General features: G+C 45.6%; 5 protein-coding genes, 5 long non-coding RNA genes, 1 other non-coding gene and 2 pseudogenes across 17 annotated transcripts in view; 10 read left to right on the top strand and 3 right to left on the bottom strand.

The window, feature by feature from the left end:
* LOC128776095 (uncharacterized) overlaps nucleotides 1-3,217 on the top strand; it is a 12,864-nt gene extending 9,647 nt beyond the window's left edge. Inside the window, exon 3 of the long non-coding RNA XR_008421024.1 lies at nucleotides 2,127-3,217. This is a non-coding gene — a long non-coding RNA (uncharacterized LOC128776095). The remainder of the gene's footprint in view (nucleotides 1-2,126) is intronic.
* A 37,810-nt stretch (nucleotides 3,218-41,027) lies between these two features.
* Nucleotides 41,028-43,638, bottom strand: LOC109279162 (uncharacterized). The gene is made up of 2 exons (XR_002086043.2): nucleotides 43,264-43,638; nucleotides 41,028-41,525 (listed from the first exon to the last, which is right to left on the bottom strand). It is a non-coding gene; the product is annotated as an uncharacterized LOC109279162 (long non-coding RNA).
* Nucleotides 41,564-50,960, top strand: LOC109279161 (uncharacterized). The gene is made up of 3 exons (XR_008421164.1): nucleotides 41,564-41,679; nucleotides 50,061-50,375; nucleotides 50,714-50,960. It is a non-coding gene; the product is annotated as an uncharacterized LOC109279161 (long non-coding RNA).
* A 25,336-nt stretch (nucleotides 50,961-76,296) lies between these two features.
* LOC109245148 (40S ribosomal protein S17-like) lies at nucleotides 76,297-79,778 on the top strand (annotated as a pseudogene).
* A 21,199-nt stretch (nucleotides 79,779-100,977) lies between these two features.
* Nucleotides 100,978-139,954, top strand: CAPRIN1 (cell cycle associated protein 1). The gene is made up of 19 exons (XM_019470064.2): nucleotides 100,978-101,164; nucleotides 101,752-101,967; nucleotides 116,804-116,866; nucleotides 116,980-117,066; nucleotides 120,728-120,966; nucleotides 121,054-121,136; nucleotides 124,543-124,680; nucleotides 125,858-125,910; nucleotides 125,986-126,072; nucleotides 128,061-128,216; nucleotides 128,299-128,407; nucleotides 129,520-129,581; nucleotides 130,073-130,183; nucleotides 130,645-130,794; nucleotides 131,699-131,849; nucleotides 134,306-134,500; nucleotides 135,076-135,176; nucleotides 136,225-136,288; nucleotides 137,819-139,954. Exons 2-19 carry the CDS (start codon nucleotides 101,752-101,754, stop codon nucleotides 137,881-137,883), a joined length of 2,130 nt encoding a protein of 709 aa, XP_019325609.1. The 5' UTR covers nucleotides 100,978-101,164; the 3' UTR covers nucleotides 137,884-139,954.
* Nucleotides 139,955-140,083: 129 nt separating this feature from the next.
* On the top strand, nucleotides 140,084-178,902 carry NAT10 (N-acetyltransferase 10). 2 transcript variants are annotated; one of them, XM_053899842.1, is made up of 29 exons: nucleotides 140,084-143,959; nucleotides 145,913-146,035; nucleotides 146,348-146,439; nucleotides 147,028-147,199; nucleotides 148,913-149,035; nucleotides 150,899-150,960; nucleotides 152,369-152,483; nucleotides 152,581-152,688; nucleotides 155,798-155,931; nucleotides 157,155-157,248; nucleotides 157,391-157,489; nucleotides 160,304-160,440; nucleotides 163,190-163,314; nucleotides 163,795-163,945; nucleotides 164,220-164,316; nucleotides 165,400-165,516; nucleotides 166,347-166,448; nucleotides 166,544-166,618; nucleotides 167,406-167,522; nucleotides 168,322-168,455; nucleotides 168,668-168,716; nucleotides 172,008-172,104; nucleotides 172,183-172,293; nucleotides 173,190-173,362; nucleotides 173,863-173,982; nucleotides 174,344-174,442; nucleotides 174,812-174,885; nucleotides 175,792-175,875; nucleotides 178,086-178,902. In XM_053899842.1, exons 2-29 carry the CDS (start codon nucleotides 145,928-145,930, stop codon nucleotides 178,195-178,197), a joined length of 3,081 nt encoding a protein of 1,026 aa, XP_053755817.1. In that variant the 5' UTR covers nucleotides 140,084-143,959; nucleotides 145,913-145,927; the 3' UTR covers nucleotides 178,198-178,902. The 2 variants fall into 2 exon arrangements, with proteins under 2 accessions (XP_053755817.1, XP_053755819.1); XM_053899844.1 differs by lacking the exon at nucleotides 140,084-143,959 and adding an exon at nucleotides 143,973-143,995.
* LOC128776284 (U6 spliceosomal RNA) lies at nucleotides 147,874-147,980 on the top strand. The gene has a single exon (XR_008421369.1). It is a non-coding gene; the product is annotated as a U6 spliceosomal RNA (small nuclear RNA).
* A 3,982-nt stretch (nucleotides 178,903-182,884) lies between the features above and the next one.
* On the bottom strand, nucleotides 182,885-357,222 carry ABTB2 (ankyrin repeat and BTB domain containing 2). Its single transcript, XM_019470067.2, has 17 exons — nucleotides 355,919-357,222; nucleotides 229,831-229,977; nucleotides 223,420-223,633; nucleotides 204,021-204,173; nucleotides 202,551-202,716; nucleotides 199,634-199,723; nucleotides 198,770-198,871; nucleotides 196,321-196,417; nucleotides 195,979-196,114; nucleotides 194,048-194,277; nucleotides 192,475-192,653; nucleotides 191,985-192,090; nucleotides 191,645-191,747; nucleotides 191,042-191,132; nucleotides 186,717-186,785; nucleotides 185,976-186,089; nucleotides 182,885-184,625 (listed from the first exon to the last, which is right to left on the bottom strand). The coding sequence occupies exons 1-17, from the start codon at nucleotides 356,799-356,801 to the stop codon at nucleotides 184,428-184,430; spliced, it is 3,078 nt and encodes a 1,025-aa protein (XP_019325612.2). The 5' UTR covers nucleotides 356,802-357,222; the 3' UTR covers nucleotides 182,885-184,427.
* Nucleotides 280,696-283,609, top strand: LOC109279166 (uncharacterized). The gene is made up of 2 exons (XR_002086044.2): nucleotides 280,696-281,653; nucleotides 282,347-283,609. It is a non-coding gene; the product is annotated as an uncharacterized LOC109279166 (long non-coding RNA).
* Nucleotides 357,223-414,602: 57,380 nt separating the features above from the next.
* LOC128776240 (thyroid transcription factor 1-associated protein 26-like) lies at nucleotides 414,603-415,371 on the top strand (annotated as a pseudogene).
* A 4,215-nt stretch (nucleotides 415,372-419,586) lies between these two features.
* Nucleotides 419,587-456,193, top strand: CAT (catalase). Its single transcript, XM_019470069.2, has 13 exons — nucleotides 419,587-419,765; nucleotides 433,499-433,670; nucleotides 434,745-434,855; nucleotides 436,050-436,180; nucleotides 436,677-436,781; nucleotides 437,383-437,508; nucleotides 440,288-440,479; nucleotides 441,153-441,305; nucleotides 444,303-444,441; nucleotides 447,292-447,422; nucleotides 453,156-453,263; nucleotides 454,976-455,059; nucleotides 455,376-456,193. The coding sequence occupies exons 1-13, from the start codon at nucleotides 419,700-419,702 to the stop codon at nucleotides 455,439-455,441; spliced, it is 1,584 nt and encodes a 527-aa protein (XP_019325614.1). The 5' UTR covers nucleotides 419,587-419,699; the 3' UTR covers nucleotides 455,442-456,193.
* Nucleotides 456,194-463,424: 7,231 nt separating this feature from the next.
* ELF5 (E74 like ETS transcription factor 5) lies at nucleotides 463,425-506,763 on the bottom strand. 3 transcript variants are annotated; one of them, XM_019470072.2, is made up of 7 exons: nucleotides 506,332-506,763; nucleotides 487,710-487,834; nucleotides 476,806-477,039; nucleotides 473,491-473,541; nucleotides 465,475-465,543; nucleotides 464,090-464,285; nucleotides 463,425-463,642 (listed from the first exon to the last, which is right to left on the bottom strand). In XM_019470072.2, exons 1-7 carry the CDS (start codon nucleotides 506,385-506,387, stop codon nucleotides 463,546-463,548), a joined length of 828 nt encoding a protein of 275 aa, XP_019325617.1. In that variant the 5' UTR covers nucleotides 506,388-506,763; the 3' UTR covers nucleotides 463,425-463,545. The 3 variants fall into 3 exon arrangements, with proteins under 3 accessions (XP_019325617.1, XP_019325618.1, XP_019325619.1); XM_019470073.2 differs by lacking the exon at nucleotides 506,332-506,763 and adding an exon at nucleotides 494,944-495,063; XM_019470074.2 differs by lacking the exon at nucleotides 506,332-506,763 and adding an exon at nucleotides 492,615-492,766.
* Nucleotides 506,764-514,603: 7,840 nt separating this feature from the next.
* Nucleotides 514,604-571,555, top strand: LOC109279171 (uncharacterized). Of its 4 annotated transcripts, none has more exons than XR_008421163.1 (5): nucleotides 514,604-514,769; nucleotides 516,255-516,426; nucleotides 517,878-517,994; nucleotides 546,122-546,241; nucleotides 570,440-571,555. It is a non-coding gene; the product is annotated as an uncharacterized LOC109279171 (long non-coding RNA). The 4 variants fall into 4 exon arrangements; XR_002086049.2 differs by lacking the exons at nucleotides 517,878-517,994; nucleotides 570,440-571,555 and adding exons at nucleotides 524,012-524,148; nucleotides 549,208-549,292; XR_002086048.2 differs by lacking the exon at nucleotides 570,440-571,555 and adding an exon at nucleotides 549,208-549,292.
* Nucleotides 571,556-576,716: the final 5,161 nt, after the last annotated feature.

The raw sequence follows: 576,716 nt of genomic DNA, 5'->3' as shown, positions 1-576,716 counted from the left end.
CAGAACCTGTGAATATGTTCCTTACAGGGCAAAATGACTTTGCTAATGGATCAAGTTAGGATTTGGAGATGAGATTATCCTGGATTATCTAGTTGGGCCGAGTATAATCACGAAGTTTCTTGTAAGAGGGACACAGGGGGCTATGAATCAGAGACAGAGGGTGTGAGAACAGCAGAGGTCAGACAGGAGAGAAAATGCTACACTGCTGACTTTGAAGACAAAGGGGGCCACAAGCCAAAGATTGCAAGCAGCATCCAGAAGCTGGAAAAGGGAAGGACATGGATTCTCCCCTGAAGCCTCCGGAAGCAACACAACCCTGCCAACACCCTGACTCTAGACATCTGACCTCCAGAACCGTAAGATAATAAACTCATGGTGTGTTAAGTCACGAAGTTTGTGGTAATTTGTTACAGCAGAAATATGGAGCGACTACTGATTTTGTTACAGCAGCAACAGGAAATGAATACACACCATAAGTGGAAGAATTAAAGGGCTTGAATTGAGGCATCGTGACATGAAATCCCTTTCTGACTGAAGTGACAAGATTTCCCCATACGTGATCAATATGCGGTGATTTTGAATGCTCGCCTCCCGTAAGATGAGGATAAACGATGCCTGTGGGTCTGTGGGCCTGGCTTCTCTCTGAAGGCCAACATGCCCTCTGCCTCCTTCCCAGTCCACTCCACGCTTCTTGCTCTTCATTTCCTTCCTCTTCTTCCTCAAGCATCTGAAACCCAGCTGTACAACGTATCTCATCTAGGGGAAACCATGGTTCTGTCTCTATCTGAAGGTCCGCTTTGACCAGGGCAGGATGCGTCACAGAGCTTGTGGGAGTTTGGGGTTTGGGAGACTGTAGAGCAGTGTGGTTAGTCTCCGGCATTTGAATGCTACCTACCCAGTTACTTTCAGCGTGCCTCCATTTCGTCTTCTAATAACAAGGTGGTTCTGAGGATGAAGTGACACAACTCATGTGTCCCACTGAGCACAACATCTGGTAATGATAAATACTCACCAGATGTTGTCAGTGATGACACCAACACAAACTGACCTCCAGGCTGGCAGAACTCCAGGCCTCGCTCCTAGAGCAGTGGTTCTCAGACTGCTGAGACCACGTCATCAGACGGATGGCATGCATCGGATTTATCTGGAAGGGATGGCCTCCACTTCCAGAGTTTCTGATTTAGTAGGTCTGGGGTGGGACCTGAGAATCTGCATGGCCCAACATTTCCAGGCAATGGGGATGTTGCTGTGCCAGGGATCATACTTTGAGAACCACTGATGCAACACATAGAGTCAGGGATTGTGCCTTCCATGCTATTTTCCCCTAGCGCCCAGCACAATGCCTGGCATATAACAGATACGTGACAAATATTTGTGGCATGAATACATTTTTTTCCACTGTCTTCCTGAGGCTTTAAATGTCCAGGAGGCTGCCCTTTTCCATAAAAGAATTCCATTCTCTATCTTTTTTATCGCCATCATATTTACTACAACTTGGTGCTGACAATCTCCTCTTCATAGACTCCCTGTTTTCCCCTTGAATACCCTCCATTTCCCCAGTGAGTGTCTCTCCCCTGGATCTCAACCTTTTCCATTAACTCCATGCACTGCACAGCCTGTTCCAGGACATCAAACTTTAATTTAAACAGAAAATAATCAATAAGCTTAGCAAATTGCCCATGGCAACCTCTGCTGAGTGAATCAAAGGGTTTTATAGGTAATTTAAAGGGTGTCCTCACTTATCCCTCAAGGTAAAGCTTAGCACATTGACAAGAGTCCTTTTCCACTCTGGCCCAGGATGCTCTGGAAGAAAATGGAGGAGAAAGGACTTAGGTTCTGGGGTTAGGGGGGGTGTTTGGACCAGGAAGGAAGGGTCTGTTTTTAAGCACTGACATCTGATATTGACCCCCATGTGAGTGAGGGGTTTTCATTGTTACAGACAACAGAAACAGACTCTGGATAACTTCAGAAATAAAAATTACTGTCAGGCTATGAGGTGTAATTGATGAAAAAAAAGGCTAAATATCTGGTTCTCAGAAATATTAGAAACGGGGGTTTTCTCTCTTGAAGGTGTTATTTAGGGATGCACCTGTGTGATTTTCTGTCTTTGTGTATTTTGACCCAAGATTCATATTCCAAGAGAGCATCTGAGCAGCCTGACTGGGTCACATGGCCCTCTCTTGACCTGGAAGGACGGGGCACCATGATGGACGGTTCCACTGAGAAGGGAAATGGAGAGGAGAGCTAGTTCTCCAAAGGAATACAGAGGTAGAGTAACTACAGAAGGGGACGGCAAATACATATTTCTACTATAGAACTTTGTTTTTGACTTTGTGGTTTGACTGATTGTTTTGTCCAAACAAGAGTGGCCAATCTAACAGTGTTTTACGAGATTGTGGGGCCTGCGCAAGACTTTGAAGGGCCATCAAGCGCGTGGCTTGGTTATCTACCCAAGCCAGAGAGCTGTCTATCATTTTCTGAGAATCTTCCCAGACTCCTCTGAGAAGATTGTCTAACTTTTAAATCCTTACAAACAAGACCAGTTCTCTCTTCCAGGGAGATATTAAATACTCGACAACCAGTATAACATGGGAGTGAGCTAACCAAAACTGTAAGAGCGGTAAACAGCCCATAAGACCAAACTGATCCACGCCAACCGACCGTCTGTCCAGCGTCTCTTTAACCTAAGTGGGACCTTGAAAGCCTGTCCTTCTGATCTCTACAATAGATGCCCATAACAGCTTCTCATTCCCTGGGAGAAGTACCGGGGTCTTCTTTCCCGAGTTTTCACAGACCCATGGCTTTGTCAGGGACTTGAAAATTTAGTGTGCCAACTGTATGATGGATGCTGCCTTCTTAACAGAGCTGCACGTAAATGCCATGCGGTCTGCTGCTTTTTCCTGTGTATTAAACTCTGGAGTCATCCTGCCTGAGTTTAAAACCCAGCTCTACTACTTACTGGCTCTGTGGCCTCAAGTAAGTGGTTTACCCTCTCTGAGCCTACCTCCCCACCATTTTCCCTCCTCCACTATCAAGCAAATTCCAGACACCGTATCATTTCATCCATAAATACATTACTAAATGATAAGGACTCTTTTTAAAAGGTAACCAGAGTACCATAATTCTTTTATATCATCAAGTGGCTGTTCCTCATTTATGGTTCTTATAGAATATCTTAATTGTTTTCTTAGGAAAGTAGTAATTTCTTTTTTCCTCAACATAGTATCATAAGCATTTTACCATGCTGTTAAATATTCTTCTTCTTTTTTTTTTTTTTAATTTTTTTTAACGTTTATTTATTTTTGAGACAGACAGAGCATGAACAGGGGAGGGGCAGAGAGAGAGGGAGACACAGAATCTGAAACAGGCTCCAGGCTCTGAGCTGTCAGCACAGAGCCCGACGCGGGGCTCGAACTCACGGACCGTGAGATCATGACCTGAGCCGAAGTCAGACGCTCAACCGACCAAGCCACCCAGGCGCCCCTAAATATTCTTCTAAAATGTAATATTTAGGGGCGCCTGGGTGGCTCAGTTGGTTAAGCGTCCGACTCTTGATTTTGGCTCAGGTCATGAACTCACAGGTCATAAGTTCAAGCCCCACATCAGGCTCTGTGCTGGCAGTGCAGACCCTGCTTGAGATTCTCTTTCCCTCTCTCCCTGCCTCTTCCTGCCCTCCTCATAATAAACAAATAAATTTAAAGAACAAAATAAAATGTATGATTTAAGCATGCATGATATTAATGAATCAGTTAATTTATTGAGCCAATCATGCTTTCAGATATTTATGTTATTTCCAAATTTTCACTATTAAAAAAGGCTCTGATTAACATCTGTGGTAGACCCTGGGTGTCTCAAAATATCCATATTCCCCTTATTCTTTAGGATAGAACCCCAAATTTACTTGGCGTGACAAAAGATAAGCTAAAAAATTTTCATTTCCCAGCTCCTCTTGCAATTAGCTGAGGCCAAATGAGATAGAAATAGACATTACATGGGGTCTCTGGGAAGGCTGCTGGGAGGAAATTGATCCGGCTGGTAAGTGCTTTTTTTTTTTTGCCCTCCTCCCCCTCCTTCTTCCTACTGCCTAGAACACAAGTAGAGTTCCTAGTGGTCCAACACCATCTTGAACCATTAAAATGGAAGATACACTCTAAGGTGACAGAGCAGGAAAAAAAGCAGCTTGAATCTCTAACGACCCTCAAGTTAGAGGTCTGTTTCCCTCCAGACCTCCTTTAGGTGACAAAGTAAAAACTCCTTTATTTTTTTTTTTAAATTTTTATTTATTTGTTTTTGAGAGAGAGAGAGGTGACGGGAAGGGCAGAGAGCGACGGGGAGAGAGAGAATCCCAAGCAGGCTCCACACTGTCAGCCCAGAGCCCACCGCAGGGCTTAATCTCACAAACCGTGAGATCAAGACATGAGCTGAAATCAAGAGTCGGACGTTCAACCAGCTGAGCCATCCGAGTGCCCCAATAATTCTTTTATTTAAGCCACTGTAAAAGTTCATCATTTAGCATGAAGCCTTGAAACTGGCATACGCTGGTCTTCACACGTGGTGTGGCTGGAGCAGAGTGATGGAGTAAAAAAGGAGCTACACCTATGAGGTTGGAGAGGAGTCTGGCAGGCCATGGTGAAGATATCCGTCCTAAGTGTGCTACGTGCCTCACGATGGCATGAACCTTCTAGAGTTATTCCAAGGGAGTTACGTGATGGTATCACCACATTGCCTGCCCCATGGCAAGCATTTACTACGTGGTGGTTGCCATTATTGTTATTACTAATGACAGGGCAATAGTGTTGAAAGGGAATGGGACCAGGAGTCAGAGAAGTAGGGCTCCATTACTGCTTTTGGAAGTTGCCAATCTCAAGACACTAGCCAAGTATCTTTGCTTCTTATGATTTCAGTTGTGCCATATGTAAAATGTATACAAGACCAGGTAGATGACTGTCAAATTTATGTTAGCCTCAAAACCCCCTGCTCGAATGGAATATTGAATAAGTCAAACATGCCCAATAGACACAAGCAGAGTGATGGTGGTAGGGGTGGGTGTTGCTCAATACTGTTGCTACTTGCTGGGTCTTCTCTTCCGTGGTGATCCCTCAGGAGCCTTCTCAAGGTGCTGCTTAAAAACCACTAGACTGAGGGGCACCTGGGTGGCTCTGTCAGTTCAGCATCTGACTTCGGCTTGGGTCGTGATCTCACAGCTCCTGGGTTTGAGCCCCGCATCGGGCTCTGTGCTGACAGCTCAGAGCCTATAGAGCCTGCTTCGGATTCTGTGTCTCCCTCTTTTCTGACCCTCCCCTGCTCACACTCTGTTCCTCTCTCCTTCAAAAATAAATAAACATTAAAAAATGGTTTTTAAAAACCACTAGACTGAGGCTGGACATCATTAGACACTAGGGAAATGCAAATCAAAACCACAGTGAGGCAGAGCACAGAGGATTTTTAGGGCAGTAAAGCTACTCTGTATGATGCTACAATGGTGGTACAGGTGTCATTGCACAGTTGTCAAAATCCAGAGGATATACAATATGAAGAGTGAGCCCTGATGCAAGCTATGGACTTTGAGTGATGATGGTGTGTCAGTGTGATGTCATCAATTTTGGAATACACCACTGTGGTGGAGGGTTTCGGTAGTGGGGAAGCTTGTGCATGTGTGGAGGCAGGGGTAGATGGCAACACTCTGGACTTTCCACTCAATTTTGCTATGAACCTGAAACTGCTTTAAAACATTAAAAATTAAATTTACAAAATTTAAGTTTATTAATTTAAAATATTTTTCGTAAAAAAAAAACCACAGCGAGATACCATTTCATACCCACTGGGTGGCTATAATTAAAAAAAAAAAAAAAAAAAAGACGAAACAAATGGTGGAAAATAACAAGGATTAGCAAGAATGTGGAAATTGGCTGGAACCCCCCCTAATTTGCTGGTAGAAATGTCAAATGGCTCAGCCACTTTGGAAAACAGATCAACCATTCCTCAAAAAGCTAAACAAAGAATTACCAGGTGCCAGCAATTGTACCCCTACATATATGCATAAAAGGATTGAAAACAAGTATTCAAACAAAAACTTGTATCCCAATGTTCATAGCATCACCATTCACAATAGTCAAAGGGCAGCAACAAACTGAATGTCCATCAGCAGATGAATAGATAAATAAAATGTGGTATATACATGCAGTGGAATATTATTCATCAGTAAACAGGAACAAAGTAGTGATACAGGCAATAGCATGGTGAACCTCAAAAACATCATGCTAAGTGAAAGAAGCCTGACACAAAAGGTTGTGTGTTGTACGATCCATTTACGTGGGATATCCAGAACAGGCAAATCCAGAAAGCAGAAAGCAGAAAGCAGGGGTCGCCAGGCGCTACAGGAAGGGGGTAATGGGGAGTGACTGCTTCATGAGGATGGGGCTTCCTCTGGAGTGATGAAAATGTCCTAGTACTAGACGGAGGTGATGGTTGCAAATGTTGTGAATGTACTAAATGTCTTTGAATTGTACACTGAAAATGATTAATTTTATGTTATGCAAATTATACCTCAGTTTAGAAGCAAACAAACAAACACCAGACTAGGAGTTCTCTAAATCCTTTCCAGTTCCACTGCTCTTGCTGTCCCGCCCCATCGCCACGTATTATCTGTAATCTTGAAGTGGGTTGGTGAGTGCTAGTTCCCAAGAAAGAGTACCGCAGTTTATTTTGCCCAGCAGTCCTTATCACCATTATCCCCTAAGCCCTGAAGTGGGCTCTGAGGGGAAAAAGCATCCAGTAAAGGTAAGTTTTAAAAGGTTAAAGTATAGGGGGCACCTGGATGCCTCAGTCAGTTAAGCACCCAATTCTTGATCTCAGCTCAGGTCTTGATCTCAGAGTCATGAGTTCAAGTCTCATGTTAGGCTCTGTGCTGGGTGTGAAGCCTACTTAAAAAATAAATGGAATAGATAAATAAAAGGATAAAGTACAGAAAGAGCCAGAGTATGAAACACAAACAAGGTATGAATATAGCATAAGCAGGGTGGGGGGTGATAGGTACTGTAATGGAAGGTCCCTGAATTTGCTAGCCTATCTCTGGGAGTGATGGAAATAATTGTGCAGTTGGAGGGTTAAGTAGCAAGCTATTCCTACTCAAAACCAAAGGGTTGGGCTCTTCATCGCTTATAAAGATTGAAAGAAAAGACCCTCCAGGGATTTAAGGGGTCTGCAGAAGGATCGGTAGAGAATTCTAGACCTATGCTGTCCAGTGTGGTAGTCACTAGTCACATGTAGCTATTAACACTTGAAATGTGGCCAGTCTGAATTGTGGTGTGCTGTAAGATAAAATACATACCAGTCTTGGAAGACGTATTTAAAAAAATGAAAAAAAGTAAATACCTCATCAATTATTTTCATATTAAGTCTATGGCAAAATGATCATATTTTAGGCATATTGGATAAAATAAATATATTATTAAAATTAATCTCACCTGCTTTTTAAAACTTTTTTTATGTGGCTATAGAAATTTAAAAATTATCTTCGTGGCACTCTATTTTGCGTGGACAGCACTGCTCTGTGGCCCATTGTACTACTCCTCCAGGGCAGAAGTGGCGCTGTCCAGGGTCTCTTGGCAGAGACTGCCCAGCATAAAGCACCATCTGGGCATTCAAGCTCCCCAAATAACTGCTGGGGAAATGTGGGCATGTCTTATCCCAAGACGGCATAACAAACAGAACTCATTAAGCAAAGCAAATTTTGCTTGTGGCCTGGATACAAACACAGGTGCAGTGAAAGCTTCAAGTCCTTTTAAAGCAACTCCATTTTCTCAAAAGGACAGAATGGTCATAAGCATAGTGTCAGGGCAGAAGGGAGGTCCCACCATGCCCTTTCCCAACATCTCAATATGTCTCTTAGAGACCCAAAGGGTAAATGGAATAGCATTTTTTAAATTGGCCAGGAAAATTGTGCAATGTTTATTCAATGGCAGAGTAAAAATGGCACATTTTCTATCAAGATGGAAAACAAGAACAAAGATCCAAATAGGCAGTCCCTCATACCGCCATTTTAGTCACAGTCGACCTGTGCTTTTGGCGGTGTTACAAAATGAAATAAATCCCTTTATAATCCCTCACACTGGCTCCAAAAAAAGTATTTTCACAAGCACTAGAGCAGACCCTTTGGGCATTTCTTCCTACAAATGCTCATCCCTGCTCAAACCTCTTCCCCGCCGCCCATCACATCCTTTTACAAAATGGTGAACTGAAAGGACTCTAGTGCTGGTTATGTCATGGGGCGAGGGGGTCAGAAGGAGGGAAACAGAGGGAGTGGTCCAAATAGGAATCCCTCTCACAAGCTCAATATCCTCCCGGAACTCTCCATAACCCTTCCTAGGTCACTCAGCTTTGTCGGTTTCTTCTTCCAACCACCACATCAAATTTCCTATTTTCTGCCTGGCAACATTCTCTTGCATTGATGTTACTTAACACTTCTTTGAGTGTCTTTGAGTAGCAGGACACTTCCCCTCAACCCTCACCCCCATACCTAGCTCAGTATAACTTCACGGAACACTCAATAAATATTTGTTGAATGACTGAATGTAGTTGAATCTGATATTTGCCAACTCCGATAAAATAAAGGAAATCAATGTCGGATTTTTAGCTAGATAGAGAAACAGGACAGCTACATAAAATGATCTGAAGGAAAAATTGCATCCAACACTTTACTTCCAGGTCTCTGAAGGAGACTGTTATAACAATGGACTATAAATACAGGGTGAATGCTGTATCTGTAAAGAAGCAATTCTAACAGTGGTCTGGAAGAGCCAAGAAAATCCAGCTTCTTCTCCCTGAGTATATACACAGGTGCACTGTGTGGAATGAAATCCACTTAACTTGATTTTATGGACAGTGATTCATGCAAACTCAGTTCCAAACTGCTCAGCACGGCTCAGTTAAATAAATTACAGCAAGAGTAAGCCAGCCAGCAGTAAAGGCAAAAGACAGAAAATAAACTTGAGGTTGAAGGCTGAAATTTTAGGAGTGCCAACATCATCTTTCTTCTAGGGGTTCTGAAGGGACTTCGGTGATCTTCAAGGTCAAGGTCCTGATTTGACTGATAGGGAAACTGAGAACCATGGAAGGCAGAGTACATGTTCAAAGTTACTTAGTGACTGGCAGAATCAGGGCTCCTGGGTCCCAGGTAAGAGGGTGTCTTCATCTCATCAGGTTCCTGAATGTCTTGTTCCCTGCCACAGTGCCACGAACATCCAAGAGACTCAATAAACGTTTGTTGAATGAATGACTGAATCTTTCAGGCTGGGGATAGCAAGTCAGCCTGATGGGGAGAAAGATCTCAGATGACCCTCTAGAATGAATACTCGTGTGTTTAGGGATGGAAGGAGTCCTCCTCAGATGCTCAGTGTTCTAACACTCACTTGAGGAGACACACCCAGCCCCATACTTTGGCCTCCCCTCTGGAGTGTGTGACAGACTTGCCACAGCGTTCAGTCCTTCCCTTTAGTGACATTCCCTGAGGACTCTGGTCCCTTCCTTCATGGCTAGGGCATCACTGCCTGGGAATGGAGATAAATCAGTAGGGATGAGTTTGCCTCATAACACCTTAGCACCTACTGACTCCAAGCACACGATAGTAATACAGTGACATCCTTGGGGTGTTCTGTGAGATACCATTGCATCCTTAAGTAAATTACTCATATCTTTTTTTTCTTCTAACCTAGACTGAGTTATTTTTTTTTCCTTGTAACCAAAAGATTCTTACACAAAATAAAGGATCTTTATAGTTGACACAATGGATAGATAAGTTTAAGGTACGGCAATTGTGAAACATGGCTGCAAATTCTTTGATGATTGTCCCATCAAGAAATGAAGTCTACCTACCCTCCCCTTGAATCTGAGCAGACTTGTGACAGTTTTAACCAATTGAATACGAGAGACGTGAAAGTATATGTAAGTTCGGAAGATAAGCCATAAAAGGTCATGAAGCTTTCACCTCATTCTGGGAGCACTGAGCCACCACATAAAAAGCCTGACTGCCATGAAGAAGCCATCATCCTGTGGACAGGCTACATGTTGGTGTCAACAGTCCCCAGCCCAGGCACTAAGCATATGTGGAGGAAGAAGCTTCTAGAACACACCAGCCCCCGCCATTCAAGTCCTCCCAGTTGAAGGCTCAAACATCCAGGAGTGATGGCAAACCATCCCACCATGCCTTCTCTAAATTCCTGACCTGTGGCACATAGGAACAGAAGAACAAAAATGGTGGTTGTTCTATGCCATTAAGTTTGGGATAGCTTGTTACACACACAACAATGTGTAACTGAAACAGAAGTGCATAAAGGAAGAAGAAAAAGGCCAAGAGTATGGAAAATGGTTCAACTGGTGTATACAGAGGGGGACCATGGAATTTCAGTTACTAATCTGAAGATACAGGAGGCCGGTAGCCCTGGGGCAGGGACAGAGGGTGGCCAAGGCAGTTTGTTACATTGCCTCCTTTGGTCTACACCTGGGCCAGCTCTGGGAGGAGGCCCTCTCTGTAAGATGAGGAATCTGACACAGGGAACAACCAGCCTGCTCTTTGAATGGGCTTTAGACATTCCAACTTGCTTTCTCAGCCACACTGCTCAGGACCATGAGCATCACAGATGGGAGGGGAGGCATTGTAATTTTTCAAATGCTCCCATCCCTGGAACTTGAACTCTTTAGGTTGCAAGGGATAGAAATCCAATTCAACCAGTGTAACCAATATGCGAACAATATAACATGGAACTTACGATCAAAATGCAACTTTATTTCTTTTAAAGTTTATTTATTTTGATAGAGAGAGGGGGAGAGAGAATCCCAAACCAGCTCCACACTGTTAGTCCCGACACACGGCTCAAACTCACGAACTGTGAGATCATGACCTGAGCCAAGGTCCAGAGCCGGATGCTTAACCCACTGAGCCACCCAGGCACCCCTCAAAATGCAACTTTAAATTTTACTCAGTAGAGGGTGATGGCATCACACTATCCCTGGTGGTCCAGCAGTGCAGGGCTGCTGTTGAAATGAAGTTTCAATATCTTCTCATATATACTCATTGCTTTCATATGCTTCAGTAAATAGACACCTTTCTTAGGTAACAGCTTGATGTTCGCTGTGCTGAGGCCAAGTTATACCTGAGTTTGTCCACCACCATGACCTACCACTAGCTAGTATTCTGTCCATTAGATACAGATACCGTAGTATGTATTATCTATCACCACAATCTTGCTACAAAACAAATACCCACAACACTTCAGTGACATGTGGCAATCAACATTCTGCTCACAAATCTCTGGGTCAGCTAGGTGGTTTCACTGGGCTTAGTAGGGATCATTCATCCATCTACCCTCAACAGTAGGTTGGCTTAGGAGGCTTGGCTGATCTTGGCTGGGCTGGGCTCTCTCACGTATCTGGGGCTTCGACCTGGCTTTGCTTCCCATGTCTCATTCCCCATCAAGCTAGCCCAGACTTGTTCCCATGGTGACAGAGGAGCAAGAGGTAGAGCAAAAGTAAACAATGTCCCTTGAGGCCTAAACTTGAGACAAGCACACCAGCACATCTGCCACATCGTATTGGCTGAGGCAAGTCACAAGATCAGCTCATGCCCAAGGGGTGGAGACATATCTTCACTTCTTAGCCGGGGGGAGTTGCAAAGGCAAATTGCAAAGGGCATGTACTAGGAAGAATTAGAGCCATCTCTGAAATCAATTCACCGTATAACGTTTGCCACTCAGCAGCAAAATAATTTTATATATAAAATTTAGCAATGTGTCTAGGATAGGTTTGCAGTACACCAGAACACCAAAGTATACAGGTTGGGAATTAGTGGTATAATGGTTGAGAACTGGGAGTATAGAGTCAGACAGCTGGATTCCAATTCCTACTCTACCACTTACTAAATGAGCTTGGGCATGGCTCTTAGCCTTTCTAAGTCTCAGTTTCCTCACCTAAAAAATGGGCACGATAATAGCCATCCACATCAGAAACTTATGAAGGTTGAATGGTAACATCTATTACAAAATTGCCTAATAAAATGCTTGCCATAAGATAAGTGTTCAGTAAATAATAAATAATAATTATTAATTTCTTAATAAGGAGCCAAAGCAGGGGGTGGATTGCATAGATTTACTCTGACATGGCTGTCACCATCACTCCATTCAGCTCACCCTCAGGAAGGCCACAGAGTTTTGTTAAAGGTTGAGGGAAGACTCATAAAAAGAAAAAAAAAAAAAAATGAAGGAGGCAGTGCTCATATTAATTCATTCATTACATGTCCCTATGTAATCTCCAGTTTGCCTTTAAAATACCACAGTTTTTTTTTTTAAGTTTATTTATTTATTTTGAGAGAGATAGAATGCTCAAGCAGGGGAGGGACACAGAGAGAGAAAATCCCAAGCAGGCTCCGTGCTGTCAGCACAGAGCCCGACATGGGGCTGATCTCGTGAATCATGAGATAGTGACCTGAGCTGAAATCAAGAGTTGGACACTCAACCGATGGAGCCACCCAGGCATCCCTAAAATACCATAATTTTAAAGTGTGCTGCCATTAGCAAATAGTTTTAGATGTGCCCAGAGATTTAGTCCCAAGGATTTTTAGTGCATTATTGCTGATAATAGTGAAAACCAGAAATCACAGGAGGCTGACAAAATAAATTATACCTTTAAATAGTGAAATAGAATGTAACTATTAAAAATCGCCATGTAAGATAGCTAATGACACAAGATGATGACGATGTATTGCTTAAGAGAAAAGCAAGGCACTAACAGAGTGTACAGGGTGATGAGCTGTTTTTGGCTCCCCCCCACCCCCGCCTTTCCCAGTGCAATTGTAGGTACATCATTTTGAGATTACTGGGGATTCGATCATTCCTTTTTGATTCCTTGCTGATTCAGGAGGTGGAAATTTTGGCAGCCTCTTCTCCCATGAAAATATCTTCTTTTCCAGATTTCAATCATTTAGTGCTTCAACCTCCATCTTATTCTAAATCTAATCGAGAATAGATACATGGAAAAGCGCTCAACTCCGTGAATAGTCAAGAACGAGCAAATCAAAACTATACTGAGATACCACGATACATTTTGCCATGGCTACAATAAAAAAGACTGACCATTCCAAGCTGCTGAGGAAGTGGTGCAGTGGCAACTCGCAAACACCACTTGGAAAACAAAGTTTGGCTGCGGTTATAAAACCCAAATATGCACACCAGCTATGTGCGTGACCCAGCAGTTCACTCCTAGTTGACGCTCAGCAGAAATGTGTGTGCCTATGCACTGAAAGACACACACGGGAGTGTTCATGGCAGCACTTTTCACAATAGCCAGATTGGACACAACCCAAATGTCCGTTTATAGTCAAATTGACAACTTGTGATCTCATCACGCAGGAGAATCCTCTGTAGTAATGAAGATGGATGAGGTACATGCAATAAAGTGAAGTAGAACAGAAGAGGCCGGAGATAAGAATATATCACATGGTCCCGCACATGTACACACATAGAAATAGCTCCAGTTACGTAAAGTTTAAGCGCGTAAAACCGTAGTCTTGGAAGTCAGGGTAGTGGTCAACTTTGGGAAGGATGGAGGGAGTCGTGGTTGGGGAAGAGCGTGAGAGGGGTTTCTGGGGTGCTGGTAATGATCTATTCTTGACCTGGATTGTAGTTGCATGTTCTATGCTTTATGATAACTCTTTAAGCAGTATGCTAATCAATTATGTACTTGTTATGCATGTGATACACTTTGCGATAAACATTTTTAAATAAAATAAATTTAAAATGGCTCGTACAATAGGACGTGGCTTTAGAGAACTTTCTAGGAGTTATCATCTAACAAACTGAGATTGTCTGTCCTTATGATTCCTCGGGGGACAAGAGAGTGTCCCTCTGAGAGTGGCCTGAATCCCCCAGGAGCCTTGGGGGTAATGCATAAACAACAGGCCCAGGCCAGTTCCTGATGAGAGAGCCCAATCTGGCCGCAAGCTCAGCCTAACAGCAACCCCAGGCAAGGAATTGCTTTGAGGAGCCTAAACAAGCTGGGAGACCCACCCTGCAGGGACAGGGCCCGGGTGGCTCATGGGAGCCCCTCCCTCTGCCTGCCTTGGAGATAGGCAAGCATTTAAACAGAACAAAGCCCCACTGACGGGAGCTGTTTGTTTCCAAAGGCTGATGGAACTACTAACTGTAAGCTGGAGAGAGGAAATTACACAATGGATGTTGAAATGTAGGCTTGTTGAAAAGTTGTCACTCGAGTAATGAATGCCCTATTTCCTGTTGGTTTTTTTTTTTTTTTTTTTTTTTTTTTTTTTTTTTTTTTGCCGAAAGTTAAATGCTGGGCATAATTAGCTAGTAAAAAAGCAAGCTTGGCAGCAGAACAAAAATAGCACATTTTGGGAGCCCAGGCCAATTAAAATTGTTTATGCAGCCATTTAGCAATATTTTTCTCCAAACTATTATGACCGGGAAATATGCAGCATGAGACTGTAAGGCAAAGCTCCTCAGAAGAAAAATGGCCCACACACTGATCCTTTAAACAGCCTGCTATTCTCAGGGGATTTTATAATAAGAATGAACACTTCCATCCTCCTGAACTCCCTGGGCCTCCTTGGATCTTGAGAACGGCATCACTCACCCTCTGGAGCAGGCAGCTGTTGATGAGTTCTGCAACCTGCTAATGTTAAGATTAGCCAAGCTCCCCTATGTGGTAGAGAGGCCAGCGACTACCCAGTTAGCTGCCTAATGCAGTCATTTAAATCATCTGGCTGATGCCGTAATCAGACTGAGCGTATGAAACATTTTTGTTAATAACTGGACAGTCTGGCCGGTGCTAGGATTAGTTGCTAGAACTTGGCAAAATTGCCCTTGGCAAAGTTTGTCACGATGCCAGCTCCTCCTCTCTGCTCTTTCTCTCTCTCTCTCCAGCACTTTCTGTCTGTGTCTCTGATGATCTTCCACCTCAAGTACACAGGTTACATCTTCCTTTCCCTCTCCAATCTCCTTGTCAAAACCTACTTTCAGATCCTTCACTTACTATAAGGTGTAATGGACTGATAACAGCTTTAGAAGCCATCACAGCTTGTAGCTAAGAGATGACACTTTGATTATGGAATTTCAGGCATTGAATTAAGGGATGGGGTGGGCAGAGTTAAGGGATTTGGAGGCAGAGAGCCCTCTCAACATCCCCAAAATTTCACCCAGGGGAAACAGCCTATTTTACTTAACTTACCAGGTTAACCCACTTGGCTGAATGCCTCTATTGGCTGACGAGAGAGACATCTTTGGAGACCTTCACTTGGCTGTAGGCATTGCTCTGGATGCTGCAGCATGGTTAGTCTTAGCCTGGCCACCTCCTCTGCCAGAGTTCTGAATCTTCTGAGCCCTGAGGCGTCGAGGTGAGCACCATTCACCTGGGAGGCTGACTGTGTAAAGCCTTTTGCCATCACTGGATTGGACATAAGTATTCAAACAGTAGAAGGGCTATCTCTTCCTGTTCGCTTCACATTCATTCATTTGTTTGTAGATCATATTTATAGAATTACATGGACAAAAAATAATAATTTAGCTTAATATTAAGAGCTCTCCTTGGCTTGGTCCCAGCTTCCCTGTCTCACTCTTTCTCTGATTAGTCATTTTCCTGAGTTTGCCAAGACTGTCTTTCCTCTGAACCACACGCTGTACTTTTCTACTTCTATGCTTTATTCAGACTCTGTCCCCATCTGTGCCCCTTTTTCTCCATGTATCTAAATCTCTCCCATTCTATGAGGCTGACTTGAACCTCCCTTCTTGCCTGTAAAGCCATCTCTGACCACTTCTGGTCACGATGGTCTACTATGCATCTGAACTCCTGTGGCATCTATTCCCTTGGCCTGCACATGGCCTCTGGCCAAAAATTGCCTTTCACATGTCCTGTATTCTACTGAACGTTTTGTCTTTGGATAGAAAGTATAGCCTAGAGTTGGCTCCCTCCCTCCAGCCTATGGGCATTGGAGTCAGGAGAGGACCTCTGGTCAGCAGTTTCCAGGTCAGAACTAAACCAAGTTCCTGGCAGTGGACCTGCCCCTGGATCCCCACAGGAATTTCCTGTCAACACCCCCACCCTCTGCCTTCTACTTCCTCTCCTCCAGGCCTCACCTCTGAATTCTGAATTTCCCTGCTAGCCCTTCCATTCTCTCTCTCCCTTCCATTCAATAAGCATTTCAAGACTGTCAGATAAGAACATTTGATGAGAGCAGCTCCTGGAGATCACATGTGGTACAGTGGCCAATCCTTTGCTGTTAGCCAGCCAGTGACCTTGAAAGGTCATCAGCCCCCTATCGCTCATTCATTTATTCATTCATTCAATCCATAAATATTTTCTTGAGTGCATACTGGATGCCATCCCCTGTGCTGGATCCCAAGCAACGAACAGATCCCAGCCCCTGCTCTCCCTCTTCAAAGAGCCGGCGATCTGGAAGGTGATCCAGGCGAGTAGATAAGCAGTGACAGAACACAGCCTGTATGATGGGAGAGGTTTAAGGATCCCATATGGAAGAAATTCTGTTCTGTTGAACAATATCTGTTGAGGAGCAGGGTCCGTAGTACTCTTCTACAGACCTTTCCAGAAGCTGTCATTCCTTTATGGTACACCCAAGTCTTCAAGAATCTCTGGTTTTTCCCATTGCCTGTTAAACTTAGCTACAATCCTTTAAAAAGAGCTGGTCACAACACTTAGCAGGATTCTTCATGTATGTCAAGATAATAATTAGGTCATGCTTCTAGCATTCTACCAGGTGCTTTAACTTTGCCTAGTGTTTTAAAATGATGCTACAGAAGTAATAATTCAAGCACTAATGGTACTAGCTATCACTTATTGACCACGTGTCCAATGCCCCAGGCACTTTTCACAGTCCTTGTAGAAAGATCTGAAGGCCAAAGGGGGCTTTTTACCATACCCCAGGCCATTAGTACCTCCTTTGGGCCTATGTCCCCCAGATGTCTGTTCACCTAGTGAACTTCCAGTATTTTTGCCTACCCCACATCCTTTCTCTCCTCTTCTGGTGTCCTCACTCTCCTTTTTTAGGTACAGACCATCCAGTTGCCCCATCCTTCTTTGGCCAAAACCTAGTGCCTCAAACCAGACTCAACAGACATTCTCTCCCTTAAACCTGAATCTTCAGAAGCTTCCCTGGTGCTCATTGAGCCTCAGTGCCGAGGTGTGAGGTGACTTCCCAGTAGGCCCTACTCTGATTACATTCACACAGTCGATTACTGTGGCTTGCAACCAAAGAACTATAACCCAAGCTGTTGTTAATTGCAGCCTGGTAGAGTCTTATCATTCCTTTGTTCCAAAGACAACAAGCTGGTGCTGTCCGGAACTCACGAATTCTGCTCAGCACTCTGTGGAAAGAGGATAGACTCAGACGCCAGGGCCATGGACCGTGGGACACTAGAGAAAGGAACTGCCTGACAAACAGCAAACGTGCCAAATGAGTGCTTTCAGAGAAACAAGGGTTGCCTGAACACTATTGATTGTAGGCCCACTAATGGTTCAGGCTGTGAGGCTGGGCGTGACGGCTGCACCTCACTCAGTGCAGTAATACACCGCCGAGTCAGGCCTATTTTCCGGTGTCAGCAGGGAAATGGGAGACTATTAAGGACGCACCTTATCAGGAACTGAGCTCAGTGTCACTGGGGAGACGGTGGCAATTAGCATGATGGAAGCCGTGAGGCAGCCCCAGCTCTGGGCCAGGTGCGGAAGAAATTAGTAAGGAAGCCTCTTAAATGACGGGTCAGCTCAGGCTCCCGCAGGGAGAAGGCCCTGAGCAAATGCTGATGCTCCCTTTTCTCTGGCCGGGAAGACCCCCGCCCCTCCTGGTTGCCTTTTGATCTGCTCTCTGCACACACTCCTGCTGGCAGACGTCTGTCCAGTCTACCTGCCCCAATTACAAAAGCAGTAACGCCCCCCCCCCCCCACATTTGAATGGAGCTCTCTCATTTATTATATCAGGCAGGCGGTAGAGTCAAGGGCCCAAGCTTTGGAGACCAGAGTGTCTGGGGCAAATGGAGGAACAAGCCAGGCACTATCTTTCGCTCTGGGGCTTTTGAGCTGGAGGGAGCCAGGAGTGAGTGTGTGAGGGGGCTTCTTTTGAAGAAATTCTCACCCACGTGTCACCATTTCTGCCCTCCCCTCTCAAAAACACATGAAGTAAGGGAAATAGATATGGCCTGTAAGCAAGGAGACCCATTTCCTGCTCTGCATGGGTTTGGTGTGTGGCCTCAGAACGTTGCCTCTCTGAGCTTCAGTTTTCTCAACTACGAATGGGGCATGATCCCAGGGTCATGGGATTGAGCCCCAGTAGGGCTCTGTGCTAAGCATGGAACCTGCTTGAGATTCTCTGTCTCCCTCTCTCTCTGCCCTGATCCCCCACTCGCACTCTCTTTCTCTCTAAAGTTTAAGTTGATTTATTTTGAGAGAGAGATGCGGGAGGGGCAGAGAGAGAGAGAGAGAGAGAGAGGGAGAGAGAGAGAATCTCAAGCAGCCTCCACCCTGTCAGTGCAGAGCCCAATGCAGGGCTCGAACCCACAAACTCTGAGATCACGACCCGAGCTGAAACCAAGAGTCGGATGCTTAATCAACTGAGCCACCCATGTGGTCCTCTCTCTAAAATTAAAAAAAAAAAATTTTATTATGTTTCTTTATTTTTGAGAGGCAGAGAAAGACAGAGTGTGAGCCAGGGAGGAGCAGAGGACAGAAGACACAGAATCTGAAGCAGGCTCCAGGCTCTGAGCTGTCAGCACAGAGCCCCACGCAGGGCTCAAACCCACGAACCGTGAGATCATGACCTGAGCCGAAGTCGGATGCTCAACCGACTGAGCCACCCAGGCACCCTTCTCTCTAAAATTAAAAAAAAAAAGTAAAAATGAGGCAATTACTAGATGACCTCTGAGTTAGTTCAGGTGCTCCAATAAGCAGATGCCAAGAGGGGTTGAGAAGGGCTGGGAGAGCCCTTAGGCTCGGACGCTCGTTCAATTCTGAATCAAGGAGAGAGAGAAGGACACTTACGGGGAAGCACCTCAGACTAAAGAAAGTTCGGCAAGGCCATCGGGGAGTCCTCGAGCCAAAGACGGCTGTCAGAGGAGTCCAGTGTCTCCCAGGGACAGGTCTGCCCCAGCATCTGTGCTGTTCTCTGGGAGCAGCCGGTGAGAAATGTGGCCTTGGAGGAAACACAGAGATGGATTTCAGAGCAAGCAGCTATGGCCTCCTGTGGCTGGAGGTCTGTGAGGTGCATTCTTTTGGTCATAATAAAGCACCCTGTGTGTTCTGCTGTGCAGTGTTCTAAGAACCCTGGAGATACACCAGCAGACCCAGACCCATGTTATGCTGAGGGAGTCTGGCTGGGCATTGTGGATAGCAGCTGCTCTCGGGCACTCCCTGATGGCAAAGTTGGCAGGATGTTTGTGTTCATATGACACATTGGGATCAAATGCTTCCTGTCTCTTCTATTTTTGGCCTTGCTTTGGTCTTCAGAGAAGGGAAGTGGGGGCTCCAGTTTCCCTGCTGTCATCTTTGTTTGAAGTAAAGCCAAACAAAGGAGGCTCTACCCTGATTACGTCTGTCCTGCCTTTCCTGGATCCCCCCAAGCTTGGGCCCTCCGTGCATATGTCCACACATCCATACATGGGAAGCTGTATGCCTTTGAGTTCTGGGTGGGTCTAGGCTCAGAAAAACCTAGATCTTAGTTTCTGTTCCACCTCATCCTGGCTGCATAACCCTAGGCAAATGACCACCTTGGTGAGCCCTAACATTCTCATCTATAAAAGGAGGGAAACCATACCTACCTCTTAGGTATGGTTAAATAAGGCAGTGGGGTGCCCGAGTGGCTCAGTTAGTTGGGTAAACGTCTGACTCTTGATTTCAGCTCAGGTCATGATCTCACGGTTTGTGAGTTCAAGCCCCACATGGGGCTCCGTGCCGGCAGTGCAGAACCTACTTAGGATTCTCTCTCTCCCTCTCTCTCTGCCCCTCTCCTGATCTCTCTTTCTCTCTCTCTCTCAAAATAAATAAATAAAAACCTTAAGAAAAGAAATAAGGCAAGGCACATAAAGTCTTTAAGCACAGTGTGGCGCATAGTACATGCTCGATAAATGACACTTACTAGTGGTGTCACTTACTAAACACCTAATGTCAGTATCATTATTATGGCCCTCAATATTATCCTCTGGTGAGAGACACTAAGGTCTCAGAAATACGTCCTTTCCCCAAGAAGCATTCAGATAAGGGCAAGGACTCGTTTGAAAGCAACACGGAGATTAACTGCTAGGCTGTGGGGCTGGCTTGGGGAGTTTGTTACAATCAGGGCTGTCTCTCATTTCATGACTTTTACAGGACTTCCCTCTCATGTCTGTGCATCTGGTTTCCTGAGTTTACGGGCAAGGTCTTAGACCCAACACACCATAATGTGGAGAGATGGTGCTCCTGGCCTGTGGAGTATACACACCAGTCACTGAAAGAACCGGAAAGAGTGCTGGTTGGGGGTGATGACGGACAAAGCAGGAGGAAGAGGTGGGCTGGCAAGGCCAGGTGATGAAGGGCCTTGTAAACTGTATTAAGGAATTGGACTTGATCCTGAGGGCGATGGCGGTGCCCTTGATGGGTTTCTAGTAGGAGAGCCATGTAATCAGATTTGTCTGATGGCTTGAGAACGATTTACCCAGGTTAGCCCCCCTTCCCTGGGGAAAAACCTATGCCCTGGAGAGGAAAATATGAAGAGAAAGGATTGGAATTGCACACGCCCCTTAAAAGCACTGCCTGCTCAAACTTTCCCTGACCTGTCCTCCATCTGAACAAAGGCCCCGCGGCCAGCTGGAGAGGAACCGTGTTGATTACTCACAATTCCCTTCCCGAGAGGACAGGCGCTGATGTGTTTTCTCTTGATAACACTGGCTCCTTTCGAGCAATAGGAATTCCTGTCTGATGGGAGAGCAATTACTGTACCTCCAAAGAGAAAACGCTTTAAACAAATCCAGTTTTAGCCCTCCATGATAACGGAGATGTTTGCTCACTGATCCACCATTAGCCCTGAGTTTAAGGAAGAGTGGGCACTTAGGACTCCCAGAGACCAGAATAATGTCTCTAGATCCGTTTGGTAAAAGATTCCAGTAGCCAAAGGGAAAGGGGAATCTTTCCGCCAGGGAATCTGCTCCCTCCAACACCAGCCTGGGCCTGGAGCTCCTGGCTTTCCTGCTCCCCATGCCCCAGAAGGGGCCGGGGGCCTAGGAAGAACACTGCTAAGATTTGGCCAACTCAGGGCAAGTCCAAGCTGATCCGGTCAAATGAGGTGCCCCTTGGTCTGTTTCCATTAGCAGATCGTGAGGAAATCTGCATGAAGGTGAACTGTTACCCAACAGACATCAGTAAAAACTGCCTTGTTTCATATCTTACGAGAATATGAAAACCAAAGACTCCACCCCTCGATGAACGCTCCTACCAGAGACCATTCGTTGTTCTGACAGTCTTTCCAGGATCGGCTGGAATATCCCTCACCCCTTGCTTGCTATTGCTATAACATGAGTTAACACTCACATAGCACTAGACAGTGTACCAGACCCTGCCCTAAGTGCCTTACGCACACTCGTGTTCAGTTGGTGTAGGTCTCCCAAGGACCTTATGAAACAGCTACTATTATTATTCCCATTTTTTAAATGACATAACGGGCAAATCCCAAACCCGTGGATATATTATGGTATAGCCAGGGTGGGGATTAAGTTTACAGATGAAATTAAGGTTGCTAATCAACCGACCTTGAGATGGGGAGAGTATGCTGGATGATCCAGCTGGGCCCAATGTGATCGCAAGTGAGAGCCCGGGTCAAGTTTGAAGAGGCAAACTGCTGGCCTTGAAGGTGGAGGAGAGGCCCAGGAGCCAAGGGATTCAGGGGGGCCTCTGGGTCCTCTCCCAGAGCCTCCAGAAGGATTGCAGCCCTCTAACATGTTGGTTTTAGACCCTTGAGACCCATTTCAGGCTTCGGAGCTCCAGAACGGGAAGATAATAAATTGGTAGTGTTTTAAGCCATTAAGTTTGTGGTCATTTGTTACAGCAGAGCCACAGGAAATGAACACACTAGTACTGAGCGTATAGTCGTAAACACAATAAACATGTCTCTGCCCTTTAGAGCTTGCTGGATATTGCCAGTGTTTGCAGACTCCCGGGTTTGGTCAGCAGTTCCTAAAGCACATTAGGCGGTGGGAGCTCTGCCTCTGCTGGAGCCCGGGGCCTGCAGGGGTGCTCAGCGCTCTCCTTGTCCTATTTAACTTACCTTCTTCGGCTTTAATAGAAAATATTAAGTATTTTCTAGTGTGTGGGACTATAGTAAGTGTTTTGCATATATACCTAATTGCATCCTGACCGCAGCACTCTGAGAGATATTTTTATCCCCCTTTACCAGATGAAGAAACTGAGGCTCTGAGAGGAAAAGTGACTTTCCTAAGAGCATGTAACGAGTAAGCGGCGGGTGTGAACGCAAGACACCTGACTCTAAACCCATCTGCTGTCGGCCCCCCAGCTTTTGCTCCATCCTTGAGGCCGGCTGCCCTCCACCTCCCCCACCCTCGTTCACATCTGAAGGCAGTTGCCGGGCCCACTCACAGGTTCCAGTAAGAGGGCGGAGTCCCCCGTTGAGGCGAACGCTGTTCCTACCCATGAGCACAAAAGGGTGTTTTTCAGACAGAGGCCTGGCGGAGGCTGAGATAAGAGTGATTCAGGACAGCTCATGAGGGGCTGTTGCGGATAAAAAAAAAACCCTTGGCAGAGTGAGTGGACTAGAGCCGCACCGTGTGGCATCGGAGACCGCGTGCCAAGTGCAGGGTGAGCGAGGGGTTCTGTTTCTCGGGGAGCTCTGGGCCCCGAAACGGCCCCTGAGGAAGCTGACACTCGGGTCCACCCCACTCCGGGCCTCCACGTCTAGCCGGCCTCGTCCCTCCCCGGCCTTGGCCTCTGAGGTGGCCGTGTTTCCACCAAGTGAGGGCAACTTGAGCTGGCCCTCGGCAGCCTGTTGCTTGGGAGGGGGAGGGTGCGTGTCATTATTGACGGCAACAACAGCAACAAAAATAAGTATAACGGCTACTATTTATTAAGTGCTTAAAAACACTAGAGTAATCTCCTGTAACCCTCCTGACAATCACTTGGGGTAGAGTCTCTTATTATCACCGCTTTACAAATAGGGAAACTGAGGCTCGAGAAGGGGACTTCCCAAGGTCACACAGCCAGTAAACGCAGAGCCTGCTCTCCCTTGTTCCAAAGCACGGGCCATCACAGAAGTCAGGGACCCACTTCCAACTGGGATCACTCATGAGGAGGCTGCCGGTCTCATTACCTACAAAGGAAACGGGGGAGGGGTGGTCTCTGGGTGCTCCCGTTTCTCAGGTGATCCTGGCTCTGATGAGGCTCTCTGCTGTGGAGGGGGGACCGCTCTGGCCAGCAAAGGGTGTGCGTCTGCGGGGCGAGCTGCACTATCGCACTGCCGAGTGGGGAGGAAGTGACTCAATCATCAAAGGCCTGGTCTTCCTCGGGGAACTGTCCCTAATCACAATTATCCCGCTACAATAATACCATTTCAGAGAGACTGTGAGCCGGGGCACTGTGTAGCCATGTAAACTGCTTCCTGTATCTGCCAAACCCAACAGCATCGGGCAATTAATAGAATCCAGCTAGGCCTCCCGCTCTGATAAGGCCAGAACAGTTGCTGCCGCCGGCCGTGTTGTTCTAATGACGAATAGCCCTCGTGCTGCAAAGTCATTCTCTCTCCTCCCTGGCAGTGTGGGGCCACAGCGGCCTGGGGCCCCCACGAGGCCGAGGAGAGCCACGCACATGCTATTTGATTTGGCATTTGATGGAGATAAAAAATGATTTTCATTCTCCTGCGAAACAAAAGTCATGACTGTTCAGGCCACCCCAGGACCCTGGTGGGGGACTGATGATTCAGGATTGAGCAGGACCCCTGCTGGCTAGAGCAAGGACCCACAGACAAGAAAGCACTTCATGAGGTGGCTCAAGAGAAGAAGGAATTAGAAAAAGTTTATACAGTGTAACCTCTAGATCATAATAATCTGCTTCGCAGGGCATAGAGAAGGGCTTTAGAAAATGACCGAGCCCCACACAAATTCTTCATAGTTCTTGGGATACAGTTGGGGGGCAACACTTCATAGTTCCAGGGCCTCCCTGAATCTCGGGGTGAAAGTGCTTTGACAGACAATGGTGGCCCACGCTCCAGGCCTGACTTTGCTGCCCAGACCTCCAGGTCCTACAGGGCGGAAGCATGTTGAAACACCAAAATGTAAACTGGTGCAGCCACTGTGGAAAACAGTATCAGAGTTCAAAAATTAAAAAATACAATTCCACTCTGGGTATTTATCCAAAGGAAACAAAAACAGGAAGTTGAAAATACATACGCACCCCCGTGTTCATTGCAGCGTTATTTACAATAGCCAAGATATGAAGGCAACCTAAGGGCCCGTCGATGCATGGGTGGATACGGAAGATGTGATCTGTGTGATATTTATATAGATATCATTTAGATAGATATACATATCTATATAAAATGGAATACTATTCGGCCATAAGAAAGAAGGAAATCTCGCCTTTTGTGACAACATGGGTGGACTTTGAACGCATTATGCTAAATAAAATAAGTCGGACAGAAAGACTACTGTATGATCTCATATGTGTAATCTAAACTCAAACAAACAAACAAAACTCATAGATACTGGAAATCTGGTGATTTCCAGAGGCAGGGTGTGGGGGGCAAGCTAAAAGGGTGAACGTGGTCAAAAGGTACAAACTTTCAGTTATAAAATAAACAAGTTTTGGAGCTGTAAAATGTATAGCCTGGCGACTATAGCTAATGATACCGTATTGTATATTTAAAAACTGCTAAGAGTAGATCTTAAAAGTTCTCATCACAAGAAAAAAATTTGTGGGACACCTGGCTGGTTCAGTTGGTAGAACATGCAACTCTTGATCTTAGGGAAGTGAGTTCAAGCCCTGCGCTGGGCAAAGAACTTACTTAATTTAAAAAATGAATAGAAAATAATAACAAGAGAAAAAAATCTGTAATTATATGTGAGGGTACTGTGGTCATTTCACAACATATACAAATATCAAGTTATTATGTTGTATGCCTGGAACGAATACAACATTATTATAGTTTCAAATGTTAACTAATATTCTACTAACTAATATAATATGATCTTAACCAATAGAATGTTAACTAGTATACTGTCAATCACATTTCGATTAAAAGAAAAACCAGCACTCTTCTGGTCTTCCCAGTTTCCTATTTTCTTTTTGGTGACCAGTACCCTCATTTCTTGTCAGTGGGTAGGGCACACTCATTTTCTTGCAAAGGATCAAGGGTCTTCCTTCTCGGTGGTAACAGCTGACTAATAAGTTTGACTCGTTTGGAACACTTAAGCCAAATTCCTGAGAAGTCTCGGCTGGTCGACTTGAAGGTGTGATTCAGACTCTCTTCTCAGGGGAGTGACCGCACAGCTCAGTCACTTTCCTCCTCCAGAGAACAATGCAAATGAAGGCAGAGGGATTTTTGCCTGGGCAAGGCCAGAAAAACCTTTGAGGAGGAGGGAGTGAGGCCAGAGGATGTGGGTGTTTTAAAATTGGCTCTCACTTTGCGGGAAGACTCTCTCCCAAGGTGACTTGTACTCAAATGTAGTAATTTCCCCCCGATTTGGGCATTTTGTGTTGTTAGTTGCTGTGCTGTGTGGAGGCCCATTCTGATGAACTTTCTTGGGAGAAATTTCTTTTCATGGTCTAATAGTTTTTACGCTCTACTGGGGGGGGGGGGGGGTGGCGAGGAGACAGAGGTGAGCAGGGTGCTAGAGCAGAGTGGGTAGTCCTTTGGCAGTTTGGATTTGAGTCCCAGCTATGTACTTCCTAGCTGTGCAACCTTGGGCAAATTATTTAACTTCTCTCAGTGTCCGCCTCCTGATCTCTAACAGGATGATAACTATAGGACTCAATGCCCAAGATTTGTCATGAGGATTAAATGACCGCACCTACAAAGTAGTTAGTTCAGTCCTTGGTGCATGTAAGTGTTCAGCACGCACACATTGAGCTATTAATGACTTTTCATTGTTTGGTCATATTAGATCATCTCTCTCCCTTACTCCCAGCATCCAGATCTTTCTCGCAAACAGCAGGCCTATGAAACATCCCTCATAACAGGCTAGAATGGATTATATGACCATACCCAGGCCAGTCTCAAACACCTCCAGAAACAGAAGACCCACTGGCTGACTAGGTGTCTCATTTCATTTTCAGAAAGTTCTGATTGAGGTACATTTCTTCCTTTCGTTGAGTCAAAGTTTGTCTCTCTGGGTACATCATTTGGTTCTTGCTGTGCTCTCCAGAACTGTAGGAAATTTAAGTCCGATCTATGTGGAAACGCTTCAAATATTTGAACAGGGTTGGCACACCCTTTCTGAGACATCTCCACCTGGAAAGCTTGAGTTTGAGTCTTTCTTTTTTTTTTCTTAAATTTTTTTAATGTTTATTTCTGAGACAGAGAGAGACAGAGCATGAGTGGGGGAGGGACAGAGAGAGAGGGAGACACAGAATCAGAAGCAGGCTCCAGGCTCTGAGCTGTCAGCACAGAGCCCAGCGCGAGGCTCGAACTCACAAACCGTGAGATCACAACCCGAACCAGAGTCGGTCGCTCAACCGACTGAGCCGCCAGGCGCCCCTGGAAAGCTCGAGTCTTTCATGAGGCTGGCGACTCTCGTTGGAACCTGTCTCCCACTTATCACTTTCTCTCTAGTGGAAGGGGAGTTCAAAGAAACCAGAAGACTCAAGTTCGGTTAGCTGGAACCACGCAGCAGGTTTCACATCTTTTGTTATGGAGGTGAATCCCCGTGTCTATGGCACCAGAACAGCTGGAGGTGACTGATTAATGGGAGCTGGCTCTAGCTCACCAAGTGCACCGCAATGTCCTGTGGCTGGCAGAGCATTTCCTTCACCAGAAGGACCAGAGGTAGCTTTAGTGGAAAGATGACAGGACCCCTCAGAAGTAGAGCTATGGCTCAGCCTCCCCAAGACCAGGCAGCAGGTTGGGCCAGATAACAGCTAGATAATGGCATCGAGAAGTCACAGGAAGGCCAGCACTAATCTCTCACGCCATGTTATGTGAGCATCTGGTATCCGGGCAAGGGATGCTCCGGTCTTTGAACCTCCCACTTCTTTTTCTGCATACGGCAGTTAGCTGCTTCAGAAGATAATATTCAGTCTCAACTCTGTCACATGGAGTTCAAAGGGGATGGCTAATGTTCACTTTTAATTGCTACCTAATGAAGACTTTAATCCAAATCTCTTGGCCCAGTGACATACTGAACAATCATTAGTATCACACGTATTTAAGCCTCAGGTTACTTTGTCCAGCGTTTGGCACTGTCCTTCACTCTTACGCTAATACCACACTCACAACACTTCTGACACCTGGTATGTGGGTTTATTCCCACACCAACCAATTCGTTCACACCAGCCAGGTGTCCTATAATCCAATTCACTTCTGACGCTATCTCCCTGGAGTTAGCATCCGAAGCCACAGGTTAAGGGCTCAGTCCCACAGGACCATCCCCATTTCAGACATCAAGTTGCCCGGGTTGCCCCTGGTAGCTATGCCCCTGGTACTTATAAAATGGGGTTCCCAGACCCCCTCTTTGGGTTTGATACTTTGCAAGACCAGCTCACAGAGCTCAGGGAAATATATATTTATGTTTATTCATTTATTATCTAATAAATAATATGATAAAGGATACAGATGAATAGCCCAGTGAAGGACAAGGTCCAGAAGGGTCCCAAGCACAGAGCTTTTGTCATTGTGGAGTTGGGGTGCCACCCTTCCTGCACATAGATGTGTTCACCATCCTAAAAGCTCTTTGAAACCTGTATTTTTGGGGTTTTTATGGAGGCCTCAGCATATTGGCATGATCAATCATTAACTCCATCTCCAGCCTCTCTCCCTCCCTGGAGAATGAGAGATGGGGCTGAAAGCTCTGAGCTTCTAATCATGGCTTGGTCTTTCTGGTGACCAGTCCCCGTTCAGGAGCACGTCAAGAGTCACCTTATTGCAGGGCACCTGGGTGGCTCAGTCGGTCAAGCATCTGACTATTTCGGCTCAGGTCACGATCTCACAGTTTGTGAGTTCAAGCCCCACATTGCGCTCCGCACTGACAGCGTGGATCCTGCTCAGGATTCTCTCTCTCCCTCTCTCTCTACCCCTACCCCTTTCATGCTCTCTCTCTCTCAAAATAAATTTAAAAAAAAGTCACCTTTTAGAACAAAAGACATTCTTATCACCCCAGAAATTCCTAGGGACTTTGGGGCTCTGTGTCAAGAACTAGGATCAAAAAGCAAATATTAGGGAGTGCCTGAGTGGCTCAGTGGGTTGAGCGTCTGACTCTTGGTTTCGGCTTAGGTCATGATCTCATGGTTCATGAATTTGAGCCCTGCATCAGGCTCCATGCTGGTGGCATAGGCCCTGCTTGGGATTCTCTCTATCTCCCTCTCTCTCTGCCCCTCCCCTGCTTGTACTATCTCTCTCTCAAAATAAACTTAAAAAAATTTTTTTTAATATTTTAAAAACACAAATATTAGAACAAAAGAAGCTTCTGATACTCTTATCATTTAGGAAACTACAACAGTTTTAGGAGCTTGGTATCAGGAACCAGAGTCAGAAACCAATACATATATTTTCTATTATTTCACATGCATCCTAGGCACTTAGAAAGCATTTATTCATTTGTTCATCCATCCATCCATCCATCCGCTCAACAACTTGTTTCTGAGTTCCAATCATGTGCCAGGGCACTGGGGTGCACATGGGACTATAATGGTGAGCAAGACCAGACAGATTCCTCCCTGACAGAGCTTAAGATCCAAGTGGCAGAGAGAGAGATTAATTAAATGATCATTAACATGTGCACAGAACAACAAACCACTTGAAGTATTATAATGAAAAGCAATGTTCTGAAGAAGCTATTCATGAAGGATCTAATCTGGGTCTGCAGGAATCAGAGAAGGCCTGAGAAAGTCCTGAAGGAGAGACTGTATATCTGGTTTACTCTCCACCCTCCATACTTCCCAGGGGCCTAGCATAGTCCTCAACATATAGTAGGTGCTTAATAAATGTTTGTGGATGCAGGGATGCATATATGAACTAACCATGTTGTTCTCGATTAAAGTGATAGACTGAATGGAGTTTTATATCTGGGTAGTTCACTAGAGATTATGTAATGCTTTCACATGCGTAACTTTGTGTCTCCGAATACCCTTGAGTAGTGGGAAAGATGGGTATTATTCTTCGTGTTTGACGGGTAAGAACGGACAAAACTCAGTTGATGTCACAGGGAGGAAGTACAGTGGGTAAAAACGTGTTCTTGAGTCCTGCTGTCCTGGGATAAACCCCACCTCTTATCAGTGGCGAGAGGACTGTGAGCAAACACGGGGTACAACACCTTTACCATATTTTTCCCTAGGCCTGACACTCCCCTGAATTAAAGTTCACACTGGAGGGCTCCAAAGCGATGACTGTTTGGGGCTTTCTTTGAGGCTTGTGAGAACAGGGGCTTGTGGCCCACATGAAGACATTCTGAATCAGTGCCGGCTTCCCAAGAAGATGTTACGCTTTCACCTTTGGCAAAATGTCTCTAAACAATCCAACAAGTCGATATGAAAGTCACTGGGGGGCTCCTGGGTGACTCTGTCAGTTAAGCGTCCATCTTCGGCTCAGGTCATGATCTCACGGTTCGTGGGTTTGACACAGAGCCTGCATTGGGCTCTGTGCTGACAGCTCAGAGCCTGGAGCCTGCTTCAGATTCTGTGTCTTCCTCTCTCTCTGCCCCTCCCCTCACTGTGCTCTGTCTGTCTCTCAAAAATAAATAGACATTAAAAAAAAAAGGCACTACACTGGTATAAATATGCTCTCCTATCTTAGTAAGAGGAACCACCTTCTAGAAATTTGTGTTTTAATAAAATTAATAGCTACCGCTACCAGTTATTGAACTCTCAGTATGTGCCAGTCAATGCGCTAAGTAGTTTACTTGTAATTATCCTCACAAGTCTATGTGATTGATAGTAATACTACCTTATCCCCACTATGATGGTTAATTTATGTGTCAGCTTTACTGGGCCATAGGATGCCCAGATATTTGGTCAAAAATTATTCTGGGTTTATCTGTGAGGGTGTTTTGGATGAGATTAATATTTGAATTGGTAGACTGAGTAAAAGCATATTGTGCTCCTGAATGTGGGTGGGCCTCACCTAATCAGTCAAAGGCCTGACTAGAACAAAAAGATTGACTTTGCCACTAGCAGCTAAGAGCTCCTCATGCCTGATTTCCTTCAAGCTGGGAGACTGATATTTTTCCAGCCTTTGGGCTGGAACTACGCCATAAGCTCTCTTGGGTCTCCAGCTTGCTGAATGCACATCTTGGGATTTGTCAGCCTCCATAATCACACAAGCCAATTCCTTATAATAAATCTCCTTTATCTATACGTATCTATCACCTATCTATCTATCTATATACAGGAGGCCACATATACAAACATACATACATTTATACGTACACACACATACATACAGACATATATTTATTCTATTGATTCGATTTCTCTGGAGAACTCTAATACATCCCCTTGTGGGTAAGGAAAATGATACCCTAACCTTTCCCTTTACTATTTCCCAAACTCAGCCCATCAAATCCCCACCCCCCAACCTCACACCCCTGGGACCTGAAACCAAACATCCTTGTGTCTTTTCTAGATCTCCTTTATCTCCTGGATCTGAAGAGTCCCTGTCTTTGAACTCTTTCTGGATCCCCCTCCTCTCCTCACGCCTGCTGCTGATACCCAGCTGCCAGATCCTCAACTTCTTCCATCTGGGGGAGGAGGGGTGATAGGGCCTGAGAGGTTTCCAAGGCTGCCTACTCTCCTGACAGCATATAGTCAAGATCTTCCCCAAAACTCAGCTCTTCTCCCTGCCCAGGCCCTTTTAGTCATCAGTGGCTTTAGGCATGAGGCCCAGGGCCTGTAAGCTTTTTAAGAGGGGGATGAGTGTCCCAGGTTAGAATGTATAACAAAATATGAAAAAAAAGAATTGCACTTAATAAGTGCTCATCAAGTCAATTTGTTAAATGTTGGTATCTGTAACAATTTCATCTCAATTGAAAATAACTCTTAAGTTAGTTTTTTATAACTTAGCACACATTTCTGAATTTGCATAGTGATTATTATCACAGCCAATTGTAAAAGAAAGGTGTTAAAAGAGAAACGGAGGCATATTACAAATTTTTAGCTTGTTTGAGCAAAAATTGATTCACAGCAGGCAGCCCCCAAAGTGCTTGGGAGTGGTCTTCCAACAGGAGCTTGGGATAAGACTTTCACAGGGCAGGTGGGAGGCAAAGCAAGGAAATTATTTGACTGACCATAGCTTAAGTGGGTGCCTTATTGGGAAAGGCTAGTTGGCTGCTTTGATTGGTTGTCCTTGGATTTCGCCTTTGTAATGTTGAGGCATTTACAGGCTTAGGTTCTGGTTTGCTTACATGAGTGGCTAAAGCATGAGAACAAGTCGGTCTAATAGCCTCCTTGTTTAGTTTAACAACTGTACTTGTAACCAAATAATTTCAGAAGTGACAATTATCAAAACCTTGTCTGCTTCTTCTATCACAAAAGTATATATGTTTAGTGTAGGATGGATATGCCTGGATCCTACAAAGCTCTTAAAATGCTCCTCTTTATCTCAAGACTTCCCTGCTTCGATTCCTACAGTCATTATCCCTCCCCACACTGGGCCTCCTGCTCATTTGTACTCACCTCTGGTATTCAGTGCTCTCTATAACCCAGTCCATCTTGAACCCGAACCTTATTTCTTTCACTCATTCATTCATCCATCTACTTGTTTATTCAGTAAATTCAACTGAGTCATGTTTATTCAGTTGAATCGATTATTATCATTGCTATTTTTTTAAGTTTATTTATTTATGTTGAGAGAGAGAGAGAATGAGTGTACATGAGCAGTGGAGAGGGAGAGAGAGAGAGGGAGAGGGAGAATCTCAAGCAGGCTCCGTGCTGTCATCACACAGCCTGACTCAGGCTCGAACCCACGAACTATGAGATCATGACCTGAGCCAAAACCAAGAGCTGGACGCCCAACTAACTGAGCCACCCAGGCACCCCTCTCATTGGTATTTTAAGTTAAGCATGGTTCTAAGGGGGATACAGCATTAAGCAAAACAAACAAGGCTGCTCTCCAGAAACTTACACTAGACTAGCAGAGGTAAGGAGTGGTTGGTGGATTGGAGATAGCCAGTAAGCAAATAAACAAATAGATACAATAAACCATCAGCTCTATTTAAAGAAAAATAAGTGAAGGTAAAGCACTTGAGGGCAGGTGCTCTGTTTAGATGGGGTGGCTAGAGAAGTCCTTTCAAGAAGCCACATTAGAGCAGAAAAATGAATTAAGTCGGGTAGCCAGCCAGGCAAAGGTCTGATAGGAGAGTGTTCCAGGTAGAGGAACAGCTAGTACAAAGGCCCTGAGGTAGGTACTGGCTTGGTGGGTTGGAGGACAGGCAAGAAGGTCAGTGCAGCTGTAACAAAGTGAACAAGGGGAGAGTTAAGGTTAAAGAGATGGGCTGAGTGGGCAGGATGTGAAAGACTCGATCAAGACAACTCCTTGAGTTCCTTCCTTCAGATGCTTAATTTGCAAACGCTGCCTTGTGTAGGAGGCTTAATGGCTGACTGGTTCATTGAGCAGCAACAGCAGTTTGCAGAACACCAGGGGGCATCACAGATCTGCCAACACCTCCCTTGGACAGACAGCTCTGTGGGCGAGGACAGACAGGCACCAATTGCCCCACAACCAGCCACTGCCTGCCGATTCCAGCAAAGGCCTCCTTGGCCCCCCTTGGCTTTGCTGCCTTAAGACTCCCACTTGCCACCCACCAGTTTCTTCGGGAATGTCCCTCGCTCCATCCTGGTCAGACGGCACAACTGTGAGCTTGATGTATTTCACCTGGACTTGTAGCGCAGTGGAAGACCAAACTTGTTGTCTGCCTTCTTGGTAATATGCTCAGCATTTGTGATTTTTAAATCATGGAGGTGGCAGGAGTTAACCGAATGCACTACGTTTCAGAATCCTCCTCGTTTAGAAGTCTGTGGTGAATTATAAATATTTCTCCCACGAATGGAACTTGTTTGGCTTTTGCTGAAAAGTGTTGGGTGTTTGGGGCACTGTGGTTAAACTTTGCCAATAAATTTCTCTTGAGCCTCTCTTGAAGTCAGGAACTATTGAAGGCACTGGGGGAGCTGTAAAAAACACACACCAAATCCTTTTGGAAAGAATTTTATGGGGGAGGGGGAGAGGGTTAGAGGAGCCAACAAACAGCCAACAAACAAGTAAATGACAAATGATCAAGGTACATTCAGATAGTGATAAACAACACAAGGGCAACCAGACAGATGAGAGAAAGTGGCTGGAGATTGGGGGTAGGGTGGGGTGGACGCACCTTGGACTGGGTGACCTAGGGTGGCCTCTGGGAAGATGGCTGTGAGATGAGACCTGAATGAAAACAGGGAGCTGCCCATGAGTTCCAGGCAGACATAACCCAAAGTGCAAAGGCACTGAGGTAGGAATGGCTTAGCCTTTGGTGGAACAAAGGAGAGTGGATGCCTTGGGCTAGGCTATATAAAGTCCACTGGGCCTTGGTGAGAGGCTTGGATTTTCAGTGCAAAGGGGAAGCACTGGGGAGTTTTAAGCAAGGGAATGATTTGCTTAGTGTGTTAAACTGTGGCTGTCAAGTGAAAGGGCCATCAACACTTGGCCCTTAAGTTTGTGCAGTCGTTTCCCATTTACAAAGGCCTTCCTGGTTGGCAATCTTGTTACCGTCACAAAACCGAATGAGACTAACAGAACGCATCTTGTTTCATGGATGAAAAACTGAGGCTCAGTTTTGAGTCGGTGACTAAGGCCAGGTAAAATAACCAGCAGGCAACAAGACTCAATTGAAGGCAACTCCTGCTTCTTAAGAGACACTCCCTGAATCTGGGTTGAAAGGAAATTGACCAGAACTCCAGTTCTATCCATGTGCTTCCTTCCTGGGGCCAGCAAACAGCACAATTACACTTGCTTTGTTCCCTTAGGGAGTGGCTTCCCTCACCTGGGATTCCACCCAACTTCTTTTTCCTTCCACCTACACTCAACCCCTTCTCAACAGTTCCAGCCAGAGGAGCATATTCTCCCCTTCTAACCGCCCACCAGAATGTAGAGGAGAGTGGGAGAGTGCTCATTTACAGGTACATCAGTATGTCCTTGTACTTTATCTCACCACCATACTCTGCAGACACCTGTCACCCCCAAATTCTGTTAGTACCCATCTAATTCCTGTGATAGGTAGAGCTAAGCCTGGAGTAAGTGCTCAATATAAAACAGAATTCTCTCGGGGCACCTGGGTGGCTCAGTTGGCTAAGTGTCCAACTTTGGCTCAGGTCGTGATTTCATGGTCTATGAGTTCGAGCCCCGTGTCGACAGCTCAGAGCCTGAAGCCTGCTTCAGATTCTGTGTTTCCTTCTCTCTCTGCCCCTCCCCCACTTGCACTCTGTCTCCCTCTCTTTCTCAAAAGTGAATAAACATTAAAAAAAAAAAAACACCAGAATTTTCTCAATCAAATTAGAGTTATTATATCCCAAGTGCTTCCTATCTGCCAGGCACTGAGTTATTGGTGTTTTCCAAAAATCACTTAATTCTAATAGCAACCATCTTTGAGAAAGGTACTGTTATTATCATTTTATACATGAAGAAATTGAGGCTCAGAGATGTCTATAAGGAGCAAAATAAATGACTCCAACACCTATGCTCTTTAATCTCTACCATACTTCCTTCTGACTGGAGATAGAGTATCTCTGCTTTTCCAGCCTTGATATTTGACCCTCGGGTGTTAAAAGTAAGAGTCTAAAAACAATTCAAAATGTCTTCTGCTGCAAACGCATGGAAGAGGCTTGCAAAACTCCCTGAGATGAAATCATCAGTCCATTGGTCCATCCATCCATCCATCCATCCACCCATCCATTGGTCATAGCAACCATCCTTCCCTCTGGTTTACGCCAAGTGTTTAAGGAAAGGATGGGTATATCCTACAGACGGGTAGGTGGGGTGGGAGGAAGAATGTGTGCATGAGGTCTGGCTTGCTTAACTCTGCCCTGCTGTTCCCTGAATTAACTCCTTTGCACCTCTGGGCGAGACAGAAGAGTTTCGGGTAGGCTATTAACAACAGGGTCATCAGTGCACCTCTTCACCCATCGCTGGTGCTGAAAAGCAGCTGTGAACCTGTTCGGGCTGGGCTTCTGCCCTCAGGAGGCAAAGTATATTTCAGAACCTTGCCTTCTGTTGCTCCTCTGGACCAGGCATGCCCAGTAAAGCAGAAATGACCACAAGTGCAGTGCAGTGGTGTGGACATCAAAGGACCACATGGGGGTTTTCATTCTGCAATACACCTCCTTTCTCTTCTCCAGCGCAAAGCCTCTAGTATGGAAGAGGTCTTTAGTGAGACAAAAAGGTTGAGACTTTGAGCTAATAACTTATCAAAATGAGACAATGATCACAGCGGCCGGCAACCTTAGTAAGAGACAGGTTTGTTAGTCCTGTGGATGCCCCACCCTAAACTTACACAGGCAAAACAGAACCACAAACGAAAATACCCAGAAGGACCAACCTGGTCATACAAATGAGCAAAATCAGAGAGAGCAATATGAACATGGCAAGGCCTGGGGGGTGCTTAGGGAGCTGAATACAGCACACGGACCTGCCTAAAGGGGCAGACGTGACCCAGCTCGGAGCTGTTGCTCCCATGTGGGAACACAGGCTCTGTGCTGAGAAATCATTCCACTTTCTGCTTTTTATGCCAAATCTTATTTCTAAGCATTACCTACTAAATCAACTTTTTAAAAACAGAGTGGGTCAATAAAACATGCCTTGTTGAGGGGAAATACTTCCCCTCTTGATGATTCTTCACGAGAAGAGACGTCTTTGGGAATAATACCTGGCCTCTCCCACTCTTCACTCATTCCCTACCCCCCACTCCCTCACCCCCACCCCCTACCCCGGAGGGAAAAACTAAGTTACCTGATGGGTTTAGAGGAAGATGCTGGGTGTCCATAACCCAGCACCTTCCTCTCCCGTTCTTTTGGGAGCTACTAACCCACAGCATTCCTCCCTGATGAAGGGCAGCCTGCCTGGGTCTAGCATGGCTGAGTCTTCAACTCCGGGCCTGCTACCGCTGTAAACCGTCTTCTCCAACATCCGCTTTCTCAATAAGGTGATATATTACCTCCACCAGCTTCTCTTCAGTCTTAACTTCTCAGTTGGTTCACCAGTTTAGGCAGAGAAGAGAAACCCTATTTATTGGGTCAACTCTAAGAGTCAGCTCTGGTCCCAGGTTATAGGTTTGCTCTCTCTAACTACCAACCAAATTTCTGGATGCAGGATTAGGGCCTGCCATACCCCATGGTGGCCAGGGCAGGATCGATGGCTTAGAAAGTTGAGAGTCTTCTGGTGATCCTCCAGGATGGCACTGGGAGAAATGGGGCAGAGAAGATGGATGGGACAGATTGTGTGAAGTAAGAGAAAAGGGAGGGGAGATCCAGAAAGAGGGCCACCCAGATACGCGGCAGGGGAGAACAGTATGTAGACTATAAGGTGACTCGGCAGGAAAACACAAGAATGTTTTACACCATCTTCCAATCATCGTTTGTGTTCAGGATCACTTAATAGTAAGGTTATTTGCTTCCAGGTAACGGTCTGTGCTTATGCACCCTTCCAAGGGGGTAACATGGAAATAATATCTCCCATTCCTCTTTCATAAGCTTGAAAGGATCAAATGGGTCATCTTTGGAGAATCTGAACATAAGACTTTGTTATCTGTATCATAAACAATATAATTCAAGATGCCAAGAAGAGTCAAACTTATCTATTCTGAAACTCACTTTCCAAAACCCCAGAGAACTAACATCAGATGCTCTTTTCTTGAGTGTGATTTAACAGCCATTGTGACCAAGAGAAACTAATACCTAGAAAAAAATGTTAAATAGCCAAGTAAACCAATTTGGGGTTCATTCATTGAAAGCTTAATAAGCATTTACTATATGCCGGTCACTGGTCTGAGAACTCGGTGTGCAAAATTGAATATGTACTCGGGGAGCCTCTGGGTGGCTCAGTTAAGCGTCCAACTTCAGCTCAAGTCATGATCTCATGGTCTGTGAGTTTGAGCCCCACGTTGGGCTCTGTGCTGACAGCTTAGAACCTGGAGCTTGCTTCAGGTTCTGTGTCTCCCTCTCTCTCTGCCCCTCCCCCACTCACACTCTATCTCTCTCTGTCTCTCAAAAATAAATAAATGTTAAAGTTTTTTTTTTTTTTAGTTGAATATGTACTCTGACAAAGAGAGTTTATAGTGGTGGCAATTTCCGGCAATTCAATGTGCTGTGTTTTTGTTTTGTCTTATTTTAACTGAAAGTACATTTTAAAAGAATGTTTGGGAATTACAGCTCCACAATAAAATATGTTTTGTTTCACTTCCTTTAGCTGTTACTTTATGACAGCACTGACCTTCTGACCAGAAGCAAAATTCTGGCCTTTCTAAATATCCCATATTGGCTGGGCTTAATGGGTTTTCAAAATAAATGGATTGGATTTCTCAACCTGTCAAAATACAGAGCACGAGGGCTCTTTTGAACTTGAGAGGCCTGCTCTGAGCAGAGATTCAGAGTCCACTGTCTGAGCGGAGGGCCGAGAGCTAGTTTATCAGCAACCTGTTATTTTTGATGGAAGCAGAGGTGACCAGGACAAAGAAATGAGCTCAGGGAGGTGAGACTAACTTAAACATGATGTCACCTGGGGCAATCAAGGCATCTGCTGCTGTCTAACACTCTCTCAGAAGGGAACTTGAGAGGATTTTAACCCAGGCCTAAACCTAAGCCCCTCCTGACAGATCCTGCAGGACCATGCCTGGGAGGGGTCCGGGGTGAAGCAGGCAGCACCAGGCAGATGCTCACAGGCATATATGGCGGATGAAAAAGTGCAGGGTTAGCGATGAAATGATGGGCTGCGTTATCATTGATAACAGCTCGGACGTTAGACCAGCTCGGATTTGTACCCCAGATCTAATAGTTTCTGGCTGTGGACTTGAACAAGGCCTCAGCTTCCCAATCTGTGAAATGGGGCTAATGACAGTACCAACTTCACAGAACTGTCGAGACAGTCAAATAAAACAATCAGTAGAATAATTCCTCCAGTAAGTGAAAGCCCAAACTAGCGGCTCCTGACAATCAGTCTGCTTCCTTCGTGGTTGTATCCAGGATCTCTCTGAGGTCAAGAGAGGCTCCTTGTATATTAAGAAATGCCAGAACTGGGTCAAATGGAAATTGTGATGTTTTAATGGTTGACTTCTGCCAGTACATTTTTGTGACTTTATGCCAAATCTCATTTAGAGGTGATGTATAAAGTGGAATTTGAGGCCTTTTGTGACTGCAAGGCCACTGCAAAATGACCCCCTCCCACTGCAAAATGACCCTACACCCAAGGCCCTGTTCTCTCTCTGTATATGAAAGGGTTGTGGTAGTGTTTAAAGCTTGGATCTTCATATCGTCCCCCTATTGCCTTACGCTGTGTAACTTTTAAGTACCTGATCCCAAAGGGAAAAGAGGAAGAGAAGATCCCTGAGGCCAATTTACAATGTGAAGGGACAGCCACGCCCTCCCCCAAAGTTTCCGCTGCAGGAAGTATTTTTATTTCATAATTAACAAAGGCAAAGAGAAACCTTTCCAGAGTATGTTTTTCCCTCAAAGCCACAGGACTGAAACCTCCCTGCCACCCAGGCATTGCTCCGAATGAATGATAGGAGCCATTTATTCTGTGAGCACACACTGCCCTTGCTGGAACAGACTCCATAGAGCTCTTCGGTGCCTTTCTCTGAGGGTGGCAGGGGGTGGGGTGGGGGGTTCTTGTCAAGGTTGGCCAAGAGCACCTTATATGACTCAGCACAGACCCAGAGTCTTCATAAAGGTGGGTCAGGGTGGTGGGCAAGAACAAGAAAGAACGGGAGAGAGAGAGGAGGCAGAATTACTAATTCCACCTGGCCACAACCAACAGCTCACCCAAGACCCTTGCAGAGTGGGATCGTGGGGCATGTATCAGAAGAGGGCATGGGGAGAATCCAGCAAGCGCTATGCTGTGTAGGAGTACAGGAACCCACCGGGATAATCCCACATTTCCATTTTGCTGGCTCCAGATCCTAAGCAGATCATTAAATGGACATCAAGAGCTATCCCTGGTGTTGGGAATTACAAGACAGAAGAGTTTCTCAGCCAGGATGTGAAATTGTGGAACAAGTGCCCACAGACAAAGGGAAGCGCATATCAGCACCAGGCCAGGACACAATCTGGGAGCTACAATGGCATAAACCAGAGGAGGTTGATGTCGCCAGTTTATCTGCTTCTGTCTAACAGTTCCTATGAATTGTGAGCCAGGGAGCAATGTTGGTAGACTACTGAACCAGAAAGGGATAGTCCTTGGCGTGTCTAAGTTTTTCTTCTTTTTCTTCTTTATTATCACCGTCACCTTGACCTTCACCACCAACATTGTTAACACTATAACTGATCATTTTTATCATCATTCCTTGCCCACGCACAGTCTCTCACAATGTACAGAGAATTTCTGCATCCTCTATGATATTGTGATCGTACAGTAACTCTCTGAAGCAGACAAGGCAATTATCAGCATCCCCGTTTTCCCAATGTGTAAACCAAGGCTTGGAGAAGGTAAATTGCTGGCCCTAAGGCATACTCAAGTTCAGGTCTCTTGTAACTACTATTCATTCACAACACTATAACTTCACTCTGAGAATGGTACTAAAATAGTTAACAATTGATAATGCTTGAGTACTGACTAGTCAGGACAGAGACTCGTCATACACAAGGGATGGATCTTGAAGACATTCCAGCCACTTCTCTAAATACCACACCATTGTATCTTTTGGTCCAGCCTTCTCTGCCATTTCACCTTAAGTACTGTCCCCAAATATGATGGAAAGATGAGGCATTTAGAGATGAGATGGTGGGGTTATTAAAATAAAGAGAAAGCAAACAAATAAAAAATAAAGAGAAAGCTTTCGATCTTCTCTTCCTTGACCATCTTGAGCCAAGAGAGTGGGGGAAAGAGAAACTAATACCTAGAAAAAAATGTTAAATAGGTGGGGGAAGGGCATGGCTAATAAATGGGTTTGTGGGCTTCAGAACTGGAGGTCTGAGTTCAGGCCAAGTCTTTAGGGTGTCCTGTGGGAATCACATGGCTTTAGATAGAAGAAAAAGGCAGGAATCAGGAGTCAGGTAGGAATAGGACTGGAGTGGGAGCCAGTTGGGAATCAAGTGAGAAGCCTATTTTCCCACTGGGAAATAGAAGGGTCTGCTATATGCTTCTCCTGGCCTGCTTGATCCAGGGATGCGGGGGGACAAAAGGTAGCCAGTGTTTTCATCAAAGCTAAAGGAAAAGTGCACAATCTGAACTCAAAAATTAATAGAAGACAAATCAGATTTTCACTTTCTCAGAAGCCATGTTTCTGAGCCATTTTCCATTCAAAAATGTTATTCACTCTATTTTTATACTTAGTTTTACCAATTCTTCTTACTGTTCTTTGAAAGGGATCTTTTTATTTCAGAAATAATCTACAATGGCCGTTAGAAAAAAAGTAATATAGATAAAGGCAAATAGAGGAAAAGAAAATGAAAATCACCTCTGATTTCTCTATCCAGAAGTAACATGGCTGAAAGTGCTGATTCACACACTTCCAGACAGTGTCCCGTGGAAAAAACTATCATTGTCATGATGATGATTTACACATATTTATTTACTTTATTCCTAATGTTTTCTCTACCTATTGTTCTTGAAGTTTAGGGACACTATCTTTGTTTGACAACATAGACAATACCAGGAATCTGAAAATATTTTATTGCATGGGTATCTTGTTGATATCATAAAATCAGAGGCAGAATATATTTATGAGAAATATCCAAGCACAGGACTCAGAAACAAATCGCTTGTGCCTGAACAGCATCCTGTGTTTTCAAAGTGGCCATGTAAAACACAAAGCCCAGTGGAGTCATATATCACTACTACATAAACAATAATAACAATTCTTGATGTATATCTTCGTATTTTCTGCCTTGTTCTTGCAGAAAAGTTGGTAAAGGCTGATTAGACTGTTACACCTACTTTTTTTTAGAAGATGAGAGATAGGAGAAAATATTACCGTGATGAAAGGTGGGAGGGGGGAAGCCCAAAGGAAAATCTGTTTTTTAAAAACCTGGGACCTGGCAACATGATACACACACCTCTGAAGATTAGAGCAAAGCAAAACAAATGTGTGAGTTATTTCCCGGATCAAAAGTTTCAATCATCTCTCGGGCTCACTTCTTAGGTATTTGGATATCTGTAAATGATCAACAAGATGGCAAACAAATAAAAAAAAAAATCCAGAATGTGAGGCTTTCAGGTGAAATGGTCTTTAACCATGTTTCTGGCTACAGCCTTCATCAAAAGAATTTCTATCAGCAGGGGGAGCAGAGCTTAACATTAAGATGAAGGTATGTTCCTTTTTTATGATTATAATCCTGCTGAATTGATATGAAGCAGAAATGTGTGCAGAGATATGTCACCAAACAAAGGATCTCAGTTCCTCCATTTAAACGGGGAGTCATCTATAAGAAATTATTCTGCAGGATTTTTGACAACATATATGATGTTATTACTTCTCATAGAATTTCTACACAAAAGGAGCTTGGTTAATTGAATTTTGTATGTGGTAGGATTGTAACAGTTTCAGAATCCACTGATTTGGACATCTTTAAAAAATTCAGGTTTTTGTTTGAATTCTGGTTAACATGCATGGCAAAGTTGGTTTCAGGTGTAGAACTTAGTGACTCACCACTTTCATCAACACCCAGGGCTCTGCCCAAGTGCCCTCCTTAACGCCCATCAGCCATGGAGCCCATCCCCCACCCAACTCCCTCCATCAACCCTCAGTTTGTTCTCTATAGTTAAGTCTCTTAGGGTTTGCTTTCCTCTCTCTCTCTTTTCCCCTTCTTCTATGTTCATCTGGCTTTTTTTTTTTAAATTCCACATAGGAGTGAAATCATATGCTATTGGTCTTTCTCCGATTGATTTATTTCGCCTTGCAGAATACGCTCTAGCTCCATCCATGATTTGGAGTTTTTTTATATTTTAGTTTTTTTAATGTTTTTTATTTATTTTTGGGACAGAGACAGAGCATGAGCAGGGGAGGGGCAGAGAGAGAGGGAGACACAGAATCCGGAGCAGGCTCCATGCTCTAAGCTGTTAGCACAGAGCCCGATGCAGGGCTCAAACTCACAAACCATGAGATCATGACCTGAGCCAAAGTTGGACGCTTAACCGACTGAGCCACCCAGGTGCCCCTGGAGTTTTTTGATATTTTAATCACAGCATACATGAGTGTTATTGGGTTTTAAAAGTGCCACTGATCAACTCCTTAGTGTTCACCGAGGTTTACTTGCCCAGATTCAACAAACCACTCTCTGAGCTAGAAAAGAAATCCTATTCTTACAGATCCCACATCTTCACTGAGGGGGAAAGCCTGATTCATATGAAAACATAAGACCAGGAGAGCTCAATATTGAGTTGCTGTTGAGACAGTTTCAGAAAAGAAAAACAACAAGTTGTGAGCTAGAAAGCTGTATCTCAGCACTGGTTCTTATATGCTAAAAACAGTAAGAAGAGGAAGAGCAGTAAGAGAAGAAAAAAAAGCAAAAAACGGATGCTCTGTTCCATAAAGTCATCTTCCATGAAAACAGGAAATAGAAGAAAATCCAGGCAAAAGCTGATACAAGAGGGATGTAATAGAATTGGCGAAAGTGGAAGGGAAGCTGGGAATGGAAGACACATTTCTAATGCCTACTTTTTCTTTATGTCTTAAAGCAAACATTTACGGAGCACCTGTTATGTGTCAGGCGCTGTACTGGGTGCTGGGGATAGAGGTGAATAAGACTGACGTGGTCCTGGCCCCCCTGGGATTTCAGTGATGGGGAGGGGCAATGGCAAGTAAGCAACTAAACAAAGCGAATATAGATAGCCCTTGTTAATTACTGCGAACGAAACAAAAATAGGAATAAGGTGTCGGGGGAAGAACATACCTCATGTAGAGTGGTCAGCCAAGGTCTTAACTGAAGAAGGCACTTTTACACTGAGATGGAAAGAAGGGCAGTAGCCACTAGAAATTGTTTTCGGCATAGGGAACAGCATTGCAAAAACACCAGTCAGAATGAGTTTAGGGATTAGGAACTGTGAGAAGGCAGCCATAGCTCCAGCAAGCTAGGCCTGGCGGGGGTTGGGAGGGGGTGCGTGGGCGCTGAGATGAGGCTGAAAACCTTGGGGCGAGGAACTAGGATTGTGTTCTAAGAGCAGCCTGAAGCCAGTAGAGAATTTTAAGAAGCGGAGTCACCGAGTCTGGTTTGTTTTTGAAACATCACCCTGGCTCTGCCTCACACCATATACAATAATTAACTCAAAATGGGTCATGGACCTAAATGTAAGAGCTAAAATTATAAAACATTTAGAAGAAAACCTGAGAGTAAATCTTTCTGACGTTGGATTAGGCAATGGTTTCTTAGCTATGACACCCAAGCATAAGGAAGCAAAGTAAACAGATAAATTGGAGTTCTCAGATATAAAAACTTTGATTTCAGAGCACACCATCATGAAAGTGAAAACGCAGCTCACAGAATGGAAGATAATGTTTGCAGATCGTGTAAGTTTAAAAAAAAAAAAAAACTCTTACAACTCAATATTGAAAGGACCAAAAATCCAAAAAAAAAAAAAAAAAAAAAAAAAAAAAAACGGCAAAAGACATTTCTCTGAAGAAGATATACAGGTGGCCAATAAGCACATGAAAAGATGCTCTACATCACTAAGCACGAGGGAAATGCAAATCAAAATCACAGTGACATATCACTTCACACCCAGGAGGATGGCTATTTTAAAAACAAAACTAAAAACAAGAACAAGAAGGGCAATAACAAAAGAGAAAGGAGAATAGTTGTTACCAGGGACTGAAAGGAGAAAGTAATGGGGTAGAGTTTCAGTTCGGGAAAATGAAAAAGTTCTAGGGATGGGTCACAATGATGGTTGCACAACAGCGTGAATTGTACTTAATTCTGCCAGAACTGTAAGAGTTAAAATAGTAACTTTTATGTATGTTATGCATATTTTACCACAGTAAAGAAAAGTTAAAAGGGGAAGGGCAAAGGATTTGAATACACATTTTCCCAAAGAAGATATACACATGGCCCATAGATACGTGAAAAGACGCTCAACATCACTGGTCCGTAGGGAAATGCAAATCAAAACCACAGTGAGATACTAGTTTTACACCCACCAGGGCTGACTACATTCAAAAAAGCAGACAGTGACAAATGTTGACAAAAATGTGGAGAAATTGGCACCCTCGAATGTTGCTGGTCGGATTATAAAATGCTGCAACCGCTTTGGAAAACAGTTTGGCAGCCTCTCAAAAAACGTTAAACAGAGTCAGCATGTGACTGAGTGATTCCAGTCCTAGGTACACACCCAAGAAAATTAGAAACACAAGTAAACACAAAAATGTACACAAATGTTCCCAGGAGCATTTTGCATGATAGCCAAAGAGTAGAAACAACTCAAATATCCATCCGCTGATGAATGGATAAGCAAAATGTGATAGATCCATTCAATGTAATGGTATTCTGCCATGAGAAGGAATAAAACACTGATACACGCTACAACACGGATGAACCTTGAAAATATGCTAAGAGGCCAGAAACAAAAGATTGTATATTGTTGGATCCCATTTATACCAAATGTCCAGAATAGGCAAATCCATAGAGACAAAAAGTAGATTAGTGGTTGTCAGGGAATAGAGAGAGGCTGTTGATGGAGACAGAGTTTCTTTTCAGGATGATTAAAATGCTCTCTAACTGGATGGCGGTGATGGTTGCACAAAGTTTTGAGTATACTGAAACCCACTGAATTGTACACTTTAGATGGGTGAATTTTATGGTATGTGACTTATATCTCAATAAAGTTGCTATAAAAAACAAACAACATCGACCAAAAAGATCAACATGGCTGCTTGATGGAGAAAACAGGAAGGGTCCTTCAAGAAGTGATGTGGAACCAGGTGACCAGTTAAAAAGCTACTAGAGACGTCAAGGCAAGAGGTGACAGTGAATCACCTGGGTGGGGAGTAAAGGAAAGGAGGAAGCACGGGTTTTGGTTTGGGTGAATGGGTCGTAGGGTGGGGCCATTTACCACCCATCCGAGAGAGATTTGGGTTTGCGTCTGAAAAGGAAAACCTGCACTAAGTCATAATCCCAGTCCTATGAAGTAGGTACAGTTATCCCCATTTATAATTGAATAAATGAGGCTCAATGAAGTTCAAATAAATACCTTAATAATCATTAGCGCTGTGACTCACATCAGCCTGACTCTGACCCCCACGCTCTTTTTTTGTTTGTTTTTTGTTTTTCCATGGCAGTATTCATTTATTTATTTATTATTGTCAAGTTAGCTAACATACAGTGTAGTCTTGGCTTCAGGAGTAGATCCCCATGATTCATCACTTACATGCAACACCCAGTGCTCATCCCAACATGTGTCCTCCTCAATGCCCATCACCCATTTTTCCCACCCCCCCAGCCCCCACTCCCATCAACCCTCTGTTTGTTCTGAGACTCAGTTTGAGTCTCTTATGGTTTGCCTCCCTCTCTGTTTGTGTCTCATTTTTCCTTCCCTTCCCCTATGCTCATATGTTAGGTTTCTCTAGTTCACTTAGCATAATACCCTCCAGTTCCATCCACGTTGTTGCAAATGGCAAGATTTCACTCTTTTTCATCACTGAGTAGTATTCCATTGTGTGTGTATATATACCACATCTTTATCCATTCATCAGTTGTTGGACATTTGGTGCTCTTTCCATAATTTGGCCATTATTGATAGCACTGCTATAAACATTGGGGTGCATGTACCCCTTTGAATCAGCTCTCCTGTATCCTTGGGATAAATTCCTAGTAGTACAATTGCTGGGTTGTAGGGTAATTCTATTTTTAATTTTTTGAGGAACCTCCACGCTGTTTTCCAGAGCGGCTGCACCAGTTTGCATTCCCACCAACAGTGCAAGAGGGTTCCCCTTTCTCTCCATCCTCACCAACATCTGTTGTTTCCTGAGTTGTTAATTTTAGCCACTCTGACTGATGTGAGGTCATATCTCAATGTGGTTTTGATTTGTATTTCCCTGATGATGAGCGATATTGAGCATCTTTTCATGTGTTGGTTGGCCATCTGGATGTCTTCTTTGGAAAAATGTCTTTTCGTGTCTTCTGCCCATTTCTTCACTGGATTATTTGTTTTTCAGACACCCATGATCTTTATTGCACATTATATGAGGAGAGATTTTTAAAAGATAAAAAAGGGAGAGAAAGAAATTGGGGGGGGGCACTGCTAGAAGGAGGTGAAGACAGATGGGTCAGGCACCCCGTATGGAGCATTTTGCCACCTGGTTTTGACAAAAATATTTCTATTTATACTAATATTTATAGAAAATATTAGTATATGCTGTCACTTAAAACCAGAGAACCTCAAAATGTCACCCTCAGCTCCAGTCAGTAGTCGGAGGCTGTTAATTCTTCTCAAATTTGCTGACAGCCGTCTCCACGGACAGTGCTGCGGCTTCCTTGGGCCAGTGCCCCCTCACCTCTTGCAGGAGGTATTGCAACACCCTCCCAACCTTTGTCCTGTGGTCCCCCTGCCCCAGAAATGGGTGCTGGAGTGTGTGCAGACACACGCACACACCCCTCCTCCTCATCCCTTCTCCATTGCTGGGGTGCTCTTTCTAAAATGCAAACCTGTCCATTTCATCACACGCCTTAAAACCCTTCAGGGAATCCTGGTGGTGCTCAGGATCAAGTTCAAGTACCTCAACCCGACTTACAAGGCCCTTCACTATCTTGACTCCATGTACCTCTTCAGCCTTTCCTCACTCTCCCCCCTTACCCACGCCTGGCATCACACACCCCTACCCCATGGGCCAGCCACACTGAACTATTTTCAGTCCCCTAATGTACCATGCTCTTGCTGACCTCAAGCCTTAGCACGTGTCGTTCTGGCTGGAACAGCCACCTGTGACAGTTGCATAGCTAACTCCTACACATCCTTTGGTCTTCCGTTGCCCTCCACGTCAGGGCTAGGTGCCCTTTGGACATTTCTCGTGGCCCTCTGCACAGCCCCCGTGGGCACAGTGGAATTAAGGGGTGGCCAGCTGAGCCACCAGATGGAGAAGCAGTCTCCAAGAGAGAATAAAGATCATAGGAAATGTAACGAAACCAGAAAAATCCTCTCTCCCAGAACCCTCTCAGAAGGACTTATCAGAATATTCTTTCCAACCACACAGTGCTATTAGGCCCACCCTGTACAAATGAAATGAAAGGCAGATCGATAAATAGATAGATAGGTAGCCGGATAGAAGGATAGATAGACAAACATTTCACATTTATTCATCTTTGGTCAACATCTTGTTGTTTCGGTCTAGCGGAGCCCTCAGATACAGGACCCGGGTTGGACTTCCAGTTCTATTGCCAGCTGAAGGACCTACCCCATAGCTGTGTTGGGAGGACGATCAGAAGAAATCAAAAGAGGGAAATTATCTGGCATATTACCCCTCCCAGTTGGTGCTCAGTAAACACTAGTGATATTTATTGGCTCACTGGTTCATCAATATTCTTTAAAACCTGAGTCCTATTCCCAGAGTATGAGGCTGTGCCTCAGCGTCATGCCAGCCGCACGTGTGACAGTGTATCTTCTGGTTTTCGATAATCACTCCCTCCCAGCTTCCTTCCTCATCCACACCTGCACCCCCCTCAATTTTAAGCTTTGCTTGGCCCAGGCGTCAGGCTCTCAGGATGACAAACCCACATCGCCACCTGGAGGACAGCATGAGAATCTGGGGAAGAATACCATTTCATGGCGCCAGATAAACTAACTCCGCTGTTCCGTGCTGGTGCTAACGAGGCCAAGTTCACAGGTTCATCCCCAAAGGGGCCAATTAGCTTTACACGGAGAGACACTTCAGAGCACAGCCCCAGTCTCTAACCCTGGCCCCTGGTTCACACGCGTGTTGGTTAGAAAGTGGATTCATCAGACCAATCCCATTTTCCATAATTTCTTTAAAAAAAAAAAAATCCATCTGTAAGGCCGTGTGGAGACAAGACAAACAAGATCTGCTCTCTACTTTTAAGGAATCTTCACCTGCAGGAGTGTTTCCCCAAATGATTCCCGAGATATCAGCGGGAGTTATGAGAATAGAGGCTCCACTGTGCTAAATCAGTTTTGGAAACACTGATCTAACCCAAGTCAGGCAGGTTCTCTCGTGGAAGGGTTTCCTAGAGCCTTTAACATGCTAATAGGCACTGTTAATTTTCCAATAAGGAAATGTGTGTGCAGTGTTTCCCAGATTTGGATGGCCATAAGACTTACCCCCAGCCCCCCCAGTCTGTAAAAAAGAAAAGAAAAGAAAAAGAATAGTAATGAATCTGCTGGCCCTGGGTATGGCTGCTTCCACTGGAACATCTATTTTAAGAAGCAACTCATCCACGGGGAAAAGTTCACAGTCTATTGCTAGGTTTAAAAAAAAAGCAGTCTAAAGAACAGTATCCCATTTTGAAAAGACAGAACAAAGATGTCCATACACTTGAGAGGAAAAAAACTGAAAAGACATAAGCCAAAATGTTAACCCTGGTGATCTTTATGCTGGAGTGCCCATTGTTTTTCTGTGTTCTTTACATGTTTTTCAAGGTTTTTTTTTTTTGTATTGAATATGCATGTGTATTTTATTTTTTTAAGTTTATTTAGTTTTGAGAGAGAGAGAGCGAGCACGTGAGGGAAGGGCAGAGAGAGGGAGAGGAAGAGAGAGAATCCCAAGCAGGCTCTGTTGCTGACAGTGGGGCTTGAATCCACAAACCATGAGATCATGACCTGAGCAGAAATCAATAGTCGGACGCTTAACTGACTGAGCCACCCAGGCACCCCACTTATAAATTTTAAAAGAAAAACAACAAAGCACATGTTCTAGGATAGTATACCATTTTGTAAGACTATTATTATAGAATCCTAGCAAGAGCTAACATTTTCTGAAGGCTAAGTGCCTGGCATATGAATTATCTAGATTATCTTGTTTAAACTTCACATGAATCGTATGAGATGAGGTGCTATTTTTTGTCCCAATTTAAAAATGGAAAATTAAAGAAAGAAACAAACCCTGTGGAACCAGAATTTGAACCCATTACTTTCCTCTTTGCTGTCTATCCTGCTCCCCCAAGACACACACACACACACACACACCATGAAAAAGAGAGACGATGCTTTTCCTCCGGGGAGAGGGACTCTTTGAAGGCAAAGATGCTGTGTGCTGTCCCTGTGCCACACGGCTACTAGCTGCCATTTATTAAATGCTCACTGGTGCCAAGAATTATTCTGAGTCCTTTGATATATATAAACATGTAAACTGAATAGCAGCTGGGCTCTCCAGACTTTTAAGATCTGCCTTCTGCAGCATTGCTTGGGCCACCTCTCTCTTCTTTCTCTTTCACTGGCCACTAGAAGCCCTGACAACTACTGGGTGAGGCCATTCAGCCCTCTCCAGCCACCAGAGCCATATTCAGCTCCAATTCTACCGCAGTTAACATGCTCCTTTAAACAGGCTTTCTACCCAGCTGCATGCTAGTACTCTTTATCTCTCTCTGTCTCTGTCTCTCTTCTCTCTCTCTTTTCCCTCTCTGGGAAGGGGCCCAAAGGAAAATTCTATTTCCTCACTGGTATGAAGTATGTCTACCTTCCTTAAAAGGCAGAAGTGTCTATCATCAATTGGGGGTTAAAATACTCTCTTTTTTTTTGTCCATCACAGGTGCATTTGCAAAGTCGTTTCTTTCATTAATTCCATTTTACAGAAGAGGAAATTGAGGGCAGGTAATTTGCCCAAGGTACCAGTGCAAGTACACGCTGGACCACTATTTGAATCAGGGCCGTCCAGCTCCCCGTGTCACCAAGATTCAGAGGAAAACTGGCCCACTTTGAACTGCCACACACAGAAACTTCCCTGAAGATATGGCTCTTGCTCTATGGAAAATATGTCAGGCTGACTCAGTTTCTCTAGCACAAGTGAAAACGAGCTGGTTAGAACAGACTGGTTTGAAGCAAGTGCACAATTCTTCGCCTTCAGGTAAGAAATCTGGTCCTGCAAACCAGTTTTACGTGATTTAACTGCTTACCTCAAGGACAACAGTAGCCCTCTAATAGAAACCCCTCCTTTTTCTCTGTTCCCCATCCCCACTCCTGTTGCCTTCTTCTCAGTCAAGCCACCATCCACATTGGAAAATCACTCTGTTTTTTTTTTTTTTTAATTATGGGAGATCTTTTCCTCTGTGAGACTTGGCTCTGGACAGAGATGATGACTAGATCCTTTCCCTCACTGGGTGGCATCTTTTAGCCCAGCCTGAGGTCCCAGGCTCCTGCAAAGTTGAATAAACCCATTCTTTTTGTCTTTGCGTTGACTTCCAGGTGAGCTAGCAGCTGAATTTCCCCGCCAGCTGGGCCTTAAAGGGCAAACAAGGCTCAGGGCAGAAGGCATCACGAAGCGATCTTGGACAACGTGGGTTCTTCATTACATCTGCAAAATGCCACTAGCACCTTTGACCAAACATTAATACCGCACGGCTTTGACATCTTGTGATATAGCTGGAGTTTGAGGAATGGGGCTAAGGGTTGATTGGGGTCCCCCAAAATAAATCTTTTCTACTGCCATGAAGCAGTTACAGTTGCACAACTGAAATACCAGCCCTTTGGAAAAGCTATCAAACCCACTCATGCAGTTGGGTAATATCATCATCCAGAGTACTTCCTAGATGCCTGGTGTTCGAAGCACTGTGCACAGCAAGTTGAGCAGACACAATCTATTATGTGAGACATTTCCAAGGCAGGATATATGTTTCTGATGCTGGAAGTGAAACTGGTTCAGACAGATGTCAAAGTACCCCTCATAGGATAGTGCATATATGTATATACGTGTGTATATATATATATATATATATGCACTAACATTTATTGGGTCCCCTTCCATTTTCCAGGTCTGTGCTATACATCTCACATCATCTTCAGAGCAACCTTTGAAGGAGGGGCTATTGCTACCCCTGTTTTACAGATGAGGAAACACAGGCTCTTAGATATTAAGTAACCAGCCAAGAAGATACAGCTAGTAAATGATGGAGCAGAATTCAAATCCAAGCCCCCCTGACACCATGGTTCACACCCGTAATCACTGCACCCTACTTGTACAACTCATGTGGAGTGGCTCCAGCATGAATTTTGCAGTTTGGGAGCTGGATAGCCCCAGAGTCACATTCTCGCTTTATTACTCAGTTGGACCGCGTAACCAACCTTTCTAAACGTTGGTCTCTTCATCTGCAAAAGGTAGGAACCTTAATGCTTAGCTTTCAGGGTTGTGAGTAAAGAAGTACTTTTGTAACCATATTGCATCCAAAGACCTGGTTCAGTCTCAGAACCGGAATCCCTTTGCACAGCAGGAGCACAAAGGCTCTTACAACAATAACTGCTGTTGTGTTTTGTTTCACTTACAAAGCCTCTAGCCCATGGTACACACGCAATAAGTATGTAGCTATTCGAATACTTGTTTTTAAATATACTTTCAAGTTACATCTTTAAATAACTAACTCAATTTATCTGATTGAAATGTTACTTAAATCAAGCTCCTTCTCTACCCCATCCTCCACGTTTTAAAAGACTCTCAGTCGTTTCTCCTCATTTGTACTGAAACAGAGTGAGATGTATAGCAGAAGCACGATCTCAGCCTCAAGCTACGTCCCTCAAAATTTTAGGTTGACTTGTACATATTTAGAAATCTGAATAAATAAACCCCCAGGACCAAGATGCTCCTGGAAAAGAAGTCAAGAGGTGAGGCCCACCTACTGGCCTGGTTTGAGTACAAGGACAACCTCAGGGTTGGAGAGGAAATGGATCTGTGCCACACAGATTTTCCACTGACCCAGCTCATGGGAATTTCTGTCCGATTTGACACAGCAGTCCCTACTTCTTCCTTCTTCCAAGACTTTTCCTGTATAAGACTCTTGTCTTGCTATAATTTAACCTTCACACAGCAGCCGGAAGGGTCTTTCTAAAACGTAAATCAGATCCTGCCAACTGCCCTGCCCTATTTAAAACTTCCAACAGCTACCCACTGCATAGTTAAAATCCAAACCCTTTATCATGGCTTACAAGATCCTTACAAGAGTTGCCCCTGACTACCTCTCTAAACTCATTTCTTTCCACCTGTCACTTCATTCATGACACTCCAGCTACAATGGCCTTCTTCTATCATTCCTGCCTCAGGGCATTTGCCCTTGGTGTTACTTCTTCCTAGAACACCACCTTAGCTAAAACAGCCTTCCCAGAAACTCTTATTACACTATACTAGGCCATCTGTCTTCATAGTACTTACCAGCACGGGAAATTAGCTTGTTGGAATATAAGCTCTAGTATCGGGAATGGTAGCTGGTAAATAGTAGGTTCTCACTGTTCTCTGCACCCATCCCCCTCCCTCCCCCGCCAGTTTCCAATCCCTGCTCCATACCCTGGATTTCAGCACAGCTCTGCCCATCTTGGCTTGGTAACCCATTTGGATTTCATTGTCTGTTTTTCTGACCTCAGCCCAGTTGACTCTTTTGACTCCATTTGACTCCTGGTCCTTCAGATTCCTTGGATTTCAGCATCATTCAGAATGTTGCTTGAGAAACACTTCTGCCATCCTAGCCTGGCCCCAAGCCCATTTCTCAGTGAAAGAGCTCCGTCTGCTAGCTCATGTGGGAGCAGCCATCTACACTGGCTCTCAGGACTATAGAAGTCTTCACCCGAAGAGGCCCACTTTGACCACTGGACCTTGAAGCAGTTAAAGTAAAAACAGAAACACACGCTATTCCAAAGGAGGCAAGATCCCTTCTCAGTGACTTTCTTCGTATCAGGCAGCCCAAACCACTGGGCTATCCAGAAAATAGGACTGTCAGGATGTGACTGAAGCTTGTCTGACCAGACCAATTGTCTGGCCCTGGAACAATGCTTCCATCTCATTCTGGGGGTGGCCATCATGAGACAGTCTATCACCCATGGTATCACACAATGATTCCCTGCTACACGCAGAAAGCCACAACTGAACTCCGTGATCTGAACTCCATGATCCATACTAGGTGTCAGATATTTACTGAACTCCATGATCCATACTAGGTGTCAGATATTTTATGGTCATGCTTCCACTTAATTTTCACAATAAAATTAAGGTAGATGATTATCCCCATTTAACAGATAAGAAAATCAAGGCTCGGAGACGGGTAAAGTCATTTGCTCAAGGTCATGTAACAAATGAGTGGGAGAACCTGAATTTCTGATTCCAAAGTTCATGCTCACAATCCCTACCCTCTACATATTCAATCATGGATCTCTTCTCACACACACACACACACACACACACACACACACACACAATTATATATTCCTCAAGAGCTGGAATTTATTTCCTGTTCATCATTCACATAACACAGGGACTGACCCTTAGCGAATGGTCAGCATATTTTGCAAATGTGATCCTGATACTATTTCATTAGTGTTATAATTTATATATACTATAATTAATAGATTAATATAAACATGCATGGCCATAACACTCCACTGTTGGCTTTCCTATTCCCTGCTACTGGTCATTTGGACTACTTCTAATTTTCAGTTTTACTGTCCAATACAGTAACTTGCTCTTACTAGAACATGGCGTGGGAGGGAGTGAGGAGTAGAAGATGAACGTAATAAAGGAAAATAACCCTGCATCTTTCATGGGACCATTCAGAGGGAATCCAATTAAGTAACAGACTAATTACACAAAATAGAGAAATAATTCTGGGATTATGATAATAAAATTGCCAGGCTTTTCTAGTAATCTTCAATACCACAAGTTTCATTAGAAAAGCAGATGTGTTTCTTATATTGTAAAATACCCAATACCATCCTCGTTAGGCAAGATTCAAAATGTTTTCAAAACTGAATACTGGTGCACAAAACAGAAGTGTCAAAATTCTATAAGGGGAAAAATACGTGGCTGTCTTTTAGCACACTGAATTTGGTGAGTAATGTGCCAGAAGTATTAAAATATATATACAGCACTTTTGGTCTGTGGTTTCTGGTTCACATTTTTAATCTGGTTTCCTGAGTGCTTTTGTTGAACAACCCTCAGGTACCCTCTAGTGGATGAGACGAAGAATGGCTTGGGGCCAAAGGCACCATTTGTTACCCGTTTGTGTGTTATATGCCTAAAAGTAATCATAACTTGCACTTCTAGACCTATGTGAAGGATATAGGAATAGTGATTATTTTAAAAGAAATACTTCATATATTTAAGCCATTCCTAATGGCAGACTTTACTTTTAGATTTATTAGCATTAATAGTTTTTGGTCTGCTGGTTTATTTTATCTTAAATAACTGTTACTTTTCCCAGTCTCCTTTGAAACATGAGCAAAAAATTAATAGGATGGTTTTAATCATCTTAAATAGGTCATTAAATATCTTTTCAAAGAACCCATAGGTAGGTTAAAGAAAGTTGTTAATTTTTACCCCAATGCAGGGAATTCTAAAAGGAACAATATAACCCAGTAATAATTTCTGCCTTAAGGAGACTTCAAAATGACATAAGCAGAGATCACCATTTTCCAAATGTGGTCTGTGAGATACTAGTTCCCCGATGCATTGATGGGGAGGGGACGTGTCTTTTAGCTGAAAGACGTTTCAGAAGATTAACTCACTTCCCTTGTTTTCTTTCTATGCTCAGCACATAAATTTCTGATAATTTGCCTTTCTGTGCTACTTGCTCGTGGGAAAGGAACGCAGTGGGCCATGAAACACAAGCTTTTCAGGCAGCTTTACAGGTTATCATTGTGAACTTAATTGTTGGCATTCCTATTTATGTAGAAATAACTACACATGTGTTCCTGTATATGTATAGTTATTTGCTAGCTAGTTAGTGGATACAGTCATAGCAAACATATGAAACTCAACGCTTTGGGGGGCCGGGTTGGGGGTACGAATGCATTTCAGTTTCAAAGCCATACTTTTCCTCATATTAAAAAATTTTACAACATGCATGTTTAACTTCTGTAAGCAGAAATATGGATACACACACTAATCATTCTATTCAATTGTAGAAGCTGAGAGAGAAAAACATTTCTCTAGCAATGGCCCCAAATGCACCTCTGGAGCTCCACGTGCCCAGCCTCACTCACTCTCTCCTAAGCACAGCCCACCCACCTACCTTCCTTGTTCTCTCCAAAAATCTCCTGTGTTTGTTTATACCCAAAAGGCAAGACCTGGCTAGATGGCCCTTGCCTCGTTCTTGGAGCTGAAGTTTAGAGCGCCCCCTTGAGGCTTAAAGACTACACAGTGCAACCCAGTGCGACCCAGCTGTGGTTGTTTCAGAAGACGCCACCCAACAAAGGGAGTTGGTGTCACAGCTGAGACCAAGACAGTCCCTTGAGACTGTCTTGTCACTGCTGACGTTGTTCTTCCCAGCAACCTTCAAGCCCTCTGTAGTAAGAGTTTCTCTCGCTGAAAAATGTAAAGGTCATCCTCACCAGACTCAAAATTTCTACTTGCGCTGTCTCTCTCAATCCCTCTCCCTCTCTCTCTTCTCCTCCCCCACCCCCTTTCCCTGTTTTTCTCTGAGCTCATGCACACACACCCACACACACACCACCGGCGTCCAGTATTGTAAGTTCACCCCCCAATTACAGCTGCACTCTCTGGGTGCTGACAAAGTTAGGTTTCTGCATCGGTAGAATGAAGACCAGGTCCCAGGTCGAGATGAACTCATTAGAATAAGTGCCATCCCACGGAGCTCTGTCTAGAGGCTGAGCCAGTTCCCCTTGTGACACCCTGTCTGCCTCGTTGTGTGCTTTCTTCAAAGTGAAACAAGAACCTAATCTCCACGATGTAACGACACGTCAACATTTATTGAATGTTTAACATAAGCCAGGAAACGTTCTCTGTGTCTTATTTTTATTTATTATCTCGTTGAATCCTCACAACAACCCCTGAAGTAGTACTATTCTTCTCCCCATGTTATAGATGAGAAGACTGACGGGCCCAGAGCTTAAATAACTGGTCCAGAGCAATACTGATGAATGCTCAGCGTCTGGCAAGAAAGGCACATGAAATTTATATGGTGTGACTCTGTTGGAAATATTTAATCGAGGGCTCTTCCGTCTGCACCTAGGACAGGCTCACCTCAGGATTTTTGCACCGGGATGCTTGTGCTTGCTTCCTAGATGGCCAGAGTGCCAGAAGTTGTTGATGCTATTTTCCTTCCAGGTGTCTTTGGGGGGAAATGTTATTTTATGGTAAGACCAACGGGTATATTAAGGAGTATAATGCAAAATTTTGGAGTTTTTTAAAGATAAAATGCAGAAAAAGATCAAATACAACTAAAAGCATCCCTCTAGTGAAGGGCTGCAACACTGAATCTTCTAGGTTTATGCTTCTCACGCTTTATGGTCCCCATGTATCCCCCGTGGGCAGGGTTGGCTCCGTGGGTGTGAGACCTGGGTAGTCCCACCCACATTCGGTTTAATGCTCTCCTGCCACCATCTTGAAATGCTTACTGATTTTTAAACTGAGGGCTTCGCATTTTCATTTTGCATTGGGCCCTACCAATTATCTAGCTGGTACTGTCTGAGGATCTTGCTAAAACACAGATCTTGATTTGGCATGTCTGGGGTAGGGCTGAGGTTCTGCAGTTCTCACAGACTCCCAGGTAATGCCTGCTGCTGGTATGAGGACCACACTTTGAGTGGCAAGACCCAGCCTTTCACTATATCCCACAGTTTGTAATACGTAACTGGGAAAGTCCGAGAAGCCGTGGAGAAGGGGGACAGTGAAATCCTAGAAGTCAAATTCATAGTCATTAAAAGCATGGGTCTTTCCTGCCACCTACTCTGTATGATTCCACAAATTACTTTATCCTCCTTACGGTTTAGTTTTCCCATCAGCAAGATGAGCAATCACCTCAGAGGATAGTTGTGGAGATTAAGTGTATGAGACATCTCACATTCAGAGTTCAATAGAGATAACTGCCTTAATGCTGTAAATAGTAACTACGCATAAGACCACGATGGAAAAGAAAACTTGTAGGATGTCCCTTTCTCCATATTAATGACGCTCCCACTTTCTAGTCTCTCCTCCTTGCATCCAGGCAAATATTCTTGGTGGAAGCAATTTTGTTAAGGAAATATTATATAAACATTGCTTATTCTTTATGGGAACCTACCTTGCTAGCGGTCTTGGGAAATGCTATCGGTCACAAGACTGTAAATACTCCATCAGTTTGCTAGAACTGCCATAATAAAGTACCACAGACTGGGTGGCTTAAATAATAGACATTTATTTTCTCACAGTTCTGGCAGCCAAAGGTCCAAGATCAAGGTGTGCACAGGGTTGGTTTCTTCTGGGCCTCTCCCCTTGGCTTATAGATGGTCTCCATCTTCCTTTGTCTTCACATGGTCTTTCCTTCTGTGAATGTCCGTGTCCCAACTTCCTTTTCATATAAGGACATCAGCCATATTGGAATAGGACTCACCCATAGGGCCTCATTTTACTTTAATCACCCCTTTCATGTCTCTACCCTCGAATATAGTCACATTCTGAGGTCCTGGAGGTTAGGGTTGGTTTACAAACTTTGGGCCACAACAGATACAGAGGACAAAACCAAGCAGAAGTAACATGTGTCAGTGGGTCCATATGCAACCCATTCCTGATTTCAGCATTCACTGCAAAGTATCCTTCATTCTTCAGCAAATATTATGCACTGAGGATGAGGACCCCCTCCCTGGCCAGGAGGCGGGGGCAGCATGCATGGGGGGCTTTCAAGTCCAACAGAGCTGGCTCTAAATCTCTGCTCTGTTACTGACCATCAAAAACCTGGGCAAGTTACTTCATGTGGCTGGGTCTTAGCGTTCTTTCCTATAAAATGAGGATCCCAATAATGCCTGCCTTATAGGGTTATTGTAAAGATGAAAAGCAGATCTTTTCTTTCTTATTTAGCAAAAGAAATTGCCGGCAGTTTGGCACTGGTTACCTTAAAAGAAGTCTTTAGAGCCTTCCCTACCTAAGGAAACTCTGAGTGGGCCTCCTGTGTAACTGAGTGAAGGCCCCCTCCTTGTATGCAAGATTCTGGGGAGTGTTAGGGACCAGTTTGCAGAGTGAGCCCAGGGATCTTCTGGGAGAGAACAGACTGATTCCTTTCCATATCCCCAAACCATCCCTCCGAGAGCTGGAGCTGGAGGTGGGGGGGGGGGGGGGGTGGGGTATATGAAGGTGAATGCAGGCAACTCAGAAAAGGATCCAGAAAGCAATGGGTCCAACTGAGTCAAGAGATGTGGGACTTATGGCCTGCCTTGGCAATAAACCTCGAAAGGAGAGTATCAGATGGGGATTCTGGGTCTGTTAAGTGTCTGTGCTATAATGGGTTCTGCCTGTCCCTCAAGGCTGGTATATTTTAAGAACGATAACCCTGGAGGTACAGCTGTATTGGGAAAAACAAGGGTGTCTCAACTGAAGGTAACCCAGACGCCTCCCATTCCCTTGAAAAACTGCCAGGGGGGACCAGGGTGGGTGAGCTGAGGCCCCGCCTCTGCAGCATCTCAAGCAAGGATTGGACAGTGTGTCGGTTCTGCTGCTACCATCTCATGAGGTTCTTGAGAAGCTGAGTCCCATCCTCACTATCCCTGAGTAGCCTGGCTTCTTGTGGATGCAGCTCCATGGGGGAACACAATGAGAATTGAGGATGATCTGGCTCTGAGTCTCCTTAGGGAGTGTTGTCCTGGGGCTGCGCCACCCATCCTCAAAGAATTCCTTCTCTCTTCCTGCGGGAGATTCCACTCCAGTGACTGGGGCTCAAGAGCAGAGAACAGGAGCCGAACTCCCATGCTTTGGCCACCATGACCAGCTTCCGATGCACTCAGTACCATTCATGCAGTCAATCCATTGAAATAGGACCAAACCCGTCTGAACTTCTTGCCACAGGACATATGTCAGGGCTCCTGGACACCTAAAAGAAAGGCAGATGGAGCCCTGGGACAAGTCCATAGGACTTCTGAACTTCCGGATCCTACCAGCAGGTGGGGCCGCAAGCAGTGCAATCTGGGAACTGAGACCTTCGTATCTAGTAAGAGGAAACCCTCAGACAGGGAGTAAAGTCTCTAACATACAGTAAGTACCTTTAAAAAAAATGGTAGGTAGTATTATGGGAAAGGTGATTACTCACATAATACCACCACCACCACCATCACCATTATGTTTTCACAGAATAGAAAGAAGAGAAGGAATTTCTCCCCACTAGCAGAAGAATGAAACTCCAGTCAGGAGTATCATTTTTCCTCCACCTTAAAGGATTGAGTGGATGGTATGAAAAGTCTTTAAGTACCCTCCCTTTCCTTGTCACCTCTCCTTCTACCCTTACTCCCTAACATTCAGTCGCCTACTATAGCTATAACCATAGCAACCCAGCTGGTGGGAAATGATGGGAACTCCTACTCATTCTTACAGAGTCAGGTAAGTCTTCACCTTATGCGTGAGGCCTCCTTCAATCCTCACTTCAGCCTCAGAGGAGACCATCTCATGGCTACCGCAGCATGGCTGGCCCGTGCACACCTGTATGGGAACATTTATTGCATGCATTCAAAACCCTGCTTGCTTGCTTGCTTGTCTCTGTCACAACACCATGACCTTTTTGGGCATATTTGCACGCCCACTGCTTGGATTAGTGCCTGGCGCATAGAAGCTGCTCAGTGCGTTTCATGAATGTCGGAAATGTAAGGGAGGTGGGTAGGAGAGTGCACTGAATTGCCTTCGGAGGAGGTGGGAGGCAGGTTGTCGCAGGAATGGAGTCAAGCCAGAGTGGCCTAAGGGGCACTAACAGCTAACAACTAGGGGCACTAAGGGAGGAGATGGGAAGCATGTCCTCAGCCAGCACTCAGGCTGCCAAGGGGAGCAATGGTAGCTAAGAAACTAGAGAAAAGCAATGGGGATAGGAACAGAATAGAGGTGGCGGGATCGCTTGGGGAGGGAGAATTGAAGTCCAGATCAGCGTGCAGCCCTTGCAACAGGTTAGGACAAGGGATTCAAGACTGAGACTTGGTGGGAGGGGGCTCGAGTCCTGTTTTTATTTATTTATTTTTAATTTATTTATTTAAATTCAAAGTTAGTTAACGTATAGTATAGTATTGGTTTCAGGAGTATCAAGTCCTATTTTCAAGTGGTGATGACTACTTAGTGGCGGGGGCGGGGGGGGAGTGGGGAGTTTAAACAAAGGAAAATCTCTGTGCAGATTTCCTCTCCGTTGGCTCAGGGCGGTGAGAAAAGAATCAATCCAGACTGTACACCTTGTGGTCACACACTCTTAACCTTTAAACTGCTAAATTACAGACATCATCTCATTTAAAAGCAAATATGAAGTGATAGTCAAGCAGACCTGGGTTCAAATCCCCGAGTGTTCCACTTATTAGCTATGTGAAAGAGAAAATTCAAAATAATGTATGTAAAGTGCTTAGGACAGGGCCTGACACAGGTAGACATCTAAGACCAACTTCATCCTTGGTCCCACTTTCCGGCGCCAGCCAGGGCTGTGTTTCTCAAATGCTTCTTTCTAAATCCATTTAAACTGCACCGAATCTTATGGTGATTTATTTTTCAAATGAGGCGTGAGTTCTCAATCTGATCGCACAATCCCAAATTATTAGCACAGGCGTCTTCTTTCAGGGTCTGCAGAAGATCGTGTGCGTACTCGCAAGCTTTGGAACTATATTCTTCTTCTTTCCCTCATCTGTTACCTGGTGGATGCAATCTGTGCCATTTTATTTTCCTGTTCTTTCACCTTTGAGTGATGAGGCAATAATCGTTCCTGCAGGAGCATTTACTCAGCCAAGCTATTTCGCCAGCCTTTCGCCCTCAAATATACTCTTTGTTCCCCAACTGAAAATTGGGCTGTCTTTCATGAACAGAGATGACACTGTGACACTCTTCACCTTCAATGGGCTTTGTTAGTTTTCTTACAATAGCAATAGGTTGTAAGCTATCCACAAACCGTTTCACTTGGGATCTCAGCCTTATTAGTAAGAAACATGATTGGAGGACCGAAGCAGTAGGCTGGAAATTTGTGCAATTACAATTCCAACCTTAGCCATAAAACTGTCACATATCAAAGGATGGATGGCAGGACATACAGACGGAAATTTCAAATAAGAAATCTCAAGGATGGATCTCTTTGTATGATAACCATCTTACATGAGGAAGGAGGGAGTGGCCTCCTCTATATTATATCATTAATCTACTCTCAGCACATCCCCTGGCATTTGTCAGTCCTGTATAGTAATAACGAGATTCTGTAAATACACTGAAAAACACAAGGTGCTTAAAGAGCTGAATTTCAATTTGGGGCCAAAATGAAGGGCAAAACACCCATGTCATCCATTTCACTATTGAGAGATATTTGGACATACCCAATAACACTCTTTGTGTCTTAAAGCTGGTCATAGAAAAATGAGCCATACCAGGATATCCCAACAAATTTGAGTCTACAGATGTTTCATTCCCAAATGAAGGCGGGTTCTGGATGGATGTTGCCACTTTTTAAATGTGTTAGCCTAGACAAGTCACGGAACCTCCATTTTCTTGTCTATAAGCTGAGAGAAATAACAATAAAGGAGAGGTGATAGTTTACCAGAAAAGATAGAACAATAATACTAAAAATATATACTTAAAAAATAGATAGGTGGCTACAGTTAAAACATCTTAAGGTCCTGGGGCACCTGGGTTGCTCAGTCAGTGAAGCATCTGACTCTGAATTTCAGTTCAGGTCATGATCTCACGGTTCGTGAGTTCAAGCCCCATGTTGTGCTCTCTGCTGTCAGCATAGAGCCCACTTCGGATCCTCTGTCCCCCTCTCTTTCTGCCCTTACCCTGCTTGTGTGCTCTCTCTCTCTCAAGATAAATAAATAAACTTAAAAATATATTTAAAAATAAAAATAAAATAAAGACATCACTCAATTAAAAAATATGGTTTTATTAAATTTTATTAAATATTTTATTAAATATTTAAGACAAAATCACACCCAAAGAAATATATATCAAACCGCTAAAGCAGATTTTGAAGGTGAATATATAAGCTTAAATGCATATACTAGAAAAAAAAAGAAAGATTGGAAATTAATTTATCATGCAACTAAAGCAGTTACTGAAAGAACCACAGAGAGCATGCTCAAAAAAGAGAGAAAAAAGAAGACTAAAAGTTGGCACAGAAATTAATGAAATAGAAAATAAGGAGACAAGAAAGAATAACACCGTAACACCACCAAAACCTTTTGGGGGGGGGGAGGAATATTTATCTAGTAAACAACCCTCTAGTGGGATCTATTAAAATAAAAGAGAGAGAAGACATAAATGAACAATATCAGGAATGAAAAGAGTATATATTACAGAATATTTGAAAAACAATGATAAAATACCATATCAACTTTATGCCAAGGTATTTGAAATGTAGATGAACAGTTTTATTGAAAAGTTTAAATTACAAAAACTGAATCAAGAAGAAATAGAAAACCTCAGTGAACTTTATAAGAAGGAAAATGAACCCTTAATTTAGAAAATCTGGGGCTCCTGGATGGCTCAGTTGGTTGAGTGCCCGACTTCAGCTCAGGTCATGATCTCACAGCTCGTGAATTCGAGCCCCGCGTCCGGCTCTGTGCCGACAGCTCAGAGCCTGGAGCCTGCTTCCGATTCTGTGTCTCCCTCTTCCTCTGCCCGTAACCCACTCGCATTCTGTCTCTGTCTCTCTCAAAAATAAACATTGAAAAATTAAAAAAAAAAGAAAATCTGCCAGTGATAAAACAATGAGAAATTGTTTTTTTAGTGGACAGATTGATGAAAACCTGATACATGTGATAATGCCAAGAGTCGTCAAAGATGAAAGGAAATGGGAATTCTCAAACTCAGATAATGGGAGTGTAAATTGGGACACTTGGGAGAGCAACTGGCAGTGTCATCTAAAATTGTAGGTTTTACCCTATGACCCAGCAATTCCACTTTCAGGAATTTGCTCTAGAAAAAGTCTGGCCCGTGGCTAACAATAACAGATGTACACCGGCCATTGCCATATCTTTTGAAATGGCAAAACAAAGTTACTACGTTTCTAACAGCAAGAGACTAGATGAGTAATGCATGTGTCCACATACGCAAGTAGAGAGAGACGAGAGACGCTATCTAGTAAGTAAAGTGAATAAACTTAGATACATTTCAATGGAGAGAAATCTTAAAAATGTAACTTTGCAAAAGTTGCAAATGGATACATATAGTATGATATTATATGAAAGTTTTAAGAATGAAACAACAATATCCATTGTGGATTCAGATAGATAAATAGATCATTAGACATAGCTTTAGGACCTGTGTGGGATGGTTCAAACATAGAATGGGTTTTAAAATGCAATGTTTAAATACAGTAGGTTCTCTGAGGAGGGACAGAAGGAAATGGGATGAAAGTATTCAATGGTATCTGTGACATTGTATTTCTTTAAGGAAAAATACATGTAAATGTGTCAAATCTGGGCACTGGTTCATGGATCTCTCTATATCATTCTGTGTATGCTTGAAATGTTTGTACATTAAAAATAAATAGAGAAAGTAGTACCTGCTCTGTCTTCTTCTATAAACATTGGAGGACATTTTTCAAGTGTACTGTAAATAAAGGTTTACACAAATGTAAATGGTGTCCTCCTCAGAGGTCTCCAGTATGGCAGAGGTTGAGGGGGCAGTGGGAGCCAAGTCTGGGGCTCTCTCACCTGCATTTCCTACAAGGTCAATGTGAAGATCATTTCCAAGAGAAAATTCTGGTTGGGGCTCAAGCGGCTTGTCAAAATGCATATAGCCAGAAGTGTAGACAGCTAGAGTCAGGAGCAAAGAAACGCAACCAAAAGGAGCGAAAGCGTAGGAAGTCGAAAAGGAGAGCCTGAGGATCTAACCAGGCAAAGACAGAAATGGCGTAAATGAATCCTGGAGACGAAGGCTGAGATCCACAGCAGGTTTTTACACGAGTTGGTAGGTCAGCTCTGTGTGAAGAATGGGGCTGGTGAGGGGTAGAGTTGTTTTTGCTTCTGTAAGATGTGCTACCTTGCAGTTTTGTAGGATTGGTTTCGCTTGCTCAGGCAGCTTTTCTTTGATGATGTTTCTTGCTCTTGAGACTCAGGCTGCGTGTCCCGGGTATGTTTGGTTTGCCTTGTGGAACATAAATGGTTGTATTCACTATTAGTTAAAATCATGGGCTCTAGGGTCAGAGATGAGAATCTGAATCCTGGTTCTACAGCTTACTAGATGTCTGCTCTTGGAAATGTTGAACTTTTCTTCTTTTCTTTTCTCTTTTTTTTTTTTTTTTTTTTTTTTTTTTGAGAGAAAGAGAATGCGCACAAGCAGGGGAGGGGTGAAGGGGGAGAGAGAGAGAGAGAGAGAGAGAGAGAGAGAGAGAGAGACAGAGACAGAATCTTAAGCAGGCTCCATGCCTAGCTCAGAGCCCAACTTTGGGCTCGATCTCACAACCAGGGGATCATGACCTGAACAGAAATCAAGAGTTGGACACTTAAACAATGGAGCCACCCAGGTGCCCATGAACTTTCTGAACCTTCATTTTTTCATTTGTAAGATGGAGCTAATGAAGGGCCTTCTCCACAGGGATGTTAAGAAACCAATTAGCAGCAAGGTACCTGGCACATGAAACACTTAATGAGCATGGGCCCTTTCCTGTAAAAACAAACAAAAGTAATAATTCAATCATGCTTCTACAAAGAGTGCCAGTCATTTAAAAGCAAATGTAGGAGTGCCTGGGTGGCCAGTCGGTTAAGCGGCCGACTTCGGCTCAGGTCATGATCTCGAGGTCCGTGAGTTTGAGCCCCACGTCAGGCTCTGTGCTGACAGCTCAGAGCCTGGAGCCTGTTTCAGACTTTGTGTCTCCCTCTCTCTGACCCTCCCCTGTTCATGCTCTGTCTCTCTCCATCTCAAAAATCAATAAACGTTAAAAAAATAAATAAATAAATAAAATAAAATAAAAGCAAATGTAGACCTTTATCTTATTCCAGAGTGGTGTCAGGAGAGGTGATACTAACTACCCAATTAACAAAAGATAGTTGATCCTGTTGTGTGTGTGTGTGTGTGTGTGTGTGTGTGTGTGTTGGGGTGGGGGGGTGTTCCCTTGCACACAACACATGCCCACATGCCCCTATGTGGGGTTTGCAGGCAGCAGGGGCCATGCCCTCTCCTCATGGTCACAACAGATTCCTCAGCCTCGTCAAACCAGTCTGATCAGGACACATGGCTTCAAACGATCTCCTTCAGTTCTGGCTCCGGCCAGGTCTACAAACTGAGATGACTGAGGGAGTTAGTTCAAGAAAAAAAGGATTAAAAGGAAAGGTATTCTTGGGGCTGGGTGTGAGGACTGCACAACGTTATGAATGTCACTAAATAGTAAATTTATGTTATATTTGTGTATGTGTTTTTAATGTTTTATTTATTTTTGAGAGAGAGAGAGAGAGAGACAAAGGATGGGGGTGGGGTGCGGGGCAGAGAGAGGGGGAGACAGAATCCGAAGCAGGCTCCAGGCTCTGAGCTGTCAGCACAAAGCCCGATGCGGGGCTCAAACCCACAAACCGTGAGATCACGACCTGAGCCGAAGTCAGACGCTTAACTGACTGAGCCCCACAGGCCCCCTATATGTGTGTTTTAGTACAATACAGAGAGAGAAAAGAATGCATGCATAACCACTGAAATTCACAGACCAGTCCACCAGACACAAAATTAGCCTACGCCTCCAGCAAAGAACAGAGGACATGAGCAATCACTTCATGAATGGACCAAGATAAATACATGAGCAATCACTTCCTGCATAACAGACAAAAGTATTCCATGTCAGACAAGTGATCTTTAGCTTTTCAAGGTGAACTGAAACCCAGATCCGCCTGACCTCTGAGAAACAACTGTGTATGATTTGAATTCAGCTTTATGGGAATAAACAAAATGTGACAGGTTCTAATGGTGCCACTTTCTTGGTGTGGTCATAGCCGTGTGGTTCTTCACCTATCAAAGTTGTCTGGCTTAGGACTCGCTTAAGAAGGGCATAAAACTTACCAATGGTTCTTGCCCCAAATTAAAGGCTGGCATTCATTGTTTTTGGCTTCAACGGTTTAAATATGAAATAAGAGGGGTGTGTGGCTGGCTTGCTTGGTTAGGCATCCAACTCTTGATTTGGGCTCAGGTCACGATCTCACAGTTTGTGAGTTCGAGTCCCACTTCAGGCTCTGTGCTGACAGCACGGAGCCCGCTTGGGATTCTCTGTCTCCTTCTCTCTCTGCCTGCCCCCCAGCATCCCCCCCGCCCCCCGCTCACTCTTTCTCTCAAAAATAAACATTTTTTCAAAAATAAGAGGAAATAAGAATGTTTTAATTAGAAGGCTTCTGCCATAGAAGATCTTTTGCTGTATGTTACAGGGTTTCCAGTGCAGTCTCACTTGGATGGGGACCTCACTTGGGACCTTCAAGGACAAAGCCAGGAGAGTCTGTTGAGGGAGAGGTTCTAAGTGCATTTCAGTTTTCTATAGCAGTCATGTGCTGAGGGCTTAAACTGAGCCCAGCACTTTACTAAGCTCATCACAAATGTTATCACAGTTAATTCCCACAACACTCCTAAGAAGGCAGGTACTATTATTATCTACATTTTACAGCTGATGGATCCAAGGCTTGGAGACACTGACTTTCTCAAAGTTACACGGCTAATAAGTGGCAGAGCTGGGATTAGAACTCAGGGTGGTATGACTTCGAATCTTGAGCTCTTAACCACCAGCTCTACGGCCTGTCTGTTCCACCTGAGTGGAAAACTGGGTTTCATCTTTTTTTTTTTTTTTTATTTTCCACCTCTTGCTCTGCTCTCCTCCGGGCTGACTTTGTTCTCAAGCAGGCTTTTTCCACATGGCAGCAGGGATGGCCCCGTCAGCTCGGGATTTGTGAGATTCCTAGTATGTGGGCTTCTCAGAAGGAGACTAGGTGTAATAATGGCCCTGGGGAGGGCTCTGCGGTAAGTTCCCCGCAAAGTGGTCACCTCACCGACAATTCTCTTTTCTGTGCAAGCATGCTGCTCCTCCATCAAGAGATGGAGTCTATTTCTTTTCCTCCTGAATCTGAGATGGTGTTCTCTAACACTGTGCCAGAAGTGACATTCTGGGACTTCTAAGCCCAGGCCTTTAAAACACCAGCAGCCTCACTGTCATTGTCATGCCCTAAGAAGTCCAGGCTATACCACTGGAGAAGGTCACATGGGAAGGCCCTGTGAGATGAGATGCCACACAGAAGGAGGCCCACAGAGGAAAATTGAGGCCCCTTAGCTGAAGGTCATCAAGCACCATGGTCCCAGACCTCTCAGCTCAGCCTGGCTGCCTGCTGAACGGGGCTGTGTGAATAAGCCCAGGCAACACCACACGGGGCAGAGAAATGCCCAGTCAACCCACAGAATCGTGAGAAATAATAAATCAGTGTTTAAAATTGCCAGCTTTGGGGCGCCTGGGTGGCTCAGTTGGTTAAGCCTCCGACTTCGGCTCAGGTCATGATCTTGTGGTTTACAGGTTTGAGCCCCGCGTCGGGCTCTGTGCTGGCAGCTCAGAGCCTGGAGCCTGCTTCCGATTCTGTGTCTCCGCCCCTGTGTCTCTCCGCCCCTCCCCTGCTTGCTCTCTCTTTCTCAAATAATAAAAATTTAAAAAATTAAAAAAATAAATAAATGAAATTTCCAAGTTTGGGATGGACGGTTACGTGACAATTGTCTTGGTGCAGGTAGCATCACACGCCCAGGGGCCCACAGGCCTCTGACTGGAAAGGTGTGCTTCACCTGTGTCCTCTCTTGAACGCTCAGTGGCTGCCCGTAGAAATACGAGGCAAATGGGCAAAGCCTATGTCCACTTGCTTTGTGTGGGTTTCCATTAATGTAGAAGAAACAGCAAAGACTTTGGGGTCCAAATACTCGGATTGGATTACTTGGTTCTGGCCTCTTGCCAATGAACCACCATCAATAAGATATCTTGCCTCTCCGGGTCTTTCTAAGACCTAGAAATAATCTCAATTTTTCATCCAAGCCTCTTCCGTTAAGATGAGGTGAGATTTATTCCACATTTACTGAGCCCTTTCAATACACCTGACACTACCCGTTGCATTGTCAGCTCTTGGAGAACAAGCTCTTTGTACTGTCGCTTTTTCTAAAGTTCCAAAAACATTTATTGAATGGATGCATCGGGACAGATCCTGGTGACACGAAGATGGATGCAGAATTGACTTCTGAAAAAAGTTCAAGGGTCCGTGGTAAAGAATGTATACAGGACTACAAAGTGGCAAACAACATTTCACTATTATTTAACCTTTTAATGTTTATTTATTTTTGAGACAGAGAGAGACAGAGCATGAACGGGGGAGGGGCAGAGAGAGAGGGAGACACAGAATCGGAAGCAGGCCCCAGGCTCCGAGCCATCAGCCCAGAGCCCGACGCGGGGCTCGAACTCACGGACCGCGAGATCGTGACCTGAGCTGAAGTCGGACGCTCAACCGACTGAGCCACCCAGGCGCCCCTATTATTTAACCTTTTAAATACAGTGGTTCACCAATTCACTTATTAGATTTACTAACTCTCCCACCTCATTCACAAGAGGATTTGCAGAAGCTTAACAAAATCATCAAATATAAAAGGATAAAAGGTAGGTGAGAAAATTAGGGCAACGGGAAAATAAAGGTCGAAACAATGATTTATTAATCTATAACTAATTGCAGTGTTGATTGTTTTTAAGCTGGTAGCTTCACTTAAGATAATTAATCTCTAACTAGTGCCAAGATTTCTAGAAGCAATAAAATCTGTTAAATTAGCCACCTGTAGTTTTGCCTTAAACAGATCCACTCAGATTATACTGTACATTTCAAATCATTTTAATTGGTAGTAAAGGTCTTGGAAAAACTGCCCCTCCTCTAGTTGGGTTAAGTCGGTTAGTTCAGTCTAGGAATGTAACCATTGTGACATGGTGATCAGGTGGAGTGATCACCTCCACAAGCACGAGGCAAATGGGCAAAGCCTATGTCCACTTGCTTTGTGTGGGTTTCCATTAACGTAGAAGAAACAGCAAAGACTTTGGGGTCCAAATACTCGGATTGGAATACTTGGTTCTGGCCTCTTTCCAATGAACCACCATCAATAAGATATCTTGCCTCTCCGGGTCTTTCTAAAACCTAGAAATAACCTCCACAAGCAGTGGAGACTAGCAAGTAAAAACTAGAAAGCAGTTAGTAACTAAAAACCAAGCTTCAGAATCACTTGCTAAATATGCGACGGTGAGCAGGTGACCTTTCCAAACCTCAGTTTCCCTGTCAGTAAAATAAGTGAATGACAGTACTTGCAGCATAAGGTTGTTATAAGAATTAAATGAGATAGTCTGTGTACCATTCAGTAAATTTTCATGAATGTTTGCTGTGTTAGTTATCAGCACTGCAGCAGAGAGAGGATGTATTGTGGGAAGGAGAGGGTCTGTGGTTCGTGGGCAGCTGTAATTTTATTGTAAGTCTGAGTAGGTGGGTATTAATTAGAACACGTTGGTAGCAAGTGGAATGGAGCTAATACTGGCAGTTTGAAAATCATCAATGTGCTTTTATATTTAGCTCGTCAGAACACGTGATCTTCCCCCCTAGTCTCCCTGAAGCATCCTTCTGGCTAGAGAGATTAAAATTGTTACAGGGGCTTCTGAGTGGCTCAGTCAGTACCGTCTGACTTGGGCTCAGGTCGTGATCTTGTGGTTTGAGTCCGAGCCCTGCTTTGGGCTGTCTGATGTCAGCACAGATCCCACTTCGGATCCTGTCTCCCTCTCTCTCTGCTCCTGCCTCTCTCTCCCAAAAATAAATAAACATTAAAAAATAATTAAAAAAAAAAAACAAAAACCTGTTACATAGGAGAGGTGCCTGGGTGGCTCAGTTGGTTAAGCGTTTGACTCTTGATTTTGGCTCCGATCACGAGATCAAGCCCCGTGACAGGTTCCGTGCTAAGAGTGGAGCCTACTTGGGATTCTCTCTCTCTGCCCCTCCACTGCTCATGTGCTTGCTCTCTCTCTCTCTCTCTCTCTCTCTCTTTCTCTCAAAATAAATAAACATTAAAAAAAAAAACTTACAGGGGCGCCTGGGTGGCGCAGTCGGTTAAGCATCCGACTTCAGCCAGGTCACGATCTCGCGGTCTGTGAGTTCGAGCCCCGCGTCAGGCTCTGGGCTGATGGCTCGGAGCCTGGAGCCTGTTTCCGATTCTGTGTCTCCCTCTCTCTCTGCCCCTCCCCCGTTCATGCTCTGTCTCTCTCTGTCCCAAAAATAAATAAAAAACGTTGAAAAAAAAAAAATTAAAAAAAAAAAAAAAACTTACAGAGGAATGCAAAGCGGGTGTCTGGCTCTGGCACTTGAATATAGGATTTTTCTGCACCACTCCAGCTTTGCAAGTCAGACTATTAAGGGAGCATTGCATGGCTTCCTTTATTTCCATCTTTATTCATCACGGCCCAGGCTTGTAGAGTTCCATATAGGAGGAAAGCCTGCCCTTTCTTGGCCCCAGAAGTATCATAGGAGGAAGGATAAAGAATAAGAGGCTAATCAAGCCTAGTTTTCTCTCTCTAGGCTTCAGCCGGAGTCTTTTGCCCTGTTGCCTGGGGCTCTGGGAGGGAAACACCTTGGTGGCTGCTCTAAAGCAACTAGGAGATCACACACGCCCATTAAATTTGGCAGCTCAGCTTGATCAGGCAGAGGCAGTCTTGAAGTTTAGGTTTCCTGAGCGGCTCTCTAGCACTGAGGGACTGCAATCAGTCTGCCATCCTGGAGCAAGGCCACTCACTCCATCCCAGAGGTTGGTGGAGTTTGGGGGGGCGGGGGGGGACCACTGGTTGGAGGCCAGACAGAGGATGAGGCAGAGGGTCAGCAGCCTGCAGCCGGGAATGATGAAAGGAAGCCGACAGCACAGGGAAGAACGGACCGCACCCTCCGCCTCAAGCCTCCACCAGCCGCCGTCACACTGCTGAAAGAAGCCTGCCCTGTGTGACCTCGGACAGACCACATATCACTCTGGGCATCCAGTTCCTTGTCCGTAAAATGAAGAGGTAGGTGACATAATCTCCAAAGCTCACCCTTGTCATGGAATTTGATGATTCTACAATTCAAATCACTGTCAAACTTTCTCCTAATGCGTGCAATTTACAACAACAACACAACTTAATTAAAGTCACAGGTAAACCTGGTATCCCGGGCGTTGTAACAGAGTTAGAAGGCCTCGTATTTAGTGCATTTCAGACAGGCATTTAATGCATTCAGACATAGGCAACGAAAGACTTAGCAGAATTAACAAACTTCTATTTTATGAATTGCAAGAGCAGAGAAGAAAACTCTCTATTCCTCACTACTCAGCAATGAAACGCAGCAAACTACTTTATGGGTGAATCTCAAAATAATTATGCTGAGCGAAGGGAACCAGATACGAAAGCATACGTTTTGTAGGATCCCATTTGATTAAACTTTGTGATGACAGAAGGCAGATCAGTGGTTGCTTCGGATGGGGGTGCACAGAGGGGATTACAAAAGGGGCCTGAGGAAACTTTGGGGAGTGATGGATACATTCACTATCTTGATTAATGGTGATGGTCTCATGAGTATACACATACACCAAAACGTAGAAAATTTGGATGCTCTAAATATGTGCAGTTTATCGTGTGCCATTTATACTTCAATAAATGTGTTTTTGTTTTTATTTTTATTAAAAATTTGTTAACGTTTATTTATTTTTGAGAGAGAGAGATAGAACACAAGCAGGGAAGGGGCAGACAGAGAGAGAGGGAGACACAGAATCTGAAGCAGGCTTCAGGCTCCCAGCTGTCAGCACAGAGCCCAAGGCAGGGCTCGAACCCACAGACTGCGAGATCATGACCTGAGCCAGAGTCAGACGCTCAACCGATTGAGCCATCCAGGCGCCCCAATAGATGTGTTTTTAAAAAGATTAAATTTTACAGAATAAAAGAAACTTTATACATTCCTTCATTTGTCAACTTCAGTAGGAAATATATGCCAAAACGAAAATTTTAACTCTTAGCTATTATAGACTTGGAGAAAAAATGGCAAAAGAGTATGTATGTATATATAATATGTATGATATATAATGTGTAATATGTAATATGTATAAAATACATAAAGTGTATGATTAGATAAGGTCTCTCCGGTTGATGGTCACAACACTGAAATCACACTGACTGGATTGGACTACAAAATTGTCATCCCATGAAGTAACAAAATGTTAAATCATAAGATGCTGTATTTTTCTAAAGTATTTATGGTTCAAGATACCTAAACTTCAGGAGTAAATAATAGCATCATTTGTTTAGGTTTTGCTCAGTCAGCATTTGAGATTCTGTTTACTTCCTTTTGGATGCTTTGCCTGCAATTGAAGCATGCTGTCACCAGTGAGCAGTTATGTCTCAGTTATAGCCATCACGTGTCAACAGCAGGGCTTCCGCCATGGGTGCGGCTAATTGAGAGAACGCAGCAGAAATGAGCACTCACCTTTAAGAGACCAAATGAGGGGCCCCTGGGTGACTCAGTCGGTTAAGCGTCCGACTTCAGCTCAGGTCACCATCTCATGGTTGGTGAGTTTGAGCCCTGCATCAGGCTCTGTGCTGACAGCTCGGAGCCTGGAGTCTGCTTCGGATTCTGTGTGTGTGTCTCTCTCTGCCCCTCCTCTGTTCGTGCTCTCTCTCTCTCTCTCTCTCTCAAAAATAAATAAACATTAAAAAAAAAAAAAAGACCTGGGGCACCTGGGTGGCTCAGTCGGTTGAGCGGCCGACTTCGGCTCAGGTCATGATCTCGCAGTCCGTGAGTTCGAGCCCCGCGTCGGGCTCTGTGCTGACAGCTCAGAGCCTGGAGCCTGTTTCAGATTCTGTGTCTCCCTCTCTCTGACCCTCCCCTGTTCATGCTCTGTCTCTCTCTGTCTCAAAAATAAATAAAAACGTTAAAAAAAAAATAAAAAAAAAAAAAGACCAAATGAAAATTCTTAAAGCTGATGCTCATCAGTATTGCTTATGTTCATTTGTTTTCATTGTAAAAGCAGTTTTAGAAGTTAATATGGAAGTATAATTCTATTTCTTTGCAAATTGCTAATTGTTATACCTTTCCACTTCTTTGGGGGGGAAAGTTTTTGCGTTTGTTTTTGTTTTTGAGAGAGAGAGAAAGAGAGAGAGAGAGGGAGCAAGTGAGCGAGGGACAGAGAGAGAGAGAGAGAGAGAGAAGTGGGGCTCACCCAGGGCTCGTGTTTTTTACCCGAAGTGGAGTAGAAGCTCACTCGAAGTGGGTCTCGAACTCACAAACTGTGAGATCATGACCTGAGTTATATTCAGATGCTTAATGACTAAACCACCCAGGCGCTTGAAGAGGAAAGTTTTTTTTTTTTAATGTTTATTTATTTTTGAGAGAGAGAGACAGAGCATGAATGGGGGAGGAGCAGAGAGAGAGGGAGACACAGAATCTGAAACAGGCTCCAGGCTCTGAGCTGTCAGCACAGAGCCCGACGCGGGGCTCAAACTCAAGAACCGTGAGATCATGACCTGAGCCAAAGTCGGACACTTAACCAACTGAGCCACCCAAGTGCCCCAGGAAAGTTTTTAAGAAACAAACACTGGAACTCAAAGAGAGAGCATGAGAAAAGTATATCAGGGTAGCCAAAAACAAAAGTCCCTTGTTCCGGAGAAATCAGTGGCTTTGAAAAGATTAGCAGAAGACCAGCTCAATTCACATAATGGCATACACATTCTTAGTAAAACTTCAAACTGCTTTTTGTTTTCAGGTGTTAGGCTAGTGTGAAACAGGATTAAGGCCACATCCATTAGACTTCGCTTGTGTAAAGTCTGAAGCTGATTTTAGATTCTAAAGTTGACTTTTCTATTACAGTGAGACTGTCAAAGCTGAGTTTCAGGGCACATAGTGACTCAACAACTCCAGCTATATTTCAAATTCACTGAGGGACCCCGTCATTCCAGAGTCATTGAAAACTTAAACTCGTAGGGTCAGTGACTCTCCATGTTTCATTGTCCTGTCATTATAAGAAAAGCAGTGGAGAATGAGGCCGGAATACCAGCAAGGGAGAAGAGCCTGCTGGAATATGGATGAGCTAGAAATATCTATGAAACTATTTTATTGGTGATGGTGGATGGGAAATTCTGGTGGGAGGTGAAGGGCGGGACAAAGCGTTTGCAGTGGACATTTCCCCTCCTGGTAATAGCCAGGAGGGAAGCTCCCCACCCCCATCACCAGCCATGTGGTTTGGGTGGGATTGACCCCAGCTCCATTTTAGATGGGCTGTGACTTGCTTAAGCCACCCTAGGCCTCTTAGTCACCATGGTCTTTCCAATGGGCACCTAGTGCATTGAAGGCAACTAGAATGCAAGGAAGTATTGGGACATCTGGGGGGAACTGTTTGTTTTCCCTACAGTGGGAGTATCACAAGAGACCCTCTTCCTCTGAAAAGTAGTAATAAGGACAGCACACCTGACCCACTTGGATTCTGAGTATCCCTAGGGTCCCTGGACAGGTCACCCAGTTGTTCAAAATCCACCTTTGCCATAGTCCTCTAAGAGGGCCTTTTTTTTTTTTTCCTGGCAGGCATGTGTAGACATCCCATCTTGATGGAAACAGCTTTTATTCTTTTCTTATTTCCAGATCATGTGGGACTTGGTGAAAAATGACAGCAAACTCTCAGCTAGGTGCTTGTTCCATACGGGTATTGTGCTGAGTAATTTATATGTACCATCTAATTTTCTTTCAGTAACTACTATTTTTACTATCGTACCTATTTTCTAGACGGAGAAAACGAGGGTTAGAAGAGTTAAGACACCTGCCCATGCCCACACAGGTGGCAACATCAAGGCCAGGGCTTGAACTCTTTCAGGGCCACATTGAAGGGTAAAGGCTACAGCTAATAATGTTAGTTACTGGTGGGAAAAGCCAAAGAGGCTGGTTCAAGGTCTCTTGGGCATAGATAAGCTATAGCCAACATTTCCTCCTCACCAGGAGACGAGAGCAGAAAAACAAACATTGCTTCGCAGCACACGTACTTCCGCATTAATTAGATGGTCATTACCAGGATCATTTCTTTCTGATTAGGAATGTGCCAACAAGCTCTGCTTTGGGGGGAAAGGACTGAAATCCCCCCTGCTTCTGTCCCTTTGGCACTGTCTGTGTGTGTGCTGAGTTGTGGTCCAGAAAGAAGATGGGGGTGGGGCGGGGTGGGACAGGAGCTGGGAAGGGAGACTGAAAAGAAGCTTGAAAGGTCCTGAAAAACTTGCTAAAGGTGTGAGGTTTGAGCAAGATAGTGACTTAAACAATTGTCTTAAGGACAAAGGTGAATCTGAGATGTAGCATGAGTCAAGCTCCAAGGGGGTAGACTGGGAATACCCCCAATTCTAAAATGGGCAGATTCTACAGCAGAGAATTGGCAGAGACTGGTGCCCAGATCTCCATGTCATGATAATGGTTTTGAAGTTGTGTTATCTCTTGCGTCTTTTGTAAACAAACAGATTCATTTCACAAACATGTTCTGATGTCTTGCTATGTGCCAGGCACTGTCCCAGGAGCTAGAAGAATAAAGATAAACAGGAGGGAATTCCTGTCTTCAAGGAGTTTATAGTCTAATGAGGAAAATAAATATTGGAGAAAATAAAATGCTATGTGTTAAGTGCTAAAATGGAGATATGAGAATAACTCTGACAAAGAAGCTTCAAAACGACAATATTGGGGCTGAGTCTTGAAGGATAAGTAGGAATTCTTCAAGGACCTTACAGGAAGGAGAGATTCTATACAGAAGAACTTAGGTTTGCAAGGGTATAAAAGAATGCAGTCTGTCTATAGATCAGCATCATAATTTGTGAGACTAGAGTATAGGGTCTCAAGAAGGATTTGGTGGGAGGGGGACTGATATGGGAGAAGTAAAGCCTCGGAATAATTCAAATGCCAAAAAGGGCGTTAACACGGAGTGGATTTGTTTCTCTGTTTTGAGTCGGCTGAGAGGTAAGATAGCAAGATATAAGTTATGATAGGTACCAAGGTATATCAGTCAGGGTATAATCAGGAGACAGAAATCATACAGTCATTACAACAAGGAAAGTTCAGTATAAAGAATTATCAGCTATGACGTGACTTTGGAGTGATGAATGATTAGTAAGAAGTAAAGAGAACTCTAAAGAATACAGAAATAGCAGATCTCTAATAGTTCTATTACCTATATTATATCCAATCGCGATTACCCCTAAGGTTGAGTTAGGGTACAGAAGAAGAGCCCCCATGGCCGCTAAGGTTGAGATCATACTGGAGAGGGCATGGCCATGGCTTACTGGATGGCAAAGGAGTCTCTGTGGTGCTGCACCTGTGAAACTTACCATAAATCCGCTCCCTGGAGTTCACACCCTTATACAACTGCCTGAGGAGGGACCAGGGGAGCCTGGCTGCTGGGCCCTGGTGCACTTCAGGGGCAGGACACCAGAGAAGACTGTCATGCAACTGGCCACTGGGGAAATGACATGTGCCGCCAGAGCCCAGTGTTGAAGGAAGACACAGGAACTCAAGTTTGCTGCAGGAACCAAGAAAGAAAACCCTTTCCTCCTGTAATATCTCTCCAGCACCCTCTACTGACAAAGCTCCAGGGTCAGCTGGCGAAGGACATATGTTAAAGGCCCAGACCCATTTTCACAGAACAGGCCAAAAGGTTGAATTGGAGCTGAGAGGAAGTAAATCTACAGCTGGCACCCAGGGACAGGGAAAAATTCTTCCGACATACCCCGAGAAAGTTATTTTCAAACTAAACTCACGATGTCAAAGTGTTATATCTGATAAAATCCTTTCTAGTGGCTAAAAATCTGTCCTGGGAGATTTGTGCCAGCATACCCCGTCTACTAACATGACTTTTCTGTTATTAGTATCAGGGAAAGTTGTTTCCATTTGTGATTAAAAGTGGTGTTGTGTGCCTTATTTTTAAATGGTAGTTAAGAACAGGAGCTTTGGAGTTGAAAAATCTGAGTGTGGCCAGTTACTTGACTGCCTGGTACACATATAAATATTATCAGACTGCTAATAGCAGCTGAAAAGAATGACAGCATACTAACACTTAAAATAATTCACTACATGCTAGACCTGACAGGGGCTTTAAAATATTATTTATTCATCCAATATTATATATCAACATTAATCAAATCTTGGAATTTGGGTAAGAGACTGGTTACAGATGTCATGAAGCTATATCAATATGGCAGTTAGAATGTATTGCTCTTTTCTCTGTATTTCTGAACTAAATGCCTTATTTGTGTGCCTATTCTAGTGCTCAAATCATTTTGTCTGTTATTACGGTATTATGGAAGATGGTTTTCACTAGACAGTGATTTCCTCAGGATGAATACTGTTTACCCATTTTTCTTTTCCCTCCAGACTTTTAAAAATTATGTATTTTGCATACAATAGGCACTCAGATAATTGCCAAAATGGAATTTTTTATTTTACCATCAGTCTTTCCTTATTCTTGCATATCTTGAAATTCTTACAAACTCGCTGTAAAGATTTAAAGGGAACAAGAAGGTTTAATAATTTTGTTTTACAGAAGAAGATTCTGAGACCAGAGTGTTACCTGCTTAAGGTCACACAGCTAGCTTAAGAACAGGCCTAGGACCAGAACCTAAGTTTCGTTTATGGATTGGTCATTTTTCAGATATTGAGCTAGGTACAATGCTGGGCTCTACAGTTCTACGAATTAAGCACAAAGTCTTTGCTTTCAAAGATCTGACAATATATTGGGATGGGGGGGACAGGGGACAAGTAAAAGTAATCCTATGGATACCAAGCAATGTGACAAGTGTACTACAGGGAAACATGGGCTGATATTGAGCTGATGGTCCAAATACTGAAATATTTTTATGTCACTGATCAATAGCCACCTCCCCTGATACCTTCTCTCAGACATTCCCATGATCTAGAAACTAAAAGATTAATTCAGGAGTATCCAGAACTCTGTTCTAGTTGTTGGAACCAGGCTGGTGTTCTGATTAGTCACTCTCAAAGCAAAGTCAGTTTTTATATATCTTTTCATATTTTGAATAGCACCCTGGGGATATGCATAGGGAGTTAGAATTCAATGGAGTGTAGCTCAGGAGAGGGAACGAATTCAGAACAAAAGGTTAAAAAGCATCTTCAAGAACTTTAAAAAAGATTATTTTTATATGATTATAACATATACTAAAGAATTTATGAAATACATATATTGTTATGTAAGATACTGTCAAGGGGTAAACTGAGTGAAGGGTACAAAAGACCCCTCTACTATTTTTCCAACTTCCTGTAAATCTTCAATTATTTAAAAAAAAAGTGTTGTTTTTCTTTTTAACATGAAGGAAACCTATCTACCTGGGTTGCTATTGTTAATTACAAAGATATTCAATATGCCATTGCAAATGGAATTCTGCTTGGGCTTAATTAAAATGCACAAATTTTAATGACAGAAAAGATTAAGTCTAAAATAGATCTGAAATATTTCACTTCACTAGTTTGCAGTATAACGCAGACACATCTTACAAAGGTCAAATATTAAGGCCTTGGCCCTTTTACCCTACCCGCCAACACAGGCCACGTTCTCACCAGAACCGTGAAGAAGGCGACTCGGGTCATCACTGAGACATACTACACACACCTGGACAACTTCCGTACCGACACGGCCCTGTGAGAGGAGACCACCATTATTCCCAGCCAGAAGCTCCACAACAAGGCAGCAGGGCTATGTCACATGTCTGATGAAGCAGATGCAGAGAGGCCCGGGGAGAGGTATCTCCATCAAGCCGCAGGAGGAGGAGAGAGAAAGGAGGGCTAATTATATACCTGAGGTCTCAGCTCTGGATCAGCAGATCTTGAGGTAGATCCTGACACCAAGGAAATGTTGAAACCCTTGGTTTTGGTACTCCATCCAACCTGGAAGTCACTCAGCCTACGATCAGGATGAATTTCAAAACACCATGTGGAGAAGTTTGAATCTTCCTGCCAGGCTGTAACATCTTCAATAAACCTTGGACAACATTATCAACATCATCATCATCATCATCATCATCACCATCAACAACAACAACAAAAGGACTTGGTCTTATGGAAATCCCTCCTTCTCCTGAAGTTCTCCCTCATAGATGCCCATTCTCCATGATTCCTGTGGCCCATGCTGCATGTCAAACCCTGGAAACTCAGACTGCCAGGGCCCTTTTGGGAAGCACTGATTCACCCTCACCATTTCCCTCAGCAATTACTTGGGAGAGATTAGTCAGGAAGGTTCTAGAGTCTACCACTTGCTCAACCTGGAAGCATTTACTCCAAGCAAGGACATAGTCATTATCCTTAAATTCTTATGAAGTAAAGGCAGACCCCACCACACAGATGAGGCAAATATGATAGTCTATTTTTTTAAGTTCATTTATTTATTTTTGAGAGAGAGAGAGGGAGAACATGAGTAGGGGAGCGGCAGAGAGAGAGGGAGAGAGAGAATCTCAAGCAGGCTCTGCACTGACAGTGTAGAGCCCAGTATGGGGCTTGAACTCACAAACCATGAGATCATGACCTGAGCGGAAACCAAGAGCCAGACGCTTAACCGACTAAGCCACCCAGGTGCCCCTGAAATTACTAAAATTTTAGAAAGCCATTTCTCCTTCTTCTTCAAAGTCACAGGCTGGCTAAAGACAAGCTCAGTTTGCATTACCAGACAGAACATGAAGTCTCAGTCTGTGGCATCAGTGTGCAGATTTAAAGTGAACTGTATAGCTTTCTTGGAGACCACTGAGTAAATGTTTGCCTCATATAATAATAAATAAGGAGCCCATTGTGCTGAGTTTCCCAAAACCGAGGAGTCAGCTCCAAAGAGAACTCCAGAAGCCAAAACAAATGACAGCTTCCTTGGATGGAATTACTTTACACACAACATGCACACACGCACACACACACAAACACACACACACATACACACCTATAAACACCACTGTGCACATACGCTTATATATTTTAGTCTAAGATTTTTCTTAGTTCCTATATATATTTTTTGAGTTCTTCTTCTGGTACCCCACAAGATAATAAAATAGATCAACATAAACACAAAATGACAAATAAATGAAGTTAAATTTTAAGAGTATCTTTTCAACTCACCTCTCAGTACAAGTAAATATACATGAATGAACACGTATATTTCACTCTAATGCAACCACTAAGTGAGATATGTGAAAATCATACATTAAATAATGAATGTGAGATTCCCCATCTGCCAACATATGGAAGCGCTGATGAGTGGAGAGGCTGGGATGGAAATAAGTCACGGCATGTTAGTTCTAGAAGGCATGGTAACTGGTCTCCCAGGGTGGCTCCGATGAACCACTTTTTCTAGTAGCCACGCCCTCTGTAGTCCCCTCTCACGGTGAATCTGGGCTGACCCTTCTGCTTGCTTTAACCAATAGAATGCAGTGGAAGTGATGCTCAACAACAAAAGCATTTTTTAATTCTTTTTTTAAAAGTTTATTTATTTATTTTGAGGAGGGGTGTGAATGGGGGAGGGGCAGAGAGAGCAGGGGAAAGAGGGAGAGAGAGACTCCCAAGCAGGCCCCGTGCTGTCAGCCCAGACCTCACATGAGGCTCAAACCCATGAACCATGAGATCATGACCTGAAGTCAAATCAAGAGTCGGAGGCTGAACTGACCAGGTGTCCCAACAAAAGCATTTGTAACAATCAATTGCTATATAGAACTTAAGATAAAAAAAATATATTTTATTGTATGTTGTGTCTATTCATCTTTTATAGTGATAAATTATAAAATACACACAAACACATACATGTCACACACATACACACGTGCATGCACACACACACTTTTTTCCCAGAAAGCCAGTTGTTGAATATTCACCAGCACTGTTGGGCTTGCCTCATCTCAACATACCTTCCTGGAGTTGTAATCTTCTGGAAAAAAAACAAGTCCTCAATCCTTTTACTCTGAACTGGAAATTACTAAAATCTGCCAGAGTGGTCTTGGGTGACCCTTTGATCCCTGTGATAGGAAATACAAAAAAATCATTGTGATACAACTGCCCATGAGGATAGAAAGCGCGGGAAGCAGTGGGCTCACTTCTGCCTCATGCAAAAGAAAATGAAGGTCCTGAGTCTATGAGAAGGCCCTGGCTCAACTTCCTTAAAGGCAAGCTCCAAGAGAATGATGGAGTTGGTGATGCGGATTTGCTGTGGCACAGGGGATTCAAGGTGATCTTGATGTAGAATACCTTGGCATAAAGACCATCAGGCTCTATCCTGGCCTGCCAGGGTCTCAGCAGGCAGTGAGACCCAGTCTCCGGGTGACAACATTGAGCAGAAACTTCTCTGCACACAGCATGGGTTTCAGCCAAGCAAGCAGGCGGCATCCAGGAGCACATGCAGAAGACTTCAGGCTCAAGCAGGTCAGTCTGACTTTCAGCTTCAGAAGCCAAGCTGTGCTAATACCCCAAGTCCCAGAAGGCTTTTGGCTCTAAGTAAAGTTTTAGTGTCAGATGAGATTTATTTTCTAGAAAAAGAGCAGAAGCTTAATTTTAAAAAGGAAGACGGGAGGGGAAAAGAGGAAAGGAGAAGGAAAAAAACATTTTGCCTGGTCATTAAAGACGAGCATTAAGTTGGGTTCAAATTTAGCACCATGGCAAAGGGCATGACATTCATCCTTAAAACGGAAGTGGAATGGGAATGAAGGTTCTCACAGAGACACATCTTGGTAGGTTGCCAAAGGGCAATGTCCCAGCAAACAGGGGAGCTTGCCACCAAAGCCAGAGGTAGGGAACTAAGGGCAGAGAATGTTTCCTAAACGAGGAAGGTACTTTAAAATGTATGGTCTTTTTAAAGAACTGCTTTTTTACCCTCTAAATTTTAGGCCCAACCGCAGACTAAGCCTCAGTTACTAAATTGTAGCTCTAGATATTAGCTAAGTCACTTAAATTCTCTGAGTCTCCATTCTCTTGTATTGGTAAAATAACACCTGCCTCACTGTATTAATTGTGCAGGTTAAATAAGGATACAGATGAAGTGCTTGGCATATAGTGAAAGGTAGCCAGAATTGTTTCTATTGAGGCCTTTCAATCAGAATTAGATTAGTAACGCTTCATACTAGATTTTTAAGTCTAAGAAAGCATTCAGTTTTACTTAGGGTTTATTTCTTTAAATTTTTCTCTAAAATTAGGAATTGTGGGGCACCTGGGTGGCTCAGTCAGTTGGGCATCCTACTTTTGGATTCAGCTCAGATCATGATCTCGTGGTCTGTGGGTTTGAGCTCTCCATCGGGCTCTGTGCTGACAGTGCAGAGCCTGCTTGGGGCGCTCTCTCTCTCTCTCTCTCTTTCTCTCTCTCCCTCTCTCTGCCCCTCCCCTGCTCACTTGTGCAAGCTCTTGCTCTCTCTCTCTCTCTCCCAAAATAAATAAACTTAAAAGTAAAATAAATAAAATTAGGAATTGCTTCATTAACAGTTTCTGCAGAAAAGTTACTGAAGATGTTTGATGAGAGCAGGTACCTGGGACTTAGGAAAAACAATCCAGTTTGATATGTAGTCCTACACAGGTACTATCATTCATCTTTTTTTATGTTACCTAAATTTCAGGCATAGTGTGTAGAAAGAAAGAAATAGCCTCTGAAGGACTGTGCAAAGCAAATTTATAAGAACGTGTATATTTGGTGGGGGGGAGTGCCCCTGGTGATTCTGATGTGCAGTCATAAATATTTATTCGAATGAATGGATTTCCAATCCCTAAACCCCACAGTGGAGAACCTCTGGGAGCATGTTCAAATTTTGTTGCCAAGCTGTGCTTACTTGCCCTAATTTCCAATTAACTTTAGCATGCCCAGAGGGTACATGGCACAACACTTTTAGACCTTCTAAGGACTTACCAGACAGATATTTCATGTTCTGGTAGGTCCGTGGCTCTGTAAGGGCTCGCCCTGCCCTCACCTGAGCCAGACTGCACACAGGTATTTATGGGTGGCTCTACTTTGCTCCTACGGCCAATTGAAGGGAAGGGCCCAATATAAATCCAGTCTCATCTTGAGAAGTAACAGAAGTCGGATTAATTTTGCTCTTTTTGTGGGGACTAATATGTTAAGTTAGGGCAACTTTGGGTCATTAGCCCCTTCTGAAGACCCTATAGAATTCTTCATAACCCCTTTAGGACATGGTGCCGGAATGAGAATTCCACCTGCAATCCCCAGAGAATTGATTGGGCTCTGACTCAAAGTGCCACTCCTTTCTCTACTGTACTTCCTCCATTCTGTTCAGACGGAACTTCCAGCTTTATCCTGACTCATATGCTAGTGTTTCTGCCTGAAAGGACACATGTGACTTCTCCCTCTATTAACAGGCTAGAAGCAAATGATGGCCAGGAGTGATTCACGGACATGTGTAATTTTCCCTGGGAACTTGATAAATGTTAGGAGGGAGAGGAGTCTGAGAGATACCGTAACATCTTCAAATCAACTACGTTAGGGCTTGGAGCTTTGAGATTCTGGAGTTAAGATTCAAAAATATTCCCAGAATTCAAGTGAAGTATCAATAAGTTTACTCCAAATTTCAGTTCTCTAACTTCCCCAAATATTTTCAGGAAAACCTTGGAAACAATTTGAATCCCTGCTAGTCAATCAGGTAAGGTCTTGGAGCATCAAAATCAGGGGGATTGCGGGGCGCCTGAGTGGCTTGGTCAGTTGAGCATCCGACTTTGGCTCGGGTCATGATCTTGCCATTTGTGAGTTTGAGCCCCGAGTCAGGCTCTGTGTTGAGACAGCTCAGAGCCTGGAACCTGCTTCAGGTTCTGTGTCTCCCTCTTTCTCTGCCCTCCCCCTGCTCACCCTGTCTCTCTTTCTCTCTCTCAAAAATAAGTAAAACATTAAAAAAAATTTTTTTTTAAAGATTAGGAATATTGGTACATTAGGTATATTGGTATTGGGATATTGTGACTTCATTTATGTAAACCAGCTTGTGAAGCCTGAGATCTAACAGCTGTTGGCAGCTCTATGTCACTGTTGTTCTGATCCAGTTGTCTATGCCTGGCAGTCCTTGGACGTTTCAAGCACTATCACCACTCCTTAGTGGAGCCAGACAGCTGATTATATCTCGGCCAAGACTTCACAATCTAAGCCCCAACAATTCCACAGTGCTGCAGTTTTAGGCCAGCCTCCAATTTTCCTGAACTTAGTATAAAAATCCTTCAGTTCACAAGGTAGCACTGCTTTGTGCTAGGCTCCTGAAAGGGATACTCCATAATACAGATTTCTGGACTCCGTGGTATATTCTCTGGGACTAAGCTGACATTACTTGAATTAAGACAAGACCCTCAACCCCCCCCCCCCCACCACCCACCCAAGCTGAATCTACTGAGGCCACTGGTGTCAAGCTGATGCCACCTAGAGTGAAGGGAGCCAACCCCTCTGTCCATTAACCCAGAATCGGACATCCTCCAGGAGATGGTGGATGGTGGACTAATCCACTCGGCACTCCCATCCCGGTTGTCCTTGCCACATTAGTCACTGGTTTTCCATCACATCTGTGGTCTCTGAAAGTGTGGACCTTGGATCAGAGCATCCACATCACTTGTAACACAACTTGTAATACAAATTCTCAGGCCCCACCCAGATCCACTCAATCATACACTCTGGGAGTGGGTCCTAGCAGTCTGTGTTACAACAAGCCCTCCCCTGTGATTCTCATGCACATTAAAGTCTGAGCATGACTGCATTAGAACATCATTCCCATTATGCTTCGTATTTCCTTGTTCCTGAATCAGTACCCCTTCCCCCCCACTGCCCTCCAATGTACCTTCTGGAGCAACTGCTCTGTGATCAGCAAATTGCCCTTCATTCTCCACATCTTCCAGGCATTTTCTCCATACCTCCTTGCATTAATTGAAGCCCAGTGTGTCTTCTAGAGAGGCCCTCTGTGGTGGTGGATAGGTGCTCGTATCTATTTACAGCAGGGCAGGTCCTTGTCCCCCTTCCTCTTCATCAGTATTTCTACACAATTACTTCTTTCCCACCCTTTTATAAAAACACCTACTCCATTGAAGCTCATGCCCTGTAGTTATATCACCCTTCCCTCTTCTCATCATTCAAGTCTTCTGTACCAGGCTCATCCTGGGTCACTTTGAAGTCCATTGTGCTGGTGAACACCTGAGCCTCTCCATTTCTTGACTACTTTATCTCCAATGACTTTCTCCTTTGTCCTCTAACACTGACTCCCAGAGTACACACAGAATCTGTTCCCCTTGAAACTACCTTCCCTCTAAAAATCACAAATACAGGCGTCCCATTCCTGACCACAAATTCTTGCAGTATAGTTTGTTTGACCGCTATTCCCATTAGGATCATTTTCGAACCTCTTTGGGATATCTAATTCCAACCCTTCCCCTTTTAACTCCCCTCATATGGTCACCTCCTTTGTTCCTTTCCCAGCTTTGATTGGATGGCCTATCATTTCAGTCTTTTGTATATATCTTCATTTACTTTGTCTTTCTGACCTCTGTCTCTACTCTGGCAAAATCCAATCATGGTTGACATCAACCATCAATAAATCAGATATTGAATAAGCATCAACTTCATGTCCAGTACTTTTTATAGGCACTAACACTGCAAAGTGAACAAGTCAGATCATGGCCTTGGCCTAGTGGAGTTTATTCCCTATTGGAGGATAGATGGGGATGAAAAAATCAGACACACAGATATTCATTTATTTATTTTCCTTTTTTTTCTTCCAAGATTTTATTAAAATTCAAGTTAGCTAACATATAGTGTGGTATCGGTTTCAGGAGTAGAATTTAGTGACTTATCACTTACATATAGCCCAGTGCTCATCACAAGTGCCCTCCTTAATGTTCATCATATATCTAGCCCATCCCCGCCCCTACTCCCTCTCTTGCAACCCTCGGTTTGTTTTCTATAGTTAAGAGTCTCTTATGGCTTGCCTCCCTCTCTTTTTTTTTAATCTTATTTTATTTTTCCTTCCCTTTCCCTATGTTCATCTGTTTTGTTTCTTAAATTCCACGTGAGTGAAATCATATAGTATTTGTCTTTCTTTAACTTATTTCACCTAGCATAATACACTCTTGCTCTATCCACATTACTGTAAATGGAAAGATTTCACTCTTTTTGATGGTTGAGTAATATTTCATGGTGTATATAAACCACATCTTCTTTATCCATTCATCAGTCGATGGACATTTGGGCTCTTTCCATACTTTAGCTATTGTTGATAGCGCTGCTATAAACATTGGGCTACACATATAATATGCCCCTTATAATCAGTATTTTTGTATCCTTTGGATAAATACCTAGTATTGCAACTGCTGGGTCGTAGGGTAGTTCTATTTTTTAAAAAATATTTTTTAACATTTATTCATTTTTGAGAGAGAGAGAGAGAGATAGAACGTGAGTGGAGGAGGGGCAGAGAAAGGGAGACACAGAATTCGAAGCAGGCTCCAGGCTCTGAGATGTCAGCACAGAGTCTGATGCAGGGCTCAAACCCATGAGCCATGAGATCATGACCTGAGCTGAAGCTGGACGCTTAATCGACTGAGCCACCCAGGCACCCCAGGGTAGTTCTATTTTTAACTTTTGGAGGAAACGCCATACTGTTCTTCAGAGTGGCTGTACCAGTTTGCATTCCCACCAACAGTATAGACGGTTCCCCTTTCTCCACATCCTCTCCAACATCTGTTGTTTCTTGAGTTAATTTTAGCCATTCTGACAGGTGTGAAGTGATATCTCATTGTGGTTTTGATCTGTATTTTCCTGATGATGAGCAATATCGAGCATTTTCCATGTATTTTTTAACATTTACATGTCTTCTTTGGAGAAATGCCTGTTCATGTCTTCTGCCCATTTATTAACTGGATTATTTATTTTTGGGGGTGTTGTTTGATAAGTTCTTTATATATCTTGGATACTAACCCTTTATCCTATATATTTGCAAATATCCTCTCCCATTCTGTCAGTTGCCTTTTAGTTTTGTTGCTTGTTTCCTTCCCTGTGCAGAAGCTTTTTATCTTGATGAGGTCCCAATAGTTCATTTTTGCTTTTGTTTCCCTTGTCTCTGGAGACATGTCTAGTAGGAAGTTGTTGTGGCCAAGATCAAAGAGATTGCTGCCTGTGTTCTCCTCTAGGATTTTGACGGTTTCCTGTCTCACATTTAGGTCTTTCATCTATTTTGAATTTAATTTTGTGTATTGTGTAAGAAAGTGGTCTAGTTTCAGTCTTGTGCATGTTGCTGTCCGGTTTTCCCAACATCATTTGTTGAAGAGACTTTTTTCCACTGGATGTTCTTTCCTGCTTTGTTGAAGATGAGTTGACCATATAGTTGTGTGTCCATTTCTGGGTTCTCTGTCCCATTCCATTGATCTTTGTGTCTGTTTTCGAGGAACATAGATATTTAATATATGTCAGGATCATGGTAAGTGCTTCCAGGAAGAATAAGTGCCAATAAAGGGGATAGGAAATGATGGGAGCAATGGGGTGGGGAAGAGGGCAGCACTATTTTAGATGCCATGGTCTGAGAAGGCATCATGAGGAGGTGAGTTTTGAGCAGAGACCTGAATGAGGTGAGAGAACCAAGGCATGGGAGGAGACTCCAGAGAAAAGCAGGTGCACAGATCCTCAGGTGGGCATGTGCTTTGCCTGTCAGAGGAAGAGCACGGTAATGGCAGAATTGAAATTCAGAGAGTAGTACAAGATGAGGTGGGAAATATACCCACAGGATGTTTCATGAAGGTCTTATAGATCCAAATGAGGACCTGAGAGTTTGTTTGTTCCAAAGAAGCCACTGAAGAGTTTTAAGCCTTTGAATGAAATGGTCTGACTTTCCTTGGAAAACATCACTCTGAATACCGTATAGAGATTATACTGCGGGGAAGGCATGGACAGAGTTGGGACACAGTGAGGGAATCCTGCTGTGGTCCAACTGGGAGATGAAGGTGCAGCCATACACTTTCTCTGTACTTCTCTCTGAAAGTGTGGTCCCTGAGCCAGCATCATCCACATCACCTGGAAACTTCTAATGCAAATTTCCGGGCCCCAACCCACTCATCTACCTACATTTATTAAACTTCTGGTCCCTTACATATCCCCTCGTTCTCAGAAAATAACCCTCACTTCCTACTTTGCAGGGAGAATAAAAAAAGGGAATCCATTGTGTAAGAATTCTTCCATTTCCCATATCTATAAAATTATTTCTTTCCAGTCTCTTCATACTAAGGACTTATCCCTCCTTCTAATTGTGGTCTCTCCATCTTATTTGCGTTTATTGTTCACGCGTGCTCAAATCTCTACCAGCATGCTAAAAATAATTTTCCCCACCTCGACCTCCAGCCATCACTCTGATCCAAAGCTGAACAAACTCTTTGAAAAGCTTCTACATTCATTCTCTCTACCCTCCAATCCCTCTCTCCTCCCCAACCTACTTGAACCTGGCTTTGGCTCCCACCATTACACTGAAAGATCTTTCACCAGGTTCCAGATCATCTCTTGCTGTTAAGACCATAGAAAACATTCAGCCATGTCACACATGTACCCCTGAGCTTCATGTTAAATTATTGGAATACTTTTGAACCAGTTTTATAAAGAGCTGCCACCCAAACCCCACCCCAATACATCCTCTCTCTCCCTGTCTAAGACCCTCCTGCTTAGATCCCCCTCACCTAGTAGCTGAGGGGTTAATGCCAGGCACAGCAAGTGCCCTCCTCACCCAACTCCCATATCAGCCATTCTGATTGGTTTGTATACTATATACTTTAGTATAACCTGTCTCAGCTAAAATCACAAAACTTCCAGGCTCCTTCTTGACTGTTCAGAATCATTTAACACAGTGGACTCTTTGAAACAGTCTCTTTGATTTCTCTGATGACACACTCTTGATTTTCTTCTTGCACTTTTCAGTTTCCTATACTGCCTTTCCCCATTGACATAACCTTTACGTGTTGATATTGTTCTGGACCCTCTTCTCTTTGCTTTACTATCTCAATAGATCTCACTTATTCTCACCTCATGTCTTTAATCACTATCTGTATGCAAATGAATCCCACATTAAATGTTTAACCAAGACCTCTTTTCTGAACTCCAGACCTGACTCAAATATCTGCTTAGCAAATCATTTGGCTGTCCCATCAAATCTACAAATGTAACATGCATGAAATTGACTTTCTAGCTCTTAGCTTCCCATCTGTTCCTTCTGCAGAGATGGTTCTACCACCATCTACACAGATGCACAAATCAGAAAGCTGGGAGTCATCGGTAACTCCTCTCTCTCCCTCACTACCCCTTCACTACCCCTCATTTGCCATCAGTCACCATGTCCTATTTACTCTCTTTTAACCTACATGGGATATATATTAAATCCATTCCATTTGCTCCCCATATCCCCTGCCGTCTCTGGTTCAAGCCACCATCACCTCCTACCTCACTGATTACAGTGGGCCTCTTGTATTCCTGTGTCCATATTTGCCTCCCTCCATTCTATTTTCTCTAAAGCAGCCAGAGTGATCTTTTACAAAATGCAAATCTGATTAAACCAATATATCCTGTTTCACTCCCCTGGAGTTCAAAATGAGGTCACATTCCTCTTAATGTTCAAATCAGATGAGTTAGAGCCTTCAGCTTGTCTGCCAGGTGTGATAACTTCAGATTCCAAAGGTTCAGATGGTCTTAATAAACAGAGCTGGAAAATCTGCTTGACTCTCAGTAAAATGCCAGATTGTACTAGTCCTCTGTCCTTGGGTAGTCCTTATCCATTGCTGCATGATCTGTAGTGACCAGGTACAAACGTCCACCAAATAACCCACAGTAATCCTTACCCAGTGAAAGAAAGTGTTTTTAAGGTCTAAGCCCACCAGTGTTTCAGTTCTGGAGGTAGGGGGAAAGAATCTTTACAAATGTCATAGCCAGCTATGATAGCTCAATGCCATGGTAGGCCTGGGACCCAAATGTTAGAACTCTTCCCTTATTCAGCTCTTTTAGTTCATATACACGGACAAGGAGTGATGGTGGGTATCAGAATCTGCTTACATTTCCCAAGGCAAAGCCTTAATGCCTTTGTGAATTTATGCATGGAGATTGATTTGCTTGTGCTCAGGCCTGAAGGCCCCAATGCAAAGGATATTACCAGAGGCCAGCAGCCTGGGCCCCAACACTAATCAGAACGCACCTGAAGCCTAATGAGTTAGGGTGTAGTCTACCTCTTTCTGAGAAAGATCATTTTTAACCCAAATGTCCCTGACACTCTCTAATTCCTGTCTTGAGTAGGGGGTCTGACTACTAATTCAAGGTAGAAACACAGGAGAATCCCAGGAGCTACCTTCTCCCTGAATCACATCTAATCAGCCACCAATCCTTGATGATTCTACCTATGAACGTCCTTAGAATTCAGCGCTGACACTTAGTTCAAGCTCTGATTTGTTCTTTTACCATTTTAATCAGTTCCTACAGGTCACCTTGGCTCGACTTCCAATATAACCTCCATATTGCACTCATTGATCTTTCTAAAATATAAATCTGATCCTGCCTCTGTTCTGTTGAAAGCTCTTTAGTTAATCCTCCATGTATCTTTTGCAAGGATAGGATACTTAATCTGAGATGCAAGCAGCAGGAGTCAATGGATGGGCATCAGAAGAATTGTGAATCATATGCAAAACTGTACATGTGCATTTTCCCAATGAAATAGCTCACAGTTTTCATTGGAGTTTCAAGGGAATGTATTTCCACAGAAAGGCTAAGATCTACAGCTCAAGCTCAAGCTGTTTAGCTGGGATGAAAGGGATTTTCATGACCCGGTCGTTGCTTACCTGTTCGGTCTTATCATCCACATCTCTCTCCCTGCCACCCCTCCCCACTCAATACTCCAACAATGTAAAACTGCTTATGATTCCTAAAACATACCAGGCGATTCTATGCCTCCATGTGCTTTTGCGCATACCGCTCCCTCTGCCTGCAGTGCCTCCTTCCTTTATTTGCTTTTGTCTGCTTGTAAAATTTATCTTCCAAGATCCAGCTCTGGCAACATTTTCAGAGAACTTTTCCTGGTTCCCTCCTATGAAGAGTTAACCACTCTGACTTGTGAGCCACCTCTCTTTTTTTGTACAGGTGTCTGATTTGGCCCACCTTTGTGTCCGTAAGCAACTGAAATATGTTAAGGAGACATTTTTGTTGAAGTACAACATGTGTCCAGAAATGTGCAAACCGTTTAAGTGTGCAGCAGCTCTGTGATTTTTACAAAGTGCACACACCAGTGTTAACCGTCACTCGGATAAAGGAAAGGAATACTGCCAGGGTCCCGAAAGCCCTCTCGTTTCGCCCCCCGTCATTATCTAACCTCAAATGTAACCACTGTTCTGATTTCTCCTTCCATAAATTAGTTTGCCCATTTGAAAATTTCCGTGCCTCGTGTCCAGCTTCTTCGCTTTGACATTCTGTGTATGAGACTCATCCATGGTGTTTCTGGTAGCTGTGGGTTTGTTCACTGCTGTGTGGTATTCTTTTGTGCAATTTGTGTTTCTTTTTCTACCACCGATAGACATCTGAATTGTTTCCATTTTTAGCTACTAAGAACAGGTCGCTATGAACATTCTTATCCATGTCTTTCATTCACCTTACATATACATTTCTATTAGGTATACATCTGAAAGTAGAATTTCTGGGTTATAGCGTATGTGTGTATTAAGGATACTGCCAATACTGTTCTAAAGCGGTTGGGTCAATTTATACCCCCAGCAACAGTGTTGGAGGGTTCACGTTGCTGTACATTGTCGCCATTACATGCCCATTTCAGTTTTTTTTTTTTAATTTTTTAATGTTTATTTTTGAGAGAGAGAGAGAGAGAGAGAGAGAGAGAGAGAGTGTGTGTGTGTGTGTGTGTGTGTTTGAGAGAGAGAGAGAGAGAGTGGGGGAGTGGCTGAGAGAGAGGGAGACACGGAATCCAAAGCAGGCTCCAGGCTCCAAGCTGTCAGCACAGAGCCACACTCGGGGCTCAAACTAATGAGCCATGAGATCATGACCTGAGCCAAAGTCGGACATTCAACCAACTAAGCCACCCAAGTGCCCTGATTTCAGTTTTTAAGTTTCAACCCACTTTGGTGACTGGAGTGTTTCCTCACTGAGGTATATACTATACTGAATTTTATTTCTTTACATATCTGTCTACCCTCGTCAACACTGATTTCCTTGAGGCCATGGGACAATGTCTCATGCAGCATTGGGCACCAACATGTACAATGCCAGCACACTTGGGTGCTAAGGAAGTGTTTGTTGAGTGAACAGACTGTTGGAGAAGTGAGAAGGGGCTCACAAGTCTTCCTAAAGGCAAAATCAAGCTTTTGAGGTAAGTGAGTGTCTATTTTTGCCTAACTTTAAGTCAAGTCCTAGTCATTAGATTTGAGTGTCCATCCACTGCCAGTATTATTGTTCTGGTACCTTCTCAAGGACTCACTAGCTAGGTACTTCATAGCATTGATCAGGAATGTATACACCAGGGCTGTTGACAATTCTAACCATAAAGTTAAAGACACCTTGAAATATAATTGTATTTCCCTCCTTTCTGGCAAAATCACATCTAAGCCACCCGCAGCAAAGAAGAAGCTAATCCTTGTTTAAAGATGCTGATCTTTGTTTAAATCCTCGATTAAAGAAGTCAATCCTTGTTTAAACCTTGTGGGTTTGATGAACACCACTTCTCACAGAGATACGTTCACCAGGATAGCTTTAATAAAAAGGAAAGGATAGTAAGTGTTGGCGAGGATGTGGGGAAATTAGAGGCCTCACAGACAGCTGGTAGGAGTGTAAAACAAATGGTGTGGCTGCTATGTAAAATGGTTTGGCCGTTGCTCAAAAACACAAGCCTAGAGTTACCACAGGATCCAGACATTCTACTCCAGCCATATCTATAGAATTGAAAACACATGTTCACACAGAAGCTTGTACATTCATGTTTATAGCAGCATTATTCAGAATAACCAAAAAGTGGAAACAGCCCAAATGTCCATCAGCTGATGAATAGAATTCATAACAGTGGAATACTATTTGGCCATGAAAAGGAATGAAATACGTGTTACAACATGAGTGAATCTTGAAAAGATTGTGCTAAGTGAAATAAGCCAGACACAAAGGCCACGTATAGAGCCATCTACATAAAATGTCCAGAATAGTCAAATTCATACAGACAGAAATTAGGTTAGTGGTAGCCAGAGGCCAGGGGAAGGAATAATGGAGATTGATTTGTCCCAGGGAGGGACCGATAATGGATACACATTACTTCTAGGGGTGATAAAGTACTAAGATTAGATAATGGTGATGGCTGCATGACTGTCAACATATTTTATTTTTTAAAAAATTTTTTTTTCAACGTTTTTTTATTTATTTGTGGGACAGAGAGAGACAGAGCATGAACGGGGGAGGGACAGAGAGAGAGGGAGACACAGAATCGGAAACAGGCTCCAGGCTCTGAGCCATCAGCCCAGAGCCTGACGCGGGGCTCGAACTCACGGACCGTGAGATCGTGACCTGGCTGAAGTCGGACGCTTAACCGACTGCGCCACCCAGGCGCCCCAACTGTCAACATATTTTAAAAAAACACTGAATTGCATACTTTAAAAGGATGAATTTTATGGTATATAGATTATATCTCAATAAAGCTGTTATACAATATTTTGAGCTGTTAAATTTATTTTTTTTACTTTAAGAAGTAAAATTTACAATTTACTTCTCATCTGAACTGTTTGCTATAAGCTTGTACTGCTTGTGCAATTTCAAAAATACAAAGGTTTCAAAAATACAGGTGACCCTTGAACAACATGGGTTTAAACTGGGGGGGGGGGGAAGGTCCACTTATAAGCAGATTTTTCAATGAATATAGTACAGTAATGTGAGTGTATTATCTCTTCCTTATGATTTCCTTGACATTTTCTTTTTTCTAACTTGCTTTATTGTAAGAATACAGAATATAATACAAATACCATTCAACATATGTGCTAACCAAGTGTTTCTGCTATTGGTAAGGCTTCCTGTCAACAGTAGGTCATTAGTCACTAAGCCTGGGAGAGTCAAAAGTTATACACGGATTTTCTACTCTGCAGGGGAGAGTGTCCATACCCCTAACTCCCAGACTGCTCAAGGGTCAACTGTATATTTAATTATGATTTGTATTTTTTTTCCCTGTAAAAAGGTTGCATTAATGTACTTCTCCTGTATTATTACCTCTTTTTCTCATTGAACCGGGCAGCATCATCCTAATGAACTGGCCCCTGCCTTCTTCAGGTGGATGTCAGCATAGCATTCGTGAGGATTGTCACCGGCTCTAACTCCAAAGAATGCCAAGGACTATCATGTGCAGTAGGAAAGGGCTGGCACAGGCATTTGGTTCAGACCAGAAGAACCCGGGGAAAGTTTGCTGTTTCCTTCCCTCATTGTCCTTTGGAAGCAACGTCTTAATTGAATATGACTAGCCTGATCAAAGTCCCCTTCTACTTCTTCTCTTCTGGTCTTTTGGAGAGGAAAATACCAAACAAAAAGTAGGTACGTAAAACATGGTATTAGAGTATGTACCGTCACCTTCGACGGCTTTTAAAAATTTTGTCTTCCCCTTGGTTTTTTTCCTTGCTCCAATGATTTAAGAAAAAAAAAATTTTTGTTTTTAAATTCCTCTAATCCTGTGCTTCTCAAAATGTGGTTCCCAGCCCAGCAACACCCACATTACCAGAGGAATTGTCAGAAATGTAGATTATTGGCCATGGGAACCTGCACACGCCTGCACTGGGACTGGGACCCCGGGGCCTTAAGCAGCCCCCCTCAAGGTGATTGCGAAGGCTGCTGGCCTTTTAGCACCCCTGCTCCGGTTTCTGCTTCTCTCTCTCAGCCATCAGCTTTTCAAGCCTAATGCACATTAGTAAGGCGCCACAGATCTGCTGAGTCACCCTCCTTTCCCTTCCTTTCCCTTACCCTAACCTTCGCCACTCTGCCTGGATTCTTTCCTTAGCATATTTCTCTGCATTTTCTCTTCCATCTTGGAATCCAACTGCTCTTTCCCAAATCAGCAACTTGGGTTTCTGTCCTTTCCCACCTATCCGGTGAATGACAACATGCCCTACTTAAGAATCCCTCACGGCATTGCTGGGGAAGAAAGAGGGTACCACGAAAAGAGGAATTTTTGTTCGAACATTTGTGGTACTTATTTTTGTAAAAATAATTGTGCCACTGCTATGGAGCAGAGATTGACAAACTCAAATGTGTAAAGGGGAGTTTGTGATTTTTAAAATGCATGTTTCCAGGGGCGCCTGGGTGGCTCAGTCAGTTAAGCATCTGGCTTCAGCTCAGGTCATGATCTTGTGGTTCGTGGGTTTGAGTCCCCACGTGGGGCTCTGTGCTGACAGCTCGGAGCCTGGAGCTGTGAGATCATGACCTGAGCTGAAATCAAGAGTCCAATGCTCAACCAACTGAGCCACGCAGGTGCCCCGGTGCCACAGGTGATTTTGAAGGTGGTGGGCCTTGCCCACTTTGAGAAACACTGGCTAAAGCATGAGCTTTATGTTGGGACAGGCCTTCCATACCTCTTCCCTTTGGAGAGTCTACGCTCACTGGAAATGTATACAAGAAAAAAAAAGTAACACAGGACCTATATCTTTTAGTAACATTTTCCATGTCTTTAGTTTAGCAACTGAGTGCGAAGTACTGGAACAAATGACTACATTTTTGGCCCCATAAAATAGGGTTGCCCAATTCCAGCATTATCATTATTTTGGTCTGGATAATTCTGTGCTGTCCGGTGCTTTGCGGGAGGTTTACAAGTATCCTTGGCCTCTACCCACACTCTGTGTCAGTAGCACCTATCCCCCAAGTTGTGATAACTTAAAAATACCCCCCAGACATTTGCCAAATGTCCTTGGGGGAGCAAAATTTACACAAGTTGAGAACCATTGAAATGGGGACCTTAAGTGAAGAGAATGTACAATTCATATAAGTAACTCTATGGAACATTTGAATGCCTGTGGTCAAAGTATTTTTGCTTTTACATTAGAAATAGTGTGTAGCTTCTAAGAGTGTTCAGTTAGAAACGACAGTGTTTTAAGAAATCTGAAAAAAAATCTTATATCACTACAAAATATGAAGCATATCTCTAAAAGTAACATTAAGAAAGTTAAGGTGGACACATGAAAATGTAAGTGGAAAAGAAAGTTATCTCAGCTGATGACCACCATGTAAGAGGGCAAAGAGGCAGTATGGACCAACAATAATAATATCAATACCATACTGTATGTTAATACAGTAGGCCATGTTGACAAAACATTTGTGCCAGCCGTATTGTTACTTCTGAGAATGCAGAGGTGAGAAAGAAAACAAAATAACTGCCTTCTCTCATAAGGATCAGAGTCTAGTGGGGACTCAAGGGCACAGACAAATAATTACAACATTGACTGAATTAGCATTAAAAGGGCAGTACTGGAAAAATTATGATAGCAGTATCTACTGCTCACTTGTAGTAAAATAACTGAAAATTTTAAGAGACTTTAAAAGCCTTACTGTGTGAGCAGTATAGTTCACACCCAGGCCAGGTTTCTGTCATCCTGACAGAGAGTTAATATAATTCAGACGGACGTACCCCTCTTTTGATTGTAAATAAACATGGCATTAGTTTATTGGGTGATTGAAGTTGAGGCAGCTGGACTATTTTGACAAAATGATCAGGATAAGTAGTTCAATTACTCACTTCACTTGTCTGTGAAGAATTCAGACGGCTGTGGTCCAATGAATTAAGTGAATGTCAACTTGGGAGATTTGTGTTATTAAAATATGTTAATATTTGATACAGCTTTAAAACCAAGGTCTTGGGAGAAAGCGTCCATTTATAGGCACACCTCATTGTGTTGCACTTTGCAGATACTGTGTTTTTTTACAAATTGGAGGTTTGTGGCAACCTTGTGTTAAAGCAAACAGCATCTTCTCATTTCATGTCTGTGTCACATTTTGGTAATTCTCACAGTATTTCAAACTTTTCATTATATTTGTTACGGTGTTCTGTGATCAGTGATTATGACTCACTGAAAGCTCAGATGATGGTTAGCAATTTTTAGCAGTATTTTAAAATTAAGGTACACACAGTATTTTTTAGACTTATTACTGAACATTTAATAGACTACGGTATAGGGTGAACATAACTTCCATATGCACTGGGAAACTAAAAATTCATTTGACTTGCTTAATTGCAACGTTTGCTTTATCGTAGTGGTCTGGAACCGAACCCACAGTATCTCCAAGGTATGCCTGTATACACATATGCTCTCCCACTGGTTTGCTGGGAAAATGCTTTAATTTTCTTGTTTCTTCAGTGATCCAATTACCCCAACCTACTGCATGGCTCTGGGTTAGAAAAAAAGGTTAAATAAGAAAAAGACAGTAAAGGATTAAAAATCCACATAACCATAGCTGCAGTACCTTTTTTGTCAAGTAGGAATCAGACAAATTTGGTTTGCTGGGCCCATGGCATTGGACTGGGGAGGAAGTTAGACAAACGATATTGATTTGCCTTAAAATTTATTGGTCTTCTTGGACTTGCTGACCTGAGTAAGCAACTGTGAACACATTCAAACACCAAGGAAATGGGGTTGGGATGACTGTACATAGGAAATGAGAGTGTGGACAGCTATGCATATTCGCAAATATTTCTAGTTCACCTGGCTTCCTGCTAGGCATTTGATAGAACGGAGCCCTTTGGATGAATGGGATCATGTGACTCTTTCTGGCCAATGAGGTTTGAGCATACATGTGGCATGGCTGGCTGGGGTATTTGACAGCTAGAGATACTCCCTAGTTCTTTTCCTTATAATAATCAGCAACACATGAAATATGGTTTTATCAGCCTGAATCTACTGAATGACTACTGTGAGCATAGCCCTCTGCTGAACCTTGATGGATGTAGATCATTTGTCTTAAGCTTCTTCTGTAAAGTATGAGTATTTTAGGTTTTGCACACCATACTGACTGTATCACAACTACTCAGCTCTGCTCTGTGTGGCATGAAAGCAGCCATAGGAAATATATACGTGAATGGATGTGGCTGCAGCTCAAAAAAGCTTTACAAAAACAAAAGGCCACTTGGCCTTGGGACTATAGTTTGCAGACCAGACCCCTGCTTTAAGTCATAGCCTTTTTAGGATTGTTACTGCAGCATAACCTAGCCCATCTTGATATACTGTGGGCTGTGAGATGGCCCCCCAAGTGAGAATCTTTGTCATCTGTGTTATCTTTCCTGCTCTCTCTTGATAACCTTTCCTTTTTCCTTGAAAAGCCTAACTTAGCTGACCATAACTGCTTCCATAACTGTTACTGATGTGCCAATGAAAGGCAGCAGTGGCCTCTCCTCACACCTTCTCTGGAGCCCTCTTCAGCTCAAACCTGAATCATTCATTAGAGGTCTCGGTATCATTGGTTTCTGTACTTTAGAATCACCAGGAGGAGGTGTTAAAAACAGATTGCCGGGCCCCACCCCTGGGGTTCCTGACTGTAGGTCTGGAGAGAATTTGTCTAGCAGACTATTTCATGTCTGTTCTTAAAGACATTGGTCCAAGGAATAAAGCAGTGCTTTTTTTTCTTCAAACTTCAATTTGTATGCACACATCAGCTGAGGAGCTCGTTAAAATGCAGATTAATACAGTAGGTCTAGGGTGGGGCCTGAGATTTTGATAGTGATAGAGGTCAGGCTGAGTACACTGAGTTGCAGGGGATATAGGATTCTAATCTTCCTTTCTAGCCTCTAGGTGTAGCAGTGCTAAACACAGTGCAGGTGCTTCAATCTTGAATAACCTTAGGTCAATATTGACTTGTCACACCTTACGATTTTGTTAGCAAACTCTGTTGGTTCTATTATCACAATACACAAAGCAACCAGCCACACATCACCACCGTCGTCGTCGTAACACCCTGACCTTGGCCACCACCACCTACCTGTGAGCCATATTTCAAAAGCCTCCTAATTGGGCCCCAGATTCTGCTCTTGCCCCACTCTCCCTCTTACCTCTAATCCACACTCACGGTAAATTCTTTACATAGCAGCAAGAGGATTTCTTTTAAACACAGGTTGATTACATCACTCCCCTGCTTAAAACTATGTGTGCAGCGACTTCGCATTTCACTCAGCAAAGGCGAAAGTCATGATGGTCTGGCAGGCTTCATAACACTGGATCTCTTTCAGATCTTTGACCTATCTACTACTCTCTGTTTCAGTCACCGTGGCCTGCTTGCTGTTCTTGAACCCACTGAGCACACTCCCATCTCAGATCCTCAAACTTGGGTGTTGCCTCTACCTGGAAAATTCTTGCTCCAAGGTAACTATTGGGCCTCCTTCCTCACTTCCTTCAGTTTGGTCTCAAGTGAACGGTAAGACTTTTCCTACTTTTTCTTCTGTATCATTTCAATATCTGACATTTTCTTTTCCTCGCGTGAAATGAAGTTCCACAAAGATCTTTGTTTTGTTCACAGTCTCTAGCACTAAAGAGTTCTTAACACATAGTAAGGTGCTCAAAAAATATTTGAATGAATAGGTAACATACTTTGCAGCTAACTGGAATATTTTAAGGCTGGAGGCTGCTGTTGTTTCCCTAGGCTCCCTCAGGATACACTGTTGCCAGCCAGTATTACTCATTTTATTCCCCAGGGAATAGTGGGTTTGGTATATAATACTTTTCAAAATCCGTTTTCAGAGAATTGAAATTATAAATTGGTCATTCACTGTTGTCATACATTATGCGGCTGAAATTTCTGATCATGTTCGATACATTTTCTTCCAGCACTTGGCTTATTTTCTGTTCATTGTCCACACCCAACCCCACCACACCCCTAGTTTAATTACAGGACTGGAATAATTCCCTTTGAGCAAAAAAATTTTGTTTTGTTTTGTATTTAACATTCTCTTGCGAGTATTAGGAATCCAAAACAAAAAGTCTAATTTGTGATACTCGGGTTTATTGGATAAGTGTCATCTTAAGATAATTTTTAACATGAGTCCCGAGTTTTAAGACTTTTTATAAGCCACCCATCTTGCTCATTTCCAACCCGTTCTATAGGGAACTCCTAGGTTACCGGGTGATTGTTTTGTGGGGGTTAGAGGCGAGCTTTTTTCCAAAGACCTTTTGGGGTGTGGGAATTTGCTTGCTCTGCATACAGAAGGAATTCTAGAAGCTGGGACTGCACCACCCACCCCACGTACCCCTAACTTGCAGAAACCTTTGCCCCCCGCACCCCCCCTTGGCCCCAAGGCTCTTTACAGGGCAGGAGCCAGCTCGGATCCAGCTGCTTGACACCTATTGTCCCCGTTTGGACGTCAAGCGACTTCGCCTGAAGGACCCTAGGTTTGATTTCGCTCAAAACTCAGGACTCCGCTGGGGCACCCCTCCCGGGGCCGTCCCGACCTGCGCGGATCGACCGTCCCCCCCCAAGGGCAGGGGCTAGAGCGGCGCAGGAGGAGACCCGGTGGGCCCTTTCCCACAGGCGTTCGCGTTGGGCAGCCCGAGCGGCCGCGAAGGCCCCCGCCCGCAGCTTCTCCCGCCCCCTCCGCCCCACAGGGCCGGCTGGCTAAGTCCCTCCCGCTCTCGGCTCTCCGCCTCACTAGCAGCGGCTCTCGGTGCAGCGGGGATAGGGCGAAGCGGCCTGCGCCCACGGAGTGCACGACACTGCCCGGAACGCACAGCCACCCTTGCCCCCTCAGCCGCCCACTCGGGACTTCCAGCGTCCTCTGCGCGCGCACGGTGAGCGCCACCCGGACCGAGGCGCTGACGGTGAAGAGGGCCGCTGCCCCGAGTGTCCTTTACCTCCGGATCGGCTGGACCTTCTCGAGGGGCTTGCTCCTCAAGTCTCCCCTTCCCCCTGCGCCCCCCCCTCCCCCGGTCATTTCCAGTGCCCTTCTCCACCCTTCTCCGCCTCAGCCTCGACCTCTCTCCTCCCTCCTTTCCTCGCCAGGCGACGAGTGCTGGCCGACCCCGGCGGGGACCGTTGCACTGGCCGTTGGCGGCCGGCTCTGCGAGGCCCCGCCCCCGGCGCGAGCCTCGGTACCCCGGGGCTGGTAGGCCGAGCCGGCGGCCTGCGCGGGGGAGGGGCGGGCCGGGGGGGGGGGGGGCGGTGCGAGGCCCGGCGGGGCGCCCTGCTGGCGGGTCGCGCGCGCGTCCGCGGTGTCTTCCTGCCCTCGCGGCGCGCGCCGGCCCCATCCCCACCCCCACCCGCTCGCGCAGGCTCCCGCCCGCTGCGCGTTTTGTCCCGCGTCTCGCCCCGTCCGCCGCCTGACTCGCCGCTCTTGTCCTTCCTCCCGCTTTTTCTTGTCTCCTTTCACGGTCTAAAGATGCCCTCGGCCACCAGCCACAGCGGAAGCGGCAGCAAGTCGTCCGGACCGCCACCCCCGTCGGGTTCCTCCGGGAGTGAGGCGGCGGCGGGGGCCGGGGCAGCTGCGCCGGCTTCCCAGCACCCTGTAACCGGCACCGGCGCTGTCCAGACCGAGGCCATGAAGCAGATCCTCGGGGTGATCGACAAGAAACTTCGGAACCTGGAGAAGAAAAAGGTGCCAGGAGTTGGCGGGGAAGGGAGGGTTTGATGCTCCAATCCTGACTGCTGTGGCCTGCCCTCTTCCCGTCCCTGTCGCATCCCCTCCACCCATCCCCACCCCCCACGCCCGGCCTGCTCTGTAAACGGAGCTTCGAGCCCTGAATACGGGCTCCTAGGGGAGGTGCTTGTCACCTGACCCGGACGGGGCGCTCCCCCCCGCTCCCGCCCCGGCCGCTTTATTACTCTCCTCCGGCAGTGGGCCAGGCTTCTTGGCCTTTGGGAGTGGGATGTGTAAGGGCGGGGGCCTGCCCTGTCGCCAGACTTAGCCGTGTGATACCCTTCCCTCCGTCACCGAGGCCCGATTTCTTTGACGAGGGCCAGCGGGGAGAAATGAAGGGGTCCGGTCAGGGGGCTCAGGGCTCAACCCACCGCCTCGTGGAGTTGGGGCGGCCTACGTCCTACAGTCGTGGGGTTGGTCCGCTCGGTTACCGTGTACTTGAGGCCTGTTCGGTGTGCCCTCACCTCTCTTGGGAGAGAAGTGTGATTTCACCCAGAATTGCTTCTGTGTCAGGCCCCTTTTGAGTGTGTCTTCGATTTGCTACCCCCCCCCCGCCCCCATCTGACGGGCGCCCCCACGTTTCCTTCTTTGTTTCAATTGTCTAGGTGCCCCCCTGAGCCTCAAGCTCAACTCGATCCCGAGAAGATTTTCTGCGGCGGCTCTTTGCCCCTCCGGGACTTTAGAGAGGGATGGGAGGGAGACGGCCACGATCGAGATTCGTTGGGGGGCGTGGGTCCGTGTTAGACCGAGGGGATCGCCGGGTCTCCGGGCACATGGAGAGAGCGTCTAACATGGCGGCGGCTGCGAGGAGAGGGAAGCGCTTTACAGGAGCTGCATTGTGAGCACAAAGCGAAAGCAGAGGGGGAGGGCAGAGACCAGGCAGCCGCCCCGGCTGGCCTTCCTCGCCCCCCCCTCCGAAAAACAGTCGAGCCACACCCACAATTTTTTGGATTCAATAGTTTGCCATTCTAGGTCACACCGTGAGGTTTATCTTCAAGTAGGCCTTTTGTTTTATGCTTTCAGTGCAGGACAGTGTACCAGCTCTGTTTGGAGCGGCACGTGTGTGTGTGTGTGTGTGTGTGTGTGTGCGCGCGCGCGTTCCTGTGTGGGTGTGTACATATGTAGAGAAAGGGTCTCGGCAGAGTGAATAATTCCACCTTCAGTAAGACTGGAGGTAGAAAGGGAGAAGCAAATCAGTAAGTAGTATGAAAAATTGGATAATTACATCTGTGACTATTATGCAAACTTTTTGCCTTTTACCTTAAGAAAAATAACTTTGCTTGGATAACTTTCGTTTGTCTGCTTCTAGTAAGACATTTATTATAAAACATCTTGAATTTTGAAGAAGTCATTTAAGAATGTTTATTTAGTCACCCACCTAACAGTATTACTTAAGATGTTGATTGAGATAGTAGCTATTTAAAATTTGGGCCAGATAACTTGAAGAAAATGGTGACATTTAGGCCTTAATTACTTTAATTGCTTGTTTAATTGATTTTATAATTTTTGGGAGTTTTAAAAGACATTTTTAGATTAGGTACTAATCTGTCTCATTTTTTCTACTGGGAATATTACTTGAATTTCTTAGCTTTTATTTGAAATCGAGAGATGCACTAATTGTGGATGTCTCCTACCTTTTGGTGATACTCTATTTTGATAAACAAGTGTAGTTTATTATAAATGATAAAAGTAATAGATGAATCAATATCAGCAAAGCAACAAAAGTATTTTACTTGTAAAGTAGTTGCATTTAAATACGTATTGGAATAAGCATGCCCAAGGCCAGTATCTTCTGAGTCTGCCATCTGAATCAAGATTTAGGAATCTTTAAAACCTCTTGCTACAAATAAATCCCGTCAATCTGGTTGATGCCTGAGTGGTTTAATTTTCAGAATTCTTCTAGGATAGGAATCAAAAATAGTAATGATGTAGTAAATGTTAACTATAGACATATAAATGTAGATATTCATATTTTAATGACTGAAAAGTAATTTTTCAAAGTCCTTAATGTAAAGTCAGGTACTGATTAGCAACCAATTTAGTTATGACATGACTGATTCTAGTGCTCCAAATGAGTATGGAAAAAAATTAGTTATTAAGCCCCATGAGGACCTGAACAATGACAGGTCACTTGTGTATGGGTTTATATTGTATACATTGCCTAACACCTGCCACCCCCACCCCCATAGAAGAGAAAGTAATTACGGACTTAGGCTAGTAAGTACTGAAAAGTTCTCTTGTAATGGTGGAGGAAAAAAACCTCACAAAGTAACAGAAGTATTTCGTCTTTTTTTTTTTTTTTTTTTTTTTTTTGGTCTTATTGTCTTGAGTGCTAGGTAGTAGAAAGGTCAAATTACAGGTAAGCTTTTTGGTAACTCACAGACTGAGCTACCTACTTGTTAAATAGCTAAGTTGGCAGTATGTTGTGACCTAACTACTATTGAAATTAAGTTTTACTTTTTGAGAGACTTAAGGATTTTGGATTTTTCTCTAAGCACATATGGTTTCTAGTTTATATTGCATTTTTTCTATATCTAGATTTACTGTATGAAAGTGTGATTTTTTTCAAAACATTAATTTTTCAGTAGTGAGCATTTCTAATAAACCTAAAATAGGATTTACTTTACAAGTCAGTTTTGAATCTTTATAAACCTTTATGCAGTAGAGGAAGATGGTATTTATAAATAACTGGGTTTCTTTTTATTTCAGTCCATTTAGCAACTTCTGTTTGAGCTATATTTTAGACTTGACCTATTCATAATGGTCTTCAGGACAAAATCTTTTTTTTTTTTTTTAATCTTTATTTATTTTTGAGAGAGAGAGACAGAGAGACAGAGAGACGGAGCGGGAGCTGGGGAGGAGCAGAGAGGGAGACATGAATCCGAAGCAGGCTCCAGGCTCCAAAGCCTTCAGCACAGAGCCTGTTGTGGGGCTCGAACTCATGACCGCAAATTCATGACCTGAGCTGAAGTCGGACACTTAACCAACTGAGCCACCCAGGTGCCCCAAAATCTCTTTTTTAATGGATTCTAAAATCAAGTGTCCTGACCAAAATTACTACTAGATATGTATTATCACTTAGTTTAAGACTTGGAGAATTGCAGTAATTTTATTGTACTTCATTTAAAAAAACAAAGTATTTGTTAATTTTCTGATAAGTCAAGCCATTAGAAGAAAGCTAAGCATCTGTTCAGTAAGAATGCATGCTTAACATTAATGAAATATCCTATTATGTAATGCAACTAAATGGCCTGGTAGTTTTCGAAATTTGGGTTTATAAAGACTATACTATGTATGTGCTTAGCAAACAGAAGAAATGCAGTTATAATCAAAAGAATCAAGTGCAAAACTCCATTTACAAATCTTTTAATTTTTATAAGTAATAGAAATTGCCAAGTTTTCTTCATTAGTTTGTTGGTATAGAACAGGGCTATAGGCTAGGCAAGATGTTATTTTGAAACCAAGTTTTAATTTTCACTGAAGAGAGAGCTTATTTATATGGTGAGATGTAATCAGTTTTGATGTAGAATAAAGGATGTTTAAATAGATGACATTTAAAATTTTTATGCTTTTTGTAAGTATAATAGGTTTAGACACTAGTGATTTTGGTAGGTGAAAGATGAACCACTGGATCTCTTACAGAGCAGTCTGACAGCTTTGTAACCAATATGTGACCAAGACAGATAGCCAAAGTGTACTGTTTTTCATCTACTCTCTCAAGTCTTTTTTGCTCTTTAGATCTTTTTAGTTAATTTACTGAAAAAAGATGCTATCATTGTTAGGATAACATTTCTTTTTAGAGCATTGCAGGGTGCCTCTACTTAGAATTTTCAATGCAGCTTTTCTACAGAATTTCTTTGCTAAGTATTTTGAAATAATATTCTCAACTATTTTATAAGTAAAATCTTTCCTTGGGGCTAACATCTGAAGTTTTTCTTGACAGTTGAAATTGCTGATGTATCCGCTTCTCCCATTGGTTGCATGAACTATTTCTCTGCAATGCAGAGGGCAAGATTACTTTGTTTTGCATTCACCTTGTCACAGGAAAAAAAAAAAAAAACCCCAAACATTTATAATGCTTCATTTGTTTCTCTCTGCCTGCCTGCCTGCCTGCGTGTGTGTGTGTGTGTGTGTGTGTGTGTGTGTGTGTTAGGGAGAGAGAGAGAAAGAGAAGTATTTAAAATTTGAATTTAAAAAGGAAAAGATGTGAATTTCCTCATGTAATAATTATAAGTATCTTTTTCTTGCATGAGAGTAGAATCCCAAGTATTATAATGAGAATGAATTGGTTTAACCTGACCATGTTATTTTACTCTAGAAAATTCCCATGTGGCAAATATTTGTATTAGAATACATTTTGTGTGACTTAGAGATTAAACATACAGTTTGTTATAATTTTATGTAATTAATACCTTAGTTTACATTTAGGAGGAGAGGAAGATTAGTACTGTTTCATCTTTTAAAAAAATTAAACTCTTTCAAAGGTTAAAATTATAACAACCTGGTGTCGATCTTATTGTTATACTGTTAATAGAATCTAAGATCTTTTAAGACCTTAAAGTCATCTTAGAATTTATTCTAATTCATTTTATGGAAGAGTTCATTCAGATGCCCATGTAAAGTCAACCAGTTTGGAAAGAGTGAATTCTAAGGTCTCTGGTTTTATGGGAAAGATTAGAATTTGTAATGTTCTGCAACATAAGTATTTTTCATGTTTAAGCCAATACTGTAGAACCAGGTGAAGGCTTTAACTTAAATCTTTTTTAATTTTAGAGTTCCTCTGTTTTAAAATGCTGAAAGCAAAAGGAAAAAGCTTTTTATTTCTTCATTGTTAGACCTTTATTTGTATCTTGTTAAATTGTGTTTTTAGGCTGTCCAGGTAATGGGTCTTGAGAAAAACAGTACAAGTAAAGCCCCATTGTATCAGGTGTCATTGGGACATCTGTATTGTTGTAATGAAATGAACTTTTAAAGTTTAAATTCTGATGTTTCTCTTTGTGCTTAAGTAAGCCCTGATGCACACTGGTCCGTCTTAATGCAGGCTTGGTATGTCGTAGACCAGATAATTTGGGAAAAGTGTTACCAGTAAAGCAGTAGGAGGTGTGTCAACCTTTCCATATTCTTGTATTACAGGCTTTGGATATTTTTTAGTAATTGGTCCCTTTTTCTGGTGGCAGTGAATTGTATGTAAGCAGTAGAGAAGAGTAAGAGGAGTAGCAGAAGAGACAGTATCAGCCAAAGTTGGAATTGTAAATTGCTTGGCTTCTGCTCATTTCTTTATTTCTCCCCCTAGCTGTACCAGTGCTTTTGTTGGATAGAGTACTGTGTGTAAAAACATACATGACAGAGACTTTATTGGGCAGAGTTCAGAATTCATATTTCCTGAGGAAAAGGGAAGGTGTGCTTTTTGGCTGTGCTCAGCTAAAGGATGCTGTTTCCTTTAACTTCCTGTACCACCTATTGTCTCTACACTTCCTTGACATTTTGTATTGTCTTATGCTCTTACCTTATGTGTTTTTCTAAATAGGTAGTTAAGCTCCTTGGGGAGTATGAATGACAGCATATTGGGCCTTACACATGGTAAATGCTAAATATTTGTTAGTTTGACTGAATCATTATATAGAAATATTTGTAGCTTCATCAGTAAAATCCTGTTAAGACGGATTAATCCATGAGGGAGAAAATGCTTTTTGTACAGAGCTATTTACTTCAGTGTTTTTACTGAGATGGAATTTTTCCTGAAGAATTTTCTTTTGATGTATTTTTTAAGCGAGTGGAGTTGATTAGGCAGGTAGAGCACTTTTATAATTTTTTAAAAAAAATATTTATTTTTGAGAGAGAGAGACACACACACAAAGCCCAAGAAGTGGAGCGGCAGAGAGAGAGAGAGGGAGACACAGAATCTGAATCAGGCTCCAGACTCCAGGCTCCAAGCTCAGCACGGAGCCTGATGCGGGCCTTGAAACCATGACCCTTGAGAGCATGACCTAAGCGGAAGTTGGATGCTTAACTGACTGAGCCACCCAGGCACCCCCTGCAAGTTGAGCACTTCTAAAATCTTGGTGCTATAAGCACAATTTGTAAATAGTCTTAGGAAGGAGAATAGATGATTCTTTGTATTTGAACCATTGTAAATGATTAGAAATTTTCATTGTATTCCCCTTAATATTGTTATCCAGACATAGAAATAACTGAAATATACTTTAATCATTGGGAAAAAACCTTTTGGTCTCCATTTTAAGTGAATTACAGTTCTCATCTTTTAACATTGAACTCTGAATATCTAAATCATTCATGTAATGAATGTACTATACTCACCCTACTGAGTAGTTTGGTTAAAGCAACTAATAATTCAAAAGATACTTGTTAAGATTATTGATAATCATTTGTTTTTCAGATGCACAATATTTAGACTTAAGAATTCAAAGTGGGTGATGCCGGAACTCTTCGAAATTATCCTTTTTTTGTTTTCCTACTAGGGTTAGCTGCTTCCATTCATTCAGGCTTAACTGCATAATTACAACCATGGACAAGGAATAAGGATTATCTGTTACCCTTTTTTCCCCTTTTTAGTTGGACAAAAGTTTTATCAAGTTAAACTCCTGGTTACTTATTTGCTTGAAAGATTATCTTACAAATTGTCTTAGAAAACCTCTAATTTAGGAGCACGTGGGTGGCTCAGTCGGTTAAGTGTCTGACCCTCGGTTTTGGCTCAGGTCATGATCTCGCGGTTTTGTGAGTTCAAGCCCCACATCAGGCTTTGAGCCTGATGGGATTCTCTCTCTCCCTCTCTGCGCCTTCCCCACTCATGCTGTCTTGGTGTCTCTCAAAATAAGTAAAAAAATAAGCTTAAAAAATATTAAAAATAAAAAACAAAAAAGAAAACACCTAATTTAGCATCCTCTTACTATTCTTAGTGTTAAGAAATCCTGCATTCTTGACAAGTGTTCATTCAGTTTCTGCATTAATCAGTCTTCTAGGGCCTGGTAGAATGCTCATTTCTCTGTGAAAGTCGATTTCATTTTTGAACAACTCTTTAAGATCTTGATGCTAGTCGCCTCTCAACCCACCCTTCCCCTGTCCCACACAATATTTAGTATTTGTTTTCTGGAACAGCTCAGACTTCTGCTACATGAGCACTGTTAGGGATCATCTATGGATTGTACTATATGTTCTCTCTACCCGCCTTTTTATAATTGAGGAAACTTGTTTCTTACGGTCTTTCCTGTCTCCTGTGAAGTTTATTAGCAACTAATTGTCAGTTGAACTGGTGGAGAGTGAACAGGAGGCAGTCAGCTGCCTACCATTATATGGGCAAAGTCAGAACTGATGTTTCTAGGTGAAGAACAGGGAATGTAGGGATTGGGGACTTGAAATAATGTCTAGAAAGTCCACTGAAGATTATGGAAAGTTGACAAGAAAAATCTTTATCTTTTGTTTTTACATTTGTCTTTCGATAGGTTTTCAGTACTGAGAAGTGATTTATTTGGCCTGGAGACACAAAATAGCTTCTAGATGGGTGCTCTTACCACTTTTGTTATTTTAGGCTTTATTTTTAAATTTTCTGTCTCAGTGTGGAGATCTTCTTAATTCAGAACAGAAGGTACAGTTTCTTGGGTAGCTAAGCTAGTTTTTTCAGATGTTGTCCCCTCCTAATCTTTCTTGTTGTGACTGTTTATAATTGTCTAGTTAAGGAATTTGGTTTTTTGGAGTCTCTCCTTTGCTATTTCTTTTTAATTGTGTAATTTAAAAAAGTGTTTTCTTTATTCATTTATGGAATTTCAGATCTAACAGGAAGGAAGGAAAGCTCAGGAGGATAGCTGTTCTGGATATTCATCATTGGCATCCTCACAGCACTGTATTGAATTTTTAAAAACCATTTCAGTTAAGTAACTTTGGTGGTGGTGAAAAAAATCTTTGGGAAGAGTGGAAGATCTAGGTGTACTGCGATTAAGTCACCTAATTTTTACTCTGGTGAAAGGAAGGGAGGAAAACAGCAGCAGGGCAAAAATGAAACGTAGCAATGGCTAGAATCCAGAGTGACAAAAAAGAGGGGTGTAATGAGGCACAAATGATTTTTCTGGGATTTATGACCTTAGGCAAGTTACTAACTGCCCTTTCAGTTTCTAATTAGGTGAAATATGATTGATAATAGTCCTTGCTGATAGGGTTAGCTACCTGATATTTTAAATTTGAATGTCACGTAGTGAATACTGTCAGCTATTAAAAGCAACAAAGAAACAGGAGATAGGGGATAGGACTGGGTTGTACTTCTTGGGTAATTATTTGTCAGGACCACATATACATATAATCTTTTGACATTTACTGGGCATAGTCACATCTCCATACTATGGTTCCCCTTTAGAGACCAGATAATCTGGGAAATGGCCTGATTTTTATCTTAATCATATGTGGTGCTATAAGTGAATCTTTAATACTCTTAGGATGCTCAGTAGTTTGAAAAGGAGCCCTAAATAAGAATTTCTAAATAATTATTTCCAGATAGAATGTAAGAGAGCAGGTTTTTGTTACCAGTTTCGTGATAGGCTCTTTGATAAAGATTTCCTTTTATGCTAGGAAAACAACTCCATTTTCTAGAAAAAATACTTAATGTTCATTTTATGTGGATGATATGTGTATCAGCCAATTTATTAACTAGGTGTTAGGCAGCCATGTTCTAGCTTAGGGAAGAAAAAAAAAAAGCTGTGTTTGTCTGGAGCCCTTTGCTCCTATCCTTGCCCCTTTGCGTTCATCGGAGTTCATGTTGGATCAGTCATTGTGAAAGGCAGTTTATTTATATATTGATTTAGTTCATACTGCAAATTTTAACCTCAAATGCAAAGTTTTTCTACTTGGACTTAATTTAAGCCATTTGGGTGGGATGTGACAATAGGAAAGAAGTTTGTCTTTGAGTAGTCTACTCATGAGACTAGTGCAGATACATCCTTTTTTTTTTCTTTTTGAGCTCTCTGAAAGCTACTTAGGAGTGAGCTGAGATTGCAAACCAACTTCATTTTCAAAGGTAGAAAATTAAACCAGTTGATTTTTCTATGAGGCTTTCTGTTTCTAGTGCAAAATTTGGCACTCACCAGTGAGTTTAAGTGCTCTAAACTTCTGGAGCTTGGCTCACAATGCAGAACTTAATAAAAGTAGTATTTATGAATGGAAGATGGTACCCCTTCAATGTTTGGATCATAAATGGATTTTTTCTTATGTAACTAATGACTAGGTTCAATAGATTTATAAGCTGGTTTAGAAAACCACTATTCGACAAGTTTTCGGAGTTGTTTAATGTTAAACCTTTAACCAAATTGAGGTTGCCATATAATGTGTTTTATGGTCACAGTTTGTATTGGTTGTGTGATTCAGAATAATTTCTTATTTCTAAGACTCAACTATTACAAGTGAATTGCAATGTATTTGATCTAGGTTAGTGTTTCTCAAACTTAAGCATACATTAGAATCAACCAGAAGGCTTGTTAAAACACAGATTGCTGGGTCCCACCCCCCAGAGTTTCTGATTTAATAGGTCTGGGGTGGTGCCTGAGAATTTACATGTCATTTTTCTTTTTTAAAGATTTAATTTTGGTGGGGGAGTGCCTGGGTGACTCTGTTGGTTAAACATCCGACCTTTGATTTCAGATCAGGTCATGATCTCATGGTTTGTGAGTTCGAATCCCACATCGGGCTCTGTGATGGCAGTGCAGAACCTGCTTGGGATTCTCTCTCTCTGCCTCTCATTCTCTCTCTAAAAAAAAAAAAAAAAAAATTAATTTTGTAAAAGTAATTTCTACACCCCGCGTGGGCTCTAACTCAACAACCCCAAGATCGAAGTCGCATGCTCCACCAACTGAACCAGCCAGGTACCCTGAGAATTCACATTTCTAACAAGTTCCTAGCTGTTGCTGATGTATTGCTGGTTTGGGGACCACACTTTGGAAATCACTGACTTGTAGACTAATACAGGGTCTCTGCTATGTAGAGTTAATTATGTGTAATAGTGAACAGAGGTGACTTTTGTTCAAATTTCATGGTGATGAAAGTCTTATACACCCAAGCAACCAGGAGATCCTGTATTATATGGACAAAGGAAAAAAAAAAACACCTCGTGCCTTTTAATGTAGAACACTTTTTTCATTGTCTTTGCAGTCTTATTAATAAGTTTTGAGTTTCCTCAAATGAGAGCTGTTTATTAGGCACTTTGATCAGACTCAGCATCTTGCTTTTTTAAAGGTCGGGTAAGGACAAGGGGACGGGATATTTATAACAGTAATATAGCAAGTGTTAATGGCTATATAGAGGAACAAATGTAAAGCTGTAATGAAACTTTTGTTTTATTATGGTTAGAAAAATGTTCATGAAAGACCTGTAGTTTCCATTCATTTGATTAATAACATCTTTTTTTATTGGACACTATAGCTGTATTAATTCATCTTACTAGATATAAGGAAGTGTGGTCTGCTTTTGAAAATCTTCTGTTAAAGACCCTTGAGATTTTTAAGTTATGTCATGATTTTTTTTTTATTTTTTTTTTTATAAAATTTTTTTTTTTCAACGTTTTTTATTTATTTTTGGGACAGAGAGAGACAGAGCATGAACGGGGGAGGGGCAGAGAGAGGGAGACACAGAATCGGAAGCAGGCTCCAGGCTCTGGGCCATCAGCCCAGAGCCTGACGCGGGGCTCGAACTCACGGACCGCGAGATCGTGACCTGGCTGAAGTCGGACGCTTAACCGACTGCGCCACCCAGGCGCCCCGAGTTATGTCATGATTTTTGAACATATTTCTTCTGTCACAGTGAACTGTCATTTCTTGTGGTGTTAGTGGCAGTCCTTCCTTTCAAAATTAGGGCTCTTGGGGTGCCTCAGTCGGTTAAATGTCCAACTTTGGCTCAGGTCATGATCTTGTAGTCTGTAGGTTTAAGCCCTGCATTGGGCTCTGTGCTGACAGCTCAGAGCCTGGAGCCTGCTTCAGATTCTTTGTCTCCCTCTGTCCTTCCCCCGCTTGCGCACACTCTCTCTCAAAAATAACATTAAAAAAATTTTTTTTCAATTATGGCTCTTAAATTGTTATGAATTGATAAATTTGAAACCTGTTATAGCAATATAAAAATCAAAAGAAACAGATGTACGAGTTCTAATGAAATAGATCTTTGTTTTGGCTGCACAGAGTCCTTTTGCCTATTTTTTGGTGACGGTATTTCATGAAGATGTGTACTGTGAAACTGAGTTTTGCATAGCAGCTGCTTTCCCTTTCTTTTGATTTCTCTTTTACCCTTGTTCCAGTTACTCCTGTGTGATAAATTACTCCAAAACTTACTCCATTTTATTATGCACACATTCTGCCTGTTAGGGATTCAGACAGGACACACAGTGGGGTTGGTGTCTCTGCGCTAATGATTCCCGGGGCCTCAGCTGGGAAGACTAATGCTTGTTTGCTTCATGTCTGGTGCTTGGGCTATGATTCTAACACTAGGATTGCTGACCAGAATTCTTAAATAAGACCTCTTCATGGCTTGGCCTCCTCATAGCATGGCAACCTCAGGGTTGTTGGACATCTTTTATTTATTTTTATTTTTTAAAATGTTTTATTTATTTTTTGAGAGAGAGAGAGGCAGAGCATGAGCAGGGGAGGGACAGAGAGAGAGGGAGACACAGAATCCGAAGCAGGCTCCAGGCTCTGAGCTGTCAGCACAGAGCCTGATGCGGGGGCTTGAACCCACAAACCGCGAGAAGGGTTATTGGACTTCTTAAATGATAGCTTGGGACTCCAAAAGTTTTTAGTGACTAGCAAATAGGACAGAGATACATTGCTTTTATGACACAGCCTTGGAAGTTGTACAGGATCACTTCCACTGTACTCTGTTGGTTGAACCCCACTTAGTACAATGGCAGGGGAATTGGACTAGTTCTTAATGGTGCAGTGAACAGTATGTAGAGCTACAGATGTGGCCATTTTTGGAAAATGCAATCTGCCGTAGAGTTTGGGTTGGATAAATACTAAATTTGATATTGTGTAGAAAATTGGAGCTTTGCTTTTCTCTAAAGGTTATTTATTTTGAGAGAGAGAACGTGGGGGAGGGGCAGAGAGAGGGAGAGAATTCCAAGCAGGCTCCTCACTGTCAGCTTGGAGTCCAGTGTGTGGCTCAAACTCATGAACCATGAGATCATGACCTGAGCCAAAACCAAGAGCTGGACGCTTAACCAGCTGAGCCACGCAGGTGCCCTTGGAGCTTTTCTCCTTTAGGGTAGCTTGCCCAACTATAGGATAGTATAGATTCATATTCAAAGATTATTATAGGTTAAAGTCTTGGCAGTATCCTAAAATCTGCCAATCTTAATAACTTTTTTATTTTATTTTATTTTTTTATTTTTATTTATTTATTTTTTTAACGTTTTATTTATTTTTGAGACAGAGACAGAGCATGAACGGGGGAGGGGCAGAGAGAGGGAGACACAGAATCGGAAGCAGGCTCCAGGCTCTGAGCCATCAGCCCAGAGCCCGACGCGGGGCTCGAACTCACGGATCACGAGATCGTGACCTGAGCTGAAGTCGGACGCTCAACCGACTGAGCCACCCAGGCGCCCCTTAATAACTTTTTTATAGGATGAAATTATAATTTTTTTATTATACAAACTATATGTTCATTGCAGAATATCTAAGTGTACAAAACAAAAGCAAAAGGAAAAGAGTTCCACCTATAGTTCTACCACTCAGGTACGTTCTTAACATTAAAAAAGCTTTTCATATATATTTTTACATATAAACCATCATGATTTAGGAATTTGATTTGACATCCATTTTGATTGGCATGTATGGTTTTAAATTTGTAAGACATTAAATGATAGAGCTAAGCTAGGTATGTAAAACTCTACCCTGTAAGGGGTATATACTGCACTCAACTGTGTATTATTTTTAGATTTAGCAACAGTTTCTTTGAAGAATGTGTGAAAAAGGAAGATAATAAATGCTAGGTATGAGCTAATAGCAGTTTTTCTTTTGCCTAGCAGTGAATTCAGAATTTTTACTCTACTAGCACTACATTTCAGGCCCTCTTTCCATTTGCATATCTTCTGTTATCTGTATATTTCTAAATAGAGGAATCCTGACTATAATAAAGTGCTATTATACCCTAAGTCATCATTAAAAGCAAATCTTGTTTGTTTTTTTCTTTAAAATAGCCTACCCTTTTAAAAAATAAGTGAGTTGTCTTTATTCATCCTCAGAGAGTGTTCTGAGACAGTTGAGCTTATCTTTTTTACCTGGAATTAGGCCTGTCAGATCAGTGTAGAAAAAACTTCATTTTTCAACTGGTAGACTTGAATTTTATACCTCTTCAGCCGGAGGTTATTGTGTGAAATAGTCTACCTAAGCATAAAATTGGGTACTTGGATCAGCCTTTAATGTTTTAATGTTTATTTTGGTTTTATTTGCCTCTAGGATAACTAAGGAATTGTTAGGCTTTTAATTTAGGGTGGAATGGTTATGCAAGTTGACTAATGGTTCTGGTGCAAAGAAAATGGATGATTTGACCTAAAACAACTTTTTAGTATTTTTTTTAAACTTGTTTCTTGACCCTGAATGCATTTTATCAGATTTTGTGTTTCGTGGCTAATTTTATTATTACTAAGGGTGAGGAACAATATATGTTCATAATTTATTGTGATTATATTAATTTAAAAATTTGTCCCCTTTAATTTAGGTTTCTACTTATTCCTGCTCCTCTGACCTTTAAAACAAAAACTTGACTACTATCAAGAATTGTCAAGAATTTTTTTTTTATTTTTTTTATTTTTTTATTTTTTAAAAAAAATTTTTTTTTTTCAACGTTTATTTTATTTTTGGGACAGAGAGAGACAGAGCATGAACGGGGGAGGGACAGAGAGAAGGGAGACACAGAATCGGAAACAGGCTCCAGGCTCCGAGCCATCAGCCCAGAGCCCGACGCGGGGCTCGAACTCACGGACCGTGAGATCGTGACCTGGCTGAAGTCGGACGCTTAACCGACTGCGCCACCCAGGCGCCCCTAGAATTGTCAAGAATTTTTGACTATTGTATTACCTGAGTATCTTTTCTTTGGGGTCTTATCTAATAGTAGCCTGGGAAACTGCCAACATTTTCATTTTAGTTGGGGGAAAAAGATGACTTAAACCAGAGGTTAATTTTCTGTCCCACTGTCATATTTAATTCCATTTGTGAGAAAAGAAAGCAAAGCTGTTGAGTAATGCAGTATCCATGGGTGATGTGATAGCTTGGAGTATCATGTTGTTCAAGAAAAATGGATGAGGCCTATCAAAGACGGTATGCACATGGGTTTTTTTCAGGGAAAATACACTCTTTATATCACTTAGTCACACGAAGTGAGGAAGTGAGGTGAGGCAGGGGGTGAGGAAGGGACAAGAATTTAACATTATAAAATGTCTGATATGCTTCTGTGTAAGTAGGATCATAACCAAATTGTGGCCTTCACCCATGTTGGTAGGAACCATTTGTGCAGGCCATCTGATGCATATCTCTTTTGAGAAACCTAAATAAACAGTGTTGTATCATGTCATTGGCTTATACTATAGAATTTGGTTATTATTCAGCGGGGGCTGGAGTATCTGCATTCATATTTTAGCGCACTATTAAACTAAGTTATTTTATGTACAAAGTTAAACTGAAGTTAACTAAAAATTATCTTTAGGGCAAGATTTGAGACAAACTTAGAGGATTATATGGGTTTGTTATTTCAGCACGGTTAGGCTGGTATATACTTTAATGTGGGGCATAATTCTTTTTTTCTTTTTACATAGGGCAAGCTTGATGATTACCAGGAACGAATGAACAAAGGGGAAAGGCTTAATCAAGATCAGCTGGTAAAGATGCTACATTTTATTGAAGATTTTCTGCTCACTATTTTTAATAAGAAAATTAATTTTGTGGTTCTTTATGTTTCCAGTAAAGTTGGGCTCTGTCTTTATTATTTTAGGATGCCGTATCTAAGTACCAGGAAGTCACAAATAACTTGGAGTTTGCAAAAGAATTACAGAGGAGTTTCATGGCATTAAGTCAAGATGTAAGTAGAAGACTATGTATATATGTTTATGAAATATTAAAAATAAGGCAAAAAATTTTATTTCTTTACGATTGATAAGCTCTTTGTAAGATGAGAGGATTGGATCCAATTATATCTAAGATGCTTTCCAGTTCTGTAAAGTTTAAAGTAACACCTGAAATATGCCTTTTTAAAATTTTTAAAAGTAATTTATTGTCAAGTTAGGTAACATTCAGTGTATATACAGTGTAGTCTTGGCTTCAAGAGTAGATTCCCATGATTCATATGTACAACTAGTGCTCATCCCATCAAGTGCCCTCCTCAGTGGCCAACTCCCCACCCCCATCAACCCTCAGTTTCTTCTCTGTATTTAAGAGCCTCTTATGGTTTGCCTCTCTGTAACTTATTTTTCCTTCTCTTCCCCTATGGTCTATTAGTTTCTCAAATTCCACGTATGAATGAAAACATCTGTCTTTCTCTGATTGACTTTTTTTTTTTAAACATTAAAAAAATTTTTTTAATGTTTGTTTATTTTTGAGAGAGAGAGTGTGAGTGGGGGAGGAGCAGAGAGAGGGAGACACAGAATCCAAAGCAGGCTGCAGGCCCAGGCTCTGAGCTGTCAGCATAGAGCCCAGTGCGGGGCTAGAACTCACAAACCGTGAGATCATGACCTGAGCCGAAGTCGGACACTTAACTGACTGAGCCACCCAGGAGTCCCAGACTGACTTATATCACTTAGCATTATACCCTCCAGTTCCATCTACGTTATTGCAAATGGCAAGATTTTATTCCTTTTCATCACTGATCCGTTCATCTTTACATCTTTATCTGTTCATCAGTTGATGGACGTTTGGGCTCTGAAAGGTGCCTTTTAAAAGGACTGAGTCTCAGATATGACAAATATATATATAGGAGATACCCTGAAGATCTCTAAAAAATTAGCTTGTATATACGTGTATATATAAATATAGCAGGCATTTATTTTCTGTATTTTCCTTTATACCTAATGACCATCTTATAATTCTGTTAACTATCAGAAAATAGGTCTTTTTTTTGGTAATCACTTGTCTCCATTAGGGATCTTAAGGAATGTGGCAGAGTGGGATACATTGCTCTTGTATCAACTCGTGATCCAACAAAGTAAAGTGGTTTTGTGTTTTTCCCATACATCTTTTGATGTGATAGAAACCTTTGGGAACAGGACAAAAATGAAATACAGGCAAAGTCAAATAATTTGAAACTTGAGATCAGAAAATTAATCTTCTGAATTAGTATTAGCTTATTTGGAGAAAGGCTAAAAGCACTGAAATACAAAACTGCCTCTGATTTGGTAAAATGAATAAACAAAACAATTTATTACGTGATGAGAGACATTGCAGTACAGAGATGAAAAGTTCTGATTCTGGAACCATACTGTCTGGTTTGAACCCTGATTCTGCCACTTAATAGTTGTAGGACTTTGAGTTACTTAACTTGTCTATCCCTATATCACTCAGGGTTTTCTAGACAAACAGAACCAGTAGTATCAAAAGAGAAGGGGGGAGAGGAGTGGGGCCGTCACACTGCTTCAGTTTTCTAATCTGTAAAATGGTGATAATAATGGTACCTCCCTCATTTCAGGGTTGTGAGCAATATTTGATGCATAATTAATATATTTCATGCACTTATTACTTACTAAATTTGATTAAAGTTGGAAAATATTGATGGTATCCCTCAAAATGGAATAAATGAAACTTAATTTACACCCAAGTTGGGAATTGATCCACTTAGGTCAGATGAATCCTGGCCAATTAACTTTCTGATTAAAAAAAAATTTATGGGTTATAGAAGTAGGATTGCTATACAATTTAATAATAGAATCAGTCTATTTCTAAAACTACTAACACTGTGTAAGTGAAAATACTTGCAGTCTCCTTTGCTTTTATGTTAACACTGGTATTTTCAGGAACTTTTCATTGGGTCTTTAACTTCATTGGCAGTCTTTTTATTGAACTCTGATCCTTTATCGCGCTTTCCCACAATTGTTAAACACCTTTTTTGTTTTGTGTTCAAGAATTCTTTAATCAAGCTCCAGCCTACCTTTTCTAGATTTCATATTTTCCTTACTTGAACTGCTCATTTTACTCAGAGTGGCATTCTTTATCTTACTTCTTTGGTTTTATTGACTTATTTCATATTCCTGCCTCTATTCCTATATTTCCTGCCTTTGGCTAGTGGCTGCTTCTCTGTCCTAAAATTGTACCCCTCACCCCCAGTAAGATTATGTCCCTTTCTCCTTGAAAGCTTTCTAGGGTGCCCTAGCTTGGATTTCATATCTCTGTTCATATGTACTGTTCACTTGCCACTTAACTGCTAAATATCATTTAATCTGCTGCCCTCTCTGCTGCCATCATAGATTTGTCTTATTGTAGACTTTATTCTGCTATGTCTCTTCCCCCATTACTCCCTTTATTATACATTTCTTTTTTTTTCTTTTTAATTTTTTTAAATGTTTATTTATTTGAGAGAGAGAGCGGGAGTGGGAGAGGGGCAGAGAGAGAGGGAGACACAGAATCTGAAGCAGGCTCCAGGCTCTGAGCTGTCAGCACAGAGCCCGACGCAGGGCTTGTACCCACAAACTGTGAGATTGTGACCTGAGCCGAAATCGGACGCCTAACCGACTGAGCCACCCAGGCGCCCCTTTATTATACATTTTGTATGTCTTTATTTTGGTTTTCTCTGTCTCAATTTATCCCAGGGAGGCTTGAGAAAGGGGAAGAAGGTGGGAAGGAAGATACTTTCATGGCTCTTGAAAAATTGACCTTTCTTTAAAATTCTGACCATTCTTTGAGCCCACTCTGACACTGGACATGAGAAGAGAGAGACATACATGAGTCTGGTTGATGTTCTCCCTTCAATCTTCACAGGAAAGTAAAAGACGAGTACTAGGAAAAGAATAGTGGGAAAAATACATGTGAGCATTTATTTGTCTTCTGCCACCTTCTTTTTCTCTGCCAGCATCCCCTTATTCATAAAAACAAGTTAGTTTTAGTCACTATTTTCAAAATGTTGCGATAATATAATACTAGCAGTGGGTTGTGAGGAAGCAGTGGTGGGTTTTAGCATCTCTTTTTAAGTTGATAGTAGGTACTTAAAATGAAAATTTTGGACCAGTTTTCCATAGAGGAGATGGATATAGGTAAGATTTTTTTTTTATTTTGCTGTACTCGGGTTTCTTTTTTAATTGGCTTGGCTTCTTAATTAGAAATTATAATTCTTATACTTTTTATTATGAAAAATTTCAAAACTAAAGAAAGGAATATAATGAATACCTCTGTACCCATACCCAGCTTCTACAGTTTTTATCTCATGGACAGTCCTGTTTGATATACTCCCTTGTTCCCTGTCAGCCAGATTATTTTGAAGCAAATCCCAAATACATTGTTTTATTGGCAACATTTAGTGTTACAATAATACCTTATAGGGAAAGAAAGATGTGTTCTGAATTTCTAACATCTGCTTAAAACAGATGATGTTATGAGATATTAAACTCTATTTGTACGTTAGGAATCAGCATTTTGTGTATCAGGATCACATAACTCATCGAGTAAAATATGTCTTACATTGGAAATGAAATTGGTTGAACTAAATTGGGAGTTTTGTGAAATTCATTTTAACGTCTATGCTTAATATTTTTATGCAGATTCAGAAAACAATAAAGAAGACTGCACGTCGGGAGCAGCTTATGAGAGAAGAAGCAGAACAAAAACGTTTAAAAACTGTACTTGAGCTCCAGTATGTTTTGGACAAATTGGGGGATGATGAGGTGCGAACTGATCTGAAGCAAGGATTGAATGGAGTGCCAATATTGTCTGAAGAGGAATTGTCATTGTTGGATGAATTCTACAAATTAGCAGACCCTGAACGGGACATGAGCTTGAGGTATAGTGGTATTTGGTAGTAGAGACTTCTAAATGTTGGCTTGACAACTAAAAGGTAATTAATTAGCTTTTTAATTATTATTATAAGGTTGAATGAGCAGTATGAACATGCCTCCATTCACCTATGGGACTTGCTGGAAGGAAAGGAAAAATCTGTATGTGGAACAACCTGTGAGTATTATAATTGTTGTAACTAAGAATATGATTTTGTAACTAAGAATCTTTAAAAGTTAGTTTTCTTTTTGAAAGTAATGTTAATTGGAGAAATTTTTAGAATTGTGTAAGTAACATTCATCTACTGTTTACTTTTTGGTTTATTTCCTTTTTTTCCTTTCTGCTGTGTGTGTGTGTGTGTGTGTGTGTGTGTGTGTGTGTGTGTGTAAGTAAAAAAAAAACCCATCATGAATCAATAAATCTGTAGAGATGGGAATCCCCTGACTTAACACGATTTTGTTTGTAACTTACTCTCTGCTTGAGGTGGACAGATTAATACTGAATAGGCTTTCCAGAGTTCTTGGTATTAGATAGGGACTGGTTTTTCCTTATGGCTGAAATTTTGTGAAAAAATACTGACTGTACCTCATACATTTTACTCATGGTCATTGCCTTCATCTTTCCTTAGTTTTTCATAGACTTCTGGTAATTTGAGGACATTAATTCTTTTGTGCTTTTTAAAAACCTTAACCTCAAATATGCAATGTTTATTGACTTTAAAGAAAACAAAGGACATTTAAGCTTCACTTCATTGGTAAATTAGGAATTCTAGGTTTATTCTCTTAGTAAATAATAGGTTCTTATCTTTGCTATTTATAAAGGTGGTTTAGGGAAGTAGATTTTTGAACATCTTAAGGTAAAAGTGCTTATACCTTATTTTTAGCTGTTTGGTGAAAAATTAAATCGGATTAAAAGCTTTAATTGGCAAAACTATATGATATAATTTGGATTGTATTTGCTTTAAGGAAATGGGTAAATCAAATATGAAGAAACAACTCTTTTATATCTTTTCATTTAAGAAATAATTTTCTTGAGGCACCTGGGTGGCTCAGTCGTTTAAATGTCTGACTCTTGATTTTGGCTCAGGTCATGGTCTCACAGTTCGTGAGATTGAGCCCTGTGTAGGGCTCTGTGCTGCGCAGAGCCTGCTTGGGATTCTCTTTCTCGCTTGCTCTCTGCCACTTCCCCCACTGTGATTCTTTCTCCCCCAAAATAAATAAATAAACTTTTTTTTTTTTTTTTTTAAGAATTTTTCAGGGCTCTGGGGTGGCTCAGTCAGTTGGGTATCTGATTTTGGCTTAGGTCATGATCTCATAGTTCGTGGGTTTGAACCCCATGTTGGGCTCTCTGCTGTCCGAGCAGAGCCCCCTTGGGATCCTCTGTCTTGCTCTCTTTCTGCCCCTCCCACACATGTATGCATGTGTTCTGTCTCTCAAAAATAAACAAAAAAAAAAATTAAAAATAAACTAAAAAAATTTTCTTTGTTGTGTTGTTTAGTGTATTTCTTTGTAAAGAAATCTTTGTGTCTTCTTAATTTTAGTTTTGCCACAAATATGTACAGAAGTTTTATTAGGAAGAAATTTACATACGTGTATAAACTTGTTAGCTTAAAAAAGTAGTTTTAGTTCAAGCCTGATCAATTTTTCATGAACGTTATTGATGAGTAACAAGGGTTAAAGTATAAGTTTGTATCTTGTTATGGTGTTTTTTGCCTAGTCTTGTTTACCTACCTTAGGAATGTAACATCTTTATAACTAATGAAAAGTTACTAATGTATTCAAGTTAGTATTTTTTTTTTTAATTTTTTTTTTTTTCAACATTTATTTATTTTTGAGACAGAGAGAGACAGAGCATGAATGGGGGAGGGTCAGAGAGAGGGAGACACAGAATCTGAAACAGGCTCCAGGCTCTGAGCTGTCAGCACAGAGCCCGACACGGGGCTCGAACTCACAGACCGCGAGATCATGACCTGAGCCGAAGTCGGCCGCTTAACCGACTGAGCCACCCAGGCGCCCCTCAAGTTAGTATTTTTATGTGCATTCAGTTTTCAGATTTTTTTTTTTATGCTTATTTATTTATTTTGAGAGAGAGAGAGGCAGAGAAAGAGAGGGAGAGAATCTCAAGCAGGCTCTGTGCTGTCAGCTCAGAGCTTGACGCCGGGGCTCGAACTCACAAACCACGAGATCATGACCTGAGCCTAAATCGAGAGTCGGTTGCTTAACCAACTGAGCCACCCAGGCGGTCCCTCATGCATAAGTTTTTTAAAATGAATAGTTTTGAGTCGTGAGCCTCTGAAGTGGGGAAAAGAAAACATGAAATGTTTCGCATAGAAAAAGTTGTTGGTAGTTTTATTGTTAATAGAGGTAATTTTATGATATTTTAATATAGTCCTGGGAAATTTTATTTTTCTGTATAGTGACCGATTAGGGAATAGATACATTCTATGTACATAGGTATATTCTATGTTTTCAAGGCTAGGAAATTGAGATTCTTCTTTGTTGTTGTTTTTGAGTGAGAGGGGGAGAGAGAATCTTAATCAGGCTTCATGCTCAGCGAGGAGCCCAAGGGCCAGGCTCAATCTCCTGACCTGAGCCAAAATCGAGTCTGACGCTTAACTGACTGAGCCACCCAGGCAACCTGAGATGAATTCTTGACACACACCTTCACCTGCTGCTCTGCCCTCTCATATCTTACTTAGTGTGTACCAAATTGTGACAGTTTTTTGCCTTTCAAATATCTTCTGAATCTGTCTCTCCTACGTTTCTCCCTTAGTGCATTCTCTTAACTGAATCCACCCTCCCCATCCCTCTTTAAAATTTTTTAATGGCTGTCTTTTAAATTAAATTTTATATACATTTGTCTTTAATTTAAAGACCTTGCATGTTTTGGCTCCTAATCAGTTTCTCCAGACTAGTCTGTATGCTTTTTCTTCCTCCCTATCCCTCCTCAGCTACAGTGCATGCTTTCATTTTCTTATATTTGGTACCCCTTTTCTATATCCTTATCCTTTATACAGGGCTTTGTAAATGGTGTTGCTTCTGCCTTGAAACACTTCTTTCTACTACTCATCTTCTAGATCTCTGCTCTTGCAGCACTCACACACCAGGAAAGCTTCCTGTGCCTCTCTCTGATTAGGTTCAATCCATTGTACCTCTTTATAGTACGTTTCACAGATGTGATTTCACTGTTTTTATATCTGATAACTTTTCTCTATTGGACTGTAAACTTAGGGAAACTTAGGGAGGGCAGATACTGTATCTTTTACATATTTTGTAGCCCCATTGCCTAGCACATTGCCTAACATGTAGGTAGGTGCTAAATAAATAATGAATAAATGATAACTGTCAGCTTTTTTTTTCTTGCAGCTACATAAAATATATAAAGTTTAGTACTAATAGATTCTTCTTGTTCTCTATTATTCCATAATTTCTGTCCTTAGTGGACTTCAATGTTTTTTATATGTATGTTTTAGTAACAGTTGATAAGGTTTTTTTTCTTACCACAGCATTTTGTAGCATGTTGAATCTTACTCAGGTCAGGCATGCCCGATAGTCTAACATTATAATTCATGTTCTGTTTTTAGATAAAGCTCTAAAGGAAATTGTTGAGCGTGTTTTTCAGTCAAACTACTTTGACAGCACTCACAACCACCAGAATGGGCTATGTGAGGAAGAAGAGGCAGCCTCAGCACCTGCAGCTGAAGATCAGGTAGCTGAAGCTGGTGAGTACTTAGGTGGATATGAGCTGTAGTGTAGGAATCTTGGTTTTACTCTCCTTTGCCACAAGTTCAAGCTCTGCATTTATTTAGTTATGTATGCATACTGAGAGTTTTAAAGGAGCTTTAAGCACAACAAAACATTAAAACAATGCATATTAAGAATAATTCCCAGAGGTCTTGAAGATCAATCATTTACTTACTGGTCTTGATCACTATTACAAACTGATAACTTTTTTTGTTGCAATATTGCTGGCCTGGAGTACAGATGAGGGGAAGTGTTTTAGGACTTTTTAAGTACATTTTGGCTGACATACCTAGATTTATTGTTGTTTACCATGCCAGTATATGAAGTGAATAGTATGAAGGGTGTGTGTGTGTATGTTAAATGATGGGGAGATTATAACTCTAATCCTGAACCATAAATTTCTCAGTGGCAAGGGATCTTTTCAAATTAACTTTAGTACAACACTAATATGTAGGTAAGCACTTACCAGGAATACTTTTATAACTTAAGTTGATGACTGAAATTCTCAGTACCATTGGAAGCATTGTCAGAGTATGAATTTTGAAATGGTTGAAAAGAATCAGACTGCCTGGATTGTAATCTTGGCTTTGACGCTCATTAGCTATGTAACTTTGGGCAAGTGACTGAATTTCTCTGTCTCTTTATCTCTGTTGAGAAAGCAGTACGTGAAAGTATATATATGGTGCCTCTCACATAGTAAGCACTTTATACAAGTCTTAGCTATTAGGTTGAAACTGGAAGGGAAGATTGCACATTGGTGGAATTTATGGTTGCAGATGGACATAGTAAGCCTCCTCCCCATCCCCCCAACCACTTTACCAAGTAGGTTAAAATAGTAAGATTTTAATCTGTATGTTGCTGTATGATAGTACTCTAAGAATAGAGAGGTTTTAACTTAGGTCTTTATTGGCATTATACCTAGTCCAGAATAACTACTCTTGAGCCTAATTTATTCTGGAATAAATGGTAAAGAAAACTCTTTCTAAATATTGTAAGAATGATAAAATACAGAAACTTAATGCTAACTATTGTAACTTTGTAAATAAATTCCGGCTGTTTGATGGTAAACTGTTAACTTATTTGGAGTTGAAATGAATTGTTAATAAAAAAAAATACTTTCTTAACACTCATTTATGTCAATTTTTAACTACTTAGAACCTGAGCCAGCAGAAGAATACACGGAACAAAGCGAAGTTGAATCAACAGAGGTATGATTTTTATTTAATGCTAGCTTTCCTTTTCTGCCTTTCAAACAATTCTCAAACATTTATTTTGCTTTGCAGTATGTAAATAGACAATTTATGGCAGAAACACAGTTCAGCAGTGGTGAAAAGGAGCAGGTAGATGAGTGGACAGTTGAAACAGTTGAGGTAAGAGTTCTCTCAGTTGCAAAGTTGATGTCTTTTGTTTTTATTAGTCATTTTTATCTCTCCTAAGAACAGATTTAGTTTTTTGCATTATTAGTACATTTACTGTCATATTAAACTTAATACACATAACAGGATCATTATGTTTTAAAATGTAATTTGTTTATCCCTGTGTATGTTTAATAGAATCTCTGCTGATGTGGAAGTGGGAAAAAAAAGTTATCTAAGGTTATTAAAGTACATGATTTTCTATTGTTGATACCAGGCTGCTGTGTAAAAATCTGGGCTCCCACATAGATAACCTCCAGAAAAGGCCCACCTTCCAAGGGATATATTGGAGTTTCCTCTTAGACTCCTCTTTCTCCCTAATGCGCTAGACTTCTGGTGTTTCCTAATTCTGTCCCTTAATTGACATTACCTTTTTTCAGGTCCTCATGTCTAGTTCAGAGGCTCTCTTCATATTTTTCTTTTCTAACTGCCCCAGGCCATCCTATTCACTTTTACAGGTCAATTATTAGAAAAGTTAGTTTTGATTAAGTTACTTTCACTTGAAACTCTTTGATGGTGCCGTGTTGCCTATAAGATAAAATCAAATGCCTTACCAAATTAGTCCCAACCATCCTTTCCATCCTCTTTTAGGTGACTTCTTTTATGTATTCATATATCTAAAGTGCAGAAAAAATAATATGTCTTCTATCATTCTCCAAAGGTGCAATTGTAGTAGTACTTTTAGCTCTTATTGATGTGCCAAAACATACTACTGATAACCTGCCCCTGACCCCAGAAAGTTACCTAGTTTAGATGAAAACGCTGTTCCATGAAACCCTACCAAGACAGTCTGTATTTGCTGAATTATGCAAGGCAGTTCAGAAATACTAGAGGAGGCTTAGAAGAAAATAAGATGTAAAAGATCTATGTAATGGTGGTGTGCGAACCTACTGGGCCTTGACTAAAGTAGATTTGGTGTGTATTTTCAGGGAAGTCAGATAATAGGTATATATTAGCATGGATATGCAGGTAGAAATGAATTAGCATATTTGTTTTGTTGAACATTAGGAATGGAAAGTATGGGTTGGCATAGTAGGAAAAGACTGGGAAGTAACAGTGCTTTGTAGTTAAGTACTTTTTTGCATTTTATTGAGGGAGAAAAGTATATTATCACACTTAGCACCGTGCCAGTATGGTTTGTTTTTAAGTACTTGGCAGGTAGGGTCTTTTTAAAGGCTATCCATATGGGATTCTAAGGAATTTTTTGACCAGCCTGATGTAGATGACAGATCAGTTGGTCTTTGTGATCAGTTTAGGTAATGACGATTATCTCACTATTGCTTATAAAAGAAAATAAGGTTATGACTTACCGAGGCTTACCAGGTATGAGTTGCCCAGGTTTAAAAGCCAGACAGAATGTAAATTTTGACTGATGTAATAAAAATTAGATTTCCTAGAAGAGCAGGGAGTTAGTAACAATAATAATCAGAAATTATTAGAGCTAGGAAAAAGGTAGATATAGTGAGCTTTGGCTTCTGTAGCAATTTAGATAAGGTGATAGGGCTTGATTCTATGGTATTGGCAGAGAGAATGAAATGGTGGGAACTCAAAGTTTGATGATAAATAGTAACTTTTCTTGAGTGCTGTTTATCAGGTACTGAGGTGGATATGTATTTGATAAATATAAATTTACTTACTATAGAAGGCAGAGCAGTTTAAGCACAATATGTTTTTTTGGAAGTAAGCATGGGTATTCCTTTGAAAGCGGTTTATAAAGTAAATCTGAAAAGCTACGTGGCAATCATGTGGAGTAGAGAACACTGTAGAAGTAATAGCACTGAATGTTAAATCTGGGATAATTGTCAGTTGGAGTAGCTATATTAAAGCTGACTATCTTGTTTATAATGTAGTTCCATATATAGTTCAGGGACCTCTTGTGATGGTCATGAATGGAGCTCTTTCATTCTACCAGTCTGCATGTCCCCCCACTTCGTCCACTTTAGGTGGTAAATTCACTCCAGCAGCAACCTCAAGCTGCATCTCCTTCAGTACCAGAGCCCCACTCTCTGACTCCAGTGGCTCAGGCAGATCCCCTTGTGAGAAGACAGCGAGTCCAGGATCTTATGGCGCAAATGCAGGGGCCCTATAATTTCATACAGGTAGGTGCAGTTCAGTCAGACACTAACTAACTGAAGGTTTAAGTGTTTACATTATTTAATTCCATTATATCCTAACTTGCAGGATTCAATGCTGGATTTTGAAAACCAGACACTTGATCCTGCCATTGTATCTGCACAGCCTATGAATCCAACACAAAACATGGATATGCCCCAGCTGGTTTGCCCTCCAGGTTAGTAATTGTACAGTTTTGTGTGAGAAATACAGGGCCAGTGCTTTCAGGTTTTGTAAAAAATGTGAAAATGAATTTTTCCCTTTTAACGTTTGCTTAACTTTTGGATTTTGTGTCTTTTAATTTGATAAGAAATGTTCTTTATTCCTATAATATGAATAACTGTGGTTCCATTTTTTTAAACTTTTTATTGTCATATAGACTTAAGTACGTGCAAATGTAGAGTTTGAAGAGTTTTCACAAACTGAACACACCAGCACTTAGAACTGGAACATTACCTGTACTCCAGAAGCCTATTTGTGTGTACCTCCAGTCACTAGTTATCCTCTCTTCCAGCCCTGTGGGAACCATTTCCTGTAATTTAGATAAATGAAATTTTGCTTTGCTTTTTAAGTTTCAAAATTCATTTTAGCATAAAAATAATAGGAGTGTCCTTCTCTGAAGGATGCTTGCAGCTTTTTGGGAGAATTTCTGAACATTTTATTACTTAAATAAAAATGAGATGCAACGGTCTAAGTGGGAAAGAAGAGGATGCTTAAGAGGAAAGGAGAAGATGAGTCAAAAGACAGTTGAAGTTTCAAACTCTTAATAGTCTTACACCATTTTTAGAAGTAGTAGCACCAAATAGAGTTGTTGGTGTCTTCTTTGGGTTAAGTGGACTGTCTTTCTCAAGGACCATTAGTAATTTTGAGTCTTGGTTTTTTTTTCCCAGAACATGGCATTAAGGGCACAAAAGTTGGAACTGTATAAAATATTTAATGTCTTCAGTTTCATAAAACGAGTTGCTGAATAAAAGCATGTGTAATGACACAGTTAGTTTGGTAGGGTAGTTAGGATTTCTCTAAAGTAAAGGGTACTCCTATCTCTGTAACATCTCTACCAAGAGTTAGAAAACAGATTAGGGTTATGCCTTCTAGAAATAAAAGCAATTGTGAGAGTATACTAATAATGACTATCAGGGAACCAAAATGCTCACTTGAAAGCTAAAATCCTGCCTATACTTTATTTCTTTTCATGATCACCAAAAAGTGTTTTTTAGGATTTGGCTATAGAAATTTTCTCTGAAGAAATTTGATTTTGGATAACAGTGTTGCTTTTGGTCAATTTTGCAGTTCATTCTGAATCTAGACTTGCTCAGCCTAATCAAGTTCCTGTACAACCAGAAGCTACACAGGTAGGAATGATAGAAATATTGTTGCATATTTGTTTTTAATCTGTTCTTGGGTCTCTTTCTTTAATTAGCGTAATGAAAGTCAGGTATGAATTTTATCATTGTACAAGTCTGGTGAGGGTAGCTGTCTACTTTTATTTCCATGTTTATGTTTACTTTGGTATTAGTAATTTAAAAATAATTTTTTTGGTTAAATCTTATGTTTATGATAGTAAGGAATATGCTTTTTTTAAACAGTAAAATTTGAGAAGACACATTTTAAATTTCATAATTCTAAAATTTAGTGTAAATGTTGCCATTCAGAAGCATTTGTGGGGGACTTCATAACTGGATTGGGTTTATTTAATGTTCATCTTTAATATTATATGTATTTTTTGCAGTTGTTAGATTTTATATAGTCTATTTAACAGGTATATCTGTCTACTTCTTAGCCCTGTCTGTATTAGAGTTGGTTTATAACAGAAAGCAGCTTTGATTGCTTTATTTCTGTGTAGGTTCCTTTGGTTTCATCCACAAGTGAGGGGTATACAGCATCTCAACCCTTGTACCAGCCTTCTCATGCTACAGAGCAACGACCACAAAAGGAACCAATTGACCAGATTCAGGCAAGTTTCTGTTACTAGGTAACATAAACTTGATAGGCACTTATTCATGAATTGGGCAGAGGTAAATTATTAATATTGTGACTCTTTTTGGACCTAATCCATGCGATAACGTTATTTTGCTGTTATGCAATACAAGTATTTTGCTGTTATGAAATAGTTGAATTTTTTTTTTAAGTTTTATTTCTTTTGAGAGAGAGAGAAAGAGAACATGAATGGGGGAGGGGAAGAGAGAGAGGGAGTGAGAATCCCAGGCATGCTGCATGCTGTCAGTGCAGACCCCAATGTGGGGCTCGACTCAGGAACTGTGAGATCATTACTTGAGCTGAAATCAAGAGTTGGATGCTTAACCGACTGAGCCACCCAGGCACCCCAGTTGAATTTCTTAACATACTAAGACTTGGATAGTAGACTTGGCTAAATTTAGTTTATCACTAAAGTGCATCTGTTTACTTTGTGTTTAGGCAACAATCTCTTTAAATACAGACCAGACTACAGCATCGTCATCCCTTCCGGCTGCTTCTCAGCCTCAGGTGTTCCAGGCTGGGACAAGCAAACCGTTACATAGCAGTGGAATCAATGTAAACGCAGCTCCATTCCAATCCATGCAAACGGTAAGTAAAGTAAACTAACATTAAATGGCTAGTGTGTACTATCATCATGCCAAAGTCTCAACAGAAAAGTCTTCATTTAACTTTGTGCTTGAGTGTGCATCTACCCAACTATAGAGTATATTTAATTGATAAACTGATTTTTCCTGCTCCCAGAGATAAATTTGAGTCTTAGGAGTTATGTGCTCTCATATCTTACTGTTTTGTAGTTTCATCCTTTAGATTTGGTTAACAAAAGTAAACATGCAGAAAAGTAGACTACTGTATCTGTGTATGTAAGTCATTACCGAGATTTAACAACTGTCTACATTTTCCCATACTTGCTTAATTTTTTATTTTACTGAAGTTTCTCATAATAAATTTCACCTGTTGTACTTCATCCTGGTTTTTCAGTAAGCATCCCTAAATTGCAGAATTTCTAGGAAAGAATGAGAATATTGTAATTGATGGGATACAGTTAAATCAGTGCTCATGGGAAAGTTTATAGGATTAAATACTTAAAATAGTAACTTTTGGTTAAAATGTCAATAAGAAGAAAATTTAAATGAATGAAATATTCATAGAATTAATTTCTGAAAGTGACATTGTATCAGTGGTTTGCATCTCTTAAAAAAGATTTCTTATTTATAGTAACATTTCCAAGACTGCTGATTTTTGTATTTTTAAATTTTGAAACCCAGTTATGCTCTCCTTGAAGTGTTATATGGTGTGTGTGTGTGTGTGTGTGTATACATATATATGTATAAATATAAATATGTATATGGGGGGGAATATACATGTGTGTTTGAGACTTCTGTAATGTATTTACATTTGTCAGTAAAACCAATATTGAGGTCTGTCATATTAAAAGTAGGGAAATTATTAGCAATAAGGAGATGAAGTAATCATTTACTTTATTTACTTACAGGTGTTCAATATGAATGCCCCAGTTCCTCCTGTTAATGAACCAGAAACTTTGAAACAGCAAAATCAGTACCAGGCCAGTTACAACCAGAGCTTTTCTAGTCAGCCTCACCAAGTAGAACAAACAGACCTGCAGCAAGAACAGCTTCAAACAGGTAGGAAAACCAGTGTCCCTTCCTTGGCGGCTTGCTTTCCAACACCGTTACTGACAGTGTTAGGAGGGTTTATACTTTAAAGTGGCAGTGTCCACAAGTTTTTGTTCTAGTAGTAGACTTTATGGAATTTTTGTTGCAGATCCTGAATTAAATCAAGTCCATATTTATCGTATGTGAATTATGTGCACTTTTTTGGGAGGCCTTATACCCATTTTCCTTTGGTCAGTAAGCTTTCATAATATCTCTGTTTCATTCTGTGATTTTAGTGGAACTTGTTAGATTATGATCTACTTTACTTTTAATTGCTAATTAATTAAAGCCGGCTAGCATGATACCTGGTAGGTAGTTAAGTCAGTTATACAAAGTTAAGCAGTAAGGAGTTGTCAGTGTGCTAATTATAATCAGTAAAACATGCAGAAATCTCTTGGTGGCTGCATTTGGTAGAACTAGGTTGAAATAAAATCCTTTTTGGCAACTAGGCAAGTAAGTTGGCTAGTTACCATACCTGTCATAACAATGTAGATAGAGATATCTTAGATTTCTTAACTTTGTAAGGCATTAGAAATACCTGCTTAGGTCTTTGGTTATTTAGATCCTCGGTTGTTTAATTGGAATATCCCACAACAAACTAGCAAACCTTGCTAAAATCATAGGAGTTAATAGTTTAATTTTATCAGACTGATTGAAATAACTATGAAATATTCTAATCGTCTAATTTCTTGATAGACTTTGATGAACATTATGGATTTTTTCAGTACTAAATTCTTACATATCCCTGTAGTATTTAGCACTCACTAATTAGTAGGAAGTTTGAATCAGCTGTTATCTGATGGATATTTATCCATTAGGCTATCTATGTTCAGCTTCTGAATGATAAACCTGGGCTTTGTGCTCAGGCTCCTTTAATTATTGCCATGTACTCATAAGCATGTCAGCACAATGGGCCCCCAGTACACCTGCTCTACAGCAAATTGTAGTATCTAGTTAGGAACAACATGAAAAAAGGATATGGCAAGAATCTGGCTATTTATGGACTTAAGAGTTTATGCTGTACAAACACTTCAATAGAAATTCTGGGGTTTTTGTTGTTTTTTAAGTAATTCTGGTATTTTAAAATAAAGACCACACTTTAATTGTATGAGTTTTATTTATTGCTATGAGTTTCCTTGCAGTGAAATTTGGCCAAGACTAATAAAATTCTTATTGATAAAAAGTGAGGTGAAAATACACTTCTTTTGCCACTCTCTACATGCCATATGAATGACTCTCTTTAGATAGAAAATGTCACCTGTAATCATGATATTTACCTGGAATTTTAAATTTAGGGAATGTAGGGAAAGGCAGTCTGTGTAGAAAGACCACAGTGAATAGTGTAATTAGTCCATTAATTGCACAGTTCAAAAAGGAGCCATAACATCCCTTCCACTAGGCACACTTTAGCTTTTTCGTTGCAAAATAGTATTTTAAGAACCGATAAATGTATTTGGGGCTTCCTGAGGCCACAAAATATATCTGGTCAAGTTTTTCAAGAGGTACACCACCTTTTCTCTCTGTCTAAACATGGGGGATTTGGGCTGGCTGTTTTTTGTTATTGGGGCGTGGGCCTTCCTCTAGTCTATACCTTCCTCACCTCCCAAAGGTAGTGTTAGTATCCTGTCTTTTCACCCCTGTGCATTGCGAACATTGGTTTATACCCGAAAGGTACCTGTGGGCTTAATTTTTAAAGATTTCTAGATTCTAGACTTCCCATTGTGGAAGGAGGGGGTTGTGCAAGGTAGTGTGAACCTTCTAGAATCTTTTCTTTACCTCATCAAGTTGAGTGCCAGTGTGAGTACTATTTAACTGTCTTCTTAATTGGTTGTATGTTAAAAGTACTTGAAATGGAATCAGGCATTAAAGGAGGTATAAGGCATAAGACTTCTGCTAATTTACCTTCATAATTGACTGAGTATTCTACCATATGGTTGTTTAGCTATGGGAGAGCATGGTTTTGTAGGTTTCATTAACGTGTCAAGGGAAATTTAAAAGAATAAGAAAGCTTCTACCACTAAGGAGTTTTTTAGTGAAAAAATAATTAAATGATACACAGTGGTAATTGTACTGTTTTAGTATGTAAGATCTTTTGAATTATTGTGGGTCTCTTGTGCTAATAGGCAGATGCCTCTCAGAAGATGTTTAATAATACAGGTTTTCATTCCATTTGGAAGGGATAGAGTTTTGTGCTCTCACACATTGTGTGCTTCCAAAAGTTTGGAACTGTTGTTGGAGAATTGCTTAACATATGGGCAGGAGAAAAATAGGGACTTATGTGTAGGTTTCCTTATTGGAAATGTGAAAACTTATTTAAAGATGATTTGAGGAGAAGGTATAAGACACTTCTTAACCCAGGAAACGTGAAAGAACAAATTGTAATGAGCTGTGTGTGTGTGTGTATAAATTTTTTCTTTTTATCATAGTGGTTGGCACTTACCATGGTTCCCAGGACCAGCCCCATCAAGTGACTGGTAACCACCAGCAGCCTCCCCAGCAGAACACTGGATTTCCACGTAGCAGTCAGCCCTATTACAATAGTCGTGGTGTGTCTCGTGGTGGCTCCCGTGGTGCTAGAGGCTTAATGAATGGATACAGGGGCCCTGCCAATGGATTCAGAGGTAAAGGGAAAAAAAAAGTAGCAAGTTCTTGTTCCTTTTTGATTTGTAAAATAGAAATATGTCATGAGGTTTTTGGGAAAGATATGTATGTATCTCTGTGTTAATCTCTCATGTACAGCTTAAACATTTAAACATTTTTAGTATATTGTAGGTTATTTAAATTGACAAAATTGGTAATGGGTTTTTTTGTATGTGTCAAATCCATGTTTTCCATGTCTCTGAGGGGATAATTGCTTTCCATTATCAGAGTTTATGGGGATTTTTTTTTGTATGTGGGGTGTGTATGTGTGCACGGATGGGTGAAATGTCCTCTTCTAAGGAAATTAATACTTAGATATGGGGATTTTTTTTTGTATGTGGGGTGTGTATGTGTGCATGGATGGGTGAAATGTCCTCTTCTAAGGAAATTAATACTCAGAAATTTAGGAACAGATTGGATCAGGATGGGAAATTAGAAATTAATTTGAATTACTGGCATGGCTTATAATTTTTCAGTTCTTCCCTTGGTCAGTAGTAAGAAAGTAAAAATTTCTCATATTTAGATAAGAAAATTATTTTCTTGTCCTAAATTTTAGGAGGATATGATGGTTACCGCCCTTCATTCTCTAACACTCCAAACAGTGGTTACACACAGTCTCAGTTCAGTGCTCCCCGGGACTACTCTGGCTATCAACGGGTAGGTAGAAGTTGCTTTAAAATATAAACCTGACCTAAATAAGCCAATGAAACAGACTGATGGGGTTGTTTGGACTTGGATAACTAAGTAATTTGAGGCTAATTTTGCACATTTTTACAAGATACTTTATTATGGACAATGGTGACTTTTGCTTTCCCTAGCACTCTAGTATAGGTACTCATTTTTTAGAGTCTGTTAAAAAGAGAATGATTTCATGCCCTATTGGTGGGAATGCAGATTGGTGCAGCCACTATGAAAAACAGTATGGAGGCTTCTTAAATTAAAAACCATACTACCATATGATCTTATAATTCCACTGGGTATTTAGCCCAAGAAAATGAAAACCCTAACTCGAAAAGATACACGCACCCCTCTGTTTATTGCAGCATTATTTCTAATAACCAAGATGTGGAAGCAACCCAAGTGTCCCATCAATAGATGGGTAAAGAAGATGTATATATACACAATGGAATATCACTCAGCCACAAAAAAGAATGAAATCTTGCTATTTGCAGCAACATGGATGGACCTAGAGGGTATAATGCTAAATGAAAAAAGTCAGAGAAAGACAAATGCCATATGATTTCACTCATGTGGGATTTAAGAAACAAAAAGACAAAAGACGAGACTCTCTATAAATAGAGAACAAATTTGGTAGTTGCTAGAGGGGATGTAGATAGGGGGGATGGGTGAAACAGATCAAAGAGATTAAGAGTACACTTACCTTGAGCACTGAGAAATGTATACAATTGTTGAATCATTATATTGTACACCTAAAACTAATACTGTATGTTAATTACACTTAAATAAAAATAAATTTGTGTCGGAGGAAAAAAAGAATTGATTTTTAAGAGCAGAGATATTTCATTGAATGTTCTTGAGAGTAACAGAAGTAAATTACAGAATAACTTCTGGCTATCATATATTGAAATGTCTAAAAAGAATAAGGACAAATTTTGTGTTCTGTGTGAGACACTAAGAATAGATAGATGAGAAAGCATTAAAAAAAAATTACGTTTTCTTCAGTACTAACTAGCTTGTCTTTTAGGATGGATATCAGCAGAATTTCAAGCGAGGCTCTGGGCAGAGTGGACCACGGGGAGCCCCACGAGGTAATATTTTGTGGTGGTGATCCTAGCTCCTAAGTGGAGCTTCTGTTCTGGCCTTGGAAGAGCTGTTCCATAGTCTGCATGTAGGTTACATGTTAGGAATACATTTATCATTACCAGACTTGTTGCTAGGGATTAAATGAAATGCTCTGTTTCTAAAACTTACCTTGAACCCAAATTTAATTTTTTGAATGACTTTCCCTGTTACTATATAAATTGTCTTGAAAACTAGAACATTTCTCCTCCTTAGAAAAAGTGTTTTTCCAACTGCAAATTATTTTTCAGGTCCTAAAACCTGCTAAATGTTTTTAGGAAGTACTTACTGAAACATTTTTGTAAGACATTTTTGGAATGAGATTGAACATTTATATAAATTTATTATTCCTCTTTCATTTTTGAACATGCATATTATATTTTAGAGTCAGAAACACTTTAATGGCCAGATAAGCCATAGTTACATTTAGAGAACCATTTAGAAATGATAGAACTAATTGAAATTTCAATGCCTTTGGATCACTAATAGCGATATAAATGTCAAATTATTTCTGACTTTTAAGTAAAACATACAAAATCCTAACTAACTTACTGAACTATATTTAAAAATTGTAGGTTTAGAGTTTCTGATTTTGTCTATTACCATAGGAAAACTGCTTCCTCATTTGGGCAGAAAGTCAACCTGTGTAACAATTAGAGGTAGCATTTCATATGATCTGAAGTTCTAAATGGTTCTCTGATTTAAGGGAAGTTAAACTGAATAGGTTTCCTCTAGGTTTTGGCCATCACATGTATAAAATGTATATTAAGGAGGAATTACAAAGTACTTTGATTTCAATGCTAGTAGAAACTGGCCAGCAAAAAGGTGCATTTTTAAAGTAATGGATCACTTGGGAATTATTGACTTGAAGTATCAAAGGATATTTGCATGTGAATGTGGGTTATGTTCTTTCTCACCTTGTAGCATATTCTATGAAAGTTGAGTTGACTGGTAGCTAAAAATCTGTTTTAACAGCATGTAAAAAGTTATTTTATCTGTTACAAGTCATTATACAATTTTGAATGTTATGTAGTTTCTTTTTAACAGTTTAGGTAACAAGGTCTGTTTTTCATTCTGGTGCTTTTATTAATTTTGATAGTATGATGTTACTTACTACTGAAATGTAAGCTAGAGTGTACACTAGAATGTAAGCTCCATGAGAGCAGGTACCTTGTCTGTCTTCACTGCTGTATCTATTTCCAACGCCTGATGACAGTGCCTGGCACACAGTAGGCACTCAATAAATACTTGTTGAATGAATGAATGAATGAGTACTGGTGGAATACTCCATTAGCTCTACTCTTCTTTTAGCTAGAGAACATGAGCAAATTTGCGCATGACAACTTCCAGGACAGGTGAACACTGAAGAATTGACCTCTTAAACCTAATAATGTGGTGACAAGCTGCCCACATGCTTCTTGACTTCAGATGAAAAATCTGCTTGAAGGCAAAACAAATAATATTTGAAAGAAAAACCAAATGCCATTTTTGTCTTCTAGGTCGTGGAGGGCCCCCAAGACCCAACAGAGGGATGCCGCAAATGAACACTCAGCAAGTGAATTAATCTGATTCACAGGATTATGTTTAAACGACAAAAACACACTGGCCAGTGTACCATAATATGTTACCAGAAGAGTTATTATCTATTTGTTCTCCCTTTCAGGAAACTTATTGTAAAGGGACTGTTTTCATCCCATAAAGACAGGACTACAATTGTCAGCTTTATATTACCTGGATATGGAAGGAAACTATTTTTATTCTGCATGTTCTGTCCTAAGCGTCATCTTGAGCCTTGCACATGATACTCAGATTCCTCACCCTTGCTTAGGAGTAAAACATAATACACTTTACGGGGTGATATCTCCATAGTTATTTGAAGTGGCTTGGAAAGAGCAAGATTGACTTTTGACATTGGATCAAATCTACGAGTCAGCCCTAGAGTTATTCAATGGTAATTGACAAAACTAAAATATTTCCCTTGAAGAAGGAAGGAGTGGAGTGTGGTTTGGCAGAAAAACTGCATTTCACAGCTTTTCCAGTTAAATTGGAGCACTGAACGTTAAGATGCATACCAAATTATGCATGGGCCCTTAATATAAGGCTGGCTACCAGCTTTGACACAGCACTCTTCATCCTTGGCCAAACGACTGGTTAAAAACACATGTAAATTGCTTTTTAACAGCTGATACTGTATAAGACAAAGCCAAAATGCAAAATTAGGCTTTGATTGGCACTTTTTGAAAAATATGCAACAAATATGGGATGTAATCTGGATGGCCGCTTCTGTACTAAATGTGAAGTATTTAGATACCTTTTTGAACACTTAACATTTTCTTCGACAATGACTTTTATAAGGTTTGGTACTATATATCATTCCTTATAACATACATTGTCTGTCACTAATCCTCGGATCTTGCTGTATTGTCACCTAAATTGGTACAGGTACTGATGAAAATATCTAATGGATAATCATAACACTCTTGGTCACATGTTTTTCCTGCAGCCTGAAGGTTTTTAAAAGAAAAAGATATGAAATGCCTGCTGCTACCACCCTTTTAAATTGCTATCTTTTGAAAAGCACCAGTATGTGTTTTAGATTGATTTCCCTATTTTAGGGAGATGACAGACAGTAGTTTCAGTTCTGATGGTATAAGCAAAACAAATAAAACATGTTTATAAAAGTTGTATCTTGAAACACTGGTGTTCAACAGCTAGCAGCTTATGTGGTTCACCCCATGCATTGTTAGTGTTTCAAATTTTATGGTTATCTCCAGCAGCTATTTCTGTAGTACTTGCATTTATCTTTTGTCTAACCCTAATTGAATTCTATTTTTTTCTCATGGAGGCATTTCTATTCAAAGTGGCGAGTCCTTCACTGATGCATAGGGAGAGTCACAAGTTTGATGGAGATGACAGTTTAGTAATTTATGTACTGTTGGAATTTGTGCTAGCAGTTTGAGCACTAGTTTTGTGTGCCTATGAACTTAATGCTGCTTGTCATATCCCACTTTGACTTCATGGAGAATTAATCCCATCTTTTCAGCAAAGGCTACTAATACTAAGTTAATGGTATTTTCTGTGCAGAAATTGAATTTTGTTTTATTAGCCTTTAGCTAAGGAATTTTTCCAGTAGGTGCTCAGCCACTGAAGAAAAACAGAAACAAAACACAAGAACGATTCTCAAACATTCATTGTTAGACAACTGGAGTTTTTGCTGGTTTTGTAACCTAAAACGGATAGGCTGTTGAACATTCCACATTCAAAAGTTTTTTGTAGGGTGGTGGGGAATGGGGGGGGGTATCTTCAATGTTTATTTTAAAATAAAATAAGTTCCTGACTTTTCTCATGTGTGGTTGTGGTACATCATATTGCAAGGGTTATACGTTTACTTTTACAAATGAGTATTTCTTTGGCTAGCACCTCCCGTTGTGTGCTTTAAATGACATCTGCCTGGGATGTACCACAACCATATGTTAGCTGTATTTCATGGGGAATAGATAAAATATTCATGGTTTACTGGGTAATCCCTAGATGTGTATGCTTACAATCCTTCTATATACAAAACTAAATTTGCTATCTGTGTAGAAAATAATTTCATGACATTTAAAATTGAAGTAAATAAGTGATTCTTCATACAGTGATCTCTATGAATCAGTTCAGAGATGGGATGGGGGAGAAATGCTTTCTAGGTTTCAAACTTCTATGCATTAGTGTAGATGTTGTGAATGTGTAAAGGTGTTAGTAGTTTCATTATTTCTGTGTATGTTTTTAAAAGAGTCGTTCTTTTTGAAATAGTATAATTTTTTTTTGGCATTCTATCACAGTCTAAATGTAAAGCTTTTATGTCTCAATTCAGACTATATTTTTTAAAGGAGGTGCCTTGTTATGAGGCAGAGAACTTTTTAAAAAGTCCCGTTAAGATCTGAGTCTTGGTACTAAGTGTTCTGTATAATATGTGAATACTTGTCCTACCTGCAGAAGACCTTTTGTTTGGTCAAATGCATATTTTAGCAGAGTTGCAAGGAAATGACTGTCACGTGTGTCACTGTAGCTTCTTGGTATAGTAAGACTCCACATATAAAGTACTTTTGTAAATGCACAGTATCAATCATCTCATGTGGATAATGAGACTTCTATTTTAGAGCTTTAAGGTAGAATGTCGTTGATGACCTTGGTTAGAGCAGTTCTATTTCTAGATCTTAATATCCCTACTGAATATGGAAGAGTTTTGCAATCACTGTATCTTGATATTAAAACAAATATCCTTTGAAACATTTTTTATCAGTTAGCTTCTACGGTTCTTTTGTCTCCTATATATGCAACTCTGTTATGTGGGAGACTTTTCCACTTATAGGAGGCATGAGAATGTGTTTATTTTCAGAAGGCCCAATAACTGAAGTGCTCTGTTGACAATTCATAAAATGTAGAAGCAGTTGAGTATTCAGCCTCCTGAGTGTCTTAGGAAATTTGTACTGTTCATTATATTTTCAGTAATATATCTAATTAGGGGATTGAGATACAGGTAAGCACTGAGTTCAAACCCTTCTTCATTTCATCTTTAAGTTCCTGGATCCTCATCCCACTTGAGTTCTTATTAAGCACTTTGGCTATAAATTATATTCAAAGAATCAGTATTGCCCTTAAGCTTATTCCTTCTGTAGAGTCAGTGGGGAGGGTAAACCATCAGGAAAATGAAAGTAAATTGTTAAGGCTTATCTCTATACCTTTTCCCATTCTGACTGACTTCTATAAAATACTGGAAAAGAATAGTGAATGTCTTAAATTACATAGATTAAATATTAAAATCTGATTTCTTACTGTCCTTGAGTGAAGTCTGCGTTAGTTGTGTATAGTATCCAGCAAAGCTCTGAAGTGCTACTTGTGAGAGGAGAGGAAAAACCTTAACAGAAAATCTCTCTGGTAGCCTTGTCTTCTCAAGAGTCTAGACTACCACCACCTTCTTTCAGTCAGGAGCTCATTGAATGTAGGCAGTGAAAAGACCACCTGATCTAGTAAATAGTAAAGGCAGTTCTTGGTGTATTCCTACTTGTACGTACTGCTTGAAGTACTGTCTTTATATTAGGGAGACACCGTATTAAGCCAGTGAACTAAGGCTTTATTTGGCAAGTTTGGGTGTCCCTTTGCCAAGCATAATGGCAAGCACTAAGCATTCAGTGGTGACAAAATCACTGTGGTTCCTGCTTTCACTGAGCAGTCTGTTCAAAGATAATGATGTCGTGACACAAAAATGTAGCAAATGCTGTGATGGAGCAACAGAGTTGATGACAGCTATAAAGGCCATGACTGCAATAAATTATGACCTAGTCAAAATGGGAAAGACTTTGTTGAAAGGGATAATTGAACTAAGACTTGAAGGATGAGGAGTAATTAGGTAGAGGAGTGGAGAAGAGAGCATATCCAAAGAAAGGCACACTCTTCCAGGACTGAGAAAGCTATCTGCTCAAGTAGGAGTATGTGTTTTAGTAGAGTTAGAGGCTGAAAAACAGGTAAAGAGTACTACAGGTGGCTTTACAGTTATGTTCCATGTTTTGTCTCTTAAGAACAGTTGGAAACTAAGGTTTCTAAGCTGTGTGTGTAGGGGGCCAGGAGTGGGGTAAAGGATAGTGGGTCACCTAACAAAATTGCCATTTAAAGAATACACAATGCAGTTTTGAGAACAATCTGTATGGGGCGAGAGATGTCTATTGGGAGTAGCCCGTGAGAGAAATGATTACAACATAAAGTGGAGGGCAGTAGTGAACGGATCTTACATATTTCCTGTCTCACTTAGTGCTCAGTATCCTTTCCTGGGTAATCCAGGCTTCAGTCGTGAGACTGATCTCTAACTACGTTCTTCCCTAGGCGATCCCATCTAATCCCAGGACTTTGAATACAATCAGTATTTTAGTTCCTCCTAAATATTCCTAGGTTCCCAATTACTCCAGTCTTGAGTGTTCCAAGTCAATCTCTTCATTAACCTGCATTCATCCATTTGCTCAGGGCAAATACTTTGGGTATACTTTCTTTTGTACCCTGTATCTAGTCCTTAACCAAATCCACATAGTTCTACCTTGAAAATACATCCTGAATCATCTAACACTTCTGACCACCACTATTATTAGCTTAGGACAAGTAACCGCAGTAGCTTATAATGGCTCTCTTTCTACTCATCATCCTGTAGTGATTTTTGTGGACAAGTCAGGTTTTGTCACTTCCTGGTTCCCCAAACTCCACTGGTTTTCCCATCATACCTAGAATTAAATCCTAAATTTTGGTCTATGTGCGTTCATTATTTGGCCTAATTGCCTACTGTTTTGTTCTTGCTCACTAGTCGATCTTAAAGCATGCAAAGGCTTTTCACTCAAATATTCTTAACGTTCATTCTTTCTAAATTCAGGTGTTTGCTCCAGTGTCATCAGCTCAGAGGCCTTCCATGTCCACCACTAAAACATACCCTTAGTTACTTTACTTATTGGACAGTTTTTTCTTAATAGCACTTAAAGCTTACCCAGAATTACGCAAACTTTATAAGTGAAAAACATTTTGGTCACTTTATCCCTTGTGTCTGGCATATTGACATTTGTTGAGCGAATATGAAAATGATGGGTGTTGGACTAAAAATGGGTAGTAGTGATGATTACACTGGAATTGGAAGTGTCTTGGTTTGAGGAAGGAGTTCAGCTTCAGACATTTTGAATCTGAGGTATTCAAGAAATGTCAAGCAAGCAGTTGGAATTTGTTTACTTGAAGTTCAAAAATCTGGCCCAAAGACAACGTATAAGAATATACAGGTGGTTCTTGTAGTATAAAAATATATAGGTGGTGCTTGTAATATGCTTGGGCGGGTTCGCCTGGGAGCTGGGCGGGAGGAAGAAGTAATTTAACAAGAGCAGAGCCCCAGAGCTGATTTTCAGAAGAGCGCTATCATTTGATGTCCAGTTTAGGCCTAAAGGGAATTTACAAAGTACCCGCACCGGTGGGTAGAAATACTGAGTTTCCGACAGGTCTACAGGGTCCTTTCTTCAGGTGTGGAAGATCAAGTGAATAAAATAGATCTGCTGACCGAGTTTCCTCATTTTGTCACGTTAAAATGGGAAGTTATTTAAATAAAAGGGTAAAATTACGCACAGATCCCTGGAGTCGGTCGTCTCGTATAACTAGGATAAACACTAAGAGCCATGGACCCCCTTACCGTGTGCTGCCCCGGGCCTGTCTGGTAACCCGGGCTCGCCCCAGCACAGCGGCAAGCGCTTATTTTGTCCCTCGGAGCCAGGGCATCTTGATTCTGATACGAGAGGCAAATCGCACCCGTGCCACTTGGAGCAGAGACTAAATTCCAAAACCGCGCTGGCCACGTAGGCTGCAGCTCCGCCTCCCGGGCATCTGACGTCATCACATGGAGACATGGTTGCCGAAAGTCCCCGCACGCACTCCGCACCGCGCCGATAGTGCGCTCGCGCACATGGAGCCTTTCAGTGCCTGAGCAGGATGCGCGTCGCGGAGTGAGGCCAGCGCTGAGAGCGCGCGGTCAGGCATCGCTAGGGGCAGCCCGCCGCTCCCTCTGGGCTTCTGGAGTAATTGGGTTTCCCCACGTGCTTCCGCTTGGCTGCTGGCTGGGATCCGCTGGGTTCGGGGTGCAGGTACCCAAGACGGGATGGCTGGGGATGGGTACCAAGGTCGGTGTCTGTGTCCTGCTTGGGACCAGAGGTGGCCGGCTCGAGGATGAGGGCTCTGTATCCTTGCCAATGCTCGGCCCGCGTCGACTGCCGGCCCACACGGGCGTTCGCTCCTAGATGACGGGCTCCTCTTCCCCGATTGGCGGCCACTCTCCGCGTGCTTCTCGAGCGCTCTCCGGGGTTGCGTGGCTCCATCTCCACCTTCTGGGGAACTCTAGTTGGGGGTCTGGGTGTGTGTGTGGGGGCGGGGGGGAGGTGACAACACTTTTGCTTTCCGCGGAGCTTGCCTACGGTTCCTGGTTTTGGCGCTAGGCATTAAACCGAGGCAGTCTGATTCCAGATCCTCCCATGCTTTCATTTGTTTGTCTAAGCTCATTCGTTTATACTGTTTTTTCAGGAGTCACATTCAGGACTTGTTTCATTTGCTAATGCATCTAGAATGGTGACTGGCACATAGATACTGTGTTTACTTGTTAGACAAATAGACGAGTGAATGAGGAATAGTTCTCTTTCTTTTCCTTTCAAGGCCCTCTTCCTACGTTAAGCCTTCCATGGCAATTCCAGCCCACGGTAATCTCAGACCTTCATCAGACTATTGGCTGTACTATTACTTTTGCGTCTAGTTTTATCTGTCTTTAGACAAATTGTCCCTTATCTCTTTCTCTTGAATATTCTCTGCAAGGAGAATGAAAGCTCCTTGAAGTCAAGTCTTATCTGGTATTGTTTCTGGGGCTCCCACAGTAACTAGAGCAAAAAGCAGTCCCTACTAATTAGTTATTGATTGATTTGTGTGTGATCTCTATGTGGCCTCAACTCAACTGACAAGTTGGGCAGAGTGGGGAGCTGGAAAGAGCTTAGGCTTTGGAGTCGGGCAAATTTGAGTGTGAATCCTGTCATATTCCTTCCTTAAAATACTTGAATTCTTTATACTTGCTCCTTTCCTTATAAAAAAGGAGCCATTGATTGTAACATAATGTTTTATACTAAGAAAGCACTGCTAAAATCCATATTTGGATTGGAGGGTAGAAGGACAGTTAAGGCACACTTAAGGTTCAATTAATGAACTTTATATTTAGAATGCAGCAGGCTCTGTAGTTTCTAGGTAGGCTGTCATTCTTCCTTCAATGTTGTAGAAATATAATTGATATTCCTGATGTTTCTTTGGTGCATTTTTTGTGGTAATAATGCATTATTGTATTGTACGTAATCCCAACTTTAAGGTCTGTCTGTACAGGCTTCAGTACGGGGTTCTCTCCTTTGAGGAGACAGTTGGACACATTTCATCACAGTAATATTCATTGATTTCCTTTCTCTGATTTTATTAGTAATGCATATGAATAAAAAAAAAACTCTAAAAAAACAAAAGAACAAAATAAGAACCACCTGCAGTCTCACCATCCACAAAAATTACATTTTTGTGTTTTCTTTCAGGTTTTTTTCCCCTTCATGTTATGTACATGTGTTAAAAAGATGGTATCATGCTTTGTTCTGTGATGTCAGTCTTCTCATAAGCATCTTTATCCATATCCTTAGATAATTTCTGAAAGTGATTTTGAAGGAGCTTTTTTGAGAACTGCCTTATTCTCTCACAAATATACCATTATATATTTTAATCATTCTATTTTGTGGAGCATTGTTTCAAGTTTTTTAAAAAACTCCTTGATAGAAGTATGAAACACAGCTTCCCTTCTGACTTCCATGCTGAGGAAACATTTTCTTTGCCTCCCAAGCCTCAGTTTCCTAATTTTAAAAATGAGACTGACATGTTCCCTAGGGAGCAGTTTGAGAGTTAAGTAAAATGATACTTCCCAACGTGCCTTAGCATAGCTCCTGGTCCCCCAAGAGGCTGCCAGCTAATGTTCCTCACCCAGAATCTGGCGTTCATGTCCAGTTGTGTTTCCTTTCTCTCTCTTTCAGTGATAGTCTTTCACCATGCATCGGAAGAAAGTAGATAACCGAATCCGGATTCTCATTGAGAATGGAGTTGCTGAAAGGCAAAGGTCTTTGTTTGTTGTAGTCGGAGACCGAGGAAAGGACCAGGTAAGACCTCGTAAACACTTCCTGGCTGACTTCGTGTCTTGTCCCACAGTTAGCTTGTTACTGCTCCTCTGAGGTTTCAGCACATAATAACATTAAGGTCCCTTTGACTGCTTTTCTCTACATAAAATGCCTTGTGAGAACCTAGGGGTGGACTGAGCACAAGGTTAAGAGTGTGTGACCGGGCTTCTAGTCCCTGCCTGGGCACTGCCCTCTCCTGGCCCTCTGTTTACTTTCCAGATCTGTCAAAATGAGGTCTGGCAGTCTCTGAGGTCTCTTTTGGCCATGAGATTCTGTGACTTTTTCCTTTGGCAGGTGGTCATACTCCATCACATGTTGTCCAAAGCAACTGTGAAGGCTCGGCCTTCAGTGCTGTGGTGTTATAAGAAAGAGCTGGGGTTTAGCAGGTAAGTTGAGCCTTTTGAGTGTCCCATACCATTTATAGTTGCTGCTCCTTAATTAAATGCCAGGAAATGATTATCTGACATAGTTTTTCAGGGATTGTTAGGGAGCTGCGACCTCTGAGGACTCTTCCAAATAGCGAAAATAATAGAGCTGATGTCCTTCTTTCATTCCTGACGATAAATTTCAAAGCCACCTTGCCTTTCCCAGGTCTTCTGGGGAACGGCACTGTGTAGTAGAAGCTTTGGCTTGAGACTAAGGTAATGAGGTCACCAAGGTTGGTTTCAAGCTCTGGTCTAGCCAAATAGGAGGTTTAGGTACTCTCGTTACCCTTCTTTTGAAGATGAGAATCTGTGGAAGGTGCCAGGGCAGCACAGTAGGATTCCCCCACAGACTCACCCCTGGCTCCGGGCCCATCCTCTTAACCTCTCTACTCTTTCCTTCACTTTTAAACGGAGGGCGCTGGCCCTGCGATAGCTCAGTTCCTTCTGGCTCTGAAGGTCTTGATGGGTGATCAGTGAGCCTGTCCTCTGCTCCCACCCCTTTAGGCTCTCTGGTTAACTGGCTCTCCTGGGGTGGGTGGGTGATTGCAGTCACCGGAAGAAAAGAATGCGACAGCTACAGAAGAAAATAAAGAATGGGACGTTGAACATAAAGCAAGATGACCCCTTTGAACTCTTCGTGGCAGCCACAAACATCCGCTACTGCTACTACAATGAAACCCACAAGATCCTGGGCAACACCTTTGGCATGTGCGTTCTCCAGGTGGGTGGCTTCCTCCAGCTTGGGACTGGCGTCAGAGAGCGGAGGGCTCCCCTCAAGAACAGGCGGACAGGAAGGAGAAAGATTGACCCATACAGCCTCCCCCAGGCAGTATCAGTGGAATAGTTGGCCACTTTCCAAAGCAAATTGGGTAACTCACCCCATGTAAAAATAAACTTTTCCACTTAAAGCGACGCTTAACCTAGAGATACCAAAACTGACACAGGTGCTCCATCATGGCTGGTTCTAACCGGCTGAGGATGAGAAAGAAAGTATTGTGAACTTAGAGGGACCCCAGATTCCCAGATCCTAACTGGAAGTAGCCGAAGACTTTGGTGAGCAGGGAGCAGTGGGGCCTGTTTTAACTGGCTGGGCGTAGTCCTTAAAACCCCCTCACTTTTCCTCCACAGAGAACTACCTGGTACATTTCTTCTCTGGTATTCTTGTCTTGCCAGAACAAACTTCACATTTTTTTTTGTTTCCAGCTCTGGCGGTCTCTGTTTTATCCTTTGATTCTTGGACACCTGTGACCCCCCAACCCCCCCCACCCCGAAAGGAGAACACATTTAAGCCCCCGTCCCCAATTTTGGTGCGTGTTTATCATTTGCATGTAGTACCAGGATTACGTAGGTCATAAGTTGTACCTTATGAAAGGTAAGTTAAGAAATGAGGGGAAAGTGCTCGCCTTGGCAGCACATGTGCTAGAGCTGGAATGACACAGAGAGGAGTAGCATGCTCCCTGTGCAAGGGTGACACACAGCTTCCTGAAGCATTGCATAGTTTTGGCATTCAGAGGGCACTTGTTAGGATGAGCACTGGGTGTTACATGTAAGTGAAGAATCTCTAAATTCTGCTCCTGAAACCAACCTTACACTCTATATTAACTAACTGGATTTTAATAAAATCTTGGAAAGAAAAAAAAAGGGGGGGGCGCCTGGGTGGCTCAGTCGGTTAAGCCACCGACTTCGGCTCAGGTCATGATCTTGCGGTCAGTGAGTTCAAGCCCCGCATCGGGCTCTGTGCTGACAGCTCAGAGCCTGGAGCCTGTTTCAGATTCTGTGTCTCCCTCTCTCTGACCCTCCCCTGTTCATGCTCTGTCTCTCTCTGTCTCAAAAATAAATAAACGTTAAAAAAATTAAAAAAAAAAAAAGGAATGAGGGGGAAAAAAATCACGAATTGGAAGTTTTTGGTTTATTTTTCTTACATTCCACTTGTTTGTCCCATACTGCTGGCTTGCATCCCACCTTGTAGACTAGAAAGGAGCATTTTGCTGCTTCTCACCTGGCCACTGGTTGGTAGTGAGTGCTCTTAGGCCACCACTGTTACCAGGTGCAGTGAAGATGGCTCCTTGAGGCAGTGGCTCCCCCATGTGGGGCAGTTTGAGTTTTGTCAGACAGGTTTTATGTAAACACATCCGAAAACGAACGTGAGGTATTTGTGAAATACAAGTGCAAATCACTGGAGAGGATTTCTTCCCAGATAGGATCTTGTGTGAGGCTATTAGACACACTTTTGTCATACAAAACCAGATACACCTCTTGCCCAGTGCTGGGCTCTCTTCTGTGCTCCTAAGTAAAGGGAGGTGTGTGGGCCCCTCCTGGTGAGTCGAGTGAGGGCTATGGTCTTGGGTTCGTGTTCGGAAGCCCTCCTTTTATTTAAACTTCCCCGGGGGTGCTCTTTGTGTGACTAGCCCTTTTTGAGGTCTCTTTCTTTCAGGATTTTGAAGCTTTAACTCCAAACTTACTGGCCAGAACTGTGGAAACAGTGGAAGGTGGTGGGCTGGTGGTCATCCTTCTACGGACCATGAATTCGCTCAAGCAGTTGTACACAATGACCATGGTGGGTATATGGTTTTTAACTGAGTTGTGGCGGTTCACATCAAGTGTGTTTTTGCTGTTGGCCACTTTCTTTTAGGAGTTCCTATGGAGGGGGCACCTGGGTGGCTCAGTTGGTCAAGCAGCCGACTCTTGATTTTGGCTCAGGTTATGATCTCACTGTGGGATCGAGCCCCATGTCAGACTCTGCACTGAGCATGGAGGCTGCTTGAGATTCTCTCTCTCTCCTCTGCTCTGCTCCTCCCCTGCTTGTGTGTACTCTTTCCTCTTCTCTCAAAATAAGTAAGTAGACATTAAAAAAAAAATTACTGTTGAACGGCTTTAGTGAGCAGTCAGCACAAGGTTTGGGTTGGGAGTTCTTTGACTGTAAGTAATGAGAAGGTCACTGCAGAGAAAGTCAGTGACCTTGAGTGTGCCCAGGCATCTCTGAATTTCACATTTCCTTTCAGGTATTTGTAAATTCTATACCTGTGAGATTCATGTATGTGGCAGTTATTAGGTAGTTACATTTCTGGGATGGTATTCTGCAAAGAGCCACGCCAGTGCCCCCATTTTGGATTACCAAAAAGGGACCATGCACAGACTTGCCCACCAGTCCTCATGCTAATGGATAACGAAGGAACATTTGCTGATTCCACTCCCAGTTTGGCAAGAGATTTGACTGTGAGAGGGGTAGTTTCCACCCAAAGCTGAGGACATGGTTAGGAGTGGGAATATGTCTCTGTGGATTCACAACTAGTCTGCGACCCCATCAGTATTGCCATTTGCATGTTCCTTGTGACAGGTTTTAGTCACAGGCCTGTGGCCCTGCTCAGGAATGGCATTAGAATTGGCCTCAGGGTTTCACAAGCTGCATTTATGCGGGGACATGGACTTTTCCACAGATCTTAGTAGCTGCTTCCCATCACCGCTGCTCCTATAGCCCCTCTGGCTTCCTCAGGGGCCCTCAGACATGCTCAGTATGCTCTCATCTCATGGCCTGTGCACTTGCTGTTGCCATTGGGATATCTGCACAGCCCGCTTCTCACTGCATTCATGTCCCTGCTCACATACCCCCTCCTCTGTGAGACAGACTCTGTCTGTCACTCCTCGACCTGCTTGATTGTCCTTCACAGCATCTGCCAGCTACCTAAAGTTATATATTTATTTGTTTGTTGCCTGCCTCCCTGTGCTGGTCTGTAAACTTCATGAGGTTAGGGACTTAGTTTTCCTCACTGGTGCATTCCCTGATTCTGGAAGAGTGCCTGGTGTTTAGTAAGCACTCGTTAAATACTTGTGAATGAATGAATGACTTTTTGCCCACATCAGTTTGTTTGTCCTCCTTCCCCCTTTTCCCTGCTGCCTGCTTCTCACCTCAGAGGTACACCATGTTAGTAGCCACACCCCTGCCATTTGCTGTCACTGCACATTGTTTTTCATTTGGAGCATTTGCCAGATTTTTTTTTTTTTTTCTTCTTACTCATTTCCCTCCAACCGTTAGACTGTAGGCTCCATGAGAACAGAGTTCCTGCTTTATTGAATACTGGTGTATACCCGGCATGTCTGGTTCACGATTGGTATGTGTGTTTTATTGAATGAATGAACGAACACATTTTATGATGCTGGATAAAATGTGGAAAAAGTCAAAGCTGAGGTGAGAGGATGTTTGTTGTAATAAAAAACATTACCTTTAGCATTTGATGATCCATCCCAGTTCCAGCAAATAGCAGCTGGGCTGTTCAGCACAGCAGGTTCTGGAGGAGTGGGTTTCCAGCAGTAGCTCTGGCGCCTCCTTATCCCAGGCTTGCTTGATAAAGCTGCTTCACATTTGGACCGCGAGCCGCAGCGCTGTTGGGATGTCTGTGTTCACAGATGTTGTCTCTTTCAGGACGTGCATTCAAGATACAGGACGGAGGCCCATCAGGATGTGGTGGGACGGTTTAATGAGAGGTAGGTCTGAAGCACATTTCTTGGGTCCTTAATTGTGGGGAACCGCGGTGCAGAGAATATTTTTGTCTTGGACCCAGATGAAAGCCCTGCTTTTGTCTGAGGGAAGGTAGCACAGGGGTCCAAAATGGTGAGATTCCTGACAGCAGTGGTGGTGGCGAAGCCAACTGGAAGCAGTGAAAGTGAGTGGGGAGCTGGGGCCTGAACCAAGCCACTCTCCTCTCTGGCTTTTAGCTTACTCATCTGTCAGAGGGGTGATTTGTCTGGATCACTGTTTCCCAAAATGTGTTTCACAGAACACCAGTATTTTAAGAGGGACTTTATGTCAAAAGGGTTTCTGCCAGATACGTCTGGGAAACGCTGATACAGTTTTTCCTGTGTGAAGATTCACGGTAGCCTGTTGTAGTCTCCAAAAAGTGTTGCAACGGCAGGGATCTATTTAACGGATTGTTTCCCAGATTTATTTGACCATAGAGCCCTTTTTTAGGAAGCATCAGTTAGCAGCCTGTGAAACACCTGAAGAAGCTGTGGCCTGGATCAGTGGTCCTCATCTACAGCAGTCTTGCTCCCTGGGGACATTTGGCGATGCCTGGAAACCTTTTGGTTGTCATGACTTGGGGGGAGGGAGTTGGGGGGACGCTACTGGCATCTAGTGAATAGAGGCCAGGGGTGCTGCTAAACAGCCTAAAATGTACAGAACAGTCCCACAACCAAGAATCATCTGGTCTGAAATATTGCTGGTGCTGAGGTTTAGAAATCCTGGCCTCGGTGAAGCTTGGGGCCTTTCCAGTTTGAATCCTCTCTGGTGTTTTCATTTAGTAGATGGAGTAGGCCAGTGGGGTCGGCCCTGTGCTGCTGGATAGAATGGAAGCCTGTGAAAGTAGCATGTGAGGTTCTCTTCTTGCACCTGTGGGAGAAGTTTGACTTCTCTAGCCAAACACATGTTTTCCTGCACATGGGAATGTCTGTGTTACATTTCTTGAGGCAGCTTTCTTCTCCCTTTTCTTTGTTTTTTCTTCCTTTGTGGCAGAAGGTAAATTTGTGACTGGTGATCATTTGTGGAGTGGGGTAGGAATTCCCCATTTAAGGATGGCCTGAGACAGCTCAGTCCTCAAAGGGTGAGCCTCAGAGGTGTGGGAAGGGCTCTATGACTCAGTTGTGCACAGTAGGAATGCTTGTAACCCGTCTCGAGAGAGAGAGTTCTGGGTTTTCTTGTTTGCTGTATAGAACGTGTTCAGGTGCCTTGTAGACGAGGCTCAGAGTCCTCTTACACTGCTCTCCAGCTGGGTTTTGGCTCTTTCTAGCTTTCTTAGAGACGTGTGGGCATCAAATCATTTTCCTCAAGAAAAGCCACACCTTTATCATGTATCGGCCCCTCCCCCCAACACCTCATTACGGTTTTGTTCCTCAGATTTATTCTTTCTCTGGCCTCTTGTAAGAAGTGTCTTGTCATCGATGACCAGCTCAGCATCCTGCCCATCTCCTCCCACGCTGCCAGCATTGAGGCCCTACCTCCCCAGACCCCGGTGAGTCAGCCAGGGGTCCAGGAATCTGGGTGAGGCCGTGTTTTTTGTGTGGACCCTCTCGTGGCAGTGGCAGACCTTCTCCTCTCCTCTCTGGTAGGATGAGAGTCTTGGTCCTTCTGATCTGGAGCTGAAGGAGTTGAAGGAGAGCTTGCAGGACACCCAGCCCGTGGGTGTGTTGGTGGATTGCTGCAAGACCCTAGACCAGGTGAGTGTGGTGTGCTGAACTTCCCTATTCCAGTATAGACAGGGCAGAGGTAAAATAGAACATGCAGAAAGCAGCGGAAGCCAAGTTAGGACAAGTGAGGATTTGGATCCTCCTTGGGGAAGGGACCTTTTCTCTTGCTTGAACCCCTGCAACAACACCAGGGCTAGTCTCTGTCATCTGCCTTCATGGCAAGTCCAGAGATTATGTCCCCCTTCACCCCAGGTCATCAATTCCCTGAGTAGAGGGTCTGGGGGGAGATGGATGGAATTTAAAGAGGAACCCCCCAGTGCTTTTTCCAAGAGAGGGTGATGTATCTGTATTATTCCATTTCAGTTCAGTTTTGATGACATAAAGGTTTTGGCCTATGCCTTGCATAGAAGTGAGAGGAGAGCCTGAGGCCCCTTGTACTTACTCTGGTTCCAGAGTGAGGCCTGATAAGGCCCTCCAGGGTGGGATGGACCTGATCTGTAGGTACAGATAATAGACTGGGTGGGAGCTTCCAGAGTGCATTTCTGTGCTCACGGAGGTGGCCAGGGCTGGTAAACTCGGATTCTCTCCTGGTTCCTGGGGTGAGCAGAGCTGACCGGGCAGTGCCCAGAAGCCTTCAGTTTGTCAGGTGTGTTCAGGATTCTGATCGTGAGCCTCTTGGCACTGGACTCTGCCCTCATGATGGACAACAGCTGCAGTGACACGTCCCACTTGGGGCAGAGTCCCAACAGGCTGATTCCCTTGTTCATTCTAGAAATAGAATTATTAGCCACATAGCTCTCTATGCAGAGGCTGCAGGCTTTAGGTGGCTTTGAATCCAGTCTGGGTATCCTTTGTCAGAGGAAATGCAAGAGGATGGAGAAAGGGCAGAAGAGGGAGAAGCTGTAAAAGCAGCAGGAGTGTTAGAAGAAAATATGTAGAAAAAAAAACACTGAGTGTGAAAGAGTGTTCGTTAAAAATGGAAAATGGTGTTTCTACTTGGCAGTCTCGCTCTGTAGAGACAACTGCCATTAACAGTTTATTTTGGATACTTCTGGAACTTTGTCTACACATACAAATGGATATTTTAAAAATATGTGAAGGGGTTACACTGTACAGCGTAAGTGATCCCCTATTAGGCATTGGGTTGGTTGGTTGCAGTTTTTTTGCTGTTATAAACTGTGCTGTTAGGATCTTCTTACAGATACGCATTATCTCTGGGATAAGTTTTTTTCCCAGAAGAGTTGCTGGATTAGATTGTGTGTGCATTAAAATAGGTGTCGTGCCAGTTTGTGGAACCAGCAACAGTGTGTGAAAATGCCCTTTTCTGTACGCCTTGCCAGCGTTGGCTACAATTAAACTTCCAAGCCTACCAATGTGCTGTGGGAACACAGGATCCCTGTTTTTGTTTGTATTGCTTTAATTATGAGAGAAGCAGGCACTTTATCATATAATTACTGGTCATCTGGGTCTTTTTGTTTTGTAAATTAGTTTGTGTATTGGTTTTTCATTTTAGCAAATTATTTTAGAATGCGTTTTCAGTTCAGATTTCTTACTCTTCTATTCTTACTCTTCTTTTTTAATAGTGGATTTTTTCTGGTTATGTTTTGTCGGAGTTTAAAACTTCTCTAAACAACAAAAGGGCAAAATACGGTGTTCAACGAAGGCCACGTTAAGATGAGCTGGGCCTGGATCCCCTGAGTGTTTCCTCTGGAGAGACTCTGGCTTCCTGGAGCTCTTCCCCTTCCTTCCCTTCCATTTGCCTGGGCTTGTGTCTCTTCAGTGTCTTCTTAGTGTTGCTGCCTGGGTGTATAAGGCAACTTCAGGACCTGACAGGCCAGGCTGGACCATCTGGTCTTCTTCCCAGTCTTGGTGGCCTGTTCCCAGGGCAGATGCCAGTCGGGTAGTAGAGTTTGGCCCCTGAGTAGTGTTGTGGTTTCTCCTCTCACTCAGTGCCTGCTCTCTTAGGTGCCTGACACGACCCTAGGCACTGGGCTCAGCAGTAAAAAGGAGGGGCATGCCTGCTTTGTGGGGCTTATGTTCTGGTGGCATGAGACTGACTGTGAGTCAAGGAAACCAGCCCATCCTGAGGTGTAGTAGAAGGTGCTGTGTGCAGTGTGGACACAGGGCATCAAAGAGGGGTCGGGGGTGCAGGAGATAGGTAGAGGCTGCGGCTCTGGGAGGCTTTGTTTAGAAGGTGATCCTCAAGCAAAGCCTGGAAGGAGTTGGGGAAATGAGCCATGGGGCCATTGGAGAGAGTGCTTCTGGCAGAGGGGCCACTGTCTGCATAGGCCCGAGGTAGGAGTCTGCCTGGGGTACTCGAGGACCAGCAAGGAGGCCGCCAGGGGTGAAGCAGAGTGAGCAGATGAGAGTAGGAGGAGATGGCAGAGGTCACACGGCACAGCCACGCGGCCCTGAGGGCTTGGCCTTACTCTCTGAGAGGTGGGTGCCGTGGAGGGTTTCACATGCACAGTGTCTCAGCCCGGCTGCTGGAGGGATTCTTAGGCTGAATTTTAAAAAAGATCCCTCTGGCCGCTCTGTTGAGTCTAGACTGTAGGGGAACAAAAGGGAAGCCGAAAGACTAACTAGGAGCCTACTGTAGTAAGAGGGGATTCAGGATAGTGGCTTCAACCAGCCCGGTAGAGGATGGCACTGGTGAGGAATGGTAGGATTTATACATATTTTGAAGATAGCGCTGATGGGCTTTGCTGGTGAGTCAAGTGTGGGGAGAAAATGGAGAAGGCTTTTGGCTTAATCAGTTGGACAGTTAACTGACAAGGGGAAGACTGTAGATGGAGGAGGCTGGAGGGGGACACTGGGTTCCCCTCAGGTCAGTCAGAGAAGCCTGTCTGATGCACAAGGGTAGACACACAGGGGCAGTTGTGTGTATACAGGAGTTGGATGGGTGGGGAAGAGGTCTGGACCAGAGACATGAATGGGGTGTTACCAGCATCTGAGGGGCATTTAAAGCCTTGGGCCTGAGAGGAGATGACCAGGCAGTGAGAAGCCCGAGTGCTGAGCCTTGCCTCCTGCAGGAACTGCCCCCACTTTGATTTAGCCTCAGCTTCTCCACAGTGGTAGTAGTAGATGGCTGAAACTTGGTCTTTCTCAAAGCTCACCTGATAGGGTTCTCTTTTCACAGGCCAAAGCTGTCTTGAAGTTCATTGAGGGGATCTCTGAAAAGACCCTGAGGAGTACTGTTGCGCTCACGGCTGCCCGAGGAAGGGGGAAGTCTGCAGCCCTGGGATTGGCTATTGCTGGGGCAGTGGCTTTTGGGTAAGGAGGTCTGATTCCCCCTCTTTGGGAATTCTGAACTCTCAGGGAGAAATGTGCAGGATAGGGGTCAGGGGACTAGGAGACTGTTCCTGGGTCTGTGCAGGGTCCTGTGTGATTTCTGTAGGTCATGGGTTCTGGTCTGGAAAACAGCAATACCGCTTCCCCCAAGCACGCCCAGCCCCAGCCCTATGGGGCACATATATGTGTGCAGGCACACATGGACACATACACCAGGACCTTCGTGATCAATATTTAAAGTTGAACAGATACACACAGAAAGTTGGACAGACATAGAAAAGCAAAGAAATGGGGGTAAGAAACGTTAAAACTCTTCAGGAGATGGGAATGTGTATGACCATGTTTGCTAACTGCGAAAAGTACAGGTTTGGCATTTGAATGATTTTGATCAGTAGAAAATCTTGTGTGCTTTTGAGGATCTACATTTGAGTGTTTTTTGTCCTGGGTGGAAGATTTATGCAGTTGCCAGAAGAGTGTGTACTTCCAACTTCGCAGTCAGAAATAATGGATCTAGAATTTACCATGTCCTCATATGCATTATCTTCCTTGGTGTTCCTAATAGCTCCGTAAGCATTTCACAGATGGGTCAACCTAGGCTCAGGGAGTTTCAGTGACTCACTCAAGATCCCCCAGCAAGTCAGTGCTGGTAGTGCTGGGGCCGAGCCCAAGCCCTGACTTGTCTCTTGTCCCTGCTCCTCCAGTGGTACCAATCAACACCTTAGCTGTTAGCATCCTTTACACTGAACAGGGGTCCCCTGCAGGTTCACTGTGGCCTTGGCCTGAGCACTGATTGAGCTATCTGGCCTCACAGTTTGGAACCCTCTCAACACAGCCAGTGATGACTGTGAAGCCACCCTCTTGTCCCAGGACACGGGCTTGGGAAGCAGCATGCTGGCTCTGCACACTGAGGGCGTTGTGTCCAGGCACCTCTGGGCAGTGTGCCTTCACAGATGTCGTAGCTAATTGCCAGGACATACTACCTTCGAGTTGTTAATGTGTTTTCGTTAGTTTGGGAGGAAAAATATCCTCAAAACTGGAGTTGCTTTACTTTTCCTCCCTAAAAAGTGTTCTTTTTTCCTGCCATTATCTCTGGTTATCACCTGTGTGATAGGGCGAACAAAAATCTCTTCTTTCCTCTTAATGTTCCCTAGAAGTCCCTTGGATTTCCTAATGACTTATAAAAGTTCTCTTCTTTTGTTCAATAGGTACTCCAATATCTTTGTTACCTCCCCAAGCCCCGATAACCTCCACACTCTTTTTGAATTTGTATTTAAAGGATTTGACGCTCTGCAGTATCAGGTAGGGAATTAGAATAAGAACTCCCATTGATTCAGAGCTGGGTTTAATCTAGGTAAAATCTTTGGGATGCCTGCTTACTTTAATTTTCACTTCTAAAGCTTGTTTCTAAAGTTTGTCATTGGTTTGACTCTCTTTCCATCAGGAGCATCTGGATTATGAGATTATTCAGTCTCTCAATCCTGAATTTAACAAAGCAGTGATCAGAGTGAATGTATTCCGAGAACACAGGCAGACCATTCAGGTGAGGCTCATTCTAAAACCCTGCTAAGTGGGGCCAGTGTCCTGCTGTATTTAAATACAGTAATTTCACATCATTTTATGTCCTGTGTAATTGCATGTCTTGTATACAGTGTTGTTGTTTTATGATTAACCTGGTCCAGATTTTCAGCCTCTTCTCAACGAAGACATTCAAGCAAACTAACAAATAACGTATGTAGCCAGAATGGAAAGTTGTAGTTTTATCCCTTGAAAATTGAGTAAGTGTATTTGTGAGTATGCTAATCAGCTAGAAGAAATACAGTCACTGTTCTGACATCAGTTCTCATTTTGCTGGGTTACAGCAGGTTTTGAAATGGTGCATCTGTAACTAGAACAATAATCTCTCCATTTAAAAGAAAAAAAGAACTTTGCAAGATGTACTCTGAATCTTTGTGGTTTAGCCAGTGGCCTATTTTCCTTTTTAAACAGTGTTTCCCTGAAAGCTCTATAAATCTCCAGTGCTCTGGAGGCCTGAATGGCTTGCACTTGTCCAAAGGCTGCAATTTTGTTCAGTTGTAGAAAAGCATCAGTGTGACAGGCTTGCAGAAAGGATGGGGGCCGCTGGGCTCCTAGCGGTGGAGGCTCATCGATTATTTTCGGACTTGGGTCGGGGTGGGAAGTGGGCCAGGCACACTTGGCAGTTTATGTCTTTGACCTTTATGCTCGTTAAAGCATATGTATGTGTGCCTGTTAGGGAGGTATTTCTTTTATCAAAAGTCCAGATTGTAAATAGTGGTAAGTGTTTATACTTTTGATCTAAGGAGCTTAATTTTTTCTTACTGGGTCTCTTTCTAGAATCTCTTCATTCTTTAGTTTCTTCCACTTTTGCCTGACACCCTTGGCTGAGGTGGGGGGGCGGGTACAGATGGCGGGGTGGGGTGAGGTGGAGGGCAGGAGGCCGCAGGGAGAGTGCGGCGACCTGTTAAAACTCAAAAGTACACAAACCAAGGAAGGAACACTTTTCTCTGAAATGCCCAGGCTCAGCCCTGCTGCTCCTTGGATTTGTAATTAGAGACCTGCTTGTATTGCCAGAGCCCCTTTGTCTCCAGACTGGAGTTTAAGCCCAGAAGAGGTGACCTGACTTTATGAGGCTCCATTTGTGTCCCTTGGAAGCCTCCTCTTCCTTGCTGGAAATTGAGAAAAAGACAAACATTAGATTAAAGTCGGCTGCGTCTCTTCAGGGGGCTGCTTTCTGCTGCTTTTATGAGGTGCTTGTTTAGTTTTTCCCCTTAAGAGTCCCAAGACATGGGGCCCAGCCGAGGGTGTGTGTTCCGCTGTTCTAACTAAGTGGAGTTGCTGTCTCCCTGACCTATCATTCAGCTTCCAGCAAAGCAGTTAGATGATCTTGTAATGAAATACTTCAGAAAAGTGCAGAGATCAGTGGAACACTCAGATACCCGGCACTTAAGCCTTAGAAATGTTGACATTTTGTTGTTTGCTGTGTTTCTTTCATATTTTAAAAGTCCTTTTTAGTTTTGTTTTAAAGACTGAAAGCATCACAGACACAGTTGAAGCCCCTCTTCTACCCCTCCGCATCGCATTCCCTTCTTCTGCCCCTCCCTATAGGTAGCTCTACTCTGGATTGGGATTTCCTTCTGATTCACATGTTTGTGTTTTACTATGTAATTATGCCTCCATAAATGGTAACATACTGTACTTGTCCTTTTTCAGCCTGCCTTTCTTACTCAGCATTTGTTTTCAAGATTTGTCCAAGATTGAAGCTTGTGGCTTGGGTTGAGTTTAAGCACTGTATGTTTATATTACCATTTATTTATGTTCTAGGGGTGGATGTAGGGAGCTCTTGGTTTTTAGGGTATGAATAGATTTCCAGCTCTCTTGGATTTTGCCAGATTCTCCTTCTAAAAAGTGTACCTGTTTACCTTCCCAACAGCATTTTTTTTTTTTTTTTTAAGTTTTGTTTCTTCAAGTTCTCATCAGCACTGGGTGTTTTATTGCTATTTAATTTTTACCTACCTGTATGTGAAATGGGATCTCCTTGTTGTCTTTGGCATTGCACTGACTGCTAGTGAGGTTGAGTGTCTTTGTTTATGTTAATTGGCTGTTCAGGTTTCCTGTCCTGTAAAATCCCTCTTCATGGCCTTGAGCAAACTTTAAAAATAGCAGGAAGCCCTGAAGAAACTGAAGGGGTGGTTTGTATGCATAAGGGTGCCAAACTTTTTGTGGCATCAGGTGGCCATGCTAATGATATAAATAAGGGTGTGTGAGTGTGTGTATTAGGAAGGGGTGGAGTCTTAGAAGCATCCTCACCAGTGTGGGGAGAGTTGGTTTTCCTAATGACAGTATCCGCGCAAGGAGCGCGGTACCCAGTGTGTAGCAGGTACTTGAGAATGGTGATGTCGTCCCATTTGCTGCCCCTGAGGCAAAGTCAGAGCCAGGCTGGGGGGAGCATGAGGAGACAGAAGAGAGAAAGGAGAGGGCAGCACCACCTATGAGTACTAGGCCAGGCACCAGCCAGGGCGTTTTTCCAGATTTACCCGATTTTTCTCTCAAGCAGCCGTCAGATAGGTATTTCCTCCACTTTCCAGGAGAGGAGTCTGAGGCTGTGAGGGTTAGTGACCTGTTCAGGGGCACACAGTTGGTGGTTGAACTTCTGAACCCAGATGTCTGGCTCCAAGCTCATTCTGGTTTGCCCTGCCACGGAAAAGTGGAAAGGAGGAATGGGAGAAAGAACTGGGAATGGAACGAGAGAGGACAGAGTGGCCTTTATGAGGCGTCTTGGGGACCACAGCTATGGCACTGGGTGGCCAGGTAATAATAGAAATCTTCCTCCCTGCAGTATATACATCCTGCAGATGCTGTGAAACTGGGCCAGGCTGAGCTCGTTGTGATCGATGAAGCCGCCGCCATCCCCCTGCCCCTGGTGAAAAGCCTCCTGGGCCCCTACCTTGTGTTCATGGCATCCACCATCAACGGGTAAGCACCTGGAGTGGGAGTCCTTGCTCCCCTTGTCGGTTCTTGCTTGTTAGGCTGGGGGGCGGGAGGCGGCAGAGGGAGAGGGGAAGAGAATCTTTAGCAGGCTCCACACCCAGCCCAGTGTGGATGATGATCTGAGCCGGAAGTCAAGAGTCAGACCCTTAACCCACTGCTGACTGAGCCGCCCAGGCGACCCGAGAGGTAGCTTTTGTTGTATATTTTCTATGTGATCGTTTTACTTTTTTGTTTTGAACAAGAATGTAAATATACTTTACATATTGCTTTTAATTTTCTTTTTTAATGTAACAATATTTTGTGAACTCTTTCCAGGTCAATAAATATGTGTCTTTAGTATTGGAAAGCTTTCTGTATGGAAATCACATCTTCTTAAAGAGAGAATTCTGTATTACAGATTTATTATTGTGTCTTCCTTACACTGAAAATATTTAAATAAAGTGGATTTTACTTTTTTTGCTAACGGCTTTATTGAGACACAGTTCGTATACCATACAGTTTTACCCACATCAAGTGTATAATTTGGTGATTTTTAGGTTTTAGATCTGTACAGAGTTGTGCAACCAGCACCATAATCACTTTTACATTTTCATCACCCCCAAAAGAAAAACCATACCCTTTACCTGTCACCCTCCAGTCTATCCCTAATCCCCTGCCTTAGGGAACTACTCATCTACCTTCTCTGTATAAATTTATCTATTCTAGACAGCTCATGTAAATGGAGCCATACAGTACAGGGTCTTTTGTGACTGGCTTCTTTCACTTACCATAATGTTTTCAAGGTTCATCCGTGTATCTTTTATCGGTATTTCCTTCCTTTTTATGGCCCAGTAATACTCCATTATATGTTTATATACATTCTGTTTTTCGATTTATGTGTTGATGGACATTTGGGTTATTTCTATCTTTTGGCTGTTAGGAATAATGCTTCTGTGAACATGGGTGTGTATATAGGTTATCTGCGTGGACGTGTTTTCAGTGCTCTTGGGTATATACCTAGGAGTGGAATTACTGGGTCAGATAGTAACTTTATGTTTAACTGCTCAAGGAACTGGCAGACTGTGTTTTCCAAAGCAGCTGTACCATTTTAAATTCCCACCCGCAGCATACGAAGGTTCCAGGTTTTCCATATCCTTGCCAGCATGTGTGTTAACGGCTTTTTGATTATAGCCATCCTCGTGAGCGTGAAGTTGCATCTCGTTATGGTCTCCATGTGCACTTCCCTGATGGCTGGTGATGTGGGGCATCTTATCATGTGCTTCTTTGCCATTTGTGTGTCTTCTTTGGAGAAATAGCTATTCAGATCCTCTGCTCATTTTTCTATTTGGCTTATTTGTCTTTTTATTATTGAGTTGTAAGTGTTCCTTATGTATTCCAGGTACAAATACATTATCAGATGCTTGATTTACAAAAATTTTATTCCATTCTGTTATTTTCCTCACTTTCTTGATAATGCCTTTTGAAGCATAAAAGTCTGTTTTGTTGCTTGTGCTTACTTGTTTTTCTTCTTTTTTAAATAAGTAAATGAAATTCCTTCGAGGAAGCTTTGTTCTGTGAGGTGGGGCAGAATAAAACACTCGGAAATTCCAAGTTTTTTTTTAAATTTCTTTTTTAATGTTTATTTATTTTTGAGAGAGAGAGTGAGACAGAGCATGAGCAGAGGAGGGCCAGAGAGAGAGAGGGAGACACAGAATCTGAAGCAGGCTTCAGGCTCCGAGCTGTTAGCACAGAGCCTGATGCAGGGCTCGAACCACAAACCGTGAGATCATGACCTGAGCCGAAGTCAGACAGACGCCTAACCGACTGAGCCACCTGGGTGCCCCCAAAATTCCAAGTTTTTGATTCTTCTTTAAAAATAGTATTTGAGTGAGAGGAAGTATTTATACAGTTTTGAAATATGACCACAATGAGTACTACGAAGTGTTGCAATACTGGATTAAAAAGACCCGGGTGCCTGGGTGGCTAAGTCGGTTAAGCATGTGATTTTTGATCTCAGCTCAGGTCTTGATCTCCGGGTCATGAGTTCAAGCCCCACATTGGGCTCTGCACTGGGCATGAAGCCTACTTTAAAAAAACAAACCCATTGAGCAGTCTGCCCCCTGTGGTCCCTGGGGCTGTGACTAAAGGAGGAAATCCAGATGAGAAGAGCTGGCTCAGTGATCTGATGATTTCTTTTTTTCCAAAATTCTTGTTAAGTTGTTTTATGTCACCTTTTCAGTGAAAGTAGTGATGAAAGGAATTACTAAGTGGTGGTTTATTGGTTTATTCAGTCTTGATTTTCCAAACTGGAAGCACTCTCTGCCTGCCTTCAAGCATGTTGCTTCAGTGGCTCTCACTCACGGACCATTTAATGTAGTTCCAGCTCATTATGCTGAATGCTTTACACATCATCTTTCCAGTCCTTTCAGTTCACAGCATGATCCTGTGAGGTGTGTAGAATAATCCCCTTTTGAGGATGAGGCTAAAAGTGAGTGATGAGTTCTTTGCCCAGAGGTACTGAGTAGATGTGCCACACTTGAGCCACACTGCCAGCCCCCAGCTGAGCCACCGAGCTGGCCACCTTGCCTCCTTGGGTGTATGGATGCCCTGCTGGAAGTCTAGAGGGCAGTGGGGCTGTCAGCGGTGAGCAGGAGCTTGGTATTTCAGCAGGATGAGGGAGGTGGTCCTCTGTCCTCTCCTGGAGAGTAGATTTGGAACCTCATTCATGCCTGATGGCCTTTGCTTTTGCTCCTAGCTACGAGGGCACTGGCCGGTCCCTGTCCCTCAAGCTGATTCAGCAGCTCCGTCAACAGAGTGCCCAGAGCCAGATCAGCACCACTGCTGAAAACAAGGCCACAGCGACAGCCAGACTGGCATCAGGTACCCCCAGAGCGCTCAATGGGCCCGTCCATGGCAGGTCCCCACAGATTCTCTTGCTGGATCATCTCCTTATGCCACCACAGGCGGTACCAAACTGTCATACTGTCAGGCACGAAGGCTGGGTCCCCAGGAAGGAGAATTGCTTTCCCCAAGGAATAGCAAGCCAGTGACCAGATGGGAGACTGACCCAGGCCTTCTGGGTTGGGCCCTTGTTTGTTACTGCCTTAGGGCACGGTCACATTGACTTAGATCCCTGTGGGATCAGTGTCATGGCAAATTGAACATCCCCCAGAATAGTTTAAAACCACTCAGTTAAAATCTTTAAGCTGTATTTATGTGGGCATCAGGTGACAAAGAGAAAGTAGAACATTTGCTTTGCTCTTTTAGACAAACACATTTAATAATTGTATCTCATTGTGTGTGTGTGTGTGTGTGTGTGTGTGTGTGTGTGTGTGTGTGTGTGTGTTTTGTGGGGAGCAGCGCGAACGCTGCATGAGGTTTCTCTGCAGGAGTCCATCCGATACGCCCCCGGGGACGCGGTGGAGCAGTGGCTGAACGACTTGTTGTGCCTGGATTGCCTCAACATCCCCCGGATAGTCTCAGGCTGCCCCCTGCCTGAGGCCTGCGAGCTGTATCCTTCCGGGTTCTGTGCCCGGTGAAGGGAGGGGGGTGATGGAAGAATTCGGTTTTGGCCCTTTGTTTCATAGGCTGCTGCTCGAAGGAGAGGGGGAAAGTTAGACATTCTCCATTTTCTTTCTGTTCCCTCCCTAATGTGTTCTGTGCAGGACACAGGGCTCTTCCTTCTAATCCGAGGGACACCTACATATCCAGGTTTCCCTTTGGAAGCAGTGTGTCCTATTTTGGGCTCTCTTTGGTTTGTTTTGGTTGCTTAACTCCAGACTCAGCTACTACGTTAACAGAGATACTCTCTTTTGCTACCACAAGGCCTCCGAAGTTTTCCTCCAAAGGCTTATGGCCCTCTATGTGGCTTCTCACTACAAGGTAACTGCAGCTGGCTGAAGTGGGTGAACTGCAGCTCTGACAGTCCCCCTTTACCGGGTTTCCATGTCTTGTATTCCCCAGTGGCTCAGGTGACTATTCTACTGGGACTTAAATGTCCTGATGTTGTCAAGGTCCACTGACCTTGCCGGAGGGATTGCATTTCCCATGGTCGTTCAGGCCTGTCTTGGGCTCCTAGCTTTGCACACGGAGTGTGGGATTCCTGCACGTAACTCCATGCTTGGTGGGCGGGGAGGGTGGAAAGCTTTGCCTGTTTTCAAACAGGTTCTTCTATCTTTTACTTGTCTGCTGATCAGATAGACTCAGATGACGTAGCAGCTGTTACCTCGTGGTGCTGACTGACCCAGCCCAGCCTTTTACCTCTGGGCTATTTTTAAACGTTTATTTATTTCTGAGAGAGACAGAGAGCATGCATGCACGCAAGTCGGGGAGGGGCAGAGAGAGAGGCGGATAGAGGATCCAAAGCGGGCTGTGTGCTAACGGCAGAGCCTGCCGTGGGACTCAGACTCACAAACTGTGAGATCGTGACCTGAGCCGAAGTTGGACACTTAACCAACTGAGCCCCCCAGGACCCCCCGCCCTGGGCTATTCTTAAGGAGCACTGGATGAGAATGTAGAATATTTGAGAGTCTTCAAAACTAAAGGGCACATTGGGAAGGACATTTCTTGAGTGTCTAGGTAGCATTTTTGTGAACACCCCTTAATGGGAGGCTGAAGAGTTGGTGCCAGAAGTGGTGATAGGTTTTCTTGAGATAGCCTCTTCTCTGGGAAATGACAAGTTCACTCCCCTGCTGTGAACTACACAGTGCTAACTAGGCAGTCCTCTGCCCTCTGCAGCCTCAGTGCTCGTGGAGAGATGACAGCAAACATTTGAGGCAAAGTCCCACATAGGCCATCTCGGAGGGTCTCAGGCTGGCGGCCAAGATGCTGGAAAAGAGCTTCCCCAAGTTTCAGCTCGCCACTTGGCTTTGGGGAAGGTGGTGCTCCAGTCAGTGACTCCGGAGTGGCCTCTTGAGTAAAGGACAAGAGGAGTGGTTCTCATGGACCCGTATTTGTGCCCCACAGAACTCCCCCAACGATCTCCAGATGCTTTCTGATGCACCTGCCCACCTTCTGTTCTGCCTCCTGCCCCCTGTGCCCCCCACCCAGAATGCCCTTCCCGAAGTGCTTGCTGTCATCCAGGTATGCTGGCATTCATTTGAAGAACCACTTAGGAATCAAGGATTAATGGCTCAGTAACTGTGGCCTGGGAGGGGGAGTGTTGATTCCTGGTGCGGAGCCAAGTAGCTGGGTCATCTGGGGCAGACAGTTAGGATGTGTGGAAGGGAACCACTGCCGACAGAAACCCAGAGCCCCACTGATGGTGAATAGATGAAAGTCGGAACTGGCCGCTCGTATTTTGATTTACAGCTCCTCCTAAAACAGGATTTGTTTGTTTTCCTCTTATTACAAAAGCAACATGTGTACTTCTAAAATTAGAAAATACAGATGGAAACATGGGATCATAGTGTTTGGTAGTCTGGGTTTTTTTTTTTTTGCAGTGTGTCAAATATTCATAATCTCTGTAGTTTTTATTTTTTTCATAATTTCTGTAGTTTTTAAAGGTTTTAAAGGCTGCATTATTTATGCACGTACCATACCGTGTATAACCATTCTCCTTTTATAGACACTAGAGTCGTGAATTTGCACTATTTCATATAGAGCTGCATGAGCATCCCGTGTCTTAATTGATGTTTGCACATGTACACATTGTGTGGAGACCCTCTTCTAGTGTAGTTTCTGTGCTTTGGGCCAGAGTTTGTCTGTATTCTACCTTGTTATGACAGTGTCCGGACGCTCTTGGGCAGAGTAATGACTGTTCCACTGAAAATGGAAGTCAGTTACAGGGTGAAGCCTGAACTGGAGTGGAAACAGCTGGCCTCGTCAGGGAACTAGCAGAATGCTGATGATTTGTGAGTGGGCTCTGTACCTGGGCTGGCCTTTCTGTCTACACTGTCCTGCTTCCCCCATAGGTGTGCCTGGAGGGGGAGATTTCTCGCCAGTCCATCTTGAATAGCCTGTCTCGAGGCAAGAAGGCTTCGGGGGACCTGATTCCATGGACCGTGTCCGAACAGGTGCTGCACTTTCCCTGGTATGGCTGAGTGAGTGAAGTTGGCGGTGTTGGAGGACTTTTTTGTTGCTCACGTACTGCCCTGTGTCTCCCACACAGTTCCAAGACCCAGACTTCGGTGGCCTTTCAGGTGGAAGGGTTGTTCGCATTGCTGTTCACCCGGATTATCAAGGGGTAATGTGTCCTCATGCTTCTCAAACCTCCGATGCTTCATTAGTTGCAGCCGTGTTGCTAGCAGCTTGTGAGGGCAGGTGGATTTGGTGGTATGAATGGAAGGCTGGTCAAGGAATAAGCAGTTCCAGGAACTCCTCTGCCATGAACAGTTTTTCTGGGGCTGGGGGTGGCGAGTGGGCAGGACAATTGTATATGCTTGCTTTTCTTTTGTGAGGACAGAGCTCTTGTGAACCTGACCTACTTTTCACTGTTATCTCCTCTTAGAAATCCCCACTGCCCGGGTGCCTGGGTGGCTCAGTTAAGTGTCTGACTTTGGCTCAGGTCATGATCTCACAGTTTGTGGGTTCGAGCCCCGTGTTGGGCTCTGTGCTGACAGCTTAGAGCCTGGAGCCTGCTTCATATTCTGTGTCTCCCTCTCTCTCTGCCCCTCCCCTGCTCACACTCTGTCTCTCACTCTCAAAAAATAAACAATAAAAAAAAAAAAAGAAATCCCCACTGGGGAGTCCGTTGTGGAGACATCAGTTTGGGGCGTGCTAGTCTGTGGATCAGAAAGCCCAGCCAGCCATCCTCAGGCTCAGGCTAGATGGTGTGAGAGTGAGGGTCATAGCGTGCTCACTCTTAAGGGTCTCTCTTTGGACCTCTTTGAGGGGTTTCATTAATTCTCTTTGCCAAGTGTACTGTGACTCAGAGTGAAGGCTTTCTGGAAGAAGTTCAGGGACGTAGAGGTGATTTAGACAGATTGAGAACATTCTCTTCCTTGTCTGTCTCCCTCCATGTTTGCTCACAGATGGGCTACGGCAGCCGAGCTCTGCAGCTGCTGCAGATGTACTTTGAGGGCAGATTCCCTTGTCTCGAGGAAAAGGTCCTTGAGACGTCACAAGAAATTCGTACCGTCAGCAGCGAGGTAAGCATCTTTTGGCCGAACTCCTTGTTCCTGGAGGATAGTTCTCAGGAGCATCTAGAACTGTCCAGTGGTCTGGGCTGTCTGAGCACCAGCAGATTTCCTTCTGTTTTGGAGAAGCTCTTGCTTCTCCAGCTGCCACTGGAGTTGAGAACCTCGGATCAGCATTATCAGCATCACCTGGAAACCTATTTTAAAAATGCCGGTTTTTAAGCCCTGCCCCCAGTCATGCTGACTCAGAGGGTCAGGAGTGGGGCCCAGCGGTTTGTGTCTCAGCTCCTAGGTAATGCCGCTGCGTGCTCCAGCTTACAGCCGCCGAGCACCGAGCCGGGTCTAAGGGAAGTTGTGTCTTTCTTGGTAAGGTGATAAACGCCAGGAACTGTGATGGCTTCTCACACACGTTCACTTGATTTTCACAGTAGCCCATTCAGGAGGTGGGGAAAGGCCTTATATTTAAGGTCCGGCTTAGCGGTTTGTTACTTCCGAAGTCCCAGACCCATCTGATGACAGAACTGGATCTTCGGAACCCCACCTCTGTCTCTCTTTAAATCACGTGGCTGTTTTCCTGAATTCTGGGTTTGGAGCGGTGTGGTTTCATGCATGTCCAGGTGCTTGGTATACTTGGAAATGATCACTGGACTGAGTGGTGTGCCTCTATTTTAAAATCCAGGGAACAGAGAAATCTGTCCCAGTTTTTACTGTGTTTAGGTCAGAGCCTGGTATGGTAGGGGTGCTTGGGAATGTTACTAAGCTTCCTCTCCCTTTACTGGGTGGACTGTGTTCTCTTCCTGGCATCCTGTAGGCTGTCAGCTTGTTGGAAGAGGTCATCACTCCCCGGAAGGACTTGCCTCCCTTACTCCTCAAACTGAATGAGAGGCCTGCTGAGCGCTTGGATTACCTGGGTGTGTCCTATGGCTTGACCCCCAGGCTCCTCAAGTAAGGGTCTGCCTGCTCTTTCTCTTTCACATCACCCCGTGGCCTTGGTGTCCTGAAAATGAGCGTTCTGTGGACTGGGTTTGCCTTTCCAGCTGGTGTGTTTGTCGGTTCCGTTGACCACTCCCCCACCCCTGCCCAGCCCTTCCCGTCTTCATCTGCCGGCCAGTCTCAGAAGGTGCGCACAGTGACCTGCTCTTTTTGTGTCTTGGCAGGTTCTGGAAGCGAGCTGGGTTTGTTCCTGTGTATCTGAGACAGACCCCGGTGAGTGAGGTGGAGGAGGGGTGTGGGTTTGGAGTTACAGGTGGTGACAGGTCTGTCCTTATATGGAGCCCAGGTGCCTCTTGCTATGCTCTGGGCACGTGTGCCCTGCCTCCAAGAGGTTTATTCTGATGGACACCAAAACAGCCATCGCCACTTCAAGGCCATGCGATCACACACTTCGCTCCCCCACTGTGTGGTGCACACTCGGTGTGTACCTGGCTTTGTGCTTGATTGTAAAATGGCAGAAGTGCGTGTGGACTCGTTCGTCAAATTCTGGAATCCTGCAGCCTGGGGGCCTCCTAGAATTTGTGAAAAGTGTAACAGTGTCTTTAGGACAGGCTTGCAGATGCGCAGCCTCAGGTATGTGAAGGAGGGATGTGATTACGTGGATGACCAAGCCATGGAGGATTATTATGGAAGGGAGAGAGTTACTGGGAGTTCATTAAAAAAAAAATCTAGCACCTGCAATGAGTAAGGTAAGCCACAAAACTTATTTTCTAATGGGTAGAATTAGGCAACAAGAAAGTGAAGAAATGAGAAGTTTTTTAGGTTACGCTATGTGCCGTGAAGAAAAAATTGGAAGTGTAGCGTACTGAGTGGTCAGGCTTCTGAGGGGTGGCCTTTCCAACTGGACCCTGAGCATAATGCACTAGCCACATGGACGGTCCTAGAGAAAAAGGTGTTTCTATTTTTATTATTTTTTTTTGTTTTTAAATTTAGAGAGCCTGCAAGTGAGTGGGGGAGGGGCAGAGAGAGCAGAGAGAGAATCCCAAGCAGGCTCCTTGCTGTCAGCGCAGAGCCGGATGCGGGACTTGATCTTACAAACTGTGAGATTATGACCTGAGCTGAAATCAAGAGCTGGATGCTTAATTGACTGAGCCGCCCAGGCACCCTGAAAAACATGTTTCTAAGCAACAAGTGCAGGGCCTGAGGTGGAAGTGAATCGGTGATTTGAAAGCGACAAAAGAAGGTTGGCGTGGGTCATTGGCTGGGGACTCTGTTTTCTTCCCTCCAGTTGGAGGAAGGTGTTCAGGAGCTGTGGCTGCTGTGTAGACAGTGGATGGTGGTGGCCCAAGAGTGGAGGCGAGGATGTGGGTGGACGAGAGATGGGGTGTGGGCTGAGGAGGAAGCAGTGAAGATGGAGAGAAGTGGCCGAGGCTGGGCATGTTTGGGGGTGACACTGACTAGAACTGAAGGATTGGATTGCAAGATGAGCGAACCAAAAGAATCGAGGATATGGGGCGCCTGGGTGGCTCAGTCGGTTGAGCGTCCGACTTCGGCTCAGGTCATGATCTCACGGTCCGTGGGTTCGAGCCCCGCGTCGGGCTCTGTGCTGACACCTCAGAGCCTGGAGCCTGCTTCAGATTCTGTGTCTCCCTCTCTCTGACCCTCCCCTGTTCATGCTCTGTCTCTTCCTGTCTCAAAAATAAATAAAACATTTAAAAAAAAAATCGAGGATAATTCTTAGGTTTCTGGCTTGAGAGTCAGTAAGAAACTGGGAGATGGAGGTGTTATTTGCCGAGAAGAGCCGCCGGGGGAGGGACAGGTTGAGGTGACAGCGGGAATGCCCTGGCACAGTGGGAGATGCTTGTCAGATGCCCGATGGGGACAGAGACAAGCGGTGGCCTGCAGGAGTCTGGCACTCCAGGTAGAGGTTGGGGCTGGAGATGGACACTTGGGAGCGTATTCTCAAGAGAATATACTCCCCGGGGTCAAGGACTTTGTTTTCTTCACAGCTGTAACCCCAGCACTTAATATCATCTACCACGTGTGGTATCGTGTTCGGTAAATACTTTTCAGTGAATGAGTACATTTTAAAAGTTATCGAAAGCTTGGACTGAAAGTGGACTGAGGGTGCGTCCTGGACTGTCCAGCCTTTGGAGGAATGAGTCAGGAGATGGCAGAGTGGCCTTGAGGTGGAGGAGAAAGTTGGGGAGCGTGTTAGAAGCCAGGATTAACCAGTGTTTCAAGAAAGGGACTTAGTGGCTTTCGGAGAGCAAGTAAGCTGAGGACAAATAAATGGTCAATGGACAGTGGTGATTAGAAGGAAGGCAGCTCCTGGAGAGCTCAGGGCTCATCCTAACTGGAGAGAATGGAAAGTGAGGAAATAGATGATTCATATGGGAAGAAAAAGGGGCAGAGAAACAAGGTAGCTGCAGGGAGACTGGCATTTAGGGGAGTTTATCTGGTGGGAGATTCTAGAACATGGTTGTTTGCTGCAGGGTATGATTCTGTAGAGATCACACAAATCATAGTACAGGTGACAGGCTGGTTGCAGACCTCGAGGCAGGGGGAGTAGGACCCTGGGTGCAGGGGGTGAGGTGGCCACCTCATCCTTCACAGCAACAGGGAAGGCAGAGAGTTTGGGCACAGAAGGTGTGGGTCAGTTGGTTGGGTTGGTGCTGGGAGGACGAAGTTCTGTTTTCCCAGATGGGAGGCTGAGAGAAGGGGGGTTGGAGGTTTGATTGTTTTGGAGTGCACAAAGCCCCCAGTTTCCACGGGCGGTGCCCATTTGAGAGTTTAAAGTGGGCTGGTGAAGACCACTGGGTGTTCGGCTGCTTCTGTGTGGGCAGAGCAGCTCCCAGGTGGGCTGGGTCCTTGTCAGTGAGTGGGGCTGAGGCTGGGCTTAAATTTGCTGGTCGGCTGTGAGGTTTGTGCAGACCATTGAGTTCAGCATAGACCACGGTTTATCCCTGTGCTCTTGTGCGGTGTGCCACTCATTTGTGACATGGTGTGGGTATTTTGCTATGTGAGTGCTCTTTGGTCAAAATCCAGTAGATGTTTCTATTGTGTGGGGTTTGTGGTTGTTATGTAATAAAAACGTAAAGACCTATGTTCACTATTTTAGCACCTAGAGAAACTTGCATTTGCAAGCTGGTTGCCAGTATGGGAACTCTAGGTTTGGGGCAGGGAGTTTTGTTGTAAGTTACCCAAAACCTGTTGATTGGATCATGTGGAGTTTAAGCTGTAATGACTCAGAGTTCAGAATCTGACCTGATGGCGTGCGAGTGGCTCACTTCCATGGGTCTGGAGCAGACCTTGTGCTCGGATGATCTGAACCGCTCTGCTCCACTCCTGCGGCACCTGCTAGGAAGTCACAGAACCGAGGGGCCTCTGAAAGCTGTTATGCAGGAATTGAGGCTGTGTGGACATGCAGGCAGTGCGTGGGGGGCTCTCCTAGCTGAGAGGAAGGAGACGCCTCTGGAAGCGCTGTGTCTTCCTGCCCTTCAACAATGACAGCTTCTTCAGAAAAGGGTGTTCTTGGTACCAAGTAGGCATTTGTGTTTCCAGAATGACCTGACTGGAGAACACTCGTGCATCATGCTGAAGACACTGACTGATGAGGATGAGGCTGACCAGGGAGCCTGGCTCCCGGCCTTTTGGAAAGGTAAATTAGAGTAGAAGGGAGACAGGTGACAGGCAGGCGGCCCCCAGACCTCTGACTCTGTGCGGTTGTCCTCCACAGACTTCCGAAGGCGGTTCTTAGCCCTGCTGTCCTACCAGTTCGGCACCTTTTCGCCTCCCCTGGCTCTGAACATCATTCAGAACAGGAACATCGGGAAGCCAGCACAGCCAGGTGAGCCTCGAGGACTGGCGCAGAGGGCTGGTAGTGGCTTGGTTTTGTGGAGGCAGGAGGTGGGCGTGGTGGTCCAGGAAGGCTGGCTTAAGAATTGAGGGATGGGCCCCCGGCCTGCATCTCCCGCTGACCCCCCTTCCCGCCCTTGTCCTAGTTGGCCCTGCTCTGCCTTAGGGGCACCTACGCCCACAATACTTTCCATCTTTGTAACAAGACTTTGGGTGTCAAATAAGTTCATATAGCTAGTTAATTGTGGAACTTGATTTAAATTCTGTGAGCTAGGGTAACCAGCTCAATTCTAAGGCTCAGTGTCCTCATTCATGAAATTTGTAATAAGAATATGTACTCCTTCTCCTGTGGCTGACACATGGGAAATGCTTTGGACATGTAAATTCTGTTGGAATATTTAAAATATTAAAAAGTGTAATGGGTCATTAGTATTAATAGCTGTAGGTTTTTTCTGCTGCTGGGTATGTGTGTGCACCTTTTCTTTTTTCTTTTTTTTTTGCCAATTATATTTTAATGGAAAAATCTGTTTTCCTCAAACTGGGCAGAGCATACACACTTTCTGTGAAGCTGGGTCCTGAGGAGAAGTGGCAAAGTGGGGAAGGAGTGTTGTGCTCCTCTATCCCTGGGACGCTGGAGCCTTTCCTTGGTCTGATGGGCTGGCGTGGAACTCTGAGCAAGGGAGACATGCCAACCGTCCGCCCTCCCTGCGTGGCTTGAGGCTGCCTGCCCTTGGCAAGAGAAAGGTCAGGGCTGGCCCAGAGGAAGCCCTGTGGAGGAGCAGCTGTTAGGGCGCCACCAGGGGACCGCTGTGTGTTACTTGGGAACCCCATCAGGCCTTGCAAGGACGTCCGGCTGCTCTAACGTGTCTGGCTCTGTTGCTTGGACAGCACTGTGCCGGGCCGAACTGGAAGCCCTCTTCCTCCCCTATGACCTGAAGAGGCTGGAGATGTACTCACGGAACATGGTGGACTATCATCTCATCATGGACCTGATCCCGGCCGTCTCCCGGATGTATTTCCTAAACCAGCTGGGGGACCTGTCCCTGTCTGCGGCCCAGTCAGTAGGTTATCTGCTGCTTGTGTGCCCATTCAGTTGGATGCTCTGATGTAATTTTGTGCATTTGATTCCTTACGGTTCTGATCGGTGGGTAGTGTTCTCCCCGTTTTACAGGTGGGGGGACACTTGGGCTCTGAAGTTGACTCATGTGCCTGGCCATACAGTCAGAGGAAGAGCTGCAGGTTGAACTCACATTCTTCCCACCCCACCACATTGCCTTGATTCTAACTCTACCTTAGCAGAGGTTCAAGGGCACTGTGTAATTTAAAATGCAGCTGTGAAGCAGCTGTTTGTCAGGATAATCAGTTTGGGGATTTCAGGAGGAGGAAGCATTTCTTGGTGGTTTCAGTAACACGGTGAAAGAGAAGATGCCAGAACAGACCATACCAGTCGATATTTTGTGGCAGATAGCTTTGGTCAAAAGAAAGTGACTGGTTCTCCGTGCCCTTTTAATGGGTAAGGGCCTGTCCTAGTGGCCACTCCAGCAGATTTTCCATCCTCCAGGCTCTTCTCTTAGGCATTGGCCTCCAGCACAAGTCTGTGGATCAGCTGGAAAAGGAGATTGAGCTGCCCTCAGGCCAGTTGATGGGACTTTTCAACCGGATCATCCGCAAAGTGGTGAAGGTAATGTCATCTGAAGGCAGGGTTTTGATCTGTTTCAGATAATTCAACAAACTCACTCCCTGCCCTAAAACAAATAGATGTTAACGTTTGGCCTTATTTGTTGCAGATCTTCTCACTCACTCACTCACTGTCGCTCTCACACGAAGAAATAGGGGCCTTCAGCTCTATATGGAATGTTCCTGTGCTTTCTCCCAGGGGCGGCACCACTGTTAGGAATTTGCTATCTTCCAGTCTGTGTTTTTCTACTCTTACCATGAAGGGGTGCACTCTTGCCCATGTGAAGTGTGTGCTAAGTGACTCGGTAGTGAGTGACGGGGTCCCAGCTGCCGCTCCGCTTCATCTCTCGGCCGTTGTCTTGCAGCTGTTTAATGAAGTGCAGGAGAGGGCCATTGAGGAGCAGATGGCGGCAGTGAAGGATGTGGTTATGGAGCCCACGATGAAGACCCTCAGTGATGACCTGGTAGGACCCGCTGAAAGCGTGGGAATGTTGGAGGCGCACCCGTCGCCCTGGGGGGAGAGTCCTCCGCCCTGACGCAGCGGAGTCCCCCTGGCCTGTGTGTGCTCGCGCTCTCACTCCCCGACGTGCGATGCCCCCCGAGTGGGTGTGTGCAGGCGGTCCAGCACTGCTACTGACAGCTTGTTTGTCCTTTCAGGCTTTTGCAAACACACATTTGATATTCTTTTAGTAAGAGCTGCCTCTGATGGCGGGGGAGGGGGTGAACCGAGGAGAAGGAGCTATCTGCTCTCATAGTGATACCGTGCCCTCTTTTTCTGTCATTTGTCCTCTGCTCGGCTCTGATCTGCTCTGTCTCTGGGGCTTTGACCGCAGGATGAAGCAGCAAAGGAATTCCAGGAGAAACACAAGAAAGAAGTGGGGAAGCTGAAGAACATGGACCTCTCTCAGTAAGGCCCCCGCACCGCTCATGGGGAGTGGAGGCTCCCCCTTGGCCTTGAGGACCCTGGGGGACCTGTCTGCAGCTCCCTTCTGATCCATATCCGGGTGCCCTGGCAGCTGTCACATGGCACCATTTTAGAAGCCAAACAGTTAAAACCTCTCTAACTCACTCTGTGTATTTTGAGGATTTTCCCTCAGGTCCCCAGGGAGGGGTGCTAATTGATGAACATCCATTTTCAATGGCTGCTTTTCTCTGTTTGGCTTTTACATGTAAAGTTGATTCAAGAAAGGATTCTACTGCCTACAAATAAACCAAAACCCCTTGTTCTAGAACCCTCTGTGAACTAGGACTCCTAGTCCCCCTGAGCTTCAGCTGTAATGGTGTCATCCGCTCTGTGGGTTGATGTAAATGAAGTTTCTAGAATTAGTGGCCTCTGAGCTTCGTTGACTTGTAGCCCCCTGACTGAGTCCTTTAGAGATGGTGGTTGTTGGACACATGAGATGGAGGACCCTGGAGGTCCCTGGGCAGGGTTTTGAGCTCTGCCCTCAATTCACAGTATCAAAACCCTGACTTGCTGGGGCTGCTGGCCTGAGAGAGGTGGGGCGAGGTGGGGCAGGGAGGCACGATTCCGGGGCCTGTGGGCACCATGCCTCTTGAGGTGGGAGTGAGCAAGATGCTTGTGGGGCCATAGGAGGCTCCCCCTGCTGGACAGTTAGTGAGAGTATGACTCCTGGCAGGCCCTGTGGCCCTCCTTGCTCCCATGAAGCTCCCTAGTGTGCAAGTGCCCCTTCCCTCTGCCGTTCACGCTGGTGCGGCTGGCCGGGCCTTTGTGATGGGCCATGTCTGCTGAGAATGTTGTCACTCTATCTTCTTTTGAGCAGGCTTTGAGATTTTCCTTTTTTTTTTTTTTTAGATACATAATCCGTGGAGATGATGAAGAATGGAATGAAGTTTTGAACAAAGCTGGGGAGAATGCCTCCATTGTCAGCCTGAAGAGGTGAGGACCCAACAGACTTCTGGCAGGAGAGGCTTTCTGGTCTCTCAGCTCCTCTAGTGACTTTCATTAGGAAATAGGAGGTCGAAGCAAAAGCTTTGAGGGACGAAATCACTACTCTTTCCTTGAGGGTAGCTCCTTTGGTATCGTGTTTCTTACAGACGAGGCAGGGCCATGGGGCTCTTGTGGGCATTAGTGTGGTGTCTTGTGCACCCTCACAACGGCGGTGCCTGCTTTATTACCAGCACTGCTCTAAAAAAGAAGTGACCGAGGCTCCAGGGTGTTAAGTAACTTCCCAAGAAGCATCCAGCCAGTAAGAGGCTGAGCCGGGGTCAGGACCAGGTGTGTCCACTGCTGAGGCTGGAGTTTTACCTGCTGTATTCCCCTTGCTTGAAGCTGGTGATTCCCCAAATCTTGGGTCTTAGAGTTCCTTTGCATCATAAAAATTGAGGGCCCCCAAAGGACTTTTGTTTATGAGGGTTATATCTATCAATATTTTCCATGTTAGAAGTAAACTGAGATGTTAAAAAATTCATCCAGAATTAACAATCATGGACTCATTATGGTTTTGTTGTTTAGAAAAATAGCCTTTGCCCACAAAAGTCTTAAGAGTGGCATTGTTGTACATTTACGTTTTGCAAACGCTGTCTGGGTTAATAGACAGCAGCTGACTCCTCTGCTTCTGTGTTCATTCTGGTGCCATCGCACACCTCGTAGCTTCTGGAAGACTGGACAGCTGTGAGAGTGAAAGTGAGGGGCAGACAGTGTGTTTGTATTGTTGTGAAAACAGTTTCCCCCTTGGGGCCCACCTGGAAGAGTTGGGGATCCCAGGAGGCCCTGCTTGAAAACCTCCCCCTCCAGCTGCTTCTCTGCAGAGGGGGGCATTTGTAGATCATGGCTTCTCGGGCTTGAACCTGTATTGGAGCTCCTGGGGAGGAGAATGAGGTTTCCCCTGCCCTCGGCCTCTGGAGATGAAGTTCCACAGCTGGTTTGGGGTTAGTGGGGAGGTGAGTTCTTGGCGTTGCCATAGGATAGGTTCCCTTGAGGGATAGATTTGGAAAGAAGAAGTCTTGTGACTCTAGGAACTATAGATCCCAGAAATCAGATACTGTCTCCTACAGTCTCCATAAAGTTACTGTGGCATTTTGAAGGTTCCAGCAGTGCTGCCAGCCTCAATCCCCGGATGCTCTCAGATGTGGCACGAGAGCTCACTGTCATCGTGTCCTAGTTTCTGGTTTGGCCAGGATAGCAGATGACGCACAGGGCCTGTGATGGCTCTGGCCTTGAGCATGGTGGCTTTGACTGGAACAAAAGGCTGGGGCGTGTGCTTGGTGTGGACCCCGCTGGTTCCGCGTCCCTCGGAGCTTGGCTTTTCCTGCCATTTGGCTGTGTCACTGCTGGTGAGGAGCCTCCTGCTTTCACTGGCCTCTGTGGCAGATCTGCTTGAAGTTCTCTGAATCAGTTCTACTCTTGGAGATAAAAACACTGATACCTATCATCGTATTCTTTGAGGCCTTGCTTTTCTTTTTTGAGAGGTCATTTCATTCAGGTGATGGTAGTGGTCTGTGGATGGAACTGTTTGCTCTCTCGTCATAGGGAGGTGTTTGTTCCTAGGACGAAATGCCACTGGAGAGAATCTTTAACCTGCAAAAGGGAAGGAAGGTGGTAGTCCTTTGCCGAATGACTCTGGTACTAAGCTGTCAGCGAGGCCGCCCCTGGCCAGCTGAAACGTGTAACCTGAGTTCCTACTCCTTTCGGTTTCTCTCTCATTTAGGAAAAATAAAATACTACCACGCTGGAAAGTATTACAGGGTGTTCTTGGGAGAGTCCTGCTTTGTATTAGAGACTATCCACAGGGTCCGTGGGATAATATGTCTGCTTTTGAGTGGTGGGAGGGGAGAATGAACAGCAATCCAAAGGGAATTCAGATTTCAGGTGTTAAGAGAGATTTATTTCTCCAAGGAAGAGCCTGGTCAGGGCAGGAACTGGTCGGCATGTTCCCCCCAGCACAGTGTCTGGCGTGCAGGTAGGCTTGCAGAGAACATTTCTGTCTCATTAATGTTTCAGATGGTGAAAACCCGTTTTCAGACAAAGCAAAGCAAGCCTGAAGCAAAGCAGTCTGAAAGATGTTACAGATCTGTGCATATTTCATTTTCTCTTTCTATTTGTGGGTTTTTTTTTTTTTTGTTTTTTGTTTTTTTTTGTCTCTCTAGTGACAAGAAAAGGAAGCTGGAAGCCAAACAAGAACCCAAACAGAACAAAAAGTTGAAGAAAAACAGAGACATGAAGAATAAAAAAGATACGAAACTGAAGTGGAAGAAATAGGAAGGTGGGCATCCGTGGCTGACGCGTAAGGAGAGGAGTCTGACGTGCTGAACTGTCTCTGGCTGGACCGGGTGGCGGCCTGGATGTTAAAAGCAACGAAGTCCCCATCAGACCCAGAAGCTGCTCAGGAGTTCAGTCCGTGGGCCAAGCTTGGCTTAAGGCGACATCCCTTCTGTGCTGGTCTGCTTAGAACTGGACGGTTGGACAAACCTCTGGTGCTGCTGAGGGCCTGCCTCCCCTCCCCCTGTCCAGGTCTTTTTTCCCCCCATAAGTTCACACTTTGCTCTGGGCCCAGCTGTTTTGGCCCCTTCCCACCTGTTGGAAGCCACGCTGACTCTTGTCCCTTCTCAGACATTAAATGCACAGCCTTCTGGTGATGCTCAGGAGGCCCCTAATGGAGCCCTGGGCCTCTCGTCGTGGCCTAGAGCAGCAGGAGCTCTGGTCCAACCACGTGGCCGCGGCAGGTCATTGTTCTGTGCGCTGGGCTTTGCTCTGCCTTGAAGCATTCCTCTCTTGGCTCCGCAGGCCTGCTGCCCTGTGTCCCTGGAAAGCTTGAGCTCTTCATTTAGGAAAAGACTATGACATTGAGTCCCCAGATCTGTTATTTCATCTATTTGGGAAAAAATGTGCAAGACCATTTTGCTAGCAGGGGTGAGGGAGGGATAGAGAATCTATTTTTAATAAATAACAAGCTAGAAAGACCAACCGCCTGTGGGTGCTCATTGACCCCGTGTGGGTGGGAGTGGTGCCTTGCCTTGTTTCTCCTGGTGGGCTTGGCTGCCCGGTAATCTCCGGAAGGAGTTGGTACCGAGGCCGAGGGCGAGCAGGGGCCAGGGCTTACCGACCCAAAAGCCTTTGGGAGAGTGGCCGGCACCCACTGTGCTCACTGTGGTCCCTCTGAGGGACATGCTGTGGTTCCGGGAAGCTAGCTAGCTGTGCGTTTCCTCCAAGCTTCTGTCAGGTCATCGGGTCCCTTCTGTTGGGTACAGGAATTGTGTGGTGACTTCACGCATACTTTGGTATGCTGTTTCACGGTATCTACTTTCTGGTTCTAAACCCAGTACTGTGTATTGAAACCTTGACCCTGAGGGCCTCTGCTGGTTTCTGTAGGATTGTTCCTTATCCCTGTCACTGAGGGTGAGAAATGCTCAAGGTGGAAGTCGGCTCAGTCGTGCTCTTGTTCTGATCTGCTGTCTCCCTGTGCCCTGCGGCTCCCTGGCTGCGTCAGCCTCGAGCTTTGGTTACCGATCCTCCTCAGATTTTCATAGAACTTAAAAGGACTGGTCTTCCATGAGTCCAAAGACCCTTTCCTCAGCCCTGGTGTGTAATCCAGCTTCCTGTAAGGCGAACTTCTGGACCAAGAGGATTAAATGTACACCTCCCAGGACTCACACCCACAGCAAGGAGAGCAAATTCGGCCTGGACTGGTGACCCCTGCACCTTGCCTACATAGGTTTAGGGGTCTTTCGTCTCCTGGATCCACAGGTTCCTGTCCACAGACCCCCTGTTAGGCCAGCAGGAGAGTTCACTGAGAGGGGCAACGAGAATTTTTGATCCGCTTGTTTTTCAGGTGAGTGCCTGAGCCTATCTTCCAAAGGATTTTCTTAGGAGAGTGACTTTTTTTTTTTTATATGAAATTTATTGTCAAATTGGTTTCCATACAACACCCAGTGCTCATCCCAAAAGATGCCCTCTTCAATACCCATCACCTCCCCTCCCCTCCCTCCCAACCCCCATCCACCCTCAGTTCTCAGTTTTTAAGAGTCTCTTATGCTTTGGCTCTCTCCCACTCTAACCTCTTTTTTTTTTTTCCTTCCCCTCCCCCATGGGTTTCTGTTAAGTTTCTCAGAGAGTGACTTAAAGTCGGAATTCCAGTGGTCAGAGCTGGATGGTTTCTTAAAACTATTGTCTTAAGCCATGTCTTCCCATGCGTATGGGGGCCCAGATCGGCCGAGCCCTTGCATGGCACCTCCCACCCCGAAGCCTGGCTTATGCTCTGCTCCAGGATGCAGGGAGAGGTGCTCTGAGGTCACACCTCCTGGCTGCAACACTGTTCTGCCCTGAGCCCCACTGTGACCTTGGGCACGCCACTTTCCCTCCACCTGCTGTCTGGGCCCACATCTGTGAGACGCAAGTGGTAATGACCATTCCCACCTCCTGCACTGTTGTGAGGAGCGAGTGGAGCTGAGTGTGAAGAGCGGACAGTGGCGCCTGGTGTATGGCAAGTGCTCTAGAAGTCTCTGGGTTGTGTGGCCTGCATCTGCATAACCAGGGGAGCTGCTCAGTGACACGCAAGCTTAGTAAGACTTAGTAAGACTGGCTTTGTTCTAAAACAACCTAAGCTGAAGAGCCCCACTTGGGAGGCAGGAGATGATGCACTTTGTGGTCAGACCTGTCCGTTTCTGTGGCTTGCAACAAGGTCATTCTTCTCGGAGACAGCCTTCCCCTTTGCACACAAAGAGGAAGTGAACATTGTGCCTTGGCCCTTTTATTTGCAAAGGGTATATTCTTAAACAGGTCCCTGCACTTTGAGATTGTGATCTTGGGTTCCCCTCCAAACTTGAAAAAGCACACCTCCCCCAGACCTCACCATCTGGCCCCCAGACAGTGACATCTGTAAAGCTACGCTGTCTCAGGAAATCTCATTGGTGAAATGAATTCAGATAGGCTGGCTAGGAATGCTGTCACCAGGACGGGAATGGGGCTGAAGAAGCCTGAACAAAGAAGATTCCTAAATGGTCTCCATCCTCCTGAGCTGGGAGGGGGTTAATGCTGGCCTAGTGCTTCCACTGCTCATCTGGCCCCGGCAGTCCCCAAGGACTCCAGAGTGACCGGGAGGTGGACACAAAGGGGTTGTTGAGATGGGGGGGAGGGGAGAAAATAAGTGATCATCACCTTGGAAAAATGTAGACTCATTATCTGAGGGCCTTTAACACCAGCAGCCAGTTTGCAGGCCTGGAGGAGGGGCGGGGCTGCAATCCCTCTGGCCTGAATGGGAGGGTCAGACATCAGCCTTGGAAGAAGCGGATGCCCCTTTCTGTGAACAGGTTGGTTAAAGGGGAAATGTCCTGTGGATTTTGCAGCGGGTGGGGTGGCGGGAAAGGGAAGGCCTGAGGGTCTCCTACGGGGCTGTAGGTGGTTCAGCTGAGGAAAAAGTTTCCATGCTCTTGGTGTCTGGCTGTCATCGGGCAACGAGCAGAGAGTAAAGGGAAGAGCAGGAGCAGGAATGCGGGGGACCCTCACGTCTGGAGGAGTTTCCTGTGGGGACGAGGCCCAGGCTCCAGATGCCGAGTGCCAGCCTCTTCTTGCCTGCAGGGTGGCTGGAGAATGCAGCCCCACTGTACGGAACTGACGCTCTCGGCCCCTTGTTTCCCAGGGACTCCCAGGAAGAAGTTCACCTTCCTCTCCTCCAGCCTGCCTTTGGCTGCTGTTGGCTGAAGCGGACAGCTGGAGGAGAGAGGCCCCCGTGCTCTGGAGCGGTGGCCCCGAGGAGGCGGCCCAGCCACCAGGGGTAAGGTCACTTCTAGCCCCGATTTCTGTGATTGAAGCGCTTCCTTAGTGTGCTCTGCTACACGTAGGCTCAAAGGGGACCCATCCCTCCCTAACGTGGCCTTCTCTTTGACCTGCCCCGGAAAGAGAAAATGGCTGAGCTCCCTGGGTACTCGACGGAGGTGCATCCTACAGGGGGGAAGGAGGGGAGAGACTTGTGGGGAAGGTGGACACAGACACCTGAAGGGTAGTTACTGCAGATGGCCACAGACACCTGAAGGGTAGTTACTGCAGATGGCAAGTGCCAGGCAGGGACAACCCCCGTCCTCCCTCACAAGGGCCTCTGCCCAGAATGATGGCGCCAAGGGGTGCACCTCCTCTCTGTGGCCCCCAGAGGGCGCTGTGGGCCCACGCAGTCCTCTCACCACCGGTGCCAGGGCCCCACGCCGCAAAGCTGGTCATCAGGCCTTTCGCAGACCAACCCCAACTGACCCCATGAGGTCTTCATGTTGTCCCCCAACTCCTGAGTTCTGGCCTATCAGTTACTGAACCACAGCACTTGGGTCCATGTTTCTAGTGACCTTAGAAATTTTTTTTTCCTGCGTCAGGTACCAAACATTTTTAAAAAACCTTTATTTCTGCCTGGACTTTGTACCTAAAACAAACTACAGCTGGTCCCAGAAGACCTCTGGACCCCAGTCGCCAGCTTACTGTTCTCCCTCTATTACCAGGTGGAAAACACCCTGCCTCCACCTTGCTGGGCCACACAGACTTAGACTGTCCAAAGTTTGCAAACAACTGTTAACCCCAACAACAGCTCCCACGTGAGGGCCGTGGGGGTGGTGTGGGCTCAGGGGAGACCAGAAAAGCCCCTGCAGCCATCGTATTCCTATCTGTGGGCTCCAGTCCCTCCACACAAACACCTTTTCCGTCCTGATCAATGGCACATGTACTCAACACACGGGAATGATTTTCTCTTATCAGCTACTTCATTTGATGGAAGAGGAACACCAGAGCCCGGTGTTGGGGGACGGATGGAGACTCAGGTCCTGGGTGAGGTGAGTAGGGGGTAGCCTCAACCCGGCTGTTGGCAGGAAGCCTGAGTAACCAGAGAATTAGCTCTGGGTTCTCTTCCTGGTCCTAAACGGGCTCTTCTCCAGCTTTGAGCAACCCTCTATCAGGAGTGATGAGGCCAAGGTCATTGTTAACAAGTGTTTATTGTTAATAAAACCATGATACATTTACAATAAGTGACAACATTAATGTATAGTTACAGTATCATACAATATTACAGCAATAAAATAACGCCTATTCCTTTGTACATCCAGCTCAAGCAGCTAGTCGAAAATATTTTCCAAGATTGCAAGCCCCCAGGGGCTTTTCAAGGTAACCAAAGTAACACCTCCTTAAGTGCCCAGGGCTTTTGGTGAATAAATAGTTTCTAAGGTGCAGCCAGACAGCCTGAAGAAGGCTACACCCGGAGCAAGCTGTCCGGAATGCTCCCCCAGTGTCTGGTCCATAAATATGACAAGTGTCCAGCCCGATACTGCCCCTCCACCTAGGGAAGCCCGGGGCCTACAGCAGGCCTGGAGCAGGTAGGTGAGAAGCAGCAGGCCTTCTCCCACCCCTTCCCTCCCACCACTGCCCCACCCTTTCTACCCCCAGGACTGCAGTTCCCAGTGAGAGGTGCCCCCTCTCCAGCCCAAGTCGGAGGACTCAGCCAGGGGTACATTTAGGGGTCTGCTTCCTGAGCCCACAGAGGCAGCCTAAATCTAGGCTTGGGGTTTCAGAATGGGCCCCTAAAAACAGCAGCAGCATGGGCTGAGGCCCCCGGACTCCTCCATGCCACCCTGTGCTTAGACTGAAAGCTCTGAAGGCATCAGTTGGGGAACTGCCCTACCACTAACCGAGCAGGTTTGTGGTCCCCAAAGGAGGGCCTCTGTCGGCCTAGACACCAAAGAGAATAGGACTGAGTGACCCTCTGTGTGGGGATCTTCAGGCCCCCTGGAGGCTCACATCAAGCCTTTGAAGGCACAGCCTTGAGGAATAAGTTCAGGGATTTGGACAGCCTTTCTGACGTGATGTTGAGAAAAAAATACCAGCTTCTGCATGAAGTGGCCTGAGGCCCAGAGTATACATTCTCTACATTCATCAGGATGCCTGTACCTCCAGGAGCCCCAGCTGGGACCGTCCGAGCTTATGGAGGTGTGGGGACTGCGGGTAGTTAGCTTCTGACCGTGCCTTCCAGGCCCTATTTCAAGCGGGAAGAATCAGGATCAGCCATAGATCTCCAGGAGGGGAGCACAAGAGGGTGAGTACACGGCAACCCTCAAGGTGCAAACGGTATGGGGGTTGCAAGTGGGGGAAGGGCCACCTTTTGACCTTGTCTGCCCATAACTAGTCAAGCAGACACAGCTCGGGGGCAGAGGGTTGAAGGTGGGGCTGCCCAGTGACAGGAGGGCTCAGAGCACATCTACCTGCGCAAGGACGGATCACCACCAGAGGGGAGGTCTGGGGAAAGAGGGGGAAACTGAGTCCCATGAGCCTGGCTCCAGGAGGGCCTCAGCCAGCGCCCGGCCCCCTCCATGGGGCAACGACCCATCCACAGACCCTGGCTACATACTCGTTCAGACGGCCCGGAAGCACTTGCTCCCAGCCTTTCACACCCGCTGGGATGCGTAGAGACAGAGCCCTGGCCCAGAGGGGGCTGGGTGTGCCGACCTGCTGTGCGCCCAGCCCCCTCACACCCGGGAGGTGATGTAGACGGAGTGCACGCGCTCGGCCAGGGTACTCTGCAGGTCCTGCAGCGGGTCCAGGCCCTGCACTTTGCTGTTGCGGCCGTAGATGAGCTGCCGGAAGGAGTCCTGCTCAAGCAGGGCCTTCATGTGCTTGAGGAAGAAGCCTTCACAGAACAGGGCCAGTTCAGGGGCATTGTGGATCTGTGGGGGGCGGGGGGGGGGGGGTGAGACCCACAACCTTAGCATGACCCCGGCACAGCCCCACCCGAAACCACCCTCCACCCTCCCCCAAATATTACCCATGGGCCAAGGCCCAGCACAAGCCTTGGCGCCCCCCGACCTGGACTCCGTCCATAAGCATCACCTCCGGGTTGGACTAATCTGGGCTCAAATCCCAGCTGTACCACCAGAAACATCACTTGTTCTTGGCCCCAGCGTTTTCTTTGCCTACTTCCCACTGCTGCCATCATTGAATGGCGGTCATCCTTGCTGGGGCAGAAGCTCCCTTACTAATGGCAGGGTCAGGGAGACGGCATGAGGCCTGGCACCTGAGCAAATGAGCCGGTAGGTGCTCAGTAACTATTTTAACTCCAGAAATATCAAGTGTCCGCTCCGAGCCAGGCAGTGGGCACCAGGTTCTGAGGTCCAGGTCTCTACAGTGTGCCCTTAGAGCTGATGTTCTCCTTCGGGGAGACAGAAACCAGAGGACCAAGCAAAGTAACGGCAGATGGAGGTCAGTGCTGTGAGGAAGCACGGGCAGGTGATGACCGTGTGGCAGGGGCCTTATGGGAGACGGGGGGGAAATCAGCGGGCTTTGTGAGGTGCTCCGGAAGGTGCTTTCCTGGAGGTGGGGATGGTTATCACAAGAGACCCGGGGGAGGCGGGAGCTGAGAACGAGCCAGGGCACTGGGTGAAGGGAGAGGTGGGTGGGGTGCTAGGGGCTTGGTGAAGCATGATATTTAGTCTGCAAGCAGAGGAAGCTTTGGGGGAGGGGAGGTGTTAAGTAGAGGAGTGACATGGTCCTAACGCTTTTCAAAAAGCCTGTGGACTACGGGGTGAAAGCCAAAAAGGGAGAGGCTGAGCCAGTGCCATGGTCCAGAGAGGGGGCGGGAGAGGCCCAGCGGACAGACTGTCGATGTGTTCACAAGAGCGGACCTAAATGAGGGAAACTAAAAAAGATTTACATATATATAAAGTATATAAAATTCTCATGTTTTGAGTCTAGGCACCTGAGCAGAGGGCCATGCTGTTGCTAAGGAAGGGGAAGATTCAGGAGGACAGGTTGGGGAAGAATCAGGTCAGAACCTGGGGAAGTGATGGGGCTCAGAGAAGCTCAGCCTTTTGCCCCAGGCGTCCCCAGCCTGGTGGGGCACAGCTAGAATGTGAACTGGGATCCACTTGGCTGGAAAGCTCTTCCCCGAGCTACATGCTGCTGAGCAGCGATGACCCCAGACTCCAGAGAGCTTTCCTGCCCCCCTCCAGTCCTCACACTGCCCCGCAAGTACTGCCCAGCTGCCTCTGTTTCTTAGCCAGGCCCCAGCGGGTCCTCACCTTGGCGTACTTGTACGTGTTCACGGCGCTCTCCACGCTGAGGGTCTGGGAGCACAGGATCTCGCAGTGCCTCTGTAGGGCATCCAGCTGGAACAAACTGGCGGCTGACAGCAGCTGTGGGGGGGCGCGGAGGGAGGCAAAAGGCGGCCTTGGATGGGGGCAGCCAGGCCTGTGGCCCAGGCATCACGGAACAGAAAGCTGCTTTGTGCAGTGGGCCCTGTGTTCTAATCCTCGGGGCCCTGCCTGCCTCAGCAGGTCAAGTCTGAGGACGGATTTATTTCTGTTCTAGAGCACCTCGGTATTTGCTGGGACACCTTGGAAGGCACAGGATGGGTGACAGACACTGGTTGGGATTCCTGACCTCACAGAAGATCTTCAATCATAAGCTGCATGCTTTGTCTACACCACCTTCTACCCAGGCGCCTGGCCGGCAGGGGCTCTGTTTTCTAAGTGCGAGGAGGTGAGTGGGAGGCCCTGCTGCCTGCCTTTGATCCTCCTGGGCCCATTATCCCTACAGGGGAGCCTTTCCAGCCCCCACCCCCACCCCAGGCATGGCCCAGGAGGCGGTGGGCACCCAGTTCCCTGTCACAGGAAGAGAAAGGACCAGCAGGGAATCAGAAGGTCCTCGAAGAGGCCACCTCCCCTCCTTGGCTCTCCAATGCCGTGTCTCTGAGCGCGGGGTTGAGAGCCAGCAGCCGGGCATTGGGCACACCGGCTCCCACGCCCTTCCCGGGACCTCACCTCCAGGATGTCGGAGGCCGGGATGTCCATGGCTTCTGTTCCTCCGTAGTACAAATACTGCATCATCATCTGCAGCGGGAAGAGGCCCCGCATGAACACCAAATGGCCCCGCGGCACCCACGTCCTCTGGCTTCACCAGAGTGCCGCTCTCCGCCCTGGGCCTGGCTGCGCCCTCTACCCTCTCCATGTGGATGCGTGCACATCCCCACTCACTGAAGCGGATATTTTGTGCAGTCTCTACAGGTCAGCCCCGAGACTCTCCCTCTTGATTTCCTGTATATACGACAAGCTTCCCTCTATGGGATGGTTTCACCCTGAACCTCATGACAGCCCCGTGAGCCCAGAAGGGAAGGTGCTATTCACAGATGGGGAAACTGAGGCCCCAGGAGGGAAGGCAGCATGGCTCAAGTCACTCGGGTCTTCTGACTCCCACACCAGACTCTCAGCAGCACAATGCTCATTTCTCTTCTTACCTAAATCCTAAATAGGGGCCTACCCTCAGAAGCTGCTTCCAACTTTCCCGGCTGTGCTAGAACTCCAGCGTGGAGGTGAGAGCCAGACCCTGTCTGCCCCCTGGATTTGTTCCCTTGGACAGCAAGCTCAGAGGTGGGTCGGGTCTGGTCCAGAGGTCACCTCGTTGCCTGGCCCAGACCTGGGACTTGTGGGAACAGAGGGCCTGGGATATCAAATGAGGTGGCCTAGGACTGGGGAACTACATTTAATTTCACTGCGGTCTGTCACAAACTCTGCCATCACGCTGGAGCCTGGGAGGTTCCCAGTTGGAAAAAGAAAAATGATTCTCCCCGGTTGGCTGCAGAAACAGCCCCAGCAAGGAGCTGGCAAGTGTGTAAGTAAACACGGCTCCGGCCGGCACAGTCGGGCTCTGTTAGGAGCCGGCCCCCGGGCTGGAAGAGGCACCAGAGGGTCTAGGAAGCAGCCCAACCCCAGGGGAGAAGAGTGGGGAGATGGCCAGTCTGTCCAGGCCTGAGGTCAGTCCCCGGAGACTGTCCCTCCCCACAGAGCGGGGGGGCGGGGGAGGCTCCCTCGGTCTAGCAGCCCCTGCTGGAGCACAGATGGAGGTGTCTGTCCCTCCAGGAGGTGTGCACCTCAGGTGCCATCCCCTGTGCTGGGCACGGAGTGGCTGTTTGGGACGCCGGCAGGACTGCCTTGGATGATCCAGCGCTGGAAGTGGAGCGGGGGGGGGGGGGGGGGGGGGGGGGGGCGCGGGTAGGATCTCCTAGGCTTGTTTGCTAAGGGGTGGCCTCAGGACAGCCCCTCAGCAAGAAGGGGCCTGGGGGTGTGGGCCGTGAGATGGGCTGGAATCCTGCAGCTCTCCTTCCCAGGCCCCGCGGCTTGGGAGCTGGTTCGACAAGGCCCAGCCACCTGTGGCCTGTGGATCTCCCTGAAGTCCCTTAAATGGATATTAGTCTGTGGAAGCCAGAGCTGAACCGCTCCCTGGGAACCTTGCTGCGGGAGGCAGGTGGCCAGCAGGCAGAGATGGGTTGATTGTACGCAGCCTGGCAGCCCGAGGGTCCAGACAGGCTGCTCTGGGAAAGGCCCCAGGCAGCGTCAGCTGCAGAGGGGGTGGCAGGGTCTCCTTCCGTCCTGGACAGGACCCCAGGAACCTGACTCCAGGAGGCTGCAGATACTGACGGGACAGGACTGGGGTCAGAAGCCAGGTAAGACCAGCAGGGCTGTTCCTCAAAGGCCCGGGTGGGGTCGTCGGCAGTGACCTTGGCAAGATCTAGGCTGGCCCTAACACTATAGCCGCTGACCACATCTAGCTTTTAAGTATTTGGAATAAGACTGGTCTGAATTGAGATGTCAAAAACACACTGCATTTCAAATGCTTATGTTTTACATTCTTGGTATGAAAATACAGTTGCTAATTTTTATATTGATCACATGTAATATTTTGGCTACCATGGGTTTAATATATTATTAAAATTAATTTCACTCCATCTCCTTCTTTTTTATATGGCTACTAGGAAATGTTAAATTACATATGTGTCTTGCATTATCTTTCTCTTGGATGGCATAGCTCAGATCTCCTTGGGCCTGTTTCCTCCTCTAAAAAACAAACCTAATGAACCCCTTCCCCCGCCTGCCCTCATTCCCTCCCAGTGCTGTGAAAGCCAGGGAGATACTGTGGGGCTGCCCTGAAACTTTCAGCTTTGTTAGGAAACCCCGGTCCCGGATCGAAGCCCGGAAAGCAGAGGTCAGCATCTGGATGCTCCATCTGAGATGGCACTCCCCCACGTGGCAGAATTCTATAGCCAGAGAGCCCACATTTCCCAGGCCTGCGTGTGCCACGGATGTTAGACCTGATGTCCCTATTTACCCTCCCAACAGCCCCGAGAGATCGTCAAGGGCTGCTAAGGCTGCTCTGACACGGATGTCCTCCCAGGGAGCGAGAACCCCTCCGGGCTGGGCAGCCACATGGCAGTGGGCACCGTGTCCACACACGTGCCCTCCCCCTACTCTGGCCCCGGCCCTGCTGCCTCTCCTGCATTGCCCTCCCATGTCTGGTCCTGACCCCACCTCATGCCCGGACTTTGGGCTTCTTAGCCAAAGCAGTGTCTAGAGCTGCCCCTTCTCCATGTGACTTTGGAGCAAGGGATGGAAAAGAGGGAAGGAGAGACCCTCCCCTCCCCAATTCTGCTGCCTGTGCCAGACCCTGGGCCTCGCCTCCACCTTATTGGTCACCAGGTCCTGTCCACCTCCCCTCACTGCACAGCCACCAGCTGCTCACCGTCATCACACAGCTGGATTTCTCAACAGCCTCCTAACCGGTCCCCTGGAGTAGTCATGACCCCTCTGGTCCCTTCCTCACCCTCCGAGTGAGCTTTGTAAATGCGAACTTGACCATTCCACACCCATAACCTAAGGTTTGAATCCTGGCTCTATCACTTCCCAGCTGTGTGACCTTGGGTAAGTTACTCAACTTCTCTGTGCCTCTGACTCTTCATCTATCAAGAGGTGATAATACACCTACACCTCCTAGGATGGTGCTGTGCTATGAAGCTTAACTGATGAACACAGTCAAAGCACTTGGAGCCACGCCTGGCTAAGTGACAGTGATGGTGCTATAGGTTAAAGGTCAACCCCTTAATGCGATGGCACCCTGTGGCAGCTTCAGACTCGTTTCTGGATGTTCTTCTGAACCACTAACCAGACTGGATCAGGGGACATTTCTTGAACACACTGTGGTCTCTGCTTCTGTGTGCACAGTTCCCCCCGCCTGGGGCTCCTGATGGCTGGCTAGCTGCCCCAGTCCCTGACGGCCTCTGCAGATTTGGGTTAGATGCCCCTTTTCTGTGCTCCAGTGCTCCCCATGCATACAGATCACTCTCTGATCGCTCTCTTGTAGTCCTGTCTCCTGGTGGAGGGGGCCCGGTCCTGTTTAGTGCCATCCCCACAGTGCCCACAGATGACGAAATGCCAAGTAAGTGGGTGAAGACAGCAGGAGGAGGAACGAGGCCATTTTAGATGGTGGCTCCCTGTGCTTCCGTGAGACTCTGACCTCTCCCGCTAGGTCACAGAGCTCTCCTGTGCAAGGCCAGGCCCCGGACCCACATACGAGCTGTCCCTGGCCTCGGTCTCAGCCCCTGGGGGGTCATCCGGGCAGCCCGGAGCCCCCCCACACAGCCTGGAGACCTGTAGTCGCCACTTTCCCAAAAGGAGCTCTCTGCCGGGGCTCCTCCCTCCAGACTCTCTGGCCCCGACTGGCAGCCAGCCCGTGGAGTTTCCATCACACTACCTCTGATGTTCTCCAAAGTTAGGGACTGAAAGACCCGACCTGGGTCCTCCACAACCAGGACAGGCTCACCCGGCTTTTTCTGCCTGGCCTTCCTGGTTGGGGGTCTGAGGCTGGGAGGGGAGGAGCAGCCCACACCATGCTTCCCAGAGTGAGCACAACCCCCGCGTCCCGCCTGCAGGAGGCAGGGGGCTGACGCCACAGGGGGGTCTGTGCTGTGCTGCGGGGAGCTTGCCCTGAGGCACAAGGGCTCATGCACGTGTGCCAGGCCTTACGTGTCTGTCAGTCTGCCCATGTAGTCGTTTGGTGGTCAGAGCTCAGGACTCATGAGTGAGGCTCTGAAGCCACAAGCCCACACAGGAATGGCTACCTCTGCCTGGGAAAGGCCCAGACACTCCCACCTGACCACTGATGTAGCGAACGCAGAAGGCACCGGGGATGGAGTGGAAGATGGCGGCCAATCCCAGCTGCCTCCCAGCCCAGACGGACAAAGCCAAGAGGCCCTGGGGGTGGGGGGAGCTCCCCCCACCCCACCCCTGAGAAGCACAAGGCACAGAGAACCACACACCTGAAAAATGTGGTACTTCATGTCGCTGATCTCAATGGTTTTGCTGCCGTTGCCATCCTGTTCTGATTTATTGGTCATCAGTGTCTTGAACCTGGAGCGAAAGGGGAGAAACAAGGCGGGTCTTGAGCATGACTTTTACTCCATCATCCTGCAGCAATGGCGCCATCCATCACCTGGCCGGTCACTGGGAGACGGGACATTTTTAAAATTACCGCAGCGCTCCCAAAATGATTCTCGGCAAATGGCATCTTACATCACCCTGGACTGACAGCCGGGCTGGGCCCCAGTGCGTCCCCACTGCCCCCCAGGGGTGACTGTGATGCCTGTGGTGGGAAAAGTGACTCTTCATTCCCAAACATTTATATTTTCTAGCGAAAGCAGGAACTCGAACAGGAATACAACCTCAGGGCTCCTCCTGGAGAGCTCTCGTCCCATCCCCTCTGTCCCTCTGTCCACACTGTCTTGTGCCCCCTGTGGGCACCCTTGTGCTGCCTGTGGGGCAGCGGGACTCCATGGTCGCGTGACCCATCTCCACGGAACAGGCTCCTCTGTCACCTGGTGTCTAATGAAGCCACTCCCACCCCTCTTCCCGATGCAGCCTACCTGTTAGAAGCTGTCACCAGCAGGACTTTATGCGCATAAAACAGCTTTCCTTCCACTAGGAAGGTCACATCTGACATCTCCTTGTTGTTCAGAAAGTGAGGATCTGTGCCCAAAAGGAGAAAAGGGAAATGACTAGGCCCCCCCCCCCCGCCCCCCCCCCCGCCCCGGGTGCTGGGTAAGCATTCTGAGAGGTTGGGGGATACAAAGGGGAAGAACAGAGAAACTGAGGCCCAGGGCCTTGGCGCTAGGAATGGGGAACAAGAGACAGACAGGGAAAGATAAAGGAAGACAGACAAGGAGGGGGATCTGGAAAGGTCGGGTGGGCAGGGGCAGGCCTCACCTAGCCTGGCGGGCAGGGTCTTCCGGATCTCTGGAATGCTGGGGACCGGGCTGCTGCCATAGCAGTGCGTGAAGATGGCAGCCAGCTGCTGGGTGACGGAGTCGTTCTGCGGGGCAGGGGCAGAGAGAGGGCCTGTGAGCTCGCCCGCCCGCCATGGCCGTCTGTTTATAGCTATAGACACGTCAGGCTAATTTCAAAAGTCCAGGCCTGGATTAGAGCAGCCGCTGTCTTTTATTCCTCCTGGATCTGGCTTGGCAAGAGATGCCTGTTCCTCCATCACTGAATCCCCAAATTGCTTTCCTGGCCAGGCTCCAGCCCCGACAAATCCACGGCCTGTGGCCTCGGCAGCCAGGCAGTGGGAGTCTGGGTGTGAGGGGTGCGGGAGGGTGCCGGTGTCTGTCTGCCGTGTGTCGGTCTGCGTGTCTGCGGTCTGGGCCGGGGCCCTGGAACCCGGCAAGCTCAGGGTGGGAGCCTGCCCAATGTCACTCACTTTGCTGGTCTTGAGGATGTCGAACATGAGCTGTAAGCCCTCGGTCACCAGCTCCTCGTTGTATTCCTCCTCCTTGATGGAGCTGAAGTCCCGCAGGAGGCTCTGCACCACCGAGTACCGCGACTGGGAGAAGGAGGTCCTCAGGGACTCGATCCAGACGTGCAGCTTCCAGGGGACGCCTGGGCGCAGGCAGGGGAAGGGCAGGCCTCAGCAGAGCGGGCCCTGGACAGACCCCCCCCCCCCCCCCCCACCCGCTTTCTCGGCAGGCTCTCCCGCACTGTGCCCCCTCCGGTCCCCTAGCATCCTGCCCTGTCCCCTCATGCTGAGTGGCTCTCTCTGAAGCCAGCTGTAAAGAGCTTCCTTTTGGCCTGACAGGCTTGCTGAGGTCAGGGGGATTTCAGGTTCTCATCAGATGAGGGAGAGCCGGCCGGAGTGCCAGGAACGTGCACGGCTCAGCCTGAGGCCACGCCAGTCCCACCGTCTCTGGGGCCCTGGAACTACTTACTGGGAAGACCTATTAATTATGAGGGATGGCCAGGTGGACTCGGATGCCTAGAAAATAGGCAGGACACATAGGCAGGCCCACGCCTATCTAAACGGCTGAAATGAATCCTGACCTACCTCAGAGGGCTTTTACCAGTGCTCAGGTCACTGGCATTCAGTGGCACATAATTACTGTGTACCAGCTCCCTGGAGTGTGTCAGTGAGGCCATAAAGTAACTTGAAACTACTTTGTGAAGGTCATGACAAAAACTAGTAATTTTCCTGGTAATTAGAGACATAGCTTCTTACCCCCCAGCCTCATATGGATTTAAACAAAAAAGGACGGATGGCAGTCCCCAGGGACACATGACTTAGGTGGCATTAGCATCCTCAGTTTGCTGACTGTAGATGGGAATGATACACCCATTTTACAGTGAAGAACACTGAGCCTGACCGGCCGCAAGAAGGTAGCATGGTCTCCTGCTCCCCTGGCCAGTGCTAGGGGTCTGTGTGTCGTGGCCCCTGTGAGAGCAGGGACACCGCTGCCATGCACCAAGCGCTCGTGGCGAGCCAGAGCCAGGCCCTGTGCCTCACGTGACATCACACTCTTAGATGAGGACCATCAGAGCCTGTGGAATGGCTGGGACCTCACCCAGGTCTGTCTGTCTGTCTGAGCGGCCTCCCTGGTGGAAGGACAGTCCCACAGACTTGCAGACCCGAGGAGTGGAGAGTTTGGCCGAGTGACAGGAGAACATCCAGGTGACCGGAAAAGTTGACTCAACCCCGGGGCCGCACATCCCAGGCCGTGACCAGGCCCTGGGGCGGGGAAGCTCTGACCAGGGAGGATGAAGGGCCTGAGGCGGGGCGATGCCCTCAAGATGCACCTCTGCTGAGGACTGAGGCTCCGGGCAGCTCCTGTCCTGGCCATCAGCCATCAGGCCTGCGTAGACCGGTCCCACCCGGTGCCCTGCTGCCTTATGGCCCATCTGCCCCTCTGGGCACCGCCCCCTTCCTGTCTGCCGCAGAGCAGGAGGGCGCGCGTGCGCGTGCGTGCACACGTGTGTGTACGTGCATGCCTGCGAGTTCTCACCCAGCGCCCTCAGCTCCATGGTGATGTCCACGTAGCCGTGCTCAGCACTGTAGTACATGGCCTCCTGCAGGGCCTTCGTACGGGTCCGGCTCAGCCGCACGGGCCCCTCACTGCCGCTGCCCTGGCTGGACGCGTCACTCTCCTCCACACCTTCAGCCAGGATCTCCTCCAGGGACAGCACGTCCGCTTTGGCCTGCTGAGGCTGGGTCAGGAGCTTCCTCAGGACGTTCCTGCAGGCCAAGGGACAAAGGAGGGTGACGCCTGAGGTTCTCACCATGGACGGAGCCACCTGAGGTGCCTTCCAGAGCCCCGGGGCCCATATGGGAGCTACGGGGCACCTGTGGGCACAAAGTGCTCACGATCTCCCCCTCCCAGGCGGGCTGGGCCAGGCCTCCCAGCGCCCTCCATCTGCAGCCGCCCGAGGGAGGCAGGGAGGGCACCGGGGCCTCCCCTACCATCCTGGTACTACTAAGTCATGGGCTTTGGGGCCAAGCAGGCCCCGCCATTTTGCCTGTGTGATCTCAGACAGGTTGTTCTATGTCTCTGTGCCCTGACCACTCTGTCACCTACAGAACAGGGTGCCAGCCTCACCCTCCTCCAGAATTAATGCCAGGCCAAGGTGATGGCATCACACGTAGAGCCTGATACATAGCGGTCCTCTGAGATAGCAGCCAATTTTACTCATGGGAAGTGTCTGAAACATAGGACATGCTCATATTCATTTGTTTTTCCTTCCTTCCATTAGGAAGAATGACCTAAAGTCAAGAACGCCTGTTATACAGAATTCAGCGTGTAGAACGTTAGACTTGACGTAACGTGTTCCCATGTACTGGTGCACTTAACCCCGTGAGATCCCACGGACGCTGCCATTCATGTGTGATGAATACAACTTGCTCAAGGTCACCCTGGGCAGGAGTACAGACTCAAACCCAGACTTCTGGTTCCATGCCCCAGGCTCATTCTGTCACATCCTGTGGCCTGGGATGGCTGCAGCATGGGCAGGTCCAAAGGTCACCTGGGGGCTGAGCCTCCTTCCAGCGGCAGCCCAGCCCAGCCCCTACCCCATTCTGTGCTGGAGGTCATGTTGTGCCATGCAGAGACCCCTCTGAGAGACTCGGGGTCATCCGGAGGTAGCTTTGCTCACCAAGTTTACAGAGCACCCACTTTGTGCCGTGCACGGGTATGTAAAGGTGAGCCAGCCATGCCTGTCCCCGACCCGTGTTCCAGAGGGAGTGGGTAGCAGGTGAGTGGACAGACGGTCTCCACGCAGGGTGAAGAGGTTTTGAGAAGGGCGTTGGAGAACAGGAAGTAGTTGTCCCGGCTGCCCCTCCCTTCTCGCCCCTCCCCTGCCTTCTAATAACCTCCTCTCTGTCTGACTTTGCCCCCCAGAGCTGCCGGATGGTTCTGGGCTCAGCCCGCTGCCTCCCCGCCACAGCCCTGGGCAGGCCTGGCCCCCACAAAGCAAGATCCGCCATCTGCTCTGGCAGCGGGGTGTGATTTCCCACACGGCCGCCAGGAGCTTCTTTGAGGCTGAGCCATATGCTGTGCGAAGGCCCTGGGGGTCCAGGAGGCCACCGTGGGCCCGGAGAAGAACCACTGAGCACAGGAAGGGACGTGGCCCCGAGATGGGTCAGTACTGGGGTCTATAGGAAATGGGAGAGCCTGCCCTGGGTGTTGGGAGACCCAGGCTGCAGTCCCGGTCTGCCGGGAACGAGCTGGGGGGCCTCTCCCAGCAAGGGGACCTCTCTGCCACCCAGTGTCTCTGGGCGTCCAACATCTGAGGTCTCTCTGCTGGTCGAGGACCTGCTCGTCTTTCTGGGTGGCTTACATGCACAACTCCCATCTGGAAAGATCTCTAGCTCTTTTGCTGCCCCTGGGGGAGCCTGTTTCATGCTCCCACATCGCACGGGGCGGGAACCCCAGGTGGGTACCTGTGGCCATGGGCGGCTGAGTGGCTGAAGCAGTTCATATCCTCATGGAGGGAGGAGGCCATGCCATTGGCTTCCAGCATGCTGAGTAGGGGATCAGCGCCTCGGCTCAGCAACAAGCTGACCAGCTCGTAGTTCCCTGGAAGACAAGGCCAACGAAGGATGCTACCACTGCCCACAGCACCGCGCCCGTCTGCTGGCCCCCGCCTGGGTGCCGAGCTCTAGAGAAACACTGAAGAATGGGGCCAGGGGGAGGCCTCAGAAGGAGGGGTTTCAAGGCTCGCTCCAGGGATCTGGGCACGGGGCCGCAAGTCCAGCTACGGGCCGAGCCAGCTGTATACCTACCAGCTGCAGAGGCTAGCTGCAGCGGTGTCTCCGTGTAGCTGTCCTCACCGCCAGTCACTGCTGAGCCCTCCACGTGGGCACCGGCATCCAGGAGCAACTGCAGGGCACAGGACAGGACACGTCAGTGTGGCAGGGAGTGTCTGTGAGAAGGGCCTCGACTAGTTCCCTCTAGGCCTGTGACTGAGACCCTACTCCCCCTGGGCAGCCGAGGAACTGGGACTTTAGAACTTGGAGTTAGCCTCAGGGCTCCACGTTTCTAGAATCTTCACCTCTATTCTTGTGACTTTGGACCAAGCCCCTAAGCCGTGGGGACATCTGAACTGTTTCTCGCTTTTAAATGCTTTCCTGGGGAGGGACGCCTGGGTGGTTCAGTCAGTTAAGGGTCTAACTTTGGCTCAGGTCACGATCTCGTGGTTCACAAGTTCGAGCCCCACGGTGGACTCAGAGCCTGGAGTCTGCTTCAGATTCTGTGTCTCCCTCCCTCCTTGCCCTTCCCCGGCTCGTGCTCTCTCTCTCTCTGTCTCTCTCAAAAATCAATAAATGTTAAAAAAAAATTTGAAAAAATGCTTTCCTATGACTTAATTGTGGTGACCTTTCTAAAAAATTATGCAAATGAACAGAGTGGAAAGTATCATCCCAATCCAGCAGGGGAAACTGAGGCGGGGAAACTGAGGTTCTGAGAGGCAGCAGAAGTAGTGGGAAAGGCACAGGTATTAGGGCCAGAATGAGCCGAGTGCCAGTGCCGGCCACCAACCAGTCAGGGACCTGGGGCACAAACCTCAACCCCTCTGGGCCTCGGCCTTCCTCATCTGGAAAACGGCAAGAGGCCGTTGATACGAAATGGCACTCAACCCACCACGGGGATCCAATAACCAGAAGGTTCTCACTGAGAGGTCTGGCAAGCAACCCGGGGCTGAGAGGCGCAGGACTCGCCATTCAGGGCGCCTCTCTCCGTGCAGGCAAGGGGAAGATGGCCCGGGGCTGGCGGATACCCGGCAGTTTCAGCTGAGCCGGCCTGGCTTTGCCTCGGGGCAGGGGCGGGGTCTGCACTGCCCCAACAGGCCACCACCGGCTGCGTCTCACCTTCCCAGACCTGACCAGCTGCTCCGGTGGGAGCACTTCCATCCTTCCCGGGTTTCTGGACACCAAACCCTCCTCGGAGCCTGCACCCGGCAGGCCAGCCTGCACGGCAGCTGTCCCACACCCAGAGACCAGGTACGAGGGGTCGAGGCTGCCCTCCACGCCTCCACTGCATCGCCTTTCCGGGTGGCTTACATGCACAACTCCCATCTGGAAAGCTCTCTAGCTCTTCTGCTGCCCCTGGGGGAGCCTGTTTCCTGCTCCCACATCACACGGGGCGGGAACCCCAGGTGGGTACCTGTGGCCATGGGCGGCTGGGAGGCGGGGAACGGCCGTCAGCTGGAGGCTCTTGTCAGTCAGAACCCAGCTGTGGCTGCCGCCTGAGCCGGTGTGCCAAGGCGGGGGAGGTGGAGGCCTGCCCGATGGGGCGAAACTGGGCACCAATCCAGGCAAGTCCAGGGCACGGCCCTGCAGGCCGGTCTGGGCTAGGCTGGAAGCCTGCTCGGGTCGTTAGGATGGCAGTAACCAAAAAGCAGGCAGGATAGGGCAGCGGGCCTGGTGAAGACCACTCACTGAGTCACTGCCACAGCCCAGGGCTGTGCTGACAATGATGAATAGCCTGGACATGACCCCGGCCCTCAGAGGACTTGCAATCTAGCAGACAGACAGACAGACAGACAGACAGCAAGGTGTAACGCGAACTCCCAGGAAGGGGCGTGCAACCCTGTATACCCCAGTGGCCTGAGGAGCAAAGGAGTCTGGGAGTCGAGCGGCAGTGTGGCTGGTGTCCTACCCGGGGTGGGACGCCGCTCTGCTCTACTTCTGGGCCGAACCCCATCCTCACACCGGCCACAGCTACCTTGGGCCGAGGTGGGCACCGTGTGGCGTAGCCTGGCTTGACCCCTGAGCTGTGCCCCTCTGAGTGCCCTCAGGAACTGGGAGACTGAAAGACTGGGCCTGTTAATGGGGATGGGCAGAGCCAAAAGGACGCCATGATACCGAGCCGGCTCTGGGGGACCATTCACGAGGGAGGAGAACGAGCTCGAGGTGGGGGTGGGGGGAGATGGCTGGAGGAAGGAAGACAGAGCACCTTTGCAGCTTCCAGCACGCCCCGGGACTCCCTGGCAGACCCGGAGATGCCGGCCAGGCCTGCTACTGCTCAGGCCTGGGTCTTACTTGCTGAGGCCACACATATCCTTGTACGAAAGCCCTCTGCCTGAACAAAGTTGGGGGGCGGGGTGGGGCCCGCCCTGCTGACCCGGTGAGCTGGCTCTAAGCAGTACCTCTGCTCTCTCTGATTCCAGGCGGCCGCTCGCTTGGGCCAGGCAGGGGCTGTGTCTGGGGCCCGGTGCACCTGGCAGAGGCTCACCTGGACTACAGAGATGTGTCCGTGCAGCACAGCAAACGTCAGCGATGTCCAGTGCCGGCTGTCAGGGTGGATGGAGGGGTGCCTGGGAGAGTTGCTTGGAACCTGGAAAATGCCACGGATGAGCAGTTTTTGTGGGCGAGTGACATTCCTGGGCAAGATACACATGCGCCTGAGCTAAGGGGGGATCCCGCAGGGACGGGGACTAGGAGCCAAGTCGAGTGCTTTCCGGGTTCAACCGGCAATGTCTGCCTGGAGCGCTATGTAGACAAGGCTCAAAAGGATGTTTAAGGGCGCCTGGGTGGCTTGGTCGGTTAAGCGTCCAATTTCGGCTCAGGTCATGATCTCGCGGTCCGTGAGTTCGAGCCCCGCGGCTGGCTCTGTGCTGACAGCTGGGAGCCTGGAGGCTGCTTCCGATTCTGTGTCTCCCTCTCTGTCTGCTCCTCCCTCACTCACACTCTCTCAAAAATGAATAAATGTTTAAAAAAAAAAAAAAAGGGATGTTTACTTAGCGCCGCTGGCCCTGGGCAGATCCACCGCAGGAAGGGCACCAGGCCGCAGAGGGAAGCAGAGCTAAATGCATCTGGGGACGGTGGATGCGGTAGGGGCGGGAGGGGACGAGGCTGGTTAAGAGGGACCGGTGTTACGGTAACAGAACCATGGCCATTCTCTCCACTCACCCCCCCTGCTCTCAGACACAAAGCCCAAGTTTGAGGCAATGCCCTTCTGCTGTTATCTCCGTACCCATTCCTCCAAGAACCATTTAGCCGGTTGTCCAAAACACTGCACCCAGCGTGGCTGATGGACAGCTTGGGTGCTCCCTTGCTGGGCCAGCAGCCCGGCTGTGGCTCTTTGGGGCCTGCTCACCTGGATGTCCAAGTTCGCTCCCGCGTCAATCAACATCTGGACCATCGCTTCATCCCCAGCAGCGCAGGCATACATCAGCGGCGTCAGACCCTGTGTGAACCAGAGGCAGACGCTAAACCATCTGGAAACAGACACAGTGACACGTACTCCACAGGCCTCGGTCCCAGAAACCACCGTCCTGTCTCCTGCTTGACTCGGCTGCTCGTCCTGAGCAGTCCTGTGTCGTGGCCCAACCTCTGCCCTTTCCGGGCCCACTGGACACGCCACACGTGAAGGGTGAGCAGGGGACGGTTCCACAGGCGCCGTGGGACCCAGGGGTGAGGAGCCCGGGCCCCATGGCCGGACTCGGGCACAAAGGTCACCTCTGCCACGGCGAGCTGTAAACTTAGTCCAGGTTACTGGTCTCCCTCTGTGCCTCAGTTTCTTCATCTTTAAAAGGAGGATAACGACAGTATCTACCTCAGAGAGTTGTGAAGAATACGAGTTACTACGTGTGAAGTGCTCAGTACAGAGCAAGCTTACCTTAAGAGCTACCTAATTAAAAGAACACAGCGAATGACCCCATCCCTGCTACTATGTCACGCTGCCATAGCCTAACCCGGCCCAGGCCCTGCGCGCCTAATCGCCGTGCGAAGTGCTTCACATGCAGTGTCTCATTTAGTCACCGTAATATCCCTGTCAGGGAGGCTCTATTCTCACCCCCACTGTACAGACGAGGCACAGAGAGACCCAAGGCAAGGTCACACAGGGTGCGGGAGGAAGGGCTGGCCCTGGAACCACACCCGCCTGAGCTGTGAAGCTCACGCTCCGAAGCTGCGCTCGGAGGGCGGAGAGGGCTCTGCCTTGACCATTTCGTGCTACTGAGCAAGTCAGCACTTTTCCGAAAGCTGAGGCCCAGTCCCTCCCTGCGTTTGGGCGGACGGTTAGTGGGGCCGCCTCCTGGCTGGGAATCTTTCTCCGTGGCCAGTAATAGCAAAGACAGCAGTGGAAAGTGTTATTCCACAGCTGGATCCTGGCAAGCGTTTGTCTGGAGCCCTGCGATGTTATTTATTAGGTTATTTGTGTGTAGACAAGATCTCCTTACCTCATAAATCCTTGCCTAGTGCCCAGAGATAAAGAAATGGCCTGACATTAGTCATGGGCGAGAGGGCTGTTTACCCACAGATCATTCTATAAATACCAAGGTTGAGGGAACAACAGGATCGAGCATTTAGAGAGGAGCCAAGCGCTGCAGAGTGAGGCTCAGGCTTTGTTTCAGCCCCTGCCGCACACGCTCGACTTCTTGTTTCCCACACATCTGTGCACGGTTCAGCATTTAAGTCGGGGGGTCTTGTGAGAAGCAACTGTCAGCCCCATTCCCGAGGCAGGTACAGGAAGACGGCTGGTGACCAGCGCTCACAGATAACCGCTGTCGTCCTCGCGAGGTCAATAGGACCCAGAACGAACATTACTGAGCCTTAACTATGTGCCTGATGCAGACGTGTCCCCTAACCCTACGGGGCAGGCACCGCCGGCCCCCTTTGCTGGGGGCGAGGCAGCCCGTCCGAGACACCAGGGCTTTGACAGTGTGGATGGCCCTGCGCCCCGAGGAGGAAGAGGATGCCCCAGGACAAAAGCTCCTGCAAGGCCCTGGGACCTGTGCTGACAGAGGCGCCCCAGGGAGATCTGACACCCAGCCTGTCGCCTCCCCGCTGCCCTGCCTCGGCACCTCCCCGACCCTACCCCAGCAGGTGTCCTGACTGCCCCACCTCCGTGCTCTTGCTCTCCGGGTCATCTCCTGTCCCGGGAGTGCCTGTCCCATTGCTCTGTGCTTCATCCCCCTGCTCCTCCCAAGGCAAGGTCCTCCTGGCTCTGGCTGGGCTTGGACCCCTCCAGGGGACCCCCTCTCCCGCCACTCCACCTGACCCATCACCAGTCCAGGGCCACCCGGCCTTGGGGTTGACCTGGCACATCAGCCCGCCCTGTCCTGTGCTGTCATCTCGTGGGAGAGCATTCCACCCAAGCCCTCCGCTGTCACCGCGCCTTCCGCACACTTCCGTGTGGCCTTCCAAATTGCAGTGTCGTCACCTCCATGGCAAGGACTCACAAGGCCGCGTCAGATAAACAAACCGGACAGTGCCTTGTGGCGAAGGGCCTGGAGTCAGATGGCTTATAAGCCCAGCTCTGCTCCTTGCTAGCTGTGTGACCTTGGGTAAACCAACTTCTCTGTACCTCAGTTTCCTCATCTGTAAAATGGGGATAATGATAGTACGGACATCACAGGGCTGCTGTCAAGATTGAATGAGTTCATCTGTGCAAGGCGCTTTGAACAGTGCCTGGAACATAGCAGTGAGCTCTATAAATGTGAGCTCTTCAGAGCAAAAACAATAAAGCAAACAAAAAAAAACAAGTTAAAGTCTATCTAAAACTATAAGTCACTTCCAATGCTTCCTTTTCCAGCTCGATTTTACTCCTTAGCACTTTTCACGAATATGCTCTGTATTGGACGTTTCTATTTCCTAGCACGTGTTTGTTTGCCTGCTACTGCCACCAAGGCGGCGGGTTCCACGGGCCTGGCACGCGGGAGGCGCACGAGGTGCCCTAAAGCACGCCCTCGTGACTGACGCCCAAAGCTGGAAATCCAGCTGACTCCTCTGGACTTTGTCCCAGCCCTGAGCCATCTGGGACAGCCTCCAGCCCTCCAGACAGTGGAGGCAGAACCTCCGTTACAAGGGTTTTCCAAGGGGTGCTAGGAAGGTCTTCGAGCTGACGTCTCACCAGGAACAGGCAGGGTGCGATTTGGGAGGCCGCCCGTTTGTCAGCAGCACAGAGCTGAGCGGCTCTCAGGTTTGGGACAGAAGGACTGGGCCACCACCCGGCAATGACAAGGCCCCGACTCTGTGCCCTACGCCTGGCTAGCGGAGCTCTCCGCACGCACCTGGTCGTCCATAGTGTTCACCCCGTCCGGGCCCAGGGCCTCGATCGCCTGGTTGATGAGGTCTGTCCTTCCGCAGTTGAGCATGCGGAAACCCAGGTCCTGGTTGAATTTTTCGGTAGCCGCTCGGGCATCCAGCCTCCGGAAGGAGCTGAAACAGCACTCGGGTCTGTGCAGAAAAGACCCACAGGTGTGTGAGTGTGACCATGTGTGACACTTTTGGCTAGGACATCGCCCCTCAAGGAGACGTGGCACAGCTATGCCAGGCTGAGTGGGGGGACGACAGGGTGGATGGGAAGGACGGGAATCGCTATTGGATTGGCAAAGAATGGCCTTGTCGTGCGCCATGCTGCCAAGCGTCCATACTTCAGTTCTTCTACACACACGACACAGAAGAGCTGTCCACCATCAGGGAACCAGGTCCCATCAGGAATAACCCACCAGGGGTTCAGCCTGAGGAGGAAGCAGCTCCAGTCGGGGTGTGGACTTGGCAGTGAACTTCCTGCAGGGAGAAGGCTGCACCCGGCCTACGGGATGGCCACTGTGGCCAAGTTCCAGTTCCTGGCTCTACGCCCTCTCTCCTGAAGGCCTCCCGAGGAGGCCCAGAATTACCAAACAGATGGTGGAGAATGGCCCAGAAGCCCACTGCCATCAAGCCATCCTACCAGGGAGGGTCACAGATTAAAAACCACGTCTACAAGAGGGCGCGGGACAGGCTTCCCATAGGTGGCTTCAGCCTGGAGCCCTGGTTGGACCGAAGTGTGGAAAGTTCACGTCCCAGAATGACTTTGGGAATTTGCCGTGGAGACAGAGGAGGCTATAACTGGGGTTGGGGCAGAGGGTCAAAAAAAAGAAAAAAAAAAAAAAGATGCAAGGCTCTCATAGAACAGTAGCCACAGAAACCATTCTTCAGACAACTTTAGGAGACCAGTCCAATACAAGATGGCCATGCTGGGAAGGAAATTAAGAGCCATGGCTTGGGCCATATAGACCTGGGTTCAAATTTAGGCAAGGCCGCTTTGCTAGCTGAGTTTCTCCATTTGTAATATGGGCTTTACAGCACCCCCTTCTCTAAAGTCGTCCTGAGGCCCAAGATAACACATGTGAAAAGGAAGGGCTCAGCCCCGCGCCTACACCGGGAAGAGTTCAGGAAAACAGTGGCAAATATAGGAACAGAGAAGAAGAGGGACCCGCCTCTGCTGCTCGTGCCCAAATATCCCAAAGAGCCAGACTGTGAGAGCTCTCCTGTCCAAACTCAAACACGTGTCTGCTCTGTGCACCTGACCAGCGGCTTTAGAAGATGAACCCAGAAGGCAGCCAAGGTCGGGAGTGATTAGTTCTGACAGGCGTGGTCACGCAGGGGCACCACGGTGGGGGGATGGGGGGCCCTCCCAACCTCCAGGAGCGGGAGAGGCGAGGGAAGCCCGGCGCGGAGCCCAAGCCCTTCAGCCTCACTCCTCCCCAGGTCCGTACTTGAGCTGCCGGGGCTCACAGTCCAGGCCGGGCAGCAGCAGCCGGGCGGCCTGCCGGATGTCGCCGCTGTCCACGGTGAGGCTGCGGCGGTGCTCCGCGTAGGTGATGGCCACGCGCATCCACTCCATCAGTGGCGGCAGCAGCATGAAGGGCCTGTGAGGCAGCAGAGAGAGAGGGTCAGGCCGGTGGGGGGCCCCCTCCCACGCACGCTCGGCGAACGGCTGTAGAGGCCGGTCACCAGTAACCTTCAGGCTGAGAGGTGTGGAGGGGACTGGCTCCCTCTCCTCGCTGAGACCCCAGTGTGTCCCATTCCACAGACACTGTCCTGGGTCGGGAGAAATTCCCATGATAGGCCACGTGTGGAACTGAGGGCCTGAGGTGACCAATGAAACAAGGCGTTTGCCGGTGCGTCAAGTTGGGAGCTCCCATCCCCCCTCCCCAAGGAATTCAGATGGGGTCTCCGGGTCTCTGTCTGCAGAAGGGAGAGACTGCCTCCCGGGTGGTGGGTGCGTGCAGGGGACAGAGTCCAACAGACCCGGGCGGGCCCCCAACCCAGCTTTGCCGTTAGCAGCTGTGTTCCATCACCACAAACACAGCCCGGGCCTGCTCCCTGCACCTGTGAGATGGGGTACCACCTGCTTCTCAGGGCTGTCGTGAAGCTGTGTCAGATGATGTGGATCACATTACACATGCATAGTTGATGTCATTCCTTCCTCAACCTGCACCTGGGCTGAGGTGGGCCCCACGTCACTTCCTATGACAGGCCAGAGCTGCCTCCGCTCCAAGTCCTACGGGGAGGAAGAGTCTCGGGGCCCAACACGAAGAACCCACGGCCACAGTGACGTGGGGCGCTAGGTGGAAGCAGGAAGAGACTTCTGCTCCTGAGGCCTCTGAGTTGCAAACTCCAGGGGGCACCATTCCCAAGGTATTCCCTGTGTCACCAGGGGGCGCCATGCACAAGGCATGTGACTGGTGCCCCGGGGCATTGGGCGATACAGCTGCACCTCCACGCAGGGTCCTGCCCTCTCCCTGCCCCAGGCCCTCCCACCCCCATCGTGCTGGATCTACATTTCATCCGAGAGCGGCTTTCCTCCTGTCCTGCCCTCCTGTCCTCCGTGAGTTCTGGCAAGTCTCCCATGGCGAAGACCTCCTCGGGAGACCACTTCACAGTCCAGTGGATCTCACTGCCGCGGGCGGCCCTGACAGCCAGTTTTCAGCTTTATGACTCGATGGACAACCAGCCTGCTCTGCCCACAACATTCCTTGCCTGGTCACAAGGGTGAGGCAGCCCTGGCGCGCTGCCCCTTGTGGCTGTTCTCTCTAATGACAGCCTGAGTCCACCTCTTGTTCCTGTGTGTGCTCCCCGCCCTCCTGATGCCTCCGCACCCCACGCCCTCCGACGTCCTGGGCTCCTGGAGCATTAGGCCTCTGCTGTCACCACCATCTTACTCCTAGACATGCAGAGAGGTACTGTGACCGGGAAAAAGACTTCCATTCTCCTTTTTCAGTCACTAAGTCAGTTGACTGCAGGGAATCAACGTCGAGACCCTCAGATCTCTGGTCTCAGGTTTCCGAATGCTTAGGATATTGTCAAAATTTTAAGAGCTTCTCTCATTGAGGACAAACGATGCTTTTATTTATTTTTAAACAAAATTAAACCGGATGTAACCCTGCAGGTGGTTACCTGGGAAGCTATTTTGACATTCTGGGCTCTGTCATTTCAGAAAATGTATCAGGGTCCAAGTGTAGTAACTGCAGTGGTGAGGACGAGTTACGGGCTGGGGAAGCCTGGCTGGTCCTGGCTTCAAGGGTGCCCTCACCCCAACCCATTTCCAGTCCTGGCTCATAACATTCACCAGGACACAGCAGACCAGCAGGCACCTGCCCTTCCTACCTCCTCAAGAGAATGAATCTGCTCGCGCCTCGGCCCGTCTAAATCCTGTTTAGCCTTCAAGGCTCAGTTCCATTGCCACCTCTTTCCAGAAGCCCTCCCACTCCAAGATCCAAGATCCCTTAGAACTTGCTCTTCCATCATTGGATATGTCTCATCTTCCTGAGTAGACTATTCTGCCTCAGGACAAAAACGATGGCTTGCTCATGCCTGTGTACTCCCAAATATCCCCAGCATGGGACCTGAACGTAACAGGTCCTCAATAAACGCTGGCTGAATGACTAAAAGTATGGCCGGGCTTCAGGAACTTACTACGATGCGTCTAAGTTTTTAATTCTGGACCAACTCTTATTTCTGCCCAGAAAAGAATGGCATGTAATTTTCAAGGGCACAGTGTTGACTTGCTAGAGTGGGAAAGCCAAGACTCTATGGAAGAAGCCTGTAGAATGTAGGAAGAAACAACAAGCCATTTGTGCACTACTCCTCTGTTTATAACAATTTTCTTGATTATATATGCCCATTTGAATTCTCTGTAAATATTCTTGGATTTTCCAATTTTTACATTGCAATGCTAGAAGGCAAACTCAGAGACATGTTTCTATATATAACAGTCCTTTGGATCCAAGGGGAAGGCTTTATCTAAACCACCAGCATTGGGACTGAAGTATAAATGAAAAGATAGTTCATGGATTTGCCAGCCATTCTTCCCTGTTGTGGCCAACAGCCAAGACCAAGTGCCAAGTACGGTCACTGAAGCTCCAAGTGGCATCTCCCAGCTGCACTAGGGGAAATCCAAGAGGGAACTTGGGGAATCACCAAGTCTAATCAGATGGTGTTATGATTCATATGCTCTGTGCCTCTTAGAACTCAGCACATGAAAAAAACAGTATCAATAACTTTGGTGGGCAGGTATTGGGGATTGGCTCATTCAGCCTCCATTTTGCTGTCTTTGTTGGAGACATAAAAAGCTGAAAACTACACTTCCCAGACTCCTTTGCAGCTGGGGTTCTGGATGCAAATTAGGTTTTGCCATTAAGATGTAGTTCCATGAGATCTGGTAAATGGATGTGAGACAGAGGCCATACTTGTGCCCCCTTTGCCTATTTCTGGTAGCAAGCCAGGTCATGAAGCATGAGGTCTATTTTTTCTTTTCTCATACAACATTCCAGTGTCCATTTTCCACCTTCCTGAGTGCTTCAAAGGCAGTGGTAGTGTTACTGAAAGTGACGACAGAGATTTCTTGATTGCAGCTTCAGTCCTGAGTTGCATTTCCAGGGAATGTCTCAGAGGGAGCAGTCCCCTTGGTTGGATGAGTTCGGTTTTGTCCTTGAGCCTGATCCTTGAGCCCTTCTAATGATTCTGTTGGCACCTAATTCCCTGCATTAAATCCCTTCCTGCTTAAAATACCTAGAGTGGTTTCTGGTTCCTGAATTGAACACTGGCTGATATTCTCAACACACTGAAATCCTCCAGGGTTAAGAGTGTCCCTCTGCCTCTGGGGTAGTGGCTGGCATCCACCTGTCCACAAACAAGGCGGTACCAGCCCCCAAACTGACCTCTTCAGGCTCTTTTCCTTGGCCTACCCATTGACCCTGTGGTCCAAGAGAAGATAAAATGACAAGCAATTCATGGACTTAGTAACATCCTTCCTTTAACCTGTGTGTTCCAGGCTCCTATTTCCTTTCTGGTAATTTCATCTAGCCCACTGAACATGCTGAGAAGCTGGCCTGTATTTCTGGACATTCTGGAAAATCCCTATAAAAACTCCCATCTGTACTGGCGGCGGCTACATCCTAACTGCAGGGTGAAAGGGCTCCAGAGGAGCAAGGCTAGGAATGACTGACATCTGCATTGTCCTCAGGGTCTCCAGCTTTTATTCCTCCCAAAGAAAAAGGCTGTTTCCCTCCTCTTGCCATTCTTCTACGCTGAGCTTGGCCACAAGCCTTTCATGGCTAGGGCGGGCATCTGCTGTGCCCGAGGCAGGGAGAGGGGGCAGGGCTGAAGGAACCCCCTTTGTGCTGCCACTCTGTCGCCAGGTTTCCCCCTCGCTGGGTCCAGTACCTCTCAATAGTCGTTCTGGAGTGTTCTGGTCACAGGACGCCCTTTGTACTCTTACAAATTATTGAGGCCTCCAAAGAGCTTTTGTTTATGTGTGTTATCCTACCACTATTTACTGTATCAGAAATCAAAACAGAAAATGTTAAAACATCTGAACATGCAAGTTCACATCCCCCATCAGCCATCAGTGATACTGTTATCACACATCACACAGCCTCTAGAAAGCTCCCCTGGACATTTGTGGGGAAATGAGAGTGAAAAGGCAAATAACCCCTTCTTATTATGAAAATAATTTTGACTCTGTAGACTCCTGAAAAGTCTCAGGACCCCAGGGGTTCCCAGACCACACTTCGAGCATCACTACCTTAAGACAAGTCTGTTCTTGGGCTGAGCATGGGGCTGGGATTCTGCCTCTGGCGGCACACGGTCTGGCCATTTCCACAATCGTGTATGCTTTGAATGCACCTGCCTGGCCCAGCGAACTGAGGCTCCTACCCCCTGCCCCGCAGTGTCCTCACTGGGAGAAAGCCTCCCTGTCCTGGAAGCAGGTGCGTTGACTCTAGAACCCGGGGCAGATCAGTATACTCTTTGGGCCTGTGTTCCTATTAAAGAAGGGATGTCAGTAGCTTCTAGATGTTTTCTCCATTGTGAGAATCTCTTTTGCGGTCTCCTAGACTCCACATGACAATAGCTGTATCTACTCTGCAGTGATCAAGTCTGTGGGTTCTAGAGAGGACCTCCTGGGTTGGGATCCGGTGTCCCTCCCAATGAACTCAATCATGATCCTGCCCAAGTTACCCCACCCTCAGCCTCAGCTGTCCCATCAGCAAAATGGGTATAGATAATAGGACCGCCTCACAAGAAGCATGTATGCGAAGTGCTTAGCACAGCATTTGGCACACGCCAAGTTCTCAGTAGAGGTTAACTATTAGTACTACGTTAGTATCTGCTGATAGAGAAAACACATACTAGCAAAAAAGCCTCTAGGAATCTGGTCCTACTAAATGCCTCAGCCGTGGCCTTCTTCAAGTCCAGCCAACTCTCCCCTCCCCCGGCCCTCCAGCAAGTATAAACACGCAAAGCTTGCAAAAGCCTGCCAGCAAACTGCCCATCACCCACTCTGTCCCAGCTCATAAAACAGACAAAACAAATGCAACCACCATGTTGAGTGGGATCCGGAAGCTGTTTCTGGCAGTGCAGGTTCTGGGCCTTGGCAGTCAAGGATCTCACACAGGGGATGGGGTGACAGCAAGGGACACAGACTCACGAACGTGTGAGGTGGGAGGTGGGCATGGAATTACCGCCAGGGACCTGCACCCCCCTGGCCGCCCCAAGTGCTGTTGGTGGCCTAACCCGCATGAACACACACACATCAGGTGGGGTTGCTGCTGTGACAAATCAAGCCACCTAAAAGGGTCATTGACTGGCAGTGTGTCTTTCTGTGCATAAAACAGCCACTACCGTCACCTGGGAATGTTCAGGAAACGTACCAGTATAAACGGGGCTTCTACGTGGAGAGGCTGGGAACTGCCTGACCAAGTCCTCTTAGTTGCTAGGGGAGGAAACAGAAACCCCACGAGGCCAAGTGTTTCATCCAGCAGCAACGGGGAGACCAGATCGACGTGTCATGACTCACTTTCTCCTCATATCTCTTTAAATGAATCATATACCTGAGCCTGAGTATATCAAGCCAAGGATCTCATAAGGCCCTTTGACGGGGCTGGGCCTGCAAAAGCCATTTTTCCCCCTTAAAAAAAAAAACGAAAGAGAATAAACTTCTTAAGGCTTGGTTTTAAGAGGTCCCTGCAGCCTGGAAAAAAAAAAAAAAAAACCCTGCCCCACTCAGCAAGCATATGATTTATTGGGATTACAGCCCTGTAAGCAGTGTCTTAACAACATGGAACAGGAAACGACTCTAATTTCCAGCTCAAAGCGGGCTCTGTTCTTCCCGGAGGTGGGCAGCGGCCTCAGAGAGAGAGGCAGGTTGGCAGAGGGGCACAGGCCCGTAACTGGTAGCTGTGCGACCCAAGCCCTGGGCATGAGAAAGCCTTGTGCCTCTGTCCCCAACTGGCAGGTATGTCCCCCCTGTGCCCACCTGTGAGGAAGCGGATATGAGCACGCAGGCAGCCCCACAGATGTGCCCACCGGCCGGGCAGGGCCTCAAGACCTGGCCTGAGCTCAGCCCTGGGAAAACCGGGCTGTGGTTTCTTAGCTTCCACTCTTGGCAGGGAGCACGGAGGGCTCGGGTGCGGGCCTGGCTCCGGGGGCCGGGAGGGCTTGGGGAGGTCCACGCCGCCTCAGGCTCGCTCTCTAATGAGATTTCCCCACTCCCCAGTACGCCCAGCCCACCCTGCCTGTGTGCACCCTTAGTACGGGCGGGGAACCTCACAGGGGCCCGCCAGAATGTCTCCCACCCTCAGCCCTAAATTCTTCCCCTGACTTCGCCCCACCTTCAGCTGGGGCCCCCGCCAAGCCGTGGGGTTGCACAGGGTGATCTCCCCGCTGCACGCACTGCTCCCACGTCCCTCCCCGCCGTGCTGTCCGGGCTGGGGCTGCAGAGTGGCACCATCAGGAACCGGCTAAGAGGCCAAGCTTTGTCCAATGGAATGCAGCTCTTCTCTGGGAGAAGGCCGGCTCTCCCATGCTGGCTCTCCCATGCCGGCTCTGAGGCCTTCACCACAGGTTGCCTAAGATTTCTGAGAGCCGCTGTGGCCTCAAACACCAGGCCAAACCATCCAGGAAGGAAAAACCCACTGCTGTCCCACCAGAGTCAGATGCTACTTGCAGCACAAAGGAAGCAATTCTAGTCCGGTTCACATCTTGGACTAATTATTTTTCTAGAATTGCTTCGTAAACGGAATGGTTTGGCCTAGCTTGGAGTCAGAGCTGGGACCCCCAGGCCTATCTTCTCCACCGGCCCCTCCGCCTCAGGACCTGGAGCGGCTGACCCACAGCAGAGTCTCCCCGTGGGGTCAAGGGACCGCTGTCAGAGGCAGAGCTCAGGGCTTTCTGAGGGGGAAATACTCTTCTCTTATTAAAACTCACGTGTTACGGGTTAGAGGTGCTAAAAAGCCCTGTACTTGCCCAGATACGCGTATGGATATAAATTTAGAACACACCAAGTCAGGAGAAGCTGTGAGCAATTTCTCTGCCTCTTCCCGGTGACTGCCCATCAGGCTCCATGGGAGCCACAAAGTGGGCACTGGGGCGGGAGGCCAGTTGTGTGAATACTGGGGCATCTTGGTTTGGCTCCTGAAAACAGAAAAAGAGGCTCCAGGAAAAAAGAGAGAAACACGAAGAGCTAGCATCTACAGAGCACGCTAAGCTCCTGGCACCATTTCAAGCCCTTCACATCTCTTGACTCCTTCGATCCTCCTCTCTGCGTCACAAAGCAGGTACTATTATCCCATTTTCCACACGGCCAAACTGAGGGCTGGAGAGGTGAAGTAACTTGCCCCCAACCATGCACCTGGGTAAGAGGCAGAGCTGGGATGCAGTCCCTGGCAGTGTCCCCCAGCCCCCGAGCTCCTACACGGTGCCTTCCGCTGTCACTCAGCATAGAGAATTGGCCCTGGTCTTCTACTTTCTGCACTCTTCCTCATCCCCCTCATCTTAGAGGCACAATAGCCCCGTCTTTTGTCACCCAGATTGGACCACTTTTGAGGTGGGAGTGTCGTTGTCGTTGTCGTTTGAAGTGGGAGTTCCCACTTTTGAGGGGAAAAAGGAGTGTCGTTGCCAAGGACGCCGGGACAGCAGGTGCAAGCCGGAACCAGCTCAGGCGAACCGAGACATCCGGTCACCGTCATGTCAGGGTGCCTTGGTAAAGCACAGCCCCTGGCTCCCGCCGTCCGCCCAGGCAGTGGGAGGCCTCTGCCCACCCTGAAGCAGGCCCTCCGCACCTGCACGGCACGTACCCTACTTGTCAGGGTCTCACTTGTGCCTGCTTTCTCCCCAGACTATAGTTTCTCGAAGACAGAGACTTCCGCTCACGGGCATGTCCCATCCCTCAGCACAGGGGCCCACGTCAGAAATCTTTGAATTGGTAAACGTGTGGCATGTTCCTCACTCCGGGAGGCAAAGCCCTCTGGCTGCTAACGTGTTTTCGGTGGTCTGCTCTCACTCCAGAACTCTCTGCAGGGCTCCAGAGTTCTTCCCAGGGGGCTCCGAGTGCTACGAGGTCGAGGGCATCTGGCCCAACTCTCCGCAGGCAAACGAGCTCGTGAAATGGGGACCTGCTTCGTCTTTCATTCCTGGAGGCTCGAGTCGGCTTGGGTACTGGCAACGGGTTCCCTTCAGAAAAAGAAAATACTTCCCAGATAAAAAGACAACCATTTCACAGGAGGATTTTCTACCCAGGAGCAGTTTCCTGGGGCGGGGCTCAGTTGACTGGGGCTCAAGCAGTTTCGGGGTGGAGGCGGGGCCCAGCTAGGATGTTGTTGTGGAGCCTTCCCAGGGAGGGAGACGGCACATGTAGTTCTGCAGATGTCAGTGTGGCGCTGCGCCTCGGTGGAGGGGACCCAGCCATCTGTCTTTGGTAAGTGGGCCTCACTCCAGGGTGGCATCCGTGTGGGCGAGACGGTGCGGATTCCAGGGGAGCCGGCACACGGGCCGCCACATCTCCGCCCTCTCTCACGCCCCAGGGAGGGCTCCCGAGTGCTGTGAGGTCAAAGGCATCTGGCGCATTTCTCAGGCCCAACCTCCCCGCATGGTGGCCTCATGGGCAGGCAGCGGGTCCAGGAGGCCAGAGTAGCACCCTTCCCACACCCCTGGCAGGGGGCGGCGTGAAAGCGGGCCTCTCTCCACTTCACCGGGGTGCGGCTCCCTTGGCCTACGGGCCACACCTCCCCTGCACCTCACCTAGGGAGCTCACTGCTGCCATGTGCAAGAGCCCTGACTGCCTCAGCCGTGCCCGGCGTCTGTGCCGACAAGAGACCACAAACTCTTTCACCATATGGAAGCCAGACGGGCGAGGGCTTCCGACGTGATCACAAACAGTGAGGGCACTCGCCACCACCCATCAGCCTCTGCCAAACAAGGCAGGCTTGGGAAGAGGCTGTGGCCCCGCTGTCCTGCTGATTTATCTCACAGACCCCTGGGGCGGGGCGGGGGGGGGGTGTATTTTGTTTAGGGTCTCTGGATAGCATTCCTGCTTGGGTTCAGCAGAGAATAATCACACAAAACTTGCCTCCCCTTCCTCCACGGTCTAAGGCAAAAAGATGACCCATTCACACTGTCAGGTAAAGAGTTTCCAGAAACTTCTAGGAGGAGGTAGGGGTATGGGGCTCCTGAGGCCTGAAAGAGATTAAGGGGGGAATTCCTGACTGGCAGCTGGTGGCTTTGACCCAAGCCATAGATGGCAGGACACCCAGCCAGTGCAGCCTCCTAGGACTGACCTTGCTTTCTGCACCCACATCCCCACTGCAGCTTCAGGGAAGACTCCGGCACTGGCTTCTGGACAGTAAAGTCATATTGCTACCATCTGTTGAGGACCTACTATGTGCTGAGCAAGCATAAGGTCACTCTGCAAGCATTACCCTCTTTCTAATACAGCCACCCTGCAGGGGAGGTATAATTATTGGTGTGCATTTTACAAATGTGGAAACTGAGGCTTTGAGAGGTTTGGACATACGTCCAAGGCCACATAGCTAGCCAATGGCAATCTTTCCGGCTTCAAAAGGAAAAACAAACACACACAAGATTCTAGGGTCTTTCACGAGACCAAACTGCCACACACAAAATGCTGTGAGCCTGCTAGCTGGCCCAAACCCGGGAGGCAGGCAGGCTGGAGAGAAGGCTCGCCTCAGTGGCTCACCCAGGCCCCACCCGAACTCCCAGCGTCTATACCCACAACCTCACCTCATCAGCCTTGAGGTCCGCAAGGAATGAATGGAGGGCTGGGCCGGGCCCCAAAGCCTCAGGTGTATTCTCTAGACCTCTCGAGAGTCTTTTCCCCCTTGATGTCCAATATTAAAGTAGCAAAGCAGGGGCAAGTCCCAGACGGCTGTCCTGTCCGAGGTGGGGCATGAAAGTAGGGCCAGAAATCAGCCAGACCTGACCGCATCTCAGCTGCTACCCTGTCCTCATCCTCAGTTTCTGGAATGTCAACAGCTCAGCCTTGGAAGACACTGTTAAGAAAGCAGAGTCCATTCCCTTTAAAGCTGGGACTTCCCAGCACCGAGGCTCTCTGGGATCCTGGCGGTACTGCAGACAAAGGGGATTGTGGCTGCCGCGTTACAAAAACACTCCCAATGAATGAAGCCCCTAGGCCTGGCAGTTCCCAATCTTCTTTTCTGTGAGGCCGGGTGGCCCCAACAATGGGGCAGGAAGTCAGACGCAACAGGCAGCCCCCGCGGGCGCTTGTCAACGGCTGGGCCAGGATCCTGTCCTGTCTCCATCCCCCGTTATGTGGCACTGCCACTTCCTTTGTCTGCCCCCCGTCCCTGGCTCATTCCTTGTCAGGGGCTGGACAGATGCCCACCCTCAGGCTGGCCACCCCGAGCCCGTGAACTCACGTCTGCTGGGGAAGAGGCCCCGAGTAGTTGAGGGCGAGCTGCCTAAATCACGCTGGGTGGAGGGGGTGCTGACCAAGAGACCTGGCTCCTGGGGTCTTGCCTCCTCTCTCCTGGGAGGCGGGGGGAGACCCAGCACCCCTGACGATATGAACGCTGCGCTATCGTAATCAGACCTCCCTGCCTGAGCTCTGATCTGCCACTTCCTAGATGTGACCTGGGCGGCCCCTTTTATCCCTTTTAGGCCTCAGTCTGCTCATCTGTAAGTGGGAACAGTAATGGCTTCCTCCAGGAGCTACTGTGAGAGCTAATCAGAGAACTGTGTATGCAAAGTGCTTTATAAACTATAAAGCTTTGACTAGATTCTTCCGGCCCACGTGAAATATATCGAATCACTCCCCAGCTTCCATACTTAGCAACAGCAGTCCATCTTGTGTAGGTGCTATGGGCAAACCAGCACGCAAGGGGCCCGGGTACCCCGCTGACTGTGGAGTGTTTGACCCTCAGTCTGCTTGGTCTTTGAACCAATGGGAGGATGAAATCCAGTTTTTTAAATCCTTGGGTGGTGGGTTGTGATAAACCTAAAGTGTGTACACATCACTGTTCCAAACAGTCCTCACTGAGGCCTTTGTGACATCTGGTCTACTTCTTCTCTGTCGCTCGCCTGGCTCCCTGGCTCCTGTCAGGCCTGTGTTAAAGTAAGCAAAGACAGGGGCCAAGGGGGGGTACATGGGAGGGAGAACACACACACATGCTGAGTAGATGCGATGTTTAAGTTCACTATTGTTTCTGGATTATTTACGCATTAAACACAATTTCGTTACTTTAGGCCTTCCAGAAAGTTGAGGAAAACAGTAATTATACTGATAATCGCAGCTCCCACATCCGAAGAGCTTACTGTTCACTACTTCCTTTAAATGTATCACCTCCCATGATTGCCACAAAAACCTCTGGAAGCAGATCAAGTCATTTTCCAGCTGAGAAGTTGAGGCCCGAGAAATTAAGTATCTTGCCCAAAGTCACCCAGCTAGGGACTGGCAGGGCAGAGACCCCATGTGGTAGTTTGGCGCCAGTGTCCAACCTTTAGGCTCTTTGTCCTATTTCGATAAGCGAACAAAGTATTCAACTGCCTATTGAGTGCCAGGCACAGTTCTTGGTGTTGGGCACAGTGGGAACAAAGCTGATCTATGGTACATTCTAGAGGGTGAGGAGAGGGGGCAGACCATTAAGTAGACAACTACGGAAGAGCCGGGTAACATCGGGTAGAGGAAGGTGCTCTGAAGAAAAGAAAAAGTGGGTGAAGTGATGGGGAAGGACCAGGCGTGGGAGGAACGACCCCTGCACACGGCAGGACCATAAACAGCGGGGTCTTTGCTCTGCCACTTGAGAGGTTACGTACTGGATGCACGGGTCTGGGGAACACAGGCAAACAAGCACTAATTCACCCAATCGCCATTCTGATTTCTTTTCCTTCCACTTTGGGTAGCAGATGGGAGATTTAATGCATAAAAACGGGGAGAGGAAAAGAGAGAAAAGAGCTTAACGCTGCAAATCTTCTTGAAATGGTATTTAAGGGAACCCTAAGTCAGTAGCAGAAAGCCCTCACTGCCATCATCTCTATTATTTGATAAGAAAACACTTTCGCAAGCTGAGCAAAAGATTAACGAGCCCACTTCTTCAGACTGAGCACACAGCCTATCCGTGGCGCCTATTTATGTGAAGCGCTCGGCTGAGGGGAGACCTCCCCCCTTCTGCATCTGGAGTAGAACAAAGAGGCTCCTCTCCTCTCTTTGTACCTCACTCGTATGGGGGGTATCTCCCCACAACTTGGGGAGTGCCCCTAGGAGGCAGAATCTGGAAGCAGAGGGGCCAGCAGAGGTGACTCACTTCACACAGGGGGAAACTGAGGCTGGGGGGGGGGGGGGCTGGACGTGCTCAATCCCAGAGCCAGAGGGGCAGGAGCCGACCCCGACCCTGACCCTCAGGCACCTCTGAGGTTGTACTTCTCCACCAGAGAGCGGCTCCAGCCCCACCTAGACCTATTTGCCTAGATATGCGGTCAGTGAGAACTTGAGAGAACAAAAACCAAATTCTCTCCCCCGAATTCTTGTGTTTCTAAAATGTAGATTCAGTTTTGTCATGAAACACGTACTTTGAAACAACGGAAGTCCCTCTGTGACTTTTGCTGCCCAGGCTACCCAGCCTGTCCCAGTCTCCTGTGGCTGCCCTTGAAGGCCCAGTTAAAAGCCTTGGCTGTTCTGACGCCCTCCCCCAAGTCCGTCGGGCTTCCTGAGATCCCCCTGCACATGGTGGTGGTGCTGATGACAGAGCACCCCATGTGCTGCTCTCAGCGCTTTCGGTCCATTAACTCCCTCCCCACCAACACCCCTGCTAAGAAGGGACCGAGGCGCAGAGGCTGAATGCCATGCCCACTTTGTAAGTGGCAAGGCTGGGACTGAACCCAGGCAGGCTGCGCGGCCCGACGGCCGACCCCACACGTTATCACGCAGCCGAGCTGTCTCTTACGCTGTCTGGTGGGTTTCGCTCATTTGTCGTCTCCTGTCTTGTTTCTGCCTCCCTCATTAGGCTGGAGACTCAGGCATATAAGCCATTCTTCATAATTCTCTTAATACCCCTTCCCTACTGAGCAACCGAAATCCAGGGAGAAATGTGAGTTAGTAACAAAAGCACTTAAGACGCTGTCTCTGACTATGTGCCCTATAAATGCTGGCTATGGTTAGCCAGAGTAGTGTCTGTAAGTGGTGGTAATGGTCACAGTTACACGTCAGTGGTAGTCGTAGTGGTTAGGTAAGTAATAGTATTTATCACTAACAGCGATGGCACTTGAAAGTCACACTTTAAGAAATGTCATTCTAGGGCAATGGAGACAGCCTCCGGCGGGTGTCAAACATGTCATCTAAACACGTTTACGACCATTATAATGACGGGGAGGAGGGTGGGCAGCCACCATTTAATAAATACTTGCCGTGCGCCAGGTGCTGAGCTTCGCGCTTCACTGTATCATCTCATTTATTGCCACCTCACCTTCACCATTTTACCGATGAGGAAACTGAGGCCTAGAAACAGGAGCTGACGCTTCATACTGCTGCAAGACGGCGGAGAGGACACCTCCGGGATGACCCAAGAGGCTCCTGGAGTCTTCCTCTTCTTCCCCAGGACCTAAAACCACAGGTGAGCGACTTCCGGGGGAGTGGGTGGGACCCGTGATGGCCGACACCTCTGCTGGCTCCATCGCTTCCAAATTCTGTGCACATACCTGCTGGAAACTTCTTGACTAGCATGACACGGAACAGAGCGGCCAAGAGCTGGGCCAGACACACACTATCTGCTGCCAGGATCTCACCTGGACAAGGGTTTCGACCTGCGAGCAGGCCCTGTAGTCTCAGCAGAACTAACGCTATGCGGACTGTGTTCTCAGATGACTACCAAACTGGTCCCTCGTCCCTCCTGAGCCTGTCTGGTGGTGCAGAACCACATGCTAGGCTGCTCCGGGCTGGGGCGTCGGGGTGGATCTCGGTAGGAATGCCTCTCCTCCCAGCACCAACGCAAGCAGAGAAGAAAGGGCTTCCCCCTTACCCTCAGAGGGGTCCAGGCATCAAGTGGGGAAGGAAAACCGGCCAATCGCAGAAAGCACTGAGCTGGATGACAGGGCCAGGGCCCTCCAGGCCACAAGCCCGGTCCACGATTCATCCTGTACCACGACTCCTGTTCTCCGGCTCTGCAACGCCACCCCTTTCTGTCTCTCCTAGGTACCGTGTTCTCTCCCACCGCGAGGTCTCTGCGTGCTGTTCCCTCTGCCAGGGACAAATGGTCATGCTAATAATCATAGCAGCTAATATCTGGCATTTACTGTGCCCCAGGTACTGTTCCAGAAGTGTTAGGAACGTTAACTCACTTAGACCTCACACCTTGCAAGTGACTGTAATGACATGTCAGTGGTCTGTAGAACCTAAGCTTTGGAGGGACTGACTGCCCAAAGGCTCTGAAATCAGTGAGTGGCAAGGCCAATCTGAAAGGCATGGTGTTGAATAGCAGTCCCCTCCTCAGATAGGGCTCTGACAGCCGAGGAAATCACGACACCAGACGTTCCCAGGCTCCATCTCAAATCAGGCTGGCTAGGCTCCCACGCTCCTCCTGGCTTAGTGTCCTGAACACCAGGACACTCCCTCCACAAAGGGGCACCGTGCGGGGCCGGGGAGAGGGAAGGGGCTTAAGCAAACACACTGCCTTGTGCACACGTGGCTTGCGTGATTTCTAGTATTCCCAGATATCCCTCAAAGGCCTGGCTTTGCTGCTGCTGCTGCTGCTGCTGCTGCTGCCAGATCAGAGGCACTGGGGATTGCTACCTGCTGAGCCCGGGCCCTCCAGCCCCCAAGGTTCTGAAGCAGAAAATTAGTTCTCCTCCTGTGTACCTCAGCCCCCTCTGCACCTCGGACCGTATCTGTCTCCCTCGTGTGCTCTGCTTGATGATGCTTTCTCCCGGACATTTGCAGGCGAGCTGGCAGATCTCTTGCCGCTCCCGTGTGTCCACATGACCTGTCTCCCCACTTCCCAGACGCCTCGTCCCCCGAGGCGTGATGACCAGGGAGGTACCTTCCACCCAGGAGGCCATTTCAGCCAGCTCATCCCTCTGCCCCCAGGCATGACTAGCAGGGACCACACTTAGCCAGATGGCTGTCCATTCTCCTCCAGACCTCGGGGGAAGGAGGCTCCCCCATCTCCATGGGCAACCCTGGATCTCTGACAGCAAGTTCTTTCACTTTTCAAGCCCGGTCTCGGTCTCGGGTGATGGCATGCCCTGCAGGGCAGCAGCTGTGACTAATCCTGGGTTTGAGACCCTGCCTCGTGCCTCGCTGGTGTCTATGATGCAAAGCTGGAGGCAAGAAAGGCGCTCTGGGAGGGTGCAGGGAGGCTCTGTCTGCGAGGCTCTCCCAAGGTGGCGGGGGAAGTGTCCTGGGAATGGAGAGGCAGGTAGGGCTGGAATGGCCCCAGTGGAGGTGGCCCCAAAGGCCAAGACCCACCTGGGATTGCCTTGAGAGCTTTAGGACCAGGTCTGAGTAGCCGGGTGGGACGGCTGTAGCTTGGCACCGTGAAGGGCAAGGGCTTTCGGGTCAGAGGGACCTGGTTCAAGTCCCTGCCCGGCCACTTAGCAGCGGGTGCCCCTCTGGCCTCATGTCCTCATCTGTAAAATGGAGGGAATCCTGGGGCACGTGGTGGCTCAGTCAGTTAAGTGGTCGATTCGATTTTTGCTAGGGTCATGATGTGTTAGTGAGTTTGAGCCCTGTGTTGGGTTCTGCGCTGACAGTGTGGAGCCTGCTTGGGATTCTGTCTCTCTCTCTGTTCCTCCCCAACTTGTGCTCTCTCTCTCTCTCAAAATAAATAAATAAACTTAAAAATATTTTTTTTAAATGGAGATAACGCTAGCACCTACCTTGCTGATCTGTGGGGCAGGAAAGAAACACAAGTGGGTAGAAATGCCCTCTAGAAGGAAGAGCTGGCCGCTTTATGTGCGTTATCTCGCTTCATCTTCCCCATTTTACAGGTGAGGAGCCGGAAGCGTGGAGGGGCCCGTGGGGGAGGCTGGACCTGAGCCCAGGCCTGGGCACAAAGCCTGGGGGCTTTCCCCGGTGCCGCCGGCTCCCCGTTCCGCACAAGCCTGCCCGAGAGTGCCTGCCCGTCCCTTGCAAAGCGCCCGCTAGCCCACCCTGAGCTCCTATTGTTTCTGCCACTCCCCCCTCCCTCCTCCCCCCTCCACTCCTCCCAAATCCGGAGCAGGAGCAGGGAGCTCCAGGGAACAGGGCCCCTTCTGGGGAGACACGAAAGCCCCGCTGAGCAGTGCAGAGGCAGCACGTGGCCTAGCAGGGAAAGCCATGATGACCTTCACACAGGAGGGGTGAACACACGTCCCACCCTTCATCAGCACGGATGGGTCACACAGCACCCCCTGTGGGAAGGAAGAAGGGTAATTTCCTCAGAGCGGAAATCTGAGCACAGACTTGAGTGGCACCATCAGTGTCGCCATGTGGCCAAACCTGTGCCACCAAACTGAGCTCTGGGACCACCCCCCCTCCCCCCCCCCCCGCCCACATCACACTGGCAATCAGAGACCCTGTCTGATTCTGGCTGGGCGGACGCCCCCACTCCCGACATGGGACACAGGGAGGAGCTTCAAGAGTCAATGATGTGGGGGATACAGCGGGGGGGAAAGACACAGACAGGCATCCCAGCCATCCCCAGACTCACAAAGCCAGGGCCCTGCAAAAACTCCAGCTCCTCGTGGGCAAGGGGAGGATCTCCCAGAGCTCTGGCGAGGATATCAGAGCGGCAGTGCCTCAAGGAGACGTGTGGCCCAGCCTGCAGCCGAGCGTGGGCTCAGTGGGCCCAGGAAGGGCCAGCCGGGGCCTGCCCCATCGGCGTGGGTCCAAGTGCAGTGGGATCCACTTCAGCAGCCCAGAGCCGGGCCACCAGACAGCTGTCAGGCTGTCCGCCAGCCTGGGTATTTTTAGGGTGTCCTCCTTTTGGTGCCCAAATCTCAAACGTTTGGATACTTTTTTCCTAATCGTGGCTCCAATTTCTCATGTATCTAATAGTCATTTGAAATGATTCATGGAAAAATGCCTTAGCTACCAATTTCTTTGTGCCACAGACAGTGTGGTTTTTAAATAACAAGCTACTTAAACACACACGTGTGCACGTAACCACTGAAGCTCTGCTATCACAATTACACACAGACAACGACCCAGGTCACAGAGAAACTCTGGTGCCGTTTTAGAGCACTGGGGGCTGGGAACCGTCCCAGGGGAAAAGCCAGAGGGCAGCCGCAAAGACATCCAAGGGGTTCTGGGCTCAACGCCTGCAGAGGGGCACCTCCCTGGCCTGCCCCACAGCCAACAGCCACGGTCGCAGCCAGAGGGCCAAACAGCCCAGGCCAGGCCAGTGGGCCCAAAGAAGGCTCATCTTCTCCCAGCCACCTTTGCTTGGGTGACCAGGCCCAGTCTAGCGCCCTCAGGACCTCACCAAACAATAAGCAAGCTTCCCCCGCCTCAACAATTTTTCCTTGCCCTTTCTCCTTCCCGGCCAACTCTGGAAACCACAACAATTTCTCCACAAAGCAGAAACAGCTGGGGCTTAGGGCCTAGGCTCTGGTTCCACCTTCCAGCTGGGTGCTTCGTCAGGAAGCCTGGGGCCTCCACCTGCTGCCTTCTTGCTGGGTGTCAGCAGAGCGCCCTACCTCGGCCCTGAATTCTCTGTCCACCTTGAAGATAATGACGATCCAGCAATGATACCCATCATAACAGCAGCAGTGGTAGCATTTACTGGGAATCTACTTTGTGTGTGTACTGGGTCATTACTGCCGTAGGTCTCTTGTAATGAAAGGTAGTACTGTCTGTGCAGTGTTGTGAGCGGAGCTTATGTGGCCCTGGCAAGTTATCAAATCTCTCTCTGCCTCCACTTACTCATCTGTAAAATGGGGCTGTGACGCACACCCACTTCCCGTGTGTACACCAGTGAGTGTTCGCATGTAAAGTGCTCAGCACAGGGCCTAGCACACAGTAAATCCTCAGTAAATCCTCAGTAAGATAGTGTCGACTATCACCATTCAGTCCTTTCAATGGCGTCATTTCCACCCCTCTGTTTACAGCAGAGGCCCAAGGGGTCTGAAACCTTGCACAAAGTTCTCAGGGTCCATGAACGCAAACCACCTGACTCCTGGGCCCCTGCATTCCCAGCTCGCTGGGTTTGCCACATGTCCACAGGATTTCCCGTGTTTCACGGTGGCTGTTTTGAATGAAGTAGGGTGCGTTGCACCTTTGTTTTCCGTGACTGTGGGGGCACCGGAGGGGTGGGCCTGGCTGCGGAGCAGGTGTGAGAACCACAAAGTTGACGAGACCTGGTGCCACTCAAAGGCAACAGCCAGCTGGGGTGGGGGCCGGGGAGAGCAGCAGCCTTCTGTCATCAAGGCCACGGGTCACCTTCCTCCACCCTGCGGTACAGAGCCCCTTGGGCTCTCTCGCGCCCCAGGGCCTGCTGGGCGGTGGAATGCGTGCTGGTGGGTCTTCCTAAACCAAAGCCAGTCTTTCTCACTCCCGGGACCTTCAGGCACACAACTCTCGAGCCCATGGACAGAGCCAGCAGGGAGGCCGTGTTGGCCTCCAGGTGAGGCGCATGCCAGCATTTATGATGTTCTGGGCAAATTATAAAAAAGGATCCTCTCTAGTGAGAAAAAAATGTGAAAGCAGTCAAGACCAATTAGAAAAGGCACTCTGTCTGCAGGCTGACATGACCCTGTGCTTGTCCCCTGCCTGTGCCCCTCATTGGGTCCCCTTGTGCAGTGCAGAACCTTCACATCTGTTCTTAGCAGCCCTGCTCCCAGATGGGGAAGGGTTAGGCTCCTGTAGTGAGAGCAGCAGGCCTGGATCCTGAGGCTATTCAACCAGTAACCTGCCAGACTGTGATGTTTTCGTCTGTGACATGAGGGGACGGGGCACAGCGTGCCTCAGATCCCTACCAACAACAAAGAGGACGGTGGCATCATCATGATGAAAACAGGTGACAGAGGGCCAGGTACCACCCACACACTGTCCTGCATGCTTTTTCTCAGAGCCCCGGCTCACTCCGTTCTCAGGCAGGTGTGGATACCTGTCTTCATGAAAGAGGCAAAGGATTTCAGAGAGCCCAGGAACTGAGCGACAGAGCTGGAAAATCAGAGACGGAAGCCAAAACCCATCATGAGCCTCAAAGAGCCCTGGGTGTCTCAACCCTGGGTGAAAAGTCCCATCGCACGCCAGGGCCAGGCCTTGATTCGTGTGAATCATCAGCCGCTTCCTCAGAGGCACGCAGGCTGGCACGAGTCGGTCAGCCAGCACACCGGGTAGTGTGCCCCCCCCAACCTGGTGTGCAGCCCAAGAGAGACCCCTACCGCTCATTGTTCAGAGCCATCCTCGGGGGGTCCAGGTTGGGGTTCTCCATGGACTCCATCTGTGGACACCGCAGGAAGTAGTAGAGCGTGTGGAGGGCGTCGGGGGACCAGGTGACGGGCTGGGGTGGCTGACGGGCCTGGCGGGCGGGGCTGGAGCCAGGACAGAGCGGGTGGCGCCCCTGCATGTGATGCATGGCGCGGGAGACCAGGTCACCTGGCGGGGAGGGCAGAAGGGAGAGAGAGAGAAGAAAACGTCTGAGTTCGCTGCCCACATTCCTCCAAGGCTGCTTGTAGCTAATGAGAAACCGCTCCCCTTGCCTGGGCGCCTAATTACTGTTTACCCCGGAGCCAAGAGGCGGGGGAGGTGGAAACTGTCACCCAGACACACACAAGAGCAAGTCAGTTTTCCTTTCACTGCGGGTTTTGCCTTAACAGCTGAACTAAAAAGCCCTGGCAGGACCTTCTTATGCTAATGCGGTTTCTTTTTCGACATCCCCACTCCCTCCAACACCCCATGGTTCTCTTTGAGCCAGGGAGTCCCAGCCTCTGACACCCAGCACCAGGGTGTGACACCAGCAGGGAGGTGACGGCCCCGTGTTGTCGTCCTGTGCAATGCCCAGGTCCTTCAGCAGGGAAGGCGTCTCCATCTCCAACACGTCAGGTAACACTGCCATCATCGCCACCATTGAGTGCTTACTACATGCCGAGTGTTCAGTTTCCTACGAAAGAGCTTTCGTTCGACCCTTATGATGATGGGGCCAAGTATTATCCCCCTTATACAGGTGAAGAAATGGAGGCTTACCTGGTAAACAAACACTTACTGACCCCCTCCAGTCCCCTGGTCACCGGGAGGCCCCCGTGTACAGAACTTAACCAGCCAAGGTCCTGTGGCTAGTAGATGGTAGAATCTACACTTGAATGCAGGTCTCTGACTCCAAAGACCATGAGCTGAACTGTGACCCAGACCTGACCCACTGGAGTCTGTGGGGTCCTTGGGTCCCCATATCCTGCGCTGTGTTTCTGCCCAACTCAAGTCTTTTCAATATCCCGCTGGCCTGGGACAGGAAATGTCCCATCATTGTGTGAGGCCACAATGCTGAGAAAGGATGGGCCAAACAGCCCCAGGCACCTGCCGGCCCCTCTGTTCCGGGAAAAGTGTCACCCTTCCATTCTCCTCTGGCCTGAGAACTCAAGGGGGGGTGGTGGGACACGACTCCCCTGTGGGCCAGCTTCCCCCCACCTGTGGCAGTGCCTCTGGACAAGGCCGGCCCTAAGGGGAAAAAGACAAGCAGGTTTTAACCTGGCGAAGAGAAGTGTCATTCAATGTATGGCAGGACCAGTTCATTTATTCAATTGACCTTCATTCTATAGCTTCTTCGAATCTGGTTCTCTGCCCCACTGCATCCTAGCACCCTGCACAGGGTCTACCACATAAGAGGTGCTCAGCAAACATTTACAGAATAAAAAAACTAGCCTTGCGCATTCATTCCATTTCATTTCAAAATACAGCTTCTGGGTGTGTGTGGGGGGGTGGGGGGCTGCACTTAGGTCCATTAGCGGCCAAGTTCTCCTGGGACAGCAAGGGAAAATGACACCCCTGGAACTGGAGATCTCCACTAGGAAAGAGAGCCCTGTGCCCCCACCCCCACCTCCTCCCTCCTTCCTCTCTCTGCACCTGACTCTGCTCCTCGCTGGTGCCCCCTGGAGCGGCGGAGAGTGGGGACTTGTGGACACCCGGCTCCCATCCTCAACACTCTGCTTTAATCGGTCTGGGGCGGGACCTACGCATCCTATCTTGTAAAAGCTCCCTCGGTGAATCTAATGTCTGGTGAGGTGAGAGAATCAGCAAGTTAACAGGTGAGAGCGCAGATCCCAGAGTCAGACACTCCGGGCTTCCAGTCAGGGCTCTGGTACTTGCAACCCTGTGCCTTACGTAAGTTTCTCACCAGAGCCTCCATCTCCTCATCTGTAAAATGGAATAATCGTATCTCACCTAAACATTCGGAGGATTCAAATAAATAATAAATGTGAAGCACTTAACGTCATGCTTGGCACAGAGTCCTTGGTAAAGATGAACTGTAATGCCATTATTACTACTCTTGTTCCTCTCTTCTCCAGGCCACCTCCCATGGCCTCGCTTCCAGGACTTTTTTCCACGCCATTAAGCCTTACCCCACATTTCCCAGGAGAGGAGGAGCCTGAGCCCTGCGATGCCAGCTCCCAGCCCCGCTCTTGGACTCCTGGGCGGCAGAAACTGGCACCGACAATCCTGCCTCCCAGCAGCTAGTTGCACAGCTAACTTGGCTTCAAGAAGTTGCAACCTGGCTTCCATTTCTCCAGGTCGAAATGCCATAACTTTTGGCAGGGTCACAGGACCAGGGGGGAGAAGGCAAAGAATCCCTGATTGCATCAGAGAGAGAGAAAGAGAGAGAGAGAGAGAGAGAGAGAGAGAAAGAGAGAGAGAGAGAGAGAGAGAGAGACCTTGTGGAAATGCTTCAAAGGCTCGACAAGGTAGAAGCCATTATCATTCATCATGTTTATGATTATTTTATTGTTACTGGTATAGAACCCTTTTGGCAGCACATTCCCAGCCAGGATGCAGGCAAGAAAATCGAGTAAGAAAGTAACAAGTGGAAGCAACTCTTAAGTGTTCCCTAAAGGGAAGCCAGGTACTGAGAGAGCCCTTCCAGAGGTTCGGGGGACAAAGGCAGCAGTGTGGCAGCTGGGGACGGAGGTCCCCAGACTCTCGGTCACAAGCCCAGCTGCGTGCCTTCGGTCTCTCACAGACCAAGAAGCAGATGCCTGCAGACAACTCAGATCAGGCATCTAAAAACTCACACGGCTCTGCAGCCCTCATTCACACAGCCAAAGCAAATGGCTCGCTTTGGGTTACTCTCCCCAGCGTGGTTTTCCTCCCTGCTCCCTGATATTTTTTAGGCTTGAGAGTGGGGAAAACATAGATTAAATCTCATTTAATCTGCACAACCACCCCATAAGGGAGGTATTTCCAGTTTACAAATGAGGAAACAGGCTTGCTGACGTTAAATGGTGGTACGTGAACCAGCCGGGACTTAACCTGGGGATCCCGCATCCCAAACGCATGTTCTTGGTCACTGCTCCACAGTGTGGTCTGCATACTGGGACAGGTCTGCAAACTGTGTGTTACTTTTTTTTTTTTTTTTTTTTTACTGGATCACAACAAGTAAATTCCAGAAATTGAGAGTGAGCTTTAAAAGAGTCTCAGAGTTGAGGCGCCTGGGTGGCTCAGTCTGTTAAGTGTCTGACTTTAGCTCAGGTCATGCTCTCGCAGTTAGTGAGTTCGAGCCCTGCATTGGACTCTGTGCTGACAGCTCAGAGCCTGGAGCCTGCTTTGGATTCTGTGTGTCCCTTTCTGTCTGACCCTCCCCTGCTCTCTCTCTCTCTCTCTGTCAAAAATAAACAAACATAAAAATTTTTTTAAAATAAATCTCACAGTAATTTGACAGAGTGATTATATGTCTAATAATTTTTTACAAATTGGCTTGCGTTTTACATGTCTTTGATTTTATTTTTTAGACGCTCATTTTCATTGTATTTTATAGCAGCTTCGGTCGGCAATTAGAGTGGGGACACAGATTCCCTGGCCTGTCACCACGGCTGATTCGAGAAGTCATGGCCCAGACTGGATGACACTCTTGATTTAGTGCAGGTAGGCACTCAGAGCTGCTTCAGAAATGCCTTTGCGCTGGAGAATCAGCTGATCCTAAGCTCAATGAAACCTCAGTCTGAAGCCCAGAAACGCCCACAAGGCACGGAAAAGCAGGCCCTCACTGCTTGCTAATCATGAGAGCCTTGGTTAGAGGTGCTACAGGTTTCTGGTCTGTTCAACCCTCATTATGAGCCATCAAATGAAAACAGCAGCAAGAGTCTGGAATGCAGCTCTGTCTTCAAAATGAGGCCTACGCCGTCTGGCTACCTTTAAAAAGAAGGTATCTCGTGTTCCCTCCCATTTACATGTTGATGGGGAGAGAGGGACAGAGAGACAAGCGCCTGAGTTCTCTATGCAGCTGGACCTGACATAAGAAAGAAACTTCTAAACCCACCTGGCAGGCTGGTCCTGGCTCAAGTGCAGGGAGTTAATGCGTGTTAAACCCGGGGTAAACTCTTAGGTCCAAGGAGTTCAGTGCCAAGTATCACTAGCCTCATTAAGTTCTTCAGTTTCATAAAATCTGCATTATCTGCCTCCACCTTTGTCTCCTCCCTCCTGCAGAGTGGGTTCACAAAATCCCTGGTTTCAGGGTGAGGGAGGTGGGGCAGCATGGCACATGACACAGCCTGTTCAGTCGTCTGGGGAAAGATGCTACGGGGATGCTTCTTCCCTCTGCCCTGAGGAGTGGCTGGGCCAGGATGTGGACAGATCCTCGGTGGGTTTTAGGACGCAAACACTGGACAATTCAGAACTCATTCCTCTGCACACATGCATATGTGCACACAAGCATGCACACACACACACACACACACACACACACACACACACGATGAGGCACTATTCTAATCACGGGGACACAGTACAGTGGGGACCAAAACAGAGAAAGTCTATTCTCATGAAGCCGACATTCTAGGCAGAGGAAAGAGATGATGAACTATTTACAAGTAAATAGTTACAAGTGCTTTGAAAGAACTGAAGTTCTAAGAGGGAAGATGGAGGGATGAGAAGGGGGTGCTCAGGGAAGGCCTGTCTAATAAGGTACCATTTGGGCAGAGACTTGGAGAAAATGAAGGACGAACATATTTGGGTTTCTGGGGGGAAATGGTCACAGGCAGAGGGGACAGCTAGTGCAAAGGCCCTGGGCTGGGAGAATCCTGGCCAGGAGGCCAGGGTGGCTGGAGCACAGTTAACAAGAGTAGAGTAGTAGGCAATGAAGCCAGATCATATATTAGATCTTGGGCTATGGTGAGGATTTTGGATTTCACTGAGTGAGCTGGGAAGCAATGGCATAGGGGGATGGAGGGATACTGAGCAGATGGGTGGTATCTGACATGGCTCTAGTTTGGGCTGAGTTGACGGGAGTGGAAGTGGCAAAAGGGCAAACTAAAACTTGGGCTGTTTATAAAAGGAAGAACCAATAGGGGCTGAATGTTAAGGGCAGATGATGGCAAGCCCTTCCCTTGAGGAAAGTTTCTGAATGGGCTTCCCTTTGCCCGGCTGTGGACTGTAACGCCCACAGAAGCTGCCATGGTAAAAGGAAAGGATCAGACTCCAAACCTGATTTCAGCTGAGACGCTGGTGGCTGTGCCACTAGCCACATCTAGGAAGCCCGCAGCCCGAAGCAATTCGAAGGGTGACCACTTAAGGCAGACATACCTGAGCCCACTTCCTCCAGGGTCCCGGGGCAGCTATGTACCAGCCCTGACTGCTGCGGTGCCCCCAGGAGACAGACAGCTGGAAGTCCTGCTTTCTCTCCCAGCCCTGTTATGAATCTGCTCTGTGACCTTGAACCAGGCACTTTCTTTCCCGCTCTGGGAAGGGAGAGGAAGGATAGAGGGAGGAAGGGAGGAAGCTGTGTCCTGAAGAGGCAAAAAGGTTGTCATTCACCATTCAGAAAGCTCAAAGAAATCAGAAATGGGAAGGGGGAGAACAGAGTGAAACTCCATCTGTTTCCACACCATGCACTTCTGTCCCTGGATGTGGGACTGCCCACCACTGGGAGGTCCCATGGCACAGGAAGGGAGAACTAAGGAGGAGTGGGCAGTTTGATTTCTTAAATAATTGGGACGAAAGAGAGAGAGACACACACAGAGAGACAGAGAGAGACACAGAGAGACAGAGAGAGAGATCAGGAGATGAATGAGATTTCTCACCCAACACACTCTTTTCAAGCAGCTGCCAAATGGTAATGACCTAGACCAAGGCATTCCCCCGTGTCCTGCAGGGCCCTGAGATCCTAGGAGAAGCAGCCCAGGGCCACTGCAGGGCTGAGGCCACACGCCAACACAACCTCCCTTCAGCCAGAGGAGCTCTGCTTCTATCTTCCATTTTCTACACTGAGACTTTGGGGGGGGGTGCTTTCTTTTAAGGAAGAATAACAGTTATAGATGCAGAGCATTTGGGGCCAGGCTGTAAAATACCAAGGTAGATGACAGCGTAGGGAAAGCAGGCTCCCCCTGATCGCTGCCATGCAGGAATGGTCATCTGATGTTTCAAGAGAAACCAGAAGTCCAGGTTTGTGTATGATCAAGCCCACAGGCCAATCAAACCATACATGTTTGTGGGCCATGAGTTTGCACTCTCTGGCCTGGAAGGGTCCAGCCTGCAGAGAAAAGGCAGGAAGTTTGAAGGAGGAGGAAGAAGAGGAGGAGGCCAGAATCCAAAAGGTGAGCTCTTCCCCGACCTCTCTCTCAGAGCCAGCTAGACTGGGATGCCCCACTTACTCAGTTCAGAGATGCTTCCCACGCAGGTGGCCAGGAGGGACTGCTCCAGGGTCCGGAGCTCCAGCTGGGCGTATGCATCGGCTCTCTCATCATGGCCCAGGGACCCGCCATTGTAAGGACTGAAGTACGCAGGGAGAGAGAGGACACCTGTGGGGAAATAGGCAGACAGGTAAGTTCAGGAAGGAAGCAAAGGTCCTTCCTGGGGTTGGGGGTGGGGGGGTGGGGTCAGTGGGCAAATCTCAAAGCTGCACTTGAGGATATCTGACTTCTACAAAAGCCAGAATGAGGAGGGGCCCGCTTGTAGATGTGGTTTCTTGGCACTGGCCTCTACAAGCTCATGGGCCATATGGGAATTCATTCACTCCTGCACTTCTCCATTCACTGGATATTTACAGCGCCTCCCTGGGCCCAGGCATTGTGCTCCATTCAGGATGATGGGGTGACAAAGAGACCTGACTTTGCCTTCGTGGACCTCAGGGGACGTAAATGTCCACCATGCCCACCCAAAGGGTGGGATCACCACCACCCCCCCCCGCCCCGAGTCCTCTCACGTCCTCATACTGCCCCCTTTCCTTCTTCCTGCCAAGAAGGAGACGAGGACAAACCACGGTGTAGGAGATGCTGTCTTCTCCACTCCAAGGAGGGGAAACATCCCAGCCACTGGCCAAGTTCAATTAGTGTTTTTCATTAGCACTTCAGCACCAGAGGGGAAGAGCCGTCAAAATCAATCCCAGGGGGTGACAGTCTGTACATTTCTCCAACTCACTGTGTGGCTTCTTAGAAAGCACAAGAAAAGCACGATCAGACTGGCTTAAAATTACATGTTGGTTCTCAAGAGCATGTGGCCACAGAGATTCCCAGCCTTTGGTAACTGCTGTTCCTGTGATCAATGCATCTTTGTCCAATAGCCCCCTGCATTTTTTTTTCTTTTTTCTTTTTTTTAAAGAAAAATACCCACAGGACCGTAATCAGTCACTTTTGGGAATATCTCTTAAAATGCCTTGAGATAGCTGGAGAGCCCCTGGGATGTGGCCAAATCTGGGTTAGAATTCCCTGTCCCGCACACGGAAATGTAATGAGGATGGTGACTGCTATAGACGGCGAGGAGCGCGGTGAAGACGGGGCCTTGGAGCTGGGACGTTTGCACTCCCGAATCTGGCTCTGTCACTTAGCCAGCGGTGTGATCTCAGGCCACTTACTGCACTTCTCTGTGCCTCAGAGTCCTTGCGTGTTAAGCGCAGATAAGGAGAGCACCTCCCTCACTGTGTGGCTGTGAGGGCTGATGAGCTATTGGATGTCAATGTTGCACCAGCGTGTGGCTCAGAGGAAATGCTCTGTTGGGGGCTGTCGCTCTCATTTTTGCTACATGCTGGGAATGTAGGCTTAATTTTCACCTTCTAATTTATTCTTTCTAGGGGCCCCTGGGTGGCTCAGTCGGTTAAGCGTCCGACTTCGGCTCAGGTCATGATCCTGCAGTCCCGTGAGTTCGAGCCCCGCGTCAGGCTCTGTGCCGACAGCCTGCACCTTGCTTCGGATTCTGTGTCTCCCTCTCTCTCTGCCCCTCCCCAGCTTGCACTCGGTCTCTCTCTCAAAGATAAACATTAAAATTTTTTTTTTTAATTTATTCTTTCTGTAAGGTAGGCACTGCTGTCCCCATTTTAGATATTGGGCGACTGATGTTCAGAGAGTTTGAATAAATTGTTCAACTCCGAGGCGGAGCTAGGATTTGAATCTGGATCTGACAGGCTCTCAAATGTGTACACCTAATCCCTCTCGTTAGCTCACGTCCGATGAGCGCACCACCAAGGCTCTCCCGTGGCTGCCCCGGGTCGGTGGACTGTGCATGTGCTGATACCGCTGTATCACCACCGCCTGGTTCACCCAGGAAGCCCCCTGCTGCGTCTTGTGTGTTCCTCTCCCGTGGGGCAAACACACATGACACTCTTCCTCTGCCCGGACCCGGGCAGAGTTCTCTGACCGCTCTGCAGGTTCAGCTGACAATCAGCCCTGCCCTCCTTGCCTGCCCTTCGCCTGACCCAGCCTCCCTGCCCTCCTCTGTGCTGCCTCACTGCCCCCTCAATCCCCCTTCAGCCCTCCGGGATGGCAGCAGCCCCTCCCATCAAATCTAGTGCTGACGCAGCAAGGCAGGACATCAGAGCACTTCCTCAAAGCCATGCTTCCCAGTGGGAGGATGGGGAGGGCACGACTGGGCTCCCCCTACGCCCCAGCCCTGTTCCCCAAAGCAGAAACTCTCCCTGACAGCTGAGTGCCCAAACACATTAGGGAGAGCTGGCTCTGAGCATTAAAACAAGTAAAATGAAAGGGAATCTGCACCCCTTCCAACACACACACACACACTCTACAAGCTCTAACCCACAGACAGCCCAAACATTTGGGAGAGTTTCCACACATCTATGGGTCCTGTGCAGGCTGTGTTCCCCTCCCTTCTTCATTATTAATCTACAGAAACAACACTGGGGACATGTGGATCAAATTTACAGTGCTTAGGGCAAGGGAATAGGAAATTCAGCCGATTTGTCAAAGGATTCCCAGGGAGAAATATTATGTCAATGGATCCAGTAACACGAGCTGGCAGCTCCATTAATAACGGTTCCTATCTTCCTAGTCATCACCCAGCAGAGGGGCTTTCACTTAATATTGTGGCAAAAGTAATTATGAATCTATTATTAATCATAATAATTGATGGCATCAGAGCTTTTGCGTAGTACCTTTTGCTTTTAAGAGACGTTTAACATGGAGTAATCTTCTGGCAAGGGAGGTGGGGCGGCCATTGCCAGTGAACAGCCACGTCTGACTTCCATTGAGGGCTTACTATGTGCCAGGCGCTGTGATAACCCCACCGCATGATCACACTGGATCCCCAAAACTTCATGATGTACTCTCTGCACCCATCTTACAGATGAGAAAACCGAGGCCCCAGAAGATGTGCCCAAGGATACTGAGGGTCAGAAACAGAACTGGGGCTAGAATTTCGATCTCTTGACTCTCAAGCTACTGAAATGAAATGGCGGCCTACCTGTGGCCGCCCTGTCCTTTAAACAACCCTAGGAGATTTGTGAGAAGAGGGGTTCCATTCTGTTTGGGCCCCGGGGTTTGACAGGAGGAAAGAGAAACTAAGATCCAGAAACAGCACTTTCCTTTTAATGGGTCTCTAGGCACCTCTTGCCAAGGATCCCTGGAGGCCGCCCATGGAAGTCTACAGATGGAGGCTGTCCTCTTATTCCCTCGGATCTTTCCAGAATGCAGCTCCACCACTTGTCTTCTGCATCTGCCCTTACAAAAGCCTTTTTTATGTCAATCTGAAATTCTTATAAGCCTGCTCCTCAGCAGCTCTCCGTGGAGATGGAAAATCTTTACGTTCTCTTAACACTTCAGTGCCTTCTTAGCCCCACACAAATTCCCAGCCTTATGATAGGGGCCCAGGGCAAGGTCATTCTGGAAAAAGGGATTTTAAACACACACACGCACGCGCACACACACACACACACACACACATGCATGCACACACCCCCCACACAGAAACGTGTGCGCACACCTCCCCCCACCCCAACACACAGAAAGAGCATCTCTCTCTTTTTTCCATTGAATAAAATCTTTAGGAAAGATTATTTCAGTCATGATTGAAAAGAAAGCATGTTGGAATGCTTCTCTTGTGATCAGTTCACAAGGACATCCCTGATCAATCCTGCTGAACTCTGTAAAAGTCACAAAGAAAACCCACAGGCATCAACTCAGATCATTACTGCGACATGACCTACTGAGTCGGGAGCAGCAGGAGGCACTAAGTCTGATGGAGTTATCCTTTACCTTCTATAAAAATCAGCATTTCTGTTGAAACAGTGTTCCACTCGAGTGTACTTTGACTGTAGGTGAAGCCTCCACATTTCTCAGTCTACACACAGAACCATAATCTTCCCTCACTGGATTTTTCTCAACATGGTTGCCCAACTCCTGAATCTCGGAACTCATTATCTCATCCCCTAAAGCTGCGGCTCCCTCCTCCACCGTCCCCTCCTGAGCACGGGGCCACATCCACCCAATTGCACAAGGACGGCCCATGAGTCATCCTTATCAAGCCTCCCTCCTCCTCCTGCACGCATCCGATCAACCACAAGCCTTGCTGCTTTTACCACTTCAGCATCTCAAACATCCGCCACTGCCGGGACCCCAGTTCGGGCCACTGTCTCCCCTCACCAGATGCTACAGCTGCCTCCTCTCCTGTCTCCCCCCACCAGTCCTGTCCCATCCTTGCCGGCCCTTACTCTGGTCAGTCCTCTTCCTTGACTCCCCACTGCCCTGTAACAAGGGCATTTAAGTACCTTTCCACAGGTTAGAAGAACTTTCTTTCTCTGAAATTTAAGGATGAAAACAATTCTGCCAGTGAACGGGGGAAATACCCAGCACCTCCCAGGAAATCAGCAGAGCTGAGAAGCCTACGCGTATCTGCTCCCTGTTTCTCTGAGCTGTTTTGTTTTGTGAGTTTGGTCACCTGGCTCTGTGCCAGCCCTGGGTTTGGAAAAGCAACACGTTTTCTTCCCAGCTGATTCTCCACCAGCGCCCAGAGAGGGCGCCCTTGAGTTACATGGGAAAGCCACCGAGCATAGGCCTGGGAACCCCGCCTTCTTGCCAGGGGTTGCCAACCAGGAATCAACCTGGGTTTCAGTTTGCAGCTTGCCAGCTCCCCCAAGCAAGCGCCACGCCAGAAGCGGATGGATTGCACACTGGGTTGACAAACCAGACTTTCAGTGCTCAGGTTTTTCAGAAGCAGGGCTTAGTCCAAAGGCCAAATCAATGGGGATTTCATTCTGTTCTCGGGGAGAGTCGGTGGCTTCTAGAGTCTTCTCCAGACCCGGGACCCTACAGTCTGGCCTCTCTGTGTGCTCTAGCACTGAAGTGTAGCCTTCCAAACCTTCTTCCCCGCTTTCATTCCACTCTTTAACTTCTGAACTGTCAACAGTGGGAACAAACAGACCCTGTTATTATTATTTCCTATGGTTTAATTTCCCCCACAGCTCCAGTCTCCCTCCGCAGCATGCACACTCAACTTTAAAGGTAAAGAAGAAGTCCTTTTTTGTGTGTGAAAACTGGATAGATTTATGGGTCAGCTTTTCTGACCGGTCATCAAAACACCATCGAGACTGTAATATAACTGTCCCCGCAACTCAACAAGCTATTACCAGTGCTCTCCCTAGACCTGTAAATGTTTTCAGGGCAGCGTGACTGCAGTGGGCTCAGATGTCTGTGCAAGGCTGTGTGTGCAGCACCCTCTCCCACCCCCGCCCGTGACACTGCCCACCGGACTCACTAGCAACCGGCTCAGGGAAGCTCATTTGTGAAGACGGCAGAGGCCACCGCCTGTCTCCTGTTTCTTTAAAATGAAAACCGGGATGCAGAGGATTACTCTTTTATTGCCCTTGTGAGGAAACTTGGCAGGGTAGATTCTACTGGTTTTCTTAGGAGCTGGAAGCTTTGGGTGGGGTTCAATCCATAAGCTTCTGAAAATAAAAATTATATTGCCCCGCTGAATGGTTTCCAAACAGCCCACATAATCCAACACTTTTTTACTCTTTAAAAAGTGTTTCCATTCTCTGATCTGGAATTTTATATATAGCATGTTTAATGCCCAGTGTTGGATATTAGTCATACTGAAACAAAGTGCTGAAAAGTTAAAGCATGGATAGTTTTCAGAGAGACCCAAATGGAGCGTAAGGATAGTCAATTCTAGAGAAACTTCACCGAGTGGTGTTTCTCCTGACATTCTAAGGTTGGGGGTGGGTGCTGAGGCAAGGGGAAGGCAAAGGAAGTAAGAAGAAAAAACCTGGTGAACTGTCAATCATCCATGCAAAAAGGATTCATCAAGAATAACTGAAAGCTCATCTAACTCTTGGCCAGGACCCATCTGAAGGTGAGACCACGACACTGTGAGGCCCAAAAGTTCAACTGAGAGAAGATGAGAGCCCGGGAGGCAGGAGCGTGGTCTGAGTTTGGGAAATGGGGTTTAACCATGGCTTAATAATGAATGGAGATGGGCTACCCCATAGTGAGTGGTAGGTACTCTATGCCAGGAATGGGATGAACCATTCGAACCCACACGAAGACCCTCGCAGTGGTCTTATTTCTAGTAGCTAGTAGCTAATACGATCACTTGCCAATGAGGCACACTGTTGGCTGGGTCACTTGGCTAAGGTCACTAAGCTAGAAGATGACAGAGGTGGGATTCTGACCCAGCCTGTCCGACGCTGGAATCCAGAGCACCACGTACAACCACCTCTCACATGCGGCTCTCCCCCGTTCAAGGCCAGGGACAGAACATTTCCTTCTCCGCTCCCCAGTCCCATTAGCAGTGCACTTTCCTTTCTTCTTCAGGGTCAGGAAATTAAAAGCAAACATAATTGCGCTCTGGTTAACACCTTACTCTGGCTAAGTTATCAGAACACGACTGGCTAAAGATGGTCTTCCAGTTAAGTCAGGCCCAGGGGACCAGGAGCTCACTGTTAAACAGTAAAATCATAAGACACATTTACGACTGCCCGGGGAGCTAGGGGCCAGAGAACCAAGGGCAAGATCAAAGGCTGCTGAAGTGCAGCGCGCTCCTTGCCAGCATCCCCAATTCTCTTTTAAAAAGATGGTAAAAAGCAAACCTCACCATGAATTCTGGGCTGGAACTCACCTCCCTTTGGAAGCTGTGACAGTCCTGGACTGGCTGGCAGCAGACGCGCTTGGGGAGCTGGCCTTGGGGCCACCCTCTTCCCCTCCAGCTGGCAACAGCACCTGTGACCTCAGGACTGACTCACCCAATTCTCAGGGGAGCCCCCAGCAGGGTGAGGATTTATGGGGGGAAAGTGGGGCCACCAGAAAACAACAGCCCAACAAAGTAGTAGGGGGAGCCCAGAATCTCCACGAGGGACGCAGGCTCACTGGCATTCTGGCCACTTGTGTCATTAGGGTGCCTATCTGTTCTGTCACAGACCCAGAGGACACATGTTGGGAGCCCATAAAAGAACAAACTAGTAGAGATCGTGGATTGCTGCTTAATTTTTTTAGAGTAAAAAACCTAATAAAATGCAGTCTGTTCATAGCCATTTCCCCTCTTTGCAAGAGAGTGAAATAAAGCCAGAGTAACCAAGCAGATCAATTTCAGGAAATTAAACCTAAAGGTGAACTCTGGAAAAACCAGCAATAGTCACAACACTGGGCAGCACGGAGCAGAAAACTCACAGTGACCTACTGAGCTTTTTCCCGTGGAAAAACATCTCCGTGGTGTTTAGAATACTTTTTAAGAGATTCTGGGTGGCCTCTCTGCAAAGTATTGATGTAACACACCAAGAGCTTGAGTGACCAGAAAGCATGAGTCTTGGAACCGTCGCCTCTTAAAAAAAAGAAGCCACCACATGACCATGGTCCTTTGTCGAATGCCGTCCTTGGCCCACAGTGGGCGAGCACTGTAATTCCTGTGGGCCAAGGCCAGCACAGAGCCACTTTTGTATAAAGGCAACACATTCAGCACGCATGGGTGCATACACACACACGGTCATCACCCTAAAATATCAGCCTTTCCCCCAGTCAATGCACACAGCCACCGAGGTAAGAGTGGTTCTCTCTGTTTGAATTACCATGCTTTCTGAAACTTTTTTTACAATGATTATGATTTATTGGCTTAGTAAAATGTTATTGTTATTAGGGAAATGGGGGTAGGGAGGGAAGGATAGCCTTAGAGAATAAGGAGGGTGACCAATGTTTCTTCTGAGCAAAGGAGTATCTCTAACTTCAAATGTGGCAGAAAATTAGTTATCGGAAATTAAATTTTTATATAAGAAAACAAGTGAATGTTAAAAAGGAAACTACTATAATTGAGTTACCTATAAAGAGCCTGGAATGGGGGCCATCTAATATAAAAGATAGTTATTTCTGCACGGGAGACTTTTAGATGACTTTTTTCTCCGTTATTCTTCATACTTTTTTTCCTACTGATTAAATAATTACTACCTATATTTTTAATAAAAACAAAACCATTATGAAACCATTGTGAGCTCACGGAGGCCAAAAAAAAAAAAAAAAAGGTAAATAAAAGGAAAACCTGGCTGTTTTATAGAAATATTACCACACACACACAAAAAAAAAAAGGTAAGAGGAAAGGATATTCTTTTTGGAAGAAATCCAGGCAGAAACAGCTCTACATTGCTAATGCGGTGGTAAGATTTTGTCTGTGTGCCTCATTCCAAGAATTTGCCCCTCTGAGAACCAGCACCTTCACCTGGTGGTGACTCCAGGTGACTCAGGGGCTGCATCACCAGTGGCACTTCCCAGAGGATCCTGCCAGACACTCGGCCCAGCTGTGTACCCACCTCACTGAGCCTGTGTGATCACGATGCAGCCACATGGTGGCCTAGACCTCCAGCAGCCGCTGTGACAGGTGCAGGCTGCAATACGCTGGTACTTGAGGATGGGGACAGCCGGGGAAATCTTTACACCACACCACCAGAATCACTAAGCCAGAAAAGGAGTCTCGGGCTGCTGGTGCTGGCCTGGGGGTACCGGTGGGCACAGGGGTGGGAGAAGAGGCAAACTCTGGACAGGAGTGGTTCCTGAGCCATGTCTCCTGTTAGAGACCAGTGCTGCCAGTAGGAAAAAGAGGGGAGCAGAGAAGTCTCCAAGCGTCAGCCCAGAGGGGAGGAGAGGGATAAATGAGCCAAGCACCCAAAACATGCACAACTCACCCCTTGGGGGTTAAAAAAGAGGCAAATATCACAAGGTCCCGGGCAGATGGCCAAGGCATTTATTAACAGATCATGAGTACATTAGTCAGAAATTTACTATGCTCGAGTTCTTCTAACAAATCTAACCTGCTTCAGTTGGCTTTGGGTCCCATTCCAAAGGGTTTTGACTATTGGACTCTCTAGATGATTTAATAGCATGAGTCAGAGAGAAGAGGGTTTAAAACCAGCTCTGAATCTTATTAGCTGTGTGACCTTGGACTAGTTGCCTAACATCTCTGAGCCTCAATCTGCTCATCTGTGTAAAAGGCTTAATAATAGCTCCTAGTTCTCAGGATTGAGGATTAAAAGACGCTAAGTGAGCACTTAGCAAAATGCCTGACATAGAGTAAGCGTGTAGTAAATGGGAATATTCTTATAAATGGCTTCACTGATTCCCAGGGCCAATGGGTTTGGAATGAAGCCATCAGATACCGTATAAAAGTACTTACCACCATTAGGAGGAAGGGATGAACCCAAAGCCAATCTATCCCATTATTTTCCTAAAGACCACTGTGGTCTACACTCATAAAGAATCATGCTTTACTCACCAGAGAGGGGTTATTTATTCTGCATTCATTCACTCACTCATTAATGCAACAGCTATTTATAGATGACCTAATCATGTGCGGAAGTTTCTATGCTCTAGGGATAGAGAAGTGAACAGACAAGTTCCCTACCCTCTTGATGTTTGTAGTCTAGGGAAGGAGGGTAGATGGTACAACAGCCAAGTCAAGATTGTGTGAAAAGGGCTAGAGACAGCACAAAGAGCCCAGAGGAGGGGTGTCCAAGCCAGACTATCCAGGCCTAGTGGTCCAGGAAGGCTTCCTGGAGGAAGGGACATCTCAGCTGATGATGAGTAAATACCAGTCTCACAAAGGGGTTAGGTGCGTCTTCCAAGGGAGAGGAAAAGTCCATTTAGAAAGGTTAGGAACAATGATAGTTTAGGGAGAGGCCCTATGGGAACTTATCATGAAGTTGTGTTTGTACAGTAAACACTTTATTTGTACTAGATGGTGTTTATTTGGAGCAGCCTGGGTGGTGGCTAACAGATCATTGCCCTCTCTCCACCCACCCTTGGAGCCAGTACTAATCCAAGAGTTAGCAAACTTTTCCTGTAAAGAGTCAGAGAGTAAATATTTTTGGCTTTGCAGGTCTCTGTCACAACTACTCAACTTGGCCCGTGTAAGGTGCACATGCAACATGTAAACAAATGCTCATCGCCGTGTTCCATGTATGAAAGTATCAACATGGATTCGCATTTCACCTTCACGTGTCACGAAATAGTCGTCTTTTAACGAACGTTTTCAACCATATAAAATGTAAAATTCATTCTTCGCTTGTGGGTCATAGAAAAACACGTGTCAGTGAAATTTGGCCCCGGGGCCATGCCTGCTGACCCCGGTACTAATCCAGAGCACCTTGGAGGGACTGAGAGGGGTAGTGTAGCGATGGGCAGAATGTGACAGGCCTCAGGGAGGGGCCAGGGTGGAGGGCACCAGTCACAAGGCTCTAACAGACCAGGCTCTGTCCTCAGGGCAATACGGACCCACGGAAGGGGCTTAAGCCCTTGAGTGACAGGGTCCCATGTACATTCGACAGAGAATCAGGCAGCAGCCTGTGAACAGATGGGAGGTAGCATTAGACTAGGATCCACACTGCTGGCCCACTTCCCTGGGACTTCACAATCCAAAATCCACCCAGCCTGCTACCTGGGCTCTCTTACCTCCATAAAGCTGGGCATTTCTTTAAACTTTTGCATGAAACACTTGAATATCAAAGACAGAGGTAGCAGATCCTATTTTTAGAACTAAAATTCAGCAAGGTATCATTTTTAAGCCCAAATAAGTGAAAACGGTATTTGACTACCTTTAAAATTGGTGATGTTCCTACGTCACTTTTTTTTTTTAATGTTTATTTTATTTTTTTGACAGAGAGAGAGAAAGAGAGTGAGTGGGGAGGGGCAGAGAGAGAGGGAGACACAGAATCTGAAGCAGGCTCCAGGCTCTGAGCTGTCAGCACAGAGCCCGACATGGGGCTCAGACCTACCAACTATGAGATCACGATCTGAGCCAAAGTCAGATACTCAACTGACTGAGCCACCCACGTACCCCACTAGGTCACTTTTAAGTAGTTGGCAAATTTCAACATACCTGGCTCAAAAAAGTAACTCACAAAGAACGGGAGTATTTTTATAACACAGGCCTTGAAATCTGGGCCAGGACAAAGACACCCCGATGCTAAGTGTGCAGGGGACACCAGAGCCCAGAGGCAGTGGTGTCCCCTTCATAACTCATACAGGATGCACACACACATACCCACCCCCCACACATGGAGAAGCGGCTGCTTGCAAGCAGTTACGTCCTGGTGACAGAGAACACATTCCCTAAGGCCCTAGGACGCTCTGTGTCAAGATTAAGTGATGGCTTCAAATTTGGAGTATCTGAGGGGGCTACAGAGATTTTAGCATTGTGCTATTCCCATGATTCATTCGCTTATGCAAATATCCCTTATAGGCCAATTAATTACCCTCAGCTTGGCACTAGGAATACAGAGGTGCATAGACCCAGGATCCTGCCCTAGAGGAGAGGAAAGACTTGTAGACAAATACTTAAAATGCAGCATAATACATGCAAGAGGAGGGGGCTGGAGTCAGTAATAGGAATTTGGACAGAATCTGGAGAGAGGGCTTTTGCTATGTGCTGTCATGAGCTATGGCGGGGGAGGGGAAATAACAGGATGTTTCAGAAAGCCCCCACTCACTCCAAGAACCCCGAAGGGATTGTAAAGACTTTATGAGAAGCAAACAGTCCCTGGTCAATATGGCTGAATAACATCGCATGTCACCAGAGTGGGTTGAAGAGGGTGGAGAGGAGGTACCCGGAGGAAAGCTCATTTATAGACAGGAGGTCCCTGCAGAATGCTCATTTCTGAGCTGAGGACACCCCAAATTTCACTGTGTCACTCTTGAGGGACTTGATCTTGAAGGACCTGATCTTGAAGGACCCCATGATCTTTCCCCACTAAGATGTATGAAAACAGTCACTGGATGCTTGAAATTGTGCTGATGCTCTCAGCGACCTATCCAATGCCATTCCTTCCTTCTATCAGAACCCCTGAACTATTCTGTCTGGAATAGTTATGTACTATGAGCCCTGGGGGACACTTTCCTTGGCCTCCCTATACCTGTGCGACACGGTTTTGGACAATGAGACATACAGTCAAGACTTCAGGGGTTCTAGAAGATGTTGCTTTCCCTGATCTAAGAGGTATGATACAGGCCACCCAGCCAGCTGGCAGAACTTTTGCTTTTCTTACTGCCTCCGGTGTAACACGATATCTGAGGAAGGTGCAGCAGCAGCCATTGTGCAACCAGGAGGCAGGCCTCCTGCGGCAAACGCTGGAGCACCGTCCAGTCCCCATGGTCCTGCGGTGGAGGGGGTGGACCTGAGTGAAGGGACAAGAGCAGGGTGAGAGCCAACATGTTAAGGATGGCAGAGCAGGGAGCAGAAAGGGCCTGGGTCTCAGACAGCCTCACCAGGCAGCTGACCACCACCAGGAACTGCCAGTCTTGGAATGTTCTACAAGAGAAAAATATCCCCCTCTTGGTTTTTCTAGGGCTGTCCTCCCAAAGTACCACAGACTGGGGGGCTTGCACGACAGAAGGTTATAGTCTCACGATCCTGGAGGCTGCAGGTCCAAGTTCAGGCGCTGGCAGGGCTGTTTTCTCCTGAGGCCTCTCGCCTTGTCTTACAGATGACCTTGCTCTGTATGTGTCTGTGTCCTGATCTCTTCTTCTAAGGACACCACTCACACCGGATTAGGGCCCACTCCTATCACCTCATTTTACCTTAATTACCTGCTTAAAGGCTCTATCTCCAAATACGGTCACGTGCTGGGGTTCTGGGGATTAGGACATATGAATTTGGGGGTGGGGGACACAATCGTCAGGTTTCCTGCGACTTGCAGACGTAGTGATTTCTCTAACACAAGAGGATTTCTGTAAAGTATGTTTCCAAAAATATTTTTAAGCCATAGAACCATTTGTTCAAATGCAAGCATGTGGAAAATCCGACAATGAAGCCATCTCCCCCATTCTCCAGGGCCCCCATGCCTCAGTGGAGTCCCCAGGACTTCTTAAAGCCGGCTGTCCATTCCGGCTGGCTGTGGAAATGCTCGTCAGACTCCACCGAGAGCAGAGTGGTTGTGGTCCACAAGGCCGAGTTCCCTAAGGGCTTAGGCTGGCAACTCCAGCCCTCATTTAGCTCAGACCTAGGGGCTGGAAAGCTCCCTTCATGGGGGACCTTCTTGGCAGACCATTCGGCTGCCACCAGGTGAGTATCTGTGAAATGGCACTCACAGTTTATTTTAATCTAAGAAACCCAAGGAAGCAAAAAGAGGAAAATAAACATCGCTGTAACTTTACCACATGGAGATAATCACCATCAACATTATGGTCTTATATGCTTCAGGCTTTTGAATATGCACCTAATGCCTCTGAGTGTACATCTATACTTTTAATTTTTCAAAAGGAACCCTGCCATACACTTTAATGACTTCCTTTTTCACTTAATATTTCACGGACATTCTCCATGGCCCTAAATCATGTTTCTAAATGTTTATTTTTGAGAGAGAGAGAGAGACTGAGTGCGAGTGGGGGAAGGGCAGAGAGAGAGGGAGACACGGAATCTGAAGCAGGATCCAGGCTCCCAACTGTCAGCACAGAGCCCGACGTGGGGCTCGAACTCATGAACTATGAGATCATGACCTGAGCCGAAACTGGACGCTTAACTGACTGAGCCGCCCAGGTGCCCCGATCATGTTTCTCATCATTGTTTTCAACAGCCGCAGCACACGCCATTCTAGAGGTCCATAAGTTGGGGCAAGTCAGGAGGGACCCCTTTAATATGACTTCAGAGTGGGCAGAGTGTCCCCTGAGTCACTTTAAACCCCGGCACTCTAGCACAGAGAAGAGCCCTCAGGGCTCCACCTGAGAGCTGAGGAACTTCCCTTCCCACCTGGCACCTGTTAGAGAGGTGACCTTATTAACAGACCCTCCTAACAGACATCAGCACCCTCCACCTCTTCCTTAACTTGAAAACCAGGTCTCACCAAAAGGGAATTAAAGCTCCAGGAAGATGGGGGATTTCCTCACACGTGTCTTCGGGTGAGAGACTCTCACTCCCTGAGGCCTCGGAGGCCTGGCTACGGGGCTGTCTTCCAGGGAGGAGCGCTGGGGCCTCTGGCCCGCTGACACCTAGTCCTGGACTTGCACACAGGCCCACTCTCAAAGGGGTCCTCTTCTCCCACTGGGGGACCCAGGACTCTCAGTGCTTTCCGTGCAGAACCCACCTGGGAAGGGCTCTTGCTACGCCGCAGGTGCAGGGGAAAGACAGCTTGCCACATGCTTCCCCGGGAGGGAGGCCTCTCCCTGGGGAGCTCCTGTCCCGCTGCCTTGGGGACAGCAGCTCCGCCTGTCTGCCGTGCTGTATGTGACCCTGTGCGCTTCAACTACAACTTTGGGCTTTGGCCGGAGTCCCTCACTGTTTGTTTTACAAACTCCTACTTATAGTCTCAAATTAGGCTCATTAAAAAGCCAGCTCCCCATGGGGCTATAAACGTCACAGGGACAAGCGCGGAGCGAGTTTACAAGGCTGGCGTGTGATCTGCCCACCAAGACGGCCCGCGGACCTGGTGGAAATAGTGAATCAGTCTTTTTGGGCAAAACCCGTTCCCCAGGGCCCTCCCCGACCCGAGATGTGCTGGCTACTGGCCAGAGAAGAGGCAGCACGGGGAGGTCCTCTCGAGACAGCTGGGCGGGCTCTTTCTTGGATTTGAGCAGCACTGAAAGGAGGAGGGTGCCCACCGCCACTCCCTGCCCCTCTGCTAACTCAGCCTTTCCTCACTTCCTCACGTGCAGCGCCCCAGCTCTGTTTACACTGCCCCCCACCACCATGATCGGAGCAGAGGCCTCCGCCCACACAGCCCCCACGTTCTTGCTCATGCCTGAGCAGATGAGCCTTCTCTCTCCCCCGGGGAGTTTGTCCTGCCCCCATCCGAGTGCAGTCATCTTCACTTCGCAGCCTCTGCCTGGGGCAGGGGTCACAACCAGTGGGCAGTGGGTCTGGGTGAGGGGAGGGCAGAGAAAGGGTATTCTGTTCCCCGGCATCGGGCCCATTCTCCAATCATTAACCAGTCGGCATGTCCCCAAACTACACTGAGGCTGAATGAAGCAATCTGTCACCCTGGAGATCTCACCATCCACCCCCCCAAGCCACCTGCCAGATGGCCAAGGTAAGAAAGAATCAAAGTCTTTTGAACTCCTTGACGAAGTTTCAGGAGATACTCCGTCCCAGGGCTTTACGAAAAACACACACAAATGACGCTTCTCCTACCCTCGCCCCGCCCCCCCAAACAAACCAGAGCACATCACATACATATTTATAGAACCAAGGCTGAAAGGGACTACAGAAACCACATGGCCTCCAAGCCCATTCGTGTTTCCCCACGGCGCAGGCTCAACGTGTGGCCGCCACGCTATCTATACTCACCCCCTGTGCCCCACTGCGGCCCAGGACCTACAGCTCCAGCTGATCACGGCTCTGATGTTCGACACGCCCAGCCAATATGCCAAGTGGCCGTCTAAGGGCACTGTCTTAGGGGCCACAGACTCGCTTCCTCCTAAGAGAGCTCATGTGCAGCTCCAACAGCCAGAAAGTTCTTACTTGATCCGATTCCATCTTGTAGCAGCTTCTATAGCCCCGGCCCTGTGTCCACACCAGTAAACCCCCTTCCCGTGGTGGGGCCCTTCCCTCTACCCCAAGTTCCTCATGTGCTGTGGTGCCATTCCTCCCAAATATGGGAGCCCAGGATTCCTGCACAACTCTGGGGTGTGTTGCGTGTGTGTGTGTGTGTGTGTGTCTATCCAGACTGGTTCAGAGTCTAAAATGCTCATGACTGCAGCCTCAACATTGGTGGCTTCCCCCATCTGTGTCCATCTTCTTTCTCCCCGGCGACTGGCCACCACCTGCCCAGAGTCTCCCCTGACCACAGTGCAGTGGTTATGAGCCCAGCTTACAAATCAGGCAGGCCCTGCCTCAAGTCTTGCCGCTGACTTGCCATATGGCCTCAGACCAGCAACACCTCCTCTGAGCCTGTTTCCCTGTCTGAAATGCTCACTCTCAGAAAGCAAGAGGGAGGATCAGTGGAGACCACACGAATGTGGGCTCAGGGCGATGCCAGGCACAGAGTGGGCACACAGCGGACGGAGGCTGTCCTTGTCCATGCCGCCGCCCTCGCTGGCTCACTGTGACTGCCACTGGACTCTGCTGAACTCTGCTCCTCTGCCGAGTCCTCTGGCTGGACACAGGAGTGGTTACGAAGGGCAGAAGGCTATTATTTTTCGCCTTCCTCCTTCCCTCTCTCTGCCATCCCTGTAGTTCCAAGAACATGGAAGATGCTTCGTAAGTTGAAAAACCCACGTTCAGGGAACCTGGATTGGACACTTGCACTATTAAAGCAAACCAAAATAACGGCTTTGGCTTCAGATGACGTTAAAGGTTAAAGAAAAAAACCGTATCTGTGACGTCAGTCTCCTCCAATAGCATGTCCGGGAGGGCAGACGTCAGAGGGCAAGGGCCTGTTGGGTGCTGACCGCTCTGCCACAGACATTACAGCAGAAAGGAAGGAGAGAGGGTGTGTCAGTCAGCATGACCGCCAACCTCAGCCCTCCCCAGCCATGATCCTCATCCAAAAGCTGGGCGGGCACTGAAACGGTCTGCAAGGCCCTGCCACCAACTGTTATGCTCTAGTCCACTGCTGGTAAACAGCAGCTTTGCAGACTTGAGCCCACCCTCTTCGCCCCCAGTTCTCCTACTCTTTTACCTTAAAAAGAAACAGAGGGAGGGAGAGAGAGACAAAAGGAGGGAAGAAGGGAGAAAGGGAAAGAAAGTGTTTATCTGAAAAATAAACACAAGGGCTCCACGGCTGCTTTGAACTTAGAACCTTCGTGACATTTCCATTAACTACAAGTTTTAGAAAAAGCCACTGCCTATTTGACTCTCAGTTCTTCAAATAAACATTGGAAACAGCTTGGCAGGATGAGCCCTCTCCCTGCCCCATCCCCCCAGGACCTCAGTCTCTCCAGGAAGAGGTGGTTTTAATAGAGGGGCTCTCCTGCTGGGACGGAAAAGTAAAAAGGCAGCTCCCCTTACAGGGATGACAGCCGGCCTCCTTGGGGAGCGGTTAAGAGTTGTAGTCTGGAGGAGGAGTTGGAGAAGGAGCACGGGGTCAGAACGAAATGTCCCACGGAACTGGAGATTTAACGGTGTTCCCAGTTTACCATTAAGAACATGACGCTGTAAGATGTTAAGCAACTTGCCCGCGATCACACAGCTCGGAAGTGAGAGCTCACATGCTTCCCTTCCATTCCAGGAAATCCGGGCCGGCCTTTACAAGTCAAAATCCATTGTTTTTGTTAAATTGAGATACAACCGCCCCCCCCCCCATCGTAAAATTCATCCCTTAGAAGGGTACAATTCAGTGGTTTTTAGTACATTCACAGAGTTGTGAAAACATACCATGATTTAATTCCAAGCATTTTCATCACCCCAAAAGACACTCTGCACCCATTCATGGCCACACCTCACTGTCCATCTCCACCACCACCCCAACCCTACTTCCTGTCTCTGTGAATTCACCTATGTTGGCCGGTTCACATAAATGGAGTCACACAAGCAGCAGTCTTTAGTGTCTGGCTTCTTTTTCATGGCTTCATGCTTTTAAGGTTCATCCACACTATAGCACATGCAATACTTGACTTCTTTCTGTGGCCCTACGATCTTCGGTTGTATGGATAAACCACTTCTCGTGTACCTATTCATTTGCTGATGGACATTGGGTTTGTTTCTGCTTTGGGGTAATTATGGATAATGCTGCTGTGAACATTCACATACGAGTTTTTGTGAGGACATATATTTTCGTTTCTCTTAAGAGTCTGTCTAGGAGTGAAATTGCTGGGCCTTATGGCAATCCTATGTTTAACTCTTCAAGGAACTGTCAAACCGTTTTCCACAGTGACTGTGGGATCATTTTGTGTTCCCACCAGTGGTCTGTGAAGGTTCCAGTTTCTCTCCATCCTCACCAACACTTGCTACTGTCTGTCTTTTTGGTTAGAACCATCCTGGTGAGTATGAAGCTGTATCTCATTACATGACTTTTTTTAAAAGTCTTGCCACTTATTCTTTGGCAATGATTCAATGCTAGGATGGGCTTCCTTAGAGGGAGTGTCCCCACAGAAGACGTGGATGAAGCACATAAACAAATAAGACAAACATATTTAACAAGAAAATCAGTCCTAGATGAGGATGGTCCTAAGAATGAAGCTCCCTCACCACCTTTACATTAAGTTACTTTTATTATAATAACAATTAATGCCTGTTTACTGCATTGAAGTACAGAAAGTACAGTTCAGTAGAAGGTAAAAAATAGGAATCACCCATCATGTCATTACTTAAAGAAGTATTGACATAGTTTTTAAACTTACGGTGTTGTATCATTTCACTTATTACATGGTAAAGCATTTTCTTATGCCATTGAATATCTTTGAAACAAGCCTTTAAATGTGTACACAGCCATGGTCCCCTGTTGTGGGCTGCATTAGCCTTCGTTCTTTGGTCTCCTAAAAGTGCTCACTTTCTTCTGAAACTAACCATCATGTAGTTCCCAGCACCAGGGCTGTGGTGGGATATACCTTCCTACCGGCGGGGGGTGGGGGGGGGGTGGTGGACATTTGCGCAGCAGCCCCTGGAGAGCCTGTAGGATGGACAGGCACGTGTATATGTGTGCGTGCACGTGCGCGCGCGCACACACACACACACACACTCTTTACACTTTTCTGGGATGACCATTCTGATCAGAGAAAGCAGAGAGGGTGGGCCCATGAACTTGGGACAACACAGTCCACTCCTGCACTGAAAACGAGTGAGTTCACAGAGCACGCTGAAGGGCAGCACAGCCCAATAAAGAGAATTTGAGGGCCATGCTGAGGTTTGAATGCCAGGTTAGTCCCTTACCCAGGGATGCTGGGCATATCCTTAGCCTTTCTAGCAGTAAAACGGGGCCAACAACACCTAAAGTACCTTGCAGGGTGCTGTGAGGGTCCAGTGAGAGCGTAGGGCAGTGCCTGGAACACAGAATGGGCTAAAATCTGCTCCGGGGTAAGCAGAGAAAGCCCCAATAAGTTAGTAATGGGGAAGCCAGCCCCCTGAGGAACCCTGAATGAGCAGCCCCTCCCTAAAGCATCCGTGGCCATGTATTTGCCTGTTTACAGAACCACCCCCCAAAGCAGAGGCCACAGGACTCTGAGTGGTGTCCATGTAAAGTTGCTGATTCGGCAAGAGGCTTAGACTGCCTCTGCCAGCCCCTTCCTTCTTATTTCATCCCAGAACTTTAGTATAGATGTGGCTCCTCTTTTCCCAGTTTCTGCAAATCTTCTCTCGAAAGGAATGCCCCGCTCGGCCCAGGAGCAATGAGCAGATGCCACGCCCAGCTCCAGGATTCTGATGCCAGTCTCTACTAAAAGGACCCGTTGTCCCACGGGAGAAACAGCAGGTTCTGGGAATGGAGCAACAGTACAAAGGACGAGCTTGGAGCATGTGATAGCACCAGAAAGTAAGAGAGTGGTCACAAAGAGAGCATGATAGGGCGTGTCAAAGTGATGCGGGAGCCAACTGAAAGAGCTCCCAAAGGCCCAAGCTTGAACACTTTGAGCAATCAAAAAATAACATAGTATTTGATTATAATCCAAAGTATAAAACAAATATCCATGTATCCATGATTAATAATGATGAATGACTGGGAAAATAGATAAATCTTTCGTACAAAATAATTCCAACTAATGTATGAGATGCGTCCCCCTCAAGGAAGAGAGGCATGAATTCATTCGCTTTAAGTGTGGGCTGGGCGTGGTGACTTCCTTCTGGGGAGGACAGTGTGGGGAGGCCTGGCGGAAGAGGAACAGTTTTCCAGTAGAGAAACCCGATGAACACTGTCTCAGCCAGGTGGGCGGGGTTAACGTCATGTTGACAGCATGTGATAAGCTGGGTACTTTACCTCTGTGACCTTCTGCCCCCCAGACCTACAAGGCCAACCGAATCAGGAGAAATACCTGAGACAAACCCAAACTGAAGGATATTCCGCAAAAGACACAACTAGTACTTCTGTAAACCGTTAAGCTCACCAAGAACAAGGAGAGTCTAGGAAACTAAGAGGAATCTTGAGGAGACATGATAACTTTAAATACAATACAGGATTCTGTAACAGAAAAAGAACATGAGGTGAAAACTAAGGAAATTCTATTGGAGTACGGACTTTAGTCAACAACAATGTATCCATATACCTTTATTCATTGTGACAAATGTACAATGCGACAAATCTAAGATGATAATAAGAGAAATTAGGGCATTTGGGAACTTGCTGTAATATTCTTGTAACTTTTCTGTAAAGCTAAAACTATTCTAAAAAAGTTTGTTAACGTTTATTTATTTTTTGAGAGACAGAGACAGAGCGTGAGTGGGGGATTGGCAGAGAGAGAGGGAGCCGAAGCAGGCTCCAGGCTTTAAGCTGTCAGCATAGAGCCTGGGGCCTGAACCCACAAACTGTGAGATCATGATCCGAGCCCAAGTTGGACGCTTGACTGAGCCACCCAGGCGCCCCTAGCTAAAACTATTCTAAAGTAAAAAGTTTATGAAATGGTATTAAATAAGGAAATTCTTAAAAAAAAAAAAAAAAAAAGAATGTGCCAGAAACAACATCATGTGTACTTCCTTCATTCTCAGTAACGTGACCTGTCCTGTAATCTCTAAAATCTGTCTAAAATCTGCAGACACTTATCTCATACAGCACTCACAATACTTGATTGCATAATATCTATTGATTTGTATATCCATTCATAAAACATTTTTATTGAGCCCTCACTTGGGGCCAGGCACTGTGTTCGGCCCAAAAGATGGAATGGTGGAGAAAACAGGTGTTTTTCCCTTTCCCCTGTGCTGGGGGCCGTGAGGGAGGTGCCCTGTGGAACTGGCTTGGTCCTTCCAGACTAGGGAGGCAGCTGATGTTTGCTGGGCGATCATTCCGTCCATCCCAGTGACTTCATGCATTCAGTTAGCAATTGCCCTTGGGCTGTTAGGCATTTAAGGAGGCTGATGTCCTTTTAGGACACTTCGGTTTGGTTTATTAGTTTTTTTTTACCCAAATATTTTTTTCTGATTGTAAAGGTAAATATGTTTATTATTTAAAAATTAGAAAGACACAATAAAGAAAAAGGACGTTTCGTTGACTTTTACCTTCTAGAGATAACTTATTAATATGGTGTATACTTTTTCTTCAAATAGTTTTTTGTATATATTAACGTATCAATATTTTTTTTTCACAAATAGGTGAAAAATAATGTCATTATGATCCTAACACTAAATCCTGTATTTTGTGGACATTTTTCAGCTCATTATGTTTCATTTATACATATACACATGTATATACGTATACATATATATTATACATATAGACATACATTTTTTTTAAGATCTGCACAGTTGTCTGCTTCAGTTGCCCCCCCAAATTTGCACTGTGTCCGCAGCTGGCCCCCCAGGTTCCCTCAGCTTTCTACTGGCTCAGTAAAGGGATTTCCCCTTTTCTTGGCTCCTCCCCAGCTGGTGTGGGGGCAGAGGGGGTGGGGTGGGGAGCGGCTCCTGGGAGGAGGTGCCCAAAGCAGGTCTTGAGTCAGGCAGAGGAGCTTCCGGAGTGAAATCATGCCGCAGAGCTATTTGTGGACTCTGCTGCAGGGCCTGCTGAGCACTGACTCAGTGAGGTGGGGGGGAAAGGATGGGGGCTCCCCGCTCAAGCAGGAACTGGTAACAGCTGATGAGAACTCCCAGGCCTGCCTAGAGCAGAGGCTCTACCCAGAACACCAGAACCACAGTGAATTACCCAGGGCTTCCCATCAAGGGAAATTCCTGAGTTACTTTCACTGATAACAAGACAACTACTTACACCCAGGGTGAGGCCGAGGCTGAGCCAGGGAGGCGCCAGGGCTGGATCCACCCCGCAGAGGGGAGATGCAATTTTCTGCTGTGCATCGGGGTGCCAGCATCACAGGAATACCTGCCATGTCAGCTCTGGCTCTGCTTCTCATAAAACAAGGCCAAGGTGCCTTGCATGAAATGGTTTCCTCATGAAAACGTATGGCTAGCTGGCAGTGCTGAGGACTGGGGACATTCAGGTGACTAACTCTGCCTAATGAGGCACCTAGGCTACAGGGTAATGTACCTGCTCCCGCCAGCCTTAGGGACCTCTGGGAATCCTGGCTCGGGCAGGGAAGAGCGCCCTTTCAATTCTCCTGAAGCACTGATACAGAGACTGCTGTGTTCGTTTGCTTAGATGTTTAGTGTCTGATGCTCCCCTCCAAGATGCAAACTCCTTCTGGCAGGGGTTGCCTGAACAATGCTGGGCACATGATAGCTGCTCAATAAATATCTTCTGGGGGAAAAAAAAAAATGAATGTCATTAGCTGCTCCACTGTGACCTGGGTAAACTTATCTGACTTCTAGGCCTCAGCTTCTTCATCTGTAAAATGGGTATGGTGTCTTCTCTCTAGCAGTTATGGTGAGAATTAAGAGAGCAAATGCATATAAGCCCTAAGTTCAATGCCTGACACTGCAAGAGTTCAACAAACCCATAAATGGACTCTTTCTGTTATCATCATCAGAAGTGAGAAAGATCCTGGACCCTGAGGTAAGCTGCCACATCCCTTGTAATTAATAATGAATTTGCCTTTGTTCAACCAGCCCCACAGGAAGGGGATGGCAGAGGGGAAGGTCGAAAGGAACTGGTGTCTGTGATCCCACCTTCCTAAGAGGATTTGCCTATCAGAGTCCTGGATAGAACCCTGTCTGAGTGGGGAACCCACCGTTTGGTTATGAGCCACAGGCCCTGGGAAGCAGCAACAAGCAACCCATCACTAATTGCCGTTTTGCAAAGCTTTTCCTGATCCGGGCTGCTCAGTCCAGCTAAAGGCACTAATTAGCTGCAGGAGGTCAGCCGTGAGCTAACTGAACAATCTTTCTGCCCTAGGTAACAGCTAAAGAGCCAGGAGGGCAGGGTGGAATGTGTTCCTCCCTGATACAAACCTTCCAGGTAGCAAAGCCCTGGAACAGAGAGCTGCATAGTCCCAGCGAGAACAGCACCTGTTTTCTCTCCTGCCCAGGGGCAGGTCAGTCTCCTCCAGAAGGGAAAGGAGGCGAGGGTTGAATCTCTGGTGATTCTTATTGGGAAGGGGAGAGTAAAAATGGCAAAAAAAAAAAAAAAAAAAAAAAAAAAAAAAAAAAAAAGGCTGGAGGAAAGAAGGTAAGAAAAATGAAGAATTGAAATAGAGGGCGCTCTTTCCTTGAAAGGAGAGGTCATTTGGAAACATCTCTTCACTGGAAATCTAAAAATGCATTTTGAAATAGCTAAGAAAATATAGACATTCTCATCTTCCTTTGCTCTGATGGGCGTTTAGAGAATTCACACTTGTCTTCCACTTCTGGCCTTGTGTGAAGGGCGGGAAAACACAGGATACAGTTTCATGTGCTTTTCAAGAAAAAAAAAAATCTTCCTGATTTGGACTGGTTCGCCAGGAGCTTTCAGAGGTCTTATTTGTAGACATGGAGAAGGACCTCGTCCTTCCAGATTTCCCAGAGATGGCAGCTTCTTGTAAGATCAGGTTGGCTGGGGGGGAAGGAGGGGAGGAAGGGATTCCCCCCTCCCCCATCTTCAGGATATGCGGCAGATTACAGGTAGTTAGAAGCGGAGAGGACCCCATTCTCTTTTGATCCCTTCCCTGCACCCCTCCCCCCAATTTACTGATTTACTCGGGGAGGCCCTCAGGGCCCAAGGCCCGGCCTTGATCTCCAGGGGAAGCAGAAGTGATTGAGATGCCCATACATCAGGCTTGTCTGCAGGGCCCATGAGGGAGGAGGGAGGATAAACAGACAAAGAGCGAGGAGGGGGAGATAAACGAATTCACATCAGCTGCAAAGCGCCTCTCCTTGATGGATTAGCACCTTCCTCTTTCCTAATCATTCTAGACAGCCTCAGTGTCTTGGGCCAGCCAGAGCCATCTGGGAACCCTCAGGGATTCAGCTCTAGGTTCCATGGAAATGTTCTGGCAGCTAGGATCTGTGATCCTCAAGTTTATGAAAAAAGTTGAATGTAAACATAAAGACTTAATATCTTTTAAATTGTACAAGGAAAGCAAGCTGTTTAGAGTCACAGCCAAGAGCAGGGGCTTTGGGGACAGATCACCTACCTTCGAATCATCGTGTGTGTGTGTGTGTGTGTGGTGTGTGTGTGTGTGTTCCCATGTGTAAAATAGAGCCCACAGCACCACCTCTATGGGGTTGATATGAAAACTAAATGTGCCAGTGGGTACAAAATAAACAATATTGGTAGTTTTTTATAACCATTACCATGACTATAGCCTCATGATATTTCTGGATGTTCTGATTGTGAATTGTTTTCCTGCTTTCTCTGTAAATTCCTTTGCCAGATTATTAGTGGTTCTTATGATTGCCACAATATGCTCTTCGTAAAGGTATCCTCACTTTCTGAATTATTTGCATAAATCTGAACTTGCCCAATTCAGGCTGGCTGAAATGTGGGCTCCACGCAAGAGCCCCAGGCTACACAGTCAAGAAGCTAGGTTGCCCTCCTAAAGGCAATTCTTCCTAAATCACAACTACCTGTGGGGAAAGGGCCACAAGTATAAACAACAGTGATGGCACCAAGAAGCCCCAAAGAAAACAAAGTCCCAGCCAAAGGAATGAAATCCTGGAAACACTCCCTTCCAAGGATAGGCCAGGTCCCAGTGCACCTGATTTTCTGAAGCTCTCATCTTATTTGAAGAGAAAAAGTCTGGCCTTGACAATGTTTTTAAATGTTTGCTTGTTTATTTATTTCGAGAGAGAGAAAGGGCATGTGCACATGAGGGAGGGAGGGAGACAGAGAGAGGGGAGGGAGGGAGAGGGAGGGAAGGAGAAGGAGGGAAGGAGAGGGAGGGAGGGTAGAGAGCGAGTGAGCACGAGCAGGGAATGGGCAAAGAGAGAGGAATCCGAAGTAGGCTCTGTGCTGTCAGCACGGAGCCCGACACGGGGGTGGATCTCATGAACAGAACTGTGAGATCATGCCCAGAGCAGAAATCAAGAGTCAGATGCTTAACTAACTGAGCCACCCAGACACCCCTAGCTTGAACTTTTTAAGACACTCTGGTTTCCTCAAAGGGGATTAGCAGGGAGCCAGGGCACCCTGGTTACCATTCAATTTCCTCTGGCATCTGAGAAGGAAGGTCAGGGTTGGGACAGAATGGGCCACTTCTACTCAAAAATGTGCTGTCTTCCTGAGGAGATCAATTTCCATCTTCCCATCTTCCCTGATATGACCTGGTCCAAGAGACCATCATTGCTCACCTGGCTTTCTGCAATGGCCTAGCTGATCTCCCTGCTTCTCTCTTTCTACTCCATTCCCAATGGAACAAAGAGAAGGATCCTGTTAAGACCAAGAAGCCAAGTTTGATAATGCCACTCTTCTATTCAAAGCCCTCCTATGCCCTCCTATGCCCCTCCTTCCACCCAGCAGTGTGCTCTGAGTAGGTCTTTACATTGGCTTTGGAGCCCTATGTCATCTCGCATACCCCCAACCTCTTTCACCACACCACACTGGCCCCCTTGCTGTTCTAACATGGCAGGTGTGATGCAGTCATGGGGCCTTGGAACTTGCTGCTCCTTTTCCTGAAACACACCTTTCCCCAGGTATCTGCATGGCTGGCTCCCTTCCTCACCTCTTTTAGTGCTTTTGAGAGATGTAACTTTCTCAGTGAGGTCTTCCCTGACTTGTGTCTGCCCACCCCCCAACTCTCCCTATTCACATTCCCTGCATTATTCTTCTCCATTATACTGCTCACCATCAAATAGCTTGTGTATTCTACTGAACTGGTTTTCTTCATGAATACTATATAATCCCCATGGAGCAGGGTTTTTGAGTGTTTTTTATTCATTGCTATAGTCTTAACATCTAGAACAATATAGTAGATGCTCAACAAATATTTGTTGGGCCCGATAGCAATTTGCCATATGACCATATTCATATTCATCCATACATTTGCATAAATATTAATCCAGTATCTACCATATGCCAAGTACTTAACATATGCAATCCCATTAAGCCTTGCAACCGCCTGTGAGGAGAGGTCTGCGCTCTACTTTATCAATGACAGAGGCAGTGGGCTAGTCTCCTTCATTGTGTCTGGTCTCCTTACTCATCCCATCCTATCGTGATCACTGGCATCTGTTTTCTCTGCTGACTGGAAAGCCCCATGAGGGCCAGGGCCCTATCTGGCCTCTTCTTCACTGTATCCCTGGTGCTCAGTAAATATCCCTGAAATGAGCACCTCTGATAAAGATGTTGGGGGTGGGGGGTGGGATTCAGTGCCTGACCCTTTATTTAGCTCCTGGATTTGGTTCCCACCTACAGAGCTTTTCAGAAGCACATAAAGCAGTTTACCCAGAGGCTGAGCCAACCAAGAATTCACACTCAGGCTTCTACATCTTTCCTAGCCCACCCACCCCACCCTGGGCTCTTTGCCAGCAAAGAAGAACTACCCAAACAAATTGCAAGACAGGCCTTTTCCTGTAACTCAGGCCTGTACTGTAGTACAAGGTAAGCCTCTCTGATGAGAGCCTATGGAAAGAACCCGACCTTTGGGGGGGGCTAACCGCGGTTTGTCCACACTCCCTCTGCCCTAGGCCCCCTCCCCCACCATCTCCCCGCCTCTTGGCAAAAATCCACCAGAGACCCACCACCAGACAAAGGGCAGGAAGATGTTCTAGTCTGAATTTGACCATTTTCCCAGAGAAGCAAGTTGTGTCAGCTTTTTTTACCTTTCCTTTTTTTTTTTTCTTAAATAATGGATAAAGAGCCAAGAGCCCGGGGGCTGAATTATCACTTAATAGTCAGGTGGAGTTTCTTATTTCAGTTACACAGTTCCTCACCACAAAAGATGGTTTAATGGACACGGAAGGTCTGATAATTCCTAGGAAAATCGTCATAACCTCAACTGCTATTCATTACAGTCCTTTTTTTTTCTGGGCTTCTGAGAAGCGATGAGAAGAAAAGGTTGTGTGTATGCAGGCCCCCGCCCCCCCTAAAGCTTAGAGCCCAGGCAGCTCTCAAAGAACGCCCTCCTTCCCAGTTTCTGACACTTCCATTTGATGAACCCACTCCATTTGCTAGTGGGGAGGCCAAGCCGCTGACGACAGGAAGAGCTCAAAGGCCAGGATTCCAGGGGCTCTCTGCTGACCCACCTGGACAAAGCACATGGGATCCTAAGCACAGGGCTTCACTTCTTCCCCTGCTGACCAGCCCCCCTGAAGAGAAGGTCCCCCCTGCCACCCTCAGCACTGGGCAATCGGAGACAGGGATTTTCTAATAATAAACTAAAAATGCAGCAATAGATGTTTAGATCACTCATTTCCTGTGCCCAGTCCATCAAAGCATCTTGAATGCCTGGGCTGAAATCTTCCAAAAGACCAAGTTCATAGGGTATGGGAGGCGAGGGGGGGTGGGGCGGGGGGAAGGGAGGGAAGTCTTTCCAGCCAATTGCCTTTTTTCTAGAAGGGGTGGCATTATGGTGTGGTGGTTAGGAGAAGAATTTGAGAGCCAGATGGTTTGAGTTCTAGTCTCAGCTCCACCAGTTACTGTGCGACTTTGGGAAAATTACTTAACTGCTTGTTGCCTCAGTTTGCTGTACAGTGGAAATAACAGTAACCTCCTTCATGGGTGTTGTGAAGATTAAATGAATTAATACCTCTCTTCTACAGCCCAAAAAAGGGGAAATGGAGAATGTAACCAAACATTCGCACGTGTGTTTCTGGGGTGGAGTAGGGTAGGGGGGTAGGCACAGGAGGCAGCCTTCACCTGAGGACAGTCCAAAGGTGCCCACATCATCCTCTGAGTTTCCAGCCAGATGACATCCCTGCTGCCCACGTGCCACAGAAGAACTGAAGAAATGACGGAGTGGAAACACAGTATTTATTGTGGTTATTTTAAATAAGTTTATTTTTGAAAGGGTAGGGAGGGGCAGAGAGAGAGAGGAAGAGAGAGAATCTCAAGGCTCCTCACTGTCAGCGCAGAGCCCAACGTGGGGCTCGAACTCATGAACTGAGTTCATGACTTGAGGCAAAATCAAGAGTCGGACCCTCAACTGACTGAGCCACCCAGACGCCACTGGAGTGGAAGATATTGTAAGGACATCATGAACCACACAGGCATCTCTCAGGGAGTCCTGGTGGGAGTCCGGAAAAGTCCCAGCAGGCTTGATTTACATCTACATCCATTTATTGTTAACTTTAAGAGATCCTGTCAATCTTATATTCTTCTTGAGACAGAATATAAGTAACTTTGTATTACAGAAAATGTAACTTTGGCTACATTTTATTCTAATATGTAAACACTCTCCCCCTTCCTCATCTGGGAAAGATGACAAGCTTTTAGGATCCAGACTGAGTTTCTGTCAGAAACAGACCACAGCCCCCCAAACGCTGCTGTGAGAAGCTAACCCCTTCTGAGGGGCCTTGTGAAGGCTCCATAGGGTGATCTTGCCTCCCAGCCCCTCATCTGCTTGATCAAACAAGAGAATCAAAAAGCAGAGAATAAACACTGCCTGGGTCCCACATCTGAGGTCTCTCTGAAGGTTCGCTCTTTAACTGTGCTCCTGGAAACTCCCACTTCTGAGGCTGCATCATGACTCTGTACGGAAAGAGTGGGCTTTGCCTTTTATAAATGAAACCAAGATTTTCACTCAGGCACAGATCTGTGAAGTACCTCTGTTGTCAGCCATGAGTCAGACTTCGCCACACCCTCCGGGTCTGTCAGGTGCTTAGTGCACAGTATCTGACACGGGGCCGGGTGATGTGACAGTAACACAGCCCACACCTGCGTCATGCTGCTATGCGCCATGCCATGGGGCACCCAGGGAGTGGTAGCTCTTGCCGGACCACGTGGCCTTCCTTTCTGGAGGGAGCTGGCGGGGCGGGGGCGGGGGGGGGGGTGGACTATGGTAAGAGAGCGTTCTTACAGCTGCAACTGCATTAATTCCGGGGGAAGGACAGGTGCCAGCATCTTGGGGGACTAGGAGTCGTGGACCTGTGGGAAAAATGACCGGCGGGGTCCTCTCTGTCCTAAGGCCGCGTGACAGATCTGGCTGATCAGAGCACCACGTCTGCACCGAGCTAAGCGGTTCCGTGTGCATCGCCTCAGTTAATCCCCGCCAAAGTCCCTACAGGGTGGGCACAATGCCGTCTCCATTTTCCAGAAGGGGGAACTGCTGCTCAGAGAGGGGTCACGCAGGCCACCCAGGTCACTGCCACTAAGTGGAGGCCTGCGGGTTACTTACGGGGCCTCACCGAGGGCCTGACCGCAGCAAAACCGAGGCTTCTCCCAGACTAAGACACCTCTCCCTGCTCCCCTGCCCTCTCCTTGCACCTCTCCTTATCTCCCCCTGCCCACCCAGCTCGCAGGCAGCCTGTCGGGGATCCTGAAGGAGGAGCAGCGCCTGCTGGTGGGGTTTCCCGCCCTGGAGGAGCCATCACACACAGGACAGGGAAGAGCCTGGAGCTGCAGGAGAGGCTGCTGTCTCCACTCCCCGCACGGGCAGCAGAGGTGTGAGAAGCGGCCCCTTTCAAATCCCTCTTCCGCAGGTACTAGCCTCCTGACCTGGGGCACATCGCTTCACCCTTCCTAACCCCACTTTCCTCACCCATAACCCTCTCCGCCCCCCCAACAAAGAAATCACTAACATCTACTGGCATTTACTGTATTCCAGCATTCTTGCTAAATACTTCCCATTCGGTATCTTATTTAATCCTCAAAAATAAGATAGATCCTAGTTTTAGCCCCATTTTAAAGATTGTTATTGTCTGTGAAAACAGGAACAATATTGGTTCTCAGATGAGGCTTCTGTAAGGACTCAACACGACCATTTATGGAATGCACTCGGCACAGATTCGGTGTTTGCAAGGTGAAAACTCAAAGCCCACCCGCAGACGGCCCTAAGGGCAAGCATCCAGTCAGACCAGAATGGAGCCCCGAGACATCCAGAGCAGTATGCTCTTCAGTGACATGCCCCAGCCCCAGGTATCGGCTAGGTGACTCAGCAGAAGGCATTCCACTGGTCCTGGAAAACCCCTCCTGACTGTGGCCAAGATCCTTCTGTTACTCTAGGACGTGAGTGGATGTGTCTGCAGAAAGGATGGAATCGGAAGCTTTGGCTCCTGAGTCTAACACCGCAAAATGGCCCCACTCGTGTCATTGTCAAACCACCTCTGTTTCTGTACCGGCACCATGCCAGGCCCTGCACTAGCCCCGGACACACAGGGAACAACCAGATTAGCCCTTCTCTTAGCACCAGCTCGGGTACCAGCACACCAGGCCCACCTGGGGAACCAGGATGCTGACCTAAGGAGATGTCACTGTTGACAAAAAGGGGTGCTTTCTTTTTGTCTCTTTAAATCATTTCCAGTTGTTAAATGAGTAAACAACTCTAAAATACTTAGGAGATAAGAGGTGAATCTATCAGGACTCCCCTGACCTTTGAAAGCTCAGAGTGAAAAGGGAAGCAGGCCTGGGCTGGCTGTGGGTAAAGTAGATAAACAGCAGTTTCACTGGCAACACAAAGAGACTGAAAACCCTGCACATTTTCAGCATGTGACTAGAATAATCCATGGCTGGGCCCCCAGCACAAAATGCAGGATAATAAAGCGCACAGGAAACGGGGCTATCCAGGGGCCTTCGTTATAACTGACAGAGCACTTACTCTGTGCCCGCTTAAGCCTTTCATGGAGATCATCTCGTTTAAGGTCGTCTGCTCTCCCCAGAGTGGGTGGGGGTAGGGTTTAGAGTCATTCTGGCTGGGTGGCTCCAAACAGTCACTCCCACCCGGCCCCGTACCCACCTCACCCCCCTGGCTGGGTGAACTTCGGTGAAAGCATGCTGTTTAAATGCTTTAGGCCTCAACTTTCCTCACCTGTAAAACCGGGACACTAGGACCTACCTGTAAGACTGCTGGCAATCCACGTAGGGTGCGTGGCAGGGTCTGGGGCCCAAGGCCTCAATCAACGTTAGCTATTGTTACTATTACCAGGATAGCAAACAGCCCTTGTGACGGACATGTGTCTCATCTCCGGTACACACGTGATTAGGCTGGGACTGCTCAAGGTCAGAAGCCACTCACACCTGGCCCAAGGTTCCTCTCCAGAAGGGAACCATTTGCCTCCCGGAGCCACTCCCCGCCAAACCGTCCTCGAGGGAGCGGAGCTGCTGATTCTTTCTTGTTTTTTGTTTCTTATCCCCACTTAGGAAATCACCGCTGGAAGCAAACCCATCTGGGGGGGGGGGGGGTCTGTCCGGGGGAGCGGACTGCAAACCAGGCGCTGGAAATGCGTGGTGGGGCAGACCTGAGACCTGACTCTCCGTTAACCACTGCCCGGGCTGTGAGCCGCACACCTGGCTGGCAGGCTTTCCTGAGGGGCCGACACACAGGAAGCCCTGGCTGGGCCGGGCTGTGTCTGAGACGCAGGTTGTCCTTGGTTGCCCTGCTCTGTTTGTGCTCTTCCTCTGATGCCAAGGGATGAGACCCAAGCCTGGTACTGGCCATACCAGGTACTTCCGGCCACCTCGATGGGCATCTATCTCTCCATTTTATTTAAAAAAAAATTTTTTTTAACGTTTATTTATTTTTGAGACAGAGAGAGACAGAGCATGAACGGGGGAGGGTCAGAGAGAGGGAGACACAGAATCCGAAACAGGCTCCAGGCTCTGAGCGGTCAGCACAGAGCCCGACGCGGGGCTCGAACTCACGGACCGCGAGATCATGACCCGAGCCGAAGTTGGCTGCTTAACCGACTGAGCCACCCAGGCGCCCCAATCTCTCCATTTTAGAGCTTGAAGATTTCGCTAAAGAGAGCTACCCTCTCTCTCTCTGAAGTCTGACCTTTAACATCTTTCATCAGCCAAATCCCCTGCGAAGATTGTTGAGTCAAAGAATATCCCAAGTCCAACCCTGGCTATTAAAGGGCAGAACGGAAGCAACCAACAGAAAATTAAAAATAAATGATATCTACTGAGAGCACACGATAACCCAGGCACTATTATAAATTGTTAACAGGTGTAATTACTGATGAATTGGGTGCCTCCAGTATGGTGACAGGCAGATAATAATAGAACCCACCTCACCCGGCAGTTTTGAGGAATACAGGAATTAAAGTATGAAGTACTTAGAACAAAATCTGGTACTCATAAACTGCTCTTTAAGTGACAGATAAGAAAACTGAAACCCAGAGAGGTGACCTAACTTGGCCCAGCTTCCACGGCGAACAGGCCAAGCCAGGATTCAAACACAAGCCATCTGGTTTCAGAGTTGATTTTCTTTGCCCTATATTAAACCATTCTCAGAAATCAGGCTCCTCATGGAACACTTCTTCCTAAGGGATAGAGAGGCTCCTGAGAGCAGATTTCTCTCTGAAAGTTAAATTATACTTGGCCTTATTTGTACGAAGTTGGCAAAAAGATCCAGCAGCCAGGTATGGCTGAGAAGCCCAGGACCTACCTGCTCCCCTCTAGGGCTGCCCCCGCCTCCTTCTCCTCCTAAGCATCTGGCCCCCCTGTGCTGTTCTGGACCATAATGTAAACCAGAAAAGAATCCCACCCTTCGCTGCTGTAACCACAGAAACACATGGACCCCGGCAGAGGAGCAAGGCCTCCTTCATCCTGGGGCGACAAGTGTCTATCATTTATAGATTGGTCTTTGCCGTCGGTTCCTGGCAATGTGTGACCAGCAGCAGCCCTCCCACACAAATGGCAGTGGAAGCACAGAGGGGCTCGCTGGGACCCCAGACTTCTTGCTCCCCCCCACCCCAACACCCTGAGGGGGAGAACACCTGCCGCCTAAGGTTGCCTCTGTCATAAACATACCCTCAGGATCGAGCCTTGGTGGGGCGGACTCCCCACTAGACAGACTGGAATCCCAGAGGTGGAAGTCTCACGCAGGGCCCAGTCCCCAGAGCAGGCTCTGTGTGCCTGGCCCAGCCCCTTGTAGGACTCACGGGCAGGATATGGAGCACCAGCCAGGAGTCACCGCTTGGTTCTTGGCCCTTCTCTCCCTTCCTAGAAGAGGATTCTGTTCAAATGGAGACTCTTCAGCCAAACAAAAAGCAATCACAGTGGGTTTTCTTAAACAAGAAACAACAGTCAAACAAGAGTTTAAGAAAACTCTCTTAAACAAGAGTGGCCAAGGTTGGGCAGGCTCTTGTCCAACCTGTGACAACAGGGATTTTTGTTCATTTTTCAGAAGATGAATCTTCTCCCCCTATGCCTTTCCCACCATTTATATACCTAGCCATTCCAATTTGCCTTGCACCCCATTACAACAGAAAACCTCACTTATTTTTGTTCTTTATAAATTTCCTACCTATATCACGCAAAGGCGTTTCTTTGTATTGAGCGTTGGAGTGCTCAACAAATCACTTTTTGCCAGAAGTTCAGTTTCTTGAGAAGCTGAGCCAATGCCTCCTGTGTGAATTGGCCTTGGCCTGCCGGCTGGTGGAGCCGAGGTGGCCACGGTTACAAGCTGCCGAGTGGGTTCCTCATACCACTGCCACCTCTGGTCCCCTCAACAACTTTGAAGAGGAAAGCCAGAGCCCTGTCGGCTCAGGAGTCAAGGCCCATTCGGGGCTGAAAAACAGTCCAAGAAGTCTTAGCAAGCCAGTCCCAGCAACAGCTGACATTGTACATTTACTGCAGCCTGGATACCCTGCTAAGCACTTCACATGCATTCTTTCATTTAACCTTCCCGACAACTCCACCAGAAAAGCTATTATTAGCACTATTTTGTTCACGAAGAAATAGGTTTAGAGGCATAGAGGAGGAAAAACAGACAAATTTGAGCATCTCGGTGCTTTCTGTTGGGCAAAAGGCATGTGTATGCTGAGTGCTTGCTTACACGAATGAGCACACGGAGAGACTAGAGCTCCGTCTGGGGAACTGAGGTCTGGGCTTAGCTTATGAGCCCACTGTGGAGCCGCTATGCTGTTCTGGAACATTCTGTAAATCCGGGAAGAGTCCCAGCCTTTGATGCATCAACCACAGAAACACAGAGACCCCAGCAGAGGAGCAAGGCCTCCCTTATCCTAGGGTGACAAGTGTCTGTCATTTATGTATTGGTCTTTGCTGTCAGTTCCTGGCAGTGTGTGACCACCAGCAGCTCTCCCACACAAATGGCAGTGGAAGTACAGAGGGGCCTGGCCAGGACCCCAGATTTCTTGCTCCCCCCTCCCCAACACTCTGACTTGGATGCCCTCCCATAAAAAAAAGAAACTTCCTCACTTCAATTATGGCTTCGTTTCCATCCCATGTTGCTAGAAGCCAAGCCGGCTGTTACTCTAAGTAGGAATTTTTTTTTTAATTTGTTTTTAATGTTTATTTATTTTTGAGAGAGAGAGAAAGAGAGGGAGAGGGAGAGAGAGAGACAAAGCAGGGGAGGGGCAGAGAGAGAGGGAGAAACAGAACTCAAAGCAGGCTCCAGGCTCTGAGCTGTCAGCAGAGAGACTGATGTGGGGCTTGAACCCACGGACCATGAGATCATGGCCTGAGCCACAAATCAAGAGTCAGACGCTTAGCCGACTGAGCCATCAAGGTGCCCCGATATGATAGCTCCTTAAAACTGTAAAAACTATGACACATCACAGGAACATAAAACGCTTGCGACGTGGATTCTCTGCAGAGGCGGTTATGACCTGCACGCCTGTTCCCGTTGGCCGTGCACTGGAGTCCGGGCCAGTGGGACCACTGTGGAACCGATGCTGGAAGCCCAGCAGCACCCCGGGCCTGCACGTTCTGTGCCACCTGGGACGGGTCTCGGTCTGGCCTCTGGACTGCAGCTGTGGTGGGGAAGGCCTTTTGAGCCCGAGCCCACCTGAACTCCTAACTTGGAGCTTTGTCCATATGTTGGGAACATACGTGTTAAGCCCCGTCACTGCACACCAGCAGCAGAGCTAAGACGGCCGAGTACCAGCCCTGTGCTCACTAAAGCGGGTCGTGTGGCTGGTGAGATGAGGCCTCACCTGTGTCAAGGTGTATACGTGGCCCTGGCATCATGGCCCCCGACGGTGCCCAGTGTCCGGGATGACTTCACGGGGGACTCAGGGAGCTGGCCCTAGAAGAGCAGGGGAGCTCAGGCAGAGAGAGGCAGGAGTAAGGTTCCAGGGAGGAGCAAAGGCAGAAGTGTGCAAGCTGCCCCTGGAACAGAAAGAAGAGGGGGTGTGGGGGGCAGGTGTTCACGAGAGTCGAGCAGGGAGTGCTGGTAAGGGAAGTGGAGGCATGGAGCCGAAGTCTCATCTACCGGCAACATGGGGACACTGAAGGTGTCGGCGCCAGAGAAGTCTCTCCAGGTCTCCTCAAAGGCCTTGCGAGGCTTCTAGCTCCCAGACTGTGAGCTCCGTAGGGGCAGGGGATTCGTTCCCCAGCACCCACGGGGGCGCCAGGCCTGTGGTACACGGTCAACACTTGCTGAATAAAGTCACGACAAATGTGAATCCAGAATCCCTTCCTTCCTGGTCCAAGGAAGCATGGGTTTCCTGCGGCGAAGGGGAGGGCTTCACAATCAAGTGACAGGGTTTTGGCCAACGGAAACAATTTCCCAAATGACGCTTAGAGTCAGCTTTCTGCCCACGTGGGGAGGGGACTTGGTCCTGGGAGAGGACGCATGGATGTAGAAAGTAGAGTCATGGCAGAATACTTCATCCTTCCGGTCTGCACATCGATTCCTCCCCAACCCCAGGAGCCTTGATGGAAATTCCCCCACAGAGAGAGACAATACCGACCCCAAGCTTCCTTCTGCAGCATGAAGACCGGGTGCCTCCCTAACAATTCTGCGGCCACCATTAGTGTGATCTTGCCACATGTACGGCACCGTACAGATCGCCCTCTGCTCATTTAATCCTTGGGATAACGTGGAGACATGGACACCATCATCCCCATTCTACAGATGAGGAAGCTGAGGCCCAGAGAGGCTGAGTAACTTGTAAGGTCACACAACTCGTTAGGGGCGGAGCAGGATTCACACTGGTCTGACCATCAAAGTACATGTTCTTAACCTCTACGTTTACCCCTCCTTCAGAATCCCTGGCGTTATACCAAAGAGGAAGGGAAGGAGGGCAGGTGCCCGCAGAATGGGCAAGCAGAGATGGTGGGCTAAGAGATGAACAGTCTGCCCTGGCTTAGGAGGAGCAGGGACGGGCTGTGGAAGAGGGCAGTGGGGAGGGGCCTCTCAGATGCAAGGAGAGCGGCTCCTCCTTTCTCCTATGACAACCAAACCAAAATAGAGGGGGTGAGGCTGCCAGTGGGCGTGGAAGTGCATCGCTCCCCAGTGAATCATGCCTCGGTGAAGGGCGAGGTGCCTGCTCAGACAGCCTGACACTATTTCTGTTCTGCCTGTGAGAGAGCCGAAGGGTAAGAAGCAGGGTTCTTTGTGGAAGGGAGATGCGTGGAGAAGTACAGCCAGAAACATTCACAGACACCCCACACCCTCCCCCAAGCACCAAGGGGACGGTAGGTTGACTGGCTCTTCGGAGAGGACCCTGTCTGCCGCCTTCTCCTCAGTCCCTGTTGACCAGGCATCCACTCCCACGGCCAGCAGGTGTCAGGTGCTCTGGGCCATAAGAGACACATGGTCTTACTGAAAAAGTAAAAGAAGAATTCTTTACTCAGTGTATCTTGCCTTCTACATATTTTTGTAAGACTCCTTGACTTTTTTTTTCTGGGACCAAGTACAATGCAAGTAAGTTAACACGTTCTTCCAAATGAAGCACCACACAGATATAAGGCAAACGCCACGGGAACCTCCCATAGACTTGAGGACACAGTTGTCCCGCACGACACCACGGAAGAGCAATTCAAGGACGTCTGTAGTAAAATGAGAGGTGGTCTACTGCAGAGTAAAACGGCAGTAGTTTGGGCGATACAGACAGATGGAAATGACTCCTGATGCTCGTAGTTCTGCGTCCGTTCAGGGGAACTCAGCTGCCAGGGGAGGAACAGCTTTCCCCGGCCCGGCCCACTCTGAGTGCTCACGGGGCGCAGTATACAGGACATTCGGGGATCTGAGTCCCCTCATCCCCCAGGCACCCTCCCCCCAAGAGGCTCGCCACCCAGCTGGGGAAGGGGAGGCTCCCATGAGAGAAGCAACAACACCGGTCAGTCTCACGTGGTGGTTCCGAGTCCAGGCCGCAGGGGTCTAGCAGAGGGAGAGGAGCCTGGCTTGGAGACTCAAGGAAGTGAACTGACAGGAAGGCCACGTGATACGGCGCAGCTCCCAGGCCAGAACCCCATGACTCCACACCTGGGAGAGGGATGAGGAGGGCCAGGCAGGGGGCCAGATGCCCAGGCCCCTTCCTGAAACTTCACATTAACCCACTTCCTTTGGTCTGTTCCTCAAAGTAGTCACATCTCTACTCTTGCTGGGACTGACTTCCCTTTAGGAGCAGGTACCTTTTGGGGTGTCTGGGCAGCTCATAATGACCACCCCTTAACTAGCCTGACTTAGTCACAGAGGGAGGGTGCCATGTGACAGCATGACCCAGCCTCCACTGGACCACTGACCCCTTCCCAGAGAATTGGAAGAGGGATCTAGAAAGGTTCCTAAGACGTACCCCATCCCATCCCCAACTAAGTTTACAAAAGAAGCCCATGGAAGAGAGGAAGGCAGAAAGAAGAAGGAGGGAGAAAAAGAGAGGGGTGCATCCTCCCGGACCCGGCTCTCAGCACATCCCAAGGCTCAGCTCTCCTGCCTTTGGGCTCTGCCTGCTTCCAAAAATCCTTCTCCTTTTCTATTTCTACCTTATACTCAAATATGCTTCTTATAACTTGCAACCACAGGAGTCCTCCCTCATCTAGTGCCAGGGCCAGTGAAACTACCAGTGGGGCCAGAAGAGGCTGGGGGGTCTCCAGGAAGCCATAAGGTGACCAGACCCGGACACCTGGTCCTCTCCTGCCTGGTTCTAGGTGGTTATCACCCAGCCCATGGAGCTGACTCCAGCTTTACCAGCTCAGGGCTGACTCCATCCCTCCCATAGGAGAAGTGGGGCTTCCACGGCTGCCCATCAGCGGAAGAGCCTCCTATTAGTGCTGGCCCTGAGCTCCCTCCCCCACTTTCCAGCTAATGCCCATCCCTGCGCTGGGGAAGACTGGCCCCAGTTATCTCCTCAGCATTTTTCCCGGATGACAGCAGGCTTGCCTGCTGCTAAACCAAACGCGCCGGCCCCCTCTGGGCCGGAAGCATCACTGTCACCGTCTCTCATCTCCTCACTTGCACCAGAGCACATCAGAGGCCTGGGATTCTTCACTCCTTTCCTTCAGAAGGACTGGGAGCACCGCCCGTGACACAGCCACCGCCCCGGCCCAGGCCCCGCTGCACAGAAGCCAGCCTGGCTTACTGAAATAGCCACACTGACTCCAGTGGGGGGCCACAGAGGAAGCAGAAAGCCCATGCCTATCTCAGCTTCTTCCTGCCTGGGAACCGTGCCCCTCCTCCCTCTCCCACCCACTGGAAGGAGTTAACGGCTTTCTTTAATCTCCCAAAGAAGGGCTACTTCTTGGTATTCAGGGCACTTGGAACAAAACTGCCTTGTCTGGTCATCACCCCCTTGGGCATAAGATGACCACACTCCCTCCTTCAACCCCCCCGCCCAACCCCCTTGGTGAAGTTCACCTGTCCTTCCTTAGGTAGGTCATAAGGGCACGGCCCGTGTAGATGTGTATTTTCCCATGTGGTGTCGTAGTGGAGTGATAACACCCACAGCTTAACAAATCATGTCTTAAATAACAAGAAATCACATGAGCACTCATGAAATGCCAGGTACCGAGCTGACTGCTTGGCAGACACAATCTCATTAAACCCTTACAACTACCCTATAAGCAATGGGTATGTTTTCCAGGCTACAGATGAGGAAGCTGAGCCTCCGAAAATCGAGGTCACCTCCCAAGTCCTATGGCTGGTGACTGACAGCCTAGATCAAATCCCCATTGCCCAAGCTCAACTTCCCCCCGTGACTATAAGCTCCCAAGCCCCCATTCCTTCTGACCTCAAAACGAAGAGAAGCTTCTATTACCAACTACGCCCTTACACTGGTATACAGTGGCACTGGTGACTATGGTGGCCACCAGCCATGTGTGGCTACTGAGAGCTTAAAGGAAAGCAATGGATATCAGGAACCAAATTTTTACTTTCATTTAATTTTAATTAGTTTAAATTTAAAACAGCCACATGTGGTTAGTGGCTATCATCCTGGACAACACAGATATAAAATCGTATTTTGTGCAAAGTACTTCCATATGTACCATATTCAATTTTCAGGCAAGTAAAATTAACCCCTTTTACAGATGAAAAAATTGAAGTTCAGAGATTTGCTCAAGTTGAACCGAACACTTCACTCCAAGCTCTCGAACTATTTCCGTCACATGCCCTCTACTCAAACTTGACCTCTGACCTTAGGCCAGGAGAGATGGTCTTGACTGAGCCCCACTCTGGCTCCACCATTCAACTGATACGTCACTTTCTCACCTTCCCCTCCTCCATGCTGAGAAATAAGAGGGACAAATGTACATGGTAGAGGGTTCCAGAGAGCCTGGGGTATGCTCTCCTCAGACTAAAGGGACAGGTGGTCAGGATTCAAGATCCTTCTAAACTCCTGCGTGGTTCCAAGTCACCCTTCTAAAAATGAGGCAAATGAGGCAGAAATTAGATAAATTCTTTACTTTGTCCACCAATCTTGTTCCAGGAGCCAAAATTAGGCGGGGGGGGGGGGGGGGGGGGATACATTGTGATCCCATATCCTGGCCTCAAGGACATTCCAATGCCTCAGTAAGTGAAACCCAACTCCTGATCATTTCCTTTAGGACCAATCCAATCCTCAGGACATTGCCATTCAGCCAAAATGGTATAATCCACTGGGTGGGCATTAAGTCCTTGCCAAACACCCTGGCACTCACCCAACACTCACTCCCATTCCCATTTCTTTGTGAAACCCAACTGATGAGTCTCAGCTGTGATGCCCACACTACAGTCAGTTTATAATCATACACCCATACTACAGCCCATTTATAATCTCCTGGGGGGGCAGGGGGACATCTAGAAGCAGGAATAAATTACACGAGGAACAAATGGAAAACGTGAATTAATAAAACACAGACAGAAAATAAACCACTAGCCCAGCTACTAGTGACCAGTGCAATGTTATTTTTTTCCCTCTGGTCCCTGGTGAATGCCCCCGAATTCTGGGAAAGGCTCCCTTTCGCCTTCTGAGTCAGGCTTGAAGGAATACTGCAGTATTTTAGCCTTGGGTTTCTAGCAGAGAAACAAACCCGGTTTTGTCATATAATTTTCTGCACCTCCACTGTAATAACACATCATTTGTGGATCTATGCTAAAGCAAACACCATATGGTGGCTGTGTAAAAAGCTGTCCGGGGTTCTGACCTTCGAGATGTAAGGGGTTTGTTTGGGAAAAGGAGGCTGAGTGGGGGGAGAATCAAGACGGTAATGAGACACGGTGTTGGTGTCGGCAACCTGTAACGGGTGACATTTGGAGGCTCAATGTTGGAAAACTAAGCTGGTGTCAGGTTCCAAACACTCGAGGCAAAATCGCCAGTAATTCCTTTTTTTTTTTCCTTCCCAAGTGAAAAATGTTTCACGAAGTCTATTTTCTCAATGTCTTACCGCAACACGCATACACACACACACACACACACACACACACATGCGTGCACTTACTCCAGTGGGGAGGGTACTAGGAGCCACGGGCTATCCAAAAGGAAAATTACATCTCGAAGCATCTGGCTGGCGAATCCTCTGTTTTGTGGGATGCCGTAGCTGTGCAGCTGCAAGAATGAGACAGAATTTGCCCTGTCTGCAGCCCCAGGTTTCTGGGGTTGCTCTGAATCTCTACCACGGCACAGCTCACTCAGATACAAGACCACTCAAAGTAGTCAAGTGCCTTCTCAGTAGCGTAGCTGCTTAAATACCAACTCATTTAAGAAATTTTAAAATTCTAAATACTCTGGGTGCTTGGGTGTCTCAATTGGTTAAGCGTCCGACTCAGGTTTCGGTTCAAGCCATGATCTCACTTTCATGAGTCTGAGCCCCATGTTGGGCTCCGTGCTGACAGCATAGAGCCTGCTTGGGATTCTCTCTCTCCTCTCTCTCTCTTTGCCCCTCCCTGACTCACTTGCACACATGTACGAGCTCTCTCTCTCTCTCTCTCTCAAAACGGATAAATCAACCTTAACAGAATAAAATTCTAAATACACAAGAAAGCTGTTATTCCTCAGGCATGAAATGAGCCCCAAGAGTTAGCGTGGAGAGCAGCTGGTCCTGGAAGACGGTTTTTTTATGAAGAAGGGTCTTAAATTAAGGCTGACCTCTGAATCCTGACTTGAATAAGCGGAGTTCATTTGGAACACGTGTGGAGGACAACTGCTCCAGAGTGGACGGACACCCTTGGGTCTTTCCATGGGAGGGAGAAACTCAAAGGAAAATGAACCCGAGAGCGCTGGGTGCCTTCAGAAGACCTGGTTCTTAGGCATCAGAGAAGAGAAATGACCAGAGCAGTTAGAACGGATACTTCGTAAAAAGCAACTCAGAGCAACTAAGTGTCCAGGAGCCCTCTGGGACTCCAAGAGATGACGAAGAGTTTGGGACTAGAAGAGCCCACAACCAGAACTTTCTATAATGATGAAAATGTTCTGTATCTGTGCACTAATCACATTTTGGCTGTGGGCGCTTGATGTGTGCGGCTCATGTGCCTGAGGAAATAAAATCTGAATTTTATTTCACATTAATTAAAATGTAAACTTAATTAGTCACAGGAGGCAAGCAGCTACCATACCAGACAACACAATAAAATCAAACTTCCCAATCACTGTTTATGAAAAGGCCCCCAAACCGTCTCCAGCAAAGCTCTCTGACAGTCACTAGTGTTCTTTTCAGAGAAGGAAAAGCTCAGCCACGCTCACATCTTTTAACACCAGGACAGCCAGCCACAAAACCCAGGCGGCCAACTCAGCAACAGCCACCTCCTAGCCAAATTGGGCCCTGAGGCATGACCCCAGAGGGGACATTCTCTACCCGAGGGTTACCGATCACCTGAAGCCACCAAATCCCCCCAAAGCACATCAGACCAATCATGGGCCACGCTGCCTCACTTTCCCCAGCCAGCCCAGACTCCCTCTGAGGGGGAGGACCTGAACAGAGGCGGCGCCCTCAGCTACCTTTCAAGGCCTGCAGGCTGACTGCTCTAATGACACCCAAAACTCCACTGTCACAGAGCTCCCCTCAAAGCCTCAACATGTTTTGTCCTATAAAAATCTCAAGGTTAAAGATGAAGTCCCGTGGCATCCCTGTGGATTGCCATGTTGGCTTGTAAGTCTCCATCCTCTTTTCAGCAGATATCGATTACATACCCCTCAGGCCTTCCCTACAGCTCATTGAATAAGGAATAACACAAATTTCTTTCCCACTTTATCATTTTTTTTTCCATTTAATCCTCATAGTGAGGGAGAGGCAGAGGGAGGAACCATCATACCTGTTTCATAGATAAGAAACATACACCTGTCAAGGGTTTACAGAGGTAGGGTTTATAGAGGTGGAGTTAATGACCCAGCAGAAGACTGAGGTCAACCTTCTGTTGCTGTGGCAAGTTACTTAGCCCCTCCGTGCTTCAGTATCGTGTGTAAAATGGTAGTAACAATAGCCTTGTTAGGCTTGTTGTGAGCTAGAGTTTGCACATTGCTTAGAACTGAGCCCAGCGCAGAGAAAGCTCTACAGCAATGTCTGTTCTTATTAAGAAGGCTGTGATGTGTATGTGTGGGGGGACGTGACTTTACGTTTATATGCCTCGTTGTGTAAACATGTGCATCACTGCTGTGCACGTTATCCCATGCGTGAACAGTTTAACATAGGCTCAGCCAAGTCCAAGCCCTCAGTGTGCCTGCTATTGTCTTCTGTTATTGGCGTCAGGCTGGTTAGCATTTGGGTCTAACAGCCTCACGGGTCTCTCTATCCCAGCCGTCCTCTCTAGTGAGGTCCCCTGTGTCTGGCACCACCTTGGAGCCTAAACGAGAACGGGAGGGTCAGATTGTACAGCCGTGGTTTGAATTCGGTGTGGTGATTTCACGGCAGGAACCAGGTGGGTGAGATAAGAGAGGATGTGCAGCTGGCAACGCCTAAATTCCTAGAAGTAGTTTGGGAAATGGGCAAAAACTACCACAGAAACTTCCAAAAGATGAACGGATTTCTGTTTGGGGGGAGGGCAGGATGTCAAATCCTCCCCAGCTCTGCTCCAGTCCTTCCCAGAAAGAAGCAAATACATTTCTTTCATCTGGGCAGGTGCAAATTCAGCCTTCTGACATTTAGGCATCCGTGGGGTATCTCTGTCTCCTTCCATCCCTTTCAGCAGGTGGGCTCTGGCCTTGAGCCTTACAAAATGCTGATTGGTTATATTCCTAAACATTCGAGTGTCACCAATCAATGCCGTTTCAGAACTGGTGGGGTCGGTCACAGGGTCATGTGCACTGCTGTCCTCAAAAGTTCAGCACCCCTAGGAAACCGTTAGTCAACGAATCCCCAGAGAGCTTTCCCAAAATGAACAACAACAACAACAGCAAAGATCTCTGCTAAATGTAAGGCTTTGGAGAGATTGCTTTTGATGGTACTCCTGCCCAGGTGCAGAGTGGACGGAATCACAATCACCATCCGGCACTTCGAGGCGTCCCTGTGGAATCCCCGAGGCCCTGGGAGCTGATGAGGACCGTGGTCAAGTGGAACAGGGAGAAACAAGCCGAAGGCCAAATGAGGCTTTTCCGAATCCAATAACCCATCTGATCCCAGCCGAGAAAGTACCTGCACTGGCAGGGCGGTGTGCCGCCTCCTGAATAATACATCCGCACTGATCACAGCACAATTCAACGAGGGGCCTCCCAAGAGGACACGGAGACACACACCGCAGTTCCGGGGCCGTCGTGAGGAGGCAGGAGAATCCCCAGACCAAGTGCCTCCCCCAGAACGCTGTCCAGAAACCCTCCTATGCCTGTCTAGGGCCACCTCTGCACTGGTAACAGGGGACTAACAGTTTTTCCAAATGGACCCTTGGCCCCGCACGTCCTCCCTGGAAGAATTCCATGGCAGCTACTTATTTCTCGGGTTTTCCTAACCACTCTAACCCCACATTTTACAGACATTAAAACTGACACCCACGCAGACCAAGGCCTGTCCGAGGCCACACAAAAGGTGAAGGCAGAGCTGAGGGGACACTGAGGCTCTCAATTTCGACTCTAGCTTTCCTTCTTTCCTACTCCGCAAGCCACATTTGTCCCAAATGCCTTTTCCTATCCTGTGTGGACTCAGAGCATCCTTACGTTGTTTTTGTTTTATTTTTTTTTAATGTTTATTTATTTTTGAGAGAGAGAAAAAGAGAGAGAGACAGAGCACGGGTGGGAGAAGGGCAGAGAGAGAGAGAGGGAGACACAATCTGAGGCAGGCAGGCTTCAGACTGCGATCTGTCCATGCAGAGCCCGACATGGGGCTCGAACCCCCCAGCCATGAGATCATGACCTGGGCGGGAGCCGGACACTCAGCTGACTGAGCCACCCAGGCGCCCCTCGGAGCACCCTTACATTTCAGTGATACTTCATACATCTTCCGTCTCAATCTCTCTCACACAGGTTCAATAACCCGAAAGATCTTCTGGAGGAAAGCTAGAAGTTAATGTGAAGACGGGAAACGCTGCCAGAACATACAGTGCAATAGCTGTGGATATGAAAAACCCAGACTGACCCCAGAGATGAAGATGCAGGTACCTCTTTGCTTTACAAAATGATTTCCGTAGGATTCCAGTAAGCAGCCTGTTTTTCTCATGCATTTGAAAGAAGATTTAACTTACAAAAAATCCTCCCCCCCGCCAACCTGTTTGGGTTTATACCAATTGCATTGTGGGAAAAATGTACTTTTTTTTTTTTTTTTGCTGCCGGATTTTTATTTCCAAGAAACCAAGGTGGTGATAAGGGGGCTTTGAAGGACAATGGTTATTGAGAATGATTAGATTCCCATTTTACAGATTAACAGAGAGGTCAGAATAAAATTATAAACCCTGCAAGAAAGGAGGCCTCAGGAAACCTGAGGCTGATGGAGCCGTAATGAGTTAATCCACTTAGACCTCATGCATAATGGGCAGTAGGATAAATTTATAATTATCAGCATTTTCACTCTTTTAAAATGCTATCACACATTCTCCTCTGGCTTCCCCCACCCGAGACAGAGCCATTTTCACAGACTGGTGAATAAGCTGCATTCTTCTGGCTTTTAACAAACACCACACAGTGCTGTCTGTACCACCCCCCAAATTAAGTCAGGCTTCTTATAACACAGCTGCAGCTACTGGCTGCCTGCCTTCCTGGAGGCCAGCGCAACTTCCGACTTGGCAGGGCGGGCTCTGGTTTTCACGGACCCTTCCAGCCCCGAATACCACCACACCCCTGGGACGGTGAGCCCGGCACCCAACGAGAAGACGAGAAGACGACACAGACTCCCATCTGCATCGGAAAAGGCATGAGGACATCCTTGTGACCTCACTTTCGTGGAGAAGTAAATGGTCCAGAAACGCGGCAGGCTCTGTGCTGGGCACACAGTAGGTTCACAGTACGCGGCGGCACCGGTCAGGGCCAAGCGCAGCATCTGTAGCTTCTGAGTAGCGTGGAAACACTTGCGGCAAGTCCTTTTCTGTCAGTGCTCTCGCCACGTGTTTTTGGCGGCTGTTACTCCTTGAGCAGCGCAAGGGGCTTGTCCTCCCTCGAGCACTGAGCCGAGGGCTCCCTGCAGAGGAGGGACCCGAGGCTCAGAAATAAGGGAAGCTGCCCAACGTCACACTGCTGTGTCACAGCCAAGACCTAGACCCCGGTCAGCCTGACTTTATTCTCGCTCTGTTCAGAACCTTCGAGGGGCCCAGACCCGGTGGAAGAGACAAGACAAAGGTAGGGTTGGAGATACGGTGCTTGCAACAAACAAAGCAAACAGGAGGCCCAGGGAGGCGGTGGGCATCTTCCGATTATACCTCCGGCAACTATAAAATCTATCCCCGGCACACCCCCACAACCCCTCTCCGGTGATTTTTCTTCCTCCATTAGCCTTGATAAATTACAAGGCCCCACGGCAGGGACTGTTTCTTCCTCTCAGCTTTGTTTGGAGCATTGTCCTAGCAAGGCTCAAATAAAGGGCCATTATTAATGGTGACAATAATGCGATACTGTTTTCTCAAGGGCCTCCGCAAGGGCTTGCCAGACCAACGCCATGCTCCTTCCTGCCGGCTTTCACGGGTGGTTTTCACCTGTGAACCCGCCGCAGCCGGGGCGGGGGCTGCTACCCAGCACTGCCCTCCACCTGGTGTTGCCTACACTCCATCTCTTTAGCTTCTCAAGGGCCCTGAGTATTGGACAGGGGAAACAGGGCCCAATACGGCACCTCAGAGGGCCTGCAGAGGACGAACAAGGCAGCCACGGGGACAAAACGGCCAAGGAGATAATGCGCCCCAGCTTTGTTTTGAACGGAGCTCACTTGCAGCCCAGGGCTGGGGGAGAAACAGCTCTGGGCACTGGTTCAGCATCAGGAGTGCTTCGAGGGCGGCTCTGGTTTTCATTAGGCACTCTGGGCCTGTGGAAGCTGTGACAGGCTACGGGTTCATCTCTTGAGAAACGCGGCTTGTGATGAACGAGGGGACTCAGAAGGAAGCCAGAGTGTGCTTGGGCTCATGTGCAGGGGGCCATGTGCGCAAGTGTCTGCACGGGAGCCAGGCGCATCCTTCACTTTCCCGAGCTTTGGGCTCTGGCTAGAAATTCCTTAATAAAGGCTCAGTGGGGGGAGTAAAAGTCTTCTTTGGCAACAAAAGCAATCATCAGGATGGAGCAGGGTGGATGTGGAGGGGAGGTGGGGTTTCAACCCTAAGTTCTTTTGCAGGTTCGCAGCTTTTAATTAGCACATCTCTGGGGACAGAGTCCTCACCTCTACCCCCACGCTTATAAACGGCAGGTCTGCTCTTGCTTTACTTTTACTGTCACCCGTGATGGGCCCGGGTAACCAAAGGAGCTCTTTCTCGAGCCTCTCATACAGATGGCTGACCAGTTCTGAGAGAGGCTACAACAGCAGGCAGATGCAGAATGCACCTGTATGGGTCTGGCGTACTCCCGTCATGCACCAGGAGATAATGAGCTCTGTTCTGGACAGAGCTCTCAGCCAGACCCAATGGGGAAACAAAGACCAGGAGCCCAGACCTGCCCCCAGGAGCTCTTTCCTCCAAGTCCAAAGTGCAAGAGCATGGTCAGAAACTAGAGGCATGTGGGACACACACAATACCACCACCCTGCTCCACCCCTGCCCTCCTGCTGACAACTGCTGGGGACGTTGTGATCTGGGGACTTGGAAGGGAGAATATGAAAGCCCCTGCTAACAAGGGGGTCGTGGGGGTGCTGTGCTCCCAGGTAGCTCTCCTTTCCTCACTGACATCTTTATGGAATCTGCCTTTTGACCGGCTTTGCTCTACAAGATCAATGGTCTGACAGAGAAAGTTTCCACCATCTTCTCTGAGGGAAGCACCTAGGCCTTACCAGTCTTCTCCAGCAGGACCAAAAGGGAGTATCAGCCCCATCAGAAAGGTCTCCAAGCCCTCCTGATCTTTTAGCAGCAGCTTGGAGAGGAGCACTGGATGGGGAGCACAATAGGCACGGAGCCACAGGCTAGGATTCTAACCTGGACTCTCCCACGGTACATTTTTTTTTTTTTTTTAGCTGTCTCAGTCTTGATTTCTTCCTCTGTGAAACAAGACCTTCCATTTATGCCACCTCCATGATTAAATGGTAGCACGTCAGGAGCACACATGGACCAGGGCTCTTTCCCCAGCACTGTGGACAGGAAGAGGCAAGATCCGAGGTCTGGATACATCTCTGCATTATGCTGGTGAAGCTAGTGGACTGGTGCCCTTGGAAATCATACTCAATAACCCTAATCTATGGGATTTTGCCCAGCTACTCTAGGGGAGATCTTTCAAACTCGTTCAGAAAATCATCTTGTTTGACATTTCACTGCCAACGGTTAGTTGGGTGGGTCACTTTTTCTGCCTCTTTTGGTTTTCCACCTGATGCTGATCAAAGAAACCAAACAGAGCCTCAAAGCGAACAGCCAGCTACCACGCTCTCCCTGAATAGGACCCGTGGTGGATGTCATGGACTGGCCCTTTGGGACACGGAACTGCTGGAAGTGTGTCCCAGGACTCTTGCCCTGGTTCCTTCATCCCTAGAATAAGGTGCTTGGCTTTGCTTTCCTGTAAATGTTCTTCTAGCCTGAGATTTCATAATCCTTCCATCTTTCAACGTCCTTCGTCACCAGAAGTGGGGGACTGTAATCCAGCGCAAAAGGTCACAAATGAGGAGATACACATTGCAGAGCCAGCTTCTTCCACAGATAACTCAGCACTCCACCAAAGTGAAAGCACTTACTTTCTTATGACTCAGTTGCTTTATCTAAGGACAAAGGAAAAGGTAATCAGGCCTATCCTTCTGAACGGAGACGTAGGGATAAAGGAAGGAACAGAAGCCGATGCAACCAGTTTCAGAGGCAGGTCTTTTACAGTCCTTAAAACCTGAGCAGTATAAATGGCCCACACATTCACTTTCCGCTCTCCTCTCTAGCAGAAAGAGGAGGGGTCTGGGGAAAGGCTGCACCAGCATTTCTACAGTCTACAAAGTCTCCAAGGTCTCCAAGCAGACCTAGCAGCAAAAGGAAAATGCCCTTTTTTGAGCAAGGAGGAGAGAGCACTGATCAGGAGGTGCTGAGGCCTGGGATGGAGTCCCACCTCTACCATGAATTCATCATACAACTCTGAAGGACGTCACATCCCTGCCTGAGCCCATTTCCTCATCTGGGAGCTTGACCTAGCCTACTGGAGTGTTCCCTTCTAGCTGACACCATGTGCTCCTCCTATCAAGCAGGAAAACAGTAGTGTGTCTTGTTATTTCTGAGCAAAGGCCCTAATTGTTCTCTACAGCATGAACTCCTCTATCTAAAAACCACAACCTCTGCGTCCCTCCCTCCCCCTGCCACCCCCTTCCTCCGAGATCCGCAAGACTGTTACAGAATATTCATTTATTTTTCTTCAGTGCTTGGGCTGAAGACTCTGATGACTAAGCCATTGAATTTTAATATGCTACTGTGCTCCCCAGAGGATTCCTTCATTTCCCAGCTCCCACCTCCCCTGCCCCCTGCGCCCTCTGTGGACATGTGGTAGTCGTTAGGAACAGTTTGATGAAGTTGAGGTTTGCAGAGTAGAGAGACGGGGGAGGGCTGGTGGTGAGGCATGATAAACGGACACAACAGGCCAGAGAGCCACTCAAAAAATAAACATAAAGCTCCTTTTGAGTGAGCCCACTAAAAACAGACTCCAAAAAACCTTCCCCCCCTCCCTGTGTGTGTGTGTGTGTGTGTGTATGTGTATGGGGGGGGGTAGGAGAAGGGAGTTCTCCCCATGTAAATGAACACTGCTCAGAGAAAGAAACAATTCTCTTTACTGGCAGCAAGCAGAAGAGCACATCGGGGCGCCGCCAGCCATATGTCACGAATGCTGAGTCCTCCAAAGCCGAGGCTGGCCATCCAACTCTCGGGCCCTCAGGACCACCAGCCAATGCTGGCAGAATTCCACGAAGGAACCTGGGTCACCACGTCCCTGGCCAAGAACACCCCATTGGAGCTCAGTCTTGCTGACAGTCCCAGAGGACTGCCTTCAATTCCCTTTCCTGGATCCCAATCCCAGCCTCTTGCCCATCCCAGTGGCCTTACTCTGTCTCCCACAGTCTACATTTCCATCCATGCAGTTAAAAAACCTGAGCTCTGAGCTCTGAACACAAACTGGGTAGCACTCACACCAAAAGAACCACTGTGAATGTGCAGAGGCACAGGAACGATTTTGTGGTTGTAAGAAAAGCAACATTTTTTTTTTTTTTTTTAGAGATGCGTATTAGAGCAGAAGGGATAAAATGATGCACGGGATGGGATGACGCTTTCAAATACTAAAACAACCACAAGGTCAAACACAGGTGAATGGGGCAAAATCACAGTAACTGCTGAGTCTGGGGAATGGGTATGTCGGAGTTCTTCACACAACTCTTTCCACTTGTCTGTATGTTCGAAAATATTCATAATAAAGAACAAAACAATCTTAAGGTGCCAGACTTCCATTAGTAACAATTTCACTTGCAACCCAAGTTTCTTCACAAGTCTGTGAGCTGGGAGCGTTATAGGAATCGCCTCAGTGCAGAGAAGCACAGCATCTCACAAGCTGTTGGTGCTGATTTCACTTGTTTGTTACCCAGGAGCTTGGGCAACCGGATGCTACCTAAGAAGGAAGTATCGGTGTTCTTATGCTTTCCAGGAGGCCACTGGAGACTCCGCTGGTTAAATCACCTTCCCTGCTGGGGTTTTTATTTGGGGTATCTCCCCAAGGATCTCTTAGGCACACTCTTCAGAGGCGCTGTAAGATGGCTAAGAAAATTGAGTTTACTTCTCTCCCATGACCTCACAATTGTAAATGATACACGGCTGTCTGTAAAACATACCCCCCAACCCCATTTTTTAAAAAAAGTTACTGACTGAATTTTCCTCTTGCACACGTGAGAGCTCAAGCAAACAAGTTCACACGACCACAGCAGAGAGATACTCTGCGCTGCTTCTGGAACGAGAAACAAGAGGCGGAGGCGCCATCACGCCCCCTGCCCAGGAGGACGTCACGCACCAGCTGCGGAACGCCGTTCCCCGGACAACCCACCTCGGCAGCCCGGAACCGGAAGGCCTGGGCTGGAGTCCTGCTCCGCCACCGGCCCAAACCTCGGGCGGCTCCCTGAAGCCTCCCGCACCTCGTCCGCCTCATGTGCAGAGCAGGGTTACCACCAAGCGCCTTGAAGGGCACCAGAAGGCTGCCCCAGGGCGGGCGAGCTGCCCCGATGGTTTCCTAGGGCCGCTGTAACAAGATGCCACAGACGGGGCGGCTTCAAAGAACAGAAGTGTATTATCTTACACTTCCGGAGACTGCAGGCCCGAGATCAAGGTGTGAGCAGGGCCGCCCTTTCTCCGGGTAGAATCCTCTCTTCCTTCCCTCCAGTAGTGGCTGCCAATCCTTGGTACTCCTTGGCCTAGAGACGCGGCCCTCCAATCTCGGCCTCCGCTGTCACATGGTGCTCCGTGTTCAAACTTCCTTCTTCTGAGAGGGATGCTGCTCCTGTTGGACTAGAGGCCCACCCTACTCTATTAGGACCTTGGCCCACTTGACTAATTACATCAGCAGCCACCCTGTTTCCCAATAACGTCACATCCTGGGGTACCGGGGGCTAGAATTTCAACACATCTTTTGGAGGACACAGCTCAGCCGTGACACACTCTTGCAGGCTTATCGGAGTGGTGGCTGCCCTCTGTGCCTCCTGTCAATCTGTGGCTGAGGGGAGGAAACTGCCCACCAGGCCTGTTCGGTGGTTAATATACTGGAGAAGTGCCCACGGTGACAGGAACAGCTTCTTCTCTTGCGGTTTTTCCTAAAAGGGGGATTGGTTTTATGAAAAATGCTGTGGTTTTCATCAGGAAGTGCCCCTAGCTAGAGCCCGCGGGACGGAGCATTGCTCCAGCGGCAGTTAAACTGAGAGAAATTCTTGGCTTTGTCAGGAAGGGCAGATTTGCTGTGGGCCACAGAGGATGTGCTTGTATGGTTTTGTACAATACTCCTTGGGCCACCTATTTGCAACAGCACCTAAGTCTGGATGATAGAAGAAACGAAGAAAAAAGAAGCAGGGGACTGAGTCCCTATCCTTCCATGTTCTTCCCTAGAGGTTGGTTAAGTTTTTACGGTCAAAGTTTCAGATAGTAAATATTTTATGCTTTGGCGGCCATCTGGTCTCTGTCACAACTACCCAACTTTGTCATTATGTCCTGAAAGCAGCCATAGGCAATACATAAACAAATGGGCGTGGCTGTGTTCTAATGAAACTTTACAGACACTGAAATCTGAACTCCATAGAAATTGTATGCACCATTAAACATTATTTGCCTTTTATGGCTTTTCAACTGTTTCGGACGTAAAAAACATTCTTAGGGGGCAGGATGCATCCCATGGCCTCAGCTTGCCGACCCCTGACCTTCACGCTGCCAGGTATCAGAAGTTGCGTGTTCTCCCGCAGCACACTACTGCTGTCCTACGACCTGGTTCTTCAATACAACTTTACACTTCATAGCATGTTTTCAGAGGATCATGTGACCTGATCCTCTTATCCACCTTACTGGTGGCACGCTAGACATTATCCCCATCTTACAGATGAGAAAACAGAGACTCCATTAAGTCCAATGCTCGGTTAGCGAGTGGTAAAGCCAGACTGAAATGTACGTCTTCTGACTCCTTGTCTGGCACCCCAGCTAATACTCCACATCACCCAAATGGACTCCAAGCCAGCTACCCGCCACAGATGTACCTATGCGTCCACAACTCCCTGACTCAGCATTTGTCATCTTCCTGCTCACTTTTTAAGGAATTCTGCCACAACTGGGGTGTTGGTGCAGAGCGGAGGACTCTCCTCTAGAATCCCAGCTTCCTGACCAAGAAGACCAGGTGTAACGCTGACCTCAGAGAAAGATGGACGTTGAGCAGTTCTCACTGCACCTGCTGTACCCACGCACAGTAAGGAACAGAGTCTGGGGCCCAACCAATTAGCTCCTGATGCATCTAATCGGCTACACCTTTGAAGACAGTGTTCTTTCTTCATCTATGTCAGGAGTTGACAACAAGATGCTTATGGCGTCAGGCATGCAAGATGAATGAATGAAGTTTGGGGGGGGGGGGTGGAGGCCTACAGCAAATTGGAGAACATCTGCTGCATCTAAAGGGGGCAGATGCTACTCAGCTTTAGCCAACTGTTGCCAGATCAGGAAATCCCTGAATTTTAAATGATAGCATAAGAATTTTTTTGAAAGAAGTAACAGGTCCAAAGATACCCACAGGTCACTGTGTGAAGCCTTGGCCCTGAAGCCTGTCTCTAAACTTTAGGCAGGTGATTCCACCTTGTAGTATACAGAGTTGACTCTCTTTCCTGAAAACACTCATTATGGCAGCCAGAGGTGTGGGTGGGTGGGTTTTTGGAGAGGAGACAAAGAAACAAGCAGCCACATGACCCTGAATAGAGCAGTACAAGGGGGAAAAAAAAAGGCTTGGTGTTTGGAAGTAGATGAACACTGTATTATTCAACACAGGTTCAGCCTGGGGCAGAAATAGAAAATAAGTCCTTGCCATGTCCCTATTCAGACTAAATTGAACTTGATGGTATCCTGTCACAAGACACCTTTGATGGAAATGAAGATGATAATCACTGATGCCATCCAGCATGGTGATTGATAATGTTCTCTCTTCCAAATCTCAACAGTGTCCTTGAATCCCAGCAAGGTGCCTGGCTTGGGCCCAACATTCAGACTCTGGATCCAGAGAAAGGAGCCCTAGGCTCAGTGGGTACCCCTGCTCCCAGTTTACACCCCGTAAATACTTATAACTTGCCTTTTGCACCATGACCCATTATATGCTCCTTGATGGAGAACCATGTTGTGCTCGTCCTTGAAACCCTGGCATCCTCTGTGCCAAAGCTCAGCAGAGGATTCGACCGGCTAATGCAATACTGTGTGTGGTACCCAGCAGGCCTCAATGTTTGCTGAGCCAGCACGGGGAAATCAGCACTTATGGAACATCCATGCACCAGGTGCTTTATCCCACTTGATGTTTGTAATAAAGCCAGGAGGCACTGTTATTATTCCCCTTGTACAGATAAAACAAAACTTTTAAAAACCAACTCTAGCAGTTTAAGCAACTTCCTTATGATAAAAAATATGATGAGAAGTCAAGCTAGGATTTGAACGCAGGTCTGACCCCAAACTCCACGCTTTCACTGGGATGTGAGAAACGCTTGCAGTACGGCCCCGAGGACACTCCTCCAAGGGCCACTGAGCTCGTGCGGCAAGCATGTCCTTGGAGGAAGGGAGCTACCAAGAGGAGCAGTGGGGAAGGCAAAGAAATGATGGCAGTTGACTGGTTCAGTTCCTTCTTGGGTCTGCCGTGGACTGAACAGGGGCCAGGGGCTGCTTCAAGGAGCTACCTGTCACCTGGGGAGCTTGAGTGGAACATGACACAGAGTTAGTTCCCATATTACATGCCTTCTAAATCTTCCTACCTCCAAAGATGCATTCTGAATTCATGCTCTGGAGTCAGGAAGACCCAGTGGCCTCATGACTTCCCGTTGACTTTAGATGACTGTTCCCTCATCTGTAACCGAAGGTGTTTGGCTTTTTTTTTTTTTTTTTGAATTTTTTATTTTACAGAGAGAGAGAGTGAGAGAGAGTGTGAGTGGGGGAAAGGGGCCGAGGGGAGAGAGAGAGAGAGAGAGAGAGAGAGAGAGAGAGAGAGAGAATCTTAAGCAGGCTCCACACTCAGTGTAGATCCTGACCCTATGACCCTGGGATCACGACCTGAGCCAAAATCAAGAGTCAGATGCTCAACCAACTGAGCCACCCAGGCGTCCCTGGAACTGAAGGTGGTAGGGCACCCGCACCTCCTTGGGTTGCTGGGAGGATGAAATAAAATAGTGACTGTAAAGTGCTTAGCACAGTACTTGGCATACAATCAGAATTCAATACAATGTTGGCAGTGGTTTGTTTGTTTGTTGGAACCTTTAATTTTGAAATACTTATAGATTCATAGGAAGCAGCAAAAACTGTACAGAAAGGTCCTGTGTATCCTTCACCCAATTCCTGTAGATGGTTACATCTTATATAACTATATAGTATGACAGCAAAACTAGGAAATGGACATTGGAATAATGCGTAGGTATAGTTCTATGCCATTTTATCACATGTGCCTGTGGTTTATTTTTATTTTTATTTTTTTAATGTTTATTTATTTTTTAATTTTTTTTAATGTTTATTTATTTTTTAATTTTTTTTAATGTTTATTAATTTTTTGAGAGAGAGATTGACAGAGTGTGAGCAGGGAAGGGCAGAGACAGAGAGAGGAAGACACAGAATCTGAAGCAGGCTCCGGGCTCTGAGCTGTCAGCACAGAGCCCGACGTGGGGCTCAAACCCACAAACTGTGAGATCATGACCTGAGCTGAAGTCAGACGCTCAACCAACTGAGCCACCCAGGCGCCCCTAATGTTTGTTTATTTTTGAGAGAGACAGAGAGAGGGAGACAGAGTGCAAGCGAGGGAAGGACAGAGAGAGAGAAAGACACAGAACCTAAAGCAGGTTCCCGGCTCCGAGCTGTCAACACAGAGCCCAACACGGGGCTCGAACACACAGATGGTGAGATCAGGACCTAAGCCAAAGTTGGATGCTTACCTGACTGAGCCACCGAGGTGCCCCTGTGGTGTATTTTTAGGATTAAAACCATTTTATAATTTATAAGTATCATGAGAGGCAGTACAGAGCCGTGGTAAAGTGTGCAGCTTCTAATTCCAGGCTGTCTGGGTTCTACAGCCCATTACCAGCTGTGGGAGCTTCAGCAAGGTACTTAACTGCTCTGTGCCCTAGTCCCCTTATCTGTAAAAGGGGGACAACAATAATAGAACTTCTCTGGCAGGACTATTAGGATTGAATAATTTAATACGTGTAAAGTGCTTAAATAGTCCTAGGTATGCACTCAAGAAAACACTGCATGAATTTTAGCTATTATTATGTTCACAGTTTTTATTCTTCCTGGGAGTCAGGAAGAGAGAGGAGAGAATAATTTCAGGCTGACTCTATCTGTCATGGAGCTCAGACCTCTCTTCTCCTTTGGTCAGGATGCTTTACAGAAGTGAGCCAAGGAAATACCAGGCATCCACTTTTGTTGCTGTTTTGTTTTGGAATAAACTCTTGTTGCACTCTGGAGGAAACTCAGACAGTCTAGGCTTGAGCCTGCTTTTGGAAGGCTCGGGGCCTCTGTTGTGGAACCTTGCTGTTTTGGAAGAACAGGGGCAGAGCTAGCTGGCTGGCTCTGCTGGCCTCACTCCCTCACATAGGCCAGCACTTGACCCCAGATAACAGTATCCCAGAACGCTCATGCTTTCTCTGGAAGACTCCTCCATCCATCTGAATGGTGGCCTCCTGGATGGACTTCCCGGCGGAGCAAAATTAGCAAACCTCAGAGGAGGTGGATGAAAAAGGAACCCATCGTCACGATGGGCCCATGGGAGAAGAACCAATGAAGTCTGGCTTCTGAGTTCCTAAGACCGTACATCCCCTTATGCAGCAGCGTCGGAGCAACGATGTAGCTAAGAGGAAGAAAATCAGACACCGGCAGCTAGCTGCATGGAGGGCATCACCCCCCAAAACAGGCTGTTGCTATGGGAGAAGGGATAACAATCATTGTGCTAACAGGTACCATGTATTAAGCACTTACTTTGTCTTAGACAAACTCAATTGTCAGACCAACTTTAAGATGTGGTAACACCACCCCATCCTACAGCAAAAGAATAGAAGGTGGGAGAGGTCGTCACAGCTAATAAGCCACAGAGCCAGGATTGGAACCCAGGCTCAGGCACTCCCACATTGGGGCTCTTAGCTGCCGGGCTGTAGTCCCTGCCCCACGAGCACAGTCCCTGTAGGCTGGGCTCTCATTTTGTTCTTTATTAATGTCATGACACATGTGGTTGGCTCAGTTCTGGTTGCAGCCCTTCTAGTATGGTCTTATGCATCCCTGCATTAGGTAGTGGATTGGAATGGCTTCTTTATATCAACAAAACCTAGCACATGTCAGCTGGAGAACATTAAAAATAAAAGACAGGTTTTTGTTTGTTTTATTTTCTGGCTTTTTTTTTTTTTTTTGGTCAAGCAGGTCTCACTGTGTTTCATTTGGAAGGTAAAAGGTCAGACCAGTGGAGTTGCAGAACCCCACTGAAATGGGATCCTACTAGATACATGGGTCAGGCCGCATTGGCTCGCCCTGGCACGATACTGGGCAAACGCACCTTGAAAATCCCGGGTGCGTTACGGCCCTGGAAACATCTCCTGCTTTCCCACTTCCAGCCTGCTATCGTCCTCAGTCAGAGGCTGCGAGTCATTCCAGACAATGTGGGGGGATGACGTCAGCAGGGAGAACTGGACCAGCGGCCTTGACCGTCTGACTCCTGCCTGGGGCCCCAGTCCTGGGGCTGCTGAGCCTCACAGAGGGGACGGACTCCGGGCGGTGATGAGTCACCTGAGCAACATGCGGGCCAGGCAGGCTCGAGATCCCTCATTCCACTGCCTGAGCCTTGAGCGTCAGCGAACTAAACAAACCGTGGGGGCCGAATACGCCACACGCTGATGCCCTCACCTCAAAACCCAACCGGAAAATCAGATTCCATCATTTGGAATCTATTTAGCTTGGATCCATGACAGCGTTCCTTACTCAAGACCTGAGTCGGAACACGGCTGGAACCCACAGGCTAAGGCTCCGCTAAGGAGCGTCAGACTTGCAGGCGTGGTCCGCCTTGCCCTCTTGGAGTCAGGGCTGTAACCTATGGCAAATGGAAAGCTGGTGGACACCCGCCCGACCCCCCCCCCCCCAAAAAAAAAAAAAAAAAGTTCCATCCTGCCTGCTGTGGAAACAGCACACACTTGACTTTCTCCAGAGCCGTTTAGTTAAGGGGAAACCGTGGGGACCATGGCTTGCCACAAGCTTCCCCTGAATATCGGCCGTTTTCCTTCGGTTCTGCCCTAAGAAGGGGCTAAAACAGCAACATGATCTTTGACTTCCGGTCTAGAAATAGCTGTGGAAGACACAGGCACCAACTGCAGCTCCGAAGTCCAGAAGTCACCCCCACATCTGTGGGTGCTAGCTCTGTGCCTCCTTTTCATATCATTTCTCATCGGCTGTCACTAAGCTGGTATGGCCAGTTTTCCCTGGGCTGACGGGTCTAGTTAAGGATGGTTGTTAATTATGCGCAGCATATGCTAAGGAATAATAATACGTGCCGCCACCCTTTCGTGTCAAGAACACCAAAACCTGCAACCCCGGAATTCCCTGTTGGGGGAGCCACATGCGCTACTCCTATCGGGTCAGCTGTGGTCTTCTTCACAGGCGAGCGAAGCAACGGCCGGAGAAGGTGACGCACTGTCCCGCCAGAGGTATCACAGGGGGACACCGCTGGCCGGGGGAGAGAGGAGACGCTCTAGTCCTCAAAGGAGGGTCGCTATCAAATACTTGAGCAGAGACGTTTCGTATTTAATCCAGCTGCGTGTTGAGCTTACAGAAAACACAAGTGGCATTTGGGCCGTGCCAATGCGGGAGGGCTGTGGAGTAACAACTCAGGGGTAGAGGCCTCAGCCTCAGAGGGGGGACTTCTGGATCACAGCGAAAGCTCTCGCATGGGAAGAATGACATGTCCACATAGGAGGGAAAAACATTCGACGTCAAAGCCACGTCAAAAATCCTGACTTGGTGTGACTGACAATTCCCCAGACCACACTGCTGAAGGGTCCTGACCAATTTAGAAGTTTTAAAAAGCATTTAAAATAGACCTTCCTGCTCCCCAAAACTTAATCAGTTATTCTTGGCTGCAAATAAAACCAACGCTGGTACTTACTTACAGCTATATTTCATATTCCAGTTACTATTCTTAAGGGAAAATATTAATACATAAAATCCTTCTTGGCTATATATTCCATGTGGAAAGAATATAGGGCAACAGGATTCCTACACACACACACACACACACACACACACACACACTCCACAGCCCAAGCCTGCCATTTCATCTGCTTTATTGGCATACACATCTGGATTATATAAATTTCAAGTATGGTTTTCAACATTAGTACCGCTTAGGGTTACAACACTTGACAAATCTCAAATGCCAGGATGTCAAATCAAATTAGCTTGACCAGCCACAGGAGCAAAGGGGTGAGTGGGATGTACAGTCCGAGGGCTGTAATAATAAACAAAAGCTTGCAGAGGACCCATTGTTTCTGGCTTGGTTGGCACAGAGGTTTCAGGAGTGACCTAGCGAACTCTCAAATCCAGGATAAGGGGGATCTGCCACTCCACGTTCCCATTCCTTATGAGAACAGTCTAAGGAAGTGAGCAGTGAGGCTCGTGGGGGTCTGGTAATTCATCCCGATTCCCACGGTGCAGCATTGTGAGGACACTCACATTCTCAAACGATTCTTGTCAAAGCAAATTCTGCTGCTGGGCAGTTTTGTGGATTAGTGCTATCCCCAAAGACACAAAGTATATAAAAAATATGTTTCAGGGTGAATCTATCACCTTCGATCTTTCATACTGCTTGAATCTAATACTACTTGATCTAGCTGTAACAACTAGATCAGGGGCTGGCTCAGGAGATGCTCGATTGGCTGAGAATGTGTGTTTAAGGGCTTAAAGGGAACTGCTTGAACGCACAACCCCAGTTAATCCCGGGTCTCATAAAGGGCATCTCCAAAATTTTAAATTTTACCTTTACTACTCAAGTTCAAGTCTTACCCCCGACAGAGGCATCTTCTGGCGGGTCATGTGACAGTGGGTTGGTAAGACACTGAGTATTTTATGATCAAATCCAAAAGTGGCTACAAAAAAGTTACCCAATACTTTTTTTTTGCCAAATACTTAAAAATACTTGGAATTAAAATCCTGCCATTTTCTTTTATTTAAAAAATTTTTAATATTTATTTTATTTTTTTGAGAGAGAGAAACAGAAACAGTGTGAGAGGGGGAGGGGCAGAGAGAGAGGGAGACACAGAATCCGAAGCAGGCTCCAGGCTCTGAGCTGTCGGCACAGAGCTGGACGCGGGGCTCAAATTCACAAACTGCAAGATCATGACCTGAGCCAAAGTCTGATGCTCAACTGACTGAGCCACCCAGGCGCTCCAATCCTACCATTTTCTAACTGTCTATTGAAAAATTACAGATTCTCCTTTCTTAATATTCACATATCACTTATTATAAATTCTTTTAAGATAATTAGATTTCTCCAGTGTTTTTACCTAGCCCCTAGCAATGCTAATAGATGTTACATGGAAAAAAAAAAAAACCAAAAAGGGTTCATGGTGAATCACATTTGGGGACTACTGGGTTCAACAGTGTTACATTTGTTTCTTTCTGCGGGACTTATCAAGAACCTTGAATATGCAAATGCGTATCATAAAATGCCAAGAAGGAAAGACAGCGTAATACATTGCCAAACGTATTTGGCCATGGAACCTTTTTTCTGTGGTGCATTTTTACATGACCAGCATTCTGAGAATCATTTTGGGGATTAGTTGATACTCAAGTCCTCTACTTCATAATCACCATCCTAAATTCACAGAGGGGGAAACCAACGCAGTCCAAAGTGCTGGCTTCCAGACCGAGGGAATGGCTGAGTGTCACCAGCTTCTGTGGGCACACAATGGACAGAATCACAGAATCATGGCCTCCCACTGGCTCCCCACAGCACCTTGTAGGGTCTGAGCTTGTCAGTAACACACTTTACTGCCTGCCAGGTCTCCCGGATGTCCAACACTTTGGTGGTGGGAGTGGACGCTGCACGGGTCCGTTCGTGAACATGAAATCATGGCACACACAAAGCTGTGTGCTGGCATTTCCAAGTGGGAGACTCAACGCCAACTTGGAAACACTTCGGAGACGTGCTCCAAGTTAGGCTACCACCAGAGACGGGTTGGGGAGATGCCCAATGATCCTGGCCACTCTGGACGTGCAGAGGGCTCCAAAGACCACGGCGAAACTCTAGGGTGGTCTAATGTTTGATGACTTGTGAAAGACACACATGGAAATGCAGCTCTTACGCGTATGGCTGAGGGAGGTGGGAGAGGATGCCTGTGTGTAGAGATCCTGTTCTCTTCCTAGTGTTCTCACAGTCACCGGGGAAAACTAAACAGAAACCAGATATCATCCTCTTACTTCAAAATGAAACCTGAAAAAAATGCACAAACCACCTACTTAATGTGGTAGAACGAGCATACTGAGGCCATTTTACTCATCAGCATTAGCACCGTCATTTCCTGCGAGTGCACTCCTGCCATGTGCTTTGCATGTGTTCTGTAATTCAATCTCCACTCCGACCCTCTAAGAGTCGACTATTTTATCCCATTTTACAGATGAGGCAATAAGGCCAGAACAGTCAAAGGTCCGGAGACAGAAGCAAAGTCAGGATCTGAACCCAGGTCTACCTCGTGTCAGAGCCTGAGCTTCCCCAACCCACCCAACCCAACAAACATTTAGGAATCCTTACTTTGTACTATGTACTGTGGGGGCTAAATGGAGCAGATGGGGATTCTGCTGTCAAGAAGAAATAAGATGTTAAGATGAAAGGCCCGACACATGGAGAGGCAAACCCCAGAAGGCACTAGCAAACATTCATAGAGCAAATGCCTTCTACACCCAGTCACTAGTCTAAGCGTTGTTTATAAATAAACCCATTTGATCCTCACGAGGATCCTATGCGGTAGGTACTATTATCCCCATTGTACAGATTAGGACACTGAGTCACAAAATCGGTTAGAAACTTGCCCCAGGTCACGCAAGCAGAAAGGATGGAGCCAGGATGGGGCTCTGGGACGTCGTGCAGGCTTGACTGCTATCCTAGACATCGTGGCAAAGGAAGGTGAGTCTGGAGTCAGGTGAGTCAGGCTAAGTTCCTGGGCTGTGTCTCCCGCCTGTGGGGCTGGTCTGCCTCCAGCGTACAGGTCAGAGAGGAGAGCATCACCCAGTTCTCACTGTGCCCGTGCAAAATGCCCTCTGCAGAGGCTTTCAGACACTCAGCACCTTCCTAGCTCCAACAGCTGCCCGGTGCCCCTCTCCCCTTCTCATTGTCATTTTAGAAAGGCACAGCTCTATAATCTGTTGGCAGTGATTGTTTTCCCAGCCCAGGTCTGGGAGGCTCGATAGCTGTCCTAAGCCTTTTGACCTCAGAGCCCATTACTAACTTAACAGGCATGTCTAGTGGGATCTGCCTACAGATAATGGTCCATCAACCCTTACGGACTAGACTATATTAAGCCCTGGAGAATAATGGACAATTTAAGCACCTACTATTCAGCCAGATACTAAAGGGGTTACTTTAAGTCATCACTTCTAATCCTTACAACCACCCTGTTTTATAGAAGTTAAGTAACTCACCCAAGGGTGAGCCTGTAATGGGAGGAGGCAGAATGCTACGTGAAGAGCTGGAGAACTCAAAATCCCTGGGTGCTTTCCTCGACACCACACTGCTCTTCCTAAGACATGCATATCATTAAAGAGAGTATAATGAAGAAAACAGGAAATGCCCTAATTGTGATATGGATAAAGCAAAAAAAGAGAGGCTGTTCCAAGCCAGGAGGAAGTAGCATTTGGAGGGGGCGCAGCTGCTTTCTAAGGGGGAGCCTGGGACATAATGTGACCAACAGCTAATGGCACTCCAGGAACGAGAACCTCCGCCCAAAGCCACAGTCTCAGCAACGCCTGACATCCAGCAAAGTCCTTTCTGGACCTGGAGTGTGTACCTCCTCCCGCACACAGCTTCAGACATCCCTTTAGCAAATACCAAGTATCCAGCAAGCATTCTCTAAGCCCTTCTTATGGAAACAGCTGATGCTGGTTCCACCCAGGCTGGCTCTCAAATCTGTGTCTGCCCTTTGGTGTGGAGGTCACTCCCTCTGGGAGCCTGGCTCCCAGCTCTGCGCTGGCTTGAAACCACCTCAAGTTCCCCTTTTAGCACAGCCACTCACACCCAAGCTGTGGATCTGTTCTGGCTTCTACCAAAGTCCAAGGTGTGGTCCCAATATGTGCATCCACTGTCATTCTTCCCAACTACTTACAAGAGCCTGTGTACCTCCCCTGTCGAGACAATCCTGTGACCATCACCAATGCTGTGCCAACCATGCTTTGTGGCCACGTGCGTTCCAGAGGCAAACAATGGGTTTTCTTCAGAAAACCTAGATGATTCCTAAGAGCCATTTTCCACAATGAAGGTGCACTGCCTAGCTCTAGCATATTGACAGCTTACTCTCCTGAAATCATTATTAATGGATACAGGCTACCTCCCAGGAGGGAGTCAAGTCTCAAAGTCCACCTTCCAGCTCTTGGAACTCCCGGTCTCTTCTCTCATTCCAATGTTACACTTTTTATAGGCATTCAAAAAGTTATCCTAAAGTAATCACTTAGACCATGGCAAATATTTTGCTACAGATGAAATTCATGCCAGTGTTGGTAAATCAGAGAAAGAAACTGTAAACCAAAATGCCCAGGCACAGGTGATGAATTATGTAAATCCATTATACAGAACATCCCATATAATGAAATACTTTGCAAGACATTAAAAATGAAAATGTAGAAGACCTATGCTACTGACTTGGAATGATGTTTATAAAGTATTGAATGAACAGATGATAAAAGAGTATGAAAGTGAGAATCACATTTCTAAGTGAGAATCACATTTCTGTTAAAAAAAAAAAATTTAAAAAACCCCAAAACCTCTACATGTGCATTAACTTCTTAAAGGCACTCTCCAAATGGTGAGATTATAAGTGACTTTATTTATGGATCATCAAATAGAAGCACATTAATTTTTAAGTTTGTCTACATTGAACATATTAGTTATAAAAAAATTTAAAAAAACTTTCCATTTGATTGGAGAGGCAGTATGTGTCCATTTAGCAAGTGTAAAAATGTATATTGCAAGGGGAAAAAAACCCCAACATCCCATAAACCCAAGCTTCAAAGTTTCAAATCTACCAGGGGCACCTGCGTGGCTCAGTCAGTTAAACGTCCGACTTTGGCTCAGGTCGTGATCTCACGGTTCGTGAGTTCGAGCCCCATGTTGGGCTCTGTGCTGACAGCTTAGAGCCTGGAGCCTGCTTCAGGATCCTGTGCCTTCCTCTCGCTCTGTCCCTCCCCCACTCACACTCTGTCTCTCAAAAAATAAATAAACATTAAAAAAAATTTTTTTTTAAATTTCAAATCCACCACAGGCAAATAGTAGTAATTTAAGGGCATAGATCAAGATGGAAAATGGTCATTAAATACCCTCTAAGCCAGCTTAGAGGGTATCCTCACAAGGTGGCTCCAGAGGACACTATTTTTTGTAGGTGGTCTTTCAACACCAAAACATTTCTCCGAGAATGAGGAGAAGGTGCTGCCAGAAAACTTAGTCCCAGGGGTCAAGACCCACATCTGGTTCTTTGCTGTCAGTAAAGACACTTCAACCTGGTTTCCTGGTCTCCTAACAAGGCCTCCTCTGAAGCCAGAAAGGCAGAACAGACTCTTCACCAGACAGTGTTATGGGAGTCAAGTGGCTGGGTTCTCTTACTTCTTGACAAATCTCAAGGAGGGCTTCCCTATCTGGGTTTATGATGTCCTGGTACAGAGCTTCTCAAACTCCACACACATGTGACCCCGGAGAGCCTGTCAAAATCCACACTTGGATTCACCAGGTCTGGGGTGGGGCTGGAGACTCTGCGTTTCTGTCAGCCTCCTAGGTGACGCTGAGGCTGGTCCAGGGCCCACAGTTTGAGAAGCATGATTCTATCCATGATTCTTACGGGGGGGGGGGGGGGGGGGGGCGGGGGTGTTGGCTCAGACCAAACCACATCATGCTGGAGGGCAGAAATGGCTTGGCTTTTGGAAAACCCTTACCTTCTCGGGTCACTAGTGACTAATTAGCAAATGATCTAGATGGAGTCCTGAAGGACCTTGATGACTTAATGTTCCCATTAAAATGAGCCATTTGCCACAGTTACCAGAGGGAGTGGCCCCAATGCTTGAGCTGCCCTCCAGAAACTCTGTATCGCCAGAAACACCCTTGGGCGCCTGAACGATGTGGGCAGTACCAGAGATTCCGTTCAGAAACAGGACACTCATGACAGCCAAAAAAAAATCAACCCCAAACAGTAATTCTGATTGGCTTCTTCTGACACTAGAAGGTGTGAGGCCACACTTAGGGGGAATTAGAGAATGAACGGGAAGCAGGGAGCGGGCTACAGTTAACAGGAAACGTAGAGCAAAGGGTATAAAAACGGTAAGAGATGGACCCAAGTGCCCTACTGCAGCCGGAAATGGTCCCTGAGGGCCCTGAACAATGGCAGCAGGCGCTGTGCTTGCACACCCCCCACGTGATCCTGTCGGGACCTGGATGAGGTCCCCTAATGAGGCTAGGTGGTGAGGCGACTCCATTTTTCATCTCTGACACTCAGACGGGCAGTCCCCAGCCCAGGACCCTGGCCAGTCAATCAGCCCCCAGCTCTGCTGTGTATAAACACCTTCCAGCCTCAATCAGCAAGGGAGGCAGGTGCTGGAGATCTGGTCACGGTCAGTTGGACAATCTGATAAAGCCTTCCTGGGGTCGCGGGGCCCGAAGAGGCCGGCATAATTAGACCAGGCGGAGGGTCTGTCAGGCAACCCAGGCGGAAATAACAGGCCTCTGCCAATCAAAGGGAAACCCAACCGAGGTGGTGGGTGGGGAGGGGGGCATTTGTTGTACAAGTGGACGGTGGGGGAGGGGAGGCTTCCCCGAGGCTGCCTGGTGACTCTGGCCGGCTGCACAGCTCATTATGCGGGCCCCAGAGCTAGGCGGGGGCTATCGATCACTATCGGGGGTCTCCGGGGACTCGTCATTATGCAGCAGGACCTGGCGTGTGCTCCGCTCTGGCGGTAACCAGAGGAACATGGCAACGCGTCCTTGCCAATGGGAAAACAGGTTGGCCTCCCCACCACCCCCTCTTTTTTAATTATCTTGCAGCTCTTTTAAGCAGGAAGGTGCAGAAATGGACAGTTACTATTAGAAGACCACAGTAGGTTTGTAGTTTACAAAGCCATTCTGTACATGTGATCTCAGGGAGGGCAAAGGCGGGCCAGTGCTTGAGGGAGCAGAACTGGGAAGCCTGGGGCCCACCACCCCACCCTCTGGTCCTGTTACACTCACCCCGTCACACACATGCACAAACTGCTAGGTTTAGTCAGGGATTCCTGTCTGTTTAAGAGCTGGGCAGAGCTCACCAGCCCCTGTCCAGCCCAAGACCATAGCTTTTGGCCACCTGGTCTCTCACTGCTTTTCTGGAACATGGACACAGAACACAGTGGGGCAGCCGCTCTCCTAATCCTTTCGTTCCATTGTTTTCTGTTTAATTAAGCCCAAAGTTGTCCCCCTGCAGCTTGCATCTGGGATGGATGAGAACCCCATGTCTTCTGGATGGTCCTCTGTCCTCAGCCCAAGTGCACCGGGAAACAGAAGTCTGACTTTCGGCAAATCCTCCAAATGAACTCAACTCCACAATGCAACAGTACTGAAGGTTTCTTGGGGAAAATCAAGGGAAATTTACACTGACTGCTTATGGAAGAACACTTTATATGGCCTCCCTCTGCATACCTCTATTTCCTCCAGTGTTCCTTTCCCAGTGCTCACCCACACACCCACTCCTGTTTTGGGTCCTCACCATCCCTCACCATTTTCATGCTGTTTCTTCCTCTTCCCTCATACCCAGCCAAACAAAAGCCATTGAACTATTATTCTCAACATGTCCCCAGGAAGCTGAAATACATATTCACGGGCGTTCAGCTGCGTGAAAACAGCCCGTCTCAAAATGTTACCTACATGGGATTCCACACATGATACTCTCAAAAGACAGAACCATCCTGATGTAGATGACGTCGGGGGTTGGGTAGGGGGAGGGAGTGACCATAAAGCCAAAGGGAGCTTTTGGGGGTGATGGAACTGTTCTGTATCTTGACTGTGGTGATGGTTATATAAATGTACACAGGCATTAAAACTTGCAGAACTGGATGTATCCCCCAAAACCAATTTTACCATATATAATTTAAAAAATATATGTACCCACAGAACTGATCTCCTCTTGGGATGGAGGTGGATAAATTCTGCAATTAGGAATGAGGTACTGATTCTAGTTGCCAAATAGAGCCACTTCTTCAAAATCCTTCCAATGACAAGTCTTTACACAACACACACAGGTTCTCCGCCCACACTATGGCCTCTACCTGCATTCCTCAACTTTGGGGGTCTCATTCATATGCAGTGTGAATAGTACCAGAGATCTACCCAATGGAATGCCCTCCCCACCCCAGCCCCCACCCATGGCTGCCCATGCAATCAGAAGAACATTCCGGGCCCTTCTTGTGAACCCACATATCCCTGATCTCATGCGCACTCTCTCACGCTAGCCTTCTTTTCTTTCCTCAGACACACCAAGCTCGTTCTCATCCCTAGGCCTCTGCACCACCTGTAATGCTCCTCCCTTCATCCTGCACAGCCAGTGTGCCTTCTGTTCACTCAGATCCCAACTCCAATGTCTCCTCCCTGGAGAGGCTTTTCCTGAGCTCTTTATATGCAGCATTGTGTTTCTGTGGCTTTTCTTTTTGGTTCTGGAACATTTCACTATTGCTTGTCTGTCCTCCTGCAGAAGAGGGAAGGATGTATGTTTGGCAGTCAGAGGACCATCTTGCTGCCACATGCACATCACCTAGAACATGCCTAAACGTGCCCAAACACAGTGACTGGACCATGAAGAACACAGAGCTTGAACACAGTGGAGAAATGATTGTGGGGTGAGTGTTGGGGAGGCAGCAAGGAAGAGCAGTGAAGTCACAAATTCATGAATTCTCTTTTGCCCGTTTTCAAAAGTTTTACACCCAAATATTTCATTTCCCCAAACATTCAATTATTGAACGATCTTCAAACGTACAGCACAGTTGGAAACATCTTGTGGCCAACTCCTGTATAGCCACCACACAGACTAGAGTCATTGCTTACATTTTGCTATACTTGTATTATCGAAGACCTGTCCATTGGTCTCTTCCTCTCTCTGTCCTTTAACCCATCTTTTTCTCCACCGATTTCTATCCCATCATCTAAAAAGACCTGGCTGTATACACAAAAGAAACAAACCAGGATGAGGACATTCCTCGGAGCTATCCCAAGGGCAAGAATAATCAGAGATTTCCAGTAGCTGGGTCCCCTAGAAGCCAGGTATGCCTTTCACGTTTTCTGAGCACTCTCACGGAGGTCTGAAACAATCAAGCAGGGCTGAGCACTAGATGTGCTCTTTTTCCACTGCCTCATTAGTCTTCTTAGTCCTGTTTTTGGCCCAGGGGTGGGGCGTTGGCGGGGGGGGGGGGGGTGGTGGAGGGGGAGGGGAAGGCGGGAAGGCACAGTTAGGGATTCATGGGTCCAGGAGGGGATGACAATGAAGGACGACCCGCAGCCACGTTTCCAAGGTCACCGCTCTAGAAGCAGGCTTCTGTGTCGCTGCAGCCATCACTCCCCAGGTGCACGAGGAAGGTTGTGGCAGAGTATATCAGGAAATGCTTTACTTTATCGCCCTTCCACAAAGCACAACTTTCCTCTAGGCGCTCCTGCATCTGGTCATAACATCAGCAGTGACCTTCACAGTCCCTCTGGGGTTATTCATCACATGCCCCCACCCCTACCCCTGCCTTCAAATGGAAACCCAGCAACAGGGACGTTGTCACCGAGGTCACGTTGGCTGAAGGAAAATCTGCTTTTCTCATTCTGACGTCGGCACTGTCTGTAAGACCGGCTCTGCCCATGCAGAAAGTGGGTAGGTGGCGTCAATCTGTGATCAGTCAAGTTCTGATGAGGATGGAAAGAGCTAGCCAAGCATGACTTTGTACTTCTAGGCCTAAGAAGAGCTGCCTGTCACTTCGGCAACGACCTCCCCAGCTTCCCAAAATAGCTTCACCATTCTATCTTGGTCGATGCTTAGACTCTTATGAAAGGTAATGAATGGAATCTTCTTCTCCCCAGGAAAACTCAAGTGCACGTCAACACAACGCTTTGCAATTAATTTTAGGGGTTCACCACGGTGCACTCACAAGGCCTCGAAGTTTCAGCAGCCGTGGTTAATGCCAACGCAGGCTGACTGTGGGCTGGGCTCTGTGCCAGGCATGTGACCTACGTTGTCTCATTCAATCTCACGACAACCCCTTCCTCACTGTCACTGTCCCATTCTCAGAGGCAGAACACGAAGCCTAGAAAGGCAAAGCGATTTGCCTTCCAGAGCTTTATGGCTTATAGGCAGCGGAGTGGAGTCCAGCCAGGCCTGACTCCAAGACCACCAAGAAGCTCATGGCATTCTCGAGATCCTTCCAACCAACCGTGCTCAGGCCATAACTTGAAGCTACCCTGATTTCAAGTTTCCCCTCCCAAGCAAATGACTTCTTAAAGTCAACTGATGCGACAGTCCCTCCTGGCAGGCCAGCCAGAGTAGGCCCTGGGCATGAGCCAGGAGCATAAGGCCCTTGGGCCCGAACAAGGGAGGCCTAGGGGCAGGTGACTAAAACCTCAGAGATGGAGAATCAACCCGCAAGGCAAAGAATGTCCCATAAAGAACCAGCTCCATAGCAGATGTCAGATTGTACCCATGGGCCCAATTCAGGCCAGATGTGTATTAGTTGGCCCACATAGCTTTGCTTTTTTTTTTTTTTTTTTTTTTTTAAGTTTAAATTTGAATAGCTGTTAGTCAGGGCCTGCAGCTGACTACAGTCCTCACTATTCCCAATTGTCTTACCTCCAACGTCTTCATTAACAAAATGAACAAAGATGAATGGCCTAGTCCCTGAAGACATTTGAGTGGGACTCCTAAATCACAGGGAAGCAGTTGTACTGATTCCTACAATGGAATTTTGATACTCGCTCCCAAATGGCCTCCTACTTCTTTGGATTTTACGAGCCCCAAAGCCTCCATCCCAGACTTTCTCAGAACACCCATTTCCATGTTTGCTCACAAGAGAACACTTCTCCAAGCATACAGTGAGTCAGCAAACAAGTAGATGAATGTTAGCTCACACCTTTTTTGTTCTCCTAAGGTCAGAAAAAAATGTGAATTAATGAAAACACTGGGGTATTACAAAACTTTTATTATAAAAATTTTCATATACAAAAAAGGAATTAAAAAATGATTCTAAATGGATTCATTATAACAATGGTTAAAAATACCTGGTCTAGGGGTGCCTGGTTGCTCAGCCGGATAAACGTCCGACTTCGGCTCAGGTCACGATCTCACAGTTGGTGAGTTCGAGCCCCATGTCAGGCTCTGTGCTGACAGCTCAGAGCCTGGAGGTTGCTTCGGATTCTGCGTCTCCCTCTCTCTCTGCTCCCCCCCCCACTACACTCGGTCTCTGTCTCAAAAATAAATAAACATTAAAAAAAAATTTAAAAAAACAACAACAAACCTGGCCTAAAAGGGTGCCCACGTGGTCCAGTTGGTTAAGTGTCCAAAACACTCTTGATTTTGGCTTAGGGCATGATCTCACGGTTTGTGAGATTGAGCCCCACATCGGGCTCTGCACTGACAGCGAGGAGTCTGCTTAGGATTCTGTCTCTCCCTATCTGTCTCTGCCCCTCCTCTACTTTCATGCTCGCTTGCTCTCACTCTCTCTCAAAATAAATAAATAAACATTGAAAAAAAAATCTGGTCTAAAAGGGGAGGCTGCATGGCTCAGTTGGTTGAGTACCCAATTTTTGATTTCAGTTCAGGTCATGATCCGAGGGTCATGAGATCGAGCCCCACATCAGGCTCCTCACTGAATGTGGAGCCTGCTTAGGATTCTCTCTTTCCCTCTCTCTCTGTCCCTCCCTCATACACACGTGTGCATGCTCTCTCTCTCTCTGTCTCTAAAATAAGAAATAAATAAATAAAAATTTCTAGACCCAGTTGATCTAAAACAAAACAAAGCAAAACAAAACAAAACTAACCTAGTATCCTGCTTTAGCTTGTGTTACTCCCTTGGCATTAAGAGTTAAAATGTTTACGTAAGTGAAGAGCTTTTCACAAAAATATTGCAATAGAGAAAAGCCATTTTCTACAAAGAAAGCACACATAATATGATGTGACTTATGTTCTAAAGATGTGTGCTACACAGATATAAAGAAAGGAAGGATGTACAATAAGACACCGCCTCATACCTGTCAGGATGGCTACTCTCCTGAAATCAGAAAATAACAATTGTTAGCAAGGATGTGAAGAAACTGAAACCTTTGTGTGCTGTTGGTAGGATTGTAAAATGGTACAACTACTACGGAAAATGGTATGGAGGCTCCTCACAATATTAAAAATAGAATTACCGTGTGACCAGCCATCTCACTTCTGGGTAGATATCCAAAAGAACTGAAAAGCAGGGTCTCGAAGAGATTGTCTGCATATCTGTGTTCATAGCAACATTTTTCACGGTAGCCAAGAGGTTGGAGTTACCCAAACATCCATCGACAGATGAAGGGCTAAATAAAATATGGTATATACCTGTAATGGAATATTATTCAGCCTTAAAAAGGAGGGCCATCCTGACAGATGCTACAACGTGGGTGAGCCTCGACATTAGGTTAAGTGAAATAAACCAGTCACAAAGAGGCAAATACTGCATGATTCCCCGAACGTGAGGTATCTAAAATAGTCTAGCTCATAAAAACAGAAAGTAGATTGATTACCAGGGGCTGGGGAGAGGGAGGATGGGCAAGATGGAAAAGTTCTGGAGATCAGTTTTATAACACTGTGGATATATTAAATTCTACTGAACCTACAAATGGTTAAGGAGGTAAATTTTATTTGTTTTCACCACAGTTCAAAAAATATACTTAAGAAACGAAAGAAAATGGATCAACGCTGCTAAAGTTTAGGTGTATCTCTGGAGGTAGGATCCTGGAACACATGTGCTCTGTGTTGAAGGTTTTACAATAATTGAATATTATCAGACAAAAATCAGTAGAGTCATCCCCTTTGGAAAAAAAGAATGTCAAGTTTAACAGGGTTCTAAGGATAGCATAAGGGATTATACATTAATAGGAATTTCCTGAGCGAGGTAAAACTCTGCTTAGGGTAGCTGGCAAAAGAGGGCCATCCGAAATATCTGAGCCAGAGTGCTGACCATTACGTTCTCTGTTTATTTGAAAGACAGAGACAGAAGGAGAGATCCAAACATGCTCACGTAAGTGTACATTATAAGTAGCCAGGGCACATGACAGATTTAATGAAGCATTTTCTTAGCCTTTTTTTTCCTTTTTTTCTTTTTTACTAAAATCTTAAACGGTGTGAGGACCCTCGTGATTCTATTCTAACCTTCATTTTGTTTCTCTCTCAAATAACACTTCTAAATCCTCTTTGTTTTTTTAATATTTATTGTTGAGAGAGAGAGAGAGAGAGAGACAATGTGTGAGCAGGGGAGGGGTGGAGAGAGAGGGAGAGAGAGAAATAGAGAGAGGGAGGGAGGGAGGGAGGGAGAGAGAGAGAGAGAGAGAGAGAGAATGAATCTGAAGCAGGCTCCAGGCTCTGAGCTGTCAGCACAGGGCCTGACGCAGGGCTCGAACCCATGAACCGTGAGATCATGACCTCAGCCGAAGTCAGACACTTAACCGACTGAGCCACCCAGGTGCCCCTAAATGCTCTATTTTTATATTCAGAAAAGGCCCTGCAAATTCCTCACTTTTGTAAAGTACCATAATGTGCTTATGGTATTTCCTTGTCTTGAGTTTTTGCATATCTAAAATCAGAATGGAGGGCGCCTGGGTGGCTCAGTTGGTTAAGCGTCTGACTCTTGGTTTCAGCAATGGTCATGATCTTGTGATTTTGTGAGTTCAAGCAGACATTGGGGTCTGCGCTGGCAGCACAGAGCCTGCTTTCGATTCTCTCCCTCTCTCTGTGCCCTTCCCCCCACTTACGTGGTCTCTCTTTCTCTAAATAAATAAATACATACATAAGAATAGGGTTGACATCTATGTATACTCTAATATAGACCTTCTGAGTCTCTCAAAGTTATTTCTAAATCATTATTGAAGAAAAACAGCACTTATGCAAAAGAAATATTATTCTTAGTGCAGTGCCAGGAAATTTAGCAATACCTCGATTAACATTAAAAAAATTAATAATGACATGTATAATGTGTTAGGAAAAAGTTTAAAAAGCCAATCAAACTCAAGGGTGTGGACAGTATTACTCAGAACAGGGCTGGGTTTTTAAAAATTGATTTAAAGAGAAATATTGAGTAAAATGTAACCTATTGGTATTTAGGGATGAAAAAAATCATGAAATGATTTTGAAATCATGAAACAAAGTATAGAAACAACTGGACAAGGACAGGTATCTTTGCAAGATGGGAATGGATTTGGGCTCAATCCCATATGAGATCCATAATCTGCATTTTCAAGATGGCAGCCGGAGTGAAGGGTTACACCGTGGCCAGGGAGCAGAGAAGGCACAACTTTCTCTTGTCAAGGTTCTATCTAATTCCTCCCTATTCAGCAGTCCATGCCAATCCAAGTAACCCCAGGAAAATACTTTCTAGACTTTAAAAGTGTGGTTCTTCTCTGTAATAGATGGTAGTAGTTGAAGAAAGCAGATATTTTTAGCAGCTCATTAGCCACATATGGCAGATATGAAAATCATCTATACATCATCAAAGACAGGTGGCCTTCAGAAAAGCTTCAGAGGGGGGAAAAAAAGTGGAACAAAAGAAAAGTGTGTGCCAGAGAGGACAGAATAATTGCGACTTGAACACAGACGGATAAGTGTCTCCGGGAATCCCACAGCCAGGACTAATAGCTAAAATTACCAGCTTAAACTATTTCCCATGTTCATTCTCTGAAGTGCTATAAATGGAAACAGTTATAAATTTTTTTCCCCTATAAAGCGTCCATATTCTTCTTTCTAAGACACCAGAGACTAACGCTCATTTAAGACCAACTGAGGAAAAAATAGAATTTTACAGCCACTGTGCAAACCCTTGCTGGGTAGAGAGGGAGTAAGTGGTTCCCAGGTTTCTCAGGCTCCCCGCACACATGAGGGACTGGAGCCTGTGCTTATGTGTGCATATCAATGAGTTTCAGATCGAAGTCAGTGCCACAGCCATCCCCAAGGGAACTGGCTAAAGTGTTGGGAACAACCTGCTAAACTTTGGGAATTCAGAGGACAACACTATCTTTTTCTAATTGGATCAGGATCTGCTTTGATGTCTTCATCCCAAGTGGACTGACTTCTGCTTCCCAGTCAGCCTCCTGTGCGGGGGGGTGAGGGGTCTGTAAACACATTCCCAGCCTGGAGGGGGCGGAACTGGAGACCCCTTTGTCAACTGAACACATGGGCTGTAAAACTGACAGTTCTTCTTTGGAAGATCACAGGCGAGGACAGCCGTGGCTGTGTGCTCTCTGGGGTCGGGGAGGGGAGGGTGGGACATAGGACTGAAAACTGTTCCTCCAACTGATCTTGATTAGATTTACTTCTTAAATTGTTTTTAACGTTATTTATCACAGACGGGCTTTCAGTTGGGGAAAATGGTCTTGGGTTCTTAAATTCTTCGAGTGGCTCACACAAATAGAACAAAGGTACCATTTAAGTGAGTGTGCTAGGAACCTGAGCTCAGCGGGTTTATACATCTAAAACACAGGCCATATATACTGATTTGCTGAGTCCCAAACCCAGCCTATACATTTTGCAGATCTAATGAACTGGGGCAGGTGACAGGCAAATCTAAATAGACCTTAAATCAAACATGTATTTCATTCCACCTGAAACCCTGGTCTAAAGTCCCCTGGATCAGCACCAGGGCTGCATTCCTTTCGTTCATCCAATAACGACCCCTCCCTCCCCAGTAATGAAGGAAAAGCTGCCGTGTGCTACAACAGGGCTGGGAACGATTTAGCAAAGACTCACTTGGAAACTTTGAAAAGATCTGCAAGAAGTTACATGCCTAGTGGCACAAAGATGATCTTTCCTACTTTGCAAATTGGTACAATGTTAGTGTTAACCTGAAACCAGCCAGTTGACTTGAGGATCATTTTAGTCATGATAAAGATGGTGGCCAGGCCAAGGCCACTGGTTTCCAGTCTTCTCAGAAACCAGCCAGTCATTTTGCCTTTGCACCACTGGAATATGTGGTGCATATAGTTCCTATACTGTCAAGTGCTAGGGCATTCGAGAGCAAACAGACAAAAGTCCTGCCTTAAGGGTCTTACATTCCAGTGGGGGAGAGGGGGTTCATGGACCATAAGCAAATATGCAGAGCAGATAGCAGTTGTCCATATGAAGAAAAACTAAGCAAGAAAAGGGAATGGAGAGGGAAAAGGGAGTGGAGCTCCCCAATAGGGAGGTGGAGGAAGTGGTGAAGAAGCAGAGACCCTGAGGGAGACTGTCACTGGGCCACCTGCGTGAAGAGTGATGGGGTGGAGGTAATAGAAGGTGCAAAGTCCTGAGCCCAGAGGGTAATAGAAGGAGTCACCCAGGAATCCAGGGGCCAGATGGCAAAGGGCTTGTAGGCCACTGAAGGAGCTTGGGTTTTATTTTAAGCGTGATAAGAGGCCCTTGGTCAGAGGAGTGGCATGGAAAACTCTGGTTTTCAGGGAAACAGGTTAGGAGGATGCTGATCTAGTGGGGAGGGGAGAGAATTAGATTCTAGATTATAGCAACGACAGTGGAAACAGGATTCTTTGAAGGCAGAGCCAGCCGGTGGACGAATAGATCATATGTGGAATAGTAGAAAGGAGAATTGTGGAAAACTGCTAGGTTTTTGGCAGTGACTAAAATGTGCCACGTGCTGATACAGGGATCCCTGGGTGAGAAGTGCATCTGAGAAAGTGACATCTGATGGAGACAGAGGGAAGCTGGAGGTACAATGTGAGTCTCAGAACCAAATGAGATTACTCAAGGAACTGGCATAGATGAACTGGCCCCAGGGCCGAGCACTGGAGAGCTGTGCAGCCCTCAGGGGAAGGAGCAGGAAGAACTCACCAAAGGGACTGTGAACAAGAGTATGGGTGCTCTAGACATGAATAGAGAACTCGGTCCAAGAGGGAACGAGCGATTCACTGTGTCCAATGCTGTATGTGCACCATGGAAGAAACAGGTGAGGGGACGGACAGAGCAGACCCGGTACAATGTTAATTAACACTGGAGATCTGAGTGAAAGATAGGTGGGGATTCTTCTGTTTGTGCAACTTTCTCTACATCTGAAATTGTGTCAAGTTGAAAGTCCAATGGAAAATGGTGTTTCCGAGAGATCCAGTAAGATGCGGCACATGGAATGGGGCCAGAACCTGACAACACAGGAGCTGTTGATACCTCGGCAAGCACAACTGCAATGCGGTGGTGGCGGATGGAACCCTGCTTGTCGGTGGGACCAACAGAGAAGAAGAAGTGAGGGAATGATGACACTAACTACAGACAACATTTTCAGGAGGGTTTGCTGTACACTGGAGCACAGAAATGGAAGGGGACAGAGAGCATGGGGCCAAGTGAAAAACAGCGTATCTGTTTGCTGATGAGAACGACGCAACAGAGATGGGAGAACTAGAGGAGCAGAGCTCTTTCATAGGCTAGAGCGGGGTGGGGGATGCTCCTAAAGAAGCAGACGGTTGACCACAGACAGGTGCACAAACAGGTGATCCACTGGGGGGGTTATGAGTATGTGGATACAGATGGCAAGGAGACCATTCGATGTGGCAAAGGAACTATAAGGAGGTTCCCTTCTGATTGTTTCTACTTTCTCAGTGATATATAAAGCAAAGTCAGCAACTGAACAGAGAAGGGGAAAGTGAGTATTTGAGGTTTCAGAAAGGAGGGGAGGTGTGGGAAAATAAAATAGTGAATGGACCGCCAAGCAAAGCAGAAAGCGCAGTTGAGGTATGTGGCCATAAATTTCTAGTGAACCCAATCAGGTTGATTGTGTTCGTGTTCTTTTCCAGCCACGTTCAGCCACTTGGGTGCCAGCAGGCAGAGGGCAGAGGTGGGTTTAACCGAGGTTAAGATTTTCCAGAAAGTGTGAGATAGAGTGAAAGACAAGGCAGGGATTATTAGTGACATCTAACGTGGGGAGGGAGGGAGGAGAAGAATGAAGGGTGTTCATGGACAGTGGGGTCAATGGATTGGAGGTCCCACTGGAATAGAGGAACCACTGGAGTGTCAGGACACAAGAATTAAGCCAGAAAGGTAGGAGGTGGCAGTAAGAGAGGGAGAGGCTTAAGAGATGCTGCAGAGGTGTTCCAGTTACTGGTCATGACAGGACCTAGGACAGGAGTCCAAAGGCAGGTGGCTGACGTCAGTAAAGGACAAGACCATTGGGAGTAAGGAAGCCTAGGAACCAAGAGACCCATGTTCCCTGTGGGTGCCGGCGTCACCCAGAATGAGATGCAGGGTGGCAGTGGCAGCAAGGGCCGTGAGGCAGGGGCCAGCATCTTCAAGGAAGACGTGCAGATTACTGAAACAAGAAGTTGTAGCAGGTGGCATAATCTGAAATGTCACAGGCTTCAAAGGAACTGGAGTTTGCTTGTTTGTTTTCTTCTTAAGGGGAAAATGGGGGTGGGGGAAAGCTCTGGAAATGACAGTAAGAAGCCAAGGGAGAGTCCTGACCTGTATCCAGGCCCTGTGTACACAGAGTGTGGGAGAAATAAACAGCCCCTCCCTGAGAAGGCTGTAGGTCAGTAATGTCCTCCAGCCCACGGGAGTTTCCAATTACAACAATATGGCAAAGAAAAGTTTAGTTAAAAAAAAAAAAGCCTGGACTTCTGGACAACTCTGACATGCTCAAAGACACAGAAAAATCTACCACCATTCATGAGTTTGTGTATATGAATAAAAGCCTGACGTATATATGACTAAAAGCCTAATGTTAGGCTTTTAGTCATATGTACAATTTAGCCATCTATATATGGCTTACCATGAAAGGAAACCCCTTTTATAAAAGGATTTCCCTAAGGAAGATAGTTTAGTCTTGGAACTTCATGTACATATCCATTTTATATTCCCCCTTTGTTAGCCTCATGCCGGCGCACAGCACATGCTCTGTGTGAATTCAGGAATGGATTTGCTTTTCCTTAAAGGACCGTTGCCTCTATGAAGCCTTTGTGCCTTATGCCGGTTCTCTCTCCAGTCTTTTCAACCACGTACTGTTTAAGTGGTTAACTTGAAGAATGTCAGCCAAATTCTGGTTAACTTTTTCTAATGCGCTTTAAGTAGCATATCTTAAAATCAAAACATAACCATATGTTCAAGCTGAGTGTAAACAGACAGCCTGTCCAATTTTTGTCATCTCACTCAGACTCAGAGAGGCTAAGTGACTTTCCCAGGATCACACGAGGTGTGTAGGAACCAGAACCAGAACCCAGGACTCCCGGCTACCAACCACTCGATATATACATGATATATCACATGTCCCCACCTCATTGTAAATTTCACGGACCAGACTCGATCACTTACGGCACACCCCTGGCATAAGACTCAGGTCTTAATCTCTACCTTTAAAACACAGAAGACTACAAAAAGAAACTTGGGTTGGGGCGCAGTAAGAGGATCTCACTTCTCTTCTTTTAAACCTATTCCTTTTAAAAGCCATTTTACCGTCCGGACTTCCCATAGAAAGCAGTGCTCAGCTCGGATACACCAAAAAGAGATTAGTGCTTCCTATGTACTACTGGGCCCTGCATAAATGTTTAAATTAATAAAGATTGCTGTTCTAATTTCATTCTTGGTGCTTCTCACCCTCTTTCAAATTCCGGCCCTTGAACAGTTTGAGTGATTGAAGATGCAGCTTAAGGTTTCATAGGAGATTTTCAGGGACGTCTGAATTAATCCTCTGCTTCTTGCAATGTAGAAAACATTAAGTAAAATTGTCTGAAGTTAAAATATGTACTTAATTCCCACTACGGGCAATGAAGCTTTTTAGCAGATGTTTTTCTGGAATGGCTGGTGATTGTAAAATAGGAAGAACTGAAAGACTCAAAGTCAAAGCAGGTAAAGAGGATGGACTGGGCAGGGGTTTGGACTGGGAGGCAGGCATGGCCTATCAATTAAATTTCCAGACTATTGCTTATGAAAAATAAGCTGTCTTCGGATCGCTTCTAGGACGTGGCTATCCACGGTGGTCATGGACCAAAGACAAGGAATCCAAATTGATGTAAAAAAATAATCATTTAAGCAGGACGTCCATGTGATGTTTAAGCCAGGATCTCCAAGGGTATCAGGTTCCCTCGTTTGGAAGGGCTGTGTGTTTGGGAAGTCGTGACAGCTTGGTCCTCATGGAAAACAATGAAGGCAGTTGTTTGCACAGCCCGAGGAGGCTGCAGTTCTATAGATCTTGCTCTGTCGGGGTGGGGGGGGGGGGACCTGCCAGTCCCCCTCCAATGGGACGATTTAGACCAGCCTACGAACCCTGCCCAAAGCCTACCGGGGGCTGGGCCTTTTCGTTTGCAACTGGCTTTTCTTTCCCCAGGTTCAAAAACTGACACCAATGATACTCTGGGACCTTGCGCCAAGGGCATTTAGAGTTTGCTTGTCTGGGGCCCCCATTCTGCACTGTTCTTACCCTGGAAGTCAGAGAGAAGTGGGAGACGTGGGAGGCGGCAGGGGGTCGCTGAGGTTGGCATCCTGATTCCTCGGCTCACTGGTTCTAAGAACTGGAGTCAGCTCCTTCACCCCTTTGTGCTAGTCTCACCCCTGAAAGGTGGGAATACTATTACTACCTACTTCATAGCACCACTGGGGAGACTAAGTGAGGTAAGAATAAAAGAGGTGGCAAAGTGCCTGGCACACGGGGTTCTCAGCCTCCTATTCATGTGGGGGGGGCGAAAATGGGGGTGCGAGTGCCTTCAAGGTAAGAAAGGGGTTTCTTTTATGGCTCTGAAAAAATATATTGTTTTCTTTTAGAGGAGCTGTTATACAGCCCACTGACTCTAACTGCCTTGCTAGCTCAGCATGAATACCCCTGCATTAAGAATCATGTCACACTCCCGTCTCACAAGTTGCGGAAACCCAAATCAGACTGCATTCAGCTTTGGGTAGTGGGAGACGTAGGGAAGGCCTTTCAATTTCCAAAGCCATGATCAGAATGAAATGTTCTCGTATCAGGCGTTTCACGTTTTAGAATTCAATTACAAAACCCTACCATTTAGCTTGTTAGGCTGGCTGCCCCACCCCAGGAAGAGTGACAAAAGACAATCTTTACAGCCAGGCTCCAAGTTCCAATGCTATAAATCATTGGTTATCGGATGGAGTGGAACTCATTAATATAAACGAGAAGCCTGAAAGGCACCCATTAGCATGCTATTAATTTGTTTGACGATCTCCGGCATGGCAAGAGCTAAAATCGTTAGGCTGGGCGATACTACATCTCATGCAGAAGAATAATCTGGTCCCATTAATTTTTGTCTTGGGCTTGCCAAATGTAATTGGGCATAATCAGAGCGCATACATCCTTCTCATAGCTTTTTCATCCTCTCTTTTAAAAGAAGAAAATTGGAGGTGGGGGATGAGCTCAAACTCTTGGTACTCCATAAACATAACCAACAAAAAGAGGTTTTAAGTTGCAACAATCCCCGTAAGGACTACAGATGTTTCTACCTTTTTCTTTCCTTTCCTTTGCTCTTTCTTGTTTGTTTCTCATGAAAAGAATGTGAATCATAAACTCTTTTCCAGTTGGGTTAACTTTACTTATCCATCCATCCAGCACATTGATTATGCGCAGGGGAGGGGAGGATCCGTTCTATCCCAGCGGGTAGACATGACTGTCTTCAGTCTTTGCCGTTAATAAGGAGGCATCAGGGAAGGAGAGAGGATGAAGCAGCCCTGTCTAGATCTCTATGGTCTCAAGCCTTTCTGTCCAATCACAGGGCATTTCTGTAGCTGGTTAGTTTCCCAGCTTCTAAGGCTACTACAGAGAAGAGATTCACAAGCCTTGAAGGCCTCTTCCGGGGTCCTGGCTCACCTGGGTCACTGGGGTCACAGAGGACATCAGAGAAGAGGGAGTTTCTCACATGCTCTTAAACGCACCACCTTTCTGTGGTGGTTGCTGCTCAAAGGACACCCCCTTACCCTTGTCATGCCAGCAAATTGGTGAAGACAAAAACTGTGTTTTCAGATGATGGGGCTGCACATAAGGGCCTGCGGACTAGAAGTGGGTCTTCCAATGATTATCTTGACTACACGGAGATTTTTAAGAAATCTAAATCAATGAATGTGGACTCTTCCTGTCCATCAAAAAGGGAGCATAAACAATAGGTAAACTGGTGCAGTCACATCCATCCACAAAGCACGCGGGCCTAGCCTCAAAGCTGAAAGGGAGAGAAGAGGGAAATACTGGTGAGTTTTGCAACTCTGTGGAAACGCATTCATTTTCGCAGCACCCCTCCATCTGCAATCCAGGGAAGAATGCACCCGGAGTAGCCAGAACTCCTCAGTTTCTCCTCACTGCACGATACACAGCAATAGAAAACATCTCAACGTCATATTGTTCAGGGTATAAAATTAGGCAAATATTAGAAGGAATAAAGGAATTAAGATCATGTGTGTTTCCAACTCACAGAGACAATCACTAATAACACTCTGGCACATTTCCGCACACATATGACATACGTTTTTACAGAACTGGACCGTGGCAGGTAGAGTTTCCTGTCCCGCCCTCTTGCTCCCCACCACTGGATATTTGCTAAGCGCTTCCCTGGGCCACCACATTTCCCTCAAAAATGTACTCTTTAATGGATGCATACATTTCACCATACCCAAGTGCTGTGATTAATTTAACCGTTCTCAGATGATATATAGACAGGATTTTCATCTCTCCCTGGCTTCTTTGCTAAAATTAAACTCTTCTCTTCCTATCTGAAAGTCACGACCAGACAGATTCAAATCCATCAAGAGATACCCTACAGAGAAGGGGCGGGGTTGGGGGGAAGGGGACTTGACAGCAGGAATTCTTGCATGAAAACCTCCTATAGGAGAGGCCGACTGGCCCTCTGGCCACAGAGGGCTCAAGTCAAGTCAGAAAGGTTACCGAGGCCTGAGATCAAGTGTTGGTCTGGGCCCACCACTTCTGTAATCAGCTTGAATTGGTCAGTGGGGCCGTGGGCCTTAGATGATTCAGTATTTGTGGCCTTGAAAATATCTCATGCAGGAAGCAAAATAAGATATTCCCTGTGGTCAGCTAACGCTAAGGAGCCTCCAAACCCTCAGAAACAGGACCTCTTGAACCCTTATATCCAAAATCAGAAGGGAAGCTGGGGCATTCCTGAAGTTTGGTTTATTACCCAGAAGGCCACCCAAATTCCAGGGGTCTGGAGCAGTCAAGCCTCCAGCTAGTAAATTAAACCATATCTGAAACTTGGTTGATGCTTCTCTGGGAGGACAGGGTTAAGATCAGCACCTGATAAGACACCTCTAACTCAATATCCTGGCTCCAGCAGATTTATTCCTGATGAGTTTCGTCCCCAACATTCCTGTCCTTCAGGCCTTTACAACATGAGGCCTTTACAACATGAGGCCTTTACAACATGAGGCCATCGGACACTTTCTCAGTGGGAACCAAGGACAGAGAGCACACAATGAGCATCTCCCACTCACCACAGTCCTCTGGGGTTTATGGGGTTTATGGAAGGTGGCAGTGGTCAGCTCATGTCACTGGTCAAGAGGAAGAGCCACAGGAAGAGGTGTAAAGTAACTTCCTACTCTGAGCACTCTCTCGGAGCAGCACCCAACCGCAGGTCAGCCAATCGTCAACCCCAATCTGACGGCTTACAAAGCTTTCCTTTCCAATTCTATCTTCCATTTTTATTAACCAGTCAAGCACGGGTCACTCCACACCGTGATAAGAAGATCAGAAACAGCCTCCCCACATCTATGGCGATCTTTATCATTCGCAAGGAACTCTTGAGTGGGACAGTGTAGAAGCTTCCTGTCTGGCGGAAGAAGAGATCAAACGTTTTCTTTTTAAACTGTCAACTCAAACGCACTCTTTACCCTTTACAGTGGTTGCACTTTAAATGCATTTAGCTGACATGAATGCAAATATAAACACTTGATGGAAAAAAGCTTCTAGCAGCAAACACTTACATGAGACTCTATGTGCCAGCTCTGTCAGAAGCACTTCCTATAAGAGAACCAACTTAATCTTCCTAATAACCTATAAAGTAGGCAGGTATGACTCCCATTTCACCGATTAGAAAACAGAGGTCAAGTAACTGTCCAGGGACACACAGCTGCAAAGTGGTGAGGCCAGGATTTGAACCCAGGCAGTCTAGCTACAGAGTGCTCTTAACCAGCCAAGTGGCCCTGCGGACTGGCATGTGGGGTGCCATTTCTCTCAAAGGGCATAGGCCCTGGAGTGAATGTGGGGCTAGGGCAGGAATACAAACCTGTTCTCCCTCTGTCGACTCCGTTCCCAGGTGCCTCTCTCAGTGCACTTTACGGGCCACTTAAGGGACTGTCAGGAGAAATTTTGGCCATATGCAATTTCTGTTATATGCACTGACATCAGAGCCTACCACCTGTGTAAGGTTAAGACTCTTTAGAGAAGTGTCTGGAATAGCACCTAAGTGCAGACAACTGGCTTCCACATCAGAGCACACCCCTCACGCTAAAGAAAATGCAGGCTCTAAATGAAGACCCCACATAGGTTCACTTGATCTAGAGGAGGCCCTTGCAGCCCCTGGCTGAAAATCAAAACGTGAAGCTGGGTCTCCACGCTCAACTCAGCAACACACGCCCAAGAGAGCACGCCTGGGCTCCCACGTTAACTCTTGGCAGTGTTTTCCTAACGCGTGCGGAGAAGCCTTTAAGGGACGAGCCTGCTCCCTCATGCACATGTTCTCTGTAGCACACAGCATGTCTTTCCCGCTTCAAAGGATCAAACCTTGCAGTTTGAAACAGCTGATACTCCTGAAGGCATCACCAGGGGGGGCAGTCACACCTCATGCACCTCTTTCCTGGCAAACTGAAAAACTGAGTCAGCCGGGGAGCTGCTGAGATTTCGCCTTCTTGGAGGAAAACAATCTTACACATCATATAAATATTCTACTGGTGGCTCCAAGGCTGGGTTGGAAATGAGTGGAGTAAGGGAACAGGAGGCGAGAAAGACCTGATATCTCAATATATTTCATTCATGATGATTTCTGCCCTCAATTAAGTTAGAGGATAGAAGGCGTCACATTACACTTCCTCTCCAACTTTTCATTTTGAAAATGTCCAAACCTACAGAGAAATGGCTACGATAATACAATGAATACCCATATGCCCTTCACCTCAATTCCCCAATTGTTACCATTCTGCCACTTTTTTTTTTTTTTTGCAAAACCACCTGCAAGTTGCAAACATGTGGCTTCCTATATCGGTATTTCAGCACACATCTGACATTCTTCTATGTAACACGGTTGTTCTCAAGAAAGCTAATACTGACAGAATAACGTTACCTGATAGCAATCCACATCATTCCATTTACTTCTAAAAATATGAAGAGTCAGCAAAGCCTCAATTAAATAAAATGATACAGCTGGATTTGTACAATGTGGATTCAATTAATTTCTGCGAGGGAAAATAATTCTGAAATGTATGAGTCCACTCTCTAGCTACAGTTTGGCGACTAAAATAACTTTCATGTGATGATTAAGTACTTACAAGGTCTCAGCACTATGACTGTAAACCAACTTCCTCATTAAACAGCGCCGTAGAGACCCAGCAAGGGAGATAAAAGATAAAATTCAAAGCAAACGAATCCCACTACACATCTGGGAAGTTGCTTTCAAAAAGATATTCGCTTAGGTTTTTGCTTTTTGCCAGTCAGTAAAAGTATTTCTGCTTTAGGAAAAGACTGGAAGGCGAACCATTTTCTTTAGTTGTTTTTTCCTTTTTATAAACAAATACTACCTTATAATATTTAGAAAATTCTGCTACATGAGAGTTCTGATGACCTCAACACATAGCACGTATTCAAAAGTGCCTAGTGACTGAATCAAAGCTTGCTTGTCTACTTGGTTTTCCAGCCAAAGCAAGAAATGATGGTTAAGAAGATAATGAGGACAAAAGGAAGGAAGGAAGGAAGGAAGGAAGGAAGGAAGGAAGGAAGGAAGGAAGGAAAGGAGGAAAGGAGGAAAGGAGGGAGATAAATCTTCAAGCAAGACTCAGTGACAGGCCACTGAGTATGAGACTGACTTTCTTGTGTGCCTCCCTGAATGAATCACTCACTCACTCACTCAGAGCTCAGTATCCTAAGAACCCTTGAAACAATGTCCCAAACCATCTTGGGACTGTGAGGCTCCCTCTTGGTACTGTGAGACTAGTCAACAGCAACCAATACCTGAGGGGCTCTAAAAGGGTAACTGTCACTGGGTCACAGATGGAGAAGTCCAAAACAAGTAGGTCACTTGTCTAACATACTTGTGAAATCAGAACTGAGAAATGACCAGTCGTGTTCTTTCAACTGAATCATGTTTTTCCCTAGGTCTTCCCAGATCCCCTTGTATGTATATGCTGCGTTTCTACTACCTCCTAAAGCTCTTGGATAACTCAGCACCTCACGTACTCAAAACTGAGCTCTTCAGCAATCTCCACCATCCAGAACTCAGCCAAAGATCAGGAGATGAAGGAAAAGACCTTGAACAGTCAACAGAAATGCCGTGGATGCCATTCATGGCTCCTCCAGGACAGCTCTCCAGACTCGCACCACAGTTCTTTCCTTTCATGTCCATCCGGGAGTGTGATTTCCTTGGGGATACAGATAATGCTCTCTGGGTCTGATTCTTACATTATCAGTGGTTGTAAGTCCGGCCCCATAGTACACAATTCTCTGAGTTACAACATGCTGGAATAAAAAAGGTGGGTGTTTTAGAATCTGAGTCCTTGAGCAAGTTACCGAATTTCTCTGGGCTTTGACTTCCTATTCTTAAAATACAGTATAAAACACTTCCTTCGAGGGTGTAGTGAGAGGAGAGCATACACACTGAGAAATCATGAGGCACAGTGGTTAAGAGTGTGGCTCTGGAGCCAGGCTGCTCAGGATGGAATCCTAGTCCTGCACCTCTTGCGCCATGATCTTGGACAAGTCACTTCACTTCTCTGTGCCTCGGCCTCGTCACCAGCAGGATGGAGATAATAATCCCGCCTCACGGTGGGGGGTAGGATCTGTACTAGGAGGACTACATGAGTGGATGCACGTGATGGGCTTAGGACACCCGATACAGCACAAGCACTCAGTGATGCACGTTATTATTAATCATTATTAGCGAATGTGCATTTCCCAGCCCATCATCACCCGATACGTCACGGAAGAGTTGACTGACTCAAAGAAAGCTGACTGGTTTTGTGTCTCAGGACACAGCTTGTTTGAAGAAGAAATGACGGCTACCAGCTTTAGAAGGGCTTGAAAACGTAGAAAAAGATAAAGCAGACGTAAAAACTTAAGACTAAGTGTGGGGCCATTTAGTATTGGGATCAACACCCGGTCACATCTTGGGGTCCCTGGGTGAGTCACTGCCTTAGAGCAGGCACAGAGCTGCAGAAGACTCACACGAAGACTGAGTCACAAGAACACATTCATGTCTGCCCGGCTCAGTCTGTTAAAGGAAACAGGAAACTGGTGTGAAACGCTTTTAAAATACTCAGGTCTACACGGTTAAGAAGTTTTTGTCACAGTGACAAAGTCTGGGCACTTACAGGACATGAACGTGCAGCCATTCTGACTTGTGTCCCTACAGCCTGATGGGTTGAGGCTTCGGCTGAGGCAGATTTACTGTGAAACCAAGGAAGCGTAAATTTCAGGCAGCCTCTACATGCACAGGTCCCCTCCGGAACCCGTGGTGGGGTCTAGCCATGTGTTCAGTTGGACGTGTGTTTTTACAAAATCTGGCCAAAGTAAGAATAAATCACATCAGTGAAGACTGCTGTCTCTCCTCACTCCAACTGACCATCCATCCAGTGTCCCCGTGCATTACGTGGGCACTTCTGGGAGTTGGATGAGGGGAAGTGGAGTTGGGGAGACAGTCCAGTAGGCTTAGTGGTTAGCAGTCACTTCCATATACAGTTATATATCACTAACCTTCCCAGTGCACCAAGGACATCCAGACACACCCCTGTCATGAGTTGTGTCCTGACACGAGGGTGCAGGTCATTAAGGTATGAACGGGTACTACCGTGCTCAGCACTAGAAGGGGACAGGAGCGAAGAAGAAACGAGGCTCAGAATGCACGGGGCCAGAAGCTCATCTGTAGAAAATTCTTCTAAATCTCACCGCTTGTAAATAAATGTGATTGCCGTTTCCCCAAATTTAACAACGATCCTATAAATATCTGACATCACCAACAATGAGTTATAAAACCAAAATAAAGTTTTCTAAACTGTCAGTGATAAAAAGACAAACTTCTGATGAACTATTCTAAAGGGAAGAAGACTGAATTATTCCTTATAAAAAGTAGTTTAAAAGCATTGTCATAGGAAGAGGTGATCAAGGCCAAAAAACGGGGGGAACAAGGTCTGTGAAGGTGTGGCAGGCAGTTAATAAAATGATTGTTCTGAATTTTGTGACATGCATCAGCTTTCACAAATGTGTGGTAGTAATTTACTTATTCTAAATGAATATTTGCTTTTATGTTCATGTTGCATTTGTAATTTTGGATTCTTTTTCTTTTTTCATTTCCTTGTTTTGGATTCTTTTCCTTTTTTCTTATTTCTTTTATTTCTATTTTTTTTTTTAGAGAGAGAAAGAGAAAGCGTGCACATGCACGGGAGGGGCAGAGAGAGAGAGAGAGAGAGAGAGAGAGAGAGAGAGAATCTCAAGCAGGCTCCACACTCAGCACAGGACCTGACGCAGGGCTGGATCTCACCACCCTGTGATCATGACCTGAGATGAAATCGAGAGCTGGATGCTTAACCGACTGAACCACCGAGGTGCCCTGGATTCCTTTCCTTGACTGCATAAACTTGAGATCTCACAAAACCTGGATCCCCCCCTACCACTGATGGTGGCCTAATGTGAGCTCCAGATCACTTAGGCCTGACCCTGAGACTAATTACCCTGCGTGGTTTGAGAGGCACCTTCCTCCACCCCCGGGCCTCCAATCTCATTTCCGAAAGGGGGATGAGCACTGTGTGTGTGGTATGCTTGTCAGTGAAATGAGATGAGGCATAGAAGGGGCTGAGAGCCAGGAAGGACTCCAGGACCTCTAGATTCTGCCCACCTAAATGCAGATGATTTTCAAGTCCTCTTCAGATCCACTATCCAACTTGTTACTTACAGTTTTATTCAGGTATCTCACAGGTACCCCAACCTCAGCATGTCCCAAACCTGGTCCTCTCCCCATATGCCTTCCCCACACCCTCAGTGAAAGCTTCCATATCTACCCTGCTGTGAATGCCAGATACCCGAGTCCTGATTGATGAGTCCCTCTCAACACCGCCAATATCTAATCAGCTTCCAAATCTGTCACTGTGGCATCCTTCAAACCACCTACTTGCCTCGATCTCCGATGCCACCTTGATCCAAGCATGCTCCCTTTCCCTTGGAGGACCCCAGAGCCCCCACACAGGCCTCCTATTCACTACCTCCACTCAAGTACCTACCCACCCTCCCTCCAGCTAGAGCAATCCTTCGTTTCCAAGCAGAGTTCTGAGACCATGATGACCCCTGCCTCAGTGGTGCTTACCTCCCCAGCCGGGCCACTCTAGTCTTTCAGTCCTTGCTGATTTCTGCCTCAGGGCCCTTGCACAGACTGCTCCCTTTCCTTGTACAACCCCTCCCCTCAAGTACCCCTGGTCAAGTCTCCCCCTCAGAGCCTGCCTTCAGGAGACTTCCTTGACCCAGTGGGGTCAGGTGTCCACGGTTCAGGGGACACACAGTTCTCCTCCAGGGGTGGGCCCCACCATGGTTATGCTGTTTAGTGCACAGCCCCTCGAAGAGCCTTGCTGTCCCCTTGCCTCTGGCCCCCACACAGTTCCACATGTAACACTCAAGACCAGCTTTTAGAACAGATGCATGCACAGGTGGGACATTTTTGGAAGGGAAGCAGTTCCTCTGTGGCGGTCCCTCTCCTCTGCCCAGGTTCTGAGGGAGGATACCAGTCCGACTTAGGATGGCCCAGTCTTGAAGGAAATCGCATGGAGAGGGCATTTCTCTGCTCCCGAGGGGCCCCACACACAGCCCACCCCACCACTGCCCTCTGTTCCTGACCTTTTTGGCCTGTGAGAAGACACTGCTTCTGAGCTCTCTGCCTCCCAGCTTGTCCCAGGACCCTGGACCTCGCGCCAGTGGGTCCTGGAAGGACTCGCACACGCCCCGGAAGGGCTGCCTCGGCCCTCTGAGAACTGCAAGCTGTGAAGTGAAGCCGGACAGGAACATGGCACTTGCCTGTTACAGGCCCAGAAAGGCACATTGCAGGGTTTCTAAATTTATCTGCCGCTGAGAGGTCTAAAAATACTGAAGGTGATGTTCAATCATCCAAGTCCCAGGGTGGCTTGGACAAGCTAAGGCTGGTTACTCTTAGCTCCAAACCAACCCAAACCAATTTGCTGTAAAAGACGACCTTAAGCTTGCAAAATATACAGGACGCTTGAAACCCTCCCTCCACCACTCCCTGAAACCAGATTAAGGCAGAGCCTCACCTACGAAAAAATTCTGGAGCTGCCACAGATATTTTAATTGAGAGAGAGAGAGAGAGAACATTTCTTTCAGGGATAGTAGCTGAGGTTGCTCTCCAGGGCTAAGTGTAAAATTAAAAAATATATTTTTAAAAATCAGGTATACATTTTCAATGTGAGGCAATTATTTAAACACAGCCCTGGTTACTAGCATCCTGCCCTAGGGTAATTATACCATTCCTTTTGAGAGGAAGCCTATAGTAAAAGAGGGAGCAATAGGCTATTACTCTCTGCTGGGGCAGGATGACAACTTCTTTTTTTTTTTTTAAAGTAACCTTTATACCTGACGTGGGGCTCGAACTCAACAACCCGAGATCAAGAGTTGCGTGCTCTACCGGCTGAGCCAGCCAGACGCCCCTGGGGCAGGACTTCTAATTGTCGGTTTATTCAGAGAAAGTGACTCAAAATAATCCTCTGGAACATCAGGTGGTTCCGCCTGGAAAGGTATCTTCAAACACACTGAGCACATCCAGATGTACCCAAGACAGTTCTCTGGTCCAACACCAGAATCCCAGGAAAACCCACATTCTCTGCTCACTCTCAGAAGCTCTCTGAAGGGTGAGAAACACTGGGCTTGGAGGTCAGAAGCTTCTGCCTCAAATCTGCAGACTCAGGCAAGCATTCTCAGTTGTGAACTGGGGGTGGCAACTACCTGTAGGGGGTTGCCTTCAGGATAACAAGAGATGAGCTGTACACAGATATTGGACAGATATTGGCTACGTTGGAACCCAGTCTCTGGCTCGTGTGCCCAGTAGGGCGTTCAGTGCTTTATTATTCCTGGTGAAACAGGTCACTCGAAAGTGTGCCCTGTATCAAATTGGTTTGCAGTCCTCAGCGGTCCTGTTTCTTCTTTCCTCTCTCAACTGATCCAAGAAAAATTAGCCTCCCCAAGGATGTTCTTTATCTCAGACTGCTGGACAGCAGCAGCAACCAATGTTTATTGAGCATTTACACTGTGCCATGGTCTACGTAAAGGCGTTTCATGCGTTATCACAGTCAGTCCTCTCAACAACCCTCTGTGATAGCTTCTCTTATTCTCCGTTTACAGCCTCAGACCAGGCGAGTAGCTTGTGACAGGTTGTGGAGACAGCAAGAGGCGGAGCTGGGCCTCAACCGAGTCTACGCGATTCTAAAAACCATGTGTGTTTGTTTGTTTAAGTTTATTTATTTATTTGGAGAGAGAGAGAGAGAGCACAAGTGGAGGAGGGGCAGGGAGAGAAGGAGAAGGGGGGAGAGAGAGAGAGAGAGAGAGAGAGAGAGTCAGTCCCAAGCAGGCTCTGCACTGTCAGCACAGAGTCCGAAGCAGGGCTCTAAGTCACAAACTGTGAGGTCACGACCTGAGCGAAAACCCAGAGTCAGACACATAACTTACTGAGCCACGCAGGCACCCCTCTAAAAACCATGTTCTTAAAGAAAAAAAAAAAAATCTGTCTGAGCAAGTGAAATGCACTAAAATCAAACCTGTATTCTGGATTTCAAAATGGCCCAGGGACTGAGAGGATTAATAAGAACTCATTGTCAGTGGGGACAATTTACACAGGAGCCCATGTGCACTTTTTTTGCTCAAGGGTTCTGGAGCATTCTGTGGAATGAGGTCAGCAGCTGGAGAGTGCGTGGCAGTGGGAAGAGGAGTAGGAAGATGACCAGACACCCCAAAGAGGCACTGTCGAGGGCTGGCTCACAGACAGATGGCACCACTGGCTGGCTCCTGAGCACCCCAGCTGTCTCCTGGGTAGGATGTGGTCTAACCACATTCTTTCAAGTGTCTGGTAGCTCCTTGCAAGGCCACCTGGCTCAGAAGGCCAGCCAGCACCTGAGCAGCAGCCCGCCTCACCGCCAGACTCACCAGAGAAGCCCCACGTCCTGCCCCAGTGGAGCCAGTGCTCCCCAGTTACGTCAAGGCCCTTCCTTCCTCAAGCTACTCATTGCCACCAAGGGCGTCTGACGGGTGGACGTCTGGAGAGGTCGCCTCAAACGCTCAGAGAGATGGCAGGAGTTGGTACCACACACACGTGCACATGCGCACAGACGATGCCATCAGCCATGCCACGTAAGTGGGAGAGATGCCGCTGTGACGACTCGCCTGCCTCAGTCTCTTCATCTGTGAAATAGGGTTAATAGCACAGCTTCGCAACTCTGGGGCAAAATGAGTCAATACGCGCAAAGCCCTCGGAACAGTGCCTGGCGCTTAACATTCACCAAGCGCGGCTGGTTATCATTATTACTATTACCACCACTACAATGAGCAGCAAGGGTCGTGGATTTGCTATGTAAAAACCTCAACCCCCAGCCCCCCCCCCCCCCCCGACTCCCACCCAACCCTCAGCTGCCCTTGGAGAGAGACTTCCCCCTGCTCTGGCGGAAGTTAAGGCCAAGTTCTTCCCCAGGCTGGGGGCAGGTCACGAGGGCGTGACCTGGCTGACACACAGCGCTGGGGTGAGGGGCATGGGCAGTGGTGGGCTCAATAAATAAACAGGCTCAGAAACAGCTCCCAAATTGTACAGCAGCAACAGGAAGAGACTAATGCCAGTGACAGGATGGTGGAAAATACTACCCCGGATGTTCCCGTGAGCGTGGCTTTCATTCTTTGATAGCCAGCACCTCAGACCCAGCAAGGGCACCCTGGAGGGCCACGTGGAAGGCTGGAGGAAGCTTTGCTTTGAAGCTCCTGCTCTTCCTGGATAAAGTGAAACAGAGCAGAGACTTCCGTGACCTGTTCAGGGAGGGGTGAGTGGGCCTGAACTTCAACTTCCACTTTGACAAAGGCCGGGACCAGGGAGGTTTTCCTCGATGAAGCGTCTGTACCGCTAGTCTGATCTGGCACACGGTACGTTGTATCAGTCAGCTGGGGCTGTTAGAACAAAATACCACAGACTGGGTGGTGTAAACAGCAGAAACGCATTTCCTCTCAGCTGTGCAGGATAGAAAGCCCAAGATCGAGGTCCAGCCAGGTTTGGTTTGTGGTGACAGCGTGCAGCTAACCATGTGACTGTGTCCTCACAGGCAGATCTCTCTCTCCACCCCCACACCTCTCTCTCACTCTCCCTCTTATAATGCCACCAACCCACACCGATTAGGCCCCTACCTTTATGACCTCATTTATCTTTAATTGGCTCCCGAAGAACTTCTCTCCAGATATAGCCACACAGTGGATTATGGCTTCGACATACGAATTTAGGGGGATGCAATTCAGTCCGTGGTCTATGTGTTCAACAGTATTTGTTACACAAGGAAATGACGAGCAAAGCCAGCCAGGTGTGTGTGTTTTCAAGGGCCTACTATGTGCCACACACTATGCTGAGTGCTGCAGGCCATAACCTCTTCTCTCCACAGCAGCCATAGGAGACAGGTTCTCATTTGAAAGGAAGACACTGAGGCTAAGACATCAGTGTCCCCTTGACCCCAGGTCTCCTGGTTGGTGAGTGGCAAAGCCCAGCCCTTACCCCCAGGTACCTACCCCGGGTGCCTGAACCCTCTTGGCAGGACTGGCCATGTGACTTGTGGGGCTCAGGGCAAAATGCAAATACAGAGCCCCTCGTTGGAACATAAAGATTTTCAAGACGGTGACAATAAGTCATTAAATGAAGCATGGGGCCCTTCCGAGTGGGGGCCTGGGAGACCCCACAGGATATACACCCACGAGGCTGGCCCTGCTGCTAGAGGTTGGCTCCAAGAAGCTGAGGGAGACACGGAGCTTATGAGGCATCATCAGCCCTGCCTTGGTCCCGACCATATTCACTTTGCCACGTTCCAGCTCATCTCTCCAAATGACTTCTCCAGAAAGGCCGTCACATATTATCTTACCCTCCTTTAAAAAAAAAAGACGACTGGAAAAATCTATGCCAGAAGAGTTCAGAATTCCACATTAAAAGGAGGCCTGTGCTTTAGTGAGTCTGTCTTCTGGCCAGTCTATGTTTGCAGGAGACCACGTGAGGGGCAGACGCTCTGTGGAAACAAGCTGGCCTGGCACTTGGAAACCTAAGTGGGACCAGACCGTTGGTTGAGGAGCCCCAATTACCACAGCACGAGTATCCTGATTAAAACCAGTGGCTGGAGGTTCCTGGATTTCACTGACTAAACACAGCCAGTTCGGGCTAACTGATTTCTGCTGATGGAGACAAGGGAGTCTATCTGAAATTACCTGTGTCCAGGGCCCTCCTGACCCCGGGCTCAGGAGGGGTCTGGGATTTGGCTCTCTGGGGCTCAAAAACCCATCTCTGGGAAACTCTGAAACAATGGAAAGCTGCTTTGGGGGCAGCCAAAAAGCTTTGGGGAATACAGCTCCAAATATGCATGAGGAGGAATGGGAACAATTAGACGGACTCCAGGGATGAGATCTGGGTTCCCGTTCTCCTCTCTCCCCCCAGCCAGCTCCCTTCCCCTCTGTCTCTCCTCCCCTTACCCAAATCCCAGCTCGCCCCAAGCCTCAGCAGATGCAGCAGGGAGGAAAGGGCGACTTCTGGTCGGCCACAGCCCTGAGGCTTTTTTTCTCCACGATGAGTCTAATTCTTAAGCACACAGGTCTCCAATCCAAGTTCCCTTTTCATAGTAGCAATCAGAAGCAGCCACCCTTCATGTGTTAGACTCTCTTCCACGGCAGGAGGTCAGTGCTTCCCACACGTGGACAAAATCCCCAAACACATGCACTAGTCAGTCCCTTTACAAACAAAGGACCTGAGGTGGCACAGGATAATTTGTCCAGGTCAGCTTACATAACAGCTTTTAACCAACCAGTGTCAAGCTGCTAATTAAATGCTTCCAGTTAAAGTTGTAGGGTAAGAAAAAAATTGCTTTGCGGTGTCCTAACACCTGACGCGACCAGAGTCAACTTTGCGACCAGGTGGTCAGATTTGTTAGAACAGGGCGAAAAACGCTAGCATCACTCTGCTCTACCCACCTAGCAGGACAGAAACTCTGGTTCCAGCCTCCTAAGGATGCTCCCTGGGGCACAAGGTAGAGAGCTCTGGGCCGAGGGCATCCAACATGAGCCTGTGTTCTGTGGTCAGTCCCAGACTGTGGCCATCACAGCGGCACTTGTCACATGGGTATTGAAAAGTTGCAAACTGTTCCTTTTTATCCTTTTTCAAGGCTCTGGAGAGACAAGAACTCCTCAGAGTAGGTAAGTACTCACTTTCTAGAAATAATTTTATTTTAAATTCAGCTCCAGTCCAGCCGACAATCTGGACCTCCTGATTCTTTGGGAGGCAAAGGTGCTCTTTGGATCGTCTCCTACATTCTGCTCGTTTGCTTTCCTAAAACCGACAGGCTTAAGTCAGTGACCAAGGGTAAACATGTGTTTGCCACAAATATTTCATCAACTACAAATGTACCAGGCTGAGTGGCAATGCCAAGTTACTGTTTCCACTGGTGCTGTTGCTAATCTGTGGGCTTCAGAATACATACACATATATGCAAATGTGGTATATACTTATACACACGTATGTACATTTTAAATATACTAAGGTGTGATAAAACTGCAACAATAAAAACTGCATATAAAGAGCTTCCAAGAATAATTAAAGTCTATCCTAATGGACTACATTAAGGGCGTGCTAAGGATCTACGTGTGCCTAAGGTAGTAGTGAGACAGAAGATGTGAGCAGTCTATGACTCACCTCCCCACTCTACACACCAATGACCTCCTAGGGGGAAGCGCAAAAAGGCACATGGGAAAGATCTTAAAGATCTGGGCAGAACACTCAGGCCCCAACAGTATGAACTCCAGAATGACCACGCAGGAGGGGCTCAGGGCTGGAGAGACATCAAGGGCTGTTTGATTCTCTGCCACTACAAGGCAACTACAGAATTGACACGGTAACTTCAGCCAGAAATGCATGGAAGAACCCGTGGTATTTCACAGATAATAAAGATACAGCTTGTCTTGGGTGGGTTAAGCAGGTCACCTCTAAGATTTGTTTCCACTCTAGAATTACTTGACAAGGCCTCGTTTAGGCAATCCTTGCCCTCTGATTCCACTGCCCTTGGTTCAGATCACTATCACTGTCATTAGCATGTTGTTGACAGGCCTGTCTACTCTGGAGACTATAGTCTTCCTGGGGGCAGAGGCGCTAGCACATGTCCCCTCTCCCAGTGTTGTATTCTTACTTCCGAAGACAGACTTGGCCCACAGACAATGAGCAGGTGTTGCCTGAGAGAACAAACAACAAGGGGTAGTAAGGGGAACTGCTGGTAAGGCTGTGAGTCGCTGATTTGAAAGGCAACCCAGAGACCATCCGGAGAAGTCAGGCCCCACCCCTCTCCAAGAAGGAAACATGGGCTCTGAGGGTTCCAGTGACTGGCCATCTGACGGCAGAGCCAGGACAGGACTCTTGAGTCCCAGCTACTAGCTACACAATGAAGAAATCATCAAAATTCCAACTTCGATTTCTGGGCAATCTAAAAGAAGGTAGTTTTACTAGATTGTGAATCACCAAGTAAGTACAGAGTCCCAAAGCCCAGGGGATTATTTTTCACTTAGTGCCAGCCGGGGAGTCAGAACTCCCGAATGTGGACTTGGGAGGTGACCCATAATGTGATAAGGATCCAACATGTTGCTCTCAGGTTTTCCTTGAGCAACCCACCAGCCCACGTAGGCCCCAAAACCCGGTGTTTAGAGAAACAAGAGGTTTTGATGAAGAAATACCAAGCGGTATCATCTTGGGGCTAAGGAAGGAAGCTGGCATGCCTTTCAAAGGACTGCCCCAGTTATTAGTTGGAGTTAGCTACATTGCCAAAGGCGCCTCCTTCCCAGGCTCCTGTTCCTGAAGACAGGAACCAGCACTGCCTCAGCAAGAGTGACAGCAAAGGCTCCTGCAGCTGGGGACCACATTTTGTCATCCCTACAGAGTAACAGGAACAGTGCTGGAGCAAAGACTACCCCAAACCCCAAGAGATGAGGGGGAAGGCAGTGCAATGAAGCTCTACTGCCTGGATGTGGTAGATGGGAAGCCGTGGTTCAATCCTTTTTTCCCCACAATCCCCCTGACTTCAAGTGGTCAATCCACGGTCAAGTGGAGAAGGTCAGAGAGTCATCAGCAAGGCTCATCTGGGCTTTCTTCCAACCTTGTCACAGAGGCATGGGCCCCATCAGGACAAAGTGATGCTTACCTAGGCTGGCCAGTGTTTAAGAGGCAGGGTAGGGGAAACGCAGGTTCAGGACAGCTCCAAGCCAAGGATGGGCTGTGGGCAAGAAGGGAATGGCCACCACACACCAAGCAGCTGCTGTGCTGTCAGCATTGGGAAGTAGTTCAGAATTAGCCAGACCGGAGTGTGAATCCCCTCACCATCACTCGTCACTTCATGGTATGTTATCTCACCTTTCTAAGCTCCAGTTTTGTCATATGGAAAACGAGATGTTCTCTTCTTAGAGAATAGGTGCATAATGAGTTAACAGCTATGAAGCATTTAGAGCCTAGACCCTAGAACATACTAATCCCTTAACACGCTTCCTAATTTTATTTTTATTCTTAACACACGGCTCATTCCCTGAGATCTGTACTAACAGAGCTGAATGTGATTTAATGGCTATCTCCCCCATGCATGTGCATGGGTGGATCCAAACAGGAACTAATCTAGCTTTGAAGGCACTGACGTTTCTGTAGGAGGAAGGAGCAGACTTTCTCAAGAATGCTAAACTTGGGCAAACACTGAGATGTTTTGTATTTCCTGGGCAAGCCACATGCAAAGACAGGGTCCTAGAAGTGTATGCAGTGGCAAAAGCGGTCTGGGTGATGATATTTTTCCTGGATGATCTCCAAGTTGACAGGCCATGGCCATTTCAGCCCCCTACAGGCGTAGAGACTTGTGACAACAGGTCACCTGAATGGACATGCAGAATCTGTTCTCCAAAGCACAAGGGGCCATTTTGGGTGGATTTCGTGGAGTGCTTTTTCCATTCCCTCACCTAACCGTCACTTTGTGTCCACATCAGGGGGTTGCCAAATTCTCCCGGCACATACATACTGGACTAAATTTGTTTCTCCCCAGGCAAGTCCTGCTTGCTGCCTTCCCTCTCCTGAGGACAGCAGCTCGCTTCTGTTAGCAAGCTTACAATCTCTCCCAACACAGTTTTTATCTTTCTTTCAGCCACGTGCACTAAGATCTTCCATGAAGTTTTACTTTGCACGATTCAAAGATGTTTCACCTCAGGTTATGTCTTTGTGAGGGGAGAAGGGACATCTGCAGATTTCCCACTCCACAGAAGTCAGACCTTCGTAAATGTTTCTGCACACATCACAGTCAGTGGTGTGCCAAGAGCTCAAAGGAAAAGGAGAAACATTAACCAACTGATTTGAAAAAACACAAACACAGAGGTTTAAGCAGAAGGATAAGGAGAGTTTGAAGGTCGGTTCCCCTTTTATGACCCAAAGAAAATTAAAACCTATCAGGGATGATATTTCTTTTTCCAGAAAGACACCTGTGAACTGAATGTCTCATTGGGATGCTTCTGGGTATGAAACAACAAAAAGCAACAAAAAGTGGCTTAAACGGCAAGGGGCATTATTAGCTCTTAAGTTATCTCAGGTAGGGGAGTTTCACGGTTGGTTGTCTCTGTGGCTCAACATTATCATCAAAAGATCCTAGTTATTGCCTTTTTTCCCCTCCGTCTGCATCGGGATGGTTGGCTGTATCCCATTTTCCCTGCATAGTTATTGGATGGCTGATGCCACAGTTCCAGACACCCCAAAGACACCCAAAAGTCTGAAAAGAAGAGAATCCCACACTTGGGTCATCCCTTTGAGAGGAAGACCCTTCCAAAAGCCCCACCCCGCAGACTTCCCTCAATGGCCTGAATTAGGTCACAGGTCCATTCCTAAATCAATCGCTGCTCAGGGGGACAAGAACCACAACTGTCAGGTCAGTTGGGACCCACCTCTGGGCCAGAAGGGAAAGCCCAGACCCTTCTGCCCCTTGCCTCTGATTCCTGAACACAGAGCCACAGTTCCGTCAACAAGAACAAAGGATGGGGTGGGGGTGTTCTGATGTCGGTTTGGAGGAGAATACAACAATACGTACAGTAGTCCACAGTCCTCTGGGGCTCCTGATGATTTAAAATACACATCAGGCCAGAAAGGCATGCAAACCCATCCCAATATGCAGGCCTGATGTCAAATACCTTTCTCAGAATTCTACCCATCACGGAAACACATTTGGGTTAACAACAGTTTACAATGTGTGGACCTTGTTTGGAATCTGATTCAAACTAATCAACTCATATAAGCTGTTTTTGAGGCAAACGGGTAAATGTGAATATGGACTAGGTTCTAGGTTATATCAAGGAATTATTATTGTGACAGTGGCACTATAACAAAAATGTAAGAAGCTACATAACAGCTAAACAAATCCTTGTTTCTTCAAAGGATGTATTGAAGTATTTATGGATAAAATGCCATGATGTCTGGGATTTGATTTATTTCAGCCAAGTAGAGCCATAAAGACAGTGTCAAAATGGTGCTAACTGTTGAATCTGGGCGATGGATATCCAGTCAGGCATTACATAACTCTCTACTCTTTTCAATGTTTAAAAATATTTCACGACAAGGGTTTCGTAAGGAAGGTGTGCTATTACCTGACCTTGCCTTCAGAGAGCTTACCGTGCCATCAGCCTGGTGTTCCTCCTCAAGGCCCTTCGCACCTTCTCTCCCCTCTTTCTGGGAGGTTTCCCAAGGTTCGGGCATTTCTGGCTCTTTCTCACACTCAGACCTCTGTCCAGATGTCACCACCTCACTCTAGCTTCACTCCCGCTGCGGTTTTATTTTTTTAACTGTTTTGTTAGCTGGATTTTCCCCCTGGACTTACCCTATGTGTTTACTAGTTATTACCTATTTCTCCCATCCGGAACAATCTCCATGAGAAGAGTGACCTAGCATACCTCGTGCAATCTTTCCCCGATGCCAGACAGCACTGCACATATAGAAGGCACTCTCCACATGTGAATGAAGAAATCAAATTCTCACTCTTCTTAAAAGGCTTCACGGACACTAACCAGAACGATGGCCGTCTAGTGAGCACTTTACGTGTATTCCCATGTCACTGTCACGACAGGCCTAGGAGGGCAGGTGTAGTGCTACAATTAAAGTCCGAGACTTGTTTAACCTCCGCACACTAAAGATGACAAACACCTGACATACATGCTTCCAGGTCATTCCTGGGCCCATGACGGGCATCACCAACAGACCTCCAAATCCTTCCTGCTGAGCCTGGATTCAACACGGTGCTCCAGGCAGTTCTTGTCAATTGAATACGTTTGGTCCGTGAGGTGGCCTCCACTTGCCATTCCCATACGAGGTCTTGCTATCAGAAAGCAGGTGTCAGTGCGATGGAGTTACCCCCCAACCCCCCGGTTGTTCTTTCTGGGGTTCATTCCTGCCTCTTCAGGAAATGCAAAACCGAAGGCTCCAAATAAACATCGGCCTTGGCGAGTGACATTGCCAGACCACTGGATCAGCCTCCAGGTTATTAAATAGCTCAGCCCGGCTGCCAAAGTCTTCTGAGGCTTGGCATGTGAGGAAGGGCTCCCCTGTGGGGACTGCTGGCTGTCCCCATCAGTTACACATCAGAATTTCCAGCTCTGCTAGTCCTCGGCTTCCCACACCTTTCTGCCAGGAAAACACACAGAAGCACAGAGACCAAAAAGCAGGCATCAGGAGACCTATGCCCAGTCCAGACGTGGCCTCTATGGACCTGCCCAGGGACAGGCTGCTGGCCTCCCACCTCGGATTCCACACCTGAGAAGTGCACTGCTTAGGCTACATTTAGATGTTCTGACCTCAGATTCAAGGTCCGTTTTCAGAGCTTTGATATTATGTGCGTAAGTCCTGGCACAGAGAAGGTCTCCCATCAGTGTTTACAGGAGGGGAAGAGACCCAGTCGGGTCACAAAGGAACCTCTTAGTGGACCATCAGCAGGCTCTAGCAATGGGAGGTCCCAACACGGTGGAGAGGGCAAGATCCTCGGGACAGACTAGGAGTCTGCATACCTTCCAGTATGTTCTTCCTCTATCAAGACCCTCTGAGAGTCTTGATAGCCTTTGATAAAATCAATGGGTCAGAAGTCTGCTGTTTACTGGCTAGGTGACCTGGGCAAGTTAAACTCTCCGTGCTCTAGTTTCCTCACTTATAGGATGCAGATCATTACAGTACCTATAGTATAGGGTCGTCGGAATCATAACATATTGCCTGTAAAAGACTTGGGACGGTGCGTAACACATAGTAAGTGCCCAAAGTTAGCTATTATTAATACTACTACTCTTACTACTGAGGCTAGTCTTTGGATTATCCAACCGAGAAGGGAGAGGATTCTGCTGCCTGGTTAGATGCTAGATCAATGTTACTGAATGCATGAAGAAATGAGATAAAACCAAATTTCATTCTTTCTAGTCACTCCTCCTCTCTCTACACTACCTGACTGATGGATTAGAATGATTTCCTCTAAAGCTAGATTTTACGTGGAGGGTAAAGGGACCTGCCTGGTGGTGAGCATTCCACATTGCCCTTCAAGTGTGAAGATACGATTTCTAGGTTGATGTGAGAATGTAAATATACATCTTCCTTAAACCTTAGAGCAACCATTAAAAAAAAAATACACAAAGACACGGTAAAAAAAAAAAAAAACAACAACAAACAATAGATAAAACACAACACTAAAAACTGTTCAAATAGTTTAGATTATTTGTGCCTTTAGAGGCAGGAAAAAGGAGACAGGAAGAAAAACAGAGGGAACAAACAAAAAAAGGTAGCACCTAGATCCAAATATACCAGTAATGACATTAAAATGTAAAGAGTCTAAACACACCAGTTAAGACGGAGATGGTGAGAATAAAGAAAAACCAAAATGCAACTACATGCTGTTTACCAGAAACTCACTTAGTATATAATATAAACCAGTTACAATTAAAGGTATAGAAAAATATACGTAAACATGTGTCAGGAGAAAACTGGCATAGCTATAATTAATCTCAGATAAAGAAGACTTCAGAGCAAAGATAATTATTTGGTACAGAGACGGGCATTACAATGCTAGCTTTTACATAAAGTATCGGAAAAGAGGAAGTTTCCGGGAGGATGAGGCGGAAGCCATTCAGAAAGACCCTCTCGTCCCCACTCCGTCCCCCGATCTCAGCTGTGTGTGGGCCCGGCCACCCCACCTACTTGCGCTCCCAGGCCTCAGGCACATTCGGGAATCTCTCCTTGTCCCTCGTGCCCTTCCGGTCTCCATCAGCTTCTGAGGGAAAACAACTCTAAGTCACGGGCGTCAGTACCTTGTTGAAAAAGCCACCCCCAGCGCAGGATTCCACCCTCATTCTTTGGGGTAAGACTCCCAACTCTATAGCATCACGCTATTCATGGGGCAATACATCCCTGCTCTTAAGGATCTGGGGCAAAAATCCCCTCACTTCTACTCTCCACCACCCCCTCTCACATTTCTCCCAAGAGAAACTACGGGCGGGGGGGTGGGGGGTGGGGAGCCTTTTAAAAACCCAGTGATCCTGCACAGAAGAAAGGGTTCTGGATTCTGTTTTCTGCTTCTACGACCTTGGCCGGATCTGGTTTAAACAAGCCCCTGGCGGCGTGTGTGCGGGTAGGATGTGCTCTGTCTGCCGTCTGGCTTCCCACCCCCAGCTCCTCACAGTCTGCTTCACACCTCCAACCTCCACGCTGCCCGCGCCCTCCAATGTGTCATCCACACAGTGTGTGAAAATACCGAGGTGACGGGTGCCCTCGGCAGCTTTGGACAACTCTGGTCGCACCCGATTCCCGCATCAAGATTTGCTTTGCACTCGGACTGGTCCTGCTGTCCAGGCTGCAGACAGGCTGGACCGGCAGCTCAGAGTCAGAAGTCAGACAGATGGAGGCATCACGTGGGTCAGACACGCTGGCGGGAGGCCTACCCAGTATCCTCCTTCTGGAAAGGCACTGGCCTCAGCAGTCAGGCAATCTTCTTTCTTCCCGGGCCTGCAGTTTCACGAGTGATGAAATCTGTTATCAGGGGAGAGCTCATTTTTTGGACTGTGAGAAATCCTGCAGTGACAGGCTCCGTCCACGGCCCCGGGGTGAGGCACTCAGGCTGTGCAGCCGGCGGGGGAGCCCAGTGTGAGCCTGGCTTTGCTGCTCACTTGGCTGTGTGACTTGAGGCAGGGTGCTTAACCTCTCCGAGCCACCACTGGTTCTGCTGCAAATAGTATCTGCAACACAGTATCTGCCTTCCTCCTGGTCGAGAGGATTCCGGGAAATAAGGTATACAAAGTCCTTTGCTCTGGGCCTGCACAGAAGATCAGCGAGAAGATTCTTCCAGTACAGAAGCTACTCCTTTTGTGTCCTCCATGATGCCAACAAGATGCCCACCCAGGGCAGGCATCCACGGAACCTTGTTGGCTACACATTCACGCTATCTGGATCTTGTTAGCTGTATAGTTACTTCAAAAAGGACATTTAATAACAGCCCTTCTTCTCCGGTTTAGTTCGGAAATGGAAAGCAAATTAGCCACCAAGCCATTCCGGATTCTGAAAACCTGTGGCCTCTGATATTATCACACCTTCCATCTGCAGCTGAGTGAAAACAGGGATCTGCGAGATGAACTTGTCTGTGATAGCTGACAATGTGCCGCTTAGACCGGTCTCACTGAAACTTGAAGCGCTTCAAGGTGGCATGGAGTTGGAGACCGAGTGGAAGAAATGAGAAGTGGCACTTCAATGCATCTGGCATAATTTAAGACACCATTAGGACAGAAATAAGCCCAGTCGCCAGCTCTTCGGGACCTAATGGCTCTTTCCCTCAAACCTATAATCTGACTATTTAAGAGGCACTCCAAAGTGCTTTTCTTCCAGAAAGGATACATCAGAACAGATATACACTGAAGTCCGTGAATATAATAAATAATAATTGCTCTAATAGCTGCAACAAAAAGATACTTGTGAGCTTCCCGTTCTCATTAATGGTCTGTTGAAATGCTCTTCAAATAAAAAAGTTACCCTCGCCCAGCCTAATGTGGCAGATGTGTTTCTCCATAAAAATGGTTTTTCCCTCCAACTCATCTCCCAGCCTACCTCCTGCCTCCCAGGTGCCAACGGTGCCTGGTCTCTACAGCATTCGCTCCTCTCGTCTGTCTACCCAGAGCCCACTTAGGTTCTCAGACCACGAGGGCTCCCAGCCCTCCGTCCCAGCTTGGGAGCCGCATGTGGCCACTGGACTACGGCGACCGGCTCAGTGGTGGACCCCAGACCTAAGTCAGGCCAATCAGGGGCCAATGGGACTCAAATCCAGGGTTTTTATTTGAGCTGCCAGGGAAGCTGACTTGTTCCCTTTGCTAAAAAGCTTTAAAGCCATGGCTGCGGCAGGCCATTCATAATCACAAGAAACAATCAGATGGATGATGGAGCCAACCCAGGAGTAGAATCAAGAGGGAAAAGCCAGAGGGAACAGGGTCTCAAAGATACTACTGAACCCCTGAATCAAAGCACTCCTGAAGCCAGCCCTACTTCAGGACTTTTAATAAGCTAGTGTAGGTCTTTCTTCTTTAATCACATTGAAATGTGTCTGCAACCTGCAAGAAGTCCCAACACAGAAACTGTAAACTCAAGTGGACTTGTGAGTAACAATGTTATGGCTTCTCAGCCTCAAATAACTTGGAATGTGAGAACGCTGCCCTGGGTTCCCAGAATCCTTCCCATCTGGCCGACCTGAAGATGTGCACACGGTTGGCCATTTCAGGAAAAGCAAATGGCTACTGGCTGAGAAAGGCTGGTGACCTCACTTAGGTAGCACTGCTCAGGCTAACAGGTCTTAGATAATGACAAAGTACTGGTCCCTCAGGAGACCTGACTTCTGGTCCCATTTGGATCACACCTTGATCCTGGGAACTCAAACATACCCTCAGTTTCTTCTAGTAAGAGAACAAAGCCATCTGCCTCGAATACAGGGAGAATAGAAGCAGTACCACATGGCAGTTAGCAACATGGGCTTTGAATTGGGTAAATTTGGGTTCAAATCCCTAGTCCACCCTCAACTAGCTGTGTGATCTTGGGTCACAGGCTTACTCTCTCTGAGCCGGTTTCCATATCTATAAAATAGAAACAACGTAGAGTTGTTTCAAGGATTAAATAAGGTAAAGTTTGTAAAGTGTTTAGCAGTGTACCTGGTCCGCAGCAAAGACTCAACAAATGTTGGCGATAGTGGGGATCGAATGAGGAAGAATGTGAAAGAAAGTGCTTTGCAAAAACTGTAAGGCACTGTACCCATATGAGTGATTATCACCATCACTTCTCGCTCCTAAACCGGCCATGGTTATACCATTATAGTGTGGGGTAAAGGCAATAAACTCAGTGAAATGAATTCAGCTGATAGATATTACCTGACCCACCAGAGAGGCAGACAGTTGTCAGTGGGTATGCACAGGGGTGCACCCCCCCCCCCGGCCCCGTGCTGTAACTGTCACTTCTTCAACAGGTTAACGCACTCCCCAAGAAAGAGATCGAGGCAGTTCATGGAAAGCTCTATCAGTAGCGACCTGTTAAATGTTCCTCTGGAGGCCTGGAACTATTCCCAAGCTATGAACAGTCTGGCCTGTTCTGAACTTTTCCAGAGCTCCATCTGCAAAAGTGCAAGTAAGATCCCCTTCCTGATTTTTCTATTTCTTTTAACAACTTCATGGGCAGGATGAAAAGGTGCTTCTTTATGAATGAGAAATTTCAGTTGCTGGAGTTGGCAGCAGAGATTTCCAAGAAACCCAGCCGTGAGGAGTGCTGCCTTAACAGCGGACCCCCCTATTTTCCACTAGCACATCCCATAAAATGAGGGAGTGTGGGGTTTCAAATGGGCTGCTCTCAGGAAACAGACGGCTGTGGTCAAACCAAAAAGATATTCCTTCTAGGTTCTGGAGGAAAAAACGTCCCCCCGAACTAAAGGGACGCTGGTTCTTTTTTTCATCTGGGAGCTTTAAAAAACAAAACAAAAACACATAATGAGCCTAAGAAGCGCTCCCCACAAGCATACAAATAGGTCACTTCAAATAACCCAAGTATCGCTTAATATGGAAAAACTTAAAAGCTTGAAAATCGGGTCCATAAAATGTAAGGAGACTTGGAAAAACAAGCCCATTGGATTCTGCAGCACTCCTGCAGGAAAATAGATAGATTGTTCTCTCACTCTCTTTTCTAACTGTGGCCTGTATACCAGCCGTGTGTATTTTGGACTCCTTCCCATCCTACCATGATTTCCTGTCTAAGTCTGGGTCCCATGGCAACTGCAGAAATTTGGCATACCGGCCCCAGATGCAATGCCTGGCCACGTGAGGGATGCCAAGTGGGTATCTTCTCCCATGACAAACACATCCCTCTTCTGGTTCCGTGGCAGAGTCAGTCTCTTGCTCATAGACTCTTACTAATAAAGTCTTCAGTTTATAAATGCATCTCCCCCTCCCAGCCTCTCTCTCACCCACCTCACAGGGAAATGAAAATCTTTTGCAGAATCAGAGGGCCTGTGTATTCAACATTCTACTGCACAGAACAGAGGGGCTACACGGCTGCTGGGGGTGGGAGTGGGGTGTGGGGGGGAAACATCAATAGCCCTGCCACCAGCAAAACTGTCAAGCAGTTCAGTAAAACCAAAACCTCACTGATGGGGTGGACGGAAGTTATCCTTGGAAACCTATTTCCTGAGGGTCCCAAGGACACGTTGATGTGAGTCACATGTTTTAGACGTCTGAGGGTTAACTTTGACCGATGTTTCAGACCTCACCCAAACCTCACCCAAACCCTCCAGGGCTGTGATAACTCTGCACCCCCAAATGTGGTTTAGGTGCCATGGTCTTCCATGCACAGCATGCAATAGACTGTGTTACAAACGCATGTTCAATTCTTGCTCCCGGATTGGAAGCCTCTCCCTGAGAGCAGGGCCTGGAACTTTCACCCGTGTTTTCACGGAAGATTTGCTGTTCTGTAAATATGTGTTCAGTGTCTTGTGGGTAGACCCAGCCCTGGACCCCACCACAAATCCATGGAATGGCCTTCATAACCTCTCTCTGCCCTCTGCCCTTCACTCCCACCCACCAACCACTCGGTTCTACCTTCTCCTTCATGAAGACCTACCCTCAGGAAAAGACACGATAAAAACCATTCAGGTTGAGGTCAGATGGAATCAGACATTGTGAAAACACAGTGTCCTCCCCCCCGCCCCCAGGAAACTCAGGGTATTAGTGTCTCCCCCACCTTGACCTAAGGAATTAAATTACAATCGTAGAATTTTAGGCAAACACAGAAGATTATTTTGCTTTTTGTTTCTGAAAAACTGGAAGAGATGTCTCCTCCTACTGCTTCTGAAACCTCACAATGACCCACCACCTGGCATTTCAGCCAAGCCAGCATCCAAGGAACCTCCACCCAGGAGGTCCATCAGCAGCACCTCTGCTGATTTTGCTAATAGAACAAACAGACCCTCTTGGAAAAAATAAAAATAAAAAAAGAGGCAAAAGCAGCTGAACTCTGCTTTCCTGCCCATTTCCTCTGCCTTATTAAGAAGAATTGGTTTTGGTAAGAAACCCTGTGAGCCACAGCATGAAGAACCTCCAAAGTGCGTTCAGGGGGTCACAGGGCACGGAAGAGCACAGAAGGGCACAGGAAACAGGAATTGCAGCCAGCGCTGGTGGGGAAAAGCCTGCGTCTCCAGGTGAGAAATAGGCAAAGACTTTGAAGTCAACCATGTCACTAATAAACAATAAACCGCTTTACCTGATTAAGTGCTAACTGTTTTACAAATATTTTACTAAGATTTTACATGTGTTGTCTCATTTGGTTCTCTTAACACTACAACACAAGAACTACAATTTCACTTAAAAAAACCTAAACAAACAAACAAAAAAAAACAAGGGTCAGAAAGGTTTGATGATATTCCCACCCTCAGAAGTTCAAGAACAGGCCAAACAAACAGATGGTGACAAAAGTCAGAATAATGGCTACTTGGGGTGGGGGGTTGGTCCAGACAGGGAAGGACCACAAGGGCACTTCCTGGGATGGAAGTATTTTAGATTTTGATCTTCACCACGGTAGATCACACAGGTGAATTTCTAAGTAAAATTCCGTCAGGGCTGAATGAGATAAGGGCCTTAAAATAAGGAAAACCAAATAATGCCTGCGCCTCAAATCACACAGTGAAGATCCCAAAATTGAAACTTGGTTCTTCTAATTCCAAAACCTAAACTCTTATCTCCTCTACTTTGTCAAGTTCAGAGAGGGGCGGGAGGGTCATCTATACCCAGACGCCACAGACCCAGTAGCACAGGACTATGGTGTCTCAAATGCCCTCCGTGCTTCCCCTTTCTGTTAAGGGAAGGGACCACAGGTAAAGAAAAGCCATAGGCCAAGGTCATGATGCTTGATGGTGGCAATGAAAGCAGAGAGGTCTAAGATCATACCAAAGCAAACACCATCATATCCAACCCAAACATTTCCTTCCCTTGGAAAGAAAATCTCCCGGCTAACATGAATGCTCCTAAAGTGATTCTAATGAAAGCCTTTATATCTGGCCCAGCTAGGACAAAAACAGCCCTGTCTTTGTTCCACTATTTTAGACACACACAGGAGCCTATGCCCAAGACCTGCAACAAACCTAAGAAACAAGGCGACTGAAATATCCCTCCTGTTCGTGTTCCCCGTGTGGAAGCCACTGTGGCTGGAGGTGGAGAAGTGTGGCTCCGGGGGTATTTTGCACAGATGACAGGCAATCTCAGAGGGTATTAAATGGCAGCCTATGGCGTGGTCCAGCTGGTTCATGGGATAATGATAGTTACCACCTACTGAGAACCCACTGATTTTTTTCACTTCAGATGCCCAAATTGGGTGTATAGTAATCCCTGGTTCATGACCAGTATGACTTAGTTGTAAATAATGTGAACTCACCTCCAAAACAAAGCCAGAGCCCCGACAACCCTCCACATCTAAACCACAGGGTCCTCCCTCCCCGCACGTGACATAACCACCACCCATGTTTGCCACCCACTCCCTCCTTTGTACAGTGTTGATTGTGCCCGCGATGCACGCCGTCAGTCCTTTTCAACCAAAAAACTTCGTTTTTAACTGTACAAAAATTGTATCCTGCCATATGTAATCTTTTGAGACTGATTTTTACTTTCGCTTATGATATTGCTATGGTTCGTTCAACTCGGATTTTTCTCCCTAATTCGTTCGCTGCCAGCTAAGCTCGTGCTTTGCTTCCATGTTCACATTCACCTTTCCAACACCACGAGGCGGGTGCTGCTGTGGTCCTCAATTCGTAGATTAAAAAACAAAACAAATCCAACAGGCTCTGGGGCTTTCCCAGCATCACATAAAAAAAGAAATCAGCTTAGCCGGGATTAAACCCAGACTTGTCTCTAAAGCCTTTGATCTTCCCGATATCATACTCGAGATGTGCTCTCATAGGAGAGGGCTCCCTCATCCTTCTGTGAGAAGGGTCACCAAGGACCCCCACCCGGACCTCAAATAGTCACCGTTGTTATCATCAGCATCATGTGATGGCTAACACACCAGACATTTACATGCCGGGCACTGTCTTAAGCATTTTATAGAGTAGGATTCATTTATTCTCTGCAACTACCGTAAGCAGCAAGCAGTATTCTCTCCGTCTTCCAGACAAACCGAGGCACAGAGATTTGAAGCAATTCGTCAAAGAGGTGGTGGCCCCAGGACTTAAATCCAGGCCCTCCAGCTGCACATCTACACCCTCAGTCTCGAGCTAAGAAGCTGTCTGCCTCTCGGGCTGTAGAGCGGGACAAGCACTGGAGTACAAGTGACTAAGGGAGTCTGCACGCTGCATGGTGGCAGAACCTGATTGATTGATTGACTGATTGATTGGGAAAGGTCCTGACTCTAGGCCTCAGTCTCAGGAGGAGAGCTGCATGCAGGGGCTGGGCAGGGGAGGAGGAGGAAGAGAAAAAGCAGGCTGAAATACAGACAGGCTCAAAGGAGATTAGCAAAGCTCCTGGTCTCGGCCGGGTACTGGGTCTGCAGAGGGAAATAACCAGGTTCTCTGAAAGCCAGGGCTGGAGGGCCAGAGGGCAGTGCGGTGAGGAAAGATAGCACAACAGATTGTTCTGGAAAAACTGACATTCTATTTAGAGTACAGGATTCTTTTATGACCCACTCCCAACACCCCAAGGATTGCGATGAAAATTCCAGCCAGCTTCCAGCAATGGAAGCCATGGGCTTTGAAGTCTGATTGCGCTAACCTCAAATCCCACCTCTGCCACTTGCTGTGTGTGTCACCTTGGCCAACTCATTGTAATTATCTCTCAGCCTCAGTTTCCTCATCTGGAAAGTGAGGATGAATAATAGTACCTATACCTCACAGGCAGTCATGGTATTTCTCCTGCAAACCACTTAGAATCTTGCCCTGTCTCCTAGTAGACGCTCAGTAAACATCAGCCTGTGTTCCTACCACCACCACCTACGGTCGAGAGGATTAAACAACAGAGCAACCGATAAATGTTGGCAATGCCCTTCCCCACCGCCTCCTGCACAGCCACCCTAACCCGTCTTCACCCCACTGCTCAGACGAGACCCTCGCAGACCAGCCTCATATGCCACCTTATCTCTCAAAGGGGCCTTCACCTGATGCATATTCTGAAAGGTGCCTAGAAGTCAAAACCTGTGTCCAAGTGATGATGGATTCACAAATCTGAATCACTGGGGGGGGCATTTAAAAAATGTTCTGGCCCTACTTTTCTAAGTTTTTACTTAATACGTCCAAGGTGGGGCCCAGAATATGAATTTTGAAAGTGCCTCAAGATCTTTCAGCAACCAGCCAGGCCTGGAAATGACTGATTTAAGACTTGCCTACATTTTTAGGAGGGCGATGTGTGGGCTCACGCTACAGGTACACACACAGACACACACACACGCACCGCTGGGATCTTTTGCAATTGGAGGGGCCCCACTGATAATGCAGGAGACCCTGCTGCAGATAACTAGCAGAGCAACTATTTGCCGAGAAGAGTCTGAGTTATCTATTAACCAGGAGACGTGTCAATTCCAGGGAAGCCACACTGAAGCCGAGGGTCTGGTCAGCCTGGGAGGGCCCACGGGGGGTCCAGGTGACACAAATGCCATCACGATAATGCATGCCCCTGTCCTTCCCTTCTGCTCTCAGAAGCTTCTGTTCGAAAATGGTGCTTCCCTCAGTAGAACCATCTGTAGAAGGAAAGTAGGGATATCACCGTCCTCCGCGGCATTTGGATTCCCCTCCTTTAAATCCATCTCTCGTTACGCTTGTGATGAAAATTGTTCGATTCCCTACATATGGTCCCAAGTTATTTGGATTTCATTACACGTGGCAGATTTAGCACATTCTGGATGTGGGCAAACGAGTGTCAACTGCGTAACTGTATGGGCATCTCACACCACAAATTAATCGCATAGAACAAACCCAGCTCTGGTCACACTGACGGGGCGGTGCTGGTCACACAGCCCAAACCAGCAGGAGGGAAGCAGGCTGGCGGTCACTGCGTGAGGAGCAGAAATGGCAACCGCACAGAGTCACGCTTTTTACCCCCACTACCCTTCAGAAAGGAGAGGAGGAGGAAAAAAGACCCTGTGGAGGCTCATGATACACAAACGTAACCCAGCCATTCACTTCAAGAGCAACATCCCCTGCGTCACTTCTTCTGACCAGAAGTAGAACATGGCGAGCACCGCACGAAACTGAGAACACAACAAATGCCGTTGCCAGCGGCAGTGACGGTGAGGAGGACAGCAAGCGGCACACGCCTGGTGGCTGCTGGGTGCCAGGCACGAGGCTGAGTGCTTGGTTTTGCATCGTCTCATTTGATCCTCATAACCACCATGACAGGTAGGTTCTAGGATTGTCTCCATTTTTCAGGTGGTAAAACTGAGGCTCAGAAAGGTTAAATAATGAGCTGTATGATCTGGGCGAGTGGGTCATGGAGTTAGTGTTAGGCATCCTCTCAGATGCCTCTCTTAGTCCTATTCTTCTCGAAGGATACTCCCTTCAAAGCCATCTTCCTCCAGGATCCCACTGAGGGTTCTCTTAGGCTCAGTCCTCTCGGCAAAGGACACAGGAGGGCCACAGGCCATGTGAAACACTAAAAATCTTAACCTCTTGGGTAAGCTCCCAGTTCTAAGGAATCACAGGTTCTGGCAGCAGTAGCTCGGCTGGTGGCAGCTCTCCAGGTGGATACCGGGGGGCCAGCTTGAGGGAAAATGCTTCTGGAAAGCGCTCACCTCCAATGGTCAAAGGAACAAGCAGTGCCTGAAAGAAAGTGGGCTCAGAAGGGCTTTTAATTCAAACAAACAGCCTCTGACTTATGACGCGGGGCCTATCAACCAGCCCAGGAAGGAAGAAGAGCCTTGGAGAACGGCGGAACTCAAGTTCACGTACTGCTACGCACTGGTAGGAGCAGCAGCAATGGTACCCATGAAGCCTCTTTCCTCTTCTACCACCTAGAAAACGGCAGCCATATCTACCTCTGAAGGGTGCAGTGTGACTCCGATGAGGACATACACAGGAAACCTCGTAGCACATGTATGTTCTTACTGCCTGTCAAGCATTCTGCGAAGCGTTTGATACCTATTTCTTCATTTTGTTCGATTCTTACAAAATCCCTACAAGGTATCTTTTAAACCACCATTTCACTGATGTGGAAACCACTCCAGAGAGGCTAAGTGACTTGGCCCAGGCCACGCAGCTCAGAAATCATAAAACCTGACCTAGCATCAAGGGTCCAGAGGTTAGAGCCACAAGCATCAAGGGCCTTAATCTCCACATCCATGAACCTTCTTGTTTCTGCAAACAGAGGGCTTTAGAGAGGCTAGAAAATGGTTAAAACTTTGAGGCCAGTGAAAACCCAGAGAGCCGGCCCCAAGTGACCGTCTGATGACCTACTCTGATGGCCACATGTCCCACACGATTGTCTGTGATGATGGAGAGGCCTATATCTGCCCTATCCGATATGGTGGCCACCAGCCTCATGTGACGAGTGGCCACTAGCAACGTGCCTTGTGTGACTGAGGAAATGATTCTTTAACCTCATTGAATTTTTACTAAATTTCCACTTAAATAGCCTCACATGGCTGGTGGCTGTGTATCAAACGATACACACAGCCCAGGCCTCCCGGGCATGACACGATGAAGGCGGTAAGAACACTCACACTTCCACAGCGGGCCTTAGTGCGAATGAATAAAATAAAATAAATTCTTCTCGCCCCAGAGCAAACACCATCACTATGATCTGGGAACTTTTGCAGCTGGAAGACAGAAATGGCTGATTCCAAACAAATGGCCTCGCCTCATTTGTTTTTCACCCTTTTAAAAGAAAAAAAAAATTAAATGTGTCGTCCCTCACCCCCATTAAATTACTTAGGAAAGGTTGTCACTTTTTTCTGGCGACAAACTCCTTGGATTTACAATGACATAAGGGCTAAAATATGGTAGAAAGGAAAAGCCAGAAGAATAAACAAGAAGAGGCCCAGCACTCTCTAAGGTGTCATAAATCAAGAGGAAATCGACTCAGGGAGCTAAAAGCTTCCAAACATTCTTCCTCTTGAACTATTTTAAGCAAGCAACACACACAATCTCTTGGAGGTGATTTCATTCACAGCAACACAGGAGAAGCAAGGAGCTTGGCAGGATAGTTCTTTCAACATGCAGAGAAACAAATACCTACACCTCAGCCCTCGGGCCTGTCGGGTCAGCCACCCCTCGAAGCGAGGTTACTGTTTCAAGGCACCGACGTGACTCAGTTGTCCAGGAGCAGCGAGGGTTTCCCTGGCCTGGCTCCAATTCCTCTGGCCCTCTTCAGCCAACCCATTCATTTCTTTGTGCCTCATCCCCACCCAGGCCACTCCTGAGGAGTGAAGGAGCAGGGCGAGTGGGGACTCTGGAGCCCCACAGACCTAGGTTTGCATCCTGCTGTGTCGTTTACCCCGCTATGCCACTTGGACTTCTCTGAGCCTCGCTTTCTTCAACTGTAAAATGGGGATAAGAAGACACATACTTCATTGGGTGATTCTAAGAATTACATGGTGGAACACACGTGGAGCACATGGCCTAGGGCCTGCTACTTTGGAAAGGCTCCGCGTATGGTAGGTGTGTGTTGGGGGTCAGAGTTGAGAATTCAGTGTCTTAGCTTCTCTGGCTAGGAAGGGACCACGGTGTAACTGGACGAGGGGCCTGGAGGAAGGCTGCCTGGGTTTGATTATAGTCTCCACCTCTTATTAGCTGCATGACCTCTCTGCACCTCAGTTTCCTCCTCTCAAAGGTGGAATAAAATAGTACCCACCTCATTTACCAATGCGATAAATAACTTTATTACAGTGTGCCATTACCATTCTAGATCTGCCTCTGCCCTTTTCATGCAACCCTAACAATTTAAGCTTCTCGTGGGTGTTCTCTGGTGATCCTTCCAGATGAGTGAGCCAAAGCAGCATAGCTGTGAAGTGAAGGGAAATCACCATCCTGGGTGGGGCAGAAATGAGCACTCTAGAACAATGATTCTTTTACCACTGGTAATAGCTAATGTCTGAGTGCTCACTGAGCACCAGACTTCCCGGGAACTCTACCCACATGGTCTGGGCCCCACTCCAGGCCATTCATATCAGAATTCCTGAAGGTGGGGCCTTAAGATACACACATACACAGGTGTGTGCGTATTTAAAGCTCCACAGTTGATTCTAATGTGAATTTCGGGTCAAAGAGCCACTGAAACAACCTTATGAGACAGGAATGATGGTAAATACCCATTAAACAGGAGAAGAAAACTGAGGCTCAGAGACCAGGTAACTAACTAGTTGGCAGTCAGGCAGTGGTGACTCTTTGGTGTTCTACCTCTCAGCCACCCTGTGTTGGCATGTCCCTCCTGAGGAGCGGGAGGTCACGCTATCTAACAGACACTTGGCCACTCCCGATGCTTTTCTGAAACTGCCCCAGGGACCCCTTTGCCTTTTCAGAGCACCCAAAAAGCTTCTCTCTCCGGCTAAATTTCTGACCCAGATTTGACCTCCATGAATCCAAAGCTGCCTGAAGTGGAGTCTCACTTTCCAAGGACTGAGGGATACGTACACACAGAGCAATCCACAGGACAACTGGACCTAATTAAACAGACCTCATGTTAATGACAGGAAACCAAAGACTTGATGGTCTTCATTAAAGGCTGCTGGCTGCCTGTGAAGAAGCTAGAAAGCAAATTTCAGGGGGCTCTTAAGGCTATCAACCAAGGAATTATATAAGACCAAAAATAAATCTCTACTGCCTGAGGCCCTATCTGACCTTGCTGGACTGTGTCTACTGCAGGTCAGACGAAGAAGGGCAATGTTTCAATCCATCATATGATTAAGGGCATTCAAGGCGATCTGGAGTCCAACCTCCTACTTGATATCTCTATATAAAAATGCGAGACAAGCAACCAAACTCACACTCAGATCTTTGGCTCATTCCGGCTTCTTCCACACACAGCTGTTCTCATTCTAAGCAATGGCCACTCCCTTCTTTAAAGTGCTTGGACCATAAACCTTGGTGTCATACCAATTCCTCGCTCATACCTCACACATCTAAGCGGTTGATATAACATCCCATTGGCTCTAACTTCAAAATACACCCATAACCTTCTCTGCTGACACCCAGTCCAAGCCACCACCCTCTCTCGCCTGGATTACTGCAAGAGCCTCCCAAGTAGCCATACTGCTTCCATTCCATACTTGACGCGTCAGTCCCTTTCCAACATGGCCGAGGGGGTGATCGCGTTAAAATACAAATCGGATCGTGCCATTTCTGCGCATAAGTCCCTCCAGTGGCTCCAAGCAGACTCCGGATGAAAAGTCGAGGTGCCACACAATGGCCTGCAAGGCCTTACCTGACTAAGCACCCCTCTACTTGCTCTCTGACTGCATCTACTCCCCTACCCTCACCCCATCCCAGCCACACTGGTTTCCTGGAACCCACCAGGCACTTGCCCTGATTCTTCCAGAATGCCTCACTCTTCTCTTCTCCTCATCGACCAGGCCTGCACCCTCTCCTCCCCCAAGCCTCTTATATTCACGCTCTCTGTCACCAGACCTGGAATCGTGCCCAGTGTACACAGTAAGTCTTCAATAACTATTTGTTGGATGAAAAAGTGGATATACCCCGATCTTAACTCTTAGCCTCTCCTGTGCTCCAAACCCCCAGACCCTGCCACTGCAACCACCATCTGTCTCCTCAAAGAGCAACACGGTAGAAGACACACAGGCCTCTCCTTGGATACTTTACAAGCACACTGGACAGGTGGGGCTCAACTGCGATACCTTTTCAGAGGCAGCTCCACCACGGAGCCCTGTCATACGGCTACTGAATTGGGTCCCAGCCTAATGCTGGCCTGCCTGGCTTGTCCCCGGGCAGATTAGATCCAGAAGAACAGCTGCAAGCAACTTGCTTCCAAAGCGTGTCCTCGCGTACAACTTGACTTACCCAGCTGCTGAGATGGGTTAGAGACGCTGCACTCGGCCCCTGGTTTTCACAGAAGCAACTTTTTTGGCTGTATGTTCTGCCTTTTACAGAACACTTCATTTCCAACTTGGGGATCCGCATGGTGGATGGGCTGGTGGGGAAGAGGAGGGATAAGCCACCCCATTCACAGAGCCTCTCCCGGTGACCTTCCCAAGCCCTGTGCAAACTTTGTGACCGCAGGCTACAGACCGGGGTTCAGAACCCGCACACCTTGGAATGCTGAACTCCACGTCTCAGTGCTCAGAGTCCCTGGCAGCCTGTCATCCCACTTACTCTTACTTTCCCTCCTCTTTGAAAAACCGGGCCTGCCAACTGCAACAAACAGCATTTAAAAATATCTTGCTGGATTATACAGCCCTGCCTTCTAAATTCCTCACAATGCCTGTCTCTGTCCCACATAGTATAAAGAAGGGTGTAGCATATTTAATTTTTTTTTTTTCTAGCTGCTCCCCTGCTATAAATACCCAAGTCTGGGGAGGCGGGCTTCCAACACCGGCTGCATGAAGACACCTCGGGGCCAGTCTCACCACAGTGCCGGCTGCGAAGGCCCGGACACAGCTGTTGAACGGTGAAGTGTTAGGTCAGCCAGGAGGAGACAGAACTCATCCTTCTGATAAAAGAGGGGGGAATAAAAACTCTAATACGGTAATTACAGCTAATCCCAATATGGAAAAGGCTGGCGTGTGTAGTCCTACGACCCAGCCAGGTCTTCAGAGCCCACGTCCAGCTCCATCCAGGGCTGTTTCTTTCCCAAGGATACTAATCACAGGGCTCGACCTTAGGAAAGTGATTCCACAGTGTCTTTGTGGGGTCTAGGAACATTATCAGAGACAGAAGGGCCCTTGAAGAATCCAGCCCAACCTCTTCACACCACAGATAAAGCAACAGAGAGCCAAGAAGACAGAGTGATTCACTCCAGGTCATGGAGGGGCCATGCTCCAACACAGAATTTTCTGGATCCAAAACCCTCTGCTCTCTGAACCAGACTGTCCTAGCTGCCTGCACACATACACTTGCTCGGTGCATGAGCTTCAGCTTGTTTATTAACTGCTCCCCTCATAGAAAATACTGATTTTAATATTTTAAAAGAGAAGACTAAAAAAATACTTAATTTTTAACCAAAACTTGGCCTCAGTTTTAGGGATGATTTTCATTCACTGAAAGGCCTATTTCACCCTCTTTGGGGTCCAATGTAGTCTCTCCCCACCCTAATCTGGTCTCTCTGGTACGTCCAAGTTCAGTTTCCCTATTTAATTTTTCCATCATGGGCCTGAACCAACCCCTGCCTCAACTTCTGGAGAACAATGGACCCCAAATATATATATTTCACTCACGAGAGCTTTTTCAAGTGACAAGAAAATTCCTTCACTGGGGTCAGGAAAAGGACTAACAGCAGAGTTATTAGCTAGGCCATTGATGATCTATCACATTTTATTATTGTCAGCAGAATTCAGCTGGACCCTAGGGAGTTCAATCCAGATGGCACTGAGCTATACAGTGGTTCCACATTATCAAACATTTAACGAGACAGAAATCTTTATTATCAATGCTCTGGAAACACCTTCACCGAGAATTGGGAAGCGACGAAACCTCTCTGAGAATTGACCTATTTTCCCAAATGACAAACTCTAAACTGGAAATTGAACATATCCGGTTGGACTCATAACCAAAGAAAGTTCTGGGATCCTAATAACTTATCCTGTTTTATGTCCCTCTCTACCTCCAGGTTGGAGAATCCTGCCTTGGCAAGAGTCAATCGAAAGGCCTCATTTAACGAGTTTGTCAGCCCTGACCTTCATTTGGGACTGGGATTGCTTTGGCCTGAGACGCTCCGTTCGGGGGCCTAGAAGAAATGCTGAGTCTGGAGCCAAGTCGAATGGGAGCAGAAGGCTGATCGAAGCCTTCTTCTTCATGTCCCCTCAACCCAAGTCTGCTCCCCTCCAGTCCTGTTTCATTACTTGCACCGCTAGGACAATGGACGGGGGCCTGTTTGAGGCCAAGCTTTCAATCAACAAGAGGGGTGACGGGAGGTCTGGGGCTGTGGTTAAGATGCAGCCCTGGGGAGCAGACACACTCGATTTCTGAATTATAAAATTGAGTATTGGAAAAGCTCTCTTTCTGCACTCTGGCAGGCTTCTTAACATCTGGATAAAAGATGTGGGAAAGTTGTCCTTTTCCACTGTGTTATCTGCCCCGCTCTCCTTGTTATGCATCTGAATCTTCCAGCCAAACAGTGTTGCCTGCTGTTCTCCAACACACACACTTTGGCTTCCAGGTCTTTGAGCACATCGATCCCTCCGTCTGGAAGCCCCTGCACTCTCTGCACCCCCTTCTGCTCCCTGTCGCAGCCCCACATGCCCAAGTCCCACTGGCCTGCATGCCATGTCCTCCGCAAAGCAGCCCAGCCTCCCTCCCACCCAGCCAGCCAGGCCTCATCTTTCCCCTTTGAACTCCCTAGTCACCAAAAGCTTCCAGGTCCCCTTCTACAGGGTGGACATCCCATCTACCTCACAGGAGAGCTTGGGAGCAGGAAGGCAAGCAGCTCATGGAAAGCACCCACGTCGGGCAGTGGCACGCAGGAAGCGGAGGCCATCAGCACCACCCTTGTTAATGGAACACAGGGATCCCAGACTTCCTTGTAAGGATCCGTGTGTGTGCTTTGCTTTCCCGACTAGACTTTAAACTCCTTGACAGGCGAAGGGCGTCTGGGTCGCTCAGCTGGTTAAGTTTCTGACTGCGGCTCAGGTCATGATCTCACGATTGCTGAGTTTGAGCCCCACATCGGGCTCTGTACTGACAGCTCGGAGCCTGAAACCTGCTTCAGATTCTGTGTGTCCCCCTCCCTCTGCCCCTCGCCACTCGTGCTCTGTCTCTGTCTCTCTCTCTCAAAAACAAACATTAAGTAAATAAATACACTCCTTGACAGGCAAGATCAATCCTTGTCCTCCTCCAATCTGTCTCCATTGCCTCGTATGGAGCTGGCGCTCGGTGAGCAGTCGGTTAATGAAGCCGGCGTGGCATTTCTTAGGCTTTACTTGGGCTGCGTTCCTTAAGCTTCTCCTCCCAATTCGGCATGCAGCTCCAGACATGCCGCCAAAGCTGCAAAACCATTTAGGCCTTTTTTAAAACAAGCAAGAAGACCACAAAGTATGTTTACATGACAGGCCAGCAAAACACAAAACACCTGCTGTCCTGTGGCTCGGGACTCGGCAGCTGCAACAAGCGGGGTCCGATATCCACAGTGGAAATGCTCCCTGGGGCCCGGAGCTCTGAGCGTGCAATGCCGCTGTCATCTGGGCAGGGGCAGGCAGCAGCCCAGGGAGGCGAGTCTGATCTCACTGCCCACTGCCAGCCCGCTTCGTCTTGGGGACGATAGAGCCATAAATGAGCGGGTGCAAGGGTGTTTTTTCCAGGTTCCAGGACTTCCTCCTACCTATTAGTCACCAAGGAAAGCCTTGTGACTAATACTTGTCACCCTGGGATCTGGGTCATGATCTTCCCCTGCACTAGATAGAGTCTCCCACTATGGCAAAAGCAAACATGACCAGCACAAGTCTGCAAAAATACAGCAATAATTAGAATTAATATCTCATGTGCCAGAGTACAAAGTTCCTTCCAGACGCTTTTATTAAATCCTCACAACCATCCTAGGAGTTGGGTACTCTTTTCAGTCCTGTTATAGAGCAGTGTTTCTCGTCAGTGGTTAATTCTGTCCCCCAGGGGACATCTGGCAATGTCTGGAGACGAAACTGGTTGTCACGGCTGGCAGCAGAGGGAGTGGGGGATTGCGCAGGACTGCCCCACAAGAAAAACCAGCCGGTCCGAAATGTCAACAGTGACAAGGTCTGAGAAATCCTATTACAGAGAAAGAAGCGAAGGCACAGAAGTTAACCTGCCCAGGGTCACACAGCTCACAAGCGAGGGCACCAGGAGTGATACCCAGGCAGTCCGACCCTGTGCTATGCCCTTAACGCTAAACCCAGCGGCCCTGCCATCCCAGGAGCATGGACAACGCACCGGGTGTACTGGCCCCTCACTTACAGTAGATAAATGGAGAGCTGGAGCAGCTTACTCGAGGCAAAGCAATTTGGGACCCAACTCAAAGCCAAAGCATTTCAGGGCTTGCTATGCAGACTGCTTCTCTCCTTGGGCTCCCCGCATTGAGACTTCACCCCGTGAAGATTCCACCGTAGTAGATTCTGAGGAGGAAATTTCTGAGGAAATCAAAAGGCTTTTCTGCCAACTCCAGAGCCAGTAAGTGAGTTGAGCTCTCAGAGACCAGTGGCCTAAACACAGGGTCCCTTAGGGTGCTTTCCTACTGTGTTTCTGTTTCCTCCTTCCCTGAACTGACTCACCGTCCGTCAAAGTTTTGCAGTAGAGACTACAGCCTTTCCATTCAATTGGGTTTATTGATCACTAAGCAGCTGACACTTGTAAGGCCCTCCCTGGGCAAGAGGGCTCCCTGCCTCCTCGATACCCCCCCGGCCCCGGTCCAGGAGCAACAGTGATGGCTGAAGATCGATGGCACCTGAAGAGCACATTCTGGGACAGCTGGCAAGCTGCATTTAAACAGAATCACTCCGCATCCTTTGTTGGAAGATCCATGCCCGGACCTTGATGCCTGGTCTTCAACACTGGTTATGAAGATTCACTGGCCTAACATATTTAAAGTACCTGGACACAGCAGGCTGTTAACAGACAAAATCTATAATAAATACTGCTGTGGCTGTGAATTTGACCCTCACTGCCATTAGAAGAGGGCCAAATACTGACCTGTTCCTTACTACCTTTATTTCTGTAATTCTCCACAGGAAAAGCACAGACCTGAGGCTTCAGCAATATGGGGCTTGGTCCTGGCATGGCTGTGACCTAGCTGTGAATTCTGTGAAAGGGCATCATGTTCAATGGATTTTTATGGGGACCTGGTAAGATCACGGATGAAAAATGTTTAAGGTGCTGCGGAAAGGCCAGGCCTATTATTACATACAGGTGTCGAAGTGTGGAAACAGAGGCCAGAGCATCCACCCACTGTCCTATCTGGCAAAGGACAGACAGTGACAGTGAGGTGGGATAAGGACCAACCTGAAGATTATCAGCAAGGTGTCTCTGGCTTCTTTTGGAACTTAGGTGTCCTTCATGTGTCCCAGGAGGGTCTTGGCAGTCCATTGTCTTAGTTCCTTCTCAGATTGGAGGCAGGGGTGTGTGAAACTTCTGAGCAAGAGTCATCAACCGAGACTGCCCTCAGGGGCAGCTCTGTGGGCAAGGGAGGGATGGGGTTGCTATTCTTAGGGGAACTGGCTGCCTCTGTCTCTCAACCCAATCCTCCTGTGGATTTATCTGTTGCCCATTAGACTTTTGCTGTGACACCCCCACTCTGGGTATTACACACTGAAGGAACACTGAAGGAATCTCCTATTTACATTTGAAATACAAATAAAATCCCTCCATTTACCTTTACCCGTCACGGCTGGCCTTGGGAACCCTGCCAGAAATTAGGGTATCAAAGGTTGAATGATGCCCCTAAGGCTTGGGTACCCCCAAAACACTGCCTCTATTCATCAAGGACTCGAAATTCTCTGCCATGGTAGAAAAGGGGGAAGGTTCTTCCATAGTGTCCAAGGATTGCATGTTAAATTTCCGGAATTAAACAATTCTGTGTGGCGGAATCAATTATTTGTATGACAAATACTTAGGGAGCACCTGCTACGTGCCAGGCGCTGTGTAAGGCAGAGGGGTGACAACGAGCTCACGGGGAAGCAGGAAACAACCCAAGAATAAGCTCTGGGTGCCGCGGAACCATGAAGGAGAAGTGGCACTTCCAATCGGGGGTGGAGGAATCAGGTAAAACTTTCTGGAAAAAGCAGAACAACTCCACCTTGTTCCTCTAACTACTTAAGGCTGGGTTGCATTTCTCAGGCACTCAAGGGAAAAAAATAAGTTTTCATTTCCAAAGCTTGCTTTGTTTCAGTTTTACCAGCTCCCTTGGCTTCAGTAAAATAGTCAAGGAGAAGCGACACTCCCTCAGACTACCCAGGTGTGGAAACTGATTAAATAGCAACTAGCAGCTCAATTAACCCTTGCCCCTTTGGTTGATTATCTCAGTGAAATCTTACAATCTCCTTGCTAAATGAGTCCTACAACTAGGAGAACGGCACATCCCCACCGTAGATGCAGCCCTTTTATTCCTTGGCTGGAAATGAGATCGTTGGGACTTGCCTCAGCCGATAGATAACTGAATAATTCAGAAAAGTCCTCACTCACTGTTTTGCCTACAGACTCTTAGACTGCAGTGGTATTGCTACATTGCCTGTACTAATGAAGCGCCAGACAGGCCTTCCTTGACTGTCATTTAAATTAGCTCTGGCCACACTATACCATTATCTTGTCTCTCTTTTTTTTTTTTTTAAATAAAATTTACTGCAATCTGTATTTGTCACTCGTTTATAAGCTTCATGAGAGGAGGACCCTCCTCGCCCCACTCTGCACTTAATCCACAACACTTTTAACAGTAGTGGGCACAGGGTCAGTTCTAAGTATTTGCTGAATGAACTGCTACTATTTACTGAGCATGTACTATATGCTAAGATCTTTAAATCTATGATCTCACCCAATCCTCATACCAAACTTATGAGTTAGGTGCTCTTATTACCTCCCCGCCCCCCCCCCCCAACCCCCATCCATTTTACAGATGACAACAGTTAAGAAATACGCCTCAGGTCATTCATATAAATAGCAGAGGTGAGCTCCAAACCCTCACTGGGACTCCAAAGTTTGCACTCTTTACCACTGTGACAGAGCTACTATCCTCCTGCACTTCCTGGTTACAGCTTTGGAGTCAGAATGTTCTAAGCAAAATCCTATCATTTAACACAGAGCCTCGGAATTGGAGAGGATTTTCTCAAATGCTCTGGACCCTCAGGAAAGCTTCCTAAGACAAAGGGCCAAGAAGAAACCCAGAAGCGAGTCTCAGCATCAAACTCACACACAGGGATATGAAAGAGAGGGCAGGGAGGAGGAAGGCAGTGAATGCAAGAAGCTTCTATTTTCTGCCAGGTCCGTGTTTATAAATACCACTCTATTAAAGTGGTTTCTCTACGTCCTGTAAGGAAGCCATGAAGATATCATCACTTAATGACACTACCCTGGGAACACGGACATCGATACCAAACGAGCAAGTGATATTGAACTACTGCTGCTCTGTGAAGCTGAGATCATGTCGTATAAACACTACAGAACTTTTATCATCCATCTTGGGCTGAGCAAAACCATATTTGCCCAGCACTCTGAGTAATGGCCAGGAATAGATGGATTAGGGCCCTTAAATTCCTGGTTGGAAGACATTAAAAGTTTAACAGCTCTATATAGCTGAGTCAAATACATGTGCCCATGCTGTATAATTAGCAGGCACAACAACAATAAAGATATAATTGGAAGGGAAGACCAGCAGGACAAGAATACGAACCGGCACCCTCCTCCCGGGTGTAGCCATTTCTCACTTGGTCTTCAGCTGTGTAAACGGTAACCTTGCTGGCCTTGGGCTTCAGTGTAACAAAGGTTTGGATCGCCCATTCCTTTCGGAAGCAATTTGTGCTTCCCTCTGAAGTCAGCTTTCAGGCATAAGTAATTCATTGCTCCTATACCAAACATACATCCTACTTTGTCTAAAAAGACTTCATAAATCAGCCTAGTTATTGTTTACTGAGGCCAGGTTCTCACCTACAGAAAATGAGCATCCATGTTACTAAGTGGAAGCGAATGGTCGCCTTGCCTGCAAGAGACTTCCCTGGAGACCAGGGAATGCACAGAGGGAGATGCTTGCTCTGAACATCCAGGGAGCTTTGCTGTCAAGTGCAGTCCTGCCATCTTGACCACCGTGGCTTAAGAAGGATTGCTCGGGGGCACCTGGGTGGCTCAGTCGGTTAAGCGTCCGACTTCAGCCTGGGTCATGATCTCGCGGTCCGTGAGTTTGAGCCTCACGTCGGGCTCTGGGCTGATGGCTCAGAGCCTGGAGCCTGCTTCGGATTCTGTCTCCCTCTCTCTGCCCCTCCCCCATTCATGCTCTGTCTCTCTCTGTCTCAAAAATAAATAAACGTTAAAAAAAATTTTTTTTAAAAAGAAGGATTGCTTGGAATGGGAGAAGAGGGTCAATTAGGGAGTCAAAAACCCATCCTGCAAAGAAAATCCCAAGGAGTGATGACCCTAGATAAGAAATGGCCCTTTGGGATAAGCCCTTTAGTGGAAGACACCTGTGTTCTAGCAACTTCTGGCTACTCTGCATCTTCAGGGGACCCTGGAGAGGCAGCTGTTCTTTCTAGCTCCAATTTGCAGTTGGAAAAACTGAGAAGTTCCTCAACCTGCTGGGCACCAGCTGTGTGTGAAGGGCATTTTGGGTTTTGTTTGGCACATACTGTTCCATTTTTGTTCTAGTCTGGTTTATAGGCACAGGGCCTCAGTCTTTTCTCCTAGGGGGCTTTACTTCTTTGAGCTCAGTCTGGGCCTCCCCCTCAGCCCAAAGTACAGGATTCTTCCCCTGGGCTAGGACGGTGGGTGGAAATCCCCCTGCCCTCCACTTCCTCTCCTGGAGCACACATTTGCTGCCACAAACCCAGAGGGCAAAGCACAATTATCAGCTGTGACATCATCAACAGAGATTCTGGGCTGACCTGAACTCTGACCTAAGAGGAGGAAAATTAAAAGGCAAATGCTCTTCTCTTCCAGGCATCTCCTTTGGTGGTGCCAGAATTAAAACCAAAACCAAGGAAGGTCTAAGCAAAGCCATGCTGCTACATACAAACTATCTTCTAGGCCTCTAAATGAGGCCTCAAATGTCAGCTGCCCTCCTTGGTAACTGGACTAATTAAAAACAAAGCTGTTACCTCCTCCCTGATGGCTAAAAGCTTGAACTCTGGAGCCTGCCTAGGCTCAAATTCCAGCTTTGTCACTTAATATCTGTGTAGTCTTGTGCAAACTGCTTAACTGCTGGGTACCTTGGTTTGCCCATCTGTATGATGAGGATAATACTATGAAGTACCTACCTAATAGGGTTGCTAGGGTTTCTTAACCTCTAAAGTGCTAAGAACAGTGACTGAGAATACTGTTAAGTGTGCTCACTTTAAATTTTAGTTATTACGATGTTCAACCACATTTAAAGTTGACTCCCTTTCTCCCTTTTCAGTACCCACCTGGCCTCTTCTGCTGACTACTTGTTTGCCACTGAAAGCTGTCCCAAAAATGGCCTTCTGATCCGACTGCATGGATGTCTAGCCATTGTACCATTCTAAATAATTTATGGTTTGCTGACTTCTGAAACTGGAGTCTGGTAGGCAGTTTGCTGTTAAATGTATGTCACACCCTAACCTTACCAGGGAGAAGGTCAAGTGCTTCCCTTCCACCCTTTGCACTGAAGTCTTGTCCTCCTTCAGAGAAATGCAACTACTGAGTGGTTCCTTCTTCATCACGCAGCTGCCCACCCCCCACACCTCTTCCCCATAAGCAAGTTTGTTGGATCATCATCTCTTTCAGGAAAGCCCATAAGGCTGCGCATTTAGTACAACACAGGGTTTTAATCAATTGCTCACTCGGTTGGTGACAGCTTAGAAATTCAGGCCCTAGGAGCCAAGTATGTGGTTCTCTTTCCAGAAAGGGGATTCAGCAGTCAATTTCCATTGTTTTGGGCACATACAGGTAAGAACCCACCACTACTTCTCCACCTTCCAGGAGAAGGCCTGAAGTGCACCCTTCAACCCAGCAAAGCCCAAGGCAGCTGCACCCGATCCTGGTCCTCCTGCTCCCTTCCTCCCCTCTCACTTATCCCAAACTCAGGTCTTAGAGTTTGGATCCTCTGGCTGCTGCTATTGGGCTATAGGGTCAGAACCACAGTCCATCTGCCCTGCTGTTGGGGAAAGACCACTAGCTACCCAGTTAAGCAAGGCAAAGAGAGGCAGGGCAGTAACCTTCGTGTCAAGTGAAGTTAAGGAATGGCTTGGTCAAGAGCCTCAATCAGCGAACAGCATCCAGATAGTGACAACAATACGAAGAACACAATGTTCTTCAACCTCAACTTTATCCTCCAAAAGACAGGCATCAGAAGAACTATCTTTGGCAAGAGCCATTTAATGGACTCCACCCTCAGAACAAACGCTTTCTCCCAGATCCTGGCACACTCAACCAGCTTCGCCCTTGGTAGCCCAGGGCGGGATTTCTCTCCCATCCGTCCATGGCCGAGACCCGCACACTTACCATTGGCGTTCTTGCCACAGATGAGATGTTCATAGGGCTGCAGGACGCCCCAGAGCTCCGCGTCGTTGTTGATGACCATCTCCAGGGCCTCGGCGGACACCTCCCCGCCCCCAGCCCCTCCACCGTCGGGACTCTGGCTGGCCAGCACCCTGGCCCTTATCTCCTCTACCAGGTTCTCCATGCAGGCGGTGAGCGAGATGGCCGCGTACTCGTGGATGCGCACGGAGATGCGGGTGTCCACCATCCAGCGGAAGAAGCGGCCCACGGAGAAGGTGAGGCCACAGCGCGCGGACTTGCCCCGGCGCAGCCCGTCCCCGGCGCTCATACTATACAGTGACAGCGCCTTGACCGCAGCCAGCGCGCAGCTCTCGGCCAGCGCCCAGCTGTGCACCAGGCGCACGGCGCTCTGCACCTCGAAGCGGGTGCACTTGGCGTGCAGCACGCTCAGGCGCTGCGCCTCGCGGGCCACTCGGATGAGCGCCCTGCGGAGCAGCCCAGCCAGGCGTCGCACCGCCTCGGCGGAGAACAGGGGCAGCCGCCGGCCGCCGGCGCCTTTGCGAAGCACCCGGGCCACGTCTCCCTCCGTCCAGGGAAACTCCTCCAGCTCGGGGAGGCGCGGGCAGCGCGAGAAGAGGTCCGCCACTTCGGGGTCCTCGGGCAGCACCGTGTTCACCGTGTCCCAGCTGTTGTGGCGGCTGTTCATGGAGCCGGAGTAGCACCACCAGGCCGCCCCGCGGTGCTGCTGCGCCGAAGAGTTGAGCGCCTGCGAGTTGGACTTGGAGGACGAGAGGCTGAGTGAGCGGCACGAGTCCCCGGCCCCATACCCGGAGTCCAAGGTCAAGTCCTCCAACGTCTTCAGAGTGGAGCTATACGTCCCGGCCATGGGGAGCCTGCCGGTCGCGGCCTCGCCGAGCAAGGGGCGCTCACAACTCCATGCTTCCTTTCCCAAGTGGGCAGAAACAGACTCTAGGCTCTCCGGGACGCCCTCCTTCCTCTCGGCGTCCACATCGTCCGCCCGGAGGCCGGGGGGAAGGCGGGAGAGATTCTCGGCGGCCGGGGCCCCACGCGCCCGGCGTCCGAAGCGAAGCTGTCACTGGAACGGTCCCCGCCGCTCCTCCTCGGCACTCCCCCTGGCCCACCTCAGCTTCCCGTCGGCAGAGCGTCTGGCCTCCGCAGAGAAGGAATCCCGAGAGAACAGGGCGGCGGCAGAAGGAGGCGGCGGCTCGCGGCGCCGCGCGAGTCCAGGACCAGCCGGCGAGAAAGCGCTCGGCAAACTTCTGCCCGGCGCGGGCGGCCCGCACAGCTGGGTACCCGGCCGCCGCCGGCATGCAAATAACCCGGGGCGCCTCACCAATCATCGTCCGCGACAGGCATGAGCTGCACCAATGATCTCCTCGAGGGGCGGTCACTATGCAGATTTCACTGGGCTGCGGGTGAAACCCCGCGGCGGCGGAGGCGGGGCTGGAGGCCGAGGGTCGGGTGAAGCCGCTGGGATGAAGGTGGAGGAGGGGGAAGGGAGAGTCGGCGAGCGGCGGAGCGCGCTGGGAGGTGGGAGCAGAGACCGGGAAAGGAGGGGTCGAAGCGTTAGGCTCGGGAGCTGACGATTTAAAGAAAAATTTAAAGGAAAACCCCCTGTGAGCAGCCCCCCGCCCGCCGTCCAGGCTTTGGGCGTTCGCAGCTCCTTTTCAAGCCCTCTGCAGCCTACCACCAAGGCTGACTTATCAAGTGTGGGTCTGGAGGTGGGAGGAGTGGGGGAGGGGGCACAAACCAGGCACCCCACCTCCCTCTGGGACTTTCTGGCAAGCCTCTCCCGTTTTTCTAGATGAATGAAACTCCCCTTGTGTTTAGAGGGAGGAGGGACGCCCCTTCTTGCTTCTCCCGAATCCGTCTGGTTTTCTTTACGTTGCCATCCAGGTTGCAAACGGAGCAGATCTGATGAATAGACTGGCTCCAGGAGGCCTGTGATCCCCTCTCTCCCCACCACTTGAACTTACGTAGTTTTCTGAGTATTACTCGGGGGAGAGGGTCCTAATTTGTGTCAGATTCTCAAAAGGGCCCGTGACTTCCCTGTTACAGCTGTACAGTACTGCTCGCTGTCAGGTGGATCCTTTCTGTCTGAAGTGCGAATGTCCCAGCGGGTGTGTGAAGGTGAGACATTTACCGAGTATTGGCCTGCGCTCCGAACAGCTGGCTGCATGCACCACCTCCTAATGGTGTACCAGTGGGCAAGCCCCCTGCCCCCTTGGGACTTGGTTCCCCACCCCCCACCCCCCGGGGTGAAATGAGTGCTGTCCTCCAAAGCGGCGCCGTTGTAAACCTGTTTCAGGGCCTGTGTCCAGAAGCGGTCAGTGGGAGCGCGATTCGTTTCCAGCAGCGCCACGCCCAGTCCACTCCGTCCGGCTGCTGTCCTGCAACTGTTCTCACACACGTGCTCGAATGTGCATATGCCCCCTCCAGTGGAACCGCAAAGTCAAGGAGGAGATTGTGCACGCGTTGCCCCCCAAGTCAGCTTCCCGTGCTCCTGAATGGCTCCTTTGTGCTCTATCTTACACAGTTCCAACCTGAGGCCGTGAGGTGGATACGAATTAGAAATATCTGGTTTGTCTCTTTCCTTCCGAGATTAATGGCCCTTCCCCTGTGAAACTCCTTTTTTCTTTAGCAGTTTGCCTTAATTTGGCCTTTCTGCGGTCTTTATTTATGCAATATCGCCGCCTCATGGTCGGAAGTGGAAACCGAGTCCAGGATGAAAGTGATACGGGACCCAAGTTCACAGAGATCAAGTTAACAGAGGACACAAGATGTGACTACATCTCATAGAAGTGACATAAGAAGTGAAAAGTAGGTATTGAGGTTCAACTTGCCAAAAATTCGAAAACAAATATGATGCAATTTAAAACTTAGTAAGGGAAACATAATTTTAAATCAAATGTCGCCCTCTAATGGACTTTTAGAAGAAATTCCCCACAAGTTTGGGGTTTTTTTTCTTTTTGTTGTGTGCATACTTAATAAACAGAGAAAATTTCTTTTTTAAATGTTTAATTTTTAAATGTTTATTTTGAGAGAGCGAGAGACAGAGAGCGGGCGGGTAAGGGGCAGGGAGAGAGGGAGACACAGAATCCGAAGCAGGCTCTAGGCTCAGTACAGAGCCTGTGGCTGGGCTGGGACCCACCAACCATGAGATCATGACCGGAGCCAAAGTCAGAGGCTTAACCCAACTGAGCCACCCAGGCTCCCCAGCAGAGAAAATTTCTGAACTGGAAATTTACAACAGGGAATTTACGGAATGGAAAAGTTATCTGGGAAAGAGCCAATGGCATTTATCTTATATTTAAGTGACTTGATGGCATAGAAATGTAAATATAATCAAACAGGCTACAGCCAAATTTAAGAATATTGTGTATATTAAACTACACCGCAAGGATTTGTTCCACAAAATTCAGCCCTGGAAAATAATACTGGAAAAACAACTGAGTTTCATTAATAGATTACAAGGAGAGAAAGAGATGGATAGGAAACCTATACACTAAAAAGGACTTAAGCCATATTGACTAATTAGCCATAATGTGTGGAATGTATTTGGAATTTGATTTTTTTAAATCAATAAACATTTGACATTATGAAACAATTAGAAATCAGGAACACCGCCCAGATCTTTGCTATTGTGAAATCGTTGTTACTTTTTTGGTGTGGTAATGGTAGTATGGTTTTGCTTATTAAATATTCTTATCTTTTAAAGACACATACTAAAGTAAGTGTTTTGTAATTTTCTTCATTAAAAAAAGGAAGAAAATTCCTATGGGAAAATCCATTAAAGGGACTAGAAAGTTAATGAAAGATGGTTAAGATTGTAGACCTCTTGTCTTTCATATGCTCATTAGAGTCTTCTATTGCCAACTTGAAGACTTGAAGAATGTGTCTCTTTGTGTTTTGTGTGATGGGGGGAGAAAGAAAATGAGGAAGAGCAATAGAGATAGAGAACAAGATACATTGAGCTATGTTAGAAATTAACCAACTGATTGATTTCAGTTAATCTTCTGGGAGATTGCAAGCGGGGTGAAAAACTTTGGATCAAGAAAGAAAGGGCATGGCTTCTTATACATACGTGCGTGCGTTTAATTAGGGCAATCCGGTGGTAATGTGCTTAATGTTAGCAATGCAAATTATATTAGAGCAAAAGGAAGTATTGTCCCAACCCAGGCCTGGCCCAAACATCATTTTTGGAAAAAAAACAACTGTCATGTATCTGGACAGGTTAAAAAGCGCATGATGAAACCATGGCAAACATTGGGAGAATTCCCAGTGGAGTGAGCAATTAAAAATCTGGGATTGCCCATGGAGAAATCATATAAGAAGCTTGAAATAAAATTTAGAAACTTTACTTTGGCTGATGTCTCGTATTCAGTTATACATTTTCTTACAAAATCAAAATCAATCTGGAGATTAAGGAACAAAATACCCTAGAATTTATCTTGAAAGGGAAGTGGTTAAAACTATTCAAGGACAGACAGAACTCTCATAGGAGAAAGATAGATCATGTCCTTGACTTTAGAGAGTGGCTAAGTTTTTGGTTTTTTTTTTTTAACGTTTATTTATTTTTGAGACAGAGAGAGACAGAGCATGAACGGGGGAGGGTCAGAGAGAGGGAGACACAGAATCCGAAACAGGCTCCAGGCTCCAAGCCATAGCACAGAGCCTGACGCGGGGCTCTAACTCACGGACCGAGAGATCATGACCTGAGCCAAAGTCGGCGGCTTAACCGACTGAGCCACCCAGGCGCCCCGAGAGTGGCTAAGTTTTAATTCAGTTTGTGCATCATTTTGGGTAAATTCAATAATATTTTAAAAAAATTTTTAAATGTTTTATTTTTTATTTTTGAGAGAGGGAGAGAGACAGAGCATGAGTGGGGGAAGGGCAGAGAGAGAGGAAGATACAGGATCCGAAGCAGGCTCCAGGCTCTGAACTGTCAGCACAGAGCCCGACGTGGGGCTTGAACTCACAGACAGTGAGATCATGACCTGAGCCAAAGTCGGATGCTTAACCTACTGAGCCACCCAGACACCCCAATTCAATAATATTTCTTAAACACCTACTGGGTCTAGACTGTGCTCAGCACCATGGAGGTGCATTAGACAAGATTCCTGCCATAAAAACAAAAACAAAAGCAAAAACAAAACAAAAAAAAACATGCCCAATATGTAAAGACAGACATATGAGACTATTCTGCAAAATATGCTTTGCAGAGCTGCTCAAAAACCACTGACCAAAAGCCATTGCCAGCTCTTCAATCCACCACACAGATTGTTGCACCTGGAGCACATATGGTATAAACATGAGGAAGAAAAGACTCTGTGGAATACAAGGAGAGCTGAAAAAAGGTACCCGCAGTTACACAACCGTGCCGTGATTAGCAGAGAAGTTTTGTAGCGGAAAATCAAGCAGAACCCTCAGTTGTTGAAAAAGGAACCAGTGGTGTGGAAGATTCAAGGTAGTGCTTCCATCCCATGCAATCCATGTTAGCCCATTCCCGACGCAGTTCCCCCCCCCCCCCCACCCCCGGCTCTTTTTTCTGGACCTCATGACTAAAGAGACACACAGATCATTTGAAACAAAGAGCCCCCAGGGTAACCAAGAGAAAAATAAATAACACTTCTCCAAAGCACATTCTGTGGAATGGTCTCATGGGTTGGTCCGTGAAAAAAGGATCAGTAGTTAAGTTTGGGAAATTCTGCATCCTGTTTCTCCCTCTAGTATATTCATGATGGACAGTATTTTATTTAAGGCTCTTTTATATTTTCTTTAATCCAGTATATACCAGGCTTAACTAGGCAGAGAACTCCCCCCACCCCTGGGCTGCTGTGAAGCAATTGGGACTTCTCATTTACCCTGAAGCAGAAAAGACAACAACCGTGTTTTATGAGTCTGCTCCGGCAATGGAGGTAAGGTAGGACCCATGGAAGAAATCCAGATAAATCCCAGAACAGGGCAAGGTCCCCCATGTGACCCCTGCATAAACCTGGAGTTTAGTGATCTGTTAGACACAAATGTGATTCAAAGGTGGATCCAAACCTAGAGCATCGGTCCCCAGGAGACAAGGAGGTAGGGTGGATGTGGGCACTGGCACACATCAAAAGGTCCACAGAGAAAGTGAGGTGGCGGGGGGGTGGGGGAGGGGAAGGAGAGTGATGTGGAATCAGGTCTCTCCAAGAGGGAATTCTGCTGTTAGGCACATTTGTTAGCTGGTATTAGAGATGAAGCCATCAGCACCTGGGGGTTAAGGGCAAGAATGGCAGGGGATGGTCTGGAACTTAATGATACAGAGATGAATTAAAGCAACAGGACAGAAATCCAAAGAATAAACTTGTAGAGATAGCAATGCCCAAACCCCACATCTGGATGTTCTATTTGCCAGTTCTCAATTCACTGCTGTTGTGTTCTTCTGTCCTGGTATAGAGAATATCTGGAGTGAAATATGGCATTCGATTCTGCCATATTTACTAAGCATTCATCTTTTAAAATGCATCTGGGGGGCGCCTGGGTGGCTCAGTCGGTTGAGCGGCTGACTTCGGCTCAGGTCACGATCTCGCGGTCTGTGAGTTCGAGCCCCGCGTCAGGCTCTGTGCTGACAGCTCGGAGCCTGGAGCCTGTTTCCGATTCTGTGTCTCCCTCTTTCTGACCCTCCCCCGTTCATGCTCTGTCTCTCTCTGTCTCAAAAATAAATAAACGTTAAAAAAAATATTTAAAATGCATCTGGCATTCTTATTACAAATCCAAAGTCCCAGACCCCCTTTTGAAAAATGTTTTATTTATTTGAGAGAGAGAGAGAGAGTACAAGCAAGGCAGAGGCAGAGGGAGAGGGGGACAGAGGACGCAAAGTGAGTTCTGCTCTCATGACAGCAGTGAGTCCAATGTGGGTAAAGCACAAGCATGGCAGGGGCAGAGAGAGGGGACAGAGGACGCAAAGTGAGTTCTGCCCTCATGACAGCAGTGAGCCCAATGTGGGTCTTGAACTCACCAACTGTGAGATCATGACCTGAGCCAAGTTGGACGCTCAACCGACTAAGCCACGTAGGTGCCCCAACCACCGCCCTTTCTTAAAGATCCTGATTCAGTAAGTGTAGAGTGTGATCTAGATAAAAGTATATTCAACAAGCATTCCCAGAATGCTAAGGCATTTGTCTCTTAGACCTCAGAGTGCCTAAGGACTGGTATAAAAAATGCTTGTTCTTTTTAAAAACATTTTTTAATGTTTATTTATTTATTTTTGAGAGACAGCGAGAGAGAGAGCACGTGTGCACAAGTGGGGGAGGGGCAGAGAGAGAGGGAGACAGAGAATTTGAAGCAGACTCCGGCCTCCAAGCTGTCAGCACAGAGCCTGACTGGGGCTTGAACCCACAAATGGTGAGATCATGATCTGAGCTGAAGTTGGACACTTAGCCAACTTCGCCCCCCAGGTGCCCCTGAAAATGCTTATTCTTGAGCTGTACCTGCAGAGATTCTAATCCAATAGGCCTGGAGCCTATGAATCTTCATTTTTAACCTGTAGGTCTCAGGTGATTGGAAGTCCAGAAAACTTGCTCAATTTGCACATCAGGCAGTTCAGGTGTTCCCAGCAGGTGGCGGTCTTGTTCATTCTGCTAAAAATTTGTACATTAAAAAGTTAAATTATTTACTTGTCAGCTGGATCTTTTAAAAAGTTTTAAATTTCCCAAGTACATTGATCTGGGACAAAATTGCTATTCATACTTATGAATCCACTGCATAATTTGAAGATTTATTGAATCCATTGCACAATTTGAAGATTTATTGTATCCATTGCATAATTTGAAGATGCCTCTGTCTTCCGTTGAGCAAGGATCTTAATATACAGGAGTGACTGCGCACAGTTCCCAGCACAGGGATAGGAATAGATGGAATGATCTTCATAGTTTAGACAGAAGTCTCTTCAGTCTTTTCAATGCTGAATTAATTTGAAGACAAGGCTATGGTTGGAATATCTCTTAATTTAGCAGCAAAGGTTTAGAACTGAACCCTATTTTAATCTTTTATAAAAGCACTCCAGGGGCACCTGGGTAGCTCTGTTGGTTAAGTTTCCAACTCTTGATTTCCACTCAGGTCATGATCTCCTGGTTCATGAGACCAGACCAGTGCAGAACCTGCTTGGTATTCTCTGTCTCTCTCTCTCTCTCTCTGACCCTCTCCTGCTCTATCTCAAAAATAAATAAATAAACTTTTTAAAAATAGCCAAGATTTGTTGACTTCTATTTGAATGATCTTAGTTATAAACTTTTTATTACCGAGAATTACAAACAGAAAAATAGACAGAATTTGATAATGAACCCTCATGTACCCATCACCCAGCTTTAATAGTCATCAGTTTGTGGCCAGCCTTGTTTACGCTGTCATCTATTTCCCCATCTCCAGTATTTTTTTAAAGCAAAGCTCAGATATCATAACAGTGGGTAATGTCCATCTAAGTCTGTCTGCCTGGCTGACTCAGTGGTTTGAAGCAGGTCTAATACGACCATTCTTAATTTGAGTCCTGCTAGTTCCATGTTAAGAGAACATACCCCAGGGGTGCAAAATACTGCCTTTGATGCCAAGAAGACACTTGCATTGCAACTATGTGAAGGGAACTAGAGGGTATTATGCTAAGTTAAATTAGTCAGAGAAAAGCAAGTATCATATGGCTTCACTCATATGAGGACTTTAAAATGCAAAACAGATGAACATAAAGAAAGGGAAGCAAAAATAATATAAAAACAGGGAGGGGGACAAAACATAAGAGACTCTTAAATATGGAGAACAGACAGAGGGTTACTGGAGGGGTTGTGGGAGGGGGGATGGGCTAAATGGGTAAGGGGGATTAAGAAATACACTCCTGAAATCATTGTTGCACTATATGCTAACTAACTTGGATGTGAATTTTAAAAATAAATAAAATGGTAAAAAAAAAAAAAAAGAAAGAAAGAAAGAAGACACTTGCAAATGTGGCTGCTGCTTTAGATTATGGAGTTTCGGGTACTAGGTGGTACTTTCTATTCCCATGCAAAAATAACCGTGTTATCAGTATAAACAACCACTATTAATGTTTTCTTAATATCTTTAAGTTTATTTATTTTGCGGGAAAGAGAGAGAGAGAGAGAGAGAGAGAGAAAACACGAGGATGTGGGGGCGGGGGGAGAGAGGGAGAGAGAGAGAGAGAGAGAGAGAATCCCAAGCAGGTTCCTTGTCTTCAGTGTGGAGCCCCAAGTGGGGCTCAGTCCCACAAACAGCAGGATCATGGCCTGAACTGAAATCTAGAGTTAGTGAATCAACTGACTGAGCCACCCAGGTACCCCTGTTTTCTTAATTTCTGAATTGAAGCCAATACACCCCACACTTTTATCAAGGGGCTGTTTATACGATGTTAAACAGAGTAATTCTCCAATAATTATTTTTTCTGTGTATGATTTTTGGTTTTTATTTTTTTTCAAGATTTTTTTTTAACGTTTATTTATTTTTGAGACAGAGAGAGACAGAGCATGAACAGGGGAGGGGCAGAGAGAGAGGGAGACACAGAATCTGAAGCAGGCTCCAGGCTCTGAGCTGTCAGCACAGAGCCCGACGCGGGGCTCGAACTCACTGACCGTGAGATCATGACCTGAGCCGAAGTCGGACGCTTAACCGACTGAGCCACCCAGGCGCCCCTGATTTTTGGTTTTTAAATCATCACCCTCCCCCCAAGTTAGAAAAGCTTTTATGTTTATATTTGGAACCTAAGATAGCAACTTTATTTCTAGTATATACCTGTTTTTCTATATTTAAAATTTGTATTTGGAAAAATAAAATGAAAATAAGTAACAACCGTAAACCCATGCATTAACAAAGTATATAGAGTAGGAAGTACTTCAGGCTCATGCCCCTTAACAATTGGGCTCTCCAGAATTTCCCCTTGAGCTTGACAGACACACATCTCTTTCTACACACACACACACACACACACACACACACACACACACTTCTTTTCTTTTCACAGGGAAGAGTTTATGTTATATATAGGTTCTGCCAGATGTCATTGGAAAAGATAACATGGATGTCTTTCCAAGGTAGTTAGTAATATATTTTACTACAGTCTTTTCAGAGACTGAATAGTATTCCATCGCATGATACACTGTAATTTCTTCAGCTAGTTCTTTATTGAAGGGCTTCTCTTCTTTTTTCCTTTCTCTTTCCTTCCTGCTTCCCTCCCTTCCTCCTTCCTCTTTCTCTACTCTTTCCTTCTTTTCTTTCTTTCTTTCTTTCTTGCTTGCTTGCTTGCTTCCTTTGCTGTACAAACAATGCTGTGATAAACTTTCTTGTACATGAATCTTTTCCCCCTTTCAATTATTTCTATATGATAGATTCCTAGAGGTGGGATTATGGGTCACTAGATATGCTCCTAACTTTTTTTTAAAAAAAGATGCATCACCAAGTTTCCTCCCCTCCCTCCCCCCCGACAAAATGTTATACCAGTTTACATTCTGCCTTCTCAAACCCTAGGTATCTTCCAAGGTTCAACAGAGTTCCTACTCCCAGCTTCTTGGTGAAACGTTCCCTGGTAATCTAGCCCATTTTAATTTGTAAGTTCCTTACCATTCACTACTCTTGTCTGTTTCATACATGACCGTTCTTAAAACAAGGTGCTTTGTTAGAGACATCTAATGAGCAAACGTTATGCCCTCACCTCAGGCTCACCTTTCCCTGCTTTGGACCTGGATCTGTCATTTCTCCAGAAAACCCTGGTTCCTTTTAGCATGGGCCTCCTGGAGTCATCTCTGTGAAGCTTTCCATAACCCTCCCAGACTCTACCCCACCCCTCAAACCCATTTCTGTTGTACTCCTCCCTCATCACAGTGAGATGAGACTCTTGTTTACTTGTCTGATTTTTTCCATTTTACTGGAAGTACCTTGAAGGTGCAGCTTTTATTTCATTTAACTGTATATCTCCGGTTCCTTCCTAGCACAGGCCCATGGTATTCAGTATTTTTGTTGAATAGATGAATGAATGACATTTGTCACATATGCCCAAAACGTGATTGGATTGTTTCATGAGTATAGGTCTTTTCTTTCCAACAGCGTTGCCTGTTTTTGGAAGAACCCTGTTTCGTATCTCTTGCTTTACATCTTTTTCCCTCCAGAGCCTAGCACAGTTTCAACCCAGAATAGGCACTCAATAAATATAAGTTGCATTAAACTCAGTTGATTAACACTGAATTATGCAACAATCATTGCTCAAAAACAGAAAGCCCTATCTCCTTGTAGGACTATACCCAGTTTGCTTGTGAAGATTATACAGCCCAGGAGTTGTAAATACTCACTAAACATGACAATTTACAACACTCTTTCTCTCTTCAAAATGAAGAAGATTCAAGATCGGGGAGATTAGCTAGAAAGAAACCAGTATTGTAACGAGATACATCACTTATGACAGCAAACAGGAAAATTTACCCCAAACACTTAGTTCTCAGTTGCAAAGTAACTTAATGAAGTAGGTCTTCCAATTAATTACCTTACAACCTCACTACAAAAATTATATTTTCCAGGGAGCGGAAAAAATAGAATCAATATTCTTTATTCTGGCTTATTGTTAATGTGACAATTATATAAAGTGATGACTCAGATTGTGGCTGCCTTCACGTCCATTCTGGCATCTTAATGACAAGAATAATGCCACTTGCCTCACCCACTCATCCATGAGTCTGAAATTCCAACCTGCTTTCTGAAATTCTTCGGGAGTAATTGGTGCAATAATGCTGATGAGGCAATTCTTGCTTTGCTGTCATCTGGTTTTTTGTTTTGTTTTGTTTTGACTTTGTTTTTTAGAGCAGCTTTAGGTTCACACCCAAAATGAGAGAGAGATACAGAGATTTCCCCTAGACTCCTTGTCCCCAAACGTATGTGTCCTCCCCGTTGTCAACATTCCTCACTGCAGGGGTACATTTGTTACAACTCATGAACTTACATTGACACATTGTTATCACCCAGGGTCTATCGTTTTGGTTCGGGTTCCCTGTTGGTGTTGTACACGTGGTGCTGTCCGTGTCATTACACAATTGTCCACTACTGTAGTATCCCACAGAACAGTATCACGGCCCTAGGAATTCTCTGGGTTCCGCCAATTCATCTCTCCCTCCCCCTCCCGCTGGCAGCCACCAATCTTCTTACTGTCTTCATAGTTTTGCCTTTTCCAGGATGTCATATAGTTGGAAATCATCTGTGATACAGTTGGAATTCATGTTTCAAAGTGTAAAAGAGTGGGATAGGACCCTTGCCAGACTTAGTCTGGAAACTGGTGACCTAAGAGGGCCTGGTGGAACTCAGGGTATAGTCTTGGGAACGATGACTTTTAGTGCTCTGTAATGTGACTCCTGGGTTTTCCCTAATATTTGATAAGCTGGGGCACACCGAAACCAGAAGAGCTAGTCATGCTGTGTTGGCATCATTGTACCATTATGCCCACGTTGTACCTGCCTCAGAGGCCCTGGTTCATTGTATATCATTGAAGGAATCTCCCACCTCCTGGTCCTGCTTCTCATTTTCTTAAATAAGAATAAAACCCCCAGAGAGCAAACATGCTCTTTATTTGAGCAAAATTAACATGCTGACAGTCAGCCTGGAGAGGTAGTCTACGAATGATCTCAGGCAGCCTGCTAACTGGGCTTCAAGAAGACATTACATTTCAGAACTAATCATCTTGTGTTTTGTAGCAAAGTGATACCCTTCAGACAGCCACAGAAGTAGAAGTCATTGAACTTTGGCTCATAGTACATGTAAACTTTGATCAAGTTTAATCTACAGCAACTAGGACTGAAACCCAAGACCACAAAAAAACAACAAAGCTGGGAGATGTATATTGTGGCCATTGTCTCTAAATCTGGTCACAGGTGAAGCGTTTCAAATGTTACATGGTTTCACTTCTTGGAAACCAGAATGAGCTCAGATACTCAGCAACAACATGACAAAATCCACGGCAGATTCTTTCTTCTAAAAAGATAGAAACAATGTAAATATCTAACAATAGCAGATTGCTAAAGTAAGTACAATATCCACATAGCAGAATGACATGTAACCATTTATTTTTTTTTAATTTTTTTTTTCTGACGTTTATTTATTTTTGAGACAGAGAGAGACAGAGCATGAACGGGGGAGGGTCAGAGAGAGAGGGAGACACAGAATCTGAAACAGGCTCCAGGCTCTGAGCTGTCAGCACAGAGCCCGATGCGGGGCTCGAACTCACAGACTGTGAGATCATGACCTGAGCCGAAGTCAGACGCTTAACAGACTGAGCCACCCAGGCGCCCCGGCATGTAACCATTTAAAATGAAGTTGTGGAGGGGCGCCTGGGTGGCTCAGTCGGTTGAGCGTCCGACTTCAGCTCAGGTCACGATCTCACGGACCGTGAGTTTGAGCCCCACGTCAGGCTCTGGGCTGATGGCTCAGAGCTTGGAGCCTGCTTCCAGTTCTGTGTCTCCCTCTCTCTCTGCCCCTCCCCCATTCATGCTCTGTCTCTCTCTGTCTCAAAAATAAATAAACGTTAAAAAAAATTTTTTTTAATGAAGTTGTGGAAATATATCTTTTATCTTGAAATACATTTGTGACATATTAAATGAAAGAAGTAGATTACAAAACATGATGTTTTGATCCCACTTTTGTTAAAAAAATAGAAAACAACTTAAAATGTTGAAGTGTTAATAGTGGCTCAAGGGAGAGAAAGTAGATGGGATGGCAGTTTTAAAAGTTTTTTGTTTGTGTTTTTGCTTGCCTGCATTTCCTGATCTTTCTGAGGTGGTATATATTGCTTTGTTATGCTAAAACAAACATTTTGAAAATAAAAGTATAGGGTCTGGCTCTATTAAGTATTATGAAAATAAATGAATGAGCCGAAGGTTACTTAATGTCCAGTTGTCCCCTCATAGCAATTTGTGCTATCACAACAGGTGATAAAAATGTCTCAATGGCATATTTCACATTGCATTGTGATTTATGTGTTTACCTATCTGCCTGCCTCTCCTTCAGCCCAAGCTTCTCCAGGGCTGAGATGATTATTATTTTCACCTTTATATCCTGAGCACATAGGCCAGGAATGTAGAGGATGAGTAGAATAATTGAGTATGTATAGAACGCTGAAGAATGCTGAAAGATTTCAATTTTAGTTTCAAAGCACAGTGATAACAATCACACCATGTGTCTTGCTGTAACCTAAGAATGTAGCCAATGTATTTATTTATATTCGGACAAACATTGACTTGGAAAAAGTAGTGGTTCTCAGACCTAGATGATGATCAGAAACAACCAAATCAGAATCTGAACATAAAGACTCTCCAGCTGTAAATGACATCCCGGCAAAAATCCAGTCCACCACAGGAGGTCCTTGAGACAAAGGCAAGAAAAAAGCTCAGAGGCCGAGGGCTGAAGACAAATTATAGAAAGCACATGTTTGTGTAGGGGGTGCTACCTCCAAGACACCGTCACGTTTGGGGATGCCAGAAAGTATTACAGGAAAACTGCAAACAAAGCAAATGATAATACTTAGTGCTTTCTAGAAGGATAAAGAAATGAATGCATACTTTAATGCATATTTTCTGGAGATCAAGTGAAGCATAGTCATCAAAGCCTTAAAAATAAGCATAATTGTTGACCTAGTAATTTCACCTCTGAGGATTTATCCTAAGGAAATTATCATGGATGTGCCCAAGAAATTCACTCCAAGGATGTTGATCACACTTCCATTTAGACTACAAAAAACAAATAAAATAACTCTGGAAATTAGTAAAGGAAATCTCTCTAAAATGGAGTCGGGAGGTTTCGGAAGGGGGAGTTCTCACCCCCCGCCCCCAACTCAGTAGTCAACTGCAGACCCACCAGGAAGAGATGGACTTGACCTTACTTGGATTTAGCCTCGCGCGTGGATGCTACTCTACGGCTCCAGCTGGAGGAAGACACACTTTTCTTTCTTTCTTTCTCTCTTTCTCTCTTTCTTTCTTTCTTTCTTCCTTTCTTTTTCTCTTTCTTTCTTTCTTTGTAATGTTTATTTTATTTTTGGGAGAGAGAGAGAGAGAGAGAGAGAGAGAGAGAGAGAGAGAGAGAGAACAACAGAACACGAGCAGGGGAGAGGCAGAGAGAGAGGAAGACACAGAATCTGAAGCAGTTTCCAGGCTCTGAGCTGTCAGCACAGGGCCCAATGCGGGGCTGGAAGCCAGAAACTGTGAGATGGTGACCTGAGCCAAAGTCCAAAGCTCAACTGACTGAGTCACCCAGACACCCCAAGACATGCTTTCCTTATCCCCCCAGTAACAGCTCAGCCAATGAGAAGCCACCACAGTCAAACTGCCAGTTTACTCTAACAGACTTGTAGTTCCTAACAGCCTTTCCAAATTACCCCTTTCCTCCTTAAAAAGGAGGGGGGGACTCTCCTTTGTTCCCATGACTTGCCTTCAGTTTTACTACAGTTTGTTTGTCCCAGATTGTAATTCTCTTGTATGCCCAAATAAGCCCATCTTTTGCTGGCAAAGTAACAGACAGTGTCTATTTTTAGGTTAACAGATCAAAAGAACTAAACCAAATCAAACATCATCAATGCCCAACCCCAGAGAATTGATAATGGGTATGGAAAACCACCTAACAGAATACTTTGTGACAACTAAAAAGATACTGTAGAAATATATTTCTAGATATGAAAAGATGCTCCCAATATATTGCTACAAATTTTTGTCTTTAAAAAAATTGTTTAAATGTTTTTATTTATTTTTGAAAGAGAGAGAGAGAGCAAGCAGGGAGGAACAGAGAGAGAGGGAGATACGGAAACTGAAGCAGGCTCCAGGCTGTCCCCACAGAGCCTGATGCGGGGCTGGAACCCACAAACTGTGAGATCATGACCTGAGCTGAAGTCGGATGCTTAACCGACTGAGCCACCCAGGTGCCCCTGTTGCTAAAATTTTTTAAAAGGACATAATACAGAGCACTACGCAAAGTAGACCTAATTTTTGAAATTAAAATATACAGATGGATCAAGCGTAACTAGAAGTAGCTGCGTCTTAGTATTTGCATCTGGAGGAGGGATACTGTAGGGTGTTAGAAGTTTCTTTTGTTTTTCTGTCTCTTGTGAGTTCTTTGTAGTAAACCTATGTTGCTTTAATAATAAGAAAATGAAGACTTTAACAGAACACACACATATTAAAGCCTGATGTCAATAAGATCAGAGGAGAAAGGCTTTAATTTTTGAAGCCAGCTCTTATATAACACTTATTATACACTATGCATGCTAGCAATTCACTAACTGTTTAATCATTACATTACATATTCGTTAACTGTTTAGTCCTCATTACAACCCTGTGAATAGATTACAGAGTGAGTGGAGCCAGGGTTTGGACGCTGGGAGTCTAGCCCTGGAGTCTGCACTCCTAGCCAGCACCCTACTATGAGGGGAGAAATCTGGGTCCGTCTTCCATCTCCATGATGTCCATTTTTCATGTCTCATTGATTCTAGGCAGGTTGGAGGGGAGCACGTACTGGAGAGACTCACCTTGCCTGCACAAGTTGGCTTTGAGGGTGATGTTAGGCTACGTGCAGTGGGTGAAATCCATCCTCTCAGCGCCTTCTGCCCTACCTGCTCCTCTTGCTAAATGTAGTGCCTTAGCCTGATTATTGATACCAAAGGTCCACTCTAAATGTCCTGGAGATTTCCTGATATATGTCTACTATCTTAAAGCCTAGTTATCTTATTAACACTTGGCTTTATACTCAGCAACTGCTAGCAAATCTTCAGAAATAAATCAATGCTAATACGACAAAGGGCACAGATGTGTTGATGGTAGGTCACCCCTCTGGGCAACATGTACATATAAATAGAGGCCTTCTAGAAATTATTCCTAAGGCCAAGGAATTTGTTATTCTCATGGTACTTATTTTGGACATTGCGGGTGAAATATTTTAGGCATTCATAGCTGAGCTGGCTGGGCAATGAGCAACGGCTGTTTCTAACCCCCTTAGCTCCTGCCGACTTCCCTACAAGCTGCAAAAGCTAAATGCCCCTGTCCCCGGCCTCCTTGTTGCTAGGGGTAGCCATGTGGCACGGTTCTAGGCAATAAGACAAGATGTAGGTGGTTTGTTAAGGGTTTGGGGAGAAAACTTCTGTTTGTGGCCATTGTCTCTAAATCTGACCACAGGTGAAGCATTTCAAATGTTTCATGGTTTCCCTTCTTGGAATGTGTGGTAAGGAAACCGGAATGAGCTCAGATACTCAGCAACAATAATGACAAAATCCACCGCAGTATTGTCAGTGATTCTAAAAAGATAGAAACAATGTAAATATCTAACAACAGCAGATTGCTAAAATAAATAGAATATCCACATAGCAGAATAGCATGTAACCATTTAAAATGAAGTTATGGAGATACATCTTTTATCTTGAAATATGTTCATGATATATTAAATGGGTAATACCCCGCATGATATATTCTGATGCGTATACCTGTCGAGTCTCCTCCTCCTCCATGCCAGGTGCCTTCAACTTCATACCTGGAGCTGTTTTAATCACTGGTGACTGGAAGGAAAATGTCAGAAGCGTCTTGAAGATGCCAGCCCAGAAACTGAGGCGTTGAGCCAACACCGGCAGTTGCCCGTGTCCAGATCTTTTCTTAATGTATGAAAAATAGTCTCTGTGAAACCGCCGTTAGTCAGTTGCCTTTCACTGTCAGCCAAAGCATTCCTAACTGATACACACATCTTTAAAAGCAAACCGCAGTTCAAGTTCATGGCTCTGGTTTTATCTAGAACGTTGAAGTGCAGTTCCAACACATAGAAAGGCAAACAAAAACAAAGGTCCACATGACTGTGGTGTTTGTTCATAGCACTCCTGAGCATGTTATATATCCTTATTTAATTTCTGGTTACCTTAAAAAGAAATACATTAAGATTAAAAAGTAGAGGCTACTGTCTAAGATTCATCACAGGTAACAGAATGCAATATATAGCATTAAAAATTCTATTGTTTTACTGACTTGACAAACATATTTGATAATGTTCATTTATTCAGACTTTTGGTTACTATTTTTCAGGTTTGATAAATCCATCACGTCCTTAGCAATATACGATGCAAGAACTCACTGGTTGGGTCTGTTTTCTTTCTTTTTTTCTTTTTTCTTAATTCCTATATTTGACTCATCTCTTTAATGGAATCAACTCTAGTTTTAAAAATTTTATACTTTTTTTTTGGTGATTTCTCTGGTGAATTCTACCAAACATTTATTATTTTTTTATTTTTATTTTTTTAAATATGAAATTTATTGTCAAATTGGTTTCCATACAACACCCAGTGCTCATTCCAACAGGTGCCCTCCTCAATACCCATCACCCACCCTCCCCTCCATCTCACCCCCCATCAACCCTCAGTGTGTTCTCAGTTTTTAAGAGTCTCTTATGTTTTGGCTCCCTCCCTCATTAACCTCTTTTTTGGGTCTGTTTTCTTTCTAACTCATCTTCCTTTATCTTGCTTTCCCTCATTTCCTTAACCCCTCCCTCCCTTCCTTCTCCTCTCTCTCTCTCTCTCTCTCTCTCTCTCTCTCTCTTTGTAAACCACAGTCTCATATGGAGAGAAAAGAATAACATGTATAGGAATGATATAATAAATAATAATGAAGCAAGCACTCAGGTCAAGATCCACGTGTTGGATATCTTCTCTTTTCTCCTTGCATCCATTGTCTACCTGCTGTTGACGCTGGAGGCTAACAACTCTTCTCTCTGACTCTCTCTTGGGTCTGGCTGATGGGGAGCCTCTGTGGAAGATCTGAGGAAGGAAAGAGAGTGGGGGTAGGGCATCTGTTCCCTTGGCTCCTAATGTGAGGCCATCTTGGGCTGACTGTGTCTTTCCACTCCTCATGACATGGTAGAATCTACTTAATTTTCTGTCCTGATTCCAGGAACCACAGCTTCTCCTTGTTTCTGCAGGCCTAGGAGTGGTAACAACTTGGCTGCTACTAGCCCCAGGTTGCAAAACCATCATTTGTGTTTCCCCTACTCCTGCACCTTTGTAATTATTGTCTTTTAAATGAATATTCCTCAAATTACCCTATTTTGAGTAAGACGGCTGTTTCCCATTGAACCTTAATTGATCCAAAATAGATACCACATGGTCCAATACAGTAGCTCTTGGCTACTTGTGGCTGTTTAAATTTTCATTTTAATTAAAGAAATGAGGGGCACTTGGGTGGCTCAGTAGGTTGAACGTCTGACTTCAGCTCAGGTCATGATCTCACAGTCTGTGAGTTCGAGCCCCAAGTTGGGCTCTGTATTGACAGCTCAGTGTTGGCCAGTTCAGATATACAGAATTTCCATCATCACAGAAAATTCTACTAGAGAGCACTGATAGACTATTTACCATCCCCAGACCTCCCTTTCTCCATCAGTCTCCTTTTGTTGTAATCACACCCTTGCTTTCCTTTATCATTTTACCACCTCTGTAAGCATACTAAACAGTACATTTTAAGTTTTATCTATTTTAAACTTTAAAATGTAATTTTACATTTTAAGTTTTGTCTATTTTAAACTTTAAAATGTAATGTTTCTGTTGTCTAAAAACAGTTCGGTTTTTTTACTTTTTCTTTTTTGAGAGAGAGAGAGGGAGAGAGAGAAAGATGGAGAGAGGGCATGTATAAACAGGGGGAGGAGCTGAAGGGGGGGCAGAGAGAGAGAGAGAGAGAGAGAGAGAGAGAGAGAGAATCATAAGCAGGCTCCATGCTCAGTGTGGAGCCAGACGTGGGCTTGATCCCATGAAGTGAGATCAGGACCTGAGCCAAAATCAAGAGTCAGACGTTTAACTGACCAAGGCATCTGGGCACCCCTGGACTGTTTTGAACATCTACTCATGTTATATTTAACTAATGCTTGTCCAACATCATTGGTATATAGTATTCCATTATGTGATCATATCACACTTAAGTAAAAATCCGTTCTACTGTTGCTGGATATTTGGGTTGTTTCCAGCTTGTAGTCATGACAAACCATGTATATTCTTCTTTGTGGATGTTTGTACCCATAGGCACACATTCTTTTAGGCTCTGCACCTGGAGTAGAATTGAATTGCTGGGTCATAGAGTGCATTTCCCCCCCTTTAACAAATCATGTCAACCTGTTTTCCAGAGCGACTGAACAGATTTGCACTCCCATTGGCTGTACGTGAAAATACCTGTTGCTTCACACCCTCACCAGCACTTGGTATTTCAGATGTTCACATGACCCCCATCCTGGTGTGCTGTGGTATCTCCCAGTGATTTTTAAATTTCACATGCCTGCTTACCAATGAGGTTACTACCTTTCAGGTGCAATTTCATTCCCCACCCCCCTGCCCCCACATATATAGTCAAGGATTTCGACATCATTAAAAAAATACAGTCCTTTCCCCATGCCCTGTGCCACTTATGTCTAAATCAAAGTCCATATAAGTAGGTCCTTTTTTAGGATATGCTTTTCTTATCTGTTGGTTTCTTTGTCTATTACTATGTCAATTTCATACTGTTTTAATTACTGTAGCTTTGATATCAACATATGTTGGTATATGTTGGAGCAAATCCTCTTGCTTCTTATTCAAGATTGTCTTGGATATTTTTGGCCCTTTGCATTACCTTATATTTACATTTTAAAACCAGCTTGTTAAATTCTAAAACAAACCCCCCAAATTCTATTGAGTGTTTTGGTCAATGAATATAGTATATCTTCACATTTAATCAGGTCTTCTTTAATATACTTCAATATAATTATATAATTTTCTCCATAAAAATCTTATACCTTTTTAAGACATTTTATTTCTGGAGAGCCTGGGTGGCTCAGTCAGTTAAGGTTCTGACTGTTGATCTTGGCTCAGGTCATGACCTCACATTTTGTGAGTCTGAGCCCCTCGTTGGGCTCTGTGCTGGCAGTGTGGAGCCTGCTTGGGATTCTGTCTCTTCTTCCTCTGCCCTCTCCCTGTCTTGTGCTCTGTCTCTCAAAATAAATAAATAAAAACTTAAAAAAATTATTTCTAGGTATTTAATATTTGTGATGCTATTGGTTATAGTATCCGTTGTCAAATTTTATTTTCTACTTTTTAGTTTTTGGTGTAGAAATGCTGTTTATTTTTCTTTCGTGACTTTGTATCCCAGCAACCTTGCTAAAATGTCTCAGTGCTCTAATAATATAAAGTAGATTCTTTGTATTTTCTTTCTGCTTTCCAACTGCTGTGTCTTTTATTTCTTTTTCTTGCTTTATTGCACTACCTGGGGCCTCTAGTAAACCCAAGAATGTCAAGTAGAGGTTGTGAATCAAACTGTCTTTGTCTTCTTTTCCAATCACCAAGGGGAAGATTTCAGTGATTCACTCAGTTGATTATTTGCTGTTTTCTTTTTCCAGATACCATGTATCAGATTAAGATTAAGGAAGGTTCCTTCAATTCCTGTTTTGTTGAGTTTTGTTTTTGTTTTTGTTTTTTAAATCAATGGATACTGAATTTTATTAAGTCCCTTTTTTTTTTTTAACGTTTATTTATTTTTGAGACAGAGAGAGACAGAGCATGAACAGGGGAGGGTCAGAGAGAGAGGGAGACACAGAATCTGAAACGGGCTCCGGGCTCCGAGCTGTCAGCACAGAGCCCGATGCGGGGCCCGAACTCACAGACCGTGAGATCATGACCTGAGCCGAAGTCGGCCGCTTAACCGACTGAGCCACCCAGGCGCCCCATTAAGTCCCTTTTTGTATCCATTGAAATGATCATGTGCTTCTCCCCCCCCCCCCCCCCCCCCATTACTTATAAACTAGTTTCAGAAAATGAGCTGGGGAGCTGCCAGGTCTATTTTCTAATACAAATACCTTACATGATGCATCTGTGGGTATACCAGTTTAGGCTCTTTTGATTGTGAAAATAACAGGCCAAAAAGGGGGGAACTCGATGTCCCATTTAACCAAAACTTTGGCGAGGTGAATTTAGGCATCAACTTACGTCATCAGGATTCTTTCTCTCCATCACTGTGCTCTGTTTTTCTCTGTGTTGGTTTCCCTGCACCCTCCCCACCTCCACCTGGGGCAAGACAACTGCCAAAACCCATGGGGCACCTTCTTCAAGTTTCAAGTTCAACAGAATAAGGTTAGGTTTCTTTCTCTCAGCTTTTCCAGCAAAATTGTCATTGTATCTCAATGGATGTGACTGGGTCATGTTCCCATACCTAAAGCCATTACAATGCAGTGTCACATAATGACCTGGTCCATCAGGCTTTAGTTACGTGCCTGGTCCTGAAGCTGGGGGTGGCATAAACTCATCCTGAAGCACATGGATTGTGGGAGGGACAGGATGTAGGTGGTTTCTCAGAGAAAAACCTGGAGAAAGGTTATCAGAAATAGAATCAAAGAATGTCTCCTGTACTAACCTAGATCTTTATTACTACCAGTTCCTCTGCTACATCTATTACAATCTTAGATTGCCGATTAAGCTTGGGTTTGTTTGTTTTTTGTTTTTGTTTTTGACTTATGTTTAATTCGTTTTATTAAGTGGGTAGGCACCCTGCTGAGTGCTTTAGATGAATTGCTCCTATAATTCTCACAACAACCTTAAGAAGTAGGTACAGATATTACCTACATTTATCAAATAAGGTCTAAGTGAATGGACAGAACTGGGATTGAAACTCAAATCTATTTACTTTACCCAACACTGCTTCTCTAATCATCTACCTCTAAAATAACAAGGGTACTGAAATTGATAAATCTAATTTTCTAACTCTAAGCTCCTTGATCTCATTTCAGCAGAATTTTGAAATATTATCCCTGAATAATATTTTGCGATTTAACATACCCCAGAGGAGTGTACAAGGGGAAGGATATGCAATTTGTCACAAAGGATGTGCTTCAACAAGAAGGCTAACACAAACAAGGATTAGTACCAGTTTGCCGTGTTGCCCTGCCTTCATCAGTGGCACGGGGCCATTTCTGAATTTAGATTCCTGTGAATCAGTCACCTAATCCCAGAGCTTCACATTAAGGAAGTAGTATCTGGTTGACAACAATGGCATAACAAGGGTAAAATGTCCCTAGGGCCATGTAGAACATTCCTGCCCTCACTTTCTCCACACTGCTGCCTGAAGGGCGAGATTTTGCAGCATTTAGTGCCTTGTGGTCCTCCATCGATTGGATCCCTCTATGTCTCACTGAGACCCACCTTCTTTGTTCCCTGGTTATTAGTGTCTGCAGAGATACTGCCCTCTGATAATCATTATAATTCGGAGAATGAAACTCCACTGTGATCCGATTATCAGTGTATTGCTGTTTCCATCAAGAAAGTCTGACATTAGAAAAAAAGCTGTTCTCTAACTAAACTGAACTACATACCATTCCACTGTATTTCCTGTCTAACTCAGTGTTTCTTTTATTCTCTATACCTAGAATGATAGGAAACTGGGTTGATTTAGTTTTTCTAGAACAGACTTTGCAAGCGTAGAGTCTTTTGTTTTTACTCACTCTATTGATGTACCGCGAGTGTCAAGAACTGTTCCTGGCCCATAGTAGGTACTCGAAAACATTTTAGCTCAATTGGTGTTCTTAGTGTCACAGTTGATTTGTATTCTGGAATGAGCTCCTTACCTCATTAGAGAGTAGTAACAGCTCATAAACTGGCATGTGTCCTTGGCCCTCACTTTGAGTAGCCTTGATCTTGTCCAGTGATTCTCTGTGTGTGGCCTGCAGACCACCTACATCAGAGACTGTACAGTGCTTATTAAAAAATGTAAACTGCCTAGCATGGAGTCTTTGAATTGGCAGTTTTTAATGAGTAACCTGGGCAATTTTTATGAATATTAACATTTGAGATCACTGATCCAGTCCAGCATGTTATTTTATAAAGAAGGGAAGTCACTTGCCCAAAGTCACACATTTCAGGGCGTGTCTTCCTCCTTTCCTAACGGTACCCAGGTTTTTGTTTGAGCATTTATCCAATCCACAGACAGCCTGTGTGCTTTGGAGGAAGGTGAACAACATCCCACTCAACTTCAAGGTTGTACCCTGAATGGCATAGTCAATCCCTCAGGACACAGTAACTAGTTCAGAGGCAGACACATGACCCAAGGTGGTCCAATCAAGGTGAATGTCATAATTCTCACATGGAATGCTGACATCGCAGCACTCTGTCTCTTTCTGAATAGCCTCGGATAATCTTCAAGCCTGAACAGTTGCAGCCATTTGCAACATAGGAAAGTCCAGTACAAGATAAAACAGATGGGGAGGCAGATAGGACAGGCAGGCAGTGAGGATGTCACTGAGCTGTTGAATCCATTCAACCCAGAAATAGGCCCTACTTATAAGGCCTTCCTGTTAGCGATGTAACTGATTATTTGCCTTTATTATTTAAGCCAGTTAATTTGGATTTTCTGTTACTTGCAACTGAGTATGTCCTAACAGATTTATTAATATGTTCGAAGCAGAGAATTTAAGAATTTCAGCTCTTAGTGCTTCAGTTTTACAATTAGTAAATTAATGGATTGGAACATATCAGTGGTTTTTAAATGTATTTTTAGCCATCAGACCCATTTTTTCAAGGAAATTCTTACATGGACATACAAATACATAAAATACACTTAAAAATTGAACAAATTGACTCCTCATTTAGTAACTCTCACTACTGATGGCAGATATTTCATTGTTTGTGGAACCCATGGAAACTTCTATTTCCTTGGAGCACAATTTAAAGCTCACTAGTACAGATAATAAAATACATGTAATGTATTATGTGTAATAAAATATATAAGTACATATAATGGCTGACATTTATTGTTCTTTGTGCCAGGAATTGTGTTGAGTGCTTTTTTTATGCATGGCTTTATTTTAAATTCAACACAAACCTGTGAAATAAGGACATGTATTTAATAAAGGGGAACAATAATACCTACCTTATAGGACTGTTGGGAAATTAAAGTAAGAGTCTAGACTACAGAGTGAGTGACTTTTCATTGAACTTGAACCTAGAAGAATGAACACCTGACAACCTTGCCTATTTATGGGCTTTCTAATTTCAAATCAATAAATTCCACCTTTCTGTTTATGTGAGCCTTAACTGGTATAGATTCCTTCTGAACTTGAGCCTCAATATTCTTATGAGTAAAAATGAGATTCAACTTGTGTTTCCTCTTTTACTCTGTTGATATGTGTTAGTTCTTTTGGTGACAGAAAATCATACCATGAGCTGCAGTACTTTATGAGGAAAACAATAATACATTCGTAGATACCATAGAAAGTTTGTGCTGAAGCCCTCGTAATCACGTTAATTTAAAGAATCACAGAGAAGTTTAACAGCTTCCCTGGCTTGCATAGCTCGTTAGAGTCCAGAATTGAGACTAAAGTTCAGTGGGCTCTGACTTCTGGGCCAAAACTCTTTATATTTGATCCTGTTCCTAATCAACCTGACCAAACTTGATCTCTAACAGCCACTGAGTTTAGCTGATAAGAAAGGACATTTTATGGGTATTAAAAGCAAGTATGTTCCAAATTTGATTTGTCAAGACTTTCAACGGCCTTATGAAGAAAAGAATATTTGGCACTGTGGTTTTCTTTGTACACAGAGGTGTGACTATGGTTTTGGAATCTTGTTGTGCCCTTCACACTGAGAGTTCAAGTACAGAACCACTGAAATAATATTTGGTAATTCTGTCTAGTTTTTGCGATTTCTCGATTAGTTAGAAAACTAATGCAATACCTTCAACACTTTAAATTTTATTTAATTTGCTTGAGTGTTCAATAGTTCCTCAATAGTTCAATAGTGTGTGTGTTTTTGATACATATTTCAATTTCAACATATATCAGACAAATTGTTGTCATTGTATTACCTGTCTTTGATTACATCCTCTCTAATGTGATTATAAGTTTTCTGGGGATGAGGCCATCTTTTTATCAAGTACAATCTTATCATAGTTTGCCTTATCATATTTTGATATTTCCAGAAATTTGAATGTAGCCCAGATGATAGCTTAAGCCTCCCACTGCACACCTTTGCCAGCATTTCTGCACATTCCTGGTGAAATTTTGTTCTGGCTAGTTCCAGCTCCCACAGGACTCTGGGTCTGGCTTGAGGCATGTCTTCTTTGTAGGGACCTGCCCCTAATATTTGCAGGGCCCAAGCCAGGGCAGGCAATAAGAGGGAAGACTCATATACTATTTGGCTAAATATTTAACAAACTATTAAACTATTACATATTAAACTGTTAAATAAAATTTGTACCGTACTCCTACCTTGACAAAGTTGCCTTCATAACAACCTAGAAGGTCAGGTTGAAACAATTCTTGAGCTTCTTCTGGTTCCCTATTGGAATTTGGCAGTGTGGGGAGAGCCAGACACTGCCCACCAACTTCCCACCCACTCTTAGTATACCTCCTTTTCTTCCTTTGCCCCCTCCTTCATCATCTCACATGATGAGAGTTTTCATATGCAATCATGGACATCCCTGCATGTCTAAGCTCTAACTCACTCTCAAATAACCACTCCTTGGAGTGGACCTCATGTTGGTGGTATGCACACCAGTAATGTGGGCTATAATCAGGAAGCTGGGCTCAGGGACAAAGATTGTGCAGTGGGATCCTTTGGACAGGATGCCTAGTGTATGGTCTAGAAACAGAGAGGGTATGGTTCTCAGATCAGCAGCATCAGCATTACCTGAAGGTTATTGGATTTGTAGATGCTAAGGTCCATCCATCTCTTGCAGAAGACAAGATTTCATTCTTTTTTATGGCTGAATATTATTCCATTGTGTGTGTGTGTGTGTGTGTGTGTGTGTGCGCGTGTATACCACAATTTATTTTTTTTTAATTAATTTTTTTAGTAATCTCTACACCCATTATTGGGCTTGAGTTTACAACCCCAAGATTAAGAGTTGTATGCTTTTCTGACTGAGCTGGCCAGGCACCCCTATATATACACCATGCTTTCTTTATCCATTCATCCATCAGGGGACACTTAGGTTGTTTCTATATCTTGGCTATTGTAAGTAATGCTGCAATAAACATGGGGGTGCCTATATCTTTTTGAGTTAGTGTTTTCATTTTCTTTGGATAAATAACCCAGAAGTGGAATTGTTAGATCATATGGTAGTTCTATTTTAACTTTTTGAGGAACCTCCACACTATTTTCCGTAGTGGCTCTACCAATTTACATTTCCACCAAGAGAACATAAGGGTTCCTTTACTCCACATCCTAGCCAACACTCGCTATTTCTAGTCTCTTCAATAATGGCCATTCTAATAGGTATGAGGTGGTATCTCATTGTGGTTTTGATTTGCATTTCCTTGAGGATTAATGATGTAGAGCATCTTTTCATGTACCAGTTGACTATCTATATGTCTTTTCTGAAAAAATGTCTGTTCAGATCTGCTGATTTTTAATAGATTTTAGGGGGGGTTACTATTTAGCTGTAGGAGTTCTTTATATATATGGATGTTAATCCCTTATCAGATATATAATTTACAATATTTTTTTTCCCATTCAGTAAGTTGCCTTTTCCTTTCATTGATATCTTCCTTCACTGTGCTTTTTAGTTTAGTAGTCCCACTTGTTTGTTTTTGCTTCTGTTGCTTTTTCTTTTGGTGTCAGATTAAAAAATCATCACCAAGTCCTATGCCAAGAAGCTTACTGCCTATCTTTTTTTCTAAAACTTTTATGGTTTCAGGTCTTATGTTTAAGTCTTTGATATATTTTGAATTAATTTTTGTGAATGCTATAAGATAGTGGTTCTGTTTCATTCCTTTGCATGTGGTTGTCTACTTTTCCCACCATCATTTATTGAAGAGACTGTCCTTTCCCCATGATATATTCTTGGCTCTTTTGTCGTAAATTAGCTATATATGTATGGGTTTCCTTTCCTTTCCTTTCCTTTCCTTTCCTTTCCTTTCCTTTCCTTTCCTTTCCTTTCCTTCTTTTATTTAGAGAGAGAAAGAGAGAGCAGGGGAAAGGGGCAGAAGGAGATTGAGAGAGAAAGAGAGAGAGAGAATTTAAGCAGACTCCATGTTCAACACAGAGCCTGACATGGGCTCGATCCCATGACTCTGAGCCAAAGTCAAGAGAATGCTCAACTGAGTGAGCCACCCAGGTGCCCTAAGTATGGGTTTATTTTTGAGCTTTGTATTTTGTTCCATTAATCATGTCTGTTTCATTGATCTGTGTATCTGTTTTTATGCCAGTGTCATACTGTTATAATTACTATATTTTGTAATAAAGTTTGAAATCAGGGAATGCAGTGCTTCCATCTTTGTTCTTTCTCCAGAGTTCTTTGGCTATTCAGGTTCTTTTTTGGTTCCATACAAATTTTAGAATTGTTTGTTCTATTTTTGTGAAAAATTCCATTGGAATTTTGATAGAGATTGCACTGAATCTGTATATAGCTTTGGGTAGTGTGGACATGTTAACAACATTAATTCTTCCAATCCATGAGCATGGAGTGTTTTTCCATTTATTTGTGTAGACTTCCAATTAAAAAAAATTTAATGTTTATTTATTTTTGAAAACGAGAGAGACAGAGTGCAAGCAGGGGAGGGACAGAGAGAGAGGGGGAGTCATAGAACCTGAAACAGGCTCCAGGCTCTGAAAAAATTCATATATTTTTTTCTAACAGTTTTTAGGGTTTGCTATATATAATATCATGTCACCTGCTAATAGTGACAGTTTTACTTCCTACTTTCCAGTATGGATGCCTTTCCAATATGGATGCCTCTTTCTTTCTTTCTTTCTTTCTTTCTTTCTTTCTTTCGTCCTAATTGCTGTGGCTAGGACTTCCAATACTATGCTGGATAAAAGTGGTGAGAGTAGGCATCCTTGTCTTGTTCCTGATCTCACCCACCCCAGGGCAAAGCTCAGAGGGAGCTGACTGCACCCAGACTTAAAGTGAAGTAGGTTCACCTGCTTATATTAAACTGTCAAACTTAGGGCAGGCATCTAGTTTTACACACACACACACACACACACACACACACACACACACACACATCTAAAAGCCTGCTGAAACTCTACAGGGATGGAGACTGGGGAGCATCATCCTTGTGCTCTCTCTTTCCATGCTCTAGATCACCAGCATCTCCCAAATGGAAACTTTTACACATGTATGGTTCTCTGAATATTCTGGCTGCCACTTAGGGGACACCTCTTGATTACTTGGTTCTGGTGGCCCAGCAGGGCTTTGCTTGCAGTTCCACAGGAATGTATATATCTGAACATTTTAAAAGTTGATGTCTGAGGGTTTGACTTCCAGTCAGTCTGGTCTTGGCACTGAGGTCCTTTGGGACACTGACAAGTCTTAGCACATTCTCAACTATAGGATCTATGAAAAGGATTACAGGCTGCTTGGACAAGCACAAAGTTTTGAAAGACAACAACGAGCTGGGGCAGAGTTGAACCACAGGGTTCCTCTTCTACATGAGGCCACTCCTTTAAGACTAGGACAGGTAGTTGTTTCATCTACTGTATAGAAATCAACCACAGAAAGTCAAGCAAAATGAAGAAACAGGAATATATTCCAAATGAAAGAACAAGAGAAAACTTCAGAAAAGAACTTTAATGAAATGGAGGTAAATGACAAAGAGTTCAAAGTTATGGTCATCAAGATGCTCACCAAACTGAGGAAAAGATTGGATGGATGAACACAGAACTACAACAAAGAGATGGGAAATATAAGAAATATAAGAAAGTAGCAAATAGAAGTCACAGAGCTGAAGTATACAAAAACTGAACTGAAAAATACACTAAAGGGGTTCAATAGAAGACTAGATGAAGTAGAAGAAAGGATCAGTCAACTCAAAGACATGGCAGTAGAACTCATCAGAGAAGCAAAAAGAAAAAAAAAGGATAAGAAAAGTTATGATAGCTTAAGGGACCTATGGGACATATCAAACAGGCTAACATTCATATCATAGGGAAGAAGAGCGACAGGAAATGGCAGAACCCTTATTTGAATAAATAATGACTAAAAGCTTCCCTAACTTGGGAAAGGAAACAGACATCTAGATCCAGGAAGCCCAGAGAGCTGCAAATAGAGAAACCCAGAGAAACTCACACCAAGACACATTGTAATTAAAACACCAAAATCAAGGACAAGCAGATAATACTAAAAGCAGCAAAAGAAAAACAACTTGTTACATACATGTGAACCCTCATAAGACTATCAACAGATTTTTTTCAACAGAAACTTTGCAGACCAGAAGGAAGTGGCATGATATATTCAAAATGGTGAAAGAAAAATACTTCTAGCCAAGAACACTGTACTCAGCAAAGTAATCATTCAGAAGTGCAGTAGAGAGAAAGAATTGTCCAGATAAGCAAAAGCTAAAGAAATTCATCACCACTAGACTGACCTTACAAGAAATATTAAAGGGCCTTCTTTATGCTGAAAAGAAAGGGTGGTAAATAGTAACAAAACACATATGGAAAGATAAATATCACTGGAAAGATAGTGGATTAATCACTTGTAAAACTAGTATAAAGATTAAAAGACAAAAGTAGTAAAAATAACTATAATTACAATACTTAGTTAAGGGATACACAAGATAAAAAGATTTAAGTGTGACATCAAAACCATAAAACATATGTGTGAGAGGGAGAATAATACAGTTGAACCCCTATTTTATTTTTTTAAAAATATTTATTTTTGACAGAGACAGAGAGAGAGAGTGAGAATGAAGGAAGGGTAGAGAGAGAGGACAGAGGATCCAAAGTGGACTCTGCTAACAGCAGAGAGCCTGGTGCGGGGCTCGAATTCACCAACTGTGAGATCATGATCTGAGCCAAAGTCAGACGCTCAACAGACTGAGCCACCCAGGTGCCAAACCCTTATTTTAAAATTGATAATTTGAGGGTGTTGGATGGTTCCTTCCAGCTCAATTTCCCTCTGGAAACAGCTGACTTCCTAATTTCTGAAACAGTGATATTGTTAACTGGAGAAAGATTAGATATTAAGGTCTGTTGGGCGGGGATCCTGACTGTTTACTAACTGCTGAAACTGCATTGTCTGCATATGTAGATGCCCAGTAAAAGCCTTTTGAATGCTGAACAACTGCGGACTGGCTAACAAGCAGAATTTGATTTTCAATTCAGAACTAGCTCTACTTACAGCATTTAAGCTTTCTAAAGGTTAACGATCAGTGTACATTTGGACAAACGACAAAGAAAACTAAATTCTGCAATTACAGGTTTCATTGGTGTAAGGCGTGAGGATTCCAATACTCCAGCCCACTATGTACAGATTAGATCACTTTATGACATACTCAAAGAGGGTGACTTACGCTGAAATCTCCATATGTTAAACAAAGGTCTTTTCTCGATGGAACAGAAGTCTACTGTATTGATGTTGCCCTACTTAACAGTAACTGACTTCTCCATCCATCCTGACATTCCTCCTTCCCCCTTCCCCCTGGTATCTACCATTAGCACTCTTCTCATGTGCCAGTGGCAATTTTTTATGGGTCCAGATATAAGATCAAGCCCCAGGGAAAACTAAGGAAAGGCAGGGATTGTGTTATTGGTGCACATTGTTCTCACATTAACAAAGTACAACCTCAGCTCCACCCCCAGAGATCCAGTTCAACTGGATGTTCCATAACAAGGCTGCTCCATGGGCTGGACGCATCCCAGGAAGGGTGGGGAGAGTTACAAAAGCCATCTCTTCCCTTTGTCCAACCCAGCCAGTAAGCAGCAGAGGAGATTGTTTTTCCTAAAGTTCGGTTCTTAAAATATGAGAACTTCTACCCTCAGAATTCAATAATATTATTTTGTCCACAATTACTTTTCTTTTTTAGGGCTCAGAACATTTATGACAAGTATCTTTGAGACTGGCCACATATTTGTCACTTAATTCTTTAAGTTCCTAGCTAATGGGAAGTTGGGAATCATTGCTGTAATTTTCCAAGGAAGCTTTAACATGTCTTATCATAACCAAAATTGTATCTTAAATGATTGTTTGGCAATTTTGAGATTGAGAGTTCCAGTATGCATTTTTCAACAAAGCAAGTCATAATTAGATATAAATGTTTTCCTTCTTTATTTTTCTGATCCTGTCCTCAAAAATGAAGCTCAACATTATGGCACTTGACTTCCATTAACATTCAGATGAACCACACTGACATCTCGTTAGGTAACTTCCAGTGACTCAAGACAGCTATTATTTCTTTTATTAAGCATTAAATTATAAATTTTTTTATTGTTTTTAATGTTTATTTATTTCTGAGACAGAAAGAGACAGAGCATGAGTGGGGGAGGGACAGAGAGAGAGGGAGACACAGAATCCAAAGCAGGCTCCAGGCTCTGAGCTGTCAGCACAGAGCCCAATGTGTGGGGCTTGAAACCACGAACCACGAGATCATGACCTGAGCCGAAGTTGGACGCTTAACTGATTGAGCCACCCAGGTACCCCAGTGAAATGTCATTTAAAAGATGCTACCAGTATCTGTTTTTGAAAGTGAAAATTTCCATTTATTTTGGGGTAGATGTTTTGGAAAGACTTCTGAATGAACTCCTTTATTTACACAATGACCTAAATGGCAATCCGGTAGATGAAGATATCAAATGTTATATTTAGGAATCTAATTTGAGTCCATCGTGAAACCCATGCCTCTATAGACATGTTTTTTTCCCCTAAATCTTTTTTAAAAAAATTTTTTAGGGGCGCCTGGGTGGCTCAGTCGGTTAGGCGGCCGACTTCGGCTCAGGTCACGATCTCGCAGTCCGTGAGTTCGAGCCCCGCGTCAGGCTCTGGGCTGATGGCTCAGAGCCTGGAGCCTGCTTCCGATTCTGTGTCTCCCTCTCTCTCTGCCCCTCCCCCGTTCATGCTCTGTCTCTCTCTGTCTCAAAAATAAATTAAAAAAAAAAACGTTAAAAAAAATTAAAAAAAAAATTTTTTTTAAAGTTTGTTTATTTATTTTGAGACAGGGAAAGCATGAGTGGGGGAGGTACAGAGAGGGAGAATCCCAAACGCTCAAGTTCACAAACCATGAGATCCTAACCTGAGTGGAAATCAAGAGTCAGAAGCTTAACCAACTGAGCCACCCGGGTGCCCCGCCCCTACATCTTGAATATTAATGCTCTATGCCTGAAGATGACTTGTTCTTAGAAGATGTTTTTATTTTCTTACCTAAACTGATAGAATATTAAAGCTGATGAAGATCTGAGACAAGACCATATGAGGATAAACATGATTGTCTTTTTGCCTCACGTTGGAGCAAAGACCACGGTAAAGGCCTGGCTGTTCTTGGAATAACTGACTTTGGGAAATTCACTATGGATGATTATCATTTCTTGTCTGAGTCATGAGTTAGCTTATACCCCTTATGAGGAGGAGGAAATTATTTTCCCCCTTAAGGAAATATTTTTTTCCTACCATTGATCATCCTGGAGTAGAAATAGAGCCTTGGATCATGAGAGGAAAGGATTTTCTCCTCTTTTTTTTGGAAGCTGGGACATCAAGAAGAAAAGAGAGACGTCTCTTGTATGTTGAGTGGGCTCCTTGCTACAGGGAGGGCTTTTGGGTGCTAGGACCAACAGGTTTATTTTAGATCTGTGGCTCCAACTTGGAGCAGTATTTGAAATTACTGTCAACAGTGTATGAACCAGGGTCTAATAGTAAAAGCAACTTTATTTTTATTTTTTTAAATCTAGGGGTAGTCCTTCCCTACTCCTGGATGAAAACTTGCATAGTCAATAGTTACAGATAATAAAATGTCATGGTCACTTTTAGTTGCAAATTCAGTCTCAGTGTGGTATTTAAGTTTTCTTTCTTCTCCCACCTAGGGCCTACTGCAGAGAAGAATATACCATCTGGGAAAGAGACATATGAATTTCTTCTCTCTTTCTTCCTCCTCTATCCCCTAGTTGTTCTACTAACCCCATCTGTGTTGAAGCAAGATGAAGACAAAAGGTCATGGGAATCAGAAAGGTGTTTCTTGGCCAGTATTTTTTTAAGATCTCCTTGGGCATTCTGGATCTGGAAGACATTTAAATGCAGATCTCTCTCCCTTGGGCACTTTTATATGTTCTTCAGGGGCTTCCCTTCCAGATCCCTTTGAATGTTACTCCATTGATGTAGCTGTTCCAGATTCCTGTCCATTCCCTAGCATTCATGCAGTCTGTTCCGTGGTTGGAGGTGAGTATGTTACTTCCCACACACAACCTCTACTCTGTTGCTGCAGGCTGCTTTCCCACACATGAGTTATGGATCTGTGCTTTGTGTCCCTTAACTTGAGGCAACACACATTAGGTTCTCTGATGGGGTTCCTGGAGTCTCTCACAGGCTTTATTTGTTGTTTCTTGCAATCGTCCCCATACCTCTTCCTCTCTCACCGCTTAATATGCACTGTTTAAAAAATTTGAAAGTTAACATTTTTCTTCAGTTCTGACCCTTTTCCATTATCTCTGTTCCATCGTATTCTTCTAGAGCTTAAGAAATGTGTAATAGAGCCCTTTAATCTAGCCTTCATTTCTCTTAGTTTTCCCATCATATTTTAATATCTTTATTGGTCTGTGTTACACTATCAGTGAATTCTTGTACTAGCTTCCAATACTTATTAATTCTTTTTTTGACTTTGTCCAGCCTAGGATACAGGTCATCCTTGCTTTGCACAGTACCATGTTAGGAAATTTTTGCATATCTAGCTGTGTCTTCAAGGATCACAGAACGATGCAAAGTGAAGACACAGTTCTGATGTGCATGAGTTTGGTTAACACTACACTGTGCAAAGTAAGGACTGCCTGTATATCCATGTTAGGAAACAAAACTAATTTCAACAAATTAAAAAAGATCAAAGTCATATCAGGCATCTTTTCTGACCACAATGCTTTGAAACTAAAAATCAAGCACAAGAAAAAATCTGGGAAGAACATGAATATATGGAGGTTCAATAACATTCTATTAAACAATGAGTAAATCAACTGATAAATCAAAGAGGAAATAGAAAAATACATGGAGACAAACAAAAATGAAAACACAACCACCTAAAATCTTTGGGATGCAGCAAAAGCTGTTGTAAGAGGGAAGTGAGTACATACAGGCCTCTACCTCAAGAGACAAGAAAAATCTCAAATAAACAACCAAACCTTACACCTAAAGGAGCTAGAAAAAGAAGAACAAACAAAACCCCAAACCAGTAGAAGGAATAAAATAATAAATATTAGAGCATAAATAAATGAAATAGAAACTAAAAAAAAAAACAAAACAAAAAAACCCACAATGGAACAGATCAATGAAACGAGGAGCTGGTTTTTTGAAAAGATCAATAAAATTGAAAAACCTTTAGCCAGACTCATCAAAAAGAACAAGAGAGAGGATTCAAACAAAGTCAGAGATGAAAGAGGAGAAATAACCACTGACAACTCAGAAATAGAAAGGATTAGAAGAGAATATTATGAAAAATTATACACCAACATATTGGACAATGTAGAAGAAAAATGGATAAATTCCTACAAACCTATAATCTCCCAAAACTGAATCAGGAAAAAATAGAAAGATTGAATATACTGATTACCAGCAATGAAATTGAATCGGTAATCAAAAAACTCTCAACAAACAAAAGTCCAAGACCAGATGGCTTCACAGGTGAATTCTACCAAATATTTAAAGAATAGTTAATACCTATTCTTCTCACACTATTCCAAAGAATGGAAGAAGAAGGAAAGCTTACAAATTCAATCTATGAAGTCAGCATTACTCTGATACCAAACCAGGTAAGACACTACAAAAAAAGAGAACTATATCTTTGAATATATGTTCATTGGAGGGCAAAATCTCCAATGAACTTATATGCAGAAATCCCCAACAAAATATTAGCAAACCAAATCCAACAATACATTAAGAAAAATCATTTGCCATGATCAAGTGGGATTTATTTCTGGGATGTAACCGTGGCTCAGTATTTGCAAATCAATCAGTGTGATACATCACATCAACAAGAGAAAGGATAAAAATGAATGATTATTTCAATAAGTGCAAAAAAAGCATTTGACAAAGTACAACATCCACTCATGATAAAAATCCTCAACATAGGTTTAGGTTTATTATCAACATAATAAAGGACATATATGAAAAACCCACTACTAACATTATCCTCAATGGTGAAAAACTTAAAGCTTTCCCCCTAAGATCAGGAACAAGACAAGGATGTCCTCTCTCATCATTTTTGTTCAACATGGCACTGGAAGCCCTAAATACAGCAATCAGACAAGAAAAAGAAATAAGAGACATTCAAATTCTCTCCCTTCTCTTCCCTTCCCTTCCCTTCCCTTCCCTTCCCTTCCCTTCCCTTCCCTTCCCTTCTCTTCCTCTCTTTCTTTTACAGATTTCAAGATATACTACAAAGCTGCAGTAGTCAAAACAGAATGGTACTAGCACAAAAACAGACACGTAGATCAATGGAACAGAATAGAGAGCCCAGAAATAAACCCATGATTATATGATTATTAATCTTTAACAAAGGAGGCAAGAATATGCAATGGTAAAAGACAGTCTCTTCAACAAATGGTGTTGGGAAGACTGGACAGCTTATATGCAAATCAATCAATCAATCAATCAATCAAACTGGACCACTTTCTTACACCATAAAGAAAAATAAACTCAAAATAGATTAAAGATCTAAAGGTGAGATCTGAAACCATAGAAATGCTGGAAGAGAGCACAGGAGGTAATTTCTTTGACATTGGCTATAGCAACATTTTCCTAGATACATCTCCTGGGGCAAGGGAAACAAAAGCAAAAATAAATTACTGGGACTACAGCAAACCAAAGCTTCTGCACAGCAAAGGAAACAAGCAACAAAATAGAAAGACAGCCTACTGATTGGGAGAAAATGTTTGCAAATGATATATCCCATAGGGGATATTATCTAAAATATATAAAGAACTTATACAACTCAATACAAAAAAGCCAAATAAACCAATTTTAAAAATGGGCAGAAACCATGAACATACATATCTCCAAAGAAGACATACGGATGGCTAACAGACACATGAAAAGATGCTCAACATCACTTGTCAGCAGAGAAATGCAAATCAAAACCACAATGAAATATCAGCTCATACCTATCAGAACGGCTAAAATAAAAAACACAAGAAACAGTAAGTGTTGGTGAAGATGTGGAGAAAAAAGAACCCTTGTGCAATGTTGGTGGGAATGCAGCCACTGTAGAAAACAGTATGGAGGTTCCTCAAAAAATTAAAAATAGAATTACCACATGATCCAGTCATTCCACTACTGGGTATTTACTCATAGAATACAAAAACACTAATTTGAAAAGGTATATGCGCCACTATGTTTATTGCAGCGTTATTTACAATAGCTGAATATGTAAGGAACCCAAGTGTCCATTGATAGATGAATAGATACAGAAGATGTGAAATATTACTTGTATATTGGGATATTACTCAGCCATAAGAAAGAATGAATAAAATCTTGTCACTTGCAACAACATGGATGGGTCTAGAGGGTAAATGCTAAGTGAAATAAGTCAGTCAGAGAAAGACAAATACCATATGATTTCACTCATATGTGAAATTTAAGAAGCAAAACAAATGAACAACAAAAAAAGACCAAAAAATACTCAAATATAGAGAAGAAACTGGTGGTTTCTAGAGGGAGGTGGGTCAGGGGATAGATGAAATAAAGGAGATTAAGGGTACATATACCGTGATGAGCGCTAAGGTACAGAATTATTGAATCACTGTATTTTACACCTAAAACTAATATAACACCATACATTAATTATACTGGAATTAAAAATAATAATAAATTGAAAATAATAAATAAAAAATAAATGGGGCTTTGGAGAGAAAGCTCACAGAGGGGCTTTATCAATGACAAGATAATTTCATATCTCATGGGTTTAAGAGTCTGTGGATTGCCTTAATGGTTAAGTAATCACAGGCTCTTATTGTTTGCTAGGCGTGAATTTCTCTGGAAATACACATCTCTTCTTTAAGCGTTTATTTATTTATTGTGCTATCAGCACAGAGACCGATGTGGGACTCAAACTCATGAATGCAAGAGCATGGCCTGAGCCAAATTCAAGAGTCAGATGCTTAACCAACTGAACCACTCAGGCACCCCTGGAAATACACATCCCTTAAAAAAAATATGTTTTCAATCTATTTCCATTTGCTTAACTCCAAGGTCAAGTAACCAAAGATTAGTCAGTTTTCAACTCTATGATCCAGCCTGAGAAATTCTTTTTCCTAAAAATTGGATGGCACTTTGCCAATCTCTCAGTCCTCAGTTAAACTTAGGTTCTGCCTTCCTGTTCTATCACATGCTGTTAGGAGTAAAGGACTTTCAGAGACAAAGCTATATCTTACTCACTCTCTGCTTTTCCATGGGCCAATTTCAATGGAAGATTTTCTATTGCTTATTGAAATTTTACTTAAGGTTGGAAGACACAAATACCGCAGATAAATTCAAGAAACCAATGCAAACAATAGACCGTGAGTCCAACTCCGAAGAAACAACACTTTTCTCTCTTTGGATTCCTTCCTTATTCTAGGGAGGAGGTGTGCCTGTAAAAGGAGACTGACAAACCACCTATCTGGAAATGGTCTGGAGTAAGACTATGACAAGTTTCTCAGATAGTGACAAGAATGTGGGCTTTGGTGTCAGGATGACCTGGCTCAGAGCCAAGGGCCTTATTAGCCTTGTAAGTCACCTTACCATTGCCGAGCCCCGTCACAGCACCTACTCCTCACAGGATGGTTGCAAGGGTTAAATGGTATGTGCTGTGAAAAAGAGCCTAGAGACGTGTGTCACCAACCGTCTGCACCAACCCATCTGCTTCTCCTGGCACAAGTTGCCTAATGAAGGAGCTATTAGTGAGAAAAGAGAATCTACCAAAATATTTAGAAATTCTTCCTACCCATCCGTGAGCATTCAAAGCAAGGAGATGAGGAGTTAAAACTGAGAACTGATGGGGACTCTGAGAAGACGTTTTGTCTATTTCATGACCTCAGAATACCCACTTTCTTATCCATCATTTCTCAGTAGCCTCTTTTTCAGGTGACATTTTGAAAGCTTGTTTTGTATTTATGACACTAATTCTTGCTTCTTTTTGCGTGGCCAGATCCCCTGGGCATAAAATGAGTGGCCTGTGAAACCAGCTGCCTCCAGTGAGACCAGCTAGTGGCAGCGTGTAGATGAAAGCTGGAAGTGGATGTGAGTGGAGGAGAGAGACAGTGGGTGCCTGGTTCTGAAGGCTGGTATGACGGCTATTTGGCCAGTGTGGGAGGGTTATGCATAGGAGACAGGAGTTTTGTAATTCAACTTCTAAGAATGTATCCTACAGGAAGACTTCTCAAAGCACACAAAATTGTACAGTCGAGGACATATTTATGATAGTATTATTTATAAAAATCAACACTGGAGACTACCTAATGTCTGTCACTAGGGGAATGGTTAAATACGTTGTGGTAGGGGCGCCTGGGTGGCGCAGTTGGTTAAGCGTCCGACTTCAGCCAGGTCACGATCTCGCGGTCCGTGAGTTCGAGCCCCGCGTCAGGCTCTGGGCTGATGGCTCGGAGCCTGGAGCCTGTTTCCGATTCTGTGTCTCCCTCTCTCTCTGCCCCTCCCCCGTTCATGCTCTGTCTCTCTCTCTGTCCCAAAAATAAATAAAAAACGTTGAAAAAAAAATTAAAAAAAAAAATACGTTGTGGTATGCACATCCTATAGACCGTTATGTGGGGATCAAAAAGAACAGGTGTAGTTGTACCTATTAACCTGAAAGCACAGCTCTAAGGTATTTTTGAGTGATATAAGCAATTTTCAGCTCAGTAAGTACCATAGGATGAGAGAGAGAACGATGGAGAGGTCGACAGGGAGAGAGAGAGTTTGGGTCATGAGGGGGAAAGACTCTCACTTTTTGTACGTTTTTATTTTGCTGCATCCTCTCTTATAAAAAGCACATGTGGCACGTATTGTTCTTCTAGAAACAAAAGTAAGCATACCAAAAAAAACCCCAAAAAACAAAAAACCCCTCTTGGCTAAAGTATAAATTTATTACTCTTAAAGTTCCAAGAAGGAAGAAGAGAAAGTTCTCCCCTCCTCCACCTTGCCACATGCTCTTTATACTCACACAGGGCAATCCTGAGACACAGGTTAGAGGGGCGCTGGATCGGCGAGCAGGCATCAGCCATTTGGTTACCATTTGGTGGTTGTATTCCAACAAGAAATGAGCTGGAATGGGGTAGTTACTGGAGAGGCCACTTTCTTCGTCTCTGTTGGAATCAATCACTTAGAATAAACCAATCAGTGTCTAAATCTGTTTTCTCTAAACTGGGGACACCACCATCTCAAAACAGAGCCCAATCATGGCTCTATGTCAGGAAAATGCTAAGCATGCTCCTCACAAGCCTACTTGCAGGGTCACAGGTCTCACGGCCAGCACATAAAACAGTCTCCTTTCCTGTGGCACTGTGGGACAGCAGTTCTGACGGCAGATGTCTGGTTGGCATGTGATCAGGGACCCACCTGAAATCTCACTCAAATCCCCAACACGCACAATCTGGATGGAGAAATGACACTTGAAGTCTTGCTTCTCAGATTCTTTAGAATAAAGCACACATAATTTTCAGACTTCTCTTCACCTGACCAGGCTAGCAATCTGAAGGTCTGGAAAATGAAATTTCCTGTCTCTCCTTCTAGGACATTTTTTCTTTTAAATGAATAGGAAGGGGAAAATACAGGCTATATGTAAAGAATGTGTTTATCTTTTAGAGTTTTTGTATTATAGTTATGACAACACTGAAAATTCCATAGTGGCATTTTTTCTTGGTGTCATTGTGGCTTCACTTTCAATGGAGTTAAACTTCGGAAAGCTTAAGGTATATTAAAGTTGCATAGTATATTGTGATTCGCAAACATCATTTAATGAGTATCGGATATAGAGCCCAGTCCTCATCAATTCTACTTCACAGGTGCTCTAGAATCTGCCCCACAGCCACTGCTGTTACTTCAATTTATCTGGACTCTTCTAGCGGTCTTCTGCTTTTCTGATTTTCACTCTTTCCATTTTATTATCTCTTTTTATCTTGCTGGCAAATTAATTTTCCTAAAACGCAGTGCTGGGCATGCCACTATGTGTTAATACATTTTCAGCAGGACTGAATTAGTCTTAGAAGTCCACATCCCCTAGCCTGGCCTGCCAGGTCCCAAAGAACTTGAGAGAAGCCTAGTTTTCCAGGTTCATCCTCCAGTAACTCCCACAGACCCTAAGTTCCAGACAAATGGAATTATCCCTGCATTCCCCATGCAGTCTATACTTCCACCCTGGGTTACCTTCTGACACGTAGATGTTGTAACTTGAAATTTCCTCAGACCTCACCAGCCTGAGGATGAGAGTGAAGGCACGTTAGCATCGATACCCTAAGTTCACTAGCTTCTCGGACACAGGAAGGCCAAACCTCTACCAACTTTTCTTTCAAATATTTTGAGTATTAAAAGTGCACTGTGTACACTGCCTGTTAGCCAACTTGACAATAAACTATATTAAAAAAAATAGTCTGAGTATTCCAGTAGAGTGGCCCCATACATTGAGATGATATTTGAGCTGACAGCCAGGCATGCCGCTACTTCACTTCGCTGGGCGCTAGGGAAGCTCTCTGTGTTTCTGGTGGTGCCACTGGCTTCACCGTGTCCTCCTGCTGTGCGTCTTGGGCCCTCCTGAGGCCAAGGTTGACCTTGGCAGAGTGAGGAAGAATGGCTTTCTCCCCTTTATGTCACAGTCTGTTGGTGCTATGCTAAAGCAGCGTTGCTTGGGCTCTCGCGCGTTACAGAATACAGAAGAAGAATCTCGTATTTTGCGGTACCACTGGAATTAAACTTGGCACTCAAAGTCTGTATCACAGCTCCCGGGCTATATTCCAAATCATTCAGGTTTTGTTCCTGGATCCTGTAGCTCATGCTGGGATTTTCTTCTTGTGGGATGGATTGTTCTGTAACAGGTTTCTCAGGACCCCTGCAAAGAGATTGTGCTGGACCTTGCTACCAGTCTACTAGACATGTCCAGAAACTCTGGCACCCAAATAGTGCCCTCAACTTAAGTTCTTGATAGGACACATCTTAGCCTTCCAGCAAGGAGACTTTCCTTTTGCCTGCTGCATTTCTTTATGAGACACACGCACACATCCTATCTCCTACAGAGGGGCTCTGCTTCAGCAGGCTTCATGTTTACAAAAGGATGCATGCAGTGTGACAGCACTCACATAAAGTTTAAAAACATGCAGACCCCGCCTCCCAAATATTTATAGAACATATGTGTTTGGCTGAACTATAAAGGCAAGCAAGAGGGAGGGAGGACAGTGTCAGGGAGGGATATACAAAAGACTTTACTCATATTAGTCATCTTGTTTTTTTTAGGCTGAGTGGTGGGTCCACGGGTGTTTGATTTTATTACTATTGTTTACAAAATGTATATACACATATTTATACATAATGTATATATTATATGATTTCATTTTTATTTAAAGCCTTGTATGTCTAAGCACATAGATATGCATAGATAAAACTAGAAGGACATATACAATATTAATTTTATCTAATTGATCAAAATATTAACAGTGGTTATCTTGGAGTGGTGGGATTTGGGATGATATTTTTGGTTAAGTTTATATGATTTTCTCTGTTTTCTAAAGCACTTGAAATAAACGTATGTGGCTTTTATAAAAGCCAGCAAATTAATTTCCATTTTGATTTTTTTTTTTTTTTTTTTTTAGTTTTTGGTGACATTAAGAAATTTCTCCTCGAAATATTTCAGTTTGTTTTCTTTTTTAAAATACCTGAAAGTACACTTATCTGGAAGTATCCCTACCCTTTAACCTTTAATATAACATATTAGCAGATTTTAAAGTGGAAAAAAAAAAAAAGAATTCTATGTGGTATCTCGCTGCACACATATCATTATAAGTACAGGCCCTGTCGATCTGGTTGTGAGTGTAGGTCTTCCCCAAAGATAATGGCATTGGAAAGAGCAGGATGGACAGAGAACTGTCACAGAGGATGGACTGCAGAGAGGAAGTACATCTTCTAGGGCCACATAGTTCCATCCAGGGAAATGGAGGTGTGTGAGTTTTTCCAGGGGACCCAGCAGGGTCCTGAAGGCAGAGGAAAAAGCTACCCCAGTAGTTTTTCTTAGGACTGCTCCTGATTCCACTGTTTCCATCTCATATGCTAAGACACAAGTCAGTGGCAGTGGCAGTTGTGGACACTATGGTGGCAGGATGCCGATCTATTCTGGTTTGCCTGGGACTTTCTTGTTTTAGCACTGAAAGTCTTACGTCCCTGGAAACACCTTGGTCCTAGACAAAACTGGGATGTTGGTCTCCCTATGTGGTGGGCACATTAGCAGCGGTCAGGGGAAGTACTTGGCTGAGCAGCAAAAGATTGTTGGAGGGCATGGCAATCAAACAAGAGGGGGTGGCAGTGGCCATAGTAAATGCGATAGGGTCCACTTGGAAGCGGTGCCATTATATGGTGGTGCCATTGGCAGCAGTGATCTGAGCTGCAAGAGAAAAGCTGTGTTGACACCCCCAGCAGGAAGGGAGGGGTTTCCAGTTTTCCACTGTTGTTGTAAAGAGGAAAACCACAGGCATTGGGGGTAGAAGTGAAGGACGAGCAGTGGTGGCGAGGACACAAGAACTGCATTCACAAAGACTACACCTACCTAGCCATTCTCTTCTCTCTGCATCTGTTCGGTGGCCCTGCCCCCATACCCGGGACTAGGAAACATGAGCTGGTTCTTTCCAAACTTCACCTGGTTGCATAAGGCTTTGGAGGACTAGAGTTACCTTTAGCTAATTTACACATCATCCCTTATCTTTCTTGTTCATGTTCCTCTGGCGGGGCGGGGTGGGGGGGATCCCCAGTGCTTAAAAAAAAAAGTCAAGTATTTCTTAACTCACTAGGCAACAGAACACACTTTAGAGAAGAAATTCACTGACCAGTTTTGCCAAGGGGAAAAAGTCAGGAGTTGTTCACTGCTCCAAATCAAGGATTGGAAACTAGCACTTGGAGGAGAAAGAACAAGTCCATAGACCTGTATGCTGGTTAAACAGAACCTATGGTTCATTGGTCAGTAAATAGTTTTCAGTTAGATTCTTTGAGGTCAGGCATGCCCCGGGCACTCAAAGTGCAGCTGCTGAGGACCAATGTTCCTCTTTGCTGTCTCCTAGGCAAGTTTTCTAAGTGGAAAGGTCTCTTGTAGCCAGGCTTTGATTCTTCCACCTCTCCATTTTGATCCCTTCATTAGCCACCATTCTCTGGACTTCACTGGAACAAATTCCATCTTTTTATTCTGGGCAAATGGTACTTTCCTTAGCATTTCCAGGTTGTCTTTTTTTTTTTTTAAGTTTATCTATTTATTTTGAGAGAGAAAGGTGGAGGCACATGTGAGTGTGAGCGGGAGAGGGGAGAGAGAGAGAGAGAGAGAGAGAGAGAGAGAGAGAGAGAAAATCCCAAGCAGGCTGTGCACCATCAGTGTGGAGTTCAATGTGGGGCTCGAACTCATGAACTGTGAGATCACGACCTGAGCTGAAACCAAGAGTTGGACACTCAACTGACTGAGCCACCCAAGTTGAGTCTTGATTGCTGTTTATTTTCTTTTTCTTTCTTTCTTTCTTTCTTTCTTTCTTTCTTTCTTTCTTTCTTTCTTTCTTTCTTTCTTTCTTCCTCCTTCCCTCCTTCCTTTCTCTCTCCTCTCTCTTCCCCACCCTCCGTCCTTCCTTCCTTTATTTTTTCTCTGATGAGGACAGACTATTTAATCTCCATCAACTCACCCTTATCACTTTAGTTCCTTCTAAGCCTTCCTTTCCAGCCAGGTTCCCACAGCTACATCTGCCCTCAGTCTAACTGTGGCTTGGGCTCTCAGGGAGGCACTAGCTTTGACCGCTTGGTCATCATTTCTTTTAGATTCACAACAGTATTAAATAATAGCATATCCTCATTTAATTATGATTCAGCCTTCCTGGCCCCACATCCACAAATTTCTAGTGTTTTGAAGGGAAGGAGTGTTTGCTACAAATATGGGCTGTAGGGACAATGTTTTGATCTGCTTTTCATTCCCTATAGTCATAAACACATGTAAAGGGTGGCTAAAATGGTTGGGAATGGAGAGTTTGGATAATCTAACATGGTGTAGATAGGGCTCTTCACATGTCTGAGCACACAATATTTTCTGCTTTTTAGTTTCTTTCTTCACAAATATGCCTTTCTTACCCCTTTCTTTTAAACACTGGCACAGAACAACTAGAACTTTTGCTTTGGTTTCATAATTTATGTGGCTGATTTCATAGACTGCTGTGTTTCATGTTATGTAATATTTCTGACAGTTACAAATAATTTTTTTTCCCCATTTTTAGGACATGGGACTTTTGTGTTGGTATGTATGGAAGGGACAAAGAGTAATAATAACATGGGACAACGTGATGTAAGAAGGGTATACACTTTCCCTGGTGCAAACTGCATACCTCCTCTGTCCCCAGCCCAATGCGATGTTTCTGTCCCTGGTCGATGTTGAATTCCCTGTCCGTGCAGCCTGTGGTTAGCCACTGCTAGATCTTTCTTTCAACTGTGATGCTCCCTGTGGGGTTGGTTGTGGCATGAGGGGGAGTCTTGGTGACTGATAGTTTTGGCACCTTCTGTTTGTTGTAAGCTTCGGCTGCCTCAACCCCTTTCCAAGATCATGATACTTTCCTTTGCTCAAGATTTACTTTATGATTGATCTTTACTATAGACCCTTGGATATCAGAGATTAGACTGTTTAAGGAATGTATATTGTTATAGTAGGGTGAGACATCCACACTTAATTAACTTCAGACATCAGGACTTGTGTTGTCAGGGTTCCTGTCAATGGAACAATAAACAGTATAATCTCTAAACCTGACAGTGTGATCACACAGCAGTGTGTTCCAAACACCACCAAAGCAGCCATAAAATCAGGGCCCGTTTTGAAGATAACAGCTGATATTTACTAAACTAGTATCAACTAATTATACAGCAATAAAAAAGCCAAAAACAAATGTTCACTGGCAAGTAATTCCTTACCTCAGGATAATAATATAAGGTAACCTTACAGTCTGTTTTGTTGGATGATCTCGGGGTTTTATAAGTACTAATACGTCATATCTCATAAGGTATATAAGAAGTAAGAAAATCATATGGTCATTTCTTGAGGTAGTCTGACTGTTTGTGTTTATATCTTCTTACTTTTGAACTTAGGTCTTTGTATCTTAAATTGTTCACACAAAAAAGTCACTGGTCCAAGGCAAAACTGTGGCATAGGTAAAATTTGTTGTTGTTTTTTTATTTTAATTTTTTTTAATGTTTATTTTTGAGTTTATCTATTTTAAGTTTATCTATTTATTTTGAGAGAGAAAGGTGGAGGCACATGTGAGTGTGAGCGGGAGAGGGGGGAGAGAGAGAGAGAGAGAGAGAGAGAGAGAGAGAGAGAGAGAGAGAATCCCAAGCAGGCTGTGCACCATCAGTGTGGAGTTCAATGTGGGGCCCCATTCTGGGTCTCTGTCAATTACTATATAACTTATAATTAAGGTATTACCTGAGGAAATATTTATATAAAACCCCTCCTAGGAATGTGTTTCCTTTTTTTCTGGTAAGTGTTTACTTTGATATAATATTAAAATTGCAGGAATTTAACAGATCAAATTGTACCAGGAAATTTAACATTGATACAGCGTTATTATTCATATTAAATGTATAGTCTATATTAAATTTTATAAATTATCCCAATAATATTCTTTAAGCCTTTCCCCTCATTCCAGATCCAATCCAGGAACACACTTTATACTTAATTGGCATCCATGAGTCTTCTTTAAATTGAGATAGTCTTTATCTTTCTTTTTCTTTATATTTTAAAAAGTGCAGACCAATGATTTTATAGAACGTCCTTTAATTTGAGTTTGTCTGATGTTTCCTCATGATTAGACTCAGGTTATGCATTTTTGGTAGGAATGCCACAGAAGTGATGTGTTCTTGGCACATCGATTCAGAAGGCTCATGATGGTTGGAATACATTTCTTTTCTCAAAGGGGACTCCTAAATATGAGAAAGCTTTCATGTCCTAAAGGAAAATATCTTTGAAAATGAAACAAGAGGAGGGGCGCCTGGGTGGCTCAGTCGGTTGAGCGCCGACTTCGGCTCAGGTCACGATCTCGCGGTCTGTGAGTTCGAACCCCGCATCGGGTCCATGTGCTGACAGCTCAGAGCCCGGAGCCTGTTTCAGATTCTGTGTCTCCCTCTCTCTGACCTTCCCCCATTCATGCTCTGTCTCTCTCTGTCTCTCTCTGTCTCAAAAATAAACGTTAAAAAAAAAAGAAAAAAAAAAAAAGAAAATGAAACAAGAGGGTACAATGTATTTGAACAAGGGATCTTATCAAATCCCTTAAGGCAAACTGTTACCTACTCTGCTTGTTTGTCATATGGTTTATCCTGGTACTATTAGTTCACTCCTTAATTCATGTATTTGTTGACTCATTTAATCAATGTTGGTCAAACACCTACTGAGGGCCAGAAAAATTCCAAGTGCTGATAAACAAAAACAAAACAAAACCCGCCTTCCTCATGAAGCTTCTATTCTAGTGTGGACAAAAATATATGTTAAACAACTTAAGTCAGTTCTATAGTATGTTAGAAGGTAAGAAGTACCATGGGGAAAATATAAAGCAGGGAAGGTATGATGGCGAACCCTGCAGGAGGCTGTAACCTAAGAGAGGTGATGAAGAAGGCCTTCCTGAGAAGGTAACGTAGTAAACTTCAGGCCCAGAAGCTGAGCAATGTGCCTTCTGTACTTTGAGGAGGCAGATATCAAAAGGGCATTCAGTGAAAGAAATGTACCCTTTGAAAATTTTATTAGTGAATCACCTATAATTCACCCATCAAGTAGTTGAAATGTCAGAGGCCAGGGAGGAGGAAAGTATTAGTGACAGCTATTCACTGGTATTTGGAATATTGGGTGGGACAGAACCAGGAAAGATGTAATCCCAGCACAAGGTTCCAGAGAATTAAGCTAGTGCTCACTAAGTAGAATGAGAGAAAGATAAGGCAGGGGACAAAGATGGAAGACTAGGAAGGATAAATGGGGCAAAATTTGAACAACAGCTGGTGGAAAGTAAGCTAGACAATAACATATAATGCATATATTGCATACTATATTTTAAAGTTTTATATTTTGAGAAAGGAAATAGACTTTTGCTTTCAGATTGCACGAAGCAATTGCTTTTTGACACTTGACACCATATGAAGAATTTAGCTTCACGTCACAGTGTCTCAGAATTGAATCTGCTTATTTCCACATATCCTAGAGCAGGAGTTTCATATAAATGATAATACACGTCAATGGAATCTCTTGCCTGGTGGAAAGTGAGTCTTTTAATGAACATATTTTCTCAGGTATATTCACTGTACTACCTTCAAAGTTTGGAGCTCTGGCTGCTCCTTACTGTCAAGGTGGAGAGATGTCTAAGGATCTTGCTCCTCTCCTTTCAACCTCACTGCCTCTACAAGCCCCATCTTCTTTGGTACTCTTTTCACCTCCTTTGGCTACTCCTCAATCCCAGATGGTTCCCTAGGCCTGTAATGCTCTTATATCACAACCACTTCCCACTCTTCTTTTCAAAGACACTCTGAAATGTTATTTTCTTGTGGCCTTTCTCAATTGTATGGGGTTCACAATTGGTTTACATGGGCAGGGGGTGGTACAATGCTTCAGTTGTGTTCTTTTTTCTTCTTCAAAGTTTTATTTAAATTCTAGTTTGTTAACATACAGTGCAATATTGGTTTCAGGAGTAGAATTTAGTGGTTCATCACTTATAACACCCAGTGCTCATCACAACAAGTGCCCTCCTTAATACCCATTACCCATCTAGCCCATCCTCCTGCCATGTCCCTCCATCAGCCTTCAGTTTGTTCTCTATCATTAAGAGATTCTTATGGTTTATTTCCCTCTCTTTTCCCCCCTCTCATACGTTCAAGTGTTTTTTTTCCCTCAAATTCCATGTATGAGTGAAATCATATGGTATATGGTATTTGTCTTTCTCTGAATGACTTATTTCACTTAGCACAATACACTCTAGCTCCATCCATGTTGTTGCATATGGCAAGATTTCATTCTTTTTGATGGCTGAGTAATATTCCATTGTATTTGTTTGTTTGCGTGTGTGTGTGTGTGTGTGTGTGTGTGTATACATAGCACATCTTATTTCAGTCAGTGGACATTTGGGCTCTTTCCATTGTTTGGCTATTGTTGCTAATGCTGTTATAAATATTGGAGTGCATGTTCTCCTTCAAATCTGTATTTTTTTATGCTTTGGGTCATTACCTCATAGTGCAATTGCTGGATTATAGGGTAGTTCTATTTGTAACTTTTTGAGGAAACTCCATACTGTTTTCCAAAGTTGCTGCACTGGTTTATATTCCCACCAACAGTGCGAGAGGGTTCCCTGTTCTCCACATCCTCACCAACACCTGTTGTTTCTTGTGTTGTCAATTTTAGCCATTCTGATGGGCATGAGGTGGTATCTCTTCATGGTTTTGATTTGTATTTCCTTGATGATGAGTGACATTGATCATCTTTTCATGTGTCTGCTAGTCATCTGGATGTCTTCTTTGGAAAAATGTCTTAATGTTTTCTGCCCGTTTCTTAACTAGATTATTTATTTTTTGGGTGTTGAGTTTGACAAGTTCTTTATAGATTTTGGATACTAACCCTTTATCAGATATGTCATTTGAAAATATATTCTCCTATTGCATAGGCCGCTTTTTAGTTTTGTTGCTTATTTCCTTCACTGTGCAGAAGCTTTTTATCTTGATGAAGTCCCAAAAATTCATTTTTGCTTTTGTTTACCTTGCCTCCAGTGATGTGTCTGGTAAGTAGTTGTTGCAGCCAAGGCCTGTGTTCTCCTTTAGGATTTTGATGTTTTATTGTCTCACATTTAGGTATTTCATCCATTTTGAATTTATTTTTGGGTATGGTGTAAAAAAGCGGCCCATTTTCCTTCTACGTGTCGCTGTCTAGTTCTCCCAACACCATTTGTTCAAGAGACTGTCTTTTTTCCATTGCATAGTCTTTCCTCCTTTGTCAAAGATTAGTTGACCATATAGTTGTGAGCCCATTTCTGGATTTTCTATTCTAGTCCATTGATCTATGTGTCTTTTTTTTTTTTTTTTTTTTTTTTTTTTTTTTTGGTGCCAGTACCATCCTGTCTTGATGACTAGAACTTTGTAATACAGCTTGAAGTCCAGAATCCTGATGCATCCAGCTTTGTTTTTCTTTTTCAGGATTGCTTTGGCTATTCAAGGTCTTTTGTGGTTCCATACAAATTTTAGGATTGTTCTTTTCTAGCTCTGAAAAATGCTGGTGGTATTTTGATAGGGATTGCATTAAATGTAAAGATTGCTTTGGGTAGTACAGACATTGTAACAATATCTGTTCTTCTAATTCATGAACATGGAATGTATTTCTTTGTATTCTCTTCAGTGTCTTTCATAAGTGTTCCACAGTTTTCAGAATACAGATCTTGTACCTCTTTGATTAGGTGTATTCCTAGGTATCTTATGGTTTTGGGTACAATTGTAAATGGGATGAATTCCTTGATTTCTTTTGCTGCTGCCTCGTTATTGGTGTGTAGAAATGCAACAGATTTCTGTATGTTGATTTTATATCCTGTGTCTTTGCTGAATTCATGTATTGGTTGTAACAATCTTTAGGTGGAGTCTTTCGGGTTTTCTACATGGAGTATCACGTTGTCTGAAAATAGTGTAAGTTTGACTTCTTTGCCAATTTGGATGCCTTTTTATTTCCTTTTGTTGTCTGATTGCTGAGGCTAAGACAGCAAGACTATGTTAAATAGTAATGGTGACAGTGGACATCCCTGTCCTGTTCCTGACCATAGAGGAAAAGCTCTCAGTTTTTCCCCATTGAGGGTGATATTAGTTGTGGGTCTTTTGTATATGGCCTTTATGATTTTGAAGTATGGTCCATCTGTTCTTTCTTTGGTGAGGGTTTTTATGAAGAATGGATGCTCTATTTTGTCAAATGCTTTTTCTGCATCTATTAAGAGGGTCATATAATTCTTTTATTAATGTGATGTATCATGTTGATTAATTGGTGAATATTGAACCACCCCTGAAGCCCGGGAATAAATCCCACTTGATTGTGGTGAATAATTCTTTTAATGTACTGTTGGATTCAATTTGCTGGTATCTTGTGGAGAATTTTTACATCTATGTTCATCAGGGATATTGGCCTTAATTCTTTTTACTAGGTTACTTATTTGGTTTTAGAATCAAGGTAATGCTGGCCTTGTAGAAGGAGTTTGGAAGTTTTCTTTCCATTTCTATTTTTCGAAACAATTTGAGAAGAATAGGTGTTAGCTATGCTTTAAATATTTGGTAGAATTCCCCTGGAAAGCCATCTGGCCCTGGACTTTTGTTTTTTGGGAGCTTTTTAATTAATGATTCCATTTCTTTTCTGGTTATGGGTCTGTTCAAATTTTCTATTTCTTTCTGTTTCAGCTTTGGTAGTTTGTATGTTTCCAAGAATTTGTCCATTTCTTCCAGATTTCCCAGTTTGTTGGCATATAATTTTTCATAATATTCTCTTACAATTGTTTGTATTTCTTTAGTGTTGGTTGTGATCTCTCCTCTTTCATTCATGATTTTATCTATCTGGGTACTTTCTCTTTTCTTTTTGATAAGCCTGGCGAGGCACTTATCAATTTGATTAATTATTTCAAAGAACCAGCTCTTAGTTTCATTGATATGTTCTACTGGGTTTTTTGTTTGTTTGTTTGTTTGTTTCTATATCATTTATTTCTGCTCGAATCTTTATTATTTCCCTTCTTCTGATGAATTTAGGCTTTAGTTGCTGTTCCTTTTCTGTCTCTTTTAGGTGTACGGTTAGGCTGTATATTTGAAACTTTTCTTGCTTCTTGAGGTATTGCAATATACATCCTTCTTAGGACAGACTTTGCTGCATCCCAAAGATTTTGGACTGTCATGTTTTCATTTTCATTTGCTTCCACGTAATTTTTATTTCTTCTTTTATTTCCTGGTTAGACCATTCATTCTTTAGTAGGATGTTCTTTAGCCTCCCTGTATTTGAGGTCTTTCCAATATTTTTTCTTGTAATTGATTTCAAGTTTCAGAGTGTTATTGTCTGAAAGTATGCATGGTATGATCTCAATCTTATTATGCTTATTGAGGGCTGATTTGTGACCCATTCTGTGATATTTTCTGGAGAATGTTCCATGTGCACTTGAAAAGAATGTGTATTCTGCTGCTTTAGGATAAAATATTCTGAATATATCTGTTAAGTCCATCTGATCTAGTGTGTCATTCAAAGCCATTGTTCCCTTGTTGATTTCCTGCTTAGATGATCTTTCCATTGATATAAGTGAGATGTTAAAGTCCCCTACTATTATTGTAATTTTTTTTTTGAGAGAGAGAGAGAGCACGAGCACGACTGTGAGTGGGGGAGGGGTGGAGGGAGAGGGAGAGGGAGAATCTTAAGCAGGCTCCATGCTCACCATGAAGCATGAAGTGGGGCTCAATCTCATGACTGTGAGATCATGACCTGAGCCAAAATCAAGAGTCAGATGTTTAACCAACTGAGCCACTTAGGAGCCCCCCATTACTGTATTATTATCATTGAGTTTTTCTATGTTTGTGATTGATTTATATATTTGTGTGCTTCAAGTTGGGGGCATGTTTACAGTTGTTAGATGTTCTTGATTATGAGGCATTAATTATGATATAATGCCTTTATTCATCTCTTATTACAGTCTTTGTTTTAAAATCTAGTTTGATTGATATAAGTATGGCTACTCTGGCTTTCTTTTGATGTCCATTAGCATAATAGATGGTTCTTCATCCCCTCACTTTCAGTATGCAGGTGTCTTTAGGTCTAAAATGAGTCTCTTGTAGGCAGCATATAGATGGGTTTTTTTGTTTTGTTTCGTTTTGTTTTATTTTTATTTTTTTAGAGAGAGAGAGAGAGAGAAAGAATAAGTGGGGGAGAGGAGCAGAGAGAGAGGGAGAGAGAATTGTAAGCAGGCTCTATACTCAACACAGAGCTTGACATGGGGCTTGATCTCACAACCCTGAAATCAAGACCTGAGCCAAAATCAAGAGTCAGATGTTTAACCAACTGAGCCACCCAGGCCCCCAAGGTGGTTCTTTTTTTTTTTTTTTTATCATCCATTCTGATATCCTATGTCTTTTGATTGGAGCATTTAGTCCATTTATATTCAGAGTGACTACTGATAGATACGAATTTAGTGCCATTATATTGCCTGCAAAGTTGGGTGTTTCTGGTGATGTTCTCTGTTCCTTTCTGGTCTTTGTTGCTTTTGGTCTTTTTATTCCCCACTGAAAGAGTACCCTTAAATATTTCTCGCAGGACTGGTTTAGTGGTCACAAACTCCTTTAGTTTTTGTTTGTCTGGGATACTCTTTATCTCTTCTATTCTGAATGACAGCCTTGCTGGATAAAGCATCTTGATTGCATATTTTTCCCATTCAGCACATTGAATATATCCTGCCACTCCCTTTTGGCCTGCCAAGTTTCTGTGGACAGATCTGCTGAGAACCTGATCTGTCTTCCCTTGCAGGTTAAGGACTTTTTCCCCCTTACTGATTTCAGGATTCTTTCCTTGTCCTTGTATTTTGTGAATTTGACTGTGATACGTCTTGGTGATGGCCAGCTTTTGTTGAATTTAATGGGAGTTCTCTGTGCTTCTTGGGTTTCAATGTCTGTCTCCTTCTCCAGATTAGGGAAGTTTTTGCTATAATTTGGTCAAAGAAGACTTTTGCCCCTTTTTCTCTCTCTTCATCTTCTGGGAGTCCTATGATATGAATGTTATTTTGCTTTGGGGAGTCACTGACTTCTCTAAGTCTACCTTCATGATCCAATACCTTTATTTCCCTCTCCTTTTCAGCTTCATTATTTCCCATAATTTTATTTTCTATATCACTGATTCATTCCTCTGCTTCACCCATCCTCACTGCCATGACATCCATGGGTTTTCGTCTCAGTTATAGCATTTTAATTTTGGCCTAACTAGATTTTAGTTTTTATTTGTGTAGTAAGAAATTCTCTAGTGTCTTCTATGCTTTTTTAAAGCCCAGTTAGTATCCTTGCAATTGTTATTTTAAATTATAGTTCAGACATCTTACTTATATCTGTATTGATTAAATCACTGGCCATTACTTCTTCCTGTTCTTTCTTTTGGGGTGAATTCCTATGTATTGTCATTTTGCCCAGGGAAAGAAAAGAAAAAAAAAGGGAAGTTAAATCATAGGTGTGTTTTGGTCTGCTAATTAAAAGAAACTAGATTCAGGGACGCCTCGGTGGCTCAGTTGGTTAAGTGTCTGATTGGCTTAGGTCATGATCTTGTGGTCAGTGAGCTTGAGGCCCGTGTCGGGCTCTGTGCTAACAGCTCAGAGCCTGGAGCCTGCTTCAGATTCTGTGTGTGTGTCTCTCTCTCTCAAAAATAAAAAAAAATTAAAAAATTTAAAAAAGGAAGCTAGATCCAAAAATAAAAAAATAAATGAAAAAAAATTTAAAGGCAAGAAATCTAGATCCTTAGTGTGTTTTTGTCTACTTGCTAAAAGAAGCTAGATCTAAAAAATAAAAAAATAACTAAAAGCAAAAATAAAAATAAAATAATGACAAAATGAAAATAAAAAGGAAGTTAGATCCTATTTCCCCTAGAGCTGAAGTTTGCAGCACTCTACAATCGGTAGATTTGATGCATGCCAGCAGTATGCTGGTCTTCTGGGGCAGAGGCCTGTGGTGCTGATTACCAGGCAGACTTGCCTGCTGGAGAGGCAACTGCAGGACTCAGAGGGGTGAGGCTTGGTATAAGCGGTTTGGGACAAGCCACTTGGTGGCTCTGTTTTGCTCCCCGAAGTTGGTCAGTGCTGATGGGCCGGGTGAAAATGGGGTGGCCCTGCTCTCTCATCCCCGGAGCAGGGAGCTCCCACCCACCGATCTTCAGGAAGCCTTCACAGACGAGCAAGCAATCACCTCTCTGTGTCCTTGGCTTCCACCAGATCCCCTCCTTCACCCTGCCTGTGTCTGAGGTGTCCGCCTGCCAGGGGCACAGCAATCCTGTATCTTATCTCAGGTACGTGGCTCAGCTTAAAAACTCCAAATTTTAGAGATCCTGAGGGAGGGTCTCGCTGCACTGTAGCTGTTTGCCAGTTTGTCCCAGAAATTGTTTGTGCAACTGTGCAGCAATTCAGAGTTTATGGTAAAGGGCAGCAGGAAGCTGGCAGAAAGTCTCGTTGCCCTCAGCCAGCATCCCCATTCCTATATTAGTGAACAGAGCAGCTCACTGGAGCCCACCGGGTCTTTTGCCCCTGGAGTGCTCATGCCCCCTCTCCCAAATGCCTTCCAAGCAGGGGAAATGCCTCTCCCCTTGCAACCCAGGGTATCCTTAGACCACGCTGCCTGCTGTTGGGTCTCTACCTTCCTTCCCACTGGAGCCCCACCAAGTGAAACCCCGGCGATGGTGTGGACCTCTGAAATGTCAGACTCTGCACTCCACTGTTTATAAAAACCTGTGCTATTCAGCCCCTCTCTTTTTTCCCAGTCAATGGTTTTGGGGAAGAGTTTTTCTTGTGCAATTGCCCCATTGTACTTTCTCTCTCTCTCCCTCTGTCTCTCTGTCTCTCTGTCTCTTTCCTCTGTGTGATCAGGGCTTCCTCCCCATCGCAACATCCGCAACTCTTCCCTCCACCAAATCAACTCTCTGCAGTTCCTACCTTCCACGATGTGGTGTTTTTTTATTCACCCCAGTTATTCAGTTTTACTCTCAATCCTCAGATCAATTTCTTGGGTGTTCAAAATGATTTTATATTTATCTAGCTGTGTTCAAGGGACGAGGCAAGCGTAGGCTCTCCCTACTCCCATGCCATCTTAACGCCTCCTCACTTCAGTTGTATTCTAAGAATGTGGGACACTCACCTCAGATCCTTCTGTATTCCTGCCTGCTTTGTGGCAGGCAGAACAATGTTGAAATTGAGACGTGACCTCCGGAGCCTGGTTTGAATCCTGGCCCCAGCACTAATTAGCTATGTGACTTTAGGAGGTTACTTAGGCTTTCTTTTCTTTCTTTCTTATTCTTATTCTTATCTTTTTTGAGAGAGAGAGAGGGAGAGGGAGAATCCCACACAAGGGGCAGAGAGAGTGAGAATGAGAGCGTGAGAGAGAGCAGGGCTCACCTGGGGCTCATGTTTTTACATGGAGCAGGGCTGAAGCTCACCAGAAGCAGGGCTCGAACTCACCTGAATGGGGCTCGTGCTTACCCAATGTGGGACTTGAACTCAACAACTGTGAGATCACGACCTGAGTTGAAGTCGGATGCTTAATGACTGAGCCACCTAGGCATCCTAGGAGGTTACTTAGTCTTTCTATATCTCAGTGTCATATGTAGAGTGAAGATAATAAGAGTTCACCCTTTATGGGGTTGTTGTAAGGATTAGATAGGTTAACATTGGGAAACACCTTTACAGTGGAGACTGGGACATAGTAGGGATGATATAAATGCTTACTAAATAAATAAATAAAATAAGTTTGAGGTGATGGCTATGTGGAACAAGAAGGTTTGGTTTAGGGCAGTGTTCTAAATATTCATCACAATGTGAACCCAGAGTTACACCTGCAGTGGTCAGAGGCAGTCTCTTTACTATATGGGGTGGCTATAATATAATATGCTTCTTGTACAGCTAGGCATGGTCATGTGACCAAATTCCGACCAAGGGAATGTGAGCAGAAATCAAGTGTGCCATTTGATGTGAGCAGAAATCAAGGTTGTGCCCTCAAAAGGGACAGATGTGTGCTCCATTTGCTCCTTTGCTTCCCTTCTCATGGTTGGCATGCGGTCATGACCAAGTGAGGGGGACAGCCGCCTTAGACTCAGAGATGAAGGCCTCATTTTTGAGGATGGCTTAGTTGCCTAACCAGTCGTGCCATCTAGGTCTGAGATGTTTTGTGTGAGAGCAATAAACTTTTACATTGTTGAAGCCATGGTATTTGGGGAGGTTCTTTTCATTATGGCTGCTTAGACTATACATACTACAGAAGGTATTGATAGCTAATTGCCTAATATCTTATTAATATCTAGAAGCTTCAAAGACTTGGTGGAGGTCACACAGTTTGTAAGAAGCCATAGTGGGATTCAAATCCCACTGCTCTGATGCTAGAGTTGAGACCTTTAACTGTGCATCATGTTGTTTTGCCCCTTGAAGCCCTGCTGGTCTATGATCTGGGTTTTGGGAAAGAAGATAAGAGAGAGACCCTCCTTTTGGTCTACAGCCCCAGCTACAACCAGTAGTTCCACTCAGCATGTATAATTTATAACTATTCACTTCTCCATAGATACGTAAGTGTGTGGTCTCAAGCTATATTGAATGCATTGATTTATCTATGAGGATTTGTCATTTTTTTTGAATTGTTGGACTTTAAGAACCCATGTCTGGATTCTGCATACAGACTTAAGCCCGGAGTCAAGCACGAATACAACACTTAACAGCACATACAAAGGAGGCAGTCAAAATATCTCAAAGACAGCAGCCCTGGAAAACAACTCAAGCCAGGCATAGCAATCCCAGTAGTTAACATGACAGATTTGCACAGGCCATGCAGGATCCCAGATGAGGAGGAAAAGTGGGTGAGCAGCAGAAGTCAAAGCCAGTCTGAGTCAGATACAGAGGCCAGCGTGCTTGGGCAAACTTCGAAAAGGCTGAACTCCAGCCGCAAATGTTTGCTTCCTCTCTCTATACTATTCAAGGTATCACAATACCATCAGTGATGATGTCAGACTTTCGAGAAAGAATGGAAGAAATCTCTTCGGCTTTCTGTGGTAGCAGTGGGGCTAAGGTAATGATTATTCTTGGCACTATACCTAACACCTGTTCATCCTTCAAGGTTCATTTGGCCTTTATTTCTTGAGGAAGCCTCTCATGACCTCTCAAGTTCAGGTTAGGTGAACTTCTCTGATACCACTGCAGCAGCTGTATTTTCTTCCTCAGAGCACTCTTCACATCATGTTATTTCCTGGCTTTTTGCTTGTTTTTGCCTATCCCCATCTCTTCACTACTATGTTCCCAAAGTCAAGCACACAGAGTGCGTAGGACATTGTAGCCACTCACCAGATGGAATGAATCTCATGGGGGTAGGTGGAAATGGCTGAATATAATGCGAGAGGTGTTGTCCTTTCTGAACAATCTAATAAAATATGCAATGTATAGGTACCTAGAATCTAACAACTTATCCTTCTTTAAAATTTTATTTCCAGTCCTTACTCTCAGTGCTGGTGAATGTCAACTATTTCAGGTTTTGCAGAAAAAACTGACAGTATGTCACAAGGGACTTCAAATATGCATATGATTTGAACCAAAAATTACTTCTAGAAGTAGGTCCTAAGGAAGTAAGTACAAATGCAAATAGAGGAAGGATGTTCACTATACTGTTATTTATAGTAGGAAAAAATTAAATGTTTCCAGTAAGGGAATGTGTAAATAAGGGATCAGTCCTTTGATTGCACATTGTGCAGGCATGAGGGGAAAAAAACACACACTTTGGAAGAATATTTAAAGACTCAGGAACAATTTCATTCCATAATATTAAGTAAAAGAAGCAGGACTTTGGACATGGTTGATGTGCCACAGTGCCAGAGAGGTGGCAGCAAGGTGGTGGACAGGGAGTTTGGGGATGTGTGGCAAAGGAGTTTTCCATCAGGAATAAGAAATTTAAACAAAGGATGTGGTGACCTAACCATTCGCTTTCTTTTGCAGGAAGCATTCCTGATGGACACGCTTTGCATTTCAAGAAAACTGGAGATTCAGCAAAATTACAAGAAATTGCTACGGTAGGAAAAGAAGGTTCAAACCTCATAGGAATCCCAATTCACAGATGGATGCCTTGATAATCTGAAACATCTCTAGTGAGATGAAGAGGAAAGCTCAGGAAGCAATTTAGAAAAGCTAATCAGCTTTTGTCAGAAGAACAAGTTGATCAGCCATTGCCAGAACTATCTAGCACTGACCAGGCTTTGTCTGAAGAACATTGCAGAGGTGACCAGCTCAGCCAGAACAGCATAGCAAAAGAGTAAACCTCATTACTATTCTAAAAAAAAAAAAAAAGAAAAAAAAAGAAAAAGAAAGCATCAAATGGAAAAGCAGAAGAAAAACATGAATGAGTACAAGCTAAGTGTGCTGCTAAGAAACAAGAATTTCAGAGTAGAAAACGAGAGAGACAAAGTTCAAAGGCTCTACAAAATGAAAAAAAATGGAAGCGTTCAAAATGTTGAGCAAAAAGATTAAAAAGGGCCAACCAAACTTGAATTTACAAATGTAGTATCTTTAAAAAAAAATACAAGAAAAGAAACCTGTCAGATATTTTGTCCTTAATCAAGAGTGAACCTATCTGCTGTCTATTGAGTTCTTCTGCATATGTCATGTACCTCCAAACAATTAACTGAAGTTATCACCATAAACTGGAACGCTAAGCTACACTAAATATAACATGTCTAAGTATTTTTGTTCTTGTAAAGGAAAATTTTCTATATATGATCTACAGAATATACTTTGTTTCTTATTTATTTGCCTGTGAGGAAAGTTGGCCTGAAGAATGAAAAGAGCCTTCTATCTGGGTGACAGGTTTAAGCATGTAATGCTTTTGTATCACATGAAATTTGGGCCAAATCAAATGTTTTGAAAGTTAAAAAAAAAAAAAATCAGCTTGTGGGCAAAGGCAGCACTACTTTTGTGGTCCTGCAAATTTCCACTGTGGTCTGTTGGGTGGGTAGGATGTCCTGACTCTGGTCCTTCCCCATCAGCCTCTTCACCCCTTCCCGAACAACTTCACTTCCTGTGTCCAGGCCAGTGAAGAGAGGGCAGGGAGGGCAGGGAGACCCTCCCCCAGTATTAGCGGACCACGTAAGGAGAAGTCCTTCGTGCCATGGTCTTTTGGGGGCAGGGGGTGGCAGTAATCCTTCAGCGTTCATCTCCCTCAGGGGCAAGGTGGTGGAAAAGCACCCAGGCTCTTCTCTGGGCGTGGGGGAAGGGCTCCAGAGTGCCTGCAGTGCCTCCCCGTCTCTGATGGTGTGTCCAGCGCTCAGACTGTTGTCAACTGTTGTTGTTTGTATGAGCAAAATTATCTTTACTAAACAGATTTAATAGTTGGAAAAAAAAGCAGCACACAACAAATTACACATTCTGTATGATCCGTTATTAATCTCTCTCTCTCTCACACACACAAACACACACACACACACACACACACACACACACACACACACATTGCATACACAAGAGAAAATGTTGGTGGGAAAGATATCTATTTATTACTACCTGTGGATAATTGTTTATTTTATATACTATTTTGTATTTCCAAGCCCTCGTTAGGAGGCATACATTACTTTTAAAATCAGAAAAAAAAGTTAGGGTAATAACAAAATCCAAATTCTTATTTCTGTTTCCTTTTTTCAAACACCCAGATAAATAACATGGAACATGTAGCCTGGAAGAGAAAAAGCACATGGCTTTTTTCTCTCAGGATGTTCCAACTATGGCCATTAACAGACCTCAAAGGAGGTCTGGGCTACTTCCTCTTAAGTAATTGTTTTATTTATTTATTTATTTATTTATTTATTTATTTATTTTTAATGTTTATTTTTGAGAGAGACAGAGTGTGAGCAGGGGAGGGACACAGAGAGAGAGAAAGAGAGAGAGAGAGAGAGAGAGAGACAGAGAATCTGAAGCAGGCTCCAGGCTCTGAGCTGTAAGCACAGAGCCTGATGTGGGGCTCAAACGCATGAACTGTGAGATCATGACCTGAGCTGAAGCTAGACACTTAACCGACTGAGCCACCCAGGTGCCCCAAGTAATTGTTCTTATTAGAGGAGAAGTAATGCGTGGAAAAGCAAAATAGGCAAAGTAGAAGGTATGTGTCTGTTTTACACATATAAACCCATAGAGAACCATTGTCACTTTCTGCAAATTGGCTTTCCCTCTCCTGTCTGCTCAGGACTAGTCCACAGTGGGTTGAAAACATACACATACCATTCTGTGGTAGTGTTCACTGTCCTTCCCTCACAGGGCATTCTGGGTTGTGACACATCTCTTCTCTTTTACACTCTTCCTTTTTTCTACTCCTCTCTCTATCCCCAGGTTACTCCACAAGGCTATTGCGAAAAGAATGAAATCAAAATATGTGGAACATTCTCAGTCCCTCAGAGGGTGGGTGGAATTAGAATAGAAATAATTATCTCAGTTTCCATTACTTTTCATGGAATGGAAGGTAAAGGTAAAGGAAATGTAAAGGCAAAGGGAAAGGAAAGGGAAAGGTAAATGGAAGGAAGGTAAAGGTTCCTAGTTGAGTGCCCGGACTTTTGTCTTCAACATTTACTGTATGGCCTACTTTGTAAGTTTGGTTTTAGATTTGGTGATATCAGGATTAATAACATTATGTTTTGTGCCAGTATATTTTATTTCACTGGGTTCTGAATAATCAGAGAACAGTATTTTCTAAATAACAATTGTATTCAATACCAATGAAAATATTCACGTGTTTGTATTAATAAAATATAAAAATCTGGGGCCAAATTTGTTTACTGAACCAATCATTTGGGATTACCTAGGAGTCAAATAGATTCAGTTTAATGTATTTTTAAACTAAGGCTGGTTTTTAGGAGTGTTTTCACTTAAACTATAATTAGATTATAGTTGTAAAGCCAATGAATACAATGCTACCAGTGTAGCTAATATAAATTCATGGCCATTACTTGTAAGCACATACCTTATTTTAATGTACAAGATTTGACATGATCTGAAAGTGTCTTGTCTCTCCATTCCTCTTTCACTGGAAATTCGTTAGGAATCCAAACCAACACTAAAGGAAACACAGAGAAAAAAAATAAACAGGACAATGTTCATGTAGAGATCAAGGGTTAGCACATGACTCCAGGCCTCTTTTCATTTACTTGGTTGAAATTTATCTTGGTCAACACAGAAAATGATTAGTTTGATCTTTTCAACATTTATTTATTCAACAAGCCATGAGCCCAGGAGATGAACGGGGCTAGAATCCTGGCTCTATCCTTTAATAGTTGTGTAATCTTGGACAAGTTACTTATTTAACCTCTCCATGCCTCAGTTTCCTAAACTGTAAAATGAGGATAATATTAGTACCTAACTCATAGGGTTGTTGGGAGGGTGAAGTAAGCAGGTGCACACAAAAATCTTAGAAGACTCCTTGGCATGGAGTAAATTACTCAATAAATTCTAGGTGTGCAGAATACAACACAGAGCAAGATGTGGCCCCTGCCTTCATGGAGTTTATACTCTGGTGGCAGTAGGAATGAAGTGGGTAGCAAAAGACACCACACAAATCACACAGCTAATAGCATCTTTGCAGTTGTGTTAGGTGTAATGAAGGAAAAATAACAGGGCACTGAAGATCGATTTTGGGAGCTGCTCTTTCAATGAACTGCAAAAGTTAAACTTGTAGGACTGAGATTCTTGATATCACACTTTTGTAAAATCAAGAACACCTGAAAGTTCCACTATCCTGTATCTACCCATTATATGTAGCTTTATTGAAAAATATCAAATGTAAAAGTTGAGCACCCTTAATTTGAAGATTGTCTGCATCAAGGTAATATTTAAAGAGAAATCATAGCACCTGAAGGGGGAAAATCATTCAACCCATTTGATAACAATGACAAATTAGTCAATAACTCAAGATTTAATTTTCCAATATGGCTCTTTAAAGACCTAGAAATCTAAAATTTTTAGAGTTTTTCAAAATTCTTATTCTTAGAAAGGCAGGATAGCATAGTGGTTCAGGACCCAGGCCCCCAAGGATCTAGGTTCTGACATTTTGCTGGCTTTTAAGCTCCATTAGGTAAGTTCCTCCTCCTCTCTTAAGCCTCAGATTCGTCATATTTCAAGCGGGGGATAATAAAACTTTCATCATGAGATTGAAAAATTAAACGATATAGTCTGGCAAACATCTAGCAGCATCTGGCACACAGCAGATAGTCCAAAACGGGGAACTTCTAAGCCGAAAGGGAACCTAAAAGGCTGAACTTCCTTCCTAAGGATTTTAGACCATGAAGACCCTTAAGAACTTGTCAATGTTTCATTTTTTCCGTGGAAATAGTCTGTGATCCAGGAAAACTAACGTGACATTTGAGAAGATTACTGGAATTCATCCCAGGATTTCTGACTTATTAAAATGAGCTGAGATCGTGTTTACGCCTCAAAGCCCCACCCCGCAGCGCCTAAGCTTTTCCTCAGCAAAACAGGCAGGCCACCAATCGTCGCTTCGCGTGGCAGCCTGAAGGATGCTGATAACCGGGGGGCAAGATTGAGGGCCCCCTAAACGGGGCCCAGCTTCGGGTTCACAAATCCCGCCGTTTGGGGGGGCGGAAGGGCGAGGCTCCCCCCGCTTTTCACACACCTCTCGGGCCTTTCCCAGTCCCCGGGTTGCGTCTCCCTCCCGGAGGCCCAGCGCCTGGCCCCTCTTCTCCCGCCCATATTTGGCTTCCAATCCCATCCTGCCTGGCGCTCGAGCGGCCAATCAGGAGGCGGCCCTCCCTCGGGGGACGGGGCGAGGGGCGGAGCTGAGTGGCGGAGCCTGCGGTCGCCTACTTCAGTCGCGCGGCGGTAGACTGGTTCTCCAGCGGAGGGTGGAGACGCGTCGCCGAGGCTGCCAGCAACGTTCTGCGAAGCCAGTCGGACACCATGGCGGACAGCCGGGATCCAGCCAGCGACCAGATGAAGCTCTGGAAGGAGCAGCGGGCCTCGCAGGTATACCCTGCGTCCCTCGAGCCGGCCTGAAGGTTTGCGCAGAGAGCTGGGCGTGGGCAAGTAACGGCCCGGCTTCTCCTGCGCTGCGGTGTGGAGAGGGGCAGTACCACTGATCACGGGCCGGGGTGGGCGCTGCTTTCCTGTTTCGAAGGACTGTTCCATTCGTGGGGAGAAGGGGAGAGGTTTCTGGGGCCGGGGGCGCGCCTGCAGGATTTGTCGTCGGCCGCAGGGCGTGAGTGATTGGCTCCGATTTTTGCACTTCTGCCAGCTAGGACAGAGGTCGCAGCTTGAGGGAGGAATGAAGGCTCATGGGGAAAGAGGCAGAGAGCCGCAGCAAGAAAGGAAGTGGGGGCGGGGGGGGGGGGAGTGGGAATGGGGCTCCAGCCTTGACCTTGATCTGGCAATAACTACAAGCTTCCATATTTGACGTGGGGGCAGGGATCGTGTTTTATCATCTCGTCCCCAACACTGCTCACGATACCAGATACTCAGTACGCACTGCATTGAACGACTAAACACTCCTAACATCCATTATTCCATTTGCATTTAAAAAACACCATGCCTAACTTTGTAGAGCTGGAAGCGACAGTAGGGATTAATGGTGTTTATTCACACGTATTCTTTGAGAGCCTGCGTAATCACTGAGCCGAGACAAGGTGTACAAATGCCAGTGAGGCAAGAACGGTAGCATTGAGAAGCTCAAAGTCTAGTCAGGGAGACAACACAGATAAACAAATGATTAACATACAGGGAGCATGGTGAGGGCTCTAATAGAGGTTATCTGTAAAGTGTAAAGGGAATGACCGGACTTGGCTGGAAAATTTCCCAAAGCACGTGACATCTGAACGAGAGCTGTAACGATGAGAAGGCTTTCAGCTCAGTGGTGGTGGGTGAGGCATTCCTGGCCAGGATCCACAGGCGCAGTCTTAAAGAGCATCTTTGAGCAGGTTCGATCAGTTGAGAGTGCATCTGATCCGAGTCTTGTCATATTGGCCCACAGAGTCTGAGGGACTTGCCTAGTTCGCATGGCAGTTGGTTAATGGCAGAGGACGAGAGCCATGCTTTTTTCTCATCTTAATGCTCTTTCTCAAAAATAGGTTAGTATTCATGAACTGGGGTATTAATGCTAAGTGTCCATGGGTTGCTTTATTGTTCCCTGCTCTTGAGAAGGCTGTCTGTCATTCTCCTCTAAGGGCCTGGAACATCTCTCTTCTCATTTTGTCCTTTGTTATATGCCAGGAGGGTAGTTCAGTTTTTCATGAGTTCCTAAAGTGAACCAGAGCGACTTAGAGTCTTATTAATTAAGGACAGGCAGCTAGTGGCAGAGTCAAGATTAGAACGTAGCTGGTGGGGCCAGGATTCTCTCCATATCCAGTGGTCACTAAATCCTGGTTCACGCTGAAGTTTTCATGATACTCTGTGAATTGAGAAAAATATGGACTATATGGTGAGTTTTTCATAAGGCACAATTTATTCATTTTTAAAGGACCCCCCCCCCCCTTTGTTCTGAGACTAGCTTACCTCTTCATTTGGAGAATCAGTAACTGTTGTTAAGTCATTAAGACCCTACTGGTGATTTTCCCTACATGGTTGCCTATGTGTGAAACATCTGGCTCACAAAAGCACATCTATGATTGGGGGACTCATAGTCGAAATAGTGCTGTCTCCTCTGCCTGTGGTATGTCCATGCGCTGTATAGGTGGTCCTGATTGGCAGTCACTTCGATGTCTTGTTGCCCTTCACTCTTAGCTGCTCTGAGTGAAAACTACGTATTTTTTTGAGGTGATCCCCTCTCCTGATCCTCCAAAAGGAATTTCGCATAGGTAGCCTTTACAATTTTCCAGTGCTTTTTGTGGAAAATTTCAAACAGAGCAGTTGAAAGAATTGTGCAGTGTATACTTATGTATTCACCACATTTTGCTACGTATCTTTTATTGTTATTCTATCTGTCCATCTCTTTGTTCATCCATTAACCTTCCCCTTTTTGGGGATACATTTCAGATTAGATTTTAGACATCAGTAGACTTTACCCCTAAACACTAAGCCTGCAAATGAACAGAGTTCCGTGTTTGATTGTGTGTTTAAGGTAATACCTATAGTGAAGTGTACAAATATTAAGTGTACCATTCCAATGTATTTTGATAAACATATACACCTGTGAATCCTTTTCCCACATCAAGACATATAGAAGGTTATTGTCACCCTGGAAAGTTCCTTCATGCTGCTTCCTAGTGATTTATTGCATCCCCTGCAATCTTGCCCCACGCAACCACTGTTTTGACTTTTTTTTTTTTAACCATTGGCTTATGTACTTTTTTGTGTTAACACTTCTTTCGTACAGCAAAAATGTTTTAAGATTTAAAAAAAGAAAAAAAATGTTTTAAGAGTCATTCATGTTGTTGCATGTATCAGGAGTTTGCTGTTTTTATTACTGAGTAGTATTACACTAGATGAATACACATCACCATTTGTTTATCCCGTTGCTGCACATGTGAGCTATTTCCAGTGTTGGGATGTTATAAGTAAAGCTACCTTGAGAAGTCTCATACAAGTATTTTTGTGCACATTTCATTTCTCTTAGGAAATACCTAGCAGTAGAACTGCTGGGTGATGGGGTAAGTGAATATTTTATGAGAAACTGCTAAGCCTTTTTTTCCGAAGTGTTTGTACCATTTTACACTTCCATCAGCAGTGTGTGAGAGTTCCATTTGCTCTACATCCTGCCAACGTTGGTGTTACCAGCTTTTTAATTTCAGCCATTGTTGGGGGTATGAAATGATGTCTCTGTGGTTGTAATTTGCATTGTTCTGATGACGAAAGATAGCTGTCTTTTCATGTGCTTAGTGACCATTGGTATGTGTTCTTTTGACATACCTGTTCAGATCTTTTGTCCTTTAAAAATTAGTTTTTAATTGTTGATTCATAGCTCATATTTTAAATCATACACAAGCTAAGCACTGCAATAATCTCCAAATCTCTAATGGTATAAACACATTAGAGATTTCTTTCTCTCTTACCTGATGAGCTAAAGTGGTTTGAGGTTGAAGAGAAGGGGTGAGTACTCTACTGCCACAGTTATTGAATGTTCCAGGCAGAAGGAGTCTCCCCCTTTGACAATACTTGGCTTTAAAGGTTGCCCTGGGCATCGCAGTCCAGCCATGGAAGATTAAGGACACGGAAGAGGGTATGTGGCAAGGTTAGGGACCAGGCTGGAAGTGGTGTAGGTCACTTCTACTCACATTCCATTGCTGTGGTGCCACACCTGTTACATGACCACAGCTAACAGTGAGGGCACCTGGGAAATGCAGTCTACCTCTGTCCAGGTAGCCAGCACTACTATTTATCCGAACGATACATTCCATGTGAAAATCTGGCCATTTCTTATGATGGGGTGACGGGCAAGCAGATATAATCTTTTTTTAAAGATTATGTTATTTTTACCTTCTGGCATTAAAATATTCTTTGTTAGAAAATTATGATAGTAATGGATAATGTGTGTGTGTGTGTGTGTGTGTGTGTGTGTGTATTTCTTCTCTCTCCATACTTGGCAAATGCCTCTCTTTAAGTGGGCAGCTCTGTATCAACATCCTCCATTCCATTCCTTGTTTTTTTAGTTTTTTACTAGACTGTGAGAACTTGAAGTTTTGGAACTACTATAGGAAGGCACCCTGTTATCTCCTCCCTCAAGAACCAGTTGCAGAATGCCAAGCTGGGCGTATCCTCCTTTGGAACCAAAGTGTCAACCAATGTGAAAACAGTTTATTGGGAATCTCTCCTTGTAGTCAGATTTTGTTGCTAAAAAGTGAATTAGAAGCTTTGTAAACCTTAATAAGTGATCACTGAATCAAATGTTATAGGTATGACTTGGATTTTCTTAAAAATCTTTATTTCAGGGCGCCTGGGTGGCTCAGTTGGTTAAGCGTCTGACTTCGGCTCAGGTCATGGTCTTGTGGTTCATGGGTTCAAACCTGTGTCAGGCTCTGTGCTGGAGCCTACTCTTGTGTCTTCCTCTCTTTCTGCCCCTCCCCCACTCATATTCTCTCCCTCTCTCTCTCTCTCTCTCTCTCTCTGTCTCTCTCTCTCTCTCTCTCTCTCAGAAATAAACATTAAAGAAAATCTTTATTTCTCCTTCTCTCAAAATTCATTGAAGGGAAGGAATTGGTTTTCCAGGTATTCCCAGTCACGTTGGATGAGCTTAAATAGGAACATTCTTGCTCATCAATTAGAATATTCTTCCTTTTGGATACTTAGGCTTAATTAGTAGCTTCTGATCCCTTTAAAATTGGAGAATTTGAACAGTTCAAGCTTTACCTTAAAACAATTTTTTATTTATTTTTGACAGAGAGAGAGACAGAGCATGAGCAGGGGAGGGGCAGAAAGAGAGGGAGACACAGAATCCGAAGCAGGTTCCAGGCTCTGAGCAGTCAGCACAGAGCCTGAGCGGTCAGCACAGAGCCTGACGCAGGTCTCGAATTCACAGACTGCGAGATCATGACCTGGGTCGAAGTCAGATGCTCAACCAACTGAGCCACCCAGGCGCCCCCAAGCTTTACCTTTTTTAGACGGTTCCTTTATTACCTGGGAGAGAGATTGGGTCTTAGTCCATCCATTCCTATCACTGAGTCGTAAGACAGAGCCCATGAGGATTTATGTATCTTTCAGGGTAATTTGATAATACCTACATCGATATTACACTGCCAGCATTTGGGATGGAGAAGGGGTGATTTACAACTCCTTGTGCACATGTGCTTTTTTTTCTTTTGGGAATTACATAGGAGTGAGATGGCGGGGTCGTTGTGTGGCAGTGAGAGAGACATGAGAAGTGGAATCAAAATTTCTAAGCTTTCATGTGTTTAGCCAGCATGTAGACCACTCTATATTTTTCTCCAGGTAAGAAAAGAGTGGCTGATGGCAAAAGGTAAAACAAGCAGATCTTTATTTTTGTTTATTTTATTCTTGGTTTTGTTCTTTATTTTCCTCCCGAGTATTGTGACTGCTATGGTTTCTAATAAAAAGAGTCAAGGAATCATTTACATTTGTGGATCAATTATCCTTCATTTTTTGAGCCTTTTGTTACCATTTCCTCTTATTCCCCATTGTTTCGAAAGATTAAAGGACTAGGCCAGTTCTTAGTGCTCCCGTACTTACTTTAGACTGTTACTACTTTAGACTGTTACCGAGGCAGAGAAAAACCTTTTGCAATAGCTATTCTTTTGTGTATTTTAAAGGTTTTATTATCGATAGGATTATTCTAAATGTTTGCTAATGATTGAAAATCAATAGCAATATTTTGACCATTTCTTAATGGAGACGTTAACAGCTCACCAAGAAGAGAGAAAAAAACCATTGGCAACTATCATGACCCTTTTGCTATTACACATACTAATATGAAACAGCAAACAGCCTTGCTTGGAAAACAGACATGTCTCCTTGGGGCGGAGGAGGAGGTGTGTTCAGTGTGTGTGCGCAGAGATCCAGCCATGTGACCTTTAAGTCTGACATTTATCTCCCTTGTAAAAGGCAACTTTTGTTTCATTTCTTCTTGAATTAAAACTACCCACTAGTTCTCTTTCCTGGGATCCTTGGAATCACTTTTTATTTTCTTTCGTCGTTTGCTCCTCCCCCCTTCCCCCACTCAGTTCAACTCCGTGGACAGGCAATTCTTGTTGTGCCTGATAGATCTTACTGTTCCTTGCTCAGGGCATTGTTAGTCTGAGGCCATAAAGGTTGCAGATGTGGTAGCAATGCACTGCTGAAATGGCCTGTTCAGAAGCTTTCAGATACTTTGTTTAGTACCAACAGGATCCCTTTGTGTTCTTTGTTAAGAACACAGTTGGGATATTGTAATAACATTGTAGGGTGACAGATGGTGACCACACTTATCAAGGTGAGCATTGAGTAATGATAGAATTATGGAATCAATATGTTGTAGATGTATGTTAATTATACTTAAAAAAAGAGTTTGATTTTTTTTCTTACCCTTTTTGGATTTCACTTTTTCCATGATACGTTATTTAATTTTTTTTTTTTTTTTTTGAGTGGCAGCAGCCTAGATGGAGGATATAGGATAACTTAGACAATGAGTAAAATAAAATGAAAATCGGTCTTGCTTTTTGAACTCAGAATGACCAACTGGCATTGACTTTATACCATGGTGGCTTGACCATGATGAAGTCAGCTTGCAAAACAAAGTGTATCCCAGTGATGAAGTCCCCACGCCTAGCCCAGAAAGCATAGCTTTCAGTCATGAAGGCTATCAGAAACATTTCCTAGTGCTATCAATTCACGTGTTTTATGCTTGTGAATCACCCTGGTGTGATGTGGCATTAAGGGGGGCACCTTCTGATGTTTGGAATGTTTTAAGGTTAATAAAAAAAAAAAGCCTATCAGGCTGAGTTAGGAATTTAGGATTAAATAGCCTACATGGTAGTTAGGGTTTTCCACATTTTCTGGTGACGATAAGCCCTCTCTGGGCAGGAGCCAGCATTAACCATCTGGCTGGTTGCCTCGTGTGTGTTTTGTGTACAGGGCTGAGCTCTGCTTTGTCTTGACCAAACGGTTTAGGGTGGCAGACGGATTCAATCCGGAGTGTGGTCAGAATGAGCACCCATGTGTTAGGGTGACTGATGCAGCCCTCCCTTTCTCTTCCTTCAACGTCTTCCTTATTTCTTTTATCAGACACTTCTCTTTGATTCTTGATTTAAGAAAACTCTGAAACTTTATATTGCGGAAGATTTCAAACCAGAACTGAAGTAGAGAGGATTGTGTAATGAGTCTGCCAAGTGCCTGTGTCTCCAAAAGATAAGGACTCTTTAAGAATACCATTGTCTTGGGGTGCCTGGGTGGCTCAGTCAGTTAAGTGGCCGACTTCGGCTCAGGTCATGGTCTCACGGTCCGTGAGTTCGAGCCCCGCGTCAGGCTCTGTGCTGACAGCTCAGAGCCTGGAGCCTGTTTCAGATTCTGTGTCTCCCTCTCTCTCTGCCCCTCCCCTGTTCATGCTCCTGTTCATGCTCTGTCTCTCTCTGTCTCAAAAATAAATAAACGTTAAAAAAAAAAAAAAAAAAAAAAGAATACCATTGTCGCATCTAGAAAAGTGAGTAGTAATCGCTTACTGTCCTCAGCCAGTCAGTGTGTTCACTTACCTTGATTGTGCAGAAGAGAGTTTACCTATATACCAGAGAAGACGGTCTCTAGAAAGGCCTACCTGCAAGGCTGGCCCTGGGCTGCAGTCTGGAAGTTGGATTTCAGAACGGCTCCCCCCACCTGAACTGATAAGAATGGCTGACCATGCCAAAGGGTGCAAACAATGTGGTTTATGTACCGAACACCTGCTTTCCTTCTGGGAGCCAGGGGGCACCTCCATGATCAGCTCCTTATGTAAATCCCTGGGCACTGAGTCTCTCATGAGCTTTCCCACTAGACAGCATTTCGCATGTGTTGCTACAACTTGCTGGGGGATTAAGCGTGTCCCATGTGACTCCCCTGGGAGAGGACTCTGGAAGCTTGCGCTAGTTTCCTCCGGACTTCACTCCATTGTGCCTTTTCTCCTTGCTAGGGTTTTGCTTTGTATTAAAATGCTGTAAAAATTATAGCCCGAGTATGACTAGCTGCGACCCCTCCTAGGGAGTCACCTAGAGGTGGGTGGTCTTTGGGGACCCTTGACATGTCTGTCTGTCTCTTTTAGAATGCTTTGTTCAGAATAAGGTTAACACATTGCATTAATTGGTATGTCTTTTAAGCTCCTCTTTATCTTCTGGTAGTTGTAAACACAGTTTATGGTGGTTTAGTGAAGCAGTGAAGGGTCAGGCTTTACAGTCAGATAGGAGTCAGATTGTGGTCTGACTGCTTGTGGGCAGGTTACTTCACCTCCCTCCCCCATGGTTTCCCCATTTTAAAAATGAGATAATAATTCTCCCCACCTTGAAGGCTTGTTGAGGATTCATTTATGTAATATATATGTGTAAATTAATGTATGTTGATTACCCAGCACATAGAATGTCTACAGGACATGTGAGCTGTGTTGTTTAAAGAAATGTTATAGTGGTATGGTTAAAAGTTTGGGTTCTTGAGCAAGTTTGCTTGGGTTTAAATTCTGATTCTGACCTTTTCTAGGTGGGTGACTTGGAGGGAGTTGCATAACTTCTCTGTGCCTCAGTTTCCTTTATTGTATGATGGGAATTATAATAGTCCTTAATTAAGAGAGCTTGTGATAACCCAGGTCAAGTTTAGAACAATGCCTGCTTAGTAAGCTGTTATTACTGTTGTTCTGCGGTTTGAGAATGTCTAATGAGAATGTCTAATGAGAATGAGAATGTCTAATGTCACATGTACATTCCATACCCAAGCCGAAACAAGGAGTCAGTGGGATGAGTAAGTTCCAAGTGTGAATTGGAGATTGTGGCTTGGGAATTTTGGCCAAGAGAGCTTGCTGAGATTTTAACCCCTGTGTTGAATTTACTCCTTGCATTTAGGCAATGAAGATTACCAGGCCTCCCCCTGGGAGAGCAGGATGTGTGCTGAAGGATGTGTGCTGCCTGTGGTTTCTAAAGGGGAGAGGAGTGGGGTCCCTGTGCAGGCCTGGATTCTTTTCCCAAACTGCCCACTCAGGGAAGTCTCTCCCCTTCCATGGAATGGACCAGGAGGCACTCTGCTATCTCTCCCACTTCCCCAGAGAAATTTGAGGGCCAAGACAGTCTTCGGTCTTCTGTACATGGGTCTGCACATTGTAGGTACTTGATGAACCTTTGTTGAATAAATAGTGTTTTAAGCAATAATTTTCTAGAAAATATTTTTCTAGAAAATTCAACCTTTGTTGAATAAGTAGTGTTTTAAGCAATAATTTTCTAGAAAATATCAGGCATATTCTGTGTTGGACTCTGAGAATGAGAAGCTGTGTCATTATGACTCCTTTGGGACTGAAAGTTAGGGAGGGGCGTATTACCAGTCTTTATCTATTAAAAAACAGGAGAACGATATTTAGTGAGTTCTTGGGCCTTCTGTGCGCCGAGGGCACTAATAAGTGGAAACTACATCAATAAAATATTTTATCAGAGAAAGCCAACCTTACTCCTCCCAGGAAAATTTCTTCATTCATAGCTTAACTCCAGCCAAAAGATACAAAGAGCAAAGCCAAAATGGAATTTTACTTTGAGTCCCTACTTTTAATCATGGTGTCAGTTTTTAGCCAAGCCAAAGTACTTCTTTACCAGTTTCTGCAGCAGTTTTCATAACATTTGTCTGAAGGTGTTTGATCACAATTTGAAGTTATGAATTCAAATATTTCTTGTTTATTTCAGGGAGGGGAGATGCAGGGAGAGAGGTAAACTCTTGTTGCTTCCTCCTCCTACTTAGGGATAATCTTTCTTGGCCATTTTGGATTGGCCCATAGTTTAATTTATTCACACGTTGAATCCACAAGCATTTTTTTGTGTACTTGTTGATAACAGCATCGTGTCAGGTATCAGGGATATAGATGTAAAACAAGTATACTCTCTAGAGAGGAAAAACAGTGAAGCAGACCGGCAGTTATAAGGATTTTGTTCAGTGGGGTACAAGAAGATGCCCTTGGCCCAGCTCAAGGGATGGTGTAGGGGTGAGAGCAGGAAGAGTGGTTCAGGAGAAGCGTGTATGAATATCAGGAATAATTGGCAGCCAGAAGGATGTAAACACCTGAACAGGTACAAAAGCTGCTTTTCCTGAGAGAGAGAGAGCTCTTAGAATTATCCAGCAATTAAAAGCTTTTCTGTCATTAAAATTTCTAGTTCTAAAGTGATCTGAGTTTAAAAACAACAACAACAACATAATGATAATAATAATCAGCAAGTTGGAAGAAATCTCTTTGCCCATCCTGCTTCTTATATGTAACAAGTAAACCTGGGCTCCAACATTGAAATCTGTGTAAAATCAGTCAAAGTCTCTGATCATACATACAGCATCACTCATTACATGGGAATAATAACATGTCTCTCACTGGATTATTGGAGGCTTAAGTGAGGTGACTTATGCAAAGGTAGCTGGGATAAAGCCTTGCATATGGCAGGTGCTCCAGAAATGGTGGTTATAAAGGGAAATTAGGAGTTCTGTACGGTTCTGTCAACTGCATTGATTCTCTGCCTTTCTTGATTAACTTTGGACTGGAAATGGCCACCCTCCATCCCATTAGCAGAGCAAGCTTAGAGCTTCCAGCTCTAAGCTTGTGATGTTGTTTCTGTTTAGTGTGTGTGAAGAAAGCTGTTAAAAATTAGGGCCTTTGATCTATTAGAGCAAGGAAGAGAGGCTGAGTGCTACATTTATAACTTTGAAACCCAGGTTTCATTTCTTAGCTTGATCGGTGTTGTGGTGGACATTCTTGCACAGGGTGGGAGGGAGGCCAAAACGCGGGAAAATTCCGGCATTCCTGCTTCCAAGTTTCCATGAGTCTGGGCCATCAGGGGAGACCGTCTCATTCTTCAGTTCTTCACTCAGCCATTCATTCATCCACCTTACTATGCATGTACCTCCTCTGGGCATAGTTTTTATTCTTGAGCCTATCACTCTGACCTGGTCCACAGGAGGGGACATGTGATGTGGTTTTATCACTTCCATGAGTGATGGAGGGATGTACGTGACACTGACCTGTTTACCTTTCCTTTTCCTGAGCTTCTTTGTATCTCCTGTCATACTTTCCTCCTTTATGCGATGTCCCCTCTATTTATTTATAGTTTTAGATTTCCTTTAGTGCCATGTTTATATGTTGAAAAGAGCACAGGAAGGTGTGTACAAATTATTTGCTCAGATTCTTATTATTTTAATTGTAGTTCACCCCAAAGCTTTAAGTCAGTGGTTCTTAATCCTGGCTTCACTTAGGAATCACCTGGGGAGCTCAAAGCAATCCTGATGCCCAGGCCTCGTCCGGACTAATTATATCAGAAATTTCTAGGTGGATGACCCAGCTATCAGTATGCATTAAAAAGCTCCCCAGGTGGAGCGCCTGGGTGACTTAGTCGGTTGAGTGTCTGACTCTTGGTTTTAGCTCAGGTCATGATCCCATGATCCCAGGGTTGTGGGATCGAGCTCTGCATCGGGCTCTGTGCTAAGCATGGAGCCTGCTTAAGGCTTAAGATTCTCTCCCTCTGCCCCTCTTCTCTGCTCGCACTCACTCTCTCTAAGACAAAAACAAAAACAACAACTTTGCAGGTGATTCCAGTGACAGCCATAGTTGAAAATCAAGGTTTTAGGTTTCAACTAAAGGTGAACTTGTGCAATTTCTTCCTTCCTTTTTCTGATTCATTTTCTACTTTATTTTTTTTTAAGTTTACTTATTTATTTTGAGAGAGAGAGAGAGCATGCGTGAATGGGGGGGAGGGACAGAGAGAGAGAGAGGGAGAGAGAGACTCCCAAGCAGGCTCCGTGCTGTCAGCGCAGAGTGGGGCTCGGTACCATGAATGATGAGATCATGACCTGAACACCCATCAAGAGTCAGATGCTTAACCGACTGAGCCACCCAGGTGCCCCTCAGTTTCTACTTTAAATTAATAATAATAATAAAAAGTATATAGTATCCCATGTGTTAGTTCTTGTGTATCTTCAAAAGAGAGTGTGGCACGATTGGGTGGTATCTGCTCATTAGACCCTTAAACTTTCTTATGTTTGGGAGAGTTTGCAGCTGGGTGAGGAAGGGATAGGGTAAGAGAATCTGAATGGATGGCTGCACGTGTGCCATGGTTGTTAGAAAAAGATACCTAAAATGCTTTGCTTTTGTTATCAGAGCACGTTCACACAGCCAGTAAAACGTTAGCATGTGTGTGCCTTGTGTGGGGCCCTCATTTGGCATGAACTGAGCATTTTTAATCCATGCATTAACTCTAGGAGGTAATTGTTTCTTGTCCATTTTACAGGTGAAAAGTTGAGACTCAGAAATAGTAAGTAATATGCTAGTACATACACAGAGCTAGCTGTACATACACAGTTGGACCTAGTGCTCACAGTTCCTCCACGGTTCCATGTTGGCCTCTTCCTATTTCCATGTGAATAGAACTCTGGTGGGCAGGGGGGTATTCTAGTGTGTGTATGAGTCTTGTTTATTAATTCTGCAGATTCCAAGATCTCTCTTATTCAGTGCATTTTCCCAAAGAGCTCATGGTATTTTTATAGTTTAAGTGACCCCTCTCCTCCTCATATCCCCTTGTAGAGAAGAGACAGGCATTGAGTTTATTTTACTACTCAGAGTGGGTGTGTCTCGAGAGCAAAAGTTATCCACTCCATTTCAGGTTTGTGAAAATTCTGTGCATAGTGCTTTTCTGGGCACAGGAAGGTGGAATCGTGGACTTCCATCACTGGACCTTTTTTTTTTTTTTTCCAACTTTTTTTTTTTATTTATTTTTGGGACAGAGAGAGACAGAGCATGAATGGGGGAGGGGCAGAGAGAGAGGGAGACACAGAATCGGAAACAGGCTCCAGGCTCCGAGCCATCAGCCCAGAGCCTGATGCGGGGCTCGAACTCACGGACCGCGCGAGATCGTGACCTGGCTGAAGTCGGACGCTTAACCGACTGCGCCACCCAGGCGCCCCCATCACTGGACCTTTTTGAGTTGTTCCCCTAGAATGGAGGTGGCTTAGCTCTGCTTCACCCGCACATCTCCCCTGGTTTCCCAGAGGCCAGGGGAAGACATTGGAGAGACATTTGTCTCTGGTCAAGAGCAGAGTGTGTGACCATAAAGCAAGATGATGCTAAGAGCTGTGCAGGATCACTAATTAAAACATACTGCTGGTCCCGTCCCAGAGAAGGGACAGCTGAGGGGCTTCCAGTGTAACTGATATTGAAGAATTGGGTGGATTAAAATGAATTCTTTAAAAAAAATGTTTTTTTTAATGTTTCTTTTTGAGAGAGACAGAGACAGAATGTGAGTGGCTTAGGGGCAGAGACAGAATCTGAAGCAGGTTCCAGGCTCCGAGCTTGTCAGCACAGAGCCTGACGTGGGGCTCGAACTCATGAGCTGTGAGATCATGCCCTGAGCTGAAGTCGGACGCTCAACTGACTGAGCCACCCAGGCGCCCCTAAAATAAATTCTTTATTACAGTGAAATAACCTGTCCCATTTCATGGACCTTTGACATCTTTAGCAAGTTAATACTATAATCCATCTTGACCATCAGCGGTTTATTTTCAGTGACAATAAAAGCCATTGAATTTTTTGGGGTTTTTTTTTGTTTGTTTGTTTTGGAATTGAAAAGAGATATTGGAGATAGCTGGTGTTTGCTGCTTGAGAGAAATGAGCGCACCATACAGGATGACCCAGTTTCACATCTGTAGCGGTCTTAAAGCATCCGCAAGCATTAGCCAGCATGGCTTCTCCGGAGACCATCTTCTTACTATCACTTGGACATTCAGTGTTGAGCACATATGATCTCTTTAGGGGGGGTCCCCATCTGGGGGTTTCCAGCCCACTGGTGGCTGTATCTAGAGCAGGGGCCGAGCGAGGTGGCAGGCTAGTGAGCCTTCTTTCCACTCTTCAGAGCGGATTTCTTAGCAGATTGGGGTTGAGATTTTTCAAGGGTTTCCAAGACTGGCCTATACATTTCAGGCAATGGCATATCTTGTAGTATTTCAGCAGTTCAGACACAGGAAATTTAAAAAGAGCTGGAGCAGAAGGTATAAAAATTGGAAGGCGGCGTGCCCTCTGGCAGTGTAAATAATGGTTTGATTGTACTCAGTCTCTGCACACTTTTGTGTTCTTTTGTGTTTGTTCACTTTAGAAACCTGACGTCCTGACCACCGGGGCCGGTAATCCAATCGGAGACAAACTTAATGTTATTACAGCAGGGCCCCGAGGACCTCTTCTTGTTCAGGATGTGGTTTTCACTGATGAAATGGCTCACTTTGACCGGGAAAGAATTCCTGAGAGAGTGGTGCATGCTAAAGGCGCAGGTGAGAGCTGTGTTTATTTGTTGTGAAAGGATTGTTTCATAACACCTGGGTTAAAAATTTACCTTTCACAGGGTTTGGGCTTCTTTAATAGAAGCAGCAAATCTCCATTCTTGGGAGAAAGGGAAAAAAATGTCCATCAGGAGAGGAGCTCGTAATTAAATGATGGTTATTTCTCTGGATTGAACGTTATATGTAAAATGCTTCATTTTACTAAAAATGAAAGTAATCTTCCTTTTCTTCCATTATGCACTTAGTGAAGAAATAAAAATATGAAAATAGAGACATGGGCATTCTGGAATTGTAGCTAGATTTAGATGGAACCCTAATTGGCTACATACTGGGAAGAATGGTGCAAAATTGAGGATAGTTGTGTTAGGGTGGTAGATTTCTGGTGATTTTTCCTTTTTGTCCAAAAGTTGTGAAAACTTTTATCTTGCTTTTATTACAGAAACAAAAGATAGGGTGCTGTTTAGAATAAAGCCAAAAACTCAATTGGACAAGCAAGCTTGATGGGAAGGAAGAAAAAATTTTTCTCCTAGCTGCTTGCTTGGACTCCCGGTTAGAACTTTCTAGTTTTTTTTTATTTTTTTCTTCCATCCCTCTCCAGCTTTTTCTGTGTGGCTTTTCCATCACGACTTTGGTATGCTGTTCAGTTTGTTGTTTGGCCTGTGGTGTCTTATTTGTGTTTATCCTATTCTTTCTTTCCCTGTGTTTTCTCCTCTTCTCCCTGTTCTTCTCTTTATCTCCTAGGTCCTACCTGTACTTCAAGGCCTCCTCAGGCCCTGTGTCCTTGGATCAGCCTTGACTTGCTACTTCCACCCCCACTCGTCTCTTTTTCTTCTTGGCTCCAGCTGTGTAGCCCTTGGGTTACCACTGAGTGGTAACAGGACTTTGCATTTTGTCCCCATTCATTTTGTGTTTGGCCATCTATCTCCCCGTCTCCCATCATCTCAGAAGCTCCCAGAAGGCCAGTGCCGAACCATCGGCTTCCCTTGTCACCTAGCTGCCTGTTGGCAGTGGGCCCAGTGGTCTGTGATGGTCTCATGATGAGGGTTTCTGTGTCTTTCTCATTAGGAGCTTTTGGCTACTTCGAGGTCACTCATGACATTACCAAATACTGCAAAGCAAAGGTGTTTGAGCATATTGGAAAGAGGACTCCCATTGCGGTTCGATTCTCCACTGTCGGTAAGTCCATCTGTTTGCGTGACTGGCACTGCGTAACTCAACCCTGTACCTTATTTTGGGCATTTATAACTTCATTTCAAGAAAAGCGTATTAGAAGGTAGAAAAAAAAAACACTTCTCCAAATTATACCAGGTTTTTACAGCAGAAAAATTGTTTCGAGCCATGCAGGAAGTTACTTTTAATTCTGTTTGTCGAGGTCTTAGGAAATCACACTTATGCAGAGGCCACCACTGCAATTCTGTGACATTTGGAAAGAACCTTCCCACAAGTGGTTGCCTCAGATGGAAATGTGGAGTGGGAAGCTTATTCAGTAACCACAACAGCTACCCTTTATTGGGAATTAACTCCGTGCCATTCATCGTTGGGCACTTTACAGACATTGTCTGTAATCTCATCTGTAGGATCTGCTTTGCAGGGTGGGGCTATTTCTATTTCTAGTGGTTAAGTGATTTTTTTCAGTAGCACGAGTAAGAATTAGATCTATCAACTACATCTTAATACACCACATGCATGAATAATTCTGTTTCTGTTTCAGTCTGTGTTTGTGCATTTTTAAAATACTGTGGATGCAAAAAATAAATGACACTAAGAATAAGAATCTATATTTTAACTCATTTTCTTAATATTAACCTCATAATTTTGACAACTCACTTATTCTCTTTGTTTACTACCTTAATCTTTACAATTATTTTCTTCCTTTATTTTAATTTAAAATTTAATTACCTGTTTGAACTATTTTATGTTAAGTGGGTAATCTTTTCAGCTTTTACAGTTATGTAAAACTCTCTTTTTTTTTTAAATGTTTTTTATTTATTTTTGAGACAGAGAGACAGAGCATGAGCAGGGGAGGGGCAGAGAGAGAGGGAAACACAGAATCTGAAGCAGGCTCCGGGCTCTGAGCTGTCTGCACAGAGCCCGACGCCGGGCTCGAACTCACAAACCAGGAGATCATGACCTGAGCCGAAGTCGAACGCTCAACCGACTGAGCCACCCAGGCGCCCCAAAAACTCTCTCTTCTTAATCTCAATTATTTTGTTTAATTTGGGGACTGAATTGGCTGGCAGGTGGTAGAAATAATGGCTCAGGCACTTAAGTGACTGATTTCTTTCTAGGAAGTGGGTTGGAAATCATAGATCCTAATGTTTTTTTATGACCTTAGGCTTATGCCTCATTTTTCCCATTTGAACCTTCTAGCTGGAGAGTCGGGCTCAGCTGACACAGTTCGGGACCCTCGTGGGTTTGCAGTGAAATTTTACACAGAGGATGGTAATTGGGATCTTGTTGGAAATAACACTCCCATTTTTTTCATCAGGGATGCCATACTGGTAGGTGATAAAGTATCTTGCACTCTACAAATGTTTGTTGATTTAAATTGGTTTCAGACAATCTGTTTTGACTGTCCTTTGAGGAGAGGCCTTGGGAAAAGCAGAAAGAAGAGAATTTGGGTTGGTTGGATTGCCTTTTAAAGCACATTTTTCTGTATTTAGTATCTTTTTATGAGATCAAGTAACAATTACTGTTGGTCCTCAGTTTGGCATTTCAAGATTCACTGACTTAATGGGAATAGTCCAGTTTTCCATGTAATGGGACTGTTCCCATTAAGGCCATGAATGAAAAGAGGCACTTTGTCCTGGGAACATGTAGAGGGTAAATTTTGTTTTAGGGCTTGGCAGTGTGAAATTCTGGGATTATACTATTCAGAATTATCATCCAACAATTATAACAATTATATTGCTTGCCTAACAATAGGCAATGTATAATGTAAGACACCATCACTCCGATAAACTTGATTTTTGGATTTTTGTCTCCTTTTCTGTTTAGTTTCCGTCCTTTATCCACAGTCAAAAGAGAAACCCTCAAACGCACCTGAAGGATCCGGACATGGTCTGGGACTTCTGGAGCCTGCGCCCTGAGTCTCTGCATCAGGTGGGGGCTCTCCTTTTTCACTGTATCAGAACATGTCACTGTAGTGCCATTTATGCCCCGTAGTGCCATTTCTCCAGTGCTGGTTATCTCACTGCACTTGGTTTCTGACTTTCTTTTTGGGAGGCTTCCTCAGGTTGCTTGATCCTGAAGAGTTTTATAATCTGCATTTGTTCATCTTCCCTCATTCATAGGCCTTAAATGATCTAGAAACATTATCAATTGATATTTCCCAATACTAAGGATTAAAGCCTCTAGTATGAAGTAAAGCTCTTTGTATCAGGGAGAGAAGGGAAAAGTGGTACCAAACACGTTTACTGTTAAAATAGATTTTGAATAACAAGTTAGCTAGTTTTCAGATTTGCTTTTGCTTTTCTTTATAGAATTTTGAGCCATGAGGCTAATGATTTACATATCATTCTGCTTTAAAATTCTTGTTATTTTGTATAAATGATACTAATGATAACCTTTCCTGTGGGTACTTGGTTAGTGTGTCCCATGTCATTAAGAGATTTTTTTGGAAACTTAGGAATGTCTTAAGAATCTAGGATGTTTTGATTGAAACTGAAAAAATTTAGGCTTTATTTACTTTTCTGTTTCTTAGGTTTCTTTCTTGTTCAGTGATCGAGGGATTCCAGATGGACACAGGCACATGAATGGATATGGATCGCATACTTTCAAGCTGGTTAATGCGAATGGAGAGGTAGTTTATTGCAAATTCCATTATAAGGTACGTGTTGCCTTTGGGGAAGAGGGGACAAAGCTCTCACCACCCATGTCTCCTTACTTCTCTTGAGGATTGGGCAGAGATCAAGGCCCTTTCCACCTTTCCCTTATGTCCACTCCGAAGGCTGGGAAGTATTGACTCAGTTGGTCAGGATCATGACTCTTCTGTTGGCTATGCCCAAATGAACAGGTGTGCGCTGCCCTGTTAGGGGAACTGTGTGGGCTCTCTTTGGTCTCTTTCCATGTGGCCAGAGGGTAGGAACACACAGCTGCTCGCAACGGTCAAGCTCTCTTCTCCTTCTGGGGTCCTGGGAGAAATGTGTAAATATTTGGGAAAATGCTCATTTCATGCTGGTTCTCTGGGTTAATGTTTCTGGTGCTGGCAGGTGCGTATCCATTCTCCCTGGAGAGGGAAGACCTAAGGTTTTGTTTTGGGCTCAAATGTAAGGAGATAATACAGGCCTTCATGCTATATGAAAGGAGATTTCTACCATGTTTAGCCTAGCTTTCTAGACTTCTTTGTTGGAGTTTAGAGTCAAGCCTTAGCAAACAGTAAAGTATTATGTTGCTTTGCCTTTCCTAGCCCAGAGTCATCGATTTGAGCATAGATACCTCTTGTGGTCCAGGAGGGGACAGTGGCAGAAATGGGGACTTCCTGTCTGTAATACCAGTCTCACCATTACTCTCAATGTCTGATGTTATCTTTCCAGAAACATTTCTTCTAACTTTTTAACTCCTCCATCCATTTATTTAGCATTTATCAAGGGTATATTCTGAATAGGGAAAAAAGTAAAATCAGTTACAAATGTAAGAAAATAAAAATTCTGTTTTTTTTTTTCATTTACTTTCATACAATCATATCAAATAACTTTCCTTCAGGGGAAGCTTTGAGAACATTTGAATTAATTGAAGTGTTTTAAAGGGCTCGTCTTTCTTACTATGATCTTGGCATTTGTTGCAATAAGCAGTATTCTCAGAGAACTCTAGAAGGTTATTTAAAGAATCTCTGGTTGCCTAAGAACATGTTTCCAAATACTACTGCTAAAATAAGCACAGACAGAAGTGGACTGAGGACAAATGCAGTCTCCCTCTTAATGGTATCTGTCCCAAGACCTGTTCTTTCCTTCTGTCCTGTTTTAATCTTTATCTGAACAACTTATGTATGTATATCAAACAGGAAAACTGTCTCCCCTCTTTGTACTTATAACTTGGATCTATAATCTTTGGCAAGGAACAGTTTTAAGAAACAGTTGCCCTGTGGGCTTGTAAGTGCCAAGAGGAGAGGTGTAGTGTCACTGGAAGCCAGACTAAGTGACTGTGTCTGGTGCACCGGCATGGTGGTGGCTTTGTAGTTGAACCAGTCTGAATTCAACTCTTCCCTCTTCTGGATATCTGTGACTTGGTCTACTATTATTGAAAGTTCTCTGTGCTCCAGCTTTGTCACTCTAAAATTGGGAGAATCATAGCAACTGTCCATGATCCTGCAAGGATTGGGTTGCTTATGGGTCTCTTCAGCAGAGGGCCCTGGGATGGCCTGAGACCTACTTGGATGTATCAGTCTGGATTATTCTGACCTATGGTTAGTCTTTTCTGAGCCCAAGGGAATTCAATTAAAATCAGAAAAGTATTGCAATATTATTGCACAATTTAATGGATTCGCTCTCTGGATGATCTGCAGATGGTGACCTCCAGTTTTAAATCTGGAAGGTGATTGTACTTCTGGTCTGATAGTAAGAAGAGTTCAGGTCTTGCCACTGGTTAGAGAGACTTGAGATTTCTGTGATAGAAAGCGTTTCAGAGTTCACTTTGCTGAGGAAATCTTTCGATGCTTGGCTTGTGGGGATCTTCAGAATAAGATATAGGTGGAAATCTGTTGAAGAGCAGTATGGTGTGATAATAGGAACACTGGTGACAGTGACTAACTTATTTGGGTTTTAATGGCTTGCTTGGGAAGTCAGAATACTAGTTTTGCCTACTCGTAGTCAGAGAATTGGTTCAGAGTGGCTCTACTGGAGTTCTTTTCAGCTGTATGAACTATGATTCTATGATTTCTTTTAAAAAAAGGAAGACAGTAGAGGTGGAGGGATGCTAGCTGAGCATAATCTCAGTAATTTATTTGAGCTATTATAAAACAGGGAGTTAAAAATTAACTTCATGAAAAAAGATAGTCCTTTTTATTAATTTTTTGCTCATTTAAAAAATATTTTTTGCTCTTTTTTCTGATTTGAAAAGTAATATGAGTGTAACAATTGAAATAATAGCCACCTGGAAAACAATTTTGATGTTCCTCAAGAAATCAAACATAGAATTACCATATTACCTGGCAACTTTATTTTGAGATATATACTCAAAAAAATCTACTGAAGTGGACACTTTAAAATGGTTAAAGTGGTACATTTTATGTTTTGTATATGTTACACCAAAAAGTTTTTGGCTTTTCTGAAGACAGTATCACAGCATTCTTATTATGGGTGAGACGTTGAAAATCAACTATATGTTAAGAGTTAAATTAAAAAAATTCAGGGTACAGAAAGGGAAAGAGAAGACTAATTTTAAATATGAAATGCACCTACAGAATCCCTGCATATTTAAAAGAATGAGGGTAACCAAGTGGAATTTCTTGTTGATAAATTCATATTTGGATCAGAGTTAAAGAGTGGAATTGTCACAAGGAAGGTCCAGTGTTTGTGTAGCATTGCTCATCCTCCTCAATGCATAACTGATTAAAGTTCCGTAACTTTGCCAGTACATTTCAGTGTGAGCTTCTTTCTCTCATTCTGCAGACTGACCAGGGCATCAAAAACCTTTCTGTTGAAGACGCAGCACGACTTTCCCAGGAAGATCCTGACTATGGCCTCCGGGACCTTTTCAATGCCATCGCCACAGGCAACTACCCCTCCTGGACTTTTTACATCCAGGTCATGACGTTCAGTGAGGCAGAAACCTTTCCATTTAATCCATTTGATGTCACCAAGGTGAGTCCGTTGACAGCCAAATTGTTTTCTTTTTTAAGTCTCTTTGTGCCTAATTTTACAGATTCCAGTCAAGCATTCATAATGATAGAGAAGTCATGTACAAAATGGCAGTGGTGCCTCTTTGGATTTTCCTAATCTGTGCATCACACTTCTAGTTCCTGTTTGCTGAGTTCACTGAGTTCTTCTATGTGGCTTGATCTATCGTTGTTAGCAGGGAACAGATCTTGAAAAGCTGATGTAGGGGCGCCTGGGTGGCTCAGTCGGTTGAGCGCCGACTTCGGCTCAGGTCACGATCTCGCGGTCTGTGAGTTCGAGCCCCACATCGGGCCCCTGTGCTGACAGCTCAGAGCCCGGAGCCTGTTTCAGATTCCGTGTCTCCCTCTCTCTGACCCTCCCCCATTCATGCTCTGTCTCTCTCTGTCTCAAAAATAAATAAACGTTAAAAAAAATTTAAAAAAAGAAAAAAAAGAAAAGCTGATGTACTTGTGCCCAGGGAAGATGTCAATATTTACCATTAACTGTTGTGAAAGATTCAACCAATGTACTCAGTTGAAGTTCTTTTCATTTTATTGGATTAAAAAAATCACTATTTTCACTTATTATCGTGGGCTTCATTATATTAGTTTCCTGTAGTTGGTTGTCTGGTAATTGTGAATATGACATTTATTTTTAGGTTTGGCCTCACAACGACTACCCTCTTATCCCAGTTGGTAAACTGGTTTTAAACCGGAATCCAGTGAATTACTTTGCTGAGGTTGAACAGATGGCATTTGACCCGAGCAACATGCCACCTGGCATCGAGCCCAGCCCTGACAAAATGCTTCAGGTAAACCCGGTGGATTGAGATGTTCAGAGGCAGGAGCACACACATATGTGTGCGTGGGCGCACACACACACACACACACACACACACACACACACACTGTGTAATTTGGCCTGACTTTTGTATGAAGAATTAACCAAAACATCACTTAAATTTTCATCTAGGTCCTTAGTTTCCTCAGTTCCTGTGGGTCTGACTGAAGCATTCGTAGATTATAGTATTACAGTATAAAGCAAATTTCATAGTAAAGTCTCTCAGTATGTTAAGACTGACATTTAGTCTCTTAGTTTAAAAGAAGTTACATTAGAAAAACCTCAGTTATCCATAGAGTAAAGCACTCTTTGTTCAGTCTGTAATTGGTGGGAGGGAATATCATTAATTGATTATAACACCTTGGTCAGTATAACTTGATTCATTTCCTCTTCCATGGTGATGCTTGAATTTTTCCATCTGTAAAAGGAGACAGGAGATGGTTTTTATGAACTAAATGTCTGTTGCCACTGATTGAAGGCAGTGGGTTAATTTAACCATTTGTCTCAGTAATGTTCCTACTCATTCACTATTTTTTTTTAAATCACTTTCCATTATGCTCTTTCAAGAGTAGAAAGAGTAGGGGAGCCTGGGTGGCTCATTTGGTTAAGCGTCCGAATCTTGATTTCGACACCTATCATTATCTCTAGGTTCATGGGATTGAACCCAAGGTCAGGCTCTGCCCTGACAGCTCAGAACCTGCTTGGAATTGTCTCTCTCTCTCTCTCTATGCCTCTTCCATCCCCCCGCCCAAAGTAAATAAACATAAAAAAAAGAGTAGAAATAGGGAAAAATATTTTGGGGGGACCAGAAATCAGTAGGAAAATAATTGGTTTAATAATTAGTGAGTAAATCAATCTCTTGTGTTTTTGGACTCTGACCATGATACAGGGGTTAAAGATCATTACCCCAGATCAGACCATAGTGACAGATGGATGCTTCTTATATAAGTGTCCAAGTCCAGTTCAGGAGTCACTGTCCATGGAGACAAGCTAAGGTGCCCTGTATTTTTTTTAATAGAACCTTGTTTGATTTGACATTGGGAACATTTGGGACTTTTATAGAAAATAAGTTTTTGTTCGTTTTCAGTTCAATTTAACTACTATAGATTGAATACCTCTGTGTGTGGCAAACTGCCCTGGCTGCTATAACAGATATAAAGACTCACAATAACTATAATATAAAGCAGAAGGCCCCGTGAATCAGGAGAAATCTTGTCTGTTAGGAGGATGATGACAGAGTTTTGAGAATGAGCTATCATTTGAGATAGCTTTTGAAGAATGGATAGGATTTCAGTTTTCAACAGAGATGAAATGGGGCAGGAGAGAGACCTGAGTATAGATACAATGGTGGACCGTATTTAAACTGTAAGCAGTCACTTTTTCCTGAAGTAGAACACGTAGGATTGGGTACATGGAACATACGTCAGAGGGGACTTCAGTGCTTAAGTAGAAGTTTGTACAGTTATACCTTTTAGGAAAAGAAGGTTTCTTCCGTTTTGAGAAATGTGATCTGTGATCAAGTAGCATCGCTCCAGTTGGTGACAGAACAAGAGAGAAGTGAAGGTTAGGGAGGAGAGAAGAAAGGCCAAGCAGAGTGCAGAGGATAGGCAGAAGTGCCTGTGTTGAAACTGGAAAGGAAAGGAAGCCAAGACAGCATGACCCTGGGCCCTCAACCTCCCCGCCTGGAGTTGGAAGGCGGCTGGACCGTGTGAAAGAGGTTAATGGGATTTGTCAAGGCATGAACTTGGCATGGGTAGAGCCAAGACTGCATAGCCTTGGTATTGAGGACACAGGGTGAGGAGCAAATGTCATCAAAATTCTTTTCACAATCCGTGTCACCATGGGTCTCTGGGACCACAGTGAGACATGGAGACAGTTAACAACACCGAGTCATACAATTAGAAGAGCACGGAAACATTGGGTGGAGGCCTAGGCCCAGGAGAAAGGACCACAGATCAAATACATGTTCTCTGCAACAAGAAAAAATAAATGTCTAAGCCATTTCATTGAAACTGTTGGGAAGAGAGTCCTGAGAAAAGATGATAAATGCAAACCATGCAATTATACGGGTGAATTGAATTATATGAATGAATCATATAATTTCTATCAGCATTGTGGTTGTGGCAAACATGTATTTTATATTCAATGTGCTGTCTTTACAGTTTTTTAAAAGTGTGTTTAGAAAGTGAAAGGGCTTTATGTAGTAGGCACAGTCAAGATATCAGTCCCTAGCCCGGTTTTTCCACAACTTCTCAAGTCATTGGCTGTGAGTTCTAATGCCTTGGAGCATGTGAGGAGACATGTAGGGAAGAACCGTGATACTCGTTTAGCCACTTGGTGACCAGTGAGGAAAGGTTTAAAGTAGGTAAGTAACGTAATCGGTGTGGGGCCTTAGGCCCATTCTTGTGGCAGGAGCGTGTAGGACGATACTGTCGGAGGAGGGGCGGGAAGCGGAGAGCCAGTGAGGAGAACTTTGAAGTTACTCCAACGGGAGCTGAGGAGTGTCTGAGGGTGGTAGTGGTTGTATGGTAATGGACAGTGGGTTCAGTTACCTTTCAGCAAGATCACGTTAATAAATTTTCAAGGGTCATCCAAAGTGGTAAGCCAGATCACCGTGAAAAGGACACAGATTCCAGTTAGTTGCCTACGATGTGATACATCTCTGAGAGTAGGAAGTAATATAAGACAGGACGCTAACTTGTTATTTGAGAAAACAAAGGCGTTCTTACCGAGAACAGGTGTGAAAATCTGGAGTTGTTTCGCTGTGTGACGTGGAAGATTAAGAGCTGTTCAGTTAGGGAGAACTCATTTCATAAGGGAAGAAACTTTGCTGTCTTCAGGGGATAGTAGGCAGCGTTTTGTGGAACCCGGTACAGAGTGCTTTGTGCTACAAAGTTGAGAGTGAAGTTTATAGACCCTTCTGTTTGTTACTGCACAGCACCAATGCCTGTTCCATTTATAACTGTAGGGCCGCCTTTTTGCCTATCCTGACACCCACCGCCACCGCCTGGGACCCAACTATCTTCAGATACCTGTGAACTGTCCTTTCCGTGCTCGAGTGGCCAACTACCAGCGTGACGGCCCCATGTGCATGGTCGACAATCAGGGTACGCCTAAGACATTCGGCTCTCCCAGGGAGGGCAGAGGGCCCTGCTGAGTGGGAGAGGGCAGGGGACGCCATGCCAGGCCAGCGGTTTGCCGTGTCCTGCTCTGTGGAGAAGACCCAGGGGACCTTCTCCTCTATGAAGCAAGGAAAGTTTATCTGTATACTTTATCTGATAGGTTTTATTGACAGTTCCCATCTCACATTTTTACTTGCTGTCCATCTGATAGTGAAAGGCAGGGAGGAAAATCCTTCACACACACACACTGGCTGTTGTCGAGTAGCATTCAATTTAGGGGTTAGGTTTTAGGGACTTCACAAAGTAGATAGTTTCTTAAATCGCTAGGACTTAGACTCTTGGAAGTGCAACAGCCAAGAGTTCCTGTTTCTTGTTCCTCTTTGCACTTTGCCGGGGCTGAGGAGGAGCAAATGTAGCTAGAGTTTAGAGGGGATGGGGCAGGTGAGATAAGGGAGACAGAGTAAATCAAGGCATTCTTCCCTTTTCACTAAGGGCGTGTAGTTGAATTCATGTAAATCAACTGGTGAGATGAGACTGTAGTGCATCATTTTGTTTTTTGGAACTCATTTTTCAAATTTATGATTTTTTTCTTTTGACTTCTGTTTTTGGTGCCATGTACCAGCAGCCTCTATTTGTGATAACTTGTTCTAATTAGAGACTGTTTAATTAATGTTTTTTTCCTTTTAATATTTTCTAGCTTAATATAGATTTTAATTTTCTTTTTGTTTTCTATTTAGGACACATTTATTTTAGCAATAGGCTGCTTACATTGATCCCTTTAGAAATTTTACTGATGATTTATATTTATATCTATGGCTATAGATGTCTATATTCAAAGATGACTTTTCTATGATAATAATAATACATGTGCCCTAAAGAAAATTTAGAAAACATAAGGGAAAGAAGAGAAGGGAGAAGGAAAACCCACTTTCAGCCCCAGCCCTCAGAGACCACAACTGTTGCATTTTGCTGTATTTCTTGCTGTATTTTTTTCTGTGACTATTTTTTATATACTTAAGATTTTTTTGTTTATATGATTTTGTGCCTTGCATTTGTTATCATCATGACTAAGCCTTTTCTATGTATTTAACAAGTTTACTTACTCACTAACTGATTATATTAGGTGTTTGCAATACTTCTGCTTTCTGAGGTTTATAGGGCTAACGGGGTGTGTTATTACCCAAAGTAATTGTTACTTCCTTGTATCTGTCTTCTGTATTTTTATTCTAAAGTGATTTTTTTTCTTTCATATTCCTCAGTCCTTCTGTTATTGAGACTACCTGTATCAGAGAGGTTCATGTAGATTTCAGAACTTCATTAATTAGTACCTGTTTCATGTTTATCATTCTTGTTTACCATTATAGTGGCATATGTATGAAAAAACTACTTAAGGCTATATTTTGACACACCCTTTGCCCAGTTTTAAAAGCCAAGCATTTGGGTTGTGCTCTTGAGTTTTGATGAAAGAGCTCAATTGTTCCCAGTAGTCAAAGACTCGAAGACAACTCCTACTTTGAGTAAAGGTCGGAACTTATTTGGAAATAGAATTTTAAGATTACCCAAATAGGCACATTTCAAAGAGCTGATTCTAAATGCAGAAGACCACTGTAGTGGCTGGTTGTTGGAGCACAACACCTTTGATATAGATGAAGCTCGCCTAGAATGACTTCCAAGGGCTAGTAATTGGGCTCCGTAATAGTATGGTGCCTTCCTTCTTCCTACGTGCACTTGGTACCTTGATCAGTGTCATGTACAGGTGCATCTTGATTATTCACTCTGGATAATCTGTTCTGGCAGTGAGCTGGTTAAAGTTCCAAGCTCAGACTGGTTTGTTCAGAACACTTAATATGTTTCTAGGCCATTCCTATTTAGGCAGCATGTGCTCAGGTAACTCAAGCTTCAGCTAATACCAGTCAAAGCAGGTAGGAAAGTAAATATGCCAAAATGAAAAAGAAAAGCCTTTTCGTTTATTCCAGAAGTTGTAAAATATGTTTTGATTGCATTTTATCCTTATTTTTTCTAGAAGTCTAGATAAATGAGTGCTGACATACCTGAAATATCAAATTTTTTTGAAAACCCTTTTTTATTCATCTGTGGAGGGAAGCGAAAGTGAAGCTAGAGCTGAATAAAGTCATAGTCAATAAAGGAAAGAGACTTCGAGAATCTTAAAAACCTTGAAGGAAGGGTGAAGGAGAGCTCTGGAATGGGAAATGGGAAGATGGGTGTGCTGCAGTGGAAGGCACGAAAAAGATCCCCGACACCAGCTCTGCCACTAATGACCACGTGACCATGCGGCGAGCAGTTAACAGCTCAGGGCTCCGTTTATGTGTCTGTAGATTAAAGGAGCAGAGCAACTTTCAGTTGCTCCCAAGAATTCTGTGATTTGGGGTTTGAATTGAGCTCAAGCCCAAATGCAACTCTCAGATTTGAAACGTGTCTTTGGGTCTCTTCTTCTGTGGGGGCCAGATCAAACCTGTATGAATATATTCGTACTGGTAAGCACCGGAGGATTTTAAAGGTCAGATCCCTTGAAGTGTTCAAGCAACCTTGAGATGTCTTCAGCAAGACCCAGAGTGGGCCCGCCCATGTGAGAGCATTTGGAAGCTGGCATTGTTCTTTAAGAATCTGAGTCCTGCCTGTAGCTAGACAGAAGACCTTAAAAATAATAGGTACATGGCATGCATATGTATTGTATGTGTATATACGCAGGCATGTGTGTGTATATATGTGTATGTGTAATTGCCACTTGAATTATATCTTATCACATTGACTGTTTTCAGACTTACTTCAGTTTTCATCTCCCTAAGTGAATCCGTATGGTTTTTTTTTTTGAAGGTGGTGCTCCAAATTATTACCCCAATAGCTTTAGTGCCCCCCAAGAACAGCGCTGTGCCATCGAACATAGCAGCCGGTGTTCTCCGGATGTGCAGCGCTTCAACAGTGCCAATGAAGACAATGTCACTCAGGTAATGACTCCTTTGTCAGCTGTGAGACTCATTAGATCAGTTTCTTGTTAGTGTCTGCATATTTCCCCCTCCTAAAGTGTCTAATATGTCTTAAACTGAATTCATGGAAGACATCCCTAATCATAAATCAGTCCCTTTATTAGATGGAGTTGAAGAGCTGTGTTGCTATGCTCTTTCAGTACAAGGTATGGAGACTCATTTCAGCTCCCCCAAATTTTATTGAAGGGGTTATAGGTGGGGGCCATTGGGGAAGCAGTGACACATAAGAATGTAAGAGATGGGCAAATAAGGCAACTAAGTACAACCACATCTAAGAAGATGGGCAGGACAGCCTAGATTTAAGGGGCTGGAACTTGATTCACAATAGCTCTAGGAGCCTCGGTAGCAAAAGTATGCATGTTTCCATCATAGGGCACCCTGTTCATATTACTCCACTGCTTTCCACCTGTCGTCTTCTGTTTTCTAGAACTGATTTCTTATTCTTACCATGTCCTCCCGAGTTTCTCCTCACCACCTCATAGCTTCTGTTTTAACATTGCTCTGACCATGGCCTAACCTTCTTTATGGCTTCTTTCTCCATGTATCACTTTTTTTTTTTTTTTACACCATTTTTCACTCTCTCCCTCTCTCTCTCTCTCTCTCTCTGTCTCTCAATATTTATATATCAGTTTCTGGAGAGAGGAAGTCTGATTGATTTGACTGATCTTTTCACTTCAGTTTGCATCATTGGCCTTTGGCCAGCCTATGGTTGACTGCCCTTGGTCAAGTACCCACCCTCTTTCCAATCCCCTGTGGCTGCCTAAGAGCTGTTCTGTGGATGCACTGCAAGAGACCCTTTGACTTTATAGAGCAGCCTCCTCATTAACATGTCCAGTACAACTTATACCTCACACAAGAGAAGAATGAAATTAAAGAGTCTAGTTGCCTTAAGAGCTCTGTTTGGATAGCTGGTGTTAAACTTAGTGTATAAACTCAGAATAGGACCTATATCTAGTTTCTCAGTTTATAAATGTGGGTTCCAAGTAAAAGATATTGAAATACATGAATTTATTCACTGTGGAGATACCTTTATTTGAAAGGCACATATGTGTATACATAGATATGTGTATATAATAAAGAAATTACTTTATAGTAGGATATAAACCACATTTAGATGAAATGAAACACCTAAAAGCCTTTTGTGGTAACTGCATTATTCTTGGTGAGGCAGGTGTTACCAAGTATATTATAATACAATCCCTGCCTCTCAAAGAATTTTGCCTGCATGAGGCCTATTCCAGTGTTAAACTAGCGAATACAATGTCTGCAAAAATTAATTTAGATAGTAAGTGGCTTCTAGAGTGAGAGAATATATTTGCATTTCATCTAACTAAAGACTCATGTCCAGAATATGTAAAGAACTTCTACAGAGCAGTGAGAAAAAGACAGATGAATAGAAAATGGGCAAAGACTTGAATAGGTACTTCACAAAAGAGGATATCCAAATGACTGAAAAACATATGAAAGGTGGTTTATCTCAGTAGTCATCAGGGATATGTAAAATGAAACCACAAAGAGATAGCACTACATATGCTCCAGGATGTCTAGAATTAAAACGACTGCCCATTCCAAGTGTCGAGAGAACGAGAAACAACTCTAACTCTCCTGTGAGTGTAAATTAGTCCAGCTGTTTCAGAGAACTGTGTATCAGGATCCATTAAAGCTAAACACGTGTGGGTCTTTTCACCTAGTAAAGTACACTCTTGTGTGGGAACGCAATAGAAATGTGTACATATGAGCACCTGAAGAAACGTACAGGACTGTTCATGTTACCAAATGCTCAACAAGAGCTTGGATAAGCACATTTGGCAAAACACAATTAAAATATTAGAAGTCGGGGCACCTGGGTGACTCAGTCAGTTGAGCATCTGACTTTGGCTCAGGTCATGATCTCACAGTTCGTGGGTTCAAACACTGTCAAGCTCTGTATTAACAGCTCGGAGCCTGAAGCCTGCTTCACATTCTGTCTCCCTTTCTCTCTGCCCCTCTCCTGCTTGCACTCGGTCTCTCTTTCTCTCTCAAAAATAAACATTAAAAAATTCAAAATATATAAATAAAATATTAGCAGTCAAAAGAACTGCCTTTAGGGAGGCAGTTGGAGGGGAAAGAAAGTGACTGGGAAAAGGGACTACAGTGGGCAGATTTCTGAGTGTGAATGATCTGGGTGGTAGTTACATAGTGTGTTCACTTACAAATATTGAACCTCACACTTATGGTTGGTGCCCTCTACTATAGGCCTATTATACTTCAATTAATAAGCTTACTAAAGAAAAAAATCATTCTCTCACTTTGTATAGACTAGTAAAAATACCAGTTTTCTGGGGGCACCTGGGTGGCTCAGTTGGTTAAGCGTCCGATTTTGGCTCAGGTTATGATCTCGTGGTTCACGAGTTTGAGCCCCATGTTGAGCTCTGTGCTGACAGCTCATAGCCTGGAGCCGGCTTTGGATTCTGTGTCTCTCTCTCCCTCTGCCCCTCCCCTGCTCATGCTATGTGTCTCTTTCTCTCTCAAAGATGAATAAACATTAAAAAAAATGTTTAAAAAAATGTTTAAAGGGAATTTGGTCAAAGGTCTGTGGTTAAAGTGTTGGAGCTGATAAAGCTGTTCAGAATCCTTATCTGGCTAATAAATTAGAACAGCCGTCCCATGTGTGGGGTCCGTGCCACCTATAGTGAGCAACTGTAGATGGTGGTTGCGAGCCAGGTGTAAGAACATGCAGATCACAGCACCCTGGAGACTTCTTCAGTTTGACTTCCAAGTCCCAGCCTGCCTTTGACCTGAGTGGTGTGAATGCTGAAGCCAGGCTTAGATGGTAAGGGTTACATACTATTTACATTGCAGTCGTCATGTCCGCATGATGAGATAGGGGTGCTGTTCATCACTGTTTGCACGTGTACTTTTTAAAAAACTTGGAGCTAGACCAGCCAGATCCTAGGCAAACAAGTTTTTTGTATGGCTTTTATTCAGTGGTGTGTTGATAAATATTAGCAGTTGTGTGCAGGGCGGGCAGGGGAAACCCTGGATTATAGTGCTTGTCAATTTTCTTGATGAAGATATTCCCTGGAGCTGATTTTAAGCTAGCAACATGGTGTCACTGAATCTGTGGCATAGGGATATGATGTTCAGTATTTCCACTGTAGAGATACAGCAGACACAAATAACCTCAGGAGCATAGGTTACATGTATTAATTGGGAAATCATACATTTTGGGAGTTTATTATTTTTTTTAAAATTTTTTTTAATGTTTATTTTTGAGAGAAAGAGAGAGAGAGAGACAGAGTGCAAGGAGGGGAGGAGCAGAGAGAGAGGGAGACACAGAATTGGAAGCAGGCTCCCAGCTCTGAGCTGTCAGCACAGAGCCCAGTGCGGGGCTTGAACCCATGAACCGTGGGATCATGACCTGAGCCGAAGTTGGACACTCAGCCAACCGAGCCACCCAGGAAACCAGGAGTTTATTATCTTTGTTGTAATATAATTTATTTTATAAATAAAGTTTATAATGTAAGTTTATGTAATTGAATTTTTAATAACAGCTATGGTGAACAGGTCACAAAACTTGTAAAAAGATGACAGTATGCCCTCATGAGCAAGCGGGCTCCAGCACACTACTGAAATTGCAGGACCAGATTCCTTTCAGTTTGATGGTGATTGATGGGACACAGGATGCCTTACTTCTACTCATCACACATAGACATGCTAGATTTAAAAATTTTTTTAAAAAGTGGTTGAGCTGACAAAATTAAATCTCTAGGAATAACAACAGTGTGTGAACATTGAAGGTATATATATTACGGTGTGTAACCAGACCCTATTTATGACTTAAGGGGGTAGGAGTATAGGCTTCAGGCTCCTTGTGTTGCAGAGAGCTAGAATTGGGCTCTTGACATGGTGAGAGCCAGGAACTGCCAGGAACAAACTATCCACCAGACTGAGGCTGCAGCTTGTGGCATGTGGGCCCTAGATTTCCTGAGAAACTGGGGGTCCCACTCTTCTGCTCCTCTCCTCTAGGTGAGGTCTCTGTATTCTTGTTCCACTTAGAACCATAAAGAAGCCCTGAAGTGAGAGACAGTGGGTCAGTGAACCCTGCTAGGCTTCTGCAGAGATGGTGAAAATATCACAAGACACCTTCATAACTTGGATACAATTGATTGTGCAGAAAACTCCTGTTGGACATGAGTCACAGGGAAAAATTACAGTACGTATAGGGAAATCCATCGCCCTGAGAAATTGCGCATGCAATAGATGGAAAAATCCTGTACATTATAGAATAATCTAAAAGGGCTTTAAAATAAGCATGTATACAGTATTCAAGGAGATACAGAAAGGAATATGACTTACAAGATAAGAATAGGATGTGAGGAAACAAAAACAAATAGATTTAAGAAAGATCCAAATAGATATTTTTAGAATCAAAAAGTACAATTTTTCAAATAAGAATTTAATGGATATGGGGACTCAGTGGATGATTAAGCAATATGTTAGATATAGCTAAAGAGAGAATTAGTGAATTGAGGGAGAGATCTGAGAAAATCCCCATAATGCAGTACTGTGATTGGATTGTCTTCTTATCAAAAGTCAGATTTTTAAACTTTGGTGTCAAACGTAAACTTTGCTCAGATTTTTAAACAATGTTTTTATGGCTTGATATTTGATAACATATTTAGAAAAGCTATGAACATTTTGACATTTTATGAATTTGATATTTTGGATAATGGGATTTTTTTAACTTTATAAACATTAATATAAAGTGCATAGAACAGTGCCTGGTACATTATAGGTACTCAGTAAATAAGTATCAGTTGATTGAATGAATGAAATAGTAGAATAAAATCATAGCTATTACCTTGAAATGGTTGATTTCAGAAATGAACAAAGTCCATTAGGGCTCCTATACCAATACTAAGCTCCAATTTTCCATTTTAATCTATTGATATTAATTTTAGAGGTGAGCTCAATAATATAAACAAAATATCATTACTAACATGTATCTTCATAAAAAAATTTTTTTTTTCATTTTATTTATTTTAGAGAGTGGGAGTGCAGGGAGGGGCAGAGAGAGAGGGAGAGAGAGAGTCCTAAGCAGGCTACACACTCAGTGTGGAGCCCAATGCAGGGCTCGATCCCATGACCCTGAGATCACAACCTGAGCTGAAATCAAGAGTCGGGCGCTCAACTGACTGAGCCACCCAGGCACCCTGTGTCTTCTCCAAGAAAGCTTGGCTTCTGAAAAACTAAGGATATATATTAATGAATTAGAGTTTTTTTCCTCTGTGGTTCTGGGTGAATTGAACAAAGGTTGTATTGTGCTGAATTTCTATGTGATGACAGCTTGCACACTTTGGACTTGGCAGTGTTAAGGTGTGGTGGGATTCTTAATTGTAGACTGTATGGTTTTCTGTTCATAAGAGATTTACAAACACTGACGAAGAAGGACGTTATGAAGAAGCAGTTGTGGGCTCTGATCAACTGAATTCTTTCTGTTTTGCTTAAAATAAAACAAAAAAAAAGTGATGAACTCCGCACAAATGACAATTTTAACTAGAACTTTAAATTATCCTTAAATTCTAAAATCGTTTTCATTCTTATGCCAATAAGAAGTCTTACTTTTTCATTTCAAAAGGGGCCCATCGGGTGAGTTTTGTTCATGATAAACTGGTTATTTGATTCTCTGCACTGTGCATTTTCACTGAGCAGGTGCGGACCTTCTATATGAAGGTACTGAATGAAGAGGAGAGGAAACGCCTGTGTGAGAACATTGCTGGCCATCTGAAAGATGCACAGCTTTTCATCCAGAAGAAAGCGGTGAGTCACGCTTTGTAAGCCGACGGTGACATCTGCTGGCCGAAGAGAGTGCAGCTGTGTGAAAGAACCCTTAAAAGGAAGTGTCATTTTTATTGTACTTGAGCTAATTGGACTTAAAAAAAACATCAATACTAATCCCCAGCCAACCTCTGATCCTTTTCTCTGTGTTTTATCTGCAGTGAGTATGGTGTATCCATTGATCCATTAGCTCCTTGTCCGGCATATAATAATTTAGTTGAGTTCGGGTGAATTCTCTCCTATGCTCTTTATTGACTGCAGCCAAATTCTGTTCAAGAGAGTACTGTCCTATATAAAAATGTGGGTCCTGCCACAATTTTTCTTAGACTTTAGAAGATAAGAAATATAGGGTGGTGCAGTTGGTTGAGTGTCTGACTCTTGATCTCGGCTCAGGTCACAATCTCCTATTTTGTGAGTTCGAGCCCTGCATCGGGCTCTGCACTGATGGTGTGAAGCCTGCTTGGAACTCTCTCCCTCCGTCTTTTTGCCCCTCCCCCACTCGTGCACATGTGCACACTCTCTCTCTCTCTCAAAATAAAAAAATAAACTTAAAAAATTAAAAAAAAAAGAAGGTGAGAGATAACAGATTGCAACTTTATATCGTGAAGCCTTTCTGGGTGTCATGACACTTGACCCTCCTTCAGAAGCAACTAGAAACTTCCATGCTCTCTGGGGAAAACTGAGCTGCTTCCAAAACTCAGGCTGAACTTCTGAGCGGAGGTACTGTGGTATTTCTGATGGCAGTTCACTGTGCTACACAGAGCCTTCTCACTTGGCAGTTTTCTGGCCAGCCGCAGGGCTAAGCTTCACGTAAATTTAGGCAACCCCAGTTTCCTCGTCTCGTGGTTGCTGCTTTTCTGTTCAAAGGAGCAGCTGGCCGGCAGCTCTCTGGGATGTGTTCAAAGGCCTGGAGACAGGGACCAGCAGGCTGGGCACTTTCTCTGTAGGCAAAGTTCTGTGTCTTTAACTGTCTTTCACAAGTGAGTGTATGAAAAATAACCCTTTAAATTCTTGAGGCACTATTTAATTATTGCCGCCTGCAGCAGAGAACTGGACAGTTGCTCTGTGAGATAAGGGGGTACGGGTTTTAGCTCCTCTTACTGATGAGAACGAGTGAGATGTGTAGAAGTAGCAGAACTGGGCTCGGACCCTTGGCGTTCTTATCTCACATGCGCCGAAGCCGGGAGGCTTCATGTGGGTTCCCGGTGCCCCACCTCCTGCTGTCTGCTCCGGATCAGCCCCCGGTGAGGAATTCCTGCTTGAAGTATGTGGAGTTGTCCAGCAGGTGCCAGTGTCTTTGTGCACGTCACTTAAAATTCAGGTAGCGTCTGGGCCCATTTCTGTACACGAATCACCGTGACTTGAGCCACTCTGAGGTCAGTTCATCACATGTCGTTAGCGCAGCTCACCTCGTATGTGTTTTTCTTATAATGTTCTGTGAGGTAGGCTTAATTATCTCACTCATTTTATGGGGAGTGGACACTGAAGCTCAGAGGAATGACTTATCCGAGGTTGCTCAGCCAGTATGGGCCAAGGTTTTCCCCAGACCCCGTCCCAATCTTACCCCGTGTCGACAGACCCTGTGTGGTTCTACACTTCCTTCCTTCCCAACGAGTAAACACTGTGAACCGGACACTGGGGTCTGGCCTGTTAGGGGCTCGGGTAACATTTACATCATTTTCATTTGGTTTCAGGTCAAGAACTTCAGTGATGTCCATTCTGACTATGGGGCCCGCATCCAGGCTCTTTTGGACAAATACAATGCTGAGAAACCTAAGGTGAGCCCAGTGCAGCCTGGAGGTAGAGGAAGGGTATCCTGGATTAGACGAGGCGTAGTTTGGTTTCCTTTTACAGTGATTCTTCTCAGGGCCAACTATTAGATTTCTGAAGCTGTCCGGACCCTCATTTGCCACGTAAAGAACTCACTTGCAAAGCCCATACTCTTCATTTTAGCTCTGGACGATATAAGGCAGTTTAGATAAACGAATTCCCAATTGTTATTATTTTAGTGTGAGCACACATTAAAGCAAAGACGAAAACCATGTTGCTGCTGAGGGAGTTAATTAACCTGCTGGTCTTGTTCTTTTCAAACAGAAAGCCATTCACACCTGGATGCAGCATGGGTCTCACTTGGCTGCCAGGGAGAAAGCGAATCTGTGAGAGTCGGCGCCCTGGTCCGGCCCCAGGTTGCTCTCCACCTGTGAAGCAGAGCACGGTGTCCACTCTTCGCTGGATAGAGCCTTCTCCTGTGCTAGGTGTGCAAAGGCAAGCTCATGCCTTTAAAATGATAATCCAGGTTTCTATAGCAAGTAATGCAGCAATGGCTTTTAAGGCTGTTCCCCTAGAAGGAAGTGAGGGTTAGGGCTTAACCGGTCATATTAAAGAAAATGTATTTGCTTTGACATTTGGATTATTCACTTAAGATGACTGGAATGAAAGTTTCTAACAGAAAGATGATTTTATTTGATAAAAAAAAAATCTTGCTGAAGTTAGTATGTTTACATATCATCTCATGGCCTTATTAAATAAAAATATGTCTGTGATTATATAAGAAGAAAAGATAATCTGCTCAGAAATTTTAATTTTTCTCAGTTCCCTATAGAAAAAACACATTTAATGCATTGATGTTTTTTGATAGTAACTTCAGTGACATCATAGCTTAATGCTTATTCCTGCTTGGAACTGCTCAGCTTTTTTAAACTTGGGATTACACTTATGCTAATATAGCATTGATTTTACGACAGACTGATTTGTAATTGTTACATTTTTACAATAAAATAATCTGTACATAAGAATAGAAGAATGGTATTTGATTTCTTTAGGCTCTTTCTGGAATTTGGACTCTGAATCCGAGTATCATGTGTTATCAGATGCTTACCCTTAAAATTGAAAATAAACCAATGTCACAAGGATGCTATTGTTATTTGTTTAAACCAGTAGCCTTCTGAGACACTGGGGACCAGGACTTTTTTTTTCTATAGGGAAAATAGCAAATTTCCTCAAATTTGAAAATTGCCGAGATCTCTTGTCCATTAGCTCACTTCCTTATCTTTTCTTTCTTTTTTTCTTTGACTCGTCTTTGCCTGTCATACCGAAAATCAAGTAGAGTGCTTTGAAGTACTCGGTGAAAACCTGTTTTCTTTGAAAACCCTTATTCCCTTCATCTCTTATCTTGAAAACCAGTTTGCACTCTGCTCGCAGGAACTCCCTGAGATCTTTTCAATCTTCAGGTTCAAACTTCTTTAACCCCCCACCCCCACCCCCTGCCAAATCCTACTCCCTAAATTCTTCCTGTGTGTGTTTTTGAAACTATTACATTTGTCAACGTAGAAAGTAAGATTATCCATATGTACCCAGTGGTGAATACTTTCAATATGGTGACCTCACTACAGTTGTCTTTCTACAGTACATAAAAGATAAATATATGTATCTTTATGATATAAGATAAAGTCATACAAATTAATATAATTTGACAGTGGGGAAGGAGTTGATTTGAATATTGGTTATAAACACAGAGATGGAGTTTTTGAGATAATTTCCCGTTTTGGTTTATTCTGTCATCTAGAAATAAGTCAGTAGTTAAAATCACGTGCATTTAACGTGTTTCCTGTATATAAAAATCTGACACCTGGAAGTGTCTCCAGTTTTGCTCTGGAGACGTCTTACTGTAATTTTCAAAGATAAATATTGATGAGGTTAACTTCCCCAGTTAGGTTTTCCTTCCTGGGAAGCAATACCTAGTTGTATTCCTTTTAAGTGACATTAAGAGACATCCTCAGAGTTTCTGAGCCAAATTCATAAGGTGACTAAAATTAGTGAGACATGGTGTGTTATCCACCTGTGGATATTTGAGTAAGTTGCTTTACCTCTCTGAGCACTAGTTTCCTCATCTCGAAGTGGAATCAATAATTGTTCTTACCTCCCTAGGGTTGTATGGTGGTTATTCAAAATATTTGACTTTGACCACCACAGCTTTCCAGTTCAGCCCCCTAGGACTGTGTCTTGGTCAGATTTTGCATTGTAACAAACCACTTTAAAATTCAGTGACTTAAGTCAGATATCACCTACGTGTCCAAGTCAGCTAGGGATTGGCTGATCTAGGCTGGGCTCAGCTGGGGCAGCTTGGCGATGTGACTCTGTGTCACATGTCTCTCAGCCTTCTGGGATGCATGGTGATGGCTAGGCCATAGTGATGGCAGAAGTGTAAGAATGCAAGAAAAGGAAACCTCTTTTTCCTTTCTCTGGAAATTGAGATTGCACGAGTAGAATCCCAATTGCACAAGGGTTTTGAAGCCTTTGTTTGTGCCATGCCCACTGATATTTCATTGGCCAAAGCAAGTCACATGGCTAAGCCCAAAGTCCAAGAGTGAGGAATTGTACTCCACCCCTGGAAGTGGAGTGTGTGCGCGCGTGTGTGTGACTGTATCTGAACATTAATTTACCATAGACTCCGCCCCCCCAGTAAGTTCCTCAGCACTACTAGAACATTCAGTCAGTTCTCAATGATCATCACCCTCTTCATGTCCTCACTTCCCTTCTTACTCTGTTTAAATTTTATGTAGTTCTAAATCATAATTATTCCAGAACCCAGCTTCGGTAAGGGACACCTCTCAGTGACTCAGTTCCTGCACTGGAAATGACCGTGACTGGAGCAAAACACAGCCCTGTTGGCTGGACTTTTTAAAATTTGACCCCAAACCTCAGGTGGGCCTTCAGCACTGCCTGGAAATCTGTCTTTCCCTCCTCACTAAACTCTCCCACTTGGTTCTTCCTTTCCCTCTGCCTCTCAGCTCCTTGTTTCACCAAGGATAGAATAACTTCCTTAGTTTTTCCCCCACCGGAATCTTCCAAACTGCCAGCATCGACATCCACATGCTCCCCTTTCCTTTCTATTGACAGAGGTGAGCTCTGCTCCTACTGAAGGCCAGACCCCTCATGTGCACTGACCACATGCCCTCCCTCCTACTCTGGGTTCTCCCTGTGCTCTCGTCCATCACCCCTGTGAGTATGAAAACCTGCTGCTCTAAGTCAAATCGTCTCTTGCCCTCGGAGGGCTCTCCTGTTATTGCCCCCTTCAGTCGACAGTTCTCCTTTATGGAAAAAACGTCTTAAAAGAATTGCCTTTCCTTGCTATCCCCTCTGTCTTCTGTCCTCCCTTGAACCTACTCCAATCAGGCTGCCCTTGCCAGGGTCACCAGTGGCTTCCATGCTGCTAAAATCCAGTGGTCCCATTCAGCGATGCCACTTCTGGGTATATGCCCCAAAGAAGTGAAAGCACTGACTTGAAGAGCTGTGTGTACACCCTGTGCTCATAGCAGCATTATTCACAATGTCCAAAAGATGGGTAGAACCCAAGTTTCCATTGATGGATGAATGAATAAACATAAGTTGGTATATCCAGACAATGGAATATGTGCCAGGCTTAAAAAGGAAGGAAATTCCAACACATGCTGCAGCATGGATGACCTCTGAAGGCATGATGCAAGAGAAATAAGCCAGCTACGGGACAAATATGGTATCATTCCACTTACATGAGGTCCCTAGAGGAGTCAGACCCTCTAGACCTAGAGTGGAATGGTGGTTCCCAGGGCTGGGGAAGGGGGACGTTAGTGTTTAATGGTCATAGAGTTTCAGTTTGGGAACAGGAAAAAGTTCTGGAGATGGATGCTGGCGATGGTTGCACAATGCTGTGAATATATTTAATGCCACTGACTTGGGCACGTACCATGATTAACTTATTAAATTTTGTGTTTACGTATTTTACCACAATGAAAAACAAAATCCCATGGTCCATCCTCCTTCCTTCTCCCACGTGGTCTCTTAGCAGTGTTTGACACAGTGGATCATTGGAACTTTTTAAAAAAAGATAATAGGGGCGCCTGGGTGGTTCAGTCGGTTAAGCGGCCGACTTCGGCTCAGGTCATGATCTCGCAGTCTGTGAGTTCGAGCCCGGTGTCGGCTCTGTGCTGACAGCTCAGAGCCTGGAGCCTGTTTCAGATTCTGTGTCTCCCTCTCTCTGACCCTCCCCCGTTCATGCTCTGTCTCTCTCTGTCTCAAAAATAAAGGTTAAAAAAATTTTTTTTTAAAAAGATAACAGCTTTTTGAGACATAATTTACATACCGTAAGATTCAGGCAATTAAAGTATACAATTCAGTGGCTTGTAGTATATATACAGAGTTGTATAGTCATCATAATTGATTTTAGGACATTTTTGTGCTTCCCCCCCCCCTCCCCCCCGCAAAACCCAATCACTCACCCTGCCCCCAACTGAACCTTGCCCCAACCCTTGGCCATCACCAGTCTACCTGCTGTGTAGAGACGGGCCTGTTCCACACGTTTCATTTAAATGGAGGCCTACAACACACGGTCTTTGTGACTGGCTTCTTTCCCTCAGCATCGTGTTTTCAAGGTTCTTACATGTTGCAGCGTGTACCGTGCTTCATTTCCTTTTATTGCCAAATAATATGCCACTGTACGGATGTGCTGTGTTTTATTTACCCGTTCGTCAGTTGACAGACATGTGGGCGCCTCCACTTGTCGGCTACTCTGAGTGATGCTGCCGTGATCGTTTGTGTGCCTGCTTTTGTGCGGACGCGTCCTCTTCAGTTCTCACATCCTCACCTTAAAGGGCATTTTCCCTTCAGCTCTGGCACACCGCTGCCTGAAGATCAACTCCCGGTATTTTAAAATCGATGATTTGTTCTCCTGAGAGGAGTACTTGGTCGGGGCTTTTAAGCTCTGGGAGGGAACTCCTTGTTCTTGTGAAATCCAGTGTCAGAATTTTGATGTAAAAACACATTCATCTTGTATTTCCCTGGTACATGAGCATCGCTCCAATTTATCTACGAAGGAAATGAGCTTTAAGACCTTAGCACGTGCGTTTCTGAGAGAAAGGCGGTGAGGCTCTGTGGCCACTTCTTGGCCTCTTAGTTCATGGCACCACAAAGCAGATGGCCAAATTCCACTTTCAATGAGCTGCTGAGACAAATTGAAGGCTTGAAAGTCCTCATCAGAGCTTTTAACAACGTGAAAGGTTAGGAGAGGTGAACTCAAAAAGTTCTGTATACTTTTAGATTTTGGACAATTTTCAACAGTCACGAATATACTGAAAGTTTTCTATCTAAAGCTCTACTGTGATCTTTTTTTTTTTTTTTAATAAAGCAACCACTTTTCCCTCATTTGACTCTTTGAATTTTGCATTGTCATTTTTAGGGTTTTTTGTTTGTTTGGTTTTGGTTTTGTTTTTTTGCTCTAGTATCGTTTGCTGGCAGTGTGGTATTTTAAGCAGCTTTTCACATTTTCCGTTCTTTAGTGACTTGTGTCACGGAGCTCTATGTTCAAGTAAAGCTCACATTTAAATTTTTTTTTTTTACATTTTTTTTTTTTTGAGAGATAGAGTGAGACAAAGCGTGAGCAAGGGAGGGGCAGAGAGAGAAGGAGACAGAATCTGAAGCAGGCTCCAGGCTCTGAGCAAGCAGTCAGCACAGAACCAGATGCGGGGCTCGAACCCATGAACCGTGAGATCATGACCTGAGCCGAAGTCAGACGCTCAACCGACTGAGCCACCCAGGCACCCCGTAAAGTTCACATTTTAAAGAGTATAGTGGGTTGAATTAAGTCCTCTAGAAGGATAGCCCGTGTCCCAACCTCCGGAAGCTGCGAAGGTGACCTTATTTGAAAGGAGTTTTTGCAGATGTCATTAAGTTAAGTGTCTCAAGATATCATCCTGGATTATCCAGATGGTTCCTGAATCCAGAGATGAGTATTCTTCTAAGAGACCAAAGGGGAGAAGGAGGGGCAGGCCACTTGCAGGTGGAGGCAGAGGTTGGAATCTTAGAGCCCTAAGCCAAGGAGGCCTGGAGCCACCAGAAGCAGAATGAGGAAAGGAAGCATTCTTTCCTAGAGTCTAGGGAGGGGGCATGGCTCAGCCAACACCTTGATTTCAGACTTCCAGCCTCCAGAACTGGGAGACAATACATCCCTCCTGTTGTAAGCCACCAAATGTGGTCATTTGTCACGGGCAGCTCTAGGAAACTAATGCCAAGAGGATGCTGGTTTAATGATTTTGTAAAGGGAAAACTTCTTGAGTGGCAGAGGGATAAATTCTTTTGTTCTGTGAATTGCTCGAAGCCCCCCCTCCAGGGCTGGGCAGCATCTCTTAGGTAGCGTGTTACTCCTCCCCCCCCACTCCCCCATCCCGCTCTGACCCCCACCTCAGTCCCCGCCATCTCCCCCCGCCTCAACTTCTTGGTTCTGCTTCTGCCAAACTCTCTGCTGGAAAGTTCCCAGTTCTCTCCCGTCAGCAAATTTCCAATTTTCTGGACAATCTCTTCTTTCAGTGGGACTGTGGGCTTTGATCCATCCACTGCCATGGCACTTACCTCTTCAGATGGCCAAGACGGAGGTCCCAAGTTCAAAACGTACAAGCATTCTGGGTGCATGGAAACAAACGCCACAATAGGGCGAGAACATAGCTGAATGTCCGGAAGGAGGTATGAAGTGGTGACCAGATGCTCTGCCCAAAGGGGGCAGTTTCTACTTAGCCCCAGGAAATTATTGCCACAAAGCATGGAGAAAACTAGTGTGGCCGGATCTGAGTTTTTAAAAGAAGCTGGAAATCTGGATTTTTCAGTCAATCCCCTGATTTTTAGATAAGGTAACTAATTCAGAGTGAGAGACAAAACCAAACCTCAAAACGAGCAAAAAAAAAAAAAGTGTGTGTGTGTGTGTGTGTGTGTGCATGCCCGCACGTGGATACCAAACAGAAACGTATCCGTAGGTCCCACTCACCTATGTATTCCATTTTGTTAGGGGAACCTCTGCCTTAGGATGTAGAGGTGGTGGGTAGGGTTACTGCACATATTTCTTGCATCTTCTGGGGCTCTTTACACGTCCAAAACGCTAAGAAACGGAAGTGTCGTCAAAGGTTTCCCAGGTCGCTAATGCTTTGCTGAGTCTGCCTTGTGGAATTTAACGACACAGAGACACTTTAACACGTTAAATATTTTATTCACATTGTTTACAAACTATATCCACCTGGAAAACACGTGAATCCAAAAATAGATTATTTTACAGTAATTCACATTTTTTAAAACACGTTGCTTTTGAAGTTAAACTCTACGCACGGAGGTCCTCAGCCTGTATCCTGTTTCAGTGCCTTGTCACATGGAAATCCCTGCTCGGGTGGAGTAGCAGTCCTCGGGGCAGGCCACCTCATTGTAGGTCACTAATGGCTCCCCCTGCCCCCCCCCTTGCCCCGTGAGTAATGAGAAGATGTCAGTGCAGACTCAAACCTGTGAACATTTACTGGTATAAATTCACTCTCGCTACTTTTGTCAAGGAAATGTGTTTTAGAGCTTGAGTACATGCCAGGAAGACAAAACAAAAGAGGCTTATAAATTTAATCGGCCATTACAGAGTGGTCAGGGCACTGCCGGGTCTATAAAGGTTTAACGCCTTGGCCACTGACGGAATCAACCAGTTACAATTTTGTGGCACTGACGGCTGGAATCAGAAACAGCGGTGATTTGGAAATCAGTACAATATCTGTTGATTAACTTGGCTGCCCCCCGCCAGGAGGAGAAGAGGGGGAATAAACTCAGCAGGAGTAAATAACGTGCCTAATTTTAAGTGTGTTGCTCTAGAAAGATGGCCATGGGAGTTTTGCTGAGCGGCGCAAGAGATGCTCTGGTTCAGAAACTTACTATTAACCCATGCTAAATCCAGTCACGTCCCAGCTTGATGCATTAGCTCCTTTATTAATTAAGAAACTTTTCTATGGTGTTTGACGCGAACGACTTAAAATCTACAGTATGTTTGTCTCACCCACGTCTCACCCCCTCCCACTATACTAACTGCTTTTCCTTTGTGAGCTGCCACGGTTAAAAATGTGAAAACTTCTGAGCCTTTCGAACGGGAGCACCGGACGAGTCTCCAGTGGCAGAACTGGATCCTTTCCTCCGAGCAGCACCAATAGCGTGGGCTATTGTGTGTCTGCAACTCTTGATTCGGGAAGTCATGTTTCATCGAGGTACTGCGAAAGATCACCCCCTCCTCCCCCTTGGGTAAGAAAAAAAAAGGGAATTTCTTAAGAGCTGCTGCCGCTGTCCCCACGCAGATGACAACAACTCTGAATCCAAACGTAAGCTGACAGGTGGAGAAATTTTATCAGCACATTTGCAGGTTGACAACAACAAAAAGACTTTGCAATGTCTCTGGTGATCCGATTGTTTTAGAAGACAGAGATCCGTAAAACCGAGCACATCATAGCTTGTCTTCCTGCCACCCGTGTGCATTTTTGCCAAATTTGTACACTAGCCTTCGGTCGACTCGTTCCAGAATTCCCGTTTTGTAGTAGTACCTGAGAAAGGCAAGCAGAAGAGGAATGTGGGGAGGTCCGCACCCCCGGAAAACAACAGAATACAAACCCTGTCCTTCATTCCTCTTAGGTGAGCAGGCTGGTCTTTGGTTACCCTGGTATTTTCACACCCTGCTATCAGCTTACACTTAAACCTTTCCCAGACATCTTGAAGACTGAGCCTCCCCACTCTCAGTTCAAAGCGCGTTTTGTGTGTGTATGTGTGGGATGGCCTGCACTCGGCATGATCCCCGGGGCCACTGCCAAGAATGCGAAGGACGGCGTGTCCATTTACAAACCATAATCCCACCTGTAACTAAGAACCACGGTGTTGTCTCATGACCTTTCGATTATCAAGGAAAGAGCTGCAAACACAGACTAATCCTCTGTGGCTGGCCATTTTGTAGAACTCTGCCCGAAGGCTCATGGCATTTCATGCTCTTAACTTACCTCAGGGCTCTGCTCAACTTTTCATACGTCATTCTGTCATTTTTCTTCCTTTGTCCCCACATCTTTGCCAGGGCTTCTGATTTTACCACCCGAAAAATACCTTGCTCCCTATCTTCCCATTCCAGAATGCCACAGTTTTCTTCAGGAGATAGAAGCAGGTCTCGCACAAATTCCCAGAGATGAGAACTTTGGAGGCCTTTTGAGAAGGGAAAAAAAAAAAGTTACTTAAAAATCGTTTAAGGGGCACGTAGGTGGCTCTGTTGGTTGAGTGTCCGACCCCTGATCTCAGCTCAGGTCATGATCCCAGGGTTGTGGGATTGAGCCCCACGTCGGACTCTGGGCTGACAGCGCGGGGCCTGCTTGGAGCCTCTCTTTCCCTCTCCATCTCTCTGGCCCTCCGACCCGCTCATTCTTTTCCTCTCTCTCTCTCAAAATAAATAAATAAACTTAATTTTTTTTTTTTTAATTCTAAGAGAAGTATACAACTTCTCATTAATTTATGAGAATAGCTGCTTCTTTTATGGGGTTATTTTCCATCATTATGACCCAGTGCTCCACTTGGAACCTGACTGAGCCGTGAAATGTCTGTCTTCTATGAAAGCAATCAGAAAACACACATACGGGGACGCCAAATTTATATTGACCGGAAACACCGTGGCTCACACACTGTCCTTGCTTCGTGGAGCTATGGACTAATTCTTAGGAATTAATTAAATGACAGTCAAATGGGCCGACCGGCATTATGGTTGTACTCAAATCCCATAACCCTACCTCTCTGGGCAGACCAATCCTACAATTATGTTTTTCATGAAAAGCTGGTATTTCTCTTGTTTTCTTAACCACTTAACCACACTTTTCCATTGTGGTTAAGACTGTCTGGAGAGTCCAACCACCTGGGTTTGGGTCCTGAATTCACCTCTTCTAGCTCTGTAATCGTGATCTCTCTAGTTATCTGTGAAATGGGATAAGAGTACCTACCTCCGAGCAGACGTTGGAGGATTATGATTTAATACAGAGTTAGTTCTGCACTGGGTAGATTTTAGGGCCGGGAAAGGCTAACAGAATTGCCAACACCTGGTGTTTTCTCTACTATTGTCCATGAGTACTTCAGAGAGAAAACTCCCCAGTAGACCAGGAGAAATAGACCCTTATTCAGAAATTCAACACGGTTAGAAAATTTCTTTCCTTCCTCATTTTAATTCTTGTAACACGATGTCTAAGTGAAAAGCAATGTGATTTTGATGCCATAAAAGTCAACTTTCCTGGTACCTTCTTCGGGAAACAACTGGTCCCATTCAAACATTCAGTTTGAAAGTGTATTAGAGTGCTTGTCTCATGAGTGGTTTTAGGAAATTAGAAATGAGAAATGGCATCTCTACACTTACTCGTTCGACTATGACTGTGACAGTCTTGACTTTTGGTGCCACTGGTTTTCAAACAGTTGGAATCAGCATCTGAAATAGATTCATTTGTAGCAGGAGAAGTCACTCAGAGCTTAAATCACACCAAAATGAGCAACCCTTAACTGGCTGCCTTTGTGGCAGCCAAGGCGCTTTGGGGGTAAATAGTAGGTGCGAGGTGTTTGCCTGCAGGAAGTGTTTGTACGCTGACCCGCTGGGTGCCAGGTTCTGGGCTCTGTGCTGGGAACAGGACAGAACGAGACAGACCTGGTCCCTGTGCAGGTGGAATTTAAGGACCCACAGGCAAGGCAACACACGAGTCAAACAAACAATCCACCTATTTAAGGTGTTGGGAAGGAAGCAAGACATCAGGTAGAGAACAAATGGGGTGGGGAGTGCCCACTTTAGGTGGGGTGGCCAGGGAGGGCCTCCTGTGCAGGAGGGATCTGCGCAGATGTGAGGAGGTGCGAGAGGGTCCCGGAGGGAGGGAGCAGCATGTGCAGAGACAAGCATGCAGAGAGAACCAGTGAGGCAGGCATCTGTGCCCAGGGGAGGGGCAGACAAGGATGCTGGGGAAGCCGGCTGCTGGCAGAGCCCACAGGGCCTTCCTTACAGGCCATAGTAAGGACTCAGGGTTTTATTCAAAGAGTAAAGTGAAGACTTTGGAGTTTGACAAGATCCACATTTAAAATTTTTTTTTTATAATTTTTTTTAACGTTTATTTATTTTTGAGACAGAGAGAGACAGAGCATGAACAGGGGAGGGGCAGAGAGAGAGGGAGACACAGAATCGGAAGCAGGCTCCAGGCTCTGAGCCATCAGCCCAGAGCCCGACGCGGGGCTCGAACTCACGGACCGCGAGATCGTGACCTGAGCTGAAGTCGGACGCTTAACCGACTGAGCCACCCAGGCGCCCCAAGATCCACATTTTAAGAAAATTTCTCTGACTCGGGTGTGCAGAACAGACTGGAAGGGACACTAGCAGGAGCAGAGAGAGACCAGAGCTGATGAATAGCATAAAGCAAGGCAGGAACTCAATACAGAGCTCAATTAGAACTCACGCTGTAAGTAACCGCTTGAGACCCTCGAACAGCATCGTTTCAAAGTAGTATATGGTTTACGGATAAACGAAACAGGTGGTACCAGATCTCACCCCCCCCCCCCCCCCCCCCGCCGCTCCCCTTGGTTACTTTGCTCCAGCCACACTGGCTTCCTGGCTCTTTCTGAAACTCACGTGCACATTCTACCCCAGGGTCTTTGCACTTGCCCTCCCTCTGCCCTGAAGTGCTCTTTCCTTGGATATCCGTGGTTCGGGCCCTCCTCTCCATCTTTGCTCAAAGTCACCATCTCAGTGGAATCACACACACTCACCCCTACTCAGCATCCTGTATCCACAATCCCTTATTTTATTTTACTTTTTTTTTTTTTTTTTTGCCTTAATATTTATCACCATCGAACCTGGTAGAACATCTTTTATTTAGTTCACACTCTATTCCCATCAGAAGTCAGGGATTTGTGTCTCCAGATGTATTGTCCCCCCGACACCCAGCCCAGGGCCTGGAGTATGGTAGATACTCAGTAGGTAGTACTGAGCAACCACTACACCACATGCCATTCTGTACTAAGCATGTGTACTGTGAGTCTAGTAGGTATACTATGCTACAATCACTGGATGAAAGGGTAAGTATGTTGTCAAGAAAAGGAATGGTGTCCTGTGTCCCACACTGCTGACCAGGTCAATCTGTCTCAGTGCTACTGGGTCATGTCTCTCCCTGGCTTACCATCCTGCAGTAGCCTCCTCTTGTCTCCAGGATGAAGCCTGCCACGTTAGTCAGGCCTTTCACAAACCGACCTCCACCCAGCTCTCTAGCCTTCTGTCTTGCTGCTTCCCAACTTCTTCCCTGCTCTTGAGTTAGACAGTCCCAATGCAAATCGGCTTTCTCCTGCCTCAGGGCCTTTGCATAGCCCCCTGCTCCCCACTTCCACCAAACCCACTCTCGCTCTCCAGACCTCTTCAGGAAGTCTTCTCTGAACTTACCCCTGGGTCAGGTCCCCTCTCTGTCTCCTAGCGACTGGGCGTGCCTTAGTATCACAGCACTAGTTCCACTCCACTGCAGTGGTTGATCTTGTCTCTTTTCTGCTCTACTGTGGAACGCTTGCTAAATGCCAAGTGCTTGTTAAGTGCTTCACGCAAACTATCTGATTTAATTCCTGCAACCACCTTGTGTGGTACTGTTGCTATGTCCACTTTATGGAGGAAGAAATGGAAGCCCGGAGAGCTGAAAGATTTCATCCCGAGCGGTGGAGGCAGGACTTGAACCCAGGGCAGTTCCGTTCCAAAGCTGACGTTCGGAGCTATTACTCTAGCCTGTCTCTTTCATTGTAGGTGTTTGACAGACGTTTCCCGACTAACTATGAGCTAAGCTTGTTGAGCGTGTGCTGTGGCCGGGTACTCACCTCACCCACCCTCGTGGTGACCCTCTGTTCCTATCCCCACGTGACACGGAAATAAACGGCGGCGCAGGGGGCTCGGGGAGCACACTGCAGGTCATTGGCTCGTTGGTTCGCGAGTAGTGAGCCACCGCACGCCCACGCCACGAGGTGCTGGAGGCACGGCCCAAAAGAGGTCCAAGTCTCTCCTCTGAGACCTCCGAGTGGGTAGCAACATCTCACCAACAAGCCAATATGGACCATTTTGGCCGGTGATAAATGCTGGGAATATTGAAAGGGGGCGGGGGCAGGGAAAGCGGCGCCCCGGATGGTGGGGGGGGGGGGGGGGGGCGGGGCACGGGGCAGGTCACGTGCCTGGCCAGCGCCGGAGCAGGCCGACCTCAGAGCCCTAAGCTCCGGCAGCCCCAGTGCATGTCCACTGGAACAAACAATGAGGCGCACGCATGCCTTCAGCCTTCAGGGTCCCTGGGCCTCTTCACCCTTTCAGATGCTACAGCCTGGAATTGCACTGATGTGGAAAAACAGGCCCACGCACACGGGCAGGTATGTGCAAACCACAAGTGAATGCCAGGGCGAGGTCAGCGGAGAACGGGGACAGCTGCCAGGTGGAGAGACGTGAAAGCAGGTGAGCAGGACAGACAGCTGGCCGACTGCGACAAGAAAGACCGCTGCCCTTCTGTCCCCTCAGACGCCATGCTGCATGCACAGCGTCCCACGGGGCAGACCTGTTGTGTTAATTTAATCTTTTAAGAAGAGAGAAAGCAACTGGAGTGGTGAAAATAGACGAAGGTGAATTACGAACCGGTGAAGAGACAATAAGCTTTCGCTGAAATGCCAAAACGGCAAGAAGAGGGAGGGGAAAAGTCGGCCTTTTAATTTTTATGATTTCTTCCATGTGTTGCAGATGAGGGGTATTCGGCTGGCTGGGGTGAACACAGGATAGGTCCGTGTGAAACGGGGTTATGTGGACTGTGGGAGCCTCTCCTTGTGGGTCTTGCCAGACATAACTCTGTTTTATCTGCCCCCAGTCCTCACTGGTGGCTTTGAAGCCACTCACGGGTCCCCTAGACTGGAGGCCTGGCTTGGCAGGGTGGCAGTGGGGGGCCCTGGGGGCAGAGGCGCTGTGGCCATCAATGAGATGGCCAGGCAGAGGCAGGTTTCCAAGTCAAAGCCTCCACTGATGCCAGTCGGAGGCCACAGCACCCCCACGAACCCGCTGTATTTCTTTGCCAGTGGTATTCTGGGGGACACTTCTCCCTGTCTCAGAACTATCTTTATTTCGAATGTGTCCCCACAGCTAGGCTGTGCCAGTGTGGGGTGACTGGGGCGTGGCCTCAGTTCTCTGCTGTCTCTGGGATTTGGAAAGGTTCGGTTGCCTTGAGGCTGGAGACTGTTAAAATGTGGCCAAAGGATATATTATCAGTCATTGACTGAAGTCCAGAAGCCAATATGGGGCAGGAGAGGCAGAGTTTCCAAAAGCAGCTCATCACATCCCCACGACGTGAGTGGTGCCATAGAGCCCAGTCTCCGTGTCAGGAGGAGAGGCTCTGAGCCTAGAACCCAGGCCTTCAGGCTTTGTTTTCTGGCATTTCTGCAGTGAGGGTGGGAGGCGCTGGGGCATGTCACTTGGGCCAGTCCAACAGTTTCAGAGCTTGTTGGGCCTGGGTCCCTTCAGCAGGTACTAAGTTGAAAATCATCTCGTTCTCTGGATCACTGCAGAGCTGGGCCCAGACCCAGAAGATTCTTGAGCCTTGGGTCTCAGCTGAGGGGGCAACAGAATGAAGAGAAGGGTCTAGGCGCTTGTGCTCATGTGCATGTATGCGTGTGTGTGTGTGTGTGTGTGTGTGTGTGTGTGTGTGTGTGTGTGTTTGGTGAATGGCATAGCGTATACAAGAACAGACTTTGAGAAAATGAATTGGAATCCCATCTTATTTGCAAGTTATTGCTCTTCTGATTTCCTCAGGTGTGAATGGGAGTAACAAAACCACCTGTTGGAGTTTTAATGAAGATTAAATGGGCTAAAGTATGTGCAGTACTCTTCCTGGCACCGCTCTGGGCACGTGTTTCACAAATGCCAATGAGTGATGTTAATCTTCACTGAAGACTCATGGGAACATTACCTGAAGCCTCCAGGATGCCAGTTGTCTTGGTTGGCCAAGGCCTTGGCCTCTGGCTGGCATAGCTCATTTCTGGGGTGGATGGTGTCTAAGATCATGAAACATCACCTGGGCCGTGGGCATCATGATCATATGTCCTGGACTTTCTAGAACAGGCTCCTTATATGATCCGTTCCTATTAAACTGTACATTAGGGTTTCTGTTTTGGGAAATCTGTGAGAGAGCCAGGGGCCCAGGGGGAAGGCTGTGGTTTCCTGGCTGTAGCCGTGGAGGCTGCAACTCGGCAAAGCTGTGGTGCTCATTTTCGGTTGTACTCACCAGACCACATGACCCTGAGTTCAGTCTAGAACTTGTGCCTCCCTGATTGCAGCAGGCTGGGCAGGGCATGCACTGGGAGTGCTTGTCTCCATGGGTGCATGTGCCAGAGAAGCCAGCTTAGAGTCCTTGTCTTATCACCACCTCTGCCTCCACAAACTTCTCTCTGTCCCTCCCGTCACCTGGTCTGGGCCACCATCACCATCACTATCACTCTCCTCCTGGACAGTAGCCTCCTGGCTGTCCTCCTTCCTGACCTAGACACCGCAGTCTGGGAGATCTTCTTAAAATGCAGACGGGATCTTATCGTTTCCTGCTTTAGTGGCTTTCCAGACTGCTCAGAATGAAATCCAGACTCAAGAGCTGTACATGACCTGCCTCTGCCCTGCTCTTGGCCTCAGCTCCCACTCCTCCCTCTGCTGATGTGGCCAATGATCTACCAAGGTGCTGTCCAAGAGAACTTATCATGGTGACAGGAAGCTGAGCAGTCCTATGTGGTACCCACTGGCTACCTGTGGCTATGGAGCACTTGGAATATGGCCAGTGTGACTCAGCAGCTGAATTTTAACTTTACTTAATTTTATTTAAATTTAATAGCCACCTGTGGCTAGTGGTTACCATATTGAGCCTCCTAGTGTGAGAGTTTCTAGCCTTTTTTTGATTCTTCCTCAAGGGCTCCAAAATTGATCCTGCTCCAGGGCCTTTGCACTTGCCACTCATTCCCTGGACCCTTTTCTTCCTTCTTTTCCTGGCTAACTTTCATCCTTTAGGTTTAATGTAAAATATCTCTTCTTCCAGGAAGTCTTCCCTGGTCCCTAATTTAAATACAATCTTTCCTCCATCACACACACAGCACCCTGTCTTTTTCCTTTGCGATATCGTCATACTTAGTCATCACATATTTATTATGGGGATTATTTGTTTAATGTCTCTCTCCCTCTCTTGCTTTATGAAGGCAAGACCAAAGTTATCCTCATCAGTGCAGCCATGGCACATAGTAAGTGCCTGGGCCTGGCTCATAGTAGGTGTTCAATAAATATTTGTTGAATGAATGAATGAAAAGGGAAATAAAAGGGGTGCCTGGGGGATTAAATTAAAAAAAAACTTAAAAATTAAAAAAAAAAGGGAAAGAAAGGAATGGGTAGGAGAGTAGGGGTTAAGGGCTTCAGATTTAGACACACCTGGGCTGCTCACCTTCCTAACCTTTAACCTCTAAGCTTTAGTTCCTATGTGGTACTAGGTCTTGTCTTACAGAGTTATTGAGAAGATTACCTAAAACAATGTCTATAAAGATTCTAGCACAGGGCCCAGCTCTTTGTAAGCACTCAGTAAATGCTAACTGCCATTATTATTATAATAGCAATGACTCTAATTGGGGCTAGTTGTATACTCATGTAACAACTTCTTCTAAAGAACTTACGACACGCTATCTCTTCCTAGCTGTGAGGAAGGCAGGTTGGCAAAAAGACACCCATTTATAGGTAGAGACACTGACCCCTGAGAAAGGGTCAGGCAGGTCAGACTCATTGCTGCTTAGGAATACAGCAGGTGCCTGCCCCTGGGCCTCAGTGGGCTCATTTCTTCCAGGGGCTTCTCCTGGCCTGGGCTGGGTGGAGACAGCTGGGTTTGCACCCTGCAGACTGCTGCGGAAGGATTCTAGTGGAGCTGGGAAGCTCCATGGGAGCTTTGTTCCCAGAGAGGGATGAGGCTATGCTCTGAGGCCTGAATGCAGGGACGCCTCACGGAAAGCAGAGCTGCTCTTGTGAGGTCCACTGGGGTCCATGGGGCACCTCAGGCCTCTGTAAGCCTACAGAATGTGGTTCATGGATGCAGCTATTCCTGCACTAAAACTCTGAATGAAAAAACCCTTCATGAGGCACCTGGGTGGCTCAGTCGGCTAAGTGCCTGACTTCGGCTCAGGTTATGATCTCGCAGTTCATGGGTTCAAGTCCTGCATCAGGCTCTGTGCTGACAGCTCAGAGCCTGGAGCCTGCTTCAGATTCTGTGTCTCCCTCTCTCTCTGCCCCTCCACTGCTTGAATTCTGTCTCTCTCTCTCTCTCTCCTCACAAATAAATAAACATTAAAAAATTAATTTAAAAAAACCCCTTCATTAACCAGATAACCTGAATCCTCAGTTGATTGCTTGGGACTTTCAGAACAGGAACAATAAGTCATAAGAACCCATCTGTCTGTGTCTGCCCCTCAGAGGCCTCAGCAGTACCCATATGCTCTGTCCTGTCTCTGTAGATGAAGGAGCGAAGTCTATGGAGGGAAGGGGCCTGCCCAGGACCCAGCACCCACATCTCCTCTTAGTTCCTAAGCCAGGGCCATTGTGTGGGACTTGGCAACTAAAAGTAATAACCATCATCGCCTTTAAAAAAATGAAAGCTCCAGGGGCGCCTGGGGGGCTCAGTCAGTTAAGCGTACAACTTCGGCTCAGGTTATGATCTCGCAGTTCATGTGTTCAAGTCCTGCATCAGGCTCTGTGCTGACAGCTCAGAGCCTGGAGCCTGCTTCAGATTCTGTGTCTCCCTCTCTCTCTGCCCCATCCCCACTCATGCTGTGTCTCTCTCTGTCTTAAAAATAAATAAAACATTAAAAAATTAAAAAGAAAGCTCCAAAGTTCCCTTTCCTAAACCTCCGTCTGCAAAAGTGAAACTGTGAGGGTTAGTTTTCAGAATCAATAGGGCTCTTGTAGGTCCTCCATCCCCTTGTAACTGAAAACTGCTTAGTGAGCTCAGATCTTGAGAGACATTAGCAGCTACAAGGCCCCCATGGCTAGTAATTATGATGATTATTGCTCACAGATACCAGTGTTTGGAGCGTCCACGTCGCTGGCATCTGCCAGCCACTTCATGTGCACTGTTTCTCCAACTCACCACGACCTGGCGAGGGCCACTCCATTTTACAGATAGGGACACTGAGGCTGGGGAGGGCAAGGAATCCATAAATCCAAGCCCCGTGCTCTGCCCACCACATTTCTCCCTGCTGTCTTCTCCTGGTCTGTGACCGTTTCTAGGTCATCAGCTTTTCAACGTGGTCACAAAAGGACCATCAAGCCCCCGTGCCCAACAGCAGCCTCAGCACAGCCTTGGGCAGCTTGAACTTGGTTACTTACAGTCTTTGATGGCAGCCTTGGTCTCTTCTGTGTCATTAAAGAAGGAGTAACCTAGGAAAGAAAAAGAAGTTCACAAACCGCACCGTGATCCTGGGTTCCCTGGCCAGGAGAGGGGGTGCGGGGAGAAGGGGGGACAGCTGTCCTCTCTGTGGGGTAGTTTTATTTCAGAAAGAATCTTGGAGACCACCTGGCGCTAATTGGGCCACCCTGAAGCCATCCTTGGGAGATGACAGTCTCCTGGTTTTTAAAGGCCTCCTGGAGAGGGCCCCAGGGCCATGCATTCCAGCAGCCTCTAGGATTTTCCAAGCAGGCCTGGACTCTGAGCTGGACCTTGTCACTGACCCCAGTGGGACCTTGCCAGTCACTCAGTCTCCAGGCTCGTGTTCCTCACTGGCCACAGGTGACAAAACCACCGCTGAGTCCCCCTTCCGCTCTCAGGGTCTGTGGTCTATGATGTAGCCTCTAATCCTCTGGGGATTTAAATGCCTGCTACGTGCTGGTCACAGGGGAAAATGGACGCAGGAGGCCCAAAGAAGTGCGAGGCCCACTGAGACGCTTTAACAAGGATTTGGGGGGCCATGTTGGGGCCTTGGTTTGCTCCTCTGAAGCATGGGGTGAGTTGGGGGTGAATTCGGAGTTTCCAATCAAGTTATCATGTAGCAGTACAGGAAAAAGGACACCTCTGTCCTAGCCTGGTGGCCAGTGAGCACCAACTTCCACTGACTCAGGAGGCCGGGACAGGGCACATTTGGGACTGTTTATTCCTAGCGCCATTTTCTGATGGGTTCTGGTCGGCCGGGACACCTCGGTCCACTCTGCCCACAGGGCCACCAGAGCACAGGATAGAGGATTAACCGATGAGGGACCCACTCCACCTCCACTGTGGCCCCCGCACTCCTTGCTGACCTCATCTTCCAGCAACCAGCATCCCCGGGTTTCCAGGCCCTTAAATCTTACTGAGATACCTCCGAACCGGACAGCACGCTGGGTCCTACGCTGCCCCATAGCTCCTCCCGCTGTCAAAACGTACTTGTTTTGTGTCCTATTCTTTTTTTTTTTTTTTCAAAAAAAAATTTTTTTTAGTGTTTATTTTTGAGAGAGAGACAGAGCGCGAGCAGGGGAGGGACAGAAAGAGAGAAGGAGACACAGAATTTGAAGCAAGCTCCCGGCTCAGAGCTGTCAGCACAGAGCCCAACAGGAGGCTTGAACTCACGAACCAGGAGATCATGACCTGAGCTGAAGTTGGACGTTTAACCGACTGAACCACCCAGGCAGCCCTTCTGTGTCCTATTCTGCCAGAGTCCTAATCTGTGCAGTAATAGAAGGCCTAAACTAGATAATAACCAGATCACCATATAATTAATTTATTATCCAAATGCAGGCACTTTTGAGAATGAAAGACAGTGCTAGTAACAACTACTCTGGGATAATAGGTGAAAACGATGTGTCCCAGGCAAATTGGGCCACTGTGAAGTCTGGTCACAATACGTGTACTTCAGTTCACAATACACAGCACACATTCCTGCTTGAAGAATGTTGCTGGCCTGAAATTCCCCCGTTAGAGTTGGCTTTGTGACTCCAGGGATTCCTCAGAATAAGAAGGAGCCAAATATGGTCTGTTTGAAAAACAATTGTTTTGGGCTTGTTTTGCACCGACCCTGAGGCACTGGCACCAGGAATAGGGATTTGGGGTTGTAACATGTGTCAGGGAAGGGAGGTACCCATGTGAAGAGACCCCAGCACAGTGGCTGCTGGGGGCCTGGGGACAAACTTGATGGACACGATATTTGGCTAAGGCCGGCAATGCCAAGCTGCATCCTCTTCCTGGATGGGACACCTCCCTCTCTGTGGCCCAGGGGTTTTCATGCAAACAGGTTCCCTCAGAAGGTGCTGGAGCCTGGAGCTCTACTCTGAACTGCTGTGATTTACTCAGACTTTCCCCTTTTCAGGGAGGGCCCACTCAACGCCCAGACCACTGCTCCTGGCAGGGCACTGTCACTTGCTAAAGAAGCCAGGACTGGACAACAATGGACAACAGGTCTCTTTGTCCCTTCCCTGCCCCCGATGGGTTGTGGCTCCCAGGACAGAAGCTGAGCAGTGCCCCAGGGCCAACATCTACAGCTTGCCCACCCTCAGGCACTCATGATTGGGGAGAGAAAGGGGAAAGCAAAGAATTCTTAGAGTTGGAAGGTCTTCTGTGGTTTTCTGCCCAGACAGGAATCCCTGCCCCAGCACCCCCATCGATCAGGGAGCTATTAGACTGCTTGATTATCTCCAGTGATGGGGAGCTTCCTACCTTGAGTATATTCTGAAGCAGTCTTCCCAAAAAAAGGTGCTAACCTTTAGAAATGTCTTTTCTTAAAATTGAGCTGAAATATATTTCCTTTATTTTTAAAAATTTCTTCCCTTTGGTTATATTCATAATGACAAAAAAAACCCAGCTGCCATTTATTGCATTTACCCTTTTTTCTGCTGCTCCAGGCAATGTTTCACTGAAACCTGTCACCAGTGAAGGTGTATTATTATCCCAGGGTACAGACGAGGCAATGGAAATACAGAGAGGGCAAGCCCTTTGCCAGAGGACCTATGGCTCCAAAGTGTTGGAGTCAGGATTGGAACACAGGTCTTTCTGAACTCAAAGCCTTTGCTTTCTATTGATTTTCCATGAATTAACCCTGTTTGCTGTATGACATCGGAGAAGCCACTTAATAGCTTGGGACCATAGTTCCTTTATCTGTGACATGGGGATACAGAATTATACGTTCTCAAAAAGAAACCTATCCAGTTTTAAAACACCTGTTCAACATTCCGCTCTCGCAGGGCCTGTTGAAATGTTAAAGAATGCCACTGACGCCACCTTCTGGCTGTTTCTCCTTGACCGTTAGGAAAGTGATCACGAAATGTCAATGAATCGGACTCCTCTGGAAATGGGAAGGGAAAGGGTCTAGTTAACTTTCTCCTCCTTCTGCTTAATGAAAAGTCAAGCAGAAACCTCTTCTTCCATGGTTTATGGTTGCAAATCTTAATTAACACAATACATTGTTTTGTTGTATCTGGTTCCTGAATGTCTTTTTAGGTTTTCTTCTCGTATAAAAAAAAGCACTCAACTTGCTTCCCCTTAACTTGCTCCCTCTGACCTACGATCTCTAATCCTAGCAAACTAGAACTTGCAGGTATCGAGAGGTTTTGGTGACGGGGATGTTAGTGAACAGAGAGTTGCAGCGAATGAGATTTTGCCGTGTGAGTCACATTGTGGGGTCATTCGGTCCCAGTCCCGGGCCCCTCCCCTGGAGGCCCGGCCCTCTGGACACTGACCTTGCGAGCGGATGTTCTGGAGGATGAAGTAGAGGTACTCCCCACAGAGGCCGGCCGCCTCGGTGAACTCCTCCTGAGTCATGCTGCACAGCTGCGGGCCGCTGATGTTGAAGTGGCAGAAGGAAATGCAGTTGGCATCCAGCTTGTACTGGTCACAGCAGAACTGGAGCCATTCCCAGACGTGGCGCTTGGTCCAGTACTCGGGGTGGACGGACGTCCAGTAAGAGTCGCAGGCTACGCCAGAAGAGAGGGAAGTGAGGGACAGCCGCCCCCAGGGAAGCCTCTAGAGGGCCCCCGAAGGAGGCTTCGGTTGTGTTAACACCCCCACCCCTCTGCTGTGAGTTAAAAGAGCCTCTGGCTTTGGGGTGCTCTGGGGCCCAGGTTACCTACTCCACTGCAAAAACCAGAAGAGACTGGATCTTACAGGTGGACGTCGGGGCAGGAGAGAGGATGACGGGTGAGAAACCCAGTCATGGCTTGAGAGTGCCTGGACCTAGTCCCGATGCTTAGAAAGAGGAGAAGTAGCGGAGAAGGGGAGAACAAGGCCCTTCAGTGGTTCGGTTTCAGACAACAGGTTATCAAGAGCACACTCTTTGGAGCCTGACGAGCCCGGGTTCCAACCCTAGTTTGGCTGCTTGTGACTTGGGCGGGGTCCATAGACATTCAAGCCTCAGTTTCCTCATCTGTAAAATAGGTATAATATGCCCAACTCACAGGGCTGTGATGCAATTTGGAGTTAACGTATATAGGCTGTGTAGCGCCTAGAAAACGATCAACAGCTCAATAGTTATTAAATGCTGACTGTGTGCCAGACACAATCTGAAGCTGATTTGATTCCCTCTGCTCTTACAACAGTTGCCAACACTAGCTGTTGGTTTGTGCGCTGTTTCTGGTCATCTAGGGCCGAGGGTTCGAGCTGGTGAGACATTGCCCGCAGTCCGACAGAGCTTGGATCACCTTAGCGGTCTCCTCTGGGGAAGAGAGACGTGGGGGAGTTGATTGTATTGTTGCTTCTGTGGTTTTGATGATGCTTTTCTATCCTGAGGCCAGAGCCCCGTCACTCTGTCAGAGGAGCCCCGTACAAACCCAGAGAGAAGTGGGCACCATCTTGTCTGGGAGGCTGGGAAGGGGCCATGCTTGGCTTGGAACAGAGACTGGGTGCTCAACAGCTCTGTCCCAATGCCAGGAGAAAAGGGTGGCAGACGAGTGTGGAAAAAGTGAGGAGAAAGGCAGAACGTAGAGGATGGCACAGTGACTGGCTCAGGCTGTGTCGACGACAGAAAGTGTCACTCAGAGTTAGACTCCACAGCAAATGTCAATGAGGCTATTCTGACTCCCTGGTAAATGCTGCATTTGCTGCCACTGTCCCCAGTGAATCTATGGAGCTTCCAATCCAAGGCAAGAGAGATGTTCGCTGCCTGTCAGGAGTCTTGCTCCTTCAGGAGCTCCTCAAGCACCCCTGGTGTGTCAGCTTCTCAAGTGCCTCAAATCCTCCCAAATAGGAATGATCAGGCTACTTCACAGAGGGGGAAACTGAGGCTCCCCCTAAAACTCAGAGCCCTTCCAGAAATCTCTTTCCCTACCGTGGAGTGGATTGAGGGGTGGTCAACTTAAACAATAGATTTGTTTTCATTTAAGTTTGTAATCAGAATTTTATATGCATGTGGATAAAGGGTCGGTAGTCTGGCAAGATGGTCGAGATCAATGTTGTTGCCTCTACCTGGTGGGTGAGGAGAACGAGGAGGCCGCCTCACTTCTTGCTTGCTGGTCGCTGGCTGCGGCCCGCCCACTAGCCCGTGAGGGGCACCTTGGGGCCAATAGGGTCTACTGGGAAAATAGGGCGGCCATTCCCCTGTCTGGTCTGTGCTTTCATCTACTGATTTCTGGCTTGAGTAAACCTCGGGGGCCTTTGACATTCCTGGTATTCTGATGAGGGATGTTTATGAGCCTTGAAATTCTTCCACCCTTGGTCCCTAGCTGGGTCCCCAACGGAGATGGCTATCGGTGTGCAACAGTTGGAGGATACAGTTTATTTCTTTCCGTGGAAAGGTTTCGCCAAGTCTCCATTCCCTCCTCTTTCCACTTCCACCCCCTTGTTATTTTCTTTGGCACGTGAAGAGGGCCATGTTGTTTCTGGACGCTAAAGGGCCTGGAGGATTCGGAGAAATGCTTGGGTGGGGGTGGGCACTGACACGAGGAGGTGTTGCTGGCAGGCTCTGTTCCCCTCAGCTCGCTCCTTTGAAGCTCACCCACAGAGCAGCCTTTGTGTGCGGCTCCCCCTGGAGAAAAGCCAGAGCCAGAGCCAAGCATGGCGGGCTCTCTTCAGGGAAGGCCTTCCCACAGCCCCCGGAGCTGAGAGGAAAACGGCTGTTCTCACTACACAGAGGGCAAAGAGAGTCAGCATCATGGGGCGCTTTCTGGTTGCCGTGTGTTTCCATGGTCCTGTCCTCACTAGAGGGGTGCAGCGATGAGGCTGACAGAGGTGAGGAAGGCCTGCTTCCTCTGGCCCCTCCTCACCCTCTCCCCTGTGGCTCCCTCAGGATTGCTCCTGGGCCAGAACAAGGTCTCCATCTACCGTCTCCTAACTAATTCTTGCTCATCCTCAAGACCACAGCTCACTCCCCCATCTCAGGGAGCCTTCCCACGTCTGCACAGCCCCCTCAGGTGTCCTTCTCAGAAGGATTCATGCCTAACCGCCGCCCCCCCCCCCGCCCCAAACATTGAACTCCACATGGCTGGCCAGCTCTGCTTTGCTCACCCTGAGCCAGGAGTGCACACGGCCTGGCCTACCCCGCTGTGGGTGCTCAGTGAGTGGAACTGACTGGCTGAATGACCAAGGATTATTGTCCCCACTTTATAGTTGAGAAAAAGGAGATTCTGGGAGGCTATGTGACTCTACTAAGGCCATGTGGGTAGTCAGTAAAGGAGTTAGGTCCACATCAACTCTTCCATCTTGCATCACATCATGCCTCACTGTCCTCGGTTGAGGAGGACCCAGTCGGACACATCTCAAAGACTGACTAAAAAAGATTTGGACGAAGGCATACTGAAGGCATAAACGCACATGATAATTATACACACACACACACACACACACACACACGTGTGTGTGTGTGTGTGTGTGTGTGTATGGTATGCTATACATAAAAAGTTTATGTCTAACATGTAATATGTAAAATATAAGATAATGTGAAATTTACGTATATATGTATAATATCATACATGTATAAAATTTAGTTTAAAAAGGTTTAAAAAATCAGAAAGAGGATGAGAGACTGATGATGACCAGATTTACAGTCTTTAGAATGGCATGAAGAAGACTCTTTTGCCACCTGAAAGACATGAACTCAGGGCAAATAAAAGAAAGGGTGGGGCCCCTGGATGGCTCAGTGGGTTAAGCATCTGACTTTGCCCCAGGTCATGATCTCGAGGTTCACGAGTTCCAGCCCCGCGTTGGGCTCTGTGCTGACAGCTCAGGGCCTGGAGCCTGCTTCAGATTCTGTGTCTCCCTCTCTCTCTGTCCCTCCCCAAACTGTGCTCTCTCTCTCCAAAATAAATAAACATTAAATGGTGTGAACTGAAAACAAAAAACAAAAAAACCGTAATGTCAGTTGAATGTCTGACTTCGGCTCAGGTCATGATCTCACAGTTCTTAGGCTTGAGCCTTGCATTGGGGTCTGTGCTGATGGCTCAGAGCCTGGAGCCTGCTTCAGATTCTGTGTCTCCCTCTCTCTCTGCCCCTCCTCTGCTCATGCTTTGTCTCTCTGTCTCTCTCTCTCTCTCTCAAAAATAAATAAACATTAAAAAAATTTAAAAATAAATTAAAAGTAAATTTTAAAAAAGGAAAGGGTAATGCACCCACAGAATATATTATCTTTAATAGGTTGTGTTGTCTGGAAATACAAAGCGTTTTTCTCAATGCATCTAGCATTTATAAAATAATCAAAACTCTTTGGGGAAGCTGAGCATAAGCCCTTCTGCCTATGTGTGCAAATGACATCTCCTGTCTGGAAGACTTAATCTAAATGTCCACAGGCCACTATTAAGCATCAGACTCAGCCAGCAACTTTGAAGTTGGAAGTGGATCAGGACATTTGTTCAAGGGCCAGCTACGCTGGGAGGAAGAACTGAGCAGCTAAGGGAGTTTTCAGCAATTCTGGTGGTGGCTGGGGGGTAGTTCTCACAAGTGATGCTATAACCTGCGGTATATTTAAACTCAGAGGGAAGACTTAAGCTTGTAGAGCTGGGCTGGCACACTCACATGCCCACATGGTCAGCAGCGAATGTCCATGGAAGGCACTTAGAAGAGAGGCAGGCGTTTATGTAGTAAGTGCTCATTAAATACCATCCATTTATACTTGTTAGTACTGGGGCTACCCATAGCACTACTTTGATTGTATTTCCTCAAATACTTCTAATAGGTTCTCTGTGTGTGTGTGTAGGTCGGCAGCTTTGCTCCTTTCCAGAGACTTGGGTTTATTTTCTTTATGAAAACAAAGGAAGTTATACTATAAAGCAAGCTAATTTGTCCTTGAATTGCCAGCAGGAGTTAGGCAACCAATGCTGTCCAAAATGTGGCGACACTGTGTGGTTTTGTAAAATGCTTGATGTTCAGGATGCACATGAGACCCATGCTTCCCCGCTGGGGTGGAGGGGCAGGGGCTAAATCCCCACAGAGGGTGCCAAGGGTAAGGGGACCCACATGATTAATGTCTGGGCATCTCCAATGGTAATGCCAGAGAGTGGGTCCATTAATCCACTACTTCCATGCTTTGTTACAGACACCTGCTGTCTTCTCAATCTTACGCCAAGTGCTCTTAAAAAAAAATCTAGGTGAGTCCCTTTGCCATCTCTTCCACATGAATTGCTGCCCCCAAGCCTTTCCTACATAGAAATTCTGGAGCCAACACTATTCATTATTTTGGAGCCTCACTTAAAGCAAAAATCTAGGTGGGGGGAGATTTTGACTTTTCTTTGCTATGCAACACAATGTGAAATCTGCAGACTGTAAAAATAGTTTGAACTTCGAGCTTTGAGTTATGTTCCCAGACCCTTTGTAGGAGAACTTGGTCTTTCTCCTCTGCTGATCGGGGAACTTCGATGAGAAGGTTTGTGAAGCTAAATGAACCTGCCAGCTCCTGGATTCAATCAGACCCTTGTTCCCATCCTCCATTCTAACTGTCCCGTCAACTAACCTGATGTGGAAGGGACCTGAAGAAAAAGACCTGGAAGGGATTTGTGTGGATTAGCTGAGTTTGAGCTGCGGCATGGACCTTCCTGATTTGCAGTCCTGACTCTTCAGCATATTAGCTGTGCAGTCCTAACTTCCTAACCTCTCTGGACCCCAGCTTCCTTCTGTAAAACAAGAATAATAATAGTGCCTACCTCTTAGAAGGTTTGCTGTGAAAAGGAAAAGAAATGCCTGTAAAGAACTTAGCCCAGTTATCTGGACGGCAGTAAGCCTTCAATGGAAGCCACCTGTAATTTGTTACTATTTTGGGACTGTGTTTGTTCTCAGGGAAATGAGGTCTTCCTTACCAGAGCTTCAGTCTAGGTGAGGAGAAGCAGAACAAAGCAAGCCCAGGGCTCGGCGTGGGGAGGCAGACAGTCTGGGTCAGAGGAGGCCCGAGTTAGACAGCCTGGACCATAATTAGCATGATTTATTAGCATAGGGAGTTGGGAAAGTTTTTTGCCTGGGGCTGCACTGAAGAGAGCCGGTGAGTGGACTGGGTAGCACGGGGGCACCATCAATTGTGGCTTTGTCACCGAAAGGAAGGACTTTATGAGGGGGGAAGCCTGAAATGATAAATTGTTTCCAGGTTTCCTCCCAGAGATGGTCTAACTCCATCCAAGAGCCCTTCTTAGCATTCCTTCCAAGGCTGTGGAATGATTTAGACCATGAAATGGTGGAATGGGAGGGAAGCCTGGAGCAGCATAAGAAACTGGATGGGAAAAACACTGGAAGGGCTGGTGGCTATCAACAAAGGGCTGTGGCCTGGGGCATGTGGGGCTAGGAAGGGACAGGGAGCAGCCAGCCCTGAGTGGTCCTGAGGCCACAGCTGCCCAGGAGGCTCAGGTGTGTGCCAGATAGGGTAGCGGTGGTGAGTGCTGAGGTCTGTCTCTAGGGGGTGCTCGTGGGGTTGTGATCACTGCCACGGGCTCATCTCCCACTTTTCAGTGGATTTTGCTTATTTATCTGGTTTTGACTTAGAAATTCTTAGACTCTATTTTGCGTGCGCTCTCAGACTTCTATACCCAGCACATGAATCTTGCTTAGAAATGCCACATGGGACCCACATGCCTCTCTCCCTGATCTTCCTGGTATTAATATTCAAAAGGTTTTGCACCTTTTCAGATAAAGTTCTTTCTTTAAATAAAATTTCCCAGGGGCGCCTGGGTGGCTAAGTCAGCTCAGCATCCAACTTCGGCTCAGGTCATGATCTCATGGCTCACGAGTTTGAGCCCCGTGTCGGGCCCTCTGCGGTCAGCACAGAGCCTGCCTCAGTTTCTGTCTCCATCTTTCCCCGCCCCTCCCCAGCTCCTCCTCTCTCTGTGTCAAAAATAAGTAAAAACATCAAAAAAATGTAAATAAAATTTCCCCCGGTGTAAGGATAGTTGACGCACGAGTGTTAGGATGTACCAGTTAGCATACCGGACTCTTTGTGCCCGTGGTATCGTCCACACTGTGCCACCAGGTCCTAGATCACATTGCCCATTTTACAAAGTAAACCAAGAAAGTAAGGCACAGAGAGGTGAAATCCCTTTGTCAGGTCACATAGTGAGTAGGCAGCGGAGCCAGCAGTAGGTCGGGTACGTGTACTTCCGCGCCTACACCTGAGGCTTAGCGACCACCGTGCTGTACTGTCTTTAGGGTGCGTGGGGATGGGAGGGGGAGCCAGAGCCTGGCCTTCTCAACTGTCACCTGAGGTCCCTGAGGGACCTCTCAGGAACCCCCAGAACTGCCCCGATCTAGAAACCGCTGCTGCCGACAAAGTATAAACCAGAATCCAGAGCAGAGGGGGTACCGCCTGGTGGTGTGGCGACCCCGCCAAACAGCGGGAGGGTGGCGTGTGGGCGTGTGGGGAGGTTCAAGATGGAGTGCCAGAAGCTCAGCGCGGGGCCAGGATACTCCGTGGCTCGTCAGCGCTTGAGCGGGGAAATCTTTTACGAAGTCTCGTATGCTTGTAAAATATATGCAGCACGCCTGCCACCCTTGGATAAAATTGTCCAGTATTTGCAGTCCTTTAGTTTAAGGGAGCAGGAGGGAACGCCAGGGCGAGTGAATGAAACTCTAGGGTATGTTGCAATCTGTGACCATCCACTCCCCACACAGAAGGCGTGCTTCGAAGAGCAGGTCAGACCCTTTGTGGTTAGCGCGGGGAGGGCACAAATTCAGCTGCTGTCTGCTAAAGCCATTTGAAAAGGTTGTGAAAACAGCTGGTTTTCCGGACTGAGTTGATTATTCCTCTCTGCCCTCTTGTAGACATCGTTCGTCCGGTGGGCACACCCTTTCTTTCTCCTTTTCTTTCCCTTTGGTCTCCAAGTATCGAAGCTGTCAAACTCTGAATCGGAACGGATGAGAAGGAGACCTTTGTTGCTTTTGTTCACTGTGAAAACTGAAGAGAGGAGCAGGGCCATGAGGTGTTCCTGGCAACGGTGAGCACCTCCCAAGTGCCTGGCGTTTGACGAAACGCTTTCTATGTGGACTATCCGTCCTGCCAACCCTAAGAGGCAAAGGCCGTTCCAGCTGGGAAAGTATATCCCAGAGACGTTAGAAAAAAAACCTGCCAAGGTCACGGTGCTGGTGGTCAGTGAGAGCGTCAGCCAGACTCGAACAGGGAGCTGCCATTGGGACAACTGCGAATTCAAGATGGAGCTTCCTCTGAGGCTGCAGAGAGGTCTCACTGGCCACGGAGTACAGGAAGTTTGCAGGGTCGTGTCCAGAGGTGAACGTGCTGCATCCTTCTCAGAGAGGGCTGCAGACACTCAGACGGACGCGTCACCTCTCTGGGTGAGAAAGGACGGAGAGAGGCCCTGCTGGTCACTCCTCCCACCGGTGGGAGAGCCAGGGCCTCCAGGGCCCACGCAGTGCCTGGGGAAGCGCTCTGCTACCCTTTCACATCCAGCTTCTCTGACCACCTTTGGGAGGTCAGAGACATTCAGCAACTTCTGGGATCCAGGGCGGGCAGGTGGCAACTCCAAAGCCGGGAGTATTTGGGAGCTCGGTCACTCCTGGAGGGTATCTTGTCTTCACTGGCCTCATGCCTTGGTGGGACTTTATATTTTCTCAACGGGTGGTGGGAGAAGAAGGCTGCATCTGTGGTGCAGGAATCAGAGAAGCTTCTGGCAAGGGTTCTAGCAAAGACCTGGTCCATCCCCTTGTTACACTGATGGAAATGCAGGGGCCTCAGTCTTTTTATGTACGGCTGTTGGATTTCAGCCCCATCGGCAATCTTATTGGTGATCACTTCGGTTAACCCTTCAGTTTTGTTTTGTTTTGTTTTTACTGTGGTAAAATAGACCTAAAATTTACCATTTTAACCCTTTTCAAGTGTAGATAGAGTTGGGTGGCATTAAGTACATTCACATTATTGTGCATCACCACTGCCTGTGGTGAAAACACCACTTTCTCATCTTCCCAAACTGAAAGTAGTCCTTCGTTTTCATTTATTTATTTTTTAGGAAGAGAGCTTGAGTGGGGGAGGGGGAGAGAGAGAGGGAGAGAGAATCCCAAGCAAGCTCCACGCTGAGTGCTGAGCCCAATGTGGGGCTTGATCTCACGACCCTGGGATCATGACCTGAGCCGAAATCAAGAGTTGGGTGCTTAAATGATTGGGCCGCCCAGGTGCCCCAGTCCTTCATTTTTATTAAAAAAATTTTTTTTAATGTTTATTTTATTTTTGAGACAGAGAGAGACAGAGCATGAACGGGGGAGGATCAGAGAGAGGGAGACACAGAATCCAAAACAGGCTCCAGGCTCTGAGCTGTCAGCACAGAGCCCAACGCGGGGCTCAAACTCACAGACCGCAAGATCATGACCTGAGCTGAAGTCTGACACTCAACCGACTGAGCCACCCAGGCGCCCCGCCAGTCCTTCGTTTTTAAACGCATGTGTGTGCTTATCCTGTGCCTGACTGTGTCCCAAACACTTCACATATATTAACAAGTCACCCTCGCAACAATTCTATGAGGTAGGCGTTATTGCTATCTCTACCTTACAGATGAGAAGACTGAGGCACGAGAAATTATGACGGCACAGTTATTAAATATCAAAGCCGGACTTCACAGTTAGGATGCCTGGCTCCAAAGCCTCAGCTGTTGATGACCCCAGAAACTGTTCCAATGCCTGCAACACTTCCCCGGGGCAGGCAGCTGAGGTCATCTCCTCCCACCGCCACCCCAGCTGCCACCTGGCAGAGAAGGCAGGGAGAGGGAGCTCCCAGGATGGCAGGTCTGGGTCACGCATGGGTGGAGGGAAGGACCTTCTCTCTGGGTCCTTCCATCATGGGGCATATGGGGAGATGATGCAGACAGGTAAGCCTTCACTTTCTTCCTTCAAATTCAGGAAACGAGGTGCTTCTAGGCCTTAAGGAGAATTGCAATATGTATCTGGCTGACTCAGGACCCTTCAGACAGAGTGAGAGACATCATGTGCATGCGTGTATGCATGGGTTGGTGTTGGGAGCCCGTGCAGGACTGGATTATGGAGGTGAGTGCCTCAAGTCTGTCTGTGTGGCCCTGGCCCCCGGCCTGGAGGCAGGGTCTTCCTTCCAGTGGGGGACATTTTGCAGCATCCTCAGAGGCGTGGCCTCTGATGGACCCACCTGCTTCCTGCCCCTGAGTGTGGACCACGCCAAGCTGGGATGCACAGGGTTAAGGCCCCGCGAGGACTGACAGCTTGATTAGGACTCGCATCACCAGCCTCAGGGTGTGCACCTGCTGCGATAGCAGTCTGCCAGGTTTGCTGTGATGTGCAGTCACCCGAGCACCTGGGGACAGAGGCCCTCAGAAAGATTCTGGGGCAAAGCTCAGCTGGCTTCCCTTTGGCAGATTTGCATAAGGCCCCATGCTTCCTTTTTAGGTGGACAAGACCAGCCAAGAGAGGATGAGGTGGGGGAAGGGAGGCCTGGGGGTCAGTGCAGGGATTCGTGTTTACTGAACATTTGCTTTGTGCAAAGCTACATATTTTACGCAGTTTGGCTCCTTTAATCCTCAGAGAGTTTCTCATCATCTTTAGGGATAAAGAAATAGAAGCTCAGAGAAAGCCAGCAATATTAATATCAATAACCACATGGTAATATCATTTGTAAGATGACCATGTAGGAGCGTTAAGGGTACAGGTGCTCAAGTCAACTCGTGTGAAGCTTAACCAACCGTAAGACTTCGTACAACTCTCTTAACCTTTCTGTGCCTCAGTTTCTTCATCCATAAAATGGAAATCATAATTGTTTGTTTCTCTTAGGTCTTCTATAAGGATGGGGTGGGTGCTTGGTGCAGGGCCTGAAACAATGCTAGTACTCAGCAAATGTTAGCTAAAACCATAATGACCAAGCAATAACAGTCTACTAGGCTCCGGGCTAAGAGTTTCTTTCCACTACCATTGTTTAAATATAATAACTCCAAGAAATTGGCATTATCATCTGCTAGCAAAAATGAGGCTTGAAGAAGTTAGTGGAGCCCCCAAGGCCACAGAGCTGGGAGGAGTTTGGGTGAAGATTCCAGTGCTTTCCTCTCTGCGGAAGCTGTCCTTCCTGCCGGCCAGACCTCCTCCAGTCCTCTGCCCTGCACACTGGTGAGCGCTGGCATTTTCAGGCCCCCAGCATGGCCTTGCCGCCTCCTGGAGGCCAGCACCACCTCCTGCCCCAGTTCTCCCAGCTCAGATGGGCTTCTCTGGATGTACGCACCTGTCTGATGCTCAAAGGCAGGATAATACTCTTCATTGCTGAACAGATCAGTCCACGACATCAGGGGGTCGCAGAAGGACGTGTTGGGCAGGAAGGTACTGTGTGTCACTGAGTCCAACATCACCCTGCAACGGCAGGAGAGGACTGTGAGGAGGCAGACAAGGGCCACGCTGCAGGAGCCCCCAGCTGGGCACACTTGTTTTTTAAAATTTAAAAAAAAATTTTTTTTTTTTGTGCTTATTTATTTTTGAGAGAGAGAGACAGAATGCAAATGGGGGAGGGGCAGAGAGAGTGGGAGACTGAATCCGAAGCAGGCTCCAGGCTCCGAGCTGTCAGCACAGAGCCCGACACGGGGCTCGAACCCATGAACTGTGAGATCATGACCTGAGCTGAAGTCGGACGCTTAACTGACTGAGCCACCCAGGTGGCCCCACGCTTGGTTTTTAATAACAAACATGTGGCCTCCTAGGAACCAGGCACCCCTCTAAGTGCTTGCCACAATGACGTTATTCAATCCTTGCCACATCCCGTGAGGTTTGTACATCTATCCCTGGTGTGTATATGAGAAAACATAGGCAGAGGGGTTGAAAAACAGTTGCCCACATAACATGGCCAGTAAGTGGCAAAGCTCGGGTTTTAAGATAGAGGCTCTTGTGATGTAACACTGCTTTTTTCTCTACTTTTCCTACCGGCTCACATCTGACCCCTGAACTCTGGCTTATACTGTGTAACGATCTGCTTCTGAAAGTTGGACAATAATTGCTATACGTTAATATACCCGCAAACCCTTACCTACAATCCTGAAATCCAAAAGCTCTGAAATTGAAAGTACGTGTGTGTGTTTGGTGCAAACTTATTTTCCAACAGAAAAGCTCCCCCCCCTGCCAAACAGTTCTAAATTAATGTTAAACAGTTTTATGTACGGCTATGTATATATTATATCCATACGTCTGTATACAGGCATAGAAAACGTCTACTAAATATACGTATACATGTATATGTATATAAGTGACATATTATACGTATATAAACACATATAACTATAGTTATAGTTTTACTTATTCTACTTGATGAATATTCATATGATACATACAACACACATGGTTCCTATGATTCCTAGAAGGAATATTCTGTATTCTGCAGTATATACACTGGAAAACCTTCCTAATACCTGAAGGATTCTGAACTCTGCAGCGCATCTAGCCTCGGGGTTTTGGTTAAAGGAGTGAGGACCTGTGGTAATCGGAACATACACTTACTACCTGTTGGGCTCTGTGCTGAGCATTTTACTCCTTTATATTAATACATTATTCAGGGTCTCCTTGGGACAAACACTCTGAGACAGATTCAGATTCTGCTAGTGGTTCTGTGTGAGTGATGCAGACGGATGCTCTAAGATTTCAGGTAACATACCCCAAACCACCTGTCTGGCAGGTGGTGGAATTTGGGTTTGCCCATTTAAGAAGTCATGGTCCTAATCACAGGGCTGTACTTCCTGCCCACACTGGCGAGGAGGGAGATTTGGGAGAAGGCGTCTGGTCAAGGCTGGAAAGGGGGAATGGGCTGGGGGCCCTCACTCGTGTGCATTCTTGCCCATGCTGGTCTCATCTGTCAAGTTTGCTGCTTCCCATATTCCCACATTTTAGGGGAAAAAACCAAGAATTCATGTTTGGTGGGTTAGAAAAATCTGTTTGCCTGACTTCTCTTTTCTGATTATCACAATAATGTTGACGAGGTAGGGTGCTTCTGTTCCCACTTTGCAAAGGGGACCCAGCAGCTCAAGATCACACAGCTGGTAGGTAAGCGTCAGAACAAAGACTGGATGCCAGGTCTTGGGACATTGAGCGTATAGAATTTTCAGATGGCCAGGAGCTTATTAACCCTCTAGCCCCGTGTTTCACAAACTTTAGTCATTTGCCTACCATCCCGATAATTTACTTAATCCGCTAAAAAAATCAACTCCTTTTTTGTTTACTTATAGGCTTGTTTATTTCCTTTTAAATAAGCTTATTTAAAAGGAAAACTTGGTATCGCCATGATAAATGGAAAGTCGGTATCCTTTTAACATGCATAAAAACAAAGACATTTAAATAAAAACTGTTGGCCCATGCAACACCTAAATCAGAGGTTAGCGAACTACAACTTCAAGGCCCATTCCAGGCCACCACCTATTTTTGAATGGTCCACAGCTAAAAATGATTTTACAGTTGTAAAGAGTTACATAGTAAATGGTTATATAAGTACCTACCTAATACAATTGATTTTGCCTTTTGGCCTGTATATCCTAAAATACTAACTACCTGGCCCTTTAAGTACAAGTTTTCCTACCTCTGATCAGATCTAGCTCTCGTATCGTAAGTGGTGTGAATGCCACATGTTCAAAAGTCCAGAATTAGTCCAATCTTTCCTTTTACCCCATCATTGTACAGCGGAGACAATTAGGGCCCAGGGACTTTGTGTATCTTGCTCAAGGTCAATGGGTGTCAACATTGTGTTGTAGAGAGTGCTTAAGGTTTCCGAATTTTGGCCCATCTGCTTTCTTTTCTAGAAACACTCACAGTCACATCTGCCTATAGACATACCCCTAACACACTTACCTATCAAATGGACCTCAGTACTAAGAAGGGCAGGGATTGTGTGATTCCAGAATCAAAGGCCGATTCTTTGGGGGTCCTTGAAGATCTACCATCATTATCGTCATCAAATGTGCACGAACATTTGGATATTAACAGAGGACAGAGAAATAGCCGAGTACAAATTCTCACGCTCTGGCACCCTTTATGGGCCATTATTAGAGAATCACCAGACCTCACTGGGAAGCCTCTTTTCTGATGCCCAGAAAGGGTTAATTTGCTTGGTGGGTTATCATGCTCATGGATCTCCCCCTGGAAGCCATAGCAAACAGAGGTCAAGGCTGCCTGAGTTTGGACTCTGATTTTCCCACGGATTGGCTGCTTTTATATCCTGAGCTGGGGGTAGGATGAAATGGGATGGGGGCGGGAGCTATGAGGGAGCTAAGGGCTGCTGGAGCCCAAAGCCCCTTCTGCATTCTGGACGCCACCTCAGAAAAGCTCCCCTAAGTGACGGCTGAAGGTAAAGTCTCAGAAAACCGAGGAAGAAGATGGTGGACCTTTGACATGACCTTCACGGGGAGGTTTGGAGAAAGGAGAGGTGTCCTTTATATGGAAGAAAATAGAAAACTGTCCCAGGTCTTCCCCATCAATTATAAATTTTCCAGATCAAAAACCACAACAGCAGGAGTGAGCACTTCTTCACTTACACCTCAAAAGTCATTTGGTAAATTGAATTTGATCATAAAAAATCAGGAATATTTTACATCAGTAGGATATTTACCCCCTTTGAGGGTTTCTTTTCCATTTAATACCAACCTACTTACTTGCCCTGAATTTCTCTACTGCTGTACGCAGCATCAGATCCGATTCCCTTTGGTAATCCCTTCTATGACAAATTATATCCATTAAGTTTTCTTAAAGGGCTCTCAGGTGTACCACGGGCTATTTTTTTTTTTCTGTAATTATTTCTTGCTTCTTGGAAAAATGTTTTTTTTAATGAAAGTGTCAAATTTAAAAAAAAATTTCTATTTTTTTGCTCTTACAGTAGGAGGGGGTATCATTCATTAACCCTGGTCTTTCCACAAAAGACTCTGGCCACTTAGTCAGCATACGCTAAGGCGTGAGAGTTCAGGAATAATGACTAGTTGGTACCCAGTGGCCTAGCTTCCTAGGCCCTCGAAAGTCCTTGCAATAATTGAACATTTTACCTCTTAAGATTTCTTTCACGTAGGTGGAACAGGGTGAGGGTAGGGGGGAAAAGAACCGCTATTTGAAGCCCCATTTCTCAACCAGTACATTGAGTTCCAGCAATAGGTAGGCCCAGGCTTGAAGTTTGACCGTGCGTTCCCAATGGGGGTGACCTTGACCCCCGAGGGGAAACACTGGTTCTTGGGGGTCAAAATAAATCTTAGACATTATTATGTCTCATGGTCCTCTGAAGGGCCACGGTACATAAATGATACACATAAACATAAACGGTATCTATGGGGGGGGGTGGTAATGCAGTAGTAATGACTATGAAAACATTATCTATAAAGCCTCCTTAGTGGGGACAACAATGAAAACATGGTTGAGAAGCCCTGGGTTAGACCTGGAGTCAGCCACAGGACAAGAGGGGAGATCCAAGGAGGGTCCTGGGCCTCCTGTTCTAGCCACACAGTTTTGTTTTTTGAGGTGCTGGCTGGTTTGTCATCATGGAGAGGACACGGGACTGGGGGCCATGATTTTGCCTCTTGTGTCTCCATTCTTCATTCACTAAATGAACCCACCAATGAGGGGGGCTCTGAGATGTGCCCTGGCCCCATGATTTTCTGCAGGCACCCACCTGAATGGACCTTCACATCCAGACATGTGCCCGCACACACGTACCCATACATGTTGGTGATACTGGATACCGTGGTCAAGCAAGCTCGCTAAGTTGGAGTAAAATCCAACCAATACAAATGGAGATTAAACTTTCAGCTCTGCCAAGTTCCCCCAGTTTCCTATTCTCCCTTCCCTCCTATGTCCGCTACTTTTAGCAGTGGGCTCTGGATATTCTTTGCCTGGGCTAGCCAGACCCCTTAAGCACTTTGGACCCTCACTCACTGCCCGTCAACACACCCACAGCTTTTGGAATCAGTTTCCCCCACGACTACCTTTGTAGCTGCCTAGCAAGTAGGAAAGGCTCAAGCACAGTCCACACAAGGGGAGGGAATCAGGTGGGTTCCCTTCCATGCACGAGAAAGGCTGGCCACAGGTACCTTTTGGAATGAGACAGTGATAGCAGGGAAGCTCAGATCCTTGATGCCTCTACTGGCTTTCTAACCCTTCTGAGAGCCGGCTCACTCACCAAATATGCACAGGGACGGTCCGCACAGTCAGAGGGACAGTCCTGTGGGCTTCCTGCCCCCACAGGAGTCAGAGGCAGCAATCACAGGTGTGGTGCCCATGCCCTGAGAAAACAGGCACCTCTGCTCAGCCTTCCAGAGAGAGAGGAAGGAGCAAACCACCCAGGCTTGGCCAGTTTGCCAGAGGAGGAAAATTCCTTCCTGACCCTGGCAGAGATCATCAACTTTACTCTGGGCATGTGACCAAAAATCCACCCAATTAAGCATCTACACATTGGCTGTTTATGCACCAAAACATCACCAGGCAGAACAAGACCATGAAGGTGGAAACCATGGAAAGGGTGGGGGGTGGGGGGCAAGAAGGGCCTTCCCTGATCCCACCACCTGGGCAGTCTCGTTGGGACGAAGATGTTTTTCCTCCTTCAAAGCCTCGGCGACACCTAAGTGTCCCCCAGGTCCTGAGCCCTGGGGGCAAGGCATGGTCAATTTCCCATGCTTTGGACCTTTCTAAGAAGGAACACATGGAGGAAAACTCAGTGGACTATTTTGACACTTGCTGTTAAATAATTGGGGTGCTTGAATAGTTAGTTGTTTTAGGAGAAAACAGAGCAACTGCGAGAACAGACTTGCTCTTGTCTTGACAAGTGACTCCTCATTTTCCTCTAGCTTGTTTAAGGAGCTTGCTAGTTTGTTCTTAGTTGTTTTCCCGAAGGTGTGGCAGAGACCCGCAAAAGGTAAGCCCCACGGTTTACTGTGGGTTCCAATCCAAAGCTCATCAGCTTTGGATTGAATCCTCTGGGGGTTAATTCTCTCTTTGCCACCCACAAGGACGAGGAACATAGGCCACATTTCTTACTACCCAGCCTGTCAAAATTCTTTATTTTTGTCTCATACAAGGTGCACTATAGAAAAACCCATGCCCTTCTCTGAACTCATCTTTAAAGTGCCTTACCTTTAAAATGGGATTTTAGGGTTGTCTGGGTGGCTCAATGGCTTAAGCGTCTGACTTTGGCTCAGGTCATGATCTCGGGATTCGTGAGTTTGAGTCCCTCGCTTGGGCTCTGTGCTGACAGCTCGGAGCCTGAAGCCTGCTTCAGATTCTGTGTCTCCCCCTCTCCCTGCTCCTCCCCCACTCATGTGCGTGCGCTCTCTCTCTCAAAAATAAATAAACATTAAAAAAATTTTTTCAATGGAATTTTAACACGCAATCCTCATTATGTCCCGAGAATTGAATAAAATCAGATAATATATGCAGGGGTCTGGCCATAATACACTTATTCCTGCGCCAGAGGGGGGAAAATCATCTGTCGCCAATATATCTAAAAGATTGCTATTATGGTGACTTCTGAGAAAAAAAGGCAACCGAGAGGTAGCTGTGAAAGTGCCTGCCTAGAAGACCTTGTGTTACGAAAAACATTCTTAGAGACAACATGAGGACAAAGAATTAAGCTTTCACTCAGGAGCAAACAACCCCTCTCTCTGGGCCTTTAGTCTAAAACACGAAGCTGTCTCCCTAAATCCCTTTATTTTTCTAGGCCTCAGTTTCCTCATCTGTAAAATGAAGAGGTTGTACTTTATGACCTCGGACATCCTTTCCGGTTTGTAAAATTCATAAGTTCGTCCAAACGCAGGGCCCCCGGCTTCAGGTGGAGAAGGGGGCATGTGCTACCAGTGGCTGCCAGCAGGGGGCAAATGCACACGAACCCCACACACAGGGCAGAGTCTTTGAAAAGGTCTGAGAATACAGTGGAAAAACCCTAAGCATTGCTTTTCTGGAAGCGGTCAATATACTGAGGTGGGAGGAGAGGGCAAAACGGGTTTCTTTTAAGCTATCATGTACAGACACATTCCTGAAAAATGCCCAAACCGTAATAAGGGAGCTCTCTTCTCTGTATCAAGGGGGAGCCACGAGCAGGCCAGTGGCGAAAGAAGTTTAGTAAGGGGGATGGTAGGCTCTCCTTGAAGCCGAATATTTTTCAGTGCGAAATCTAGCTTCCCTTCCTAAAGACAGCTTTAGGAAAGGGTAGAGAATTGAGTGCCTGTACATATTCTCTACCAGTTGCCCTTGGTTTGGTCAAGAGATCCGGAGCGCGTGGGGGTGCCTAGGAAGGGGGTGGTTACACAGCCTGAGGAGGCAAAACCGACCCTCTCGGGCAAGCATTTAAATCCCAGTCAAACGTTTCCCAGGAGGCATTGTGACTGATGGAACTGGCAAGGGGGGCTGGCAATGTGGAGCTGGAGACAAGATGAATGGTCCCGGGCCCCAGCCCGAGCCTCTAAGCCCTGACACCCCTTATAATTCTTCCAAAAGAGCAAAGAAAAGGTGCTTACGTGAGGACAGCGGTGACTAGGTCCAAAGAGGAGGCTTTCAAGGCAAGAGAAGGCAGGCGCTCCCAGCACCAGCATACAGTGGAAATAAAGGCACCTGTAGCCTTGTGATATAAGTAACACCTACAGACAGGTCCGTTTGGTTTTTCAGGTTTACGCACAGCCCCTTTGATGACGGTGACATACAGTGTGACACGGCTCCTTGGAGGGGGGGAATGGTTCTCACATGCAGAAAGTTTACCTTTATCCTGTTTTTGTGCCCAGCTCACTACCCGCCCCCACCCTCCCTCCCCCCCTTTCCAGGGGACTCAGTAAACAAGCTGAGAATTCTTGCCGCTGGGAGCTTTGCGGGGAACGTGCAGTGCATTTGCTGGGAATTCTCGTTCATGCAAGCTGGAGGGGAAACTCTGAAACTCAGCCCCGGTATCTGTCTCTGCCGCCTCCCTTCTGGGCTGGCGGAGTCCTGCACTTACGTATACCACGTCATTCTCCCTAACCCCCACGCGCCCCCTCCCCCCCCCCCCCCATGTGGCAAAGAGCAAGGGCAGGATGGGGCAGTGGTTAAGAACACAGGCTTTGCAGCTAGATGGTTTGGGATTCAAATTCTAGGTTCATCGTTTTCTAGCTGTGTCACCTTGAATAACTTAACTAGCTAGATAATAAGTGGCTCTAATGCAAACAACAATACCTACCCACTGGGCTGCTGGGGGTCACATGAGGCAATGCAGGGGAAGCACTGAGTAAGCCCCTTGTGACTTATTTTCCTTGACAAAGCACATCAATTAGAACCCCCCTTCTCTCCACCATTTCCTCCAACCTTATGCCTTGCAACACGATGAAGGCATTAGCCAGCTTGTAGACCGATGTGGGGACCTCCTTCTACCTTCTCTCTCAAAACCATCAGACACATGAACTTATTTAACTTCTACCATCTCCAAATGCAGTGAGCCATGTGGTGGCTTTCTCCCTTTCCCCTCCCCCCCTTATAGACAGAGGTTTAGTGGCCCAATCGGGTAGATGGAGAAAGAGGTTTAATGGCCCAGTCAGGTGTCGGCTGCTACCAGGCTGGGGGCCTGACTCGCCTGCCAGCTCCCTGGTGTTGCAGTGAGAACTACCCACTTTCTAGTACTTCCCCTCCAGAGCGGAAACTCGACCTAATTTAGGCTGTGAAATACAGTGTCCCCGGTGGCCTATGGGATGACATTTATAATGCTATGCCTTTTCTGCACTGTGCTTCTAGCTCTGTTGCATAGCCAAGCCACTGTGTCCAAACTGCAGACTCCAATCTTTGAAGTGAAAGCAGAGACTGGTTCGTTAGGTTTTCTTGGGAACTCTGGGCACGGGTACAAACACACAAATACACACACACATACAGTGTGGAGAAACAAAAGGCCGTTCATTGGAGGGCTCAGGATGTCATGGAAAAACTGTTGAAGGAAGATAAGGCCACCGACTTGCTGTGTAACCTCAGGCAAGTCGGGCAGCTTCTCTGGGCTTCATTTCCTCCCATGGTAAAAGGAGGAGTTTCGATGGGAATAGCGATGTTCAAATTCATTCAGACAATTCCCGGGAAACCCCAGGGGTTCCAGGGAGCCCCCAGAAGTGCTGCTGGGGATGGGGGGGATGGGAGCCCAGTGGGTCAGGGCTCTAGACCTCTCCTCCCTGATTCAGTAAGGGCACCTCAGCTTTTATATAAATCTCCAGGGTAAGATTTCATTTGAACAAAAGAATCTGCCCTTTAAAAGAGTTTGCAAAGAACTGGATTAGATGCTCTTTGAGAGTCCTCCAAGCTCTAACATTCTGTGGTTTGCCTCTTGCTCCTTGGCGTCTAGGGAACTGAGATGGTCCCACACTGTTGGGCGCTTCCCACCTTGTCGCTGGTTTCTGAAACGCTTCTCACGTTTGGACCTGCACACACGCACTCTTCTCAGTGGAGAGCTTTGCACGGAAAGCGTAGCATTACGCTGTTGTCTTTTGGAGGAATTGCATTTCTTTTTCCTGTGCTGTCTCAGCTCAACTGTTTCAGAGTGAAAAGTTCTCTGGCAGTGAATACGTGTGACAACAAACTCTGCTTGTCTCATGGTCCTGAGTGTACAATACGGCATCTCCGAGGGCCTATGCGTGAAATTACAGGCTTCTGGACCAGTGGATAAAAGGGGTGATTAAGATAAAAACCAAAATAAAAGAGGAATTTGACTCTAATTAAGTCTAACTATCACATTGAACCTAAATTTGGTTAGAGTGGAGATCTTAGATAACATCAAACCCTAAGTTTATAAAAACTGTGTTGTGAATGTCGGTCGAAGACAAGAGGCGGGGGTTGGGGATGGGGAAGAGGAGGGCAGAAGACAGTATGGAACATTTTAGAATTTCCAGCCTATCCTCCTGATGTCTCAACACCCAGTAACAACAGGTAACACTAATTAGGCTCATAAGAGCAACCTAGTGACCTAGACCAGATTATGGAAGGGGACTTCTTGTGTTTGAGTCCCTGCTTGGCCACTTGCTGGCTGGGTGAGCCTGGGAAGCTTCTTTAACATCCAGACCTCCCAGTTCCCTCATCTGGAAAATGGGAAAGACGAATGCGTCGCTCACAGGGTTGTGTGAATTGAACGAACTACGACCTGGGGAGTGGCTGGAGCCCTACGCAAGTGTGCACTTTATTATCTATGTGCTGTTAGATTTCTCAAAGCAATTAAACAAGGAGGGCACTAGACTCCAGTGGCTCTAATGGCTGGTAGCCCGTGTCAGCAAACCGAAACCTAAGCTAGACTCGATTGTGAATGCACTGGGATCTGAAAAAGTGAGCTTTAAAAACCATCAGTTGCAAACAGCCCAAGTAGCCTTTCCCAAATGAGGCAAGTGCTTAAGCTATAGCCTATCAAATAATTTCCTTACTTTGCTTCCACGTCTGCTCTATAAAAGGCCTTCCCCTAGCTCTTGTTGGTTGACTACTTTCAGTCTGGCGATGCCTGACTGGAGTTGATGTTTGCTCAAATAGACACTTGAAAATTTTGGGGCGCCTGGGTGGCTTCGTTGGTTAAGCGTCCGACTTCGGCTCAGGTCGTGATCTTGGGGTCCGTGAGTTCGAGCCCCGCGTCGGGCTCTGTACTGACCGCTCAGAGCCTGGAGCCTGTTTCAGATTCTGTGTCTCCCTCTCTTTCTGCCCCTCCCCTGTTCATGCTCTGTCTCTCTCTGTCTCAAAAATAAATAAACGTTAAAAAAAAATTTAAAAAAAAAGAAAATTTTACATATGCCTCAGCTTACCTTTTAATACATTCATTCCGTTAAAATTCTCACAACTCTTTGATGAGGGGGTTACTTATTATGTCCATTTTACAGATGAGGGAACTGAGGCACAGAGAGGTTAAGTAACTTGCCCATGGTCACACAGCTAATAAATGGGAGAACGAGTATTTTAGTCCAGGCTGCCTGCCTTCAGAACCTGTCCTCTTAACTACTGTGATCAGCCTCTGGGTGTCCCTGGGGCGGTTGTGTGGGGTCAGAGAGCAAAGAATCATATGCATAGAATATCTATCACGTGTCAGGCATTGTGCTAGAATGCTTACCTGTCTTACCATGGTTATTTTTCATAATAGCCCTGGGAATTAGCTATCACTACCTTCTTCTCAGGATGAAGAAACAGAGGTCCCAGGCTTGCTGGGTGTCATCCAGCTGGGAGGTGGCCAAGCCTGGGTTGAACTCGGGCCTGCCCAGGGTTAAAACTGTGCTGTAGACAGAGGAGCTCAGGTCGGCCTGAGCCTCTCTCCTTTTGCTCTGGCCTCAGCACTGCCTTCTGAGGGGACCCTGGCCTCTCTGTTGGTTCAAGATCCCTGGGTCTTATGGCCATTGCAGACATAGTCTGTGTCTCACTGTAGAGTGGAAATTCTGGTACCTCATGGACTTCCTGGTACTTAGTATGGCTCTTGGGACAGAGAAGGCACTGAATACATGCATGTGCCATGGAAGTAAATTCAAAGACAAGCCACTTGACGTAGGGCTGGAGGCTCCTACCCAATTCTTTCTACTAGATGTAATAGATTCCGTGCTCTTCCTTGAGCTTGCCCTCTTTAACCTGGGCCAGTGTTTCTGTAGTCATATCTTCTCTCCCTCTATCTGCTGCTCTCACCACCCACCCCAACGGGCAGCGTAAGCTGAAAGCATGGCAGCTAAGAAACGACCTTTAGGTAAATTCATGGATGATGCCGTTAGCAAGAGAGATTTGCAGGCTGACGGTGAAATGGATGAGTCTTGGATCAGGATTCCTGTCTCTATTCTCCCAGTACTATATTTAGAAAAGAGTCTTTTGGAGAAATTCTACTTTTTAATGCTCTGTTGGCTCAAACGTTTAAGAATGAAAAGTGTTCTGTCAGTGAGTGTGTATGACCATAAACTCCTGGCACCTGCCACCTGGAAGACATTAGATGAGGCACGAACTTTGCAGGGCCTCAGTTTCCTCATCTGGAAGTACTTACTATGATTTCTGGTGCAGAGTAAGTTCTCGCCAAGTGGTCTCTGGAGAGAAATGCAGATCGAGATTGCTGACCTTTGAGCATTACCATATCAAGTAGGATAATGTTGCCCTTTTGCAATGAATAATCATAATCGCTACCATTTATCAGGCCTTTTCTAGGTGCCAAGAACTGTCTAGGCATGCTGCATGTATTAAATCACTTATTTCTTACATCATTCCTCCAACACAGGCACCATTATTATTATCAAAAATTTTCTAATGAGGAAATACGCATAGAGTGTTCAAGTAACTTGCCCAACACCACACAGCCAGTAGAACACAAAACAGAATTTGAGCCTAGGCAGATGCTCCAGAGTCTACAAGCTTCACCATCATGCTATGGTTTGTTACCTCTGGAAGAGGCAGAATCTAAGTTGAAGAGATACCAGTTTTCTTAGGTATCCCAGGTTGCTGGCAGGATCCTTGAAAGTAAGGACAAGAGTTGTAAACCTAATGGCCCCTAAAACACCCAGCATGCACTTAAGCACAAGGAAGTGCTCAAGAAATTCTCGTTGATTGATTGTGTATTTGCCTTACTTCCTTTTGGGGTATCTGTCCCCAGTCCCCTATATCCAACTCACCCTTTAGCTCTTCGTGCTGTCCTGACCAGGAGCCCCAATTCAGTAGACAGCAACAGTGAGGTAGCTCCCCTGATAATCCCACCTTGGCCATGAGCCTCACAGAGGCAATGGGTCTTTGTGTGATTTCCAGCATTGAAGGCACAATGGAGGTTAAACAGAGGCAAAGTCCATGACTGGCAGACGCATAATGAAAATGAAGACAAGAATCCTGATTTTGTCATTATAAGGTTAAATATGATAATGTTTATGAAAGAGCTATCACAACTGCATGACTGTATTTCTCGTCTCACTTTTTTTTCTGTAAAGACACTAGTGATCAAACTAATCAAAGTTGCCATGCTTTGGGTCAGCCTGAATGAATCTAAAGCAATAATGGCTTTTTAAGACCTAGATCTGGGAGGCCCAGCCAAGGAGTGTCTTTCTTCTCAAAGGGAGGGTTCTTGAAGACAGAATTTTCTTCCATTGTTTTCCTACCAAACATCAGTCCCCTACAACATAGACATGAGGGCTTGATTTCTGAAAGAGTTGTTGGGGGTGACAATTTGAGGAATGGGTGACATTGACTCCTAGGGTCAGTCCATGCTGTTGGTTGGGGGGCAGCATGGCGCTCTGATGCCACCATTGAAATCTTGGGTGTCAAATGGACCGGTCCCTCCAGCAATGGCTAATTAGCTTGGTTAATCCAGGAACCCCACTAATGGAGGTGAGGCTTTCAGTAGAAAATAAAATCATTCCATCATTAAAGATTTACTCTTCCTACGGGTAGGCTGACACCAGATTTCCTGGGTAAACTTAACTATTTGAACCTCAGTTTCCTTGCCTATCAGTGGGAATGATCACACATGTAGTCCGATAATGTGTGTGACCAGACTGACTTCCACGCCTCCAGATTGAACTCACTTGTGCCAGTTGTCATCCAAAGGCATGTCTTTCGCCAGGACAGGGTGTGAGGATAGAGGATGGAGGGTGAGGAGGGTTGCTAGGGGAGCTTTGTGGTTGGATCCATGCTGACCTATCCTCATCAATCAACCAAATCTTATTTCTAAGATGCTATTGATTATAATATACATTATTGACTTAGATAATCATTGTGGGGAGAAAGCATTATGTTAAATGTGCAGATAGATTATAAAGCTTATCCTGATTTCAGAAATATTAAAATGTGAATGTGGTGTATAGTTATTAAATACACACACACACACACACACACACACACACACATGACCAGTATTGTCAGGAATATTAAAAAAAAAATAAGACCTAGTTGTGTCCCCAACAGAGAATTCATGAGGAAACTCTTAGAGGGAGTATATAATTCCAAGCCAAACTTTGAGTTAGGGGCTGTAGGTCTTCAGAGAGAGAGAGAGAGGGGTCAGTAAGGGCTGGAACAGTCAGAAAAAAAAAATTCCTGTGGGTTGTGGCATTTGAGCTGGGCCATGAAAATTGGAATGAGCAGCTAAAAATGGTTGCTTATTACGTGCCAAGCACAACAAGTGTAGGAGTAGGGGCTGTTATTATCCTCATTTTACAGAAGGGGAAACTGAGGCTCAAAGAGCTTCCGTCATTTGCCCAAGGTCACACAGCTACAAGTAGCAGAGCCAGGATTCAATCCTAGGATGGCCTGACCACTATGCTCTGTGATGTCTGGGATGAGCAGAAGGAGAGGTTCTTTCAAACAAGAGGACACCTGCACATGTGTAGGAGAGAATGAGTAGGGGATCCCCCAACACTGCTCATGGAGGGTTGGCCCTGGAGTTTTGGATCCTGGTTATGGATGGGGAGAGTCCCCGGCCAGTTGAATTTGAGGAGGCCTTGGATCTTGTCTGCTCTTCAGGGGAAAATTTGCACAGGTCAGCAACGAGCCCTGGTCAAAAACTTTGATTTTTCTCTTGTGTGCTGTCCACGGATTTTGCCAGCATCACGCTCTTATTTCTTAGGGAGGTTATTGCTGGGTTTTCTTCTTCCACCAATTGCGAACTAATACCGTTTCCAAATAGCTGCTTCCTTGCAATCTCTTACTACTTCCCACAGTTTAATTTGCCATTAAAAAGGACAAAGGTCCAACTTACACTGAAATTTCCTGAGTTTGGTTTTGTTCAGGAGCTCATGTGGAGAAAGAGTCTTGGTTGTAAACACAGAATGGCATAAGAATGTAGGCATTGTGCTTTTTTTTTACAAAAGTTCAGTCTATCACTGTTTTGACTTTTCCTGATTTCTCCCTTTATCACAGAGTTTGTCATCATATCCTAACTGAAATCCAGGGGTTCCTGGTACTTATAAATCTGAGGGGAGAGGCCTCAAATTTGGAAAGCTGACCGGCCTCACCAAAGGCTCACACCAACACTCACTCCTCTACTCCTTGAACTTGCAAACCCGGGGAGGTTCCCAGTGGGAACTTGTCATTCCCCAGGGCGCACGTCTGGGGTCGCTGAGCTATGGGAGTAGACAAGTGTCTTCTTTGGTTCTTGCCTGCATCTCTTTTCATGACATGATGTTTTAACTCCTTGTCGGTGTGTGAAGCCTGGTGGGCAGGATTTAGTTTCATTTTGAGTCAACAGCTGTCCCTTTGGTTCCAAAGAACCAGCGAGATATGGGACTTGGCTGAACATTGTCAGGTGATTCAACAGATAACCAGGGAGCAAAAGCCAGATGAAAAGGTAGCTAAGGAAAAACCAGTACTAGAAGGAGTGGGTGGATGTGGGTACCACTCTCAGTGCTGTCACTTGGTAGCCATTTACTTGTCTCCTTGAGCCACAATTTCCTCATCCAAAAGCCTGAGTAAATAAATGTTACTTCCTAGAATTTTGGTGAGGATTAAATGAGATAATGTAATCTAAGAAATACTTAGCTCAGTGCCTGGTGTATATTAAATACTTAATAAATGATGGCTGTACTACTACAAACTATAGTTATAATTTTTTATGTTTTTTAAGTTTATTTATTTTGAGAGAGAGAGAGGCAGGGAGGGGCAGAGAGAGAGAGAGAGAGAGAGAGAGGGAGAGAGAATCCCAAGCAGACTCTTCACTGTCAGTGCGGAGCCCAGTGCACGGTATGACCTGAACCAAAGTCAAGAGTCAGTTGCTTAACCAACTAAGCCGCCCAGGTGCCCCATTATTATTATTATTATTATTATTATTATTTTTATTACTGCTACTACTACTAAACTTATCCAAGCCTTAGTCTCCTATCAGTAAAATTAGAATAATATTATCTACTCACTAGACTAATTGAAATAATATAGGTGTATGCATCTGGCACATGGTAGATATTCATCCATCCATCCATCCATCCATCCATCCCTCCATCCATCCATCCTTCTGTCTGTTCATTTTCAGTCCCTTATGTGGTATCCATCAAAAGTTTATCAACCTTGGGAGTTAGGAGAAGGCCATTGTATTTGGCAATAGTCCTTAATTATCTGAAATACAGCGATACTTTTATAAGACATTTATTCCCCCACCCAAACTTGTTTTCCTCGGTTCCAATACGACCTTCTGCGAACAAAAGAAGCTCCAGGAATCCCCACAGCTCGCTGTACTGGGTGGCCAACAGATCTGCCACATGGTCATGGAACTGCCAGCTGGCCCACGTTACCTCTTTCTATGCGAGCCCTGTGCGTGTAGCACCTTCCTGCAGGGGAGAATGGATGCCACCTCCCCTTTGGGAGGGAAACAGTCACTGGGGCCTTTTAGCTTTCTGGTTGTATCCACCCCAGGCTAAGGCTACAGCTGTCACTTTGGGCGAGGTCTAGGTGGCACCTCTGCCTTAAGACAGAGGGCAGATTTTGCATGAGGCCTTCTGAAGGAGGAAATTACCAATTGGGGTCAAGCATTCCAGCCACAGCAAGCGGCAAGTTGTGCAATAGGCCAGCAGACATGGCCCCGGTCCTGGTATCTAATGCTGCAAGTAGACTGGGGGGAAGCGGGGAGATGGCCGGGCTGGCTCTGTGCCTGTTCTACTCTGGGCAATTGCTCACCCTCACAGAGGAGGGATCCTGGCCTGGGAGTGTTACCTGACACCCATCTGGCCACTTACTGTTTAACCAAGTTTAAACCAGAACGGAGACTTCGTGCAGGACAGCTTTAGTGTCTGGGCCCTAAGGAGTTCATTTCTCCTGCCCAGAGGTGGGTGGAGTTGACTTCAGCTCAGGCCAAACAATATTCAGGAGGAGTGCTGCTCTTTCGGGAATGCTTGCAACTGACAAACTGGTTTAAGGTGATGGACATTAAAGGCAAGCCAAGATAGGTCTGGAGAGGAGATCTGAAAATTGCTGACAATTAGTGGCTAAAGAGGGCACCTGCAGGTGGAATCTGCAGTTGAGAACTCTCTAGACTGCAGCCAAGTACAAACAGGGAAAAGTGTATTCTGCAGCGACAGAGTTCTGACAAATGCAAGTAGAGAAACAGGCACAATTTCAAGTTCGGCTATGTAAACCTGACCAAACACACACACACACACACACACACACACACACACACACACACAGGCCATTAGTGCTACCACATATACTCCCGTCTCTCCCTCATGCACAGAGCCCACATAAACCTAGTTACCACTCCCAGCCCCTCTCCCCGCCCATATCTACCATGCCCCCTAATATCCCATCCTCCCCATAGACCAACCACACACATCACAGATTCCCCCCCACCCCACGCCATGCACACATTATACACACAGCCATCAGATAAACACAGCCTCCTTAGGAAGCTGATTAATAAAACTATTTTATCTTTAATTACACTTGGCTGATAATAATGTCCTCAGAGCCTGCACGGTTAGATTGGCTCAGATTGTAACATCCAGATTAGGGTTGAACTCCCTTTGAACTCTGGCCACACTGCTGGTCTCTCCAGCTCAGAGGCTAGAAATGGCTTCAGCTGGATTCGCCCCATGGAACTAGGAGGGTAAGTAGAATTCCAGCTCTCCTTGGTTCTCTTTTCTTTCCGACGCTGTGCAGATGATATCTCTGAAAACACATGGCCAAGACTAGGAGGAAGGCCCAAATCAAGTTACTGCCTCCAGTTCACCACTGTGTAGACCCCTGGTGGGTCTACTTTCAAAGGAATGTCAGTCTCAGACTCCATGGAGGAAGTTGCCCTGAATGCTGTCTGGAAGACCTGACACTTGAAAATAAACAGTTTAATTCCTGGATCTTGGACTCCTGGGGACAGGCTCTGGTGAACCATAATTAACTCTTTAAAGTCTTCACTCTGTCCTGCAAATAGTAAAGTATCTGATTCTTTGTGATGTAACGCTGAATGGAGGCAGCGAGGAGGCCTTTTAGGCTAATTACATGTTGGAATGAGGTTAACAACATGCCAAAGATTCCTTGCACGGCTCCTCTGACATTGACAAGTCACTTGGTAACACGCTAGGGCTAAAGACAGCGATGGCTTTTAAAGAGGGCGGGGGCTGGAAACTGAGCTAGACAGGCCCCTGACGTCATTCCCCAATCTTGTGTTTCCCCTGGGATGACCTTCCCATCCCTCAATTTCCAGGAGAGAGGAGATCTGGATTTGAACCTGGCATTCAATGCCCTGGGCCTGGACACATGCAGTGACACCTGCAGGGGGCTCATCTCTCTCTTACGAATTTTACAGTAGCCGAATTCAGCCAAGGATGAAAGCCAAAGCCACTATCGAGGGGATGCTTTGGGCTGAGTAGGAGGTATGTCGGTACAGATAAGCAAGGTGTGCATCAAAATGAACAGGAAAATGCCCAGTACACAGGAACGAGTTCTGGTAGCAGCCAACTGAAAGAGCTTAACATCATTGTGATCCCATTCTGCAGGGGTGCACACTGGCGTGTCATAGTCACACGGGGACACCTGACCACTGCTCCTTTCCCATCCTTCTACTGGGGACCAGCCATTACTTTAGTCACCTGCAGGGCTGTCCCAAAGGACTCCAGCCTAGACTCAAGGATGTCACACGCTGCTTTGCCAACTCCCCAGCATTCCGTATCTGGATGAAATCGGCTAAAAATGAGCCTTCTGGGGGAGACCGAAGGGAAAACCTAGCTATAAAAGACCGTGGCGCTTCATAAGGAGGCTTGTCCTACCCCATAGGAGTGGTGACGGGGGCTGGCTCAGAGGTTAGAAGGTATGAATAGGAGCCTTGAAGTTTCCTTGGCACCTGAAAGCAGATACTCACTTTTCCTCCCTGGAAAAGGAGTCGCTCCCCTGTCTCCCCTGGTGGAAGGACTGGGGCAAGGTGAGTCCTGCCCGCTGGACGCCGGCCTTCCTGCTCCCACCGGGGCCCTTTCCTCTCCCTGCACACCCAGACACGTAGCACCCACCTTAGCTCACTTGTTCCGCCAGGCTGGGCTGGGCTCAGGTCCTCTGATGTTGTCATCACCCTGTCCAGAGAGGGCCCTGGTTGGGTGGGCCCCTCCTCCTCAGCGAGAGGGACACCACATGGCTGCCTCCAGGCGGAAGCCGCCTCCTCTGGGTGTCCCAGCCCCACGCAGCCTCCCAGGTGCAGCAGGGTCCCGGGAATGGCAGCCGCAGGTAGACTTCCCACCTCCGCGAAACCCAGGGGTTAGCAGAAGGGTAGGCGGGTTTTGACAGGAGCTACCAAAAGAAAGAGACAGGCACCTGAGGAGTGATGCCTGTTCGCTTGCTGAGCCTTGTGAAGCGTGGCTGCAGGGGGCTGCCCACGGCCGTGGTCTCCAGCGAAGGCGAGGTGTGGCGACCAGAGGAGCCAAGGAGAAATGTGTCAGACAGAGTTTGTCAGCACCTCAGCACCCTGCCAAATAGTAATTACTAGAGCCTCGTGCCACCCAGCAGAGGGAGGGCAATATTTTATCCCCATTTTATAGAAGGGTAAGTGGAGGCCCAGGGAGGTCAGGCAACCACTTCAGCCAGTCAGTCAGAGGCTAAACTTGGCCCTGAGGGGGGCTGACTCAGAGGTTACCAGGGGAGCTTGGGTGAAGCCAGGCCTGTTGGGGGGAGGGGGGGGGGGGAGGACAGCCAAAGGCAGGGCTGCCTCATGGCAGCTATGGGCCTCCCCAGTTTTGCAGCCTTCTGTTCTCTTAGAGGTTCCCTTATCTCCAGGTCTGCTTCCTCTATAGCTCTTATCTGACCCTGCTTTACATACTGGCCCATTTGGCATTTCTCTGGAACATGGTTCCCCTTTCCAGGGAAATGTTAGTCTCCTGAAATACTGTGTGAAGAAAAATGTCCCCAGCCAACTAAGTTAGGACGGGCATGTCAGCCTATTAAAGCTCTGAGAGGTCTTTCAGAAAAGAAACCTGTTTAATTTTTCTTAACCCAGCGTTTCCCAAACTTCTTCGAGCACCTTTTTCTAGTAACACCCATTAGCACCGTGCCCCCCCCCCCCAGCTAGTGTCCCACCAGACACACATTGGGAAATCCTAATGGAGACGGTCACCTCCCCAAGAGAAGGGACTGTGCCTTTCCCCAGGGTGTTCCCTGCCCCACCCCCTCATGGCAGGCTCAGTAAATTGGGCAGAACTGAGTAGCACTGTCATTTCCCTACCTACTTCCTCAGACACGGAAGCCTGAAGTCCTCTTCAACATTCATTCCTCAGAGCCCCTGAATAAAGCCAGCCACCATGTCATGTGGATTCTACCCCCTCCCCACCCCCCTTGCCACCCACATGATATTTCTTTCACATGTATCTGTCTTACAGTCAGTGTCAGGTGACCTACCACCTCCACAGAGAGGCTTTTCCTGACCCTTTCTAAACCATAGCACCTCCTGTCAGGTTGGCCATGTTGCTAAACCCCAGGGGGTGCCATTGCCCGGAGACCACAACACCAACGGTGCCTGATGGGAGTTATGAAGCAGGGCGTCCCTCTGATTCTCCTTGCCTTATTCACATTAGTTTTCCTTACGGTACCTTATCTACTTAACATGTATTTACTTACATATTGATTTACTTACCGATCATCCTCAGGAAATCACCTAATTGCTGGTTGCTTCTTGCCCTCGGGGACTCGGCCAGGCATTGTCTGGTGTCCTTGTATCCTTCCTGGGTCCACATCAAGATGGCAAACTCGTGCATCCAGTAAGGGAGAACAGGTGGAGGTCCAGCCTGAGCTCTGCTTTCTCAGCCGAGTGTCCTGCAAAGGGGCTGCATCGTCCCCTACACGTGCCTATATTCATTTGTACAGAGGGATATCTATTTGTCCACTGTGTACCTGCGGGCTATGTCCACGCAGCAGGGGACCCTTTGTCTAATTTACACAAAGGTGCCATGTAGGGTAGCCTCCCGGTCTATTCTACAGAATGTAAAAGCCCCACGAATTGGGTGATCATTTAGTTTTTTTATTATCCAAAAAAGGGCAAATGTGAAGATAAATAAGGCACCATTTAATAATTATGTGGGGACAACGGACAAAAACTGGGACTGTCCTGGGCAAATCAGAACAGATGGTCACCCTGTCCATGTGGAGCAGGCTTGTTTATTGCTTTATCTCCATTGTCTAGCCCAGTATGTGGCACAGCGTATTTGTGGAATAGTGATTGAGAGAATGACTCCTGCTCTTGTCCCCAAACTGCCTGCTTCAAGTCCCTCCCCTCTTCTCATCCATCCTACGCAATTAATTCTCCTAAAATTCCACTGCATATGCATAAGCCTCCCACATGCATCTTTAAAGCTCCTGAAGCTCCATTCAAAGTGTCTTCAAGGAAATACCAAATCCTGGCACCTGGCTGGCTCAGTTGGTAGAGAATGAGACTCTTGATCTCTGGGTGATGAGTTCGAGCCCCATGCTGGGTGTAGAGCTTACTTAAAAAATATAAGAAACACTAAATCCAGTGTGATGTGTTAAAAAAAAAAAAAACAACAAGGGTGCTATGGATTCATATGTGGGAACACTTATATACCCTCAATGATATGGTAGAGGTGAAAGGAAGAATTATAGGAAGGAAACTTGCTGAACTTTGTTTAGTTCAGTGATCGAAAAATGCATATGAACCTGGAATTTCTGTGTTTTTTATTAAAAATTTTTTTAAATGTTTATTTTTACTTTTGAGAGTGAGAGACAGGGCATGAGTGGGGCAGTGGCAGAGAGAGAGGGAGACACAGAATCTGAAGCAGGCCTCAGGCTCCAAGCTGTCAGCACAGAGCCCCAAGCGGGGCTTGAACTCATAAACCGTGAGATCACGATGGAGCGGAAGTATGACGCTTTACGAACTGAGCCACCCAGGCACTGCTGGAATTTCTGTTTTTGACTTACTGCATCCAGTGGAGTTGGATAGGAAACTTGGAATATTCAATAGGCCAAAATCCTTAATTTGATATTGAAAGGCAGTCACAACTGAGCCCACGTATTTTTCATACTGAACTCCTGCAAGTTCTCCTATAGGAAACCTTGGTCCATTCATTCATTTAATAAATGGGGTTTTTTTTTTTGGTTTTATTTTGTTTTTTTTTTGTTTGTTTGTTTTTTGAGAGAGGGGGGGCAGGGAGGGACAGAGAGAGAGAGAGAGAGAATCCCAAGCAGGTTCCACATGGTCAGCGCAGAGACAAATGTGGGATTTGAACTCATGAACTGTGAGATCGTGACTTGAACCAAAATAAAGAGTTGGACGTTTGATCAGCTGAGCCACCCAAACGCCCCTAATAAATGTTTCCTGAGCACCTACAATGTGCCAGGCCCCGTTCCAGTGGCTGGGAACACAGAAGTGGACAACGCAAATGAGATCCCCATCCTAGAGCTCACGGTCTAGATGACTAGGAAGGAAAACGTATCCCTGCTTTAGCTGGTCAAGGAAGGCCTCTTGGAGGAAGTAACAGTGGAACTGAATGTCACCGGAACGGCTTTAGCGTTAGGTGAATTGGTTTGTTCCCGGTTCCCTGAAGACCTCATATACGTGCTGTCCATCTCTGAGCATGAGATCCCACTCTCCTTTAAATTTGGGCTTTTCTCCCTTTTATCCTTCACTTCTCTAAGTCTTGTTTTTCCTTCAGTGTCTCCCTGCAGTCAGGAGTCTACATTCTTGGAGACCTCTAAACTCCCCCAACACGCTGATGCATCACACGTTTGGCCCTCGGCACAAGGCTACCTGGTATTACCTTGTATCTCCTTTTTATACTTTCCTGGGCCCGAGACCTAGACTGTAAACCCTTGTACACCTTGGGGGCTCGATAAGTGTTTGCTGCTAATGAAAATATATTCTCCCACAGAGGCTAGATGAGACATGGGAAGCAACTTTAATGTCCCACGCCAAATTGGACTGATGGCTATTTCCACCTGCGGAACTGTGGGAAGGGGCCTGATACTGTGTGGAAGGAGGGTCACACTCTGTCAGCAGGGTCTTCCACGTGTGTGTGTATGTGTGTGTGGCAGGCAGAGCACGGGCACTCCTATTTGCTTTTCCTGAACTGGGCCTTGCAGAAGGTCAGGGTTATCAGCTCATATGGGCTTCCGTGAGCGTAGGACTGAAGGGATTCTCTTGTGGAAGATTCTCAGGTTGCTCAGCCTCTGTGTGTGCTTCCTGTGAATGTTCTGCGTGCCAGAGGAAAGACGGGCAAAATGAGAGGAGACACCCTTCTTAAAGCACCAGTCTCTGGCTTCACTTTGCCTTGTGGCGAATGCAGAAAAGAAAATGCTGCAGGACACCCTTTGCTCACTCAGCCTCTCGGGATGGAGCCTAAGCCAGGAAAACTGGCCTCCCTTCCTGAACTATAATGCTGGGCTATGGGAAGCTTTTAACATCCTAGCTTTAGATGGACAACTATCTGAGAAAGGGCAAAAGAGAGGGGAATACCTTTGAATGACATCTGAAAACTGTAGAACTGTAGTTACAAAAAAATAATGAAGAAATGGGGCACCTGGGTGGCTCGGTAGGTTAAGTGTCTGACTCTTGGTTTCAGCTCAGGTCAGGATCTCAGGGCTCCTGGGATCGAGTCCCATGTTGGGCTCTGCACTGACAGCATGGAGCCTGCTTGGGATTCTCTCTCTCCCTCTCTCTCTGCCCCTTCCCTTCTCGTGCTCTCACTCTCTCAAAATAAATAAACAAACTTAAAACAAAATAATGAAGAAAAATAAAAAAGGAAAAAAAAAGTCATCTATAGTTTCTTATCCCGAACAAAGTACCTTCTCTGGGCAGTTTCTTCATCCCCTCAACAAATGTTTACTTTGTGTCCATCATGAACCAGGCCCTGGGCACTGGACTAAGATAACACACAGACTATTGAGTATCTAAAAGGAAAACGTTAGATTTCTTCTTGTTGATTATGAAGGACAATGGTGGAAAGGTAGCCCCTGCAAAGACATGTCCATGTTCCAATTCCCAGAATCTGTGACTGTTACATTGTATGTTTGGGAGTGAATAAGATGTGACTAAGTTAAGGATCTTGAGAGGAGGAACCTGTTCTGGATTGTCCAGGTGGGTCTTAGGTGCAAGGATCACATTGACGCTTTATCAGAGAGAGGCAGAGGCCACCTGGAGACAGGTGCACAGAAGAGAAGAAGGTGATGTGGAGATGGGAGGAGACAAGGGTGTTGTGGTCTCAAGCCAAGGAACACTGGCAGCCCCCGAAGCTGGGAGAGCCTCCAAATGGAACCCCCCACAGAGCCTTTGGAGGGAGCACGGCCCCACTGATGCCTGATTGCAGGCTTCTGGTCTCCAGAACTGGGAGAGAATAGATCTCTGTTGTTGTAAGCCGCAAAGTTTGTGGCAACTTGTTAGGGCGGCCCTAGGAGTCTAATATACAAAATAATAGTACTCTCTGTAGAAAATGCAGACAAATCCAAAAAGAAGAAAGGTCCTAGTAATTCCACACTAAGTAATTCTGTGGTTAAGGGACACACACACACACACACACACACACACACACACACTGTGGGATTATTCTAAACACTTTTCCACATCTTATTGTCTTTTAGCATGACTTTAATGACTTGCACTCTATTCTGTCTTATGCGCATGCTATGATTAAACTGATAATCCTCATGTTAGATGTTTGGGTTGTTTCTATTGCCAAAACCAGTGCAGATCTTTTTGATGGTAGCAACTGGGGCCACGGCAGGGTCGGCACCTCTCCACTGCCCAGACTGTCGTGAGCTTCCTGAAGCTGAGCCAGGGATTGGGCAACTGGCAAGAGCCTGGGCGGGGTCGGGGGTTGGGGAGGATGTGTAGGACTGGTCAACATTACTAGCATGAGGGAGTCGCCTCAAACCCACAATAATACTTTTTTTTTTTTTAATGAATAGGATTAAGAAAAGATTTATGACCCAAGTGAGAAGAGCAGACGGGTGTTTTCAACTTTGGATTTAGAGAAAGGAAGGTAGATTTTAGATTTATGGGTGAATGTAGGTTTATGGCTAGGCAGTGATGTTGCTTGGAGTAAATGTTGGTGAGAGGCTGTCTGTTGCTTCAGCTCTGCCTCACCCCATGGGATGCAAAGCTTAACAAAGCCATTTCCTGCATGAAACACATCTCTCCCTGAAGGGGCAATGGGTGGCCACGTGGCCTTCAGAAGAATTTGGAGCTGTCATCGAACGTTCTGTATGGAAGACTGCATTACCTTTGTAATCAGGAAAAAACTATTTTGTGTTTCTTTGGTGTACAGTCACTGTCTTGGGTATTATCATGTCTCCATATTTCCATTTGGGAAGAGAGTGACCTAAATTGGAGGTGTAAATGACAAACGAGCTTAGAAAGAAGTGGTCAGAGACTGAAATTTTGACCTATGCTACCACCATGAGACCTAGGATGAACCCTGAAGACATTACGCTAAGTGAAATGATCAAGTCAGGAAACAACAAATACTGTATGATTCCACTTGTGTGGGGTCCTTCGAATAGTCAAATTTATAGAGACAGAGAGAGGAATGGTTGCCAGGGATGGTAGGAGAGGTGGGGTGAGTAGTTCTTAATTAATAAGAATTTCACTTTGGGAAGATGAAAAATGTCTGGAGATGGTTGGTGGTGATGGTCATACACCATTGGGAATATGTTTAATGCCGCTGAACTGCACACCTAAAAGTGGACAAAATGGGAAATTTTGTTCGGTATGTTACAAAAAAAAAAAAAAAAAAAGAGCTTTTTTAGGAGTCCTGGGCAAGAAGGTAGAAAAAGAACAGAGGGGAATAGGGAGAGAAACCCTGTAGACCAGAGTCATAGGACAACTACCCTAATTTACACATCAGAGATATGCTAAGCACTTTGTATGCCCATCTCATGAATTGTATAGGAGGTAGGTGATGATTTTCCTGTTTTACCCACGCAGGAACTGAGGATTAGTGAGGTCTAGTAGCTTCCCAAGGGGGCACTGTAACAGAGCTGGAATTCAAACCCAGGTGTGGTACGTCCAGAACTCACTCTCATTACATTTATGGAGTCTTGACCACTATAGGATGTGCTTTGCACATTTGTTTCACTTAATTCACATAACAACTGGGTCAGTTTGTTATTTTTGTCTCATCTTATAGACAAAGACACTGAAGACTTGGATGTTAAAAGAGGTTTGCCTAACCGTACAGATAATGAGTAGCGGAGTCTGGCTTTGAACCCACACCTTCTGGGATTTGGAACTGAAATGAGGTTTTTCTATGGCTTACTGGCTTAGACAATGCTCCAGGGTAGAGTTTCTCATCCATTCTCCTTTCAGTCTAGCTGTCTGCTGCAGCAGGAGAGGGGAAGATTGTTTGCTGTTGTTCTCTTAGATTAAAGATGGTCCCTGGCTATCTTTATAGGGTCTTTTCTCTAACTACAGAAGTTGTGCAAGTCCTAATTTGCCTGCCTTCATTACTTACCTAAGAATTCCTGATACCAATACCCTTTACTCTGAGACATTGTATTACAAAGATTTATTGACTCATCTGTCTCGTCTACCAGGTTATAGGCTCTAAGGGCTTGTGAGCTCTGATTTCTGTTTCTTTAGTGTCTACCACTGTGCTCTATACCTAGGAAGGGCCCATTAGATAGATGTATGTTGAAAGAATGAATGAAGTAAGCCAGGGGGTCAAGGAAAGATTTTTATTAACTCCTCAACATAAGACTGATCTGGTCCATTAATAAAACAATCTATGAAGAAGAGCGGTCTGCTCTTGCCCCTGACCTTGGTGTTCGCCTCTATTTATCTGAGAGATATTGACTGAACCCTTGCTGGGTGGGCTGGGAAAGCAGAAATGAATATGATAACCCCCTGCTTTTAAGAAGCTTACAGTCTAGAAGGTGGTGCAAAATTACATATAAATCCTTAGAATAGTGGTCACAAGGTTAGCAGTGTTGAGTGTCCTGCAGAGAGATGGGATTTCTGGAGAAGGACAAGAATGGAGACAAAGTGAAGTTGTTAAGATCCCAGGCGTTTATATCCAGGCTGCTTATGAGCTGTGTGACTCTGGCAAATTACATAATCCCCTAAGGCTCAGTTTTCTCCTGTAAAAAAAAAAAAAAAAAAAAAAAAGTGTTTGTTTTTTGAATTGTGTTCCCCCACAAGGGTTGAAGTCCTAGCCCCTGTCAGTACCTGTCAGTGTGACCTTATATGGAAATAAGGTCTTTGTTGATGATCAACTTAAGGTGACGTCATTGGGCTGGGTCCTAATCCAAAATGACCAGTGTAGTTATAAAAAGGGTAAGTTTGGCCTCAGACACAGGCACATCCAGAGGGAAGGCGATACGAAGACACAAGAGAATGTTACCGACAAGCCAAGGAATGCCTGGAGCTACCAGAAGTTACAACAGATTCTCCCTCTGAGCCCTCAGAAGGAACTAATCTGTTCAACATCTTGATTTTGGACTTCTGGCCTCCAGAACTGTAAGATAATAAATTTCTGTTGTTGAAGTCACCCAGTTTGTGGTACTGTGTTATGGTAACCTTAGGAAACTAATTCGGGGCAGTAATAGTGCTTATCTCATGGAGATGTGAGGATTAGATGAGACATAAGCAAAGGGCTTAGCACAGTTCTTGGTACATAGTAAGTGGTTGATGATTGTGGGTAGGACGAACACCCTTGATGTGGGGGCAATCGAACAACGCCTCAGAGGGGCGATGGCATTTGCCTTAAGGCTTGAAGGCTGGGTAGGGTGTGGGCATTGAGAAGGTGTAGGAAGAGGGATTCATGGAACTGTCATTTGCAGTGACATCTCGGCCCCAGAGAAGACTTAGGCTGAGCCCTGAGGTTCTTGCCTTCTGGCCCAGGGGCAAGTAACCGTTGGGGAATGTGGATGATTCCTGTTATTTTTACATTCCTTGTCTTTTGATAACAGCCACTCAGTCTTCCTTTGGAAAAGTCACCCCTCCCCTGCTCTAATCATGGCTCTGTCCTTCCTCAGGCCAGTGAGAGGTCTCCAGCCTGCTGGGCCTCGTGAAGAGTCCAGGAGGTGGCATAAGCCCAAACAGGGCCAATCAGAGTTCTCACTAAGGATAGATATGGATGGTGAGAAAGGGAGGATCTCTGATCCTCTGGCGTGGGGAACAGTAAGGACAATGAACCTGGTGCTTCTTGGGGCTATTTTCCCTGACTGTGTTGAAGAAGCCATCTTTGGGATGAGGGAAGCAGGCTAATGTGCAAATGGAAGTAAATCTGAGAGTTGGAAAGTGATGGAGATGGATGGATTGATGGCTGGCTGGCTGGCTGGCCGGATGGATGGATGGATGGAGAGAGAGAGAGAAAGAGAGAGAGAGCAAGAGATCTGAAGGCAGTGATACAGTGTTTGAGGCCCAGGAGCCAGCATTCCTGAATCCAGAGGTCCATGGACCTTAAAGTAATGAAAACAAATACTTTTTTTCCCCCTTACACTACTTCGTGTTGGGGTTGATTGCATGCATCCAGGAGAGTCCTGGCCTTGTCATTATCTTCAGGCACCAGCCTTTCCCCAGGGCAAGCAGCTCCTGGGTATGAACTTTCAAGAGGGTGATGTAGGTGGTCATGGTGGTGACAGTGGTGCCTGTTACAGCCTAGTGGGTCACAGAGGCCAACACGGGCCTCCAGTGCAATTTCACATCAAGATTGGCTTCCGTCTGTGACGGAAATCCACTGTGGGAGTAAGGCTAGTCCTGCTCTGAAAGAATTTCAGAGATTTTAAGAAGGCAGAAGCCTTACTTCTCACATCGAATGGAGAATTCCAAGAGTGTGAGTTGAGAGACCTTCAGAACCATTGGAATGGGTGTGGAGAGGCATCCCTTTTCTCTTAAGGTGCCAAGGAGCTAGATCTTCTTGGCATTTCCACTCAAGCTTAATTTCTAGTCCTCCTCGTGTGTCCACCTCAGTGCTGATTTAGTTGTTTTTCTCATCCACAGGGATCACAAGAAGCTCTGGGGTCCAGATTTTACACGGTCGCCCGTCACCCAACCACGTGTGCAAATACTTGTATGCAGCTAGAACTCGAGTTTGTCCAAAGACCAATCATCTCTGAATGTCTTCTGCTAAGAATTTAATATACATATTTCTATTTAGCCCTCTAGTTTAAAGGTGAGTTGTTAGTATGCGAGGTTCCTGATAGAATTGAACACTTTCAAAATTTTATTTTTCAGTAACTAGTTAACGTGGGAACACATAATGTGTACTAAATTGTAGAGTTACACTTATGTGTATCAGTTTTGTGCCAGGAGGGTTGAGGGAATGGTGGGTACATCATGGCTGCTTTTCACCCATTGAAAGTGCTATGCTCCAAGCCTTCTTGGGAGAATTAAGACTATAAAGCTGACATAGGCCAGGTGGCACAGGAACACATAGTGAACATTTGTAAGCTTATGGCAATGACTACCATAGTGTCTTTACAAACTGGTTTTGACCACATGTTCATAAAAATCCTAGTTACTGACTGAGGGCAATCAGTGGGTTCTGCCCTTTTATTGTCTACTCAAACCAGATACATTGTTTATGGCTAGAATGGTGCCCAGCACAGTGTAGGCCCTCATTAAGTAGCTGGTGGATTCTTTAATGGGTATTGGTAGTGAACTCTGTTTCTCTTCTCTCTCCATGTTCCAGCTCTGTTGGACTTCCCCTATTAGTTCCCAGAATGCTCTGCACTTTTTTTTACCCCTCGGGCCCTTTGCACATGCTAGTCCCCCTGCCTAGAACACTGTGCACTCATCCAGCAAGTATTTATTGAGTGATAATTATGTGTTAGGTAGGCATTTGTACAGGTCCTGGGGCTCCCACAGTGAACGAGACGATGGAGCCTGTGTCGTAGCTGGGGGAGACTGACGATAAAGAAAAATCAGTACATATATATTATATCAGCTGAAGAAAAGATCTGCAGAGAAAAATAAAGCTGGGAAAGAGGAAATTGTGTCTATGTGGGTAGGGGCTGTTGTTGCACATTTTAAAGAGAAAGTGACAGCTGGCCAACTAACTGCCACACCTCCTTCAGGCCCTCTCTGCACCCCTAGACTACGTGAACACTCCTTGTTTCCGGTTTCCAGAGCATGTGTGCTTCCTTTGTCATTACACTCTTTATAACTACAGTTGTTTTATGGAAACTTTTTCCCTGCTGGATTGGGCTTCACAAAACTGGGGCCATGTCGTCTTATTTACCACTCTGTTGCTGCCCTCGGGGACGGCCTTGCCCGTGACAGACATTCCATGGCTATTTACTGGGTGAACAGATGAGGGAAAATAGGACATCACTTAGAAAACATCCTATGTTTTCCTGCTTGCTATGTGTACAGTAGAAATAATGTATTGGCTCTTTGGCTGGTGTACATATTAGGAGCTTTGGAAAGCAAAGTATCAAATAATTAAGTGAGCCTAAAATTAGTGTAGAGCAGGGCTTCTCAAACCTGAATGGGCACACTAGCCACCTACAGACCGTACTTTCCAGAGATGGCTGGACAGCACATCCCAGCCCACGTGGTCTTCTTATGGTAACATTGACATTTCTCCCATTGAGACATGGGGTCTCTTTCTCTCCCTTCCAGTCTGGGTGGAACCATGACCAGAGGAAGTGACCCTATGTGACTTTTTGAAACGTCTACTTTTGGAAATCATGCTGTGAAGAGATTTGATCTCAGGATCTTTCTTGGAGCTCTTGGAAAGTAATTTCCCTTTCTTATGAATGTGTAAGCCTGGAGTTGCTGAGGGTCCCTCATGTGGTAGCAAACTGCTCAAGAGTGAGACCCATATGTAGGGAAGCAGAGCTGACACGGAGAGACCAAATCTTGATGATTGTCTGAGCTGCATGATCTGGATATACCTGAAGTCCCCTTAGAGTTTTCAGTTAGAAAAGCCAATAATCCCCTTCCTTTTTTTTTTTTTTTTTTAACTACTTCAAGTTGGGTTTGTGTCACCTGCATCAGATGAGGGGTGCCTGGGTGGCTCGGTCGGTTAAGCGTCTGACTTCGGCTCAGGTCATGAACTCGCGGTTTGTGAGTTTGAGCCCCAAGTCGGGCTCTGTGCTGACAGCTTGGAGCCTGGAGCCTGCTTCGGATTCTGTGTCTCTCTCTGCCCCTTCCCCACCCCCCCAAAAACCAAATAAACATCAAAAAAATCTTTTTAAAAAAAGACGATTCATGATGAATATGAAGTCATGCCAATATCCTTGGCAACACAGAGTCTATAAACCTAGCTTTTGAAAACTATTTAGCACTATAAAAAAACAAGGATATTGCTGTTCCTACTTCCCTAAGAATATCCTCGAGGAGCCATATCCATCAATTACTATTAATGAGCACATCCCAAATTCCGGCCCTTTGATGATCTGGGCACCCTCGTCAGGTATTTCTGCCCTCTTCCCTCCATGACCCCTGCAGTTTCCCAGGCTACCCTGACTCCAAGATAACCTACACCTGTTCTCAGCATGTCCTGCGGAGACCCAAGCGAACCCCTTGGAGATTCTGAATGATTCATCTTGAACAGAACCCTGGGTTTGCCTGGGACTCTCAGGGGAGCCGTGTGAGAAACTCTAAAATACACATGAATGAGTAAATCGGGACTGAGTGCCAATTTGGAGCGATTAAAGGATCCCGTGAAAGCTGAACCCCTGGAGAGATGTACATGCTTCTGTTGTATAATCCCGTAAGTGCAAAGGGGCATAGGGGTAGCCTCTTTTGATGGAGCGCCTGTGCACACCCACTCTTGCCCCTTGGGTCCTTGGCACCCGCAGAGCTCCTGTCATCACGGAGGCCAGCCCCGGGCTCTCTCCTATCACCCTGGGAGTGTCTTCTAAAGAATTCCTCCAGAGCCGTGGTTCTGGGCTGCGCTGATTACTCCTAGTAAGTTTAGCCCTGGCCCCTGGCTCTTCACGGCAGGAATGAGTTGCCAGAAGGGTCACATTCTTCCTCTGAGGCAGTTCACCGTCCTTTCTTTTAGGAGGAGGTGGTGATGTGTTCTTCCCTACGTGCCGCTCCTCTCTCGCTAAATCTCCATCTAACCTCAAGACTCTCAGATGCCACCTTATCTGGGAATCCATCCCGGGCCCTCCTTTTTCACTCAGGCCTGTCTAGCTTCTGCAGCCTTAGAGCTTCCGGGACTCGTTATACGGGCGTCGTTAATGAAGTTTTTGGCACAATGTCTGGTACAGTGCTTCGGTGGTGATGATCCGGGATTCAGAACAGCTTCTTCAACTCCCCTCTTTCCCGGACGGCGTCTAAAACTGTCCAGCGGGCTGTGTTGTAACCCCACGGGCTCCAGCCGATGGGAAGTCAGGATCTCACCTCCCTCACTTCTGGAGAGCTGGGTGGCTAAACCCTGGAGCCCTGAGACCTGCTCCGTCCCTTGGTAGCTCGCTTCTCATTACCTCACTTTTCTTATCTGGACAATGGGGATCACGATGAGTTCTACTCCTCAGCATTGTCATGAAGAGTAAATAAAATATCCAGGTACAGCTAAGTTTCATAGAGTGCTGGGCACATAAGAACTCAGTAATGCCATGGCTCCTATAACATAATCAATGAAAATCTATTGAATATCGAATAGAAGACAGGGCAGAGTTTTAGGTTCCAGCTCTGGGCCTCACGTGGAATTGACTTCTCGGTGACTCGAGGTGGTGTCCAGACCTTGCTGTGTGTGACCCGTTGCATGTGTTCATCCGCTCAGCAGCTGTTCACTGCCTGGCTGCTCTGTGTCTACCATATATAAGCCACAGCTCCCATAGTGGCGTTGTGGGAATCGGGAGTGAGGCCAGGAAAATATTTTGCAGTTTTGGCCGAATGATGGGTTAGCATTCTAGACTGTTTATTGCTTCCCTAGAATTTGCTTTGCCAGCTCCCAGCCCTGTGGTCAGGGGCAAGAGGTCTTTACTTACTTTAAGAGAAAGCCGAGGGTGAAAATAATACTCCTGTTTCTGCTGTTTCTGAAACAGAGGAACCGTAAAGGAGGCTTCAGAGAAAAGTGTGTGCGTTCAGACAATGCTTTCTGGCTGGTAAGGAATGAAACCACAAGGATTAGGAGGCACATTGCACTTAAAAAAAAAAAAAAAACAGGAGCAGGCAAAGGACTTAACTCTATATGTACTGGGGTGAAGTTCAATGTTTGTAATCTAGTCTTTGGCTATTGTAGTATAGTGTTCAGTAAATATGCATATATATTTAGCATGTATTATGTTTAGAATTCAGCACCGTTTGCCTGACTTTAGATGGAGGGGCGTTTGTTATATGTAATACTTTGACCGTACAGTAGTATTCTGTAAACAGAACTTTCCCCCTTAAATTCTTTCTGCCCCTTAGATTCTGCCCAAATATTTAATGGCAAATATCATATAAAACTCTGGCAGGCTGGGGTACCTGGCTGGCTCAGTCAGTAGAGCATACAACTCTTGATCCTGGGGTCATGGGTTTGAGCCCCACGTTCAGCATAAAACAACAACAACAGCAGCAACAATAACAACAAAGAACTCTGGCAGGCTGTGGTTCAATGCGCTGACCGTTGGTCTGATGGTCGTTATCAATGTTGATTGCTTACAATTCTCTATCAAATCTGAATGCTGTTGGCCTTTTAGGTAGAATGACTATTCTTTTTTGCTGGAGTGTCCATTGCATTCCCACTAAAAGTCAGTAACGGCCTCCAGTTGTTACAACTGAAAATGTCTCCCCCCATTTCCAAAAGCCCCGTAGGGGGACTGTGCCGCCCCCCATTGAGAACCACTAGATCGCATAGCATCTTGTTTAATGATTGCACGGAATTGAGTTCAGAACTTTCCCCACTAGACTCGAAGCTTCATGAACGCTGCACAGACCCATGTCAGGTATTAATCTCTGATGGTTTTTTTTCTGGTGCTTAGAACAGGGCTTGACCCTTAGTGGGTTCTCGATAGATACTGTGCTGGGATGATGGCAATGCCATATAGTACACTATTAATTTTGCAGAACTTAGTCAAACTGCATTGCAGAGTTTTTTGTAAGCAAGGATGATATTCAAAATATTTAACAAATAGGGGCACCTGAGAGGCTCGGTCGATTAAGTGTCTGACTTCCGCTTAGGTTATGATCTCATGTCTCACAGGTTTGAGCCCTGAGTCGGGCTCTGTGCTGACAGCTCGGAGTCTGGAGCCTGCTTCTGATTCTGTGTTTCCTTCTCTCTCTGCGCCTCCCCCGCTTATGCTCTCTTTCAAAAATAAAGAAATAAACATTAGAAAAAATATTTAACGAATAGTATTGCACACGCTCTGACCAATAAGAACTTATTGGAGAGTCTGGAGGCCCCCTTGCTGGCACAGGAACCTTTAGTTGCTGGCTCATGGGACAGTCCAGAGGGTCCCAGGAATAGGAGACAGGGAGTGAGGTGATAGGAGGGGACAGTGTCAAATTTTAACAGCCAGCAAGGCAAAACGAGAAGATGCTTCTGAATATCATCAGAATGGCTATCGTGTAGAGTGCAGCATACAGAACGTTTTCAGGATACCCCGGGAGCTATTCATCCGTTGACCAGATATTGTGAAATATCTGTACAAAAGTCCTCTGGCTTCCAGGCTTTCTCTACTTTTTCCCCCAGAAGTCTCTCTTCATTTTGTTCAGTCAATGCCAGACCAGATTGTTCAAGAAAAGCCTGAGAAAGAACATGGGGGTGCCTCCTGTATTTCATGCCCATAACCCACAGGCAAATGCGTGTTCCTCGGGAGCCTGGCAAGATTCCCTATGTTAGCAGTGCCTTCCCACCCACCTGGCTCCTGCGGCTGAGGCCCTAACCCTTTTTTCCAGGTGAGCCTCGTAGTCTTCTAAGTCTCTAGAATTTGGCTCAGCAGTTGACTGTGTAGGAAGGACAGTGACGAAGTTTTGGATTCTGGGACACCTGGGTTTTAGTCCCGCCTCTTCCCTTACCGGGTGGGTGATTGTAGGCAAAGACAAAAAAAAAAAAAAAATCCACACTCTGCGTTGGGTGCCTGTGGACAAATCACGTATCCCCTCTGTTTCATTTACTGTAAAATGAAGGATCCACACTGGCTGCTCTCTAGAACTCTCCCTGCTGAGTCGTTAGATCCCCTGGGTTGTGGAGGTGGAAGGCATGTCCTTGTGTGGATCCCAGGCCCACTGCTCTGGCCTCACTTGTGTGGCAGGGACCTGGGGGCCCGTGCATGGGATCCAGGCTCTGTCTGCCCTCTCTTGGCTTGGGCCAGAGGGCCTCCAGCCCTAGAGCTTAGCTCTGAGGTTCTCCCACTGGAAACGACGGCCACGACCGCTTCCTCCTCCGTGTCCTCCCTTGCACCCCTCTCTCCTCCTCCCTCACTTTCCTAAGCTGTTGCTCTTTCTCTGTTCTCTCTCTTCTTCTCCATCCTTGGGGGACCTCATCCCCTCACCTGCTTCAACTTCAAGGAAACCAAAACGCTAAGGCCCCCTGCCCTGTCGTCAAACTGGGTCCTTGGGAAGTTCCTTAACCTCTGTTTGACTCAATTTCCTCATTTAAAAATGTGATAGTCCTTCCCACCTCAAAGGGTCGTTGGGACCGTTCAGTGAGACTGTACGTGTGAAATACTACAGCAGTGTCTGGTCAATGAGACTTGAGCCTCCTTCGTTAGTATTTCCCTTTTCCCTGCAGCAAGTTGACTTGGCTCATGGCATACATATGGGTGTGCTATGATTAATCTGCCCTGGAAAGTTTGCATTCTCTTTCCTTCGAGCATTAAAGTGTGTGAGTAACCTACTTGCTGAGCTTTCTTTTTTCATGCAGCCTCTTGCCGTTCCCATTCCTTCCTGTAAACACACACATTCTTCAGCTTGATTAAACTATTTGGAGTTCCAAGGCTCACTAGACTTTCTCATTTTTCCTTGTCTCTGTATCTGGCCAGCATGCTCTTTCCCCAATCTATCTTTTTTTGTCTTTGGTAGTGGTGGGACAGATTGACCTCTTATGAGTAGATGCTTCAGGAATTGGCTCACACGCCACCTCCTCCAGGAAGACTTCCCTGGTTGCTGCCACTCCCCAAGGTAGAGTTAAGTGGTTTTTCGGTTGTGGTTTTTAGAGACTGTTGTCACAGGGCTTACACCATGGCAGTACCATTATTTCTGTTTACTTGTCTCTCTTTTTAAACTGGCAAGTCCTTGAAGGCAGGAACTTGGCTGTATCTATCTTTTTATCCTCAGCACCCAGCCTTTTTATTTTCTTTCTTTCTTTCTTTCTTTTTTTCTTTTTTTGGAATCTAATATGTGCTTAGTAAATGTTATATGAATGAATGAAGAGGATGGGAAAAGACGTCCTAAGAACTCACTAGAAAAGTCGCAAAGTCATTGTACTAAAGGAGATTCATTTTACTAAGAGGAACACTTCTCTGTTCCTGTTTCTTTTTAGATATATGTGCCTACTTTGGGCACAATTATAATAATTTTGATTTTTAGAAAGTCCATAGCTGGTAGAAAGAACAGACTAGAAGGAATGGAGGTAAGGTGTTAGAGACAAGGATCCTGAAACACCTGATCCTCTGATAGTGACAGGCACAGAAAAAGTACAAAACACACAACTGGGCACCTGAGCCCAGCTTTAAGCCGCACAGAATATTCCTACACAGCCCAACAACTGACATTCAAAAGGGATGGCCTGAGTTACTGAAGGTTTAAATTATACTTTGAAGAGTCTGCTTAAGAAAACAAAGCTCTAAAACCGATTGAATTTTTCGTGGAATAAGTTTCAGTCACCGGGAAACGGCATGGGACTGTTCAGTCATTAGGATGCTACTTGGACATTTTAAGACGGAAACTATGTTGTGGGTCTGGAGACGGTTCTGCAATCTCGTAACGACTTTCGCCAATACACAACAGAATGGTAAGTAAAAGATGTCTTTAGGACCTGGCTTGTTGAACTCATATGGAGCCCTGGGAGGTTGTTGGCATTCTTTTGAATATTGATGCTGAGATGGGGGAGTACAGGAGCTTCCCTCCCTCTCTTGTCATCATCAGCCTCCTATTTTCTATGCAACAGGCTGGGTGTAGGATTTTGTTTGAAGGAAAGCATCCTCAGCTAAAACATGCAGTAAGCATGTTCTTACAGGAGCATGCATCCAGATATAAGTTCTTAGGAGGCAGTGATTATGAGCATCGTCTGAATGAGTTCAGGTCTGGGTGTCTGGGCTTCACCTCTCCATACCTCGGTTTACTCCTTTGTAAAATGTGGATAATTATAGCCCCCGTGTCACTGAGCTGTTGTGAGAATTAAACTTGTTAAAATAGGTAAGGCGCTTAGAAAAATGCTTGGCATATAAGAAATCTATTTTGCTATTTGCTATTCAGGTAGCCCCTTCATCAAGCCTGCCTCGTAAGGGGTGAGGCAAAGCTTTGAAAGCCAGTGCTCTCTGAGCCTTGAAGAATGTAGGGAGGGGCAGGGCATTTGAGTCTAAGAGCAAGGGAAGGAGGGGGAAAGATCACACGTTCGGGCCCTGGGTCGGGACCTCGCATACACGAGAGGAACACTACGTGGCAAATATGTTATTACTAAGCAGTGGCTCAGGTCAGGCAGCGTGCAAGGTGAGAGGGAGGGGACAGAGCACAGCTTCGGGGAGAAGGGGAAGTAGCTTGAGCCATGTGTGGGCTCCCAATCTGTCTGCCTCGCTCACGAACTGGAACTAATTTCAACTGGCGTCTTTGGATCTGGGTTTTAGAAAGCTACTCTGGGAAGTGCTGTGGAGGTTAGAGAGTTGGAAGGAGAGGAGAAGGACAGAGTCAATGGCTGTTTCAGAGAAAAAACACCCAGGGTGGGGTGGGAGGCACGGGAGAGGACAAAGATGATTCCAGAGTTTCCTGGTTTGGGCAACTGGGTGGATATGATGCTGTTCATCAAGATAGAGAAGGCAGGAGGAAGAGCAGGTTTGGGTGGGGGAGGTAATGAGTTCATTTCTGGGACAGGCTGAATTTGAGGTGCCTAAGGGAAGTTGAGGCGGAGATACCCAGTAGGCAGTCGGGTCTGGAGCTCAGCTAGGAAGGGCAGGGCCAGAGATACGGATCCCAAGTTGTGAACTTATAAATGAGAGTTAGAACTTTGGGAGCGGTTGAGTTCACTCAGGGAAGAAGCGTGAAGTGTTAGAAGAACAAGAATGGAATGGCAAGGTCATCAATGGCTGGGGGTGGGGCTGAGGAAGGGGTCGGCACGAGAGACCAGGAGGGGCTGCCCATGTGAGCCAAGTCCTTGGCTTGAGCAGGTAGGATGCACAGCAGCCTTCAGTGGGGCCCTTCCCAGGCCTTGGCTGCCCTGATAACTTAAACAAAAAGCATTATTGCTCTCAAAGGGCAAGAAGGGATTTGTGATCTTGAAATCAGTGTGCTTTGGAGCTGAATCTCAGAGATTTGATGATCCAGTGGTGTGTGTGTGTGTGTGTGTGTGTGTGTGTGTGTGTGTGTGTATTTTGTTAAGTTTTCAAGATGACAACCTTTAGAACAAAATGAAACCTGTTCCAAATCCCAAGAGATGATAGAGTGATCAACAGAGGTCTTGTCATTGAGGCTGGGGCTGGGTGGCTTCTCTCTAATGTCTTAGGGCAGCATACGCACATTCATCCCACATATATTACTTAGGTACCAAGTATATGGCAGTCCCTGTGCTCAGCTCTGGATAGAGCTGTGGCCAAAACAGTTTCTGCCCCTGGGGCTAACTGGTTCTCAATCTTGGCTGGACCTTAACATCATATGGGGAGTATTGAAAAATTCCCCCATGCCTAGGTTGTGCCTCATTCCAGAGAACTCAAAAATCCTTGGCAATGCAGCCAAGTGGAAGTAGCTTTAAAAACTCTGCAGACTTGGGGGTCCCTGGGTGGCTCAGTTGGTTAAGCGTCTGACTTCGACTCAGATCTCACGGTTCATGAGTTCGAGTCCTGCGTCGGGCTCGATGCTGACAGCTCAGAGCCTGGAGCCTGCTTTGGATTCTGTGTCTCCCTCTCTTTCTGTTCCTCCCCTGCTCTCACTGTCTCTCTCTCTCTCTCTCTCTCAAAAATAAATAAAGATTAAAAAATAAATAAAATGAAAAAACCTCTGCAGATGATTTCAATGTGTAGCTACAGCTGAGAACCAGCTGAGTGTAGATAATCTAGTGCACCCAAGTATTTCCACGGAACCCCAATGGCAGACTCTTGACTCAGTCCAGTTGCCTTAATTTATCCCTGAGGGGCCAGGAGTTGAGTTGGCCAAGGTGGCCCATGAAGGGCCTGGGCTGAGAGCTCCTGTACCTCACTCCTCAGCCAAGGAAGAGTCTTGCACACCGGTATGGCCTCGGCCTGATCTGTGCTGTGGCCCTTAACCTGGCTGGCCACCCAGCTTTGATGTTTAAGTAGAACTCTGGTGAATGATTTGCATTGTTCTCTCTTTTCACCAGGGCTGTCTTCTTTCTCTGTGAAAAACCAGTTGAATTCTTTGTCTAAATGGGGTATTCATTCAGAGGACACACAATGGACCTCTTTCACTCGCAACTAAATCTCTAGTAACAGAGACCAAGGGCCTGCCAGCAACGTCCTTGTGAAACCCGTCCCCGTGCGCCCGGCTTCTGGAAATGAACCGTGAGCACTGCCGTTTGGAGAAACAGGGGCCCCACATTGTGTAGGGGGTGGGGCTGAGAGCCACAGACTGCTCTGACGCTGCGGGCAGGTCTCCGAGCTCGCACTGGGGAGCCCTGGAGTTGCTCCCCACAAGGGCAACCAAGCCCTTTTCTCGGTGGGACCCCCAAAAGCATCAGTCTGGCAATCACTGTTTAAGCCTGGAAGGGCAGCTGTGTGACTTTGGGTTACTGGCGTGACCTCTCTGAGCCTGAGTTTCAGGCCGAAACATGGGGGAATAGGATTATCGTGAGGATTAAATGACATAATATGTGCAAAATGTGGGGCACCTACGGTTATCTGTCATGTCCTAAATTAAGGCCCTTTGATATATAATGCAAAATTGAACCCAAAGAACTAAAGCAGCAAATGAGCTGTTGTGGCTTGTCATCCCTCAATTATAAATGAGGATACTGAAGCCCAGGGAATGGAAGAAACGTGTCCAATGTTGCACAGTCATCAAAGGAGATGGACTTTGAACTCGGGCCTCCCACAGTAAGAGGGCAAGAGTGGATTAGCTATTACTATTTTCTGGATGTTGCTTTGGATTCAGACAGGAGGAGAGAAGGTGTGGGGAGTGGGGAAGAATTTTCTTATTACTTTGGAGGATGTATTCAGAGCCATGACACTTAAGCCAGACGCTGCAGAGTTTCATCCTGGGAACAGAGGAAAGGGAGCCAGTTTCTGCTGGGACCAACTAGGTGCTAGGCAGCACACGAACCCTTTTTGGGGACACTTGTACATTATTTAACGCGCAGGAATAAATCTGCAAGGGAGGTGGTAGGGATTTTTATCCCTAATTTGGGGTTGGGGGGGAGGGTTCAGAAGCTCAGAGAAGTTAAGCAACACGCCCAATGTCACAGAGTCAGTGTTGAAGCCTGACTTTGAACCAGAGTCTGTCTGGCCTGAGATGCACCTGCTGCTTTGCTTTTGCTGAGTGTATCCTGTTGACCTTGAGAAATGAGGTCTTCTCCATGTCTTCAGTTTACTCTCTCACTTTGTAGGGATCTCGTCTCCATTTCCTAGGTCCTGAACAATTAGAGAGGGTGGTTTCCTAGGCTGTTTGCTTGGCAGCCACGTCGGGAGGAGAGTGGCAGTGATACTAAAATTAATAATAATAAGAATAATAACAACAATAATTATCACATTGAGCACTGTGTCCCAAGCACTCCATGTGTTCCAGACACAGTTGCAAGAACTCAACAGACCTTACCTCAGTGTAATCCGCACAACACTCCTGTACAGTTGGGATTATCACTCTTCCTGTTTCTGCAGATGGGAAACTGGCACAGATCAGTCCAGCAACTTGCCTAAGGTCACACAGCTAGTCACCGTGGACCTGGGATTTGAACCATGCGGTCGGACCCAGAAGCTACTTGGCAGAACTTGCTGGAAGCAGACGTGGTCTTTGTGCCTCCTGACCTGGCTTCCGGTTGGCAGCTGACACAAGAGGTGTTCCATGGGGGAACGTTCCCTGGGGAATGACTCTCCTGTCACTTCGTCTTGAGGAAGGAGTTGTTCCTGGTATGTGGAGTTTCACTGATGTTGAGAGGGTGCTTACTCTTTCCGCCTGTAGATTTCCTCGGATTGGTCTTTGTTTAACTTGGCCCTACATACTCACCCAGCTGGGCTCTCAGGCCCTCCTTTAATGAGGCGGAGGCTCCCTTTGCAGGAGGTCAGGCTCCTGTGCCTTCTTGCCTTGTCCTCTGGCCACACTCTCCTCTGCAGGCTGCCTCTGTGTCCCCAGATCTCAGATCCAGGAGCTGGACCCAAACCCTGTCGCAGATGGCTGGAGAACCCTCGTGAGTCTCTGACCACCTGGGGCCACCAGCCCAGCTCTGGTCCTGTGGAACCTGGCCACAGTGGGCACAGCATCCCAGCGTGTCGTATCTACACCCATGCACCTGGGGCTTATATTTCAAGGAAGGGAGATTCTGGTTTTCCCCAGCAAGTTTTAATTCAATCCCCTGGCTTTCAAGAGGGTGTGAATACCGTAGCATTCTGTCCTTGCATTCTGTCCTTTGTATTCTGTAGTTAAAAAAACAAAAGATAAAAAAACCCTAAACTTTGCCTTAATAATGAAATGAGCAGCAGTGATTTATTGAGCACATACTATGTGCCAAACATTCCACAAACAGCATCTCACTTAATTCTCTTCACATTTTTGAGGGGAAGGCCTTGGTTATCTTGTTTTTATGGTTGAACAACCTGAGTGCAGAGGGATTAATTTGCTCAAGGCCACACGGTAAGCAGTGGCCAAGCTGGGATTTGAGCCCAGGTCAGTCTGACACCAAAGCTCTTAACCACTATCGGTACTACTTTCCATTTCTCTCCTTATCCATCCTCCCTTCGTCCGGAAGTCCAAAACGTTGCACGGATGGGTGAGAACTTGGACGATTTGAGTGACTAGAGGAGCTGTTCCAGTGGCTCTTTTCTCCCTGCCCACACGGTGTGCCTGTGGTTTCTTCAATCTGGGACCAAGGAGACCTTGTAGCGTTTGTCTGGGGCAGAATGTAAATGTGTCACTTGTCTTTCTCCGCTCGACAGCAACTGCTCTCTCATGTGCCAGTATGCGTGTGCATGCACGTGTTTCGCCCTTACTTGCTCCTCCTGACAGATAGCTGGTCCTGTGCCTGAAATTGATTCATTTCTAATGAAAAACAACCCGACCTGAAGATAAGAATTCACTCAAGCAAGATTGGAAGGAGAGATAATGTGGAGTATGCAATGAGTTCGTTTTAACTGGTGACTTATTCCACCTAAGAGTTCTCATGTGTCAGAAGGGAGTCCGGGTCTGGGAAAGGTATGCAGAGGAAGCTGGAAAAGCCCCTGAGTTCTGCAGGGGAGCTGGACCTTCCTACTGCAAATGCTTAGGAGCCTGGACCCTGGGCCAGGAGTGGAGGGTGGAGTGCAGTGACTGATGCAGGCCTGGGGAGGGGGGCAGGGGCTTTCATTCGCTAGTGAGTGGGCATTTCCCATGTGGGTGGCACCTGACTTTCTGGGATATTTTCTTAAGTTTGTCTCTGCATTCTGACTCTTGATTCCCCAATGGAGGAGCTAGGCGTCTGCCTTCTCAGCACCCCTGTGCATGGAGTAGAGAGTCGTGACTTAGGCTCCTTCGATGAGACACCGCTTCCCTTCCCCCACTCCCCCGAAACGGACTTTGATCTTCAGGAAGGTGGCATTGCAAAGGATCCTTTTACAGGGCCAGCAATGGTTGGGGTCCTGGCGGAGGCAGCATGTGGTCCAGGCAGGTGGTGGTGGCGGGGACATCTTTGCAGGAAGCAGGCCTGTGGTAATGCTTGATTCTTAATTGTTCTTGGTGGCAGAGCTTCCATGTCTGACTCTCTGACCCCCCAGGAGATTTGTGAGCTACCCCCAAGTCCTGTAAATTTGTGGAGGTTTGCTGAATGGCCCAGGATATAGTCTATCTTCATACATGGTCCGTGGATGCTTGAGTATTTATTCTGCTGTTGCTGGGTGAAGTGTTCTCTAAATGTCGATTGGATTCTGTTGGTTGATGGTGGTGTTGAGTTCTGTGCTCTTGTTGAGTGCTGTCTAGTTGTTCTATCAGTTATTGAGAGGGGATGTTGAAGCCTCTACCTATAATTGTGGATTTGTCTAGTTTCCCTTTCAAGGTCTAGTGATAACATTGCTTTCCATATTTTGCAGCTCCACTGTTTGGTCAGGATTCTTGTGGACTGAAGGTTTAAAATCATTATGTAATGTCCTTCTCTGTCTCTGATCATTTTCTTTGCTCTGAAATTTACTTTGTCAAATATTAATATAGCCAACTGCTTCCTCTCGATTAAAGTTGGCATGACGTATCTTCTCCCATCCTTTTAACTTTCAACCTGCCTGTATCATTATGTTGAAAGCGAGAGACCGTGTTTTTAAATCCACTCTGACGATCTGTCTCATTTAATCTTGTCTGAGAATGTCTTGATTTCTTATTTGTTGTTCTGAAGGATATTTCTGCCGGATTCTGAGCTGACAGGGTTTCCTTTATTTATTTGCTTGTTTTGTGTGTGTGTGTGTGTGTGTGTGTGTGTGTGTGTGTTGTGCTGTTTTGTTTTGTTTTGTTTTCCTCAGCATTTGAATAATGTTGTACTACTCCCTTCCCTCTTCCACAGTTTCTAATGAGGAATACACAATGATTTAATTGTTCTTCCTTTATAGATAAAGTGTTGTTTCTCTCCAGCTGCTTTAAAGATATTTTTATTTGCCTTTCGTTTTCAGAAGTTTGACCATGATGTGTCCTGGAATGGATTTTTTTTTTCACTTATCCTGTTTGGGGCTTGCCGCTCAGCTCCTTGAAACTAAGGCTTATGTCTTTTGCCAAATTTGGGAAGTTTCAGCCTTTAGTTTCTTTGAATGCTTTTCCAGCCCTGCCCTCTTTCACCTTTCCTTCTGGAACTCTGATGATGTGAATGTTAGATGTTGTTCCACAGGCCCCCGAGGCTCTGTTGAGTTTTTCATTCCAGCCTATTTTCTCTCCATTGTTCACACTGGGTTATTTCTATCAATCTACTTTCAAGTTCATTGATTTTTTTCTTTCCTCCCTCCATTCTACTGTTGAGCCCACCCAGTGAGTTTTTTATTTCAGTTATTGTATTTTTCAGTTCTAAAATTCCATTTGGTTGTCTTTTATATCTTCTATTCACCAAATGTTCTATTTCTTTGATGAAGCTTTCTATTTTTTTTCAATTGTTTCAAGCATGTCCATAATTGCACGTTGAAGCATTCGTATGATACCTGCTTGAAAATCCTTATTGGACGATGATAACGTTTCTGTCATTTTGAGATTGGTCTCTATAGATTGTCTCTTTTATATTCAAGTTGAAATTTTCTTGGTTCTTGGTGTGAACAGTTATTTTCTATTGAAACTGGACATTTTTGTTATTATGTCTGATACTCTGAATCTTGTTTACATTTTCTGCTTCAGATGACTTTTTTTGACATTGCTCTGGCAGGGGAAGGAGTCGGTGCTGCCCTGTGACTGCCAGGTGAGGTTAGAAATACAGACTCCTCAGGGACACCTGGGTGGCTTAGTCAGTTAAGCATACGACTTAGGCTCAGGTCATGATCTTGCGGTTAGTGAGTTTGAGCCCTGTGTTGGGCTCCATGCTGACAGCTCAGAATCTGGATCCTGCTTCGGATTCTGTGCCTCCCTCTCTCTCTGCCCTCCCCTGCTTGTGCTCTGTCTCTTTCTCTCTCAAAAATAAATAAACGTTAAAAAAATTTAAAAAGAAGGGGGTGCCTGGGTGGCTCAGTTGGTTAAGCGTCCGACTTCACTTCAGGTCATGATCTCATGGTTTGTAGGTTCAAGCCCTACGTCGGGCTCTATACTGACAGCTCAGAGCCTGGAGCCTGCTTTGGATTCTCTGTCTCCCTCTCTCTCTGACCCTCCCCTGCTCATGCTCTGTCTCTCTCTGTCTCAAAAATCAATAAAAACATTTAAAAAATTTAAAAAAAAATATGTTTATTTATTTTTGAGAGAGAGACAGAGTATGAGCGGGGGAGAAGCAGAGAGAGAGAGAGGGAGACACAGAATCCGAAGCTGGCTCCAGGCTCTGAGCTGTCAGCGCAGAGCCCTATGCGGGGCTCGAACTCAGGAACAGCAACATCATGACCTGAGCTGAAGTCGGACGCTTACCGACTGAGCCACCCAGATGCCCACCAAAAAAAAAAAAAATTTTTTTAATTAAAAAAAGAAAAAAGAAATGCATACTCCTCACTTGGCCTCTGTTGTTACCTGACTTGGGGAGGGATTCCTCATTCTAGGCCAGAGGTGGGAGTTCTGGTTCTCTGTTAAGGCCTTCACTGACATCACTCTGACTGGGAGGGGTAGGAGTGCCTTGTTACCGCTCATATGTGTCTTCCACTGGACACTACAGTAAAGAGAGGTGGCCTCATTGCCTCTGGGTGGTGATGAAAGTCCTGACTCTTCCCTAAGCCTTCTCTAACACCAGAGGGGAGGGAACAGAGCACCTCCATAGTTCTAGGTAGGGGTGGAAGTCCAGACTCCCCATGAGGGCTCCACTGACATCATGGGGGCATAGGTGTTGTTCCCATTTAGTGGGGGGGGGGGGGGTTAGTTTCCAGCTCCGTACTTGGCTTTCTCTGACACCACACTGGCAAGATGGTTGGGGAGCCTCATGACATTCCACAAGGGAGGAGTCTAGATTCTTCACTCTGTCTTTGCTGGCTTGGGTAAGGAGAGGCACTTTTCTCCCCATGATGTTAGTATGGAGTACAGTGGTTACTGTCTGAGAGTTTTCTGTCTTCATACCCTTTTCTGGCTAGAGAGAGGAGGCTTTTGTTGGGGCTTTTTCATGTTTGGGATCATTTGCATTTCTGGGCCACACGTTTCTTCAGCTCCCAGTCTGGGATATATGAGACAAAGAGAAAACCCAGAAAACTCACCTCCATGTCACTCCTTGGGTCCGAAGTCCCTCACCCATCTGCCTTCCTCTCCCCACCTTTGAGAATTTTCTGATGATTTTCTTTATACATAATGTCTATGGTTTTTAATTGTACTTGGTGGAAGGAAGAGAAGGAAGTATTATCTACTCCTTGTTCCCAGAGAGCAAGTCCCAACATCCTTTATTAAACTGTCTTTCTGCTGAAACTGGCCACAGTGGGCTCTGTTGTTTGCAGTGTAGAACCCTTCCCTTTGAGAAGGGCGGGGCCACAGGAGAGCTGTCCCCTTGAGTGGGAACACTGGTCTTGTCAATACGTTTTGAGAATTGGTAGTTCTCTTGTGTGTGAGTGGTTTTCCTCTGTTTTCTCCGAACCATACAGCTTGTCTTCTGAACACAAACAAAAACTTTTTCATAATTTTAAAAAAAAGTTTATTATGTTAATAATCTCTGCACCCAATATGGGACTTGAACTCATGACCCCAAGATCAAGTGTTGCATATTCTTCCGACTGAAGCAGCCAGGTGCCCCAATATAATCATATATATATATATATTATATATATTATATATTATATATATTATATATATAATATATATAGTACATATATAATTAATATATATATACTGGTTATATATATATAGGTTATATATGTATTATATATATACTAGTTATATATATATATATATATATATATAATACATATATATATATACATACACACACAGACACACACACATATAATAAAAATGTGATCACACTGCATTTTTTGCTTAGTAACCTGCTTTTTCACTTAGCCAGATACCCTGATATCTTTTTACTCAAATAAATGTAGCTTAGATCATCATTTTTTGATGGTTACATAAGGTTCCATTGCCAGAGCACAGTAATTTACATATCTGATCCCTATTGTTTCCAATTTTTTTCCACTGTAAACAATTCTGCATGGAACCTCTTTGTAGATAATCATTGGGTACTTGTCTGGTTATCTTAAACTAACCCCCTAGAAATGGAATTGCTGGGCTGTAGGGGACACACATTTTTTTAAAAAGAGCTTTTGATGCATATCTTTACTTATCCTTTCCATCTTGCTTCTAGTTGTAGGACCATTGCTTGGTTCTCATTCCCCTCAAGTTTTCTCATTCACTAACAGGCATCACCCCTTCAGTCTCCCCTCTGCTTCTCTCTGTCCACTAGTGCTAGCTTGTGGCAGGATGATATGTGACAAATCAATGCACCTATAACACCTTCCATATTCCACTTGCTTACATCCTGAGGATCTTTTACCGTTCGTGGCATGGTGGGACTTCCAAACTGAGACGGCAGTTCAACCGCTGAGGGTTCAGATGGAAGATTCCGGAAGTAGATGTGATCAGCCATTTCCTTCCCTCACCGCTGACCTCTGGTCCTTAGGGGAGAAGAAAAGTAGAGATGAAGTAAGATGGTGAGATAGGAGTAGGATTGGCCCTATCTCATGTATCCCTCCGCCCCACAAAATGAATCTTGGCCAGGGAGGGGCATGATAGAATCTGCCTTGAAGTCAAGAGAACCTGTTTCAGGCTTCCCAGGGTGTCATCTGGGGAGGCATCAAGTTTCAGGTCAGTTCTCTATTCATCATGGAAAGGCTACCATAGAAAGGAAATGGTGGTATGGTGTCTCTGGTGAGGGGACAGGGTAGGGACAGCCTTCCAATTTTTCCAGAGCCTTAGAGTGCTGATGGTCAGATATCTGAGTGTCCCAGTGGCATCAAGTTGGGGTACAGAAGAAGAGGAAAGAGGAGAGGAAATATAAGGAGGAGGGGAGGGGAAGGGGAGAAAGCAGGAGGGGAGGGAAGAGAGAGGAAATGAGAAATGAAGCTCAGAGGCCTACAAGAGCTCCTTGCCTGAATGTGTGGGCCTCATGGCAGAGGTTGAAGGGTGGGTCATGCTTGCAGGCATCTGATGAGAACATGGTTGCCTCTCAGATAATTTGTTAGCATGAGACACAAGTAAGGATCAGATGAGTTACATTTGAAGCCAGAGGTCAGAATGGGACCAAGACAGATGCAGACAGTGCAGTAACTTCTTTCTCAGCCTAGATGCAGGGTCACATCCCCATAACACGCGCCCACAACACCTATACATACACATACATGCACATCGAGCCAAAATGGTGATTAAAAAGCACTCTTTTTGACTTTGTTTACCTGCAAATAACTAGATTACTTATGCTACATTGGGCAGAATAGGGATCCCAGGCAGAAAGTACACTGTTTGAGAAAGGGGCAGGTGGGGGGGCGGGGGCGGGGAGAGGAATTTTTGTAGTCTTGAATTCACATTGACTGAAAATCCTTACCAAGTTTACTTCTCTAAACTACCATGGTCTAAGAAAATATGTTTTCTAGATTCAAGCCTTTGCATATTCCCAAGCAAAATCTCCTTTTATTTATTTGTGTTACCTATGTGCACAGTGATTATTGAGGTTTTTTAAAATCACATTTTGTTCAAACAAAAACATTCATAGATGGCCAATATCATGTAAAGCAAATAAAAATCAGATTTGGGGGGGGGGGAGGATGCTTCCTCTCAGTCATCTGAGGTTCATAAAGGGCCTCTATGGAACCCTTGGGACTCAACAGATACAAGGCTGTCATGTATGGAATGCCAGTGTTGGCCAAAGTGCTCCATGGGAGCTGAAATCCAGCTCATGTACCACTCATCAAGACTCAGCCTCTGGCACAGGGCTGTACCTACCCGGGGATAGCATTGCCTTTGTCTTTTTACAAAGTGTAGTCTGCTTATAAGCCATGTGTCCACAGAACAGCATGTATCAGAGAAGATTTCTTCTCAAATTCAGCCACCCGGATGGGGCACCTTTTGTACACAGGCCCCATAAAGACAGCTAATGGTCCTGCGTGAGCGTACTTTGAAAACAACAGTAAGTGTTTACCGGTACATAGAATTGGCTTTCTATTTTGAGTTCCCCGTTTGCTGCTAAATTTCAAAACAAGTTCAGTACATTTCCTTGTCCCAGACTTAGAACGTTACTGCTCAAGTGTGGGCGAGGGGCCAGCAGCCTTTTGGAAGAGCAGTAACTGATACTGTCATTAGACTATGGAGAAATACGCCAGGCAAGACTTTCCCTGGGTAGAATCCCTTGTGATTTGTTTTGGGGTAACTGTAAAAATCAAAACTAGGAGACCAGCCAATCACTTTAGTGAAACATTCTAGTTTACAATCAGGAAATGATGATCTTGAGAAATTATGGCTTATGTTCAAGGCCATAAGATTCTAGTTGGTGAAGCTGAGACTCAAATCTAAAGCTTCCTGGCTATGATCCCAGGACTTTTCGGTTGGCTGTGTGATGATAGAAACCGTATAGCCAAAGAAATGATGGGATCTTCTTCCCTGGCCTCCTTCCTCCAAAGACAAATATTTACCATTTGGAGGCACTCTAGGGACGGTCCTACACTGAGGGAGGTGAATACCTCACTCCACATGGCAGCCTAGGAATGTGCCATCGTGTCATGTCGATGAAATGGGTGGTCTCCATGTCAATAGCTTCTGCAGTGCTGAAACGCTTCCTTATTCTGCTTTGGTGCTGAATCAGCCACGGGAGTCATGTCTACTTCCTGGGCTGCAAGATGGCAGCCCCAAATAACGACAATAATAATAACACTAATGATGGCAAGCACCATCATCATCTTGTTTGGTCCAGACAGATCACCTTTGATCTGGGGATTTCTAAGCATGTTGCCAACATGATCCAGCAGCTAGTGTCATTATCTCCCTTTACAGACAGAGAAAATGAGGCACAAGATGTTTAAGCTAGAGGCTCAAGGTCATGCGAGGCATCATTAGTGGAGACATGTGAGGAACTCAAGTCGTTAGCTCTGAAATAACATCTGTAGGCACTTAACAGGCTTTAGGTTGGCAATGGCTGCTCTTTATGAGGACGGTATATTTTTATAAACCATGCCATAAAACTGAATACTGATCATTAGATTTCATTTCAAGCATGTCTTTCACAATCTTAAATGCTGTGAGCATGTGGCAGATAGTCCCCTGCTCCAAACAGCCTGGTCCACACATAGATTCCTTTGTAATACTCAGTGGATCCCCAGTGGTTCAGGAAGGTGAACCCTCTCTACCAAGAATGAAAGCTGGCATTGTATGACAGAAGGAACATTGGTCAAAGTCTCAGGGAGGGGGGCCTCAATTTATCGTTTTCCCCCAGCTTTATGGAGGTATAATTGACAAATAAAATTGTATATATTTAGAACGTAAAACGTGATGATTTGACATAACTTCTGTTTTGTGCAGTGGTTTCCCCAATTCTGTTAACTAATACATCCATCACTTCACAGAGTTACCTTTCTTTTTCTTTTTCTTTTTCTTTTTCTTTTTCTTTTTCTTTTTCTTTTTCTTTCTCTTTCTCTTTTTCTTTTTCTTTTCTTTGTGTGTATGTGTGCCTGTGTGTGTGTAGAGAGAGAACGCTTAAGTTCTACTCTCTTAGCAAATTTTATTTTATTTTATTATTATTTTTTTCTTAGCAAATTTTAAATACACAACACAATATTATTAACTATGGTCACCATGTTGTACATTAGTTCCCCGGAGACTATTCATCTCGTAACTGAAGGCTTATACCCTTTGCCCAGCTTCTTCCCACCTCCTTAATATCTCAGTCCCTGATAACTATCATTCTGCTCCATTTCTGTAAGTTTGACTTAAAAAAATTTTTTTTTAATTTTTATTTTTTGAGAGAGAGACAGAGTGAGAGTGGGGAAGGGGCAGAGAGAGAGAGAGAGGGAGACACAGAATCCAAAGCAGGCTCCAGGCTCCAGGCTCCAAGCTGTTAGCACAGAACCTGATGTGGGGCTTGAACTCACGAACTGTGAGATCATGACCTGAGCCGAAGTCGGACACTTAACCAACTGAGCCACCCGGGTGCCCCCCACCCCCCCCTTTTTTTTTTGGTTAAGATTCCATATATAAGTGAGATCATACTGTTTTTTCTCTGGCTAATTTTACTTAGCATGTCTTCTAGGTTCATCCATGTTGTTGCAAATGGCAGAATTTCCTTCTTTCTCATGGCTGAAATAATGTTCCTCTCTCTCTCTCTCTCTCTCTCTATATATATATATATATATATATATATATATATATATATATATTTTATAATTGTTCATTCTATTTCCATGAAAAACATCAATGGAATTTTGATAGGGATTACATTGAATCTGTAGATTGCTTTGGGTGGTATGGACATTTCAACAATTAATTCTTCCAATTCATGAATATTTATATATTTCTCAGTTTCTTTCATCAGTGTTTTACAGTTTTCAGCATACAGATCTTTCAGCTCCTTGCTTAAATTTATTCTTAAGTATTTTATTGTTTTTGATGCTATTATATATGGGATTGTTTTCCTAATTTCTCTTTCTGACGCTTTGTTGTCAGTGTATAGAAATGCAACTGATTTTTGTATATTAATTTTGTATCCTGCAACTTCACGGAAATTATTTATTAGTTCCAACAGTGTTTGGGTGGAATCTTTAGGGTTTTCTATATGTAGGATCATGCCATCTGCAAGCAGAGACTATTTTACTGCTTCCTTTCTGATTGGATAGCTTTTGTTTTGTTTCGTTTTTCTTGCTTACTTGCTCTGCCTAGGATTTCTAGTACTACACTGAATAGAAGTGGCAAAAGTAGACATTCTTATCTTGTTCCTGATCTTAGAGGAAAAACTTTCAGCTTTTCACTGTTGAGTATGATGTTAGCTGTTGGGCTTTCATATGTGGCCTTTATTATACTGAAGTACCTTCCTTCTATACCTAATTTCTTGAGAATTCTTGTCATGAAAGAATGTTGAACTTTGTTAAATGCCTTTTCATCTTCTATTGAGACGATAATATGATTTTTATTCTTCATTCTGTGAATGTGGTGTATTACATTTATTGATTTGCAGATGTTGAATCATCCTTGTATCCCAGGGGTGAATCCAACTTGATCATGATATATGATCCTTTTAATGTGTCGTTGAATTCTGTTTGCTAGTGTTTTGTTGAGGATTTTTGCATCTATATTCACTGGGGATATTGGACTATAATTTTTTGTTCTTGTAGTATTGTTGCCTGGCTTTGGTATCAGGGTGATGCTGACCTCAAAAAGTGAATTTGAAAGTGTTCCTTCCTCTTCAGTTTTTGAGAAGGGGTTGAGAAGGATTGGTATTAATTCTTCTTTAAATGTTTGGTAGAGTTCACCACTAAATCCAGTCCTGGGCTTCTGTTTGTTGGAAGGTTTTTGATTACTGAGTCAATATCCTTACTCACTATTGGTCTGTTTAGATTTTTTATTTCTTTGTGATTCAGTTTTGGTAGGTTGTATGTTTCTAGGAATTCTTGGACTTCTTTTAAGTTATGCAACTTGTTGGCCTATAATTGTTCATAGTAGTCTTTTATGATTCTTTGTATTTATATGGTATCTCTTGTTACATTTCCTCCTTCATTTCTGATTTTATTTATTAGAGTCTTCACTCTTTTTTATTATTTAGTCTAGCTAAAGGTTTGTCAATTTTGTTTATCTTTTTAAAACACCAGTTCTTAGTTGTGTTGATATTTTCTATTGTATTTCTTGTCTATTTCATTGATTTCTCCTCTGCTTTTTTTTTTTTTTTAATTTCCTTCCTTTTGTTGATTTAGTTTGCTCTTTTTCTAGCTCCTTGAGGTATAAAGTTAGGTTGTTTATTTGAGATCAATCTTTTTTCTTAATGTAGGCATTTATTGCTATAAATTTCCCTATTAAAACTGGTTTTGCTGTATCCTGTAAGGTTTGGTATGCTGTGTTTCAATTTCCATTTGCTTCAGGATATTTTTTTGATTTGCCTTTTCGTTTCTTTTGTGACCCATTCTTTGTTCAGGAGTGTGTTGTTTAATTTCCACATATTTGGGAATTTTCTAATTTCCCTCCTATTGTTAATTTCTAGTTTCATATCATTGTGGTCAGGAAAGATACCTGTATGATTTTAATGTCCTTAAATTTGTTAAGACCTGTTTGTGACCTAACATATAATCTATCCTGGAGAATGTTCCATGTGTGCCTGAGAAGAATTCATATTCTGCTGCTTTTGGATAAAAATTTTTGTGTATGTCTGATAAGTCCATTTGGTTCTAAAATATAGTTCAAGTCCAATGTTTCCTTATTGATTTTCTGCGGAGATGATGTATCCGTTGTTGAAAGTGAAGTATTGAAGTCCCCTACTATTATTCTATTTTTCAAATCTGTTAGTATTTGCTTACACAGGTGATCTGATGTTGGGTGCATATATGTTTATAGTTGTTATATCCTCTTGATGAATTGATCCCTTTAGCATTATAAACTAACCTTCTTTGTCTCTTGTTACAGTTTCTGACTTAAAATCTGTTTGTCTAATATAATTGTAGCTACTCTGCTCTCTTTTGGTTTCCATTTTTCATAGAATATTTTTTTCTCATCCTTTCACTTTGCACCTATATATGCTTTTAAAACTAAAGTAAATCTTTTATAGGCAGCATGTAGTTGGGTCGTGTATATATATATATATATATGTATATATATATATATATATATATATATATATATATATATATATATATATTTGGACTCTCTATGCCTTTTCATTTGAGAATTTAATCCATGTAGATTGAAAGTAATTATTGATAGACAAGGATTTACTAATTCCATCTGATTGTTTTCTGACTGTTTTGTGGTTCCTTTTTTCCTTTCTTCCTCTTTTGTGTCTTCCTTTGTTAATTGATGGCTTTTAGTGGTGGTGTGCTTTGATTCCCTTCTCTTTATCTTTTATGTATTTCATAGATTTTGCTTTGTGATTATCAGGAGGCTTACATAAAATGTCTTTTAGTTATAGTGGTCTATTTTAGGCTGATAACTTCGATTGCATACAAAAAGTATACCCTTTTACTCTCCCCCTCACATTGTATTTTTGATATCACGATTTACATATTTTTATATTGTCTATCCATTCACAATTATTGTAGCCATAGTTATTTTTAATGTTTTTGTCATTTAACCTTTATACTAGAGTTAAGTGATATACACATCACCAGATTACAGTATTAGAGTATTCTGAATTGGCTATACACTTACCTTTACTGATGTGCTTTATACTTTCCTATGTTTTCATGTTACTAATTGGCATCCTTTCATGTCAGCCTGAAGAACATGCAGCATTTCTTGTAAGGCAGGTCCAGCAATGAACCACCTCAGCTTTGTTTGTTTGGGAGAGTCTTTATCTCTCCTTCATTTCTGGAGGACAACTTTGCCAGGTAATGTGTTTTTGGTTGGAAGTTTTTTTTTTTCCTTCAGCATTTTAAATACATCATCCTGTTCTCTTCTGACCTGCAAGATTTCTGCTCAGAAGCCCACTGATTTCACTCATATGTGGAATTTAAGAAACAAAACAGATGGACATAGGGGAAGGGAAGGAAAAATAAAATAAAAACACAGAGGGAGGCAAACCCTTTAAATACAGAGACTCTTAAATACAGAGAACAAACTGAGAGTTGCTGGAAGGGAGTTGGGTGGGGGGATGGGCTAAATGGATGATGGGCATTAAGGAGGGCACTTGTTGGGATGAGCCCTGAGTGTTATATGTAAGTAATGAATCACTAAATTCTACTCCTGAAACCATTGCTACACTATATGTTAACTAACTTGGATTTAAATAAGTAAATAAAAAGGAGTCCACTGATAATTTTATGGGAGTTCCTTTGTTTGTGAGCTTTTTTCCTCTCTTTCTGCTTTAAAAAGACTCTTTGATTTTAGGTGGTTACATTAAAATATGTCCTGGAGAAGATCTTTTTGGGTTGGATTTTTTGGGCGACCTATGAGCACCATGAACTTGGATATCTAAATTTCTCCTCAGATTTGGAAATTTCTTAGCCATTATTTCTTTAAATAAGGTTACCACCTTTTTCTTTCTTTTCCATCTGAGACTCCAATAATGCATGGGTTGTTTTGCTTGATGGCATCCCATTAATTCACATAGGCTTTCTTCACTTTTTTTCATTCTTTTGTATTTGTTCTCCTCTAAATGGATAATTGAAAATGACCTGTCTTTGCACAGATTCTTTCTTTTGCTTGATCAAGTCTGCTGGTGATGCTTTCCATTGCATTTTTCATTTCATTCATTGTATTTTTCAGATTCAGAATTTCTGCTTGGTTCTCTTTTATGATTTGTATCTCTCTGTTAAAGTGTTTCTTTTACTTGTATATTGTTTTCTTGATTTCAATTGAATTGTCCTGTGTTTTCTTGTAGCTCACTGAGCTTTCTTAAAATAACAACTTTGGATTATTTATTGAACAATTCATGGATCTCCATTTCTTTGTGGTTAGTTACTGGAAAATTATTGTGTCCCTTCAGTAGTGTTATATTGCTTTGGCTTTTCATATTCCTTGAAATCTTACATATACCATCTTCACATTTGAAGAAGCAGTCACCTCCTCCAGTCTTTACCGACTGGCTTTGGGAGAGAAATACCTTCTGTCTCAGCCCTGCTAGGGATTCTTTGCCTTTCTCAGATCTTTTCTACGGACTGACCTGCTTTACACTTCTTGCACCCTCCTGGTGGTAGGGGGATTCTTAAAATTGTATGCCTTCTCTCAATCCTGCAAAGCCAGGCCACCACTGACAGATTCCCATGTACTTACCCTAGGGCAGTGCTTAATCTCAACTTTCTCCCAATCCTGCAGAGTTGGGCTGGCTTTCTCTGCATGCTCACTAGCTGTCTACAAAGAGGCTTGCCCTTGCTTCCTTCATAGGAAGCCAGCCATTGGGTGGGGGTATGTGTAGGTGGGGTGTGTAGAACATTGGGGGCGCCTCTGGGACAGTTGAGGGAATATGCAGATGAGACAGTCCCAGCAGCTTGTTGCTGGCTTCTTGATGGAGTCTACAAAATGGTTAGTAGAATCCACATTCAGGAGACCTCAGTTTGAACTACAGCTCTGCCTTTACTGCCTGTGCCACCTTGGAGAAGGGACTTAGATTCACTGGGCCTCCTTTTCATCTTCAATTGTAATGGGAAAGATTTGCATTAAATCATTGATGCTACATTTTAAAAATGAACTCATGGTTGTGTGGCAATTCTTTCTACCACATTTTTTCCTCCAAACTTCTGAAGTTTCAGAGAATCTTCCATCTCTCAGTTTTGAGTCTTTGGAGTGCTCTACATCGTCTTTGCTGCTATGCTATCTATTTTCAAAGGCTTTCAAACTTTTTAAAGCAACATAGATCCAGAGTTCAGTGAAGGAAATAGCCACCACTCCGTGTATTTCAAGAAGAAAGGAATTCAGTCCAGGGAATTACAAGCTTATAGAACTGTTGTAAGAGCTGGAGAAGTGGAAATCTAGAGAGTTCCACTGGGGAGCACTATTTCAAAGTGATCCCATTGTAGTTGTGATCCAGAGATTAGGAAACTGCTGCCCTGGCTGCTTTCACCACAAGTGCCTCTGGCACCCATGAAGCTTGTGACTAAACTCTGGAATGAGGAGTCCAGTGGCCGAAATGGCTCTAAGCATTCATGTTTCTACTATAATGCTGTTTCACACAAGGGCATTATTTGGGGAAATGAATTTATTTCTAGAACCATACCTTCAAAGTGTCTGGGAAATGTTGATTTTTCCTTTCTAGCTCTCGAGTTACAGGGAATGGGAAATTAGTGCCAACAGTCCTATTCAGCATGAACACTTGTTCAGATTTCATCTTACATGATGTATTAGTCAGGATAGGCTCTGTTATGCTGCCATAATAAACAACCCTAAAATTTCAGTGATCTAAAACAATAAACATGGATTTCTTACTCACCAAATATCTGTTGCAGGCTGGTTGACCTTCCTCAAAGGTGCATCGTCTAGAACAAATGACTTTCAAGACATTAAGGCAGGGGAAGGGAAAGGTAGAGGGGCACATCAGCTATTAGCTGCTTCAGCTCAGGAGTGGCACATGTCACTTACGCCCATGGTCTATGGCCAGAGCTAACCCTATTGCTGAAAACTAAGCTGGGAAGCAGGCTAGAAAATTAGGAGAGCACATAAAATACTGGGTGAATACTTATTTTCAGTCATGGAAAAAAGGGAGCACTTGGGTTCTAAGTGGGTTGATCCTGCTGTCAGTCTCCCTTTCCCTCTGTGAAAGCCTCTGAAGACAAAGATCCCACGGCTCCTCAAATACAGATGTGCCTGCCTTACATATTAAAGGAGCTATAATCTAGATGTCTGTATGGCATCCTTGAGGAATCAGCAAAAAGATTTCCTTCTCCATAAATATCTCTCTCACTGGCCTAAACTGGCACTTAAAACTTCCACCATTGACATTACTTTTTGTGTACTACCTTAAAGATATTTAAAGATATTTAAATAAGGCAGTTTGTCATCTTGGATTTCACTGGAACACTCTCAGTGAGCAGGGAGCAGGGTGTGGGAAATGGACAGGAGGCATGCACTGAGGCATGAGAAAAGTAGACTGATGTCAGTGGATTACGTACATCAGCAAGAAGGGCTTGAGGATGGAGAGCAGGGGGCTGGAAGGGAGTAAGCAAGGGACCCAAAGGATGAGGAGAAGGGGGCTTTAGGCAGAGTCTCCACATCACATCTTTGCCAAGGGCCTGACTTATTTTGGCCTCTGGGGCAGCCTTCCCCAACTGCATCCAGTAAGGTCATAAATGTCTCTTTGAACTGAACCTGCTTTTAGAAGATAAATTCAGAAATATCCATCCAACTAGACTGTGGTGAGCAGAATGAGGCTGACATGGAATACTTGACTCCCAAGTCCAGAGCTTCTGGACAGAGTCTGAGTGTTGACTTTATTTTTTTTATTTTTTAAAAATATTTGTTTGTTTATTTATTTTAGAGATATAGTACAAGCAGGAGAGAGGTAGAGAGAGAGAGAGAGAGAGAGAGAGAGAGAGAATACCAAGCAGGCTCTGCACTGTTAGCAAGAGCCCCATATGGGGCTCAAACTCATGAACTGTAAGATCATGACCTGGGCCAAAATCAAGATTTGGTTGCTTAGCCTATGAGCCACCTCAGCACCCCCCAAAATTGACTTTAAATAATACTTACTGGCACTCCTGGGCACGTTTCAAATACAACTGTGTGATCTTGAGCAAGTTACATGACATTTCTACATCTCTGGTGTGAGGATTAAATAAGAAAATGCATTTTAGGCACGTAGCAGAGAATCAGAAGATCCTCAGCAAGGATTGGGGATAAAACCAAATGTAGAATCCCATTTGGTCTGTTCAACAAACCTGGTGGATAGGAAGCAAAGGGGTGATGGTCAGTAAGAGATGGCAGTGTCCCCAGGGACCAGCAAGAGTGAGAAGTCCTTCCTAGCCCTCGGCAGATGAACCCAGTGAACACTGGAGCCATGGGAGATGAGCTGTCTCGTGGGATCCATGATCATGGCTCAGGGGACACAGCTACCGAGACAGTCCTGGCCCAGTAGTAAGGGAGTGAGGGCAATTAATTGCTCATCCCTCTCTTCTCTTGCCTCCCAATCTCCTCCTGACATCTCCCACCAGCTGAGCATCACTAGAATGCAGAGGGTAAAGGAGGCTGGGAATGGAGTCCATAGAGGTCAACTTCTTGAGGCCCATAGTAGAGCCTGGTCCACAGAAGAGAATTTGCAGAGCTGGGGAGCAGAGCAGAATCAACCCCAAGCAAGAGGCTCCTCAAACTCTCGCAGCCAAGAAACCAGGACACCCCTCCCCCCAGCAGTTGCTCAAACATGGGCTGACCCTCTCTTTCTTTCTCTCCCACAGCAGTGGTAAAGAAACCATGGACCAAGTGGGCTGTTGGGCAGAGGAGTCCCCATGCTATAACAGGGAGTAGAGGAGATACCTGATTTCTTTGGCTTGTCTTTCCCAGAAGATGAGGAGCAGGTATGAACCAGCACTCTCCCCCAAGACAAATGTCTCTCTATTCATGGGAGGAGTAGAGCAGACTCACATTTGTCATTGATGTCACATGGCATACGGAGTTGGCCCTTTATGTATATTGCCTCTTTGAATCCTTAGGTGATTAACTCGTGGAAATCAACAGCTCCAGGCCCAGCTACCATTGGAGGGGACAGTCAGGCCTAGCTCTTAGAAACCTGGTGACACTTAGGAAGTTTGTGAAGTCTCCACTGCTCTCTGGCTCTCTGAGACCCACCTCAGCCCTGTGGGCCAAGCACCCATGTATCTCTCCTATCAGGAGAAAATAAAATGTCTGGTGAAGTTATTCACTCCAGGTGTTAGGAACTTAATGCATAATACCTCCCAGGAGAATGTGTATTTCTCAGGACAGCCAGAGAGTGGGTGGTACTGAACCAAAAGAGTGAATCACTAATAGTGGAATCCCAGGAATTTGGGGAGGTCATACTTCTTGGGTGGGTTCCTTCCTGACATTGTTTATATTATATAAAGTTGACAGCCACCTATTGTCCCCCTAAAGGAGATTGTCCCTATGGGTGCGGTGATGATGAGGAAAGAGAAGAACATTCAGGCTGGAGCCAGGGTGGTCTGATTTTCAAAAACAAATCTGTCCCTTAGAATGAGAGGTGGCTTAAACACTCACACAGCCTCCCCAAGTGTGGTGAAGAGATCCTGTCTCCCCTCTGCAACCAGGTTCTCTTCACCTGGAACGTGGTGCTGTCATTATGCAATGTCCCTGTTGGCAGAGGTGTTTGGGCCCCTTGTTTTCAAGTCTGTGCCATTTCCAAGAAGGAGCTGTGGCCTTTGAGTAGGACTGAGCTACTGAATAGCAGCCCCAGTGCCAAGTGAAGGAGCCAAGAAGAGACAGAGAAGAGAAAGTCACGACTGTCACACAAAGATGAGACAGCCGCCCCCCGTGGTAGCTGGATGGCAGTCCTGTTGTCCTGCAGCGACCTTGGGGGCAGACTGGGGTCAAAGTCGGGCTGTGGGCAGAAAGAAGCCAGGCCAGGCCAAGCAAGAGAGAAGGGCAAAGCCCCTGGGTGGTAGGATGTGAGAAAAGTTACTTTTGTCAGGAGGGTATCACTCGACATTCAAATCCAGTGCCCCATGAATTTATAAAAGCCAGGCTCAAGGAAAAGTTTTTCCTATTAGACTTAGCCACATCATCAATAACAATAATCACTGTTACTACTTCTTAAGTGTTTAATCCAAAGCCAGTATGGAAGTTATCGACTGAAGTCCTGACGAAGGTCTAATTCACTCACCCAGCATGTATTTATTGAGTTTCTACGTAAGTCAGGCACTACCCTAGGCACTTAGGGCAGACCAAAGGCTAGGACAGACAAAACCCTGGTCCCAGCAGCAGGGCCACCACATGCAATTAACAACACATCACTCTAGCGGGCACCGTATGATGCCTGGGCTACTTTGTGTATTGAGCAGCCTGGCGGCCCCTGTCTGCGGTGCTCTCATTCTAGCAGATGTAATCGAATACCAATAAGGTGGGCGAAATTCTCCTATTACAGTTTGAGACACAGAGGGCTCAGTAACTTGCTGAGTTTTTCAGCCCCAAAGGACTGAGCCACAATTTATACCTAAAGACCTTGCAATTCACCTGTGCCACGTATGTGCCATTCTCTCCCTGGTGGGTGTAGAGATGAAGGTGTAGACAGGCTCATAGAGGCAGAGCTGGGTTGGTTGGCCCAGTAGCAGTACTGTGTCCTGACTGGATAGACTGGAACCAGCTCAGTGGTAACAGAGAATCTCTTGGGGAAGGCTGACTTAGCTATAGGAAGGTTTGATAACATCAGCTGCCTTCATAGTAAGGGTGGGGGGACTGGCCTTTTTTTTTTTTTTATCAGCTGGGGACTTATGTAGAAAGGTCCATCCCTGGGTAGACCTTGCTGTCGTGCAAGGCCAGAGGCAGCTATTGATTCTTGCATGTATTTATCGTTTATGAAATCTCCTAGTTATATCGGCAGAGAAGTATGTCCAGGTTTGTAAGGGTAGGCTCCAAACTCCTCTGGTTGAGAATGGAGTAGGACAGGTGCCCTTGGACAGGTTTCCTGAATAAAGTGAGCATGTGCAGCGAGAACGGAGAAGGTGCTCTCCTCTGATGAGCTCATTCTGCTAGGGTTGGATCTAGTTTTCAGCGAACAGCATGAGTCTTGCCTTTGGACCAGACTCTGTGCTACCCCAGTCATGAAAGGAGGACAGCCACGTCTACGTTCTTCTGCCTTTTGTCCAAGCTTCTGTCTTGAAGGGAGAAAGATGGCCTCTGGTTGTCGTCCCCTCCTCTTCTGCTGGGTGTCCCTTCTCCCACCTGCAGGTGTATCAGTGTGTGCCTTCTGAGCCAACCTTCTGAGACCTGAACTGGGCCTCCAGAGATCTAATGGCTGCTGCTTTGGCACGGCAACCCTTGAGACTTGACAGTTTTTCATTAGCCCCCTGGAGAAATGGAGAGGCTATAAGTAATAGAGGACAGAAGGTTATTTGGTGCCGGAGACTGGGAAAAGGGGAAAGGTAGAGGGAAGCTCGGTGTCCTAAAAACAAATTTCACCTCCCTCTCCGTTTTACCTAAGACGGGTGTTGCCTAGACAGCGTAAGTTCTGCAAAAGTGATTTTCGTGATGGTTTGGGCCAGGGGTGACAAACGTCTGGCACATTTGCTGTCATCTGTCTTCTCCCCACACCTTCTCCTGGCCACTGGGATGGTAGCTTCAGACCCTTGTCATTTTTTTTTTTTTTTTTTTAATATATGAAATGTATTGTCTTCAGACCTTCTCAAATCAGCATTCCATGCAGGCTCCATCCATCATAGTTGGCCTTTGAGATGAAGTCCCTTCCCTGTGCCTGTTTAGAGACCTTTTGCTGTGAGTTCTTTATGGTAGCTTTTTCCTGAGGTATCTCATCTTATTGTTGTGTCTTTCGCAGAACCTGGAAAGTCCGAACACAATTTGGTGTTGACTCACAGAATGTCCTCTGAATCGATGACCTTCGGTGTATGCCAAAGCTGACTGACTCACTGGTCCCTTCCTCCAAACAAGCTGGTTCTCTGGGCTCGGCAGGAGTCCTGACTGAGACCTCTCCTTACTCCATATTCTCTTTATTACTAATGAGGCGTTGTTCCTTAATTACTAGGTGCTGGATACGAGAATTGATTTCCTTTGTTTCAGTGAATTTAGGAAAAGGCTTATGAATATTTCTTGAGCTTGACATGAACTGCTTGATTTTTTTTTTTTTTTATTATTTCCGGCCTGCAAAGGTCACTGAAGGGAGACAAGGCAAAGTGATGCCTAGAGCATCAGCAAGTATGAAATTCACCTTTATCATTGAAGCATTCAGATCCTTTGAACACGTTCCCTGGACACTCTGCTGCCTTATTTCAAGTGAAAAACAACCAGAATGTGGGAGGTGCCCCAGGTAGCTCAATATTCTATGAGCTAAATGAGTGATATCCGTATATTAAATCACTAATAGCCCTCGTTGTAAAAAACTGTTCCAACATAGATGAGGCTAAATTTCCTACCTTAGGGTGTCCCACCTCTTGAACATAACTGACTCCTTAATGATTCAGAGTTTCAAAGCCTCAGGGTCCTAATCCTGAGAAGCAGAGAGTGGGGAAATTTTGCTGAAGTTTGTTGGCTGGCTACGGGATCTATTAAGAGATTGTCTTTGTTGGTATTAAATCCAAGACTTTTTTTTTAAGCCATTTTTTTTTTCTCATGAAAACCGTAAAGTTAATGAAGGTAGAGGCTGGTTAGAATTTCATTTAATGGATGAGCTCTTTCTCGAAGTCTTGGAGCGCTTATGTCTGGGGGCAAAATGTGTAGTTGTGATGATCTGTGTTGGCCATTCCAGCACAAATAGCTTGAGGTTGCAATGGTTAGAATCATCCACACTGTCCCTGCCAAAACACGGATCCTGGCAGGTCACCTAGCCTCTGTTGGCCTCAGTTTCCTCCTCTGTAAAATGGGCGGAATAATCAGGCAAGGTGCAGTATTTAACCTAAGTGAGGAAAGTGGATTATTATTGCCCTAAAAAACCTGTAGAAAGACATTAAAAATATTTTTATTCAATTGCATGTTGAAATTTATTTTTAAAATAGGGTTTGTTGAGGCATCTGGGTGGCTCAGTCAGTTAAGCGTCTGACTCTTGATTTCGGCTCAGGTCATGATCTCATGGCTCACGAGTTTGAGCCCCGTGTAGGGCTGTGCTCTGACAGTGTTGAGCATGCTTGGGATTCTGTCTTTGTCCCTCTCTCCCTCTCTCTCTGCCACTCCCCCACACGTGCACACTCCACCCCCCCCGCCCCCGACCAAATAAATAAATAAACTTAAAAAAAAGATAGAATAGGATTTGTTGAATGGGTGATGGATATTAACAAGGGCACTTGTGAAAAGCACTGGGTGTCACATGTAGGTGATGAAATCACTAAATTCTACACCTTGCCAAAATGAAGCTCTCTACCCATTAACTAATAACTCCCTATTTTCCTCTTCCCCAGTCCCTGATAAACACCATTCTATTTTCTGTCTCTAGGAACCTGACTATTCTAGATGCCTCATATAAATGGGACCGTTTCTAGTCATTTTTATAAATGGGTCTTCTTAAAAAATGTGAACTTAGCCTAATGAATATGCAATTCAGCATCCTGATTTCTTAACATTTTAAACATCTTACAAGATATTATAAACATCTTTTTGTATTGCTACATCCTCTATATGAACATACCCGCAAAGGCTGGGCATTATCACATTGAGTGGATATATCATTCATTATTATTCCTCCATAGTTTCAACTGCTTGCTATTTTAAAGAATGTGTTGAAAACAGTTTTGTGTAGAGCTTTTGTCATATTGAGGCTCACGGTCTTTAGGGCAGATTCAAGAACTTAATGACTGGCTTGAAGGGAATGAGAACATTTTCAGGCTCGTGATCTACATTACCAAATGGCTAGGAAAAAAATTTCAGATGATGTCATTGACAGCTGGGTGGGCTTCCTCTGGGGCTGTGAGGTCCTAGTCTCTTAGGACGGTGACCGCTTGTAGGGTTGATTCAAGCATTGACTGTGGTGGTGGGAGGGGCAAGGATAGTTCCAAAATTCCTCTGTGGGAGAGGGCTAGACATGCTGATATCTTCATTAGGGGGGAAGCAGAACATGTGAAACAAGCCCTGTTTTCCCTTTCAACGTGTGCTTTTTCGGGGGCAGCCTGGAGGTGTGCTGATGGAGGTTATGGAGAGTCTAGAGCCTTCTCCCACCCTAGACCACCTTTGGCTCCTCCAGCTGGTGGGATGGGCACTAGTGACCTTTTAAATCTTTCCCATCTCTGTGTTTTTGTGATTCCAGGGCTCTGCCACTGTGCAGGTCCACTGGCTGGACTCATCCACTTTAGTTTTCTCACGTCAGCGTGGGTCATCCAAACCTCTCTTTGGTTCTGTCCCAAGTGTCACAGAGAGGTGGACCCACCCTCTCCCTTCCCAGGAAAGCCCGTGTTGCAATGAGCACTCCTGTGCTTCTCCCCAGTGCTTTCTCGGTAGCACAATCGGATGACACTGCTCTCGCTGCCCTCAGCTGCCCTCTGAGAAGACGTCACAACCGCGAAAGATCCCAATCAGTCTGCTTTCTCCCTGTGGCACTGTGTGCTTTGGCTGCCTGGCCAGAAAGCTGGGCCTATTTTTACCTATCATTCTGATACTATCTCGGGTATAATTGGAATTGAGCTCTCAGTGTGGAAATTCTTACTCAGAACACAAAGGATTGAAGAGAACTCGGAGGCTGAACTCTGGAAGGACTCTTGCCCGACTCCTCTTGGCAGAGATGGCTCTGGTTTCTCGGAGCGGTGGTATGGCCAACAGGTGGGTGTTGCCCAGGAAATTATTTTTTCTGCTTTCTCAGTAGCTATGGGCCATGGGGAACACTGCCATTTCTGGCCTTCTCTGCATTATTTGATGAAAATGCAGGTGAACTGCCCTGTGGTTTAATTCCAATGGCAGAGCAGTTACATTTGCTGGTTTTTCTTGTCCCAGTGGGAACGCTGGTTTGCATCTCACTGTGCTTCCCTTGAGATGTTGTGCGGGGTCCTTTAACCTGCAACGTGCCCCTCTGAGTGACGCCCACCCAGATTCCAATCAGATCTAAATCAATGGTCTCAGCCTTGAGAGCTACCTGTGTGTGTGAAAGCCTACAACTGCTGCCCACACCAGCAACATCAGCCGAAGAGTGTTTTCAAGGGACATCACTGCAATGATCCGTGACATCTGTTTCTTTTCTGAGTTTTTCCCTGCACAGCTAATGCAATGATTGTTTTTAAATTAGATTCTCTTTTTTTCTGTCATTCCTGTTATTTCTTGTGTGAGGCTGATTCGAACATAATAGCAAACAATGGACGCACATTTCCTAGACAAAGTCATGATTTTATGAAGACAGGAAAGGGCTTGTGATAATTTCTGTGAAATCCATATTTGATCGTTCTTCTCCTTTCTCAGCTGAGACTTGAGTTCTGACAGTGCTCAGTACAAAAAATATAAGGTTGTGATTTTCTTTTTTACATTTTAACTATTTTTAAATCTTTATTATGGAACCAAAGCATGCGGAAGTGGAATAACTCAACATACCCTAGATAGCTACCTCCAAGGCTCCATGTTGATCAGCCTTTGGCCAATTCTGCCTCTTCTGATCTCCATCCACTCGCTGACTCCAGATTCCTTTGGAGCATATCTTAGACATCCTGTCATTTCACACCTAAGTTTTGTACTATGCAGCTCTAGAAGAGAAATATTCCCTTGAAAAGTCTATCTCTACTTTTTAAATGGAGAAACATGTGGAACATTTTCAGAGAGGATTTAGAAAAGGATGATACTCTCTCTCTTTAATTAAAAATTGATTAAACTCATCCACATTAATTGTTACTAGGACAGACGTATTAGGAATAGGAATGGGAATAGATACAATTAAAGAGAAGTCATTCGGAAGGATATGTTGTAATTTTTTAGTCACTTGTTGAAATCAAGGCTTTATTCTGCAGAACACAATTATTCACATGGTTCAGAATTAAGTATGTTGAATGTATCTCGCCAGAGGTGAGCTCAGGTCCAACTGATTTACTTTTCCATTTACGTGACTGTGGGTTAGTCATGTTAGCTTTGTCTAGATGTCTCCAAGCATTTTTGACTGCATACTTCTATCAGTAAAGAATTAAGCGTGTATCCATAGTATGAATTATTTATTTAGAAATGGTCTGTATACTCTATTATGGTGGTAAGTGAAGTATATTGTAAACTGCATATAAAATAGAAACTAAAGAATTAACTGATAAATAGGTTATCAGCAGGTCAATAGGTACAGCAGGTCTAATATTTTCTTCCTGCCCTCAGTGGATATTCTTGTGCGTGCCCCAATTTGAAGACAACTGGAGAAGGCAGTGCGAGGCAATATACATCATAGCGAGGTATCAGTTGTCAAGCAGGACTGCCTGGGTTTGAATCCTGGTGCTGCTGCTCCTTAGCTGTGTGATTTTGTACACATAACTTAGCTCCTCTAAATCTGTCCTCTCATTTCTATTACGAAGGCATTCATGCCTTATAGGGTATCGTAAGGTTTAATCCTTGCCCAGTGCCCAGTGTGTGGTAAGCATTCAATACATTTTAGCTAATAATGACGATGATGATAATGCAGTCCTAGAGGGCTGGACCAAGGTTTGGCTTCCTCTTTTTACAGAGTGCCTGGCACACACTTACTGGCACTTATTTCAGTGTTCGGTGTGCTGATGGTGGTGTGGGTGATGACACTTACGGGGATGGTCATACTGATGATCAAAAACACAGCGTACGTATCGTCACTCACTCGGTTTTATTTGCATTGATGATGATGACGGTTACAGAGATGGTCACATTGAGAGTGGTGAATATGACCAGCAGCAGAAGCCCTTTTGCATTCCCTACTGGAACTACATCATCAGTGTTTGCATTTGTCTTTCCTAAGAATTTACCCATCTGACAAATATGTTGACTAACTTGTTTTGCTGTCTCCCTTCCTGGCCTCTCTGCCCTGTTGATCTGTTGTGCTGCTCTGCCCTCCTCTTGTGCTCTCGTGTCTCCATCTCTCTGTAGAGCCTGCTGCTCTGCTTGCCCACACACAGGTCCAGGAGACGAACCAGCCCCTGTTCAGTGCAGGGCCATTTCTTTGCCAGTGGCTATTTGGTTCTCATGTCAAAGAACCTGCCTATCAGCCCCTGAGGACTATGGGTAGTGCTAGAACCTATGAAGTGTGGCCCTTTATGGCCTTATGCAAGACCATATGGCCTTTATGGTCTGTGTCTTTTCAGGTGTGAAAAAGGGCAGATGTGGTAAGAAGTAAACTCATCTGCTTATGTAAATCTGGGGCAAATGCCCAAACGTGATCAGGCAGGGGTTCCTGGAATGCTCTTGTTCAGGAAGTCTGGCATCCAGTTCTGTGCCTCTGCTTCCCAAGGGAGGGAAGAGGGCTCCTGAGAAGGGCCGGATCCCCACTGGCATGAGATCTCAAGAAAGCTCTTGAGGAAGGACTTTCTCCTTTCCAAAATCAGGACAAAGGAAGGCTAGGGTTGTGCCCAGTGGTGCCAAAAGTAAGGGTAATTACAATAAAAATTTGCCTTAGGCTCTTTTTCTGGGGGCTTGTGTTTTTCCCATGAACCTCGTTGGCTGGGCTCTTGAGAAATATGCCCCACCCCCTCCAGGAGTGGTTCAGATTTTAAATGTTTAAGAAATTCAAAGGTCTGAGGTTGACATTTCTTTGGAAGCACCCTGAGCTCTTTAATTCTAGATATTGACTTGGGAATTAATCTCTTTAAGGAATTCCAAATAGAGTGGCACCTCATACCCTTCCATTTTTACTCTTTGTCTATAGACCATGTGGTATCTACCTCTAATATTCTGAAAATGAGTACTGACACCTAAGAATATATGTTTATCTCTTCATACTAATTCTTCAACTGGGATGTTGCTCGTGTCTCAAAATGACTAGAGTATGGAGTATGTGATTCTGTAGAATGAGATTATGTGCTCCTAAAACACTAGCTAGGGGGAATTGCTCTTTAATACAAATATTCTAATGATTTCAAATCCTTTATCAGTTCTATACTTAATTCTAAATATTCTTGGGGTTAAAATACACTTATCTAATAACCAAACAGTCATGCTATTCCAAACAGTTTGGGATTGCCTTCCCATCCACGGTTTTGGAAGTTTCCTTGGCTGGGAGACTCTAGGCCAGGGAAGAGAAATATATTTCTATTTGTGACTCTGATGAAGTGGACTGCATCCTTTGGATAGTCACTCGAACAAGCACTGGTCACGGGACTGATTTCTCAAGCAGAGGTGAAAATGAAAGCCAGGCTGTTGTGTGGTTGGAGAGATGGAGCTTGCGTCCATACTTAGGAGCATTGTTTGGGCTAAACATGGCGGACTTGCCAGTCACATGTATCATCTCCCTTTTCCAAATCCAACCCCTGATGATAGGAAAGGAATAAAAGAGAAGAAATATGTCCATCCACTGATGAACAGATACACAAAATATGGTACATCCACACAATGGAATATTATCCAGCCATAAAAAGACATGAAGTCTACGTCTACAAAATGGATGAATCCTGAAAATGTTACGCGAAGTGAAAGAGACCAGTCACAAAAGGTCACATATTGTACGGTTCTGTTTATTTGAAAAGCCCAAAATAGGCAAATCCATAGGAATAGAAAGCAGATTGGTGGTTTCCAGGGGATGGGACCGAGGAGAAGCAGGGAGTGACTGCTTAATAGGTATGGGGTTTCCTTTTGGGGTGATGAAAATGTTTGGAACTAGATAGAGGTGATGGTTGCACAACATTGGGAATGCACTAATTGCCACTGAATTGTATAATTTAAAATGGTTAAAATGAATTTTATGTTGTGTAAATTTTACCTTGATAAAAACAGGTAAAGGGCAAGAGGAGACATCACTGGAGACGTTTCCCAAATTTTGGGATATGAAAAACATTTGAAGAGATGGCAATTGACTTAACAGAGTGGAGGAAGCAATAACCTAAGTGACTAAGGGAGGAGGATAGGGGGTTGGTACCAATGAGAAATGAGCCACATTACTGGTCAGAACCATAGAAAGGCTGAGGCTTGGAGATACCAGGTGCTACAGTAGGTAGCAATAAACAGGGAGATTTCTTGAAATTCAAGATATAGAGAATTTGGATGCTAAGGTCTTTTTTTCCCCTATGCCAAGCAGCCAGGAGACCCTTTCCTGCCCCTTTCTCTGAGTTGGAAAGACCTAGAGACGGTCAATGCAGGGTGGGATCCCATCTTAAAAACAAGGGAGAAGTTCAAGTTGACAGGTGAGACATCAGCTGTCTTTAGAATGCCCACAGCCAGGATTGAACCAGCCCCTTAGATTATCCTGCCCCAAGAAGAAGACTGGAATATTCCTTTCCAAAGAAACTGACTAGTCCAAAAGAAAACACCCATTTTCTTAATAAGACCCTTATTTGGGGGACTTCCTCAGTAAAAAAGCAGCTCACTACATCAGCTCCTGGGGATGCTCCTGGTCAGGGTCCACCATGAACCCAGACCTAATTGGTTGTATGATACTTTAGTTTTAATTATGGAAAGACAGGCTCACTTTTGATGAAGCTTCTAATATGAAAGAGAGAATAAAATAAAGAGGAAAAAAAATCCTTGGTAGTATAAAGAGAAAAGAAACTTGGCAGGAAAAGAAAATAAGTTAAAAAACAGAAACTTTTATATAATTAATACCCTTTGGAGACATAAAGAGAATATTGCATCCCTGAAAGAAGTAAAAGTTGCTATGGAAACAGATAAATTAGAGGAGAGAAAAGAGCTCCTGGAAATTTAAAGAGTGAACAACAAAATAAAAGCGAAAAATTAGACAGAAGATTGGAAGATAATGTTGAAAGAATAAAACTTCAGATTTCAAAAACAATGCAGAATCAACTTGGGAGGTGGTGTGCAACCAGAAGAAATTTCTGGAGACTAGAGGAAAGGGAGGGATCTATCTATGTGTCTATGTGTCTACGTATCTATGTGTCTGTCTGTCTATCTATCTATCTATCTATCTGTTTTTAAAGTAGGCTTCATACTCAACCCAACATGGGGCTTGAACTCACAACCGTGAGATTAAGACCTGAGCTGAGGTCAAGAGTTGGATGTTTAACTGACTAAGAAAAGTTTCTGGAACAAAAGGCCATGAGGTTTCCAGATCGAAAAGATTCACCTTGTATTCAGAAAAAAATGGAGTAAAAAAACTTCATTGAAACCCATTCCTGTGAAAGTTTAGGACAAGAAGACCCAAAATTTTTCAGAAGGTAAAGTGGGTCATATACAAAGGACATGGACTCAGAATGGCATCAGACTTCTCTTGGACAATACTGAATGCTAAAAGAAAAGAAGCAATGCCTTAAAATTTCCAAGAAAAAAAAAAAAAGATTTTTAACTGGAATTCTATATCCAGTTCAACCAAAATCCTGATGTAAGGGAGGAATTAAAATATTATCAGACATAGAAGGACTCTAAAATTTTACCTCCTATGCACCTGATCTCAGAAGGTATTGGAAAATCTACTTCACCAAAACAAGGACGTATATTAAGAAAGTAGAAGTGGGATCTGGGAAACAGGGATGCCACACAATACAGGGCACAGCCAGGGTGTGGGGGTGGGTTCCCAAGAACATGGCAAGGATGAACAGTTCTTGAATGGACAGCACCAGAGGAAGAAACAAAAGGGATATTTGACCACCTTAAGCATTTGGAAATAATATTCAAAATGTGTATAACAGATATGTCACAACATTTGTATAAAAACAGAAGACACAAAGAAAGTCAGACAAATGAAGAGTAAACAAGGCAATGCTTAACTCCTGGAAAAACAAAAATAAAAAAAGCTTTCAAGAAAGGAAATGCAGGCTTCTTGGTTGGCTCAATCAGTTAAGCGTCTGACTCTTGATTTCTGCTCAGGTCATGATCCTGGGGTCACAAGATTGAGCTCCATGTTGGGCTCTGTGTGGCGTGTGGAACCTGCTTGGGATTGTCTCTCTCTCCCTCTCTCTGCCCCTCCCCTGCTAATGCTCTCTCTCTCTTTCTCTCTCTCTCTCTCTCTCTCTTTCTCAAAATAAGTAAATAAACATTAAAAAAAAAAGAAAGGAAATGCAGTCATGGTATACCACCTGACTAATTGGTGGATAATAATGTGCATAGTCACTGAGTTTGGTTTGACCCCAAGTTGTGACATTTTGGAGGAAGGGGCAGGGACAGTGGGATATAAAAGAGCTAAATCTAAACCTTCATTGGTGATAATGTCTAAAATTGACGTCGAATAGTGGCAGCACAGGGACATTATTTCGAGATGGGGTTGCAAATACCAGAAGAAAAGCCGAGAGAGGCAAAAGTGCTGGCCTCTGCAAACAGAACTTAGGAGGTGATGGCGGGGGGAACAGGAACTTGCTGTTTCCTTGTTGTTATCGTGACCCTTTTGGTGCCATCAACCAGGTTTTCAATAATGTTGAAAAATTTAAAAACATGTATTTGTCGAAAATAAAAACTAGTTTAAAATATTTGCCATGGTGGAGGGTGTCAATGGATGAATGCCAAGACTAGACAGTTTTGGTGACTTCCCTGTATTCGCACCCCGAATGAGCCCAGATAAAAACGAGTGGCATTTACTGGACATTTATAATATACCAGCCTCTCCGCACTGTCTCCATGAATGTTTACCACAACCCTGTGAAGGAGGCTCTTTTCCTCTCTTCTTTCCCAGATGAGTAAACCCAGGGAGGGAAGTGACTTGCCCAGGGCCCTGCAGCCAGCAGCCTGGAGGTGTGGAACTAGGATTCAAACCAGGTCTAGGAGACCCCTCGGCCTGTGTGCTCGCCATTGCAGTTTTGCCACCTGGCCTTGTCCTCTGAATCTTCGTGAAGTGCTCTTAGGGCCTAAGAGCTCTCTGCGCCCTGTGCTGAATGCTGTAAAGGTGAATCACGGTGGGCACAGTGCACCATGACTCCTGTTGAGTGTAACAGGTCAGAAATCATGGAAACGCACACCCATTGCCCATTGACTCGGTGCTGGAACACAGTGAGGGGGTGGTGCAGAGAGCGCCGGGGGGCCTGTAATTTGGGGGACCCGGATGCGATTCAGGGGTGGGGTACTGGTGGGCAGGGACGTGAGAGAAAGCAAGCTGCTCTTCTGGGCCAAACCTATCCCTCATCACTTAATCCATCACCATGGAACTCCCCTTTCCCCTTCTACAAGTTCCCTCCAAGACCCACTTTCCAGTTTCTCTTTGTGTTCAAACCTGATGTTCTTTTTCGAGGAGTTGATTTCATTTTCCTCCTGTATAAAATATAAAGGTGGACTTACTTTTAATTGAGAAATACAGAAAAGCAAAAATAAATCATTCAAACACTTGGCCACATTTCCCCTTTGTTTCTTTAAAATTCATTTTTATTTGTTTTTTAATCAAACAAATACACATTTATAGCTTAAACATTCAAATAGTGCCCCAGGGTTATAACGGCCAACCATAGTCCTTCCTAGCTCAGCACTCCAGTTTTTTCGGGTGCTGCTTCTGGTCCTTATCTCCATTGTTCCCAACATGTTTAGATGACTTTTCTTATTGATTGATTGAGTTTATTGTCATTCAAAATGAGGACTTGGATCAATCACTTACGGCGCCTTCCTCTCGCTGTGCCCACTTTCCCCATCTGTATTCACAGTCCTGCCCATCTGCGAGGGAGTAATATCACCATGTTGAGTAGTCAAGAGTCACTATTTATGCGATAACTACACAGAATGTTCACAGCTGAGCCACTTAATGTACTAGGAGGAGATATTATTTCTTTCACCAGTCCTCATCCTCTACCCCCGCCCTCCACCTCCCCCAGCATTCACAATTACATTTTTCCTTTGCTTGATCTTCCAAGTACCTGTCACTAATTTTTCTCTCAACTCCTTTCTCCAAATCTCAGTAAGACTTTTTTTTCCCTCTCAATAAGATTATCTCTTTGGGTAGCCTACCAGTTCCACCTTTTTCCCTGTAGACGTCTCTCCCAGAACCCTCCACTTGGTGGTCATTCCTACCGGCTGCTCCACTGTCTTCCTGGGATTTCTGACCTTGCCTCCATCATCCCAGGAATTCTGGTCTCACTGTTCCTGTGTTCGATCAGTTGTGTCCTGGATCCCATGTTTTTCTGTCTCTTGAGTTTATTCCCTTCGTTGGATCTAATTCACCACCTACGAACTTCCTAAGAAAGAGTGAAAGATAAGTTTTTTGAATTCTGGACTGAATTTTGAAGTCACCAGCCCAGAAGCCTTTATTGTTACACCACGATTCCCCTTGCACTGTAGATAGTCCCCCTTCTATGTCCCCAGCTCGCCGTGCACCCATCCCCCAGGACAACAGTGTTGAGTGTCCTCGTTTGGCACAAGGCCACTGCCCATGCCCAGTAAGTGCCAATCAACAGCACCTGTCTTAATAATACCTTAGCCTCAACACCCAAGGTTTCAGTTGTATTAATCACCTAATAAAGAAACCTTCACAAGTGCTAATTACTAGGCTAGTCTTCATATGAGGCCCATTTAAAGAGGTGCCATTTTAGAAGCTGTCGTGCTGATAGTCACTTAACAAACGTTTATTAAATGCCTACCATATACAGGACACCATGATAGAGCTTTAACATTTAGTCTTCATGGCAATCCTGCGAAGTGGGCATTATTGCCAATTCTAAGTGAGGGAACAGTTTCAGAGAATAAAGCTTCTCCAGCTAGTCATTCACCACATTTACTGAGAACCTACTATGTGCTGGGTGAGGAGGATACTGTGAGGGGCAGGCCCACACGTCTCTGGCCTCTCGGAGAGTCTAGGTGAGCCAAAGGAGACAGACATCAAGCAAATAATTTTACAAATAGTTTATTAAATACATTCGAGACAAGTGCCATGAGACAGAAGTATGAAGTGCCATGTCCCCTAATCTGGGGAATTGGAGGCTGTTTTCTGGAGGCAGCATAGTAGGTCTGTAAGATTAGTGAGAGTTGGCCAAATGAAATGAGATGTCAGGAAGGGAGAGAGGGAGGGAAGAGCAGGAGCTAAGCCTCAGGGGTGGGAAGGGGTTTGCAGAAGTGAGGAACTAATAGGCCAGTGTGACCAGAACTGAGCGGAATGATGTGGCATAAAGCTCAGTGGGGACACGTCAAAGAGCAGATGGTGAAGGGTTTGTGTGCTGGGACCTGAACACTCTCTCTGAGGGACCTGAACACTCTCTCTGAGGACAAAGGGAGGCAATGAAGAGTTTTGATCAACGGGCATGAAATGATGAGATTTATTCTATAAAAACTCCTTGTGGTTGTTATGGGGACACTACATTGGAGGAGACAAGAGTGGACACAGGGAGAGCCAAGGAAAGGCTGCTCCGGATGTCACAACCGTGCTGACAGCTGCTTGCATTAAAGGGGGTGCCGGTGGAGATGAGGACAAGGGAGGGACCCAGGACGTCTGTGGCAAGAGGCTTGTTCAAGGTCACATGAAGCAGAGTCGGGAGCTAAACCCGGCCCTTGTGGTGGAAAGGCCAGCACTCTTTCTGATACATGAGAACCGCTTCTTATTCTGTGCAAGGGTGAGAGGGTACACACGCAGTTTCTCTCCCCGGGCACTGGTTGGGGATGCCAAGTTATAACCGAATAGTCGTGAAGAATCTCTTCCTTGTGCAATGATAGAGCTCCTAAATTAGGCTGTGTAATATGTCCGTCATCTGGGATAGAAGAAGAAAACAGTCACTGCTTTTAAGGGCGTGCACATCCTAATAAAGGCTATAGGAATGTAAACAGGGTCCTCAAACAATACTAAACATGAGGGAGTTGTAGAAACTCTAGAATCTCACACAGCTCTTAGGATCACAATCCCAGCACTACACTTTTTGACTCTTTGACTACACTACACCCAGCAATATCTTTGTGGTCCTGGAACCATACATCCTCCTAAACAGACTTAAAATACCATTACTCTTGGCCTTACCCTGATTCTCAATCCTGGCCAGAAATTGTGTTTCTCAGAAACAATGGTGACATATTTTGAAATTATTTTATTATGTTTTAAGTCTCACTATCCTCCTAAATAATTGATCTTCATGGATTTATTGATCAATGCTTAAAAACCTCATTAATGAACTTCTTGGTCACAGGACCAGTAGGTGTGAAGTTTGAGAATTTAACCAACCATATGACCTAAATTCCCTGCAACATTCTTAGTTTCCATACATAAAAACCATCTTTAGAACACATACCTAATTTAAGCTTGAAAATAGAATTCACCTCCCAGGCAAAGTGTGTAGGAACTTAAGAGTACAGCTAACCTTTGAAAAATAGGAGTTTGAACTGCATGGGTCCGCTTATATGTGGATTTTTTTCCCGATAAATACAGTAAAGCACTGTGAATGTATTTCTCTTCTTAATAATCTTAATATTTTCTTGTCTCTAGCTTGCTTTAATATAAGAATAAAGTATATAAAGGATGCCTGGGTGACTCAGTCGGTTAAATGCCCAGCTCTTGATTTCAGCTCAGGTCATGATCGTGGGATTGAGACCCACATAGGGCTCCATGCTGACAGTGCAGAGCCTGCTTGGGATTGTCTCTCTCCTTCTCTCTCTGTCCCTCCCACTCTCTCTCTCTCTCCCTCTCCAAATAAATAAATAAACTAAAAAAAAAAAATACAGTATGTAATGCATATAAACTAGAAAATCTGTGTTCATCAGCTGTTTATGTTATTATGGCTTCTGGTCAATAGTAGGCTTTTAGTAATGTTTTGGGGGGAGTCAAAGTTATATGTGAATTTTTGACTGTGCAGGAGGTCAGCGCCCCTAACCCCCATTGTTGTTCATGGGTCAACTGTGTGTGTTTCCAATGGAAACTCTGGAGTTCAGTTTCAAAAGGGAGGCAGAAACCCATGGATCTAAGCTCCTAGACTAGGAAGTCTCTAGCAGATGCCTTGAGAATTCAGATTGTGCCCTTTGGGGACCCTCTCCTAGCTGCCATATGGATGGGGCAGGGCTGAGTGAAAAAAAAAAAAGTATTGTTTATGGAACATGATTTATTTTCAAAGGTTGTAAAACTCCGTGTTACCTGGCCCAGGCCTTAATGAAATAGTTTGAAGAACACGAAGAAAGTACACATGAAGTTCAGTGGCAAGCTGGTAAATATTTATTGACCTAAAGAATGTGCAAATGTAATTTATAGATCACAAGTGATACAATAATCTTTATTGTAAATTCCTTATAGCTAGTGGATTCCCACAGAATGCTTCTGATTTTTGCTCTGGGCTCCTATATCCAGAGTGTAGCCAATCTATTATTTCACTTGATGAACAAACTCAGTTCATCTGAGAATGAACTCTGGAATGATGGCATTAACAAACAAACCAGATGGAGGAAAAAGGCATTTGTGTGTCAACACATATTTATTGAGTATCTTCCATGTTTCAGGGCTTGTCTAGGCCCTGGACTACAGCCAGGGAATAAAATGAAGCCCCTGTTCTAGGTCGCTGACATTTCTAGTGGGGTGGGACAGAAACATGGCAGAAGGTAGCAGCAAAAGACCAGGATGAGAGGTCAGGTGAGGAGCGAGATTGTGGAGCGACCATGGGGGCGAGATAAGAATCTCTTGGAAGGTTTTGAGCAGGGGGTGCTACATTCTGACTTGTATGTCAACATGGCAACTCTGAGTTGATTGCTTTTCAGAAAGCCCAGGTAAGAGGCTGCTGCAAAGTCCAGGTACAGGTGGTTGGGTCACAAGGAGGTGGTGCGAATCCACAAATTCTGGACATGCGGTGAGGACAGATGGGTCATGGGCTGTGAGAGAAGCAGAAGAATCCTGGAAAGACTCCAAAGGTTTTGGCCTGAGGAAGTGGATGCATAGGACTTCCATTTACTGAGGTGCAAGGCATAGGGAGGGCGGGGTGGGGGTTAGGGAGAACCAGGAGTTTGGGGGTGGGCATGATAGTTTTGATGGCTTAGTGGATGAGGTGTAGATGTTGAGTCGATGGCTGCATGTATGAATCTGGAATGCAGAGGGAGAGGACGGTGCTGTTGGTATAAGTCAAGGAATCATTTAAAGGCACGAGGCTAGGTTAACTAACCCAAGTGTCGAGGGAGATTCGATACAGAAGAGAACGGGTCTGAGGATGGGGCTTTGGGTCTTGATGTTCAGAGGTGAGCACCCAGCAAAGGAGAGCCTGTATTTCTAAAATGAGAAGGCACGAAGAATCCTCTTTGTCAGGGCATTTACCCAAGGGTTACCTGGAAATGGCCTAGGGGGTGGGGAGATAAAAAGTCCTTCTGACAGTCCCCTGGACCCAGGCTGGTGGCCTGAGCTATAGCGAGGAGCTCTGCTTCACCCCACTTTCTCAGAGATGGTGACACCTGGCAAAATTCCTCTAAGTCAATTTTATTGATTTATTTTTCTCTTGAAGTCAATTTTAAATTAAAAGGCACGTCATATGGCTTTCCAGTGTGTTCTACAGTGGAGCAAATAACAATAGGATGTGGTAGCCACGAAAAGACTGGGTGCTTCTGAAGTTGTCAGGCTGGAAGAACAAGGAGTGGGTGAATGCCGTCTTGCTACTCCCTAAGTAGAGAAGCCACGGAGAGCTGTGTTGGGAGCACTTTGTACCTTGCCTGGCCCACACTGGGTTAAATATCGTTTTCTCCTTCCAAGTCTCTGCTGACTGGTAGCTGTGTGACCTCAGGAAAATTGCTTAACTTCTCAGAGCCTCTGTTTCCTCATTGGTAACGACTATTCCCCCAAAAGGTGTTTGTAAAGATTGAATAATTTTATTTTTTTATTTTATTGTTTTAAAATATGTATTTATTTTTGAGAGAAAGAGAGAGAGAGAGAGCACAGCAGGGGAGAGGCAGAGAGAGAGAGAGAGAGAGAGAGAGAGAGAGACAGAATCTGAAGCAGGCTCCAGGCTCTGAGCTGTCAGTACAGAGCCTGATGTGGAGGTGGAACCCACAAACTGCTAGATTATGACCTGAGCCGAAGTTGGACGCTCAACTGCCTGAGCCACCCAGGCGCCCCAAGATTAAGTAATTTTAAATAGATTGAAGCCTGTAGTAAACTGCAAAGTTATATACAAATACGAGGCAGAAGTGGCTGTGCCTATAAGAAAATAGCTCAAATTACACAATAATAGATTCTCACCCTTTGCATAAATACAGGATTTCCATACTCAGGTCACCGGAGCTGGCCTTCTTCAGCACGCAAGTTTTCCAATTAGACATGGAAGCACTCTCCACTATTATGTCATATATTTCTTGTGGGCTCAGAGAGAGAAGATGGGCTTACTAGTCATGCCCTGTTGCCATCACCGACTCCTGAGTTGGAAATGTAAAGAATTCTCAGCTCTCTCATCTATCTGTCCATGCTCTTACCTCTGGTGTCCAATCTGCCTCCTTTCTATGCCGATTGCCGGTTGAAAGTGCCTCTGGTCTTCCTCTTCTGAAATCTGTGAAATCAATAAAAAGCAAGAGGCAGCATGCAGGGTGAAGGTGATCCTGTCTGTGCTGGCCTCAATTATGGAGTCAGTTTAAGCTAAAGTGTGGGGTGAGCCTAAGCCTGGTGGAGGGGGTGTAGGGAGGGTGAGGGCTGAATCACATAAAGGGTCAGGAGATCTGGGTTCTAGCCGTAACATTCACAAACCGTCTCTCTACAACATTTCCATTAGTCGAAGGAAAGGAATTGGATCCCTTCTAGCTCTTTTCTCTTTGGGACTCTGACTTTACTTTTTTGGAGACTCAGTCTACTTATTTCAGCATCATTCCACTAGGTGGCGATGTTTCCTTAACCCCCAAGCAAGTTTTCATTCTGGGAAAAAAGCCGAGTTTCGTAGCCAGTTTTTTTTCTCCCGTGAAAGTGCGAAAGAATGATTTTCTCTCTCTCTCTCTCTCTCTCTTTTTTAAATATAAGAATGATTCTCCAAAGCTGGGGAGGAAAGAAGGAACTTTCCTTCTGAACACCTCAGGCAGTTTATGCTGGAAACAGACAGGGCCTCTGTTTAGTGATTCCTCCTCTCTGCTGGGAGCGGGAACTCAGGCTAGAGTTTTGCATTCTGTGATTGCACAAGGGGTGGGGGCGGCGGGGGGAGGGCAAGAGGCGGGGGCTGGGGGACGTTGGAACCGCTGGGTCCTAGGGAGGTTAGGGGGCGGTGGACGGTAGGCACGAGCTCTGGGCCCGCGTGAGCCCTGCAAAACTCTGCCCGGAGAAGCGCACCGGACGCCAACTTTTCCGGGCTCCGCAGGAGTAGGCATTGCCAGATGCTCCCACCAGGGGCTAGGACGGTCCTCCCAGAATCAGACTGCTTTGCTCATGAAGGTCGGAGATGCACGAGGGCAGCATGAAGCCCAGCCTCCTTCTCATGCAGAGGGGGAAGCTGAGGCCCAGAGCGGGTCAGGTCTCCTAATGCTACCTCCCAGCCAAATTACTTTGTCCTTACACATTTCATTTTTTTTTTTTAACATTTATTCATTTTTGAGACAGAGAGAGACAGAGCATGAACGGGGGAGGGGCAGAGAGAGGGAGACACAGAATCTGAAACAGGCTCCAGGCTCTGAGCTGTCAGCACAGAGCCCGACGCGGGGCTCGAACTCACGGACCGTGAGATCATGACCTGAGCCGAAGTCGGCCGCTTAACCGACTGAGCCACCCAGGTGCCCCATGTCCTTACACATTTCAAATAGACTTGCCAACTGTCTCATCTTGAGTGTGCAGCTAGCGCATCTAGAAGTTAATTAAGCCTGCGAGCCTCCCGCCCGCCGAGCCCTTGCACCGTGCACATCAGGACCTACTGCACCGGAAGAATTGGGGTGATTTGCTCAAAGACCTCAAACGGCACACCAATCCAGTGGGGGAGACAACTCATTTAAAGCAACTGCTTATTAACCCGTAGAACAGATCTCATAGTAGGGTCCATTTGTTTATTTGCGTTTAACAATAACGTAATAATAGCGAACTTTTATTCAGCGGTTCCTATGGACTGGGCCCTGTGCTAAGCACTTAGCATCATTGCATCTATCCTATAGTAATGTCAGCAAATCTGTGAGGCAGCTATCGCTATCTATTTAAATTTTTTTTTAATGTTTATGTACTTTTGAGAGAAGGCGAGAGTGGGGGAGGGGCAGAGAGAGGGAGACACAGAATGGGAAGCAGGCTCCAGGCTCTGAGCGGTCAGCGCAGAGCCCGACGAGGGGCTCGAACTCACAGGCCGCGAGATCGTGACCTGAGCTGAAGTCAGATGCTTAACCGACTGAGCCACCCAGGCAGGCACCCCTGCTATCTATTTATTATACAGGTTCAGAAAGGTTGAGTAACTAGCTTAAAGTCACACAGCCGGAAGGAGCAGAGCCAATAGTCACACCCTAATTTCCCTAAGTCAAGTTTTGGTCTTTTAGCTTCCACATTGTGCTTCAGGACGCTGTCCCCCATTTTTAGGATCTGATACAGAAACTTACCGGAGTTTCTGGAGTACCAGTCACTGTCTCATCATGTTCCTGTTGTGACATGAAGGCTCAGTGGTAGCAAGCCAGCTTAGGGCCTAGAGACTTGGTGATATCAGTGTCACATCTGCAGGACACTCAGAACGCGAACGCACGACATGAGGAGAGATGCTCCCAAAGGAGGCTGTTGGCACCAGAATCCAAGAAACCACGAGAATCTGTGTTTGTTTGGAGGTGTTCCCACTACCTGTGAAGGCAGGGATAGTCGGCAGTGTGGTGCCTGAGGAACAGCCACATGATACCGGAGGCTGCTCTAGTGACCGTCCTCCTCCGTGCTAGGCTCAGAGTGTGGCATTTAGTATGCATCACCTCACCTGGGACTCCTGGCGGCGTGTTGCCCCAAGGACCACTTTGTCCCCACCTTACCAGGGACAATATCTCAAATACAGGAAGTTCTCCTCAACAGACTGATGCCAGATACAGACAGCCTTCAGAAATCCAGGTTTGCGTGTTCTCTCAAAAGGGCACGAAATTGAAATGCTTTATTAAGTTGTGGGATAACAACCAGTTATCCCGGAGCTGCAGTTACTGTTATAGAAAAAGGGACGAGGATTTCCAGCCTGACAGATTTAGATTCCCCGGCTCAATAACCATGGGACCTTGGGCAAATTACCTAACCTCTTTGAGTCTCAGTTTCCTCATTTTTTTTTTAATTTTTTTTAATGTTTATTTATTTTTGAGACAGAGAGAGACAGAGCATGAATGGGAGAGGGTCAGAGAGAGGGAGACACAGAATCTGAAGCAGGCTCCAGGCTCTGAGCTGTCAGCACAGAGCCCAACGCGGGGCTCGAACTCACAGACCGTGAGATCATGACCTGAGCCGAAGTCGGACGCTTAACCGACTGAGCCACCCAGGCGCCCCTGGTTTCCTCATTTTCTAAATGGGGGCAATATTGCATACGTCCCAGGGTTACAGTGATAGTCAATGAGATGATGTATGTGAACTGCCTGGTGTATTTTGTGCAACATCGTAAGTGTTCAGTAAATACTAATGATGATGATGAAGGTGGTTACTGTTAATGCCCTTCCAGCGAGCTGCCCACCCTCATTCCAGATCCTTTGTGACCACTGCTGGGGACTTTAGAATCTCTGAACCCACCGAAACCCCGTTTATCCAGAGGGCCTCTCCATTTCTGCCTGCTGATGGCTCATTTGTCTTGGGGATGACCCTCATCCTCCACATTCCCATTCCGTGGTTTGCCAGAATCCAGCATTCAGGTAGTGAATTCTCAGGGCTGTAGGAGCTATGGTCTATGAGGAGTTTACAACCTGTGCCCAATAAATGTTCAATGAATAAATAAGAGCCAATAAAACTGTAAAAGCAAGAATAAAAATGAGTACCCTTATAAGCACTTTAGATCTTAAAAGGTCTTTATATTCAGGCTGCTCGGAGTCAAACTTGTATCCAATAAAGATTTTACAAAGGATCTGGAGTTGCACCACCAAAGGAAGGGGGAGGCTCCAATATCCATCACTGGCAAGATGAACAGCCACCCGGGGCGGGGCCAGTGGCCTTGCGTCTCCAGGTCTGATAAACTCCAGGAAATACATTCAGGCCAAAGTATATTTCCTACCCGTGGAAGAAGACCAGAAATGGAAGAGGGAGCCAGGGAGGAGACCTCCCAAGGGCACCTCACTCCAACACTAGGGACTATGAATCTACAACAGGAAGGCTTTAAAAAAGTCGTGTCAGTCTGTCTTGATGATGTTCTAGTAGCTAAATAGAAAGGAGCCGTGAGGACGGCCGCAAAGACCATCATATCTCACCTCCATCCACCCACCACATTGCCTGAAATGTTACCATTAGGATTCTTTTCCTTTGGGTTTCCTTTGAGTTTTGAGTTAACAAACAAGTGAGAGAAATGTCTGGAAAATTCTTATTTTACATCCTCAACTTTTGGGTTTTCTCTTCTAGATCATAAAGACAAACAATAGTGAGTAACTTCTTACTGTTTTTTCCTTCTTATTACAAAAGAGATCCACATTCATCACAAAATATTTGCAAAAAGAGATAAGCAAAATTAAGGAAATAAATTCAGCCTATAATGTAATTACCCAGGGATAGTGATTATTAAAATTTAGGTATTCCCTTCTGCCATTTTCTTTCTTAATGAAACTTTTTTTCCTATGAAATTTAATAGAATACAAAGTACCTCTCTTTTCCTTTATATTTAACATTTCTTATTTCTTACTTAGAAAACCTTTTCCTGCGTTATGAAAATTTCTCCTATATTTTCTTCTAAATGTTAATAATTTGTAGTTTTATACAGTTGTTGCCTTTCAGATAAAGTTAGCAATCTACCTAGAATTGACTTCTGTGGATGGCATAAGGTAGGGACACGTTCTATTTTTCGCCCCAAATGGATATCCAGGTATGTATCGAGACCATTCTTTCCCTACTACTCTGCAATTTCACTTTTTGCTGAAAAATCAATGGTCCACACACGGTGGCTCTCTTTCTGGGCACTCTTGTGTTCCATCGGACTGTCTGTATGTTGGACAAGACAGGGTGGGCTATGCTTTGTTTTGGGTAACGAATAACCCCAACATGTCATGGATTAACATACTAAAGTTATTGTTTTCTTTACTGGCAGGTCACTGGTGATACAGAATATGCATCAGGGCAACTGTCCTTCATGAATGAAGTCTCTGCGTCATTGGGAACACTCTCTATCCCAAGAAGAGAGACTGGAAAGTGCCCATGAGGTTTTCACAGGCTCCCCAGGAAACGTCACTCATCATTCACTTCCTCTTACAACCCATTTGCCAGTGACTCTCTCAGTAAGAGTTAGACTCATGAGCAAAGGGCTGTGAAGTGCTGTCTGCCATATGCCTGGAAGGGGAGGCTACCCAGATATTGGAAAACACGAGTTATCCCTACCTTCATCTATATCATTGACTGAAAGCGCTGGTCTTAATCATTTTTATAGTGAGACTCCATACCTAACAGAGGAAAGCCTCCGATGCTGTGTTTCGACTTCAAGAAGGCCTTGGCTAGTCTTAGACCTTGGCAATTCCATACAAATTGTAGAAAGTGTTTGTGAAGTTCTGAAAAAGATCCTGAATTCACAGCTTAATCAAGGGAGAATCGACACTGAAAATATCAAGTGTTCTAATTCAGTAACAGAATTTCTCTCCTTTAATCCAGGTCTTCTTTAGTTTCTTTCAATAATGTTTTATAATGCTTAAAAAAATTTTTTTTAAACATTTATTCATTTTTGAGAGACAGAGACAGAGTGTGAGTGTGGGAGGGGCAGAGAGAGGGGGAGACACAGAATCCGAAGCAGGGTCCAGGCTCCGAGCTATCAGCACAGAGCCAGAGGCAGGGCTTGAAATCATGGACCACAGGATCATGACCTGAGCTGAAGTTGGACACTTAACGGACTGAGCCACCCTGGTGCCCCAATGTTTTAGAATGTTTTGCACAGAGGTCTTATACACCTTTTGTTAGATTTTCCCCTAAAATTTGGATATGTTTAAATCCTAGCGTAAATGTTATTTTCAAAGTTTTTTCCATTTTATAAAATCTGTGGTTGATAGGGGCACCTGGGTGGCTCATTTGGTTTTAACCATCCAACTTCGGCTCAGGCAATGATCTCGCAGTTCACTAGTTCGAGCCCCATGTCAGGCTCAGAGCCTGAAGCCTGTTTCAGATTCTGTGTCTGCCAATCTGCCTCTCCCCCACTCGCACCTGTCTCTCTCTCTCTCTCTCTCTCAAAACTAAATAAAACACTAAAAACACAATTAAAAAAAGTTTAGAATTTGTGGTTGGTAGATAAAAATTTAATTCATATTTTGGTGTTGACCTTGTATCTAGCAACCTTCTGAAACTTGCTTAAATTCTAAAAACTATCTGCAGATTCCCATGGATTTTCTATGTAGTTAATAATGTAATCCACAGATAATGATAATTGCATTCCTTCCTTTTTGATCTTACGCGTTTTCTTTTATTTTCTTTCCTTGCCTGTAGGGGACCTCCAAAATACTGCAGAGTGGATGTTGTGAGAGTAACCATATTTGTACTCTCCACAATCTCAAAGGGAACATTTTCGAAGTTTTGATTTTAAATGTATTGGTTGTTATAGGTCTTTTGTAGCTATCCTTTACCAGATTGCTTCAGTGTTTGCTTTTTTCTAGTTTTTAAGATTTTGAATAACAAATGGATATTGAATTTTAGCAAATGCTTTTTTTCCTGTATGTATTGAGATGAATAGATGATTTTCTCCCCTTTGATCTTAACAGGTGGCAAATTACATTGATTTTCTCATGATAAAGCAACATTTACACCAGCATCCTGGAATAAGCCAAATTCGAACATGTTGTGTTTCCTTTTTATATATTGTTAGCTTTGACTCGTTAATATTCTGTTTAGGATTTTTCTACATGTTCGTGAGTAAAATTGGCCTGTAATTTTCTTTGCTATGCTGTTCTTGTTGGGTTTCAATATGAAGATGACTTTAGCCTCACACAATAAAATGGGGAGTGTTCTTACTTTTTCTATTTTCTGGAAGAGTTTGTATAAGATTAGCATTATATCTTTAAACATCTTTAAAATTTGCCTGAAGCCATCAAAGATATTTTATTTGTGAGAGGTTTATTTCTGTATGTTTTTAAATTTTTTAAATGTTTATTCATTTTTGAGAGAGAGAGAGAGAGAGAGAGAGAGAGCGTGAGGCGGGGAGGGGCAGAGAGAGACGGAGACACAGAATCCAAAGCAGCCTCCAGGATTCAAGATGTCAGCACAGAGTCCAACGGGAGGCTCAAACTCGTCAACAGTGAGATCATGACCAGAGCCAAAGTCGGACGCCCAACCGCTGAGCCACCCAGGTGCCCGGATGAGTTTATTTTTAATTAAAAAGGTAATTATTTTAATAGCTATAGGGTTATTCAGATTCTTAAATTTCTTTTTTGTTGGTTTCAGTAAGTCATGTTTTCCAAAGGATTTGTCTATTTCATCTAAATTTTCAAACTTATCAACAGAGTAGTTTACAATATTCCCTTATTATCTTGCTAATGTCTGCAACATCTGTAATGACTATTGTTTCACCACTGACATTAATTTTTTGCATCTTTCCCTTTTTTGTCTGGATCTGTCTCAACAGAGGTTTATCAATTTTATTGGTCATTTCCAAGATTCAAATTTTGCCCTTTTAATACTGTCTATTTTGTTTTTGTTTCATTAATTTTTGCCCTTATCTCTTTTATTTCCTTCCTTCCATGTATTTGGGAGATTATTTTGCTGTTCTTTTTCTAACTTCCCCTTCTAGTATCCCTGACAAAAATATGTTAAGTCTGCTCACTGTATTCTGCTCATCTTTGTATTTTCCATCATTTTGTCTCTCTCTGTTTTATTCTGGGTAATTTCTTCTGACCTGTCTATCGGTTCACTAATTCTCTTTCTTTCTGTGTTGAATCTGTTATTAAACCCATCTGTTGAAATTTTCACTTTGATTATTGGATTTTTTAAATGTTAGACTGTCTATTTGATTCTTGTATCAAATTTATAATTATTTAACTTCAGTTGATTGTTGAAATATTTTAAGTTCAATTTTTATCTCTTTGAGCATGGTAAGCACAGTTGTTTTAGAGTCCTTATGTAAATATGTGTCTTTTATTAATCTTTCCAAGTTTCTGGTAGTGGGAGTAGCTATGAGAGCCACATTTCATTTGTGACATCTATTATTTTCTTATCTAATTATTTATATATTTTTATCCTTACCAGACTGATGGTTCAAGGTTCATCAAAGAGAAATTCTCCTTCTGGTTTATCTTTGTATTTGTCACAGTATCTAGTGGAGTTCACTCAAGATACGAAGATATTATGAGCACATGAATGAATGTCATCGTATTTACTCGTCTGCTTACCTATGTCTCCCTTACTTTTTCCTATGACTCCTTTCCTAACCTCAACTACTACTAAGCCACAGCGGCCTCTGTGCTATTCTCTGAATGAAAAAACATGAGCCAGCCTCAGACCCCTTGCCCTTGATCTTCCTTCTGTCTGAAATGCTCTTGCCCCAGATATCCATCTGTTTTATTATTCCCTCACCTCATTCACACCTCTTATCCAAGGTCACTTCTGCAGAGAGATCTCCTCTGACCACCTTATCAGTAACAGCATTTGCTCTCCCCTCTGCCATTCTCTATCCCCTCACCCTGCTTTAGTTTGCTCCACGGCACTTTTTCCTGACAGCATGTTGTAAATGTATGTGTTTATCGTCTGTCTCTACCACTATCTTATAAACCTTATGGGAGAAGGGACTATGTTTTTTGTCCACTATAATTATCTCCGGGTCCTTAAATAGTATCTGGCACGCAGAGGGCCCTCAAGAAGCGTTTACTGAGCTAGGTGCTGTGATAACTGATTTATATAAAAATTTTTAAAACGTTCTTCTCTGGGGGCTCCTGGGTGGCTCAGCCAGTTAATCATCCAACTTTGGCTCAGATCATGATCTCGCGGTGAGTTCGAGCCCTGTGTTGGGCTCTGTGCTGACAGCCGAGAGCCTGGAACCTGCTTTGGATTCTGTGTCTCCCTTTCTCCCTGCCCCTCCCCATCTCTCTCTTTCAAAAATAAATAAACACTAAAAAACAATTTAAAAAAATGTTCTCCTCTAGCAGTTCTGAAAGTTTAACATGCTTTACTGCTTCTGTTTTGCTGATGAGTGGACTGAGGCTCAGAGAAGTTATTTAACATGTCTGAGGAGACACAGCTAGTGAGTGATTGACTTGGAATTTGAACCCAGGCCTTTGCTTTCTAAAGCTCGCGGGGGAAGCCTGACATATGTGATAAATGCCTACTGAGACATGCACGTGTAATTAAACGGCACAGGGTGGGATCCAACAGCTGTTGGGAAAAAGAAAAACACTGAGGATGTGAGGGAGCACTAGACATTTCCTTCTGTACACCCTTCAAATGATCACCTGGTAATCTCCCACCCCTGCCCCACCTCACTCAAGTGTCTGTCTGGCAGTTTCGTTAGCCTGGCTGATCCAAAGAGCAGTGTCAACAGAATGGTGACCAGACATGTAAAGCAATGTATCAGACAAAAGGAAAAGGCAGCTCAGATGATGCAAGACCGTCCAGATGTCAAGCAGCCCGTGCTTGCACACTTGCCCATTCATGTTATTAAGTTTTTAAACATTTGTGATAAGAACAACAGTTGGGCTGCTTCCCCGTAAGCCTCCCTGGATGGATGAATGCAGACATCTGCTGCTTCAGGTTTTCTGATTGGTTCCTACTGGTTTGGGGCAAAAGCAGAAACTTCTGAACCAAGTGGAGGGGAGGCCTTCCAAGAGCCCCTAGGAAAAATTGAGAAGGACAATGAAGAGACCACTGGGAGTCTCACCCGTCAGGATCCCTTCCTCTCACCGGGTGGGTTAGGAGGGGGATTGGATGCCATTCACTTGCCCCCCTTTGCAGCCATACTGGCACCTCATTCGCGAGCAAGCAGTAAGAAAACCCAGACCCTCCAGAGAACAGGGTTAGGGTGCACCCTGCCCCCCCCAGAACCAGAATAGCATATAATTGTCCCCGTGATCATTTGGAGACAAAGCGGGCTCCCTTCTGGGAAGGGTGACAGGGACAAACAAAAGCCCAACGGTGGAGTCATGCAGAACTTGATTGGAATTTGGAGGACAGCTGGATGAGCTGGTGGCAAGAATTCAATCTGAATCTTAGATTTCTTGTGTCTATAATGAGAATGATAATAGCTGCTTTTTATAGGGTTTCTTGTGAAGAGTAAATGGAAACATGTACATGCACCGTCTGAGAATAAGGCTGACACATAGTAGGGTGTCATCAGTGGTACATCTTATTGGGACAGAAGTCTTTATCCGGTGGGCCCCAAACCAGCCCTCTCATCTTCTTGCCAACCTCTCCTTCTCTGTGGTCGATGACAACTGTTTTCTATCTCATAGAACAGTGGCTCTCAAAATTTCTTTTTCATAAGAATCATCTGGAATGCTAGTTAGGACGACACTTTCCCAGTGCCATTCCTCAGATTTTGTTTCTTTTTTTTTTTTTTTAACATTTATTTATTTTTGAGACAGAGACAGAGCATGAGCAGGGGAGGGTCAGAGAAAGAGGGAGACACAGAATCTGAAACAGGCTCCAGGCTCTGAGCTGTCAGCACAGAGCCCGACGCGGGGCTCGAACCCACGGACTGCGAGACCATGACCTGAGCCAAAGTCGGACGCTTAACCGACTGAGCCACCCAGGCGCCCCAAGATTTTCTGTTTCAATAGGTGGTGTGAGGGCCAGGAATCTGAGTTTTTACCAGACATTCTCCCCACTTCCTCCTCATGCAATTCTGACCTTGGAAAACACAGCTCTAGGATTTACAGAATGCTGACAAAGCCTGATTAGTTGACTTAAATGCAAAATATGTTTCTAAAGACCAACATAGAAACGCAGACTCCCTTGAACTCCTTTGGATGTGCAATTTGCATAGTTACAGCCCCTCTTCATCAGGTGCAAATGAGATCCAAATGAATCTGCATTTTGACCCTCGAAGAATGGGTTGGGGAGAGATACAAGAGGCTGAATGCCACAGGAAATTAACACCAGCCCACGAGACCCCTGGATCTTAGGTTTGCTCTGTAGTTCACTAGCTGTGCAACTTCGGCATATCACTTTAGCATCTCTAGATGTGTTCCCTCTTTTGTAAAATAAAAGTGGTGATCCCTGCCCTGTCTATGTCTCAGGGATGCTGTGGGCTTTGGTGAGATGAACAGGCTTTGAAAAGGACAAGCTCCTTGATGAGCACGGAAGCCAAAGAGTTATAATATTGACTGGGCCGAGAGAAGAGGCCCATTATCTCCTGTATCAGTTGGAGTCTAACCAGGAAAGCAGGAAGGAACTCCAGTGTTTTC

The sequence above is a fragment of the Panthera pardus genome, unplaced genomic scaffold (assembly GCF_024362965.1).
Source record: "Panthera pardus isolate Hobbes unplaced genomic scaffold, ASM2436296v1 HiC_scaffold_12, whole genome shotgun sequence".
Taxonomy (NCBI): Eukaryota; Metazoa; Chordata; class Mammalia; order Carnivora; family Felidae; genus Panthera; species Panthera pardus.
Note: the sequence above shows the minus strand (reverse complement) of the source record. Positions and strands in the feature narration are given on the sequence as shown.

What these genes read in the sequence shown, in the direction of transcription:
- CAPRIN1 (XM_019470064.2), top strand. Translation starts at nt 101,752, where the DNA reads ATGCCCTCGGCCACCAGCCACAGCGGAAGCGGCAGCAAGTCGTCCGGA. An exon ending in GGAACCTGGAGAAGAAAAAG is followed by an intron (nt 101,968 to 116,803) that starts GTGCCAGGAGTT and finishes CTTTTTACATAG; the next exon opens with GGCAAGCTTGATGATTACCA. An exon ending in CCAGCTGGTTTGCCCTCCAG is followed by an intron (nt 128,408 to 129,519) that starts GTTAGTAATTGT and finishes TCAATTTTGCAG; the next exon opens with TTCATTCTGAATCTAGACTT.
- CAT (XM_019470069.2), top strand. Translation starts at nt 419,700, where the DNA reads ATGGCGGACAGCCGGGATCCAGCCAGCGACCAGATGAAGCTCTGGAAG. An exon ending in GGTGCATGCTAAAGGCGCAG is followed by an intron (nt 433,671 to 434,744) that starts GTGAGAGCTGTG and finishes CTTTCTCATTAG; the next exon opens with GAGCTTTTGGCTACTTCGAG. An exon ending in ATGAAGACAATGTCACTCAG is followed by an intron (nt 447,423 to 453,155) that starts GTAATGACTCCT and finishes TTCACTGAGCAG; the next exon opens with GTGCGGACCTTCTATATGAA.
- NAT10 (XM_053899842.1), top strand. Translation starts at nt 145,928, where the DNA reads ATGCATCGGAAGAAAGTAGATAACCGAATCCGGATTCTCATTGAGAAT. An exon ending in AACACAGGCAGACCATTCAG is followed by an intron (nt 157,490 to 160,303) that starts GTGAGGCTCATT and finishes TCCTCCCTGCAG; the next exon opens with TATATACATCCTGCAGATGC. An exon ending in TTCGTACCGTCAGCAGCGAG is followed by an intron (nt 167,523 to 168,321) that starts GTAAGCATCTTT and finishes GGCATCCTGTAG; the next exon opens with GCTGTCAGCTTGTTGGAAGA.
- ELF5 (XM_019470072.2), bottom strand. Translation starts at nt 506,387, where the DNA reads ATGACAACATCAGAGGACCTGAGCCCAGCCCAGCCTGGCGGAACAAGT. An exon ending in CCAGAACATCCGCTCGCAAG is followed by an intron (nt 473,542 to 476,805) that starts GTCAGTGTCCAG and finishes TTTCTTTCCTAG; the next exon opens with GTTACTCCTTCTTTAATGAC. An exon ending in CAAGGCTGCCATCAAAGACT is followed by an intron (nt 465,544 to 473,490) that starts GTAAGTAACCAA and finishes AATCTATTTCAG; the next exon opens with ATGCTGATTCCAACTGTTTG.
- ABTB2 (XM_019470067.2), bottom strand. Translation starts at nt 356,801, where the DNA reads ATGGCCGGGACGTATAGCTCCACTCTGAAGACGTTGGAGGACTTGACC. An exon ending in ATGGCTCTGAACAATGAGCG is followed by an intron (nt 204,174 to 223,419) that starts GTAGGGGTCTCT and finishes GCTGCCTCACAG; the next exon opens with GCCCTTCATGCTGCTGCCGC. An exon ending in ACATCCTCAAGACCAGCAAA is followed by an intron (nt 192,091 to 192,474) that starts GTGAGTGACATT and finishes CCTGCCCCGCAG; the next exon opens with AACGACTCCGTCACCCAGCA.